This window comes from Cryptomeria japonica, chromosome 10 (assembly GCF_030272615.1).
Source record: "Cryptomeria japonica chromosome 10, Sugi_1.0, whole genome shotgun sequence".
Classification (NCBI taxonomy): Eukaryota; Viridiplantae; Streptophyta; class Pinopsida; order Cupressales; family Cupressaceae; genus Cryptomeria; species Cryptomeria japonica.
Window position 1 is genome coordinate 243,574,062 of NC_081414.1, and position 576,716 is coordinate 244,150,777.

At 37.7% G+C, this 576,716-nt stretch overlaps 4 protein-coding genes and 1 long non-coding RNA gene across 9 annotated transcripts; 2 read left to right on the forward strand and 3 right to left on the reverse strand.

The window, feature by feature from the left end:
- Positions 1–3,581: 3,581 nt before the first annotated feature.
- Positions 3,582–282,961, reverse strand: LOC131066598 (protein MULTIPOLAR SPINDLE 1). 5 transcript variants are annotated; one of them, XR_009359175.1, is made up of 11 exons: positions 282,767–282,961; positions 231,722–231,779; positions 231,473–231,628; positions 231,121–231,183; positions 173,262–173,344; positions 173,063–173,132; positions 149,384–149,497; positions 123,811–124,003; positions 33,710–33,780; positions 17,238–17,427; positions 4,100–4,180 (listed from the first exon to the last, which is right to left on the reverse strand). XR_009359175.1 is itself a non-coding variant. In XM_058001410.2 (10 exons), exons 1-10 carry the CDS (start codon positions 282,863–282,865, stop codon positions 3,978–3,980), a joined length of 1,110 nt encoding a protein of 369 aa, XP_057857393.2. In that variant the 5' UTR covers positions 282,866–282,957; the 3' UTR covers positions 3,582–3,977. The 5 variants fall into 5 exon arrangements, 4 of the variants coding, with proteins under 4 accessions (XP_057857393.2, XP_057857394.2, XP_057857396.1 ...); XM_058001410.2 differs by lacking the exon at positions 17,238–17,427 and having other exon boundaries at positions 3,582–4,180; positions 282,767–282,957; XM_058001411.2 differs by lacking the exon at positions 17,238–17,427 and having other exon boundaries at positions 3,582–4,180; positions 173,063–173,120; positions 282,767–282,955.
- On the reverse strand, positions 161,234–162,904 carry LOC131859480 (uncharacterized). The gene is made up of 4 exons (XR_009359176.1): positions 162,763–162,904; positions 162,247–162,649; positions 161,730–162,138; positions 161,234–161,618 (listed from the first exon to the last, which is right to left on the reverse strand). It is a non-coding gene; the product is annotated as an uncharacterized LOC131859480 (long non-coding RNA).
- Positions 282,962–305,338: 22,377 nt separating the features above from the next.
- On the forward strand, positions 305,339–307,602 carry LOC131066579 (2-methylene-furan-3-one reductase-like). The gene is made up of 3 exons (XM_058001384.2): positions 305,339–305,524; positions 306,595–307,075; positions 307,214–307,602. Exons 1-3 carry the CDS (start codon positions 305,339–305,341, stop codon positions 307,480–307,482), a joined length of 936 nt encoding a protein of 311 aa, XP_057857367.2. The 3' UTR covers positions 307,483–307,602.
- Positions 307,603–344,079: 36,477 nt separating this feature from the next.
- LOC131066578 (2-methylene-furan-3-one reductase-like) lies at positions 344,080–367,821 on the forward strand. The gene is made up of 3 exons (XM_059212354.1): positions 344,080–344,265; positions 366,899–367,379; positions 367,518–367,821. The coding sequence occupies exons 1-3, from the start codon at positions 344,080–344,082 to the stop codon at positions 367,784–367,786; spliced, it is 936 nt and encodes a 311-aa protein (XP_059068337.1). The 3' UTR covers positions 367,787–367,821.
- Positions 367,822–453,547: 85,726 nt separating this feature from the next.
- LOC131052409 (T-complex protein 1 subunit zeta 1) lies at positions 453,548–520,677 on the reverse strand. The gene is made up of 15 exons (XM_057987069.2): positions 520,413–520,677; positions 517,486–517,549; positions 516,479–516,614; positions 511,529–511,680; positions 511,291–511,338; positions 509,798–509,890; positions 500,365–500,471; positions 461,442–461,556; positions 461,258–461,344; positions 457,686–457,890; positions 457,430–457,524; positions 456,914–456,982; positions 454,568–454,675; positions 454,364–454,482; positions 453,548–454,113 (listed from the first exon to the last, which is right to left on the reverse strand). The coding sequence occupies exons 1-15, from the start codon at positions 520,544–520,546 to the stop codon at positions 454,041–454,043; spliced, it is 1,605 nt and encodes a 534-aa protein (XP_057843052.2). The 5' UTR covers positions 520,547–520,677; the 3' UTR covers positions 453,548–454,040.
- Between the last annotated feature and the right edge of the window lie 56,039 nt (positions 520,678–576,716).

Below are 576,716 nucleotides of genomic sequence, written 5' to 3' on the forward strand. Positions count from 1 at the left end.
TTGTTGCCAATTAATTGTTCATAATCTGCAGACCAACAACATGGGCGATTTTGGGAGATAGTTCTTTTGGCATAGAGGCTCCAAAGATTGGACTATTACTCGCTTCTTCAATCTCAGACCTAGGCGATTTATACCAGTCTAATAACTAGAGGGGATATTTCAATAACAAAGTAAAATAACGTATCCAAGAGTGTTTTACACAAACAAGTCTATTAGAATAAGCTAGGAACATGAGTGGCCTCACACACATACACTATCATTTCAAATAGATCATTAATGCCTAAACGTAATGTTGATTGTTTTCTCAAACAAATATACTAAATTCTATTATAAAATTGAAAAAAATATGATGCCCTAGAGGAGACAATCTTTATCAAGATATACTTTTTTTCAAATTTCTAATAAATATTTAAAAAAAAATACAAACATAAACAACACTAAAAGTTCTATATTTCATTAGTTACGTCATTTCAAATTCAAGATACATATGTACTTTAAGACGTTTCAAGTGACCGTGCACGAATAAGGGGACCACCTTTTTGTAATGTTGGAAATGCACATCTGGTTTTACTTGAATGGTTGAGTACATCTTCATGTGCCATTAAAGTGGATTCAAAAGAATTTTGCAAGGTAGTAATACTTGTCATAGTGTTTGGTCATATTATTGTAAAATGTCCATAGTGTAGGAATCTCTTGGTAGAGGCCAACCTTGTTCATTTTACATGTTAGATCTTGTTCTTCGGGTTTTGATCCCTTTTTGGGCCGACCTGATCCTTTGGATCATATATATAATTGTAATTGCGCATTAGAATGTAATAAATCGAAGAATCAAGTGGCAAGACTGTGCGTAGAAGATAGATCTTAAGATTAAAGGTCCCGGTTGTGACCTATTCCGTATGTTCTAGCAAACCTGTGAGCCGATTTCTATAACCCGAATGCTTACCGGTTGATTGTAATCAGTTTTCATGAAATAATTCAATCAGTTCTGCATTACCTCCATCAATCTTTGTGTTTGCATTGTATTTAGTCTTGCTAACCGGTTTGGATTGATCTCTTTGAGGTCCCTCCTAACGGGTGACTGCTTCAAGTGTTACTCTTGCTGACTGGTCCTGATTGATCTCTTTGAGGTCCCTCCTAATTGGTGATTGCTTCACATACTTCATTCTTTATTTAATTCATGATTCTATGTGGTGACTTGATCGAGTTGTGGATTCTGGTATGAAGATTGGTGTTTTCAGTGTTTAGTGTTACAATATTTTGGTGTTTGATATGTCGTGCTCCAGAATGATCATATCTTTGGTTGTGGATTTAGGAGAGAGTGTTTGGGATGTTCCTGTGTATCTTTAATTTAGATGGTTCATGATTATATATATAACATTTCATTATCTAAAACATAACTTTGTATACAAGTTTAATTTTAAAACATTTTTAATTGTATTCAAATAATCAATGTGAAAGAAGATGATATACTTAATACTTGTTTTTATAAGAAATATAGCTTTTTAAAATCATTGTAATTATATTCATACGACCATTTCTTGGTTTGCTCACTTTTATTAATATTAGAGTTTCTAATCTTAATTTTTCAAATTATACATGTAGAAATTGAGCTTAGCTTCTACTTTGGATTTCCAAACAACAAGGCTCAAGTTGAACCACTTAGACATTGACAAATTCTCTCTCCATTTCAAATTTAATTTTGGTTGTAGGAGAATTATGGTAAATTAGCCTAAGAGAATTTTTCAATATCATAGCCTAGAAAGCACCTCCAATCTTTAATAAAATTGTATGAAATAGACTAGTGGAACAACATGTTGTACCTGCTTGGTCTGTTTAATTTCGATACCCTGTTGGCTTTGTAAAGGGTCATCGCCCTAGTTAACATTGCTTTATTTATCAAAAACATGTTGTACCTTGTCAATGTCACTGTTAAAAGCATTTGACAATTTGAAGTCATGTAAGTTGAGTTGCATGTCACGTTTACAACTGATGTGAACTCCCAAATATCCTTGAATATTGTGATGCCTTTATTTAATAAAATCTTTCTATGCAATTGAGAATTAATAGCAAGAGGCTGCTCATGTAAGCATATCAATCTATTAAGTAAATGATGTGAACTCTCAAATATCCTTGAATTTTGTGATACATTTTTTCAATAAAATCTTGCTATGCAATTGAGAACTAATAGTAAAAGGCTGCTCATGTAAGCATACCAGTCTTTTCCACCAAATATATGAAGCAAAATAACTCATCCAATGACTAAATCTTATCCCTTTCATTCAAGAAAAGAAGACACTCTAAAATTGCTATGGGAGAACACCTCACCTTTCTTTCTACTTCACCAAATGTCCTTTTTTTTTTTCACAAGTTAGAAACCATCAACCATGCCTTTTGGACTTGCAGGGATACTCAACAAATTTAGCAAACAATTATGACCTTATTCATGCTATATTAAAAAAAAATTAAGATGGAAATCAACGCTTTTAAAGCTGCTTTGCTCACAAAATATAATTTCAAAATCTTTTTGTCAATGCATCCTATTATATTTGGATGCTTTGATGTAAATCAATTTTCCTATGATTTCCACCTATGGAAGTGATTATGCATGATATATTCCCTAATATAATTTTGCAGCAGACAGCTCTTGTCAAAGTTTTGAAAGAGAAACAAAGCAACAATTTCAAAGCTCAAGCCACAAGTATCCAAGGTTCAGACTCAATTGGCAGCTATTCTTAAGGATCACAATGGGGACCTCTACTTACAACTACTAATATCATTATGAAGAAGTGTGTGCTATCATACTTTTGGCGAAAAAAGTCATCTTTTCTCTTGTTTTATGCAATCTTCTTAGAACTGTTTCTTTCAGCTGCCATAAACTGATTTGTTGCTTTTTTGACTCTTTGTAATGCCTAGTTTTAATTTTGTTCAGCCGTGAATTGTTATTTTCAAGCTTCTAGGCTTGGAAGTGGCACCTTAAAGGTTTTTTTTTCTGTTGTATATTCGTTTTCTATTAATAATATAAATATTTTTTTAATTAATTTTTTTTAATAAATGTAGGAAATTTGTGTCAATCACAACTGCAAAGCTATTGTATTGAAAATATATTTAATGATACAAAGTTTATGAGAAAATTTTGCCTTATATTCTCATTCTTTGTATGGCATGGATCAATACCATAATTGACCTTGATTATGTTGGTTGCTTATAAAATTAGCTTGAAGCTTTTATGAGCAAGGAAATAATGAGGAAAGACAATTTCTAATTTTCTTTTACTAATTTGATCACAATAATATAAATTTAGTGGAAAGAGATAAAATTAGGGAATGTGTTTCAGATATATATTTTTTTATTATAGCATAAGGATGGGGCATAAATTAGGGAATGTGTTTTAAATAATATTTTTTATTATAGCGTAAGGATGAGGCATACATATGTTTGTTTATTTTGTATTAAAAAAAAACCTCTAACTTTGAGAACGAGACAAGCAAGGACTATTGCCCAAAGGAAGATCCAATGTATCCACAGGAAAAAAAATTACATTAAAACAATGGCAGACAAAATGTAATTTTTTGGATGATAAAGATGAAAATTGAAAGCTTATTTTTATGATTTTTGTCATACCTATGCCACTTCATCGATGAAAAGGCTATACCTCATATGTTGTATGTCCATGACCATTAAAAGTTCTATGAATTTTGAAAAAAATTGTTCTGTTTGACGAATTATTATGGGAAGGCAGATGTCTTATCATGCATTATACAACCTCCCTTATTTGTTGCTATTCTAGATTCCATTATTCATGTAGGGGAGTACATCGCGGACGATTTGCATTGTTGCTGCTTGTATGAAAGGATCGGAACCTTTCTAATATAGTATGAAGAGACATTTGCGTTAATCAAAAAAAAAATTGATACAATGTTTATAGAAAAAAATATTTTACAACGTATTGTTTCAACAGTTCAGTTGAGGATGACATTTTAAGCGAATACTGAGCTCCAAATGTCAAGGAACTTATCTTTTTCATTGTTGTAATCTTTTGAAGAAGCAATCTTGTTAAGTTGTTTTGCTAGTTCCCCCCTTATCCTATCTATGTAGGTGGCATAAAGAGAGTTCCTTGGCTCTAGCATCTGTCCAATTTTCGTCACTTGCAAATAGCATTTTATCCATTCTTCAAGTAATCCTGTTTTTGCAAAATTACAACGGATAAGTAATAAGTGTGGCTACAAATTTATGTATTTTGTTTTCTGCTTAATATTCTAGCCGCTACCATCCATAAATTTTAACAGCTACGAACAAACAAGTACTATGCCATTTACCATAATTGGGCAAAAAGAAAATATTATGAATTGTAATGAAAAATCTGTTATGAACCTAACTAGTAATACAGTTCAAGGAAAAAAATTAAATCCAAGAAAGATGGATTTTGTTTTGTACATAATTATGTATCAACTATGTTCCAAAGTTATTAAGAGCTGCCAGCAAACAGATTTTGTACCATTTGCCACAATTGAGCAAAATGAATATATTAAGGTTCATCACAAAAAGTACTAATTTCAGTTTGTTCAAGACAAAAATATAATTAATGATTCATGACAATCACAACAATTATTGTTTCAACTTCTTGTTGGCAATATGTGCAAAATGTCAACTTACCATTGATATCAACCTATCATACATGTATAGAAATGGATTGGTATAGTTGAAGAGGTAGAGAAATGGTTTGAGACCAGCATATTTGAGAGATTGTTTGACACAAATGAAGACATGGGATCAGCATGTTTGATGACAGTAAGACAGTCTGGAGGTATGGTATGTATCTACTGCACCCTGGTTAAGTTAGTTGCACATTGTTCATGCTTTGAATGAGGAATGCAATCACATAGATTACACCATAGTTGAACTACTCGCCAAAAGCAAAAAATCACCAAGGCCTGAAAAAAAACTTGGCGAAAACTCAGCAACTTAAAAATTGCTTAAATTTAATTAGAAATACATTTTTTTTGCAAAATTCAATGAGAAGATGCATCCAATGAGTCGATAAATGAGCACACAAAAGAAACAAGCTGAGTCTAGATATATTTAATTGATTTAAATGCAATTTGGGTACAAAATTGCATCCTCATGTGGAATGTTAATGGCTGGAAGAAAAATAGCAAATAGTTTTTGTAAAACTAAAAGTAAATACATCAATACAATTACATCTTCCTCTTTCCAGCTCTAGTAAAAACTAGGGCAAAGGTAGAACTGGAGAGTCCTAGGAGTCTGTTGTGGCTGTGCCTTCTCGCTTGACACGACTGGCTGTGTGGTTCGACCTCCATCCTGATTGTAGCTCTAGCTTCTCCTAGCACTAGCAATGATTCCTCATCATCCTCATCCTCCTCAATGTCATCCAGTGTGAATCCAAATCCATCCCCCTCCTCCTCCATAGCCTACCTCTCCAAATCATAGATGTCATCCTTTGTAAACAATGGAAGCTGCTCCAACGATGTCCAATTACTATAAGGATCTATATCATCCAAATCAATTAGACTAGCTAGTGTTTCCTCTACCTTCCTTGTGCGCAACCAAAGATTATATTGCACAAAGACAAGGTCATTGAGACGTTTTTGAGCCAACTTTCTCCTCTTCTTTGTGTGGATGGTCTCGAAAAAGCTCCAATTGCACTCACAACTGGATGAAATACAAGGCTGGTATAAGATTCTAAGGCCAATTTTTTGGAGATTTGGGGTATTTCCACCCTAACTTCACAACCAAGCATTTGCAATATAAAATATTGAAGAGTTAGAAAGCAAAGTGAAAACATATTTGATCAAATTATCAATAGTTGTAATTTGTAAACTTGTAAATCTGAAATTTGTAGCTTGTAAGATACATGTGAAAGACTCCAAATTGCATTCACAACTGGATGAAATACAAGGCTGACATAAGATTCTAAGGCCAATTTTTTGGAGATTTGGGGTATTTCCACCCTAACTTCACAACCAAGCATTTGCAATATAAAATATTGAAGAGTTAGAAAGCGAAATGAAAACATATTTGATCAAATTATCAATAGTTGTAATTTGTAAACTTGTAAATTTGAAATTTGTAGCTTGTAAGACACATGTGAAAGACTCCAAATATTATACCTAGGGTTTGGGTGGTTCTTCCTCTCTTGGCCAGCTCTAAAGAGAATAGCTCACCACTTGCTTCCTTGTAAATTTGGAATTTGGCCACAACGAGGTCTCTAATCTCAACATTAGGTTTCATCATTTGAATGCATGTAGTGAGGCCCTCCATAACTTCTCCATTGGGATTTGAGTAATAATCCTCAAACTTAAAACAAGGGTTGAGGAAGTATTCTGCTACATGAATGGGTTGGTGGAGCTGATTGTTCCACCTCCTATCAATAATTTCCTACATGGGATCAAATTTGAGGTTGTCTCCCTTGTAGTAAATTTTTATAGACTCCTTGGCCCTATCTATGGCCTCGTAAACATCCCTCATTGGGGTTTGATCCCCATCAACCAAACAAAGAACTCTAGCCAAGGGCTTCAACACTTAAAATTGAAAAATACAAATTACAAAAAGATTAATCATTAAAGTTACAAATTAATAATGAGAGACTTGAATCAAAAGAAATTAAATATTCAAGTTTTGAAGTTACTTTCACAATCTCTCCAACTCTTTGTGCAAATAGTTTGTCAAAGACTGCATGCAACACCCTCTCCTTCAAGCTTCTTTGAATAAATTGAGTCTAGCCATGCTTGACTCACAAACATTTGTTTCAAAGCCGTCAATGAACCAAGAATGCTTTGCAACGTTAAGAAAACTGTTGCAAACCTTGTGACACCCGCTCTTACCAACTCTTTCCCTTGGATGTGTTCTCTCATCAAGTGAAGAACCCAAGGGTGATTGTTGATGTATTTTGTGATCCTCCTTGCATCATCTACAATTGGTGTCACCCAATCAAGTTTTCTTATGTCCTCCAAAAGAAGGTCAAGGACATGTGCTACACAAGGTGTCCAAAAAAGAGGGGTGTTTCTCTTAGAGGATTCTACCTATTGCCACATATACTGTTGCATCTAAAAATTAAAATAAGTGGGCTAAGTTACTAACCTTGCACCCAAGTCCTTGCGATAAAGGGCCTTGTATCCCTATCCTGAAACTGTGAATGCGGTAACCAAACTAAGCCAATAAGGATTGTCTGTCACATTGAATGGGATGTTGTTAAATTACCAAAACTCGACACATGCAATGTCTGTTTGCTCATTATTCCACCTAGTTGCCTCTATTGGCATTGGATTGTCATTGATGTCAATGTTGAGTAAATTGAGTGTCATAGAAAGGCGTTTGGCAAACAGTTGTACGGAGAGCTGAACACATCATGTTATCGCATTGGCAGTATGGTGGCAGTTTTTCTTTATCATAGTTGTTTTGGGTTTAAACCTTACCCCTTAAAAGTGTCGACACTTAACTCCTTTGAAACTTTTTTGTTATATTTCTGAGTTGACGTACTGCAACCCGTTTCTGGTCACTTTAGTTATGACTTGAGCCTTTTTAGTTTGTCCGTTGACCGGCCCCGCGTATTAGCCAGCCTGTCGCATGTAGGTCTTAGTCTTTTCTTTTTGGCATGCAAGTTTCTTGTGATCAACGGTCATGATTCTCGCGCAATTCCACAATTAGGGAAAATTGCTCGCTCGAGCTAACTCCGCAACCCTGCCTGAGGGCCCCATTCAGGATGATACTGTACATGTGGACCAATCAAGTGGCACGATTGGATGGTGGGCCCCACATGTCCACCGTGTTTCTATGAGCACCCGAGGTAGTGTGAGAAGGTTACCGCAGCCTCGCAAGCCAAGAAACTGCCGCTGCCACTGTGGGACCGTAGGAGAAGCTTACGACAGCCTCGCAAGTCGGGAGACTGCCACCGCCAAGAATCCCGTGGGACCATGGGAGAAGGTTACTACAGCCCCACAAGTTAAGAGACTACCACTGCCAAGAATCCTGCAGGACCGCAAGAGAAGATTACCGCTGCCCCACAAGTTGGAAACTATCTCCGACCAAGTTTCTGCGGTACCGCGGTAAAGGGACACTGCCAGAAAAGAACTCGCTGCCGAGATAGTTAAGACACAATCACATCAAGAAGGATCAACGACTTAGATTGCAGCGCTATTGCGCACTTACCAAAATATGTCAAATGAGCTTAACTCCAGAGTAGCGTAATGTGGTCCCATGACACGTTGGGTGTACAAGCTGAAATGTGGTGTGGCTTGTGGAGCCGCCACGGTGACAACAACAACCAAATATTTTTGTCAAATCAAGTGAATCAACGGTCCAGATTTAAAAGATTTGAAGGAATTTGTTTTGGCACGATAATAGTGCATTATGGGAACTTGCACAAGTTGACTTAGACAACTATCTATTGAATGCAATTGGACAGTTACAAATTGGGATGGATTCTCTATGCTGTGATGATAAGACCAAAGTGCAAACCGATTGAATGGACAATCCTAATGCAACATAGAAAAAATGTACAGATCATGCTGCATGATCTGTATACAAACAACTTCTTGTATGATCTGTGATGTGGTATCGATTGACTTTATGGAGGTGAATGCATAGCATACAAATAGAATGTAAAACGATATGGATGTTTGTTGATATTGTGTTGAGAAAAAAGATCTAGAAGTTGTAGAGAAGCAGAATAGAGTGTGAGCAGATATCGTTATATCGATTTGAATAGCAGAGAAGGGAGAGTTGTAGAGCTGAAAAGGTGTGAATCAAATTTCTGAAGAGAGAGAGCAAAACTATAGAGGTTCATTTTAATTCATTTTCTTGGTATTACTTTTATTACATCAAGATTGTAGTCTTGTATGTTGTAAAGGGATTGGTGTCCCAAATTTTGAGTAAGTTATTGTAAGGGGGTTGATACTCCTTTGGATTGGTGTCCATAAACTGTAGGGGGTTGGTGCTCCTTTGGATTGGTGTCCATAAAGTTTGGGGGATTGGTGTCTCTTGAAGGTTGGTTACTTCGAATTAATTGTAAACAGTTGATACATTTGTGAGGCTAGATTTGGATAGTAGCTCCAAGCAACATTTTCTCACTGTGGTTTTTCCCATCTTGGGTTTTCCACCTACATCTTGGTTTTGTATGTGGTGTTACTGATCTTCTTATTCTTATGCATTATATGATTAGTTATCTGTGAGTGATAAAAAGTGAAATTAAAAGAGTTAAAGTATATATACTGATTCACCCCGCCCCCCTCTTAGTATATTTGTGTGTTCCACAATTGGTATTAGAGAAAGGTTCCTTGGTATAGGCTTAATCTCTAAAGGTAGATTTTGGTTTTGAACACATGGCTGGTAATGAAGGAGCTTCATCTAACAAGGCATCACTATTCAATGGAAGAAACTATGCTTTCTGGAAGATCAGAATGGAATCCTACATTTCCTCTCTTGGAAATGATATTTGACAGTCAGTTGTGACTGGGTATACACCCCCTACCAATTCTCCATCTACGCCAGATGAGAAGAAGGAATATGAGAACAATGCAAAAGAAAAGAATGCCATAATGTGTGGACTATCAAACTTAGAATTTGTTAAGGTAATCCACTGTAAAACTGCAAAGGAGATTTGGGGCAAACTTTATAGTATCTATGAAGGTGATGACACAGTTAAGCAAACAAAATTGTAGACTTATAGAGCTCAGTTTGAGGGATTGAAGATGAAGGAAGAAGAAAGAATTGCAGAATATTTGTTTAGAGTGGATGAAGTTGTCAATTCTATCAGAGGACTCGGTGAAGAGGTTAAGGATGTTGTGATCGTAAAGAAGGTGTTAAGATCTCTACCCTCCAGGTATGACTCAAAAATCTCTGCTATTGAATAAGCCAAGGATCTAGATAAATTATTTTTCTATGGATGAATTGTTTGGATCTCTTTCTCCATATGAAATGAGAATAGGAAAAGGTGATGCTTCAAAGAGAGAAACTGCTTTTAAGGCTGTTGAGGTAGAAGATTCCGAGATTAACCATGAAGAGACCAACTTTGTAAGGAGATTAAAAAGAGGATCAGGTAAGTACAAAGGAAAATTACCATTCAAATGTTTTAAGTGTGGTAAAGTAGGACGTTATGCATCCCAATGTAGAAATAAAAAGGAGAATGAAAATCAATCAAAAACTCCCAAGTACAAGAAAGGAAATAATTAGAAGTCTATATTCCAAAGAAGATAGTGTTAGATGTTAAAAGTGATGCTAAAGATGCCACAAAACCTGGAAATGAAGATTACTTATTCATGGCAATTGTTAAGGTTGAGACTGAAAAGAATGATAATGAATCAAATAGATCCGATGAAGAAGCTGAGGTTGATTTGGAAGGAGAGCTCATTTCTGCATTGAATGAACTAGATTGTGTAAGAGCATAGAATCAAAAAATACAAAAAGAAGGTTGAGGAATCTGAAGCACTAATCATCCCTCTCAAAACTAAAATTGAAGAAGCAAAGAAGATAGAGGATACTTTGACAGACAAATTGCAAGCCAAAGAGAGAATGTGAGCTACTTGAGGCTAGGATAGTATGTCTAAGGAAATATGACAAAAACATTGAAATTTTGGATAACATGTTGAGTAAACAATGAAAATCTAATATCTTGGTTGGGCTAGGCTGTGAGAAGGGACAATGCTCTAACAACACTATGACAGATAAAAAGAAAAAAAAATCAGTGATGTCTTTGTAAAAGTTGAAGATTAAAGGAAAGACGAAGAGAAGATCCAATCAGTTGCAAAAAAAGGAGGATATGACAACCGAAAATAAATCTGAAAACAAGGAAATTGAGGGATTCATTAATATTGTCAGTAGAAGAGAAAATCCACAAGATCACCTCCTACCAGGGAACAACAAGCATTCATGTTCAAACACTTTTCCTGGGTACTATTTCTCTTGTAATAAGTTTGGTCATAAGGCAATAGATTGTAGACTTGATATGAGAAGAATACTTTCATGAGTCAAAATCTGTTTGCACCTCTTGCTGATTTCACTATAGTATGTTATAAATGTAACAATCTTGGTCATATAGAATTTTTTTTAGAAGTGGTATTAAGTCTCCCAAACAAGATAAGAAAATGAATACTTAAGGAGAAAAGAACACTAAACGCGAAATAGATCAAAAGAAAGAAACTAAAACGGAATGGAAGGTGAAGAAGGAAGAGCAAAATGTAGAGAAGTCTCTTCTTGTTCAGGCTACGTTTCATGCACAAGATGAGAATGGTACTTGGTATGTTGACAGCGGCTGCTCAAATCATATGACAAGTGACAAAAGTAGATTTCTCTCATTTAAAGAGACCTACAAAGGAACAATAAGATTTGGATCAAATGACACTGCTACCATAGTTGGAAAAGGTTTAGTTAGTCAAAAGGATGAAAGCTGACTATGGCATAAAAGGTTAGTGTTAGTCAAATGTGTGATAACAAATACAATGTGGTATTCCACAAGAAAGGATGTAATATCAAGAAAACTGGAAGAGTAATTGTCGATGCACATAGAACAGATGGAAATTTATACATACTTAACAAGCTCAAGGAAAGGAATGGATCCAAATGTCTCATGAGTCAAAAGGATGAAAGCTGACTATGGCATAAAAGGTTGGGAAATATGAATTTTGATAGTCTTGTCAAAATAAGTTCAAAAAAAGCTGAAAGAGGTATGCCTACTATCACAAAGCCATCAAACACTGTATGTAAACATTGTCAAATTGGCAAGCAAACAAAAGTGAGCTTCAAGACTAAAGAGTATTCAACTACAAGACCACTTGAGCTGATACACACTGATTTATATGGACCCATGAGAACAAAAGGTTGGAATGGTGAAAGATATTTCATGTTGTTCATAGATGACTTTACTAGAATAACTTGGGCATGCTTCTTGAAAGAGAAATCAAAAGAATTTGAGAAATTCAGAACTTTTAGGCCTATGATTGAAAATGAGATGAACCTACGACTAAAATGTTTAAGGTCCGACAGAGGTGGAGAACCACATCAGATGAATTTGAAGAATACTGTGAAAAACATGGTAGAAAAAGACAAATCTCTACAAGCTAGAACACCACAACAAAATAGTGTGGTTGAAAGGAAAAATAGGATAGTGCCAAAGATGGCAAGAACCTTGCTGAATGAGTCAAAATTAACTGATAGATTTTGGAAGGATGTTCATACAACAATTTACATTCTAAACAAAATGCAGCCGAGACCAAATAGCTCCAAAACTCATTACGAGTTACGGACAGGAAGGACAACTTCGGTTAGTCATTTTAGGGTGTTTGGAAGTAAGTGTTACATAAAATGTGATGATGAGAATCTTGGTAAATTTGATGCTAGATCAAATGAAGGATACTTTGTTGGATATTGCTCAAGAAGCAAGGCATATAAATGCTATAATATGAGGCTACGTAGAATTGTGGAAAGCATACATGTAAAGTTTGATGAGGATACACTTTGTACTCCAATAGCTGAAGATGACTCAGACGAACCTACACCAATTCATATTGGGCCAATAGTCGACGAACCAACAAGGAAAGACACAAAGGCACCTTCAAAAGTTGTACAAAGAGACCATGCAGAAGAGAAGATTATTGGTGATAAAAATGTAGGTGTACAGACAAGGAGAAAGATTGCAATGAGGACACAAGAAGTTCAATCTGAAAATGATACTCAACCTGAAAGATTTGCTTTACTTTCCTTGGTTGAACCTTGTTGGATTATTGGGGAGATTGCTGGACTTGGTTGATCATTGCTGCTGCTAGGATATGTTGTTGTCATTGATGTCAACATATTCCTGTGAGTTATTCCAGTGAGTTTGGAAAGAGTTTTTGGTCCGGTTTTGTAGTTTGGTTTTGTTGATCACTATTTTGCAGAATCCGGTATTTCCTCTGGGATATTCCGGTGTGATCAAATCCTGTGTTGAGACTTTCGATTATTGTTTGTGATGATCTTGTGTATCTTCATTTCAGATGGTTCATGATTTGGTGCTCCGCAAGTTATCTTTCCTCGTGACAATTGCTGATTGGTTGTGTTCTTGAGCTTTGAGTCGTTTATCGTTGAAGATTTGAAAAGAGGTGTCGGTGCAACTGTTCCAGATGATTCTAACGTGCTTGTTGGTGTTTTTAGTTGTGTCCTATTTGTTTTAGCAATCCACATTGATTGTTGTGTGAGTTTTTAGTGATTTCTATGAACCGGTGATGATTTGCGTGTTATGCAGTTTTTTTGGTGGTGTAGCGTGTTGCGGTTGATCTTGACGGGATTTCCGGTAGATGTAATCATTTGGGAATGTGAATTAGGTCTATGCTATGTAATGCAAATCATAATATTGGTTCGGTGATCGATCTTTGTATCGTGTAATGTAATTTTTGTAATTATGAGTTGAGAGTTGAGGGTTTAGCCAACCTTGTTATCAAGGTTGATGATTTGTATATATAGGTGATATACTTATGCAATTTAGGTGTCGGTATTGTGTCTGCATTATCAGAGAGAGGTAAATGTGCGAACAAGGATATATCATTCAGTGAAGTGTTGAGGTGAGATTGGTGCTGTAGGGCAAACAACTGTTCTTAACCAGAACTGTCATCAGGCATTTGTAGATGCTATTATTGCAGTTCATTCCTTTCGAATTGTAGTCCGAATCATATTGTAAGTCAGTGAGACTTCCCTGAGGGTTGTATCCTTCCGAGCATATATTTTTTGAGCAGTGAACTCTAGGCAGTGTGCTTGAATGCATGTGCATTCCCCATTCTAATATTTTCACATACTACTGCAGAGTATCATCTTATTGTGGGTAGGGTCCCACCATGGTTTTTCCCTTAACCGAGTTTTCCACGTCAAAATCTTGGTGTTATGTGTTGTGCTCTCAATTTGCTTATTTGTTATTGCTACAGTTTGTCAATTTATGTTTTGGAGTTTAATTTGCTGTGATCCGGTGAAGACTGATTCACCTCCCCCCCTCTCAGTCTTCCTTCTTGATTGCTCCTAACAATTGGTATCGGAGATAGATCCTTTGGTAGAAACTTAATCGCTTGAGGAGATCCGGGATGGGATCTCAAGGTATTCTTTTCAAGAAGGACAGTCCGAGGTTCGATGGAAGCAACTATACTGTGTGGAAGAGACAAATGGAGGTGCATTTGAAATGTGTTGGAGAAGATTATTGAAATATTACTAAGAATGCCTATGTTGTTCTTCAGAATGGACCATCCACTCCTGATGAGGTTAAGGAAGCTGAATATAACATCAGAGCAAAGGAAGCATTACTCAGTGCCCTGACTGATTCTAAAATGACAAATGTTATGGAACTTCAGACCGCACATGAATCTGGGTGAAGCTTGAGACTTGTATGAAGGTGATAGTCAAGTGAAAGTTGCTAAGTTGCAGAGTTTAAAAGGAAAGTATGAGACATTGAAGATAGATGATGAGAACATACATTCATACATGGCTAAGATGAATGAGCTTGTCCTTGGTATTAGATCTGCCGGTGGAAAGATTGAAGAAGATGAGATTGTTGCTAAGGTGCTGAGATCTTTGCCTCTTGCTTATAAACATAAGGTTGTCACTATTGATGAGATCCGGAGTGTAACTACAGTAACAAGAGATGTGTTGGTTGAAAAACTTGCTACATTTGAGCTGAGAAAATTTGGAGAATCATATGGAAAGTCAGAGACAACATTCAAGGCATCAACATCTGTGTCCGGTAAGCAGAAATATGATCCTGATGAGTGAAGGATATCTAGAAATGAAAGAGAAAGGAGAGAGATAGAAGAGCAAGAAAGAGAGCTTGATGAGCTTGAAGCATTGATTGCCCAAAGATTACCTAAAGGTGTCGGTAAGTATGATGGAAAGTTGCCCTTGAAATGTTTTTCTTGTAACAAGATAAGACATTTTGCTTCTAGATGTCCGGAGAGAACGACTAAGATGGTAAATGCAAGATCTTGAATGCCTCTGGTATAGAGATTGCATCTAGGACTAAGACTGAAGGTAACATTTTTCATTTGAATGCTAGTGAGAAAAGTTGTTTGATTGCTAAGATAGATGAGAGTTGGTTGTGGCATAGAAGAATGTGTCATGTAAACTTTGATTCATTGATCAAGATCAGTTCTTCACAAGCTATTAGAGATCTGCCTAAGATTGTTAAACCTGTTAATCTGGTATGTAAGGAATGTTAGTTGGGTAAGCAAACAAGAATTTCTTTCAAGAGTAAACGATATACATCAGATGGATTATTAGATCTTGTGGATACTAATCTGTGTGGACCTACAACTGTTAGAAGTGTGCAGGGTGATAGATAATTTATGCTGCTAATTGATGATTATTCCAAAATGATGTGGGTTGCCTTTTTGAAAGAAAAATCAGAAGCATTTGAGAAATTCAAGATATTCAAAGCTAAAGTTGAAACTGAGTCTGGATTGAAGTTGAAGTGTCTGAGATCTGATAGAGGTGGAGAACTTTGTTCCAGTGAGTTCAATTCTTTCTGTGAGATGCATAGAATCTGAAGACAACTATCTGCTCCTAGGACCCCACAACAGAATGGGATTGTTGAAAGGAAGAACCGTACTGTTTTAGATGCTGTAAGAACTATGTTGATTGAAGGAAATGTTCCGAAGGTCTACTAGAGAGAAGCTATTAGCAATGCAGTCTATACATTCAATAGAGTTCATATCAAAGATGATACCGGTAAGACCCCTTATGACATTTGGTTTGGTCATGTTCCTACTGTGAAATATTTCAAAGTTTTTGGTAGCAAATGTTATATCAAAAGAGATGAAGATATAGGAAAGTTTGATGCTAGAAGTGATGAAGGTATCTTTATGGGATATTCTACAAATAGCAAAGCCTACCGGTGTTATAATAAGAGACTGAGAAGGATAGTTGAAAGTGCAAGTGTGAAGGTGGATAAAGACCTTGGGAAGGAGATCAGAGCTTATGATGAAGGTCAACATGTTTTAGCTCCTATTCAGCTTGAAGAGCCTAAGTAGAATGATCCAGTAGAGACTGTTAATCCGAATGTTGCTTCTACTAGTGATGATATGTAGGAACCTGTTGATGTGCTTTTTATGCACATGTGAACACAGAATAAAATACCTAAAGGGTACCTTATCCTCTCTTGAATAAAGCCTCCGAATGCTGAAGATGTTGCGAAAAGGATCAATCGGGATGACTTCAAGGTTCTTTTTGTAGGATCTCTACGTGTGGATAAGCTCTCTGTGGTATGATGTGATTTTGCTGGAATCACAAGGGGACTTACACTTGACGACCTAAACGTCTGATTCGCTTTGAATATTGCTGGAACACAAGATTTCACTAGCCTAGACTTTTTGAAAAAAGGAAAAAAGGATGAGGGCGAGGAAAGGATCTAATTTTGATACTAAGAAATGTAGGAGCAATGATTGATTTTTGATAAAATTCTAACTAAGTCTTGTTTTGACATCGCAGGACCATCTCCACAAGGTTAGTGCGATCTTCGGAGGAAAGCTTTATGATGTTCAGATCATCGCTATAGGCATAGACACCATCAAGTTGATGCATATCAGTGAAGAAGCGACAATTGAAGTTGAGCTTAAGCTGAATGATTCCAGTTGACTACACAAGGCAAGTCTGCAATCAACAAACTGCTAGTAGTATGGAAATACAAATTTCACCATCCATCAAACACATTTCTTCCACTCATCTAATAACATGAAATCAAATCTGAGAAGTATAAAGACCATGGAAATTGTTGAATTGACCCATAGATTTCACCATTTCTTCAATGAAGTTTTACAAGCCTTTTACAACAACATCTTGGCAACAATCTTTGCCTTCTCTTTCTATTCTACTCTAATTGCTATACTATTAACTGACTTATTCATTATTTCTAACTATTCACCTTCTAACTCCTGACTAACTATTGTTGACTCCTATTCACTAACTCTTAGCCTTTACAAATGAAGAGCCAAGGCTTATATAGTGCCCACAATACCATTCAATGGCTTGGATCAATTTGAGATCAATGGCCAAGATTTTACAATGAAACCCTAATTAGGGTTTGTTACAACAAACTTAATTCTGACCAATGAAATAATTGCATTATTTGGACACATGTCTTCTCTGGAATATTCGACCAATAGATAGCCGGGGTAGGTACATCGAAGTTAGTGCCATCTTTGATGAGTCAGGTACATTGAATCTGGACATGCTGAGGTGGACCAACCCGACTGGAGGAATGATGATTAGGATGCCACCTTGTCTAATACTTGGTTGATTCTCAATTTGGTGATGCTTTCCTTCAAATGCTGAACTGGAAGATAGATGGAGAAGGTCGTCCTTAATGAAACTGGACTGGAGGAGATCGTCCTTGTCCTGACTTGATCTTCTTTGATGAGGGTCCGCCAAGTAGTTGATCTTCCGACTCCGGGGGTCGCCATTTGATGCCTACACAAAAGATTAAAGTTAGTCCTTGAGCATCATACCTTAAAGCATAGAAATTAAGACTTTTCAAGGGAAAGATTCAAGATATTAATTTGAAAATGTCATGATAAATCCAGAATTCTTCATTTTTCAATTAATTATGAATGAAATCAAATTCTCAAGACTTAGACCCTTTTTTTTTAAAAAATTGCTATGAAAAGCCTTGAATAAGAACTTCAAAATGATTCTTCATACCTTCCCTTGAATGCTTAACTATAAAACCTTGGAAAATGAAGAAAGAAGACCGGATTTTGCTGGACAAGGGTTGAATTGTGGTCTTCCTTTGGATGAATTACGCCTCCATTAGCCTTCAAAAGAGCTTCACCTTCTTTAGCCTCCAACACTTAGCAAAAATTCGCCTCCAATCTGCTGGATTTCGCTCCTCAATCTGCTCCTCAAAATCGCACTTAGAAGGAATGAATGAATGATTTGAAATTTGAAACAACACTCCTCCTTTATATAGGGCGCTCACCCTAGTTTCCCTCAAGGCCGACTTGGCAAATAGGGCAAAAAATAAAATAAAATACCTCTCAAAAGATGGCCGACTTGTTTGTAAAGGCACAATAATGATTTTGAGCGCTCACTTTGTATTTTTTAAATTTTAAAATTAATTGTGATGCCTTCAAGGTGGATTTTCAATTATTTCAAGGCCTAAAAATTAGTTAATTAAATTGCCAATGCCTTAATTAACGCGAATTTAATTCAACCTCCCAAATGTCTTGAATTTGGGTAATTTAGTGCAAATTGGGGAATATCAAGGTTTGATTGAGGCTTAATGAAGCTTCCTGATGATTTCGCCCTGGACCCTCTGGAAGGGTCAGGAGCGATTTTTTCAATTTGGTCCCGAATATCCCATTCCTTGACTCCAAAATCTCCTGGAAGGTGAGTTCATACCTAATTAAAGTCTTGCATTTCAAATTTTGGTATTTCACATGAGGAAATTAAGTGAAAATGTGGATTTCGCCCTGGGCCTTCTAGAAGGGTCAAGAGCGATTTTCCCTCTCTGACCTAGAATCATCAACTTTTGAAACAAACAATTACTCATCAATGGTCTTAAAGGTCATTTCCACCTTGGTGTATCCTTGCCTTAGCACAAACTTAAAAGGAATATGTTGATTTTATGATTTTCGCCCTGGACCCTCTGGAAGGGTCAGGAGCGATTTTTGAGTTTTACGCTTATTCCTTCATGCTTTTTAACTTCAAATTACTTCTAAGGCATAGAACATCATGCCTCTCTCCCATCCAAGTCCTGAAAACCAAAATTTCATCTTGAAATGCAAGGAAAATAGGAGGAATTGGAAATTTCGCTCTGGACCCTTTGGAAGGGTCAGGAGCGAATTTCCCTCTTGGCTTTAAAATTTTCATTCTTAACAATCCAATTTCACTCCAAGGCAATTCAAAAGTCTTCTCAAACCCATGTCTAAGCTTGGTCTAGTCCAATCTTTGGAAAAAAGGATAGGTTTTAGGATTTTCGCCCTGGACCCTCTGGAAGGGTCAGGAGCGAATTTCTTCCTTGGCTTCAAAACTTGCATTCATGGCAATCCATTTCCACTCTAAGGCAATCCAAATGCCCTCTCACTCCCATGTCTAAGCTTGGTTTATTCCAAAATTTGGAAGAAAGGATGACTTTGAGGATTTTCGCCCTGGACCCTCTGGAAGGGTCAGGAGCGAAAATCATTTTCCAGACTTGGTTGCTTCCTCTTGACTACCTCAATTATCTTCAAAGGGCAAAACACACTTCCTCACACCCATTCAAGCGATAGAATCTAGAAAGTTGCCCTGACCTTGCAAGAAATAGGTGTTTTTTAGGAATTTCGCTCTGGACCCTCTGGAAGGGTCAGGAGCGAAATTCACAATTGGGCTCAATTCCTCCACCTTTTGATAATTTATTCCAACATCAACATCTTCTAGGGGCAATTCCTTCTGTGTTTCATCTTATCCCCTACTTGACTTAGCAAAATTTGATAGCAAAAAGGTGTTTTTTGAGAAAATTTGCTCTGGACCCTTTGGAAGGGTCAGGAGTGATTTTCACCATTTTGACCAAAATCCTTCATTTTTAACCTTGAAGCTTCTTTGCTAAGTAGGATTTCACCTTTCACTGTGCTAGGAATAAAGTCTCATGTCCAAGGAGGGCTAAAAAATGTGATTATAAGGAATTTCGCTCTGGACCCTTTGGAAGGGTCAGGAGCGAAATTGCCTTTCCTGGCCAGAATCCTTCATTTTCTTCACTTCTAAACATGCCCAAGGTTTTCAATGTGCTCTTTCCACCTTTCATCATTGCCTTTGATACTCCAATTGGACCAAACTGAGCAAAAAATGTCTCCATAAAGATTTTCGCCCTAGACCTTCTGGAAGGGTCAGGAGCGAAAATTAGGTTTTAAGCAAAATTCTTCATTCTTTTAAGTTGAAACTTCTTCAGGAGGCAAAAGGGAGTTGTTCTTGTTTCACTCATGCCCAAAACTTGACCTTTTTCATTGCCACATGGGAGCTATTGAGAATTTCGCTCTGGACCCTCTGGAAGGGTCAGGAGCGAAATTCACCTTTCTTGTCCAAAAATCTTCATTTTGCACGCTTCCAAATCTTCAAATGTATCAAATGATGTCCAATCTTTCCCCCAAGATACCCTGCACATCACAATTTAGCCAAAGTCAGTGAAAAATAAGCTCAAATAAAATTTTCGCCTTGGACCCTCTAGAAGGGTCAGGAGCGAAATCTTCATTCCAGGCCAAATTGCTCAGTCTTCAAGTTTGAAACCATCTCACAAGGCAAAGTTAGACCATTTTCCAAGTTAGGAACAAGGTTTCAAGCTCAAACAAGGTGGCAAATGAATTTCATAATGAATTTCGCTCTGGACCCTTTGGAAGGGTCAGGAGCGAAATTCTTCTTCCAGGCTAGAATCCATCATTTTTTCAAGGTTTTCAAACATTTCCAAAGTCCAAACATGTCCGCTTTTCCCTTCAAAATGCCTTGCAAATCAAAATTTGGTCAAATAAGGCAAGAAATGAGTCCTAGGTTGATTTTCGCTCTGGACCCTTTGGAAGGGTCAGGAGCGAAAATCACTTTTTAAGCAAAATCTTGATCTTTGAAATCATCCAACTCCCTCTCAAGGCAAGAACATTCAAAATCACCTCCACATGTGCCTTGGAAACTAGGAACTTGGTCTTGATAAGTGATAAATTGAGGTGTATAAGGATTTTCGCTCTGGACCCTTTGGAAGGGTCAAGAGTGAAATTCCTAATCTTGGCCAAAATCCTGACTTCATTTTCACATTTTTCCATCCAAACAAGTGTTTTGCCCTCAAAGATGCTTGGGAACGAGTTGGTTCTAAGTTTGGGTCAAACTAAAATGTCTTAAGGAGAATTTCGCTCTGGACCCTTTGGAAGGGTCAGGAGCGAAATTTGACATTTTAGACTCTCCGTCAGGATCATTTTATGGAATATAACATTTAAGTATAAGAAATTTCTTATACTTTAAGTTATATTCCATATATACTTTCAGGATGTTTGAGAGTGGTTTCGGACCTCCAGGAGTTATATTGCAAAATCTAGTTTTTGGAGGATTCTTCAGTTTTCCAGACATAGTCAAATTTCAGGATCAGGACATTCCAAACTTAGCCAAATTTCAGGATCAGGACATTCCAAACTTAGCCAAATTTCAGGATCAGGACATTCCAGACTTCATCACTCATCAACTTGACCTAACTCAAGCAGAACCTGCTATCCTATTGATCTCCTGGCGACACTCGAAAGTTAAAGGCTAACAGACCAAACCCTAAAAAACCTAGAAAACAAACCCTAGAAAGCAAAAAGCAGGGGTCCCCATTTGCAATGGGGCGATGTGTGAATATGTCACAACAGAACCTGAAGATCTAAACAATCAAAAGACTCCGAGGTATGTAAGATTGAATCATTCTGAGAATCAGATTATTGGTGATAAGAATAAAGGTGTGATGACTAGAAGAAGGTTAGTGTTAATGAATTGTAGCTTCAATCGGATTATTCCTATCAATGAAATCAAATGCATAAGTGGCCTACCGGCCTTGAGCATTTGGTCTCTATCCTTCTTTTGTATTCTGCTATGATTATTGGTTATCATATACATGATTGAAATATAACTATTGTTAATCATGCTGTTAATTTTGTTCATATCATTAATGTTAATCATGTTAATACTAATCACATTCTTGATATTAATCTAGACATACATCAATATTGAGTATCGATATCCACATTGCTGATATTGATATCATACTATGCTATCACTATGATACCAATATCATATATATTAATGTCGCATTGATGTCATTACGGTTCGATAATGAGTATCGACCTTGGTTAAAATTACAATATGAATCAATATTAGTATAGATGATAATTAACAGACAACACACGTTGATTAACATTAATTTGTGTTCAGTGGACAGACATGTCTACGTAGAGACATGTCTCTACATGGACTATGTCCGCGTAGGGACATGTCTCCACTCATTAATATTTATATTCGATCCAATATGACTTGGGAGGTACAGAAATCGATAAGTGCTAAACAAGTCTCAGCAATATATATATATATATTTTGGAATCATTGGATCAAGGATATATTGGCAGCATTATATATACAGTTCTGATTTGCATTGCAATCTCATTGTATTGAAGCATCTCCTTATTAATATTGATATTAAGAATTCTACAGATTGATATATATTCATATTACATTGATATTAATATATATCCAAGAAGAAATTATAGAGACATTGTGATCAACATATTATATAGAAAAATTTAAAAATACTATAACCTCTAAATCTGATCAAACTTTAACATGGTATCAGAGCCAGGTTAAGGAAGATCTGATCAGATTGATAAAGAGAGGCAAACTAACCACCGTTTAATTCTCTAGAATTTCATATTAAGCAAAATGGTGAATGGTGTTAGAGTTGAGGACCGACTTGAAGGAGCTGCAAATTTTGTATCTTAGAAATTTAGAATCATGCTTGCACTAAGAGAACATGATTTGAACACATTTGTGGAGAAGGCAATACCTATACCTGATGAAGATGATGAGAAACTTCTATGGACGAACAACAACAACAACAACAAGGCTATGAAGATACTAGTGGATGCAGTGAAGGATCACATAGTTCCAATCATATCCAAACTAGATACATCATATCAAATGTTCACAACTCTAGAGAACATGTATGAAATAAATAATACTAGTAGGGCTCTTTCTCTAAAATAACAACTCCACCATGTCAAGATGAACAAGGGAGAAACCATCATGTCTTACTTCATGAGGATAACAGAGTTAAGAGATCAACTATCCACCATTGGACACATAATTGATAACAAGGAGTTAACAATGTTGGCTCTCAATGGACTCCCTACATCTTGGGAAGCATTCATACAAGGGATAAGTGCTCGATCTAAACTTCCTAAGTTTGATCGTTTAAAAACCGATTGCATTCAAGAAGAGTCAACGCTGATAACTAGAGGAATTGGATTAAACATCTCAAATGAAGAGATTCAAGTCTTAAATTCTAATTCTCATAAGAAAGGGAAGAAAGGCAACTTCACACGTAAGAAAGGAAATGACTCCCATGGAAAACGCTCATTCAAGAGAAAAAGGGACATGTCTAAAGTACAATGCTTTAGGTGTGACAGATATGGTCACCTTGCAATGAAGTGTCCGGATAGGCCTAAGCCTCAAACCTCCCTAGCAGAGAAGTTAGTAAAACAAGCTCAGATAAGGACTCTGAAAGACTTGTATTCTATTCAGCCCTATCAAGCCAGGTATCTACCAGCCTTAATACTTGGGTCATAGATAGTGGAGCATCCCGACATATAACATGATTCAGAGAACATCTTGATAGCCTAGTGGAAAATTCAGATGAAGAAGTCACCATTGGAGATGATTCCAACTACCCTGTGAAAAGAATCGGAACTTGCACTATTCAACTAAAATCAGGAATCCTTCTTCAACTGACAGGCGTATTGTTTGTGCCGGGTATTAAGAGAAATTTGGTTTCCATTTCAGCCCTTGAAGACAAAGGATACTGAATTACTTTCATGGATGGTAAAGTTCTAGCATGGCCTAAGAACTCAAATATAAAGAAAGTTCACACCATAGGAATTCGACATGGATGCCTATACAAACTTTGCACTCCTCCTCAAGCCTTAATTCATGAATCTTCTACTACAAGTGAGATATGGCATAGAAGATTAGGGCATCTTCACTTTCGGGCATTGCCTTCAATAGAGAAAATTGTGACAGGCTTACCTAAACTAAAACAAGATCATGAAGGAACTTGCAAAGGGTGTGCCTTAGGAAAGAACACAAAGGGCACCTTTCATAGTAGTGAAAGTAAATCTAAAAATGTATTAGAACTCATTCATACAGATTTATGTGGACCTATGACAGTAACCTCTTTAGGAGGATTTTTGTACTATGTTATTTTTGTAGATGACTACTCTAGGAAAACATGGATGTATTTTCTGAAATGTAAAGAGTCTAATGAAGTCCTTATAAGATTTAAGGAATTCAAGGCTCTAGTAGAGAATATATCAGGCAAAAGAATCAAAACCCTAAGGTCAGATAATGGGGGGGAATACATTTCTGATAACTTCAAAGACTTTTGTAATAATGCTGGAATTAAGAGGGAGTTCACTGTTCCTTACAACCCTCAACAAAATGGGGTAGCAGAAAGGAAAAATAGAACTATTGTAGAAGCAACCAAAGCTATGATGCATGACCAAAACCTTCATACCTCCTTCTAGGTTGAAGCCTCTAGTACTATTGTTGTTTACATTCAAAATAGATGTCCTTGCTCCCTTCTAGATAACAAAACCCCTGAAGAAGCATTTAGAAGGATAAAACCTGACATAAGTCATTTTAGAATCTTTGGTTGTCATGTTTACATCCACATACCCAAAGAGAAAAGATCCAAGCTAGAACCCTCAAGGAAAAAGGGAATATTTATTGGCTACAAAGAATCATCTAAAGCCTATAGAATTTATATCCTTGGACAAAAATTAATTGAGCTAAGCAGGGATGTAATATTTGAAGAAGATGTTGCATTCAAAATATCTAAAGACATTAATGAAATTGATGATGAGTCTCCTCTAAATATGGAAGAGGATCATGCTTCTCAGATTCAGAGGGAGACACATGAACCTATAGAAGATAATAATCACAATGAACCTATGGATTCTGTTGACGAGCCTAGAGACCCTACTGTGAATCGTAAAAGACATCTATGGGGGAGGAAAATGATTCAAGAAGCTGAAAATTTTGCAGCTCCAAAAGGAACCTTCAGGGAAAGCAAGAGACCTAATAGATATTCCAGCTATGTTGCACTTATGAGTGAAATCATCAAATCAGAACCTTATAGTGTTGAGGAAGCCTTCAAACATCAAGTTTGGAAAGATGCCATGATAGAAGAATACCAATCTATACTTAAGAACGATGTCTGGGACATTGTACCTAGACCAAAAGCCAAATCAGTAGTTTCATTTAAATGGCTCTTCAAAATCAAACATGCTGCAGATGGGAGTATTGAAAAATATAAAGCAAGGTTTGTTGCCAGAGGTTTTTCACAAAAGGAGGGAATTCATTATAAAGAAACATTTGCTCCAGTTGCTCGATATATCTTTGTCAGGGCTGTGATTGCTATTGCCGCATCAAAGGGATGGAAGATTCACCAAATGGATGTGAAGACTGCTTTTCTTAATGGCATAATAGAAGAGGAAGTGTACCTAGAGCAACCCGAGGGATTTTTGGTACATGGAAATGGTTCTCATGTTTACAAATTTGAGAAGGCTCTATATGGTCTTAAACAGGCTCCTCGAGCCTAGTATGAGAGGATAGACAACTATCTTTCAGGATTAGGTTTTTCCAAGAATGATGCAGATCTGAATCTTTACTTCAAGGTAATAAATGGTGAAATGTTGATTCTCATTCTTTATGTTAATGACTTGTTGATTACAGGAGAAGACCATCTCATCACCAAGTGTAAACAATACCTAGCATCTGAATTTGACATGAAGGACTTTTGGGTCTTTTACACTATTTTCTTGGTTTAGAAGTATGGCAACAGGCTGATGGTATTATCCTAAATCAAGGAAAATACACTATTGACATTTTGAAAAGGTTTGGAATGATGGATTGTAAACCAATGTCTACACCCATGGAGACAAATCTACATAAGTTAAAAGAAGCGACAACAAACTCTGAATTAGCAGATTCCACTCTCTACCGACAGATGATTGGGTCCTTGATGTACTTGGTCAACACCAGACCAAATATTTGTTATGCAACAAATGTACTCAGCCAGTTTATGTGTGAACCAAGACAATTACACTTAGTTGCAGCAAAACATATTCTGAAATACCTGCGTGGCACAATTTAATATGGATTAAGATATAATAATGTAGATCTAAATCCGCATTGATATACTGACTCAAATTGGGTTGGAAGTGTAGTTGATCGTAAGAGTACTTTGGGGTGTTGCTTCAGCTTAGGATCAGTCATGATTTCCTGGTTTAGCAGGAAGCAATCTTCAGTTGCACGGAGTTCCACCGAAGTCGAGTACATTGCAGCATCTAAGGGAGCTCGAGAAGCTGTGTAGTTAAGAAAACTTCTTGTAGGATTGTTTGGACAATCCTTGGATCCCACGATCGTCCACTATGATAACCAGAGTTGTATAAAGCTTTCAGTGAATTCAGTGTTCCATGATAGATCAAAGCACATTGGGATCCCTTACCATTATGTTAGAGACATGGTGGAGAGAAATGTTATTCAATTGAGATATATTAGTACAGATGAACAAACAACAAACATTCTCACCAAACCTCTCTCCAAAACTAAGGTGGAATACTTTAGAGGTAAGCTTGGTATTGTAGAAATGTAAACTTATCTAAGATTGAGTCTCAACAATATAAATTTATTGTACTAATATATTTGAAAGATGTTTAATGTGTAAACTCTTTGGTCATGTGTGTGATTACATGACTTCATGGGCCCCTGTGAACATCTTGAAAGGTGACGATCTTTCAATGATGTACACTTGTTCTTATGGTTACTGTTGTAAGGCAACAACTTTACAATAGTTAAACCTTACTATCATGATGGATATCATGTGACTTGATATCCGTAGACATGTCATGATAGTTCATCTCTTAAGTGATATTAACTGAGTGGTGAGTAACCACAATGAGTTATATTACTGAGATATTTCATGATGGATATTATATGACGTAATATTCGTAGATATGCCATGAGCAGATATTCTTTTGGTAGGCATGTGACTTGATGCTATTGTACATACCAAAAAGGATATTGTGAGTATGGTATATCACGTGACTTGATATTTGTGGACATGCCATTACTCCTGATGTCACCATGAGGTGACATCATTTATGGTGGATATCATTAGACTTGATGTTCGTGGATATGCCATAACTCCTGATATCACATTGAGGTGATATCCCTCCCACAAAATATATGGATCTATTGTGTTTACATGAGGATAGTAATCATCCTCCCTAGCTAAGAGGAAGTATTAATGAATTGTAGCTTCGATTGGATTATTCCTATCGATGAAATCAAATGCATAAGTGGCCTACCGGCCTTGAGCATTTGATCTCTATCCTTCTTCTATATTCTGCTATGATTATTGGTTATCATATACATGATTGAAATATAAATATTGTTAATCATGCTAATGATATTATTCATGCTGTTAATTTTGTTCATATCATTAATGTTAAACATGTTGTTAATACTAATCACATTGTTGATATTAATTTAGACATACATCGATATTGAGTATCGATATCCACATTGTTGATATCGATATCATACTATGCTATCAATGATAGCATACTATGATACCGATATCATATATATTAATGTCATTACGGTTCGATAATGAGTATCGACCTTGGTTAAAATTACAATATGAATCGATATTAGTATCGATGATAATTAACAGCCAACACACGTTGATCAACATTAGTTTGTGTTTAGTGGACAGACATGTCTACGTAGAGACATAGGGACATGTCTCCACTCATTAATATTTATATTCGATCCAATATGACTTGGGAGGTACGGAAATCGATAAGTGCTAAACAAGTCTCAGCAATATATATATATTTTGGAATCGTTGGATCAAGGATATATCGACAGCATTATATATACAGTTTTGATCTGCATTGCAATCTCATTGTATTGAAGCATCTCCTTATTAATATCGATATTAAGAATTCTGCAGATTGATATATATTCATATTACATTGATATTAATATATATCCAAGACGAAATTATAGAGACATTGTGATCAACATATTATATAGAAATTTTTTAAAATACCATAACCTCTAAATTTGATCAAACTTTAACAGTTAGCTACAGAAGAAATATGTTTGATTTCTAAAGTTGAACTTAAAGATGTTGTTGAAGCCTGTAAAGATGATAATTGAATTGGAGCCATGGAAGAAGAGCTAGATTAGATTGAAAAGAACAACACTTGGGAGCTTGTGCCTAGACCTAAGGATAAAAATGTTATTGGTACTTAATGGGTTTTTAGGAACAAATTGAATGAAGCCGGTGGATTTCTTATGGGTTTTTTGAGAACTTCACAGAGGTATCACATGCATCTTGTTCTGAAGTGGTTTTTGAACTTACTATTTAGTAAGTTGGTGGCAACTGACTGGATTTTGAGGTTTTCCAGGGTTTTCCGAGCTCATTCTTAAGGCTCGACGAGCATATTTTTCGGAGTTGTTTTCATGACTTACTATTTTTAGTAAGTGTCAGTTCAGGCAGTACTATTTTTGGCAGTCTTGAGCAGAGCTCCAATCTAGTTTTGATAAGTATTTTCTGCACTTCAGTTCACATGGTTGATTTGGCAACGATCAGTGGTTGATTTATAATTGATTAATTAAATATTACTACTTTATCCTAGAGTTTGATATTTAATTATTTTACTAATCATTTTTGGAGGTACAACTTAGGAAGGAAAAATAATATCATTTATCCTAAGTCATATTTTATTTCCTAAGTCAGGTGGGCGTCCAAAAAATGAAGTCATTTCATATTTTATAATGTTTTCCATTGTTCGAACTTGTGTGCCTTGGCTAAGTTCAACTAGGAGGCCTGGAGGGTGGACGCCAAGTATGGAAGGGGTCATCAAATGAAATGTAATGAATTGTGAGGGAATTTGGCGCCATTTGCATTTGAATTTCAAATTCAAAAATCTATAAATACAAGGTTGGGTGCCTCATTTTGGTTATCTTGGAGAAATTATAACATTATGCTGCCGGAATGGCGATTGAGTTTGAGCTTCAGAGTTGTGGATTCCTAGCTTGCACAGTTTCGTACTTGAAATACAGTACCTAGTTGATTCAATGTGTTGGTTGGAGTCTTTTGAGAGTGTGCTTTCAAATTTCAGTGTGTTGTGTGTTTTTTTGAGTTGCTGGTTTGGTGTGGCTGAAGGGAAGATTTGTTCATATCTCCCTGCCTGTGCGACCGATCATTCTGGGTGGTAGCTCATTGGAAGTGTATTGGTTGGGCGATCATTCTTTTGTGTGGGCATGTTTTTTTGGGTGTGAATGTTGATTTTTAGCAGCAAGTCGAACTTCCTTGCTGGTCGTACCCTTTTTGGAGGTGCCTTGGTTTGCATGCCAATCCTCGTTGACGTTTTTGGTGTGGTTTTGTGCTCCTATCTTGGTCGCCTTGGTCCTATCCCTCATCTGCTTGAGTTCGTGAGCAATTCGGAGCTACTTTGGGGTGTTGGTGAGTCTTTCAGTGTTGTTGGCCCTTCGCTGGAGAGCTGGTATTTATATCAGATTTGGTTATTTGTGTTCTGAGTTTGTATCTCTTTGAGTTTTCATAGTTGTGATTCTTGTACTTCATTGTATTCATCATTGTAATGATTGGTTAGTAGTACTAACCTCTATTGTATCTGAAGTACTCATTGTAATCCCCACTGCATAAGTGGAAGAGGCTAGCTTGGCCGCCTTATGTGTTTGTAATTCAGTTTGTAGCTCAATCCTCCTGCTGCATAAGCGGTCGAGTGATCCTTGTGTGTAACTGTCGTCCCGCTGCATAAGCGGTTGAGTTGAGTTTGTTTAGTGAAAAGTCCTCCCGCTGAAATATCGCGGTAGAGTGATTTGTGTTTGAAAGTGTTTTGTTTCCTTGGCTGGTTTACCACTAAGTTTCTTTGTTTTTACCCACTGGAAAGTGGAAGGGGCTGGCTTGCCACCCAATATTGTAATCTGCATTTTCAATGTTGCATCTAACGATCCCCTATCACTGTATGCTCTCACCCTCCTAGTTTGGGCTCTTGGTGATCTAAAGGTGGAAGGGTTCCTTTCAGTTGGTTTGGATTGCATTATTCTAACCCTAACGGGTGATTGGTGTGTTTGTAAAACTGTTAAAAATAAAAAAAATTGTGGGGATATTACAAAAGAACAAGACAAAAGATGTTCTCTATGTTAAGTATCTCAAGCACAATCTGCTCAGTGTAAGCTAAATGTGTAGCAAAGGTTACAATCTCACTTTTCATGATAAGGAGTTTGAAATTGGGAAGGCAAGATCTGGAAGATTGGTGGTAGAAGGAACCAAGACTAAAGGCAATGCATATAACCTAAAGGAGGCTAATGAATGAAACTGTCTTTTAGGACAAAGAAGTGAATTTTGGCTATAGCACAAAAGAATGGGACACATCCATTTTAAGAATCTTGTAAAGATCATCTCTACGCATGCAGTTAGAGATATACCAAAGATAGTCAAGCCTAAAAACACCTTGTGTAAAGAATGTTAGATTGGGAAGCAAACAAGGAAAAGATTCAAGACCAAATAATGTTCTTCTACAAAACCATTGAACCTGATTCATACTGACTTATGTGAACCAACTAGAACAAAGAGTCTTCAAGGCGAAAGGTAATTCATGTTACTCATTGATGACTTTTCTCGAATGACTTGGGTTACATTCCTAAAAGAAAAATCAAAAGCTTTTAGTATGTTTAAGATTTTCAAGTCAATGATTGAAAATGAAATGAATGATAAAATCAAGTATCTAAGATTTGATAGGGGAGGTGAATTCACATAAAATGAATTTCAAATATTTTGTGAAGAACATGGAATAAAGAGGCATCTATCTACCCCTAGAACTCCAGAACAAAATGTAGTAGAAAGAAAGAATAGAACTGTTTTAGAGATGGCAAGAACAATGCTGAAAGAAGCAAATTTGCTTGATATGTATTGGAAAGAAGCAGTTCATACTGTAGTCTATATTCTTAATAGAGGACAACTAAGAGTAAGCAGTGGCAAGACTCCTTATGAGCTATCACATGAAAGACTTGCAACCATCAAGTATCTCAAAGTCTTTAGGAGTAAATGTTACATCAAAAGAGATGAAGAAGATTTGGGTAAATTTGATTCCAAATCTAATGAAGGAATCTTTCTTGGATACTCAATAGGAGAAGAGCATACAAATGCTACAATAAAAGGTTGAGAAAAGATAGTTGAAAGTGCAAATGTCAAAGTGGATGACAAACTCCATCAAAACATATGTGAACCAAATGGCTATGAGTCAAATGTACCTCCATGCATAAAAGAAAAAGAGGCACCTGAAGAAAAGGAAGAAACACCAAAGAAAACCCTAAGACTCCTGCCAAATATTTTCAGAAGAATCATTCAAAATATCAAATAATTGGAGATAAAAATGAAGGAGTGCAGACTAGGAGAAGATTTGCAAAGACAAATGAACAAGTGAACTTTTGTTTACCGTCAAAAATAGAACTAAGAACTGTTAATGATGCCAACGAGGATGAAGGTTGGATACAAACAATGGAAGAAGAACTGAATCAAATTGAGAAAAATCATCCTTGGGAATTGGTACCAAGGCCTACAAACAAGAATGTGATGGGAACAAAATGGGTGTTTAGAAACAAACTGAATGAAGATGGAGAAGTTGTAAGAAACAAAGAAAGTTTGGTGTGTGAAGGCTATTCTCAAGTGTAAGGAATTGATTTTGAAGAGACTTTTTCTCCTTGCTTTTGTTGTTCACAAGAACTTCAAGGTATATCAAATGAATGTTAAATCAGCCTTCTTGAATGGTGACTTAGAAGAAGTCTACATTGAGCAGCTTGATAGATTTCAGCTAATAGGAGACCCAAAAATTGTATGCAAACTTAAGAAGGCATTATATATGGTCTCAAACAAGTTCCTAGGGCTTGGTATGTAAGATTAGACAACTACTTATACCAGCAAGGATTCAAGAAAGTTACCGCAGAAAGTAATCCTTACATCAAAATTAAGGAAAAAAGAATTTTAATTGTTGTTGTATATGTTGATAATATAATATTTGGTGGAAATGATGCAATATGTGTGCAACTCTCCATCATCCAAATAAGAGCCAAAATATTCCTTTTATAGAGTTAGAGGGAAAAAGAGAACTTTAAAATTCATAATAAATTATTTTCCCTCAAAAGCCTTTTGCATTTTAAAAGTAACTTTATGTCTAAGTCCCCTTTTTCCCTAGATGTCTACTTGGGGGGCAGAATATAACTTTATTAAATTAAAACAATAAAGTAAATATTTTAACGTCAACTTTATAACTTTAGTGTAATAATTTAATAATCCAAACCACCCACCAACGCGTATTAACTGTGTGGGACACATTGTTATTTGTGTGGCATGAGGAAATATCTCTATATGTTGGGCATCAAACCAAGGATAAAATAAACGCCAAGTTAACCCACACGAGTAGCAGAGTTGGCTTGGGTGGTGGGTTTGCTCCCCATTAGTCTCGGGTTCGCCTTCGAGGCTCGAATTTGCCTGATGCACATGTTTTGGGGTGTTTGCGTGCATTCCCAAGGGATTAGTCTCGCCTCAGCTCGCCCATTCTTGGCCCCAACTTGGCAGTAAGTAAGACCAAGGCAAGGCAGGCTGGGCGCTAGGCTAGATCACGGGGACACCCCTAAGTTAAGGAAAAAGAGAAAAGACACCAAGTTAAGTATTCAATTTCCTAAGTAATTTAAATTGAGGAGCCTTCTGCAATAGTGTGCAATCTCCGCAATTATTCCATCTGAGTTGTGGCCTTTGTTGGACACCATATAGTTGCCGGAAGGGTTGGGGTCAAAGTTGAAAGAACCTCCTTTTCGATGAGCCGCATTTCATTCTCTTCTCCTATATGTGGACTTCATATTGTGCTGGGTGGCTAACTATGGAATGAATAAGCAATCCTCCAGCTGTGTGTGAGGAATTTAGGGGCACCTTTGTATGGGTATTACTATTCCTAAGTCGATACTGCTAAGTTGACTTAAAGAGGAGATAATACTCTCCATAGAGTGTTCTCTTGCTATTATCAAATCTGCAAATATTCAGAGGTCTGTGAACATTTGTAATCTGCCCTTGGTCAATGTGAAGAGCAGAAAAGTGTTGGGAATAGAGTAGTGAACTGATATCAGTAGGGCTGCAAACAGGGTTCTTGCTGGCTGTGGAATACCAACCTGGGCAGAAGTTATTTCGTATTCAATTCAGACATCAAGTGCAATCGAATCACTTTTCCTGTAAGTCTGAAGCTGTGGCAGTTATATCAAGGTAATTTATTAACATAAATCAGTGTTGGCAAGTAGAATTGGACCTCAGACAATTCTCAGACTTCTACACTGAACTTAATGTGTATTCACAAAGGTCACTGCTGATGTAATGTTGCTGTCCCAGTCATCAGAAATCGATGAAATTGTAAATTGAATTAAGGTCAGATTTTCTTATTTTTGAAGTGTTCAAATCTTCTGTTTCCAGCAGTTTACTGTTATTGAGTTAGTTGTATGTTCTTTATGGTACTCCACATGTGATTATGCATTTGATTGTATGAAACTCTAGCAATTCTAAAACACACAATCTGCAAACCAAAATTCATTATTTACAGCTGTATACCTTCCATACTTTGAAATACATAAACCTTCTACAAACTTAACATGTATACCAACTATTTGATAAAATGTAGATGAAGAAAAGTGCTAAAGTTTGGTGACATTTAGAAAGGCATCTTACATTGTCACTATCTATTCTCCTCTTCATGCAGTTAAAAGATTGAAAAGTTATTCTCTTACAAGCAGATTTACAGCATTGCAGGGCTTGAGCTTCATGTACATATTTTACTCATTAATAGAAATTTGCTGTTTTTATACCCAAAAAACAAGTGGAATGAAAAAACATGTGAGGAAAAGACCATACTATCATTGAAAGTTGTATCCGCTGTCCAAGAGCATGCATAATCTGATACCAAATGTTCAACTAATTGCATCCTGTTAGTCAAATAAAATGAAATCCAGTTATTCCTATGATAATGTGAAATTTGACAGCAAATCACAATTTTCACGCAGCATCCAAGTACTTTTATTAAGAACAATTGCGAAAATCTGTATCCATGTATAATACACATCTGGTATCTGATAACTTATTTAAAAAGTAAACTAAACTTTTCACAAGATAAATTTTTATTTTTATTTTTATTTTTCATTTTCTTATTGATAATTTGTTTTTTTTCCATTTTCTCATTATTTTGGCAGTTAGAGGATAGCAAAGTTTTGAAGTTCAAATATTGAATTATGAGAAAATAGAGCCAAAAATCATCTGATTAAAGTGACAGGTTATGATAAATTATGACATATGCCAGGTGGAGATTTTTGGCACACATTCAAAAGATAAAGATAATTTGATCGCAAGAAAACAGAGTTAGATAGACAACTCAAGCAATATATCCTTTTTAAGAGTTTCTCTTTCTAAACTTAGAGAAACGATTATGCTTAAGCATCTGTAATGTCCCCTTCTCATTGACGACCTTCCAGTGGTGCATTAGCCTATTCCTGAGACCCGTAGGCTAGGTGGAATGAAGAATGAGGGTCCAACATTGATGAAACGAGGACTTACTATTTTTAGTAAGTCAAGGAATGGCTATTTTGGTGATACTGTCCTACTGAGCTCTCCATGCTTTGCCTCTGGACGCAAAGATCATGTTTTTCGGAGCATTAGTTCTTGACTTACTATTTTTAGTAAGTGGCAGTGCGGCATAATTCTATTTTTGGCAGTGGACAGGGTTCTGTTTCTGTAGCAGTTCAGTGGTTGCCCTGGCTCAGTTTCATCCTAGTTTGGATAATAATCAGTACGGGAGTCATATGTGACACGATTAAATATTATTTCCTTATCCTAAGGTTTAATATTTAATTAATCTGTTTAATTGCTACTGATTATTGAATTTGGGATTAATGTCTATATTTTTCCTAAGTTTTGGCGAATTTCATGCTTATTAAAGAGATGTCGTAATATTTGAGAGAGATTATTTTTTATGACTTCTCTAATATTTGCCAAAGTGTAACGTGGGTCCATGCCTTGGGCGTGGAGTTTGACTTGTGAGAAATGGCGCCACACTTGGGGTCCACATGTAGTGGAATGAAATGCAAATGAAAGGCATTGAAATTGAAGGAATTTGCATTTGGGTTTGAGGTGTGTGAAGTTATAAATATGAGACTTGGGCTCCCATTTGCACCATCTTGAAAAATTGTAATGTTATGCTGCCGGTTTGGCGACAGAACTTGAGGCTTCGGAGTGCGTCTCCCTAGTGCTACCCGGTTTTGTACTTGAAATACAGTACCTAGTTGTGCATTGTATTCTCTTACATTCTCAGAGTTGGCCATAGACATTTTTGTGTTGAAGTGATTCTGGAGACTTGCTGGTTTTGCCTGTGGCTGAAGCATATTTTCACTCACACCTCTCTGTTGGATCGACAGACGGTTATGCGTATCAGCTCTATCCTCCTTACTAGCCATGGCGATACATTTTGTGAGTTTTTAGCAATTTTAATTAAGCAATGAATTTCCTAGACAAAATCGAACTTCCTAGGTATAGCGTGGGTTTTTGTACTTGCATTGGGATGCGTGCCAAATGAATATTGGGTTGTAGTTTTAATTGGTTGTCATTGTCCATGTTGTATGGTGGGTTTGGGACTGATTTGAGGTGATTCGGGTGAGAAATTGGGGAGTTATGAGCATTTTGGTGTTTCCATAGGCTGCTGATTTGTACTTTTAGTCTGCAGATTAGTTGTAACAGAAATTTATATTTTTGCTGTAGAAATCTGCATTACTCTTCTCATCTTAACTCTATTTTTGTAAAGTTGTTTCAGTAGTACTGATCAACCATTCTTGCTGTTCTTATTTGTAATCCCCATTGCATAAGTGGAAGAGGCTGGCTTGCTGCCTTCTTGCCTTGTAATTTAGTTTATGTACTTAGTCCTCCCACTGAATAAGTGGTCGAGTGATAAGTTTAATACAATGGTCCTCCCGCTGAAATATGCGGTAGAGTGATAGTTTAATGTAACGTCCTCCCACTAAAATATGCGGTAGAGTGATTGAGTTTTCAGTTCCTTGTTATTTTCCCTTGGCTGGTTTACCGCCAAGAGTTTGGTTTCTATCCCGCTGGATAAGCAGAAGGGGCTAGCTTGCCGCCTAGGCATTGTAATTTTCAGTTGTTATATGGTGCTAAAGATCCCCAGAACACCGTATGCTCTCACCCTCCCAGATTGGGCTCTTAGTGAACAAAAGGTGGAAGGGTTCCCTTTCAGCAGTTTAGATTATTTCTCTAACCTAACGGGTTGTTGTGTTTGCTTTTAACTCTTACTGTTAAAAAACAAAAAAAAAATTTACGGGGATATTACAGTGATATCAGAGCTGGTTTTCCTGCCAGCCTGTGAGAGTCAGTGGGTTCAGAAGTCTCCATGAGTGACAGAGACATCAGATACTACAACAGAGAGCAGAAGAGACAGTAGTTTCAGACTCCCATAGTGCCCGAAGAGGACACATTTTCAAAAGTACTGAGAAACAGAGGGAAGGATCTAGATACCTTAGATTCAGTGGATTCAATGGCAGATAAGACTACAGAACCAAATGAGGCACCCGATAAGAAGGCAGATAGACAATTCAATGCCATGATGGACATGATGTCTCAACTGCTGGCCAAGCTCAACCAGAATGTTGTTGGGGTCACTAATCAGCCCAACAATGGACCGAAAGCCAACACTTCTAACGCTCCTGTAGGCAATGGAAATGGGAGTAACAACGGGAGTAACAATGGAGGTTCAGCCCCAAGGCCTTTACAACCTGTATTTCTGCTAAGAGAAGTATAACAAGCTGAAACAAAGATACCCACAGCTGATGAAATAAGGAACAACTACATGGAGTATGATTCTCTTCATGGTGAGATCCGAGATATCCTAACTCTGGATCAGTTTATGAATCAGAAAATGAAGAGAGGAAGGAGGAATGACTATAAGTCCGTTGCCCCAAGAGATTTTCAGTAAACTCTTGGAAGAGTGACCTTAGCACACTTTGATGGAAGCACTAAGAGTGCAGCTAGAGCCTTCCCAAGACAAGAATTGGAGTGGGAAATTGCTTTTGTTGTGTGTGTAGATGAATTGGGTGGGTTGGAATTCAGGGTCAATATGTTGCCACATGTCACAAGGAAGGAGATTGTGATAACCCCTACGGTATCACGAGATGTAAAATCACTTGCGTGGATAGGGATATTGTAAATGAATAAATTAAAATAATAATATAAGTAATCTATGACAATTAAAGGAAATATATTTAATTGTTTTAAAGGAAATGTTATTTAAATAATTAATATATATTTAAAGGGAAAGATATTTAAATATATTTTGATGTGTAATATTGAATATATTTAATGAAATGTTATGTAATATAAACGTTATGTAATATTTATTATATTTAAAAAGAAATAATATATATATTTAAAATGAAATGTAATTAATATTTAATACATTAAAAGGAAATAATATATAGTATTTTATATATTTAAAATGAAACGTAATTAATATTTAATATACTAAAAAGGAAGCAAGATATAATATTTAATATATTATATATAAAACATAGTAAAAGATAATCCCGAATGGGGCTGGGTTACCTCCGCATGAAGTGGTGCGTGGGTAACTGCAGCCTAGGCTGAGATTACCCCCGCACCCCTTCATGCGGAAGGGGCCCGTGGAGGGGCACAACCCCTCACGGGTTATAAAGGAGCCAGCATTAAGACTTAAAGGCAGAAAGGAAGGTGGGGAACAGACTGCGGAAAAAGGGAAGGAAGAGCAGACTGCGGAAGAAAGGTAAGAAACCGAGTTCCCACTTATATTAAACAATATAAGTATAGTATATGAAATGTCATTCTTACTAATAGTAATAGGTGATGTTAATTATAAAGGTTCATTAATATTAGTTAATATGAGTTAATGAGTAATGGATAATGAATAAGGTTCATTAATAGGTGATATTAATTGTAGTCTAGTGGATATTTATACATATATTAATGCATAATATTCACTAGTCATTAAAAATAGGTAAAAGATATAATCTTGTTAATTGTTGTATACGTAAGTTTGCATATTAAGAAGGATTATGAATACAAAGGTATTCTAAGAAATGTAATGCATATGTAAAAGATGGAAAATCATATTGATATATAAACTAATTTAAGAATACATTAAGAATTCATGTTAACACAAGGGATAGTTTATGAATTGAAATTGTTATCCAAATGTATGGCTTGGTTGACTAAAACTCAACCAAGAAGAGAAGGATCTGGTCAATTCCCTTTGAGGACTTGGAGGATGGAGGCATCACCCAAGACAAGGAAAAGGCAAGGGTCTTCCTTGGCTGGCTTGGGTATAAGAGGTTATACCCAAGACAGGACTCAAAGGTCAGGCCGATCCCCTCTGAGGACTTGGATGATGAAGGCATCACCCAAGGCAAGGAATAGACAAGGGTCTTCTTTGGATGGCTTGGGTGTAAGAGGTTACACCCAAGACAAGATTCGAATTCATCTTCGATTTCTTGGAGGGCTTGGGACCAAGGGGTTCCAAGAAGGCGAGCCTCACGACCGCCTAAGGACATACTTACGTATGGCATTGTATCCTTTTTATTAGATGAAAATTATGATTATGTTAATTAAGCATTGAAGTTAGATTGCAATTTAGATTACTTATATACATATATATATATATATATATATATATATATATATATATATATATATATATATATATATATATATATATATATATATATATATATATATGTTTGTTATGTTCTAACAATCTGTTTTGCAGGTTAATGATCTCTAAATAGTAGGGACATTACAATGGTATCAGAGCATAATCCTGCCATCCTGTGGGAAAGGTTCTTTGTTTATGATCACATATTAGAGGAAGAAAGGAGCAAAAGCAATGGCTGATCAACTAGCTAGACAATTCCAGACTTTCATAGAGCAAACCAATGAGAAATTCAAAAGAATGAGCCAGTTAATCCTCCAAAGTACCAACAACAACAATAGAGATATGTCAAACCCTAGAAGAGAGACACACTCTAATCACGCTGACAACGAACGATTGCCTCAGAGTTCTAGGCAAACAATTCCCGAATTTCTTCCTAGGGAAGAACATGTGAGGGAGGAGGAGGAACCAGCCATACTTGGGGTGGAAGAAATCGCCCAAATTTATGCTAAGTTGGAACCAGAAGTTCAGAGGGTGGTGTCCTTCAGGGATTTCTGTGAGTCCAAGACTAATGAGAGTAGAAGGAAGAAACCTATGGGTAACGGCCTCAAAGCTAAAATTAACAAAATGTCCCTACCCTGTTTTGATGGGGCAGGGAAGGATGTGGCCCAAGCTTGGGTACAAAAATTAGACACCTACCTTTCATACAGCCCAATGACCGAAGGAGATGCTATAAAATTTGCCATACTACATTTAACCGGCAATGCCCATAATTGGTGGCATAACGGTCTCATTACCCTAGGACACAAAAACGTCTCCACCTACAATGAGTTTACCCAAAGGCTCATAAGCCGATTCGACCAGAAAGATTCAGAATGGTACTTCCAAGAGCTAACACACCTTAGGCAAGTAGGAACCATTGAAGATTATATAGATGGATTTCAAAACTTGTCAGTAATGGTCCCCGACCTATCCCAGAAAAGGCTTACCTACATGTTCTTAGAAGGGTTGGAGGACCCCATTAAGAATTTTGTTAAACCCCTAGAACCACAAAACTTAGGAGAAGCCATTAAGAAAACTAGGATGGTCGAATTTAATGCCCCCAAGAATACCTCAACCAAAACTCCACACAGGAATGAGGGACCCCAAAGAGACTGCCGGGAAAAGCCTTGCCACTTGTGCAAAAAACCTTGGAGCTTTAATCACCAATGCAAGGAAAGAGATGAGCTCATGGAGAAAGGGTTATGCTTCAAATGCAAGGTCCCATGGGTAAAAGGCCATGAATGTAAAAGAGGACAATTGAATAACACAAAAGAAATACAGGATGAGGAAAGACCTTATAAAAGAACTAGATTTGAAAACAATGTACCAAGTACTTTGGTAGTAATCACTCAAGGAAGTGAGAATAGATGTTTAAAACTCAAAGGGACTATCAAGGGGCAGAAAGTAATCGCATTAGTCACCCTGGGAGGACATACCATTACAAGGAACTTCTTTGTGGTAAACCTAGAGAATGATATCATTTTGGGAATGCCATGGATAAATTCATTAGGATGATTCACCATGGATAGTCCAAATCGGGAGATATGCTTCCAACATGAAGGGAGAGAGATAACATTGAAGGGAATTCCCGACGGCTCTCCAAAGATAGTATCATGCAACAAAATGGAGAAAATCCTTAGACACGATCAAGGAGAGTGGGTCGCCCAATGTATGATCTTGGATAAATCTCCAACCGAAGGCCAAGTCATTCAAAGGGATATACAACCTATCCTTAGAAGACACAAAAAGGTCTTCGAGGACATTCCCCCGAGGTTACCCCCAAAAAGGGGATTTGAACATTCCATTGAATTAGAGGAAGGAGCAAAATCTGTCATTACCACTCCGTACCGCCACCCACACAAGTTCAAAGAGGAGATTGAAAAAACCATAAAGGAATTATTAGAAATGGGGCACATCCAACCAAGCAGCAACCCTTTTGCTTCATCAGTAGTATTGGTTAAAAAGAAAGACGGAACTATGAGAATGTGCATAGATTACCGGGCCTTGAATAAAAAGACTATAAACAGATACCTGTTGATGTGTATTTTGTACACGACCAAACACAGAATAAAATACCTAAAGGTACCTTATCCTCTCTTGAATAAAGCTCCCGAATGTTGAAGATATCGCAAAAGGATCAATCGGAGAAGCTTCAAGGTTCTGTTATGTAGGATCTCTACGTGTGGATAAGCTCTTCGCGGTATGATGTGATTTGCTGGAATCACAAGGGGACTTACACTCAATGACCTAAACGTCCAATTTGCTGGAATCACAAGTCCTATTCACTAACTGGAAGACAAACAAATGGCAAAAGATGCAGGGTTCAGGACGTCTACTCTACTACCTAGAATGCAAGAAAATGGATGAATGACTAGGTGGAGTCCTACTGGGCTGGGTCTCACCATCAGGTTGAACAATTCAACACCAACTCAATGCGATCTTCTAAGGGATGCTTCCAATATGTTCAAGTCGTACACCATCTGACAATGATCACCATTCAAGATAATGCATGAACAATAGACGTATAACGACTTAAGATTAAGCTCATTTTATGCCAGTTGACCACGCAGGGCGCACTTACCATCAGTAAGAGGCTAGTGGTATGGACTAGACAGATTCCACATAGGTGCATTCAACAATTTTCTTCACTCAATTTAATCATCTATTATCAAAAATGAAGATTCAACAAGAGACCATGCACATTGCAAAGAAACAACATATTCCACCATATCTTCAATGAAAAGAAGTCTTTACAATTAAGGCAACAATGTCTTGCCTTCTCTTCTTAATCTACTCTAATTGCTATTCTACTATTCTGGCCTCTATTACTAACTATTAACTATTAGCTATTATTGACTAACTATTATCCTTTACAAATGAGGAGCTAGGGCTTATATAGCGCCCTCAATACAATTCAATGGCTCGGATCAATTTGAGATCAATGGCCGAGATTTTACAATGAAAACCCTAATTAGGGTTTGTTATAACAAACTCAATTCTGGCCAATGAAATAATTGCATTATTTGGACACATGTCTTCTCTGGAATATTTGACCAATGGAGAACCGGGGTAGGTACATCGAAGTTAGTGCCATCTTTGATGAGTCAGGTACATTGAATTTGGACATGCTGAAGTGGACCAACCCGACTGGAGGAGTTATGACTAGGATGCCACCTTGTCTTTCCTTCAAATGTTGGACTCGAAGAGGTCGTCCTTGATGAGGCTGGGCTGGAGAAGGTCGTCCTTGTTGATGCTGGGCTGGAGAAGGTCGTCCTTGTTGATGCTGGGCTAGAGAAGGTCGTCCTTGATGATGTCTGCTCTTCTTTCCTCTGCAAAACAAATCAAGAGATGATTAAGGACACATAATAAATTCATTTCAACATAGCATTTCCTACCTTAAATCATCAACAAGAAGATATCAAAATGAAGTTTGCTTAAGATTCTTTCCAAGGACAGGCTTCATAAGAATTTCGCCCTGGACCCTTTGGAAGGGTCAGGAGCGAATTTTCTTGGTTAGGCCTCAATTACTCCATTTTTTGACTTCAAAATACTCCGGAAGGTGAGCATATGCTTGTTTTAGTCCAACAAAGTCTAGGGATCCATCCTTTTAGTTTCTCACATGGGCAAATTAGGTGATAATGGGAATTTTGCTCTGGACCCTTTGGAAGGGTCAGGAGCAAAATTCCTTCTTTAGGCTTTATTTTACACTTCCTTTACTTCACTTCACCCTACAAGGCAAGAATATCTCACCCCAGCCTCAACCATGCCAGAGGTATCAACATTTTAGCTTCACTCAAGAGAAAAATGGTTGATTTGGAGAATTTCGCCCTGGACCCCTTGGAAGGGTCAGGAGCGAATTTCTCTCGTTGCTTGTTTTCCTTCACTTCAACTCATCTTGCAAGGCCTAAACAACCTCTCTCCAGTCTTTTCATGCCGTAGAAATCAAAATCTTGCCTTGACACAAAGAGGAAATAGTGACTTTGATGAATTTCGCTCTAGACCCTTTGGAAGGGTCAGGAGCAAAATTCACTTTTTGCTTGCCTATTCACACTAAATTTCACTTTCTTCACTTCACTTCATTTGGAATCCCCCATATTGAACCCACTTCTCAACTTGGCAACATTGATTCGATCTTCACAAGGCCCAAAAAGGAGAATTCGCTCAAGAAACTAGCCAGGGACAGGACCTATCCAGAATTTCGCTATGGACCCTTTGGAAGGGTCAGGAGCGAAATTCTCTCTTGAGCTCAAAATTCACATTTTTTGAAGATCCAAATCTTTTCAAGGCATTCCAAATGGCTTCCTTTACTGCAATCCAGGCTTAGTTTTACTCAAACCTTGAAGGAAAAGGTGACTTTAGTGTTTTTCGCCCTAGACCCTTTGGAAGGGTCAAGAGCGATTTTCTCCTTTTGTAGCTCATTTTTTATCATTCCAATTTCAATCCACCTCACAATGCTAGGAAATATCTTTTTTCTTTCACCCAATCCAAGTTTGATTTCGTTTTGCAAGGCAGAATAGGAGATTTTAGGATTTTCGCCCTAGACCCTCTGGAAGGGTCAGGAGCGAAAATCCTCCTTTGGCCTAAAATCATCACTTTTGGAAACCAACATCAAGTCAAAGGTAGTCTCAAGGGCATTTCTTACCTTAATCAAGCCTTGTCTTAGCATAAATTTGAAAGGAATGGGTAGGTTTTAGGATTTTCGCTCTGGACCCTTTGGAAGGGTCAGGAGCGAAAATCTTGTTTTAGGGCTATCTTGCCATCCTTCCAACTTCAAATCACTTCCAAGGCATAGAACATCTTGTCTTTCTCCTTCCCATGGTATAAACACCAAAATCTTATCTTGAATTGCAAGGAAAAAGGGGAATTTTAGAAATTTCGCTATGGACCCTTGGAAGGGTCAAGAGCGAAATTTTCATTAGGCTTTCAATTTTGCATTCTTGGCAACCAAAATTCATTCTAAGGCAATCCAAATGCCTTCTCACACCCTTGTCCTAGCTTGGCCTTGCCCAAAATTTTGAAAAAACAATGTTTTCAAGGATTTTTGCTCTGGACCCTTTGGAAGGGTCAGGAGCGAAAATCTTGTCTAGGCTCAATTCCTTCATCATTCATGGTCTTTGACAACTTAAAGTCATTCTTAAGGGCATGCTCTTCTTGATTTTGCCTCATCCCACACTTGACCTAGCAAAAAACTTGATAGCAAAAGAGGTTTTGAGAAAATTCGCTCTGGGCCCTTTGGAAGGGTTAGGAGTGAAATTTTCATTTTTGACCCAAAATCATCATTTTCTAAACTTGAAACTTCTTTGCAAGGTAGGATTTCGTCCTTCATCACCCTAGGAATAAGATTTCATGTCCAAGAAAGGTCAAAAGGTAGGTTTATAAGGAATTTCGCCCTGGACCCTTTGGAAGGGTCAGGAGCGAAATTTCCTATCCTGGCTAGAATTCTTCATTTTCACAATCTTCTAATCATCTCCAAGGATTTCAACATGTTCATACTTCATCTCATCATGCCTTGGACATCAAATTTTGGCCAAATAAGGCAAGAAATGTGTTTTAGAGAGATTTTCGCTCTGGACCCTTTGGAAGGGTCAGGAGCGAAAATCTTAACTTGGGCTAGATTCTTCATTTCTCCCTTTCAAAACGACCTCAAGAGGCAAAGACAAGTTATTTCTCTTCCATCCACGTCATAACAAATCAGAAAGTTGACCTTTTTCAATGCAAAAATATGAGTTTTTAGGAATTTCACTCTGGACCCTTTGGAAGGGTCAAGAGCGAAATTTCCCTTTTAGTCCAAAATCCTTCATTTCTCAATGCTTTCAAACGCTTCAAAGGCAACAAGAATGTCCATCCTTCCTTCCAAGATACCCTGCAAGTCAGAGATTAGCCAAACTTAAGATGAAATGTGCTTTGGGAAGATTTTCGCTCTGGACCCTTTGGAAGGGTCAGGAGCGAAAATCTCATTCTAGGCTAGATTACTCACTTTTCAAACTTCAAACCATTTCAAGAAGCAAACTTAGATCACTTTCCACTTGAGGAAGAAGGTTTCAAGGTCAAACAAGGTAGCAAATGAAGTTTATGATGAATTTCGCTCTGGACCCTTTGGAAGGGTCAGGAGCGAAATTCCTAATCATGGCCAAGATCCTGACTTCATTTTCGCATTTCTTCATTCAAACAAGCGTTTTTTCCTTCATTCAAGCCTGTCTTCATTCAAACAAGCGTTTTTTCCTTCATTCAAGCCTAGGAATGCGTTAGTTCTAGGTTTTGGTCAAAGTAGAATGTCCTATGGAGAATTTTGCTCTGGACCCTTCGGAAGGGTCAGGAGCGAAATTCACTTTGGACCCTTTGGAAGGGTCAGGAGCGAAATTTGACATTTTGGACTCTCCGTCAGGATCATTTTATGGAATATAACATTTATACTTTAAGTTATATTCCATATATACTTTCAGGATGTTTGAGAGTGGTTTCGGACCTCCAGGAGTTATATTGCAAATACTAGTTTTTGGAGGATTCTTCAGTTTTCCAGACTTAGTCAAATTTCAGGATCAGGACATTCCAGACTTAGCCAAATTTCAGGGCATTTGAAGATCAGGATGACCTTCTAGACTTCATCACTCACCAACTTGACCTAGCTCGGACCTTCAAGAATGATACCCACTCACAAAGCAAGACACAATTAGCATCAAGAGCAAAACCAAGCCCTAAGGAAGACTCTTAAAGAAACCCTAACCTGGAGCACCTGTTGACTCCCCTGACTCAAGCAAAGCCTACCATCCTATTGATCCCTTGGCGACACTCAAAATGCAAAGGCTAACAGACAAACCCCAAACACCTAGAAAGCAAACCCCAGAAAGCAAAAAAAAGTAGGGGTCCCCATTTGCAATGGGGCGATGTGTGAATACCAGAGTTCCCAGACTCGCCGCGAGTCAGGCGAGTTCGCCGAGTTGGCGAGTGGAGCCAACCTCGGTGAGTTTTGCTGACTCGCCGCTCAGACTCGGCCGCACGATAGGGACAATTCGGATTTAAAAAAACAAAAAAAATAAGAGCTTTTTCATTTGTTTTTTTTTCCCTTTCTCTTTGGTATAACCCTAAAAGGTCTTCTAATTGTTAGTTGTGAGAAGAAGAGAGGAAAAGTGAGAGAGAGGAAGGAAAACAAGAGGCCATAGGTTTGCAACCAGCAAGGAAGAAGAGCATCAAGGAGACCACAAATCACATTGGGGAGGCCATAGGCTTGCATTGAGAGCATCAAGGAGTCCAAAGCAAGACTTCTCAACTCATTTGAAAGAGGTAAGGTAGATTTTGCTTGTTTTTTTAAGTATGTTAATGGATTTTTTTCATTTGTTTGTTAATTTTTTTTTAGTTTAACAGTTAACTTTCCAAATCTTGAATGTTTTTATTTTTTTAGCTTAATTACAATGAGAGAAGTAGAATAATGGAAAAGTGCAAACCCTACATTTTTTTAGAAAAAAATTGTAAACATGTATTTACAATTTTATTTTTTTTTAAAGTAGGGTTTGCTGATTTTTTCTATTAGTTTATAACTTTATTAAATTTTCTTATTGCAGCAGCCTTCACGTTTAAAAAACATTCATTTTTCACAATGCCTAAAAAGGATGAGGCTTGGAAATATACTGAAGACTTTATTGGCAGACAAAAAAATCAAACAAAATGTTTTTTTTGTAAAGAAATTAATTTTGGTGGCATCAATAGATTTAAATACCATATTGCCGGCATACCTGGCCATGATATTGAGGTATGCAAATTACAAACTCCTGAGGCAAAACGTTTCTGTTATGTCCAATTAGAAACACATGAACAAGAAAAGTTAACTAAGAAGAGGCAATTGGAAGAGTTAAGTGCTATTGGCTCCTATGCACCCACATCCGCATCTGCATCCGCATCCGCATCCACATCCACATCCGTAGGCTGTGTTGGAGAGGGTTCTTCCATGCCTCCCTTTCACCCTAGTGCTTCTGCTAGTGCTAGTGCTTCTACTTCTACTCCTCCTGGTGGCACTATTACCTTTGGCCTTAGAGTTCGGAAATCCAGGTTGGATAGTTATTTTGTGCCGCGTAGTACTCCTGGGGCACAACCCTCGCTTGAGGGCATGGGTTGGAACAAGGAGGTTCATGATGCTGCAAGAAAACAAATTTGCAAGTTTTGGTACTTTTGCAACATTCCATTTATTGCAGCCAGGTAATTCTTTTTGATTTGATTGCTTTAAGTTTAAAAGTAAATTTATAGTTTGAAGTTGAACTCTACTTTGTCTAATCATAATCTATTTGTGACAGGTCTCCTTATTGGCAAGGCATGGTAGATTCCATAACCATTTGTGGTGTGGGGTTTAAAGCCCCTACCGATGCTGAGTTAAGTGGCCCCCTCTTGTTACAAATGGTTGAGGATATGAAAGTTGAGCTAGAGGACCACCGACAGTCTTGGAGCCAAAAGGGTTGCACCATCATGACAGATGGTTGGACGGATAGGAGGAATAGAACACTCCTAAATTTTCTTGTTTCCTGCGGAGGTGATTGATCATGATTCATTCTAATTTGTACTTCCCTAAATGCATTGAATAAATTAAATTTTGATTTGTTGAAAGTTTGAAACTCTATTTTCAGGATCCACCATGTTCTTGAAATCTATTGATGCTTCCTCACATGTGAAAAATGCCACATACTTATGTGAGGCTATTGAGGAAGTCATACAAGAGGTGGGGGAAGAAAATGTGGTGCAGGTGGTGACAGATAATGCAACAAGTTATGTTGCTGCAGGTAAATTTTGAACTTTTCAAGTCTTGATGGAGAGGCATCTATGATTATTTAAAATTTTCTTAACACATCAAAATTTCTATTTAACTTAAAATTGCTGCAGGTAAACTTTTGATGGAGAGGCACCCGAAAAATTTTTGGTCTCCTTGTGCGGCCCATTGCCTTGACCTCATGTTGGAGGATATTGGTAAGCTTGAATGGGTGAAATCAATAGTTGAAAGGGCCAAAAATATCAGCAAGTTTATCTACAATCATGCATTGGTCCTTAGCATTATGAGGCAATACACGGGGCAAAAGGAGTTGGCTTGTCCTAGTATCATGAGGTTTGCCTCAAACTTCCTCACACTGAAATCCTTGATAAAATCAAAGGCGGCTTTGAGGCGTATGTTTGTTGGTGAGGAGTGGACTTCCTCATCCTATGCTATGACCACTGCAGGGATAGATGTGGTAAATTGCATTTTTGATGAGCCAGGTTTTTGGACCCCCTGTGGAGAAACCGTGCAGGTAAATTTATTACAATTTAACATTTAGTATCTACTATCTAGTATCTACTATTTAGTAATTTAATTTTAATTTATTAACAATTTAACTTTGCAATTTTTCTTTTTTTTTAATTTAATTTGTGACTTAATTGTTTTTGTTTAACATTATGTGTAGGTCACTGAGCCCCTCGTAGTTCTCCTACGAGTTGTTGATGGGGAGAAGCCCTCTATGGGCTATATATATGAGGGTATGGATAGGGCCAAGGAGGCCATTAGGTCCATATATGCAGGAGATGAGGATAAGTATGGCCCCATTTGGGAGATTATTGATAGGAGATGGCAGAACCAGCTTCATAGGCCCATCCATGCAGCAGCCTATTACCTCAATCCGGCATTTCGATTCCGTGATGACTTCAAGGCAGATGAGGAGGTTCTTAGTGGCCTGTATACAATGGTTCAAAAGTTGTGTACTGATGGCACAGCCTCAAGTACAACGCTCCAGCTGGATAAATATAATAATCGAGAAGGGGCAATCTTCTCAAGCAGCATGTGCATAGAGGCTCGAACACAATTGCAGCCAGGTAGAAATATATGTAAACTTAAGATTCTTAAGTTTATGGCTTATGCATTTTAATTTTTGATTTTATAATCTAGCCTTAAAGTTGGAAATGAGTTTGATTTTTTTTTCTTTTTCGTTATTTCAGATAGATGGTGGCAAATGTTTGGGCCCTCAACCCCAAACCTTCAAAAAATTGCCATCCGTATTTTGAGCCAGCCATGCAGCGCTTCTGGATGTGAGCGCAATTGGTCCATGTTCGAGCACATCCACTCGAAGAGGCGTAATAGATTGTTTGTGGAGAGGTTGAATGATCTTGTTTTTGTTCATTACAACCTCCGTCTTAGGACCAGACAGATTTTGGACATTGACTCCTCTCCGATCACTTTAGTGGAGATCGGTCCAGAGTCTGAGTGGATCACTGAGTCTACCGATCCCGTCTTCACTGAGGAGGACCATGAGTGGGTTGACCAGGCAGACAGAGAGACTGAGGCTGTGGCTATGGCAGAGGAGGAGGATAGAGCACGATCCGACACAGGCACCTCACGGGTAGAGACTATGGCTTCTCAGTCATCCAGGACCTACCTTAGACGCATTTGTAGGAGGCAGAAAGGCTACTCTGAGGCTGAGGATGAGCTAGAGCCTGAGCCATAGACTTGTTTTTGTTTACAGTTATTTATATGTTTGGGAACATTTGATGTCATGGATTTTATATACATTTGACAACATTTATAACTCTATATATCTATGTTTTCTATTTCCTTCAGCTACAATTTACATTTCTACGCATGTGATGGATGTATGTTTATGTATGTGATCAAATTAGCTTCTATTTGATGATGTTATAGTGTCTTTAAGCTTTATTCAATAATGGGTGCATGAAACAAGTTTTAAATCGTTAAAAATCTCTAAATTTCAAGGGTTTTTTATTTTGCCGAGTCATCGTCGAGTCATAGCTGAGTCACGAGTCGAGTCGGCCTTGCTGAGTTCGAGCCGAGTCCGAGTCTGGGAACTTTGGTGAATACGTCACAACAATACCCTATCCCAAGAATTGATGAACTCCATGGAGCAAAATACTTCTCTAAAATCGATCTAAGGTCAGGATATCATCAGATTAGAATGAGGGAAGAGGATATTCCCAAAACAACATTCAGATGCCACTATGGACATTTCAAGTTTTTGGTCATGCCGTTTGGTCTCACTAACGCCCTAGCCACCTTTCAGTCATGTATGAATCATATATTCAGGCAACAGTTGAGGAAATTTCTTCTAATATTCTTCGATGACATACTCATTTACAGCAAGACATGGGAAGAACACCTCTTGCACATCAAAGAGGTATTAAACATTTTGGAGTCTAAATCATTATATGGTAAAGCCTCCAAGTGTGAATTTGGGATGAGAGAAATCATTTACCTAGGAAACAAAATTAGTGAAGCAGGAGTAAGTGTAGATGAAGAGAAGATCAAAGCCATCAAGGAATGGCTCACGCCTAGAACCTTAACACAGTTAAGGGGATTTGTGGGACTATGCAGCTACTATAGACGCTTTGTAAAAGGGTTCTCCAAAATTGTAGCACCCCTTACCGATCTAACAAAGAAAGGGGCTTTTGCATGGAATGACCAGGCCCAACAGGCCTTTGAACAACTCAAAATAACCATGAGCACTTGTCCAGTATTAGCCATCCCTGACTTCTCTATACTGTTTGAACTACAATGTGATGCATCAAGGGAGGGAATTGGGGCTATACTCATGCAAAAGAAACACCCCATAGCTTTTGAGAGTCGTAAACTTACCGTAGGAGAAAGACTCTATTCTATCTATGACAAAGAAATGCTAGCCATAATGCACGCCTTGGCCAAATTTCGCCAATACCTTGTCTGTGGGAGGTTTGGTGTGAAAACTGATCATAACAGTCTACGCTTCTTCCTAAGCCAAAAGGACCTTAATGATAGGCAACAAAAATGGGTGAGCAAAATACAAGCCTACGACTTTGATATAGAATATGTGAAAGGGGTGAATAACGGGGCAGCAGATGCACTATCCCAATGGGTTCATCTTAATGTCATCACCAGTATCTCAAAAGATTGGAAGGAAGAAATCTTTAATGAATATAACCAAGATCCACAAACAAAGGAAATCTTGGCGGGAAATCTTCCAAACGAAGATTTTAAAGTTAAAGGAAATCTCATCTTATATAAAGGAAGGATATACTTGAGCCCTCAGACCAGATTCAAAGGCAAAATTCTCAAAGAATTTCATGATAACCCCTTAGCAGGACACCTGGGGTACTGCAAAACTTATAAACACATTAGGGAACGATATGCATGGAAAGACCAGAAAAGAGATATCCAAAAATATGTACAAGAATGCCTAACATGTTAGCGCAATAAAACTGAACTCATCCACCCTGCTGGGTTACTTCAGCCACTACCTATTCCTAATCAAAAGTGGGAGAGTATTTCTATGGATTTCATAACTGGGTTGCCAAGGACACAAGGAAAGGATAGCATTTTTGTAGTGGTAGACAGACTCACGAAGTATGCCCATTTTCTTGCAGTCTCCACGGAATACAAAGCCTACCAAATAGCAGATCTATTCTTCAGGGAAATTTTTAGACTCCACGGACTCCCTCTAAATATTGTCAGTGATAGAGACAACAAGTTTATTAGCCAATTTTGGCAAGAACTCTTCAGAATGGCAGGAACAGACTTGACCCCTAGTACCAGTTACCATCCTCAAACCGATGGGCAAATTGAAATAGTAAACAAATGGATAGAGGGCTACCTAAGGAATTATGTTACAAGGCAACAGACCGCTTGGGTTAAGTGGCTACACTTAGGAGAACATTGCTACAACACGACACACCACATGTCAATAGGGATGAGTCCTTTCCAAGCCTTGTATGGCTATGAAGCCATAGGCTTTGGGGAACTAATAACCCAAGAGAGCAAAGTACCAAAAGCACAAGACTTTGTGCAGCAGAGTAGGGACATCATGAAGACCTTGAAGGAGAATTTACATCAAGCTCAAAACCAACAAAAGATCTATGCCGACAAAAAGCGTATAGAACGGTCATTTGAGGTCGGAGATCTGGTGTTTCTAAGATTGCAACCCTATAAGCAATCATCCCTCAAAAAGAATGGGACTGAAAAATTGAAACCCCGATTCTATGGACCCTACAAGGTAATTTGGAGGATTGGAGAAGTAGCTTATGAGATTGAACTTCCCAAGAGCAGTAAAATACATAATGTGTTCCATGTTTCCCGACTTAAGAAAGTTCTCGGACAACACTTGGTTCCTTGCAGCGAACTACCCCCTCTAGATGATGAAGGGAAACTCACATTGTACCCAGAGATCATTCTAGATACACGGAAAAGAGAACTCAGGAACTGGACCATTACCGAACACCTGATAAAATGGAGGAAACTCCCAGATGAGGATGCCACTTGGGAAAGGGAGGAAGATCTAAAGATGCTTGGGGACAAGCAAAATTGAGACGGAGGGACTGTGATAACCCCTACGGTGTCACGAGATGTAAAATCACTTGCGTGGATAAGGATATTGTAAATGAATAAATTAAAATAATAATCTAAGTAATCTATGAAAATTAAAGCAAATGGTATCTAAATAATTAATATATATTTAAAGGGAAAGATATTCAAATATATTTTGATGTGTAATATTGAATATATTTAATGAAATGTTATGTAATATAAACGTTATGTAATATTTATTATATTTAAAAAGAAATAATATATATATTTAAAATGAAATTTAATTAATATTTAATACATTAAAAGGAAATAATATATAGTATTTATATATTTAAAATGAAACGTAATTAATATTTAATATACTAAAAAGGAAGCAAGATATAATATTTAATATATTATATATAAAACATAGTAAAAGATAATCTCGAATGGGGCTGGGTTACCTCTGCATGAAGTGGTGCGTGGGTAACCGCAGTCTAGGCTACGATTACACCCGCACCCCTTCATGCGGAAGGGGCCCATGGAGGGGCACAACCCCTCACGGGTTATAAAGGAGGCAGCGGTAAGACTTAAAGGTAGAGAGGAAGGTGGGGAGCAGACTGCGGAAGAAACGTAAGAAACTGAGTTCCCACTTATATTAAACAATATAAGTATAGTATATGAAATGTCATTCTTACTAATAGTAATAGGTGATGTTAATTATAAAGGTTCATTAATATTAGTTAATATGAGTTAATGAGTAATGGATAATGAATAAGGTTCATTAATAGGTGATGTTAATTGTAGTCTAGTGGATATTTATACATATATTAATGTATAATATTCACTAGTCATTAAAAATAGGTAAAAGATATAATCTTGTTAATTGTTGTATACATAAGTTTGCATATTAAGAAGGATTATGAATACAAAGGTATTCTAAGAAATGTAATGCATATGTAAAAGATGGAAAATCATATTGATATATAAACTAATTTAAGAATACATTAAGAATTCATGTTAACACAAGGGATAGTTTATGAACTGAAACTGTTATGCAAATGTATGGCTTGGTTGACTAAAACTCAACCAAGAAGAGAAGGATCTGGTCAATTCCCTTTGAGGACTTGGAGGATGGAAGCATCACCCAAGACAAGGAAAAGGCAAGGGTCTTCCTTGGTTGGCTTGGGTATAAGAGGTTATACCCAAGACAGGACTCAAAGGTCGGGCCGATCCCCTCTGAGGACTTGGATGATGAAGGCATCACCCAAGGCAAGGAATAGACAAGGGTCTTCCTTGAATGGCTTGGGTGTAAGAGTTACACCCAAGACAGGATTCGAATTCATCTTCGAATTCCTGGAGGGCTTGGGACCAAGGGGTTCCAAGAAGGCGAGCCTCACGGCCGCCTAAGGACATACTTACGTATGGCATTGAATGCTTTTTATTAGATGAAAATTATGATTATGTTAATTAAGCATTGAAGTTAGATTGCAATTTTGATTACTTATCTATATATATATATATATGTTTGTTATGTTCTAACAATCTGTTTTGCAGGTTAATGATCTCTAAATAGTAGGGACATTACAGAGATCAACCTGGTTGTGTCTGGATGCATTGAACATTTTGATGCTCGAGAAGATAAGGATGCACCCTCCTAGAAGATAGCTCCTCGTGCCACTTGTCCTCCATGCACTTGCTTCTAGTTTTGTTTTGGGAAACCCTAATTAGGGTTGTGTTGTCTTAATCTCAGTCGTTGATCTTAAATCAATCTTGTCCTTTCATTCATTTTTCAAAACTCTATATAAACTCTCATTCTCTCATTTCATTGTTGTTGTGGAGAGATTTATGTAATTGTTGCTTAGAGCTACTTCAATAATAAAAAGTTCATTTGCAGATTTTTCTTTGAAGTCTTATTGTTATTAAGTGGTTGCATGGTTGCATACTTTCTTCAACAATAGAATAGAATAGATTTGCTTAGAGTAAATTTTACTTTCCAAGTTGTTAAATGAATGAAGGATTTGATAGTTTAGATTGGTGAGACTCTTGCTCATGCTTTCTTTGGATGAATGATTTTCGTTCAATGTGTAAAGTTAGCCTGAGCTTATGATGTGGATGCTTTAACTTCTACTTTGAGTAAATATTATTCGATTGATGGTATTATTCACAAGTATGAAAACCTTGAGCACAACCTTAGAAGATTGCACTTGCTTTGCGTAGTTGTCCTAGTGTGGCGAAACAAAGTGTTGTTATTAGTTTCACCCAGTCTTTACCGTCTCTCGAGTTCATAGGAGTAGCTTAGAACTTCTAAACCCTCGTCCTTTTTATCCTTTTTTGTAGTCTAAAGCTGAAAATCCAAAACAAAAAAAAAGAGAGCAGTTATTGTTAAATCCATCCAAGTCCTAGCTTGTGAATGATATTTTGAAACATAAGTCCCCCTTGTATTTCAGCATACATAACCAAGGAAGCTATCCAACACAAAACTCGCCCGTTCGCACATATAGACCGTGGAGTCGCCGTGTGGTCTTTCTTTACAATCTTGGCACATGTAGTGATTTTGTTCAGGAGAGGGTAGAATATCCTTGGACATTTTATTCTAATGTTGGGTATATGATAAAACGTACACCAACAAGGCTGAACGTCATCAAACACACAAAACAAAATGATCAATTTTGCCTTTCTATTGGCTTGATCAAATTTCTTCTGCTCATCAGCATCCGTTTTATCATTATGGCGTGTTGTGGTTCCACTTACCACATCCTAGACTTCATCAAACTCGAATTGAGTTTTGAGTTTGGTCTTCCATGCGGAATTATTATTTCCGCGCAGTAGATGATAATCTGGGAGCAGAAATTTTGGAGAACTTATTGCCATTTTGAGAGCTAGAGATAGATTAGTTTTGAAAACATTAAAATTTACAAAATGAAAAACCATTATCAAATGATGCACCTCCCACAAATTTGCTCTGTTCAATGCAAAAACTCAATTGAGATATCACTCCTGAAACAAACAGGCTGATGTAATAAATCTATGTAATATCCCCCTTAATTTTTTCCAGAATTTTTCCCACAATTACATTCAACACAACACTTGTTATGGTTAGGAAATGAAAACCAAATGTTGTTGAAAGTAACCCTCCACTTTCTGATCACCGAGAGCCCAATCTAGGAGGGTGAGAGAATACAGTGTCGAGGGGATCGTTAGATGCCAATAACTGAAAATGTAAACAATCTTCGGGTGGCAAGCCAACCCCTTACGCTTATACATCGGGATATTGAAAAACAATGCAATCACCTAGCCGTAAACTAGCCAAGGACAAGCCAAAGAATTGAAGAATGCAATCACTCAACCGCTTGTGGAGAGGGAGGACTAGAAATGGAAATTAATATCAACTCCACTACTTATTCAGCGGGAGGACAGTATTACAAAGTCAAGATAGGCGGCCAAGCCAGGCTCTTCAACTTATGCAATGGGAACCAAATAAGAAATCAGAAAGATAGCTGTTAGTACTACTAACCAGCTTTACAAATTCATTACAAGATTTTTGAATATAAGAAATATTACTAATGTAAGATAGGCGGCTGAGCCAACCTCTTCCACTTATGCAATGGGATAACAGAAAGCCAAAATGTTGCTATTAGTACTACTAACCAACATTCCAATAAATATGAAATTTGATAACCAAGTGCTGATTATGAGTTGTAAACTGCAACAACACCTCCAATCATCACCTAACCACCCTCACATTCTCAAAAGAACACCCAAAGACCAACTTTCGAAAATCTGATATTTATGACAACAAGCTGGAAATGCATAACCAACAACACCCAAGCACACAAAAAAGCTTCTAACTCTTTCAAAACCCACTCAAATCACCCAACAACAAACCCAAACTGATAATAAGCATATAGCAACTAAGAACCAACAGGAAAACAACAACAATATAACCCCAAACACTCAACACGCAACCCAATGCACTCCATAACAAAAATGTCTAAGCTGAAAAGTTCAATTTGCAATTAAAATTTGGAAACTCAATACTAGGGGCTATAAACTTACAAATCTTATCGTTGGGAGCATAAAAATCTTTAGAGCAAATACCCAAAATCAACAGAAGCCCACACAGGAAACTAGGAGTGAAAATACACTTCAACCATGACGCCAGCCAACAACCTGGAAACACACAAACTCACACCAAAAATAGAAAACCAATTGAAGCAACTGTAATGTCCCCATTTTGAAGCAAGATTTAATAATAAATATTAATAATAAAATTAAAATATAAAAGAATAAAAATTAAAATAAAATAATTATAATTTAGTTAAGTTTAATGAATAGTTAAAAGGCATGAAATGAAAAGTTGTGTCTCCCTCAAACACGAGATATAAAAGGGAGAAGAGAACCTCATTTGAGAGGGGAAGATGGGGGGATGAAAATGCAGATCTGTTTGTGAAAGTTTGTATCTCTTCAAAGGGCAGAATTAATTAATGAAGAGTTGCACTCCTTCAAAGGGTGCTAATGGTGAAAGAGTGTATCTCTTGCCAAAGGGCATACATGATGAAGAGGTGTGACCTCTCCCTCATATTGGGGGATGTAAAAGGGAAGAGGGATCAAATGGAATGGGGAATGGAATGAACTGAATATGATATAAGACGGGAATAAGCACGGGAGGCAGAGAAGTTGCGCCAACAATCTGTGAGGAGGTAAGTGGTTAAGTCTTACGCTGAAGGAATATATATGTGTGTGGATGTGTGTGCCACACACACACATATATGTTTATAATGGATCTGTCTCTTTGACAGAGTTATAGTTTTACAATAGTATTGTCTCATATGTAGCAATAGATATATGTATGTATGCAGAATACTTGTATGTATATAGGATCAATAATAGGGATTAAGGAATATGTAAATGTAGGCATAAATTATAGATTGAAAATGATAATAAAATATAGAATGTTATATGAATAACAATAATGTGGCTATATGATGGAGGCTATTGGGAGGAAATTCCCTTAGCCTAATTCAGAGATTATGATAATCCTTGGTAGGAAGCATATACTGAGTATTCATATGCATATATGTTAAGGCTTCGGTGTCAAAAGCTCACCCAAGAAGACACGGATCTGGCCGGTCCCCTTTGGTAGACTTGGATGATAAGATGTATCATCCAAGTCAAGGAATTGATCATATATGATGATCTTCCTTGGTAGGCTTGGATGTAAGATGTTACATCCAAGACAAGAATCGAATTATCCATCAATTTCCTGGTAAGGCTTGGAACCATGATGGGTTCCAAGAAGGCAGGCATTACAATCGCCTAAGGGCATGTCCCGATACTACATTCGTATCCTTTTTATTAAATAAGAATGGAGACTAGTTTTAATTAAGTAATTGAAATTTAATTGCAAATTAGATTCGTATATATATATATTTGTTGCATTCTAACAGTCTGTTTTGCAGGATAGTGATCCCTAACTAGTAGGGACATTACAACAACCATTCCCAATAAGCTCTATCTATTCCTCCGAGTGAGAAATAGTCTCTCCATAGCTAGGTGCTATCTCTCAAGCATGAAACTAACATATGCTAGGAAGCTCGCAACTTCGAAGCACAAATCTGGCACCATTCTGGCAACACTTCGTTATACAAATTTTCATGGATGCCAAATGAGAGCCCAAGGCCTATATTTATAAGTTTTTGTCAGCCAAATTCAAATTCAAATGATCTCCAAATGCGCCCAAACCAAATGCCATTCCATTTCATCCACATTTGGCATTGCATTTCATTTCATTTCCTTGAACAAGTTTGCCCAACTCACATTCACCCAAAATCGCCCTTTTTAATAAATATAAGTGTCATAAAATAAAGTGTAAAGTGGGCACCCAACTGTGACTTCCAAATAAAAAATATTACTAAGGCAATATACTTAGAAACTCGCCCTGCTTGCCTTGAGTTATAATTTAATTATTAACACCATGACGACCCCCTTGAAGTCATATGCAAATTTCGCCCAAATAGACTTCGGATAAAATTGAATATTTTCTCCCCTCCTTAGTCGTCCATCCGTAAAATAATCAAATATTAATACCTCATGCCTAAGGTATTAATATATTAAAAATACCTTCTCAAATACTGATTATTGCCAAATTGAGCCGAAGACTGAAGTGCTGGAAATCACCAAAACTGAACTGAGTAGGAGCTTTGAAATGAACTGCTAAAAATAGTCATCTGAGTGAATACAGGATCCTGCCAAAATAATACTGCCAAAAATTGCCACTGAGCTGAGTTGCAGAATCCCTGCCAAAAATAGCACTACCAAAAATAATACTTACTATAAATAGCATACTACTAAAAATAGTAAGTGTTTCCAAAGTGATTTTTACCACATTCTGAGCACCTGCCAAACTTACTAAAAATAGTAAGTCTCGAAAAAGTCCTCAGATTTATTTGCATGTTATACCATCGCAGAGCTCTAAGAAAACCCAGAAAAACCCAAAGAACTCAATTGCTTATGCCTCCACTTACTAAAAATAGTGAGTTGGTCAGACTCCATAACTTGCTATGCATGTACCCTCATTGCGAAGCTTTCTGAAAACCCAGAAGGAATCCAGAATCCATACTGACAAATTCCAAAATGTAAGCCTTCGAAACTACAGAAACATCCTCCCAGAGGTAGGAAACCCTAATTTATGCTTCCGACTAGCCTACGGGTCTCTGGAATAGGCTAACGGTCCCTAAAATAAACTAGAGCGGAAAAGGGGACATTATAGTCTGCCCTTCCCAAAATTGTTTCTCCTCAAGTAATGCCACCACAACTCCAAAAAAAATTAAACTGATCCTCACCAAGGCAAGTACGATTCCAGGGTCCCATGTTCGTCTTAGGAAGAACCCACCATGCCGATGTTGCGCCCCTCTTATCATATTAGTGAAAACATCACGCCAAAACTGCACTAACCTCCCTTGTAACTCCAAAATGTGACCATCCATGATACTCAAATTGAAAAATCTTGAAGGACTGGTATCAATATCATGCAGCATCTCATGCCCATAAAGCTCTGAGTAATCTATATCGACAATGCCACTGTCTATCACAAGCCTGGGCAAAAGGAAATAAAGTCTACTCAACTCACAATCAAACTCCATAGCATATCTCTCCAAGGTGTCAAGCAGAGCCATGACTGCAAATGTGACTTCTCCAAATCTCCCTGCAAAGAGGAAAACAATCCTTTGCAAGAGATCAACAAACTCATTCTCATAACTTCATATGAATCTACTAGGCCTCAATTGAATTATTCTAATACAACCATGGAGACTTTTGAGATCTCTTATAGTTCCGACCCCAAACACCTTAGAATGATGAACCATAGAGAGCAAAGGTTCGCTGTCCCAATCATAAGTAGAAGAGAGACATAAGAATAACCCCACTAGTTAGAGCTTGAACACTTCCCATACACAGATACCGATTGCCCCAACTCGCCATACCTCTCTTCTGAGACCATAAACCCATCCTGCCAGAAGACTATGAAGTCTGAAAAAGAGTACACCAGCAGCCCACCAAGTCTAAAATGATTGACTTGAGATCTGATTTTAGGAAAATCAGCATCCAAGAAGATGAACGGTTGCTGCAACACAGGAAATCGTCATCCAAAACAACACATATGCTCACGTCCAAGGCTGGAAATATCCTCTCTAGTGACTCCAACTCCGCATGGAACCATCCTTTGCTTAGAATATCTTCCCAATCCACTAGTTGATGAGCAAAAGGAACCATCAAATGGCTGGTAAAGAAGGGAACAACACCATCAAGTCTGAAAATTTGTTCCTTATCCCTCCAAAAATCCTTCTTTCCACATGTAATAAGCTCCATCTGACCATGTTGACGATCTCGAGCCTGGATACCCAACCGACAATGATCTTCAACATACTGAAAAGAAAACTCCATACATCCCCAAGTGCTAGTAAGGACCAAGAGCATACTTAAGAAATTGATGTCTCCTCTAGCAAACCCTTGAAGCCTAACCATGAAAGCTTCAACAACATTGGAGTATGGAACAAGTGTTGCCCTCAAATCCAACTCCCAAAATGGACTAGTATGAGCCTTATTATTATCCAATCCAAGGAATAGGTTATCAAGCATGCAATCACCACGTCCTGGTCCTTCTTTCTCCCCTACTCCATGAGTAACAAATCTGAAATCTTCACTCCTTGCTACTGCAATGAAACCTTGGATGACTTCTAAACTGTATTTAGACAACATCTTGATGCCAAAGATGTTGAAATCATCCATCAAAAAGAGAGTTTTTTCAAGAACTTGGAAGACATCCCTTTCTTCTTGCTCACTTCCATCTTGCCGATCTGAATCTGCACATGCAACCTTTGTTTTTCTTGTGAAGTTATTAAGATCGAACTCTTCTTGAAGACTATCAAGCTCACCAATAACTTGCTCAATTTCTGTTGAAACTAAGTAGCTTCGGTAAGATAAATGACTGGATGAGAGACTTCATTTATCTCTCATTCAATCATCTACCTTATCGATGTAACTACAAGATAATGGTAGACTTCATGATTGAATGAATAAACTTGTTTTAATCATCTTTATATGCATTCCACAATCCAAACATCGGATTGCAGAATTCGATACTTGGACATCATTACCAAATGTAATCGATCATGCTATGACCATATTTCATATGTTGTGATTGCAATAGAACAGATCGGATTTATGATAACTACCATAGTTATCATATGATAGCATCGATTGATGTTATCATATGATAACTATAAATAGTTATCGTATTAATCTCATCATACCGATTTGCTATTGGTTGTTAATATTAGTAGCATTTGACGTGAACCGATTTGTTATCGGTTGTTAAACATTAAATGGCATTTGACGTGACCTGATGGTTATCGGTAAACACTTTAAATGAAACGATGCTTGTGCACCGATCAAGACATGTCTTGATCGGGCATGTCAAGAGACATGTTCGGTCAAGGCATGCCTTGATCGGTGGGCATCACATATAAGTAGATGCCGTGTGAAATGCTATAAGTAATATAGAAATTAATTGATGTCATCTACAGCAATCTGAAATATAAGAAGCAACAGTCAATAACTGTAAGAGAATATCAAAACTCCTACAACTTAGATTTGAACATAAGTTTGAATAACATTTACAATTTCTTTAGCTCTTTGTGCATTCTCTTGCTCCCTAAAAGGTTTGAAATCAGCAAACTAGTCTTCTAGCTCCATTAGAGCCAATTGAGTATTTCCTAACATGTCCTTTGTTGACTCAAGCTCAAGAGCAAGCTCTTCAACTTTCCTCTCTTCCCCTTGGAATGCACTAGTGGTCTTCCTTGCAAGTCCGAAAGCATAATCTCAATCTTCAATCAAGTGTATGTAATTTGATTTAAATATTTCCAAAGAGTCTTTGATAAGTTGCAGATTAGGGAGAGTAACTTCATCCTTAACCCCTTTCTGTCTCTCATCCATTTGAGCCTTCCAATAGAGTTCTTCAACCAAACTATGTGTGTGATCAAGTTGGGATAGAGCTTGCATTTGTTTTTCAACAGACACCTTGAATTGACCATCCCACTCATAAGAATGCAGAGATGTTGTACTGCTGATAGGCAGCAAGAAAAAATCAGAACTTTATTTCTTGCAATTGCTGCCCCCATAGATGCTCCAAGACTCTCGCCTAGCTCCACCAACTAGCCGCAATTGCTCAATATCATGAAGAGGATCGGATTCTACTAAATCTTCAACTTTTTGCTTACCACCAACTTCATGAATAGGTAAATCAGATTTGCATTTCTGAACCTCTTTAAACTTTCCATCATCAAGAACCATATGATCCTCTAACTCTACAACACAATCTGTTTTTTGAGCCTCATCAGGATCAAAGGGAAATTCATCCCATAGGGTCCTTGTCATCGCTAGGTGCCATCACACCCGGATCCCAAGTGCTAAGGGGCTGATTACTTTGTTTAATTAAAAAGTGCTCACCATAGCTCCAAGTATCATCCAACTTAGATCTTGAATCTTCTCTAAATTTTCACACATTGCTATTCTCACCAAGAGCAATGCTAAAACCAAGTGATGTTCCATCTTCCCACTCAAAAAGTGGATTGCCATATGTTTTCACTATACCCATCTCAAACAATGGGTTATCAACAATCTGAAAAGCATTTCCTTTTTCCAACTTAGACCAACTATTTTGATGTCCTAAATTTGAAAATTACAATTTAGGACACTGCTCCAAGTCAAAGACTTTCAGAATTTGGTCAAGCTTATTCTTCAAACTATGAGTCTCAGACTCTCAACACCATTATTCTGAAATGCAATTTCTGATTGGTCCTCTAAATCTGACCCTTGAATGTCACCATCTTGGTATATTTTAAACTCACAAAATAGGACAACCTCTTGGCCATTAGGAACTTCATCATTAGCTGCAATATTTTCAGATTCATGTCATCAATCTCCATCCAACAATCTGTTAACCTTTTCCTCTTGTTTAATATCTTCAATTTTCATCTGCTCTTCCTCTAGAAGCACATGAGTGCATTCAACACTATCACTAGCTCCATAAGAAACATTAAGAGATTTATCATGCACAACCTCAATTACTATTTCATCTTCTTTCGGCATTGGTCTCAAGGACAAATAATTGTCCAACTTTTGAACCCTCGATCTAGCAGAACACTTATCACTACCGTCAGAGTGGGCTAGAGTAACCTTTCCAAGGGCTTGTTGATAATCTCGTGGAACATAAGGACAATTATCATCTCTTCCACCTCTCTTCTTTTGGTTCATAAACTGGTCAAAGGTGAGGATATTCCGGATCTCTACAAGCAGAGAAGCATACTCCATGAAACTATTCCTTTTTTTATCCACTGTTGGTATCTCAATTTCAGCTTGAGGCACTTCCTTGGGTAGGAAGACAAGTTGCAAAGGTCTAGAAACAGAACCTCCCTGTGTTCCTCTATTGTTGCTCCCATGGTTACTCCCGTTTCCATTTCCTCTAGGGTTATTATAAGTGCTAGCTTCAGGTCCATTAGTGGGCTGATTAGGAGTCCCACCATAATTTTGATTAAGTTTGACTAGCAACTGCGACATCATGTCCATCATGGTTTCAAACTTTCTTTCCATTCTAGCATCAAGCGCCTCATTTTGTTCTGCAGTTCTCTCGGCCATAGAATCAACTGAATCAACTACTTTGTCTTTGTTTCTTAAAACCTCTAAAAAGTTCTCTTCAACTGGCACTGCAGGAATCTGATACTGTTGTCTTCTTTGTTCTCTGTTGTAGTAACTGATGTCTATGTCACTTATAGAGAACTCTAATCACTCTGAATTCACAGGCTAGTAGGAAAACCATCTCTGATACCACTGTAATACCCCCCTTAATTTTTTCCCCAAATTTTTCCCACAATTACATTCAACACAACACTTGTTATGGTTAGGAAATGAAAACCAAATGCTATTGAAAGTAACCCTCCACTTTCTGATCACCGAGAGCCCAATCTGGGAGGGTGAGAGCATACACTGTTGAGGGGATCATTAGATGCCAATAACTGAAAATGATTACAATCTTTGGGCGGCAAGCCAACCCCTTACGCTTATACAACGGGATATTGAAAAACAATGCAATAACCTGGCGGTAAGCCAGCCAAGGACAAGCTAAAGAACTGAAGAATGCAATCACTCAACCGCTTGTGCAATGGGAGGACTAGAAAAGAAAATTAATAACAACTACACCGCTTATTCAGCTAGAGGATAGTATTACAAACTCAAGGTAGGCGGCCAAGCCAGCCTCTTCCACTTATGCAGTGGGAACCAAATAAGAAATCTGTAATGTCCCCTTCTCACTGATGTTCTTTCAGAGGTCCATTAGCCTATTCCTGAGACCCGTAGGCTAGGTGGAATGAGTAATCAGGGTCTAGCATTGATGAAACGAAGACTTACTATTTTTAGTAAGTCAGGGGATGACCGTTCTGGTGCCATTGTCCGACCGAACACTCCTTGCTTTGCCTCTGGACGCGATGATCATATTTTTCTGAGCATTAATTCTTGACTTACTATTTTTAGTAAGTGGCTGGGTGGCACATTTCTATTTTTGGCAGTAGTCAGGGGTTTGAATTCTGCAGCAGTTTGTGGTCGTCTGGGTTCAGTTTCATCTTGGAGGTGATAATAATCAGTGCGGGAGATATTTGCAACATAATTAAATATTATTTCCTTTCCTAAGGTTAATATTTAATTAATCTATTTATTGGATGCTGGTTTATTAAATTCGGGATTAATGCCTGTTTAATCCTAAGTTGGGCGAAATTCAATTATTTTATGGGATGTGAAATGTTTTTTTAAAAAGGGATATTATTTCACTATTACATCGCCATTTTTGTGCCTAAGTGTCCAACGTGGGTCCTCCCCCCTCTTGGGCGTGACTTTTGACTTAGGGAGTTGGGCGCTACTCTTGGGTCCACATGAAAGTGGAATGAAATTCAAATGCAAGCGTGGAATTTGGAGGGATGTCATTTGGATTTGAAGAATGAAGTTATAAATATGAGGCTTGGGTTCCCATTTGTACCATCTTGAAAATCTGTAATGTTATGCTGCCGGATTGGCGACAGAACTTGAGGCTTCGGAGTGCGTCTCCCTAGTGCTACCCGGTTTCGTACTTGAAATACAGTACCTAGCTGTGCCTTGTATTCTCCTATCGCTTTCAGAGCTTTGCCATAGACATCTTGGTGTTGCAACGATTCTGGACTTGCTGGTTTTGCCTGTGGCTGAAACACATTTTTGCTCACATCTCTCTGTTGGAGCGTCTGATAGTTATGGGTATTATTCCTATCTTCCTTCCCAGCACTGGCAAATAAGTTTGTAAGTTTTTAGCCCATTTGTTTGAGTATTGATTTAATTATGCAAAATCGAAATTCTTAGTCTAGGCGTGGGTTTTTTGGGTTGCATTGGGATGCGTGCAAAATAAAAAGAGGGTTGTTTGGGGTGTGGCTGTGATTGGTTGTCATTGTATTGGATGTATGGTGGGATTGGGCTTGATTTGAGTCAATTCGGGTAAGAATTGAGTGAGTTATGAGTATTTTCATGTTTTCATGGGCTGCTGGAACTGTACTTTCAGCCTGCAGAGCAGTGTAACAGAAAATTACAGTATTGTGTAGAAATCTGCAGTTAATCTTCTCATCTCATCTCCTTATTGTAAGGATTGTTTCAGTAGTACTGAGCATCCCATTCTATCTGCTTATTTTGTACTTCCCACTGCATAAGTGGAAGAGGCTGGCTTGCCGCCTTCTCAGTTTTGTAATTCAGTTTTCTTTGATAAATAGTCCTCCCGCTGAAATATGCGGTAGAGTGATGTTTTAATGTAATGTCCTCCCGCTGAATAAGTGGTCGAGTGATAAAGTTCAATGTTTTGGTCCTCCCGCTGAAATATGCGGTAGAGTGATTGTTAATGTAATGTCCTCCCGCTGAAATATGCGGTAGAGTGATTGAACTTCTATTTCTTGTAATAGTTCCCTTGGTCGGTTTACCGCCAAGAAGTTTAGTTTCTATCCTGCTGGATAAGCAGAAGGGGATGGCTTGCCGCCCATGCAGTTGTAATGTTCAGTTTGTTTATTGATGCTGACGATCCTCGAAACACCGTATGCTCTCACCCTCCCAGTCTGGGCTCTCGGTGAACAAAAGGTGTAAGGGTTCCCTTTAGTTGTTTTGCTTATTACTCTAACCTTAACGGGTAATTGTTGTGGTTGAATTGCTATTGGCCTGAAAAAACAAAAAAAAATTAGTGGGATATTACAGTGGTATCAGAGCTGGTTTTCCTGCCAGCCTGTGAGAGTCAGTGGGTTCAGAAGTCTCCATGAGTGACAGAGACGTCAGACACTACAACAGAGAACAGAAGAGACAGCAGTTTCAGGTTCCTATAGTGCCCGAAGAGGACACATTTTCAGAAGTACTGAGGAACAGAGGGAAGAATTTAGATACCTCAGATTCAGTGGATTCAATGGCAGATAAGACTGCAGAAACAAATGAGGCACCCGACAAGAAGGCAGAGAGGCAATTCAATGCCATGATGGACATGATGTCATTACTGCTGTCAAAGCTCAACCAGAACGTTGTTGGGACCCCTAATCAGCCCAACAATGGACCGGAAGCCAGCACTTCTAACATTCCTGTAAGCAATGGGAATGGGAGCAATAACGGGAGTAACAATGGAGGTTCAGCCCCAAGACCTTTACAACCTGTCTTTTTGCCCAAAGAAGTACAACAAGCTGAAACAGAGATACCCACAGCTGATGAGATAAGGAATAGCTACATGGAGTATGCTTCCCTTCCTGGTGAGATCCGAGATATCCTAACTCTGGATCAATTCATGAATCAGAAAATGAAAAGAGGACGGAGGAATGACTACAAGTCTGCTGCCCCAAGAGATTTCCAGCAAGCTCTTGGAAGAGTGACCTTAGCACACTTTGATGGGAGCGCTAAGGGTACTGCTAGAGCATGGGTACAGAAGTTGGACAATTACTTGTCCTTGAGACCGATGCCGGAGGAGGATGCCATCAAGTTTGCTACCTTGCACTTGGATGGAGTGGCCCACGAATGGTGGTACCATGGGTTGGTCACCCTTGGTCACAACTTAGTCACCACCTACGCTGATTTCACCAACAAGCTAATTGAGAGATTTGACACCAGGGATCCAGAGGTGAAGTTTAGAGAACTTGCACAACTGAGGCAGCAAGGTTCCTTGGACACTTACGTGACTGAATTCCAAAACCTGTCAGTCATGGTGAGTAGCATCTCAGAGAAGCGACTGGTTGTCCTTTTCACTGAAGGACTTGAAGAACCATTGAGAGGATGGGTCAAAGCTTTTGATCCGCCCACACTGGCAGAAGCTATAAAAAAATCCAGAAGTATGGAGTTGGCTGCCCCTAAGAGTAAAATTCAGTCCAAGCCTTTCCCTTTCAGAAAGGATAAAAAGAAGTTCACTAATCAGACCAAGAGGTTCCCTCAGCGAATGGATGATGGGCTCCGTCAAGAGCTCCGGAGAAAGAATCTATGCTATTCTTGCAGAGAACCGTGGGTTCCCGGGCATAGGTGCCATGGAAAGGGGAATTTACATCAAATGGAAGGCTATTCTGGAGATGGATCAGATTCTGAAATTTCAGAACAGCAGACTGAAGTTGAGGACAGCGAGTATGAAGAGGCTCTTGAAGGGCCCGAATTTGGGTCAGAAGATAGAGGAGTAGTTGCTCAACTCTCGAGCATTCACAAGAATGAGTCTTTCAGAGTTCGGGGTGTGATTGGAGAGCATCGTGTCATAGCTCTCATTGACACGGGTGCAACACACAACTTCATTGATGAAAGAATTGTTGCAAAAAAGGGACTAGTGGCAGAGGAAGTTGAGGGCTTCAAAGTCATGGTAGCAGATGGCTCCACTATATCCTGTAATAGAATGATTTCCAACATGTCTCTGAAGTTGGGAAATCATGAAATCAGAGATGATTTCTTTGTGGTAAGCATTGGAGGGACTGATGATGCAGTCCTTGGGATTCAATGGTTGAGATCTCTTGGTGAGATCACACTAAACCTACAAACCATGGAGCTGAAATTCATGTCCGAAGGGAAAAAGTTAGTTTTGAGAGGAATGTCGCATGGGGGACTTAAGGTTGTATCCTTGAAAAGAATGGAGAGGCTGATCCGCCATAATCAGGTGGAGTGGGCAGCGGAGTGTTTGATAATGCCTTCCAATCCATTGGTGGATAAGGGCAATTATTCCTCAGACATTTCAGCAATGGTCAAAGATAAGAGCAATATTGTGGTAATACCTTCAGAACCACAACAAGAGCACAGAGAGTATCCTGAAGACATTCAAGCTTTGATAACTAAGAGAAGCAAGGTGTTCGAAAAGCCACCTCCTGGTAGACCTCCTGAAAGAGGTGCTGAACACATTATTGAGCTTGAGGAAGGAGCTAAGCCAGTCATGACTACTCCTTACCGATACCCCAAAAAGCAGAAAGATGAGATCGAGAAAGCAATTCAGGAATTGCTTGACATGGGTTACATCCGGCCTAGCAAAAGTCCCTTTGCTTCGGCTGTTGTTCTGGTGAGAAAGAAGGATGGGACCATGCGCATGTGTGTGGATTATAGATCGCTGAATCAGAAGACCATCAAGAATCGGTACCCTATTCCGAGGATTGATGAGCTCATTGATGAGCTACATGGGGCAGTGTTCTTTTCCAAAATTGACCTCAGATCGGGGTACCATCAGATTAGGATGAGAGCTTCAGATGTGGAGAAGACTGCTTTCAGGTGCCACTTTGGGCACTTTGAGTTCTTAGTCATGCCCTTTGGGTTGACGAATGCTCCTGCTACATTCCAGTCATGCATGAACAGGATCTTCCACGAACAGTTGAGGAAGTTTGTGTTGATATTTTTTGATGACATCCTGATTTTCAGCAGATCATGGAAAGAGCATCTTCAGCAGTTGGATGAAGTGTTGGGCATACTAGAATCTGAATCCCTGTTCGCCAAGGAATCCAAGTGTGAATTTGGGATGGAAGAGTTGCTCTACCTGGGTCACATCATCAGTGCAGGTGGTGTGAAGGTAGACCCTGAAAAGATTAGGGCTATCATCGATTGGCCTACTCCCGAAAACATAACACATCTGAGAGGATTTTTGGGATTGTGTGGATTCTATCGGAGATTTGTAAAGGGATATTCTCAGTTGGCTGCCCCCCTTACAGATCTTACCAAGAAAGGGGCCTTTGAGTGGTCTGAGAAGGCACAGACAACATTTGAGCAGTTTAAGAGGATCATGAGCTCCTGCCCAGTTTTAGCATTACCCGATTTTACCAGGCCATTTGAACTACAATGTGATGCGTCTGGAGAAGGTGTTGGTGCGGTCCTCATGCAGGATAAGCACCCTATAGTTTTTGAGAGCAGAAAGTTGAGAGGTCCTGAGAGACTATACTCCATTTATGACAAGGAAATGCTTGCCATAATGCATGCACTTGCAAAATTCAGACAATATTTGGTGGGAAGTAAGTTCATTGTCAAGACTGACCACAACAGTCTTAAGCACTTCATGCACCAGAAGGATCTGAATGAGAGACAGCAGAAATGGGTGAGTAAGCTACAAGCTTACGACTTCGATATTGAGTATGTAAAGGGGAAAAACAATGTGGTAGCAGATGCCTTATCACGGAGGCCCCATTTGAGCTCACTCTGCGAGCTCACTGCTGGTTGGAAAGAGTTGTTGCTTGCTGATTATGCCAAAAATCAGTTTGCAATCAGTCTTGTAGAGGGTACTTTTCATGATGAAAGGTACAAATTGGTTGAAGGATTGATACTGTACAAGGGAAGAATCTTCATAGTACCTGAATCTAAGTTAAAAGAGAAGATTTTGCAGACCTTCCATGACATTCCCCTTGCTGGTCACCAAGGTTATTTCAAGACATACAGGCAGATCCGGGAGAGATTCTCTTGGAAGGGGCTTAAAAATGATGTTTTGAAGTACATTAAAGAGTGTCATACATGTCAGAAGAACAAGGATGAGCACACTCTACCTGCTGGTTTGTTACAACCCTTGCCTATTCCCGGTCAAAAATGGGAAAGTATTTCCATGGATTTCATCACGGGGTTGCCTCGGGCTCAAGGAAAAGATAGTATTTATGTAGTGGTGGACAGACTTACAAAGTTTGCTCATTTCTTCGCCATTACCAGCTCTTTTACAGCAGCACAAGTTGCTGAAGTGTTCTTCCGAGAGGTATTCAGACTGCATGGTTTACCGAAGAACATTGTGAGTGATAGGGACAGCAAGTTCTTAAGTGCCTTTTGGCAGGAAATTTTCAGATTGTGCGGGACTGTGCTCACTCCAAGCACCAGTTATCACCCCCAAACTGATGGACAGACCGAGATAGTAAATAAGTGGGTGGAAGGTTATCTCAGAAACTATGTCTCGGAACAGCAGAATACTTGGGTGAGGTGGCTTCACCTAGGGGAGTATTGTTACAATTCTTCCTATCACATGTCCATCCGGATGTCACCATTCATGGCACTATATGGTTATGAAGCTCCTAGCTTCGCAGACTTGGTATTTGGTGATAGCAGAACCCCTCAGGCGAAAGATATGATACAGCAAAGTCAGGATATTCTGAGAATCTTGAGGGACAATCTACAACATGCACAGAATCAGCAGAAGTTGTATGCTGATCAGCAGCGTATTGAGCGCACCTTTGAGGTGGGCGACATGGTTTATTTGAGGCTCCAGCCTTACAGGCAGTCTACTCTCAAGAAGAGTGGGGTTGAGAAATTGAAACCTCGATTCTATGGGCCTTTCAGAGTCAGTAGAAGGGTTGGAGAAGTGGCTTATGAGTTGGAATTACCGGCAAGCAGCAGGATCCATAATGTGTTTCATGTGTCTCGCCTTAAGAAGGCTTTGGGACATAATGTAGTTGCTTCAGCTGAGCTACCTCCACTTGATGAGGAGGGAGAGTTGGTTTTGGTTCCAGAAGCTGTCCTTGAATTCAAGGAGCGAACTTTGAGGAGAAGAGTGATCAGGGAATACTTGATCAAATGGAAGAATCTACCAGCAGAGGATGCTACGTGGGAGAATGAGGAGATTCTATTGCATCCAGCCTTACAGTTGCTTGAGGACAAGCAATTTTGGGGAGGGCGGACTGTAATGTCCCCTTCTCACTGATGTTCTTTCAGAGGTCCATTAGCCTATTCCTGAGACCCGTAGGCTAGGTGGAATGAGTAATCAGGGTCTAGCATCGATGAAACGAAGACTTACTATTTTTAGTAAGTCAGGGGATGACCGTTCTGGTGCCATTGTCCGACCGAACACTCCTTGCTTTGCCTCTGGACGCGATGATCATATTTTTCTGAGCATTAATTCTTGACTTACTATTTTTAGTAAGTGGCTGGGTGGCACATTTCTATTTTTGGCAGTAGTCAGGGGTTTGAATTCTGCAGCAGTTTGTGGTCGTCTGGGTTCAGTTTCATCTTGGAGGTGATAATAATCAGTGCGGGAGATATTTGCAACATAATTAAATATTATTTCCTTTCCTAAGGTTAATATTTAATTAATCTATTTATTGGATGCTGGTTTATTAAATTCGGGATTAATGCCTGTTTAATCCTAAGTTGGGCGAAATTCAATTATTTTATGGGATGTGAAATGTTTTTTTAAAAAGGGATATTATTTCACTATTACATCGCCATTTTTGTGCCTAAGTGTCCAACGTGGGTCCTCCCCCCTCTTGGGCGTGACTTTTGACTTAGGGAGTTGGGCGCTACTCTTGGGTCCACATGAAAGTGGAATGAAATTCAAATGCAAGCGTGGAATTTGGAGGGATGTCATTTGGATTTGAAGAATGAAGTTATAAATATGAGGCTTGGGTTCCCATTTGTACCATCTTGAAAATCTGTAATGTTATGCTGCCGGATTGGCGACAGAACTTGAGGCTTCGGAGTGCGTCTCCCTAGTGCTACCCGGTTTCGTACTTGAAATACAGTACCTAGCTGTGCCTTGTATTCTCCTATCGCTTTCAGAGCTTTGCCATAGACATCTTGGTGTTGCAACGATTCTGGACTTGCTGGTTTTGCCTGTGGCTGAAACACATTTTTGCTCACATCTCTCTGTTGGAGCGTCTGATAGTTATGGGTATTATTCCTATCTTCCTTCCCAGCACTGGCAAATAAGTTTGTAAGTTTTTAGCCCATTTGTTTGAGTATTGATTTAATTATGCAAAATCGAAATTCTTAGTCTAGGCGTGGGTTTTTTGGGTTGCATTGGGATGCGTGCAAAATAAAAAGAGGGTTGTTTGGGGTGTGGCTGTGATTGGTTGTCATTGTATTGGATGTATGGTGGGATTGGGCTTGATTTGAGTCAATTCGGGTAAGAATTGAGTGAGTTATGAGTATTTTCATGTTTTCATGGGCTGCTGGAACTGTACTTTCAGCCTGCAGAGCAGTGTAACAGAAAATTACAGTATTGTGTAGAAATCTGCAGTTAATCTTCTCATCTCATCTCCTTATTGTAAGGATTGTTTCAGTAGTACTGAGCATCCCATTCTATCTGCTTATTTTGTACTTCCCACTGCATAAGTGGAAGAGGCTGGCTTGCCGCCTTCTCAGTTTTGTAATTCAGTTTTCTTTGATAAATAGTCCTCCCGCTGAAATATGCGGTAGAGTGATGTTTTAATGTAATGTCCTCCCGCTGAATAAGTGGTCGAGTGATAAAGTTCAATGTTTTGGTCCTCCCGCTGAAATATGCGGTAGAGTGATTGTTAATGTAATGTCCTCCCGCTGAAATATGCGGTAGAGTGATTGAACTTCTATTTCTTGTAATAGTTCCCTTGGTCGGTTTACCGCCAAGAAGTTTAGTTTCTATCCTGCTGGATAAGCAGAAGGGGATGGCTTGCCGCCCATGCAGTTGTAATGTTCAGTTTGTTTATTGATGCTGACGATCCTCGAAACACCGTATGCTCTCACCCTCCCAGTCTGGGCTCTCGGTGAACAAAAGGTGTAAGGGTTCCCTTTAGTTGTTTTGCTTATTACTCTAACCTTAACGGGTAATTGTTGTGGTTGAATTGCTATTGGCCTGAAAAAACAAAAAAAAATTAGTGGGATATTACAAAATCTGAAAGAGAGTTGTTAGTACTACTAATCAACTTTACAAATTCATTACAAGATTTCTGAATATAAGAAATATTACTAATCTAAGATAGGCGGCTGAGCCAGCCTCTTCCACTTATGTAGTGGGACAACAGAAAGCCAAAATGTTGTTGTTAGTACTACTAACCAACATTACAATAAATATAAAATTTGATAACCAAGTGCTGATTATGAGCTGACAACTGCAACAACACCTCCAATCATCACCTAGCCACCCAATCTACTCACTCTCAAAAGAACACCCAAAGACCAACTTTTGAAAATCTGATATTTATGACAGCAAGCTAGAAATCCATAACCAACAACACCCAAACATACACAAATGCTCCTAACTCTTTCAAAATCGACTCAAATCACCCAATGCCACACCCAAACTGATAATAAGCATATAGCGACTAAGAACCAATAGGAAAACAGAAGCAATATAACCCCAAACACTTAGCACGCAACCCAATGCACTCTGTAACAAAAACGTCTGCTGAAAAGCTCGATTTGCAATTAAAATTTGGAGACTCAATATTAAGGGCTATAAAATTACAAATCTTATCGCTAGGAGCATAGAAATCTTTAGAGCCAATAACCAAAATCAATGAGAGCCCGCACAGGAAACTAGGAATGAAAATACGCTTCAGCCATGACGCCAACCAACAACCCGGAAATACACAAACTCACACCAAAAACAAAAAACCAATTGAAGTAACCATTCCCAATAAGCTCTATCTATTCCTCTGAGTGAGAAATAGTCTCTCCGCAGCTCGGTGCTATCTCTCAAGCACGAAACTAACATAGGCTTGGAAGCTCACAACTTCGAAGCACAAATTTGGCACCATTCCGGCAGCACTTCGTTATACAAATTTTCAAGGATGCCAAATGAGAGCCCAAGGCCTATTTTTATAGCTTTTTGCTAGCCAAATTCAAATTCAAATGATCTCCAAATGCACCCAAACCAAATGCCATTCCATTTCATCCACATTTGGCGTTGCATTGCATTTCATTTCATTTCACAAGTTCTCCCAATGCACATTCACCCAAAATCGCCCTTTTTAATAAATATAAGTGTCATAAAATAAATTGTAACGTGGGCGCCTAACTATGACTTCCAAATAAAAAATATTACTAAGGCAATATAATTAGAAAATTGCCCCATTTGCCTTGAGTTATAATTTAATTTTTAACACCATGACGACCCCCTTGAAGTCATATGCAAATTTTGCCCAGATACACCTAGGATAAAATTAATATTTTCTCCCCTCCTAAGTCGTCCATACATAAAATAATCAAATATTAATACCTCATGCCTAAGGTATTAATATATTAAAAATACCTTCTCCTCAAATACTAATTATTGCCAAATTGAGTCGGAGACTAAAGTGTTGGAAATCACCAAAACTGAATTGAGTTGGAGCTTTGAACTGAATTGCTAAAAAAAGTCATCTGAACGAATACAGGATCTTGACAAAATAATACTGCCAGAAATAGCCACTGAGCTGAGTTGCAGAATCTCTCCCAAAAATAGCACTGCCAAAAATAGAACTTACTATAAATAGTATACTGCTAAAAATAGTAAGTGTTTCTGAAGTGATTTTTACCACATTCTGAGCAGTTGCCAAACTTACTAAAAATAGTAAGTCCCGAAAAGGTCCTCAGATTGGTTTGCATGTTATACCATCGCAGAGCTCTCAGAAAACAAAGAAAAACCCAGAGAACTCAACTGCTTTTGCCTCCACTTACTAAAAATAGTAAGTTAGTGAAACTTCACAACTTCCTATGCATGTACCCTCGCTACGAAGCTTTCTGAAAATCTAGAAAGAATCCAAAATCTAAACTAACAAATTCCAACATGTAAGCCTTAAAAACTACAGAAACATCCTCCTTGAGGTAGGAAACCCTAATTTCTGCTTCCGACTAGCCTACGAGTCTCCAAAATAGGCTAACGGCCCCAAAAACAAACTAGAGCGGAAAACAGGGCATTACAATCTGCAACCTCCACATGCAAAATGAGATCGCAGCAACAACAATGCCAAGGATTAGAAATAATAGATAAGAATGTACTAGTCGTGAGCGCTCTTGCTGCAGAGGATGCAGCTGCACCAGCAAACACATCAACTGCTGGTTATCCCATGTAAGTCAAGACCTCATAGTTGAAACCTTGAGGTTGTACCCTTTTGATCGTTCAAAGCAGCATTAGGGACTCCCTTATTTTAAGAGAGAATGGGATCAGCTCAATATTCTATTCTATGTTGACCAAAAGATTAGTGTACCTTTTCCCACATCAACAAAACCCTCCATAAATCTGGAAATGTAATGTCCCCACTTTGAAATAGAATTTAATGGTAAATCGTAATAATAAAATAAAAATTCAAAAGAATAAAAAATATAATTAAAATAAAAATTCAAAAGAATATAATTAAATATAATTAAAATTTAATTAAGTTAACGAATTCAAAAGACATGGAATGAAAATTTGTGACTCCCTCAAACATGAGATATAAAAGGGAGAAGAGAAGCTCATTTGTGGGGAGGATAATTTGGGAATCAGAAATGCAGATCTGAATGTGAAAGGTCGTGTCCGTTTCAAAGGGCAGAAATAATGAAGAGTTGCCCTCTTTCAAAGGGTGCTAATGGTGAAAGGCTGTCTCTCTTGCTAAAGGACACTCACAATGAAGATGTGTGACCTCTCCCTCACATTGAGAGATATAAAGGAAATAAATCAAAAGCATCCAAGGACATCACCATGTATCAGATAAGATAGAAGAGCAGTTAATAAGAGCTAGTTCTCAAGCATCGATCAAGTTTAAATTGCGATCTTCCATCATCAGATTCTATCTAATATTTTCTTATTCATATTCATTATTGGACTGGCCTGATTAAGCATCAGACATTTTGTGATATCCCCAACCAAACGAGTGCAGCGTATCACCATGGGTCAGATCAGATCAGAACTGTTATTAAGTTACAGGCAGCAACATCCTTGTACTTGACGGTATGCATGGGGAAGATTTAAGACTACCAGATATTATTTCTATGGGAAGTATTAAGCCAGACTGATCATTGAAGAGTATTAAGTCAGCCATGATCGTGGGAGGAAAACTTAGTGAAATCGATCAACAAAGGATATAAATCATGCGATTAACCTACTCTCATCATTGCTGGATAAGGAGGATTGAATATTGCATTAATCCATGTATCGATTAACAAACAGGGATCTGTATATATATATATATATATATATATATCCATGATTATCAAGCAAGTATTAAATCAGCACTATCGCTGCCAACAAAGTATATCCAATAATGATTCAGTGATTGGTTAGCCACTAAGGGGTGTGATCACCATGAGAACATAATTATTCAAATAAAGAGATACAACCATTCGATTCACATCCCTTTGAAACATACTAAAGAGACATTGGCCTCATTCTAAGAAGGCATTATCGGATTTGTCCTTTATTCTTCTTTGTATCCAGATTGGCTAGGCTCTATCGCACATTGGCCTTTGGCAGATCACTTCACTTACAATTAAGGAAAGAAATCAGAAAGAGCAGTAATAGCGCTGTAAGCGATAGTGAATACATTTGCATACTTATGAAGATAGATCGGGAGCAGCAGGACACCTCATCGCTATAAGCGATAGAAGCAAATTAAAGCATATTTCTCAGTGTCAGCAATTTAAAGCATATTTCTCAGTGTCACATCAAAGACAGCTATCAACTACATTTATTGCACAATTCATATTGTATATCAGAAGTGTAGATCAAATACATAGATCAGAAATCATTTTGCATAAATAAAAGTGATACTTTATCTTATATATCATCATATTATAAGTGATATGATTCTTAAGTAACAGCAATAATCATTATTCTAAGTAGATTTTGGAAAGAAGTCTCTTGCAATTGATTTGCAAGACAATTGTTCCCTAATTTCCTATGGAATAACATAAGGGGGCATTACACTTTTGGCCACCAAACCAGGTTGTATATAATCATAAAAAGGAGATCAAAGGAAAGACGTTAAGCCTGCACCTAGAGAAAATCAGAATTGAATGCAAATATTATCAGAACAGCAGCCTGCCTCCCAGTTGGGGCTATTACATCAAACCAAGGAAGATCAAACTTCTGGTAATATATATGATCATAACACTATCACAGCATTATTATCATTACAATCTAACCTCCTTATCTACTTCTGTTATTATTATGCTTGGTAACCTTGTGATGGTCTCAGCCTTAAATCTATCATTTCAGCATTAGGGACAGCATATTATAAATCTAACAGTAGTATATATGGAAATAGTAATTGGTATTATTATTAGATCAAACATCTCAAGAATACTATTATTATTGGAGGATCATTACTATTATTGCAGCATTACTTGATAACATCACAGTAATACTTATTAGCATTGTCAGCACATTATATACTCTTCATAGTAGTTCATCTTGTAGGGGAAGGTACGAGATGTAATGAAGGGGTAATGAGGGGCTCGTAAGTAGGCTATTCTAGGATGACCAAAGTGGCATCTAGAACTTGGAGGGCCCTTACATTGAGTGAAGGAACCAGGATACATTCTCTGCCTAACCCCACAAGACATGGTTAATTTGGGAGAAATAGACTTAAAGGGGAATTCCAATCAGAAGAAGAAGGATAAGGATGGAAGTGATGAAGAAGAACAGTGATAGGATACCTCACTAGGTAGACCACCTCATGGTAGTTGACCGATGGTCCCATGAGGCCAAGGGGGCTCTAGCTTTCACTCCACTCTAGGGCCTAGGGTAGAGGATCTCTGGGACACCTTATCATTCCTCCTCACTCCCACTCTCTATGGTTGAGTTCCTATAAGGAACTAGACATAACTATGGTTAAGTTAATGTTCGTGACCCTAGGTATAGAGAATTTATGTTTAGTTATCCTTTTTAGAAGATTTACATTATGGATTATATACATTTCAATGGTTTCCTTATGTAATGTCCCCTTTTTAGCGCAACATGATATGGGGTGTCGTTAGCCTATTCTGACACGGTCCCGAAGGCTAACAAGGACATTGGTGGGATCCTGAGGTGTTTTGGCCTAGGTGTTTTCAGTTTCAGGCCAATCGGTGCTGCTCTGACAGGGTTTCTAGACACTTACTATTTATAGTAAGTTAGTCTCCAAGCAGTGACTTGAAATTTTTAGTGTTTCCCTAGTTGGCATAATTATCAGTAAAAAAATATTTGAAGGCGACAATGATTTAAAGGGATTATCAACAATGTTTTAATATTAACGATAACGTGTAAAGTTAAATTAAATATTTAACTTTATCGTTATATTATAAGGTTGGGAATATAAAGTAATGTTTAAAATATTAAAAGTTCCCTTTAATGTGTACATTGTGGGAAATAATATTTTATTCTAAAATGTATTATCCCACATTTAGGAAATGAAGTGTTTGCATCCAGGAAGAAGATATAAATGGAGGTTGCAAGCTCTCTTTTGGGGTATGCTTGGATGAGATTAATGTTATGCTGTTGGATTTCGTAGAGATCTGATTATTGGGCTTGGAGGACGGAATCCCTCTTTGCTAGCATTCTCTTTGCTGTTGAAAGACACAGTCAGGAGGATTAATGGTGTTTTCATTCAGGAAACACATTGGGCTTCATCTAGTGCTCTCGCATGAAGTTTTTACAAGGGTTTGAAAGTGCAGATTTGAAGATAGTGATTTTGCTACAGTACCATGTGAATAGTGTTTTTTGCTACAGTACCGCGTGAATAGTGTTCTGCTATAGTACCGCATGAATAGTGTTTTGCTACAATGCGGCGTGAATAGTAAAAATGCTACAGTGCCATGAATAGTGCTGCTATAGTGCATGAACAATGTTGGTATGAAGTTTACTTGTTTTTCCTGCTGATTAGAAGTTTGGAAGGCTACCATTACATCTGCAGACCACTACAACATTCAATTCCAGGTTTTTTCTATCATATTTTCATAACTAAGCATTGTAATTGTCGCAACCCATAAGGCAGTTGAATGTGCACATTTATATTGCAAATCAGTACTTAACAACAAATAAGAAGTTTCGGGTTTTGCATATATTGTTGTATGTTTGTCAAGTGTTTGATAAAATGCCATGTTGATTATTAAGCAATTTAATTGATATCACATAGTAGTTTGCAAGTCTCTTTCATTGGAAAATAGGGGTGGTCATTTCACCTTACCTATTGCAGGATCTCAATCAGGTACGCATCTTGTTCCATTTGTAGTTTTACATAAAAATGGTGATTTAGGGCAAGAACTATGGTTTCTACAGAAAGGGGACATTTCATTGGCTATCTTCTCCTTGGATTCCAATACTTTTTGTGCTCATGAAAAACCCTGATATCTCCCATAATTCTGACTTGGACTAACCCAAATCTGTTTAAGTATGAAATGTCATGGAGATTCTTCTGTTTGTGGAACCAGCAAATTCGGTGTAAGGACAACTTTAGGATTAATGTCTTGTTCTTTTTCAAAATGTAGAATACCTTTGTAAGTGGTATTTCAAGCTTGGGGCAAAACTCGGTGATAAGAGAACATTTAGGACTAATCGCCTATTTCAAACTTGACTGCAAATACCAAACTTGCAGGGAGGAACTCAAGTTGAAGGGTCAAACTCGAGATTTGGAAAGACTTTAAGATTAATGCCTTGTTCCCAATGTGATTGCAGCCATCAAATTTGGAAAATGCAGGGTGAAACTGGGCACTAGGACAACATTTAGGATTAAGCTTATTCTTGATCTGCATCCTAGGTCTGAATTTCAGATTCTTGCAGTATGTTTGTCTTGTAAAATATGGTTGACCTTGGGAAGATGGAAGATAGCCATAAGGAGATCAGATTGGAAACCTTATAAAGCTGTAAACTTGGACTTGGAAGGAATGTCTGCTCAGAATTTTGTGTCAAGAGTCTGATTTAGAATCATGATCTGAGACTCAGCTAAAGGAACCTAGCAGAACATGCTGCAAATTCAGAACTCAGAGCTAGGAAGATGAAACAGAAAACTCAGCTTCAAATTCGGCATTGTTAAGGACTTTAGGATTAGAGCCATATCCCCACTTTTAATGCCAATACCAAACTTGAAGAATGTAGGGTGAAACTCGAAAGTAGGAAGGATTTTGGGAATAAAGGGCTTAATCCCAACTTGTTTGATATCACTGAGTTTGAGGAGGAATGCCCCAAAAACCAAGTTAGCTAACATTTTGGGCCATCATAACTTAGTTCCTTATCCATCTTTAGACCAAATTTGGCCTTTGGAGGCTCTTCTTCCTTCTTCTCCTCATTTGATTCCAACGTAGCAAAAAGACCCTTTGGACTTGAGGTGGCATGACATTGGTCTTCTGTTCATTCCATAATAGGTTGGGGGACGGGGGAGGGGGGACTTTGACATTGCCTTAAACCTGAATCCCTATCACACACCTATAATTGAATGGCTCACCCTGATCTATCCTCTCTCATTCTAGCAACCTTTACAAAACAGAGCTACTACAACAACCAGCGAAGCAGACAAAACAAAAGGGGGTCCCTGTTGGAAACGGGGTGTGTGTGTGCAACACAACAGTCACTAAATAAGAATCAATTAAATAAGTCGCCTACAAACTTAAGGTAACTTAATTTGATTAATTGATCTATTCCCTTTTTAAATTCTCCAATCAGCCTACGAGAATAAAATAGGCTAATGAAATGCTCACGGATGCCTAAGTCGAAGAAGAGAACATTACAATCCTCCCTCCCTAAAAGTTCTTGTCCTCAAGCAATTGCAGACTTGAGTGCTAAAGAATCTAGTCTCCTTCCCATGTGGCATCTTCTACAAGCAAATCCTTCCACCTAATCAAATACTCCTAGATATTCCTATTTCTTATCTTCTCTCTAACTTCGGGAATGGCTTTTGGAATCAAAACCGCTTTTCCCTCCTTGTCCAACCGTAATGTCCCCATTTTCTAGTTCCCAGTGAACTCCTGAGTATGTCAGGGCCCTGAAATTTTAGTTTTCGACTATTTCTACATTTTTTCATACTCCGTGGTTTTGCGGGAAAATAATTAATAAACTAAATAATTAATTTTAATGTCACACTAAATGACAACTTTGATTAATTATTTTTAAAGTGGTTTAACTGACTAAGTGCCAAAATGTTTAATATTTAAATAAGTCATTTTTCGGAGCAATAAAGATAAATTAAATTATAAAGTAATTTTAATTTATTATTTCCAGAAGTTTTTCAGGAAGCTTATAAAAGAGGGTTGGGGGTCTCATTTGGAAGATATACAAAAGATTCAGAAGCTTGTTGTTTTCTCTACAGAGATTCAAATGTTTGTGCCTGAGTGCCAAACTTTTGCCTTAGGGACGTGTTGACGTGTCTAAAATCGCATTGCTACGATTCCATCCGGCCAACGCAGAATAGAATGTACTCCCTGAGTATCCTATCCTCTCTTGAGATAAGGAAATCCCTAATGTTGTTTCTGTTGATCAAAGGGGACGACCTCAAGGTTTTGATTGTCAGGTCTTGACTGCGGGATTACATGGTGGTTTGATGTGTTTTGCTGGAAACACAAAGGGGACTTACGGTGAGATGAATAATTTTCGGGTGAGTTCCCTGAAATTTAACAGTCTCGTTACCGGTTGATTTCAGTTGGATTGATACTAATTCAGCTGGACTGTGGGTTTCTTGGTAAAAAAAGGAAAAAAGAGGGATAGGGAAAAGAGATATAGAAAATCTAACTAATTAACTAAGATAGCATGTTCAAGAAAAACAGACAGACACCTCCAAATAACCAGATTTAACACTATTAGCTATTTAAGCACAATGTTTGTAAGAATCCAGTGTGATCTTCAAGGAAAAATAAGTTTTCATGCTATTAAACATAGATTCAGAATTTTAATATTCATTCACTAATTGTTTAATAACGGAACTGAGCATATAGATTGGTTTAGATTAACCATGCAAAGGGAATGACAGTCAGTCAGTCCTTAATGGTATGAACAATGAGGATCCTATTAGATGTTTATCCTAAAAATGCTATTGAAAAATAAAAGACATAACAGAATAATTTAAATGGTGAAGGAGACCATGCACTCACAAAGAAATGAAAAGAGCCTTAACTTTTGCATTAATCCTGTGTAAATTTCGTTAGAGCTTCAGCAACAATCCTTGAACTTCTTACAAAAATGAGGGAAAACGAGTCCCTTTAAATAGATTTCCCAAAATAGATGAATGGCCAAGATTTAAACTGAACAAGTCGCCCAGATTCATCTGTACAAAAAGGTACCCATACCCATAAATGGAAGGTAAATATCAGCAACCACCCAAAGGGGAGCAATAACTACCTAAAAAGGTAATTAAAAACTATCCATAATAATTCAAAAAGTGCACATGCACAGAGTTTAAAGTTTAAAGTTGGCTTGGCAGTCAAATATGAACTTTTGGCCAAAAAATGCTTTTTCAAACTTGAAAGAAAAATACATTTTAAGAAAGCACTTTTTCTTTTCCAACTTCATATCCCTTTACTAAAAATTGATCCTCGCCATGCAAATACTCTTTCCAAAAGTCTTGACCTGCTGCACGTTCTTCACGAACATACTCTTGGAACCTGATGTACAGCTGGAACAACACCTTGAACTGAAGCATAGGGGGATGACGCATTTTATACTGCATGCCTTCTAGATAACGATCTACGTGCTTCAAACCATCCTGCCAGCTGGATGGATAAGCCTCAAAATACAAAATGTCTTAATGTAGTTTACTGGCAAAATCCAGGTCCTCAGTGGAGTAGGCGATCTTATCTGTTCTCAATCTTTTCTCCCGGTCTGGTTGCACTACGTCATCAGACAGGTCATTTTTCCAACCCAGAACCATTGATCGGAGGATTGTCTTGCCAAGTTCCTGCATGTTCTTCAGAATTCCCTCGCATGCATCTTGCTCTTTGTCAATGATTTCTCTTGTCTCACTCTTCATAGTGATAGTCCAGTACCATTCTTTAAAAATGTTGATGTCGTGGGGGTCTAGGATGGCGGAAAATGTAGGAATCTGTGTTTGGGTCCATAAAAGAGCTCTTACGAGAGGAAGAGTTGTAGCAGCTACGTCATGGGCTTTGAGGCATTCCCACTTTACCTCTAGCAACTTGACCAGAATGGTCTCTCGGTGGTCGGCCATTTCTTTTACATCTTCAATGATTTGCTCTCCCCTTTCTTTAATACCTCGCATCCATTCCTTGACGGCCTTGGCAGTATCTCGTACTCCTTCAAATTCTATGGTGGTCCTTTGCGCCAATGCTGTCGGGGGAATATGGGACTCGGGGGCATTATGCAATGGTCTCAGGAGTTGATCAATGTACCCCTCAGCCTGCTCAACACGAACTTGATACATGTCCTTCTAAGCAGTTATCTCTTCGAGTTGTCTGAGCATGTTTTGCACGGAGTCCTTGAACTCCTCCCTTTCCTGTTGCTTGGTGGCTCGTCCGATTGGGAAAGTTGTGATGCTATAATCAGCCAATGTAACTTGATCTGTTGGCTTATCGACAGGTGGGGTGGCGATATGGAGGGTACGGTTCCTTTGTTCATCTTTGGTTATCCAGGAATATGCTTTAGGCTTCTTCTTCCCCTTGGACTTGGCTTCGTCTATGCGTGAGAAGATGTCTTCCAAGTCAATGGGTGGCTTGGTGGTTGCCTTTCGCTGAGCTCGAGCAATTAACCAATCTTGAGGTATGGTCTGCCCTGATGCTATGGTTAAATTCCCACTCTGCTCTTTAAGGTTTTCAGCTGGCTCATTGCATATTTGTAGCTGCTCTGTTACAGGAGGAGTGGAGGAAGTGTCAAGTCCCTTGCTTGCAACTGAATTCTCTCCTACTTCGCTCAACAACTGTCTGGTATTTTCATGTGATGGTTGTTCTTCAGTCCTTTCAGGCTTGCGGGTCTCATCTGTCCTTTGCTCTCCTTCAACAAAGGAGACATCCTTGGCAGTACTATGCAATTGTAATTCATGGCAGCTCTCCTGGGTGGGTTCATGCACTTCAAGCCCTTGAGTGGACGAAATTTCTCCTTCCTCAACTTGATTCTCAGGTTTGGCAAACTCAATGACCCTCACCTCTGTATCTAGCCTGTCTTGTTCAGGAGGATCATCAGCTCCGAATGCGTCAACATCGCTCTGGGAAGGCGGAGCAGGTATATAATCTAGTTCAATTACATCATCAGATGAACTGGGGCCTTTTGACGATGAAGTGACCTCCGGTCTCCTAATAGGGATCTTCTCCCTTCTTGTTCTTTTAGATGTCCGAGTCCCTCTGCTAGCTTTAGCCCTCTTCCTTTTTTCTAGCTTTTCAACCTCTTCCTTTGGTTCACTCGAGGTTCCCTCATCTTCAAAGGACTGAGAATCAAGGCTACCCATCATGTGGTAGGTGAACTAGACTCCCTCATGAATCAGCCGCTCAATTTGCTTGTGTAACCACTGATCAGTGTACCTTTCTGGGGCTGCCATGGCCGCCTCAAAATCAGTGATTGGATCTTGTGACCAATCGATGCCTGGCAAAAGCTGTCTTAGTGCCTCAATTCCCGGACTTGTAGGCAATTTCCAAAATCCCTTAGCTGATCTGGGACCCGACGGTATTCATATAGTCATATTTGCTGGTTCCTGTGTGGCTGAAGCAAAGATTCGATCCTACCTCCCTGCCTATGCGACCTTTCATTCTGGGTATTGGCTCGAACAACTTCTATGCTTTTGGCAATGTGTTTTGTAAGTTTGCAGCTTTTAATTTGTAGTCTTTGAATTTATAATGCAAATCATAATTTCCAGCTTAGGCATGGGTTTTTGGGAATGCATTGGGATGCGTGCTTGGTGTTTTGGGGTGTTTAGAAGTTCATTTTCAGTTCGTTCTTAGTTGCTCTATGTCTAGTGTCAGTTTGGATGAGTCGTGGGGTGTGTTGAGTGAGTTTGGAGAGAGTTGGAAGTATTTTAGTGTTATTTGGTGCTATTGGTTATGCATTTCTAGCCTGTTGTTATTTATATCAGATTTTAGGAAGTTGGTGTTGAGCTGGTTTAGTGATAGTATCTTCTGTGATCAGCATTCCTCTTCTATTCTATCTTTCCTATATTTTGTAAGGTATAATAGTAGTACTATCAACCAATTCTGGACTGTAAGCATACCCGCTGAACAAGTGGAAGAGGTAGGTTTGCCGCCTATTTTTTGGTATTTGTAACTCAATCCTCCCACTGAATAAGTGGTTGAGTGATAAGTTTTATGTATTGTCCTCCTACTGAAATAGGCGGTAGAGTGATAGCTTTATGTAATGTCCTCCCGCTGAAATACGCGGTAAAGTGATTGAGTTTAAGTTTCTTGTTGTTTTCCTTGGCTGGTTTATTGCTGTTGTCGGCATAAATTGCCTATTGTTATGTTTGATGATATTTGTTATCCAACAAGGTATTAATTAATTGTATTGAGTGGGTTGTCAGTCTCGGGTAGTTATGTGTCAGTTGGTTGACGGGTTGTGTACCTCTCAACAACCATCGAGTCCTTTAAATATGTTGTGTACTGTCAAGGAAGTGGCATGGTATTGTCGGATCTATTGTAATCCTTGGCCGACCATCTTTGGTCTCTTCTTTGTAATAATTGAATGTGTGAATAAAGATATATTTTACTGCCGTGTTTGGTATGCATTGTCATGTACATTATTATTTCCTGTATTTAATTTACCAGTTGTAGCGGTAAACATTTTGGCGCCGTTGCCTTAAAAGAAATCAGGTCAGCCTTGAGTGATTCATGTCCGTAGATCCCATCAAAGGTGAGAAGAGGCCACAGGGTGGTCAAGACCTAACGATTAGGTGATCTGTCGACCCTTGGCCGGAGGGAGCACATAGACGAGTCGAAGACTAGAAGTACTCGGAGTGTTGGGACGCTGGAGGTGGACGTGTATTGGATGTGCGCGTGTTTAAGAGTGCAAGGAAAACACCAGAACGTAGCTGTCAGAACAGTTCACTCAGGTCCGACACACCTGGAAGTACTTGAAGTGTTGGGGACGCTGAAGGTGGACGTGTAGAGGATGCCTGCGTGGCCAAGAGTGCAGGGAAAGCACCGAAACGTAGCGATTGAAACAGTCCACCCAGGTCAAGCACACAAGGCGAATACACACGTACCTTCCGAGTGAAAACAATGTTGAACACCCAGGAGAAGCAGAAATTGCCGAAGTTCACGGGAGATGGGTCGGAGGACCCAATACGACATTGCAAAACATGCATAACCATTTGTGAGGCAAATGGCCAAGATGACAAGGACTACTTGCTGAAGGCATTTCCCGCCACCCTTCGAGGGATCACCATCGATTGGTACACAGACCTCGATGCCCAACACAATACGAAATGGAGTGATCTGAAGAGGGCGTTCCAGGAGGAATTCAAACTCTCGAGGGATGATAATGAGATCGTGGCCGAAATCTATAATACTAAGCAAGCGAAAAATGAGAGTGTACGCGCTTACAATCGTAGACTCAAAGAACTGTTGAACAAGATGGAAAACCAGCCAACTGATGGGTTGAAGAAGAGGTTGTTCACGAAGGGATTGATACCCTCACGGTGCAAGAAGATGAAAGTAGTGCCTTCGTCCTCATACACCGATGCGTACAATCGAGCGATGGACATCGAGAGTGAAAATAAAACCTCCTCCCAAGAGAAGAGGAAGACCAATGATGATGATAGCACCGAAGGTAGCAGTGATGAAGAATCCAAAACCGTACGAACCCTTCGACGACATATGTTGAGAATGATGAAAGAAGTGAAGGCTGAGAAAGGAACCAACAAAGAAGGTAATGAACTACGGTGTATTGAGTGCAAAAGGGAGGGGCACACGAAAGGTAATTGTCCTAGAACTATGTTTTGTGAAATTTGCCAAGTGTTGGGGCATTCAATCAAGGAGTGTCCGTACAATTTGAAGATGAGAGGTACACAAGTACTCTTCACATAGGGAGAGTCCAGCCCATTGAAATCACAGAATGTATCACCAAGTGGTTATGGAAATCAATGAGGGCGAAACCAAATACAGTACGACTCCAGAGGACGTCCTATCATACAATGTCGGCAATGTAGTGAATGGGGACACTTTGCGAGAGACTGCCATAACAAGAAAGACAACATACAATTATTGTGCAAATGGTGTGGACCAAGTGACCATGAAGACACCAACTACCCAAATCAAAAGGGTATTAATATGCTGGACGTGGAGGAACAAGAGGACGCAGTTTTGGCAATCACAAGAGCACAAACAAAGAAGGTGATGTATTCAAACTCTGGTACGGAAAAGGAACAAGCCGAAGTAGAACAAGTGTTGGCGAAGGAACGAGTAACTTCCAATGGAACTGCAAGTATGTCATTGCGAGAGTCAAAGAAGAACATAGTCCGGTAGATACTACAAACAACCATACCTATGAAGGTGGCAGACCATCTTCAAACTATGCCCCAACTAAGAATGGCAATTGCCAACACAATCAGTGACGACACAGCCATCCAGAAACAATGTAAGTCGCACGAGGAGGAACTGATGGGAAAACCATCAGCCGAAGGGAATGAGTCCAGTGATCCAATGTTGTTGATGGTGAGCATCGAGAGGAAGTCGACGGTCGTCGAGATGGAAATAATGGGGAAGAAGTTGACAAACACCATTGTCGATGGAGGCTCAGGAGTAAATGTACTGCCAGAAGACACATGGAAATGTCTAGAGAAGCCGAAGCTTTGGCCGCCAACCTTCCACTTGGTAGGTGCCGACTAGCACGATATCCAACCATTGGGAACATTGATGGCACAAAAAGTAATGATTGGGACACAACAATTTTTCTTGGACTTTGTAGTAATCCGGTTATAGAAGAAGGCGTATGATGCACTCCTCGGGAGGGGATGGTTGATTACTGCCAAGGCGAATCATAAATGGAAGCGAAACACACTCTCGATTGAGAGTGACGGGAGGAAGCACGTCATTGACTTGAGGAACCAGGCGGTGAGTGAAGAACTGGCACTCTCGGACTCTGAGTCTGAGGGTGGAGAGTTAGGTATGGACGGAGGGAGGAAAGACATGAAACCCAACGATGAAGCGGTGCTCGAAATGCAAGATTGCTTTCAGGATGAGACGAGTTCTCTTAATGGATTATTTCACTGGCAGATGGACGATTATGAAGTCTTCCACCCCGACTGTAACATGCTACAGATTGGTGAAATTGAGGAAGTGCAAAGTCCAACAGGGTTGAAGGAATTGTATGGGGTTAGGCCGTATGAGAAGGAGAAAAAAAATTGCAGGAATAATGAAGCACGTCATCTGCATGCTATAGGGGGGTTGTATGAGAGAAGGTTGTACAAGTTGAAAGCACATCATTCGTACAACAAATCCGTATGGAATTTGGAAGCACACCATTTACCTCAAAAGGATTCGTACGCCCTGTGGAATACTACCCAAGAAGAGTTCCGTACCACAAATCTGTACAAAGATGAAATTCAGAAAAGCCACACAGACAAACCATACATTGGCAGGGTTTGGGGTTGGATGAAGGGAATAAGGCTCAACCAGTACGAAGGAGTCTGTACGGAAGGAGACACAAAGGCAAGTAAAGACCAAGACGACATCACATCAAACCAATGAAGCAATAGTCTGCAAAAAATCGCAATTATACCTGATTAATCCTAAATCTTGGAGCTAGCCAATTTATTCCCCGAAAAAATCCCAATAAATGAAAAAATTGTTGACCAAGCATTGACCCAATTTTCAAAGATTTTTTGCATTTAAATCATGTTAAAATGCCCTAAAAATGGCAAAAAAGTGAAAAAAATCATTGTAAAGACTTGCAAAACCCTAGAAAAATGCGTGTAATTACTGAATTGCTTAGAAATAGGGTTGGACTAAGACAAAATCAGAGTCAATAATAGGGTTGGATTGAGACAAAATCAAAGTCAATGTGGAATCAACGTTGAAAAAGTTTTTTATTTTGTCCATTTTTGGAGGTTCATTATTCCCCACACTTAACTTGTTCAAACCCACAAGCTCACCGACCCAACAAAGGTAGAAAGCCCACGAGCTCAATGGCCTATTAGGGGTTTGAACCTTGGTGGCTACCTCACCAATGGTGTTTTTCTACCACAACACTAAACACTCAAAGACATATTTAATATATGTAGATATAGATATATGATTTTTAATTTATAATTGATATAGTTAATTTTTGCTCAAACAAAGACATACAATTCATTATGTGAGCAATATATCTAAAGTGCTCCACGAAATAAATTTGAATGACAACAAACAAGCTTACAGAGTTGTAATAAAAGAGCCTCCAACGCACAATCATTAAAATTTGTCTCTACCTAGAATAGTAGTTGCAAGCTAGGTATTGCCAAAACCAGTGGCTTGCTAATCTTTTACTTCAGCTAAACAAATGCCTTTTGTTGAATTCTACGCCATATAAAAGACTTACCAATTGCCATTAGGGAATATAAAGCATTGCAACTATGGAATATGATTTGATAAGATTTCTCAAATATTGAACTACCCCTAGAAAACTCCTTGCCTCAATCACAATGAAAGTCTTGGATCTCTTTGAAATGGCTTCCACTTTACTAAATTCCTAACGATTGTTGGATCTCTGTCTGATAAATTTTGATCTTAGCTACTTCATAGACTTAGCTAATCTTTGATCTCAGACTTAGCCAACTATTTGGTGTATTTGGTGACTGCCCTTTTAAACAGTTAAATGAATTTTTGCCTATGTAATCAGCAATATGAATATAAACAACAAAAATCTATTTTCTACAATTCATGGGTTAAACTCCTTGTCTCAATCACAATGAAAGTCTTGGATCACTTCAAAATGGCTTCCACTTTTTCTAAATTCCTAACAATAGTTGGATCTATGTCTGATAAATTTTGATCTCAGCTACTTCATAGACTTAGCTAATACCCCTAGAAAACTCCTTGCCTCAATCACAATGACAGTCTTGGATCACTTCAAAATGGCTTCCACTTTTACTAAATTCCTAACAATAGTTGGATCTCAGTCTGATAAATTTTGATCTTAGCTACTTCATAGACTTAGCTAATCTTTGATCTCAGACTTAGACAACTATTTGGTGTATTTGGTGACTGCCCTTTTAAAAAGTTAAATGAATATTTTCCTATGTAATCAGCAACATGAATATAAACAACAAAATCTATTTTCTACAATTCATGGGTTAAACTCTATTTTATTTACTCTCTATATCTCTATGCTATGGAAATGCCCTTAAGTTTTAAAAAAAAAAGTAGTTTGTGTCTATTTTTCTACAAATTTTTACAATTTTTTAAAATCCAATTTCTTACCCATTTTTTCAAAAAATCTTATACTTTTGGTTTGCCGATTTTTTCCCCAAATGATTTTTGTTACTATGATATAAAGCATTGCAATTGTGGAATATGATTTGATAAACTTTCTAAAATTTTGGATTCAACCCTACAAAACTCCTTGCCTCAATCACAATGAAATTCTTGGATCACTTCAAAATGGCTTTCACTTTTACTATTTGTCTATTAACTTTTGATCTCAGTTAGTTCATAGACTTAGTTAATATTTGATCTAACTTAGACAACTATTTGGTGTATTTGGTGACTGCCCTCTTAAAAAGTTAACTGATTATTTGCCTATGTAATTAGTAATATGAATATAAACAACAAAAAATTATTTTCTACAATTCACGGGTTAAACTCTATTTTATTTGCTCTTTATATCTCTATGCTATGGAAATGCCCTGAAGTTATTTAAAAAAAATAGTTTTTGTCTCTTTTTTTACAATTTTTTATGTTTTTTTTAAATCCGATTTTTTTCTGATTTTTTGTCAATTTTTTCAAAAAATCTTATACTTTTGGTTTGCCGATTTTTTCCCTAAACGATTTTTGCTAATATGCATCAAACTGCCAAGAGGAAATTACCACTGTATAGACATCAAACTGCTAGGAGGGAATCACCGTATGAACATCAAACTGCCATGAGGGAATCACCACCATACGAACATCAAACCGCCATGAGATAATCACCACCATATGGACATCAAACCACCATGAGGGAATCACCACCATACGGCCACCTTCTCCTTGCCACGTTCATCACCTAAGAACCGTATGTCCAACTGTACGACATAATTGTGGAATAATTGTATGGACTTCACGATGGTCATTGCTTTGTATTGTACGGCTTTCAACGCATTCCGTATGACATGGCAAGTTCATTCATCTCGTACGATATCACAGGTGCATTCCTTCCGTACGGCACCTAGTGCATCGTTCCCTACTGCCAATACACATTTCGAAGTTCCAAGGAGTTATTGCCGTACGTCAATTCCATCACGTATGGATAGATCATATTGCCCACACCATACGGAGGATACTTCATCTCGTACAGACATAGCCTATTGTAGACACCGTACGACCGGAGCATTTCTTTTGCATCGTACGACAGTGGTTGCATCCTGTACGGGAACACCAATCAGCCGTACATAATCAACCTCAGCCTACATGTGGAGTTCTCATCGTGTCATATATGGTACAATCCTCTCAATGCCATCATTCCGTACAACAAAGTGGTTTCTTGACGACATGTTGCAGATGTTGGTTAAAGCTCTTTTTTGGCTTCATCAGCATTGTTTTTGGTGTCTTAAAAATTCATGAAAATCATGTGCACCATGGAGTTCTATGTGGTTTTGAAGGTTGCAATTTGGTGTTGGCGCTATCCCTCGACCTCGCAAGGGGCGCTGCCCCTTGACCCCGCTAGGGGTGCTGCCCCCAGACCCCCGTTGGGGGTGTTTCCCCCAAACCCCCATTTGATTTGGCAGGTACACTACAAGTTGGGGTTGTCCAGTCGAAGTTGCTGTCTGTCGTTAGTCTTCCCGAATATTACTTGATGTTTGCTTGTCGTCTAGAAGACGACTTCTCCTTTTTGGGGGGATTGATGTTGTCGTCATGAATTGCGTATTGTTATGTTTGATAATATTTGTTATCTGACAAGGTATTAATTAATTGTATTGAGTGGATTGTCAGTCTCGAGTAGTTATGTGTCGGTTGGTTGACGGTTGTGTACCTCTCGGCAACCGTCGGGTCCTTTAAATATGTCGTGTACTGTCAAGGAAGTGGCATGGTATTGTCGGACCTATTATAATCCTTGGCCGACCATCTTTGGTCTCTTCTCTGTAATAATTGAATGTGCGAATAAAGATATATTTTACTACCATGGCTGGTATGCAGTGTCATGTACATTATTATTTCTTGTATTTAATTTACCAATTGTAGCGATAAACAACCGCCAAGAGGTTTAGTTTCTATCTTGCTGAGTAAGCAAAAGGGGTTGGCTTGCCACCCATGCATTGTAATTTCAGTTTGGTTTATGGTGCTAACGATCCCCGAAACACCATATGCTCTCACCCTCCCAGATTGGGCTCTCGATGAACAAAGGTGGAAGGGTTCCCTTTGAGTTGTTTGGATTATTTCTCTAACCTTAATGGGTTATTGTGTTTGCTCTGTAATTCTTATAGAAAAACCAAAAAACAATTTAAAGGGAATATTACAGTGGTATCAGAGCCACACATCCTGCCAACCTGTGTGACTGAAGAGTTCCATGAGTGACAGAGATATCAGATACTACAACCGAGAACAGAGAAGACAACAGTTTCAGGTTCCATTAGTGCCAGAAGAAGATACTTTTCCAGAGGTATTGAGAAATCTGCAGATTCAATAGATTCAATGGCAGAGAAGGCTGCAAAACAGAATGAGGCACCTGACAAAAAGGCTGAGAGGCAGTTCAATGCCATGATGGATATGATGTCTCAGTTGCTGGCAAAACTTAACCAGAATGTTGTTGGGACCCCTAATCAATCCAACAATGTCCCGAAAGCTAGTACTTCTAATACTCCTAGAGGAAATGGAAACGGGAGCAACAATGGGAGCAACAATGGAGGTTCAGATCCAAGACCTCTACAACCCATCTTCCTACCTAGAGAAGCACCACAAAATGAAGTTGAGATACCTACAGCTGATGAGATAAGGAGCAGCTATATGGCTCTGGAGTATGCTTCTCTCCCTGTAGAGATCCGATATATTCTCACCTTGGATCAATACATGAATCAGAAAATGAAGCAAGGAAGAAGGAATGACAATCGGTATTCCACTCCAAGAGACTATCATCAAGCTCTTGGGAAGGTTACTCTAGCAGACTTCGATGGAAGCAGTAAGAGCAAAGCTAGAGCTTGGGTGCAGAAGTTGGACAATTACTTGTCCTTGAGACCTATGCCCGAAGAAGAGGCCATCAAGTTTGCTACCTTGCACTTAGATGGAACTGCTCATGAATGGTGGTACCATGGGTTGGTCACCCTTGGTCATAACTTGATCCATACCTATGCTGAATTGACCAACAAATTGATAGAAAGATTTGATACTAAGGAGCCGGAGGTGAAGTTTAGAGATCTTGCACAACTCAAACAGCAGGGTTCTTTGGACACTTTCATAACTGAGTTTCAAAGTCTTTCAGTTATGGTTAGTAGTATCTCAGAGAAGAGGTTAGTGGTCCTATTTACTGAGGGACTTGAAGAACCATTTAAAGGTTGGGTAAAAGCATTTGACCCACCCACCTTGGCTGATGCAATCAAGAAGGCTAGAAGCATGGAGTTGGCTGCCTCTAAGTCTTGATTTCAGTCAAAGCCTTCCTCATTCCATAAAGACAAGAAGAAATTCTCTAATCAGCCTAAGAAGTTCCCTTGCCGGATGGATGATGAGCTCTGTCAAGAGCTTCGGAGGAAGAATTTGTGTTATTCATGCAAATAACCCTTGGGTTCCGGGTCATAGATGCCATGGGAAGAGTAATGCTCGGCAAATGGAAGCATATTCAGCTAATGGATCAGATTCTGAAAATTCAAAACACCAGCTTGATTCGGAGGGAAGTGAGTATGAAGAGGCTCCAAAAGAGCCTGAAAATGATCAAGAAGATAAGGGTATAGTTGCCCAACTCTCTAGCTTCCACAAAAAATGAATCATTCAGAGTTTGAGGAGCATTAGGAGAGCATCGACGTGTTGATCTAATTGATACCGGAGCAACCACAACTTCATTGATGCTAGGATTGTCACCAAGAGGGGCCTTATCACTGATGATGTAGAAGACTTCAAGGTCATGGTGGCCGATGGATCAACCATTGGTTGTACACGGATGGTGTAAAACATGTGAATGAAGCTTGGTAACTATGAAGTCAAGGATGACTTCTATGTTGTCAATATTGGAGGGACTGATGATGTGGTCCTTGTCATTCAGTGGTTGCGATCTCTTGGTGAGATCTCTATTAACTTGCAACCATGGAGCTAAAGTTCATGTCTGAAGGGAAGAAGGTGGTTTTGCGAGGGATGTCTAATGGAGGCCCGCGGATTGTATCCCTGAAGAGGATGGAGAGGCTGATTCGTCATAACCAAGTGGAGTGGGCAGTAGAGTGTGATAATGCCATCAAATCCATTAGAAGACAAGGGCAGCTACACTATTGATATTCAAGCTCTAATCACAAACAAGAGCAAGGTCCTTGGAAATCTGCCACTAAGAAGACCTCCTGAGTGTATGGTTATGCCATCAACTCACTCGAAGAAAAGAGAATCTATCTTGAAGATATTCAGGCTTTGATTTCAAAGAGGAGTGAGGTGTTTGAGAATCCACCTCCTAGTAGACCTCTTGAAAGAGGTGCATAACACATCATTGAGCTAGAAGAGGGAGCCAAACCTATTATGGCGACTCCCTATCAGTACCCCAAGAAGCAAAAGGATGAAATAGAAAAAGCTATTAGGGAGCTTCTTGACATGGGATATATTCGGCCAAGCAAAAGCCCTTTTGCTTCGGCTGTGGTTTTGGTGAAGAAGAAGGATGGGACCATGCGCATGTGCGTGGACTATTGAGCTCTGAATCGGAAAACCATAAAAAATCGGTACCCAATTCCGAGAATTGATGAGCTACATGGAGCTGTGTTCTTTTTGAAGATAGATCTCAGATTGGGCTACCACCAAATCAGGATGAGGGCGTCAGATGTGGAGAAGACTGCTTTCAGATGCCACTTTGGGCATTTTGAGTTCCTAGTCATGCCCTTTAGCTTGACTAACGCCCCGGCCACATTCCAATCATGCATGAACAAAATCTTCCAGAAACAGTTGAGGAAGTTTGTGTTCATATTCTTTAATGATATACTCATATTCAGCAAGTCCTGGAAGGAGCATTTACAGCACTTGGATGAAGTGTTGAGCATACTGGAATCCGAATCCCTGTTTGCAAAGGAGTCCAAATGTGAAATTGGAATGGAAGAATTACTCTACCTTGGTCACATTATCAGTGCAAGGGGCGGGAAGGTAGACCCCGAAAAGATTAGAGCTATCATTGATTGACCTCCTCCCGAGAACATAACACACTTGAAGGGATTCTTGGGTCTTTGTGGTTTTTACCATAGGTTTGTGAAGGGATACTCTCAGTTGGCTGCCCCTCTCACAGATCTTACAAGGAAAGGAGCTTTTGAGTGGTCAGAAAAGGCACATACAGTATTTGATCGGTTTAAGGAGATCATGAGCTCGTGCCCTGTTTTAGCCTTACCAGATTTCACCAAGCCTTTTGAACTGTAGTGTGATGCATGAGGAGAAGGTGTTGGTGCAGTTCTTATGCAAGACAAACATCCAATTGTCTTTGAGAGTAGGAAGTTGAGAGGACCTGAAAGGCTATATTCAATATATGGCAAGGAGATGCTTGCCATAATGCATGCCCTTGCAAAGTTCATGCAATATCTTGAGGGGAGTAAGTTTGTTGTTAAGACTGATCATAACAGTCTTAAGCACTTCATGCACCAAAAAGACTTGAACGAAAGGCAACAGAAGTGGGTTAGTAAGCTTCAGGCTTATAACTTTGACATTGAATATGTCAAAGGGAAGAACAACATAGTGGCAGATGCACTTTCCCGGAGACCCCATTTGAGCTCTATGAATGAGCTTACTGCTGATTGGAGGGACTTGTTGCTTGCTGATTATGCCAAAAATTAGTTTGAACCAGCATTATTGAGGGCACTTTTCATGATGAAAAGTACAGATTGGTTGATGGATTGATTGGATTGATTATGTACAAGGGTAGGATCCTTCCTCTACCTGAATCTAAATTGAAGGAGAAGGTATTACAGACTTTTCATGACATTCCTGTTGCTGGTCACCATGGGTTTTTCAAGACTTACAAGCAAATCCGAGAGAGATTCTCTTGGAAAGGGTTGAAGAAAGATGTCTTGAGGTACATTAGGGAATGCCATACTTGTCAGAAAAACAAGGACAAGCACACAACACCCGTGGGTTTATTGCAACCATTGCCAATTCCCAGTCAAAAATGGGAAAGTATCTCTATGGATTTCATCACTGGGTTGCCAAAAGCTAGTGGGAAGGATTGTATCTATGTGGTGGTAGATAGATTAACAAAATTTGCTCATTTTTTTGCCATCACCAGCTCATTTATAGCAGCTCAGGTTGCTGATTTGTTCTTCCGTGAGGTGTTTAGGTTACATGGACTTCCTAAAAACATTGTGAGTGATAGGGACAAGTGCCTAAGCTCTTTCTGGTAGGAGATTTTCAAATTGTGTGGTACTGTGCTCACCCCAAGCACGAGTTACCATCCTCAGACAGATGGACAAACAGAGATAGTTAATAAGTGATTGGAAGGTTATTTGAAAAATTATGTTTCAGAGCAGCAGAAGGCGTGGGTAAGATGGCTACACCTTGGTGAATACTGCTATAATTCCACTTATCACATGTCCATCTGAACGTCTCCTTTCATGGCACTCTATGGTTATGAGGCCCCTAGCTTTGCTGACTTGGTGTTTGGTGATAGAAGAGCACCCCAAGCTAAGGATATGGTTCAACAGTGTCAGGATATTCTGAAGGCATTGAAGGACAACCTCCAGATTGCACAGAACCAGTAAACGTTGTCCGTTGATCAATAGCGTACTGAGCACTCATTTGAGGTTGGTGATATGGTCTACTTGAGATTCCAGCCCTTCAGATAGTCTACTCCCAAGAAGAGTGGAGCGGAAAAACTCAAGCCAAGTTTGTATGGACCATTCAGAGTAATCAGAAGAGTGGGAGTTGTGGCTTATGAGTTGGAGCTACCAGCGAGTAGCCGAGTACATAATGTCTTCCACGTGTCATGCCTAAAAAAGGAGTTTGGGAACAATGTGATAGTCTCTTCTGATTTGCCTCCTTTGGATGAAGAGGGAGATTTGGTGCTAGTTCCTGAGGCCATCCTTGATGTCAAAGAATGATTGTTAAGGAGGAGGACCATCAGAGAGTATTTGGTTAAGTGGAAAGAATTATTGATGGAGGATGCTACATGGGAGAGTGAGGAGATTTTACAGCATTCTGGCTTGCGATTTCTTGAGGACAAGCAATTTTGGGAAGGGCGGACTGTAATGTCCCCTTCTCAGTAATGATGTATACAGTGGTCTATTGGCCTATTCTGGAGACCCGTAGGCTATGTGGAAAGTAGAACTAGGGTTTCCAACTTCTATGGAATTCTACTCGAGTTTGTAAGGTTAGTCAGGAGGGAATTCTTCAATCCTGCATGTGGTTTCCTTCTGGTTTTTCCATGAACTCTAGTGTGGCATAACATGAAGTTGACTCTTTGGTGAAATGTGAACTTACTATTTTTAGTAAGTTAGGGTTTGGCTGTCTAGATGGTGCAGTTTTACTGAGCTTTCCAAGCTCTTTCCCTAGTGTTGACGTGTCTGAAATCGCATCACTACGGTTCCATCCGGCCAATGCAAAATAGAATACTAAGCATCCTATCTTCTCTTGAATAAGGAAATCCCTCCCTAATGTTTTTTTTTTTTTTTTTGATCAAAGGGGATTACCTCAATGTTTCGGTTGTCAGGTCTTGACTGTAGGATAACTTAGTGGTTTGATGTGTTTTGCTGGAAACACAAAGGGGGCTTACGGTTAGGTGAACAACTTTCGGGTGAGTTCCCTAAAATTCTAATAGTCTTATTATCGATTGATTTCGGTTTGATTGATACTAACTCAACTGGACTGTGGTTTCTTCTTGGTAAAAAAAAGGAAAAAGAGGGATAGGGAAAAGAGATATAGAAAATCTAACTAATTAACTAAGATAACATGTTCAGGAAAACAGACAGAAACCTCCAAATAACCAGATTTAACATTATCAGCTATTTAAGCACAATGTTTGTAAGAATCTAGTGCGATCTTCAAGGAGAACTAGATTTTCATGCGACTAAACATAAATTCAGAATTTTAACATTCATTCACTTACTATTTAATAACCAAACTGAGCATATAAGTGGGTTCAGATTAACCATGCAGGGGGAATGACAATGTAATGTCCCCTTATGGGTTTAGGGATGCTTTAGCCATAATTAATCAATTTCAAGATACTTATGACTCAGACTGAATATATTAGGAGACAACTCCACCTTAACATGCATCAAATCAATGATATTTCGCAAATCAATCAATTAAATATTCATAAATAAATTATTCGTCCATCAGACATCCCTAGTTCTTAAAGTAAGTGTCAAACCAATTGTAATGTCCCCTATTACGAACATCTCCCTCCCCACTTCTTAAATACTGATAGTAATAACATGTTTTAGACTATACGTATACTAATTTCTTATGTATTATGAATATATATATGAAATTAAGTATGACTGTCATACATATTGCAGTCCATATTAATATTACTATTTATTCTGCATAAGAACATTATCGGGCTTCATATATTAAGCATACTTATTAAACATCCTCATGCATACCACCAAGAACAAGGATGTTACTACCTGTAACTTAATAACAGTTCTGATCTGATTTGATCCATGGTGATCTTACTAGATGCTTTTGATTCCTTTCCTTTATATCTCTCAATGTGAGGGAGAGGTCACACCTCTTCATCATGTATACCCTTTGGCAAGAGATACACCCTTTCACCATTAGCACCCTTTGAAAGAGTGCAACTCTTCATTGTTTCTGCCCTTTGAAAGGGACACAACCTCTCATAATCAGATCTACACTTATCATTTAAATCAGATCTGCACTTCTCATTTCCAAATTATTCCCCCCTCTCAAATGAGGTTCTCTTCTCCCTTTTATATCTCATTGTTGAGGGAGTCACAACCTTTCCTTTCATTTCTTTTGACTTTTCATTAACTTAATTAATTTTTAATTAATCATATTTTATTATATTTAATTATTTTACTTTATATTTTAATTTAATTTTAAATATTTTAATTTTATTATTATCATTTATTATTGAATTTTATTTCAAAGTGGGGATATTACAGACAATCAGTCAATCCTTAATGGTATGAACAACGAGGATTCTATTAGATGTTTATCCTAAAAAATGCCATTGAAAATAAATGGCAACAAAATAATTTAAATGGTGAAGAAGGAGACCATGCACTCACAAAGAAATGAAACAGCCTTAATTTTCCATTAATCCTATGTAAATTTTGCCAAAGCTTCAACAACAATCTTAAACTTCTTACAAAAATAAGGGAAAACCAATCCCTTTAAATAGATTTCCAGAAAAAGATGAATGGCCAAGATTTAAACTAAACAAGTGGCCCAGATTCATCTATACAAAATAGTACCCATGCCCATAAATAGGAGATAAATATCAACAACCACCCAAAGGAGAACAATAACTACCTAAAAAAGGTAATTAATAACTATCCATAATAGCTCAAAAAGTGCACATGCATAGAGCTCAAAATTTACAGCTGACTTGGCAATCAAATATGAACTTTATGGCCAAAAAGTGCTTTTTCAGATTTAAAAGATAAATGCATTTTATGAAAGCACTTTTTCCTTTTCAGCTGCATATTCCTTTGTGATAAACTCAACCTCGCCGTGCAGGTACTCTCCCCAGATATCCCGATTGGCTACGCGCTCTACCCGAACGTAGTCCTGAAATCTTAGACATAACTTGAATAGTTTGGTTGTCAGTGGCATAGGAGGATTAAACATTTTATAATGAATACCCTGTAGGAGGCTATCTAAATTCTCCAGTTCCTCCCTCCAATATGACTTGTGATTTTCAAAGCATGATATGTTCACTTGCAGCCCACCAGCAAAATCTAGATTCTCCATGGACTAAGTGACCCTGGGCTTAAGCTTGTCCTCCCACTATGGTTGTACCTCATTATCTTCCATACTATTTTTCCAACCGGGAACCATTGATTTGAGGATCGTTTCACCAAGATCCTTCACATTTGATAAAGTGTCATCGCACTTATCCTACATTTTATTGATATTATCCTTCACGTCGTTCTTCATGCTGAGGGTCCAATACCATTCCTTGAAGGTATTGACATCATAAGGATTTAGGATAATATCAATAGTGGGGATTTGAGAGAAGGTCCAAAATAGAGCCCTAATGAGGGGCAATGCCCTGGCAATCGCCTCATGAGCGTTATAGAACTCCTTCCTTAACTTACACATTTTGATAATAGTGGATTCCCTATGGAGGGCCATTTCGCGCAGATCCTTGAAGATTTGCTCTCCTCTTTCCTTAATGTTTTGAATCCATTCCCTGACAGCCATGGCGGTATCTTGTACTCCTTCAAACTCTGTGGTGGTCCTTTGCGCCAATGTTGTTAGGGGAACATGGGATTCGGGGGCATTATGTAATGGTCTCAGTAGGTGATCAATGTACCCCTCAGCCTGCTCAGCACGAACTCGATACATGTCTTTCTCAGCAGTTATCTCTTCGAGTTGCCTGAGCATGTTTTGCACGGAGTCCTTGAACTCCTCCCTTTCCTGTTCCTTGGTGGCTCGTTTGATTGGGACGGTTGTGATGCTATAATCAGCCAGTGTAACTTGATCTGTTGGCTTATCGACAGGTGGGGTGGCGATATCGAGGGTACGGTTCCTTTGTTCATCCTTGGTTATTCAGGAATAGGGTTTAGGTTTTTTCTTCCCTTTGGACTTTGCTTCCCCTATTCGCGAGAAAATGTCCTCCAAGTCGATGGGTGGCTTGGTGGCTGCCTTTCGCTGAGCTCGAGCAACTAACCAATCTTGAGGTATGGTCAGCCCGGATGCTATGGTTAAATTCCCACTCTGCTCCTTAATGCTTTCAGCTGGTTCATTGCATATATGTAGCTGATTTGTTATAGGGGGAGTGGAGGAGGTGTCAAGTCCTTTGCTTGCAGCTGAATTCTCTCCTACTTCGCTTAACAACTGTCTGGTATCTCCATGTGATGGTTGTTCTTCAGTTCTATCAGGCTCGCGGGTCTCATCCGTCTTTTGCTCTCCTTCAACAGTGGAGTCATCCTTGCTGGTACAGTGCAGTTGCAATTCATGGTGGCTCCCCTGGGTGGGTTCTTGCACATCAACCCCTTGAGTGGACGGAATTTCTCCTTCCTCAACTTGATTCTCAGGTTCGCCAGACTCAATGACCCTCACCTTTGTATTTAGCCAGTCTTGTGCAGGAGGATCATCAGCTCCGAATGCATCAACATCGCTCTGGGAAGGCAGAGCAGGTATATAATCAAGTTCAATTACATCATCAGATGAACTGGGGTCTTTTGATGATGAAGTGACCTCCGGTCTCCTAATAGGGATCTTCTCCCTTCTTGTCCTTTTAGATGTCCGAGTCCCTCTATTGGCTTTAGCTTTCTTCCTTTTTTCGGGCTTTTCAGCCTCTTCCTGTGGTGCACTCAAAGTTCTCTCATCTTCAGAGGACTGAGAATCAAGGCTACCCATCATATGGTAGGTGAACTGGACTCCCTCTTGAATTAGCCGCTCAATTTGCTGGTGTAACCACTGATCAGTGTACCTTCCTGGGGCTGCCATAACTGCCTCAAAATCAGTGATTGGATCCTGTGACCAATTGATGCCTGGCAAGAGATGTCTTACTGCCTCAAACTCTCGGACTTGTAAGCAATTTCCAGAATCCGTTAATTGATCCGGGACCTGACGGTATTCATAAAGTCGCATTTGCTGCACACTTAGCCTTGAATATTCGTGTCGTCGGACCTCATAGTCATCAGAACAATTCTTCCAATAATCTTCAATTGACTCCTTTGCTCTGTAGCACCTGTCGTAGGCTCTCTTCGCCAGATTGTCATAATCAAAACATTTCCTTGGGAAATGTTCTTGTAGGCCATAGGAGGCTAACTCAGCAAGGGATTCTTCGGCATGAGCTGGATTCTTTAAATGGGCATCGAGGTTACCTAAAATCATAGGGAAGGTGAATCCAGACTGCTTCTTGTCTCTGAGTAAATTGCTTGCCGGACGTGCCTGCCTTAAAACTTCCAGAAGAACTATTTTGTCGGTTGGATATCGTGCAAGTCGGAAAGGAGCGCCTTCAAAGCCACCTATTCGGATATAGGAGAATCTTGGGGACTCAATGAACCAAGCGCCATACCTCTGTACCAAAATGGTAGCTTGCTCTGAGAGCCTTATGTGTAATTCCCCTTGCATCAGCCTGACTAGGCGCATTGTGAAGGCGTTATTGACACGTTCATACTGGCCAATTGCATAAGCAGGGATGTTCTTTTCCCTTTGAGCTATGTCCTGATAATGTAATTGTGGATAGCAATCGTACACCTTCACCTGATTGGGCCTGTTCCCAATTTCACCCTTCATGATTAAACCTGGCAGTGGCTGGTTTCGGGCGAACATATAGACTAGATAGGATGTCATGGTAAAGTACTTTTTCTCCTCAAGTTCGACCAATTGGGTATGGATGTTGTCACTTATGATCTGGGCCCAGTCGAACTTGGATTTCCCAACGAAGACCTGCTCTATAAAGTAGAACATCCACTCTTCAAAGAAATTGGATTGGAGGAGTCCCATAACCCTGTTGAGCAATGTGACCATGTCTCCATGCTCATTGTGAAAGTCGCTTCTGGGGGTCTTTTTCCCAATTCTGATGCTTGGAGGTCTTCTTTCCTTATACCACTCCTCATTTATTAATGTCCTGCATTTGGCAGGGTTCATATCATATGCCACTTGTGCTTCATCTATAGTTGTTGCTATGGGGTTGTTCGGGAAGGGGATGTCAAATGCGTCGCCAATGGCCTTAGGAGTGAAGTCAGCTAGAACCATATTCTCAAGGAGCACCAATCTGGTGTTTGGTTGGTAATGTCGGGCAGCCTCTACAACCAGCTCATAATTCTGCACTGATGGGGGAAATCCTGCTGCTTGGGCGATACCACTTTCCATCATCCAGCTAGGCCTGCCATAGGCGTTAGGGGAGAATACTCTGTCTCTGAAATCTTGAATATCAATGTGGCCTAGGTCAGTATCACCCACATTTTCCCATACGCTTTGAACCTTTGATTCCCTCTGTCCTCCCGTCTGATACTGATATTTCATCTTTTCGCCTCTGCGAGGGATGTCTGATTTGGATGCTCCAGACGTTTCGGCTGCACCAAGTGTCTTTGAGTACTCTACCACAGATTTAGGCATCTATCCTGCAAAGTCGGACATGGATTACGAGACGAGATAAAGGAAACAAAACGGGTTAGATAAAAGGGATACGTTAGCACACAAGGATTAATTGAAAACCGAATTTTGAAGAAAGCAAGATACCTCAGCAAAAGAGCTTGATTAATTTGAACATGAACATTATGAAGCTCTTTGATTACAAACTTACTTATTCGGCTGCGGTTCAAGGACTTAGGCGATTTTGACTACTAAATTTGCACTTAGACATTTTAAGATCAATTTTAAAAAATGGATGAGGTTAAATATTCCCTAAGTCTGAAAATGCATTTCTGGTTAACTCCTAGGAACATACTCTGATTTTAACTGCATGTCTGATGCCTTTCAAACGAGAAAAGATGCGGTTTAATGACTTAATCATTTAATCAATTTTGCATAAACACATCTATCCAATTTTGCATACATTTTAAATGATTCTAAGAGAGACAAAGCAAACTTACCTAGCAAAATACGGTGTCAATACGCACAAATCCGGCCTGCAGGAATGATTTCCTTTGAGATTTGAAAAACGCCTCTCTTATGCCCTATGCTTTTGAAAAGACAAATGTACAGCTTGCGAATTTGGAATGGGAGGGTTTCTGCAATTTCAAATTTTAACGGTTAACTCCCTATTTCTTATTTCGCGCCTAAGTTTGGAGAAGAATGCAGTCTTGAAGACTTAGATTTAGCAACTTACCTTGGACGGAATTTCAGGTGTTTTTACTTCTGCTGCAAGCTCTTACTTTGCAATTCTAATGGCAAACTTTGGGGGTTTGGAATGTTTTTCAAACTTTAACTTCTGTGTTCTTCCTCTATGGCGTCAAACTTGGGCGTTTTACAGCTCTCAGCAAACTTCAAACTTTTGCGATTTTACCTTTGGCGTTAAAAAATGGGTTTGTGATCTCTTGAAAACCCTCTTATACCGCGATATTGCCAAACTTCGGGATTTTAGACAAGTTTGCAAGCTTTAAAATTTAACACTTTCCCCCTTTATGGCGAATTTCGGGGAATGAGGGAGTTCTGAAAACCTTAACCTCGCGATTTCCTTCTTCTTGAAACTTTGAACATCGTGATTCTCCTTTGCGATGCGATTTCAGCGAATAAAGGGCTTTGATCTTCGCAAGAGTTTATAAACTTCGCGATTTTAGCTTTACGCGAACTTCAGGATTCATAAAGTGATTGCAAAGCTTTAAAACTATGGCATGATTTATCCTCAGGTCGCGAACTTCGGGGTTGACCTGCTCCTTTTCAAACTCTATAAAATCGCAATTTTAGACTTGGATGAAAACCTCAGCGATTTTCACTTGATTGGAAATTTCGGTGATTTTACGTTTCATGCTACCTTATACCTCCGCGATCTAAGTCACCAAGTTCGGCCGAATTTGAACTTTGAAGTTCAAAATTCGCCGAACTTGAAAAAATATGCAAAAATTCAATTAAATTCGATTAAATTCGAATTAAAGTTTAGGGTTTGCGATAAAGTTTTTTTTGGCTTGCATTTTAGGGTTTCGTCGCGGATTTTATAAATACGGCGGCCGCAGGAGTTGCAGTCACGCCCACGCGAGTTGCCAATGCCCACAGGAATCGCACCAGTCACGCCCACGGGAGTCGCCCAGTCCGCCCGACCGCCACCAGTCGGCGACATCACGACCAGTCCATGACGCCACCAGTCCGCGTCGCCACCTGGACGTGACGCCACCATTCTTCGACCTATCCGGGACTAGTCCGCAACCTGCACAGGTAGGCTGCCATTTTTTTTAGGTTTATTAGTTCTTTATTTATTTATAATTTTATAATGTTTATATAGTTTAAAAATTTATAACTTTATATTAATAGTTTGTAATTTTATATTATATATTTTTATATTTTTTTAATTTTTTTTAGGTTTAATATTTTTATAAACAATTTAATAATGTTTATTATAAATTTATTATTATTTATTTAATAATGTTGTTTATTTAATATTTTTTTAGGTTTATTATTTATTTATAATGTTTATAATGTTGTTTATAATTTATTTAATGTTTATAATGTTGTTTATTTAATATTTTTTTAGGTTAGTTAATAGTTTATACTTTATAATGTTTATTTATAAATTTATAATGTTTATTTTTTATAATGTTGTTTAATATTATTATTATTATTATATAATTTATAATTTTATATTAATGGTTTTTATTATATTGTTTAATATTATATATTTTTATTATATATTTTTAAGAGGTCATTTGTGAAATTGTTAAAACTTAAAAGTATTTCTATTTTGAAAGGTTGAAATAAATGTAGTGTGTTTTTTAATTTTTCTTTCTAAACATGCAGATTTTCATTTAATGGCTCCTCCCAAATCAACTTCTGAGACATATGTCAGGCAAATATTATTGGAACTTTAACAAGGCTTAGGGACCACTTCCTTGCTAATACAGGGGGTCCAGGTGGAGGTGTTCAAGCATGCATAGGTGCGACTCCAGAACTTAAAGCTATTCTAGAGAAAGAGTTGGCTACTTCAACGGTAGGCAAAATGAAGAAGGCACAAAAGAAACAGAGAATTGAAGGAGATATATCTAGATTCACATCTGTCATGTCTTCCTCTTCTGTGCAATCCGAAGCGGTGAGTGTATCAAAACAGAGTGGAACACTGAACAACTTTTGGAAACCAGTAGAGAAACAACAAGTGGATGATGCAGTTGCTAATTTGTTTTACACAAGTGCTATTCCATTCAATGTTACGAGAAATCCTCATTTCCGTAATGCAGTTCAAAAAATTGCAGAGTTTGGCAAAGGGTACACACCCCCAGGTTCAGAGGCTATCAGGACAACTCTTTTGCAGAGGTCAAAAGATAGAGTGACTGAAAAATTAGCTGATGTTAAAGCCACTTGGAAGGAAACAGGTTGCACTATATTGAGTGATGGATGGTCAGATATGTGTCAAAGGCCATTGATTAATGTTTTGGTGTCTTGTCCTGAAGGTGTTGTGTTTTTGAAAGTCATTGACACCATGAACCACAAGAAAACTTCAGAGTATATTTTTCAAATATTAGAGGAAGCCATTCTTGAAGTAGGGGTGGAAAATGTGGTTCAAGTGGTAACTGATAGTGCAGCAAATTGTGTGGGAGCTGGGAGGCTGATTGTAGAGAAGTACCCACAGATATATTGGAGCCCATGTGCAGCCCATTGTCTCGATTTGTTGCTTCATGACTTGGCTAAATTCCCATGGGTAAATGAAGCTATTCCTAGAGGGAGAGCAATTGCAAATTTCATACGGAATCATCGTCTCACATTGAGCATTTATAGGCAGCATGCATCAAAGGAATTGTTGAGGCCTTGTGAAACAAGATTTGCTTCATATTATATCACTTTGAAAAGAGTGGTTGAAGAAAAAGCAGCTTTGAGGTCTGTTATTTGTTCCAATCAGTGGGAAAGTTCAGTGCTTTCTAAAGGCCCCAAGGGGAAGAACATAGATTAAATCATCCTAAATAGCAATTTCTGGGAAAGTGCAGCAAAAGTTTTGCTTGTATGTGAACCAATTGTTGATGTGCTTTGTATGGTTGATGGTGACACTCCTTGCCTTGGCATGCTTTATGAAAGCATGGACCGGTGTAAGGAATCTACTCGAAAAGCACTAAATAATGAAGAAGCAGAATATATGCAGATATGGGAGACAGTTGATTGCAGATGAAAAATGATGCACACACCTTTACATGCAGCAGCTTGCTTTTTGGAGCCTAAGTTGTTTTCTATTCATAGAAGGGGTGATAATGAAATCATGGCAGGGCTTTACCAAGCCATTAGCAGGTATGTACCAAATCCAGAAATTGCAGCACTAATCAGAGATCAAAGTTGGCAATACAAGAGAGGAGAAGGGATGTTTGGAGGGGCAGAAGCCAAATATGACTCGCCACGTATGCCTGGATATAGATGGTGGATTGCTTATGGATCATCAGCTCCTAAAGTGCAAGAGTTTGCTATTCGAATTTTGAGTCAGGGAGCAAGTTCATCAGCTTGTGAGAGGAACTAGAGTTGCTTTGACCACATCCATTCCAAAAAGAGGAACAAATTGCTGACTGGAAAGTTGGGAGATCTTGTCTATGTTCGTAGCAATTTGAAATTGCTGATGAACAAATTAGCAAAGAACACTTCTTTAGAACAAACTCTTGAAGGCATAGCAATGCCAAATGTAGATGAGCCTGACTTTGCAGATGATGAACTAAGTAGTGATACAGATGATGATGATTTGGCATCCCAGCCAAGTGCTCTTGATGACTTAGAGTTATTTTAAAGTTCTAAAGGTTTTGACTGTTATTGTACCTTTTTGACAAAAGAACATCTTTGCAATAGTGAAAGCATATGTTTCCTACAGTTTATATTTTATAAATGTGTCATCTTTTTGTAATGATTTCAAATCTATTTATCAATGTTAAACTATTTACGCAATTTTATAGATATATTACATATATTTATTAAAAAAATTTAAAAATTACATATGGCGAATTTAATTCGAATTTTATACATTTCGAATTTTTTCCGCATCGAACTTCATTCGAATTTCAAAGCTGTTGAACTTCGAATTCGATTTCGAACCTGGTGACTTAGTCTGCGATTCCCTCCAGGTTGCGAACTTCGGTGTTTGGAGGTGGTTTGAAAACTTCTTAACTTTTGACACTTACCCCCCATAGTGCGAATTTCAGCGTTTTTGGCCAGTTTGCAAACTTTTCATTTTCTTGCAATTTTCCCTCTTAGTGCGAAAATCGGGGTTTGGATTGCTTTTTCAAACCTACAAAAAATTGCGATTTACCTCTTTAGTTAAAACTCAGAGTTTTTAGACCTTTTGAGAACTTCGGGAGTTTAGAGCATTTTGCAAGCCTCTTGAAACATTTCGCACTTTTACGCCTTATTGGCAAATTTCAGCGTTTTGGGCACTTTTGAAAAGTTTAAAAAAACTTTGCAATTTACCCATTTATGGCGAATTTCGGGATTTTGGAGCATTTTGCAAACTTTTAAAACTTTAACATTTTTCGTCTTTTCAATCTCCCTTTCGCAAAAATCGGCACTTTGGGTCCTTTTGCGACCTTTAGACGTTTCATCATTTTGGGAATTTTGCAAGCTTTTGCCATTTCTCACCTTAGGCGATTTTACAATTTTAAGCGATCTTCTTGGAATTTTAACACTCAAACGTTAAACTCACCTTGCAGATTCCCAGGCTTCCACTCATGACATCATTATCTCCTGGACTGATTACGGGCACGCTCAAAAAAGGACGCGAGACACCTTGCGTACAACTCAACAGGGCGAAGGCAAAAAGACCAACCAAAAAAAAAGGGGGACCCTGTCGACGACAGGGAGCGTGTGCAACGCACAACACCTAGGTGCGAAGATCATGATTTTCGGAGCAGTATTTCATGACTTACTATTTTTAGTAAGTGACAGTTTGGGCATTTCTATTTTTGGCAGTCTTGGATATGGTCCTAATCCTGCACAGTTCGGTAGTCTCCATTGCTCAACTTCATCCTTGATTTTGTGATAATCAGTATCGGAGTTGTAAGTTATTTTATTGAATATTATTTCCTTATCCTAAGGTTTAATATTTAATTATTATATTACTGATTATTGTTATTAGGAATTGTGCATAATATGATTTTCTTCCTAAGTTTGCCTACGCAGATTATTTGGTGATTGAAGGGGGATGCCAAAATGAAAAGAGACTTTATTTTATATTCGACAAAGTATATTCTATGCCAAAATCATGGTCCCCTTTTGCTAGGCGTGATTTTGACTAAGGGGTGGCACCATGCTTAGGTCCACCAATTGAAATGAAATCCAAATTGGTGAGGTGAATTTGGAGGGAGTTGAATTTGAATTTTAGACTGGAAAACCTATATATACAGGTGTTTGGCTCCTCATTTGATTATCGAAAGAAAATATAATGTTATGTTGTCGGATTGATTCCAGACTTCTTCGAGGGTGAAAACCTCCTAGACTTTTCCATTGCAGTTTCGAGTGTGAGAAATCACTCCTACCTGAGGTTCATTTGTGTGGATTGTGTGTGTGGATTTGAGAGAGTTGGTTTGCTGCTGTAATTTTTCAGTGTTGCTGGTTCCTGTGTGGCTGAAGCAAAGATTCGATCCTACCTCCCTGCCTGTGCGACCTTTCATTCTGGGTATTGGCTCGAACAACTTCTATGATTTTGGCGATGTGTTTTGTAAGCTTGCAACTTTTAATTTGGATTCTTTGAATTTATAATGCAAATCGTACTTTCCAGCTTAGGCATGGGTTTTTGGGAGTGCATTGGGATGCGTGCTTGGTGTTTTGGGTTGTTTAGAAGTTCATTTTCAGTTTGTTCTTAGTTGCTCTGTGTCTAGTGTCAGTTTGGGTGAGTTGTGGGGTGTGTTGAGTGAGTTTGGAGAGAGTTGGAAGTATTTTAGTGTTATTTGGTGTTGTTGGTTATGCATTTCCAGCTTGATGTTATTTATCAGATTTTAGGAAGTTGGTGTTGAGCTGGTTTGGTGATAGTATCTTCTGTGATCAGCATTCCTCTTCTATTCTATCTTTCCTATATTTTGTAAGGTTGAATAGTAGTACTATCAACCAATTCTGGATTGTAGGCATACCCATTGAACAAGTGGAAGAGGCAGGCTTGCCGCCTATTTTCTGGTATTTATAACTCAGTCCTCCCATTGAATAAGTGGTCAAGTGATAAGTTTTATGTATTGTCCTCCCGCTGAAATAGGCGATAGAGTGATAGCTTTATGTAATGTCCTCCCGCTGAAATACGCGGTAGAGTGATTGAGTTTAAGTTTCTTGTTGTTTTCCTTGGCTGGTTTACTACCAAGAAGTTTAGTTTCTATCCTGTTGAGTAAGCAGAAGGGGTTGGCTTGCTGCCCATGCATTGTAATTTCAATTTAGTTTATGGTGCTAACGATCCTCGGAACACCGTATGCTCTCACCCTCCCAGATTAGGCTCTTGGTGAACAAAAGGTAGAAGGGTTCCCTTTCAGTTGTTTGGATCATTTCTCTAACCTTAACGGGTTATTGTGTTTTCTCTGTAATTCTTATTGATAAACCAAAAAAAATTTAAGGGGAATATTACAGAAACCCTCGTGCTTCACCAAAGTAGTCCCATACAGCCATTGACATTGTTCTGATTGCTTGAGTGGGGACTAAATTCATCATTCTTGGTGTAGCTCCAAAGGCAATCCAGCCAGATTTTGCATTTGTGCTTAAGGAGATTTTCAAGTTTGTTGGGTTTAAACAAAATTGGTGAAGTCTTAATTTAAAGACTAAATTTCAAAGCCTTAAAGAATTTGCAAGAAATTATCTAATACATGTGTGGGAGCCAAAGTGATTGACTAAGGAAGGGTGAATTGATTTGATGTTGGACACCTTGTAGAAAAATCATGGTCATATTGGATCTTTGACCTCGGCAATAACTCAAAGCTCAATTGCAATGAGCTTTTTCAAGGGTAGAGAAGTCTTCCTTCGGCAGCGATTTGGAATTAGCGCTTTGTTTTATTGTCAGACGTGGATAAATCTATCCTTCAATTTGGAGGCTTGTTAAGGCATGGGATTATTTTTTTTAGTAAGTTAATAGCTAGATAGGCTAGCACCTGCATTAATAGTTAAGTTTTAACATCTGAGAGGTGTCTATATACCGTTTCCTCCAAAAAACAATAATATTTCCAATTTCAGATACACACAACAAAAAACCATCTATATACTAGCTCTGGCCAGGAGTACAAAATCTGGGCTCAAAGTCCTACACCCTATCGACACTGTATTATCTATCTGCAACTACACAACAGTACTAAAAACACCATACAAGTATTTGAAAAGACAAAATCTTGTGGAAAAGGGGCACCATCATTCACTGTCTGAGGGGCTTGGGATGCTTTCGTAAAACCTCTAAGCAACAAGGGCCTCTACTACAACAGGGCAATCTCTGCCGCAGTCCACTTGAGCCTCTTCAGCCGCAATTTCCTCCACCAGCCTCATATCATTTGGAATCCACAACTCCCCATGCCCCAGACCCTAGTCACTGCCTTCCACCACCACTCCATTCTCATCCACCCCAATATCCCGCCTACCCTGCAGACCTTCCTCCCTCACATACTTTCCCAGGTCGAAGCACTCCGACCTTGCCAGGCTACCAGTCAAAAACAAAATGAAGATCAAACTTCTATTTCTCTCCACACGACCTTGATTATATTTCTCCAGCTCCATGGTTTGCAGAATGCAAAATTTCCTCGTCTCCCCCCCCCACCCCGCATCATGGGACATGTAGTATTGATGGGCCAATGGAATTTGGTTCTGGTCATCTATGTTGTCTAAGACCGCATCAATTTCCCCCAAAAAAGAATGCTTGAAAACCATCTGATAGACCTTCTTTGTTCTGGGTTTGTAAACATCCATCTGAATGCAAATAGCCAAGAACATGGTTGGGATGCTCGTGTTCACTCTGTATTTGTGCACTGTCCGTAGAAACTCCGAACCCAGAATCTTGCTAACCGTATGTAGAATTAATGGGTGCTTCAATTCCAATACCATCAGGAGCCGTTTCTCCATGATCTCTCCAAGAAATGCCATTTGCTGCTTGGTTGATTCCAACAGAATAGGGGTGTCCATGCCTAGAGCTTCCAAATTACTTAGAGAGAATGAAATATGCGATGCAGTTACAACCATGCTTGCCAAATATATAATCCCCCTCACCAAAAAAGGCTGCAGGTTGTATTGATTGCCCATCATAATGAAAATATGCCTCGAACCGTACTCAAAATATATCTAGGATGAAACTTTTATTTATTATTATTCCTCACGATATGAAGGCTTAGGCGGTCACCACTTAGGCCTCGTACTGATTCGAGTACAAACCACATATTTGGTTAATCTCGTGTAATAAATATTTCACCACTTGTTTATATCCTCTACCATGTCACTTGCATATTGAGTACTTGCATGTCATATCCACATTTGCCAACTCCTTGGAAATTATACCACTACCAGCCACCCAATCCTCGATATTATTGCCACACTGATTGCTTGTCAATTCCAAATCATTCTGCAAAATTAATAGTTTCAACGTTCCTTTTTTCCTCCGCCACTTGTTTGGCCAAGTTATCCGCCAACCCATTGCCTTCTCGATAGATATGGCAAATTTTAAATTCTTCGAAACTCTTCAACGCATTTGTGATTGGCGTCAGCCATCTCTCAAGTTGCCAGTTCACCATCCATTGATTCCTGATTGCATTGATCATCAACAAAGAATCCCCTTCAAGATTATTTTTTTGACCCCTAACCTCCTAACAAGCTCAATGCCTTTCAAGGCTGCTTGAAATTCTGCTATATTGTTGGTGTTATTTCCAATGTATTCAACTAACATCTCAATAGTACGACCTTGGTCATCTCTGGCTATACAAGCAGCACCTGCATGTCCAGGATTACCCAAGGAAACTCTGTCAAAGTTTATTTTGATCCTACCCTTCTCCGAAGCTTGCCAACTTGTAGCCTTGTGTTTCTCATCCACCACTGATTGTTCCAACTCGTAACCCTTAGGAACCATCAAACCCGAGAATTTCTTTTTCAGTTCATAATCTTGATTTGTGAAAATATTAGATTTATTGAAAAGCCTTTTGGTTGCTTCATTTACCAATTCCACTATTGCAGCTTCCATCTTTGACACAAGAACCTCCCTCGGCATTGCCTGATCCTTGAAAACCCACCTACTCCTTTCTTTCCAAAGTTCCCATACTACTGTGGATGGGAGAGCATACCATATGCTGCAGAACATACCTTTAGGCATTTTTGTTGGCCAAGATATAAACCATTCCTTGATGCTCTGAGGTTCCATATGTTGAAAACCTAGCTTTCCAAAAAGAATTTCCAGCAGAATTGAGCATATGGACAAGCGTAGAGAAGGTGATCAACATCTTCTGCATTGTTCTTGCACAACAAGCATCTACTAGGTCCACAAATCCCAATTTTGGCAAGTCTATCTTGAGTCAGAATTCTACCCGGCTTTAGGAAGAACGTCTTTACCCCAGAGAAGTTTAATTGGCCAATGACTTTCCTCCAAAGCTGCTTCTTTCAGCCTATACCCAAGCTTTACCTTGTATTCCCCATCTTTGGAGGCACACCATTTGACTCTGTCTATTTCCTAAGAAACTGGTATAGTTTTGTCTTTGAGAATGTTGGTTAAAGTATCTTTTTGATTTTGGGGAGCATCAATGGCATCCAATGATTTCCAGCACCATTTTTTAGTACCATTAACATTGATCACGTCACCAAAGTTGCATACTTTAGACCCCCAAACCCTGATGGTTGCTTCTCTAATCTCCCTCAAGCTGTGGTCCATCTCCAACTTTTTGTGTCCATCCCATGAGTCCTCCCAAAATGCTGCCAATTGGCCATTGCATATTTCCAAGTGATATATTCGGACACCAACTCCCTACTTTCGCATATAAAATTCCAAATGGCAGAACCTTTTAGAGGGTTTCTAACTTTTAGAATATTGAGAGGGTCATCCGAATCCAGATACTTTTTTCTAAGTATTCTGACCCACTTCAAGTTTGATTTAGTCATGGTCCAAGTGAGCTTAGCCCCAAGGGCCAGATTCATGATTTTGAGTTGCTGGATCCCAGCACCCCCAACATTGCACGGTTTGCAGACGTTTTCCCATGCAAGTGGTGGACGCTTCTGATCCTCATGAGGGCCAGACCAAAAGCATCTTCTCAAAATCTGATTTAGGTTGTCCTCTATTGATGCCGTAAGTTTCAAACATGACATGGAATAGATTGGGATAGCCAATAAAAATATTTCTTTGCCACTCTGTTTTCTTCCAATGTGTTTGAAAGAGAAGAATTGAATAATTGTTGGCTCACAAACATTGGATTCAAAGATGGTAGCATACTATAAATGCTTTGCAAGATGATGAAGTTAGCTTCAAGTTCAAACCATACTGCACCTACTTGCACAAGCTCTTTCCCCTTGGCATCTCTCCTTGAACTAAATTTTTTCTTTGCCACTCTGTTTTCTATCACAGGTTTGACCTAGTCAATTTTTCCTATGTCCAACAATAGTTCAAGGCAATGGAAAGGACACAGGTTCAAAAAATTTGTTGGATGCCTCTTCTCAAGCAGTCTCTTTGCTTCCACATATGTTGTGATAACCACCTGTTGATGTGTTTTTTGTACACATGCGAACACAGAATAAAATACCTAAAGGTACCTTATCCTCTCTTGAACAAAGTTTCTCGACTACTGAAGATCTCGCCGAAGGATCAATCGAGGCAACTCCAAGGTTCTTGCGTGTAGGGTCTCTACGTGTGGATAAGCTCTTCGTGGTATGATATGATTTTGCTGGAATCACAAGGGGACTTACATTCGATGACCTGAATGTCTGATTTGTTGGAATCACAAGTCCTATTTACTAACTGGAAGATAAAGAAATGGCAAAAGATGCAAGGTTCAGGAAGTCTACTCTAAGACCTAGAATGCGAGAAGATGGTTGAATGACAAGGTGGAATTCAACTGGGCTGGGTCTCACCATCAGGTTGAACAATTCAACACCAACTCAGTGCGATCTTCTAAGAGATGTTTCAAATATGTCCAAATCGTACACCATCAGATACTGATCGCCATTCAAGATAATGCATGAACAACAGAGGTGCTATGACTCGGAATTAAGCTCGTTCTATGCTAGTTGACCACGCAAGGCGCTCTTACAGTCAACAAAAGGCTAGTGGTTTGGACTAGATGGATTCCATGCGAGTGCATTCAATAACTTCTTTCATCCAATTTAATTATCTATCATCTAAAATGAAGATTCAACAAGAGACCATGCATATTGCAAAGAAACAACATACTTCACCATAACTTCAATGAAAATGGAATTTGTTTACAATCAATGGCAACAATTTCTTGCTTTGTCCTCCTAATTTACTCTAATTGCTATTCTATCAACTGACTATTCACTATTTCTAACTATTCACCAACTATTAACTATTGACTAACTATTAGCCTTTTACAAATGAGGAGCCAGGGCTTATATAGCGCCCTCAATACAATTCAATGGCTCAGATCAATTTGAGATCAATGGCCGAGATTTTACAATGAAAACCCTAATTAGGGTTTGTTACAACAAACTCAATTCTGGCCAATGAAATAATTGCATAATTTGGACACATGTCTTCTCTAGAATATTCGACCAATGGATAACTGGGGTAGGTACATTGAAGTTTGTGTCATCCTCGATGAGTCAGGTACATTGAATCTGGACACGCTGAGGTGAACCAATCCAACTGGAGGAATGATGACCGGGACGCCACCTTGTCTGACACTTGTAACTTGGTTGATGTTCAATTTGGTGATGTTGAGAAGCTAACTTTAATTAACTCTTCTGAAACTATTTGCTTCTCCAACGGACCCTTGCTTTATCCTCCTTTGTCTTTGATGTGCAGGATGGATGGTGTACCTTTCCTTGAAATGCTGGACTGGAAGAGGTTGTCCTTGATGATGCTGGACTGGAAGAGGTCGTTCTTGATGATGCTGGACTAGAAGAGGTCGTCCCTGATGATGCTGGACTGGAAGAGGTCGTTCTTGCCTTGGCGTGGTTTTCTCCATCTACAAAATAAACCAAAAGGTGATTAAGTACATATGACATGTTCATTTCAACAAAGCATTTTCCACCGTAAATCATCAACAAGAAGATATTAAAATGAAGCTTGCTCAAGATTCTCCCCAGGGACAGGCCCTATAAGAATTTCACCCTGGACCCTTTGGAAGGGTCAGGAGCGAATTTTGCATTCCTGGCTCAAATTCTTCTCACTTTGTGACCGTACTTGCTTAGATACATGCCCAAGGATGCCCTCATTCTCAACCAACACCAAGTCTGATGTAAATTTGGGGCAACAGAGAGGTTTTAAGAATTTTGCTCTGGACCCTTTGGAAGGGTCAAGAGCGAAATTTACATTTTAGGACAAAATATATCATGCCTCTACTCCAAAATGCCTTCCAAGGCAAGCATACACTAGTCTTCTCTCCTCTAAAGCCTAGGAATCCACAACATGACCTTCATCATGAGCAAAATTAGGTGATATTGGAAATTTCGCTCTGGACCCTTTGGAAGGGTCAGGAGCGAAATTCCTAATTTGCTTGTTCTCCTTCACCAAGGTCTATCTTTTTTCACTTTCTATACTTGGACTTTCATCCTTGGATCCCTCTCCCATGCTTGCAACATTTTGTTTGACTTCAAAATGACCAAAAAAGAGGATTTCGCTAGAAATCATGGCCAGGGACAACACCTATAATGGATTTCGCCCTGGACCCTCTGGAAGGGTCAGGAGCAAATTTCTTCCTCTAGCCCAAAATCATCATTTTTGGAGACAACAATCTATTCTAGGGCAATCTCAAGGGCATCCCTCACCTTGGTCTAGGCATGGCTTGGCACAAATTTTGGAGGATAGGATGGGTTTTAGGATTTTCGCTCTAGACCCTTTGGAAGGGTCAGGAGCAAAATCCATGCTCTAAGACAAATTCTACCATGCTTCTCACTTCAACTCACCTCCAAGGTTAAGGAAACTTTGCTTCATTCTTCCTTAAGCCATAAAAAACAAAAAGCTTGACTTGATTTGCAAGGAAGATAGGTGATTGTAGGATTTTCGCTCTGGACCCTTTGGAAGGGTTAGGAGCGAAAATCTTGGTTTGGCTCAAGATTTGCATTCTTGGTGATCAAGAGTCCTTCCAAGGAAATCCAAATGACTTCTCTCACCCTTTCCCAGGCTTGACTTCACTCAAATTTTGGAAGAAAAGATGGTTTTTAGGGTTTTTGCTCTGGACCCTTTGGAAGGGTCAGGAGCGAAAACCATGATTTGGGCTTCTTCATCCATCCTTTCAACTTGAGTCAACCTCAAAAGGCAAGAAAACACCTCTCCTCACTCACCTAAGCTATAAAAACCCAAGTTTGACTTGATTTTGCAAGGAAAATAAGTGATTGTAGAATTTTCGCTTTGGACCCTTTGGAAGGGTCAGGAGCGAAATTCACCATTTGGCTCAATTCCTTCAATTTCAATGATTTCCTAGCACTTGAAGTCACACCTAAGGACACTCCCAATCCCAATTCACCTTGAACTACCCTAGACTTGGCATAAAATTGAGGGAAAAGAGAGGTTTGGAGAATTTCGCTCTGGACCCTTTGGAAGGGTCAGGAGTGAATTTTTCATTCTTGACTCGATCCTTTATCTTTTCAACTCCAATCCTCTCTAGAAGGCAACTAAACATCATTCTTCACCCAAGGTACAAGGTTTGTGGTCTAAGCAAGGTCAAAAAAATAGGTTTGTAAGGAATTTCTCTCTGGACCCTTTGGAAGGGTCAGGAGCGAAATTCACCTTTTGGGCAAAGTCCTCATCTTTCAAAACGTCTAATCCCTAGCCAAAACAGGGAAGAAAATAAGAGCTACAAGGATTTTCGCTCTGAACCCTTTGGAAGGGTCAGGAGCGAAAATCATGTTTTGAGCTTGATTCTTGACTTTTCCAACTCCAATCCTCTTTGGGAGGCAAACATAGATCCTTCCTCTTGCATCTCCACCAAGATCCTAACTTTGGCTAAGGGAGAAATGAGTGCTTTCAAGAATTTCGCTTTGGACCCTTTGGAAGGGTGAGGAGCGAAATTCACTTTTTAGGCTAGAATTCCTCATCTTTCAATCTTTACTCACCCCCCAAGGCTAGAATATTCAAAAACACATCCAAGCATGCCTTAGAAACCAAAAGCTTGGCATGGACAATGAATAAATTGAGGTCTTCAAGGATTTTCGCTCTGGACCCTTTGGAAGGGTCAGGAGCGAATTTCCTTTTCCTGGCTAGCTTTTCACTTCCTTTCATCTCATCCTCATACAAACTTGGTCAATTCAACTTCCTTTCATCGCAATCAAGACAAACCTCCATCCAATTGGGTCTAGGCAAGGTCAAACTAGGCTTTAAGGCCAAAGGAAGGCAAAAATGGAAGATTTCGCTCTGGACCCTTTGGAAGGGTCAGGAGCGGAAATCTTCTTTTAGGTTGATTTTAATTCTTGCAAGGTCTAAAACCTCCTCCCTAAGGAAAACATGCATCAAACTCTTTCATCTATACCCCAAAAACTAGGAATTTGGTCTTGACAAGTTTGAAATTTAGGTGTATAAGGATTTTCGCTCTGGACCCTCTGGAAGGGTCAGGAGCGAAATCCCTAATCTTGGCCAAAATCCTTCACATTTTCACATCCCATCACCTCAAAACTAGAACGTTGGTCTAAACAAGGGAGAAAATGAGGTTTATAAGGATTTTCGCTCTGGACCCTTTGGAAGGGTCAAGAGCGAAAATCATGTTCTTGGACATAATCCTCACCTCTTAGTGCCTTCATTCACTTCTCTTGGCCAGAGTACATCAATCCACCTTCCAACATGCCTTACAGACCAACACTTAGCCAAAATTAGGAAGGAAATGAGGGTTATGATGATTTTCGCTCTGGACCCTTTGGAAGGGTCAGGAGCGAAAATCTTGATTTATCCAATTCTCTCTCAAACTTGATCAATCTCAAGGTCCTTTCAAACTTTACTCATCCTTTTAGGCAAGATAGAAGGTCAGATGGAAGATTTCGCTCTGGACCCTTTGGAAGGGTCAGGAGCGAAATTTCCATTCTAGGTTGATTTTCACCATTTCATCGCCTCAAACTTCTTTCAAAGGCTAGAACATCTCAAGGTTACTGCAACCATGCCTTAGAAGTCCAAAACTTGGCCATAACAAGGAAGAAAATGGGTGTTTTCAAGAATTTCGCTCTGGACCCTTTGGAAGGGTCAGGAGCGAAATTCCTACTTTAGGCTAATTTCCATCATTTTGTCACCTCAAATCTCCTCTCAAAGACAAATGTGCATCAAAACCTTCCCATCACGCCCCAAAAGTCAACAAACTTGGTCATATCAAAGAGCAAAGTGGAGAAAAATGAATTTCGCTCTGGACCCTTTGGAAGGGTCAGGAGCGAAATTCCTACTTTAGGCTAATTTCCATCATTTTGTCACCTCAAATCTCCTCTCAAAGACAAATGTGCATCAAAACCTTCCCATCACGCCCCAAAAGTCAACAAACTTGGTCATATCAAAGAGCAAAGTGGAGAAAAATGAATTTCGCTCTGGACCCTTTGGAAGGGTCAAGAGCAAAAATCATCCTTGGGCTCAAATCTTGACTTCATTTTCACATTTCCTCATTCAAACAAGCGTTTTTACCTTCATTCAAGCCTGGGAATGCGTTAGTTCTAGGTTTTGGTCAAAGTAGAATGTCTTATGGAGAATTTCGCTCTGGACCCTTTGGAAGGGTCAGGAGCGAAATTTGACATTTTGGTCTCTCCGTCAAGATCATTTTATGGAATATAACATTTAAGTATATGACATATACTTTAAGTTATATTCCATATATACTGTCAGGATGTTTGAGAGTGGTTTCGGACCTCCAGGAGTTATAATGCAAAATCTAGTTTTTGGAGGATTCTTCAGTTTTCCAAACTTAGTCAAATTTCAGGATCAAGAAGACATTCCAGACTTAGCCAAATCTCAGGGCATTTGAAGATCAGGATGACATTCCAGACTTCATCACTCACCAACTCGACCTAACTCAGACCTTCAAGGATGATACTCACTCACCAAGCAAGACACAATTAGCAACAAGAGCAAAACCAGGCCCTACGGAAGACTCTCAAAGAAACCCTAATTTTGGGGCCCCGCGGACTCACCCTAGCTCAAGCAGTGCCTGCCATCCTAGTGATCTCTCTGGCAACACTCAGCATGCAAAGGCTAACAGACAAACCCTAAAAACCTAGAAAGCAAACCCCAGAAAGCAAAAAAAAAGTAGGGTCCCCATTTGCAATGGGGCGATGTGTGAATACGTCACAACACCACCCCAATTCTTTTTTTTGAAATTATCAATTGAATCAAAGCTACAATGCAATGTCTTTATCACTTTCTGATCACCTAGGGTCTGAGATGGGCAAGGTGAGAGCATATGGTGTATAGGACCACACTTAATTATCTAAAATGCAGCAATATTGAAAGAAACACAATAGATGACAAAGTTGGCCAAATCATCACTTTTTCAGTGGAGTGTGCTATGCAAGAACTGAAAGGAAATGTTTCTATGCTTATTCAATAGAGTGTGCAATTACAATGAACATAGTCACTTCTCGCTTATTTAGCAGAGTGCAATTACACAACATGGTTACTTTCTCTTATTCAACAAAGTGCAATTACACAAGCACAATCACTTCTTGCTTACTCAATGGAGTGTTCAATTTCAACAAGATGCTTGCTGATATACGGCAATATAAGTTCTTAAATACAGATGTAAACTACAGCAACAACCCAAAATGAACCGAATAACATGGATAAACAATAAAATCAAGTATCCAACAAAGATATACCTCTGATAGTTGATATTAGAGGCTGATGTAGGCTTTATAACACTCTTTTCTTGCTCGAAAACTGACAAATTAGAGCTGAGCCTTTGCATTGCATCGAAGCATATTAAACACCAAAGTAAAAGATCAAATAGTACACACTCAAAAGCTGTCTAATAATGCCAAAACCCCACTAGAAATACTTCATATCAGATTGATTTACACTTTCCAAAAATTTATAGGTCTTAGAATGGATTTTTGTAATGTCCCTTATCGAGCAATATATGAATTATGGGACAATTAATGACTGGTTCTTACAATAAGCTTAGATACTTGGAAATAAGTGTGTAAATATATAATAAATGGCAATGGTCAAGCCACTGGCTGCCACTGATTTATACAGTTAAGTTTATGCTGGAGTGAATCAATTTGCACTAAGTGCACAATTACTTGCTGTTCGATAAGACAATATAGATGTGCAATGGACCAGAAGTTGATGTTGCCAATGGCGATATGAATGGCTGTTCTGATTTGAACTTAAGAACATGCACAATTGGTTACTGCTGTTTCGATCTGGGAATAATATTATACAAGATGCTATGTCTGATGTGAATAACCCTTGGCCTTCTGCACACGATATTGTGCCTTCAGCCTGCCCTCCTTTAATTATTCTAAACTGGAATAAGGAAAAATATTAAAACCTGATCATGGAATAATCATCTCTATTCTCCACTAACCCATTCCTACAAGAATGTACAAACTCAACCTTAATCCTTTTTTTCTCAAATGACCTTTAGGATTTTGATGAGGGAGGATGTCACATAAGGTTGAGAACAAGTACCTAATTATAGAGTAGTAAAAATACAAGCATGTTCAAGGGAGGCTCTTCTCTTCATCACTAGCTATTCCAAACAAAACCATGCAAGCCCTAGGTAACAAAAAATTCAAGTCTTCACTTCAAAAGTTCAAATCTTTGGCATGTCTAACTATTCCTTACAAACTTGTGAATGTCTTTGTTGGTGGCAAGATTGGGGTAGGAAAACCCCAAATCTTCAAAATATGGCCCTCTAAGTTTTGTTGTATCCTTGTAGCACTCCTAAATGTGAATGGAATTGGAGCTTGTTTAAGGCCAGCCACCATGTACATGAAGAAGCACAATTTACAAAAATATCTCAATGACCTCATTCATCTTCATCATGCAATAGAACCTTGGTTTCTGCATAAAAAAGGTGGATACAACTAGTCGTGAGCCAATTGACTTGGTTGGCATTGATACATACAACAACTAGATTGTATTAGACAAAAACCACATGTTTACAGAAAATGAGGTTGCTGATTTTGAGAGGCAAGTAAAGTAAGGTGGCAGAAGACATTGGATCAGATGACATCATGGCAAACGACAATGTAAAGCATGAGAAGTTGCTACTGCCTTCTAGTTTGTGGTTCGAATGATATCCAATACTCCCCTTTACTACAAAGCATGACAAAAATTGCAAACCATAGAGAATGGAGGCAACTGATTGGAAAGTTTAATGTTGTGTATTGATGCTTCAATATCCTAATACATTCTGATTTCTGATTTTGTCAGTTTCTCTGTGATGTCCCCTTCCTGTTGACACCAGATATTCAGTGGGATTAGCCTATTACTGACCCTCGTAGGCTAATAAGGTTGGATGGAGGGTCCTTTGAGGGATGCAGCTTCTCCAGTGGTCAGAGTTTTGTAGGTTTGGCTTTCGTTTGGCTTCATTTGGACTCCGTATGCATTACTTACTATTCATAGTAAGTCAAAGATGTTAGAGATGGACCCCTGCTATTTTTAGTAAAGGGGTATGGTCGTATGCAGCTTCATCATGTCAGCTCCCAGTTCAGACGACACTAAAAAATGTTGAGTAATAATGGAGATATTAATGTTTATTTAGTTTAAATAAACATTAATTGTTTTGAGCTTATATTATTAAGTTCTAAATAATTTTATATTATAACTTAAGTGAGGGTTGTGGCATCATGAGATTGGGACATTTTGAATTAATTAATGAGGCTCAATTATCAAGAAAAATATTAAATGACTTGGTGCACTTTTTATATTAAATGTCATTTAATATTAATTAATGCATTTATGGAGGAAAATCGAACTTTTTGTGGAGAATATATAATGCCTCGAGAGAATTGAAGCTATTATGATTATTATGCTGTGAAATTATTGATTTCTTTGGAAGAGGAAGAAACCTAGGGTTTCAGACTTCTAGACCATTGGAGAACGTGCAAATCTTCAATGCGTTGCTGCTCTGAAGTAGTGAAATATCTACCGAATTGCAGTCTATAGGGAGAGCTTCACTCATAAGTTTTCATTGAGCGAATTGGTGAAGAAATTCATTGTTTTTGTGCTAAACATTGAATCTACATCTGCAAATCTGAGAGACTGAATTTGTGAAGAGATTTACCACGTGTGGCATCAATCCCAAATAGCCGTACTTTTCCATCTGTAGCTGTACCATGTGTTGGCCGTACCATTTCAAGAATTATGATCTCATGCTTGCAGTGGACAATAAATTCTAAGAAAATTAGAGAGGGGTCGCAGGGGTGCAGGAAGACAATACGCAGCAACTAGAGGGCACATAGACTTCAATCTGAGTGCTGGCACATTTTCCAAGGCAGCCGTACAACTTCAACAGCAGCTAAAAGACAAGGATTTTCATTGCCAAGCAATCCAATTTGTCCAGGTATGGTGTATTATGAACAGCAATTGAATAATCGAAGGAATACATAGTGCATTTACAGTTATAAGTTAATTTGTTAGTTGCATGCCAAGTGTTTGTGGAAATGACAATTGGCTGTAGGTGCACATTTACATGTAAAATTTCTGATATATGCATTTGAAATGACCGAGAGAAGTTGCAATTGCCTCTTGTTCTTTGCTTAGACATTGTAGTGTTAGTTGCAAGCATTCAAATCATATTCCATGCCCATTTAAGCAAACAAATCGGACTGAAAACTCAGATCAGCATACATAGAGGTTGCACGAGAATTGTTTGACAAAATTCCTAAGTGTCTAAAGCTGGAAATTTAAGTCAGAACCTGCAAGAGTTCTTACATTCTCTAAATCAGTTCCAAGGATTGATCTTTTCAAAACTTTTCTCCACTTGATATCATTCCCTTTGTCTATTAATTTTCTCTTCTCTAAGTCTTATACTTTTAATTTTAATCTCTGATTACACATTACTTTCAATGCTCCTTTCTTATATTTAATAAATATGAGAAACATGGTCGATATATGTCCAGTGCACAATTTTCACCATGAGTATATTTTTTCCATCAAGAAAAGCTATAAGAGTAGAAATGAAAGCAAGCCAAAAATATAGTGATGCAATGTTCAAAGAATTTTACATTGTAAACATGGACTCATGCACTTGAAAAAATGTAGGATCAAAAGGATCCATGCAAAATAAGCTGTCAGTAACAGAAATGATTGTTTCGGATGTAGCCAGTAGTATCCGCTGTCCAATAAATGGCACTACTCCCAGTTTACGCATTATATGTTGAACATGGAATTCAGTATTATAGACTGATGCATCAAAATCTGTCAATGACAATGAATCCCATAAGATTTCACATGCACAAAGTTTAAAAATAACTCCGAAGAAAATGAGGCTTGCAAAAAAAATGAAAGCCAAGATTTCTACTCTTTGGGTGTCTGCAAACAGTTTTTACAATATTTGATTCTATATGGTGATGTACAATTTAATAAATAAAATCCCTAGATTCACAATCTACATTTCTATCAGAGATGTACAATAAGAAAAAAACATTTGCATCTTATACTTCAAAGCATAAGGTTCTTTTATAAAGCAAATTGTAATGTCCCCTTATTTTATGACATAGGAAATAGGGACATTTATCTTGCAAAGATCAATTGCAAGAGACTTCTTTCCTCAAATTAACTTAAAGAATCAATTGCACGAGACTTATTTACTTCAAGTCTCAAATTTTACTATGAATAATCATTAATGATACCACTTATGAGTGTTCAAAACTATGTAATTGATAAGATTTAAATATAAATACTAATAATCTTAGTCAACAAATAATGTATATATATTGAATATAGATCACTGCTATATCTGATATAATCTGATAATTATGCAAAGATGATCTTGATGTTAGCCTTCTCTGATTTGACAATGGGAAGTATGCTAATTTGTCCTCCAATCGCCTATAGCGATGAATTGCTATTTCTGATTTCAATCTTTAAGTATATGCAATGTAGATATGATGACAATATTGCTTGAAGCAATACATTACTGTTTCAGATTTGAATATGAATACAGGCAACAAATATTAATGGTGCTGTTTCTGATATGACTGTTGGATCCTGCAATAATGATGGTGCTCTATCTGATTTTAACCCTGAAATGTATGCAACCTGTTTTGACACTTCAGCAAAAAGATGCTCTAATGAGTAGATCCATGTAGGGATACAAGAATAAAATTAAAACCAACTTCAATGCTTTTCTGATGAGTATGGTTCTTTATTTAATATCTAAGTTGCCGGTTCGGGTTCGAAGAACCGGTTCGCCAGTACGGAAACATATATATATATATATATGTGTGTGTGTGCAGCCTATAAGCATGAATTAAGATTAAAATGCAACATAATATATCATATAAACAACAAAACCACCTGTTGGTGTCTGTCTTATCATCTACCAAACATTAGGATAGGACACCCGAAGGTATTCTATCCTTTCCTGAAAAATCACTACTGATTCCAAGGTCTATATGTGCGAACAAGCGACTTTAGTGGAATAGCTTCTTGGGTAGTGTATGCTAAAATTTTCAAGGGGGACTTACGTTTGACAAGTATTTTTGAACTGCTGGACTTAGATGGATTTAGCAATTTAGGCTCTTCTTTTTTATTGGAAATTTTCTGGGATTTAGACTTTCAAAAGAAAGGGAAAAAGGGATAGAGTTCAGGAAGGCTAATCTAATCCTACGAATTCTGGAGACGGTATCAACTAGGTGCTCTCGAGAAACCAAACCTTGCTTCGCCACACTAGGGACAACTACACAAGGCCGGTGCAATCTTCAATGGGTTGTGCTTATGATCGAGATGTTGGGATGCACAGGGGATGGGCTCAGACTAACTTTGCACGGTAGAATGGAAATCATCCATTTACCAAAAGTATGAGCGGAAATACACCATCAATTGATACTTATCAAATCCTTCATTCAAATTAATAACAATGAAAGCAAATCTAAATTATTTCTAACTAAGTGTTGAGGCAATTGAAACCATGCAAATCATTCAAATAATAGAGATTACAAAGCAGCACACATGCAATATATTATCTGGAAATGACCTTAAGCAACAATACATCAAAAACCTCACCCTTTTCAAATGAGAGGAGGCAACCTTATATAGTTTCTCAAAAATAAATGAATGGCCCTTTTGGCCTTTTTAGCCCGATCCCCGGTATGGCTTTTTTTCGAAAGTTTTCCCTATTTTTTAGGGATGTCTGCTTTTTGCTTTTTCGAGATGCAAACCTAGGGTTTACACTTGTACTACTGACCAGCTTCGACCGGAACTTGAAAATTCCAAGTTTTGACCTAAAAAAGCTGAATCCCTAGATTTTAGGCTTTTTGCTTTTTCGGGATGCAAACCTAGGGTTTACACTTGTACTACTGACCAGCTTCGACCGGAACTCGAAAATTCCAAGTTTTGACCTAAAAAAGTTGAATCCCTAGATTTTAGGCATTTTGCTTTTTTGGGATGCAAACCTAGGGTTTACACTTGTACTACTAACCAGCTTCGACCGAAACTCGAAAATTCCAAGTTTTGACCTAAAAAAAGCTTAATCCCTAGATTTTAGGCTTTTTGCTTTTTCGGGATGCAAACCTAGCGTTTACACTTGTACTACTGACCAGCTTCAACCGGAACTCGAAAATTCCAAGTTTTGACCTAAAAAGCCGAATCCCTAGATTTTAGGCTTTTTGCTGCTTCAGATGATCCACCTAAGCATGGATTTCAAATTTCAAGTTAATCCGGTTAAATTAGATTAAACTGTGAAATTTTGAGATTTCTTTGAAAATTCTTCTAAGTCTGGCTAACAAGGGTTTTTGAAGTGTTTCTGCAGGTTCAAACCCCATCACGAAGGTTGAAGAGGCCATGAAGGAGCCTTGCATGAAGTCCGCCATGCCTTAGGAGGTTGTGTGGGTGCTCTCATCAAAGTCCACCATGCCTTAGGAGGTTGTGTGGGTGCTCTCATCAAAGTCCGCCATACCTTAGGAGGCTGTGTGGGTGCTTTCATCAAAGTCCGCCATGCCTTAGGGAGGCCATGTAGGTGCCTTGCCTAAAGTCCGCCATGAGTTTGGAGGTCACATGGGTGCCCACTCTAAAGTCCGCCCCGCCTAAAGAGACCATGGAGGAGCAAGGGTTGAAGTCCGCCCAAGGCTGAAGAGGCTATGTGGGTGCCAAGCTCCAAGTCCGCCCTGCATAATGGAGGTCATGTGGGTGCTAAGGTTAAAGTCTGCCATGAGTTTGGAGGTCACATGTGTGCCTACTCCAAAGTCCGCCATGGGTTGAAGGGGCCAAGCTAAAGTCCACCCAAGGTTGAAGGGGCCATGAAGAGGCCAAGCTAAAGTTCGCCAAAGCTTAAGAAGCCATGAAGGGGCTAAGGTTGAAGTCCGCCCAAGGTTGGAGAGGTCACATGGGTGCTAAGGTTGAAGTCCGCCCAAGGAGGAAGGAGACCATGAAGGTGCTAAGGCTAAAGTTCGCCCCACCTTGATGGAGGTCATGTGGGAGCAAGGGTCAAAGTCCGCCCCAATGCCTTAGTCAAATTTTCACTTTAATAGAGAGCCATGAGGAGGTGTCTCCAAAGTCCGCCCAAGACGAGAGACCACCAAAGTCCGCCCAATGTGGAGAGCCTTGCCTAAAGTTCGCCCAAGGAGGAGTCAACACCAAAGTTCGCCATGCCTTGGGAGCAACATCCAAAGTCCGCCATAGGCTAGGAGGGCCCTGAGGAGAGGTCACCAAAGTCCGCCCAAGGTGAAGGAGTTCTAGCCAAAGTCCACCATACCTTGGAGAGGTTGGCAAAGTCCGCCAAAATTTGAAAAGGATAGAAATAAAATTCGAAAAATCAACCTACACATGGAAGGTCAAACAAAGTCAACATGATGTCACAAAATCCCCAGAGATTTCAAAATTAATCCAAAATGAAGAAATATCTAAATAAAATAAAAAATCCTCAAAATAAATCCAAAATGGAAAGTTTTTTGAGAATATTGAGAGAATATTAAAAAGTTATTGAGATATTAATTCAAAATGGAAAGTTTTTTTTGAAAGGGAATATTGGAGGATTAATGAATATCTTCAAACTTAAATCAAAATGGAAAGTTTTTTTAGAATTAGAAGTATGAGTTGGATGATTTTAGGGGTTTTGCTTAAACCTTGTCTACAAATACTTCATTATCAAATTCATTATTACACCAAGAAGTTCAAAATTACTAAGGAGAGCTTAGTAAAGTATGTCAGTTTGAAGATCATCTGGAGGAAATTCTAGATATTGCTGGAAGTGGGATAATATTTTTTGGCAGAAGGCTTACAGATTTCTAGAGAAAGGCATCTTTTCTGAATTTTCTCAATATTTTGGAGAAAAGTCTAACCTTTTTCCTATCCAAGTCAGAGGTGAAATTAAAATTGTGAATTTTCTGAATATTTTCCAGAATTTAATAAATAATTTTTTCGAAAATTCTGGAGAAAGAAAATCATTTTTTTTGGCAAAGTATGAAATTTTTTGAAAATTTTAACACTTGATGGTTACTTCAACCGACCTCAAGGCTAAGGGTCTGGAGGTGAAAATTCAATTTTTTTGGCTAAGTATGAAATTTTTTTGAAAATTTTAACACTTGATGGTGACTTCAACCGACCTCAAGGGTGAAGGTCTGGAGGTGAAAATTCAATTTTTGTGGCTAAGTATGAGAGTGAAAAATGGAAAATTTTCCAACACTTAGCCATTTCGTGGCCCCGTAGTTTTTTTTGAAATTTTGCAGAAATTTTCTAACTTAAAGTTTTCATCATTCATCTACAGGTCTTAAGCACCATGAAGTTCCAGGTAGATAGAGATGCTCCTCCAAAGTCGAGGATGACTTCCAAGTGGAAGAACATCAGCGACACCAACCTCGGACACATCAATCTGAGGGAGTTTAAGAAGCGAATGTTTGGTCTGGACAACCTTGTGCCTACCACCATTGCGTGAAAAATGATGAAGAGTGGTATCGTGCACGCTGCCGGCTTCCTCCCCACCATGCAGTGCAATGAACTAGTAGTTGAATGTGCCAAACACTACAACCCCATCGGTAAGGATATTGTTGCACCTGAAGGAAGAGTGTTGGCGAATGTCAGTGATGAGGCCATCAGAGAGGCCTTCAGGATCCTTGAGTACCACAACACAGTATATATGACCAAGGATGAAGCTGACAGTCTGTACCATGATCACCTGGAAGAATATGATGCCATAGTTAATCATTCCTGGCTAGACAAGCCGAGGAAGGGCGCCTCCAAACTCCAGAGAAAGAGCCTAGTGCGAGCATACTTCAAGGAGGACATTGGGGACATGATTGTCTTGCTCAATAGAATAATAGGAAATCCTCAGGGAGCTCCATTCGAACCCTGGATGTATTATTTCATTAATGAAATAATCAATGGAGTAAAAATGATAGACTAGGCCCGTATGATCAGCGACAACCTAGACAACCAGCTAAGGAATCTGGAGGCGAATAGGACTTTCTTCATGAGTTCTTACTTGTTCTATTCTTTAGCTAGGACCTACAGATACAGAGGTCTCACTTGTAGAGGAGAAGTTGGGAACAAGGAGAACCAATTTCCGGTATATGATTGCTATCCCCAACTCCATATGAAGGAGAGATGTTCCATTTCAAAAGGGTGAATGATGCCTTGCTGATGCACATTACCCGGACCCTTCAAGGTGGCCTGCACCAGAGGCTCTCTCAAGAGTCTATGGACTTCATTGGTCGGTTCGGGTGTTGGTACATCCAATATCCAAAGTTCACTTACCTCCGAATTCAAGGATTCTCTGGTCCTCCATACAAGCTTCCAGCTTACCCTACCAACCGAGTGGTGTTGCTCGAGGTTGTGAGACAATTGGAGGAGTATATAGTGATTCAAAGGGATAAGCAGAAGAAGGCAGGGACATCCTCACTTACAATTGGTAATGGGCTGGAAACATGTCCATCATCACAGGCTGCAGCTACCGCTGAGAAAGAACTGGCTTGGTATCCCTTCTACCAATACAAGGCAAGAAAAGATTTCGATCTATTCCATAGGATAAAGAAGATCGAAGGGACAACGTTTGAGCACAGACTGGATCTGGAAGACTACTGGGCTAATGCAGCCGATAGTTTCGAGATCCGGAAGAGGTTCTGGTCAAGAATTCCTTTAAGTATGGTTAGAGCAACGGAAGTATTCAAAGTTGCCGATCAAGTAGAAGAAAGCCTAGAACTTCAGCAACCGGGTTTTGAGAAGATGAAGAATGAACCTTTAGTCTTGATAGATTAGACAGAGGGAGAAAAATCAGATCTAGCAGACCTCATGAGGTCGGTGGTTGAGTACTCAAGGTGGTGGGCGTCTGAAAAGACAAAACAGTTGAAGGCCAAAGGTGTGGTTCTAGCTTATGAATTAATGGGAGTAGATGATACTCTGTCCGTCCACCCTTGTACCTCCACCGGTGATGCTCGGAATCCAGAAAGTGTTGGATCTCGAAAGAGAAAGGAGTTGGGTGGAAGCTCCACAAAGTGCATAGGGAAAAGGGCTATAGTTGAGAGAAGAGAATCCAGCGAAAGTCACTCCATCCTAAGTGTTGCTTCCATTGCGCCTGATCAGAGTACAATTGGGGAACAAGAGATGAACATCTATGTGAGTGATGATGAAGTAAGAGTGCTTTCCCAGCCAATTGAGGAAGTGGTGGAGAAGGTCTTCCGAATTCTAGACAGGGGGCAGGATGAAGCCCCTACAATCTTCTTGGATGGCATACCAGCGAACCCAGGAGAAGCAGACGATGAGTTTGATCGGAACACTATAGAACAATCAACCATTCCTGATTGGCTGAGAGCAAGGATAAAGGCCAAGGTTCCCAAGGATGTCCCCTCAACCGAGGAGGTTACCACAGCATTCCTGGAGAAGGTGAATGAACCCGCTACAGCTAAACCGCCCAAACCAGCCAGGAAGTTTTCCCTAATTCAGAGAGACAGTGCCGGATTCAGGACAGTCCAGATAGCAGTGCCCAAAGAAGGGAGGACTAGGGACAATGTTACCGCAGATGACTACAAGATTACCACCATAGAGATGGGTAAGCCTACCCAAGACCAGGAGATCCAATATTTTGACGACTCCTGTAACGTTCTAAAGACGAGGCTGGCTCATGAGAAAGAAAAGAGGAAGAAAGTGGAAGAAGAGAACCAGTAGTGGAGGAAGTATGTCCTCCATCTTACCAACCCGCTCAACCATGAAGTCCCAGCTACTCCACCACAGCCTCTTCAGCAAGGATCAATGAAGGACTATGATGAGATGAAGTGATCATACACTCAAGAAAAGGAGTGGATTTCAGACGCTATGATATGTGCTGACACCCTGGTAGAAAACTTAGTATCAGCACATGAGGCAACTTCTTTGTTGATTGATCGTATCCAGGATCTATCATCCAATTGGGAAGAAGTGGATGAAATTCAGAATGAAATATTCCCTCACCTGAAGGTTATCCAAGGCATGTCAAAGAAGAGCTTAGTGGATGCAAGCATCATACAGACAGGAGACAGGTACGACTTCGACACGTGGTACTATGCTCTGGTCACTCGGATTGAGGTTCTGAAGAAATCCGAGACCAAGTGTTTTGAGACAGAGGCAAGGGTTAGAGAGATCCTGGGCAAGGTATTCCGTGTGGCGTCAGAGATTTGGTAGAAGGAAAGCCTAAGGGAGAAGCATGCACAAGCAGAGAACCTGAGAGCCAGGATTCAAGCAAGCTTCTTCCGAGATTCAGGGATGATTAACAAAGGCGATCTTTCGAAGATTGCAAACTTCCTCTCTATCGATGACAACTTCCTCACCCAAGCAGTGGACTAGGAAGGCATCCTTGCCACATGCGCCAACGATGTGGATCTCATTGACTTCCAGATTGGCGGTTTGCCAAGCGTCACCATGGAGGAGGTCAAGCTCGTGGTGTCCAGATACGTTGAATCTCTGAAAGAGGAAAGTGGCCACTCACCTCAATAAAATTAGCAGCTGCGCCACTTGTCACTCTTTCATTTGCTTGAATTGATAGTATTTCGGGAAACCGTAATTAGGGTTTAGGACTTTCAATCATGGCCCTTGATCACTGTTTGATCTCGACCATTCATTTATTTTTGAGAAACTATATAAGGTTGCCTCCTCTCATTTGAAAAGGGTGAGGTTTTTGATGTGTTGTTGCTTAAGGTCATTTCCAGATAATATATTGCATGTGTGCTGCTTTGTAATCTCTATTATTTGAATGATTTGCATGGTTTCAATTGCCTCAACACTTAGTTAGAAATAATTTAGATTTGCTTTCATTGTTATTAATTTGAATGAAGGATTTGATAAGTATCAATTGATGGTGTATTTACGCTCATACTTTTGGTAAATGGATGATTTCCATTCTACCGTGCAAAGTTAGTCTGAGCCCATCCCCTGTGCATCCCAACATCTCGATCATAAGCACAACTTATTGAAGATTGCACCGGCCTTGTGTAGTTGTCCCTAGTGTGGCGAAGCAAGGTTTGGTTTCTTGAGAGCACCCAGTTGATACCGTCTCCAGAATTCGTAGGATTAGATTAGCCTTCCTGAACTCTATCCCTTTTTCCCTTTCTTTTGAAAGTCTAAATCCCAGAAAATTTCCAAAAAAAAAGAAGAGCCTAAATTGCTAAATCCATCTAAGTCCAGCAGTTCAAAAATACTTGTCAAACGTAAGTCCCCATTGAAAATTTCAGCATACACTACCCAAGAAACTATTCCACTAAAGTCGCTTGTTCGCACATATAGACCTTGGAATCAGTAGTGATTTTTCAGGAGAGGATAGAATCAGGTATTCTATCCTAATGTTTGGTAGATGATAAGACAGACACCAACATGAAATGGCGCTAGAAGGAGGGCTTGATCATCGTCAAGTTTTGACCACCTAAAGTAACCTATTCTGGATAGTAGATATGAGGCAGCATGGTATTGCCGCATGAATTCCCATTCAATCTGCCTCTTGAACAACATGAACAAGGACTAAATCAGTCCTGCATTACAGATCAATTGCGAGCCCTTGCTTGGAAATCAAAAGTGAATTACTCTCAGTTCAGACAAGTAAGTCACGTTGTTGCCAAAGAAGAAGAAAAAGGAAGACAAATAGAGACTGTGATCAAAGAAAATCTAGAGAAACAAAGGATTTCTACCCTTCACAAGCAAGTTCTGAAAGAAATCCTACAATTTTCTTCCCAGTCCACTAACATGGTAAGAGATGGGTCTGCCCATCAATCCTCCTGAACCAGGAAGAGACCCCGAACCAGTGATACAACCAGATTTGAGCTTCAACGACGAACAAGAAGACATCATCACTGAGTTATATAGCTTAGCCTGGTCTGTGAAAAGAAATTATCCTGACTGGTGTCGAATGTGCTTCATCCTACAAGAAGAAGAGATTGCTAACCGCATCAACGCACGAAATCAGAGAGAGCAAGAGGAAGCTAACCCAGCCCCTGAACCTGCTCCTGCACTGCCTTAGCAAGAATAAACGCTACGCTGGATCGCATAAGTTCTTTCTCCCCGGATAAATTTCAAAGGATCCTCAGATCAGCACAAGGTTCATCCAAAGAGTTCGTAGAATTGGAACGACCCACTAGATCTAGACAAAAAAGAGAAATTTCGCCAGAGAAAGGAGAGAATCAGGCAAAAGAAGATAGACCAGAGGTGGAAGACATTTCCAATTTATTCCAAACCCCCTCCCCTCAAGTCCCAAGCACTTCGCCTTCAGTCTCCTTTACACCAATTGTCCAACAAGTTCAGCCAGTGATTTCCCCAGCAAACATCCCAATGGCGTGGCGTACGGCCAATGCGTCCCCTATGGTCTTCACCGCCTATAATGCAATGCCAAAGAGCCCTGAACACTTCTGTTCTAGGTTTCATAGTGGTGACCTAAGTCGCTCAGCTGATGAACATATCAAGATTTTTGAAGATCTCCTGCATAATAGAGATATCCAGCATGAAGACGTGGCTTGTAGGTCGTTTCCTTGCACCTTTGATGAAGAAGCCTCTCACTGGTATATACACCTGCCTGCTGACTCCATTCATAATTGGCAAGAGATGAAAGATATCTTCTTAGAAAAATTCAGATCGCCAATTTCTCCATCTGAATTATATCGACAGTTTGTGGAAATAAGAAGACAAGAACATGAACCTATTAGCACTTTCAATAATAGGTTTCACAAAGCATATACAAGACTAAGAGATCCCTACAACTTGAATAATGCGGCTGCACTGCCTGTTTACTATGCAGCGTTGGACTGCCTCACTTCCATGTTTGTAAAAACGAAAGGCACCCCCCCAACCAACTTAAAAGAAGCCTATGCTTCAGCTATTTCAGTCAGCAATGATTTGGAAGTAGGTGCCGCTACAGGACCCTTGAACTATCTAGGAAATCCTACTGCACAAGGACAAGTCCAAAATATCAATAGAGCATTGTCTCAGAATACTCCAGTGATGAACCCAATTCCTATAGCCAGTAATCAGTTGGTTCTTCACCCTGGAAATCCTGTCTCACAAGTACCACCACCACAGTCAGTATATCTCCAAAACGTGACAACTTCCAGTCGGACCTCAGAGGAGAAAGAAGAAATGAGGGAATTAATCAATCAAGTAAAGAAACTGTCGGCGAAGGTAACCTATTTGAAAGGACAGAACAACCAAATGCAGAGAAATTATCAAGGGAATCATCCAGGACAAGGTTCTTCCGGATATACAAGAGACGGTCAAAATTTCCAAAGAGACAGTCAGAACTTCCAAGGGAATAATCAGAATTTCCGAAACAATAATCAGGTTCCCCAGAAGAGAACATAGAATACTGGGCCCAACAATGGTACTGTACCATCCCCTTTGGATAGCCAACCTGTTGCAGATAGTCGTCCCACAGACAAAGTATTCCTAGCAAAAGCTGCACTATCAGGATGGTGTAGGCTGCACAGTACTGATCAGCATTCCGAGTTACAATGCCATGAATTCCAGGTAGCAGTAGACATTTTCCAAAGCAAGAGAAGAAATTCAGGAGCAGAAGAAGCTCCGCCGACTGGGTATGAGATTGTTCCTGTAACTAGATATGATCAGGCTTTGGTCATAGAAAACGTCAGGTCCCCATTCCAGAATGGTTCATCATACCAGCCTAGCCAGAGATTCCCACCTGCGTCTGCTAATAGGCCCGTGGAACAGCCACAAGGTCAAGTTAAGCCTGAAGTCCAATTAGTATCGAACCAGCCAACCACCGTCAATGGCTATAGCTTCCCCCATTATATGATAGTGTTCTAGTTGAAGGCACAAGGGAAGTACAAGCATTCCAACAAACGTCCGGAAATCAACCTCGTGTATACCAAAGGAATGCTCGATACAATGAGCCTTTAACCACATCTATTCCTCCCAACAACTTTCAGACCCCACCAAATCCCAATGCTACCAATGCACCAACACCTCCTAGGGATTCTCCTGAATATCACCAGCAGAATGTCCAACCCAGTAGTTCAAAACCTGTCAGTTCCCATCAAGTTGACCAAAGGCGACTAACAGATCCCCAGCTAGGGCCCATTCACACCCAGACAAAAGACGGCCCTAAGGAGGAATTAAAGAGGCTAAGTTCATTTGTGTTAGAAGAATTCAAAAAGATAAAAGTCAGTCTGCCTTTGACTAAATTGATGAAAATCCACGAAATAAGAGAAACAATCTTTGGTAGTATTACTGAAGCTGGGGCACCAAGAATCCCTCAACCAAATGTCATACACAGAGGAACGGTCAATGTTCCCGCTAATACCAATATTGTGTCATCTGATGCCCCACAACAATCTCCAAATTTTGTAGGCATGATGCAGACTTCAGTTGAAAATCAAGAAAGCATCACACCAGAAGAAGTCCTCATGGACACAAACATATTCCAGGAAGAAATTCTAGCAAAAGAATTATCACAAAGCTCACACAGTGGGGATTCTCCCTTCAAAGAGCAAGAAGAGGAACCAGGAAAGAACCAAGTAGTTTTCTACCAAGGAAAAGATGAACCTACTCCATTCCTATTGTCGGTGAGGATATTTGGTAAAATGTTGCATAATTGCCTAGTAGACTCTGGGGCCTCCAGCAATGTAATGCCACTGGCCGTTTGTCAAAAATTAGGACTTGTTCCGGCAAGGACTAATAAGAAAGTCACACAACTAGATAAGATTGAGGTACCGGTGATGGGAGAGCTCAACAATATTCACATGCAGTTGGCAGCAGACCCGAGAGTGCAAAGTTGCATTGATATCTCTGTCGTAGACATCCCAGATGGATATGGTATGTTGTTAAGTAGGGATTGGTCCAGAAGACTGAATGGATACATTTCCACTGACTTCTCTCACATGTGGTTGCCATGGAAAGGGGTTCCCAATCAAATCAAAATTGATAGTACCCCAAGACTCAGACTAATGATTACAGAATATGGAGAAAATAACGAGATATTGTTCCTTGGAACAGACCTAAGGTTCTATACACCTAGGGTGAATGAAATTCTGACACTACAAACCTCCTCCATAGGGGAAACCAATGTAAACCTTTCCGACTTCACAGTGATGGACAATCTAGATAAAGAGAAGAGGTTTTTCGAGAGTTTCAAAGAATTCATATGGACGAACGTGTGTCGGAGAGCTGAGATGAGGAGTAAGATTCATGAGCTATTGCTGACCAATTGGTGTCGGGTTCATGACGCATCTCATTCAGAATTCACTTGTAAAGAGTGTCACAAAGCAATCACAGAGGTTCGTCGGATGCTACAGCAATTTGCAAATCCCGGAAGTGACACTGAGAGTAGACAAGTCCATCGGAGATTCTCCAAGCCTCAGCAGAATATAGAGATAAATATGGAAGAAGATCAACTACAAGATCGTCGAAGATGCACCCTTGAAATACAAGCTTCACCATCCTATCGTACAATCGAACAAGAAGTTGAAGGTGAGATCAGTCAGATATTAGAAAAATTCAACATGGAAACCCAAACTCTACCACCCCCACAAGAGGAAATGAAAGAGCCAGCTTCAGTATGGTCTCAACATGAAGAGGCAGCATGGATCCTAAGGTTTGACGGATCTTACTCCAAAAAAGGGGCAGGAATTGGTTTTAAGTTAACTAGTCCTGACGGGGAGATGTTTCTCATAGCTCGTCGACTCCAATACCCCTACACTAACAATGTAGCTAAGTATGAGTCGCTAGTTCATGGATTATTGTTCGCCATAAGCAAGGGAGCTAAAACGGTACAAACCTATGGTGATTCAGAGATAGTGGTCAAGCAAGTGAGAAAGCAATATGTTTCCCATGATAAGAAACTGTCCCATTACCATAACAGAGTCTGGGATCTTCTGGAAAGCTTTGATGCCTTCAATCGGGCGAGCAGATAACCAAATTGCGAACACGTTAGCTCAAGCAGCCAGTTTGTTGGAGCCTCTTACCATAGGAAACATGGATCATCTGTCCATAGAATTGTCACTGAATCCCTCAATCCCAGATAACATAACAAATTTTCAAGTATTCGAAGACGATGGTCAAATCCAAGAATTTTTAACAAGCTCAGACATATTTGCAGCCCAAATGATTGATGAGGAGGAAACAGAAGAGGAAGCAGAGTTGGATGATGACGGAGTTTTGAACTTGAAAACAAATTTCATCCCTAAAGGAATGATACAGTTGGAAAGAATGTATGATCAAGACCAAATTAATGAGATGAAAGGTCAGAAGACTAATGGTGACCAATTCAAAAAGGTAAATATGGGGACTGAGGACAATGCCAAAAATGTGTACGTAGGCAAAATTTGTACACCAAAAGAAAGGGTCGGAATAATTCAAGCCTTAAAGGAATACTCCGATATCATAGCATGGAGTTACGAGGACCTAAGGACCTATGATACTTCTATCATTACCCACACGATTCCTCTCAAACGAAATAGTAAACCTTTCCGGCAACGCCAGAGACCAGTCAACCCATTACTAGAACCTCTTATACACCAAGAAGTCAAAAAGTTGCTAATAGCAGGGATCATATTTCCAGTACGCCATTCGACGTGGGTCGCCAAGATTCGGTTAGGCAACTTAGAATTGCATTCATAGCTTTAGCATTGTTCTCACTTGCCCTCTTTCTGGGTTGATCCATTGGTGGAGTAGATAGTGCCACATAGCCATCCACAACAGATTGCCATATATCAAAACCATGAGCCATCAAATAAATGTGCATCCTTACACTCCAAAAACCATATTGTTCCCATCAAACAATGGGGCTCGGTTTGAGGAGAAACATCCTTGACTTGTCATGTGTGTTGTTAAGATCTTTCCTTCAAGCGGTTAGGCTTTTTCAAAGAAACCTGCTCTAATACCAATTAAAGAAACACACACACTTATATATTGAGAGGGGAGGTGAATCAATATAATACAACTTTTCAATTATTGAAACTTTGGCAATCACAAAGCAATAAGCAAAAGTAAGATCTAACAATAGAGAACACAAGATGCACACACAATTTTCGTGGAAACCCTTGTAGGACAAAACCACAGCAAAATATTTCTTATGGTTGAATCTTCTTACGATTTCGTATGCACCAACCCACAAAAGACACCAAACCCCTTCACTAAGAACCAACTCAACTAGAGACACGAATCTCTTCCAATGAGAGTCACCAACCTCTGTAATGACCCCTAATTTATAAATATATTGCGACACTTAAAGACACATTGATCATTGTAATTAAATTATAATAAATTAATAAATCACTACTCTTTAGTTGTAAATGCTAAATAATAATTGCCATTATAATAACTAAATAATAATAATAATAAATATTATTATTGTAAACCAAGCAAATACTAAATAATATATCATTAAACAATAAAACCATGATTCCCTTAAAAATAATAACTAATACATAATACAATAATCAAATATTAAAATATAAACGAAATTAAACGAATAAATAGTAAAGGATAAGAAGATGTTAAATAAACATTAATTGAACTATGGAAATAAAGGGAAATATGCATTAGTTTAATTTAAACAAACATAGCGATCTTTTCCAAAGACGTGACTTCCAAAAGTCACGACCCGAGCCATGTCCGTAGAGGGAACCACCGAGACGCCTATGAATAATGCGTCTGAGAAATGCGGAGGGGGTGGAAAAGGAAGAGGGAGTAGCGCACGTAGCAGAGAAGGGGATCACCATTAGCCAGGGTATCAGAGGAGAAACGTCGCGTAAACCACGCAGCCAGCATACAGGCGGACAAGCAGGGAGTGTGTGGTCACGCCTCTACCTTGCGTCTCCAATAAACTACAGAGGGAGACATGCAAGGGTGTAAACGCCAGAATATAATAACAAAAGGTTATGCAATCTCCAGATTCCGCAAGAAGTCAACACACCAACAGGTAAATTACGTTGAACACCTCATAGGTATGCAGAGCTAGAATCAATCATACGATTAGGATAACATCATTTGTATAATATTTAATCCTGCCCAGAATCACTATTAATCACAAGTTTATAATTATAGTTGCATATAGCATTAAGCAAATATAATCATTCTAAGAGTAATAGAGGATGATTTCAGGGGTAGTATAGAAGTAGCTAGGGGAAATTATTACAGAAATAGTATACCATAGAGTACCAAGAGACCAAGGAGGATCTCGGCAGAGACATATAATAGGAATATCGAGTTCTCTTAAGAGAACTCAAAGAGACTAGAGGGCATTCCTTGAATGTCATGGTTCCAATTTAGGAATCCAGAGGGAGATTCGTAATGAATCTCTTAGAGGCAATATATATATTGTAGAGGTTAACCATGTGCACATGTCAGAGATAGGGAAGCTTGGACAGGGGTGGGATCTCTGCCAAGTTTTGAGAGCATTAATGAGTTCACCCATTTAATAGAGATCCTATAGAGACCTTAGGCGGATATTACCTGGGTTGTCCTAACTGAGAAAGAGTTCTCAATAGAGGGTTGGGTCAATCAAGGTAAAATCAACCTAAGAAATGTTTCCATTTTATATAGTTAGCAATCAATCAATGAGCATTTAATTGTTGAAAATGTAGAATAACATGTCTTTTCTACTAGTATAAATAGCACATTTAATACACATGTTTACTTATCTTCCGTATTTTTGGAGTACTAACGTTTGTTTGCAAGTCTTAAGCTTCAAATAGACAACTCCCCACTAGGGACACTACAGTGGTATCAGAGCATAATCCTGCCATCCTGTGGAGTTTATGTTAGTCTACCAGAGGAAAAAGAAGCCCAACATGAATGAATTCGCCAATGAGATGAGATCTTATTTGGAACAAACAAATCACACCCTGATTAAGGAGATGAAAGAATCCAATCAGGCCATCCTACAAGCTTTGAAATCCATGGGAAACTCAACCAATAAAGGCCATACTACCGATAAAAGAGATACTAGCTCTAATCATTCAAAGAATAATAATGAATGCTCAACGTCCAGGGTGCCTCAACCCCAATTCTTACCTCACAGTGAACCATCTCAGGAAGAGGAGGGAATAGAACAACATAGAATTAGCACTGAGGACATCGCCAGAGCATATGCCGATCTAGATCCTCATATCAGGGAAGTGGTATCCTTTAGAGATTCCTGTGAGGACAAGCGTAGGGAAGCACCCCGGAAACATAAGAATAAAGAACTCCAACACAAAGTGAATAAAGTATCCCTTCCCAACTTTGACGGATCAGGGAAAATCACAGCCCATGCATGGTTACAAAAACTAAATACCTATTTCACTTTAAGCCCCATGATAGAAGAGAACGCTCTCCAATTTGCGATTCTCCACCTAGAAGGAGCAGCTCACGAATGGTGGCATAATGGACTTGTTTCCCTAGGTCATCAAAGTATAAACTCCTACGGGGAATTCTCTCAAAAACTTACCAGCAGATTTGACGAAAAGGACTCCGAATGGTACTTTCAAGAATTAGTGCTCCTCAAACAAACCGGCACAATGGATGAATTTATTAGCAGGTTCCAAGAATTATCTGTTATGATTCCTGACCTATCTCAGAAGCGGCTGACTCATATGTTTATAGAAGGGCTCAAAGACCTCACCAAAAATGTAGTGAAACCATTCGAACCCCAAAATTTAGCCGAGGCTATCAGGAAAGCAAGAAGGGTTGAGTCTAACCAATCCAAAGAAAAGACAAAGGTCTACCCCTCCAAACCATCCTACCGAAGAGATGATTCAAGGAAAAACAATTTAGAGAAACCATGTTATTTATGTATGGAGCCCTGGAGTGCAGGACATAGGTGTCAAAAGAGGGATGAATTAATGAAGAAAAATTTATGTTTCAAATGTAGAGAGCCTTGGGAAAGAGGGCATCAATGTAAGAGAGGCAGAGTAAGTCAAATAGAAGAATTTAGCAAGAGGGCTAAGACCGACGAAACAGAGGGATCACTGGCAGTCATAACTCAAAACATGAATAGACCCTTTCGAATTAAGGGAACTCTTAAAGGACAGAAAGTGGTTGCCTTTGTAGACACAGGCGCTTCACATGACTTCATTAGTCAACACTTGGTGGCAAAAAGAAGACTAAAAACCCAAAACTTCCCAGGATTTAAGGTCGCCCTTGCAGATGGATCCATAAATCAATGTACAAAAATAATCCCTCAAGTGGAAATCACTTTTGGGAAACATACAATCAGAAGAGATTTTTATGTAGCAAACATACAAAATGATGTTATCCTTGGAATGCCATGGATAAATTCTTTGGGGCATTTCATTATGGATAGCCCTAATTTAGAAATATGTTTTGAGCATGAAGGAAAAGAAGTAATCTTAAAAGGCATGCCAGATGGGTGTCCCAAGCTAGTATCTTGTAATAAAATTGAACAAATCCTTAGACACAATCAAAGTGAATGGGTAGCTCAATGCGTGATACTAGATAAAACTCCTTCAGATGAACAAGGAATCCATATAGATGTCCAACCCATCCTTGAAAGATACAAAAAGGTTTTTGGAGACATTCCACCCGGTCTTCCCCCAAAAAGAGGTTTTGAACATTCTATTGAATTAGAAGAAGGAGCAAAACCAGTGATTACCACACCTTATAGACACCCCCACAAGTTTAAAGAGGAAATTGAGAAGACCATTAAGGAGCTATTGGAAATGGGTCACATTCAGCCCAGCAGTAGCCCTTTTGCCTCATCAGTGGTGTTAGTCAAGAAAAAAGATGGAACCATGAGAATGTGTATTGATTATAGAGCTTTAAATAAGAAAACCACTAAAAATAGATACCCTATCACTAGGATCGACGAGCTGATGGATGAACTACATGGAGCTTGTTATTTTTCCAAGATTGATCTAAGGTCGGGAAACCATCAAATCAGAATGAGGGAGGAAGATGTACAAAAAACAGCCTTTAGATGTCATTATGGGCATTTCGAATTTTTAGTGCTTCCATTTGGACTTACGAACGCTCCAGCCACCTTTCAATCTTGTATGAATCACACCTTCAAACAACAATTAAGGAAGTTCCTTCTCATATTTTTTGACGACATTCTCATTTACAGCAAAACATGGGAGGAACATCTCAAACATATTGAGGAAGTGCTGAATATACTGGAGACCATAGTTTTAAAACTCGTGGACTCGCCACGGACTCGCCACGGACTCGCGAGTCCATGGGAGCCACGAGTCGACTCGCCAAGACTCGCGAGTCCTGGCGAGTCCATCTGAAAGACTCGCGAGTCTTTTGCAAGGACTCGCGCGAGTCTTTTGCATGGACTCGCGAGTCTTTCAGATGGACTCGTGCGACCCAGAGAAAATGTCATGCAAGCTTTAAAATTGAGTTTAACATGTGAAAAAATTAGGTCTCTCCGTCAGGATTCATATATGGAATATAACATTTAAGTATAAGTGACATTTCCTTTTATCTTTCTTCTTTCTTATACTTTAAGTTATATTCCATATATACTGTCAGGATGTTTGAGAGTGGTTTCGGACCTCCAGGAGTTATAATGCAAAATCTAGTTTTTGGAGGATTCTTCAATTTTCCAGACTTAGTCAGATTTCAGGATCAGGAAGACATTCCAGACTTAGCCAAATTTCAGGGCATTTGAAGATCAAGATGACATTCCAGACTTTAAGTTATATTCCATATATACTGTCAGGATGTTTGAGAGTGGTTTCGAACCTCCAGGAGTTATAATGCAAAATCTAGTTTTTGGAGGATTCTTCAATTTTCCAGACTTAGTCAAATTTTAGGATCTTTCGGCGATGCCCCTTGACCCCAACTTGGGGGCGTTGCCCCGAAACCCCCGTCGAAAAATATGGGGGGAAATTGCGCCAATGGAAGTAGGGAAAATTTAACCTCCGAGTCTCATTAGGCTCCATATAAAAGCATAATTAGCATTGAAGAAATCTTGGTATTATACATTTTAGAGTTGAAAGTTTGAAACTATGAGTATGTGACATGTGTAATGTTTCAATTATGGCTCTTATGTTCTCTAAATGCATTAATTTCTTTATGTTTTTTTGTAAAACTACGGTTTTTTTTTTTTGCCGAGTCCTTGCCGAGTCTTTCACGAGTCTTTCACGAGTCCGAGTCCGAGTCCAAATTTTTGGTTTGCCGAGTCCGTGGCGAGTCCGAGTTTTTCAACTATGCTGGAGACAAAGTCACTATATGCCAAAATCTCGAAATGTGAGTTTGGCCTTGAAGAAATACTCTACCTAGGGCATAAAATTAATGCGGAAGGGGTTAAGTGTGGATGAAGAAAAAATCAGAGCCATCAAGGAATGGCCCAAACCCAAAACTCTCACACAACTTAGAGGTTTTGTGGGGTTATGCAGTTATTACCGACGATTCGTAAAAGGATTCTCCAAGATAGCGGCCCCGCTCACAGACTTGACCAAAAAGGGAGCATTTTCATGGAGCGACAGAACCCAACAGGCCTTTGAACAACTCAAGGAAGCCATGAGTTCATGCCCAGTATTGGCCATTCCTGATTTCTCCATACCATTTGAACTACAGTGTGATGCATCAAGGGAAGGTATCGGGGCTGTCCTTATGCAAAAGAAATACCTGATAGCCTTCGAGAGCCACAAGCTCACAGAAATAGAGAAACACTATTCCATCTATGATAAAGAAATGCTAGCCATAATGCATGCTTTAGCAAAGTTTCGGCAATACTTGGTATGTGGGAAGTTCCTAGTGAAAACAGACCATAACAGCTTGTGCTTCTTCCTGAGCCAGAGGGACCTAAATGATAGACAACAGAAATGGGTGAGTAGGGTCCAAGCATATGATTTTGATATGAGTATGTTAAAGGAGTGAATAACGGAGCCGCAGATGCCCTATCCCGACGACCCCACATCAACACTATCACTGAAATTACAAAGGATTGGAAAAAAGATATAATAGCAGAATACGCCAAAGACCCCCTAACGGCCGAAATTATGGAAGGAAAGATGCCTAGTGAGGAATTTAGAGTTTGGGATGGTGTTATCCTCTACAAAGGTAGGGTATATCTAACCTCTAAATCTAAAATGAAAGACACCATTTTGAGGGAGTATCATGATAGCCCTCTAGCTGGACACCAAGGGTACTATAAAACATACAAACATATAAGAGAAAAATACTCATGGAAGGGACTAAAGAAGGACGTCTACAAATATGTACAGGAATGCATGATATGTCAGCAGAATAAAACAGAATTATCACATCCGGCAGGACTATTACAACCACTCCCTATCCCAAGCCAGAAATGGGAAAGTATATCTATGGATTTTATCACAGGGTTACCCAAAGTTCAAGGGAAAGACAACATTTATGTAGTAGTAAACAGACTCACAAAATATGCTCACTTTTTCCCTACCTCCTCAAAGTTTAAAGCACAACAAATAGCAGAACTATTCTTTAGAGAAGTCTTCCGCCTCCACGGGCTTCCCCAGAACATTGTAAGTGACAGAGATAGTAAATTCCTTAGCAAATTCTGGCAAGAACTTTTCAAGTTAGCAGGAACAACATTAACACCAAGCACCAGTTACCACCCCCAGACTGACGGACAAACAGAGGTAGTAAATAAGTGGATAGAAGGGTACTTAAGGAACTATGTCACGGGCCAACAAACAAGTTGGATTAGATGGTTACATTTAGGAGAATATTGTTATAATACCACCCACCATTTGTCTATAGGAATGAGTCCATTCAAAGCACTATACAGTTATGAGGCCCCATTGTTTGGAGGATTGGACACCCAAGATAGCAAAGTACCCAGCTCTCAAGAATTTATCCAAAAGAATACTGATCTCATGAAGGCACTTAGAGACAATTTACACCATGACCAAAATCAGCAAAAACTCTATGCAGACAAGAAACGAGTGGAGAGATCATTTGAAATAGGGGATCTAGTTTTCTTGCAGCTGCAGCCATATAAACAGACATCCATCAAAAAGAATGGAACAGAGAAACTCAAACCACGATTCTATGGACCATACCGTGTAACACGGAGGGTAGGAGAAGTGGCCTATGAATTAGAACTTCCCAAGGATAGCCGCATTCACAATGTATTTCATGTATCCAGATTAAAAAGAGTTTTGGGACAACAAGTTGTACCATGTCAAACATTGCCCCCACTTGACGATGAGCGACAACTTATCCTAGAACCAGAAGTCATCATTGATACTAGAGAGAAGAAGTTGAGGAATCGGACAGTGAAGGAGGTCCTAATCAGATCGAAGGGACTACCCAATGAGGATGCTACTTGGGAGAAGGAAGAGACTCTTAAAATGCTTGAGGACAAGCAAAGTAAAGAGGGAGGGACTGTAATGACCCCTAATTTATAAATATATTGCGACACTTAAAGACACATTGATCATTGTAATTAAATTATTATAAATTAATAAATCACTACTCTTTAGTTGTAAATGCTAAATAATAATTGCCATTATAATAACTAAATAATAATAATAATAAATGATTATTATTTATAAATAAATGATAAATAATAAATATTATTATTGTAAACCAAGCAAATACTAAATAATATATCATTAAATAGTAAAACCATGATTCCGTTAAAAATAATAACTAATACATAATACAATAATCAAATATTAAAATATAAACGAAATAAAACGAACAAATAGTAAAGGATAAGAAGATGTTAAATAAACATTAATCGAACTATGGAAATAAAGGGAAATATGCATTAGTTTAATTTAAACAAACATAGCGATCTATTCCAAAGACGTGACTTCCAAAAGTCACGACCCGAGCCATGTCCGCAGAGGGAATCACCAAGACGCCTATGAATAATGCGTCTAAGAAATGCGGAGGGGGTGGAAAAGGAAGAGGGAGTAGCGCACGTAGCAGAAAAGGGGATCACCATTAGCCAGGGGTATCGGAGGAGAAACGTCGCGTAAACCGCATAGCCAGCATACAAGCGGACAAGCAGGGAGTGTGTGGTCACGCCTCTACCTTGCATCTCCAATAAACTGCAGAGGGAGACATGCAAGGGTGTAAACGCCAGAATATAATAACAAAAGGGTATGCAATCTCCAGATTCCGCAAGAAGTCAACACACCAACAGGTAAATTACGTTGAACACCTCATAGGTATGCAGAGCTAGAATCAATCATACAATTAGGATACCATCATTTGTATAATATTTAATCCTGCCCAGAATCACTATTAATCACAAGTTTATAATTATAGTTGCATATAGCATTAAGCAAATATAATCATTCTAAGAGTAATAGAGGATGATTTCAGGGGTAGTATAGAAGTAGCTAGGGAAAATTATTACAGAAATAGTATACCATAGAGTACCAAGAGACCAAGGAGGATCTCGGCAGAGACATATAACAGGAATATCGAGATCTCTTAAGCGAACTCAAAGAGACTAGAGGGCATTCCTTGAATGTCATGGTTCCAATTCAGGAATCCAGGGAGATTCGTAATGAATCTCTTAGAGGCAATATATATATTGTAGAGGTTAACCATGTGCACATGTCAAAGATAGAGAAGCTTGGACAGGGGTGGGATCTCTGCCAAGTTTTGAGAGCATTAATGAGTTCACTCATTTAATAGAGATCCTATAGAGACCTTAGGCGGATATTACCTGGGTTGTCCTAACTGAGAAAGAGTTCTCAATAGAGGGTTGGGTCAATCAAGGTAAAATCAACCTAAGAAATGTTTCCATTTTATATAGTTAGCAATCAATCAATGAGCATTTAATTGTTGAAAATGTAGAATAACATGTCTTTTCTACTAGTATAAATAGCACATTTAATACACATGTTTACTTATCTTCAAATAGACAACTCCCCACTAGGGACACTACAACCTCCCAATTACTTAGAGTATAAGGCACCAACCTTCAAAATTAAATGATTTGTTTTTTACTTCTACCTTAAATCACCTTCAAAAATCTGCTTACTCCAACAAAGTCTTCCTTAAAACTCTGCTCCCAAATCTGCAATATGATCTTCAATAAGCTCTCATGAATCTGAATTAAATCTTCAAACAAATCTGCTCTTTATCTGCTCCAAGAATGTCTGATTTTTACTCATAAATCTGCTCTTTTAATGTCTGATTTGTGCTCATAAATCTCCTCTTTTAATACCTGATTTTTTTACTCATAAATCTCCTCTTTTTCTACTCTTAAAGTGGGAAAGATATTCAATAAATTCTTGTGTAATAAGTCTTCAGAAAACCTTTATTTATACACTCTCATATGCCTCTTCACCAATGGTTACACCCCCTCAAGGTAGGTCGGCCAAGGCAAGCTATTATTTATATTTTTTAAAGTTTAACACTCCTTGCCCAAGGCTGGGTACTTAACTACATAAGCTTGTCCCTCTTTGGGACACATTAATAAAATGCACTAAAAATATTTTAACCTGCTTTTAATAAATGCAACCCTATTAGGGAGGTTGTCCCATTTGAGGAGGGCTCCAAAAATTATTTAACTTAATTTAAATACTCCCTTGGATGAGGCAATCAATAAGGGAAGGATTTTGCAGTTTTATCTTATGAAATTGGTACCCTTTATCCTTCAATAATACTGCCATCACTTGCCTTTGATGTCAATGACAATCATCCAACATGAGGGTCGCTAATAACCATAATCCCTTATTGGAAACCAGCCCTCTAAGGTTGCTAGATGTGTTAGGGAGGAAACAAGAGATAATTGGTGCCATGAATACTAACATTAACAAGCTCAATGTCATTATCCAAAATCATGAAAATACTGGGCGAGGCATCAATTCTCTGCTGCTTTAGGAAAATACCACATGTCAAATCATTGAGATCACTCAAGAACAGGTAGAAATTTCAAATCCAGCCCAGCACCAATTGTTCAGAGAGTACTCCGCCATCGTGGGAAAGTGAGGCCTGAACTGGAAGGAACAAGTGACCCTCAATCCTTGGATGCCACCACAATAGGAAGGCTGGAGCCTGGACTTATCTTTCTCACATTTACCATGGGCCAAAGAAGCCATAGACTCCTTGTTTTCTCGACTTTGCTTAAAAAAGGTCTTTTTGATGTGAATAGTTTAACTCCCTTTATTAATCTCTTTGCACACTCTCTCTTCTCCAGCAATGGGGTGAAGGAGCGGGACAAGATACACTGCAGCTCGGGGGAGATGCCGGGGAGCGCCGGCGTCAGGCAAAACAACTCTTTCACTGGTCAGCCCCACCCGCTACGCATAGAATAGTAGGGGCATTATCTGTACAGTATGAACGGGGGGGGGATTTTATTTAGATGGAGCGGGTAAATGTCTATTAATATCGTATGGTACAGCACTTTTGCATTATGTAGCTATTTTCTCTTGTTATAACACACCTGCTACTGAAACTTTTGTATTATCACCTGCAGATTTTTTAAGAGCTCATTAGGTTGGCAAGACAATAACTCTGCCTCATTTGTCATAATTACTTTTATTTTCAATGTATGTAAATTTCCTTTGTCAAAAAATAAATCCGCATTATAAGCTAACTTTTAAATTTTACCATACTGAATGATCGTGTCTAAGAATGTTAAATGTAGAAAGATTCCATAAATCCTTGATGACGAGAGAAAGCATTATCTACATGTGTAATTCCTTTCATTGGCTTTTGTTATTCATGTAACATAATATTTTCTTTGTTTATCCATTTAAATGACCTAAATGATTTAACATGAGACTGAATCATCTAAGGGTGAAATCTTAATAGCTTTCTGGTTTTTCTTAAAGGAAATGGAGCTAGATATGTCTATTTTAAGTTTCCTCTAAAATGTTATTGAAGAAAATATAATTTAATTATGTCATTCCCTTCAAATGAATCAAAATCTGCATAGTGACTCAGTTGCACCTTTCTATGGGTGATCTCTGATTGAGACAAAATGAAATGAATGCCATATGGAAAGCACTGCAAAAAATAAATAAATAAATAAAAAAGACACCATTATAATAGTAATTCACTTTAAAATTCATAGGATGCACTCCAACCAATAGCATAAGAACTATAGGTTTTGGGTGTAGTTTGTGTCCACAGCTCTATTTCTGACACTATTAGCAATAATTAGTGTCTATGGCCACCAGGTCACATAAATCTTATAGTTTATAATATAGAAGATCAAGCTTCATCCAAAACCCCATAAATGTGGAAGCGAGAAAAACTGAGATAGGGGAACCATACCATTGTGTTTTGGAGTGGAACATATCCTGTTAATTAAAAGCCTAATCAAATTATTGACCACTGCAGTAATAAATGTTTCATCCTCTTCTCTTGTTGATAAGCCCTGTACAGAATCTAGAAGCAGATATGATATTATAATTCTGTATTTTCTTGCGAGAAGATGTACAATAAGCCTAGATAAATTAACAAAATAACCAAGAAAAATTGAACCCCCAAATTCCAATTTTTTTTTTTCGGGGGGGGTGGGGGGGGGAGATTTTCTCCTGCACATTCAACTTTAAAGAAAAAAGATTCTTCAAAATGGAAGCATAATACAATTACATTATTCCTTTTATTTGAAGTTGATTATTCTTTAGATTTTTAAGGAACTATCTAATCCTTTACGAGCCACAAGCATTTTCTCTGCATTTTCTATTGAATTTAAACTTTAAAGAGAGAGGATTGAATTTAAAGAGACAATTATGCTTATGATTCTTATGGTCTTTCTGGGAAATGTATAATAACTTCAGACAAAGGCTCAATTAATAAGTCTTAAATGAATATGAGATGCTCTACTAGACAATAATACAACCTTCCTTATCTGTTGCAAATTCCAGTATAATGTTCCAAGAGAAATCGGTTATGAAATCAAACATAAATTCCAACATATAAGAGGTCTGACAAAAGTTTCTATGTTGTTGTGTTTCGCCACTTAGACAATTGATACAAGAATGTCTTTGATCTTTTATTTATAAGGTCCCTGTGCTTGAATGATTCCTTTGTCACATGCGATTGACTACTATGTTTCTGAAAAAAGAATCAAAATTCAGATATCTGATCACTCTTTCTATTGTCTCTCTGCTAAGTCTACTCTTGTTTCATGTGTCTTTCACCTTGTAATGGGGCAGGTAGATACCCCCTCTTACTCAGCTGTCTAAGGATCTTCTGAGCACTTCTAATATGAAATAAGAATACAAAACAAACTCCGATGCCTCTTTGGTGCAACATGAACGTCGTCTAATAGCCATCGAATGGTCATGATGTGAGGAGTTGTATCTCCTCAGTGACATCTCTCCAGACAACTTAACTAATCACAGGAGGCACGGGGGGTGTATGATAGGCTCAAGCAGGTGATGAGCACTTGTCTTGTGTTGGCACTTCCGGATTTCACCCAACCTTTTGTGCTTGAATGTGATGCTTTAGGAGAAGGTGTGGGTGCGATACTTATGCAAAATCATCATCCTATTGTGTATGAGAGTAGAAAACTGAAAGACAATGAGAAATTATATTCTACATATGATAAAGAAATGTTGGCTATTATGCATGCACTCACGAAATTTAGACAGTACTTAGTTGGAAGGAAATTCATTGTTAAAACTTATCATAACGGCCTTATGTACTTTTTAGAACAAAAAGATCTCAATGAGAGGCAGCAAAAATGGGTTAGTAAGACCCAAGCATATGATTTTGACATTGAATATGTCAAGGGAAAAAAGAATGGAGCTGCTAATGCATTATCTAGAAAGCCATCTATTGCTGCCCTCTGTTCACTAAGTGAGATTTCAGCTGATTGGAAATCTCAACTTTTGGTTGAATATTCCAAAAATCAGCATGCATGTGAAATCATGGATGGGATCATTTGGGATGACAGGTACATGGTTGTGGATGATGTGATTTTCTATAAGGGGAGAATATATTTGGTTCTGGAATGTAAACTGAAAAATCAAATTTTACATGCTTTTCATGACACACCTGTAGCAAGACACCAAGGGTATAGTAAGACTTACAGGCAGATTAGAGAGAGGTTCTCCTGGAAGGGCATCAAAGATGATGTTTTACAGCATGTACGGGAGTGTATTACATGCCAACAAAGAAAAACTGAAAATACATTCCCTGCTGGCCTGCTGCAACCATTAACCATTCTGGAATAAAAATGGACAGCAATTTCGATGGATTTCATCATTGGTCTTCCTAAGGTACAAGGGAAAGATTGCATATATGTAGTTGTGGACAGATTGACAAAATATGCCCATTTCATTCCCATAGCAGCAGATTATACATCCTCACAGGTTGTTGATCTATTTTTCAGAGAGGTATTTCGGCTCCATGGTCTTCCAAAGACCATTGTCAGTGACCGTGATAACAGGTTCATGAGTTCTTTTTGGCAGGATATAATGTCCCTGATATAATTAAATACTCAACTTAAATAATTTATTGCACGGGCCCGTACTTCATAATATATCTCGGGCCCCTTTTATTAACTAGTTAGTTATAAACTTTTTGGTGTCAGCCAGTTTGCAATCCTTCGGGAAACTTCCTGGAGCCCATATATATGGCTGAGTTAGTCATTGTTGTAGGTATGCGAATTTGGTATTTTTCTTTGTTGTGTGAATTCCTGTTGGAGTTTTGTTATCCGCCATTTCGGAGGTGAAAAACCCTCCCTACTTGGTATCCGCAGTTTCAGTGGGATTCATCCCTTACCCTATTCTGCTTCTGTTTGGAGTCTGTGTAATCTGTTGTGCAAATCTTATCAATATAATTTCTCTTTGTATGTGCGAATCTTCACCTAAGTCTCTTGTGTCTAGCATAACAATAATTCATTCCACGCCTCTGCAACATTGAACTGACAATATCCGGAGGGCTCTAAGGGCGGAACTCGGCAGGTATTCACCCACCGTACGGACCCCTACCATACACCCTGTATGGACGAACAACATCTACCGGCAGGTATTCACCCATCGTACTGCCACTACCGTACACTCACCCAATACTCGTCGTACGGTCAGGGAGGGTATATTGTATGAACATCAAGGGAGAAAACCGTACCGTCATCACCGTACGTGGAGGAGTACGTACATCACAAGGAGCACACGTACGGTCATCACCGTACGAGGAGTAGTTTCTGAAGGCACCATACAACGTAGGGAACATTTCAATGGTATCAGAGCTAGCGATCTTGCCAGCCTGTCGAGTAGTGGATGCAGGTGTACACCAGAAGGAGGTACCATTCTGCCGATCGAATGGGGGAACCACAGGATCCTACCAAGGAAGTTATGGCACTGTTAAAGGAGCTAACCGGAAGCCAAGCTCAACTCAATGAAACAATGATCAGAGGGGAACAACAACAAAAAATCATGGAGGATACATTGCAACAATTGGCCGTAGGTAAAACAAATGGAGATCATGGCGATAATTCGGTCACTGGAAGGTCAAACCCACAACGCTCCCATTTCCGGCCACTAATGCCGCCATTTCCCCAGAGAACAGAAGCACCCCGCAGGGAGCAAGAGGCCACTTTCTAGGATTTGCAAGAACAGCTGAATCAAGATTGGAAAGACGCATATCTTGAGGGAGACATATCCTTCAGGGATTATGTTGAACTCCGGATGAAATACTCGAGCAGTAAAAGTCATGGCTACTACAACTATGATATCAAACAGAAGGTTGGTAAGATTAATTTGTCATCCTTTGATGGGATTGGAGTAACCTCGACACGAGCTTGGGTACAAAAAGCAGATACCTACTTCCAACTCAACCTGATGTCTGAAGATGAAGCTATCAAATTTGCAGCACTTCACCTGGAAGGAGTCGCTCACGAATGGTGGCATCATGGATTGGTCACCCTCGACCATGATCAAATAACTTCATATGCCGAATTCACGAAGAGGCTTATAGATCGTTTTGATGGAAAGGACCCAGAACTCAACTTCAAGGAACTGGCTCAATTAAAGCAATCTAGGCTTGTGGACAGTTACATTGTAGAATTCCAGAGACAATCCGTGTTGGTAACAAATATCTCAGAGAGGAGATTGGTGGTTCTATTCATGGACTGATTGATGGAACCACTGAAGGGTTGGGTAAAAGGGTTCAATCCCAACACACTCTCTGAAGCGATTAAGAAGGCGCATGACATGGCGACCTCATCTTCTTCCTCCAAGAGTTACTCGCATGGCAAACCACCCCTAGCCCTAAAGAAGCCATCATTAGATGAAGCCACAAGGCAGGAACTCAAAAGAAGGAAACTCTGCTTTACCTGCAAGGAGCCGTGGGGACCAGGGCAACGATGCTTAGCCATTGAAGTGGTGTCCGACAGCAAAGAAGAGAATGAGAAAGATGGTCAGCAAAGCACGGGAGAGGCTAAAGAAAACATGGATTGTGTAGAGAGAATTTCCACACTAGTACGTAGGGGAAGTGCCATTGTCGCTCTGACCAGCACTCCAAAGTGCAGTGTGTTTCGGGTTCACGGTACACTCCAAGGGCAACGGGTCATAGTCATGTTGGATAGTGGGGCCACTCTCAACTCTATCAACTCATCACTCGTCACCAGGAGGGGTTTGCATACAGAGGAGCATGAGGGGTTCGAAGTCAAGGTAGCGGGAGGAAATCTATTGTCATGTACTCATCTAGTTCCACAACTCAGCATCACCATGGGAAACTACACAGTGACAAACGATTTCTTCGTTATTGATTTGGATGATACAGATGTCATCTTGGGCATTCAATGGATGGAGACCCTCGACCAGTACACACAAAGCTTCAAGATGATGGAATTCTCATTCGAAGTGGATGGCAAGAAGGTGGTACTAAGGGGAATATCCAATGGCCGCATAAGGGAAATTTTGGCCAAACGGATGGAGGCAATCTTCTGGGAGAATGAACAGATCGAGGAGCATCGGATTCTGCAATTGCTTGAGGGCAAGCAATTTTTGGGCCAAGAGGACTGTAATGTCCTCGATATAATTAAATACTCAACTTAAATAATTTATTGTACGACCCCGTACTTCATAATATATCTCAGGCCCCTTTTATTAATTAGTTAGTTATAAACTTTTTGGTGTCGGCCAGTTTGTAATCCTTCGGGAAACTTCTTGGAGCCCATATATATGGCCGAGTTAGTCATTGTTGTAGGTATGTGAATTTGGTATTTTTCTTTGTTGTGCGAATTCCTGTTGGAGTTCTGTTATCTGCCATTTCGGAGGTGAAAGACCCTCCCTACTTGGTATCCACAGTTTCTATGGGATTCATCCCTCACCCTATTCTGCTTCTGTTTGGAGTCTGTGTAATCTGTTGTCCGAATCTTATCAATATAATTTCTCTTTGTATGTGCGAATATTCACCTATGTCTCTTGTGTCTGGCATAACAATAATTCATTCCACACCTCTGTGCAACATCGAATTGACAAAGTATCCGGAGGGCTCTGAGGGCGGAACTCGGAGAGTATTCACGCACCGTACGTACCCCTACCATACACCCTGTACGGCAGAACAACATCTACCAACAAGCATTCATCCATTGTACGACCATTATCGTACACTCACCCAATACTCACTGTACGGTCAGAGAGGGTATAACGTACGAACATCAAGGGAGCAAATCGTACGGTCATCACCGTACGTGGAGGAGTACGGACATCACAAGGAGCACGCATATGGTCATCACCATCACCATACGAGTACTTTCTGAAGGCATCGTATGACGTAGGTGTTGATGTGTCTTTTGTACACGACCAAACACAGAATAAAATACCTAAAGGTACCTTATCCTCTCTTGAATAAAGTTTCCCAATTGCTGAAGATCTCACCAAAGGATCAGTCAAAGTAACTTCAAGGTTCTGATATGTAGGTTCTCTATGTGTGGATAAGCTCTTTGTGGTACGATGTGATTTTGCTGGAATCACAAGGGGACTTACATTTGACTGCCTGAGCATCTGATCTACTGGAACTCAAGTCCTATCTACTGGTTGGAAGATAAAGAAATGGCAAAAGGTACAGAGTTTAGAGAGTCTACTCTAAGACCTAGAATGCAAGAAGATGGATGAATGACTAGGTGGAGTCCTACTGGGCTGGGTCTCACCATCAGGCCGAACAATTCCACACCAACTCAATGCGATCTTCTAAGGGATGCTTCAAATATATTCAAATCAGATACCATCAGATATTGATCATCATTCAAGTTAATGCATGAACAATAGACATGTAACGACTTGAGATTAAGCTCATTCTATGTCAGTTGACCATGCAAGGCACACTTACAGTCAGCAACAAGCTAGTGGTTTGGACTAGGGGGATTCCATGCAAGTGCATTCAATAACTTCTTTCATTCAATCTAATCATTTATCATCTACAATGAAGATTCCAAAAGAGACCATGCATATTGCAAAGAAACAACACATTTCACCATATCTTCAATGAAAAGGGGGTTCATTTACAATCAAGGCAACAATTTCTTGCCTTCTCTTCCTAATCTACTCTAATTGCTATTCTATTTGCTATTCTACTATCTATTCTCTATTAATCAATCTCTGACTATTATCTATCAACCAACTATTAACCTTTACAAATGAGGAGCGAGGGCTTTATATAGAGAACCCTTTACAAACATATGGCTCTTGATTGACATAGAATCAATGGCTAGGATTACATTCCAGGAGTGAGGACCAATAGGAAGCGAGGGTAAGTACATCAAAGTTTGTGCCGCCTCCAGTAAATTAGGTACATTGAATCTGGTCATGCTGAGGTGGACCAATCCGACTGGAGGAATGGTGACTGGGATGCCACCTTGTCTAGTACTTGCTCGTTCCTCTTTTAATATTTATTTGATGATGCTGAAAAGTTAACTTTGATTAACTCTTCTGAAACTATCTGTTTCTTCAACGTACCCTTGCATTGGCCTTGGTTGATCCTCCTCTGTCTTTAATGAGCTTGATGAACGGTGTGCCTTTCTTTGACTCCCATGTGTCTGATGAGGTTTCCTGACTGTCAAGTCATCCTTCTCCGGAAGTACACCTCGCCTTGAAGTGTTGGCAAAGCCTTTCTTTGTCATCTTGTGGTAGAATGAGGTCTTGAGGCTAACTTGAACTCCTTGAACACTCCTAGTCATCCAATGCCTCAAAGCATCTTGAGTCTTCCCCTTGTGCCTATGGAACGTCCTTGATGATGATGGATTGGAAGTGATCATCCATGCCCTGGCCTAGTCTTCTTCCATCTGCAAAATAAACCAAGGATGATTAAGGACACATAATAAATTCATTCAACATAGAATTTTTTACCTTAAAACATCAACAAGAGTTATCAAAATGAAGTTATCTTGAGATCCTTCCCAAGGACAGGACCTATAAGGGATTTCGCCCTGGACCCTTTGGAAAGGTCAGGAGCGAAATTTGCATTCCAGGACAATTCTATCACTCCTTTACTCCAAAATTCCTCCCAAGGCAAGCATATGCTTAGTTTTCTCTTCTCCAAAGCCTAGGGATCCATGTCCTGACCTTGGTTATGGGCAAGTTAGGTGAAATTGAGAATTTCGCTATGGACCCTTTGGAAGGGTCAGGAGCGAAATTCAAGCTTTAGACTTATTTCTCGACTTCCTTCACTTCAATTCACCTAACAAGGCAAGAATACCTCACTCCACCTTCAACCATGCCATAGGAATCAATGCTTTGGCTTCACTCAACGAGAAAATGGTTGATTTGGAGAATTTCACTCTGGACCCTTTGGAAGGGTCAAGAGCGAATTTCTCCCTTTGCTTGTTTTCCCTCACTCAACTCCATTTCTTTCACTTTGATATTACTTGATTCTCCATTTGAATCCTTTTCTCAACTTGACAACACTTACTTGGCCTCAAAAATGGCTAATAAGGAGAATTTCGCTCAAAATCATAGCCAGGGACAGGACCTATTTAGGATTTCGCCCTGGACCCTTTGGAAGGGTCAGGAGCGAAATCCTTGTCCAAGCTTAAAAACTTCATTTCTGGAGGCAACAATCCATTCAAGGGAAATCCTAGGGGCATCTCCCAACTTCTCCCACCTTGGTCTAGGCTTAGCCTGGCATAAAAATGAAAGGAAAAGGTAGTTTTAAGGAATTTCGCTCTAGACCCTTTGGAAGGGTCAGGAGCGAATTTCTTATTTTGAGCTTATTCCTTCATTCCTCTCACTTCAATTCATCTTCGAAGGCAAGGTCACGCCACCTCACACCCATCCAAGCCATAAAAACCAAAGACTTGACTTGCTTTGAAGGGAAAATAGGCGATTTTAAGAATTTCGCTCTGGACCCTTTGGAAGGGTGAGGAGCAAAATCCTAGTTTTTGCTCAATTCCTTCAAGTTTGAAGATCACGAACAAGTAAAATTCATGCCTACATACATTTCCCATCTTAATTCACCGTAACCCACACTTAACTTGGCACAAAATTGAGAAAAAAGGGAGGTTTTGGGGAATTTCGCTCTGGACCCTTTGGAAGGGTCAGGAGCGAATTTCCCCCTCTAGGACAAAATCTCCACCTTTTATTGCTCTCAATCATTCCCCAAGGCAAGAATATGTCCATCTTTCTTCCAACATGCCCTGGACACTAAGAACTTGGCCAAACAAGACAATGAGGTCCATGGAGATTTTCGCTCTGGACCCTTTGGAAGGGTCGGGAACGAAAATCATGTTCTAGGCTTGATTCTTCATTTCTCCAACTCCAAACCACCTCAAAAGGAAAAGACATGTTATCTAACTTCCATCCACGCCATAACGACCAAGGACCTGACCTCCTCTAGGGGAAAAATAGGTGTTTGCAAGAATTTCACCTTGGACCCTTTAATAAGGTCAGGAGCGAAATCCTTGATTTTGGACAAAATCTTCACATTTTGATGCTTTCATTCACTTCCTAAGGCAAGAACATGTCAAAACCTCCACCATGACCAAGGAACAAGGTTTTCAGTGCAAACAAGGAGGAAAAAAGGTGTCTTCTAATAATTTCGCGCTGGACCCTTTGGAAGGGTCAGGAGCAAAATTTCTTTTAGGCTCAAATCTTGACTTCATCTCTCACATTTCTTCACTCCAAACAAGTGTTTTGCCCTCAATAATGCCTAGGAATGAGTTAGTTCTAAGTTTGGATCAAAGTAGAATGTCTTATGGACAATTTCGCTCTGGACCCTTTGGAAGGGTTAAGAGCGAAATTGAAATTCGCTTTGGACCCTTTGGAAGGGTCAGGAGCGAAATTTGACATTTTGGTCTCTCTGTCAGGATTCATATATGGAATATAACATTTCTTATACTTTAAGTTATATTCCATATATACTGTCAGGATGTTTGAGAGTGGTTTCGGACCTCCAGGAGTTATAATGCAAAATCTAGTTTTTGGAGGATTCTTCAATTTTCCAGACTTAGTCAAATTTCAGGATCAGGATGACATTCCAAACAGCCAAATTTCAGGAAATTTGAAGATCAGGATGACATTCCAGACTTCATCACTCACCAACTTGACCTAACTCAGACCTTCAAAGAGGATATTCACTCACCAAGCTTCATTGACCTCCTCAAACAAGACACAATTAGCAACAAGAGCAAAACTTTGTCCTAAGGAAGACTTTCAAAGAAACCCTAATTCTGGGGCCCCGTGGACTCACCCTGGCTCAAACAGAGCCTCCTATCTTAGTGATCCCTTTGGCACCACTCGGCATGCAAAGGCTAATAGACAAAACCCTAAAAACCTAGAAAACAAACCCCAGAAAGAAAAAAAGTATGGGTCACCATTTGCAATGGGGCGATGTGTGAATATGTCACAACAGTGGGGAACATTACACAGGAATTGTTTAAACTCACTAGCACAGAGTTGACACCCAACACCGACTGACACCCTCAGACAAACTGAGATTGTGAATAAGTGGATTGAGGGGTATTTAGGCAACTATGTGTCAGGACAACAACGTACATGGGTTTGTTTGTTGTATTTGGGAGAGTTTTGCTACAACACAACACATCATATGTCTATTGATATGTCTCCTTTTTGTGCACCATATGGTTATGATGCTATGACATTCATGGATTTGGCACTTGGAGATAGTAGAGCACCATTGGCACAGGATTGGCTTCAGGAGAGCCAAGACATTCTTAAGGCACTTAAGGAGAACATTTAGAGAGCCCAAAATCAGCAGAAGCTATACGCTGATCGCCATAGGATTGAGAGGTCATTTGAGGTTGGAGATATGGTGTTCCTGCACCTCCAACCTTACTGGCAAAGTTCTTTGAAGATGAGTGGGGCAGAGAAACTCAAGCCCCGATTTTATGGACCGTACTGTGTATTGAGGAGAGTTAAGGAAGTGGCATATGAGATTGAGCTATCACTAGAGAGAAAAATTCATAACGTCTTCCATGTATCTTGCCTCAAGAACGCAATTGGACAGGGCACAATGGCTTCTACAGTGTTACCACACTTGGATGAGGAAGGGAAGTTGGTTATGGTACCAGTCGAGATCCTAGAAAAACGTGAGGAATTTATGGAATAGAGTAATCAGGGAATACTTGGTTAGATGGAAGGCTTTGCCCATAGAGGATTCCACTTGGGAAGGAGATATGATTTTGCAGCATCCGACTCTTTAGTTGCTTGAGGACAGGCAATCCCAAGAAGGGAGGACTGTAATGTCCCCTTCTCCCTAGTTCCATTCTGGAGGGAGAGTTTGCCTGTTAGCCACCTCCGCAGGCAAATTAATTGGTTAGGAGGTGATATTTTCCATCTTTGGGGGCTTATACTTAGTCATTTATTTGATTTGGATGGATCAATACATCTACTTTATAATATTTATTATAAAGTAATGATAAAGTTACTTTTTGCTGAATTAGAAAAAAAAACTTTAAAGTAACTTTATAAAAGCACTTGATATTAAGTGTTTGCTTAAGTGAGCATTTGGGCCCACCTTGCACATCCCCCAAGAGGCATATAACATTCTAAAATGTTTTAAGATTTCATAAAGTGCATATCCAAGGTTGGGCGTGGCTTTTGGAAGAAAGAAAGATTCCTTTGGAATCATTAAAGATGCCTCCAAGTGGTACGATTAGGCCTTGGGATGATTAAAAACATTTTGGGGAAAGCAATTTCGCATTATTATTATTGATTGTTTTAAGAAAAGAGTTGTTTCAGGTCTGCAACGATTTGCAGGAGTGCTGGAAGGAGAATTTGGGATGGAAACCTCAGAATTCTTCAAGATAGGACGAAATCCCTATCAAATTCTACCTACCGATTTGCTAGAATTGCTTATATCTTGCCAAAAAGGGTCAAATTCATTATTTCCTCAGCTGCAGCAGTATAGATAGGGTCTGATATACAGATCTGGGCGGCTTATTTGGCAGAAAACAGTGATTTATTGCTTTTGGTGGTTGGCCGTACCTTCCCTAGCTGGGCCATACCATTCCCCATGCTTGGGTGAGAAAATAAAATAAATGTGAGGGTTTGGCATTGAAGTTTGTGCTCAGATTTCATTATCAGGGATTAATAAAAGCAGATTTGTGGTTAATCCAGCTCGGCTCGGACTCGGACTCGGGACTCGGCGTCAGACTTGGCTCCAGACTCGGCTGGACTCGGGAAAGTGAAAAACTCAAGAATTTTAGAGATTTTTAAAGATTTAAAACTTGTTTCAGACACCCTTTATTGAATACACCTTAAAGACACAAAAACATCATCAAACTTGGCTCATTTGATTACATACACAAGTATACATCAATCACATAAGCATAAACGCAAATTGTAGCTGAAGAAAATAACAAACATAGATATATAAATATTGTCAAATGTATACAATATTACAAAACTCATGGAATAAAAAATCCATGTCATCATATGATGATCATCAAATGTTTCATACAAATACCAAAGGTAAATAGTAAATACTAAATACAACTACAAGTGTACAAGCCTATGGCTCAGAGGGCCGTGCACCATCTCGCCCTGGCCCCCTGCGAAGGCGTTTAAAGTAGGTCCTGGATGATTCAGTAGCCATTGTCGCTCCCCGTGACACCATGCCATGCTCACCAACATCAGGAACAACTGTGTCATGCTCGCCAACATTAGGAACAGCTGAGTCTCAGTATTTCCTGTCTCTGCTCGTGCTCTCTGCTCCTCCTCTGCCATGGCTACAACCTCAACCTCTATATCTACCTGGTCAATCCAATCAATGTCATCATCACTAAATACAGCTGTAGGAGTCCCAGGAGCTGTCTGATTCTCATTGGCCCACTCTGCTTCAAGATCAACCTCATCTAGAATGATAGGAGACATGTCAACTACTGCATTCTTTCTCATTCTTAGGCAGAGGTTGTAGTGAACAACGACGAGATCATTCATCTTCTCCACAGATAATCTATTGCGCCTCTTGGAGTGTATGTGCTCAAACATACTCCAATTGCACTCACAACCTGATGCACTGCATGGTTGGCTCAAGATGCGAATGGCCAACTTCTGAATATTTGGTGTCTCTGGGCCAAAAAAGTTCCACCAATGATCTGAGTTTGAAATGAGAAAAAAAAAAAATCAATCTCACTCATGAACTCATTTAACAAGTTACAATATAGTATTGAATAAAACTAAAATTAAGCCTTACAATTTATTTTTACCTGGCATCATAGTTGTCCTACCGTCTTTGGCGACAGGACAAGAGAAGGTCTCCCCTTGTGCATCTGAGAACATCTATAGCTCTCGAAAAAGGTCTATCTGAGAAGTACCAGCAGGTCCCATCTTCTCCATGATTGCATATAGCCCATTAAGGACCTCCACATCAGCCTTGAAAGAAGGGATAAAACGGAATGCCGGATTCAGATAATAGGCTGCCGCATGGATGGGCCTATGAAGCTGATGATGCCATCTCCTATCAATGATCTCCCAAATGGGACCATACTTGCTCTCATCTGCTCCATAGACGAATCTGATGGCCTCCTTCGCCCTATCCATGCCCTCATATATATAGCCCATTGTGGGCTTATCTCCATCCGCAACTCGCAACAAAACCACCAAGGGCTTAACAAACTGCAAAATTGAAAATATTGTGTAATTTAGAAAAATGAGCAAATAAGAGAATACATATAATAAGTTATAAAACATGAAGTTAAATTGTAGAATTTATAAAAAAATTACCATCACTATCTCATCACAAGGGACCCAAAAGCCTTGCTCATCAAAAATGCAGTCTGCCATATCTATCCCTGCGGGGGTGGTAGCATAGGATGAGGAAGACCACTCCTCAACAACAATCATACGTCTCTCAAGGCAGACTTAGACCTAAGCATGGATTGCAATGTGAGGAAGTTTGTGGCAAATCTTGTGATTCCTAGACGATGCAACTCCTTCTGCTCTGTGTATTGTCTCATAAGAGCCAACACCCATGAATGATTATATACAAATTTGCAAACATTTCTTGCCCTTTCTACACATTTCTTGACCCATGGGATTTTTCCAATATCCTCCAACATGAGGTCAATGCAATGAGCAGCACATGGAGTCCAAACTATAGATGGGTGCCTCTCCATCAATAGTCTACCTGCAGCAACATAATTTGTTGCATTGTAAATTGTAATTAATGGAGGTACAAAGTACAAACTACAAGATAGTAATTAATTTGCAAACAAAATTAGTTTGTAATCAAAAGTTTACCTGCAGCAACATAATTTGCTGCATTGTCGGTCACCACCTGTACCACGTTCTCCTCACCCACATCTTCAATCACCTCCTCTATCTGCTCACATAGGTAGGTGGCATTCTTGCAATGGGCGGAGGCATCAATGGACTTGATGAAAACGATGCCCCCTGAAATAAAAAAATTAAGCTAGGTCAATGATTATTCAATAAACCATTAGATAAAAAATAAAAAATTAAAGACTATATGAAACTAAAATTAATCAATCACCTGCAGAAGAAACAAGAAAATTAAGGAGAGTTCTATTTCTCCTATCCGTCCAACCATCAGTCATGATGGTGCAACCTTTAGTGCTCCATATGTGGCGTTGTTCATCTAAATCCTTTTTCACATCATCCACCATTTGAGACAAAATGGGTCCCCTCAAATCACTCTCACTAGGGGCTTTGAACCCCGCCCGGCATATGGTAATGGCATCAACCATTTGTTACCAATAAGGAGACCTGTCGCAAAGAAACTCAATGAGATAAGTTAAGTATAAAAATTCAATGAGATAAGTTAAGTATAAAAATTAAAACAATCAAAGTTATCAAACATAAAAGTTAGTAAAACATTCACCTGGCTACAAAGAATGGAATACAGTTGTAGCTCCAAAACCTGCCAACTGCCATTTTAGCAGCATCATGGACCTCCTTGTTCCAACCCATGCCCTCAAGCGACGGTTGGGACCCAAGAGTAGTGCGAGGCACAAAGAAGGAATCCAACCTAGATTTACGAATCCTAGGTCCAATGGTAACATTCCCACTACAACTACTAGTGGTAGGAGCATGAGAAGTGGCGGTGGCACTGCCACTTATAGAAGCAGAAGCAGAAACGGAAGCACCAGCAGTAGCAAACTGAGTGGGACGATATGGGGGTAAGGAAGAAGGGCCTCCAACACAACCTAACTGTGTCCCTCTTCCTAAAACTGTCTCTCTCCCAATGGCCGCTCGATCCTCCTTTTGTTTCTTTTTTCTTTCAATCTCCTCAACCATTACATAACAATCACGTACGGCCTCAGGGACTGCTTTTAGGCATGGTTCGGCATCATGTCCACGCACACCAGCAATATGGTATTTCAGCCTATATATACCTCCATGGAATATTGTTTTGCAAAACATACGTTTTGTTTGCCCCTTTCCTTGCCCTAGAAAATCCTCATGATATTTCCAAGCAAGGTCCTTTCTCATGGGGGGTCTAGAAGCTGAAGTAGACATTTTAGGATAGTTTTGTGAAACTTGAAGTTGAGGCAAATAATAAAGTGAAGTTTGCTGCAATAAAACATTACAAATACAAAATAAAATTAATACATACATTCAAAAAAACTAAAGTGACAAACCCTACAATTTTTAAAAAAAAATTTACAAACCCTACATACAACCCTACATGGTACAACTACATACTACATGCTACATACAAATTACAAACATACAAAAGATCTTGCATACAAGAAAATGTAAAACTTTCAAAATAAATGAATAGAAAATGGAATTTTTGCATACAACAAACAAAATAATGTTCAAAAAAATAATCTTACCTCTTACAACAAGCTTGAAATGAGCTGCAAACTCTTCCTATCCAACTCTTGATGCACCAAATCGAAACACAATGCAGCTCCAATGTGACAAATTGAAGAAAACTTGAGCTTCCTCCTTGCTGGTTTTTCTTCTATGCACCCTTGTTTTTCTTCCCAACTCACTTTACTCTTCCTTTTTTTGCAAGTGAATGAAATGAAAGTCACTTTTAGGGCTAGAAGACAATTAACATAAAAAAACGGATCTAAAAAAACTTTGCAAACTAATTTTTTTTTGTTTTTTAAAGTATGCCCACGCCAGCCGAGTCCAAGGCCCGGGACTCGCCGAGCTGGTGAGTTTGGGCCAAAAAACTTTGCAAACTAATTTTTTTTTGTGTTTTAAAGTATGGCCACGCCAGCCGAGTCCAGGGCTCGGGACTCACCGAGTTTGGCGAGTTTGGGCCAAACTCACCAGCTCGGCGAGTCCGAGCCCCTGGGACTCGACAGGCCTGACTCGGACTCGGACTCGCCAAGTCTGGGCGAGTCCCGTTTCTCTGGTGAGAGCTGCACCAGCATTTATATGAGGAAAATCGACCAATTTTAGAGGATTTGCCTGGCAACATTTGGAATTTCTATTTGGGTCTTCTTATTTCTGCTATATTTGATTTTGGTAATTCATTTTAGAGTCAAATAAGTGGTGTGGAGCTTCTACCTCAGTTATTGAACATTACCACCAGCATTCTTCTAAATTTAGTCAAATAAAGGAGGCGTCTTGGGCAAGCTTTGGACCCCCAGTAGGCCAATTTCGGCTTTGGATATTATTTATAGTGATTTCTATTGATTTGTTGGTTGCTGATAATAAAATTTAGATGCTGGTTATTTATTTCAGTCAATTACTATATTTGCTTGCATTAGTTTTCTTTCATCATAGCAAAAATCTCAAGCAAAAACCATATTAAACATCAAACACTGCAAACATCTCTTCAAAACTTAAAACTTCAATTGTTGGCCAAAGAAAACAGACTCAGAAAACATATCAGATTGTGGGAAAAATTTGGTTGGCATCTTTCAGTCGGCTAGACAAGTAGGTAGCTGAATCAGAGAATTACTCCACAAACCCCTAAAATCCCTTGAATCAAGCAATCAAAACTGCCCTTTCCACTATAGAAGATGAAATTGACCGGTAACAACACTAAATAGCGGTTGTAATGCTTTCCTTAAGCTCCAAAACTGTCCAAGAGGGTTCGGCCTCACAAGCAAGCACCTCACTCAAAAATCTGATTAAAAATCCAAAAAAGCTTCGAAACTATCAACAAAACTGCCTCTATCTTTATCAGTGGTGAAAAACTTAAACAACCAATACCAAACAACAAGGGTAATGGCTTTTCCTTGCTCTGAATGTGCCCAATAAGGGGTCGTCTTACCAAGAAGACACCTCACTCAGCCACAACCAAAAAATCATTTCAAAACTGATTTCTTTGAAGACCAAATGAAATCGCTGCAAATAGGATCTCCTCGCACACTCTAGGTTGCTCTCTCACAACTGCAAGTATGTTTACCTAAGGATTTTTTGTCCCCACAAGCAACTCTAAACCCTAGGGTTCAAACAAGCCCCTCTCAAGAGGCCAAAGTAAGAAAATATTTCACCAAGACGTTCAAAATGAACTCCAAGTTGCTTTTAAATAGTCTCCCAAAAGGTAAGCCCTAATTAAGGTTTCCTCTAGTGCCAAACTTATGACTTTATTTACTTTTATTTTCTCTAATATTTCACTTTATGACATAATAGTCCCAAATAAGGTAGCATGCACATTGAATCAAATTCATCCTTTATTATTTCCAATGACTTTATTATAAAGCGATTTTCATAATTTAATAATTCTGACTTTCAAAGTCAACTTTAATACCATTTGTAATAGTACAAATAACCACAAAATGCAATAAGCTACACTTTCTCTCTCTTGGGATGCCATACTCTTTAGAATCATATCATAATATGTACTTTCAAGGAGTCTTAAATAAGCTAAATATTGATTAAACTTAGCAACCTTTTCTAATATCATCAAATAATGACATAATATCTCTTGAACCACTCAGATATGCTGTCTAAAAATGAGAAAACCAACCCTAAATGGTTCCTCTATCCATCTTGTTAGTCTACGAGGAACTAGTGATAGACTAACCTTGATCGGTTGACGCTGGCTGAGAAGGGGACATTACAGGGAAGCTCCTTAAGATCTAACTAAACTTGAAACCAATCAAACGCATAGGTATGCACCTAAGTTCCATAGCATTTTGGGGACAAGGATGGGAGAGAACATGGGACACGTTTCGGGGATAGCAATCCAAGGGTCGTTTTTTGGGCACGACGAGGAGACAACGTTATATACATATATATATGAATTTTTCAAAATATATAACATAATAGAGAGAGAGATGCTAATACTTCTATTATCACTTTGACTAAGAATAATTATGAGTCATGGGCAAAAGGAATCATCACACATTGTAGATGGCTTAATCTCTTGCCTCATCTTTATGGACTCATTCCTAAGCCAAAGACAAAATAGAAGCAATCAATTTGGGGTAATAAGAATGGCCATATCATAGGGTAGATTGTTTGTAGCATCAATCAAAGATTCATCCATGATATCTACCCCATGTTTCAAGGTATTCAATGCCCATGCACAGTTTGGACCATTATTTGAGAGATTTTTAGATATCCACATGTTCCTCCATTCCCAAATGCTCTTGCTTCAAATTGCCTTCTTCCACTTGATGATGTTGACAATATTCCCTTTGATGATGATACCTTAGAGGAGTTTGAATATGCTGCAGCACTTGAGTATTATGATGATCCAAAGACTCATCCTGCAGCTCCTTCTCCAGGAGAGATCACACATTCATCTTTTGTCGGTGATTCCAATGAGTCAACACAAGAGGTATCTATTTGTCTTCCTAATTCGGATTCATATTTGTCAAACATTGGTTCATTGTTTGTGGACTCTCATATTTCAAATTTGGGAGACATACATGATGGGATTTATCTCCTCTTTGATGATTCATCTTTGGAGATTGATATTGATGAGTTTCCTCATTCACTTGCTTTGTCACATTCCTTGGTTGAGTTTGATCACGAGTATGTGGAGGCTTATTTGTTCTTGGAGACTCCTATTCATTTTTTAGAGGCATCTATTCTATTTGAGGATATTTGTGGCACCAGTGTTGTCACTTCATCTTTGTCTCTGGAGCTTGTTCAAGGTCAGTTTCTATTGGTTCCTTGTTTGTCGCCTCCTATTATGATTGGGCATGTACCTGATTGGTTTGTGGCATCATCTTCCAAGGTCTTGGCGACATATGAACAGATTTCAAAGGCATCACCATCCTACATTTGGATTCCACTTCCTAATTCCTATCCAAAATGGGAAGCATTCCTGTATTTGTACTTGGTTTAACTTCTTCCCAAGGGGAGAAATGTTGTTTGTAGGCATTGGACAATGTTTTGTCTTCAAGTACTCACCATTTCTGTAGGACATTGTTCATTATAGGGGAGCCTGTTGTGCATTTTGCACCCCATCCCCGTCTTTGACAAGGGACCCCATTGCCTTGGTGAAAAAGAGAGGAAAATACTGTAATGGTTGAGCTTGTCAAAGCCTTTCATGGCCAGTAATGCGTTGAGTATGGGTCGTGTGCACCTTAAAGTTTGAACATTTTCATTTAGAGCACCTGCAATCACCAGGATCCTCATTTTGGAGGGAGTAATCACGAAATTGAAGTAAGCTCATCAAATGACCTTTTATGCCGAAAAAGTTTCAAAAGCTTCAAATTCATGCAATATAGCTGAAAACTTCCCAAATCGTGCAAAATCAGCTAGTAGGCCGAAAACTCAGAAGGGCACCTAAGTTGGCAAAGTCGGCTTTCAGGCCAAAAGGAGAGAAGCAATTAAAAATTCATAAAATTGGCTAAGTAGTCAAAATTCGCACAAAAAGGCCTTGTAGGGCGAAAATGACTTAGCTTTCAAAAATCGGCTTGTCAAGCCGAAAATCACTTAAACGCGCAAAACCAGCTTTCAATTCGAAATTGGCAAGAACAACACAAATCGCTTAGGGTCTCCTTTCAAGTCGAAAATGAAACCCTAGCTCGCACAAGTCTATCAAAATGGTCTCATAGGCCGAAAAGGAGAGCAAGACATATTCGCGCAAGAAGTCCAATCATACCGAAAATAAACAAAAGAGATCCAAGTCGCGCGAGTCGCGCGATTGGGCCACAAGAGCCGAAAATTTCAAAAGCCTAGGTTCGCAGTCTAAGCTTATGAGCCGAAAATCCTCATTTGGTCGAAAACTAGAGCTTAGTAAAGGTCGCACATTTCTCCTGTAAAGCCCGAGTTTCATTCAATGATATGGGGCATTAAACTTGGTAAAACAAAATCGCACCATTTAATGTGAATGCCCGAATTTCATATCAGAGGAGGGGTATTTGAAGCCAATAAAATACCGATTGTGCAAGTCAAAGAGGAAGTCGCTAAAATGAAATCGCATATTTTCACTTAAGGGCTCGAATTTCATCAAGGAGTTGGGGGTGTTGTAAAAATTCGGCGATTTAACACATATTGAGAGACTCCAATCGCCCAAACAAGGAATCACGCACTTCCACTTGAAAGACCGAACCTACGACTTAGGAGAAGGGCACTTTAAAGTTTGAAAATTGCCAACCAAATGGTCGTACATTTCACTTTAAAGTGTTGATTGTAAACTAAAATAATTGAAAAAAATTAAGGGGGATAGTATAGTACCTTAAACTCTAGCTAGCTACAAGAACCTTTTGGATCTATAATGGTTATTTGAAACAAACACATTGTTAGAGAATTCAAGAAAGCTAGGTCCTTTTATAATCCTAAACCAAAAGTTATTGACCTAACCGAAATCCCAATCACCGACCTTCCTTGCATTGAAGGCATCTCTAATAAAGTATCAAAAATATTCAGGAGAAAGGACCTCAAATGTGCCTTCAAGCCCCATTCTTCATTTGAAAGTCATATGCCCTAGACCAAAGACCCTACAGACGTCCACCTCCAATCTAGGGTTTATAAGATTGAGTGTTCCTATAGGATCCCCTACATGGGTGAGATAAGGTGTTCTATTAGCATGAAGATCAAAGAGCATTATGCTAATTTAAGGCATGACCAAGCCGTCAAATCTACCATGGTAGAAAACTAATTCCATTCCAAACACATCTACTTGGAGGTGACTCAAGTCCTTGCTATAAAAGATAACTTCTTTAAGAGAAAGCTCAAAGAGGTCATTGAAATTGGAATCCATGCAAGGAATATCAACCATGATAAAGGTGAAGAGCACATGGTTATACTAAGAGGGGGGGGTGAATCAATATAACAACAAATTTTACCAATTTAAACTTTATCAGTCATGATAGCATCATACACTAACTTTTAACAATTATGCACACATAAGAAAACGATGATTTGCGTGGAAACCCAAATGGGAAAAAAACCACGGCAAATTAATGCTTTGATATAGTTCTTTTACAATGTTTGTAGGCACCAACCCCTAAGTTTGTTTGTGAGCACCAACCCATTGGAAGCACCAACTCCCAAATTTGAATTTTGTTTCCACCTTCTGAATGTTGCTACTACAACGGATGATGGATCCACACTTTATTACTGTAACTCTTTTCACAAATCTACTAAAATATCTTCCTCAAATCTGCTATGAAGTCTTCCACAAATCTTCTCTAAAGTCTTCCATAAAACTGCTATAAAGTCTTTTCAAATCTGCTATGAAATCTTCCATAAATCTGTCAAAACTGATCACTATCCCTTCTTAAATCTGCGACAAGACTTCACCATATATGTGTGTAGTCTGCTTTGACAATCTTCTTTTCAACTGACCTCAGTGTATAAACTTTTATCTTCATTGCACACACCACTTATATCTTCTTCAATAAATCTGTCTCAAAAGGGAATTTTCATTATCCAATTTTTATTCTTCCTTCAAATAATCTTTTCTCTACACATGAGACTGCTGGTACTTATGAGATATATTCCTTCTATAAAACCACACTCATTTCTTCCTTATCGCACATCCACTTTCTAAAATATATTCTTTTGTTCCTATACTCCACACGTATTCCACATTCGATCTGCTCCTGAAATCCCACTTTTATTTTAATAAAATTTCATTACACACATCACTCCACAAGGATTTTTCTTTTATTTCTTATCTTCACAATTCTCGCTTCACACTTCACACCAGACAAAATATATCTAAAAACTCTCCTATCCAAAGTAAAATTGCAGAATTATACACTACTCATATTTCTCACATCTGACCAATCGTCCTCTTATGTCTTCTTATCTTCAAGAGACATTTTCCTTTACAAAGCAGTCACAACTTTTCAACCAAAACACAACACTTTACTTTTTATCTTAACACATCGTACCCCTTGGATGAGGACATTAATTATTATTTCAAACTTTTATTAGTAATTAACTCGTACCTTTCTAATAGTCACATCTTCCTTTAATACTTACTCTTTTTAAACAAACACAATATACTTCAATCGCACCCTTTGGATAATCGCTGCCTTGTATTTATTTTCTCATGAGTTTCTAGGATATACTTTGTCAACCACTCGCATTGAACCTTCATTTGCATTCATGTCCCATAATGGAGTTCTTATGCTATTAACATTGTCTTATTTTAATTGCTTATTGGATCGCTGTATGAAATCAACTGACTGTTGCTACTTAATGACTCAACCACCATCTCATGCTGAGTCAACTATAATGTGTGGAATCAGTCTTTGTCTTGGTTCATTGATATAATCACCGTCTTCATTAATATTGCTGTCTTTAAGTCACTTCCTTATTATCCTTTTACGTAGGATTAATTTGTCTTTAGTGGGGGCTCTAACAATAAGAGGTGAGCCCCATAAATATTGTCTTTTAGTGGGGGCTCTAGCATGAGGAGGTGGGCCCCATAAATAATTTATTTGTAATTCTTTTAAGGCACAAAGTAATATGTAATTATTTCAGAGAGGTCTGCACTCATATATTATTCAATACTTTGTTTATCTTGATTGCCACCATTTTGGTAATCGCTGCCATTATTGCTTTTAGATTCTTTTGATAAGTGCTACCTCATTGCTTTATCCATGATACACTGCATTTGCTGACTTTAGTTTGACTTTCTCCTTAATATCACTGCCTTTCTTACTCATCATCTTCTCTCAGGTATGTTGATACATCTTCAAACATGGTTGTCCAGTATATGATTTACCATGTAATATTGATCAAATCCTTTGGTCACTGTAACCTGAATTACATGGAGATTATATAAATGTGTAACATCAATGATAACATTCCTATTTGAATTGTGTATTAAGCTCTTGTTGATATAAATCACAGCTATCCAATTTCTTTAACAGCTAATAACATTCTCAATTTTGACATCAATAACAACATTTCCAACAAAACGGTGGACCTTGAATTCATCATGGCAGCCTTTGGTAACTTTCCTCCAAATGGCCTCTTCCTAACTCTTCCCCTTGGCTATTCAAACTTCCGTTGGTCAAAGTCCTCAATTAATTGTTGGTTGTGGTTCCACTCCTTGGCATTTCTTTCATTCCTTCTCTATTCTCCTTTTGCAGGTTGTCTGTAGGCCTCCTCATTTAGTCCTTTAGTCATCTCTCATCCTCCTTTAGTCCTTTAGTCATCTTTTCCACCATCTGAGCCCCTCAGTTTTTATCCTCCTCGAGAGTTTTCTTCCTTTTCCCTTTTTTTTATTTTGGCATTGGTTTTTTTTTTTCCTATTTGTTAAGCTTATCATTTTTTCAATTTTCTTCTCTTTCACTAATTAGGGTTTTAATTTGCTTCATTTTCCTATAATTTGTGTTAAGATTTAGTCATTCTTTATACTTTTGGATCTGTATTATTATGTTTTCTTGCACTTCATTTTTTCTCCTTTTTATCTAGTTTTCTATTTTTATCGTTTTCATAATAGTAGTTGCTTTATTGTTTTTCTTGTTTCTTTTAACCATAATTAAGCTTCCTTTATAGTCTTTTCATCTAATAATTCCTTGCTATCTTTTTCCCAGCCATTTAGTTACTATCATTTCTCTGAAAACTAGCATTGTTGTTTTATTTTATTTACTTTTCCTACACTTATTTCTCTTGGTCTCCTTTGTTTTACATCTTTGTGCCATTTGAACTCTCATATTTGATGTCTTTGGGAATCTCAACATCACTTTCTGACTTCTTCCACTTCCATGGTTTCCTCTCCTCCTTTCATCTTTTCTTTATTAGGATCTTGGTTTGCAACATTTTTCATATTTTTCCTCTACTTCATCTTGATAATGTATCGCAGATTGTGGTCCGAAACACTAATGTTAAAATAAACTTACACATTTTTATCCAAATTTTCTCTTACCTCAATAATTATAATACTAATGCTAGAAATTTAAAAACAAAAACAAGAGAAAAGATACTTTCACACCTAAAAAAGCAACTTAAGGATCAAAAATTTCATTTTATCTCATGCTTTCTTTCACTATACATTAACTATGTAAAAATGCCTAATTTTGCCTATTAACAGGTTTTTCACGTAACCTATAGTTTAGACTTTGGAGTGGAAGTCGAGATTTTTGAAGGCTTCACATTTTGATTTAATAAGGTAATATTACACAGCACTACAATAATTCTATTTTCTTTCAAATCTTAAAATTCATTCAAGAAGTTAGATTAAAAAAATTACCTCTAATAAAGTCCACAGCTTGGTGTGCATATGTGGAAAATAGTTGTTTATTGAATGCCTGTAAATTATGCTTATGTGATCATGAGAGAAATTCATTTAGCATTTTATGAGTTTACAAAAGATTTAAGTTTTAACAAAATAAACTTGATGATATGGCACATATGTAAAAATGCTTAAGGTTCTAAATTACAGTACTTACAGGGCTTTGCATGTTGACAAGCTCCAGAAGAAAATTTGCTACAAAAACAAGATTCCCTTTCTCGCCATCACATGAATAGTGATCTGCAAGTGATAAAATATTAACTAGTAAAAACATTCAATATTCCAGTTATTGAGGGTTTGATATATATTTTTTGTATTTCCAACATTCCCATGAACACAAATATGTAACCATGATGCCAAACAAGCAACTCGGATAGAAGGGGTGTCAAAGAAGTATAATGATATTATAAAGCTGATGAGTTTCCATCATTGTATTGCACAATAGAAACTAAAACCCTAGCAAGTATTACACTGCATGTAATACATCTATTACAAATTTACAAGTATATATTATACATGAGGCAATGATGTACAGTTGGCTCTCATTATTAGTAACTCAAAGAACAATATATATCATCAAGAAGGATAGCAGCATGAAAGGAATTTTTAATGGTGCAAGAAAACTTGCGGAAGGGAAAACAGTACATTTTGCTAGCAAGATTAAAAAACGAGTTGCTTCAAAAATGGTCTTACAAGAACAAAATCCCAGGTGGAAAATAATTATTGTGAACTAGATACTTAGTCCCTAAGTCACAATGTTCGAATTTCACAACCATAAAATTTGCATGAAGTTCAGCAACCATAAAAAATTGGAAAAATAATTTGGACTAAGTTCAGCTCATATAATTTTATTTATTTTTAAATATATGTAATATTTCCAATAAATTATTGTGAAACCCGGGGACGCGTCCCCGGCTTGAAATCCCTCATCCCAGTCCCGAGGATGTCTCGGGGTCGTGGGGATGACCAAGGGATGTTCCCCCTCCCCCCTCCAATTTGCTAGACTTTCCAAGGGGCACCCAGAAATGGGGGGACTTTGGCCCCAACTGTGGGGGACATTTGTATGTCTTGAGGACGGAGGGGGACACCTGGGACGTCCCTCAACTATCCCGGGGACGGCCGAACATCCCCCATGGCTGGGACCATTTTTCCCAAGTTAAAAAAAATAAAATACTTCAATGTCATGTCCCCTCCTGGATCGTTATATATATACGGAGAGAAAGGGAGAGACCCTAAATGAATAAATTATTATTATTAATTCATTTAGGGTCTCTCCCTTTCTCTCCGTATATATATAACGATCCAGGAGGGGACATTAATAATAACAATTTATTCATTTAAGGTCTCTCCCTTTCTCTCCGTATATATATAACGATCCAGGAGGGGACATTAATAATAACAATTTATTCATTTAGGGTTTCTCCCTTTCTCTCCGTATATATATAACGATCCAAGAGGGGACATGACAATGGTATTAGAGCAATGATCCTGCCATCCTGTAGGGTAAAGATGAATCATTCTAGTCAATAAGAAAAAACTGAGAATGCGTGTATGCTTCGTGTTTGAAATTATTCATGTGTATGCTTCGTGTTTGAAATGTGTATGCTCTGTGTTTGAGATAACCTCGTTTGAGAAAATTGCCAATTGCTTGAGGACAAGCAATTTTGAGAAGGGCGGACTGTCATGTCCCCTCCTAGATCGTTATATATATACAGAGAGAAAGGGAGAGACCCTAAATGAATAAATTATTATTATTAATTAATATAATAATTACCAATGAATGATTATTTAAATTTCATTAATTAAATATTATTTATGATTTAAATATTATATATTATCAACATAATTTATATATTTAATAATGAATAATAATACAATTAAAATACAAAGAGGATATAAATAATACAATTAAAGAGGATATTATATATTAGCAATACGTATGACAATCATATATAATATCACGTATAGTGGCATGCAGAATTTAATAGTAATATTAATACATGGATATTAAAATAAAATATTAATAGTAATATTTATAGACAGCAATACGTATGACAGTCATATATAATATCATATATAGTGGTGCCTTTACAGCCATTAGATAGACTAATAATTAGTGTCTAGGCAATGGTAGTGTTAATAAATATAATAGATAATATTATTTGATTCATATATGTTTTCGCTTATCAATGAATATAACTTAAATGTAGCAATTAAATTATTAATTAATAAATGTTTATTTATTAATTTAATATATTTAATTCGAATATGAAATAAATGTAACAATTATTATTAATTAATTAATCAATGTTTATTTAATATTATTATCAATTAATTAATATTCATTTATTAATATCTGAAACTATTGATTAATATTTATTAATGAAATAATAATAATCAATACACCAATTGTGAAAAGGCATAGAGTCAACGATTAAGGTTAATAACAGTGATCATAATTGTGAAACAAAGAGATCATACTAGTTTGGTATCTTTGGCCTGCAAAACAGATTGTTAAAATACAACATAAAAATATATATATAAACCATTTTTAATTTGCAATCTATTTTTAATACTTAATTAACATAATCATAATTTTTATCTAATAAAAAGGATACGAATGCCATACGAAAGTATGTCCTTAGGCGGTCGTGAAGCTCGCCTTCTTGGAACCCCTTGGTCCCAAGCCCTCCAGGAAATCGAAGATGAGTTCAAATCCTGTCTTGGGTGTAACCTCTTACACCCAAGCCATCCAAGGAAGACCCTTGTCTATTCCTTGCCTTGGGTGATGCCTCCATCATCCAAGTCCTTAGAGGGGACCGGCCAGATCCGTCTCTTCTTGGTTGAGTTTAATCAACCAAGCCATACATATGCATATCAGTGTTCAGTATAAATACTACCCTAGGGATTATCATAATCCCTCCATTAGACTAAGGGAGTTTCCTCCCTACAGCCTCCATCATGTAATCACATTTATATTACATTTTATAATTTATTACTATTTTCCATTCCATAATCCACATTTACATATTCCTGATTTAACATGTATTCCCTAACATATATTCATAAATATATTCATTATCTAATATTCACATTTATTTCTTAACATATATTCCTACTATTCATTGATACGTATTTATTACTTATGTTTATACATTTATTAACATCTAAGAAAAATCATTCATTACATATGTATTAATTTGTTCATTACTATATTCACATATGTAATAAACCGTTCATTACTATATTCACTAACATATGTAATAAACCGTTCATTACTATATTCACTAACCTATATACTAAAGTATTTATTTTATATTCATCCACATATGTAATAATCGTGTTCATCATTCATATTCATTAATATATATAATACCTAACTGTTCATTACTACATCTACTAACATATGTATTAAACTTGGTCATCGCTATGTTCACTAACATATGTATTAAGTATTTAATTTATATTCATTTACCTATGTAATAACATGGCTACCCTTCATATTTATTAACATATAAAATAATATATTCCCTCCTTACTTACCTGCTGCCGTAGCCTCAAGAACTGTTCTCCCACCACGTAGCAGTCCTTCCTCCTTTCTCCCCCTTACCGTTGGCTGCTTGTTTCATAAGTAAACCTAATATAACGTTCTTTTTTTCCTACAGCCTCTAATTATTCTTCTCCGTTTTATATCCTTCATATAACCTTTCATAGAAAGGTTGTGACTTTTTAATGTAACGTGCCTTTTCCTTATTACCTTTTAATTAATCTTTGTTATATAAAGTGATTACTTTGGTGCTCCGTTATTCTTTTAGATGGAGAGGTATGATCTCTTTGTTTCACAATTATGATCACTGATATTAACCTTAATCGTTGACTCTATGCCTTTTCACAATTGGTGTATTGATTATTATTATTTCATTAATAAATATTAATCAATAGTTTCAGATATAAATAAATGAATATTAATTAATTGATAATAATATTAAATAAACATTGATTAATTAATTAATAATAATTGTTACATTTATTTCATATTCGAATTAAATATATTAAATTAATAAATAAACATTTATTAATTAAAAATTTAATTGCTACATTTAAGTTATATTCATTGATAAGCGAAAACATATATGAATCAAATAATATTATCTATTATATTTATTAACACTACCATTGCCTAGACACTAATTATTAGTCTATCTAATGGTTGTAAAGGCACCACTATATATGATATTATATATGACTGTCATACGTATTGCTGTCTATAAATATTACTATTAATATTTTATTTTAATATCCATGTATTAATATTACTATTAAATTCTACATGCCACTATACATGATATTATATATGACTGTCATACATATTGCTAATATATAATATCCTCTTTAATTGTATTATTTATATCCTCTTTGTATTTTAATTGTATTATTATTTATTTTTAAATATATAAATTATGTTGATAATATATAATATTGAAATCATAAATAATATTTAATTAATGAAATTTAAATAATCATTCATTGGTAATTATTATATTAATTAATAATAATAATTTATTCATTTAGGGTCTCTCCCTTTCTCTTCGTATATATATAACGATCCAGGAGGGGACATGACATTCAAAACTTTTAATATTTTGTTATTTTTCCCTCACGTGGGCCCCTTATCTCTAAAATAATTTAAAACAAACATATTCATTTGTAATATATTTTTGAAAACCCCTAAATTGTGGATTTTTTTAGGAAACGGAAACCCCTAAATCGTATTCGATTATCATTTCACCACGTGCGATGACTTCTAAGCTGCGATATCTATTTATTTGCAATCACCAATATTTTCCACAATGTTGAGTGCTACCTATGTGTGTTGTTTTTCATGGACTGTGCTATCACTTCACACTAAAAGCCGACTATCATGCATATTGGTATGCATTTGGGATTTTGTTTTCAGTTTTTACACTATGCGTGTTTCATGAATCACAAATGATTCAATGAAAAAATAATTTAAATTTTAGTATTTTACAAATGATATTTATAGATTATATTCAGATTTAGTATTAAAGTTTATTAAAATTTAATTTTACTGATTCATCTCTCATATCGTGGGTATGAGATATTCATATTAATTATTATTTCAGTTTGGCTTGTTTGTATTTGTATTCTGAAAAGAAAATTTTCAGCTGGCCACTTTCAAGTTTAACCAGGACATCGGGCAAAATTATCAGTTTAGGGAGTTCATTAGGTCTGTGGTTAATCCATTTACAGGTTGCTTTCCCAGAATATTCAAAATTAAATTGAAAATTTTCAGAATTAACATTAGGAGGGAAAGAAACAACAAGGTGTGTTCTTGAGTCATGCGGGGTTTCATACGGCTGGGAGTCTTCGACTGCTTCAGGAGGTCGCAACTGGTGGTGCAGCATCTTGACTCGTGCAAATCAACATCGAATTCATCAACAGGCTGTATAGGCTGACAAGCAGTTCCAAATTCGAACTCGAACTCAGGAAAGAGGGGTGCATCATCTGTCGGTGCATCCTCAGATTGCATGAACAATGCAGCCTTATGCACTTCTGTTAGCACATCTTCAAACAACAGGGACTCTTTGATTGATTGGTCTTTAAAAATGTCCTCAACGTGCTCTTGGATTGTATCGTCCATTGGCGGGGCTGCTGCAAGCTTCTCTTCAGCTTGAGGATGCTCCACGAAGCTCACTTGATTATCTTCTTCTTCAGCTTTGTCCTCTTCAGGTGCAAGGACAGCAAAATCATTCGCTGCCACAGTCTGACTGACTGGTTCATCTTGCTCAGCAATTGGTAACTCTATCCTTTCATCATCAGGGAGTGCGACGCTGTGTTGATGTTGAGATCTTTGGTACTCATTTGCAGCAAGGTAGGCACTGGTGCAAGGACAATAAAATCATTCGCTGCCACAGTCTGACTGACTGGTTCATCTTGCTCAGCAATTGGTAACTCCATCCTTTCATTATCAGGGAGTCCGACGCTGTGTTGATGTTGAGATCTTTGGTACTCATCTGCAGCAAGGTAGGCACTCCACACTTTGCTAGTGGTGGGCTCTTCTGGCTCTTTCGACAGTCCATATTGGGCTTTGACTTGACTGACTACCTCCATGCATAGCGAGCAAGTGAAATCCGAATATGGGCTGCGATGAATTCTGCACCACCAAGGTGATAGCATGCTCTCCAAGAATAACTCTTCTTCGAGACTAAACTAGTTCTCAATTCGGTCTTTAAATCGTGTAAACTCCTCAATGCTTGATGGAGGACTAGGGATATCCGACTGTACGAGCTCCTTTGGTTTAGGGATATACCAAAAAAATATCTGCCCCTGTAACGCTAGTTCGACCCTTGAGAGAAATGTCAAGCAATTCAACTCTTTGTTCTCTGATGTGGTGCCATGAATCCTACAATGCCCAGCAGATGCGAATTCGGACAGCCGCTTGGGATATAGCTGCAGACCTAGCCTTTGCTAGATCTGGAAAATTTCGGACTACGGACAGTCTTCATGAAGCGACTAACCATACATACTAATTCAGAATTTTTTGGTATTTTCCGATTTTCTAATTTTTTGGTTTTTTCTGGTTTAACAGGGATCTTACATATCCCAAATATAGCATTTAAATTGGCTCAATGAACTAACTTGCTGCAAAGAACCTGAGTGGGAGGACCTCCTTCTATTAAGCATGGAGAAGGGTAAAAAAGCTATAAGGTTACTCTTCACAAATATGGATTGATATGATTTGGTTTTAGATATTCAGACATTCATCATATCAGCCCTCCTTCTAGCGCCAATTTTGTTGACATGGCTAAAGTCGCATCGTTGCAACTCTATCAGGCCAACACAGAATAGAATGATCTCACCGAGTATCCTATCCTCTCTTGTGTAAGGAATCCCTAATGCTTCTTTTAATCGATCAAAGGGGACAACCTCAAGGTTCCAAATGTCAGTTCTTGACTACAAGATAACTCAGTGATTTATGTGATTTGCTGGGAGCACAAGGGGACTTACGATTTGCAACAAGTTGGTCAGCTGCGATTCTCAGGCTGCGAAATAAAAAAATAAAAAAAAAGCAAAGGGGAAGGGATAGGAGACCTAAAACTAACAAGACTGGTATGCGGGTAGACATATTCAACATAACCAATCCCTGCTTGGCCAGAATAGCTCACAACCTTGCAGGAACGGTGCAATCTTCAAGGGGAATTGGAAGATTTTTCAGACTGCAAGAGCATGGCTAAGCACCCAAATTTGGCACAGCTCAGACAGACACCTGCAACTGAACTAAGAACGATTCAAAGGCTCAGGTTAACCATACAAAAGGATACACAATCACTATATCCTCAATGGTATGAGCCTGAATCCATCAAATACTTGCACACCCAAAACAGAAAGATCTATCTAAAATGCTAAAAGAAACCATGCAAACAGGATGCAAACAAGATGATAAACACCAAATCAATGTCTATATATTGATTGCGGCTGCCTATTACAACAATTTATGCAACATCTCTGTGCTACTGAAATTTAACCTTCTACAATCTAGCCTATTCTAACTGCCTAAAAATCTAACAATAATCTAACTAGAGTATAACTATCTAAAAATCTAACCCTTTACAAAAGAAAGGCCTCTACCTTTTATAGAATTTGCAATATGAATCGATGGACACGATTGACTGCATCCAAGGGTCCTGGTTTATTCCACCAAATAAGGCTGCCCATACCCACTTAATTTTCAGTTATCTACCCAACCACCTTCTCAACTGCCTACAACTGTTTGGCTTCAATTTGGGTCTATCCGGTAGTTGGACATAACTGATCTGTGTCCCCTTTGTTTTAAAATATCTTGAGCGGGACCCACAGACAACTCTTTACAATAAAACTGTTTCAGTCTCTCAAACTGAATTTCTGGAATTTCTTCCAGCAGTGTATCCTTCTGGGAATGCGCATACTTGCTGCATTCTGTGTTCTTCAGTCTTTAATCACACTAGTTGATTTCAACTCTATGGCTCAAGTGGTGGCCTTTAACTTTGGCGTTCAAGTGATGACGCGCTTCCCAATGCTTGGTTCCAATCTCACGCTCCTGCATCTTCTTCTCCAGCTTCCAGTGCCTGGCCACGATCGCATCCCCTCGACGTTTCAGGCCTTCTCTTGGTTCTTCTAGCGCCTGGCTTTGATTTGCGAATAATCAATTTCACCTTAATAAATCAATTTGAAAAATTAATTAAATTAATTTAACAAACATTAAATTTTTAACGTCTGGCTTCGTCTCGGTGAAGTTCAGGCTTGAGAAGCTCTTTGTGAGATGTATCTTTTATATGTTTTTCGCCTTCTCTTTCGGATTTCAGGACCTTTAGGCAAATTGAGAGATGTTGTGCTTCCTCTGAGTGCATTTCAAATGCCTTCATTAGATCCTTAGCTGAATTTGAAGTTAGGATGTTCGTACTTTCTAGTTCCTACGTACATTCATCATAGCCTAAACCTTTTCACTTGACATACCATTCAACACAATAATCTGCACTTGCTTCCCCATGTTCTTTCATGATTTTCGGGTCTATTGGGTGATTTGAGAGGTCTTGTGGTTTTGGGTGATTATTTCCTTGGATGAATTTCACTTATTCTCCATTTTCGGCCTTGTGAGAGATTTTGAGAGTTTGATTTATACGCCTTATTTTCTCCTTTCTCAATTTCTTGTTGGAAAACTAGAATGCACGATTTAGTCTTAGACACCTCCCTCATTAACTTTTTCAGCCTCTAGAGGGGATTTGCAAGATTTTAAGACATTTGTTATTTCGGCATACTGGCAGATTTTTTGAACTTTGCTTGCATTTCTGAATTTCGGCCTATAACTGTTTGACGAACTTGTAACTCTTTTTCATCTTATGAATTTATTTGGGGCGATTTGAAGTTTTCCTTCACATTTTCGACTTATGGACCGATTTGTGAGTTTTCCGCCTACTTGGGGAATAACACGATTTTGTTCTTCTCTCATCTTCTCGGCTCTAAAGGGTTCAAATGGCATGATTTTGACTTAAAACACTTCGGCCCTGAAATCTCTCTTTTACAATCAACATTTTGCTTCCATTTTCAGGCTATAAGCCGATTTTCAAACTTTAAGTTATTTTTTGGGCATTTGGAGGATTTTGCGAGTTTTACTTTCTCGTCTTGTGAGAACGATTTGGCATGATATCTCCTTGGTTTATCAGCCTGATTGGGAATTATTCGCGATCTTACCCATACTAGCCATTTTCGGCCTACAGACCTCCTTTGCGAAATTATGGAGCTTCTATCATTTTCGGCATTTTTGGCTATACGGCGCGATTTTGGTTTGCATTTTTGCTTTCTCACGCGATTTCCGGCCCTTAAGGATCATTTACATGAACTTTGTTGTTTTCGAGCCAAAAGACTCTTTTGTGCGAACTGGTTGTCATCGTGAACTTGAACTTTCTTTCCTCTTTTCGGGCTAAAGGGCGATTTTGTGAGTTTCTTACGTGTTTTCTTTGTTTCAGTCAAAAAAGGTGAAATCTATGATTTCGCTTGGGAGAAGTCGGGCTCTAAGAGGAATTTGCACGATGTAGTTTGCCTTAGCTTTTCGGCCCTTTTGACTATAATGCGCAATAGCAAGACAGCGATTGCATTTGAAGGCAAGCACCCGATTTTTCATCTTTATTTCCACTCTAAAGCCGAGTTTCTCTTTTCTGGTTTCAAATTCTTTAGGCATTCTCACTTAAGAGAGGTAAGACCAGATTAAAACGGAGACGGGGGTCCCCTGTCCACGACGGGGTGGGGTGTGCAATACGCACAACAATTACCACCTCGCCTTTTTGACCTAGCAACTAAGGTAAAGACAAGAGATTCGAGTGACTAAATAGTTCCAGATCCAAAGAATTTCGCAAGCTGGATAAAGTATTTCAGTCTCCAAGCCACGCGAAGGAAGGTGAAAAGCCGAGAGGTTCAAGTTAAAAGGAAACCAGAGAAAAGAAAGAAGGCTAAGGCTTGCAGAGGGACTCGGACGTCCAAAAGAACAAGAAGGGAGAAGATTCCTATAAGGAGACCAGAGGTCACGTCATCGTCAAAGGACCCCAGTTCGTCCGACGATGTAGTGGAATTAGATTATATACCTGCTTCGCCTTCTCAAAGTGACATTGATGCGTTTGGAACTAATGATCCTCCCGCGCCCGACATGCTAGAAGCTGAGCTAAGAGCCCTTGAATCAACCGAACTGGGCAACCAAATAGAGGAAGGAGAGATTCCATCCATTCAAGGGATCAAGGTGCATGAACCCACCCAACAGAGCTGCCACGAGTTGCTGCTCCACAATACAGCCAAAGATGACTCTACCGTCGAAGGAGAGCAAAGGATAGATGAGACTCATGAGCTCGAAAGGACTGAAGAACAACCATCACATTAAGCTACCAGACAGTTGTTCAGTGAAATAGGAGAAAATTCAGTTGCAAGCAAAGAACTTCGCACCTCTTCCACCCCTCCGGTAGCAGAGCAGCTGCGAATCTATGATGAGTCGGCTGAAAACATCAAAGAACAGAATGCAAACTTAACCTTATCATCAGCCCAGACGGTACCTCAAGAGTGGTTGATTGCCAGAGCCCAGCGCAAGGCCGCCACCAAACCACCTATTGATCTAGAGGATATCTTCTCGCGCATAGACCAAGCAAAAGCTAAGGGGAAGAAAAAGCTCAGGGCATATTCTAGAGTAACCAAAGACGAGCAAAGGAACCGCACTCTTCACATTGCCACCCCGCCTATAGACAAGCTTGCAGATCAGATTACACTGGCGGATTATAGCATCACAACTGTCCCCATTGGACGAGCCACTAAGGAGCAAGAAAAAGAAGAATTCAAAGATTCAGTGCAGAATATACTCAGGCAGCTTGAAGAGATAACAGCTGAAAAGGACATGTATCGGGCTCGTGCTGAGCAACCCGAGGGATACATCGATCAACTCCTGAGGCCATTACACAATGCCTCCGAATCCCATATTCCCCCGACGGCATTGGCGCAAAGGACCACAACAGAATTTGAAGGAGTATGGGACACCGCAAGGGCCGTCAGGGAATGGATACAAGACATCAAGAAAAGGGGGGAGCGAATCCTTGAGGAAGTAAAAGAGATGGCCCACCATCGAGAACTCACTCTAGTCAAGTTATTAGAGGTAAAGAGGGAATCCCTCCACATGCATGAAGTAGCTGCCACAACTCTCCCCCTTATGAGGGCTCTTTTCTGGACACGCGCAGATTCCTACATTGTCCGCCATCCTAGATCCTCATAGCATCAGCACTCTTAAGGAATGGTACTAGACTATCAACATGAAAAACGGCACCAGAGAAATTATTGACAAAGAAAATGACACGTGTGAGGTAATTCTGGGAAACATGCAAGAACTAGGTAAGACAATCCTCCAATCAATGGTTTCAGGATGGGTAAACGACTTGTCCGATGATGCAATCCAACCGGACTGGGAAGAAAGATTGGGAACGGATAGGATTACCTATTCCGATAAAGACTTGAGTTTTGCTGGTCAGTTCCATTCAGACATGTTATGCTTTGAGCGTAATCGCTCCAGCTAGAAGGACAGTTTAAAGCACGTAGACCAGTATCTCGAAGGCATGCAATACAAAATTCGTCATCCTCCTATGCCTCCATTCAGTTTGCTATTCCAGTTATGCATTAGGTTCCAGGAATATGTTCGTGAGGAACGTGCAGCAGGTCGTGATCTGTGGCAAGAATATTTGCATAGCGAAGATCAATTTCTAGAAAAGGAGTGTGAGGCTAAAATAGAGAAAGTGATTTCTCAAAAGTGTTTTTTTCTCTCTAAATCTTAAAAGTGCACTTTTGCACCAAAAGGTGACATTTAACTTTTAGTCAACAAAATGTAAAACTTTATTAATGCACCTTTTTGGATTATTTCTGAAATTGTTGTAATTACCTTTTTAGGTAGTTATTGCTCCTTTGGGAGTGGTTGTTGATATTTGCATCCCATTTATGGGTATGGGCAGCCATGCTTTATGGATGAATCTGGGCCACTTGTTTAGATTAGATCTGGGCCATTCATCCTTTTTTGAAGCCTATTTAAAGGGGACTGGTTTCCCTTATTTTGTAAGTTCTTGGATTGTTGCAAAAGCTCTGGCGAAATTTACAGGAATTAATGCAAAGATTAAGACTGTTTTCAAGTTTCCTTGTGAGTGCATGGTCTCCTTCTTCACTTAATTTAGAAATCTTTCAGTTATGTTTATTTCCTTTACATAGCATTTTCAAGCAAACATCTGATAGAATCCTCGCAGTCCACACCATTGGGGAACGACTGATTGCCTTTCTCTCTGCATGGTTAATCTGGACCTTTCATGCTTAGTTCGGTTATTGAATACTCACTATGAATGTAAAAGTTCTGATGTTGTACGTGATAACATGAAAAATCTTATTTTCCTTTGAAGATTGCACTAGATTTATGCAAACACTGTGCTTGAGTAGCTGGTAATGCTTAGTCTTGTTATTTGGAGGCTTCCGTCTATTTGATGAAACTGCTATCTTAGTTAGAATTTACATTTCATGTATCTCTCTCTCCCTATCCTTCCCTCCTTTTTCCCCTTTTTATCCAGAAAATCCACAGTCCCATTAAAAAATAGTATCAGCCTAACCGAAATCATTTGATAGAAAGATTATAAAAGTTCCAGGGAACTTATTTATAAATTGCCTATCTCAACATAAGTCCCCCTTGTGTTTCCAGCATAAACACATCAAACCATTGAGAAATCCCACAGTCAAGACCTGACAAAAGAAACCTTGAGGTTGTCCCCTTTGATCAAATATAAAAAATAGCATTCGGGACTTCCTTATCTCAAGAGAGGATAGGATACTTAGCTGGTTATTCTATTCTGCGTTGGCCGTATGGAGTTTGCAGCAATGCGATTTCAGACACGTCAACAGGAAGTGCATGCACTTGACTTGTACATGCAAGCAACCTAGCCATTCCACCAAAAGGCAATCCTAAGAAGATGAAGGAACTTCGGAACCTCGAGGTTACGGAGTTCCGGGGAACTACTCAAAGGAACTTCAAAACCTCGAGGTTTCGGAGTTCCGAGATAGAGAGGGAAAGGGCTAAAGAGAGAAGGGGAACTTCGGGGGCAAGGATAGAAGAAAGGCTATGGAGAGGAAGGGAACTTCGGAACCTCGGGGTTCCGGAGTTCCAAAGAGGGAAGGAGAAAAGGGACAAGGAACTTCGAAACCTCGGGGTTCTGGAGTTCCGGGGGAAAAGAGAGAAAGGCTAAGGAGAGGAGGGCCTAAGCTAGGGAAAGAACCAGGGAAACAAAAAAGAGGGCCTAGGAAAGAACTTCCTCTGGACAAGGAAACACTTCACACTTCATGATTCTTCTCTCCTTGATCAACTGGGGCTGCTCTGGTACAAGGAACATATCTCTGATCGGTTCTCACTGATGGACCAAGGGTGTCATAAAATGAAAACATTTTGGCGATTTATGCGGGATGCTTTCCTGCTAAGCATGAAGTCCAGAAGCCTTAAGCATCCATTGGGCACTGAGTTGTCGAAAGACCAAAGCATGTGTGTCCCATCACTTGGAGGAAAACTGAAAACTAGAGCGCACACCCTCTTAAGGAGAATGCGGTATGTACATAAGCACTTATGAAAGAAAAACAACCTCTAGTCTAATATTTATATAGCTATCAACACCCTCTTCAGAAGCAGGGCTTGAGATGAATCCCATTCACTGGGATTGGAAGAACTTCGCCATCAAGCTTGGAGAGATGAAATGCATTGGCCACCTTGCAACTAGTGATGACATATGGGCTTCTTCAGATAGCATCAAACTTGGAGTGTCGCCCAGCTTTGGCTCTATCTGCATCCCACTTGAGAACTAAATCTCCCTCTTTGAAGACCCTATTAGTCGCCTTTTTGTCAAAAACCTTCTTGACTTGCTCTTGATGAATCTCAATTGTATGCATAGCCTTACTTCTAACCTCCTCTAGCTCCATCAGCTCTACTAGCCTTATTGTCATGGCATCATTTTTTCTATCAATTCTAGCTGATGTGCTAGTTCAAGAGAGGGTAACTCTAGGGAAGTTGGGAATCTTGCTTCCTTCCCATATACTAGCATGAAAGGGGAGTTACCAATCGCCGTCTTAGGTGTGATCCTGTCAGCCCATAAGGTTGTCTTCAACTTAATATGCCATGCCCTCTGATTGTCTTCAATTGTCCTTTTAACTATCCTGATGAGGTTCTTGTTGGAAGATTCAGCTAAGTCGTTACCCTGAGGGTAATAGTTGGATGATGTCTTCAAGTATACACCATGCTTAACTGCCCAAGAACAGATTTGGGTTCTAACAAATGCCATAGCATTGTTTGATATGATGGTGGAGGGGTTACCGAATCTTGTCACAATTCCCTCAAGGAATTCTATCACTGAGGCCTCAGTGGCATCCCTCAATGCAACTACCTCTGCCCACCTAGTGAAGTAATCTGTTGCAGCCAATATCCACTTATGGCTAGCACTAGAAGGTGGGTTTATCATGCCAATTAAGTCTAAACCCCATTGTGCGAATGGTTGATTTGCTTGGATGGGATGAAGAGGTAGGGCAGCTAGTCTTTGTTTCCCAGAGAAGAGAGCACATTTCTTGCAATTCTTCACCCATCTATGTGAGTCACTGAATAAGGATGGCCAATAATAACCAGCCCTCGTTATTTTGATAGTCATAGTCCTTGCAGAGAAGTGGCCCCCTAAAGAGCCATCATGAAATTCCTCTAACAATCTGCTGACTTGGTTTTGTTTGATGCATCTTAGTAAGACTCCATTGGAGTCTTTTCAGAAAAGAGTGCCATTCACTACGACATAGGGAATGGACTGCAACCTAAAATGCCTTCTTTTGGTCCGGTCCAGACCTTGGGGGTATCTACCTTCCATTAAGAAGGTGGTCATGTCACCTACCCAACTGAATTGAGTGTTGTTACCAGTTGGTTGATCCTCTTGTAACACAAGGGCAACCTCTGAAGTAGTCTCAAAAGATGAGACAAGCTGCTCACATAGGCTCCTGCCTCTTACAAACTTTGTGATCTTGATATTGATGTCAAACTCCATGACCTTGGTTATCCACCCAACCCTCTTCTCACTGATGTCCTTGTTTAGAAGGAAATCTTTGACACTTGCATGTGGAACTAAGAGTTGGATCCTGTTGTTGGACAATATGTGCCTAAACTTTTTTAATGCCCTTACAACAGTGAGGACTTACTTTTCTACATAACTATACTTCATCTCATAGTCCTTTAGCCCCTCACTAAAGAAAGCAATAGGTTGCTCCAACTTATCGTCGTTCAGCTGTGTTAGGACAGCTGAGATATTGGATTCTCCTCCGAAGGTATAGAGGATAAAATACCTTTCGTAATTAGGATTGACAAGGGTATGGGCCTGAGCAATTGCTTGTTTGATCTCTTCGAAACCGGCCCTTCCCTCCTTGGTCCAACTGAAAGCCAAGTTTTTCTTCAACATGGAAGTCAAGGGTTTTACCATGGTGGCAAGGTTGGCAATGAACCTTCTCACAAGTTGATCCTACCAAGGAAACATTGCAATCCTTTCTTGTGACTTGGGAGTGGAAGAGAAAGAATAGCCTCCACTCGCTTTGGATCAATGGTGAAACCCTCCTTGGATACGATTAGTCCTAACAATCTTCCTTGATCAGTAGCAAATACACACTTGCTAGGGTTCAAGGATACACCATACTCCCTACATTTCATGAACACCTGCTCAAGATGACCAAGATGATCAGCTGCATGCTTCGAACTATGGTGTCTGGATACAACCACCACGAGAGAGCCTCCATTATTCAATTCCCGAGCTGCACAGTAAGGATTTCTTTCAAAGCTGAGGACTTCAAGAGGGTATTTGGTATACCCGATAAGGGAGCATCTGCAGTGAAACCAGCCAAGAAGCTCACCAGGGAGAAAAAGAAATGGTTGTTGGAGTTGGTGTGCAGAGATGATTTGACGGAAGAACAGTGGAAGAGTGTTTGGTCTGCAAATAATAGTAGAGGACTGAAGCGTGCTTTCATTGCACTCAGGGAGTGGAGGATGTTGATGGATTTGGTGAAAAGAAAACTCACAAGGGCTAGCCAAGGATCTGACATAGCCATCTGGATGATAGGATGTGATAACCCTCTATTGTATCACCTGATGTAAATCTTAGAAAATACACCAATAATGACAATAACATATATCACTGAGTCCAGTAGAAATATATATAAATGAAGAAATCAATTATTAAAATGATGTTAATATATTAAATAATGTTAATATATTAAAAGAGGAAATAAATTATTAAATAATTTTAATATATTAAATAAGGTTAATATAAGAAATAAGTTATTAAACAATGTTAATATATTTAATATATTAAATGATGAAGAAGTGAATTATGAAATAATTAAATAATGTTAATTATTAAATGGAATTAAGATATTATGTAAGTTAAGTTCATTTTAAAAAGGGAGGAGTTAACACCACGGTTACCCCCCCCCCCGCAGAAAGTGGTGGGACGGGAGTCACAGCCTGGGTTGAGACCACCGTCACACCCCTTCCCACGGAAGGGACCCCGTGGTGGGACGCAGCCTTTCCCCTCCACCGGTATATAGTAAAGACAACCCGCAAAGCAAAGAGGGAGGCATGGGGGAATAAGGGAAAACGAGAGGCAGAGAAACTGCGCCAACAGTCTGCAAGAAGGTAAGCAGTTAAGTTTTACACCACAAGAATATATATGTGTGTGGTTGTGTGTGCCACACACACACATATATGTTTATAATCGATTTGTCTCTTTGACAGAGTTATGGTTTTATAATAATATTGTCTCATGTATATGTAGCAATATATATATGTATGTATGTAGGATATTTGTATGTATATAGGATCAATAATAGTAATTAAGGAATATGTAGATGCAGGCATAAATTATAGATTAAAAAAATGATAATGAAATATAAAATGTTATATGAATAACAATAATTTGGCTATGTGATGGAGGCTATTGGGAGGAAATTCCCTTAGCCTAATTCAAGGATTATGATAATCCCTAGTAGGCAGTATATACTGAGTACTCATATACATATATGTTAAAGGCTTGGGTGTCGAAAGCTCACCCAAGAAGAGACGGATCTTGCTGGTCCTCTCTAGTAGACTTGGATGATAAGATGTATCATCCAAGGCAAGGAATTGATCATATATGACGATCTTCCTTGGTAGGCTTGGATGTAAGATGCTAGATCCAAGACGGGAATCGAATTATCCATCGATTTCCCTGGTAAGGCTTGAAACCATGATGAGTTCCAAGAAGGCGGGCATTACAACCGACTAAGGACATATCCCAATACTTCATTCGTATCCTTTTCATTACCTAAGAATTGAGATTAGTTTTAATTAAGTAATCGAAGTTTAATTGTAACTAGATTAGTAATATATATTTTGTTGCATTATAACAGTTTGTTTTGCAGGAAAGTGATCTCTAACTAGTAGGGACATTACATAGGACTGATGAACGACATCAAGTGTGGTAAGGTCTATAATTGGGCGCATCTCTTATCGGAGAGGATTCCTCATTTCCTCAACCTAGAGCATAAAACATTCTATATGTGCCACCATGCCATTAGTTTGTTTATGGATGCAGTACATACACAAGTACCCTCAGAAATGTGGGGTACTTTTGAGCCACGCGGTAGGGTGGAACCCAACAAACCCTCCATGTACTATTATGTTCACCTGCACACCCTTAGAGATGCCATGCAACCAACGAAGAGGAAGAAGTTGGACGTAGCAGTAGAGGTGGAAGAAGATAGCGGCATGGAAGACTCAGATGAGGAAGCAGAGGAAATAGAGGAACAGGAGAGTGGGGATGAGGCATTCCGCATGGCACCGCACAATGTCGGAGGACAGGAAGAAGAAGCGGAGTCACAGCAACAGGAAGGGGAGGAGGAAGGAGAGCAATCGGACCATGGAGGGTTGCGAGTAGGGTGGAGAAGCACTCGGGTGAAATTTACACCCCCCAAATTGCCTCCTTTTGCACACCTGGTACCCAAGGAAGCACTCACAGTGGCTAGCCCAGTAAGCGACGTGAGAATACTAGGAGTGTTGTTCAAGAAAGTTGACGAAGGGGTGCCTCCACCACAAAGGCGAGTGTCGCTGCCACAAATAGGCCTAGCCGTACTAGAACCACAAGTCGTACCAGCAACAAACTATACTAGTGGACCAGCAGACCGTACGAGCGGAGACTTAGGTGACACAGTAGTGGTGGACCGTACGGTGGCAGGGATGGATGTGCAGCATGTCAGGAAAGCTGACACCGTGCGGAATGATGAGAGCCAGGAGGTAGTCGTAGAGGAGGCAAGTACTAGTACGACATGTAGTAGTAAGGAGGAGGTGACCGTAGCAGTTGAGGGCAGTACGGCACCCCCCGAAGGGAATGAGTCTGTGGACGTACTGATGGAAGATATGGAAGGAGGGGATGGCCAGGAGGAGTTGGCGGTGTTGGGTGCACTAGTTGACGATGATATAGATGCATCCTTGGACGAGTGGCTCGGGCAGTTTGCACTTGCACCTCACCTTCCCACTTCGCCTTCACCACACGACATGGCAGTTGGCCAAGGCAAGACACAACACAGGGTCGCTCCTATCATAGATCAAGTTCGAGATGAGATGATGATCGCAGAGGAGCAGTACATGGAGACTAAGGGAAGTAGACATGACCAGAAAATCACTGATATAGAGGATAGCGGGTCTGGAGGACCACTTGCAGGTCTGCACATCACACCGCCAGACCCTAGAGATCCAGCAGGCTCCCTCCAGTGGTTCCTTGGGGAGTTACAGGGGATATCGGACATAGCCCGAGGTATGGCACGGTTGGTTGGACAGGTGGATGCCGACAACTCAGCTGACGTTAAGAAGCTCTTGCAATTCATGGCTTCGGGGTGTGAGGAGTTTGCACGCCACTTCGAGCAGCGAGGGAGGCCCGACAGTGGTACGCCGGAGATGGCATGGGAGTGGAAGCATATGCGACTGGTGGAGGAAGTTGGCACCTTGGGAGCCACCTTGCGCAGTATGGAGGGGTTGTTCTAAGATGTATACTTGCAGATGAGACGAAGTAAGATGGAGCAACAAGAACAATAGTTGTACATCGAGAGATTGGAGAAAGTGGAACAGCATGCGCAATTGGCCACGGTGGAGAAGAACTTGAGGGTTGAGTTGGAGGAGAAAGTGGCCACTTATGACGCCCGTTGCAGCAGGTAGGAGGTAGAGTCGAAGGCATCTGCAGCGAAGGTGGCTGACTTGACTCTGCAGGTGGAGCAAAAGGACAATAAATTATTGGAGGTTCCACACATGGTCAAGAAGGCACATGAACGACAACTAACTACTGAGAAGAACCTCCGGCTCCACACGAGATGACAACCTTCTTCTTCAGCCACAACAAGGACGCCTCCTCCCCCTCATAAGTCTTAGTGTCTTTTGTTTTGTAGTTCCAGCTCATGTTTGTTCTAGTCATTTGGAAGACGACTACTTTTTGGGGGATCTGATGTTAGGGGCTAATAACACTTGTTAGTTTATAGTTGTTTGGGGTGTTTATGTTTTGTTATGTATGGGTTACCAAGAGGTTCCCGTGGGGTAGTTGGTAGTTGATAGGTTGTGACGATTGGCAGCCTGGCCAACTGTCGAGTCTATATAGTGTATGGATGGAACCTTGGCAAGCTAGCATTGTAATGACATATTTGGAATAAAATAAAGATACCATAATTCTAGCATATCTGTGTTTCTCGTAATTGTTATTTATGCTTTAATATACATGAATGTTCCTGTTACATATGTTGTTTGTACGTGTTGAATACTTTTGTTTATCCATGAGTTTACCAACCTCACTGTAGGGACTAAACAACAATCCCCTATACACTATATGCTCTCACCCTCCCAGATTGGGCTCTCGGTGATCAAAAGGTGGAAAGGTTACTTTCCACAAGATTTGGGATTTTATTTCTAACCCTAACGGGTGTTTGTATTGCTTGCAATCTGAAAATAATTGGAAAAAAATTAAGGGGAATATTACAGTGGTATCAGAGCTGGTTTTCTTGCCAGCCTGTGAGTTCAAATTGATCAGAGTTCTCCATGAGTGACAGAGACATCCAATACTACAACAAAGAAGAAAGAAGACAGCAGTATCAGATTTCCACAGTGCCAGTTGAAGAGACTTTTTCAAAGGTAGCAGTTGATTCAGTTGATTCTATGGCAGAGAGAACCGCAAAACAGAAAGAAAGCCCTCATGCGAGAGCAGAAAGAAAGTTTGATGCCATGATGGATATGATGTCACAATTGTTGGCCAAACTTAATTGTAATTATGGTAAGACTCCTAATCAGCCCACTAATGGACCTGAAGCTAGCACTTATAATATCCCTAGAGGAAATGGAAACAAGAGTAACCATGGAATCAACAATGGAGGAACACCAGGAGGGTCAGTATCAAGACCTTTGCAACCCATCTTCCTACCCAAGGAAGTGCCTCAAGCTGAAATTGAGATACCAACAGTGGATGAAATAAGGAATAGTTACATGGAGTATGCTTCTCTCCCTGCAAAGATTCGGAATATCCTCACCTTGGACCAGTTTATGAGCCAAATGAAGAAGAGAGGTGGAAGATATGATAACCACCCTTATGCTCCACGAGATTATCAGCAAGCCCTTGGAAAGGTTACTCTAGCCCACTTTGACGGGAGTGATAAGTGTTCTGCTAGATCAAGGTTGAAAAACTCGAACTCGGCAAGCCCAAATTTTTTAAAAACTCGGGACTCGCCAAAACTCGGCAATACGCAGCAACTTTATCGAACATTTGAAAATACTTTTTTTTTTAAATATTTTTCAAAAACACACATTTACACCAAATTTGTATAAGATATACAGATTTCCACGATATATAAATCAAAGTTTGAGTTAAATACATAAAATAAACCAAAAAACAAGTGCAACATATGAATAAGAGTTCAATACATATCAATGTATCATAGTGACGTAGAGTCATAGACCACAAAACAACAACCTCTAATATTCTGATTAAATATCAAGTTAAAGTTTTGGTATCAATGAAAATGAAAAATCATAAATTGCGCCTACAACTAAAGCTCAAAACATATTGTTGCTATTGGAGAGGTGGTGCTAAAGTAGTGGCAACATCCTCAACAGGTGCCTTTGCTGCATGATCAACCTCGTGCTCCTCCTCCTCACATGTTGCCACTTCCGCATCCCATTCCTCTCTTGCCCTCTCCAACTCACTTAGCTGCTCATCAATAAGGAATGGATCCAAATCATTATCAACATCATCAAGAGCAGCAACCCATTCTGTTGCATATGGATCAATCTCATCCAAGTGAAGTGCTTCATGTGAATCTTGCCCTTGCACCTTCTTCTCATACAATTGAATGTTGTATCGCACATAGACAAGATCATTCAAGCGTAGTTGAGTCAACCTATTGCGCTTTTTTGTGTGGATGGCCTCAAAAACACTCCAATTACGCTCACAACCAAAACCACTACAAGGCTGCGATAATATGCGGATGGCAAGCTTTTGAAGATTAGGCGTTGTGGCACCATAATCTTCCCACCACAAATCTGCAAGGATAAAAAATGTCATCTATAACTTGTAAAGATTTTAATAATCTAAAAGAGAGAAATAAATAGTAAAATAAAATTAAACATATGTTTTTTTTACCTGGTCGTAAGGGGTGTCTCCTACGTTTGCAATCAGGTGAAGAAAACAATGACCCTGTGGCCTTCTTATAGCTCTGGAACTCATCAAGTATCAGGTCTCAAAGGTTCTCATCACAACTAATCTCTGAATGCATGTATCAAGGCCAATTCTAACCTTTGAATCTGCTCTAAAACTCGGGGAATAAAAAAACTTGGGATTCAAGAAGTAGGCAGCAACATGAATATGTTGGTGGAGTTGATCGTTCCACCTCCGATCAATTATGCGCCATATGGGTTCATACTTGGTCTTGTTTGACGCATACAAGTGTTGAATCACCTCTTTGGCCTTATCCATGGCCTCATATAGATACCCCATGGAGTTATGATCCCCATCCACCATTCATAGCACCCTCACTAACAATTCCGACACCTAGATATAAAAAATTAACAAAATCAGTAGATTGTAATATTAGAAAATTAAATAATAATCATCAATTAAAGTTTCAAAACTTACATTGATGATCTCCACCATCTTGGCAAAATTAGAATCAAAAATGGCAACCACAACATTCTCTATTTCAGGCTTTGTAGCATAAGGACTCCCCAACCATCTTTCACTCACGAACATCCGCTTTAGCTTGGGCAATGTAGCAAGTATGCTCCACAAGGTGAGGAATTGGTAGCAAAGCGTGTGACCCCCGATCGCACAAGATCCTTACCATCAGTGTGCTCTCTCATAAGATTCAGGACCCTTGTGTGATTGTAGATGTATTTGGTGCTATTGCTTCCATCTTCAACCGCTTTCTTTACCCAGCTTAGTTTCCCTATGTCCTCAAGCAGCAAGTCAAGACAATGGGCAGCACAAGGGCTCCAAAATAATGTCGGATGTCTAGCCATTAGAAGTTTGTCGGCTGCCACATATGCAGCTGCATTATCAGTCACAACCTGTATGACATTCTGCACTCCCACGTCCATCACCACCTCATCCAACATGTTGCACAAGGTCTCTACATTCTTCACTTCATTGGAGGCATCAATTGATTTTAAAAATACTAACTATCCCCCTGAAGCAGCTAGAAAGTTGATGAGTGTTCTATTCCTACCTTCCGTCCACCCATCAGAAAGAATGGTGCAGCCATTCTTTACCCAAATACTCTTTTTCTCTTCCACTAATGTGTGAGTGTTTTGGACCTCATCCTGCAATAACGGTCCACTAATCTTATAACAACTTGGGGACTTGAACCCCTTACCTGCCACAGTCAATGCAAAGACCAATTGGTCCCAAGATGGACTAGAAACAACATTGAACAGAATATCGTTGTAGATCCAAAATCTAGCACAAGCCACCTTTGCTTGTTGGTGAGCCTCTTTATTCCATGCAGTGCCTACCAATCTAGGTTGTGCACCAGGAGTGTTATGTGAAACAAAGTAGTTTTCCATATGGCTGCCCACACTTCCCATTCCTTGTATCCGTGGCCCAAGGGAAGAACTAGATGCCCCGACATCTGTATGTGACCCTATAGAACTCAAATCTGCCCTTGGGGCTGCCATCGCGTCTGCTATTCTCTTTTTTGTTGCCCTCCTTTGATCATATGCTTCAAGCGTTGCTATTGCATCCTTCGTAGCCTCTTCAGGACATTCCTTACATTTTTTGGTATCTCGGCATTCAATCTGTGCAAGGTGATATTTGAACCTATTAATGCCACCTTTTATAATCTTAGTGCAATGGTTACAAAGGACATCTCCTCATTTTGGACCTAGTGTCCCATGTTTCCAACAAGGGTCTCTCTTTCTGCCACCACCTTTAACTGGAGAACTAGAAGCCATTTTCTTTCAAAAAAATTGGAAGAGAACCTAGCAAAAGAGAGAGACGACATTTAGAGAACAATAACATTGTTATACAGTGTTGGTTGAAAATTTTGTACACTTGGGGAAATATACAAAATTGTGGTTTCAACCACAGCACACGAGTGAAAACTCTCCTAATTAAGGGAAGGCTCCCCCTATCTAACTAAAACTGAAATAAAAACAGGATGGTACAACAGTCTTCCTTCTTTCTTTAAGAAAGACAATAACCTTTTCTCTTCACAGAAAAGGATAGCGATTGAATATGAACAGTAATAACCACTTTTAAGTAAAATGAGAGAAAGGAAATGAAGTTTCCTGAAAGCGCAAAGACTTCCGTCAATTCCTTCGGGACGGGACAACAATATCAAGCTCAAAGACTTGACTATTGGAAGTCCTATCTACCCTTTGCTATACTAAATTTTACAATGAATAAAAGACGACAACACAAAGACTGGAATAATTTATTCTTTTAACACAAAGACAAGAACTAATGCAAGCTCAAAGACTTGCTGCTATTTCTTATCAAACAATAATTTTTTCTCAAGAACAAACGCAAGCTCAAAGACTTGCTGCTCCTTCTAGAGATTTCCTATTTTAATTAATCTTCTCTACTTGCAGCTCAAAGACTTCAAATCAGATTGGACTAAGCTCATTTAGAAACACTTTGCATAGAATGAAACTCAAACTTGTAGCTCAAAGACTCAAAACTTGAGTAATCTTTCTTTATTATTCTTCAAAACCTTCAATTCACATACATAAGCTCAAAGACTTCTTGCTGTAAATTTGGCAGAGTTTTTGCTTGCTTTCCCAAAAGATCTAGATTACAAAGGACCCTCTCTTCTATTTATAGGAGAGGAGCCTTGAAAAAAAGGTGGGAGGATCCTAACTAACTTGAGAAATTCCCTCAACCACCAAGACCTATTCAACAACTAATTATGACTTCATTAACTAACTAAGACTTATTCCAAGTACAGTCCTAATCGGACACAACTTGTAGTTGCCTTACCAGTAATTACAAAAATGCAAGTGATGACAACTTGCAATTACAAAAATGCAAGTGATGACAACTTGCCGAAAGGGAAACTACAATTCTGAAATTACAATTTTAAAATTTTACAAGTGTTAAAAACACTTAAGTTGCAACTCTTGAAGATACGAACAATTCGAACTTCTAAATAACTTTCTGCAATTCATCAGGATCTGGTTCATGAGTGTTCATAGCCACCACCCTAGTTTTTACGATGACATCATGGCATTGGCATTGCGTGGAATTGCCTTTTTCCAATGCTGACCGGATTTCCTGCAACTCAGTTTGATACTTAATCAATATTTGAATGGAAGCGACTGAGAATTGCTCACTTCTCCATTCATCATGAATCTTGAGTTGCAGGTCTGCAAGAACTTCTTCCTCGGGCAGCAGCTCATGATTCTGATTTAAAATGTCACAAGATGCCTTTTTACAATGGGAGGTTACATCTTGAAAGACTGCTTCACGCAACTTTAAGGTTTCATCAATTTCTTCAATGAGTGATTTGAGAACAAGAGATTTGTTCTCCAAAAGTTCCTCATATTCAATGTACGTGACTCTGGAAGGAATTACGTCATGCACCTGAAGAACGCCCAACTGATGTTGAGGCATCTTTCGCCAAGAAACTAAATTTCCCTCAACCTTCTCCAAATTTAGTTTGAAAGCACCCAAGATTTGATTCAACTTATCTTCAATGATCTCCAATTTAACCATCGTTTCAAATACCTGTCTTATGACTTGTGAACATAAGTCATGCAGTTGATCAACCCAGGTGTCTAAGGTTTGAACCTTTTGGGCGGCTCTCTCAATACCTTGCATTGGTTTGCTGACCCTGGAAGAAATAGGTACTTGGCCTTCTCCACTTGAAGGTTGAGTAATACTTTGGATGGCTGCCATGAGTCTTAGATTCTCTACTTCTAGTTAATCTTTCTTGGTCAACACCTCATCATACCGTTGTACCAATGTAGCCACTGTTTGTTGAGCATCGTGCTTGACAACCTCATGTGTCTGCTTACCCAGTTGAACTTTGGTGATCCGATAATCAGCTGCTTGCATTTCTTCAACTGGTTTATCTGATATTGGCTCAGCAATCTCTGCCACTCTCATCCGGTTTTCATCAACGGTCCCCCTTGAAACTGTCTTTGCCCTCTTAACAGCTTTAGGTTTTGATTGTTTCAACTGTTGGTAGTCGAAGGGATCAGGTGAGATCACCTGCTTCTTCCTCTTTGCAGTGAAGGAACTGAGCCATGGAGGTAAAGCCATTAACTCTAATTCTGGGGTAGAGGGAGAAGCAATTTCTGTTTGAATAATAGTGGTGACCTTGGGAGAAGTGTCCGTCTGGATAGCCACCATAGTCTGCTGAGTGACGACAGGATGTGATGAAGATGTCATGAACTCATCAAAACAGGTCATAGAAGTATCAATATCAGACACAGGTACATATGAAGGATCTTCCGAAAAGATATTCAACAAATTTTCCTGAGGATGGCCTTGAGATGGTTCTGCTGCTGAAAGTGGGAGGACGTTCTGCGGAGATTCTGAAACTAAAGGGGCAAATTGAGAGCTCACATCTATCACAGGAGGAAACATGGGTACCTCAATAGGAAGTGAAGAAAGAGAATTATGTGGAGACTCTGTAGAAAGTGACTGAGGAGCATTATCAGATTGAGTTTCTTCCTCTGAAGCTTCAGGATCAATCACATGAATTTCCAACTGTGGCTTCTCCTTGCCTTGAACTATTATTTCCTGAGGAGGAAGCACCATTGCACGGCTGACTCGCAATTTAATCCTCGTACTAGAAGAGGATGCACCTTCTTTGTTGTCTAGTTCAATTTCAGACTTCCGCCCAAGAGGACCTGTAGAATCATCTTCTTTCCCAACCTTAATCTTAATGAGCTTGACACCATTATTCTTTAGCCAGATATTGGTATTGGCAAGAACTGACTGAAATCTATCCAAGATAGAAGTGCCTTCCTTGTGGGACCAGTGGATAGAAGGAAGCAGAGCCTCATCAACATTCTGATTGACAAACTCAGGATCAAGAACGTTACCATCATCAATCATACCTTGTGGCACGTTCACAAGGTTTAGATCCACAATCTGTTCTGCAGTGAGTCGGCAGTAATCCATCTTGCGAATCTCCTTTTCGGTACGAAGATCAGCCCAGATATCTTCTATCCGGTGAACATGGATGAAGGTCTTCTTGATCTTCTCCTTCATGCCTCGGTAATCGAAATCAGCTCTAGGTTTGAATCTTTTGAGTCTAATTTCCTGCAACTCAATCTCCATGGCCCTGGCCTTGATTGAAGTCATTAGAGAATATTGACCAATCTTCAATGGGTTGTTGGAAGAAATACCCATGCCAACCTTGTGCTTAACTGACTAGTGTGTATGCACAGCCATGATCTGCCTTCCCAATTCCATGAGAATAATCTTATCTGTTGGGTACCGTGGGAGCATGTAAGGCTGCCCGCCATAGCATCCAACTCTCATGTAGGTAAAAGTTTGAAATTGGAGAAACAAACAACCATATTCTTTCACCTTTTCCCATGCTTCATCTGAGACTCTTTTGTTCTTCAGGTTCTTGTCAAATTGACACAAATAATGACCAAAGAAAGCGTCCTGAACCCTTCTGAAATGAGACCTAGTTGATCTTAGAGGCAACTGATCATAGTATTCCCAAACCAGTACAAGCATGCGGTCACCCTTGGTGGAAAGACCTGGGAAATGTCTAAGTGACGCAGCAATATACACAAGATATGAATTCATGTAGAAGGTGAAGGTAGTAGGGACGACTGCAAGTTGCTCACACAAAGCATCACTGATGATTTCACCCCAACAGATGTGCTGAGACTGCCTTACTAACATAATAAATTGGTACATCCAAGGTTCAAAAACATTGGAATGCTCCAATCCCATCATACGGCTAAGAGGAGTAATAGTATCACCGATCTCATTCTTGAAATCAGACCGATATAACTTTGCCCATCTGGTAAGCGCAGTGCGAGGTTCATGAATCCATTTGTTGATATGACGCTTAGAGTCTTTCTCCCTTTTGGCAAAGTATCCAGCTGCACTTTGCTTGGAGATCTCTATATAAATGGTTTCGGAAGTTATTTTAAAAACCCTCTCTATAGCTTATGCATCCAGGCGAATGATCACTTCTCCATCATCATTTCTAATGACTCGTGTCTCTTTGTCAAAATGATGAGCACATGCTAGAATAAATTCTGGTTCTAGGGCAGCAACTAAAAAGGATGCGGCATGATGGATATGGCTGTCCAGCAACCGTTGCATATCACCCTCCTTCGGATCTTCAATCCTTTGTATGAATTCGGACATGTCAACATGCCCTATCTCAGTATCCTTGATATGATCAAGGGAGGAGGAGATCCGTGACTGCGGAACTTCATTCTGGTATTTATCATACCTGTATTTCATCTTTTTTGGAGTGGGAGATGATGATACATCTGTCATCTGGAAACAACTGGGAATGCTGCAATGTAAATCCAAAAGTATCAAGGCAATATCAAAGTCAGTATCTTTAGACATTTTCACTCCTCCAAATGAGAAAGTTCAACTTTCGTATTTTGGCTTTGTGAGAGGAGATATAAGAGGTGGAAAAATAAGCTTTTGACTTATTTCGGGTTTTGAAACATGTTTCGCAAGTACACAAGAGGGAAGTACAAACGTGCAATCGGGTTTTAAATTCCGAATGCAATTATACTTGCAAAACACGAAGCATGAATAAATGGAAGGAGAATGAATTTTCAGTTTGGAAGTTGGGAAGAACACATTTGCAATTGGTTTTCTAAATCCAAATGCAAACTTATTTACAAACTGAAAATCGAAGGAATGGACGAAAAAAAGGTATTTAGGCATGCGGGAAATGACGAAGATGATAAGTACGGATGAGGGAATTGGAAGCGGATAGGTAAAAATGAATTTCGGGAAGATCACTTGGAACTTTGTCATGCCAAAATGGGAAGGACTTTCAACTTGCAATCCGGATTTCAAAACCCGAAATTGGGAAGAACTTGATTTTTTCACCATTGAAACTTGATTTTTGGACTAAAGAAGGTTAAGTCTTTGTCCAAAAAAGGGAAGAACACATTTTGAGGTAGAACTTTTCACACTTGCAAATTTCTTTGCAAATTGGGAAGAACATATTTTTCTTGTTTTGAAACTTGATCTTTTGGATCAAAGGTGGTTAAGTCTTTGTCCAAAAAAGGGAAGAACACATATTTTCCTCTTACTTGCAATCAGGTTTCTAAAACCTGAATGCAAGTAAAGAAAGAGAATTTTCAAAGGGGAAGAACAACTTTTACTTTACAAATTTCTTTGTAAAATGGGGAATTTCCTCTCATAAACCCAATATGAACATGAACAAAACAAAAACTTAAACATGAAAATGCAAGGAAAGAAACAAGAAAGAAATACAAAAATAAAAATACCTTGCAAAGATGAGGAGAGATCCAAGCTTGTAGAGTCAATCAAACATGGAAGATGAAACCCTTTAAATAGAATTTAAACAAAGGAAGAAACTTAGCCACGCATGGTGACCAAAGAAAAACCGATTTGCTATAAAAATGCCATGAAAAATGCCAAGGAAGTAGTTCGAAAATGATTTGATTCATCATTAAATACAAGAGGAAGCAAAAATGATTTAGAATTGAAAGCATACCTTGAATGAGAAAGGTGCGAAACTTGCAAAAAACGTGACTGGTTTTTAGGGCGTTTTTGCAAATCGATTACCCAAAACGCGCATAAAACGGTTTGAATGAAGTTTGGAATCCAATGCCTTTATGATTAAATCAAAAACGCCTTAGGAATAGGTAGATTCGAACCTTCAAACCATGGCAAATGGCATGAATACATGATTCAAAAAAAAAAAACATTGAAGAAGACAAATGGCGAAAATCAGTTTGATAGATGCGTAGAACAAGGGTTTGAATCCTTCAAAGTTGCAGCAAATCTACATTTGGAAGGAATCCCTATCTTTCCTCCAAAAAAATCGAACCCAAATCAGTTTGCAAAGGCATGGGAGAAATTTCGGGTTTTAGAAATGAAACAACAAGTTTTCAAAATGTTCATATTTTTGCCTCTTAAGGCAAATTTCGGGTTTTAGAGAAGGAAATACAAGTTAAATTACTTGTAATAGGGAAATAGAATTCCCTTTACAAGTGATTTTACTTAAAACATGTAAAGGGATTTTTAAATCCCATTTACAAGTGCTATTTAAAAATAAAAATAACTTTAAGTCATAAAAACATGTAAAGGGGTTTTAAAAACCCATTTTACAAGTTTTACAAAACACTTAAAAGTCATTCTACTAGTAAAGGGGGTTTTAAAACCCTTTTTACCAATTTCCAAAAACTTGTAATTGGAGAAAAATTCCCCTACAAGACCAAAAGCTTCAAGGGGTTTTGAAAAACAAATTACCAGTTACTGGTAATTATCGAAAAATTCCCCTACATTGAAGCAAAAACATAGCAAACGGACTCGAAACGCGACGAAATTTGAAACATAGCTTGGGGATGGATCAACAATCGATCCAGTCCAAGGATGGGGAGAATTTCTACCTCGGGAAGCGTGCCATAGAGTAAAAATTTTCATTTTTTAATAAAAATTTCCATGTGATAGTCCAATTTTTGAAATCAAAAATTGAGGACAACATACAGTTATTACATTCCTATAAATCCTATCTATATCACAGTAACACTATTATTAATAACAGTGTTACTGTTATTAACAGTCAAAATTTAATATATTAAATTATTAACAATTTAACACTATTATTTAAATTTAAAACATAACAGTGTTGATAATTTAATATATTAGCTATTAAGTTTATTAACAGTGTAACTAAACTTATTATCATTGTTAATAACAGACACTATTATTTAACAGTGATAATAAGTTTATTATCACTCTTATAAATTATAATAAACTTAAAAAAACTTAATAATAAATATAATAAACTTTAAAATAAACTATCAATAAAATCCTTAGAACTTAGAAGATAAAACTTAAAAATTAAAAAATGAGAGAATCATATTAAAAAAAAAAGAATCGTATGAAAAAAATAAATTGAAATACTTGTTTGAATCGGAATTTTTTTTGTAAAAACCTGCGATTGTGCTCCTCTCTGCTGGATTTCCTGTGATTTGTGCCCTAATCGAGTCGTTTTTTGCATGGGATTCGTGTCCGATGCCCTAGTCGCGTTATTTTTTTTGCTCTCATCGCGGCTTGTAGAGAAATAAAATAGCACACGTTTAGTTTTTATTTCTATAAAACCTAATGTCATTTTCGACTTTTTGCCGCCGGTTTTTTGGTTGGGTTTTAGCGATTTTTGGCAGTTTAAATGCAGTTAACTCGCTGCGATTTTTTGAAAAACCTATCGCCGAGTATACGTGCGAGTGAGTCACGCCTGGCTAGGGCTCGCGATTACTCACGAGTTTCAAAAAAACTTGCGGAGTTGTACAAGCTTGTGCTAGATCGTGGGTTCAGAAGTTAGACAATTATTTGTCCTTAAGACCAATATCGGAAGAAGATGAAAAAACAGCAATTCAAGTTGTGCATGATGAATCTCTTAATGTTTCTTATGGAGCTAGTGACAGTGTTGAATGCACTCATGTGCTTCTAGAGGAAGAGTAGATGAAAATTGAAGATGTTAAACAAGAGGAAAGGGATAGAAATTCAGATTGCTTTTGGGATGTCTCCAATGAAGTTCATGTAGCTTCATATGATGAGGAAATGGATACATTTAAGGATGCCTACATGGTAAATTCAAAAATGGAAGAGGTTAACAGGTTGTTGAATGGAGATTCATGTTATGAAGCTGAAAATATTGCAGCTAATGATGAAGTTCCTTATGACCAAGAGGCTATCCTATTTTGTGAGTTTAAAATATAACCAGATGATGACATTCAAGGGGCAGATTTAGAGGACCAATCAGAAATTGCATTTCAGAATAATGGTGTTGAAACTCATAGTTTGAAGAATGAGCTTGACCAAATTCTGAAAGTGTTTGACTTGGACAGCAGTTAGAACCATTAATATAGTCTCCTATCCCCTCATGGTTATTACAATTCTCCCATAGGAACACTAAAAGATTTTATTAGCATGAAATCTACTAATTTCTGAGTAAGGTTAGGACTGATTACAATGACAGTGAGTCTCAGATTTGACTTGGACAGCAGCTAGGACCATTAATATAGCTGTTATAAAATGATATAAAATTTATCATGTAATTAAATATTTGCTTTGCTTTATGTTTATATTTTAAAATTAAAATACTACAAATGTAATGAGAAAAAATAATTTTAATAAAGTGACTTAATTTATCACTTTAACAAATGTTATTTTTTACTCCATTTAATAGTATTTTTTTATTTTAAAATGTAAAATTAAAATAAAACAAATGTTTGATTTAATGATAAATTTTACATTACTTTAATTAATGATTATCTTATTCAAATATTTAAAATTTACTTAGACTCCTCATAAAAAAGAAAATTTATTTAGTGACTTATAAATGTCATTTAATAAATTTTAATTTTATGAAAAAATAAAATATTAAGTGACATTTATAAGTCACTAAATAAATTTTCTAAGGGATAACATAGGTCATTTTAATGACCCCCCAAGGCATCTCCACGAGGTTATTAGAGAGGAGAAAGAAAAAAAAAAAAAAAGGCAAAAGACAACGCCAATGTAATTTATCAATGCATATAGGGTAATGAAACCCTAAAACTTTTCATTCCTCCTCCATTCGATATTTTCATATCTTCCCTTTGCTGCTGCGTGAAAATAGGGGTTTGGAAGAATCTGCAATTTGTTGATTCTGGGCCTCTTACGGCAGTTGAAAATTATCATTTTTTGTGCTTCCTTGCTGCTGTGCATGATTTTTTGCGAGTTGGGCATGACCTGTTGCAAGCTCCATAGGGATTTAGGAAGAATCAACTGGAAATGAAAACGCAGAAAAGAAGGACACATTATAATATCCTGCACAATCTTTTGTCGCTGGGCGTGATCTTCACACTTTTGGGCGAATTTCGCTGATGTATTGGGGGTCGCCATGAGGGTTTTCCATTTTTGCTGTAGCGTGATCTTCTCTGGCCGCCATGGGTTTTTTGAAAATACGGTAGGTATTTCCGCCATTAATGGCTGCTTTTGGTGACCCTCTGTTTCTATTTAGCAATTCGATCTTTTACATGCAACTAGTCTAAAAAACGTGAAAAATTACTGCTTTTTGGGGTTGAAATTGCCTGAGGTTGTCACTGCATTTTTGTGGATGTATATCTATTATTACACATATTCTGCAGATCGTGGGTTTTTTCTTTTGAATACTGTTGTGTATTTCCGCCATTGATGGCTGCTTCAGGCGAGGCTTCTTGTTTCTATTTTCACTATACCATGAACAAAATTCGATTTCCTGCATCTTTTTGCCCATGTGCATACCTCTAGACCCACCAATTAAACTTGAAATGAGCCTGTAACATCACAACACAGAATTTTTAAATTGAAAACTTCTTCAATGGCTTTTGATATTGCTGTCTCAAATTTTTGCTGGAGATTCAAATAGCAAAGAGACTATTTTCAGACCCTTCCTTTCCATTGCCCCTCTAAATTAAACCTTGAATGCTAAAAATGGAGTTGTTCACTGATGTTAAACCATTTGACCATGTCATTGTTCGAATGTCAAAAACCAACATTTCTAAGTACCATGTCTTTCGTCTCTTCCCTCCTAGAAGGCACAAATTATTACCAAATAGAACTGCAATGCAACCAACCCTAGATGAAGGACATGATCCTCTACTTGTAATTTTGGACCATCCCATTGTTTCAAAATTGAGACAGAAAAGATCATTAAATGCCTTGGATTTTGCTACTCCAGCAAAGATCAGCAAAATCCTATCATCATATAATGCAGCTACATGCCTTGACCTCCAAGAAGATCCACCACCCTTGTTTGTAGAGGAAGCCACATGATAAGAATCAAACCAGGTTTAGTCACACTTTGGCCACTACGAGCTACCTCTTTATCCTTTCAATTTTGTCTTTCCATTTCATGAATTCATGTGAAATCCTTCGGCATCAATATTTTCAATATGACAGTCTGTATGTATTGCTTTCTTTCTTGTTTCATAGCATTGGCTGCTATCAATAATCTGTTCACTGTGCATTTAGCCTTTCAGACTGTCAGTTTTGTGGTGACCGTCATCTTTGTATCTATGGCTTATATTGTTCACCATATGTATCCTTTTCCTCACATTTTGAGACTGTCTTGTAGCTACATGAAGATATCCTAAACAATGACCCCTTGAAAAAATATCAATACCACCACTTGGCTGCGCATGCTTACTCTCTACCTTGAATATATCATTTGGTGTCTCCAACATCCAATTTATTACAAATCTCTTGTATTGCTTTTTTAGTGAGCTGCTCATGAACTTGTTGAGGGACTGTCATTGCTTTGGGCTATGGATATTCTAATGATTTGCTGTCATAATTCTTTTGTGCTTATGGCTGCCTATATATATTGCTGCACTTGCTTATTTCATAGCATAGATTGCTATCTCTGTCTTTTTATGTATCGAGTCCAAGTTTGTAACATATAATGACAGTGAATTGGAAAATGACTCAGAAATTTGTACCTTAGCTGCCCCTCTCATTGCCAAATAATCTTAATGACTGCTTGAAAGAATGCGACTGCATTTACACTGCTGAGGGCTTTTCCTAAAGCTGTACATTGAGTTTGAAATGATATAAGGCTCCTCATCAATACTATGACAGCTGAAAACCCATTAACTGTGGAACTATGTGATAATAATCCCCTCGATGGACTGCTGTAACTCACTATTTGTTAACAAATACTCCTCCATTTCTCATATGACTGTGATAAAAATGGGTCTTTGCTGCTGTATACCCTTGCATTACCGTATTCTCCATTAAGCATGAATGGTGACTGTGGTGACTTTAAGCTTATATGACTGTTAAAACCATGTGTGGTGCATCTGAAAGCTGCTCCTATTTATACAGATGTATCTTTCACCTTTAAATCAGAGTATATGATCATATGTTGCTCTTAGATGCCTCCTTATTGCTTCAGGATTGCACCTATGACTGCATACTACATGTTGCTATGACTGATTTATAATTGAGGATTGTTGTAGGAAGGTTGTCATTCTGTTGTTCGGCGACCATTAATGCCTTACATCCTTTCATGACCCTTAAAAAGATATTAACTGTCCTTTGGAAGAGGGCTGTCCCCTTGGCAACAAAGCTTCAAAACTTAATTCACTGCTGTTCTAAGCTACCTTTTGACAAAGATATTATTTGTTGTTATTGGCCTTGACCTCTAGAAATGTAGCCTTCTAGAACACTGAAATGGCATCTCTCTGATACTGACATATTAAATGATGAGCTTTCCTTCCCATCTACAACTATCGCGATGATCATGCAATCTTCCTTAACTCTCTTGTGCGATGGTCTCCGTGAATGAGTGCCCCTTGCCTATGACAATATGCTGGTGATGACATTTAGGACTCTCATGTTCTTATCAGCCTAATGCCATGAGCGACATGTACTCCTTTATTGTGTCCACCGTAGGAGACAGGTAAGGATTGTTTCATTGATATCATGATAATCTGTCTCTAATGTCATACATGGTGAGCTCAACCCTCGTGGGAGCCCATTTTTTCCCACATGCACATATTTAATTGAAGTAATCAGCGATAAAACTTTACCTGTATCTACACATTTGGACAAATTGTTAGACAAAAACTATGAATTTCAGATATGTTTCCTGTTGCTTCCGATACGTACAATGATTGGACTGGTATAATGCATTGTAGGAGTGGATTGTGCATGCATTGATGATGTATATGCAAGGATATGGTATCCCGAGTTCTAATGCAATTCTCTTATCTTCTTGCAGACACTTGGAGCAGCAGGGGACCTCTGCAAAGGAGCTGGATATGAAGCTACTCAACTACGAGGGATTCGTCATTACGAGGCAATGACGGATCCCTTATCTTTGTTTATATTTTATTTTTACATGCATCATTTTCTTGTATAATGCATCATAGGTAGTCATTCCCACAGCTTGTGTGGGAGCATCTCATTTAACATTTATGAATAAAGAAAAATGCTTTTTTCAAATATGCAATGTTGTATGGTTCTTGATTGGTTGTGAACACTTGCATTTACTTGGAACTCTTTTAGCATTCTATAGTATCTATTGGCAAAACACAAACAACAAACATGTCTCTTTAAAACTATAAAACTTGACCAGCTCCACCTGATTGAGCTGGAGAAAGAAAATGGGTAACAGTACCTAATTTCAAGTTCAAGAAGAAGATTCTTCAATCATTTCATGACATCCACTTGGCTGGTCATCGAGGGTATTTCAAGACATATCGGCAGATCCAAGGAAGGTTTTCTTGGAAGGGACTCAAGGATGGGGTCCTTCGCTACATCATAGAGTGTTCGGTCTACCAATAGAACAAAGATGCACACACTTTCCCAGTTGGTTTGCTACAGCCCTTACCTATTCTTGATCAGAAAGGGCCAAGCATTTCGATAGCTTTCATCACTAGGCTACCAAGGATGCAAGAGAAAGATTGCATATATGTTGTTGTGCACATATTGGCTAAGTTTGCACACTTCTTTGCCATTACCAGCTCATTTGCAGCAGCTCATGTTGTTATCTCTTCTTTAGAGAAGTGTTTAGATTGCATGGTATGCCAAAAACCATTGTGAGTGATAGGGACAGCAAGTTCCTAAGCATCTTTTGGCAGGAGATCTTCGAATTGAGTGGCACACTACTCACTCCTAGCACCAGTCATCACCCTCAGACTGATGGACAAACTGACATTGTGAATAAGTGGTTAGAAGGTTGTGTCAAAAAGTATGTGACGGGGCAGCAAAAGGCTTGGGTGAGATGGCTTCATTTGGGACACTATTGTTACAACTCTTCCTATCGCATGTTGATTAGGATGTCTCCTTTCACAACCATGTATGGATATGAGGCACCTAGCTTTGCTGATTTGACTTTTGGAGATAGTAGAGCCCCTCAAGCGAGAGATATGTTGCAGCAAAGTCAAGACATTCTGAGATCTTTGAAGGACAACCTTCAGCATGCACAAAATCAGCAGAAGATGTATGTCGATTGGCAGCGAGTAGAGAGCTCTTTTGAGGTTGGAGATATGGTCTACTTGAGGCTTCATCCTTACCAACAATCCACTCTCAAGAAGAGTGGAGCAGAGAAGCTCAAGCCCCGTTTTAATGGACCATTCAGAGTCACCAGGAAGGTTGGAGAAGTGGCTTATCAATTGGAGTTACCTGAAAAACAACAAGATACATAATGTTTTCCAGGTGTCACGCCTCAAGAGGGCACTTGGAAATAATGTGGTAGCTTCATTAGATCTACCTCCCCTGGATGAGGAGGGGCAGTTGGTATTGATTCCACATGCCATTATTGATTCCAGGGAACATTCGTTGAGAAGGAGGAATCTCAAGAAGTATTTGATTAAATGGAAAAACCTACCAATTGACGATGCAACTTGGGAGAATAAGCAGATGTTGCAGCATCCAGCCTTGCTATTGCTTGAGGACAAGCAATTTTGGGGAGGGCGGACTGTAATGTCCCCTTCTCGGTTCTAGACTGATGGATGGAGTCTTAGCCTATTTTGGAAACCCATAGGCTAACCAGAGACTAAATTAGAGTTTTTGTCTTCAAGAAGGTTTTCGGAGAGGTGTTTGTAGGAGTTCTACAATTTGCTCTCTAGATTTTTTGGGGGGTTTTCGTGAGCTTTGGGATGGTATAACATGCATTCCAACTAGAAAAGACTTTTGAATTTACTATTTTTAGTAAATTGCAACAGGCTGACGGTTGTTTGCTTTATAGGGTTTTGGGGGGTTTTTTGAGAGCTCCAATGTGGTTTGACATGCAAATTCTTTGGAGATGATTTCCGGACTTGCTATTTTTAGTAAGTCATGACTACTGCTCAGAATGTGATGAAAATGACTTTTGAAACACTTGCTATTTTTAGAAGTATGCTATTTATAGTAAGTACTATTTTTAGCAGTGCTATTTTTGGCAGGGGTTCTACAGCTCACCTCAGTGGCAATGTCTAGCAATGTTATTTTTGGCAGGGGTTCTGCAGCTCACCTCAGTGGCTATGTCTGGCAATGTTATTTTTGGCAGAATCTTGTGTTTGAACTCAGATGACTGTTTTCTACAATGCAGTTCAATACCTTGGCCTCAACTCATTTTGGCAATATTCAGTATTTGGAAGCAAAAGTATTTTTTAATACTTTATTATTCACCATGGCCTAGGCATAATTTGTGTTGTGACTTCAAGGGATTTGTAATGGACACCCCGGAATGCCCAAAAACCATACCAACTGCTGCTAGGAATTTTATCAAACAGTTTGCATCCAACTCCTTATTTCTCCATTTAATGTTTTAAATTCCCTTATGGCTCCAGAAATGAAATGTTGGTTTGTTTTACATGGAATTGAAATCACAGAATATGAACAAGAATGAAACTACAATAATATGCAACTGGAAATTGAACTACTGCTGATATGATATTATTTTCAGAATTAATCAAATACATAGCAGATTTTTTCAATTCACTAAATACTCCAGCAATAATGCTCCATCAAATGTTTTCCAATCTTGCTGCTACAATGACATGAATAGTGATGCATGAATAGTGTCACGTGAATAGTGCCATGTGAATAGTGCCACATGAATAGTGCCCTCATGAATAGTACCATGTGAATAGTGCCCGCATGAATAGTGTTGCAGCCCGTAGCTGGAAATACACCCAAATAGTGTTGTTGCCTGTAGCTGGAAATGCACCCAGAATGCACCCAATCTGCCTGTTAATGAAGCTGAAAGCAATGGATTCCAAAGGCCAAACCCCAAGGGAATGACGTCTAGAATGTCACACGAGAGGATAGACGTCCTCTAATGCCAAGAAAGGATCTACAACTCACACATCAATTTCTTCTCAAATTCAACATGCTGAATGAAGCCACAAAAGCTTCCTTTTATTCTTTCTCCAAGGGTCGACCCAACTCACTTAAGCAATGTGGGATAAAACATGTGCAATATAAAACATATTAAAATATTCACTTATGTCTCCCTTGGATGCCCCTTTGATTTGCACACATCCCCATAAAATAAATATTAAAGTAACACTTTAATATTTTACAATTAAATTAAATGTTACTTCAATAACACTTCAGGCATTAAAATATACTAGCAATCGGACTCCGAATAGCGCGACTGATAACTCGTCGGAAAGCTCTCGCCAAGGAGTATCGAATCCAATCACCAAAACTAGCCTCCGTTGTGTCCTGTTGACTTACTAAAAATAGTAAGTATGCCTGAAACTAAGTAAATCAACTCCGTTTTGGCCTAAACTGGAAATGACTAGGCCAAAACACTCCAGGATCCCTTTAAACCCTTCGTTAGCCCTCGGGACCATGTAGAGCTAGGCTAACGCACATATGCTTGGTCAACTAGTAAAGTGGGGACATTACAGGGTTGCCATGGTGTTTTTAATTAAATTATAAATTAAGGCAAGTTGGACTATTTTCTAAGTAAGATTGCCTAAGTTATATTATTATTTATAAGTCATCGCTGAGCGCTCACTTTACACATTATTGGCATGTTTTATAAGGTGACTCTACTATGATCTTGGACAACTTAGAGAAGCGAAATATTATTTTTATCCTAAGTCTATTTGCCGAAATGTTCCACCTTCATATTGAGATGCCAATGTGCAATTTCATCAATGTTATTTTATAAGCATTATATTTATCAAAAAGGGCAATTTTGGGTGAATGTGAGTTGGGCAAACTTGTGCAAGGAAATCAAATGAAATGCAGCGCCTAATGCGGGTGAAATGGAATGGCATTTGGTTTGGGCACATTTGGAGAGCATTTGAATTTAAATTTGGTTAGCAAAAAGTTATAAATACAGGCCTTGGGCTCTCATTTGGGATCCATCAAGAAAACATAACGAAGAGCTATCGAAATTTACATTGAGCTTTGGGGAATGCATACCTCCTAGCATTTGCTGGATTTCTTGCTTGAGAGATAGCAACTAATCGAGCTTGAGACTTCTCTTCATTCAGGAGAGCAGATTGAGGGACAAAAATGCAGATTTGTGTTTCATTTTAAGAACTGTGGAGTGTTTTCTGAGTTTTTTCATGTTGCTGGTTTGTGTGTGCTAAAGGTGTTTTTTGCTCATGGCTCCCTGTGTGCTTGACGTGTGGTTTTGGGTATTAGCTCCATCTATTCCTACCCCTTGGGAAATGAAGTTCAGCAATTTGTAGCTTGTCAAACTCTGAGTTGGATTTTTGGTAGCAAGTCGTACTTTCCAGTTGGGTCGTACCTTTCCTTGTCTGCCTCGAGTTGTGTGCAAATTGTTTGTGGTGTTCGCAGTGCAGGTTTGAGGTTGCAATTGTGTCGTCTATGTTATATCTCTCATACGCTTTTGATTTTATGCAATTCGGAGTTGATTTGGAGTACTTATGAGTAATTTGGGGTGTCAGTAGCTTGTTGGTCTGTGTGTTTTCTATGTGTTAGTGATTTTCAGAATTACATAGTTGTGTGTAAGGAGAGTTTTTGGGTGTGAGTAGATTATGTTGGTTGGGGAGTGATTTCCTATTGTTGTTGTTGATGTTGGGCTTGTTATCAACACTTGAGTCTTCATTCTATATGTTATGTAATACTGGTTAGTGGTACTAACAGCAAGGTGTTGTTCTTTCTTAGTCCCACTGCAAAAGTGCAAGAGGTTGGCTATGCTGCCTATCTTTGGAACAGCGATATCCTATGATTTGATAATCCATAATGTGCATTGTAAAGCCAATTAGTAGTACAAACGGCTATCTTTTGGCTTATTGTTTGTAGTCCCACTACATAAGTGGAAGAGACTGGCTTTGCCGCCTATTTTGATTAGAGTAATACTGTCCTCCCGCTACATAAGCGGTCAATTTGATTGTAATTTCATTTTAGTCCTCCCACTAAATAAGCGGTAGAGTGATTGTTCTTCAGATGCTTGTATTGTCCTTGGATGGTTTACCGCCAAGTGATCTTCAATATTCTCCATATCCTGCTGAAAAGTGGAAGGGGCTCAATTTGCATCTAACGACCCCCTATACATTGTATGCTCTCACCCTCCCAGATTGGGCTCTCGGTGATCAAAAGGTGGAAGGGTTACTTTCTGCAAGATTTGGGATTTTATTTCTAACCCTAACGGGTGTTTGTATTGCTTGCAATCAGAATATAATTGGAAAAAAATTAAGGGGAATATTACATCCAGTGTATTCACCATGGTTCTTTCTCGGTAGGTGCTAGATATATTTCACCACCAGAGTAAAGTGGTGTGCTCTCGCCAGCATCCCCGTGCCTTCTCCACACCTTCGGCTATGCGCAAGCCCTCGCCACGTCCACCCTCTTCCTAGCCTACCCCTGAGTCACCTTCCATGGTGTTGTACTACTTCCTCCCTGGAGTCTTCGACTCAGGTCCTCCTATTGTGGGTTCCTCTTGGACGGACAAACTTGCAATTCTGTATAGGTTGGTTTCAAAAAATTTGGCAACCTCTTCCTGGAGGTTCCGTTCTTCTTCGTTGTCACGTACCAATTGTATGGACGAGCTGCTTTGAGTCTGAGGCTCGGTTTTGGACTCATCGTTGGAAGTGGAATGTACGGCCTAGTCAGTGAGATCCCCCTCCACTACGTCTGGGAGTGGCAGGTTCTTCACAACCTCTACCAACTTGTTCCACGTACACGGTCTTTGTCTCTCCCGACTATGACTCCCTCAGCCATCGCCTTCTCCAGACTTGGCACTTTCCCTCAGCCATCACCTTCTCTCACTTTGTTCCCTTAATCGGAGGGATCTTCGTACTGCTCCCTCCTCTATCTCTCGAGAGTTTTTTAGATGTCATCTTTCCTTATTGGGATGTAGGGGCATTAATTGTAAGGGGTATGGCATCTGCTCGTATCCAGGTTTCTTCTCCCTCCCTACAGTTACGTTCTTCGTACCACTGTAATATCTACTAACGACGTTGCTCTCTTTCTCTCTCCTCTCATTGATCTTGCAATTCAATGAAATTACGGGCAAGTAACCTTGGAAGCCTTCCGAGCAGATTGAATATAAAGTCGTTGACTCTCAGGTCATTACGTATCGTGCCTTCAGAGACTGCTCTCTCCTGAGCTTCCCTCTGCACGTACTAATTGATCGAGACCTCCCACAAATATACCAGATCCTGCGTCAGTCGGTCTTCCCGTGTTTCCTCTTCTGCTGTTACGTCACTGTCAGTTACTACTGTCTGCTGGTCAAATGGTCAACCCATTACGCGCATACACTTCATGCGACCATGTTGATCTCCGAATTCGTATTGGCAACGACGCCAAAATGTTCTTTAATAAATAGGAATAAATAGAATGCAGTATAGACATAATGGGAATATAAATCACATAGCATGTAAAATACAAAACATATGGCAAAAAGATCATCTTTACTTCCAACATGTAATAACAACAATACATCATTCCTTCCCTGGATACAATATATAGAGAGATATTACCTGCCTGTTGGTCAAGGTCGCCAACTGCCAACAACTTCCAACCGACTCTTGGAAGGTAAAGGTTATTACATTTGCCATTTATTGAACCTAGTAACAAGTTTTATTTATTTAATTGTCGACGGGATATTTGCCGTCTACAATCGTTGCACACTAAATAGTCATAATTTCTTGCCTTTGTTTACTTACAAATTGCTTACCACATGCTACGATCTGTATAAGAAACTTTTGTCTCATATTAATACATTCTAGATAGTTCGTTATTTTTGTTCATTCCTTCAAAGCTAGCTGCATATCTGATCCATCACTTGTAGTATCAAACTCATGATTATTCAATATTTGTTTATTCTTGATTGCCACCTTTTGACATATACTCGCCATTTTTATTCTTTGTCTTAATCGTTGTTTGTCTTTAAACAAGGTGTTGCCATTTGTACATCATAGAATTGACCTTCAACAAATTATTTGTTTGTTTAATAACATGCCAACATCATGTTCTTCTATGAATTTGCACTTATTGAACAATCATCATCTTTAAGTTTGTATTGGCTTTGGATATTATTATCATTTATAAAGATAATACAAGGAGCTTTCTCAATATCAACAATACTTGACGGAGTCTTGTTTGGGGACATCACAAGGATCCCCATGAACACCCAAGCGCCGCATGGATCAACATGACTTACTGAGCTAGAAGAGGGAGCTAAACTTGTGATCACTACTACCTAAAATCATCCAAAGAAGCATAAAGAGAAAATTGAAAAGGCCATCAAGGAGCTACTAGACATGGAGCAAATTAAACCTATTTCTAGTCCCTTTGCTTCTTCTATAGTGCTAATCAAAAAGAAGGATGTGCATATATGATGCAGTCAAGGTAGGGAGATCCAATGAAGGACATCCCCACCTTGCAACCCATAACACAAAACACCAAGCAAGATTCCGGCAACTGGTAACAGATTACAAGATATAACCAGTAAGCAACCCTAACCAATAGAAGCAACACAAGATATAACCGGTAATAGATAAATCCATCATTACAACCATTTAAAGAATTACATAAGCCTTCAGTGGCTACACATGCTAGACCGCAGCCCAAGATTACAAAACAATCCATACAACACAAATCTAAGATCCGCAGATCTTCTGCTCAACAAATCGGCCTTCGGTAACAGTTTGCACTGATCCAGACCTCAATCCCTTCGGACTTCAGTCCCCCCTGACCAGAATCTCTCCGGAAACTACATCTTCTCTTGATCTCTTCTTTCTCCGATCTTTGTCCTGCAAAATGAATCTCTAAACATTCCCTTTATACCATCTGCAAGCGATAACAACTCGATCAAGTCAGCCAAAGACCAACCGGTTCATGATGAAACGTGTAAACGATAACATGTCGACCCAAATCACTAAGAACATCTTCAAATGCATAAAACTTCACGCGGTCCTCCGGAAACATCAAGCGAGGCCCAAAACAATGTCGCTCAACGATCCGCAAGTTACAAAAACCACCCGCAACCCGATTCATCTTCGCTCCATACACTGCAAAACCAACCGGTAAGAACATACCAATACCGAGATCGATGTCTCACCGGGATCAAATCCAAATGCCAGTTTGAGCTAGTCTGGTGCTCCTGCATCAATATACAACCATGCACTTACTAAAAAAAAACAATCAAGAATATGTATCTGATTCCTTGGATAGATGAGCTCATTGATGAATTTCATGGGATAGTTTATTTCTCTAAGATTGATGTTAAATCAAGGTACCATAAAATTCGAATTAGAGAGTAATATATATAAGACAGCTTTTCAATGCCATTCTCGACACTACAAGACTACAAGTTCTTGATCATGCCTTTCAAATTGACTAATGCTCCTACTTCATTCAAATCCTACATGAATCATGCATTTAACAAGTAGTTACAGAAGCTTGTGCTCGTGTTCTTTAGTGACACAAGATTTATAGCAAGACTTGGGAGGATCACTTATGGCACATAGATAAAGTTTCAGGCATTATAGAAACACAGACTCTGTTTTCTAAGGCCTCCAAGTGCAAGTTTGACATGATAGAAGTTTTATACTTGGGGCATGTAATTGGTATTAATGGAGTTAAGGTTTATCAAGAGAAGATGCCATCCTTGACTATCCCCCACCAAAGACCTTGACACACTTGAGAGGATTCATGGGATTAGGTACGTACTGTAGGGGATTCATAGTTAATAGAACCCTTGGCGTATTTAACTAAGGGATCATCCTCTTGGATAGATACAACTCACTAGGTGTTTGACACACCTAAGAAGGTGATGAGCAGTTGTCCAATTTAGCTCAACCTGATTTTTCCCGACACTTTGTCTTAGAATGCAATGCATTAGGAGAGGGAATTAGAGTTGTGCTTAAGCAAAACAAGCATCCTATAGCCTTTGAGAGTCAAAATATTATAGATTCAAAGAGGCAATATTCCACCTATAACAAAGAGATGATTGCGATTATGCATGCCTTAGTGAAATTCAAATAATATCTGGTTGGAGAAAAGTTTGTAATGAAAACAAATCATAACAGCCTAGAATACTCCTTAAGCAAAAGGACTTGAATGGTCGGTAGCCAAAGTGGGTAAGTAAAATACAAGCTTATGACTTTGATATTGAATATGTCAAAGGTAAGAAAAATATAGTAGTTGATGCTTTGTCCAAGAGACCCACTTTATGTTCTACATCAAAGATATCAATCAATTGAAAGGTTCATTTGTTGGTTGAGTACTCCAAAAATACCTTGTCTTGTGAAATTTGGAATGGAAAGATTCAAGATAATAGATACAAGGTCTTAGATGATATCATCTATTATAAGGATAGGATTTACTTGATTCCTAAATCAAAATTGAAAGAAAATATTTTCCAATTTTATCCATGATTTTCCTTTAGCAGGTCATCAAGGACACTCTAAAACCTACAAGCAGGTGAGAGAGATTTACCTAAAAAGGATTGAAAGATGATGTCCTCTGATATATTCAAGAGTGTGTAGTTTGCCAGTAGCAGAAATCTGAACACACTTTCCTAGCAAGGTTGTTGCAGCCTCTGCGTATTCTTGATCAAAAAAGGCAAAGCATACCAATGGATTTCATCATAGGTCTACACAAATTGCAAGGCAAGGATTGTATTTATCTTGTGGTGGATAGATTGACCTATGCCATATCTTCTGAATATGAGGCACAACAAGTTGCAAATTTGTTCTTCAAAAAGGTGTTTAGGCTCCATGGGTTGCCTAGAAACATTTTTTGTGATTGGGGCACCAAATTCCTCAATGTGTTTTGGTAAGTACAGAACTGACACTAAGCACAAGTTATCACCCACAAATGAATGGACAAATAGAATTAGTAACAAGTGCATTGGAGGATAACTAAAGAACCATGTGGAAGGTAATTAGAAAGCTTGGGTCAAACGGTTATATATGGGAGAACGTTGCTACAACACCACTCATCACATGAGTATAGGCATGACATCTTTCAAGGCCTTGTATGCATTTGATGCTACACCTTTTGTAGACCTAGTTATTGTCGATAGCAAAGCACCACAGGCTAGAGATTGGAAATAGTAAAATCAAAGTATTTTAAAAGATTTGAAGAAAAATACCCAAAGAACTCAAAATCAACAAAAGCACCAATAGACCTAGGACAAAGAGGGCATTTGACGTTGGGTACTTGGTATTCCTGCATTTCCAGCCCTATAGATACTCTTGACGTAGGCACAAAATAGTTAAATCAAGGTTTTATGGGCCATACAAGATCATACAAAGGATCAAAGAAGTTGCTTATGAGATGGAACTTTACTAGTACAATCTATTCTTGGGCCGTATATCTCTCCTTTTGTAGGATTACCACCATTGGATAAGGAAAGAAAATTGCTCATTGTTCTAGAAGCTAGCATTGATGCTTAAGAAAATAAACTTAGAAACATGTACATTTCAAAGTATCTAGTTCATTGGAAAGATTTGGCTCCGGAAGATGCTACTTGGAAAGGAGAGAAGATTGTTGAACACCTGAATCTACAATTGCTTGAAGACAAGCAATTTTGAGAAGGGAGACTATAATGACCCCTACTTTGACCCAAGTGTTAGGGAAGGACCCCCTATCCCATTGCATTCCTATAGGCTAATTCAGACCTTGGTGAAGGAATATTTTTAATTAATTAAGTTAATTTATCTTACATTATTGTTTTTTGGACAACTTTAGTTTAATTAAATATTTTATTTAAAATATGACCATGTGCATTAAAGTGACTTTTCAAGGGCCCAAAGTGAATTAAAAATTAAAAGGGTCACTTTATGCAATTTAAAAATAAAAGTTCTTGAATGTTCACAAGCAAGATAGAAAAGGAGTTGTAAAAGGGAAAAATAACATCTGAGGTCATTTTCATATTTCTCCATTCTGAAGTTTGGAGATTCCTTAGTATGAAAACCCTATGGGTATTTGGCTATTCAAAGAAGTGATTTCTTCCTAGTCAAATTGGAGGTGGATTCAAGTAGATTCACAATTCCAGTGAAACAAAGGAAGTGAATTTTTCAAGTTCTAAGAAATAAACTAAAAGAAGCAAAACAAATCATATTTTTATTCTAACCTGAGTTTGCACCCAGCCATACTATTTGAAGTCCTTGAGAAGGAATGTACACATTGTGGAGTCATCTACAAAAAGGAATGATGCATATTATAAAGTTTTAAAGTCTGCACAATCCCTATCGTAGCCTTTTATAAGCTCTACAAAGCCATCACAGCCTTTAACAAGTTGTTGTTGCAATATTTATGGAGTCGTACAATATTTATGGGAGTCTTACAAGTTACAAGTCATAAGGAGGTTTTAAAGAAGTGATTTAGTTGTTGTTTGGTCTTGTTGACGTGTATTTTGTACACTATCAAACACAGAATAAAATACTCAAATGGTACCTTATCCTCTCTTGAATAAAGCCTCTGAATGCTGAAGATATCGCAAAAAGGATCAATCAGGGTGACTTCAAGGTTCTTCACTGTAGGATCTCTACCTGTGGATAAGCACCAGTGGTCGTTGTAAATGTTGTTTCTTCAAGGGGTCTTACGCACTTTCTGAGAAAGCTGGTCCGTGTTGCTCTCACTCGACTGCAGGAACAGGATTTTCCTAATACTAACAAATTCTCAAAAAAGATGAAAAGATAGGGGTTTCAAGAGATGAATTCTAATCTAATCCTAAGAATGACTCGATGTAGGCTAGACTTGGTAGGATTCTACCAATTTCAGTATTGCCAAGGAATTACAACTCTATTGGAATTGATGCGATCTTCTAAGGTGATTAGTGATTTTCAAATCATCAAGAATTATAGATACTACCATAAAGATACATTATCAATATTTCAATAATGATTGAATGTTCAAGCAATCTCAATATCTCCAGTTGACCACACAAGGCGTCCTTACAATCAGTAAGAAGCTAGTGGTTTGGATATGAATCTCACCACAACACTTAGTCCTTCAAACTTAAATACTACTTCGACTGAGAATGATTCAAGAAGATAAACAACCATGAAGATAGCCACAAGTATTGCAATAAAACACCATAACTTCAATATTTTATTGATCTCAAAGCCAAATGGACAACAATTGTTCAAAATTCTTTCTTCACTACTCAATCTTGCTACACAATAACTTTCTCTCTAAGCTCTTCTAATCTCTCTCTCTAATATCTAATTATCTAATATCTAATGACAAAATGAAAATGAGTGAGGGTATATATAGCATCCTCAATTACAATGAACGGCCCAGATCGAAAGAAGATCAATGGTTGAGATTTTGACACCTAAACCCTAATTAGGGTTTGTTACAAAAAGTTCCCCTTTTAGATGAACATTATTAAATACATAGCCAAATATTTAATTGGCACAAAAGTCGAGGAAACATAGACCAATGATAATTAAGATGCCACATCATCCTATAACAACCTTTCTTCTAGAACCTTATTTCCTTTCCTATGCTCTTTCTTAGCATATCCAACGAATCTAGACACAATCCCTTCAATCTCAGCAATAGGAACCTCAGGAAGATTCTTCATTCGTTCCTCCAGGTGAATGACCTGATCAAAAGTAGTGAGAAGAGCTGTTTCCCATCCAGGTTCGAGTTCTTTGACCTTCTCAATCAAGAGCATGGTAGTGAACATCAGGTTTGCTCATCTGTGATGACATTTTCCTCTTTGCAAAAGATGACCTTGACTCTCTCCTCCAACTCTTGGATGTCCACATCTGTCTCAATCTCGATCCGCCTGCCAAGAATGGTACACAATACTTCAAACACCTTATCTTGAATTGGATGGATGATACCTTCAACTTGACTGCATTTGGTGCTGATGTCTTCAAAAAGAACCTCTTTCATCTGGAGTAGAGCTGACCACTGTAGTAAGTTATGAGTTCCTCCATCCATTATCTTTTCTTGTGCCAGGATCCGTCTTGGTGTTTGTCTTATTACTTGCAAGACAGGAATGATAACATCTCTAGTGTGAGCAAAAGCGGCTATAGTTATCATTAGATTATGAATAATCTCAAGGACCTGGATAGCTCGATGAATTGTCTTCATCATTCTTGTTGCAAATTCAACAGCTACCATGTGGGATTTATCAATCCAAGAGCTCATAAGCTGAACCAAGCTTTTGACCCTTTCTGCTTCGCCAACTGATTCAAGAGGAAGTGCTTGTAAAGGAGATACTGTTGGATCCTGACGTCTCAAGGGCTGATTGAGATGACTAAAGTAGCCTCTCCAAGCACCGACCTCTCTCTCAAGCTTCCTATTCTTTTCCACTTCTTCCTTAAGTTTGTCTTTAAGTGCTTCAAATGAATCGGTTGCTTCTTCCATTGCTTGCTCAGTAATGAGTGGACCAAGCTCAAATGTTTCTAAGTCATACTCATCTGCAAGAATTTCACCTTCATACTTGTCCACTACTGGTGTAGCTATTTGCAAATTCCTGGATCCTGTCTCATCCCTTATCACCTTGGACATCTTTGTGGCCTTCTTCTTTTCTGTTATCTCCTGAAAATTTCCTATTAGGCTTTCTAAATCAATTACATCTTCTTCCTCTTCAACCACAATTACCCTTGTCAGTCTCTCTTTTAACCAATCCGGGATGGTAGATCTTGTTTCTCTAACTTGTATTTCTTTAGGCAATGGTTCATCTTCTCGGAGAGGAGATGTCGCTTCATCATCATTCTTCTCTTCATGCAGCTCATTAGCATCAACTTGGGGAGATTGACTTGATGAATGGTGCGGCGTCTGTCCCTTCTCTGGCTTATCATTTTGCACCATGGATTCCATAGATTCATCAACTTAAGGTACCATCTTCTCTTGACCTTCAACTTGACTTGCCTTCTTTTCATGTCGAGAAGATGTGCTTGATGGGCGATCTCGATTGGCCTCTTGTTTCTTCTTGGAAGATTCCCTTTTCTCAGGTCTTTCTTTCCTCTTTGCACCTCTAGGATGAGAAGTGTTCTCACTCACGCTTGCTTCTCCTTCTTCTGGTCTTGCCTCCAAAGTAAAAGTCATCGATACGTTCTGCTCTCTCAACTTCTGATGCTGTACGTCCACCCATCTGCAAGTACATGATAAAACAGGAGCCATCAAAGTTCTCAAGTCTAAAATCTCAGGTTCGTTCCAATCCATCTTCACTCTTTTATCTTCTTTGTCATAGGACAACTGGAGGTATCTGCCATTGTCTTGGGCTTGATCAGCTACTCTATAAACTTTGCATTTCCTAATGAAATCTAAAGGTAGCCTGGAATGCATCTTTCTTTTAACTTCTAAATCACTTGAGAGATTCATCCAAAAGTCCTCTACCTAAAACTCATGTCTGTACTTCTTACCAACTGTCTCCTCCATATAACCATGAGGATCAAAATTCTCCAGCGAGGCAAAGAATGTGAATGAATATAAGGATAATTCCTTCTCTGCATCTTCCGAGGCTTGAGTGTTAGGACATACCTCAACTGAATTCCCCAATATGATGGGCACGGGAACTCCATTTCCATGGTTGTGTCTAGATGCCTTCGCATAAGCTGCCAACTGTCTAGTCACCTCAAGTAGCACTATCCTATCTGTCGGATACCTCAGCAACATGTAGGGAGGTGAAGGACACCCATGAACTCTAATATATGTAAACTTTTGAAACTGGATGAACCATGCACCATACTTCTTCACAAGTTCTTGTGCATCCAGAGATAGTCGATTATGAATTCCACCTTGCAATATCCTAGTGATGTTCATCGTGAAGGTATCATTGACTAACTTGTAGTCACTTCTAGGCGGATGATGCAAATGAACATAAGAGTCACAAACTCTCACTTCTTTGGGTCCTCTTCCGATCACTCCTCTATGAGGTAGCCCTGCATACTCGAAACTCCTGATTAAGGCATATATGACATATGAGCTCATATGGAATGATTTGGTAGGCCTTAGTCTTCTCAACTGCACATCCAGACTATTGCTAATAATTTTGGCCCAATGAAGCATTCCTTTTCCTTGGACTATCACTTGAATGAAGAAGAACATCCACTTTTCGAAGTAGAAGGCTTGAGGAGCCCCTGTAACTTGATTGAGCAAAGTTATCAAATCTCTATACTCCTCCTGGAAGTCGATCCTATGCGGGGTGTTGGGAATCTTGTTCAGGCGAGGCCGACTTTTGAGCAACCAATTCTTGTTGATGAGGTTCAGACAGGTGTCGGGATCATATTCATACATTGACTTGGCTCCTTCTAATCTTTTGTAAATCATATCTTTATGCTTTGGAAGATGAAGAGCTTCACTTATAGCCTCCTCTGAAAGGTAAGCTAAGGTGTTCCCTTCCTTGGATACGATCGACCTTGATTGTGAGTCATAATGGCGGGCACACTCGATCATCAGCTCATGACACTTGACTGCTGGAGGAAAACCTGTCGCCTTGATGATGCCACTTTCAATTATCTTCTTCGCAACAGGTGATGGCTTGCCAATGTAGGGGACCTCTCGAAACTTCTTCACATTGAAGTTTCCTAAGTTGGTATCTCCGATATTACTCCATTTGGACACAATCCTGGTCTCCAATTCGTCGTTCTTCTGATCTTCTTTGATGAGAGCCGGGCGACTAGTAGATGCTCCTGCCTTTGGAGTCGCCATCTTGACACCTACACAACATTTCAAAATTAGTTCTTAAGCATTAAGTGTAGAAATTAAGATTCAAAAGGAAGTTTTAAGATATTAATTAGGAAACTTCATGATAAGTCTAGAGTTATCATTTCCTAATTAACTAATCAACACTTAGACTTCTCTAAAAAAAGGTGTCCAAAAATCAAGTCTTACACAAGGATGTTAAGATGATTTCACTATACCTCCTCTTGAGTGCTAAACTCTAAGACTTTTGAAAATGATGCAAGAAAAATGGATTTCGCTAGGCAATGTTTAGATCAAAGCTCTCCCTTGGATGAATTGCGCCTCCTCTAGCTTCAAAAGGAATAGACTCCACCCTCTTTAATCTTCAACACTTAGTAGAAATTTGCTCCACTCCAGCTAGATTTCGCTCCTTCAATTAGATCTCCAATTTCGCACTTAAGGAAATGATTGAATGATTTGAAATGTGAAACAAAACTCCTCCAATATATAGAGCGCTCACCCCTTGCCTCCCCTAGGCCGACTTGGCAAAAAGGAGGTTAAAAAATAAATAAAATCTCAAAAAAAGGGGGCCGACTTTGCAAAATGAAAGCAAAATAGTGCCTTGAGCGCTTTATCTTTAATTTTAATTTAATAAAAAATTAATTTTAAATGCCTCCAAAGCAAAATTTCGATTTTCTCAAGGCTCAAAATTAATTTATTAAATGCAAAAATGCTTTTAATTTAATGCGAATTTAATTTTAATTTTCCAAATGCCTCAAAATTAGTAATTTTGGCGATCTAATGCAAATTGGAGAATATCAATTTTTAAAACAAGGCTTAATGGAGTTTGCAAATAATTTCGCCCTGGACCCTCAGCAAGGGTCAGGAGAGATTTTCCATTTTTTTGCTCAAAATTAGCATTTTTCAACGTTCAAAATCTTTTCAAGACATTTCAAATAGGTTTTCTTACTGACTTCCAGATTTTGCTCTATCCAACTTGGGAGAAAAAGTGCAATTTTGATGTTTTTCGCCCTGGACCCTCAGCAAGGGTCAGGAGCGATTTTTTCAATTTTGACCAAAAATCCTTATTTCCTTATCAAAACACTTTCTCACCAAGCTAAATCATGTTTAGGCCTTCAAAATAAGCAAGAAAATCCTCTTTTCAAATTTTTCGCCCTGGGCCCTCAGCAAGGGTCAGGAGCGATTTTTGCAAATTGGGCTTATTTCTCCATCATTTTTCATTGAAACTTTATTCACCACTAGGCAATGTCCTTCCTTTATCCTCTTCATCCAAATTTGCTTCGTTATTGCAAGGTAAAATGAGAGTTTTCAACATTTTCACCCTGGACCCTCAGCAAGGGTCAGGAGCGATTTTTATAATTGCCTTCAAAATCCTGACTCTCAACAATCCTTTTTCTCTTCAAGGCAATTTAAACATCATTTCAAACTCATGCCTGAGCTTAGACTTGTTCAAACTTGGAGGAAAAGGTCAAATATTAGGTTTTTCGCCCTGGACCCTCAACAAGGGTCAGGAGCGATTTTCCTATTTTGGCTTGATTGCTTCCTTGTTGATCATCCAAGTTATATTCAATGGGTAAGACATGCTTCCTCTCATCCATTCCAATCATAAAAACCACTTTGACTTTGCAAGAAAAATGTACTTTTGAAAATTTCGCTTTGGGCCTTCAGAGAGGGTCAGGAGCGATTTTTGCAGTTGTGACCAAAATACTCCACTTTTCATCTTGAAATGTCTTTGCTAAGGAAGATGTCATCTTGCTTCATGCTGTGAATAGGTTTTTCATGTCCAAGAAAAGTCAAAAAATATGCTTGCAAAGAATTTCGCTCTAGACCCTCAGCAAGGGTCAGGAGCGATTTTACCTAATTTGGGCAAAACTCCTTCATCTCATCATCTTCAATCAAGTCTGGATACTTTATCATGCTCATTTCATCCTCCACCATGCCTTTGACATCTCAAATCGACCAAACAAGGCTAGAAATGACCCCTATAAGATTTTTTGCCCTAGGCCCTCAGTAAGGGTCAGGAGCGATTTTTATGATTTCAACAAGATCCTTCATCATTTCAAGTTAAAACTCTTTCAGGCAAGTGGGGAAAGTCATTCATTTTCCATTCATGCTCAAAACTTGGTCTCCTTCCACTGCAAAATGAGGGAAATCAAAATTTCGCCCTGGACCCTCAGCAAGGGTCAGGAGCGATTTTCCCTTTAGTCTCCAAAAAATCATCACTTTTCTTGTTTTCAAAACTTCAATTGCCTTAAGTGACGTCCAATCATCCCTCCGCGAGAGCCTACACAAAACAATTTAGAAAAGTCAGTGACAAATATGCCTAAACAACATTTTCGCCCTGGATCCTCTCCAAGGGTCAGGAGCGATTTTACCTTTCCTGGGCTAAACTGTTCAAAATTTGAATCTCAAACCACCTCACCAGGCAATGTCGGGTCATTTTCAAGGCCAGGAACCAGTTAGCAAGTCCATCAAAAACAAGAAATTGTACTTAGGATAAAGTTCGCCCTGGCCCTCAGCAAGGGTCAGGAGCGAATCCTCTGTTTCAGGCATCATCTTACTTTCCAAAAATTGATCAAAACTTCCCCAGGTAAGAACACACAATTTCTTCTTCAAAAATGCTAATACTTGACCAAAATTGGACTTTACCTAGAAACCCCTATTAGACCTAACCTAAGACCTATTTGACTCCTCTGAAAGGCTTACCTCATTTCAACAATCTCAATTCTTCAGGAAGACACTTAACGATTTCCCAAAATTTGACTAGGCTTAGCCTGAATGATATCAAAAAGAACCCCTTAAGGTTTAGCCCTAGCCCGGGATCATCACTCACTCACTCAAAACCCTAAAATAGAGAGAAGAACAAACAGAGAAAAGGCAAAACAAAAGCAAAAAGAGGGGGGCCCATTCTAATGGGGTGATGTGTGAAATGGTCACAACAGGTCTATTAGTAGCACCTTAGCAAAGGTTAGCTATTAATATTATTTTATGTTGCAAGGTACATGGCTTTGGTACTTTGCACTCACATCGGGTTCGCCTGAGGGATATGCCCGAGTGCACCCCAAGTACCTTTTGGGTACAAGTTCATTCGAGGTATACCTTGGGCACATCCGAGCATACCCAAGGCAAACCTACAAGGAACTTGCATGTCTCCTTTTAAAAAGGTGCCCAAAACACTTAAAAAAACATTACATTTTTTTTTACTTTTTTTAATGACCGAAACCCTAAAACACCTGTTAAGGCATCATTTCATGTAGCGCCCCCTTTTTGGGACCACCTTCTACTTTGCCCCAAATTCACAAATCCAGAATGAAACAAGGGCAAACATAGTTAGGGATATATCTTCATTTAAGAACAAGATAAGATAAGTCTATTTTTTGAAACCCACAATGAGATTAGACAACTATGTAGATATAACTCACGAAATACATCCAACTGTAGGTCTCTCTCTCTCTCTCTCTCTCTCTCTCTCTCTCTCTCTCTCTCTCTCTCTCTATATATATATATATATATATATATATATAGATATAGATCTACACAACCAATATCAACAATTACATGGAAACTCAACCATAACGAGTGTTGTGTTGGAAGACATGATGAGGTGCCCCAAGTATCCTCTACCCTAGGCCCAACAACAAGACCTTATCCTCTATGGCCTCATGTGGTCCTTAACCAATGGTCCTCAACCATCATCGTGAGGTGGCGTACCTAGTGAGGGCTTTACACCATTCCCCTCCATTATATCAACCTCTCAACTCTTATGATCGATTCACTTCAACAATTGATCAATGTGGAGATCCTAGATAAGCTACAATAAGGTCCCTTTGACCCTCATCTAGTCATCATCCTAATACCTTAACGATTTTACTTCTTGTATTTGTGAGCCATGGTGGAGAAGGGGGGAAAGATTGCGGAGAGTGCCCCAAAAACCATCTCTTCCTAGACCCAAAGACCGTACCCTTTGTACTCCTTTGTCCTTTGTGGTCTCATCTTGTCCCACTTCGAGGTGGTGTATCTAGAAGGATGTGCATACGCTATACCCCTCCTACAATACTTTCACCATGTCCACAAATACGTATAAAAAATGAAGAATCAAAATACATATATATTTGTGTTCATTATAATATCACTGAATTAGTTGTTAAATCCTTTTAGTAATTAATTGTACTGGATATTATTTTTATCAGCTCATATTATCTTATCATTTGTGCAGTAACATCAGCAATATTGTCAGTATTATATTACATAATTTTAATGATATTAGCATTATTATGTGTTGGTAATATTTAAACACCTTTTTATTGTATTAGTAAAGTTAGTTTTATATATTAGTAAGTTAACATTATTGAATCAGATTACCTTTATGATCTTATTTCTGATATGAATTTAAAATTTTGATTGTTAATGACTGTATTAGTTATATTAATTATATTAATTTATTAGTATCAATTGTTATTAACAATGTCAAATTGTATTAACCATATTAGATTCTATTCATATTATTGATTGCATCAGCAATGCTAAGTGTATTAATAATGAACAGCAGCACACGGTATTGTAGCTCAAACCTGTAATATTCCTCAGCCAAAGTGACTGCTCTTTTTCCTTTCTTTCCTTCCATATTCTTTTCTCCTGTCTTCCCCGTGTGTTGCTTAAGGGGGAGGTCAATGGTATTTATAACCCCCGATTTGCTATGACTTTCCAAGGGGACACGATTCCTTGGGCAGATGCCCCTTGGATTATGCCTTTTTAATTCAACGTATCACCCTTAAATACAACCGGTGCCTTTGTAATACCTTTGGTATATATATAAACAAATTTTGGTATATGTAAGGCACATAAACAAGGATATTAATAATAAATTGTGGATGATTTTATTAATTCTAAGTAATTTAATATTAATAATAAATTGTGGATAATTCTTTTAACATTAATTGTGGATAATTCTTTTAACATTAATTGTGGATAACTTTGTAAATGAATAATATATATTTAGTTAATAATAAATTGTAGATAATTCTTTAATATTAATTTGGTAATCATAATAATATACTGAAATGATTAAAGTAATCTATAGAAATATATATATATATACGAACATAATATAAAGGACATTACATTTACCCTAGGCAAAGCACATTTATTCTCTTTACTCTCTCTTTTCTCATTTTTGGCATTTTGAAGGGCAACTGTTTTTTTTCGAAGGCAATCGATCAAGGAGTGCCAAAAGAGGGAAGATAGCTTGTATTTTGAATTTAATGAAATTATTTTTTATGGTAAGCATTTAAGAAACTTTGTCAAAGCAATGTTGAAATGCACACTCATGTCCAGTAAACATCAACTGTTATATGAAATGCCTCTGTGTTAAAATTGAGAAATTTCAAGTTTGGTCAAAATATTTTAGTAGGGTTATTACAGACTAGTCACAATTTGATATAGAGTTACTTCAAGTAAGAGGCCCATTTTGATATTGATAGCCCAAATGAGGCACAACTGTATGATGTCAAGTTGTATATTTTTATATATTTAATCTTATTTCTATGCCTACTAGTAGACATTTTGTAGGGTTCAGGCCTTTTGTTGTTACATACCTCAAAATTGTAATCAAAACAATAAAAAAATTATTTCTACTATGATTTAATCAAAGAGCATTTAACATATATCTATATATATATATATAGAAGACATTTATCCCCAAAATGAAGCACATAATATATATAGAAGACAATTGTCCCAAAATTAAACATTTCTTATCAAATTTTAAATTGTGTTCATCTTTGGCCACACACATCTCACTATAGTATGATGCATTTTATTTTACTTTTGGCAAAACTTGCACCCCTTCGTTGAGGTGTGCACCCTCCCATTGCCTAATAATTTTCCATGCCTTAGCAAATTCTTCACCTTTACTTCATTGTCCAAGCTTCAACCTTCATGTTGCCAGATGTGTGGAAAAGTTCCTTCCGCTGGCCCTACAAAGACACTAACTAGAAATGACAAAAACAACATTGGTGACCATGACGAGGGTTGAAGTATGACGCACAATTGAGAAATGACAAGATTGTAGCTAAAATCATGACACAATACAAAAAAATCGTGTGGGTACAACACTTGTATGCTTAACAATCCACCAAATAATTTTTCTCATCTATGTGTGTTGACAAACTCCCTCTCTTCTTTTTGACATATGAATTACATATTTATCAATCATTTTCGTCACATAGTCAATACAAGATTAGTCCATATCTGCAAATGATATGATTTTATGACATTTTCTATTTCAGATGTAGCAACAAATTGCTATAATATTGAAAATCCATGAGAAGAAATATGATTTACAACTACGTCTTTCCAAATATCCCAAGAATGAATGAAATTTGAAGCAGTTAAGCAGGAAGTGTGTAAAGTAGTTTTTCTCTTACAAAGAACTTGTCCCATCTTATCAAAGAAATAATTAACATATACAATATTGTTGAGTTACCTTCCATAATTTAACTACATGCTAAGACCTAATATGAGTACAGGAAAAATAAGCCAAAGAAAATAGGGCCAACATTACATTTACATTATGGTAATAATCATTATATAAGTATTTCAAAACACAGATAACAGCATGTTTGGTTAACAAAAGATTCATACCAATGGGCAAGACGCATCCTGTACATATGTCTTTATGATTCTTAAGTCTCTCTCTTAAGCGAACTGAGCAATCAAACATGTATTACATTGTGTGAGTCTCTTAAAAAGAAAACTGGCACCAAAAATCTAATGTCTAGCTAATTTATGGTTATCACTATATCAAGAATTTTACTGATCTAATGCAATCACTTCAACATGTCTGTGTTGGGTGAACTCTAATTATCATTCATAATGTATTTTTGAGAATCTCATAAATGCATGCCTACAAGTTATGAATGATATTCTTGGTAACAATGAGAAGCATTGAAGAGCTTATGCTTAATGATTATTGAGAAAAGCATGTTATTCATACCTTTTCTCAAAAACTGACGCAACAGCACATCATGCATAGCACAATCATCCCCCTCCTGACTTCTTATTTGTTCTTCTGTACTCGAGCTGTTTAAAATATCAAAGAATTGGCATTTGCATGAAGCAACTTGTGGGAGCATCTCTGACAGCATGCCATCTGACAGTGAAATGTTAAAGCTAGCAAGCCATAATAAATGTTGCACTCATTCTTGGTCAGGAATACTGTTACAAACAAGCTTATAGTTCACACCTTTGATTTCCTTAATATCATTCTTAAGCTTTATCAATTCCCCCTTCCGTTCTTTTGCCTGGAAAAGTAAACAAAATAATTAGTGTCACTAAATTTTCTTTTATAAAAGTGTTTGTCTCTTCTGATAAATTATAACTGAGCAAACAAAAGAGATGGAATGCATTTCACAACAAAGCATAATTCATAAGAGTTATTATGAAAAAGGATACCCATTTAATTTTACAATCAACATATTCTTCTTCTAAACTCTAATTACACTCTATCCCTTACCATTCAAAACTTAATAATTAGAACAAAATGTAAGTGTTGACGGACTACAGATAATGTAACCAAACAACCTCTAATTATACTCTATCCTTACCATTCAAAATTTAACAATTAGAACAAGATAAAGTGTTGAGAGACTATAGATAGTGTATCAAAATATTCAAAACAACCGCAACATGGTGAGAAAAAAATCAATGCCAATGTATAATAGCCAGCCGAACTACATTCATAATAATGTAAATCATAAAAAGCTATTAACTCTTAGAAAGTTGAATCATCACAAAGATAAATAAATTTTTTTATAAAGTTACTATATTTGAGATTTATTTGAAGTATAAGCTGAAATATAAATAATATGAGAAAACATAATTTAGTGAATTACTTGTACTCGATGTTTAAAAAGATTTTTTTCCTTCTTACTAGTTGTTGGCATTTCAATTCTCTCTTTCAAGACAACACAAGTTGTAACAATATGTGCTGATGTATCTCTCTTCAAATTCTGAGAGCTAGCTCCACGAAAAACTAAAGTAAACCTAGACTCTAAGCTACAAACAAAATAAGTGAAATAAATCTTGCCCTGTCGTTTTTATCTTGAAAATAGGATAACTGAACTACCTGTAACAAACAATGCAAGATTGTGTGGTTCAAATAACTTAGATGGATGCAAAGCTACAACTAAAATGAATTACAACATTAATACAAAGCCTAACTTTGTTCTTCACTTTTATTTCAATCAATACAATTCAAACACACATGAAACTCAGATCCAACATTTGAATGACAATTCTTGCAGCATAAGCATAAGTTCGGCCATCATTAACCATCTCTTGTGCCCAATGCACTTATTTATAGGTTACAAAGAATATCCAGTTTTATGGATTTAAATAATTATTATTATTCCAAAAAAATATATTTTAAAGCAACCCTCTTACTAGCTGAAATCAAAGACCAGTAAATCAACATACACGAAAATAGGATAAGTGAGCTACCTCTGACACACACAACAGACGCATGATTTTGTAGATCATCACATCCTCCATTAGGACCAAAACTACCAACTTTGCTCCCTCCAGGAGGTGGAGACCAAGGAACATTTCATTTTCAAATACCCCATTTATTATGAGATCCAAAGAAGATGTCGGTGCCCCATTTGACTGCGGCCAAATTTTCCTAAGTCCACTCCCCCTTGTGCATTATACTTGGCTTACCCATCAGTTGAAATCAAACTGAGAAATTTTCAAATGGATTTCCTTGGTCAAAATTAAGTCTTGTGTTAGCAGTTGCAAAAATCTGAGAAAATCCCATGTTTGGGTGTGTTTTGCTCAAGGTGCTTTCTAGTCTCAAGATTTTTATCATGTATTCAATTGTTAGGTTTTTCATATCCATACAATAGTTGGAAGGGCCAATACTTGTTATTCTTTTATATGTAGTTCGGTAAGCTCATAGGTCAGCTGGTATCTTAAAATCCTAGTTTGTGACATTTCCATTACACATTTTTCTGAATATTGTAACCAATATTTTGTTGACGGCTTTGCTAGCTCCATGAAATATACCCTGCAGTTGATAGACTGCATATGCAAGGAATATTGACAAACAGTTGGCTGTCAACCTGCTGTTATGCGGATTTTATATCTTCCATGTTATCCTGTATGACTGTCACAGTTTTCAAACTTGTTTCGGAGGTATCAACCACAAGTTTACTTTGAAGTATGACTTACAAACAACTACTCAATGATAGTATAATCCCCTAGGATGAATGTGCAACTAGTTTCAAAGTAATTACACCAATTTTGGATGCAAATCATACACCTACAGCTGACTGTAATTTAAGCAAACAGTTGGCATGAAACCTTGAGACAAGGTACAAATGTGATGCACCTTATTACTTCTTTTATTCATGAGACAATAGATTCATTACAAAGGTCAAACAAGTGCCAAATGACCTAGCAACATCAACAATGAATTCTCAGATATTCTGAAGACACATGACAGCATTGAAGTATGCATACAACTGATAATTACAAGGGAGAATTGATGCCAAAAGAACTTGAAAAAATCGCCTACACTTTTGTTTGAAGAGGCAAGCAATATTGTGTCGATTGGAGCCTTCACTATGCCAAAACTAATTGTTTCCCAAATTGCCCCTGCTGCAGATAAATATGACTGATAATAATTAATTGCTGGCATTCAAGTTCCTTCTCAGTCACTGAATACTACCGCTGCCTTCCTCCAATCATAGTGCTGCCATCATATGGGAAGTTCGATGCATAAAGCAAAGGTTATGAGCAAAATCGTGGCAATGGAGGTCTGGTACGAATTTACTTCAGACTGATATGCAACCTGAATTCACCCCAAAACTCTTCTGAATTACTCCTAGAGGAATCGCCTTTCTTTCCCCAAAATGCAGATGCTGATGTAGGTCAAAAGGAGCCAAATCGTGGCTCTTCTCCAATCTGATGTAAGTCTGAAAGTTACTGTGATTGACTTCAGATATGAAGTAGGTGTAATCAGCTCCTTAACGATGAGGTCCTATGACCTCCAAAGGTCTTCAAAGTCTTCCTCAAGTTCGAACCTAACAAGTTGGCCTTTGGCCACCAATGAAGCACAATCAAGATGACCGAAGTATCACCTCCATAATGCAACTCCTCGAGAGATCTTTCACTCCCTCAGTTATGCTATCAATAGGTGTTTTTGTTCCCAAAGACAATATTCTGCAGAAACCCCTTGACTCTACAAAACTCAATCAATATCAAAATCAATTCCCAGATGATTAGAAACTGAGATAAACCTCCTTTTATACTTTTTCAATCCATCATCCAAAAGCTTCTAGAAATAATATTAATTTAATATTATTTCACTTAAGTGACTTTATGATAAAATATTAAATTAAGTCACTTTATTAAATTAATTAAATATAAAGTCATCTTTTAATTTTTAATTTATTTGATAACTTTATAAATAATTAACTTAATACTATGTATTAATATAATTAATTAATCTATCCATAAGAAATATCAATAATTTGGACAACTTAACTAATTAAATTAATCAATTACTCTTACTCCAAAAATGGGGACATTACAATCCGCCCCTCCTGAAATTGCTTGTCCCCAAGCAATCATAGCTGCATCAATATTCACTCCCACCTGTATCCCATGGAAAGATCTGTGCAATGTCCCTGTGATCACCACACAACTTCTATGCCACCAACTGAATCTACTGAACCAATTCAATCACCTCATCACGTGCCACAAGAGTATAAGCCTCAAAAGGAAGCAAGTCAAGTGACTGACTATACTTGCTCCCAACCTCTACACAAAGTGAGCCATCAAATAAACCATCCATCACATGTGCCCCTGAACTATGCATCTGAAATAAGTCATGTACATGAGGATCAAATGTGAAACTGTATGTGCTCCTCACTATGTACACCTCTAAAATTTCCTTCATGAGTCCTATTTGAAATCCCCATGCACTGAAAGAATCCCAAACACTACTATCAATACTCTCCTCAGGAAGAAAATCAAGAGTGTGAGCATTATCTAACTTGGAGAGAGGATTATCATCACGAATGCCATCTCTTTGAAATAAGGATCTTCTCATGCTATCCATCCTTTTTTGCCTTGCTATGTTGATGAGATTGACCTCCCTTTTGACTTCTTGAAGATGCTGTCTTGCATTGGCAGCCGCTAATTTAACCTTTTTGGCTTTTTGCAACCATTCTGCGTTCATCTTTTCGGACCTCTTTACTTCTTCAATGCCATAGTATACCAAACCAGCTCTCATATGCTTGATATACTCATGTTTATCAATAGGCGTTTGGCTTTCTCATAATCACAAGCTCCTATCTCATGAAAATGATGGTGTATAATGCAGCTGTCCTCAAACAAATCAGTGATGATATCATGCCATTGTAAAGTGTTACCTTCATCATGAGTAATCAAAATACTAGTGGTTGTTCCACTAAGTGGAGGATCAACTTTCACATCCACCTCAATTTGCCCAATCAAATGATGATGACTATTCTCAAACAAGCTCTCTGACTCAAATTTTGCACTACGAAATGAGTCTGAATCAGCATCACTCATTTCATCAGAATCATCATATGTGTTGTCATCCATGCATACATCAACTTCCAAGGTACTGCTGCTATGTATCTCAACTGATGACTCAACTGGCAAAGTAAAAGTTGTTGGTATGACAGTACCTTCACCTACTTCTACCTCCAATGGATCTGCATGTCCGTCTAACTTGTGATCTTGAGACTCCATGCCAATAAGTAAATCTTCAAACTTATTTTCTAAGGCCTGATTTGAAAAATCAGACTCATCATGACATGAATCCTCATCATACCATGCGTCGTTAGTACCCAATTCTTGAGTACTATCATGTGACAACTCAAGAAGAGCATCCTGCATATGTGTAGACGTTGCTGACCCATGCGGATGCAAGGTATCATAACTGCTGTCATAAAAATCAGAAGTGCTAAGGGACATATTGTTGTCCACATTTTTGTATTCACAAAAATAGACAACCCCTTTAAAAAATTTCTTTAAAAATGAAAAAATTTACTCTAAGGCACACTTCCCGAGGTAAAAAAAATTATTCTCCCTTGGACTAGCTTAATCCTCAGTCCACCCTCGATCCACGTTTCAAATTTCATCGCATTCTGAGTTCGTTTGCTATGTTTTTCTTTCAATTTTGGGTTTTTCCTTCCTGACTACAGGTGGGAAATTTTCCTTGGATTGCAAGTTTTATTCTTCTCTTGTTTTAGTGTTCTAGGGAAATTTTAAGCCAATTACAAGTGCACTTTATGTAATTTTTAAACTTGTAACTTACTTTTTATTTCCCCCTTGTTGCTTTATATCTTTTAAGTCATTGTAGGAACTTTTTGGACATACTACAAGTTAATTTAAAATTATAAGTTTAAATTCCTTTTAAAAGTTCCTAAAGTGATTTTAACATGTAATAGGGATTTTATTGATTTTATTTCTTTATTACAAGTTTTAAAGTTACTTTTTAGATGTAATAGGGATTTTATTTCTTTATTACAAGTTTTAAAGTTACTTTTTAGATGTAATAGGGATTTTATTTCCCTATTACATGTTTTATTGTTTTTCTAGTCACTTGTAAAGGGAATTTTATTCCCTATGACAAGTTCTTTTTTGAGTTAAGTCATTAAAACTTGTAAAGGGGATTTTATTTCCCTCTTACAAGTTATTTTGACATGTTCTTTTCTCTCACAAACCCGATTTGCCTGAGAAATACAAAGTGAAACAAATTAAAACTTGTAAAAGGGTTTCTAAAACCCGGTTACATGTCTTTGCAAGGCATTCTAAACTTGTTGCTTCCTACCAAGAACCCGACTTGCTTTCCTCTCCTTAGAGTTCGATTTTGCCACAATTTCTAACCAATTTTGGTGGACAAATCCATGGGATGAGGAGGCGTTTTGGATTCAAAGAGGATTTTATGCTTTTGGAAACACGTTGCAGCTTTTTTGGTTGCCATTTCATTGATCTTTGACTGCGTTTTTTCCTCCATGAGCCATTTTTGGATGCCACAATTTGGAGATTGGAATGCCACGTTTTTCAGTTGGAACTTAGGTGTTTTGGTTTATACTTCTCCTACGTGGGTTTTCCATGAGGATTTGACCTAATCTTTCTCCTAATTGAATGTCGTTTTTAGTGCATTTGGTTGAAATCCGAGTTTGGCTTGGACGTGGCAAGGGTTTCGATTTTGTGGTTTCATTTTCTATTTAAGGAATTGGTTCTTCCTTTGAAGGATTGTTTCATCTCTTAAAGAGGCATCTTGATTAAGCAAGGTAAGGTTTATTTTCAGTTTTGTTTTCATTTCCTTTCTTTTTTGTTTTCTTTCCTTGTTTGATCATTCTAGATGTATGTTTTCTTTTGTTTTAGTTCGGGTTTGAGAGAGATCTTCCCCTTTCTATCCAAGTCTTGAATGTAATTTAAGAATTGCATTGTCTTTCCCCTTTTCTTTTTTTTTGCTTGCATTTCGGGTTTTAAAAAATTCGATTGCAAGTAAGATGAAAAAGTGAGTTTTTTCCCTTTGGTCGAAAAGACTTAATCATCTTTTGCCAAAAGTTCAAGTTTCAAAGTTGTTAAAAAGTTTGTCCTTCCAATTTCGGGTTTTAAAAACCTGATTACAAGTAAAGGTTTTTCCCATTCTCTTAAAGATGATCTTCCAAAATTCTTTCCTTTTTCATCCGCATTCATCACTCTTGTACACACATTTCATTCCCATTATCTTTTCCATGTCAAAATTCCATTTTTCACACATTCTTCCATTTTTCTTATTACAAGTATGCTTGCATTCGAGTTTTACAAACCTGATTGCGAATATGTTCTACCCCACTTACACACTTGTAACATATCTCCCAAGATCCCGAATTGACCAAAAGCCAATTTCCAAGCGTTCCTATTTATTCACCATTTTCCTCTCAAAGAGGGATAGAGTTTTTCCCATTGAAAAGAAGAAATGTGTTTCATTCGGCTGATCTTGATATTGCTTTGATACTTCTAGATCTTCATCGCAGCATGCCAAGCTCTTGTTCAATGTCTGATTTACCGTCATGTTCTACTCCAAAGAAGATGAAATACAAATATGACAAGTACCAAAATGAGATCTCCCCTTCTCAAGTTTCCTCTTCCATGGAGCATATCAAGGATACGGAAATAGGGCATGTTGACATGTCAAAGTTTGTTAAAAGGGTGGAGGATCTAAAGGATAGTAACATGCAGCGCTTGTTGGACAGCCACATTCACCATGCTTCATCCTTTCCGGTGGCTGCCCTAGAACCTGAGTTTGTTCTTGCTTGTGTTCACCATTTTGATAAAGAGAAAAGAACTATCAAAAATGATGATGGGGAGGCGATAATCCGTCTTGATGCAGATACTATTTAGAAAGTTTTCAGAATACCACCAGTGTTTACCCCATGGGGTGTGTTATTAATATTGCATATCAACAGTCAGATGATAGACATTGGATAGAATAGTAACCAGAAACTCAGAGTAATGCTTCCATTAATGCCAAAATGTCTAGTACAATAATCATTCTCTGCATCAGTATATCCAACAACAAGTACAAGAGCATATATAAATACACGGTCGAGGGTTGCGGTTACCACCCGTGGGGAACCGTCGTGCAATGGACAACTACCCTCGACGACACTAACATACTTAACCAACATAGCTTAACAAGTAGTACAAAGCCCATTTTACGACCAACATCATCCCACCCCCTAAGAAAAGTCATCTCTGGATGACAAGGACAAAAATCCAGGACTAACATAACAAAATGGGGATGAGTACAATGCTACACAGAAGAAAATCAAGAAGAAGGAGGAGGAGGAGGAAGCGTCCCTAATGAAGAAGGCCTGGACTGCTGCTACTCAGTAAATTGCCTCAAAGTATGCTCTGTCACCAACTGGCGTTCTCGAGATCTCTTGACCATAAACACAACCTCCAATAGTTTCTTCTCCTTGGCATCCAATGTCTCCTGAGTTGTCCCCAACTGGGTCTCCACCGACATCCAAAATTCCCTCTCCTAAACAAACACAGCATCCAGCGCCAACCTAGATTCCCTCTCTCTAGCCAACTCCGCCTCTAGCACCAATCTGGACTCCCTCTTGCGAGTCAACTCAATCTCAATAGACCGCCTAGCCTCCACCGCAGCTAGTCTCTCAACCTCTACAGAAGCACCCCGATGCTAAGCCCGCTACAAGGCTAAGTAAGTATCTCGGAACTGCTGCTCCATCTCCTGCACCAAGGAGTACAACTAGTGGCTACCCGAAGCCGTGGAGCCTACCAAGCACTTACCATCTCCGGTGTCTCCACTGCGAGCCATCCCTGAGAAAGAAAACATCGCTCAAACTCCTCCTCACACTGCCCAGTAAGGACCTGTGCTCGCCTGGCTAAGGCTCCTGTAGCAACATCCATCCCGGCTGCCTGCATACTCTCGGCCAGCTTATGGCCTTGTTCCGATAATGACTCTCCCACCTGAGTAATGTGTGCCATGTATGCACCCATGGAAGCCAATCCACTAACGACTTGTGGCCCGACCTCAATATCTAATGGAGACCTCACTCCGAAACGAGCATCCGCCCTATCTGAGACATGCACCTCGCCCCCCATGAGCTCCAGACCCGCGCTATCCTCCAACTCCACGACCTCATCGGGAATGTGACAGCGTCCCAATAAAGGAGGAACTCTGACCGGGTGCATAGGCAGCATTGCCCACTCACTAAGCCAGGCATCTATGGTTGCATCCAAAGGCTCTCCCAACATCCTGCTAGCCTGCCCCACGGCGATGCTCTCAATGTGTGGAATCTCCTTCGCTCCCACATGATGAACTGGCTCTGTCACTCCTCTGGTACTAATTGGCTCCCCTGTATGCACGGCTGAGGCTGGCACTACCCCTGATGGTGTCTCCTAGGGTGGACTGAGGGTGATGGTCGGCCGTAGTTCCCCAAATGCAGGGCCAGGGGTTCGTGTCCTTGCATCCATAGGCAAAATACCCAAAAGAAGGGCAGGTGAAAAAAGAATCTTCCCTATGAGAGATGCAACCTATTGTGTGCAAGCTTGTGCCATGCCCCCACGACCGTGTCCCTGCTCTCCCACGGCTTGTCCCACACTCTCTAACTCCTCGTGTTCTGTACCCTCCGTGCAGAAGGCCTCCTCCTCCACGTCCTCCTCTGAGCTATCACTTTCCATACCATCGTCCCCATCAGACTCGAAGACTACCACCTATACTTTTCTTTTCTTTGAAGACGGCGGAATACTGCTGGGCCCAGAGACCAAGCTGTCCAAATGCATCCAATAGCAGACAGCAAGGTGTGTATCGTCCGCTGGTAACTGTGGTTTAAACTCGTTGTCCTCCAGTGGGACCTGGTCCATCATGGCCGCAAAGAACAGAGCAATGGTATGGTGGGGCATATAAAATGTTTTGTGCCGTAACAAGAGAAATTTGTCCAACTTATCTGCTAAGACAACTGCCCAGTCATATTGTATCCCATTGCACAGCCCGTCCATGAGAAATATGTGCTAGGTAGAAATGTTTGAGGCACGGCTAGAACCGGTGAGCCTTCTTTTCACCACGTCCATTAAGCAACGCATGTCGCCCTCAGCAATGAAGTCCTTCTTCACGCCCCTCTTCTTCTGTGCGTGAGCTACGTCTTCCCATTCCTTCTGCGAAAGCTGAAGACAAACTAGACCCAGCATCTTTTCCCTGTCCTGCTGTGAGGCCCTCTTCCCTACCTCATCGATTTTCGTGGCTCCTGTGGCTGGCAGGCCAAAAACTTGGGCAACCTCTGTTCTGGAGAAGGACACAATGAGCTTCCTCCCACAATAATCAATCACCGAGCAACGCCCATGGCTATCATAATTCCGAATCATGGTTCTAAGAGGCTCTTCGAACTCCTTTATCCGAAAGATTGGCATTCGGATAATCCATTGTACGCCTGCTCTCCTCAAATTCTCCTTCACCGAATAGTTTTCCGTTGTATCACTCCATTTTCTGCAGTTCAACCCATATAAACCCTCAAACATCACAGTGTCCGTTGTTATCCGCCATGGGCCTGCTACAACCTTTGGTCGGTGCTTCTTTTTACTAGTACTTGTGTCCATGCCTCCTGCAATCCTTACTCCTGATGGTAAAACCCTTGTCATCTTGTCCAAGTCTGATAACTGTGCCCTCCACTGGCACTTCCCTGCGGAATTCATTTCTCCACCAACGGTTATACCATTACCTTTTCCTGCGGTAGTGCGGCTCTATCTCTATTCTCCTGGAGGCGTCGGCGAAGCTCTTCCTCTATTCTAGCCTTGTCTTCTTTTTTTTCTCCTGCGGCTTTGTTGTTTTCATGAGGCTGTTGTGGCGGTGGTTTTCCCCACCGCACGATGGTCCCACCGTGGGTGGTCTCACTGCACGGTGGTTCCACCGTGGCCACTTTGTTCTTTTTTTTTCTTTTTCTTTTTTTTTTCCACTTAGGACTTGCTAGTGCGGTCGTCGCTCGTGGTACGGCTTCAATTTGGAGCCGTTCACATCCTGGGGCACCTCTTTTCCGTCCAACGTTGTCAGCCGGATCACCTCGTTGGCCCCAACTTTGCCAATTCGGAAGGGTCCTAGCCATCTCACCTTAAACTTCCCTGGTTTGATCTTGTTTTTGCCGTTGTATTTCAAAACCAGCTGTCCCTGGGTGAATTTTGCTCATTTTAAATGTTTTGTCATGCCATACTTTTGTTCTCGCTTGTGCGACCTCTGTGGCCCACTGCGCCACCATTCGACACTCGTCCAACTTGTTCAAGTTGTAAAGCCTCTCCTGCAGGCTTTCCATGTCTTCGAGTCTATTTTCAATTGATATTTGCAGACATGGCACCATGAATTCGACAGGCACCACTGCTTCCTGACCATACATCAGTTGAAATGGAGTTTGACCGGTGGTCACCTTGTAAGTCATTCTGTAGGCCCATAATACGGAGGGTAACTTCTCCTCCCAGTTTTCCTTTTCTACCCCGCAAGACTTGTAGATTACCGACACCAATATTTTATTAGTGGCCTCAGCCTGCCCATTAGCGCGTGGGTAGTACGGGCTTGATGATGAGTGGAAAATCTTAAACTTGGTGGTTAACAGCCGTATGACATGGTTCACAAACTGGCCCCCTCGGTCACTTGTCAACTGAATAGGTATGCCATATCTCGTAATAATTTGTTCATAGATAAATTTAGCCGTACTTACTGCAGAGTTATCCGGGAGGGCCCTTGCCTCCACCCACTTAGTCAAGTATTCTGTCGCGACCACAATGTAACGGCACCGTCGTGCACGGCTAGCCTTAAGAGGCCCTACAAAGTCGAGTCCCCATCGTTTGAATAGTTCCTGTGCGTGCAAAGGGTTGAGGGGCATGAAGTCCCGCTTCAAAGGTTTACCCGCCTGTTGGCAAGTGTCGCACCCCACAACCCACTCCCGGGCGTCGTTGTGTACGGTTGGCCACCACAGCCCTGCCAGCAACACCTTGCGTGTCGTAGTGTCCAGGTCCATATGTCCGCCTGCGGGTCCTTTGTGTGCCTCCCTCAATATGCTAGAGACTTCCTCCTCCATGACACAGCGCCTTAGTACCTAGTCGGGTCCCATTTTGTAGAGTAAGCCATTGATCCGTTGAAAGGTCTTGCTCCTTACTACTAGCTTCCTCCGTTCCCCTAGAGGCATGTCCTCCGAGAATCGGGATGTCGATAGGTACTCTCCAATATTCTTGTACCACGAAGGGAGTACGGCTATTTGGAACAAGTGTGCATTCGGGAAGTCATCATTTACTCCCTCCGGAGGTTCCCCCGACTTAATCCAAGATAGCTGATCTGCTATGACATGGCTTCGTCCTGGTCTTACCACAATTGTAAACATGAACTCCTGTAGTAGCAATAGCCAACGGCTTATCCTCCCTTGAATAATAGGCTTGTTTACCAAGTACATTAGTGCCTGGTGGTCTACATAAAATGTGAATGGTGTAGCCAGTAGGTAATGTTGGAATTTCTGTATGGCGTAGACCATGCCGAGGGCTTCACACTCCGTGGTACTGTAGTTCTTTTCAGCCTTGGAGAGAAACCTACTTGCAAAATAAATCGAGTTGTCCAACCCGTGTCCCCCTACCTGAGCTAGTGTAGCCCCGATGGCATAATTTGAAGCATCCACGTGAACGTGGAATTCCTTATCCCAGTTCGAGTATGCGAGTATGGTTGCTCCCATCAATCTCGTTTTCAGCTCTTCAAATGCGTTGCTTTGTGGCTTCGTCCAGATGTATGGCTCCCCTTTCCGTGTAAATCTATCCAACAGGTGGGACACCTTAGCGAAGTTCTTGATGAACCTCCTTTAGTACCCTACATGACCAAGGAAAGACTTTACCCCGGTGACGTCTGGAGGAGCTTCCATTTCTACTATGACCCGAATCTTGTCAGGGTCCGCTTTCAATCCTTCTTTGCATACAATGTGTCCAAGCCATCTTCCTTGTGGTATCATGAATCTACATTTTTTCGATTAAGGGCCAACCGTGCCCTTCAACATCTCTCCAGGCACTCCCCGAGGGCCTTTAGGTGGATGTCTTGCCCGCTGTAAATAGACCAATCGTCCAAGAAATCTTTGAAGTTTCCTACCGACATCTTGTCGAAGATGTGCAAGATGATGCTCTAAAAGGTCGTCGGTGCATTACATAGGCCGAAGGGCATTCGGTTGTATGCATACACACCATCCTCCACCAGGAAGGTAGTTTTCAACATATCTTCCTCCGCGATGGATATCTGGTTGTACCCAGAGAACCCATCCACAAAGGAGTATATTTCATGTCCAGCCACTTCCTCGAGGATGTTGTCGGTGAAGGGTATGGGAAATGGGTCTTTAATAGTGACAGCGTTCAAACACCAGAAGTCTACACAGATCCGGATCTGATTGGCCTCTTTCTTGAGGGAAATCACAATGGGAGACACCCATTCACTTGTTTGCACCTTGAAGATTATGCCTACTTCCAACATCTACTCAATTTCGTCATTCACCCGTGCAGCATAATTTTTGTTCATACGGTAAGACCGCTTCCTTACCGGTTGGGCTCCCGGTACCAATGTTATACAGTGTACACATAGCTCTGGGGGCATGCCCTCCAGGTCCTTCTAAGTCCATGCAAAAACATCCTTGTACTCTAGGAAAATTTTGAAGGTTGCGGCCTTCAACACTGGGTTCCAGTCATCTCTAGCAAGGATGACCTTGGGATCACTTGCCTTTCCCAAATTTGTCTCCTTCAAATTGGCTTCTTGGTATTTAATAGGTGCGCCCTTTGGGAACAAGTGTGCGGGAGTGTCATTCACACAGGCCTCCCCTTCCTTGTATTCCCCGTATTCGGGAGGGAATGTATCTGGTTCTTCCTTGATACTCAATACATTGCACGAGGGTGTAAACAACTCATAATCTTCCATTTGCCAATAGAAGAGGCCATTGATGGAGTCCCTGTCATCCCCCGAGCATGCTTCCAACTCTAATACCCCTTCGTCACTAGGCTCCATTCTGCGTCAGTCTTCATCCCCACCCAACTGGTCTCCTTCAGATTCGGACTCGGAGGAGGATGCTAACTCCTCGCTCACCATCTGCATACGGAGATCGACCACGTACTTCCTCCCCACGCTTTTTCAAGGAAAGCGTATTCCGCTTCCAATTATGGTTTGCCTTCGCTGCAATTAGCCACCCACGTCCGAGAATGGAGTCGTACCCTTTCTGCTTCAGTGGAATCACTACAAAATCCAGCACGAATGGCTGTGTGTTGATCATCACCCGCTGGCCCATGAGGGTACCGAGGGGTTTAATCTCGTGTTGATTTGCCCCTAGCAGATTGAACGTGGGGGGCCACAATGTGGGCTTTCCCAATTTTTTCCATGTCTCTTCTGGGAGCACATTTACTCCTGACCCTCCCTCCACAATGGTGTCCGTCAAGGTAGTCCCCAGGATGCCCATTTCTACCACCGCAGGGTGGCGTCTGTTGTTGACTACTAGCAACATAGGGTCCACCGTGGGACTTACAATCTCCTTCGCTTTAGCTTGTGTGGGTACGGAGTTCAAGATAGCCATTTTCAACTATGGTATGGTTTCAAGGTCGTCTTGAACCTTCACGGGTACCTCTATTTGCAATATTTGCCATAGGATTCTCTCTTCTCCCTTCGTCCGTGACGAGCTTGTGGCCTCGTGGCTGTTTTGCCCTTGTGTGGCCATTTCCTTTGTGATCTTGACCCTTGATTCCCACGCTCTCTCGGTCTCCGTGCGAGGATCTGGGTATGCGACCTTTTTGGCCTGTGCCCTTGTGATTGCCAACACTTCTGCCTTCGTGGGTTCGATGTTCAAAAGGTTTCCTCCTGGCTTCAGGCAATTTGCATCCTCATGGTCGCCTGGTCCACACCATCGGCAGAGGTGCTAAGGGGTGGCTTCCTTCATGTAATCCTGGGCGAAGTGCCCCCACTGATTGCAGGCCCTACATTGGATCATTGGTCGACCCTTGGCGTCATACTGGACACGGCTTCGGGTATTGTTATTGTTGTTGTTATTCCTTTCGCCGCTGCATCTGTTGTCCCGATAACCTCCAGATGATGTCGTTGTGTTGGTTTGTTGGGCCATACCCGCTGGTGCGAATGTTGTGGCCTGCTCAGTGAACAACACTTGCGTATTTCGGGTCTTCATATTGTATGGGCACTCCTTGATGGAGTGTCCCATTACTTGACAAATTTCGCAAAAGGCCTTCTTTGGGCATGTACCCTTCGTATGTCCTTCCTCCTTGCACTCTGTGCACCACACGTCTCCTTCGGTCTGGCTAGTAAAGCCTTTCATCACTTTAAATTCCCTCATCATACGCTCCATGTCCCTCTACAGGGCCGTCACTTTCTTTTTCAACCCCTCGTTACCACTCTCATCAGAGGAAGAGTCATTTTCCTCGGAGGAATTCCCCTTTTTCTTAGACGTTTTGTATTCACTTTCTATATCCATAGCCCTATTGTATGCATCATCGTATGACAAAGGAGGGACTATCTTCATTTTCTTCTTCAAACTAGGTTTTAGGCCTTCTACGAACCACCTCTTCTTGAGTCCGTCGGCCGGCTGACTCTCCATTTTCCCAATTAGCTCCTTCAGGTGCCTTCTGTAGGCATGAACTGATTCCTTTTGTCCTTGTTTCGTACTGTATATCTCTTGCACTATTTCATTATCATCCCAGAGTAGGTGGAACTCCTTCTCGAAGGCTCTCCGCAGCGTGTCCCATGTAGCCACTACAGTTTTATCAATATCCGAGTACCAGTCGATGGCAACTCCCCGTAATGTCGCTGGAAATTGCGTCGTCCATTCGTCCTAGTCCATGACACCATTGGTCGTCCATATGGTTTCGCAGGTTTTGCAGTGCCTTACGAGATCCTCCTTCCCGTCGTCGGTGAACTTTGGCAGCTTCTGCCTATTGGCCATTGATGGGGGTCATGTCCCCAGAGGTGGTTGTTTCTGTCGTGCACCCGCGTCACTCCCCCCCGCGTCGGTGGTGTTTCATGTTTGAGTGACTGGGGCTATGGTGTTTTGTACCCGCGTGCATCATCTTCGAGCACAAGAATCAAGTTGTGGGTTAGTCAAGCAATGGTACTTCCTCCTCAGGAAGTGGCAGTTTGAGGAAAGGAAAAATCCCAACTCCATGTTCATGTGATAGATGTTGAAGATCTAGAGGAGGAACTAAAATCAGACAATGCTCCTGAGTTAACCATTTCAGAGTCACCTCATGAAGTTCCCCCTCAGATTCCTCTAGAATTACCTCTGTCTTCTCTTGATGCAAATATGGATGTTTTTTCCACTGTTCATATTGTTCCTGTTTCAGCAGGTGAATCTCCTCAGAGGGTCATTCCAATTTCAGCAGTTGAGCCATCTCTTGATCATCGTCAAGAGAATTTGATGAATATCTTTGAGGGTAATCCTGCATATGCCCCTTTGTCTGAGATTGATACTTCCACTTCCGGTTTTGAAGAGTTCATGATGCAATCATCATGCCCTTTGATTAATGAGCAGTCTATAGTTGTCATCCAAACAGTAACTTCTCCCAGGATGACGACTGTTGTTCAAACAGAAACTGCTTCTCCCTCACTTTCAGTCGTTGCTCAAAGAGAGTTGATGACTTTACCTCCATGGCTTAGTTCTTTTACACCTAAATGAAAGAAGCAAGAAATCTCTCCTGACATATTTGATTTCCAACATCTCAAGCAATCAAAACCCAAGGTTGCCAAAAGGGCTAAGACGATGTCGAGGGTAACACTTGATAGTAACAAGAAGAAAATGGCTGAAATTGTTGAGCCAATTGTAGACAAGCCAGGTGAAGAGATGCAAGCTGCTGATTACAGGATCACAAGGGTGGAGTTGGGCAAACAAACGCATGAGGTGGTCAAACATGATGCTCAACAGTCAGTAGCCTCATTGGTGCAACAGCGTGATGAACTTCTAGCAAAGAAAGATAAGCTAGAAGAGAAAAATGTGCAACTTATGGCAGCAATCCAAAAGATTACCAAGTCTTCAAGTGAAGGGTACAATCCTTCAACTTTCACAAGTGCACAGGAACTAGTCCGAGGAGTTGAGAGAGCTGCTCAGAAGGTACAAGCGTTGGACTCTTGGGTGGATCAGCTTCATGATTTGTGTGCGCAAGTGCTGAAAGACATTCCAAATGATGGTTAAGTTGGAGACCATTGAAGAAAAATTGAATCATACCTCCGAGACTTTCAAATAGAACTTGGAAAGGGTTGAAGGTAGCTTGACAGTTTGGCGCGAGATGCTTCAACAATAGTTGAGTGTTCTTCAGGAGCATGACATTATTCCTTCCAAGGTCATGTATCCAAAATTTGAAGAGCTCCTAAAGAACAAAGCCCTCGTTCTCAAATCCCTCATTGAAGATATTGATGACGCAATGAGATTGAGAGTTGAAGTTTTCCTTTGTGTTGTTTCTCACTGTGAGAAGGCCTCTTGCAATATCATGGGTCGAAATGGGGAGTTGCTACCAGAAGAAGAAGTTATCGCAGATCTACAGATGAAGATTCATAATGAGTGGAGGAGTGAGCAATTTTCAGCTGCCTCAATTCAAGTTTTGATGAAACATCAAATCTTCTTGCAAGAAATCCAATCCACTTTGGAGAAGAACAACTCTATGCTTCTTCAGTGCCATGATACCATTGTGAAGACCATGATTGTTGCCAAGAACACCCACGAGCCAAATCTTGTTGAGCTACGAACAATTATCCAGAAGTTCGAAGGATTCATATCTAAACATGCTGCAACTTAAGTGTTTTTCAACACTTGGTTGTACTTTCAGAATTCTAATTTCATAGTTGTAATTTCCTTTTTGACATGTTTACTTGTAAAAGCATTTTTGTGAAAAGTAAGTCATCACTTGCACTTTTGTAATTAAAGTAAATTGATTACAAGTCAATTTAGAATAGGACTTGTAACCTTCAATAATTCTTAGTTAGTTGTTGAATAAGTCATAGTGGTTGAGAAAATTTCTCAGGTTAGTTGGGATCCTCCCACCTTTTTCTCAAGACTCCTCTCCTATAAATACTTGAGAGGGTCTATTGTAATTTTTATCTTTTTGAAAGCAAGCAAAAACTCTGCCAAATTTGTAGCAAAGAAGACTTTGAGCTTTATGTGTAAATTGATGAATTGAAAGGAATAGAAGAAGATTGCTCAAGTGGTGAGACTTTGTGCTACATTCTTGAGTTTGTGTTCAATATTGTCTTTCTTGCAAGTGTTTCTTAAAGAGCTTAATCAAATTTGATTTGCAGACTTTGTGCTGCAAGTATTGGAGATTAATTTTAGTAAGAATAGAAGTTCTATTGAGAGAAGTTGTAAGACTTTATGCTTATAATTGTTCTTGAGAGAGATTAGAAGTAGATTTTGTGATAGGAAATAGCTGTGAGACTTTGAGCTCACACCAGTTCTTGTTTTTTTATGTAGAAAGGAATAAGTTATTTCAGACTTTGTATTGTTATATTTTGTTCTTGTTATTATTAGTATAGAAAAGGGTAGATAGGACTTCACATATTCAAAACTTTGAGCTTGATATTGTTGTCCCGTCCCAAAGGAAGTGATCATTTCCTTTTTATCATTTTATTCCAAAAGTTGTTATTGTTGTTTTACGTTAAATTGCTATCACTTTTCTGTGAAGAAAAAAGGATATTGGCTTTCTTGAAAAAAAAAAAGACTGGTATTTCATCCTATTTTAGTTTGAGTATTAGATAGATAGGGGGCGTCTTCCCTTAATTAGCAGAGTTTATACTCACACACTGTGGTTGAAGCCACAATTTTGTATATTTCCCCCAAGTGTACAAAATTTTCAACCAACACATATTCACCATGCAATCATCACACAAAGCTGTCCTAATGACTTCTTGATTTAAATCAGCATGTCTATCAAATTCATCATATAAATTTTTGCATACCCTACTTCCATCAAAGTTGCCCAATGTAATCTTCCCAAGAGTTTGCACGTAGATCATACCTTCCACCATTCCTCCTACTCCTATGATTCATGAACTGATCAAAAGTCCATTGTTCTCTAAGATCGGAAGGAAGAGTATTATACTCTATGTAAGCTTGCCTCGCAGCATCACCAAATGGTACTGCAGCCACAACCTGTGGTTGTTCTTCTTTTGTGTAAAGATAGGGAAAAGAGGACTAGAGGCTGATCCTCTACTGATTGCAGCATGTTGGACTGTCCTTTCTCCTTGATGTATATGATGATTCTGAGCCACTTGTTGATCCATCTTTGCTAGTAAGCGTGACATCATATCAATCATCCCATCAAACTTCTTTTCCAACCTATCTTCCAGCTGCTTTTGTGTTTTGGCCAACTAATTTTGAGTACCTGCAATAGTCATGTTCCTAGAATTTTGTTTCTGCTATCTATAATCAACAACAATGTCCAATCTACCCGACAGGTTGGCAGAATCTTGGCTCTGATACCACTGAAATATCCCCTGCAGTTGATAGACTAAATATGCAAGGAATATTGACAAACAGTTGGCTGTCAAACTGCTATTATGCGGATTTTATATCTTGCGTGTTATGTTGTAGGACTGTCAGAGAGTTTTCAGACTTGTTTTGGAGGTATCAACCACAACTTTACTTTGAAGTATGACTTACAAACACCTACTCAATGATAGTATAATCCCCTAGGATGAATGTGCAACTAGTTTCAAAGTAATTACACCAATTTTGAATGCAAATCATACACCTACAACTGACTGTAACTTAAGCAAACAGTTGGGCATGAAACCTTGAGACAAGGTACAAATGTGATGCACCTTATTACTTCTTTTATTCATGAGACAATAGATTCATTACTAAGGTCAAACAAGTGCCAAATGACCTAGCAACATCAACAATGAATTCTCAAATATTCTGAAGACACATGACAGCATTGAAGTATGCATACAACTGATAATTACAAGAGAGAATTGATGCCAAAAGAACCTGATAAAATCGCCTACGCTTTTGTTTGAAGAGGCAAGCAATATTGTGTCGATTTGTCATGTCCCCTCCTTAAACATTATATATACATATGAAATGAAGCAATTATTATTATTAATTAATATAATACTTACCAGTGAATGATTATTTAAAATTTATTAAATATCGATTGGATAAACATCGAAGGTTAACTATTAGTTATCAAATTAAAGAAGAAATAATTACCTTCATGAAGAGATACGATATTGATTAGTTACCAGCATGGGAATTAATCAATGGTCACAAGTTAATGGAATAATACAATTATATCAGATCATTTAGCATCAATGATAATGGCAATTAATAATAAAGATGGTGCTAACACTAATCGATATCGTTAGTAGAAGCCGATTTAGTTATGAGGAGGATTGATTAGTAGGAGTTGTGTCTCCTCTAATATGAAAAGGTGCAATCTCCCTAAATACAAGATATAATGAGGAAGTCACGATGATTCCAAGAAGGGGGGGAGAGAAAAACCTCATCAAGGGATAACAAGGGAGAAGCTAGTAAGAAGTGCCATCTCCGCAACGGATAACCCACGTGGAGGCTTCGTACTCCCTACAGACCATACTGCAAGTATCACAGACTGATATTAGCCAGCCCCCGACTCAGTAATGAGTCGTCAACACTAGCATCAAGCCATTGATAGTTGATGAAAGAATTACGGTGAATACAATTATGGAGGTTGTGCGTAAATAATTACGTGGGAGGAATTGGATTAGAACATCTCTGTTGTAAGCAACCTGCGGTCTAATACGACAATCTAGTAATATTAATATAGACCGCAGTATGTATGACATATATATATAAATAAAATTAGAGTATAATTAGAAAGAACTCCTAAGTTAGTTAGTTTAAGAAGAATAAGTTTGTATATATGCAATGTCCCCATTTTGAAGCAAGATTTAATAATAAATACTAATAATAAAATTAAAATATAAAAGAATAAAAATTAAAATAAAATAATTATAATTTAGTTAAGTTTAATGAATAGTTAAAAGGCATGAAATGAAAAGTTGTGACTCCCTCAAACATGAGATATAAAAGGGAGAAGAGAACCTCATTTGAGGGGGAAACATGGGGGGATGGAAATGCAGATGAAAGTTTGTATCCCTTCAAAGGGCAGAATTAATGAAGAGTTGCACTCCTTCAAAGGGTGCTAATGGTGAAAGAGTGTATCTCTTGCCAAAGAGCATACATGATGAAGAGGTGTGACCTCTCCCTCATATTGGGGGATATAAAAGGGAAGTGACGAAGACGTGAGGAGGGAAAACTGCAACTGCGGACTGCGAACTGCAACTGCGGGCTGCGGACTGCGAACTGCAACTGCGGGCTGCGGACTGCGAACAGGTAAGCGGCATTTACTGGCCACAGGGGTATATATGTGCGTAGACGTGTGTGCCACACACACACATATATTACTGAAAATTTTGTCCTACATAAATATATACCAATTCCTTTAACAGAGCTATAGTAGGATAGTGATATTATCTCATGTGTATGTAGCAATGAATATAGGTATGTGTGCAGAATATTTATATGTATGTAGGATCATGTAAATGTAGGCATAAATTATGGATTGAAAAATGATAATGAATTGTAGAATGTTATATGAATAATGTGGTTATACGATGGAGGCTATTGGGAGGAAATTCCCTTAGCCTAATTCAGGGATTATGATAATCCCTGGTAGGCAGTATATACTGAGATGGATATGCATATATGTTATGGCTTGGGTGTCAAAAGCTCACCCAAGAAGAGACGGATCTGGCCAGTCCTCTCTGGTAGACTTGGATGATAAGATGCATCATCCAAGGCAAGGAATTGATCATATATGATGGTCTTCCTTGGTAGGCTTGGATGTAAGATGTTACATCCAAGACAAGAATCGAATTATCCCTCGATTTCCTGGTATGGCTTGAAACCAAGATGGGTTCCAAGAAGGCGAGCATTACAACCACCTAAGGACATGTCCCAGTACTGCACTCATATCCTTTTTATTAAATAAGAATTGAGATTAGTTTTAATTAAGTAATTGAAGTTTAATTGCAAATTAGATTAGTTATATATATATTTGTTGCATTTTAACAGTCTGTTTTGCAGGGCAGTGATCTCTAACTAGTAGGGACATTACAAGATTGGAGCCTTCACTATGCCAAAACTAATTGTTTCCCAAATCGCTCCTGCTGCAGATAAATATGACTGATAATAATTAATTGTTGGCATTCAAGTTCCCTCTCAGTCACTAAATACTACCGCTGCCTTCCTTCAATCATAGTGCTGCCATCATATGGGAAGTTCCCTGCATAAAGCAAAGGTTATGAGCAAAATCGTGGCAATGGAGGTCTGGTACGAATTTACTTCAAACTGATGAGCAACCTGAATTCACCCCAAAACTCTTCTGAATAACTCCTAGAGGAATCGCCTTTCTTTCCCCAAAATGCAGATGCTGATGTAGGTCAAAAGGAGCCAAATCATGGCTCTTCTCCAATCTGATGTAAGTCTGAAAGTTACTGTGATTGACTTCAGATATGAAGTAGGTGTAATCAGCTCCTTAGCGATGAGGTCCTATGACCTCCAAAGGTCTTCAAAGTCTTCCTCAAGTTCGAACCTAACAAGTTGGCCTTTGGCCACCAATGAAGCACAATCGAAATGACCGAAGTATCACCTCCTTAATGCAACCCCTCGAGAGATCTTTCACTCCCTCAGTTATGCTATCAATGGGAGTTTTCGTTCCCAAAGACAATATTCTGCAAAAACCCCTTGGCTCTACAAAACTCAATCAATATCAAAATCAATTCCGAGATTATTAGAAGCTGAGATAAACCTCCTTTTATACTTTTTCAATCCATCATCCAAAAGCTTCTAGAAATAATATTAATTTAATATTATTTCACTTAAGTGACTTTATGATAAAATATTAAATTAAGTCACTTTATTAAATTAATTAAATATAAGTCATTTTTTAATTTTTAATTTATTTGATAACTTTATAAATAATTAACTTAATACTATTAATTAAAATAATTAATTAAGCTATCTATAAGAGATATCAATAATTTGGACGACTTAACTAATTAAATTAATTAATTACTCTTACTCCAAAAATGGGGACATTACACTCCATTAGCTTGTGGGTGGTATGGACTACTTCTATTGTGTGTTATCATGAAGTTTTCTAGTAGTTATGCAATAGTGTTATTGACAAAATGTTTTCTTTGATCGCTTGTAATACTCGTGGATACCCAAACATTGTTAAATATATTTTGGTAGATAACATTAGCAGCAATTCTTCTCATGACTCTATGGGCCCAACAAAATCAATCACCCATTTTTCAAAGGGAGCTTGTGCCATAATTAATAGTAGTGGCAATTCATCTTTGGTGTTAAGTTTTTCTACCCTAACATATATTGCATCCTCTTTTGTAATCATTTGCATCTTTAAATAGGGTGAACAACCATAAACCTATCAGCATTACTTTACTGGTTGTGGCATCACCAAAGTTATGTCCCTCCAAAATACCTTCACATAATTTTCTCAAAATGTTACGTTTTTCGTTTTCTAGCATCACTCTTCTTAAGACCTCATCTTTCCTGATGATAAACAACTCTCCCTCAATTAAAGTGTGGGGGAAAGATCTCCACAATAGTTTCTTATCTTCTTCATTTGTACTCCCTTCAAGGTATTCCCTTGTTGATAACAATAATGCTACTTCACCTAACTCCTGCGGAACCACATTTTCTCTAAAGAAATTTGTACAAGGCATCTCATCTTCAGTTGGCCCCAAATCTCCCCTAGTTTCAGCCTTTGGTTAGCATAGTTGGGCTTCAACATGAGTTTTCAACTCATATTCTTGGAATAACAAGAAGGAAATATTCTTCCTTTAATTACAAGTCTGTTCAATAGATATTTCAATGATTTGTGTCTGATTAGATAATAGATAATGTTTAAATTGATGGAACACATGCATCATTACCAACACTTTTCTTTTTGTTATTGTATAAATTTGCTCAGCCTGTGATAACTTCCTACTAGCAAAGACCATAAGGTGATCTCTATTTCCTCTTGGTTATGCTAGTATTGCACCTATTGCAATATTGGAGGAATCTACACGGACATGAAAAGGTTTCTTCCAATCGGGAAATATTAGAATTGGTGCCTATGCAATTTGGTTTTTAGTGTATCAAAAATTACATTACTCTATCCATTCAAAGGATTTGTCATTTTTATTATTTATAAATTTTTCTATTAGGCTAGATATTGCTACATAGTTTCTAATAATTTTTTGATGGTACCATGTGTACCATAGAAATGTTTTCAATTTTTATACTATCTTTGGTGGCAATAATTTAGTATTTATTACCACTTTTAAGGGATCCACCATCATCTCTTCCTTGCATTTAATGTGCTCTAGTATGTATTAAATGGCACTACAAATGTACATTTCTCAAAGTTCATGTCTATTTGGAGAACTATGCATCTCTCCAACATCAATCTCAATGCCATCTATAGTCGGCATAAAATGCCTATTGTTGTGTTTGATAATATTTGTAATCTGTCAATGTATTAATTGCTTGTATTAAGTGGGTTGTCACTCTCGAGTAATTAATGTGTTCATTGGTTGATGATTGTGTACCTCTCGGCAACCATCGGATCCTTTAAATATGTTGTGTACCGCCAAGGAAGGTAGTATGGAATAGTCGGGTCAATTGTAATCCCTAGTCAACCATCTTTTGTCTTCTCTGTAATAATTGCATGTGTGAATAAAGATATATTTTATTGTTGTGTCTGCTATGCATTATCATTTGTATTATTATTTCTTGTACTTAATTTATCAAATATAGCAATAAACATTTTGGCATCGTTGCCTTAAAAGAAATCGGGTCAGCCTTGAGTGATTCATGCCCATAGACCCCAATAAAGGTGAGAAGAGGCCACAAGGTCGTCAAGACCAAGCAATAAGGTGATCCGCCAACCCTCGGTCGGAGGGAGCACAAGGACGAGTCAGAGCCTGGAAGTACCTGGAGTGTTGGGACACTAGAGGTGGATGTGTAGAGGATGCGGGCGTGGCTGAGAGTGGGTGAGGATTATTAGAACTTGACCCTTTTTCTCTCTGACATATACCACAACCTTCCACAAACTTCTTCACATCTAGGTGCATCTTAGGCCAGTAGTAAAACCTTTTGACCTGATCCAATGTCTTATCACATCCAAAATGTCCTCCAAGGCTGCCACTATGCTTCTCTCTAATCAAATTTTCCCTCATAGAACACTTTGGGACACATAACTGAGCCCCCTTAAACAAAAGACCACCTTGTACTATGTACTACATAATCTGCATACTCACTATGAAAAGAACCCTGTGACTGCTCACAAACAGCAAACGCTTCATGAAAGTCTGCATCACTCTGATACATACCTCTTAAGGAATCAATTCCTACACTTTGAAACTGCACCTCTTGTATCATCATTGTCCTCCTGCTCAAAGCATCAACTACCTTGTTAGCCTGCCCTTTCTTGTGCTTTATGGTAAAAGTATAGGACTGCAATTGCTCTACCCACTTCATGTGTCGATGACTCAACTTCTCCTGACTGTTTAGGAAACTCAAAGCATGGTTATTTGTGTATACCACAAACTCCTTGGGCAGTAGGTAGTGTCTCCATCTTTTAAGTGCTTGCACCATGGCATACAACTCCAAATCATAGGATGAATAATTCTTTTTGGCTTCATTCAATTTCTCATTTAAGAAATCTATTGGCTTCCCCTCTTGACTCAACACTACCCCTATGGCATAGCCACTGGAATCACACTCTATTGTAAATACCTTATTAAAATCTGGTAAAGTAAGGATAGGTTGGTGTGGTACCCTTGTCTTGAGGTACTCAAAACTCTGATCAGCCTCCTTAGTCCATTGGAATCTGCTCCTCTTCTCTCCTTTGATGGTGTCTATCATGGGTGCCACAATATGACTGAAATTCTTGATGAATTTATAGTAGAAGCTTGCTAAACCATGGAAACTTCTAACTTCCCCAACTGATTTAGGTGTTGGCCAGTTGAGTATGGCCTCTACTTTTTGCGGATCCATCTTCAAAGTTCCTCGTGAAATCAAAAACCCCAAATATACCAGCTCTTCTTTCATCCATTCACACTTCTTAAGATTGATCATCATTTTTTCTTCATCCAACCTTCTTAACACCTTATCTAAGTGTTTGAAATGGTCCTCCTTTGTCTTGCTAAATACCAAAATGTCATCCAAGTATACTACCACAAACTTGTTTATGAAGTCTCTTAGGACCCTATTCATGAGTCTCATGAATGTACTTGGGGTATTAGATAGCCCAAAAGGCATGACAAGCCATTCATACCAGCCTTCATTAGTCTTGAAATTCGTCTTCCACTCATCCCCCTCTCTAATCCTTATTTGATGATAGCCACTTTTTAATTCAATTTTAGTAAAGTACCTTGCTCCGGTCAGACTATCCATAAGATCTTCCATCCGGGGAGTGGGAAATCTATATCTAATGGTTATCTTGTTGATAGCCCTTGAATCTGTACAAAGCCTCCAATCTCCATCTTTTTTGGGTGCCAAAACAGTTGGCACAACACATGGGCTCAAACTCTTTCTCACCAAGCCCTTATCAAGCAATTCTTGGACCTGCTTCTTGATCTCCTCATTTTGTTGAGGTGTCATTTTGTATGCCGCCTTGTTGGGAAGGCTTGCACCAGGGATTAGGTAAATATGATGACTCACACCACGAATGGGAGGCAAGCAATTAGGTAGTTCCTTCACTACTATACCTTCATACTTATCAAGTAAGTTCTGCACCTCTTTAGGGACTTCCTTGTTGTCATTATCTGCTGCTTCTGAAATTGGTTTCCCCACAATAGCGTATCCACACTCCTCTTCTTCCAGGTTCTTCATAAACTCCTCCTTCACCACCATTACACTAGGTCCTTCATGGACTGCACTCTCATCTTCCTTTAGTGGGGTAAGGGTATAAGACATTCCCCCCTTCTTGATGACAAAGGCATTCTTCTTTCCATCATGTCGGGCTTCCCTATCACACTGCCAAGGCCTGCCAAGTAGGATGTGGCACACATCCATGGGAATGATATCACACAAAATTTTATCCTCATACGGACCAATACTGAACTCTACCCAAGACTGCTCATTGACAAGTACTTGCTGACCCTTATTTAGCCAAGACACCTTATATGGTGTGGGGTGAGGGATCCTCTTTAGTTTTAACTTTTCTACCATCTCTACTGCAACTAAATTATCAGTGGAACTGGAATCAATTACCACTTTACATACCTTACCTTGTGCCACGCATGTGGTTTTAAACAAAAAATTTCTTTGTGGTCGTTCCTTGATGGTTGGAACCTTGATCAATGTCCTCCTCATGAGTAAGTTTTCGCCCACCACAGGTTCTGCAAGAAATGATGGTGATTTCACACTCTCTGCCTCTTCCTCATGAACAACTTGCATCCTCCTTTCCCTCCATATGAGCTTGTACTTGGTTTGTCCGAGCATCTCCAAGCAGGGTGACCAATTTGGCCACATTGAAAACACTTCCCTGAGAATGTATTTGATCCTCTTCCTTGGTTTCCAAATCTGCCTCTTGTGTTAGATCGCTTGCCCCTGAATCCACCTCTTTTCTCATTGGTTTGTTCTTGTTGTCCACGAGTCTCCCCTTGATGCTTTTGGAATTGTGTTCTACCTCCTCCAAAGTTTCCTCTTCCTCTATTGTTCTTTCCTCTACCCCTGGCCTGTTGCTCCTGCCTCTTTTTAACCTTCTCTTCTACTCTTGTGGCTAACTGGAAACATTCTTCTACACTCCTAGGGGTAGTTAGACTCAATTCGTCTTGTATGCTATGCCTCAACCCATTTATATACCTTTCTATATTCTCCACTTCATCTTCATGGTGCCCTGCCCTCAGGCTCAATTTATGAAACTCCTCTGTGTATGTCATCACATCCATTTCCTTTTGCTTTAGGTTCTGCAACCTCCTAAAGATTTGAACCTCATAGTCACCCAGTAGAAATTGGGCCTTCACCTTTGCAACCATTCTGTCCCAAGTGTTAATCTTGGGCTTTCCTCTTCTCAATCTCTCTGACTGAGTGTAATTCCATTAAGTCAATGCTGACCCCTTCAACTTAGTCTTGGCCAGTTTCACCTTTTGGTCTTTCGGAACCTCCTTGAAGTCAAAATAGTTGTCAAGGGCATCTATCCAATCCAGTACCTCCTCGTTATCCATCTTGCCACCATACATTGGCAAATCCAATTTCATGTCAGAATGGTCTCCTTTGATAGCCTTGAGCACCACTAGGGACTTTTTCTCTTCCGGTCCCAACTGCTCTTCTTGGGGTACATTTTGGGGAGCTTCATTTCCCTGCTCATTTACTTCTTCTTCCTCTGAGTCGCTATCCACATTAGCAACCCCAGTTCTCCTCAAAGCTGCTTCCAGTGCTGCTATCCTGACCAACATACCATCTTGGCCCTCCTTGACCGACCTCACCTCTTTTGTGAGGATTGCACTTGCCTTGGGAGGCATCTTGCCCTTCTCGTTCTATGCACTCACTATTTCCGCTCAGACTACACACACACAAAACTCCCAATCAAAATCTAAGCTCTGATACCACTTTGATGCAATACAAAGAGAGAGAATTGTCGAACGAGGTTAAAACCCTAGTTACCCTGCTAACTGGGTCTTTGTGCGCAAATGAATAAGCTTCCTCTTCGCAACAAATTCAAAACTCAAATCACCGGTAACTGGAAGGTAATTCAGTGCTTAACCATACATATAACATACCAACCAATTTGAATTCATACAACATGTAAGTACAAGAAATAGATTAATTACAGAAAAAGAAATGAACTCTCAATACGATGCTAGTGATTTCAAAACTTTCAAACTATGTTACAAAATCAAATTCAAATTCAAGTTTTCATATTTCACCCTTCCAAATCGGTTTTCCAACGTTGCTATACAATTTATACCAAATTTGTGTTTCCTCACCATGACCGTTGGACTACATGACTAATCGACTTCCACATTTGAAAAATCAAATTTGAACACATACATCGGGATAACAATCCCGAATTGATAAGACCCTACCGAACACCGAAGTCAGGATAGCAATCCCGAACTGAAGTCTTTATTCACCCATCGAAATAGCTAGTATCAGCGGAATAGCCTTTTTGTGCAACTCAAATAGAAAAAACTTATCCCGATGTCACTTATTTCAGTATAGCTATACCAAACAAGTCACTTGGGGGTTTGTCGGAATAGCCATGTAAGGTCGGTCGAACAGATTTGTGCAATCCCGATAGTAATAACTATCCCGGTGACCCCTTTGACAACTTTTTTACAAAAATGACATTTTATCGGGATAACTATCTCGATGACCACTATGACAACTTTTACAGCAATGACACGTTATCGGTATAACTTATCCCGATAACAACATTTGACAACTTTTACAGACTTGCAAAATACGACTCCAAGTTTGACATGCAGACATAAAAACATGAAATGACATTACAAGTGGTCTATGATGACCTTATAAAATCCAATGACATGACCCCTAACTTCTAAGACTCAAACCTCTAACTGACATAACAACTAGACTCTAGGTGCTCCTGCACCAATCAATATATATGAGCACCAATCAATATATATATATATATATATATGTTCAAACATCAAAATTATAAAATATAAACTATGTGTATAACTATAAGAAGAGTGATACTCATAAATCCATAATCGCCTATAAATATCAATAAATACCAAAAAACAAAATATTTTGATACCTCATTCATAATTGCACAAATGAAAATACTCAAGTCTCAAAATGTCATTACACAATAAAAATTCAAATTATAATCGATTTTAATATTCATGTTCTTCATCAGAAGCATCAGGGTCAATATCAACATTTTGGTTCAATTTCATTTGAGCCACAATCAATTGGATTGCCACTACCACTAGTTTTGTCAAGTGCAGAAGCTGGTTCAATTTCATTTTCAAACATTTGACAAAATACCAATTTATTAACAACACAAGGAAAGTGATTTCACAAAACATAAGCAAACAACTGCTACATATGCATAATGCAAATCAACTGAAATCAATCTCAGTAATGCTGATATAAAGTTTACTAACCCCATGTTCATATGTATAGCTCACAGATGCAACTAAAATGATATTTAATTGCTTGCTTGCTGGAATATTCTGATAAAAAGTGATGTCACAAAGTTGTGAGAGTGAAACTGAGGTTTTAATTTATGAAACTATGCTTGGGTACGGCCCTGGGTTCTTCCTGGGTGCCTAGGTTCTCTATCGATACACCCAGGCACCTAGGAAGAACCCAAGCCGTACCCAAATCGTACCTGAACTATACCTGTACCCAAACAATACACGTATCAGGACCCAGGCTAAAACAAAAGAACCCAGTATCTTAGATGAAAACCCTATGGGATTATTGGTTTTTGTAGTGCAAGATTCTACCCAAGCTAGTGCAAAAGGAATCACTCAAATTTCTCACGTGAATTCAATGTTGGAGATTTACTGAAATTTGTGAAGTCTTTTGCAAAAACAAATTTCAGGGTTATTGATGCTAAATGAATGACAAAAGGTAGAACACCATAATTAAATGCTAAATGTTTACAGAGGTTACTAGTTTGGGCGATTGAATGTATTGAAGGTAGTGTTGTGACGTTTTCACACATCGCCCCATTTCAAATGGGGACCCCCACTTGTTTTTGCTTTCTAGGGTAATTGTGGAGTCTTTTAGCTATTACCCTTTAATTTGTAAGAGGTGTAGTTGTTCGAGAACTAATCAAGTCAAGGCTCTCTCTCTTTAGAATGAAGTGAGGTACAACACTTCCTTTGCCCAACCAAGCTTCTGACCTGCCTCTCCCAGCACTACCAGTGGGTGCCCAAGCCCAATCACTCCCATTGTTGTTTCTCTCTTATCCTTTTCATCTTACCATCTCACACCCTTCACTCCCTCTTCATCCCATAGTTCTTCCATCTTCTCTTTTATCCACCCTCGCCTTCCACTTCCATTCCCTCCCATTCTCCCTCACCTTTTTTTCTTTCCATCCTTACTTCCTCCTATTTCCACTCCCCATACATTTCTACCTTCTATCTTTAATTCCTACCTTTACCCTTCACCTTTCACCCATCCTTCTTCCTCCACCCTCTATCTTTCATCCAGTATCCCTCCATCATCCTTCATCTCCATCACTTTATTTCTCCTACTTCCTAATACCCCATCCCTTACCTATCCTACCTTCCATTACCCCCACTTCATATTTGTCTTCTACATCTTATGCCCCCCAACTACCTTATCTCTAACCCACACCTCATACCATTTATCCCCTTAGCCTACCACCTCCTACCCCGATCCTATCCTAATTAACCTAGCGTCGATTTTGTTGATGTGGCTAAAGTGAGATAACCAACTCCTTCCGGCCAACGCAGAATAGAATATTGTTGAGCATTCTATCCTCTCTTGCGTAAGGAATCCTTAATGTTGTTTTAGTTGATCAAAGGGGACAACCTGAAGGTTCCAAATGGCAAGTCATGACTGCGGGATAGTTCAGCGGTTGATGTGTTTTGTTGGAAACACAAGGGGGCTTACGTTTACAACAAGTTGGTCTGCATCCAACGATGCTGCGATTCTCGGACTAGAAAAATAAAAACAAAAGAGAAGGGTTTAGGGATCCTAAGTTCAATGACAATAACAATTAATGCAGCGGGTAGACAAATTTTGATAAACTAGTTCTTCTTTCGCTAGAGACACCCTCACAACTCGGCAAGAATGGTGCAAGCTCCAAAGGGATAAAGGATTTTCAGACAATGGGGATTCATCCAGACACCCAATTCTGGTGCAGCCTGACACAAATACTCATAGTTGAACAAGGCACATTTTGGGTTAAGACTAACCATGCACGGTGACCTACAATCAGCAGGCCCCCAATGGCATGAACCGGAAATGCATCAAATACCCCCCACATTTTGCCATTGAAATCATTGAACTCTAACTAACCAACTGAAGGGAAACCATGCAAACAGAAGAAAACAAAGACAACAAACACCATATTTCAATGTTCATATATTTGCTTCAGCTACCATTACAACAATTTCTTCGGCAGTCCTATTCTATTTTTAATCTGCAAACTGCATCTAACTCCTAAAATCTAACTATTTCTAACCTCTAAGAGTCTAAAATATCTAACCCTTTACAAGAGAAGGCTCCTGCCTTTCATAGATTTTACAATTTGAATCAAGGGTCAAGATTGATTGCATCCAAGGGCCTTGATCTACCTTCTAGAAACTTGGCAGCTTTAACCCATGCCTAGTTATTCTTCAGTTATCCTCCTAACCATATTCTCAACTACCTACAACTGTTTGGCATCAATTCAAGTCAATCTGGTAGTTGGTAATAACTGACCTGTGTCCCCCTTAACTTTAAATTCATTAGACCGGGCCCACAGGTAGTCATGTACATTAAACAATTTCAATTTTTACAAACTGTCTTTATGGAATTAATTCCAGCTGTGCATTTCTGAGAATGCATAGACTTGTAGCATTCTGAGTGTTCTTTGGTCTTTGGTCTTGCTAGGACTTCAACTTTGCGGTTCAAGTGATGACGCGTTTCTCCATGCTTCATTTTACGCTCTGCGGTGCGTTCTTCATTGGCAATGCCTAGGACTGTCATTTTGAACCTACCCTTCTACATCCTTTCTCTTTAGGCTTTGATTGCGATTAGGTCTCCGATTTGAGCTTCAGGTCAACGCCTTAGCTTTCTCGGTATCGTAGATCTGCAAACAATCGATTTCCATCCTGAATTAATCACTTTGAAAAAATTATTTTAACAAATATAACCTTTAAAGGCCTTTGTCAAAGAAAACCCAGCTTTTGTGAGGAAATTGTTAAATGTCTTAAATTTAAAATTTTCGATCCCCTTCCTCAAATGAACTCGGTTACTCTAGTTGATATGACCAAACTTCATGCCTTTGCACCGAACTTCATGAAATTCAGCCATTTCACACATAATGTGCGATTTTGGTTATGTTTTAAACGCCCCTTTTTGTTTTTAACATGAAATTCGGGCTTTACACTTAGAATGCGAGAAAACGCCCCTTTCATTTTACTATAAAATCCGGCCTTTTATTAAGGAATTGCACGGCCTTTGGTTCATTCGTCCTACTTACTAAGTGAAACTCGAGTCTTTTGGGTGAACCCTCTAAATTTCTCGCGAAATTTATAAAAACACTGAGCTTTGGTTTTGCGACTTTTAAACAAAAATGCCGAACTTTATGAAATTCGAGAATTTTAAGAAAAATGTGCGATTTTCATTCGACTTAGCTTTTAACCTGTCCTAGGAAGAATTTGACTATTTTAGTCAGAATGTGCGACTTTTTACTTCTTTGGTTTGAAACTCGGCATTTTCATTAAAAACGCGAACCTTTGAGCTTCTCCTCTTTAGTCTAAAACTCAGGCCTTTGAGCGATTTCTATCAAACGCATTCTCCCTTCAAATTGAAGTTCAGCATTTACACAAAATGAGCGATTTTGTTTAATTTTCTCTCAAAACCTGCGATGGGGGCGAGTTTGTTTTTCCACTTCGACTTGCAATTTTAATACACAAAAAGTGTCAAACTTCATGAAATAAAAGGTGTCGATCCTAGGCTTCCTTCTTAAATTCCCTTTCACTTGGCACAAAACTCGGTCATTTTGGCTTAAATGCGCGATTTTCAGTTAGACGCCCTTTCACCTTGTGAAATTCGTGGTTTAGCCTTAAGACACCTTCTTTTTGATGATGAAACTCGACATTTATAATAAAGTGCGACCTGCCTTATGAAATTCGGGATTTTTGCCCCAAAGGTGCGATTTTTTAGATCTTTACTTGCCCCATAAAACTCAGGCTTTCTAATGAAATCGCGTGATTTATTTTAGAACATTTTTCGTCCTTTTGAAGAAGACGCGTGATTTATATTTTATGTTGCTTTACTTGGTTTACACAGTGAATTCGGGCTCCTTGGATGATTCGCACAAAGTTTAGGGTTCAATTTGCTTTGCAACTTGGTGTATTCAGCTTGGGATGAGCAATTTCTTTTTCTCCATCGCTTGCAAAACTCAGGGCTTCAATGAGCGATTCTGGTTTGTGCATCAAAACACCTAACTTCACACTCTGGACACATTCTACGAAAATCGCGAATTTTCTAAGTTCTGTGCGATTTTTGCCTTTGTTCCTTCGGCATTTGCAAGGTGCTACGGTTTGAAAGTGTAAGATCTTTCATTCTCTCTTGAGCAGACAAAGGGCAATAGGGGTCCCCTGAAACAAGGGTGTGTGTGCAACGAGCACAACAAATGGCGACTTATCAGAGAAATGTTCCTGAACATTTCAAGGATGACTATCTGTATCGAACCCCAAAATCTTTGGTTTAAACCCCACAAAACAACCCTAATGACAAAAGACAGATTCAAATTAAAAAAGAGGTCGCAAACTGAATCAAGTCACCAATCTTGGGAATCAAGTTTGTGCAGTGAAGTTCATTCCAGCTTAGAGAAAGTTGAAACATCATTGTTCAATCATGGCAAGTTACGTAGGGTAAATCTAACTTCAAAAGCAATTTGGACATTGCCTCCCTGCCAGCGAATGTCTACAACCCCAACGAGGTTATCGCTTGTAAGCTCATAGAGATTGCTCTGTTTCTGATAAATTTTCTCTTTTTGAATATCGGCAGAGGTGCCTATACTCCCAAAGCCAAGCATTTGATATTCCTTTGCTTTTCAATTTCTTTTCTTTTGATTTTTTCTTTTATTTCTACTTTTTCACATTGGCTGGTAAGCAATGAAGCTTATGTGGGATTGAGCGTTACAGTGATCGCTGGAGCAGAGCTTCAGATTTTCATTTGCAATGACTTCCCTTTGACAAAACAACAAACTTAAGCAATTTTAAGCATTAAATGTGCAGTGATCGCAATGTTGGTGAAAAAACGCACGAAGCAACTTCCTTTTTAGAATGACTAAGCCTTAAACCAAATGAGCTGACTATGGGGGCAACCGTTAATTAGGTGCTCTACCAAAGTCGGCATCCAATAAACAAACCGGAAAACATCCTGACTTCGTACACCAAAGCTATGCAAAGTAAACATACCCCTACAAAAACGACAGGGAGACAACCCTTTCTGATAGGACACCTACGCTACAGCAAAGCAAACTAAACTAAAGCAAAAAAACAGGGAAACTAAACTAAAAAACAGAAAGCAAACTACTCTAAAAACATAAAAGAAAAGCCTAAACTAACTATGTACAAGAGAGACTGATTGTACAAAATGTGGACTGTATGTGTGCGTTCCCGACCCAGGATGATTCCTAAGTACGTGCAGCGGTAACAGGGCAGCAGGGACAATTCTAAGTTTGGCTAGTTTGTCTTTATATTCTGAAAAGAAAATTTTCAGTTGGCCACTCTTGGGTTTAACCAAGACATCGGGCAGTATTAACAATTGGGGAAGTTCATTAGGTCTGTAGTTCAAACCATTTGCAAGTTGCTTTCCCAGAATATTCAAAATTAAACTGAACATTTTCAGAATTAAAAGCAAAAAGGAAAGAAGCAACGTGTTTCTAAGTCGTGCAGTGGGAGAGCTTTAGCAGCTTCAGGAGGTCGCAACTAGTGGTGCAGCATCCCACTTGCGTCCAACATGTGTAAATCGGCATCAAATTCTACATCGGGTTGCACTGGCTGAAAAGCAGTCTCAAATTCGAACTTAGGCAAGTGGAATGCATCATCCATCGGTGCATCCTCAGATTGCATGAACCATGCAGCTTTATGCACTTATGTCAACATATCTTCAAACAAAAGGGACTCTTCGATAGCTCGGTCCTCAAAAACATCCTTGACGGGCTCCTGGACTGTATCCTCCATTGGTAGGGCTGCTGCAAACAGCTCCTCAAAGTCGGGCTAATCTACGAAGTGCACTTGATTGTCATCTTCAGCCTTGTTTTCCTCAGGTGCAAGGGCAACACAATCATCTGTTGTCATAGTCTGATTGACTAGTTCATCTTGGTCAGCACTTGGCAACTCCATCTTAACATCATCGGAGAGTGTGGTGTTGCATTGATCTTGCAATCTTCTGTATTCATTAGCAGCGAGATAGGCACTCCATACTTTGCTGGTGATGGACTCCTCTAATGCTTCTGACAGTTCGTATTGGGCTTTGACTTGACTAACTGCCTCTATGCATAATGAGCAAGTGAATTTTGAGTGTGGGATGTGATGAATTATGCACCACCAAGGTGACAGCACGCTCTCCAAGCATAATTCTTCATCAAGACCAAACTGGTTCTCAGTCAGATTCTTGAATCGGGTAAACTCATCAATGCTGGATGGAGGACTGGGGCTATCCAGCTGTATGAACTCCTTTGGTTTGGGGATATCCCAGAAAAATATCTATCCTTGCAATGCAAGCTCAACCCTTGACAGAAATGTCAAGTAGTTCGAATCTTTGTGCTCTGTTGTGTTGTGGATTCTGAAGTGCCCTGCAGATGCAAATTCAGATAGCTTCTTGGGGTACAACTGCACACCTAGCCTTTGCTAGATTTGGGAAATGTCGAACTGTGGACAGTCTTCATGAAGCAGCTGACCCGACATTTTGACTTAGAAATTTTTTGGTATTTTCAGATTTTCTGATTTTTTTTTGGTTTTCTAGTTTAACAGGGATCTAACACATCCCATATATAGCATTTACAGGGTACAATAGACTCAACTTGCTGCAAGGAACCTGTAAAGCGGAAAAATCGAACCCTAGTCGTTCTCCCCTCCCTAACTCCAAGGAGAGAGAAGGGAGAGTCACTAGGGTTGATGGTTTTCACTTGGGAGAGACTTTACATTCAAAAGAGGGGTTGAAACCCACAAGATCCAATCCCACGCAATGCAAGATTGGATTCTAAATGAGTTTCAAGGGTTAAGACATCAAGGGTACCCTCTTTTGTAAAGAATGTAGATAGGATGATTGAACTAGGAATGTATGTAAAATAGGAAAGATTCGCTTATAAACAGAGATAGGGACACAGGATGAAGCTGCGGACTTGGAATTAGCAGTAAAATGTCGAGACGGTGCTGTTCTGCAAATTTGAGCGAAAGTTGACAGGATGATGGCACCCGGCGTGCACACGGTCCTCCGAAAAATCCGCGAAACGAATGTGGATCTGTTCGTCTCTGCACAAGGATTCTAGATCTTCAATTACAGCCGCGTACCTGCAACCTACACACAGAAAAGAGAGGACGATTGGGGGGTTAGGGATGAGGGGTTTGCCTTTAGGTCAAACCCCGGTTTTGGAATTCACCAAGAAATGAGAATGCTGTAAATGTAAATGTTTGTAATGTAAACAAGTACTGATACCTTGTTGTAAGAATGTTTGTATTCTTACATGCGAAGGTGTAATGTATGTAGTATGTAATGTGTTGTAAGTGATCTCCTCTTCAATGGTTGAATCCTTGTCTTGAATGCAACACCTAGCCTTGAATGGAGACTTAGAATGCTCAATTGCTTGAAGGAATGCTTGAATGCTTGAATGTTTTAATATCGCTTTTGCGCCTTGCTCGCATATATGTCCTCCTTTTTTTCTCCCCCTTTCTAAGAGAGGAAAAGTAGTTTATATACTTGTCAATTAGGGTTGATAGACTGATTTTCCCGACCTTAGGCCGACCAGGAAACATTATTTTCCAATTTGCAAACTTAAAGACCCGAAGCCCCATAAGAGACCGGGCCCAAAATAGGGCCAGGGACCAGGGCGCTGGGCGCCATGGTCCCACCTCCAGGGACAGCAGGGTGCAAGGAGGATCAGGCCAGGGTGCTAAAAAATGCAGTTTTTGGTGTCACAAGCAGGTTTCGGGGTCTCCATTCAGGTTCCGTGTTGCATCGCCATCGTGAAGACCCAAATGCAGTCGAAATTGCAAGTGTCGCAATTTTAGGACGCTACATTTAGCCCCCACTTTAGCGGGAGTATAAGCGTACGCCAATACTTCCTGTAAAGTACAAGGAAACAACATTGAAAAACTTTCACCACGTCAAGGAGGCAAGATACACCAAGCCCCCAGTGGACTAAGGATCTTACGACTTCGATTGACAAAGTAAAAGGGAAGATCACGAGGGAGAACCATGACTGTCAGTAGTAAGGTTCCCTCACTATGAGTCATGCAAGAAAGATATCAAAAATTTTCAAGGCAAAGCTAAATTTGTCAAGAAATTTTCAAGTATCTTGAAAAGATATGAACGGGATGTATGCCCCCCTACGTTAAAGCGATCGCACACGCCTCACCGGGGGTGATTGCTTTAAGGTAGTGATACATATAAGAAATGAGAAGGGAAAGGAGCACGTTATCACAAGGATTTAGCCCCCAAGTGTGAGATAAGCCCAAGGATAATAGACACAAAAAACAAAGCACAAGGTGACTTCGCTTTCCTTGGGGTCAGTATGCTGTATGATAATTCATGTATATCATATGTATGTATGCATAATTGTTCTTCATTCCCCAATCAAGGAAGGTCACCTAGAAGAAGGGAACACATGTGTCTTTTGAGTCAACATGAGAGAGACCAAAAGAGATCTCAATGCTTTGCATCGTCCTCAAGTAGACAACACTAAGGACAAAAAATAGAAGAATGAGAATAACACATAGAAGAAGTAACAAAAGATCAAGAGAGGAGGAGAGAATCTGCTATGCTAATGAACTAGTCTAGCACGTCATCTACCCCCCGATCTTGCTGATCAGTATTTCGGGAAGGTAGGAAACACGCTAGAGGAGGAACATCCAACACAGCAGATGGAGCTATCACAAGATCCAAACAAGGGCTATGTTCATATCCCAAGCCACGGTGTTCTTGTCTAGGAGCTAGGATAAGTGCTTTAGAAAATTCATTAGATAAATGGTTATCAACATCAACATATTCATATTCACTATCAGAATGAACAGGAGTAACATTTTCATCATGAATAACATTTTCATCTATATCATCATCAAGATTTATAAAAATAGGATCTTTAACTCGCACAGGATCAAGACCATCATGCATCTTATGTTTAGGAGATTTCGGCTCAATCGTCGGCTGAGGAGAAAATGGGATAATACTAGCTGAAGGTGTTTTTGGGGATTGTAAAGTTTGAGAAGCAGCTGCCTGAGCTCTAAGACGACGCTTTCGTCGGCGTTCACGTGCAGAACGATTTCGTCTAGTCTTAGTAGGAAGATTAGGAGATTGAGGAGGAGGAATGTTCTCATCCTTATCGCTTGGGTGTTTAGGTTGTGGTCTCTTAGGTTGAATAATAGGAGAAGAGGAAGGTCTCTTCTCTCCATAAGAGGAAGGAGGAGGAACTGCTCCATATAAGGGAGGAATATTTGGTTTAGGAAGGAGACCAAGTCCATCATGACGAGGAGGTATAGGTCTACTTTTAGGAAGTTTATTAGATATAGACATAGTCACATTCATAGGGATGGGTTGGGAATCTTCTTGAGGAAAGACATTAGTTTTATCTTTCAAAGGAAGAACTTCCTTCTCAAGAATAATAGGAATATCAAGTTTGGGTGTTCTAGGTTCACTTGGAGATAGGATCATATCTTTTTTCCACTTTTGATAAGATTTGAAAAGATGATCACTTCGCGGTGGAAAAGATTGGAATTGTTTAGGCCAAAAATAATCAATAGGAACGCTAGAAGTTCTTTCAGCTGGTTTAAAGAGACTATGATTGACAGTAACAACTTCAACATTATGGGGAAATTTCAAACACTTGTGAATAGGAGAAGCAATAGCTTTCATGGAAGATAGCCAAGAATAGCCTAGCTTCACACGAAATTGTTCAGACGATGGAATACTAGCAAAGTCCACATCAAGGGATTTGTTATGGACCTCAATAGGTAATGTAATAGAACCAATTGCAGGAGAAGAAAATGCATCAAATAATTTCACAACCACATTTGTTTCATCATAGATCACTTGATTCAATTGCAAAGTAAAAAGAAATTCTTCAGTAATGACATTAACCATGCAAGAAGGATCAATAAGCACTCCACGGCAAGGTGTATTCTTGACTTTTGCAACTATATATAAAGGACCATCAGGTGCCCTGATAGTTTCACTGGAATCAAATGTGATGGAAGGTTCTTTAGGGATTTTCTGCTGCTCCACAAAGTTAATCACATTCGGAGTCATGGACACAAGATCATCAGGTGAGACAGAGGAATCAGTAGTATCAATCGCATTAGAGGTATGAGAAGGCAATGGATCAGTAAAAATCTGAAGATTTTGGTTAGGAGGAGCTACAGATGTGTTGCCTTTATCATTCAAACCAGAAACAGAGATAGTATTATTATCAATCAAATCTTGAATTTTACCCTTTAAAGCAAAACATTTTTCAGTATCATGCCCAGGATGACGATGAAATTGACAAAAAGATTTGTTATCAAAATAAGGCGAATTAATCTTTGCAGGATCTATTTGCCTTATAGGAGGAAGAGTAAGCACATTTTGTACCAATAACTTATTCATAATATTATGCAATGATTCATTCAAAGGAGTAAACTTTCTTTCTTTCTTGAAAAACTTAGAAATAGGAGGCACACCTGATGCTGCATTCACATTGTTGTTGATGATGTTTTCATTGAATTTAATGGATTCTCTGTTCGGTTTAAACTTCCCAAATGGTTGTTGACTACTATCACCCTTATCACTCGGAGCCATAGGATTTGCTTGTTCCATTTGACTCATAGTCAGTTGATAATTGTGAAGAGTTGCGCACAACTGTTGGAAAGAAGTAAACTCAGAAAACAGAAGTTTTTCTCTAATATCTTTTTGTAAATTAGAAATAAAGATTCTTTGAATATCATTGTCAGGTACTGGAAAAGAAATTTGAGCATACAAATGCTTATATCTACCAATGAAATCAGTCACTCTTTCTTTAACACCTTGTTTACAATGCATTAAATCAATCAAAGTAACCTTAGGACTTATATTGTTTTGAAATTGTTGAATAAAAGCATTTGCAAGTTGTTCGAAAGAAGTAATAGAATAGGAAGGCAACGAGCAATACCATTGTAGGGCTTTATCTCTTAATGTTCTAGTAAACAGTTTTGCAAGCAACCTTTGGTCATAAGCAAAATCAGTACATATCGTTTGAAAGGTCTTAACATGTGTTAGAGGATCACCCTTACCATTATAAAGCTCCAAATGCGGGATTTCAACATGTTTAGGGGGAATAGCTCGAACAATGTCAAGAGAAAGTGGGCTCGCAACATCAAATGTGGGCACACTAAACTTAGATTGATTCATAGAGGCAATTTGTTGCTGTAAAGAAGAGACAGTTTGTGCAAGATTGTTAATGGTCGCTTCAGTCGAAGAGTTCATATTAGACGTGTTAGATTGTGATGGAGGTGTTATGTTATTGAAAGAAGGTAGAGAGTAAGGTGGCGGGACACTATGATAGTTAGTCATAGGAGATGATTGGAAAGGAGGAACACTACAAGGAGGAATGGAATGATTAAACGAATTGCCCCCTTGCGTCATGTTTATTTGTGGAGATATAATAGGAACACTCATTGAAGGAATGAGTGAAGAAGTCGGATTGAATGAAGGAAGAGGGTTGATTGAAGAAGAAGGATTGCCCCCATGACTGGTGATCATAGGAGGAATGTCTTGTGTTGAAGTAGTCATTATGTTTGATGTAAAAGTAGGTATACTAGCAATAGGAGTCGCCAAAGGAATAGAATGATTAACTTGAGTAGGAGGTTGTGTATAACCTAAAGTTTCGGCACAACTTTTCGTAGGCATCACATTCGAATCCACAATGTGTGCAATACCACGCAAAATATCAATTCCATTCTTATCACTTTGAACCATACGTTTTAGACCCTCAATTAAGGAAAGAGCTTCACTATCAGGGTATTCTTGAGACATCCATAGTCGAAAATCATCAAATTGGTTATCCAATTTTGAAAGTTGTTGTACAGAAACCTCATGGAGAGCTTCTTCATCATTAAGAGGATTAGAGGAATTACCCATGTCCTCGTTAAAAAGGCCATTCAAATTAGGTTCCATCTCCTCAGTAATTAAACCTTGGAAAGACTTAATTCTAAGGCTTCGTCTAACGGGAATAGTGTAAGTAGGGCTTATTGTTGTAAAACTCATGCACTAAAGAGAGAGAAGATTTCGAATTTTAGAGGTAGCAAATTTCAATAAAATCAGCCAATCTCCTAGATTTAAGCTGTTAAATACAATCAGGACAATCTCCCGAAATTTCGGAAAAAATGTCCAGGACCGTGGCGAACGGAGTGCACACGGTCCTCGCAACTTTTTTCGAAATTTTCAGGGATGAAAGTTATGATGATTTTAAAGCTAATCTGAAAAAATTGAGTGATTTTACGATCTGTAGATAGGCCAAATTAAAGTTGCAATCTCAAAATTGAACCCTACCAAGATTGTTGAAAAATGTAAAATTTGAATTTTGAAAAAGAGAGGGAAACTGAAATTTTGAATTTTATGATTTTAGAGGGAATACTGAAAGCAATGCAGGCTTTGAAATTTAAAAGTTGACTCGATTTCATGCAAAATTCAGATTTGAAAGCGGAAATCAGAGTTATCGCAATTAAACACTTAATTTCAAAAGTCACAAATTGTAAAAATTTGAATAAAGCACTGAAATTTTGAATGAATGCCAACACACTTTTCAGATTTAGGACTGTAAGAAACACAATTTTGATATGAATTTTAATTTCAACAATTTTTGAATGATTATAAGCCTTTATCCAAGCAATCGCTAGATCAACTTTGACTTTAATTTTGAAAGTGTTAAAATTGATAAAATCAACCAAAATTCTGGATTTTAGCAGAAAAATACAGTAAGATCTAGCTCCCAAAATTTCGGAAAAAATGTCGGGGACGATGGCGCTCGGGATGCACACGGTCCTCGCAACTTTTTTCCAAATTTTCAAGGATGAAAGATATTGTGATTTTATTGTGGAATCCAAAGTTACAGCCGATTTAGAAGTGTTTTGATCAGTGGAATTATCAGTCAAAGGTTGAATCAAGAAGGTTTTAAAAATTAGGGTTTTGACACTTAACCACTTAATTTTCAGAATTAAAGCACAAATATGAATTGATAATTTGCAATAGAAGGGTAGATCTGAAACAAGCATTAACAATTAAACATTTCACAAGCTCAATTACTAAAAAGAAAATTTTAGGGTTTTTAAGCAATTAACCTCTAAAATTTGCAAAAGATCAAACATGGAAATGTAATTAAGGAAGCAAATTTTTCAGATCTAACCATGAATAATCAGAATGAGGATGTTCACGTCGGGTTCACCAAAATGTAAAGCGGAAAAATCGAACCCTAGTCGTTCTCCCCTCCCTAACTCCAAGGAGAGAGAAGGGCGAGTCACTAGGGTTGATGGTTTTCACTTGGGAGAGACTTTACATTCAAAAGAGGGGTTGAAACCCACAAGATCCAATCCCACGCAATGCAAGATTGGATTCTAAATGAGTTTCAAGGGTTAAGACATCAAGGGTACCCTCTTTTGTAAAGAATGTAGATAGGATGATTGAACTAGAAATGTATGTAAAATAGGAAAGATTCGCTTATAAACAGAGATAGGGACACAGGATGAAGTTGCGGACCTGGAATTAGCAGTAAAATGTCGAGACGGTGCTGTTCTGCAAATTTGAGCGAAAGTTGACAGGACGATGGCGCCCGGCGTGCACACGGTCCTCCGAAAAATCCGCGAAACGAATGTGGATCTGTTCGTCTCTGCACAAGGATTCTAGATCTTCAATTACAACCGCGTACTTGCAACCTACACACAGAAAAGAGAGGACGATTGGGGGGTTAGGGATGAGGGGTTTGCCTTTAGGTCAAACCCCGGTTTTGGAATTAACCAAGAAATGAGAATGTTGTAAATGTAAATGTTTGTAATGTAAACAACTACTGATACCTTGTTGTAAGAATGTTTGTATTCTTACATGCGAAGGTGTAATGTATGTAGTATGTAATGTGTTGTAAGTGATCTCCTCTTCAATGGTTGAATCCTTGTCTTGAATGCAACACCTAGCCTTGAATGGAGACTTAGAATGCTCAATTGCTTGAAGGAATGCTTGAATGCTTGAATGTTTTAATATCGCTTTCGCGCCTTGCTCGCATATATGTCCTCCTTTTTTTCTCCCCCTTTCTAGGAGAGGAAAAGTAGTTTATATACTTGTCAATTAGGGTTGATAGACTGATTTTCCCGACCTTAGGCCGACCAGGAAACATTATTTTCCAATTTGCAAACTTAAAGACCCGAAGCCCCATAAGAGACCGGGCCCAAAATAGGGCCAGGGACCAGGGCGCTGGGCGCCATGGTCCCACCTCCAGGGACAGCAGGGTGCAAGGAGGATCAGGCCAGGGTGCTGAAAAATGCAGTTTTTGGTGTCACAAGCAGGTTTCGGGGTCTCCATTCAGGTTCCGTGTTGCATCGCCATCGTGAAGACCCAAATGCAGTCGAAATTGCAAGTGTCGCAATTTTAGGACGCTACAGAACCTAACAGGGGCCCTCCTTCTAGCGCCAATTGTTGAGCGTGGAGGGTAGAAAAAAGGGCTACAAGGTTACTCCTCACAAATATGGATTGATATGATCTGGTTTTAGTTGTTTAGACATTCATCATGATCATGCCCTCCTTCTAGGGCTAATTTTGTTGACGTGGCTAAAGTCAAATAACCAACTCCTTCCAACCAACGCAGAATAGAATGTTGCTAAGTATCCTATCCTCTCTTGCATAAGGAATCCCTAAAGCTATTTTAGTTGATCAAAGGGGACAAGCTCAAGGTTCCAAATGTCAGGTCATGATTGCGGGATAGTTCAGCGGTTGATGTGTTTTGCTAAAAACACAAGGGGGCTTACGTTTACAACAAGCTGGTCTACATCCAACGATGTTGCGATTATCATACTAGAATAATAAAAGCAAAAGAGAAGGGTTTAGGGATCCTAAGTGCAATGACAATAACAATTAATGCAGCGGGTAGATAGATTTCGATAAACCAGTTCTTGTTTCGCCAAAGACACCCTCACAACTCAACAAGAATGGTGCAACCTCCAAAGGGATGAAAGATTTTCAGACTATGGGGATTCATCCAAGCACCCAATTCTGGCACAGCATGAGACAAATACTCACAGTTGAACTAGGCACAGTTTGGGTTCAGACTAACCATGCACAGTGACCTACAATCAGCAGGCCCCCGATGGTATGAACCGGAAATGCATCAAATACCCCCCACATTTTGCCATTGAAATCATTGAACTCTAACTAACCAACTGAAGGGAAACCATGCAAATAGAAGAAAAAAAAGACAACAAACACCATATTTCAATGTTCATATATTTGCTTCAGCTGCCATTACAACAATTTCTTCAGTGGCTTTATTCTATTTTTAATCTGCAAACTACATCTAACTCCTAAAATCTAACTATTTCTAACCTCTAAGAGTCTAAAAATCTAACCCTTTACAAGAGAAGGCTCCTACCTTTTATAGATTTTACAATTTGAATCAAGGGTCAGGATTGATTGCATCCAAGGGCCCTGATTTGCCTTCTAGAAACTTGGCAGCTTTAACCCATGCCTAGTTATTCTTCAGTTATCCTCCCAACCATATTCTCAACTACCTACAACTGTTTGGCATCAATTTAGGTCAATCCGATAGTCGGAAATAACTGACTTGTGTCCCCCTTTACTTTAAATTCATTAGACCGGGCCCACAGGTAGTCATGTACATTAAATGATTTCAGTTTTTACAAACCATCTTTGTGGAATTAATTCCAGTTGTGCATTTCTAAGAATGCATAGACTTGTAGCATTCTGAGTGTTTTTTTGTCTTTGGTCTTGCTAGGAATTCAACTTTGTAGTTCAGGTGATGACGCGTGTCTCCGTACTTCATTTTACGCTCTGCGGTGCGTTCTTCATTGGCAGCGCCTAGGACTGTCATTTTGATGCTACCCTTTTGCATCCTTTCTCTTTAGGCTTTGATTGTGATCAGGTCTCCGATTTGAGCTTTAGGTCGATGCCTTAGCTTTCCCGGCGTCCTAGATCTGCAAACAATCGATTTCCATCCTAACTTAATCAATTTGAAAAATTAAATAAATTATTTTAACAAATATAACCTTTAAAGGCCTTTGTCAAAGAAAACCCGGCTTTTGTGAAGGAAATTGTTAAATGTCTTAGCTTTAAAATTTTCGATCCCCTTCCTCAAATGAACTCGGTTATTCTAGTTGATATGAGCAAACTTCATGCCTTTGCACCGAGCTTCATGAAATTCGGCCATTTCACACATAATGTGCGATTTTGGTTATGTTTTAAACGCCCCTTTTTGTTTTTAACATGAAATTCGGGCTTTACACTTGAATACAAGAAAACGCCCCTTTCATTTTACTATAAAATCTGGCCTTTTATGAAGGAATTGCATGGACTTTGGTTCATTCATCCTACTTACTAAGTGAAACTTGAGTCTTTTGGGCGAACTCTCTAAATTTCTCGCAAAATTTATAAAAACACTAAGCTTTGGTTTTGCGACTTTTAAACAAAAATGCCAAACTTTATGAAATTTGGGAATTTTTAGAAAAATGTGCGATTTTCATTTGACTTAGCTTTTAACCTGTCCTTGGAAGAATTCGACTATTTTAGTCAGAATGTTTTGCTTCTTTGGTTTGAAACTCGGCATTTTCATTAAAAACGCGAACCTTTGTGCTTCTCTTCTTTAGTCTAAAACTCTGTCCTTTGAGCAATTTCTATCAAACGCATTCTCCCTTCAGATTGAAGTTCGGCATTTACACAAAATGTGCGATTTTGTTTAATTTTCTCTCAAACCTGCGATGGGGGCAAGTTTGTTTTTTCGATTTGACTTGCAATTTTAATAAACAAAAAGTGTAGAACTTCATGAAATAAAAGGTGTCGATCCTAGGCTTCCTTCTTAAACACCCTTTCACTTGGCACAAAACTTGGCCATTTTGGCTTAAATGCTCGATTTTCAGTTAGATGCCCTTTCACCTTGTGGAATTCGTGGTTTGGCCTTAAGATGCCTTCTTTTTTATGATGAAACTCAACATTTATAATAAAAACATGCGACCTACTTTATGAAATTCAAGATTTTTGCCCCAAAGGTGCGATGTTTTAGATCTTTACTTGCCCTCTAAAACTCGGGCTTTCTAATGAAATCGCATGATTTATTTAGAACATTTTCGGCCTTTTGAAGAAGACGCACGATTTATATTTTATGTTGCTTTACTTGGTTTACACAGCGAATTCGGGCTCCTTGAATGATTTGCACAAAGTTTAGGGTTCGGTTTGCTTTTCAACTTTGGGTATTCAGCTTGGGATGAGCGATTTCTTTTTCTCCATCGCTTGCAAAACTCAGGGCTTCAATGAGCAATTCTGATTTGTACATCAAAACACCTAACTTTGCACTCTGGACACACACTACGAAATTCGCAAATTTTCTAAGTTCTATGTGAGTTTTGCCTTTGTTACTTCAGCATTTGCAAGGTGCTAGGGTTTGAAAGTGCAAGATCTTTCATTCTCTCTTGAGCAGACAGAGGGCAACGCGGGTCCCCTAAAACTTAGGTGTTTGGGAGCATCTCATTAGCCTATTTCATTCCTATAGGTTAATTTGGAGAATTGAATAAGGGAACCCTTATTCAATTAATTAATTCAAATTGCCTTAAGTTGTTTTGGTGACACTATTTAATTATTTTTTATAAAGCGACTAAGTAATAGCAGAAATAAAATAAACTCACTTTATGGGGCCAAAAGGTGATTTTCTTATTAAAGGTGAATTTAAAATTAAAACATCTCAAAGTTCCTAGGGAATTAATAAAAGAGGAATGAAAGGCTAATTTGCACATCTCAGACATTTTATTTTCTATCATTTCAAGTTTGGACTACAAGATCAACTACAAAACATTTTGTGGTGAAACATTACCCAGCCGAACCCCTTATTCATTCCACAAGAGGAGCCATACTAATATTTGGAACCAAAGAAGAGTGGAGCGATGCATATTGGAGAATCAACAAGTCTTTCAAGACTCCTACGTGGCCTTTAGTGGGTCCAACATAGGCTGGCACAGCTTTATGAGATGTATCGCAGCCAATTAAATTGCTGTTGCATTCTTTGTACCTTCCACACTCCCTATTTGGGAGTCGTACTACCTCAAGGACATGCTGTATGATTAAGATGAGTGGCAAAAATAAATTTCTGTTTCTTGTGTTCACTAAAGCCAGGTCAGCACTTTAACATTTAAATATTGAGTATTAATTAAGGACAACCAGCTGTGTGCAAATTTCTGAGTATGTACCTTTGTAACAGCAGTATGTAGATTGAAAGAAGAAATTATCAATGCATTATATTATATTATTATGCAATAATTCTGTGTATTTAAAGTTGATATCAATATTTGAACTTATGGAGCTTATGGAATGATAGTTGTTAGTCATATTCCTCAAACAATTTGCAAAAATTCATAATCATACCAGCAACATATAAACTGTTTGACAAAACGTCTGTGTAATAAACTCTGAGAAAATTGCAAAATTTTGGATTAAAAATTTGGTCCAGCTTATTACATATCCTCCAATAATGGGCGCCTTCAACAAGAGCTACATCAAATAAATGGGAAAGCTTGGAAAGAACAATGAATTAAATGGAGAACATAGAGCATTTATAGATTTATTTTTTTTATAGAAGTCTCCAAAATTTCAAAATTGTTTTTCTTTGTCCTCGTAAACACAATGACACTAGTAAGCTGTAAATTGAGAGGAGTTGGATTTTCCATATTGGTGTCCTTGAGATTTCAACCAGAATGGTGATGTAAATGGATTGCCCTTTCTGCAATTGTTGTATATCTCTTTGACAAGTGCATTCATAGAATGGACACAAGCAAAGTAACCAAGTTTTTATATAATTTAAAAAGAAAAAGATGTTGGGCAACCTTGTGACTAATCTTACCATACAAAGACAAACCATTAGGAGGGAATCTATACCAAGCAAGTTGAGGAAAATAGAATATGGATTCCTTTGAACAGATACAATGAAAAAGAACATAATGACATATCCCATATTATTATTGATATAAGGAAGATTCCAACAATATCAATGATATAGAAAAGTTTTTATCTCAAAGGATGATCATAGTAAATGAACAAGGAAAGAATAGAAGCAATCATCACTCTGACAAGAATGAGACAGAATAAATTAGGGTGAAGCTAGAATAAAGTGGTCAGGAAAAAGTAGAGCTTTTGAGGGAGTACTAGACAAAGTTTTCCTCAATTATGGAAAACTAGTTCTGACCCACGGCTTAACCTTGCCATTGCCACAGCCCTGCCCACAGCAATTATATTGGTTTTCTATATAGTTCATCCTGCAGGACCATTTGAATAAGCATTAAGTCTCCACTTCTTTGGTGAGAAGATTTGGTCACTTAAATATTTCTAGTCCGCTTTCCTCTCCACCTGACCTTGCTTTTTGTTCTGGCATGCATTTTGGATTGGCTTGTTTTCTTCTTTGGCCTCAATTGAAATTTGCATTTTACACAGGGCGATGATGTGCCTTTATTATTTCTTCTGTCTTTTAGTGTCCATGAAACAGTCACCTCTCCATAGATTTTACTCCCTGATGAAGCATGCATTTCGTAGATTAAAGAAGCAATTTCAATTGGTGTAAGAATTTATTCTTCCTAAACTTTGATGAGAAGGTGTTCCTTCTGATTTCTCGAGAATATTGGTGTAGATTCAAGTTTTTTCTTTTGAGATCTAACCTTTAGAAATTTTGGCCTTGAATGGGCATTTTCCATAAACTGCTATTTGGGTGTTGTTTTTGACTAAGGAACAGATCATGCCAGTTTATCAATTTAAATGTTTGGTTCCTTTAGCTGTAAAGGCATTAAAACTTGTAAAAAGCATTATGAGAATTGTTCATGGATAGATGGAAGTGTTTACTCTGTACATTGTGCTTGAATTGAGGCCTTTTTTTCATCGTCTTTCTTTAATCTAGAGTTTTGTATATCTTGCCTTGTTGTCTTCCAGTCACATTAGACTATGTTCATCATGCCACGTTTTATGGATCTTTTAAGAAAAAAAATTCATTACTTAGATTAGGGCAATTTTTCTAGCTGTCTCTCAGGTTTGTGGCTATTTCATAGCCTCTTTCCAAGGCATAGCCAGGGTGTGGGAGGATTGGCAATGATAACTTTACTCATGAGCTTGGAAATGAGATAAGAAACCCTGGGATGCAAAATTAGAAAAAGAATAAGGCAAATAAAAACAGGCTTCCATGTAAGAGGGTCTCATACATCACATTGGTGTTTGTCTTAGCCATGACCTAAAAAATAGCATTTACCTTTATGCTCAAGATTGGCCATTGGCCAAAAACCCCAGGGTACAAAGTTTAAACAAAGTATAAGGCAAATGGAAACGAATCCTCTAGCAGGCTTCCATGTAAGGGGTTCCAAAGGCCAAACTGGTGCCTATGTTAGCCATGACCTAAAAAACAACCTTTACCTTTAACTTTTTTACACTAGACATGCTTTCTGCATGTCTCAGATCATTTCACAACCTTATAGCCATTCTTATTTTTTGAATATTTGATTCAATTTTGTGAAGATATAATTAACAAGGAGCAATTGTTCTTCCAAAAAAGGGAAGGCGTTGGCCAACGTGACATGGGAGGTTTAGAACAGGAGCTCAAAACCTAGTCTCAACACATTTAAACATGAAACAGAATGCCACGAGAATATCAATAATCCAATAATAACCAGGAAATAACATCCAAGTTAGAGATCAAGACTAATTTGCATAACCTCCTAGGTGAAATTTTGTCTCTGGTCAATGAAAAGTCTCAGATGCGAATAACAAAAATGCAGAGCTTATAACCAAAATCTTGATAAAAACAAAGAACGCACGTAGTTCAAATGTCTATATAGTTCAAATGTCCATACCTTTCTAATATTCAAACTCAAGTATAGTTGTGCTAAATGCTCAAAAATATGTAAAATGCATCCTAGATCTAAAATAGTCCGAAGGAGACGTGTAACATGCTGGTTTCAAACAACTCTCAAATCAAAGCAAGAAAACACTCTTATTCAGGGTTAAGAAAATACTCCGATTCAGGGTTTCAATAATGTGCATATTAGCAAACTAAATGCATATCTTTTTTCAATAACCTCCTACAGTATAAGTACAATGGGAATAGAAAATGAAAAGCATAATCAAAACGTTGAATACTCAAAATAACAAGTAATGCAACAGAAAACGCTCTAAAGTTATAAAAAAATCCAGCGACTATTTACACAGAAATCATAATCATAGACCACAGATGTAAAATGCTAAAGCTGCAAAAAATGCCGCGTTGCCTCGGTGAGTTATATTAAATCTCACAAAGACATTGGACATACTGACATAAGGAATTATGATTCAGAAGACATCCGAAAATCTGAAGCAAATAAAAATACTGGAAAGGAAAAATCAAGAAATCCATTCTGCAGAAACTCATATTTCAAAGATATATTATTATAGCAAAGAAAAATGATCAGAAAGCCAAAATTAAAAAACATATAAGAGTAAACTGGAAATAATTTTACAGGAAAAAGTTCCACTAGATTAAATGATAATGAAAAAGTAAAGAATGAGAGAACCTTTTTCTTCCAGTGTTGAAGGTCCTGTACAGCTTGTGGTTGCTTTGAACGAGAACGTAGAATAGACATTGCCATGGCCAGCTTCAGCTGCGCGTCCATTTCTATTTCCTGCTTCACCGAGTCTCTGTGTAAAGCTCTTTATATAGGGTGGCTCGCTTTTAAAAGACAAACCTTGGTTAACAGCAAACTGGGGTTGATTTAAAGGGTAATTAACGAGCTCCTAACGTTATCTAAACAAATGGTTTAGATGCGAATTCGGCGTGTTACGCATTCCTCAACGTTAAAAAACTGCTTCACTGTCATAATAAGTTTTTTTATTATGCCACGAGTTGAAACTATTACTTAGGTACACCAGTATAAAATAACTATCCTATTTCTTAAAAATAAATTTATTTTCAAACACTTATATTTATTTATTTGTATTTAAAAAAAAAAAATTATTTAAAAAATTTAATAAATATTAATTTTCTTTTTGAAAAAGTCATCATGGTAATTCTTTTATTTTATTTTATCTTTTAAAAAATAATAAATATTATATTTTTTTTTGTTCATTATAATAATTTCATATTATATATGAAATTGTGATATCTTTCTATTTAAAAGAAAATGTGGTTCTAAATTGTTTTTACTTGATATTGTTATTGTAGCCGAAACTAGTGTGATTAAGACATTGATGAAAAGATTTAGGATCATGACTAGCAGTGTTAGTTGGATAAGAAGTTTTAGGTAGAAGTAGTTATTATTGCTTGTTATCTTACCAATAGACCTTCAATATCTATAATTGTTGATAAAACCATTGAGTAGGTTTGGATGGATAAGAAACATTATCTTCGTTATCTAAGAGAATTGATTTATGACATATGCATGCATGTGCTCAAGAAGAAGAGTTGTAAGTTTAAATTCAAAGTAATAGTTATGGGGTTAAGGGATACAAGATCTAGAATACTAAGATGGAGAAGGTGGTCTATATGTGTGATGTGATCTTTAAAGAGAACAAACATTCTCTTATTGAGTAAGCTAGATATGAGGAAAAGTTCATGTTGTTTGAGCTCAAATCTAAAAGTATTGTACCTAAAGATATATAAGAGGTTTAAGATAGATATAATGAAGAGGGTGATCAAGAAAAATATCTTACTACACTTGTGAAAAGGTCCATCTGGGAAAGAAGAGAACTCAAAAGTTATATCGCACTTCATATTTTTGTTTTTTTTCATTATTTGTTAATAATGATGAGTCTAGGAATGTGAAAGAGGCATTAATATCAACAAAGAGTAAGTCCTTGAAAAAGACCATAAATGATGAGATGACAACTCTAGAGAGGAATAAGATTTAGCAATTGATTCAATTTTTAAAGGAAGGAAAATTATTGGCTTTGAATGGGTCTTCAAGAATTTAAGTTAAAAAAAAAAGTATAAGGTACAATTATGGGCTAAGAGTTGATATCAAGTTAAGGGGATAGATTTTGTTGATGTTTTTTGTCTTGTTAAAAAGATAACATTTGTTAGATTGTTATTATCTATTTCTATCATTTATGATATGTAGGTTGAGAAAATGAGTATTAAGGCAATGTTATTTAGAAGAATTATACACAACATAACTTAAGCACTTCATGATTAGGGGTATTTAGACGTTTACTTTTCAAGTTGGAGAAGTTTATTTATGGTTTGAAATAGTCTCCTAGGATGTGGTATCAAAATCATTGATTATGTTTTGAAGTTAGCTTTCATCACACATGGGATTCACTTAGTGAACCTAGGTTATAGCACGTGCGTTCATGGAATACTAAAGAATCCCCCTATTTTCAAAAAATATTGCCTTAAACTCCTTTTTTATCACCCCCTGCCAATACACAGCTTGAATTAAAAGCCCCCCTATTTTCACCAAATATTGTATTTTTTCATAGCCGGAATTAAAAACCCCCCTTTTTTCACTGATAGGCAAAATATTTCACCCTCATTTTTGGGATATTAAACCCCCCAATATGAATGCACGTGATATAATATTGCCTAGCCAGTGAAGCCCCTATGCTTCATGATATCAAAGTTTTATTATGTTTTTGTTTTAAGAACTATGTTTGATTCATTTTTATTGTTCTATGTACAAAAATAAGGATATGGTAAGAGTGATTTTATCTAAATATAATGAATTTAGAAGTCATTGGTTTTATCTTAGGAATGGAGGTCAAAAGAAATGGGGCTAACAGATAAATTTGGTTATCAAATAAGTATGTTGACTCTATTTTTGATGAAATTAAGAATGCATAACTACAATTGAGTAATGTTCCTACACCTATGGGAATAAAATTATAAACTTAAAGAGATAAAGGATGTGAACCATGTTATACATGGGAGTGTTGTTGGTAGTTTGATGTATTTAATGGTTTGCACTAGACCATATATTGCCCTGGTAGTTGAAGTAATGAGTATATACTTAAATTTAATTTTAGATATATTTACGATGCTTCATAAATATTATATTTTCTACTACGGAGGCTTTATTTTGGCAAGACAATAGAAATTTGGGGATCTATTGATTTAGATTGGATGTTTGATATTGATAGTAGAAGATCTATTATTCATTACATGTTCAACCTATTTAGTGGTTTAGTGGGCTAGATGAGAAAGAGAAGAGTCATGTTTTCTCTTTTGAATATAGAAGGTGAGTACATGGAATCTATTTATTCTTGTAAAGAGGTATTGCAAATTGAAAGATTATTGTTTAAATATTAACTTGAGATATGAGTTGGTGAGAATTTATTGTGATATAGGGTGAACTCACAATATTGGTTCCCACTTTTTGGTACATCCTAATTTTTGTTGAAATCATACTTTTAAAAAAAATATAATGATTAAATCTTTAAGAGTTCCCATTTGAAGTAATTAATTGAAGAGAGTTAGATCAAAGGCTCTTAGGTCAAAATTTCTTGGATAGAACCTCTCTAGTTCTAAATCATATTTGCAATGGAGTCTCCTTTGCATCTATTCAAATGCTAATAAAAAACCAATTTTACATTAGCTCTTGGGAGATCAAATGAATTCATTTAGAAGTTTTATTATTTTAAGTATTCAGTCCTTATTATAAGCTTTCCAAATAGTATAATTTTTAATATATTTAATTTCATTAATATATTTTTATTTTATTTCTTATGAATGCGGGCTTTTCACCGAACATGAACTTCTTTGTTCAATGCAATGGAAAAAATAGTAAACTAATTAAAAAAAAAATCCTAAAAAATATATATGCCCTAGGTATTGATGTCTTCTTTCTAACAAAAAAAATAAAATTGAATTTTGATATATATATATATATATAGAACAAGTTATGTGCTCAAGTGTACACCTATATCTAAATTAAAATTAGTCGGACTTCAAAACTAAATAAAATGAAAAATATTCAACATATCACTATCAAACCAACTACATGCCTTGGGTATTGATGTTACAAACCAAAATTCAAAAGAATTAAGTTTCTATCCTTTATAGAAAAAATTTATGTGTTTCAAAATGCACATCACTCTTAAAAAATGTTGTTTGCTGTAAAAAACTTCTTTTCGAGGGAGATGGAAAAATCAATAAAATTCTATTAAAAAAAATTGAAAAAAATATATTTAGAATCTTCAAACAAGATGTTACAAATAACTAGTTTAAACATCATCTTCAAATTCTTAATGGTTTAAAAGTTATAGGTGTCAGAAAGTGAAGGTTTTTTTCAAAATGTTCAACTTAGTGTCAAAGTTGGTCAAAAAGTGGGAACCAATATTGTGAGTTCACCCTATATGGAGTGTTATCAATTTGGCCAATAATTCTACTTTTCACACATTAAAAAATTACATGCAATATCTTTTTTTTTTTGAAATGGTGAGAGATAATATGGTAATAACTGATAAGGTAAAAACTTTAGATAATGTTGTAGATTCACTAACAAATCTAGTCAATAGAATAAAGTTATAATGGTACACAAAGCTACTATGGCGATGTCTTATGTTAGCAACTAGTTTTTTTGGTCTACAATTGATCAGTTTTGTAGCATTACAACAAGTAGGACAATGCTAGGAAATATATTGTACACCTTATATAAAATATTTTTTCTATATTTATGATCCACCTATAGTGGGATACCATATTTTGGATAGGTTAATACATTTCTATACTATTATTCTATGTACTTTAGAAATGAATTTAAACGTGGAAGTCAAATAAAAAATAAATTTAATAATATGGAGTCACAAGAAGATGTTACTTTGAACACCTAAATTGGGAGAGCATTTGAGTCATTCGTGGAGGTTGAAATGACTCTTGGATGCATAGTCAAACTTGGGTGACACCTTGGGAAATGTCAATTGAATGCATTGATAAGAAAACTTAGTAATATTTCTTATCACTCTATTTCCTACATATAAAGTGCTTGGGATGGGCCGAACATCATACCAAGATAACTCTAGGAAGTGAATTAAAGATCTCTGTGATAGTAAGTCCAATTATTATTATATTATAATTTTTTTACAATGATTATAATAAGTACATTATGTTATTAATTGCTAAGTTTTTATGGTAAATTTCGTGTTGTGCATTATTTGTTAAAATGTTTATCTTTTGTTTTATAACAAAAATATTATTTCGATAAGATTAATATTATTATCTTGATCTGACTAATATTGTTTTATTTTGTTATGAAGAACATTTTAGAAATTTAAAAATAATTATTATATTTAAATAAAAAATAGTATTCATACTAAACTATAAATTAGTGCCTTTCCCATACCAAATAATCTTAATTTTATAAAATGGATTAGAGTGAAGAATAATATTGAGCTTTATATCAACACAACTCATGTTAACAAATTTGTGCGCCTTCATTTATTTATTTTCCTAAATATTATGTGGTAGTTTTATGTTAAAAGTAGTTGTGCTAATATTTATGTATGTCAAGATATATTGGTCTTACTTTTTAGGTAATTAGGAAGCATTTAATGATTTCTAGTACTTTGTTCAAGTGTTTAAGTTAAATCACAAAAATATCTTATTTGAGAGAAGAACCTTTAAATTCTTGTGCTCATCTTTCAAGAACTAAAAAGATAGAATAATTTATTTTAGTTATTTCATTTGTCCAAACTAGCTTATGGTACATGATGGTGTTTATTTTTCAAGAAGCTTCTTTATGAATGTAAATAAAATATTAACATTATCTATTATTTCATTTTGTGTTATCTCAAAAGAGACAAATTGAAATGCTAATATTTTTTTTACACCAATGGGGAGATGTGTTTCCAATATTTTTGTCTTTTACGGGTTGGTCTTATTGCTTTCTACTTAAGTATCTACATTTTCTAGTAGATAAATTTCATACTAGATCATGAAGGAAAGTTTTGAAAGAAGGTATCTCTAATCTTATCTTTTAATCTTTAAGTCAATCATCCATAAGTTAAAGAGTTATTCTCCATTTTGTAGGAGCTAGAAATTAGCTCACACACTCCAAGATCACCTGCAAAATAAAAGATAACCTTCTACAAGAGTGTAGAGAAATAAAATAGCTTATTACGATTTAGGTCCAACAATATACAATAATAAAAATGATTAATAATAGTGCATACCCATATGACCTACACCTCTGATCTTATGATACAAAGTGTACAAGAGGCCTTGCTTATATAAGAAAGGTGAGAGATAGGATTAGCCAAGATTTCGACAAGTGTCTTAGTCTTATGGCATGAGACAACTAATGTTCAATGACCTAGGACACAAGGAGTAAATGAGATAAGATTAAGATAAGATCTCATTGACAACTAAGACTTCTAGAAAGATTCCTAGGACCTAAGTAAACTTAACATATGAATATGGCCTACCAAATGAACTAGTTAAGTAAAACATCAATCACACCAACATATTTTCTTATTATTTTTTTAATATTTCAGACAACATCCACAATAATGACAATAGTCCATCATCAACTCCCTTACTATGGAGAACTAATATTATTCTACCAATATTTAAAGTCCATCATAGTTTCTCTCATGAATGGATCTAGAGAAGGATTCGCCAAGTTTTATGGTGACCACTTTCAATGTCCAAATGAACATATTTAAACTTCTGCCATAATTTTTTGTATTCTAGTTTGTTAAAAACAATTATTCCAAGGAGAAACATAGTAATTTATTATCTTTTTATGAGTATAATCACTAGGTGGAATTTCATGAGCATAAATTTCACTAATTATTTCAAGTCAACAAAATATGGATTTTTTTGACATAGCTATTAAGTTCAAATGACCATAATGATCCAATGAGATTCATCACATGATTGAACCACTTTGTGCCTTCTCCAAAGATTCTCTTAAGCTAATTTATCGATTTGCTTCATTCAAAGATTACCTTGAGCTATTTTATTAATATATTCCCTTGAAAAGATCGTATTAATGATCAAAACTATGAACTTTTGATTAGCTAGAATAATCTTAGGTGTTATAGATCAAGTTGTAAGATGACATGATTAGTTAAATTCATGAAACTTTCATAGCCCATAATGATTTGTTTCTAATTCTTCTGGATTTGACCGTGTAGATTTTTTATGTTTCCAAAGTTTCGGGTCAAACACCATGATTCATCATCAGGGAAAGAGATCAAGTGAGAGCAGGAGATCAGAAAGTTAGAATGTTAACAGACCTAGAAGATTAAAAAGATGGAAAAACAAGCACAAGGAAAAAGACACAAAAACCAAGGAGAACAAAAATAATAAATAAAAGAATGAAATAAAACCCACACCAAAAAAACCAATACATGTAAAAATGGAAAAAAAACATGAAAAAAAGGGGGCTAAATATTAGTGTTAGAGAGATAAAGTAATATTTGTTCCAACGTTTGATCCAAAATTTAGTTGACCCTTTTCTCAAAAAATGTTATGACTGATGTAACCATAGTAAAATAGTATGATTCCCAAAAAAATCTCTAGTAAAACCATATCAAGGTTTTGCATGCATGAATTTTGGCCCTTCAAAATGGGAAGGTCGTGTCTAGATTACTTGTCACTTTTTCTAGACTTGTATTGGAGGTTTCTCTTGACAATAATGCAAAGAAATTATATCCATTTAATAATTCAAATGATCATTCAATTCAAATGAATGTACAAAGGAAAATTTAATATTTTGTAACATATATTTATCGAAAGACAACAATCAAGGTTTATCAAGTAACTAGAGTCTTCTTCTAAAACAACCTAATGGTGATCTTCTATTATAAGATTTATTCAAAATGAATACATATTTTAAGGTTGATGGAATGGTATTGAGTTTCAACTACTTTTTATGCTCATTTATATTCAATTTAAGTAAAGGATTAAGAAAGAGGGGCTTGATAAAGAAAGGTTAGAATAGATGAAAGGAAAACATAAGGTGACTACAAATTCAATCTGTTATTTCTATCAAATAATTAAGTTGATAAATATATCAACTAAGCTACTCCTAATTATGATATCTTGGAATACATGACTAAGAATAAGATACAAAATAATTAGAGTTATTTTCATCATTATCTTGATAACATTGAGTGGGTAGTCACCTATGTTAAGAAGAGGAATAAGTTTGCTTGAGCAAATACCTCAAACTTTGACTAAATAATTAGTGTTTTTCAAATTAAAATAAAAAGTTTTAATGATAAATTGAATCACTTCTATACCCTCTTACATATGAGGATATAAACCAAATTTAATTCTACTATGGATTTAGAAATATCAGATAATATGGTTCCACTAACGCTCATCAATGCTTTTGGATTATCTTAAATTGAAATACACAAAGAAAGCACAGTACTTATTAAAATTCAAATCTTTCAAATTGGTAGATCATCTCAAGGATGTGCAATAGCCTTAGAAAATCATCCATACAAGATAGTCATAGAAAATCATCCATATAAGATAGTCATGATGAAAACATTGGTAGCTAACATTCTATCTATCTATGAAATCAAGTTCAAGAATAATATTTTTGCAATGACTTAGGTGGATACATCTATAACTTACTTGGGTTTTTGACATGATTTTATTAAAAATAAATAAATTTCACCTTGAAAAATCCCTAAATATGAGTCACTATTTAAAATTTTGAAAAACCAAGATCCAATATTCTTTATGAAGACATTGTGCTAGGGATAGGGAATTATATGATTCAATGTCTCTACAAGAGACTAAAATAACTTAACCTATTTATTTTGAAGAGAAGAGAAGAAACAGGGAGGAATGGATTTGGAATCTCTAATTTGATGGGAGTTTTTGTGAATGGTCCAAGAGTTCCAATATTGTTAATTTCACTAGAAGGTAAGTTATATCTATTCTCATATTTTTTCCAAATTACTTAGACCAACAACATTGCTAAATATGAGGTTTTGGTTCTTAGATTGAAAAACAAAAAACATATAGAAATTAAGATTCTCAAATTTGAAGGAGATTCTAAGCTCATAATCAAGCAAGTCAAGGATCAATTCTAAGTGAAAAGGGACTAGTTATGATACTACAAAAATCATATTTGGGATAACATAGAATTATTTAATATTATTCTACCAACTCTATTTCAAGATAATTAGACAACAAGATAGATTTTTTAGCTACTTTAACTCATATAATTTATATTCATAATTCAAAATTCTATGTTCATTACTAACCTTGTTTATCAATCATTTATAGAAATAACACAAACAAATAACTTATCTGTCTAATGTTGATTGACAAAGCATTAAAATTCTAGAAATATTGGTGATTTATCTCTTTATATTTTGAAGGTAGTTCATTTGTTTACATAGATACATCAACATGATCAATAGAAGGAATTGAAGCTCATCTTAAACTAGAAATCCTGTAATTCAAGATTAGCAATATTCTCAAAGGCCAAATGTCTTCAAAAAGCATATTCAATTGACATGATCTATATATGTTATAAATTAATCTCACTCAAAAAAATAAGCCTCAACCAATTAAATGTAGGTTAATATAAGTGATACTGCTAAACCAACTATAATAAATTTAGGTAAGTGTTGTATTCTTGAAGAAACACAAAGACACAAGGAGTTATTTATGAGATATATGAAATATTAGTATGAACATATGTACATCTAAAATGCTTCAAGGCTAAGGAAATTACCTTATAATAATGTATTGAATAATGAGAAAAGTCCTTTAAATTGGAAGATTGAGCCCTCTAATCCCTATTTATCTAAAATTAAATAAACCCACAATAGTGAGTCCAAACTTGGGAAATTAGTTTTTTCAATTTAGATGAGAGAAAAAAACTCGAAGACACTTTCTCTTGAAGGTATTTCTTGAACAAATTTACTTTCATTCGTAGGTGAGTCAAAACTTAACTACATTTGAAGGTGTAAAATGTAAAAAACCTATGATTGAAGGTAATTTCCAAAATTAAAAAAAAGGAACCTTCATTTGAAGCTCCCTTTTATTCCTTTTATGGAAATCAACATAAAAAGAATAGAAAGGAACCTTCAAATAAAGGTCTTGAAGATAAGAAAATAAAACAAGGAAAACAACATAAAAATTATGTTAGAATGGTGAGCATGTTGAAATTAAAGATCAAACCATTGCATAAAAAAATGATAAATTGAAATTGATATTCAATATATTCCTTTTAAATTATTTTTTAAGTCGTTGTATAAAACTTCTATATTCCCATGCAAAACTAAATCACAAGAATGAACTTCCTAAGCAACTACCTAAATTAGTGTTAATAATTTTTTTCTTATGTATATCTATATATTTGTGTAAGCACCCCTATCCTTTTTGTACTTATGTTTTAAGTTTGTGTGGTTTGGCATTTTGTCAAACACTTGACATGCATTCATCTTTAGGATTGATTGTCTAATTTTCTTATTGACTGGTTTTCTAATTTGTTTTTAGTTTGTAGTTGATTGAATGGGGTTTAGAAAGAAAAACATACATGAACATAACACAAATATTGACTCTGAAAATTGTTGTATTAATTTCCACTAGATTGAGCCAAATACCTCATTTATTCTAACACCATAATTATAGAAACATTAACAACAAACTACAACTTAGTTTCCCACACACAATGAAAATACTACAATGTTTTACATACCAAATCGTTGCTCTAGGTCTGATAATAAAATATGAGTGCATTAACAACATTACAAACCCTGCATCTTCACATTCCAGTTTTGTGCATCACACTTCAAACCATGTACGGCTTTCTATAAACTCCAGAATTATGTGAATTAACACCAGCAAATCATTCACAACGAACAACCATTAATCTATCCTCAAATCCTCCAATCGAACACTGAATATTAGCTTCCACGACTACCACAAACTTCTGATTTATCTCGAAATCCCAACCCAAATTCTCCTAACTGTGTCTTTCAACAACGAAGAAAATATTATCATAGAGGAATTTTGTCCTCCAAGTCCAATAATTAGATTTCCAAAAAATCCAACAGCATAATATTAATTACATCCAAGCATGTTGAAAGAGGACTCTTCAATCTCTTTTATAACCCCTTTCTAAGAGCTTATTCCCTTCTCTTGTCAATGTGGGATAAACAAAATCACCCTTTTTGCCCTTTCTTATAATTTCGACATTTTTCTTTTTGCCCCCCTATTTTCTCACGATTGCTTTTTGGCCCCCTATTTTATCGCGATTGCTTTTTATTTAACATTTCTCATACCATGTAACATGATTTTCCCTTAACTTAAGTCCCCAAACACTTTTTTAATGTCTCCAATGTGCTATAGAATAAAGGGGAACTCTTTTATTTAATTAGTTTCAACAACTATAGTCTATGCATTAATAAAGTTAAATAACTAGTATATCTATATTTTAAAAATATATGTAAAATATGCCGAGAGATAACTTATAATAGAAGAGAATCGTCTGTAAAATAAATGTTCTTCTAAAATACTAAACACCAAGAATACAAATCCACTAAATTCCTACATGCAAAAAGTTGTGAATCTAGCTAGAGACAAGTGGTGAGGGTTCTATTTTATTTGGAGTAATAAAATAATACCTCCACAAAAGCTGAAACATGACATATTTCATGTTTTTACCTGTCATTTGCATGTCAATTTGTTTCAAGGATTTCTATTAAATACGGACATTTTGATGTCATTGTAGATGCCTCTTGGCATAATTAAATTAACTTTATAAAATAACTTTATTAATGCATAATAAATCATATCAATGATAAATAAATATTCTTGTCAATTTTAAACAATTACCATCAACATGTCACTACCACTGAATGTCCATCCATGTCCAGAATGACTCACTATGAATAGCAAGTGTGCCCAAAACTACCTCAAAACCCCTCAGAATGGCCTGCAACTAAAATTGTTTAAGGCAAATGGCCTCTTAGTCCCTTTACTGTCTCGGTTAGCCTACGAGACCATGGGGAAATAATCTAACGACAACATCATGCTATGAACATTAGAAAGGGGACATTAGAGTCCGCCCTTCCCGAAATTGCTTGCTCACCTCTAGATACTACAAGATTTTATCACTCTTCCATGTAGTATCCTCAACTGGCTAGTTCCTCCACTTAACCAAATATTCCTTGGTCATCCTTCTCCGAAGTGTTCTCTCCTTGGTATCAATGATCACCTCTAGAACCAATATCAGCTTCCCTTCTTCATCCAGAGGTGGAAACTCTATTGATGGCACTATATTATGGCCTAAGGCTTTTTTGAGTCTGGAGACATGAAATACATTATGTACCTTACTTTGGCTGGCAAATCTAGCTCATAGGCCACCTCCCCATTGAACTGAGTGACTCTGAATGGACCATAAAATCGTGGATTAAGTTTCTCAGCACCACTCTTCTTAGAGAAGATTGTCTATAAGGTTGGAGTCTCAGATATATCATATCACCAATCTCAAAGCTATGCTCAATCCTATGTTGATCAACATATAGCTTCTACTGATTTTGAGCCTCTTGAATATTCTCCTTAAGTAATCTCAGAATATCCTAGTTGTCTTGTAACCAATCTCATGCACTCAGTACCCAATTGTCTCCAAAAACAAGATTTGTGAAGCTAGGAGCTTCATACCCATATAATGTCATGAACAGAGACATCCTGATCAACATGTGATAGGTGGTATTGTAGCAATATTCACCTAAATAAATCCATTTGATCCAAGCCTTATGTCGCCTCGATACATAGTTTCTCAAGTACCCCTTAAACCAGTTATTAACAATCTTCGTATGTCCATCTGTCTGTGGGTGATAGCTAGTGTTAGTGGTGAGCTCAATGCCACTCAATCTGAAAAGTTACTACTAGAATAGACTCAGGAACTTATTGTTGTTATCGTTGAATATGTTCTTAGGCATCCCATGAAGCCTAGACACCTCCCGAAAGAACAAGTCTGCCACTTGTGCTACTGTATTGATAGATGTAATAAAAAATAAATGAGCATATTTCGTTAACCTATCCACCACCACATAAATATAGTCTCGACCCTACACAGTGGGCAGGCCTATGATCAAATCCATTAGAATGCTCTCCCATTTCCTGTCAGGAACGGGTAAAGGTTGCAGTAATCCAGTTGGAGGGGTATGCGCATCCTTATTCTATTGGCAAACTGGAAATTCTCTAACATATCTCTGCACATCATCCTTGAGTACTCTCCAAGTAAACCTCTCATGAATCTATCAGTATGTTTTGGAGAACCTGGGATGTCCAGCCATAGGTGCATCGTGGAATGTCCTCAAGATAGTACCTTTGATGTGTGACAAAGGTACCAAATAAATCCTATCCTTGTATAGGATAAGGTCATTAACCACCACATATCTGTCATCCTGTACAGATCCCTCTATTAAATCTTTGCCACTAATCCTTAGCATATTCAACTATTAGTTTCTCCTTCCAGTTTGCTAAAATCTCAACAAGGGAGAATACATGCAGTCTCCTAGAAAGTGCATCAACCACTACATTATTCTTCCCTTCAACATACTCAATGTCAAAATCATACGCCTGTAGTTTGGTGATCCATGTATGTTGTCTATCATTAAGATCTGGGTAAATGCACAAAGTTGGGTCCCAATCCCGCGGAAGTCTGCGGGTTGGGAAAAGAGCCCGCTAGAAACGGTGCCCGATTTTACAAATCAGGCACCTGTTTAGCTTCGGGTGCCCTAGCCATTAAGAAATAGGTGCCTATTTAGCAACGGGTGCCTAAAGCTAAACGGGTGCCCATTTTTGAAATGTATTTATTTATTTTTTTTAAACCATTTTCCATCATTTTCATTGTTTCAAAAACGGGTAGACATTTCAGAGGAGTAGGGGACCCATTTTTTTCACCCCAGCTAACCCCCCAGACCATTTTTACCTCCTTCCAGGTATTTAGTTTTATTTTTTATATTCTGTTTTATTTATTTTTATTATTTTTCATTAAAAAATGTTAATTTATTGTTATTTTTTAATTTTAATGTTTTGAAGTTTGAAAATCGTCTTTTATTTTATTTTATTTCATGTTTAAAATAGTTTTTAGTTTTTAAATATTGCAAAAAACATGAATATTAAAAACCGTAGGAAAAAAAAAAAAACATGAATAGTATTTAAACCGTAGGAAAAAAACAAAAAACAAAAAACAAAAATGTAAACGAACAATAAACATTAGACACAAAAAACAGACAATAAACCCTTAATAGAAAAACGAACACTAAACCCTAAATAGAGAAAAACGAACGATAAACCATAGAAAATAAATGAACAACAAACCCTAAAAAATTAACAAACAATAAACCCTAGATGAAAATCAACAATAAACCCCCCTTCTCTCTCACACACACATGTACACGTTACCATCTATGTCATTACGCTCTCTCTCTCTCAATATCTCATTATCCTCAAGTCGATGTAATCTCATAGAGATATAGCTGTCTGAAAATTGGGTCCTCCACTCTCCCAATCTCTGTTGAATTGATCATGTAAGTCAATGATCTAAGGCGCAATCACATGTTGTGTTGGTGCCCTGGGAAGGTGAGTAGAAGCGGTCTAGAGATCACTGTTCTAGTGGGTTGAGCTACATGACCAAATTTTTTGTCCAATTTCCTCCTCCATTACCCCCATTTCCATTTTGTCCAGCATTATTACCTCCATTGTTTCCACCATTTTGTCCATTATTACCTCCATTCTAATTATTACCACCATTATTTCCACCACCCAAATTATTCACATTCATACCCATCTGGCGAGCTATCATATGTGTCAATAAGTCCAAACATTCATTATGTTGATGTGATCTTTCCTTTGCTAACTGTTGTCCCTAAACTAGTGTGTCCAGTAACTGTAAAAATATCTCCTCACTAGGATCCCTTATCTCACCCATATTGTCAATGTTTAGTTCTCCTGTGACCCTGTTCTTCTGGGCCTGTATTAAGTACTGCTTTATTTCTTTGTGTGTTGTAATGGTGGGTGAAGGGTTGTTGATCATAACCTGACATAACACTGTTTGCTCATATTATACCCTTCAGGATGGCAGGATGTACTTCTCTAATACCATTGTAAGCACCCTTGTCCTTTCTGCACTTATGTTTTCAGTTTTATGGTTTGACATTTTGTCAAACACTTGGCATGCGTTCATCTTTAGGACTTATTTTCTGATTTTCTTATTGACTGGTTTTCTGATTTGTTTTCAGTTTGTAGTTGATTGAATGGGGTTTAGAAAGAAAAACATACATGAATATAACGCAAATATTGATATTGCAAATTGTTATATTAACTTCAACAAGACTAAGCCAAATGCATCATTTATTCAACTCCATAGTTCTGGAAACATTAACAACAAACTACAACTTGGTTTCCCACACACAATGAAAATATTACAATCTTTTGCATACCAAATCGCTGCTTCAGGTTTAATAATAAAATCTAAGTGCATTAACAGCATTGCAAACCCTGCATCTTCACATTCCAGCTTCGTACAACACACTTTCAGCCATGTACGTCTTGCAATAAACTCCCAAAATATGTAAATTAACATCACTAGATCATTCATTGCGAATAGTCGTTAATCTATCCTCAAATCCTCCAATCGCATCCTTCCTGACACTGAATATTAGCTTTTGTGACTATCACAAATTTTTCATTTATCTTGAAACCCAAACCCAAATCCTTCTAACTATGTCTTTCAACAACGAAGAGAATGTTAGAATAGAGGGATTTGGTCCTCCAAGCCCAATAATCAGATTTCCAAAAAATAAACAGCATAATATTAATCACATCCAAGCATGTTGAAAGAGGACGCTTCGATCTCTTTTATAACCCCTTTCTAAGAGCTCATTTCCTTCTCTTGTCAATGTGTTATAAACAAAATCGCCCTTTTTGCCCTTTCCTATAATTTCAGCATTTTTTTTCGCCCCTATTTTCTCGTGATTGCTTTTTGGCCTTCTATTTTATCGTGATTGCTTTTTCTTTAATATTCCCCATACCATGTAACATGATTTTCCTTTAACTTAAGTCCCCAAACAATATTTTAATATCTCCAATGTATTATAGAATAAAGGGGAACTCTTTTATTTAAATATTTTCCACAACTATAGTCTATGCATTAATAAAGTTAAATAATTAAATTGTACTTTATAAAATAACTTTATTAATGCATAATAAATCATATTAATGATAAATAAATCTTCTTGTCGACTTTAAACAATTACCATCGACATGTCACTGCCACTGGATGTCCAACCATGTCCAGAATGACCTACTATAAATAGCAAGTGTGCCTAAAACTACCTCAAAACCCCTCAGAATGGCTTGCAACTGAAACTGTCTAGGACAAATGGCCTCTAAGTCCCTTTAATGTCTCGGTTAGCCTATGGGACCATGGGGAAAAAGGCTAGCGACAACATCATGCTATGAACAATAGAAAGGGGACATTACAATTTTTAAAAAATTTATAAAAAATCTTCATCAAACTTCACTACAATACGCATCTTTCCGCAAAGTGATAGAAATATTCTTTTATTTAGGTGAAATTATATTGGTTGTATACGTGCATGGTATGGCCATGAAAAAGTGAATTTTGTACAAGCCAATAGAAAATTAATTTCTAGGATTTGGGTATTCTAATAAATCACATATTTGAAAATTAGACTGAAAATACTATATTTCATATTACTAGACTTTCTTAAGATTATATTTGTAAGTGCTTTGAATTTTTTTACTCCAATTGTGATAAATTTTGATTTTCAAGAAAAACACTTGGCCAAAAAGTGACCCAACTTCTTGCAATGACCCCAATGACAAAATTTTAATAATTATCCAACCATCCAAATTCTTTCATTTTGATTCCAAACAATTTAGAAATTGCTAATAGAGAAACAAGATGATTAATGTTTATTAAATATACATTCATTATCGTGGCTCCATGGAAAGGTGAAATTGTGGTTTATGAAGCAATCAACCTTCCAATCTATAATTTATTTCCTAATCTTCTTGATATGGTAAATTATGAGGCATGACCTTTACAAAGTCAAATGGTCATCCAAATCTAAACTACTCAGCAAATTTTAAGATTAGCCAATTTCCCTTTGGTTTTGCAACTATTTTGATACAATGAATTAACACATTTATATATCAAAAAATGATTTAATTTTGTACAAATTTGGGTTAATCCTCTTTCCCTTCATCTATTCCCGCATACACACATTCCCATACATTTATCCATATTTACACAATTTTTCATATAGACTATATTAATTTGCATCATCAATGATCAAACATTCATTATATGTGTACAATTTTACCATTAGATCACCTTGGTTCATTCATAGAGTGTGGGATTGATCTCATGGCTATAAATTTGACCCAAATTTCCTAATAAAAATTTCAATCTTGATTGATTGTTGCCCATTTCACTAGTCAAATGATGTGAGCCATGTACACACAAATTTGTGTGAGTTATTATTATGTGTATTTATTTAAATGTCTTCAATTACACTCATTTCATCATATACAAATATCATCTCATATTTTATATCCTCCCTCATCCGAGGGCATTCAAGGAGCATTTATTTAAGGAATATTTCAAATTGATGCACTAACAAGAATTAGTATCTTTATATTCATCCTCGAAGCATTTGTATGACTAAATCTTTCTATTTTCAATCATTAGCATGATCCTAAGGCCAATCATTTTTGGGGGTTGACCAAAGAGCTTGTCCCTAAATGATTTCACAAGGTCCCTCTAAAAGTAATCTTAAATAATATTAGTCTATACAGAAAAGAAAAGATCAAGGAATTTAGCAAAGTAGGGAGTAGAGGTGCAAAACCACTAGGATAAAAAATGGCATAAAGCCATGAATTCAATCCACAAAAATACATAGATCTTGCACAAAATTTGCAGTAGTTCACACATATAAAAAAGTTCCATTTTTATTTCCAAGAGTCCATATTCAAAATAATAGTTCATTGACATCCATCTTTGAGCATAGAGCCAAGTCCTAGTAACTTTCTTCACATTCACTTTCTTAATTTAATGCTTTGTTTTGATATTCACTATCATTATTGTCCTTTATTAATATAGATTAATTGATGCTTATGTGTACGTATCATATTAGATTATGCTAAGTTAACTTAGGAAATAGTTTATTTTCCTTTACAATTTTTTGTTAACTTAGGAAAGAGTGGTGGTGGAGGGAAGCATCTTTCCACCACATTTCTTGACTACTCACAGCCTGTGGATATTAATTATCATCTAGGAGAGTGGTGGTGATAAGGAGACACATTGGGTGCAAGCGACAAATGGTTTGGAGCTCCTAAAGAGGCCACCAGGTGGATGGGAGCACTAGAGGGACCTTTGGCTATCAGTGGATGGAAGACAAAGGCCATAGAGGCTAGGTGGGGATGTTGAGTTTGTAGTTTAGATGATTGTATTTTAATCAAATTTTTTTTCACCCTATGGGTCTTGGTTCTCACCTTGTGCTTTCTATATCTAAGGGTTTCCTTGGGATTCTAGGAAGCCATTAAGTCTGGTCTTGTAAATAAGTGTGGACCCTTAGCCACTTTCATATATAAAAAAATTACTCTAGAAATGTTTTATTTATTTAAAAATTATTTTATTTAATCTTATTTGGGTATAAAACATAAAACCAACCGATAAATTTGTGAAGGCTCTTTATGAATAAATCATTTGCTTGTTAATATTTAATAAGCACTTATTCTAATTAACTAAACTTCAACTATGCTAATTATAGGTGTGCCTAATATGAGTCAAAATTAGGGTCAAGACAAACCATAACAATTATCATATTTATCAACCTAAAAATATGGTATGTTAGACTTGTAAAACATTGATGATATCAAACTATTGTGTAGCCTCTAATAGGTTCAAGAAAAAAATTGTAATACCATTGTTAAATATTTTGTAATGACACTTACACTACTATTGATGAAAGTAGAAATGGTCTTCATTTATTGGTTGTCAAGATAAATCGTTCACCAAAAAATAGCTACCTTAAATTATTCTTTATTTTACATTCACCTTCTTAACATTGTAGAGTGATAAAATAACTTCAAAAGAAAAAGCCAATAACACCACACAAGGTGTAGATCAATAAAATTACTTTAGGCCAAGTCATTAGGTGCATGCTCATCACTAGCATAAGAAATATGGGAGATGAAACCAATATGAAGCTCAATGACAATTAAGATGAGTAAATTTAAAAGAAAATGATAAGCACTAATCAACTTTATGGAGGGGAAAAAATATATGTGACCTACATGAAACCTATATCCTCATCAAATGCAATGTTGGAAGTTAAGTGGACAAATAGGTTCTTGGTTGATTATAAAGACATATTAGGTAAAAAAATTAATTTGAATAAGGTCTCCTTATACTTCATTGATACTTCAATTTATATTTAGCACAAAATTGCTAAATTGTAGGCTATAATCTATCAAGGATCTCTCTCTTACTTACTTGGGCATGCCCCTCTTCTTGGGTAGAATGAGATAATATATTTGGAAACCCCCTCATTGATAAATTTTAGAAAAATATTAAATGGTACACTATTTTTTAAAGAGCAACACCAATGACCAAGGTACAACATGTACAACACATCAACATGCACACACATGTGGAACAATGACACCAACCTCAACATTTTTTTTGACTAGTTCTCCAACCAAGGTATCACGGATAAAAGACTTTCCAATAATGGGATGAAACCACCATAATGAACCTACGAGATTTATTTTAAGACCAAATGTTCTCTATGTTCATTTTAACAACATAACTAGAATGATAAATTAAAAATGAAACAACACAAACATCTAGATAAAATACAAGAAATCCAACAATCCTCCCTTAGCTATTCAATTCACAACCCAAGAAATTATAAAACCAATGAAATCAATTCAATCTACAATGTTTTAGGAGATAGTTTGAGAGAGTATAAGTTTTCAAAATAAACAAGTGCCACATAGTGGCGAGTACTTGCCTTATAATATTGATATAATAGAATAATTGTGAATATAAATTTTATATATTAATATAAAAATATAAGAAAATTAGCATTAATCATAACTAAATAAATCTAGTTAATTATTAAGAATTGATTTAATATTATGATATAACAATGATATAATATGATAATTATTAACATTAATATTTAAAAATTAAAAAATAATAATTTAGCATTAATAATAAAATAAATAAATCTAATTAATTATTCATTAATTTAATAATTAATAGTTAAGAATATATATCAATAATAAATAATAAATATAATTATATAATAAATTTATTAACATATAATACATACTATATAAATAACAAATATGTCAATTTCAATTGATTATTAACAAATTAATATATAGATGAAATTACCAATTATAATTACATAATATTAATAACAAATATGTTTTAATATAAATATGATTTTTAGTTGAACAATTATTACAATATTTTTAATATAAATATGATTTTTAGTTGAACAATTATTACAATATTTCCATGTTAGTATTTATAGAGAATAATGAAAAAGAGTTGAAAATTTATAATTTATAATTTTTATTTATATAATTTGAATTGTCATAAATATAGAGATTAAAAAAATATTATATTATTTTAAGAAATTTGTGTTGAAAAATTATTTATTGTTCACTATATCAAATAATTAATTTTTTTTTTAATTTCATAATAATTAATATGTAATGTAGATTATAATTTAATTAACATATTATTTTAATATTTATAAAAATTAATAATAATTTTTTAAATAAATATAATTATTAATATATTTATTTTTTAACAATATAATGTAACTATTGATATTACTCTTATGATGATATTATTATAATAATTGAACTATAATTAAAAAATTATTTACCAAAATGGGTTTCAAATAGTTTTATTTGCAAGTACTAGAACCGTGAGTCTTTATAACACGGAAGTGTCCACGAAATTAGCAAGCCTCCGAAAAATCCGTCTATAACATAAAACAATATTGTCCAATGGTTGATAAGAAAAATAATTTTTCTAATTTGTAAACTTAAAAAATATGCATGTAGATTTTAAGAAAAGTAACAAAGTTTAAAAAAAATAAAAATACTTATTTACAATTGATCTAATTAATTTTTTTTAATAACCATTTAAGCATAGAAAAAAAAATCATTACAATAGTATTGCCTAGCTGCAAGTACTAAAAATGAAATTTTTCAATTTTTTGAAGTCATGTTTTTTTAAAATAGCATTTTAACTAAGCTGTATATTTTTTCTTTAGAATTAATATTTGTTAAATATTGATGAGAAAATAATTTATAAGTAAAAAAATTTCACAAATATGCTAGTTGGTTTTGATTTTATTAGCCAAAACATTAGGAGTGGAGTAGAATTTGAATATCGCTCACAATAAATATTTGTTGTATAATGATAAAGTGATTTTGAAGTATAATTTAAAGAAAAAGCATGAACTCTTATAACTTATGTTCAATTATGAAATTCTTTAAAGAGGGAGTAATAAATTATAAGGATAATTTGTACAAGAAGGAAAACTTTGGTCAAAGATTAAATTATTTTGATTTTGAAGAGTCATTTTCTTAAAACATTTATGTCAATGTTGACTTTGAAGAAGTCTTTTCTTATATTATTATTGTTTATAGTTCTTCAAAATAGAATCTTTTATTTTGTATATGGTATCTATATTAATTATTATTAAATGTGATATCTATACAATATTTTTTAATATAATTATAAATTTACAAGTAATAAAAAAAAAATTTTATTGTGTTTATGGTATCTATATTAATTATTATTAAATGTAATATCTGTACAATATTTTTTAATATAACTATAAATTTACAAGTAATAAAAAATATTTTACACTAATATATACTAAACAAAAGAGGCTAATTATTTAAGTATAAATTTTATGTTTATTTTTTTTAATATTTATATATGGTGGAAGAATCCAAATACAACCAGCCAAGTATTTGAAAATAGAAACTATCTAAATTTATGTTTACTAGGAGTTATTTTATGATTCTAATTATTTACTTAAAAGTCATTTTACAATTTAAATTATTTTATTCAAGAGTTCTATTATAATTTAATTTATTTTTTCAAATATATTTTCACTATGTTTAGAATTATTTGATTTTATAAAATAAAATTAAATCTATTATGAAACAAGTTTCAACAATAAACATCATACAATAATTATATAGAACTTATTTCTATATATTTACACTCATTACATTGAGAGGCATTCTATTTTACAATAGCATCTCAATTTATCTCAATTCTAAATCTCAAACTCATCTCAATACTAAAGTAGTATAAAACACAATATTTCAAGTTTTTTTCTAAATTTTGTATTTATGTATAAATTATTTTAATAATTCTAATTATTTACTTTAAAAAATAGTTATTTTATTTTATAAAGAAAAATTAACCATATTGTTTTGAGGCTTTACTATTTAGTGAAAAACTCTAAGGGAAAGGACCCAGTAGTTGTGCACCCTAACTTCGTGCTTCTCAAAATCCTACTTGAAAATTTCAAATCACTCCGATTTTTTTACAGCAGCTTACTTGGCAAGTCCCCTGCTTATAACTAAGGTTTCAGGGCCACATCATCAAATATGATGCCACATCAGCATGCTTTTTGCTAAGGTGTCCAAAACAACCCCCAAAAAAAGTGAGACCAATAGGCATGCAAAAGAGACCCCAATAGTTGTGCAACTGATGTGGCATCACCTGATTGGTTACTTTTTACAATATTAGTACATTTCTTAACAACTATTGGTACATTTCAAAAGAGACCCCAAAAATGAAAAAGATTACGGTAACGGGGAACCGTCAAAATGGAAACGGGAAATAATAGAGAACGGAAAGGAGGGGTTATGTGGGACCCACAGGCCTGGCCACTCTAAGCGGTCAACGCTTCGAGTGTGCCGGTTAAGCCGGGCCATAAAGAACCTGCGTCATACCATGAGATTGTCAAAAACCTAGGTCAGTCCCGAAGACCAAGTTGTCGTCATATTCTATAAGTGCTTCCTCTTGCCTCATCTGCTCACAGAAAGTATAGTGAGTAAAGTAATTAGAAGGCAAAAGGTGATTAAAATGGCAACACAGAAGGCGTGGTTTTACAACAAGTATGGCTCCGTAGACGTCATGGAATTCGGAGAGTTTCCGGTTCCAAAGGCCGAGCCTGGTCATGTTCTCATTAAAGTTCATGCAGCTGCTCTTAATCCGGTTGATTACAAACGCCGAGAAGGATTATTCCAGCACAACGATTCTGATTTTCCGGTAATTGCTCCAAATTGTCTTTATTTTTTATGGTTATTATAATGTTGTTGAGCTTTAGAGTTTATTACAGGACGGCCCAGGATCAGTAGCAGTCTATGTTTCAATATTTGTTTACCCTTTATTCATCTAATCTTTTAATTATTTTCAAATAAAAAAATCAATACATCTATAAATAAAGGTTCATTCGTGCATTCAATAGTTAAAATTTGAATTTTTAACTAGAAGAGTTATACAATTTGCATTTGTGTATGGAGCAAGGAGTCTATTTATCACCCATGTTTCAATTATCATTCATTGTATTTGGCTAATTAAAAGTCCATTCAAAAATCATTTAGTAGGCCAATAGCTATCCATTAGTAATACCCACTAGTTGGAAAAAATGGTTAGTAATGAGACCAATAGTGCACAATTTTTAGGGCATTTGTGCATAAGTATTGGATCAAATGTGCAAATTTTGTGGTGGTCAAAGTATATGATTAAGAGGGCAATAGGAAATATGTACGAGACGTCAACTCAAAATGACCACTTTTTACCCTTGCATGCTTAACTAATCTCACAACGTTTGTAGTAACTACCAAAAGCCAAAACAATAGCTATAAGCACTTAAGTCACATGCAAAGAAAACAAAAAAAAATCATCAAAATCTAATGTAACATTTAGGGGCTTAGAGTGTATAGGTCATCTATAATAAAGGATTAGTACCCTTCCCCTAAATAAATATTGGTCAAAATATTTATTATAAGTATATGTATTAGATCAGTTGAATAATTTTGTTTGGTTGTTGTAGTACTAACAAATCCGATATCACTTTTAAATGACCACTTTATGACCTTTTTCATTGTAACTATTCAAAAGTTGAAATAATAGCTCTAAACTCAGTCACATGTAAAGAACCCCAAAACATCGTTAAAAATTTAATGTACCATTAAAAAACTTAAGATACAAGAAATTAGAATAAATGACTACTCATGCTTTAACTTAAAAAGGTATAATTTGGAAGTTCTTGTATAGTTATTGTATAAATCATTAAAAAGAAAGGGTTTTAAAATTGCCTTCAAAATTCATTTCAGACGGTGCCATGCGGCGATATGAGTGGAGTCGTTGTGGAAGTGGGCGAGGGCGTGACAAAGTTCAAGAAAGGCGACGATGTGTACGGCAACGCTCTGGAGTTGATGACGAAGCCGAAGCAGTGCGGGACACTGGCGGAGTATACTTTGGCAGCAGAGCAATTGTTGGCCGCCAAGCCAAACAATTTATCATACGAGGAGGCCGCCAGTTTGGTCAGCGTTGTGGTGACCACCCAACAGGCCTTCGAGATGGCCAAGTTCACAAAGGGGCAGAGCGTCTTTATTGTGGGCGGTGCACGAGGCGTGGGCAGCATCGCCGTTCAGCTGGCCAAGCACGTCTATGGAGCTTCCAAAATCGCAGCCTCCGCCAGCACATCTAAACTGGACTTTCTGAAAACCCTAGGCGCCGATCTCGTCGTCGATTACACCAAGCAATCCTACGAGCAAATCGCAGAGAAATTCGACTTTGTTTTCGACACTGTGGGTACGTAATTGTCATTTAATAGAAACATGAAATGTTCATATCTCATAGATGTTTTAGTTATTGATTTTTTTAGATTTCAGATCAAATTTTATGATCTATCATTGAAAAATTTAAATCTTGATTGTTTTTTAAATGCAGGGGAATCGGCGAAATCTCATGTATTGGCAAAAGAAGGAGCCCCCATAATAGACATTGCTGCATTTCCACCTCATCCCAAAGCCCAGAATATGTTTGCCATACTCAGGGCTGTCGAATTGGAAAAGCTGAAGGAATGCTTTGAGAGTGGAAAGGTGAAAGCCGTTTTGGATCCCAAGAGCCCATTCCCATTTTCTAAGGTTTTGGAGGCTTTCAAACACCTAGAAACCGGCCGAGCACGGGGAAAGATAGTCATTTCGCCTATCTCATAGAGAATATTATTCTCAAAATAATGTGCGCAGGTTATTATTAGCTTGCTTCTGTATCTGGCGTTTGTAATGAAATAAAGTTGGAATATCACCGACATAATCTTAAACTATATTTACCTCCTTCCCATTCTTTATCTGTAGTCGTAGCTTTCTCAATAGTTAAGTTTATGTTGTATGAATTTGAATATAATTAGCTTTTTACTTGTAGTTGTATTTTTTAAAATGGGCCGTCACTTTTAATAGCTATAATTTAATTTCAAAATCAATTGAGTATTTTTCAGTCTGTATTTTGTATCATATCTATTTTATTTTGTATCATATCTATTGATTTATCATCAATGAGATCTGAAATATTAATTGAAAATATATGTATGAAATCTTACAGAAATCTTGTAATATTATTCGATGAATTATGAAAAACTCATGTCAATTAGCAGGAAAGTGTTTAAAGGGCTTGGACTAATCAAACAATGAACATCTTGGCCACAACATATCAACTATTTATAGTTTACAAAATAACATTAAGAGGCCACCTTGACCTCATACAATGGTGTTGCCTTATCTAATATAAAGTCAGATCAAACCATTAATGGAGTTCACCAAGAGATTTTTCTTCCACAATCTCCTCATGACTTCTATGACCATAAAGAGATTCAAAGAGAGCTAAGGATGATGTTACTAATGTGACCTTAGCTTTATAGGATATCAAGATTGAAACAATTGTAAATGGGTTTCTCACGATTATTAGAGAAGGAAATTGAAATGATTTTATTCATGAAAATGATACATATATACTACATTTCTTTTCATAGTTATTTGTTGAATCCCACAACCACTACAATAAACATTCCTACCTTACTTATCTAGTGTATTAAACATGTGGATATCACCCTTTAAGTAAGGGATTACATAAGATGACTCACAACACAAAACTCTCACTCACACATGCACTAGTGAACTTTCACGACACCTTACAAATGAAAATAAAAAAATATTCATACAACAAACAAGAAGCTAAAATTTGTTGGCTTCTGGGGCAACTAAATGTGGCAATAAAAGAAAATTGATAAGCTTGAGGCCCTCACCAAAGCAAATTCTAGAGCTCCCAGTTACGCAATGGATGATAAGGATCAAAGGGTTTGGGTGTTGGCAAACGATTTAGCAGAGAAGCTTGAGAAGTGGGAAGGGATGGAAGAGGAAATGAAGGGTAGATTTGTGATAAGATGGACCAAAAGAAGGATAGTAAGGAGGCGATGAAGGCAATTGAGGTTCTATAGGACAACCAGGCATCCCTAAAAAGGAAAATTCATGAAATGATAGCACAGAACAAAGAAATTTGAAAGAAGAACTCTGCAAGTCATTCAAGAAGGAATCTACAAGAGCAAAGCTAAACAAAAATGTCATTTGGATTCTTCCCTTACTACTTGATTGGATTTATTGTTGCCAAGGATGAAAGCAACACTAGAGTCTCTTGCTATTTCTTCAGGTAAAGGTTCAAACAAGAGCCTCTCCTTCTTTGATAAAGTGAAAGAAATGAGCCAAGATTGGAAAATTAAGAAGCACCCAACCAAGTAGGCGATTAGTTTGTGTCTTCAGTGGTGGTATGACTGTTTATTTTATGTTCTATTTATCTAGTCTAGTTTGGTCTCGTCTTCTACTTTTGTGGTATTTGGTTCTAGGTGTCAGCTAGGTTCTATCATTTTGGCAACTAGCCCTCTAGTATAGGGCTCTCACTCCTCATGAGACCCTAGTTTTCTTCACTTTAGCGGCTATGTAATGGTTTGGGCCTCTCCCAGTTTTATCTAATCGGAACAAATATTCATGTAACTTCTCTCAATCAGCCTTGAATTAGGCCTTGGAGAAAATTTTAGCTATCTAGTCTTTTATCCCACAATATTGAAGATGGATCACCCTTTTTTGGATGAGATACCTAATTTAATAGTGATATACCTCAATATACTTCATTTTGGCACAAAACATTATATTATTTAACAATTTGGTGGCAATTAAATTGACAAAATAAAGAAAACAAATCTCCCTTTCATGCTAAAATAGTAATAAAATAATAGCATGTAACCAAGTTATTTCTTTACTCACCTCATTTACAACTACATAATCTAAATCTATAGTGGATAAGGACCAAGGTAATACCATGAAATTAGGCTAGAACCAATGGTGAAAACATGCCTTGTGGTAGATTTTTATCATCTACACAACTTTCACAATCCTAGTTGGAATATCCTATGTGTTAGATCTCTAAGAGAAGAATAATAAATATCCATATTCAAATTCCATCATATAAATCTCAATATAATATTTACTGACATCTAATGTGGAAACATAAGAGAAATTTATTTTTTTGAAACCACACCCTATGCAAAAAATATCTATATATGGTCAAGTGTTAATTAAGTATTTAAGACTTCCAACAAGTCACTTGTATAAGGTAGGACCAATATCTTCATCTTTCATATCCTTGGTCAACTTCAACCAAGGAGTAAGTGTAAGTCTAAGGCTCCCAAACTTAATTATTCTACATAATTAAATATATAAACAAATTCCACATTAATAAGGATAAATATATAATTTAACTACAATATTTACATAATGTCAAAAGTACATTTACAAAGGTTAAGTGCTTATTCCAAGTAATAACACATATGTATCTGATTTATATTGATACAATATTAACTCTAAAGCCATGTAAACACAATTAATATAACTATGAAGTACTAGTACAATAAAGATAAATAAAAGATCATAAGAAAAGTCCTTGGTCACTTCCAATCTACATGATCATCTACAAGCCGAAGGATGGGAAAGTGGCTCAAAAACTCTTCCACGCAACCATGAAGCTATGTTTCCCCAGAGTTCTCCCTGCATTAAAGAACTCCTGACTCTACACAAAAATGCCTAGCTACCTAGAAAGAATGGCAGTCGGGAAACCTTCATGCAACCTACTATATCTACATGCATTTGTAATAATGAAATACAAAGTCCTACAATTAGGATATGTCAGAGAACTATATTATTAAATTTTTCTAAGATAATTCCATCTATTGTAATAAACACATATTTGGGGATGTTGCCCCTTTCTCAAAAAATAATGCAATGCTATATCTAAACACTCTTTTGCTATTTTTCTCCATAAGTTGAATTGGAAGGAATCTCTCATTGGCTTTGGTTTGCATAATGATATCATTGTTGATTCTCTTAGACAAGTTATTTTAAGACAAATTTGGAAGATTAGATGTGATGCTACGTTCTCAAGTAATTATTTCCAAAAATTTAGTATTCTAATGCTTTACTCTAACATAGTTTTTAGGTTGCTGTTCTATTTTCACTGCTTCTAGACTTAGCCCCTAAAATATTTTGGCAATGACACACCTTCAACATCTTTAGGATTGGGTTGATCAACTTCAAAATAGTTGTAATATGAACCTTTGTAAGGTGCTTCAACTAAGTAATCCTTATGCCATTTGATGGCTTAATCAGTTTATGTAAAGTGTCTTAGTTTTGTTCTATGAAATTGTAATGTATGCTATGTTAGGAGACTTTCATGAGTTGTTATTTTCTCTTCCTTTGCTACCTATTGCTAGCTTATATAATTCTTTGTATTTTTGCTTTGTTAAATACAGAAAAAAAGTGCCATGAAACTTGATTTTAATTAATGTTGAATTCAATCATTGCATTTTTTTGAAATTATAACTTGAATTATTTTTATAACCTAAAAAAGTGAATGTTAACATAAAATATTATTAGTATCTCAAAAAGGTAATTGGTCATAAAGTAATTACAAGTAAGTTAGAAGGGTAAAGTTATATATACAACTTGTTTTGAATTGTAAAGGGTTATTCTCCTCTACAAGTTAAATAATTAGTCCTTTGAACATTGTAGGAAGAAATTTATTACACTTTTGTGTTATAAATTACAAATAAATTTGGACATATTGTTGAAGTTTGTGTCATCCATTTTCTCTTGGTTGCATGATTTCATATGTTAACTTGTAATCATTTCTTTACATATTTTATAGCACTTTGTTGTATCAAATTGAATGACAATATTGTGCTTGTGTTGTTGGAGGAATTAGCATTTAATAGTTCTAGAATGTATGCCATTATGTTCTTCAATTATAATATTTTCTTATTAGGTTAGCATAAGAAGGGCCCAAACCCATTACAATTCAGTTGTCAAGGCAAATGAACCATATCTCAAAAGATGTGATATTCAAAAAATAAACAATTAACTAGGGACTAGAAATATTTTGACCAAAGAAAAGAACTGGTGAGAAACAAGGGTCCCAACCCTATAGTGAAGACTTCTCATTCGCATCACATGAAAGAGAAAGAGAAGAATTAGAGCCTTTCCTCCTCCTGCAAATAATATTCCCAGCATTAATATCATCCAAAACCCAATTACAATGGGAAACAAGAGGTGACTCCCTCACTAGGGAATTAGCATCATCTGAAGGAGAGACAACAAGATCTCTAGTCAAAAGACAAGTATTAATTATAGTGGAGGTTCGAACCTGAGAGGAAGCAACCAAAAGAGTATTATTTGAACACTTAGTAGAAGGATTCATGGTGGAGGCTTCAAACACAATGTAGGAAGATCTATAGTAGTTGCATTAGGGGATGACAAGGCCAAGCCATACACAACACGCCCAACAAAATTCAAGGACGATCTATCATCTGAAGAGGTAGGAACCTCAACAGTCAAGTGATCTTCATTAGCATTCTTCCACCAAGTGGAAAATCCTTCACAGCATGAAAGAGAGTAGTCCAAATGCAAGTGATTGGTAGTGAAGCTACAACAACATCTGTAGGGGAGGCTCTCATAATCTAGTGATTGCAACCAAGGCCTATCTCTAACCAGCAAAACCGCCTACCCATGAAGGGGTAAAGAGATGTCACTGTCAACCAAGATGAGAGCTAAGGTGGCGTGACCCATGTGATAGTTTGAAGCACTAACCAATAAGAAGCGGCCAATCAAGTTACCAATGGGCAACAACCAATGGAGTTACCAATGGCCTCATAACAATAATCCTTTCAAAATTGGAGTTGGATATTTTGGACTAACATAAACCAGCCTCTACCATCGATGTTGTTCTTTCTTTTACTCCTGATGATAATCCTCTGCAACAACCTGTTGCAGTTTTGCAACAGTCTATTGTTGTCCTACAACAACATTGTGTTGGCGCTATTGATTGTAACCCTACGAGGTCCTCCCCATTGGATCTCTCTCTTGATGGTACCAATGATAGTATCGCTTGGACTGTGTTTTTCCATAGGTAGAAGGGGAAGTCCTCCCCCCTCCCCCAAACCCCTCCTTGTCAAGGCTTGGGTGTCTCTCCTCTTCCTTGAGGTGGGTTTGGGTAGTTATAGGTTTGACACATTTTTTCCTTTTCACCTGTCTGATCTCATTTTTTTTTCTAGGCTTGCTCCCCTATTTTGTTGTATCTCTCACTACCTGAGGGCTATTATATAAAGGGTCAGCACCCTTGTTCTTGCTTCTATTTTAATTAAAAACATAAACCAACCTCAAAGAGATAGGTTCAATGAGGGGAATTACCACAGAACTTGTATCCTTGGATGAAACAAAAAAAGCTATGAAGAAACCTTTATCACAAGGCAAAAGCTTGATCTTACCAACAAAAATGGGCTTCTGAGAAGCTGACACCCAACTATGTAGCTCCAAAAGAGATGACTAGAGGTTAGAGAAATGACAAATCAAACCTCGACACAAGTAGAAGTCCACATTGTCATCAACATCCTCCCCACAAATGATCACATGTGGAGGATTAATACAAGAGGGAGGATGGTTTGCCTATTAAGGATGAGGACTAGACTTGGTAGCATGAGAATAGCTACAAGACTAACTAACCACAACACCAAGAATAGAGGTTCCATTTGACACAACACCAGAGCAAGTCGTAGCTACAGATCCAGGTATCACTTTGCATGGGGAATCTAATACTATAGGAGTCGCATCACTGACAAGAATAGGGCCTGCAATCTTATCAAGAGAAGAGAGAACCCCAAAAGGACTAGGATTGAGGGATCCAATAGAACCACCCCTAAGGACAAGACCACAAATTTAGGCTTAGAGAGAGGGCCAAGAGACATGCTAATAAACTTCCCTAGAGTTTCAAATGCGTGGACGCGAGAGGAGGTACACGATTTTGGCCCAACAATCCAGCTAGGAGAGGGAGGGATCTACAAAATACGACCCATCAGTAACCAAAGCACACTCATAATCCACAGCAGGGACAGTCGTCGCTCAGGAGAGAGTATCTTTTTTTCTCTCACTAAGGTTGGGGTCCCATGGAGGGGGACTTCCTAAAAAATAGAGCTGGAGCTGTTGAGATTTTTTAGGAAAATTTTAAAGCTATTGGACCCATGAATTTTGTAATGCATTGTAGCTTAAAAATTTAAGCTCCAAAATTTAAGGAAGCTGGTAGTCTCATCAATATAATACCATTGTCTTATATACTATGTGGAGTGATAAAACGAGTAAAGAAAAACATTTTCGCTCCAAAACATATTTTTAATAAAAATCTAAACTTAAACTTTTGACAAGTGGCACATAACATCCCTAATATTTGACAAGTGGCACATAACATCCCTAAGATGGTGGGGCAATTTCTAACCCCGCATCATTTTCACCTACTTAAATATGCAAGCCTAAAAAGTAGGAGCTTCTACTTTTTAGGAAAAGATTCTAAATAACATAGCAAAAAAAATATTTCTCCATGGGACCTCCTCTTCCTAAAAAATATAAGCTTAAGCCTCCTCATGGGACTGCACCCTAAGTATACATTTGTATATTTCAATTATTATATTTTATTCATATGTTTGTGTAAAGTGGAAAATTGGGTCCTAGTGACTCCCCACCTAAGAAAGAGAAAGGAAGTCACTAGGATGATTTTCACTTCCACATGAACTTTACATTCAAAAGAGGGGCTTGAATCCACTACATCCAAATCCAAAGGAAACAAGGATGTGAATTCCAAGTGGATTGCAAGGGTTGAAGTGTGATTTACCCTCTTTTGTAAATGATAAAGTTGACTAGTTGACTATGTAGGAAAGAGAGATAAAATGAGTGAAATGAGGAGCTACCAGTTATCGATCGAGCTGTAATTTTGAATCTGACATATTTAGACTGATACAGATATTCCTTACAAATTTGGAGAACAGTGGTCCAGACCATGTTGAAAGTGCACATGGTCCTCCACAAAATCCGCAAAACGAAAAGGGTTCTTCCAGCTATGTAAATGGAGTCCAGATCTGAAAATATAGCTACGCACCTGTAACCTACACACAAAAAAGAAGGGAAGAGGGGTTGTGGATAGGGGTTTGCCTCAATCAAACCTCGATTGAGGAATCAACCTTGAAAGAAAGTATTTGCAAATGCTTGAATTTAAACAATGGAAATGTATACCTTCTAGATCTGCAATTCGTTGATGATGGTTGCTTTGCTTCTTGAATGTAATCACAAATGTTGCATGAAATGGAATGAATTATATGATATTATATTCGATGAGTATATATATTTATGTAATTTTGTTATATTATTATATATATATTTAATTTGGAATTTAATTTAGATTATTGGTATAAGCTAATCGGATATATTTGTAAATTAATCATGAGCATATAATTAGGAGGTTAATTTTTATGTGATTGATTTAACCATATTGAACAAATGACAAAATTAATTTCTTTGTATTAATATAGTTATATTTTCTTATTGTCTGGAAAATCTTTAATTGCGAGTTATTTGTGCTTTTGGCTATTTTAAGAAAAGATTGTCCGTGATAGGATCTTGTGTAAATGGTGTTTGCAGTCAAGCTTAATTTTGTTGCAATTCTGGTTGAGTTGTCATTGTGTCCTATGTTATTATATCTCCTGGGTCAGGTGTTGTTGTATAACCTTATTGATGTGAGCCATTGTGTGTTTTGTCCAAATGGTCAATCTTGGGTTAGTGATTGTGTATCCTTCACCTGTGGTTTGTCAGGATTAGTTATGGTTGTCTGTTTCACCATAGAGTTCTCGTAGAGAGACCTTTCCTGTTAGTGTCCTATGAGAGAGAGTGGCTTTCGAGTGGGGGTCATGCCCGAAGTGGATGACAGGATAACCCATCGAAATTTAGTTAAAAAGTGATAACCTAATCATTGATTACGGGGCAGGTAGAATAAATATTAATTAAGATAATATCCTATCCAGTTTGACCTTTTTGCTTAGGTCTTAATGTTTGTGTTTCCCTTGTTTTATCCTTGTCGTAGGTCTGAACCATTTTCTCTATACAGTGTTATGTCATGGCGAGGAAAGTGATGCAGAGCATCATGATAATCCAACCAAGAACCTCAAATCATTCGTGAAGTTCAATCATCAACACAAATCTTCCAACATGTTAGAGGCATTGTAATATATTTCCCAACAAAATCATCAATCAAATAATCATTATCAAATATTCTCCATAGATATCAATCCATCATGAATGTAGATCCATATATTATGCATTAAATATTAATCATTTAAACCCTTCATCTATTCATTTCTTGCAAATGAAAATCAAGAATTTTCCCAAACTATGAAATTGATTCTATTCTGGTCATAAAATTACAGTCATGAACAATCATTAATAACTCTTAACATATTAATCCCCAGAACAATCTCTCCGGTCTAATTCTCTCAATGCTATTTATAAAACTTTCCTCCAAATTATAGAAAGATCCAACGGTTCAATATATAGTTATGATAGCTTTTCCAAAACTGGTCGTCGTGAATCAGGGTTTTGGGTAGTTCCAAACGGTTTTCACCAAAATACTCATAACTTTTTCAAAAATGCATGAAATCAACTAAAACCAAAAGAAATGGAAAGATTATTCAATATAATACACTATAATGATAAAAATACACTTGTTTCCAGGTTGTACATGGCCGCACAAGGCCTGGAAACAAGAGGAAAAACTTTCAAGACCTCAAAACAAGAGATTGAAACAATGAAAATATGATACCAAAATGTTTCCAATGCTTTCCAATCCCTTCTCCAACTTTTACAAACACTTATGAATGACCATTACAGAGTTTTTATAGCCTTTTCATCTTTACATGGAAGTTACAACTACCCAACTTCCTCTTATGACCATACAACTTCCCATTTTGGTCTTTTTACAACTTTTGAAAAGTTGCATTTTACAACTTTTACAACTTTTGACTCAAATGACTTTAAACCTTCACAAGAACCTTCAAAACATATTAGGATGGAATAATAATATGTTTTTGTCACCATTTTACCCCTCCAAGATTATTTTATACAAATTTTATCAAATGACTAATTCAAGACCTTATTAGGACAACTTGGACAACTCATTACAATGGGCTCTTTTAGCCTTACATATTGATTCATATTGACTCAAAATGACATTACAAATAAAAATGTAATTGAATATACTTATGAATTTATTTTTATCCTCTTATAGACTCCTTTTATGCCTTTGTGTTAGGTGCTCCTACACCATACTCCCGAAATTGAAAAGTTTCCAAGTCCCTTGGAAACATGGATGAAAATAACTAACATATTGGTTGCTCCTCAACATGTTGCTCCAAACATAAGTCCACCCTCAATGCTTCACCAAACTCACTAACTACTTTGCCTCACCCAGGAGTCCCTTCCTTGCCTCTCTCCCCAGGTCTTTTGGCAACCCACTAGACCTCTTTCTCAGGCCCCTTGTGGCACCATGACAGACCTTCATGTCTGCCTACTTGCAGCTAGTGGATATACATCTGCAACCACAACCATTAGCAAACCAAAATACCAATCACGTGCTCAGCCCAGACCTTTTGCTGAGCTCTGATACCAATTTGATGCAGAGCATCATGATAATCCAACCAAGAACCTCAAATCATTCATGAAGTTCAATCATCAACACAAATCTTCCAACATGTTAGAGGCATTGTGATATATTTCCCAACAAAATCATCAATCAAATAATCATTATCAAATATTCTCCATAGATATCAATCCATCATGAATGTAGATCCATATATTATGCATTAAATATGAATCACTTAAACCCTTCATCTATTCATTTCTTGCAAATGAAAATCAAGAATTTTCCCAAACTATGAAATTGACTCTATTCTGGTCATAAAATTACAGTCATGAACAGTCATTAATAACTCTTAACATATTAATCCCCAGAACAATCTCTCCATTTTGATTCTCTCAATGCTATTTATAAACCTTTCCTCCAAATTATAGAAAGATCCAATGGTTCAATCCAAAGTTATGATAGTTTTTCCAAAACTAGTCGTCGTGAATCAGGGTTTTGGGTAGTTCCAAACGGTTTTCACCAAAATACTCATAACTTTCTCAAAAATGCATGAAATCCATTCAAACCAAAATCAATGGAAATATTATTCAATATACTACACTATCATGATAAAAATACACTTGTTTCCAGGCTATACATGGCTGCACAAGGCCTGGAAATAAGAAGAAAAATTTTCAAGACCACAAAACAAGAGATTGAAACAATGAAAATATGATACCAAAATTTATCCAATGCTTTCCAATTACTTCTCCAAATTTTACACACACTTATGAATGACCATTACAGAGGTTTTATATCCTTTTCATCTTCACATGGAAGTTACAACTACCCAACTTCCTCTTATGACCATACAACTTCCCATTTTGGTCTTTTTACAACTTTTGAAAAGTTGCATTTTACAACTTTTACAACTTTTGACCCAAATGACTTTAAACCTTCACAAGAACCTTCAAAACATATTAGGATGGAATAATAATATGTTTTTGTCACCATTTTACCCCTCCAAGATTATTTTATACAAATTTTATCAAATGACTAATTCAAGACCTTATTAGGACAACTTGGACAACTCATTACAATGGGCTCTTTTAGCCTTACATATTGATTCATATTGACTCAAAATGACATTACAAATGAAAATGTAATTGAATATACTTATGAATTTATTTTTATCCTCTTCTAGACTCCTTTTATGCCTTTGTGTTAGGTGCTCCTGCACCATACTCCCGAAATTGAAAAGTTTCCAAGTCCCTTGGAAACATGGATGAAAATAACCAACATATTGGTTGCTCATCAAGATGTTGCTCCAAACATAAGTCCACCCTCAATGCTTCACCAAACTCACTAACTACTTTGCCTCACCCAGGAGTCCCTTCCTTGCCTCTCTCCCCCGGTCTTTTGGCAACCCACTGGACCTCTTTCTCAGGCCCCTTGGACCATCTCCTATGGCCCCATGATAGATCTTCATGTCTGCCTACTTGCAGCTAGTGGATATACATCTGCAACCACAACCATTAGCAAACCAAAATACCAATCACTTGCTCAGCCCAGACCGCTGAGCTCTGATACCAATTTGATACAGAGCATCATGATAATCCAACCAAGAACCTCAAATCATTCATGAAGTTCAATCATCAACACAAATCGTCCAACATGTTAGAGGCATTGTAATATATTTCCCAACAAAATCATCAATCAAATAATCATTATCAAATATTCTCCATAGATATCAATCCATCATGAATATATATCAATATATTATGCATTAAATATAAATCATTTAAACCCTTCATCTATTCATTTCTTGCAAATGAAAATCAAGAATTTTCCCAAACTATGAAATTGACTCTATTCTGGTCATAAAATTACAATCATGAACAGTCATTAGTAACTCTTAACATATTAATCCCAGAACAATCTCTCCATTCTGATTCTCTCAATGATAGTTATAAAACTTTCCTACAAATTATAGAAAGATCCAACGGTTCAATCCAAAGTTATGATAGTTTTTCCAAAACTAGTTGTCCTGAATCAGGGTTTTGGGTAGTTCCAAACGGTTTTCACCAAAATACTCATAACTTCCTCAAAAATGCATGAAATCAACTCAAACCAAAAGCAATGGAAATATTAGTGAATATACTACACTATCATGATAAAAATACACTTGTTTCCAGGCTGTACATGGCTGCACAAGGCCTGGAAACAAGAGGAAAAACTTTCAAGACCACAAAACAAGAGATTGAAACAATGAGAATATGATACCAAAATGTTTCCAATGCTTTCCAATTACTTCTCCAACTTTTACACACACTTATGAACGACCATTATAGAGGTTTTATATCCTTTTCATCTTCACATGGAAGTTACAACTACCCAACTTCCTCTTATGACCATACAACTTCCCATTTTGGTCTTTTTACAACTTTTGAAAAGTTGCATTTTACAACTTTTACAACTTTTGACTCAAATGACTTTAAACCTTCACAAGAACCTTCAAAACATATTAGGATGGAATAATAATATGTTTTTGTCACCAATTTACCCCTCCAAGATTATTTTATACAAATTTTATCAAATGACTAATTCAAGACCTTATTAGGAAAACTTGGACAACTCATTACAATGGGCTCTTTGAGCCTTACATATTGATTCATATTGACTCAAAATGACATTACAAATAAAAATGTAATTGAATATACTTATCAATTTATTTTTATCCTCTTATAGACTCCTTTTATGCCTTTGTGTTAGGTGCTCCTGCACCATACTCCTGAAATTGAAAATTTTCCAAGTCCCTTGGAAATATGGATGAAAATAACCAACATAGTGGTTGCTGGTCAAGATGTTGCTCCAAACATAATTCCACCCTCAATGCTTCACCAAACTCACTAACTACTTTGCCTCACCCAGGAGACCCTTTCTTGCCTCTCTCCCCCGGTCTTTTGGCAGCCCACTAGACCTCTTTCTCAGGCCCCTTTGACCATCTCCTATAGCCCCATGACAGACCTTCATGTCTACCTACTTGCAGCTAGTGGATATACATCTGCAACCACAACCATTAGCAAACCAAAATACCAATCACTTGCTCAGCCCAGACCTTTTGCTGAGCTCTAATACCAATTTGATACAGAGCATCATGATAATCCAACCAAGAACCTCAAATCATTCATGAAGTTCAATCATCAACACAAATCTTCCAACATGTTAGAGGCATTGTCATATATTTCCCAAACAAAATCATCAATCAAATAATCATTATCAAATATTCTCCATAGATATCAATCCTTCATGAATGTAGATCCATATATTAAGCATTAAATATGAATCATTTAAACCCTTCATCTATTCATTTCTTGCAAATGAAAATCAAGAATTTTCCCAAACTATGAAATTGACTCTATTTTGGTCATAAAATTACAGTCATGAACAGTCATTAATAACTCTTAACATCTTAATCCCTAGAACAATATCTACATTCTAATTCTCTCAATGCTAGTTATAAAACTTTCCTCCAAATTATAGAAAGATCCAACGGTTCAATCCAAAGTTATGATAGTTTTTCCAAAACTGGTCGTCGTGAATCAGGGTTTTGGGTAGTTCCAAACGGTTTTCACCAAAATACTCATAACTTTTTCAAAAATGCATGAAATCAACTAAAACAAAAAGCAATGGAAATATTATTCAATACAATACACTATCATGATAAAAATACACTTGTTTCTAGGTTTTACATGGCCGCACAAGGCCTGGAAACAAGAGGAAAAACTTTCAAGACCACAAAACAAGAGATTGAAACAATGAAAATATGATACCAAAATGTTTCCAATGCTTTCCAATTACATCTCCAACTTTTACACACACTTATGAATGACCATTACAGAGGTTTTATAGCCTTTTCATCTTCATATGGAAGTTACAACTACCCAACTTCCTCTTATGACCATACAACTTCCCATTTTGGTCTTTTTACAACTTTTGAAAAGTTGCATTTTACAACTTTTGACTCAAATGACTTTAAACCTTCACAAGAACCTTCAAAACATATTAGGATGGAATAATAATATGTTTTTGTCACCATTTTACCCCTCCAAGATTATTTTATACAAATTTTATCAAATGACTAATTCAAGACCTTATTAGGACAACTTGGACAACTCGTTACAATGGGCTCTTTTAGCCTTACATATTGATTCATATTGACTCAAAATGACATTACAAATGAAAATGTAATTGAATATACTTATGAATTTATTTTTATCCTCTTATAGGCTCCTTTTATGCCTTTGTGTTATGTGCTTCTGCACCGTACTCCCGAAATTGAAATGTTTCCAAGTCCCTTGGAAACATGGATGAAAATAACCAACATATTGGTTGCTCCTCAAGATGTTGCTCCAAACATAAGTCCACCCTCAATGCTTCACCAGACTCACTAACTACTTTGCCTCACCCAGGAGTCTCTTCCTTGCCTCTCTCCCCAGGTCTTTTGGCAACCCACTGGACCTCTTTCTCAGGCCCCTTGGACCATCTCCTATGGCCCCATCACAGACCTTCATGTCTGCCTACTTGCAACTAGTGGATATACATCTGCAACCCTAACCATTAGCAAACCAAAATACCAATAACTTTCTTAGCCCAGACCTTTTGCTGAGCTCTGATACCAATTTGATGCAGAGCATCATGATAATCCAACCAAGAACCTCAAATCATTCGTGAAGTTCAATCATCAACACAAATCTTTCAACATGTTAGAGGCATTGTGATATATTTCCCAACAAAATCATCAATCAAATAATCATTATCAAATATTCTCCATAGATATCAATCCATCATGAATGTAGATCCATATATTATGCATTAAATATGAATCATTTAAACCCTTCATCTATTCATTTCTTGCAAATGAAAATCAAGAATTTTCCCAAACTATGAAATTGACTCTATTCTGGCCATAAAATTACAGTCATGAACAGTCATTAATAACTCTTAACATATTAATCCCCAGAACAATCTCTCTATTCTAATTCTCTCAATTCTACTTATAAAACTTTCCTCCAAATTATAGAAAGATCCAACAGTTCAATCCAAAGTTATGATAGTTTTTCCAAAACTAGTCGTCGTGAATCAGGGTTTTGGGTAGTTCCAAACGGCTTTCACCAGAATACTCATAACTTTCTCAAAAATGCATGAAATCAACTAAAACCAAAAGAAATGGAAAGATTATTCAATATACTACACTATCATGATAAAAATACACTTGTTTCCAGGCTGTACATGGCCGCACAAGGCCTGGAAACAAGAGGAAAAACTTTCAAGACCACAAAACAAGAGATTGAAACAATGAAAATATGATACCAAAATGTTTCCAATGATTTCCAATTACTTCTCCAACTTTTACACACACTTATGAACGACCATTACAGATGTTTTATAGCCTTTTCATCTTCACATGGAAGTTACAACTACCCAACTTCCTCTTATGACCATACAACTTCCCATTTTGGTCTTTTTACAACTTTTGAAAAGTTGCATTTTACAACTTTTACAACTTTTGACTCAAATGACTTTAAACCTTCACAAGAACCTTCAAAACATATTAGGATGGAATAATAATATGTTTTTGTCACCATTTTACCCCTCCAATATTATTTTATAAAAAATTTATCAAATGACTAATTCAAGACCTTATTAGGACAACTTGGACAACTCATTACAATGGGCTCTTTTAGCCTTACATATTGATTCATATTGACTCAAAATGACATTACAAATAAAAATGTAATTGAATATACTTATGAATTTATTTTTATCCTCTTATAGAATCCTTTTATGCCTTTGTGTTAGGTGCTCATGCACCATACTCCCAAAATTGAAAAGTTTCCAAGTCCCTTGGAAACATGGATGAAAATAACCAACATATTGGTTGCTGGTCAAGATGTTGCTCCAAACATAAGTCCACCCTCAATGCTTCACCAAACTCACTAACTAATTTGCCTCACCCAGGAGTCCCTTCCTTGCCTCTCTCCCCCGGTCTTTTGGCAACCCACTGGACCTCTTTCTCAGGCCCCTTGGACCATCTCCTATGGCCCCATGACAGACCTTCATGTCCGCCTACTTGCAGCTAGTGGATATGCATCTGCAACCACAACCATTAGCAAACCAAAATACCAATCACGTGCTCAGCCCAGACCTTTTGCTGAGCTCTGATACCAATTTGATGCAGAGCATCATGATAATCCAACCAAGAACCTCAAATCATTCGTGAAGTTCAATCATCAACACAAATCTTCCAACATGTTAGAGGCATTGTCATATATTTCCCAACAAAATCATCAATCAAATATTCTCCATAGATATCAATCCATCATGAATGTAGACCCATATATTATGCATTAAATATGAATAATTTAAACCCTTCATCTATTCATTTCTTGCAAATGAAAATCAAGAATTTTCCCAAACTATGAAATTGACTCTATTCTGGTCATAAAATTACAGTCATTAATAACTCTTAACATATTATTCCCCAGAACAATCTCTCCATTCTGATTCTTTCAATGCTAGTTATAAAACTTTCCTCCAAATTATAGAAAGATCCAACGGTTCAATCCAAAGTTATGATAGTTTTTCCAAAACCGGTCGTCGTGAATCAGGGTTTTGGGTAGTTCCAAACGGTTTTCACCAAAATACTCATAACTTTCTCAAAAATACATGAAATCAACTCAAACCAAAAGAAATGGAAATATTATTCAATATACTACACTATCATGATAAAAATACACTTGTTTCCAAGCTGTACATGGCTTCACAAGGCCTGGAAACAAGAGGAAAAACTTTCAAGACCTCAAAACAAGAGATTGAAACAATGAAAATATGATACCAAAATGTTTCCAATGCTTTCCAATTACTTCTCCAACTTTTACACACACTTATGAATGACCATTACAGAGGTTTTATATCCTTTTCATCTTCACATGGAAGTTACAACTACCCAACTTCCTCTTATGACCATACAACTTCCCATTTTGGTCTTTTTACAACTTTTGAAAAGTTGCATTTTACAACTTTTACAACTTTTGACTCAAATGACTTTAAACCTTCACAAGAACCTTCAAAACATATTAGGATGGAACAATAATATGTTTTTGTAACCATTTTACCCCTCCAAGATTATTTTATACAAATTTTATCAAATGACTAATTCAAGACCTTATTAGGACAACTTGGACAACTCATTACAATGGGCTCTTTTAGCCTTACATATTGATTCATATTGACTCAAAATGACATTACAAATGAAAATGTAATTGAATATACTTATGAATTTATTTTTATCCTCTTATAGACTCTTTTTATGCCTTTGTGTTAGGTGCTCCTGCACCAGAAAGCTAGGGGAGGTGGCCGTATGGGTGGTCGCAATAGAGGCAAAGGTGGAGGACAGGTAGTGGTTTTAACCGTCAGAGTCCTTCACCACCACCCACTCATGTGAGTGTTGATCCGGAACAATCAGTTCATCAGGATCCTTGGCATGCAAGAGAGCAGGTTCCCAAAAGGGAAGAGCTGAGACAGGTGTTTCAAGAGGTTTTGGCTAGGTTAGGCCACAGGCCTGAGTTTGAGCAGCCTATTCATGCTCAGGTTGAGGAGCCGCATCAACAGGTTCCAGATGAGAGATTTGTATTCTTATTTGTTTTAGGCTTCTAGGAGTAAGCCTTGTTTTGGGGGGGAGAATGTAGTACCCTTCCTCGTTTGAACTCATTAGACTCATATTTTATTATTGTTTGTTTTCAGTGGATACATTACCATGATGTGTTATTCAGATTTTTATGACATTATTTCATGCTTTATCTGGATATGAGATGCATAATTTATTTACAATATTTCAGTACTTGTGATTTATGGCATTTTATGGAGTATTGCTATGTACTGACATTTTACTTTATTTATGCAATGTGAAATTATATGGTGTGTGTTTACGAGTGTATTAGATGCAAGGGGACGATTTTCCTTCACTCATTTCGGTGAGACAGGGAAGGTCACGATTCTCCTTTGTCGGTGTGTATGCCGTGTTTTCTATATTGTATATATATATGCATGTGTGGTTTGGTGATGCAGGATATTGTAGGTACAAGTACCGGGTAGGTACAGGGTATCATCTCCACCCGGCTTCACAGGTATGAGCGTGCCTTATATTTTCTGATGGAAGTGGAGGAGATAGTAGTTGACCCTATTTTTACTTAGTTACACTCGTGTGAGTGTCGTCAGTTGGTCGTCTTGTCAGTTTGTTCGGCCTTCGTATTTTGTCGTTTGATCTTTTTATGGGTAATTGCTTGAGATTTATTCAATTTGAGTGTTTTAGTGGATTTAATTAATTAATTAATTAATTAAGTTTATGGAATTATCTCATAGTTGAATTGTATATGCATTGAGATTATAAATTTAGTTAGTTAAAAGAAATTATTAAATTAAGTTGCAAGTTGCATGATATTAGAAATATATTTTATTTAAATTTTAGTGGAAAAATAAATTAGATTAATTATATTTATTGTTTCCTAGAATTTTAAATAAATAAATGAATAAAAGAATTAATTAGAATTAAAGTATTGCTTTAATTTCTTTATTTAGAAAATTAATTAATTTGCATAAGAAGAGAAAAGAAAGAATAATGATTTTTAATTATTGCATGTTAGCTTATCTTTTGTTATAAAATTAGAAAAGAAAATAAAATTACTTTTATTCTAAATTTAGGTTTTTGAGAAAAAGCTATCGAACCTAGAATTTTAGTTTAAATAGGGGAATAGGTCTTTATTTTAGATACATAGGAAACAGGTCAGGGATTTAGGTGAAGAAAGTTATTTGGAAGCTTGTTGAAGGATTGGTTCTCTTCTACAAATTTCTTCCAGGAAAGCTATACCAGGTTGGGTGGCTTCTTTTGATTGTTTGTTTTAAAGAAAATATTTATATTTCTTCTATCTTCTGAATGATGTGTGTTTGACATATCCTGTCTGATTATTTCTTGTTCTTGGCTAAAGTCCATTCCTGAAGTTAATTTCTAGTTTATGGAAAGAAGTTATTTCCTGGGTGTTTGTAGATTAAATTTTGAGAAAATTGGGAAAAGTTATTATGGCAAATTTTGCCAAGATTTTTGTTGTGCATGGAAAATTGCAAGATTTGGGAAGAATGGGGTTTACCAGATAAATCATTCCCTCTTGTTTGATTTTGCTTCAATATTTTGCTATGGTTGTTCTGTCAATATTTGCACATCTCTGTGTAATTATTTAGTTACTATGGTAATGAATTTAATTTTAATTAAATTTATTAGGTTATTAAAAGTTATGGAGAAATTGTTTTATTTTAGTATTTTGGAGAAAATCTGTATTAATTAGATTCTCTAGAAATAAATTTTATTGGAAATAAAATTTAATGTGTTGTTTTAGGTTATTGGAATTAAAAAAATTAATTAAAAAAAAAATTAATTAATAATAATAATAATAATAATAATAATAATGAAATAATTTTATATATTTATATTTATATATATATATATAGTACTGTGGTTTTATTATGTTATTTTGGAAATAAATAGTTATTGTAAAATTAAATATTTATTTTATTATATATTTTTAATGTGATATAATTATATGATATTATATTCAATGAGTATATATATTTATGTAATTTTATTATATTATTATATATATATTTAATTTGGAATTTAATTTAGATTATTGGTATAAGCTAATCGGATATATTTGTAAATTAATCATGAGCATATAATTAGGAGGTTAATTTTTATGTGATTGATTTAACCTTATTGGACAAATGACAAAATTGATTTCTTTGTATTAATATAGTTGTATTTTCTTATTGTCTGGAAAATCTTGAATTGCAAGTTATTTGTGCTTTTGGTTGTTTTAAGAAAAGATTGTCTATGTTAGGATCTTGTGTAAATGGTGTTTGTAGTCAAGCTTAATTTCGTTGCAATTCTGGTTGAGTTGTCATTGTGTCCTATGTTATTATATCTCCTTGGTCAGGTGTTGTTGTATAGGCTTATTGATGTGAGCCATTGTGTGTTTTGTCCAAATGGTCAATCTTGGGTTAGTGATTGTGTATCGTTCACCTGTTGTTTGTCAGGATTAGTTATGGTTGTTTGTTTTGCCATAGAGTTCTTGTAGAGAGACCTTTCCTGTTAGTGTCCTATGAGAGAGAGTGGCTTTCGAGCGGGGGTCATGCCCGAAGTGGATGATAGGATAACCCGTCGAAAGTCAGTTAAAAAGTGATTACCTAATAATTAATTAGGGGGTGGGTAGAATAAATATTAATTAAGATAATGTACCTCGTGCAGAGGTGTAGTGCTTGTACAAGGCTCATAATGTTACGGGAAGGCCTAGAACGACAAACTTACCACCTTGTCTTCACGAAAGGATTGATAGGGTCCGCATGAGACTTAGTTGGAACCGGAGGCTCGAGAGAGGTTACCAGGATAACCTCGGATGGGGGTCGGGACCTATGGAGGTTGTAAAATGGTATCCATCTTAAGCTATGCGATGACACTCTCTCCTTAGAGTCACTAGTGTTTTGTGAGTTGAGTCACATGGATATTTGTGGAGTCTTGTATTTCTCTCGTACTTGTCTACTTTGCTTGCTTGAGGGTTTTCTACTATCTCCTAGCACGGTGGGGTGGTTCCATTTCGGGGTCACATGGTCGGGTGGTAGTGCCACTTCCCATCGGATGTTCTGGATTGTATCTTCGGGCAAGGAAAGGTTTCGCTGGTGTTTCTTGGTTCGTGGTTCATGTACCAGCTCATATTCGGGATCACTGTTCAGTTGAGACCTTGTAGTTATTGTATCAGACTTTTATGTAACCTTCTTATTGTATCTTTGTATTTGTGGCATTTTTGGAAGCCATGTAATATGGATATTGTAATAGTATGTCAGTGGAATGTATGTTAATTCAGTTGCTTTGATATTATGTTTAAATGTTTTATGGAAATTGAATGCATTGGAATACTTTGATTCTTTCACTTTGGAATTTAGATGTATATGTAGTTTTAATCATAAGCATTTAATTTACCTAATTAAATAGACAATTGGATTAACCGTGGTGTTAGTATAATCTGCAAATTAATCTTCGTTGGTAACCTTTAGGAAATCATGCGTTAGACTTCCGTTGTGTTATTAAACGTGCAATTGTTATAATTAATGCACTTAATCTTTAAAAAAAAAGTTATTTCACCCTTTAGTTGCCTAGTTATGTTGTTTTCCTTTAGGGTTCTTGGCGCGACATTACATAACATGACAAAACCTTAACACACACATATGATTGAAAATGAATGTTGTTAATATTGCTCCAATGGATGAATGAAGAAGACACGTGAAAAAGAAGACTTGAATGATGCTTGAACTTCACCTATCTTGTATTTCGTGTATATTTCCTCCTCCTCCAAATGAGAATACTAACTCCATTTTATACATGCCTCAGAGAATTAATTCATCTTACCAAAGGCCGACATCGGGGAGATTTGGAATCCTGAAATGTAGATAGGACCCAAGGGACCTATCTTGGGACCACCCTAAGAGGGGGAGACGAGGGCGCCATTCCTCTGTCCTAGGGGGTAAAGGGTTGCCATGCCCCTGTCCTGCCCTATCTTGGGGTCCGGACAAGGTCTTAAGGCCATCTCAGGGCTTAAACAAGGAGAGGTTCAAGGTGAAAATGCAAAGGGAAGTCTCAGTTGGGAAGGAAGATGTTGTTGCCAAGTTGAGGACCTCAAATGTGGTTAAAATTGCTAGGGTCACAATTTTATGACACTACATTTAGCCCCCACTTTAGTAGGAGTGCGGCTTACGCCAATACTATCGGTAAAGTAGAAGAAATAGAGATCAAGATGAGAGATACGAAGCAATTCCACAAGGAGTATAAGACGTCACTAATCTTGAGGAACAAATCCCCAAATCTTAGGATATTAACTCACTCAAACATATGCAAGAGCACACAAAACAAAAAAGGAACAAGACGTAAAAAACAAAGACAAAGCACAAAAGACACAAGACAAAAACAAGACACAAAACAACAAACCAACTAGCCGAAGAGACCTCGATACTCAGATGTCTCAACAACTAATCAGGACACAAATACCAATGCCATCACATAAACATGAGCGATCACATAAAAGAGAAAAGCTAACATCATCCATGAACCATCAATAGAAAAACTATGGGTTCCTGAGAGGAAGGAGAGAGAGGACATGAATACACACTTTGGTGATCCATGAAAAGAAAGGCGAACAAAAGATAAACCATGGATATATCGCCCCTAAAATTAGGTGATCCATGGAGAGAAGGACATGGAAATCTATTCCCCAGAGTCTGTCTGGGTGATCCCTATAAGGGAGGAGAGTGAGAACATTGTTAGTTCCACCCAACCTCAAGCGTGTGTGTGTGCAAGTGACGTTCGAAGCACCTCATAGGAGTTTATGCCCGAGTATGCTACAACCTATATAGAATTTATAGTACAAGTCTCAAGAAAGGCATGATATCTCACTCTAAGAGTTTGTGCTTTGGTTCTGAGAATAATCACCCTACATAAGAGAAAAGTGTCATCATCTCGCTCTAAGAGTTTGTGCTCTGGTTACAAGAATGACCCACTATACAAGGAAAAAGTGATAACATCTCGCTCTAAGAGTATGTGCTCTGGTTATGAGAATGGCTCACTGTATAAGGAAAAAGCAGCGTCATCTCTCTCTAGGAGTCTGTGCTCTGGTTTTGAAAATGACCCACTGTACAAGGAAAAAGAAGCGTCATCTGGTTCTAAGAGTCTGTGCTCTAGTTCTGAGAATGACCCACTATACAAGAGAAAAGTGAAGACATCTTGCTCTAAGAGGTTGCCCTCTGGTTCCAAGAATGTCCCACTATACAATGCAAGAGAGAAGTATGGTACAAAGGAGCAATGTGGGTGCCCTCCCCTTAAGATGTCTATATAGGTTGATGTTGATATCTTAAAGAAATTAGAACACGGATACCTACCTTCAACACAAAGAAGATATCCATTATGCAATAATGTCATAGATCTATGCAAGAGAGGGAATACTCTTCAAGAAAGGATAAGATAGTTGAAAAGAGATATCTTGTTGTAAGTGTAAAGGAGATCCTTGGAGGAGAAGAGATCTTTGTTCAAAATACATCTACCCCCAAGAGGATTTGTCTTAGACAATTATTTCATCTTCTAGAACGAAGCGCAAAAGAGAACAATAATTCAATCCCTCCTCCTATTGCTAGGTGAAAGGGATTCTTGATGAAGGATGACTCAATTTTATCCCCAAGAGGGATGGGTGAATTTATCATAGATGTACATTACCAAGTGGAAAAGAGGTTGTAGTCAAGGACTTACACCTCTTGTATGAGAGAGAACCCGTGAGCAAACCACCAACAATTTCTCACAAGGAATGACATCAAGTAATAAAGCTCACACCATCCACTCAATAGGGCAAAGTGGATCCCTAGAGAAAGAGAGAGAGGGATCATTGCCCCCCAAGAGAAGAACTTACATGATCTTCTAGAGAGAGATTAAACATAACCAAATGCACAATGTACTTTCATGAATGCATGGAAGGAAAGACATTAGTATATGTAAAATACATGTCTCAGGAAGTGGTAATCTTCTAAGAGAAGACAGAAAGAGTATCACATATTCCCCAAGGGGGATTAATCATAAGAGCATACCATTGTAAGAAAGGATAATCACATATGAAAAATGCAGCCCCTAAAGGAAATAGTGATACATGAGATAAAAAAAGAAAGAGAAAAGAGTGAAAATCCTTGCCCCCCAAGGGAGGAGGACAAAGAGAAACATTAAACATCTTCTAATGGTGAGTATAGGAAAGTGATATGCCTTCCTAGTGGAACAAATCCTCCCAAGGAAGCGATGCATACTTCTCAAGAGATCATTCCATGCCAAGGAGCATATCCAATTTACGAATAATCAAGACCATAGAAGAGGTAAGGTTTTCAAGAGAATGAAGGAAAGAGAAAAGGCGCACTACTCATAAAAGAAACTACCCTCAAGCAAAGAGGAAAACCCAAGAACAATTATATCGTCACATAGGAATTATTCTTATGCATGAAAAGAGATCTAATAATGTATAATGCACCAAGATAGAGATGAATATATAGAAAGAAGAGGAAAATGAACTTCATGTTGCTGCCCCAAAGTATGTAAAGTTGAAACAACACCACCACAAATGATAAAAAGCCCCCAACTAAGTTGACGATTTATGTGATAAGGGTGAGGAGTAACAGGAAGAGAAAAGAAGTATTAAGGCAGTATTTTGATGTCAAGGAAGATAGCTAAATCTATTGTAAGAGATATTTGTGCAAGATCATATTGCTTTTGAACAAATTTATTAAATGTATAATATTTCCCAAGAGAATGTGAATGTGAGTCATGAAAAATGCAATATTCAATACCTTTCACTTGCTTGAGATTCTTGTTTTTATTTTGAGGAGGAAAGGAAATGTTCCTACATATTTCAATTTCCAATAGATTCTTGCAGCTAGTCTTTCAAGATGATAGATATCGTCTTGACACAGAGGAGAAGAATTATTAGAAGAAGAACGTTTATCATCCACAATTATAATTTTGCCACTGTTGATTCCATCTTGAATAGATTTTTGAAAATCAAGGCAATCATTAGCATAATTATCATGAGTTTGATGAAATTGTGAGAGTTGAGAAATACAACACCACAGGAGCCTAAAGATCTCTGCAAGCTGAATAACCTGTTACAAGGAGAAGCAAGGAAGCAAATAACAGAAAAAGCAATACACAGAAAATATGCTCAAAATGATGAGAGCTCAATATTCACAAAATGTGTAATGTGATAATAATACAAGGAAAAGAAAATTATCCTCTAATAGGTCAAGAAACCCTAAAAGGGAAAACCTAGGCTTGCACATAATAATTAATAAAAGAATTAATTATTATGCACCTAATGTTAGCTTAGTGTAAAAAGAGATAATAGGGAACTTAAAGAATTAAACAAATATTGTTTAATTAATCAAGTAAAGACCCAATTACTCTAACACCCCCTTTAATCTAGACTTAGGGAGAAGCTAAAACCTAGAATAGCTACTAAAAGCAGGAAGTACAGGTCCCGGCAACAAGGCCTGATTAGGTACCCAAATACAATGAAATCTCTATGAAATGGAGAAAAAGGAGAAAACCCAGTGGGAAAAAACTCCTCTCCAAAAAGAGATAAAAGAACATGCTAAAAGAAGAATAAGGAAGGAAGGCCTCATAAAGACCTCCCAAGGACAACTTCCTTCACCCCAAGCATAGAGCGCAACTAAAGATAGCGTGGTGATGCAAAAGGTTTCGTGAAGATGTCTGCAACCTGCTCGGCAGTGGGAATGTACTCCAAAATGAGAGAACCATCCTGAATCAACTGGCAGATAAAATGCATGTCAAGCTCAATGTGCTTCATCCGCTGATGCTCTACTGGATTACAAGAAATATGAATAGCACTCTGATTGTCACACCAAAGAACAGTGGGACTATCAGGAGGAAAACCAAACTCAATCATCAACTGTCGAAACCATAAGATCTCCTGAGTGGCGAGCAAAGTAGCTCAGTACTCAGCCTCTATAAAGGATAATGTATGAGCAGTCTACTTCTTGCAAGACCATGTGATAGGACCAAATCCAAGATAGAAAACAAAGGCAGAAGTAGACTTCCGATAAGTGACATCACCAGCCCAATCTGAGTCAGTGTAGCCAACAATGTGAGGTTCCCCGGATGTGTAGTGAATGCCATGAGAAATAGAGCGCTGAATGTACCGCAAAATACTTTTGGCAGCTTGCCAATGACTCTCGTGAGGATCATGGGAGAATTGAGAGGCAAGGCCAACCGCAAAGGAAAGATCAGGACGGGTGTGAGTCAAGTACAACAAACTGCCAACCAACTGCCTGTAAAGTGTAGAATCTATTGAAGGAGTGGGACAAGTAGTAATCAAAACAACCCTTGACTGAAAAGGAGTGGGAGCAGGCTTGCAATCAAGCATACCAAAGCACTGACGCATGTTAAGAGCATACTTCTGCTGGTAAATGTAGATCCCATCAGAAGACTGAATCACCTGAAGACCAAGGAAATAGTGTAGAAGACCGAGATCTGTCATCTCAAACTGGTCCATCAAGGCTTGCTGAGTATACTGAATCATAGAGGATGAGCTACCTATGATGAGGACATCATCAACATATAGCACAAGAATCAAGATCTCACCCTCAAGAAGTTGAATGTACACTATGTGATCAGAATGACTGCGGGTAAAACTGGTGGAGAGAAAGAAAGAATCCATCTTCTCATACCAAGCCCGAGGGGCCTATTTGAGACTATACAATGAACACCGAAATCTGCAAACCAAAGAACTGTCTGACACAAATCCCTGAGGGTGCTCCATATAGATTTCCTCCTGTAGGTCCCCATGCAAGAAGGCACTCTTCACATCCATCTAAAAAATGAACCATCCCCGAGAAGCGACAAGAGATAGTACAAAGTGAATAGAGTTCATCTTGGCGATAGGGGAAAAAGTCTCAGAGTAATCAATACCCTCAACCTGCGAGAAACCCTTCGCAACAAGACGTGCTTTGTACTTATCAATCAAACCATCAACAACATACTTAGTGCAATACAACCAGCAACACCTAACCATCTTTTTGCCCTTAGGAAGAGGACAAAGATCCCAAGTATGATTCCTCATCAAAGAAGAATACTCTTCCTCCATAGCACAATCCCACTTAGGGTGTCATGAAGAATCATTTGAAATGGCATGAATCAAAAGACTAGAACCCACAGTATGAGAACTGGTGCGATGAGTATCAGAAGGATCATCGGCCATAGAACCTGTCGCCTCAACAATAAAGCGAGCCCACTTGGGCATTTGAGGTGGAGTAGGTAGAGGTGGGGATGGAGGATCATCAACACCATCATCAGAATCATCCTCAAAATAATCCTGAAGAGATGCAGTGGGAGGAGTAGGTAGAGGAGTAGACACCGGAGTCAGGGTATCCACTGTGGGCAAGTGCTCATCAAACTGAACATCTCGTTGAAACAGGACCTCTCTGGAATCAAGATCAAACATCTTGTACACCTTAACATCCTCACAGTAGCCAACAAAAATGAGGGGTCGGCTCTTCCGCTCCATTGCTTTCCTCTGAGCATCAGGAATAAAAGCCCATGCCTCAGTGCCAAATACTCGGAAAAAGGAAACATCAGGCTTGTCATGATACCAAGCCTCCTTAGGAGTCATATGTCGAATCACCTTATGAGGCATCCGATTCTGAATATAGTTGGCAGAATTGACTGCCTCGGCCCAAAAAGACGAATCCATGGACGTGGACTGAATCATACAATTCGCAATCTCCCGTAAAGTTTTGTTCTTGCGTTCAACGACACCATTCTGCTGAGGGGTGTAGGTAACAGTAAGCTGATGTTGCAAACCATGCTTAGTGCAAAAATATTTGAAAGCCTGAATCACATACTCCCCCCATTATCTATATGTATCCGCTGAATAGAACAACCAGATTGCTTCTCTACAAATGTCTTGAAGATTCGAAATGAATCAAAGACATCATACTTGTACTTAAGAAAGTACACCCATGTGCGTCTAGAGAAGTCATCAATAAAAGTGAGTACATACTTGGCCTCAGAAAAAGGAGTGGGAAATGACATGAGATCACTGTGAATCAACTCCAAGGGTGTCAAAGTACGAGAGGCTCTTCCCTTCAGAAAGGGATCTCTGTGATGCTTGCCAAGCACACAACCATGACAAACACCATCAGTGCAGGAAATCTGTGGAAGCCCAAGAACAAGTGCCTATGTACTCATCTGTTGAAGATATCTGTAATTGACATGGCCCAAGCTCTCATGCCAAAGCTTACTCATTGAATCTGCATGTTCTATAAGAGACGAACCAACACCCACAGAGGGCTCAAATCCATCAAATCTATACAGACGAGATGCGGTATCAACACTCCCAATAGCCAGAACCAAATCAGAGTCATGGAGGTCCCGAATAACCACATCATGTGGTGAGAACTCAACTGTCTTACCAGAGCCATAATGGAAAATCTGATAAATGGATAGGAGGTTTGTCAAGATGTCAGGGACAACCAGAACATCTTGCAGAGTACCCCCATCCAAAGAGACAGAACCTGAACCCAAGACTGAAAGTTGAACTGAGTCACCCACTGCAATCTGTGAAGTACCACAATCTAACTATTGAGTATGAGTCATATGGTGAGAAGCACCAGAATCTAATATCCAAGTGGACCCATAGGTCTAAGCCTGAGAAGTGAGAGCATGGTCTTTCCCTGTGGAAGGAGAAGGCACCCGAGGTGAGGAGATGTGATGTTGTTGCATGGCTTCCTCTAAAGCCTCTAAGCGTTTCCAACACCTAGAAACTGAATGTCCTTCCTTGCCACAAAAATTGCAAGTGTCTTCTGATTTCTTCTTAGTCTTGGAGGAAGACTCACCAGACTATGAAGATTTCCCATGTTTCAGAGGAAATGCTGGTTTAGAATCAGACTTAGGATGTGGCTTGGAGGAATGCTCATTGCCTGCAGAATTCTTCTTTGGCTTTGGTTTCTGCTTTTGCTTATCCTTAGGGGACTGAGCAACCAATGCTTTGTTCTTGGACCATGAGAGCATATCCAGCTGAGAAAGATGAAACTTCTCATGAGACAAATACTCACAAAAGACATCAAAGGTAGGCATGGTGAAATCAGCACCCAAGCCATCCATGGTGGAGTAGAAAGTAGAGGCAAAAAACTGAAAATGACCCCGAAGCTTTGAAAGAATCAAGTGAATGCACTATGTGTCTGTCTTGATCTTGCCACATCCCTGAAGAACAGATCCGGTAGTCTTGAACTTGTTCAAAAAATCCTCAATGGTGGGAAAGGAATCAGGTGACAAGGAAACCAACTCTGCCTCAATCTGTAATGCTTGAATCTCATTAACCCTCCTAAAGAGAGACTCAAACTTCAACCACATAACACGAGGAGTGAGCAACTCATCAAGGTGAAACAAAAGACTGTCGGAGACATGCAAAGAGAGCAAACCCATGGCCTCATCCATCTTGTTTATGTGTTGAAGAAGCTCATAAGGACGTTGCAATAGAGGTTGAACCTCATCCAAACAAGACCACAACCCTCGTGCCCGGAGAAACCTCATGATGTGAGGCTTCTAAGTGTGATAGTTGTGTGATGTCAACAACTCAACTGAAGGATCTGCCATGAAAACTCTGCACCTGCACCTACTTGTTGCTTTTTTTATTATGTGATCTTTCATAATAGACAGAAGATGCAGAAGGGTTTGTTTGTTTTGAGAGTTTTGGTGTTCTTTATTTCTAATATATAAATGATAGAAAGCGAGAAAAAACACCCCCTCACAATAGATAAACCCAAACCCTAGTACATACTGATGAGAAGGAAGTAGTGCATAAGAAAAAAAAATTCAAACTGAAATCTCATGTACCTGATGAAAATTCAGAGAAATAAGATCACATATCTGAATAGAGCATGTTGAGAGCTTTCCAACGCCTTTTTTTTTTTGAAAAACGGAGTCTGTTTGCCCATTCTACAGCCCTGGAAGTGCAAAAAAGAGACCTGACTTTGACTGGAAAAAAGTACAGTCAAATAGAAAAATCAAGCAAAAATTATAACACCACAAGGTCCAGCTCGGAACCATCTTTCCGACGCCTATTCGTTTTCAAAAAAATGACTCCGTATGCTCAAGATATGGCCAAAAAACTAAAACCCCCTTAAAGAGACAAGAGGGTGGAGGTCCGCTGGCAGGTGTCTGGCAAGGGTGGCACTCCGGCGAGGAGCGGCGGAGTGGCAGTGGCGGGAGGTGCCACGGTGGCCGGCGACAGGGAGAAGGGCTCCGGTGAGCTGAGTGGCATGCGGCGGCGGTAGGGAAGTGGGCATTAGCGGCGGGAGCAGGGGCTGGCGGGAGAAAGAGCCGGCGATGGGGAGGGGAAGCCAACGACGGGGGCAGCAGCCGGTGGGGGCCGGAGGGTGGGGCCGGCAAGGGCCGGGGGGCCAGCGGTGGCCGGCAGGGCGGGGCGAACGGGGCCGACAGGGGGACCGCACTGATAGGTCCAATCAGTCGAACTGTCAAGGGTACGGAGTACCCTCTGAAACCCACCTGCAAAAAAATTAATTTTTCAAAAACTTTTTTTTTTTTCGCCTTTTGCCAATAAATTTTTTATTTATTTATTTTATTATGTTTTTCTCAAAAAATAAAAAATTCAGCCTGCATGCCGTAAAAAAGAAAAAAATATTTATTTTTGAAATTTTTTCTCAAACTACGTGCCAAGGCCTGTACGACCTAGTACAAAAGAAAAATTACCCCCAGATAATCAGGAGTCAAAACTAGGCAAGTTTAATATGACTATAGAGTTTTTTGGGCCTTTTGAGCACGATGGTGACGTTCGTTTAGGCCCAAAGTGCTCAAAAAAAAGGCCTATCCCTAAGAACAAAAAAACAACTTCCTGAAACCTCAAATCTGCTTCCAATGCAAAAATTCTCAAAACAAGAACAGATAGCTGTAGATCTGAAGCTCCGATACCATGTGAGAGTTGAGAAATACAACACCACATGAGCCTAAAGATCTCTGCAAGCTGAATAACCTGTTACAAGGAGAAGCAAAGAAGCAAATAACAAAAAAAACAATACACAGAAAATATGCTCAAAAAGATGAGAGCTCAATATTCACAAAATGTGTAATGTGATAATAATACAAGGAAAAGAAAATTAACCTCTAATAGGTCAAGAAACCCTAAAAGGGAAAAACTAGGCTTGCACATAATAATTAATAAAAGAATTAATTATTATGCACCTAAAGTTAGCTTAAGTGTAAAAAGAGATAATAGGGACCTTAAAGAATTAAACAAATACTGTTTAATTAATCAAGTAAAGACTCGATTACTCTAACAGAAATGAACAAAAATGACGTTTTGAAAAAGAAGCATTCTTGCAGGCTCTTTTGATTTGTTGTCTTTTAAGAGAATTTTCAAAATTTTGGAGCCTAAGGAGTTTATCCGTAGAAATAGGAGCATCATTGCCTAGGCCTTTTGTAGTAGTTTGTGTAGGAAGGTTTATAGGGACAAGAATTCCTTGCTCAAATTTGTCAATTCCTTGTCCTTTAAAACCTTGTTTTGTGATTATATGAAAGTCGCGACTATAAGAATGTTGCAATTGACTAGATGGAGGAATAGGATCATGAATTTCTTGTAAATCTGATGTATAAGGGGGAAGAAAAGGATTTCTAGATGAAGGAGTATCATGTGAAATGACTTTTAACTTTTCCTCTATCAAGCTTATCCTTTGTGGAGGATTGGGGAGGAACATCGTCATCACCTAGAAGCTCATTTTTAGTTATTTCTATATGAGGGGAAAGATCATGAATATAATGCATGACATCATCCTCCCTACATAGACTTTGATGTTGAAGATAGGTCTTAGGAGAATAAGGAGGATCTAAAGATGTAAGAATGTTAATGTTTTGATTTTGCCCCCCTTGCTCAAGGGTATGTGTAGAAGAGAATGGGTCCTTGGCACTTTTCAATGCTTACGCTTGTTTAAAGAGAGCATTGGTTAAAGCATGATGTCACATCTAATCCACACAAGATACCCTAGGAGAGGTACAAGGGTTAGGATCTTTAGGTTTAGGATCTAAAAAAGCTTTAAGGTGATTAACATAGGAAATGCATTTTGTTAACAACATCACCATAATGTAACATAAATGATGCATGAAAGATTTGAGATCTAATTGAAAAGAAAATAATTTGGAAATCGTAACAACACAATATGACCAAGTGCTATGAATGAAGAGAGGCAACATGAATTGAAATAAACCCTTATCCAACACATGATTGTAGTAAATATATGTGAAAAATAATGTAATCATATGTGAAAGAGCAAGTAAATCCAATTTATTAATTGCCATGGAAAGTCTCTTAATTAAAATCTTAATTCGTTGGAAAAGAAGATCTAAAATTAGGACCTTTGTATGAAAATTAATTTAAAATTTGAATTTGTGTTCGACCTTAAGAGGTGTTAAAATTAATAAAGTATGCCAATTTTCTGGATTTAAGCAGAAAAATACAGTCAATTCCGTCTCCCAAAATTTCGGGAAAAAAGCCAGGGACCGTGCTAAAAGTGCACACGGTCCGACCAACTTTTTTCAAAATTTTCAGGAATTATAGATATTATAATATTAATGCGAAATCCAAAAAAACAGCTGATTTGGAAATGTCTAGATCAGTCAAATTGGCAGTCAAAGGTCGAAAATAAAAGGATTTTAAAAATTAGGGTTTTGTTGTTTAACCACTAAATTTTCAAAATAAAAAGGCAAATTTGAATCACAATTTTGAAATAGAAACCAGATCTAATACAAGCAACTAAAATTGCGCACTTCACAAGCTTAATTTCCTCAAAATGAAAAATTAGGGTTTAAATGCAATTAACCTCTAAAATTTGCAAATAGATCAAACTTGGAAATGAAATTTTAAGATTCAAATTGCACTTAATCAAATCTAATAATGAGAATTCAGAATTAATGTGTAAGACGTTGGGTTCACCAAAATGTAAAGTGAAAAATTGGGTCATAGTGAGACCCCACCTAAGAGAGAGAAAGGAAGTCACTAGGATGATTTTCACTTGGAGGAACTTTACATTCAAAAGAGGGGCTTGAATCCACTAGATCCAAATCCAAAGGAAACAAGGATGTGAATTCCAAGTGGATTGCAAGGGTTGAAGTCTGATTTACCTTGTTTTGTAAATGAAAAAGTTGACTTGTTGACTATGTAGGAAAGAGAGATAAAATGAGTGAAATGAGGAGCTACCGGTTCTGGATCACACTGTAACTTTGGACAGAAGTTGAGATATTTAGACTGATACGGATCTACCCTGCAAATTTGGAGAAAAGTCATCAGGACTGTGTTGAAAGTGCACACGGTCCTCCACAAAATCCACGAAATGAAAAGGGTTCTTTCGCCTTTGTAAATGGAGTCTAGATCTAAAAATACAGTTGCGCACCTATAACCTACACACAGAAAAGAAGGTAAGAGGGGTTGTGGATAGGGGTTGCCTCAGTCAAACCCCGGTTGAGGAATCAACCTTGAAAGAAAGTATTTGCAAATGCTTGAATGTAAACAATGGAAATGTATACCTTGTAGATTTGCAATTTGTTGATGATGGTTGCTTTGTTTCTTGAATGTAATCACAAATGTTGCATGAAATGGCATTTAACATGACAAAACTTTAACACACGCAAATGCTTGCAAATGAATATTGTAAATGTTGCTCCAATGGATGAATGAAGAAGACACATGAAAATGAAGACTTGATGGATGCTTGAAGACTTGAATGCTTGAATTTCACCTATCGTGTATTTCGTGTATATTTCCTCCTCCTCCAAATGAGAAGACTAACTCCCTTTTATACATGACTCTAAGAAATAATTCATCTCACCAAAGACCGACATCGAGGAGATTTGGAATCCCGAAATGCAAATAGGACCCGGGGACATATCTTGGGACCACCCTAAGAGGGGGGGACAAGGGCGCCACGCCTCTGTCCTAGAGGGGACAGAGGCGCCATGCCCCTATCCTGCCCTATCTTGGGGTCCAGACAGGGTCCTGAGGCCATCTCAGGGCTTAAACAAGGAGAGGTTCAAGGTGAAAATGCAGAGGGAAATCTCAATTGGGAAGGAAGATGTTGTCACCAAGGTGAGGACCTCAAATGTGCTTAAAATTGCTAGGGTCGCAATTTTATGATACTACAGTTTGATGTACAACTTATTCATCAAATCTCCCTATGCATGTTGAAAGGATAAAATGTTGAACATTACCTTATTACAAATGTGCATAAATAAAGAAACCTATGTCTATGATGACTATATCATATTATTTTCTCATAAAAAAAATTATATTTTGTGTAAGAAATATTACATACTATCTTATGCAACCATATTGGGTTTCCTCATTTTCTTTTCCTTTTTCTCTTTTAGTGTTTTTCCTTTTATACTATTAGATTTAAAGTACACAAAAGCGTAAAAAACAATCACATATGGAGTTACCCCTCACAAACATAGAGAAAAATCAAACCCATTTATAAAATTATTTAATTATTATGAACATTTGTCACCATCCATTGGGCAATTCAAACTAATTTTAGCAAAATATCACGACGACTAATATATTTACTAACACAAGTGCCTATAAAGTGTGTCTTTTGTTGCACAACTCTACCAAACTAATTCCAAAATGTAACTTAGTTATTATACTAATTGACTTCAAATGCCAAATTTTCAAGATGTATTTTTCTTTATAGCCTTTGGGTCCTAAAAAGTCAGGTTATATCTTTATTAGATATCTTCTATATTAGATTTCTAAAAAGTTTATGTTGATGAAAAATTGTAAAATGTAAATGATTGGTTATCAATTAGTATGTAACTAGCACAAACTAGAAGACCTTTTCCTACTTTGTAGTTACTCTACAAACTAAAACCTAAAATGTAGTTATCTTATTATCCTAATCAATGATAAGCATTAATGAAGTAACAACTTAGGTAGATAAAATATGTGGTCTACTCTCAAAATTAAGGGTTTTAAAAAATATATTACCATAATTTGACTTGATCTGTAAAAATAGATTCGTCAAGGTGACAAAAATTCTGACTTGATTTAAACAAACATTTATGGAATGCTTATAGAAATAAGAATTATTGTAGCTATAAATAGTGACATGGGGTGATCTTAGGTTTTAGTTTTTTTAATCGAAATTAAACCTTAATGGGTTGGCTGAACTCTAGTGTTCTAGGCTAATAGATAAGATTAAATTTTATTGAGTTCAACTCAAAGTGAGGACCAACTCCTTTTTACAAATTATCTTAGGGTTGTTCTTGGCCATCTAGGTGTATATTTGATGAAGGAGTATCTAGGGGTGTAGATGCAATCTTGGATCACCCAAAAATTATTTAGTGTTTATGTTGGTTTTTTTAATTTTGATGTTTAGCGGATCTCATTAATAAATTTACAATTATTGTTGGAACCATGAGTTATAGTTGCAGTCGCCACTTTGATAAATTATATATAATTATTTTTCATTTTCAAATTCAAGCAAGGACAATGGAAATTGAGGGAGCACCTTTTATTGACATAGGAATTTGCATGTCATCATTTTTAAGGAGTTATGTAAGAGAATTTAATACACAAACCATGCATTTTGATTGTTATGACACCACCAACTAGGAGTTACTAGTTTAGTAGTGTCAAAAATTGCATACCCTTACGATTTCACATATCTTTTGTATCCACTTTAGTGTATGTTCTCCCTTAGTGTTTGTGTAGGCTCATTTTAGCCTTTACTTTAGCCTTTTTCCCCCTCAAGATGTTAAAGATCCCTTCCTAGCAACTACCATTTTACATCAATTTTGCATTAATCATGTAATTTTATCGTCTCCCACTATTTTTAAGTGATTTTTCTGAGCACCAGCACCTAGCATCCTATAATATTTTTTTGTTCAAAAAATATTTTGAAACGTTTTCCACTTTTCAACTTGATAGATCAAAGGAAGTAGCTCATAATGATTTCAAAATGACTCCTCAGCCCTTTCTTTTGCTCCTCTTCTCACTTTTAAATCTTTCATTTGCATGCAATTACTCTCTTGCTCATGCACAACTCTATACAACTTGCTACAATACTCTCACATAGCTATCTTGGTCTCTTGACTTTATCAAGCCATTCTAATAATATCCTTCTCAATATCTTTTATCTTTTAGAATCTTAGGGTTTATCTCATCTCTTATCAATCAAATCATTTATCTAATTGGGTTATGTGGAGGTGGAAACACAATAGGAGGGACTTGATTGAGGCAAATCCCCAAACATATTTCCTCTTTTGTGTGTAGGTATATCAAGGAAATTCAATTGCACAGAGGTTTACATAGTCTTTAGTATTTATTTAAATCGTTTATATATTGTTATCAATCTATTTCTTTATATTTTATAATATTTGTTGATGCATTTATGTTTTTAGATTTAACAGGTTAAAAATATATAATGATTTGATAAATGCTATAAGACAAAGACTTTGACTTATATAAAATTATTGGATATAGAATTATTGGATATAGAAATTTCACCATTGAAAGTCAAGTCATAAAGAAACAATATTGATTTATTCCAGTTTTTTTATTTTCATTATGTGTAAGTAGAGGACAAATATAGTCCGCTCCTGCGGAAATTTCCAAACGTGAATGGTACAGATTCAATCCAGAGAGCTCGGAATGCATTCCACAGAACTCGGAGTGCACATATAGCTGTCCAGTACAATACTTCTGACAGGAAATTTGCGCATCTATTAACAATTTTCTATCCAGAATGTCGCTGGATTGGTAATTTTGTTTGAGGGTAAACAAAAGTTGTTTATTTATGGGGTGATAGGATGAATATTCCACTTTCTTGGACGAACTCAGAGGATAATTGACTTTCCCGTTTACCGCATTCAGGAATGATCTAGATGCACCCTTTTGTCGCCGTTTTACTGGATAAGATAATAAAAAACCTGCGTCATACCATGAGATTGTCAAAAACCTACGTCATTCCCGAAGACCAAGTTGCCTTCATATTCTATAAGTTCTTCCTCTTGCCTCATCTGCTCACAGAAAGTATAGTTGAGTACATTAATCAGAAGGCAAAAGGTGAGTAAAATGGCAACACAGAAAGCGTGGTTTTACAAGAAGTATGGCTCTGTAGACGTCATGGAATACGGAGAGTTTCCGGTTCCAAAGGCCGAGCCTGGTCATGTTCTCATCAAAGTTCATGCAGCTGCTCTTAATCCGGTTGATTACAAACGACGAGAAGGAGTATTCCAGCATAACGATTCTGACTTTCCGGTAATTGCTCCTAATTGTCTTTAACTTTTATCATTATTATAATGTTTTCTCGCTTTACAGTAGCAGTCTATGTTGCAATAATCATTTAACCTTTATTCACCTAATATTTCATTTTTGAAAAAAGAATCAATACAGGGTAAAATTAAAATATTTTATATCAATCAATATTAGTTCATTTGTATTCAATAGTTAAAATTTGAATATTTAATTAGAAGAGTTGTAGAACTTGTATTTGTCTGTAAGGGAAGAGGTTTCCAACCATGTTTCAATCATCATTCATTGGATTTTGCTAATTATCTAGGCAAATCCTAGCTGCTTATTGGTAATATTCAATAGTTGCAAAAAAAATTAGTAATTAGAGTAATTGTGCAACTTTATTGGTACTCATAACACATGATTATTGAAGAATTTGTACATAAGTATTGAATCAAATGTACAAATTTTGTGGTAGTCAAAGCAAACGTTAATGGGGCAAATAAGAAATATGTATGGGACATCAACTCAAAATAACCATAATGGATCCCACAATGTTCATCGTAACTACCTAGAAGTAAGCACTTAGGTCGCATTTGAACACAACCCAGAAAAATCAGACAACCCGGTAGATATTGGCCAAAACATTTATTAGAGGTATATGTATTAGATTAGTTGTATAATTTATTTCGTATTGGAGAAGATTTGAACCCAACATCATCTAGGTGTCCACAACATGAACTTTGCCATTAACCCAAGCACCCTTTGACAATTATTGCAGCACTTGATATTCCACATCAATTCTAAATGACCACATTTGATTTTTTCTCACTAACTACTCAAAAGCTAAAATAATAGAAAAAACGCAAAAAAAAATCTTCAAAATCTAATATAACTTAAAATAAAATAAAAATAGGATGAACCACTACTAGATACTCTCCCTTAGCTTAAAAAATATATATTTCTGGAAGATTTGGAATTAATCATAAAAAAGAGGACGTAGTTATTCTGGCTACAAAACGACATTGTCGTACGAACAACATGCATCTGGAGCCCATTGACATACATCCCTCCCATGCCCATTTCCTAGGATAGCGTGGAGGTGATGGATGTCGAAAAGTGTTGACTGTACTATTTCTGCAGACCGTAGACCACACCGGTTAGGGGCTTGGTTAGGACCCAAAAGGCGGGAAAGGACAGTACTACTAGTGGCTGGTGTGGATCCCAGTGAAATCCGTCGAGCTTTTGGTTCACTATTCCCGTCCAAACAGTGATGTCGTTAACGTTGCAATTCAAACAAATTCCCGCTCAAACCGATCACTTCCCATCTGCCAGCGCACTTCTGGCCTGCCCCAAAATGATAGATATGGACATCCATCGAAGCATACTTGAAGGGGAAGCATAGCATAGACAAGGCATCTGAACTGTTTCACTTGATGAATCAAAGAAATGTGATCACATGGAACGCTACCGTCGCAGGATATACACAAAATACGTTTGTTGAAAAGAATTTAGTAATGTTTAGCCAAAGAGAATCCGCAACCTTTTCTAGCGTCCTCCCAGCTTGTGCCTAAATCAAAGCTTTAGAACAGGGTCTCGACATCCATCGCAAGAATTTATTAGATGTTGTAGTTGTGATTGCCCAGGTGAACATGTACGCAAAATGAGTAAAATTGTTCGACAGACTGTCCTGATGTAGAATATGCAAAATCTGGAAACATAGACAGTGCATCTGAAATTTTTGACAGAATACCTAAAAGAGCATCATCCTCTTGGTTAAAGGATATTAATAGAAGGGATTTGCTCAAAAGGCTTTAGAATCTTCCAACCATATGCAATTGTCAGGTGTAAAAGTCAAACTCTACAACCTTTTCTAGCATCCTCCCAGCCTGTACCTAATGGTAGCTTTGGCATAGTGTATGGATATCCATCAAAGCATAAAGGATAGAGGAATTTTCCCAAAGGTCGTTGCAACTATTTTGGTAGACATGTATGCAAAATGTAATAACATATTTAAGTTCTAGAGTAATTTTCATAGCGCAAGTATTTGTAGCTACAGTTCACCATCAAAAAACTAGTGAAATAATATTTTGTAGATGGGTTTTATGTGTGAGACTTGTGATGATATTAAATTATGATAGTTTATGTCTACGTTGGAGTTCTCAATATGGTGGTTGTGTGAACATGTCATTCTAAGTTTATGAATTCATGAGTTTCATGTCTAAGTTGGGATCCTTGTGGACAAGTTTGATATAATATGCATGTGATTTGGTGACAAGGGAGGCTCTGCAAACTAAAGATTTGATCATCTTTCAAGCCTCAAGACAGTTGTACAATTGTCATTTTACATAGAGAATTGTTCTATGATCATTCATGCATAAAATAATAACACGTTGAGAGAGAGAGGGAGAGAGAGATTAGGGGAGAGGGAGGGAGGGGGAGGGAGGGGGAAAGAGAGAGGGGAGAGAGAGGGGGAAGGGAGAGGGAGAGAGAGAGAGAGAGAGAGAGAGAGAGAGAGAGAGAGAGAGAGAGAGGGAGAGGGAGAGAGAGAGAGAGAGAGAGAGAGAGAGAGAGAGGGGATATACATATATATATATATATAGAGAGAGAGAGAGAGAGAAAGAAAGAGAGATAGAAATATGGGGAGGGGGAAGGGAGAGAGAGATAGAGAGATAAGGGGAGAGGGAAAGAGAGATTATGGATCCTATGGTGTCCTAAGGGGTCATATTGTGTCCTACGACCCCTTAGGACACCATATAACCCCTTAAGACACCAAATTGTGTTGTTATGAGTCATATTATATACTAAAGGGTCATATTGTGTCATATGAGCCCTTTAAGACACCATATGACCCCTTAGGACACAATATGACCCTTTACAATTTTATATGGTGTTGTTATGGGTCATATGAGACCATATGGTGTCGTTAGGGGTCATATGGTGTCCTAAGGGGTCATGGGACACCATATGACCCCCAAGTATAACATATGACACCATATTGGGTCGTTATGGGTCCTATGGTGTCCAAAGGGGTCATATTGTGTCCTACGACCCCTTAGGACACCATATGACCCCTTAAGACACCAAATTATGTCGTTATGGGTCATATTGTGTCCTAAGGGGTCATGTGACACCATATGACCCCTAAGGACAACATATGACCCCTTATGACACCATATTGGTGTTGGAAATTGACACTCATTGGATTCATTTTGTTGTCATTGATGGCAACAAGATTAGATGGGAGTCATATACCGACATTAGGAGGCATTCACCGACAGACACTAGAATATCCCGAATCATTTGTGCATGCCTAATTAAACACCTAAAAATTCAATCAACACTAGAATATTTAATTAATTAAACACCTAAGAAAAATTAATTAATATCCCTAATCATTTGAGCATGCCTAATAATAAATATTCAAATATTTATGTTCTCAATTTCTCAAGTAGGTGCATATGGCATATCACTTGTACACTTGCAATACTTAAGGCATAGGAGTTATTTTCACATCCCTAAAAAAAATACTTTTTAGATCCTTACCATCCACTCTATCCAAGACACATGTCACTCACCCTTGATTCCCCTTGAATCATAGAAAGACGTTGAGTTCCTCAATTACAAGCATGAAACTTGTTCTCTTCTTATGCTCCCAATCCTCTCAAGCCGTGAGAACCTTGGGTCTCTCCAACTAATCTAGGCCCTCTATTTTCTCACACAAAAATCTATAAATTTGTGGAACACCAATCCATTTGAACTAAATTATTAGATATTACGCATTGTTGTATTGTCATTATGAGAATTTAATATTATAGTCTACCCAATTTATATCCTTGGATATGAATATCATAGCTTGGTGCATTGATAAGGCATGGTGGACAAAAATATTTTGTATGCTTTCATTATATTAATTTTCTTTTGTTGTGACTAAATTGTGTGTCCATGTGAGCTATATTGGTTAACTTCATGCTTTAATTGTCTATGTATAGTCACATTTTTGTGTATATAGCATATATAATCTTAATCCTAAATATGCACAAATGGTTTAACATCAAAACTGATGGAATCTATCACACACACACACACAAAATCATTTCTTATCTTTGATCACAATTGGACACACTAACATGTACCCCAATATTCAATATCTTGGTGACAAATTTCCCCTCTAGTTGACATCACATGTTGTTGATAAGTGAATTCATTGTCTCATTTATACTCATCATGAACGTAAAAACTATAATCATGAGCTTGATTTGTTTTGTTACATGATGTTTTTATTTAAAGCTTCAGTAATATTTTGTTTGAATGAGTCTTTCAATGACATAATCTACACTTGCTCTAGCCTACAAAATTTAATAATTTTTCATAGACGTAGTTAATAAATATAACATGTAACCAATAAATAGAATCTAAACTTGTTATTTGACTCCTAAATGGATGATATGATGATGTTCCTATGGTTTGTTTAAAGATCCTTCAATTTTGTCTCATTTATGCATTTTCAAGGCAACAAGTGTCATGTTAGTAGATGTTGTAAGTTTTGTTGAGTGTTTTGACAAGTTGAAGTTGTGAATACAATCATTTTCCTTCAAGCAATTATTGAATTTAAAACTTTCCTATGAATCAATTATATACTACATGTTTCTAATTTGAGTTGCGAATGAAATTTGATCTCCATTGAAGTTGATTGTGATTTTAGGATAGCAAGTAGAATCTCAAAATTTTAGTGCATCACCTCCTAGGGCTAGTAGTTTTCAATTCAAAAGCAATCTTTCTATCATTTTTTCTTCTCAAGTGCAATAATTTTAGGAGGTTTTCCAAGGGAAGTATCCCATAATATGGAGGTTCATCCTTGTTTTAGGTCACTCATAGCTTGAGAAACTCATAGTTTTGAGGCAATATCTTCACATGCCTAGTGATCATATAGGTCCTATGGTGTGCTAAGGGATCATATAGTGTCATATGACCCCTTAGGACACCCTATGACCCCTTAGATGTCATTAGGGGTCATATTGTGTCCTAAGGGTCATATGGTGTCCTCTTAGGACACCATATGGTGTCATATGTGTCTTATGTTGTCCTATGACCCCTTAGGACACCATATGGTGTCATTAGGGGTCGTATGGTGTCCTAAGGGGTCATATGGTCTCCTACGACCCCTTACAACACCATTTGACCCCTTAGGACTCCATATGGTATCGTTATGGGTCATATCGTGTCCTAAGAGGTCATATAGTGTTCTATGACCCCTTAGGACACCATTTGGTGTCATTATGGGTCGTATGGTATGCTAAGGGGTCATATGGTGTCATATGACCCCTTAGGACTCCATATGACATCTTATGTGTCGTTACGGTTCATATGGTGTCCTAAGGAGTCATATGGTGTCCTATGACCCCATAGGGGACATGCACAAATCCCTAGGATACCATATGAACCCTAAGAATACCATATGACCCTAGAGAGGGAGAAAGGAGGAGGAGAGGGAGGAAATGGGAGAGAGACACACCTAAGAGAGGAGGAGAGTGAGATAGAGAGATAGAGACTGAGAGGGAGAGACAAGAGATAAATGAGAGAAACAGAGATGGAGAGAGAGGGGGAGACAGAGATAGAGAAAGGGAAAAGGAGGGGGAAGAGAGACATGGATAGAGAGAGAGAGAGAGGGAAATAGAGTGAAATAGAGGGAGAGATAAAGATATAGAGCGACACAGTGAAGGGGACTCAAAGAGAGAGAGAGAGATAGAGAGCGACAAGATTGATGGAATATTGTTTAGGCACATAGCGTGTTGATGGAAGATTCGACTAACATAGCATGTTAGTCGCTTTCGCTAATTCGCGGACTACATGGTTGCCATTTCTTTTTTCCCCACGAAATAGCGAATTTGACTAACATAGCGTGTTAGTAGCTTTCGTTGATTCATGAGATACGTGGCTGCCATTTCCTTTTGCCCCGCGAAACGGCGAATTTGACTAACATAGCATGTTAGTCCGCGAATCAACGAAAGCTACTAACACACTATGTTAGCCTAATTTGTTGTTTCGCGGGGCAAAAGGAAATGGTGGCCATGCAGTCCGCAAATCAGCGAAAGCGACTAACACACTATGTTAGTCGAATTCGATGTTTCGCGGTCCAAAAGGAAATGGCGGCCACGCGGTCTGCAAATCAGCAAAATCGCCTAGCACACTATGTTAGTCGAATTCTTTGTTTTGCAAGGTAAAAGGAAATGGCGGCCACACAGTCCGCCAATCAGCAAAAGTGACTAACACACTATGTTAGTTGAATTCGTTGTTTCGCAGGGCCAAAGGAAATGATGGCCATGCAGTTAGCGAATCAATGAAAGCGACTAACACGCCATGTTAGTCAAATTCGTCGTTTCGCAGGGCAAAAGGAAATGGCGACCACGCAGCCCGTGAATCAGTGAAAGCTACTAACACGCTATGTTAGTCAAATTCGTTGTTTCGCGGGGAAAAAGGAAATGGTGGCCATGCAGTTCGTGAATCAGTCAAAGCAACTAACACGTCATGTTAGTCAAATTCATCGTTTCGCTGGGCAAAAGGAAATAGCGGCCACGTATTCCGCGAATCAGCGAAAGCGACTAACACGCCATGTTAGTCAAATTCATTGTTTCGAGGTCCAAATCAAAATGGAAGCCACTTAGCCCGTGAATCAGTGAAAGTGACTAACACGCTACATTAGTCGAATTCACTGTTTCGTGGGGCAAAAGGAAAAGGCGGCCAAATAGTCTGTGAATCAGTGAAAGCGACTAACACGCTATGTTAGTCGAATCTTCCATCAACATGCTATGTGCCTAAACAATGTTCCATCAATCTTCTCTCTCTCTCTTTCCCTCTCTCTCTTTCCCTCTCTCTCCCATTCTTTCTCTCTTAAGTCTCTCTCCCTCTCTGCCTCTATCTATCTATCTCACTCTCCTCCTCTATCAAGTGTATCTCTTTCCCACTCTCTCCCTACCTCCCCCCCTCCCTTTCTCTTTTTCACTTAAGTCTCTCTCTCTCTCTCTCTCTCTCTCTCTCTCTCTCTCTCTCTCTCTCTCTCTCTCTCTCTCTCTCTCTCCCATTCTTTATCTCTAAAGTCTCTCCCTCTCATCCTCTCTCTATCTCACTCTCCCCTTCTCTCAGGTGTACCTCTCTCTTATTCTCTCCCTCTGTCCTCCCCCTCCCTCTCTCCCTTTCTCATTACCTCTCTTTCTCACTCTCTCCCTCTCTTTGCACCTCTCTCTCTACTCTCATGTACTCTGTTGGCATTATGTGAACCGATATGAGGACATAATGGCATTATGTGTTGTCATTGATGTCAATATGATGAAGAGAAGAGAACCGATACAACACTGTGAACCGGCATTTGTGCCAAAGTGAAGCGGTGTGTTTGTTCAAGGTGAACTGGCATATGGTTATGGGAACCGGCACATGGAAGCATTGTATGGCTACCGGTTGGTAGCCTCATCTTCAGGGTTTCCGGTTGAAGTGCTTCAAGCCTTTGTGGCTCAACCGGTGACTTTGTGTGATGAGTTAGCATGGTAACAAAGAATAGATCATGTTGCCATGTAAGCCTTGTGCACATGAAGGATCTTGCATGAAGGAGATTGTTCCTATCTACCTCGGGAATGTGCAAAGTCTGTAAATGGTGATAACGTGTGATTGGTTATCAACCACCATGAATTCAATGGAAAATGGACAATGGAGAATGTCTTGAGATTGGATCAAGAACTGTTGCATTTAATGCAATGTGCTCAACGGTCAGGATTGAACCGTTTGAATTCCTTAACCTAACAGGTTTAGGGTTTAGGGTTTATGCTACTGACCTATCTGTTTTCCTATAAGGTCAATGTTGTGTCTCTGTCTAAGTTTCTTGGCAAAAGTTGTGTGTGTACATCGAAGAGAAGGGATACGTGATTCTTGCCAAACCAGAGGAGAGAAGTGATACCTGCAGAGTGTAAGTGCAGAAGGTGAAGAGGAGCTTAACTGGATCTGCATTGGCATTGAGTGCTGTTACTAGATCATTGTAATACCTGTTGATCTCTAACCACTTCAACAGTTGAGAAATCCCTTAACAGGGTAGCTTTAACCAGCTTGCTGTAAATCCTTTAACAGGGTGACTCAAAACCATTGAGTTCCTTAAATCCTCTAACAAGGTAACCTTTAACAGGGCTTAACCCTTAACCGGGTGATCTCTAATAGGATCGGTTCCTAATAGAACCTATTGTATTAGTCTTTAACCGGACAAGGCTCCTAACAGAGTGGACTTCTAAAGAGTTCAAAAATAAGCTTGTGGGTATTCATCCCCACCGTGGTTTTTCCCAGTTGGGTTTCCACGTGAAAAAATAAGTGTGTCATGTGTGATGTCTTCTTGATGTGATGTTTTGTTGTTTCTTGTCAAGCAGTGAATCATGTTGATCTAGTTGCTTATATGTATATCTTTGATGGTAGATTACTTGTTCATGCATAAGGGTGAAATGGAAATGAAGTGTTAGAGTATATGAGAAGATAGGTGTCAACCGGTTTATGCTTGTCTCAGTTATTCTGGGTTTTGTCGGTTGTACTTTGTTTTAGGACCGGTGTTACTGTTTGTCTGTCAATGCACAGCGTTTGCTGACAAACCGATTTAAGAGTGTGTTTTTGTCTATACTAATTCACCCCCCCCTCTCAGTACTGGTTTGGTACTATCTGTTCATCATTGAGTTATCAATTGGTATCAGAGCGTCCTCTAGGTCCTCTGTGTTATAAGCTTAACTGCTTGAGGTAAAGATCTCAGTCTAATGATGAAGAGGGAAGGTCCAAAGTTTAACACAGAAAATTTCAGTATATGGAAAGACAGAATGAAGATATACATCAAAAGCATGGGTGCTCAACACTGGAGCTATGTTGAGAATGTCTATGTTGCCCCTACCGGTACTCTCACCGATGATCAAAAGAGAGAGATGCAGGAGAATGGGCAAGTCATGGAAGCCCTAATTAGTAGTTTATCTGACATTGAGTTTATTGATGTCCAAGATAAGGTAAATCCCAAAGAGGTATGGGATACTCTTGAAAATATCTATGGTGGTGATGAGCATGTAAAACAGGCTAAGGAAGAAAGCCTTAGAGGGAAGTTTGAAGACATGTGGATGGTTTAAGGTGAGACCATTCAACAGTATGGAATAAGAATCAAAACTGTTGTTGGAGATATCAAGAGTGCGGGTGGTAAAATAGAAGATTCCACTGTGGTAGGCAAAGTCCTAAGATCCCTATTGTCAGTCTATGCAATAAGGGTTGCTGATATTCAAGAGCTGAGATCAATAGACAAGACTAAGGTATCCCTAGACTCCATCATTGCAAAGTTGACAGCCTATGAGTTAAATAGTTTTGATGGCAGTGTTCAAAAGGCTGAATCAGCTTTTAAAGCTTCTGTTGTACCATCCAGAAAAGGAAAAGAAGCTAGCACTAGTGGTGAACCAAGACAGAGCAGAGAAATGGATGATGAGGAGATTCTGATGGCATTTGAAGCTCTCCTTGCCAGGAAACTTCCTAAAGGAACCAGCAAATACAGAGGTAAGCTTCCTTTGAAATGCTTTTCTTGTAACCAGATAGGACATATTGTTGTAAACTGTCCTAATGGCGACAACAAGGACAAACCAGAAAGGTTCAAGAAATTCAAAGGAGGAAACCAGAGAAACTATTTTGTGGCAGTTGATGAAGGTGTCACAGATGAGGAATCAGAGGATGAAGAAAATGAAGATATTGTGTTTGTTGTTGTCAAGGAAGATGTGTCAGACAAGAAGGATCTTGTCTCCCAGTTTGATAATTCCAATGAATGGATCATTGACAGTGGTTGTTCTCACCATATGACTGGTGATCGGAGCAAGTTTCTATCCTTGGAAGAGTATGATGGTGGTGTGGTTCGCTTTGGCAATGATGCACCATGCATGGTCAAAGGTAGAGGGTCCATCTCTCTGAATGGAAAGAGTAGTGCTGACAATGTGTATTGGGTTGATGGTCTCAGACACAACCTTCTGAGTGTTGCCCAGCTGAATGACAGTGGTCTCACTCTGGAATTCAAGAATGGAGTGTGCAGAATCAAAGGAAAGAGTGGTGAATTGGTGGCCACCGGCATGCAAACCAAAGGTAATCTATTTTAGCTAAATGCAAATATAAGTACATGTCTTATGGCTAAATTTGATGATAGTTGGATATGGTATAGGAGACTTTGCCATGTAAACTTTGATAACATTGTGAAGGCTAGTAAGATCAAGGCAGTTAGAGGGTTTCCGGTGCTAAGCAAACCGGATAACACCTTGTGTTGAGAGTGTCAATTGGGGAAAATGTCTTCCTCAACCTTTAAAGGTAAATCTTTCACTACTGACAATTTGCTTGATCTTGTGCATACTGATTTGTGTGGTCTTATGAAAACTAGGAGTGTGCAGGGTGATAGGTACTTCATGATTCTCACTGATGACTGCTCAAGAATGATGTGGGTCACATTCTTGAAAGATAAGTCTGAAGCTTTTGTAAAGTTCAAAGCTTTCAGAGCATTAGTGGAGAAGGAAAGCGGTAAAAGGATCAAGTGCCTGAGAACTGATCAAGGAGGGGAATTCACTTTCGATGAATTTAACAAGTACTGTGAAGAACATGGCATCAAGAGGCAACTATCTGCCCCCGAACTCCACAGCAAAATGGTCTAGCAGAGAGGAATAATCGGATTGTGGTTGAAGCAACTAGAACCATGTTGATTCAAGGAAAGGTAGCTCACACCTTTTGGAGAGAAGTGGTGAGCACTGCAGTCTATACAATGAACCAGGTACTCATCAAGAAAGGTAAGGATAAAACTCCTTATGAGTATTGGATCGGTAAGACACCTGTGGTTAGCTACTTTAGAGTGTTTGGTAGCAATTGTTACATCAAGAGGAGTGAACACCAGAGCAAATTTGATGCAAAATGTGATGAGGGAATATTCCTAGGGTATTCCACCAAGAGCAAAGCTCTCAAGTGTTTCAACAATAGGACTTAGAGAATTATGGAAAGCATTAATGTAAGAGTTGATGAAACCTCTGAGAAAACTGAAGAAACCGGTAGTAAGCAAGCGGTAAATGAACCAGTTGTAACCTTCTGGGAACCGATTGTCAGTCAGCCAAGTACCAGTAATAGTGTTCCTACACCAGTAGATGTAGATGCTGATACTAATGGGAATGAGGATGAAGAAGAAAAGCAAGAGGAATCCATCAAGACAATTCCTCAGTATGTCAAGTTGAATCATGATCCTAAGCAGATCATAGGAGATAAGGATGCAGGAATCCTTACAAGAAGAAAGGTCAGAGAAAACTCATGTATGATCTCTGAATTTGAGCCTAAATCATTCAAAGAGGCACATAAAGATGAAGACTGGATCAAGGCAATGGAAGAGGAACTTGACTAGATAGAGAAAAATGGTACATTGTCTTTGGTACCCAGACCAAAGCATAAAAATGTCATTGGTACCAAATGGGTTTTCAGAAATAAGTTGAATGAGGATGGCATAGTGATTAGGAACAAAGCCAGATTGGTGTGAAAAGGATATGCTCAAGAAGAAGGAGAAGACTATGGAAAAACCTTTGCTCCTGTAGCCAGATTGGAAGGAGTTCGTATGCTTCTTGCATATGAAGCTTTTAAAGGTTTCAAAGTATATCAAATGGATGTAAAATCTGCATTCCTAAATGGTGTACTTGAAGAGGAGGTGTATATAGAGCAACTAGATGGGTTTGCCCTATCTGAAGATAGTGACATGGTATGTAGGCTACATAAAGCCTTATATGGTCTAAAGCAGGTACCTAGAGCATGGTATGAACGTCTGGATTCCCATCTTGTGAAGATTTGATTTGAGAGAACAAGTGAAGATAGCAATATCTACTTGAAGTCTAAAGGAGATCAGATCCTGATCTGTGAGGTATTTGTTGATGACATTATCTTTGATGGAGATGACAAGATGAGTCATGAGTTTGCAGATGAGATGAAGAAAGAGTTTGAGATGTCACTCATAGGAGAGATTAAGTTCTTCATTGGACTATAGATCCAGCAGATGAAAGATGGAATCTTTATCACTAAAACCAAGTATGTCAAAGAGGTGTTGAAGATGTTTGGCATGGAAGATAGCAAACCAATTGGTACACCGATGGTGACCGGTTGTAAACTATCCAAAGAAGATGACTCAGCATTGGTTGATGAGAAGGAATACTGATCAATGATTGGTAAGTTGCATTATGTAGTGCATAGCAGACCGGATATTGCACATGCAGTTGGCATTACTGCAAGATTCCAGAAAAGCCCAAGAGAATCCCACTTAGTTGTAGTCAAGCGGATTCTTAGGTATCTGAAGGGAACTGTTGACTATGGATTGTGGTATCCATATAGCAAGGATTTCAACTTGAAAGTATACACAGATGTTGATTGGGTAGGCAATATAGATGACTGGAAAAGCACAATCGGTGGTGCATTCTTTCTCGGTGGTAGACTAGTCTCATGGATGAGTAAGAAGCAGAGTTCTGTCTCTTAGTCTATAGCGGAAGCAGAGTATGTTGCAGTTTTCATGAATTGCACTCAGACAATTTGGATGAAGCATGTATTAAATGGCTTCAAAGTTCCTGTATCTGAACCGGTAAGTATATTTTGAGACAATACTAGTGCAATTAATATCTCCAAGAATCTGGTTTTACATTCTAGAACCAAGCACTTTGAGCTTAAGTATCATTTCTTGAGAGAAAAGGTGTAGAACAAAGAGATTGCACTGGAACATGTTTCCAGTCAGGAGAAGTTAGCAGACATATTCACCAAGCCTCTCCCAAAGGCTACATTTATGTTCTTAAGAGGTGAATTAGGGGTGTTGCCCCTTCAGGAGGTAAACTAAAGGTATATGCTCCACATCAGTCAAGTATTGCATAGTCAAATTTTTCTTCAGGATTGATGTGTTGAAGGATGCTACTCCTCAAGGGGAGCAGCATAATGGAATAGGGAAGATTGTGCCCCCACTTTGGCATTGTTGTCAAAGGGGAAGAAGATGTGAAGCGGAGAAGATATCTGCAGAAATTGGGGGAGAAGATGTTAAGCAGAGAGATATCTTTGTATATTGCCATCAATGCCAAAGGGGGAGATTGTTGGCATTATGTGAACCAGTATGAGGACATAATGACATTAAGTGTTGTCATTGATGTCAATATGATGAAGAGAAGAGAACCGGTATAACACTGTGAACCGCCATTTGTGCCAAAGTGAAGCAGTGTGTTTATTCAAGGTGAACCGGCATATGGTTATGGGAACCGGCACATGGAAGCATTGTATGGCTACCAGTTGGTAGCCTCAACTTCAGGGTTTCTGGTTGAAGTGCTTCAAGCCTCTGTGGCTCAACCGGTGACTTTGTGTGATGAGTTAGCATGGTAACAAAGAACATATCGTGTTGCCACGTAAGCCTTGTGTGCGTGAAGGATCTTGCATGAAGGAGATTGTTCCTATCTACCTCGGGAATGTGCGAAGTCTATAAACGGTGATAAATTGTGATGGGTTATCAGCCGCCATGAAATCAGTGGAAAATGGATGATGGAGAATGTCTTGAGATTGGATCAAGAACTGTTGCATTTAATGCAATGTGTTCAATGGTCAGGATTGAACCGTTTGAATTCCTTAACCTAATAGGTTTAGGGTTTAGGGTTTATGCTACCGACCTATCAGTTTTCCTATAAGGTCGATGTTGTGTCTCTATTTGAGGTTGTTGGCAAAAGTTGTGTGTGTGTATCCAAGAGAAGGGATATGTGATTCTTGCTAGACCAGAGGAGAGAAGTGATACCTGCGGAGTGTAAGTGTAGAAGGTGAAGAGAAGCTTAAGCAGATCTGCATTGGCATTGAGTGTTGTTACCAGATCATTGTAATACCTGTTGATCTCTAACCACTTCAACAGTTGAGAAATCCCTTAACAGGGTAGCTTTAACCGGCTTGTTGTAAATCCTTTAATAGGGTGACTCAAAACCATTGAGTTCTTGAAATCCTCTAACAAGGTTTAACCCTTAACCGGGTATTCTAGCCATCCCTTAACCGGGTGATCCCTAATAGGATCGGTTCCTAACAGAACTTATTGTATCAGTCTTTAACTGGACAAGACTCCTAACAGAGCGGACTTCTAAAGAGTTCAAAAACAAGCTTGTGGATATTCATCCCCACCGTGGTTTTTCCCAGTTGGGTTTCCACGTGAAAAAATAAGTGTGTCATGTGTGATGTCTTCTTCATGTGATGTTATGTTGTTTCCTATCAAGCAGTGAATCATGTTGATCTAGTTGCTTATATGTATATCTTTGATGGTAGATTACTTGTTCATGCATAAGGGTGAAATGGAAATGAAGTGTTAGAGTATATGAGAAGATAGGTGTCAATCGGTTTATGCTTGTCTCAGTTATTCTGGGTTTTGCCAGTTGTACTCTGTTTTAGGACCAGTGTTACTATTTGTCTGTTAATGCACAGTGTCTACTGACAAACCGGTTTAAGAGTGTGTTTTTGTCTGTATTGATTCACCCCCCCCTCTCAATACCGGTTCAGTACTATCTATTCATCATTGAGTTATCATACTCTCCTTTCATCCCTTCCTCCCTCTCACTCAGACTCTCTATCTCTCACCCTCTCTTTCTCTTTCTCTCTCACCTTCCCTCCCTCCATCTCTTCGGTCTCTCTGTCTCTCCCAATCCCTCTATCCACCTCATAGATCTCTCTATATCGCCCCCACTCCCTATATCTCTCTCTCCCCCTCTCTTAGGTCTCTCTCTCTCTCTCTCTCTCTCTCTCTCTCTCTCTCTCTCTCTCTCTCTCTCTCTCTCTCTCTCTCTCTCTCTCTCTCTCTGAGTCCCCTTCTCTATGTCGCTCTCTATCTCTATCTCTCCCTCTATTTCACTCTATTTCCCTCTCTTTCTCTCCATCTTTGTCTCCCCCTCTCTCTCTCCATCTCTCTTTCTCTCATTTATCTCTTGTATGTCCCTCTCAATCTCTATCTCTCTATCTCACTCTCCTCCTCTCTTAGGTGTGTCTCTCTCCCATTCCCTCCCTCTCCTCCCCCTCTCCTCCCCCTCTCTCCCTCTCTAGGGTCATATGATATTCTTAGGGTTCATATGGTATCCTAGGGATACATGCATGTGTCCTACGGGGTCATAGGACACCATATGACTCCTTAGGACACCATATGACCCGTAACGACACATAATATGTCATATGGATTCCTAAGGGGTCATATGACACCATATGACCCATAATAACACCAAATGGTGTCCTAAGGGGTCATAGAACACTATATGACCTCTTAGGACACCATAGACCCATAATGATACCATTCTTTATCTTTGAAGTCTCTCCCTCTCACCCTCTCTCTATCTCACTCTCCCCTTCTCTTAGGTGTGACTCCAAAATGGGGGAAGAATTGGGAAGATGATGAAAATGCAGGTTTTGAATGGGGTTTAATCAGAATCGGTATTGAAATCAGGCATCAAAAGCTAGAATGCCAAAGTGAGGCCTAGGTGAGGACAAAATTGTGAGTACAATTTAGGATGCTATATTTAGCCTCCACTTTAGTGAGAGTATGAGCCTAAGCATGTACTCGAAGTAAACTAAAAATTTGCATTGAAAATTTATCATCAAGATATCAAAGAGACAAGACACACCAAGCCCCTAGGGACTTTAAGATCTCACTACTTTAATATCGAGATATAAGAGATAACATAAGAAAGGAGGAGATAGAACATGACTGTACTAGCCTAGTAAGTTTTGCTTACTATGAATCATGAAAAAGAAAATTACCAAATTACAAAGCACAAGGCTCAATTTGTAAAGTAACTTAAGTATTGAAAACATGTCGTGGTGTGTGCATAAAGTGTAACATAGTCATATGGTGTGTGCATAGGGTGAACGGGACCAAATGCGAGAGGTCATACATGCTAAAATAGGGCTTATATGAGCAAGAAACTACATAGGGATGCAATTTATGATGCTACACTTATGATGTAATAAAATATATGCAAATAAAATATAATCTCATCACAAGATTACAATATCTTTTTTTTTTGACCTAGTCAACAAGATCTTATTTTTTTGCAATGATTTTAACTCCAAAATTTAAAATGTAAAGAGGATACCCCTACTAAAATTTTGAGCTTTTTGAAAATGTTAGAATTTAAAAAAAAAAATGCTTGATTTACGCACTAGAGAGTAGATTTAAGGAAAACCCCCATTATAATTCAGAGATATTTTTAAAAATATAATAAGTTCCTAAAAATTCGCTTGTTTGCACCCAAAATTTAATTTTTATAAAAAAAATAATTTTTAAACTCAAAACCAATCCAAAAAATCGTATTTTTGGACTGAAATATTTTTATACTATCCCCAATTTGCAGTAAAAATTTTGTGCAAAAATTTGTAGCTGTTTGAGAGATATGATCAAATATTTTCAAAACCCTAATTTTTAAAGATCTATTTTTTTGCTAGTTATTTGCCATCAAAATTAAAAATACAAAGAACGAACACCTTTAGAATTCTACAAGATTTGTGAAAATATAATATTTTCTAAATAATTCATTAATTCACACTCGGAATCTAATTTTCATGAAAAATCATTAAAAAAAATTAAAAATCACTCAAAAATAATGAGAAAAATTTGAGTTTTGGACGGAAAACTCCTTATACCATCCGCAACCTACAAAAATAATTTTGTGCAAAAATTTATATCCGTTTAAGAGATATTAACACATCTTTCCAAACCCTAAGCTTGTGACTCCAACCTTAGAGGCAAAATGTTAGTCTCCAACTTTTTGCACAAAATAGTAATATAGGGTTAAGAAAACCTACAAAAATATAGATCCAATAGAGATTCAATTCCCACCAGGGATGCCAAAATATTTATGTTGAATTTGAACCTATTTGTAAACCCTTATGATCCAACTACTAACCTAGATGTACAAATGCATTCAACACAATATCAATAGAGATCTACAAATGCATGTAAATAACAATGAAATAAACCAATATACCTTCACATGCATAAGATCCTTGTCTTCATTGTTGTCCTATCTTCAATGATCTTGCATTAATAATGGTTGCTCTCAAATTTGTGTTGCACTTGCACAAGAGCTCAAGGAAAAATGGATGAGGTTGTGATGATGTATGATATAATGATTTTGGCAAAGTATAGGTGCTCCAATGATTGTTTGATTATGGATGACAAACTTGAAGGAGAAACCCTCTTTTGTAGAAATCTCCAAGAGAATCAAGGGTTTAGATTAAGAGGTTGAATGGTGAATGGCCAATATCACATAAATGAAAGAGACTCAATTGGATTGAAGGGTAGGTAGAGATGAAAAGAGAAGATTAAGAGGTGAGAAATAAAAGATAAGAATGAACAAGATTAAGAGGTTAAATTGAAATGGAGGGCTAAGATTGAGGAGTAGGTAATTTAGGGAGACGTGTTGTCATGATAAGAAGAAAAAGGTAAATGAATTAACTAGATAAATACAAGTATTTATTTAATTAATAGAGGAAAGGCTAGATAAATTAAATAAATAAAATATTTTTTTAATTTAGGAGATATGTGGAAGGATTAATTAAATAATAAATATTTATATTTAAACTAGAAAGAAGAGGCTAAGTGAATTAAAAAAAATTTATGAGTCACAACTTAATTGATATTTTTTAGCTTTTTCCTGGAGCTAAGAACCAGTCAAGTAGACTCGAACCCAAGACCTCCCATGTAGGAGGCTCACAGCTAATCGTTGCATTGTGGGGTCATCCCCCAAGGCTAAGTGAATTAATTGAATAAATAAATTATATTTAATTAATTAATAGAAGTCATTGGGATAAAAATAATTAAATAAATAATAAATATTTACTTAATCAAAGGATAATTTTAGGTGTTTATAGATGGCATAAAGTATTGAACCTCTTCCTCTTTTGTTTTTGCAAGTATTTGAGTTTCATCCTAAATGGATACATCTTATAGCCCATCAATTTCGTATTCCTCTGCTTCAACCTATACCTCTAAAATATTGGCCTATGATGAAGAAGGAATTGGGATCTATGGAGGTTGAGATGAAGTAATTAGCATTTTGACTAGAGGGAAAGGTGGTGCTTGAGCTACCTCTTGAGTTGTTGATGCTCTTGTCCTTCCAATTATTCTCAATTGTTCTATCTCTTTGATCTCTTCTTCCTATGACTTCAAGATGGTGTATGAAACATGAGATCCTCTTCTTTACTTATGTTGGCCTTCCCTTTTGTAGCAAATGAAGATAATTCCTCGTGTTTCTTCATTGTAGTTTGGGCCTTGATATGTGCCTAATATTGAGGGTGAGGTTCATTCATTAGGCAAGGATGCCTCAACCATCCCCTAGTTCTTAGAATCGTAGGCATAATCCTAGCCTTAATTGAGGTACCTCCTAGTACGAACTAGTCTATTCACTCCTTTGGCTACTTGAGTACTTTTTCCCTATTATAGGAAGGTTCCAGGACCTTTCAATCTTCATGCATAGAATTGGGGACTTCCTTATTATTATACCACTTTAATGGGATTACTATTCAAAATTAATAACTTGGAAATCAAAGTTTTAGCCATACGTCGCAATGTAGCATACTGTTTTGTTTAAAGTATAGTCTTGTTGTTCTAGCCACCAAGATTCAAACCCCTAATGGGATTTTGTGATCATGGACATTGTACCCTCACTAATCTATTATGTTAACAACTTCCAACACTCATTTTGAAGCTAATGGCATCCAAGCTACTGATTTTGTGATATGTCATTGGTTTCATGCTCCAAACCATCATTGGATCAATGTGCTCACAAGCTTTGTACCCTAGTAGACTACTAATGATCCAAGTTTTAGACTATGCACATTAATACAAGCCAAAATAAATTCAAAAAAAAAGAAAATAAAAATAAATTCCCTATTTTTAACAAATTAAAATAATGATATGTCCAAAAAAATTAATTAAAACCCATCAAATTATATATTCAGAACTTCAAGGTATGTTTGAAATTTGTATTACAAATTCCATAAAATATCAATTAAAAATAAATAAGACAAAAAAAAATTGAAAATTTCCAATCAAAGAATTCATTTAAATATTTTTTTCAGATACTAAAAAATAATACAAATGCTTAAAAGAAAACCAAACATTTACGAACAAATAAAGAAAAAATATATACAATATACAAATAAAAAGTAAAGAGCTTCATTTTGAATGCCAAATTAAGACTTCCAAATCTTATTTAAATTTATATATTTATGTCAAAGGTATTCCTTATATGAAATGAATGACCTACTTTTTCAAATAAGTGGTTCAAAATTGAGAGAAAGATGTAAGACGATGGAATTAATCTCAACCATTGCTTACATTTATATCAATTTAACAAAAAAAAAAAACTTTAATTATAAAAAATAAAAAATATATATTTAAATATTATTAATTAGAAAAAGAATGTGCATAAAAGGAAAAATGTATCTTTTATTATTATATTCTTTTGATAAGAATATCTTTTAATATTATCTTCTTTCATTAGGATATTTTATCTTATTCTTTAAAGTTTCAAAAGGAAAATGAAAATTTATTGGAAAAGAAAGAATTGGCTTTATTCTAATTCCATTCATTTTCATTAAGTTTAAAATTTATTTAAATTATTTTTGTTTTTTGATGAAACTATAAATAACAATTAAAAGTTATTAATATAATTTAATTTATAATTATTTATCTTATTAAAATTTTAATTATTGTAGAATTATTTTATTTTGAATTAAAAATCTATCTTTTATTACTATCTTCTTTTGATAAGAATATTTTTAATGATCTTTTTTATTAGGATAATTTATCTTTTTTTTTCTTCTAAGAATTAATTTTTCATTAAGTTAAAAATTCATTTTAATTATTTATGTTTAGTTATGAAATTACAAATAATAATTAAAAATTATTAAAATTTAATTTATAAATTTTTGTTTTATTAATTGTAAAATATTAAATTTGAATTTTTATTTTAAATTATATAATAGAATTAATTTCAATTTAAAACAAAAGTTAAAAGTTTAGAGCAAGAGAGCAAGCTAGAGAGATAGAACTAATTTAAGGATAACATGTGACCTTGGGGAGTTATATTTAAGGTAGCAGGTCATTTGATTGTTATCTCCATCTCTATCTCTCTCCCCTTATATCTCCTTGCCCCTCTATGTCTCTCTCTCCCCTATTGCTCTCTTTCATATCTCTCTACTCTTTTACCTTATATCTATTTCTCTCTCTATCTATATCTCTATATCTCTCTCACTCAAAGACACACTCTCTATTTCTCCTTCCCTATCTTTATCTTATACACTCAACTACCTTTCATCTCTCCTACTCTCTATAAATCCATCTATCTCTATATATCACTTCCTATGTCTTTATCTCTCTATCTCCCCCTCGAATTTTCTCCCTCTTTCTATCTCTATCCATCTTTCTATCTCTATTTCTCTCTCCCACCCTCCCCCCATTTGTTTCTCTTTCATCTCTATCTATTCTTCAATCCTCTCTACTTAACTTTGTAGATCTTCTTGTACCAACCTCTCTCTTGCTCTTCCTCCCTCTCTTTCTATTTCTATCTCTATCTCTACCTCTCTCTCCCTCTCACCCCATTGTAAACAAAAATTGATTATCTTCCTAATTTAAAGTTTGTTTCATAGGTTATGTTCCTCTTATGATTTTAAGGTTTTGTTCCAATTATGATTAGATGGGTTATGATTCAAAAGTTTTGTTTAAATTATGATTGGATCCTTGTATGAGGATACAAACATCATTTTCTAAATAACCTGCTAGACTAAGTTTTTCGCTCTATTTTAAAATATAACTATGTAAATAATTTGGATCAGAAAAATTACAATTAAATTAAAAACACTTTAAATTCTTCTTCATAAACCATTAAAAAATCATACATGCTGTCAATTGTGTCCCTAATCAATAATAATAAATTGTAATTATTAATAATTTTTCGCTTCAGAAAACTAAACTATAATTTTGGGGGCTTCAAAGTCATACTGATAAGGGTGCAGGTAAAACTTGAGCATATGTTACATATGCCTCGTCCATTATCTGCACTAACCATTGTGACTGTAAAAATTATAAAGCGAACGTGACACTAAATTTTATAAAGCAATACGAAGAAAAAAAAATTAAAAAAAAATTGAAGACAATTTTTTTTCCCAGGGAAAAAATGTTATCTATTTTCTTCATACACTGGTAGATTATGAAGTGCGATTCATTCATAGACTCGAATCTAAAATTATTTCAAAAAACTGATCGACCAGAAAAGACTGCAAAACAGGTTTCAAGCCATTAAGATTAAGCATTTGATCCAAAATATTGATCTGAAAAAAAATCTAACAATTTGCTCTTCGATCAACCTGTCATCGCAAAGAACTCGGTTGGATTGACAAAGCTAGAAATGCATTTTTTAAAAACAAAGATTTTCGTTTATCATATTTGATAACCTAATACACCATTCATGTAAGGATTTCATAAGGATTTTATGCATTCAAATCTGCCATTTATTTCCAGTACATAAGTCTGATTTGTCAAGTGCGGTGTGTCGATGATAACTAAAGCATTTAAGAAATCAATAAGGAATGTCGTGCTTCAACTGCTGCTCTTCTCAAAATTTCTTCTTAATCTACATTGCACAGTTATACTACAAGGCCTGTAATGCGAAATAAACTCTTACACAGTACAAACAGATATATTTAACATCTAAGCTCGTAGAAACCTGGTGCGAAAACAAAATGGCCCTGATCGAGTTCCCTTGTTTAAGAGAATCTATAATGGAAATATATATACAACATCTAATATATACAAAAAGGATGCTTTACCTCCTATGGCTGGCTATGCTATATCAACTTCAAATTTTAAGACCACAGCTGCCTGTTACAATTCATCAGCATCCATGGCTTCTCAGGTGAAATTCCCTGCCCAATAATTACCATGACAGTCCTTGTCGTTCTCAAATCTCTTCCTTATTCCAGCCTTTCCTTGGGCATTTCTGGACATAGACAATGATCTACTTACACACTCTGTTGAGGACTGATATAATAATACCTTCCCAGCGTCCTGTCCACAGTACGAGGCGTTACCAAAACCAGACATTGATCTTTTCACTGCAGATCGTTGGACCATCGATCTGCGCACAAAAACAATTTGCCTTGCAGAAGCAAATTCCGCCTTCCTATTTCCAACACCAGTCACGGCAGCCAATGACGATATCCAGGGTTTCCTTTCATCTTCTCCATCTAAAAATTATGCAACACCAAACAAAATCAAACAAAGAGAAAACCCCAATTCCCTCACCCTGACTCTAAACCCGAGCATCAGAAAATGAAAATGGAATTCAATAGTAGTAGAATTCAAAACAAATATGTTTGAAATTATGTTTGGATGTGACCGGGAGACTGGCCGACAAATGTTAGCCGCGTGCAAATGTTTTCCGTCAACCACAAATGGCAACATACTTCCATGTCAGAAGCCAGATGGTGGGGCTGTATGACATGAAAGGGCATGCGATTTTGGGGAGCCGCATCATGCCATGGCATGCCATTTTCGAGCCAGAATAGCTACAGCCTAAAAAAGAGACGGTTTTAAAATTGCCTTCAAAATCCATTTCAGACCGTGCCATGCGGCGATATGAGTGGAGTCGTTGTGGAAGTGGGCGAGGGCGTGACAAAATTCAAGAAAGGCGACGATGTGTACGGCAACGCTCTGGAGTTGATGACGAAGCCGAAGCAGTGCGGGACACTGGCGGAGTATACTTTGGCAGCAGAGCAATTGTTGGCCGCCAAGCCAAACAATTTATCATTCGAGGAGGCCGCCAGTTTGGTCAGTGTTGTGGTGACCGCACAACAGGCCTTCGAGACGGCAAAATTCACAAAGGGGCAGAGCGTCTTCATTGTGGGCGGTGCAGGCGGCGTGGGCAGCATTGCCGTTCAGCTGGCCAAGCATGTCTTTGGAGCTTCCAAAGTCGCAGCCTCCGCCAGCACATCTAAACTGGACTTTCTCAAAACCCTAGGCGCCGATCTCGTCGTCGATTACACCAAGCAATCCTACGAGCAAATCTCAGAGAAATTCGACTTTGTTTTCGACACTGTGGGTACGTAATTGTCATTTGATAGAAACATGAAATGTTCATAGCTCATAGATGTTTTAGTTATTGATTTTTTTAGATTTCAGATCAAATTTTATGATCTATCATTGAAAATTTTGAATCTTGATTGTTTTTTAAATGCAGGGGAATCGGCGAAATCTCATGTATTGGCAAAAGGAGGAGCCCCCATAATAGACATTGCTACATTTCCACCTCATCCCAAAGCCCAGAATATGTTTGCCATGCTCGGGGCTGCCAAGCTGGAAAAGCTGAAGGAATGCTTTGAGAGTGGAAAGGTGAAAGCCGTTTTGGATCCCAAGAGCCCCTTCCCATTTTCTAAGGTTTTGGAGGCTTTCAAACACCTAGAAACCGGCAGAGCACAGCGAAAGATAGTCATTTCGCCTATCCCATAGAGAATATTATCCTCAAAATAATGTGCGCAGGTTATTATTAGCTGACTTCTGTATCTGGCGTTTGTAATGAAATAAAGTTGGAATATCACCGACATAATTTTAAACTATATTTATCTGGTTCCTTCTTATTTGTAGTTGTAGCTTTTACAATACTTAATTTTATGTTGTATGAATTTGAATATAATTAGTTTTTTTAATTTATTTATTTATATTTATCTCGTTCCTTCTTATTTGTAGTTGTAGCTTTTACAATACTTAATTTTATGTTGTATGAATTTGAATATAATTAGTTTTTTTTATTTATTTATTTTTATTGTGGGATATTTGAATTCAGCATTTTTTAAGATGTTTATTATATGTATTTTATCATTAAATTAAATGTGTTTTCAATAATTAGCTTTTTATTTGCAGTCATATTTTCAAAAATGGGCTGTCACTTTTTAATAGCTAGAATTTAATTTTTATATCAATTGAATATTTTTCAATGTATATTTTGGATCACATCTAGTGATCTATCATCAATGTGATATGAAATATTGCTTGGAAAATATATACTATGGGAAAGAAATCTTACAACACTATTGTATGAATTATGGAAAACTCATGTCAACTAGTAGGAAAGAGTTTAAAGGGCTTGGACTAATCAAACAATGAACACCTTGGCCACAACATATAAACTATTTATAGTTTATTAAATAACATTAAGTGGCCACCTCGACCTCATACAATGGTGTTGCCTTATCTAATATGAAGTCATATCAAGCCATTAATGTAGCTCACGAAGAGTTTTTTCTTCCTCAATCTCCTCACGAGTTTTAACACCACAAAGGGATTCAAAGAGAGCTAAGGATGATGTTACTGATGTGATCTTTGTTATATATGATATCAAGATTGAAACAATTGTAAATGGGTTTCTCATGATTATTAGAAAAGGAAATTGATTTGATTTTATTCATGAAAATGCTACATATATACTACATTTATTTGTAAAGCTTCTTATCAAATCCCATAACCTCTATAATTAACATTCCTAGCTTACTTGTCTAGTGTATTAAACATGTGGATATCACCCTTTAAGTAAGGGCCTACAATAGATGACTCACAACACAAAACACTCACTCACACATGCAATGGTGAACATTCACAATAATACCTTCCAAATGAAAATCAGCAAATATTCATACAACAAAGAGGAAGCTATAACTTGTTGGCTACTGGGGCAACTAAATGTGGCAAAAAAGAAAATTATCAAGCTTGAGGCCCTTGCCAAAGTGGATTCTAGAGCTCCCAGTTGTGAAATGGACGATAAGGATCAAAGGGTTTAGGTGGTGGCAAACAATTTAATGAAGAAGCTTGACAAGTAGAAAGGGATGGAAGAGGAATTGAAGGTAGTTTTGTGATAAGATGAACCAAAAGGAGGATAGAAAGGAGACGACTGCAAGACATTCAAGAAGAAATCGATAGGATGAAGTCTAAAAAGAAATACCACTTGGATTCATCTCCTGCTACTAGATTGGAGTCGTCGGTGTCAAGGGTGAAACCAACATTAGAGTCCCTTACTATTTCTTCAGATAAAGGTTCAAACAAGAGGCTCTCATTCTCTGATAAAGTGAAAGCAATGAGCCAAGATTGGAAAATTGAGAAGCCCCCCACCAAGTAGGCCATTAGTTTGTGTCTTTGGTGGGGGTATGACTGTTTGTTTCCTATTATGTTCATCTAGTCTAGTCTAGTCTCCTCTTCTGTTTTTGTGGTGTTTGATTTTGGGTGTTAGTTGGGTTCTATTCTTTTTGGCAGATGGCCCTCTGGTTTGGGACTCTCACTCCTCGTGCAACGCCCCACCAAAGAACCCCAGAGGAACTAACCTAACTAACTCAACTAAGAAGATAAAAAAAAATTAAACATCTTAAAGTGTATTCTAATGCAATACTCTATTAAAGATAACATTATGAACTCAAATGCACAAGTGAAAAGAAATAAAACCAAACCATCCTCTAAGGTTCATTAACATTGTTACTTAACAACTCCTAAAAACATGAAAGGAAACTATATCTAAAATAATCACCAATTTAACCATTCATTATGAAATGAGTATTAATGAGAAAGTTAACACATTCTAAAAGATTCATTTCCATTCAATTTCATTATGATAAGAAACTAATTGCATTCATTTAATCATTAAGTCTAAGTTCATTTTAGGACCCAAATCCAAATGTTCCCGTAGACACCCATTTATGTTCATTTAATTAAATAGATATTTGGTATTTATTTGATTATTTAACCATCGTTCAACTATTTATTAAATTAATATTTAATTAATTCATCCTCAGTATGTTCTTCTATTAATTAAATAAATTATTCAATTTATTTGATTCAATGCAATTAACCATATTCTGACAATTAATTAAATAAATAAAGCATATTTATTAAATTAACCCCCCCTCTCACATTTAAATAAATTAACAGTTATTTAAATCCCATCTCTCACATTAAAATAAATAAATAAATATTTATTTTAATTCCTAAATCCCTCACCCACTTGCACTTTCTATAAAATGCAAGTTGCAATTTAACTTCCTTCTAATCATGTCTAAACCCCTATTATTACCCTAATCACCCTTCAATGGTTTGCACATTCCTAAACCAAAGGTTAACCCAAAACCCATCAACTCAAGCCTTTAATGGCTTCCTTCAAAGTCATCTTAAGCCTTTAATGGATTCCTTCAAGTCTTCAAGCATTTAATGCTTTGTCCCCCTCTCCTCTCAAACCTTCCCTTGTTGACACTTGTCAACATGTGATTGGCTTAAAAGGGAGCACATGGAATGAGGATCAACACTTCCTAAATCAATCCTAACCCTTCCTCAATCAATTCAATCTCAACCCTTCATTTGAACATTTTCTATATAAATAGAACCCATTCCTTCATTGTTAGAGGTCACACACAAGAGTTATCCATGCATTGTTACTTTTCTTAGTATTTGAATGTTTTGTAGAAAGTCTTTGTATTATGTTTTATCTCTTCCACTACTTGGAATTGATATTTGACATGAATACTTCATTTGCATCCTCATTCAACACTTCACATAATCAACCATCTCCCATCCTCCATTTGACATCCATTTGTGATAGTGCTCAAGGTGAGGGTATACTTCACATAGTAGTAGGATCTTGGAGAGTACGAGGACAAGGAAGAGCCATGGCATAGGGAGCATCATGGGGAAGTAATTTAATTTTATTTATTTCCTAACTAGCTTCTTGAGTTAATCTTCTTTGATAATGCTTTGAATGGATTTGTCTGTTGGCAATTGACACTCATCCGGTGACTTCCGATAGTTGCTTATTGGTCTATGGTTGTCATTCATGGAAACTCTTCTTGGATATTCAATCCGATAGTCATGATTCCTCTTATCCGAAAGCAAGAGTTAACCGATAGGCAGTTAACCGGTAAAACAAGGCTATCTCGGTGATGGTCTGGAAAGATTTTCGATGATTGCGGTGATTTTGGTGATTGATTTTGTGATCTCGATAAATGGGAAGATTCTTAGGAAGCGTGTGATCATACTCTTTTGGTCTGGTGCTATTTTTTGTTAAAGATTGAAGCCAACTTGAACCTACACGTTACACTTCTTGAAGCCGACTTGAAGGAGATTATTTTTGTTAAGACCAAATATATAAGATCAAATTGGCAATTACTTTTTAGTGTAATATAATTGTGGCGATCAGTTTTGGTGCGATTGAGCACAATTTCACATGCGCATTTGGTTCATAGATAATCCGGTACCTGACTAAGACATAAACAGAGTATTTGCAGAGCGAGGATAGTCAGAGATCTAGTGCTTAACCGGAACTCATTCTTGCATTATTAGATCCTATTTCAAAGTTCATTTCATTGTATTTCCTCATTTTAATCAAATTGTAAGTCAATGAGACTTCCCTAAAGGTTGTAGCCTTTCGGTTTATTGTAATTTAGTAGTGAGCTCTAGGCAATGAGCCTGAATGCAAGTACATTCCCCATCTATGTAATATTTATATACTACTGGCCATAGTATATGAATATTGCGGGTTCCAACCCAACCATGGTTTTTCCCTTTACGGGTTTCCACGTAAAAATTTTGGTGTTGTGGATCTCTGGTTTATTTACTACTTGTTTATGTTCTTTTATGTTATGCATTGCTAACAGGTGGATAAAGAATAAGTTTGTGGATTTTTATTTCTAACAGATCACTAATTACCCCCCCCCCCCCGCCTCTTAGTGATCCTTGATCCTAACAATTGGTATCAGAGCCCGGTTCCTTTGAGGAAGCTTAACCGCTTGAGGAAGATCCGTGAGATTGATTCAATGGATTCTGGTTTTCAAAGACAGCTCAATGTGGCACTTGAGGATCTTGATGCATCTAGAAATGAGATATGTACCTTGAAGAAGAGCCTGAATGCTACTAATGAATTAATTAGTGAATTGAAGGATCGAGCAAGTGTCTATAGAGAGAAGAGGAAGGAATTAATGGACAAGTTGAAGGAGAAGGAAGATCAGATCATGGAATACTAGGACAAAACTGATGAAGTTAACAATCTTGAGACAAAGAATGTTGCTTTGAAGAATGAGATGCAATCCATTGTGATGAGGTTGACTAAGGCAATTGAGGACTGGAAGAAGAATGAAGAGAATCTAGCACAATCATTGAAGGAAAGAGTTGATGAATGCTTCAGGCTTACCTATGAGAATGATCAGTTGTAGCTTGAGTTGACATAATCAAGGAATAATGGTCAAGAACTTCAAAGACAGATTGCTACCTTGAGGGATGAACTTGCTACTTCCAATGAATACAAAGACAAATTCAAATCTAGCTCAGCAAGGCTTGATGAGATGCTGGAAAGTCAAAGACGTGGAAAGGATATGCGAGGCCTGGGATTTGAGAAAGGTTAATCCTCTGGATATGGACAAAGCAATGCAAAACCTAATCAGAAGAAGAGCAAGAATCCTCTGGTAAGGCAACCTAATGCTCATAAATTCAATGGTAGATTCTTTACTTGCAATAAGTTTGGTCATATGGTGATTCAATGCAGAAGTGGGATGAATAATGGAATGATGAACAATAACAATGTGATGAACAACATGAATAATGTTCCTACCTTTACTGGCCAGTGTTTCATATGCAATAATTTTGGACACAAGTCAAATATGTGTAGAGCAGTAATGAATAACTTTCAAAACAAAAGATGATATGCTTGTGGAATTTTTTGACATATTTATAATTAGTGTAGGACAAGACCAAATCAGATGAACTTCATACCTATGCAAAATAATATTGTTTGCAGAGCATGCAATAAAAACAGTCACATTGCAAAATACTGCCAAAAGCAGTGCTCTGGTAGACAAGAACAAATCAGATGAAAAGGGAAAGGCAAAGGTTGATGAGATTAGAGATCATCATAAGAACATGTGGGTAAATAAAGATGAATCTAAGGCAGATGGTGGATCTGTACCTGAATCTGGTGCAGAACCTTCATCTGGTAACTAGGGCTTTTGGCCTTAGGGGGAGGCAAATTCATGAAATCTTGCAATACCCCTTGATGAGATTTGTAGTCAATAGATTATAGCTAGAAGGAATTGAATTTTAGTTGATATTTGGGATTCAGATGGCTGATTTCGGCATCTGGTAGTTGTGCAGGGCATCCGGTTGGATATTTGAGGTGCATTTATTTCAAAGTGAAATTAGGGTTTGCAAAGTTAAAAGGGAAAATATGAGAGTTATTCTTCACTTTGTGAATAGTGTTTTCAAGCTACAGAAAAAGGTGATCAAGACTTCCAGGAGATCAGAGAGCTAAAAGCAATCTGACAAGTGATCTAGGGCATTTGACAATCAGTTGAGGTATTTCTCAAAGAGCATTTATGAGCTTGAATTTCTGAAATTTTAAAATGGCATTCTCTTCTTCCATTGCTACACCACTGGTTGTTGAGGTTAAGGATAGAACATGTCCTGTGTTTAAGAAACACCCTTACAAATCCATGGAGGTCGACCCGGTTGGAGCATTCTCTTCCATTCCACACGGAGTTCTGCACGTATACAATATAAGGGCATATACTCACTATGAGACCGAAGAAACCAGGACCAAAGACATATTGGATCTTTATACCGACAGTATCATGGATGAAATCGGTAATCCCAAGCCAAAATTTGTGCAGTTGCAGAGAAAGGGTTTCACCTAGTTTGAGAACTTTCTGTCATTTGATGAAAATGAATGGGTGAGGTGTGTGTTGAGCAGAATTCATGTTGAGTTTATATGGCTTGACCAACCCTATAAGATCATTTTAGAGGCAATTAGGGAGGAAACTTGTTTGAATCAAACTGGTGACAAGCCAGGGCTTCAGAAGGTCACAAACCCTACGGTCAATAAGCTAACCGGTGCAGAATTTGATGGGCGTTCGATGAAGATCAGCACAATCAAGGATGATGATGTCAAGTTTCTTGCGATGATCATTGGTTATAAGGTATATCAATCTAACCGACTGAATTCAGTATCCGACACGACCATCCATGCAGCCTATCAGATGGTTAAGGAAGATGCTCATTATGATCTGTGTAGTGTTCTACTAGAGGAATTGATGATAAATTTGAAGAAAATTAAGCAAGACAAAAAGCATGTCTTCAAATTTGGTTCCTTGGTTATTTGTCTAGCACTTTACTTCTTGAATCAGATTCCCGGAACCGGTAAAGTGCAGTGGGCTTTTGACCGACCAGTGACCCAATAGATAAAGCAGGGTCTTTATAATTGATGCTCTGCAAAAAGGATTAGAAAATCTGTTTGATGGCAACACACACAAGAGCACAAGAAACAAACGTTAGTGTTAGCAACAAAAGATTATCCTAAACAGGCATATCAAGAGAGATATTAAGCATGAAATAGAAAGCATATAAACATAGAATAAAATAGCTAATCAAGATGCTCATAGTTGCTCCTCCCTTGTTCCTCTCCTCTCCAAGTCCCAAATGAGTGTAGCTCTCAGCTTTTAGCACTAGCCATGGATGCCATATGGAGATTCAAGATAGTTGAATATGATGAGAAAATGCTATGCAAGTGTAGATAGTGATGCTATGAGAAAGCTCTATGCTAATGCCAGTATAACAACAATACTCTAATGCTTCCTTCTTTGCTTGAGGAGAAGGGTTCTATTTATAGAAGAAATGGGGAAATGAAGGGTTAAGATTGAGCAATCTTAACAAGGGTTATGATTGAAAGATATTCAATCCATATGAGACTTTCAACCTAATCCCATGTTGACAAGTGTCACCATGAGGAGGCTTAAGAGGAGAGATAAGGAGCATTAAATGCTTGAGGGGACATGATGGTTACCCTAGTCAAAGAAATAAATGCTTTGAAGAGACACATGGGTTACATGAGGGTTAAGTTAGGGGTCAAAGTCCTTAACCATGGGTGCAAGTGGAATTAACCATTAATGGTCATGTAAGAGCCATAAGTGGTTTGGAAGACTTTAGAGGTTAATTTGTTGAACACACAAAGCATTAATTGCTTTTCAAAGACTTTGGAGTCTTTGAGAAGTGACTCCAATTTGCTTAGGAATGTGACAATATTTAGGGGATGGATTAGGTTAATTAGGAAGGGTTTAGAAGAATCTAGAAGGGGTTTAGGCATGCAAGTGGATTTTGTAGGAAAATGCAAGTGGGAGAAATTTTGGTATTTTCAATTAAAATAAAATCATTTATTTCAATTAAATGGTGTAATTTGCATTTGGATAAATATTCAAATAAATATTCATTTATTTAAATGAGAAAAAGGAAGATAAAGCATTAAAATGCTTGAAGACTTTGAGGGAAACCATTAAAGGCTTGAAGACTTTAAGGAAAACCATTAAAGTCTTAAGAAGACTTTAAGGGAAGCCATCAAGTTTGAAAACTTTAAGGGAAACCATTAAAGGTTTCAAGTGGGTGAGGATATATAGGATTTTAAATAAATAATTTATTTAAAATAGTTGTGCAACTTGCTTTTGTAGGAAAATACAAGTGGGTGGAGGATAAAGGTGATTTAAATAAATTGTTTATTTAAAATAATTGTGCAACTTGCATTTGTAGGAAAATGCAAGTGGGTAGAGGATAAAGGTGATTTAAATAAATGTTAATTTATTTAAATGTGAGAGGTGGGATTTTGGGGGATTTAAATAAATATTTATTTATTTAAATGTGAGAATATTTAATTAAATAAATATGATTTATTTATTTAATTAATGGTCTGAATTTGGTTAAGTGAATTAAATCAAATAAAGTGAATAATTTTATTTAATTAATAGGAGAAGAGGGTTAAGATGAATTAATTAAATATTAATTTAATTAATTATTAATTGATGGTTAAATAATCAAATAAATACTAAGTATTCATTTAATTAAGTGGACAGATTTATGTGACTACATTTGCCACTCTTTGAGACGGTGCAGTTTATCGCGTCGTTTCAAAGAAAGAAAAATAGGTGTGAAGAAATGCCCCATAAAATGTAAATTTAATGGGTGGTATGCCCCCTCGAGAGATGGGCCAAATTTTATTTTTATTTTGAAAAATCGGGCGGTCTCTCGAAAAAGAATGAAAAGTGGAGGGGATGTAGAATAGAAGAAATTAGAACTAATGATGAAAGAATGGGAGAAAATGGAGTGAATATGAAGAAACAACAAGCCAATGAGTACCCTGAGGTCAGGCAAGAGATACATAGCAGATGTAGTGTGGGGTTTGGATTGATGCTATACAATTGATCAAAATTGGTTGGACAATCTGGTGCAATCGGTTTAATTGCCCCAGTCAAGTCAAAGCGTGACAGTTGATGTCAGTTGGTCGCTTGGACATGATAAAGTCTAAGTAAGTGAATCAAAGTGACCTAATGTGACTTAGACAATTAATGTAATTGCCCGATGAAGTCAAGGTATATGAAGCAAAATACTCGTTGAGACTTAGACAATTGATGTAATTGTCCATTGGATTGTGTTTGATTGGTTGATCAATTGATAGTGTGTGTGTGGGATGGATGATTGTGGTGAATTATAGCAGCCCCGTTGAGACTAGGTCATTATGATAAATGCCTGATGTAGTCTAGGATTACCATGATCGATTACCTATTGAGACCCGAAGATACTTGATCAGAGTATCTGTTGATAGTCTAGGTGTGTGGGAGTCGATGTATCTGTGTAGATAGAGTAACTGGCTTAATTTTGTGGATGAGTGAGGATGGGAAGCGATGAAGGGATTAGGATGATGTTGATGATCAAGATAGGGAGGGTGAGGGGGGATTCGATGTTAGATAGAAGATATGGAGGACTAGGACCGAGTCCTATGGAAGAAGAGGAGTAAAATAGAGTATGCATTATTATGACTATGTATGCATGATATGCAACTATTATGAATGTATGGATGGGTGGAATGCAACGAAATGCAATATATATAGATGAGATGAGATGATGATCCATAGTGCTTTATTTTTCATCATTGAGCTTTAAAATGTTGTAAGAAAATACAAGCAACTTGACATAAAGATTCAAGATGACCAGAGTATTTCTTACATGGATTTGATATAGCAAGTTAATACAAGCAACTTGATATAATGGATCAAGTTGACCTGAGTATTGCTTGCAGAACAGGAAAGGATTATCTCCTTTCATGCATGACTTGGATCGTCCTCCTTGATCTTAGGCTGATCATATCCTGAGACAAGTGCATACCGTAATAAGAGATAAAACCGTTATCCAGTTTGGATGAGGTAGGAGGAACCAAAGAAAGAGAATTGTACCTGCAAACAAACAATATATACATAAAGAATAAAGAATATGGATCCTTGGTAATGGTTCATGCTCATATGGTCGAGGTATACGCTGTAGTCAGCAAGCCGTAGTGATCTATGACTGTATTTTTGCCTATGATCACGTAGCTTAGTGAACTTTCCACGTAGACACCATTAGTACATGCCCCAGAACTTCATCGGAATAATGTGCCGAAGATACACAAACAATGCCGTAGGAACCTGATATAAATTACTAGACCATAAATCAACCAAGTATTTGATAGCGTAAACAAAATTTTCTTGTCAAAGAAAATGTCATCTTGTCTTTGTTTTGGTAAGGAAGGATGCATCCTTGTTGAAGACAGTTTTGAGTGTTGATGTTGATTGTGTGGTCGATTGATAAGTGGTCATTTTGTGGAATATATCACAATGTTTGTTTGGTATCTGTGCGGATGAGTATGTACAATGTGTTGCCATGTTTTTGTTTTATTTTTTATGTTTTTGGATTTTGTGAGACGTTTTTTGAATATGTTTGGATTTTGTGAGACCTTTTTGAATGTTTTTGTCAATGAATCACCAGTAATGTAGAATCCACTTCCATCATCTAGATTTTTTAAGGGTATTGTCCCCAAGTGTAGACATGACTATGAAAAAGTGGGATGCAAGACGCATGAAGTACTATCTTTCATTACAGATCAAATAACAAGCCATGGTTTGGATGGATGGATGTGTGGATGCATGAATGTGATTGCAACGAATCTGAAAGATACTGGAGCCATTGTCTTTATGAGTGGCGCCTGTTTGCCAGGTTTTCACCATCGTACTTACCCAAGGTGCCACCGGAGTGGTTGTTCACCATTTGGATGTATGATTTTTCTTTACTTTTTGAATGTTTGTGTATTTCTTTAGGACATTTTTCTAAATGTTTTTGGTATTTTCTGATATGCAGGGGAGCCTGATGCTCTGTACAGCTTAGGTATAAAACCGTTTGAGGTGCATGCTGTTAATTGGATCTGCGAGCGGTTCTCTTTCTGAAGTAGCCAACTGATATGCCCCGGACCCGAATACAGCAGTGACAACATATGGGCCTAGCCAGTTTGATTCAAACTTGCCCTGATGTTCTCTGTTTGGTTGGTTGCGAGGATTCTCTCGAAGAACAAGATCGCCTACCTCAAATGTACGAGGTCTAACTCAGTGATTGTAGCTTCTGCTCATGCGCTGCTGATAGGCTTTGAGATGATTGTATGCAGCTTGTCGCTTCTCATCAAGTAATTCTAAGTCTTGGAGGCGTGAGACTCTGTACGCTTCATCATCTATTAGATTATGCAAGGAAACCCATAGTGATGGTATCTCAACCTCAATAGGTAAGATAGCTTCGGTTCCATAGACCAATGAGTAGGGAGTTGCACCTGTAGGGGTTCGAATGCTAGTTCGATATGCCCATAGTGCTGGATTTAGTTGAACATGCCAATCACGACCGGCATCATTGACTGTCTTCTTTAGGATCCTCAATATGTTTTTATTGGATGCTTCGGCCTGACCATTGCCTTGTGGGTAATAGGGAGTGGAAAAGCGGTTTTGGATATGAAATTTCTCACAAAGTTCGTGGACATCCTGATTTTTGAAAGGAAGACCGTTATCTGTGATGATGGACATGGGCACACCATACCGGCAGATGATGTAGTTGAGGATGAATGAGGCGATCTGCTTGCCGGTGACTTGGGTAAGTGGAACAACTTCGATCCACTTTGTGAAATATTCGGTGGCGGTAATAATGAATTTATGACCATTGGATGAAGATGGATGAATCTTACCGACAAGGTCAAGGCCCCATTGACAGAAAGGCCATGGTGTCGTGATTGGTTGCAGTTCCTAGGCCGGTGCATGTATCAGGTCGCCGTGAACTTGACATTTCTTGCATTTTCTGACAAAGTAGTAGGAATCCTTTTCCATAGATGGCCAATAGTATCCATTGCGCAGGAGTTTCTTGGCTAGTGATGGACCACTTGAGTGAGTCCCGCAAATTCCTTCATGGACTTCTTCCAAAGCCTTTGTTATCTCACCTTGTTCCAGACATCGAAGGAGAGTACCATCAAGACCGTGTCGGTATAGGGTTTCAGCAATAATGGTATATCGAGCAGTTTGGCGAATGAAGGTTTTACGTTGGTTATTTGATTGGTTGGGAGGAAGGGTGTGATCATGGAGATAGGTGTAGAACTCACCGTACCATGGGGATTCAGAACCGACAAGGCGAAATATCATCTCGGATTCAGGGATATCATAAGCGGGGATCCAAAGTTGTTCTACCAAGAACTCGTAGCGTGTTGAATTCTGTGGAAGATCTAGGAGAGATGCAATGGTAGCCATAGCGTCAGCAGTTCAATTCTGATCTCTTGGTATCTGCTCAAAAGTGATAGTAGTAAATGATGTCTTTAGAGTGTCCACCATTTGCTTATATGGCATGAGTTTATCATCCTTGGTCTGATATTCATCTGTTGCTTGTCGAATGACCAGTTGGGAGTCGGCATATACTTGCAGTTCTTGTAATTTCCATTGTACGGCTAGCCTGAGTCCTGTGATCAAGGCCTCATATTCTGCTATGTTGTTTGTGCATGGGAATGTGAGCCTGTAAGACTTCGGGATGCTATCACCTTGAGGTGTGATAAACAGAATGCCTGCCCCTGAGCCATGCCTAGTGTATGAACCATCAAAGTATAGTTTCCATGGTTGTACTTCTGTGATCATGAATATCTCTTCATCTGGAAAATTGGAAATGAGAGGATGATCACCTATGAGTGGTGCATCGGCCAACTGATCTGCAATAACTTGCCCTTTGATAGCTTTACGGTCCACATACTCGATGTCAAATTCACTTAGAATCATCACCCATTTGGCTAAGCGACCTGTCAATGCTGCTTTGCTGAGTAAATACTTGAGTGGATCAATCTTTGCAATGAGTTGTACTTTGTGTGTTAATAGATAGTGCCTCAGTTTAGTGGCTGCTAAGATTACTGCTAGGCAAGCTCGCTCAATAGGCGTGTAATTGAGTTCATAGCCCACCAGTGTGCGAGAGATGTAGTAAACAGCACACTCTTTTCCTTCTGCATTATGTTGTGCCAGTAGTACACCCAATGCTGTACTTGTTGCTAAGATATAGAGTAACAACGGTCTACTTGGATCTGGTGGGATCAGCAATGGTGGATTCATGAGATAGTTTTTAAGTGTCTGAAATGCTTGCTGGCATCGGGCATCCCACTGAAAGCGGATGTTCTTGTGTAGCAAGTGTGTGAATGGGTGACACTTATCAGCCAATTGTGCAATGAATCTTCGGATGGATTGAAGCCGTCCTTGTAATGTCCTTAGCTGACTGATATTCTTTGGAGGTGGCATGTCCATGATTGCCCTAACCTTTGCTAGATCGACCTCAATGCCTTTGCTTGAGACAATGTATCCTAGAAGTTTCCCGGAGGTTACTCCAAAGACACATTTCTTTGGTTTGAGTTGAATATGATATTGTTCTAGTCTATCAAATATTCTCTCTAATATGTCCAAATGACCTTCTCTAGAGAGTGATTTTGCTAATAAGTCATCAACATAATCTTCCATTATGGTATGCATCATATCATGAAAGATAGTAGTCATTGCTCATTGATAGGTCGCTCCTACATTCTTTAGACCAAAAGGCATTACATTCCAGCAGTATGTGCCCCATGGACATGTGAAGGCTGTCTTATGTTGATCTTCTGGTGCGATCTTTATCTGATTGTATCCTGAAAAGCCATCCATGAGTGAAAGCATGGCATGTCCTGCTGTCAGATCCACTATGATGTCGATATTTGGTAGGGGGAAGTCATCCTTAGGACATGCCTTATTCAGATCTCTGAAGTCAGTACAAATGCGGATGCCCCCTTTTGGTTTGCCGACAGGCACAATGTTGGAGATCCATTCTGCATAATCAATTGGTCTAATGAATCCAACATCTAGGAGTTTCTTGAGTTCTATTTTGACTAGTACTGCAATTTGAGGATGCATCTTACGAAGCTTCTGCTTGACAAGTTTGGCTCCTTCTGCTACTGTGAGGTGATGCATGACTAAATCAAGATCAAGCCTAGGCATGTCTACATATGACCATGCAAAGTTGATCTGACATTTTTGGAAGAACTCTATAAATTTAAGTTGTTCCTCTGGAGTGAGAAGAGATGCCAGATGTATGATATGAGCATTTTCAGGAGTACCCACATTGTATTCTTTGGTTTCCTCGATGAGAATCGTTGATCGTTCTTGTTGTGCATTAGCAGGGAGAATGTCAAACCCTTCATCCTCAGGCGCCTCAGAGAGGTTTTCACCATTGGATACGCTCTTTCTTTTTACTTTTGTTGGATCAAACAGTGCCACAGTGTGGTTTTCACTGGAAGATCATGTTTTATTGTTATATTTTTGTAGCTGAAAGGTTTGGCATCCACCCCGAAGTATGCTGCGCTATTAAGTTCAATGGCGAATCCAACTTTGTGATCCCCGCTTGGTAGGTTATCCCTTAATTCCAAAAAGTCTATGATAGCCTCATCGTTTTGGAAGAGGTCAAGACATGGGGGATTTGGTTGGTTCCATTTGATGAGTTCAAGATGGATAACGGGCATTACTTCATCAATTAGGTTAAGCGCATTAGATGTATCAGTGAGGGTTAAGACGTTATGGTGAAGGTTGTTAATGGTACTCTCCCTGTCAGAATCAGGCGTAGGATGAGATGTAGGGTCTGTGGAAGATGTTTCCAGTTCAGGAACCCATGTGGTCTTTATCTGTGCTTCTCCATAAATAGGGATGTCTTTGCGTGGTGGAGGTAGTGATGCATCTTCCTCATCTGAAGTGTTAAGTTGTACCGAATCAAATTCCCATTCATGTGAGTCGGTCTCTGAATCACTTTCCAGCATCCAATTGCTATACCATACTGGGATGTCTTTTGAGTTAAACACTGCAGGTGTGATTGGTTGATATACCTTTGTAGTGATCGGTGCTACATGAAGTTTGATGGGGATAAAATAATCTGGCACAGGAAGTATCGACAGTGTTGACTCAGTGGCTTCTGCGGGAACTACTGGTACCATAGATGCTGTTGTGGGTTCTGATACAGTTGCTGCTGCTAATGGTACTATGGATGTAATGGCTGCTGCGAATGGGATTACTGGTTTGATGGGTGGGATAATTGGTATTGTAGATGGTGGTGTTGGGGTTGTGAGCCTCGATGGGGCAGTCGGGATGGTGCTTGAGGCTGCTTTAATGATGAAAGGTGTCCTTTTTGCAGTAGGTTGACATAATGGTTTGCTGGGTTTTCCTTTGAATCTGAGTTTAGGAAAGATTTCTTTCTCAAAGCCTAGGCCTGTATTACCTTTGGGCTTTAATTCTGGCAGCAGAGGTTCATGTCGTCCTTGTTTGCAATATCCCAAAGCACTCTGACCATCATATCCCATTCTTTGCATAATGAGGAGGCCTTTGCCATACTGATCCGTAGGAAGTCTAACTTGCGGTATATCAGTGGTGATGGGATCTTTATAGATCCAGTCCGCTAAGTCCTCCTCTTGGGTTTCTTCTTCTTGACTCTTTCCAAGGATGAAAGGTGTCAAAGCACATGCTGGCGTGACTAGTGGTTGTTGGAGCACCTGCTATGGTTTACCATGTGTTCGAGGAGAAGTGGGCATTTGTCCCACACAAAAGAGTTGACTCAAGTTCTATTCCCCGGGACCTTCCTCTGCTATTTTCATTTTAAGCTTTTTTTGCTTTGGTATAGTGGTGTTCGAACTGGCAAGAAAGGCAAGACTTATATATGATGTGGAGAAAATGGCTTCTCTATTATTAGGAACAGTAATCTCTAGTTGATGGCTGATATTATGGCAAAATGCAAAGGGGTTTGCATCACCCAGAATTGTGATCTCTACACCGTTATGTGGGAACTTGATACATTGATGGTAGGTAGATGGAACGGCTTGCATGGCATGTATCCAAGGTCTTCCTAACAATAGATTATATGGCAGAGGAAGGTCCAGAACCTGACAGATGATGTGCTTTACCACAGGGCCCACTCGGATTGGTAGTACCACAGCTCCTTTGGATGAACGCTCTGCATTGTCATAGGCTTTGATTGTGATCTTCTTACGAGGATCCACTGATTCTGCTACATATCCCAATGCTGTGACCAACTGTAGTGTACAAATGTTCAAGCCTGCTCCATTATCTATCAAGACTCGCTTGATCCTATGCTGGTTAATAAATCCTTCGATGTGGAGTGAGGCGTTATGAGGTTGCTGGAAGGAAGAGTTGTCACTTTCAGAAAAAGTGAGACAAGGTGAGGACTTTAGATTTCCAACCATGGCTTGAAATTGGTCTGTATTCAGATTTGCAGGGACTGATGCCTCTTGGAGTGCTTGATCCAAGATAGTTTTATGAGATGGCGATAGGCGCAATAGCTCTAAAATGGATATAAGCGCAGGGGTTTTGTCTAATTGTTCCACAAGATTGTACTGCTTTGGGATGGAGGTGGTGCCTTGTGGAGCTACCTTTATGGTAACTTTGTTGCGACGCGTAACAACATTGCAATTTGAGTTGGGATTTTTGAAGGTTATAGTTGCAATTTGTTCATTGGCATCATACAGATGATTTACAGTGTAATTATATGCAGCCTGTGTATAATCAGTGGTATCAGTGCCTCGCCTAGAAGTGGAAGGACCCCTTTGATCTTGTGATGGAAGTGGATTTTTGAACATCAGATGATCATTATTGGTTGTTTTTGGGTCATGTCCTTCAATTTCAATTTCTCCTCGGTCAATAAGATCCTGAATAAGATCTTTTAATCGGTGACAATTACTTGTCTTGTGTCCTCTCCCTTAGTGGAAATCACAGTGTTCAGTATCTCTCCACCATGCAGGTTTGACCTGAGGTTCATAGTTTGATGTTTTAGGGAGAGTGACCAAATTTTGAGAAATGAGTTGTCGCAATACTGTTTCAATGGGTTCCCCTAAGGGCGTGTATGTGCGTTTTTGTTTTTGCTGACGAGGTCTTGGTTCATCGTGAGATGTGATGCGACCTTGATTGGAAGGAACATTTGTGTTATTCTGAGGTGGAGGATTTTGTCCTGCAAATTGAACCACAGGTTGTGCATTTTGGACAGTCCTGGCATCCACAACCCCATCGTTGACAATATTCTTGTTTTTGTTCCAGAAGCTTGGTTTATCACTATTGAAGCGTGGGCGAGTACCATCTTTTGGTTCATTAAATATTTTGATGAGTCCTTTCTTGATAAGTGCCCGTTCACATTTCAAACCCTTGGTGATCATATCATTAAATGAGTCTATGTCTTTGACATCCAGGTGAAATTCCATTTCTTCGTTTAAGTTGGAAATGAATATTTCCACTAGTTCTCATTCAGGTAACTGAAGAGAACGTCTGCTAGACATTTGGCGCCATCGTTGCAGGAATATTGAGAATAGTTCACCTGGTTTTTGTTTGGTGTTGCACAAATCAGCCATGGTGATGTCATGTTCAATGTTATGAGAGTAATGAGCGAGGAATTTTTGGATAAGTTCCTCAAATGTTCTAATGCCACCTGGTAGTTGGGAAAACCATGATGTGGTTGTTCCTCCCAAGCTTTGGGGAAAAAGGCACATTAGGTATGTGTCTTCATATGCTACTTCAAGACAAGCGGAATGAAATTCTCGGACATGATCGCGGGGATCCCCCTTTCCTCTATATTTTTCAAATTTGGGTGTTTCGAATCCTCGTGGAAATGGTGGCATGTAAAGATTCCTATCAAAAGGATAGGGACAGATGTCATTGAGTGAGAATTGGTTAGTCTTGACACCACTATGAAGCTGTTGGGCGAGATTCTAGACTTGTTGCCGCAACATCTCCATTTCATTTGGAGGAGGAGGTGGTGGGTTACCTCGAGGAATGTTATATCTGATGGGATCTCTACCTCTTTCCTCTTCATGGCGACTTTGTCTTTCTGATGCTTGTCTTAATTGGGCAAGATCAAAGTCAGAGGGGAGTTTTGCTCCTTCTTGAGCGAGTCTTAAGAAGTGAGCATCCGCATTGCTCCTGAGTATTTCGTCAAAAATTCTGTTAAAGAGAGGGTTATGCTGAGCCCTTTCTATTGTTGCAGGAGTGGGAGTACTTGGGTTTTCGTCATCTGCATTTCCTCCAAGTGCTTCTTGAAATTCATTGAGATTTTCCTCTTCTTCTTCTTCCCTTTCTATTTCTCATTGCCTGGACTGTGATCGGGTTTGGGCCATTTTGTTTATAAGCTTTTTGTTGAAGTTGTGTGAAAATGATGATGAGTTTTTGTTGAAATGAGAGATTGATGGTTGGTGAATTGTGTTGCACGTGGATCTCTAGCACCTTTAAGGTGGATGTAACCGAAATTCCTTCTTTGAATTGCTTGTTTGTTTGATAAGTTTTGATGTGATAAGGTGTAGAGAAATATGAGATGTGTTACAGATTTAACTACCTAGTAATGAGAGGATTCACTCATGAACTAGTTTTAACCTGCGTAGATGTGTCTCTTAGGATGAGCTTATCCTAGATGTAGAAACAATCTAAAAAGTGATGTGATGCGTTTGATTCAAGCAATATCTAAAAAGAGAACTTGGAGCAAGAACCTCTTAATGTTTTGAGAGTTGGAATGGATTGATGATGAAGTGATGATGTATGAGTGAGATAATGGATGAAATGTTTTCAACTTCAATAAAAACTTTGTGTTACAAATGGGACAAACTCTACCTCTTCCCTTTCGGGTGTTGGTGGTATTTCTCGAGCTGTGTTGTATGTGATACAGACGTTTGGGAAGAAGTTGGGATTAATCTTTCCTCCTTGGTTTTTGTGATAACTTAGAGCTCTATATTGCATAAAAGCTCTGCGGTTCAATGATTCAGAATCAAATTCGTTTGTTTTTCCTTGAAGGTAGAGATGCATGTGACGCAGAAAGACTCTATGTGAGACAAAGATTTGTCTATTTATATAGAAGAATTTCCTCCTTTTGATCAAAGCCTTTGAGCTCAATGGTCTTCTTTTCAAGTTGATATTCTGATGACGCTTCTTCTTTCGCAAGATGTGAAGAATGGTCATAAAATTTGACTTTTTGTTGTTTGTACCTTTGTTTTTGATGTTTTTGGTTGTTTTGACAGAGGTTTGGTTGGATGAATACTTTATTTTTGGGAAGTGATTTTCTGATTTTTCTTTGACAAGAAAACAAAGCAAGCACACAAACACAAGAATGTTGCCTAAAAGGCACAAATGAGTATGGGTCTAGATCAACCCAATCTTTGGACTTGTATATGACCCTTCCTTTAGATGTATTTTAAGGTGTATTTCCAAAGCCTGAAGTCGGCTCAATTTGTACTTGGTCTTTAAAACGAACACACTTCAAACACTTTTTATCCCTAAGGTCAAATGGCCAGTTGTGATAAATTTAGCCCACATCTTGATATTTCTTCGACTTTGGTACTACATACCTTATGAATCCCGTCGTGGCAAGTAAGGATGTGATATACTAAGTCTTGCACGAGCATAACAAATAGATGATCCCTATGATGGGGGAGTCACCACTTTTATCAAGCCACAAGTGACTTTTCAAAAAGCTATGTTTCTACTCAAGGAAATATGTACGGTGAGTATCTTGGGAGCAAAACCATCTATGCTCTTGCACTAAATTATATCGCAAATATCCTCAATCAATAGAACAGGTGGGCTACTACTTAAAGGCGTTTAGTCATGTTCGATGTTTTTGGACATAAGTTCATTCTGCAGTGACTCACTTAAGAGCCTTGTAACTGGTGGTGGGGCCCATTTGTCCTTTCGGCCAGTTACACTGTAGGAACAGCTATACCCAATGCTACAGCTTTCGCTCTCACCTGATTTCTATAGCGGCTCGAAGGATTTACTGCTCGAGGTCGTTCCCAAGAGTATCGATCCCTTGGCAGGCCTCTCTTAAAAAGATAAAATTTTGAGTGTTACTAACACTTTTCTCTTGCACCTAGGACCACGAAAGCCAAGGGAGAGGTGTGTGTTAGAGGTAGGACCACTCGACTGACTTTTTGCACAAGTGTGCAAAGTACGAAAGACACTTGTTCTTTTTAATCCACCATTACAAATGTGATCTAACTATTTGGAGATGTTGCTCCAACAGCCATGGTGTTCTTTTTAACTTCAAAGGCAATGTGTTTTGTAACCTAGAATTCGGAAATCCTGGTCAACTTAATGAAAAACACGTTTGCTTGAAGTAAAATTTGTTTTTGCAAAAATCAAAACAAGTGGATTGTTCTTTTTATTTGCCCAAAAATTGAAGTGTGGCTTGTGATTTTTAAGTTTGATGTAAGAAAGAAAATTTGTTTTGTTGATTTTAAGCACCAAAACAAAATGTATCCCTAACTTGCAATGAAAGCAAAATTTTGAAGTTTGTTGTTTTTTTTACTTTGCAATAAAGAAAGATGAATTTTCTTTTTAAGCACCAAAAACAAGTTTGAGGTTCATTTTATGCACTCTAAAATAAAATGTGAGGTTTATTTTAACTTGTGCAAGAAGGAAAAATGGATTCTTTTTAACCAACTTTTGTTGAAAGAAAGTAAAAAAGAAACTTTTAAAGCATTTAAACTAACTCCTTCCCCTGCATAAAAAGATTAGAACCTGCATAAAAGACAATTAGTTAGAAAAATCCGCATGTTTTGGTGGGCTTCTACAAGCCTAATTTTTTTTTTTTTGGTTACAAGGTGATTTGTACAACGTTCTGTTACAATAGCGCTAGTCTGCGTTTGAATAGAGGTGATATTTAACACAAACGCGCTAAAAGAAAGGGAAAGACAGAGAAGGCAAAAGCGCTGAAACAAGGTGAATAGCGCCAAAACAATGTCAAACATGCCAAAACAGCGTCAAAAGCGCAACCTGTGTGACATTTTCAACATTCAAACATGTTATTGGTTAAAAAAAAAAAAAAGTTGATCTTTTTGGTGTTTGGATTCACGTCGGGTTCACCAAATGATGCTCTGCAAAAAGGATTAGAAAATCTGTTTGATGGCAACACACACAAGAGCACAAGAAACAAACATTAGTGTTAGCAACAAAAGATTATCCTAAACAAGCATATCAAGAGAGATATTAAGCATGAAATAGAAAGCATATAAACATAGAATAAAATAGCTAATCAAGATGCTCATAGTTGCTCCTCCCTTGTTCCTCTCCTCTCCAAGTCCCAAATGAGTGTAGCTCTCAGCTTTTAGCACTAGCCATGGATGCCATATGGAGATTCAAGATAGTTGAATATGATGAGCAAATGCTATGCAAGTGTAGATAGTGATGCTATGAGAAAGCTCTATGCTAATGCCAGTATAACAACAATACTCTAATGCTTCCTTCTTTGCTTGAGGAGAAGGGTTCTATTTATAGAAGAAATGGGGAAATGAAGGGTTAAGATTGAGCAATCTTAACAAGGGTTATGATTGAAAGATATTCAATCCATGTGAGACTTTCAACCTAATCCCATGTTGACAAGTGTCACCATGAGGAGGCTTGAGAGGAGAGATAAGGAGCATTAAATGCTTGAGGGGACATGATGGTTACCCTAGTCAAAGAAATAAATGCTTTGAAGAGACACATGGGTTACATGAGGGTTAAGTTAGGGGTCAAAGTCCTTAACCATGGGTGCAAGTGGAATTAACCATTAATGGTCATGTAAGAGCCATAAGTGGTTTGGAAGACTTTAGAGGTTAATTTGTTGAACACACAAAGCATTAATTGTTTTTCAAAGACTTTGGAGTCATTGAGAAGTGACTCCAATTTGCTTAGGAATGTGACAATATTTAGGGGATGGATTAGGTTAATTAGGAAGGGTTTAGAAGAATCTAGAAGGGGTTTAGGCATGCAAGTGGATTTTGTAGGAAAATGCAAGTGGGAGAAATTTTGGTATTTTCAATTAAAATAAAATCATTTATTTCAATTAAATGGTGTAATTTGCATTTGGATAAATATTCAAATAAATATTAGTTTATTTAAATGAGAAAAAGGAAGATAAAGCATTAAAATGCTTGAAGACTTTGAGGGAAACCATTAAAGGCTTGAAGACTTTAAGGAAAACCATTAAAGTCTTAAGAAGACTTTAAGGGAAGCCATCAAGTTTGAAGACTTTAAGGGAAACCATTAAAGGTTTCAAGTGGGTGAGGATATATAGGATTTTAAATAAATAATTTATTTAAAATAGTTGTGCAACTTGCTTTTGTAGGAAAATACAAGTGGGTGGAGGATAAAGGTGATTTAAATAAATTATTTATTTAAAATAATTGGGCAACTTGCATTTGTAGGAAAATGCAAGTGGGTAGAGGATAAAGGTGATTTAAATAAATGTTAATTTATTTAAATGTGAGAGGTGGGATTTTGGGGGATTTAAATAAATATTTATTTATTTAAATGTGAGAGAATATTTAATTAAATAAATATGATTTATTTATTTAATTAATGGTCTGAATTTGGTTAAGTGAATTAAATCAAATAAAGTGAATAATTTTATTTAATTAATAGGAGAAGAGGGTTAAGATGAATTAATTAAATATTAATTTAATTAATTATTAATTGATGGTTAAATAATCAAATAAATACTAAGTATTCATTTAATTAAGTGGACAGATTTATGTGACTACAATAATCTTGTGAATAGGGACAATCAAAATGCTGCATTGTGGGCATTCTTCAAAACTTTTTAGGACAAAAGGAAGCAGAGGGTCAGAATCCCCAAGGAAATTGTCAAGAAATATGAGGGGACAATCTGTTTTATGGTGAATAAAGATGAATGTCTCATGGAGGCAGTTGAACCCCGGACGGTTTGGATCATGCCTATGGGCTATGAGGTTGATTCAGGAACTTTAGATGCTTGCGCACAACACTTATTGAATGCTCTAGTAGACTCCAAAGAAGAAAGGTTCAGAACTTGCAAAGAAAAATCAATGGACCTACACACCAAGTTCATCGAACCGGCTAGGAAAAGAAAAGTTGCCAAGATAGTGGAGGAAATCCTCATTGAGGAAGGTCAACTGAGAGAGAAAGTCAGAGCCGCAAGAGTTGCACGAAATGTAGTTGAAAAGGCGAAGAAACAAAAGACTGCACCATCTCTAGTCAAAGCAAAGGTGACAGGGTCTTCTTTCGCTCCGGTGAAGACACCTTTGGCTGAATCAGAACCCTTTGGTTCATCTGTTAAGGAGAAAGGTGTTCTAAGGAAAAAGAAGAAACCCCAGAGAGAGTATGTTGTAGTTTCCCCAGTGGCATCTAAAATTGAGTCAAATGCAAACATTCCAAAGGCCCCAAAGAAAGGAGAATTTGCAAGGGTGATCTGGAAACCTCAATCTAGTGCTTAGAAGAAAGGGTTGGAAGAGAAGAAGGAAAACTCTGATCCTAATTCAGTAAGCAAGCTTAACCGAGGAAGAAAGATAAAATCTGATTTGGATGAGGCAATTGAATACGATAAGATGGAGACCACCCAAACCAAGTATCACATTATTCCTCCTTTGTCTACTCAAGAATTAATAGATGAATTATTAAAGATGGAAATTTGAAAAACATTTTTCTATATATTATGAAAATATGGATGATAAGGATAAAAGATAGACTGAGGAAGTTGTAGTTTTGTATATGGATGTATTTAGTAAAGTGTTAATTGAATTAGAAAAATATCTTCTGAAAGATCTGTACAGTATAATTGATGCTACAAGAAAATCTGCAAGTCAGATGGATAGAGAAATAAAGGAAAGTGAATTGGTCAATCAGTGCACCGGTATCACTATTGAATAAATTGATAGATTGATTTTGTCAACAAATTAAAAGGAATTCAGGAGTAAACACAGGGTCAACATCCTAATGGTAGCCAGAGTAGAGGAAATAAGGAGAGAAAACAGTGCAATCAGAAAAAAAATTCTCACTGAGAACCAGCTTGTAGAATCCAATTCACACGACATGACCATTCAGTTAGAGAATCCTCTGGTGCAAGATAAAAATAAGGTGGAGGACACCCAGGATGTTGCAGAGAAACAAATTTTGGATTTTCTAGAAGTTAAGGCTGATAAGGCACATGAAAAATCAATTGAGGCAGAGGTTGGTGCACAAAGTGGTGACATCGGTGCACATGAGGCACCCATAGATAATAAAGGTAATGTAGGGAAGGAGGCTGAGAAAAAGGAAGATGTAGAATAGGAGAAAATGGATAAAGGGAAGGGTAAGGTAACGGAAACTCCGATCCTCATGGCAATTGACACATCAAAAATACAAAGCCAAGGGAGTTTTCCTCAGTTTTGAAAAAAAATTCAATCAAATGTCTCCGAGAGAAAGGATGATTATTGTTACTTCTCTCCAAGCACAAGCTAGTCAGGGGTTAGCACAATCTAAATCAGAAGAGAAGAGAATCATTGAGAAAACAATTTCAATTTTGGAACAGGTGGTACCGGAACTACAACTTGATGATAATGTCAGTTCATCTAGTAAGCTCCAGAACTTAATAGATCACATATCTTCTCAGTTTGATTCTTTAACCAAGGCATCAGCCCGACAGGCTATGGAAAAATTAAAAGATGCCAAAGTACAAAAAATTTTGCAAATGATTAGCAATGATAAGGCCCATCTTGATAAAGAATTAAAACTAATTGATGAGGCCTTAACGGAAGGCGGTACAATTTATAAGTCTTGTCTAATTTTGACAAATTTTAGTACTAAAATAGACAAGAAGATAGATAATTGCAGAGGTCAGTTAGCTCATATTTCTCAATCTTATGACCCTATAGCTAACTTAACCGGCAGTATTGAAGGCCAAATTTTGACAATTATGGAGCAGATTAGGAATTTTGAGAAGGAGAAGGAGAAAATAGTTAGGCGGACAGGTGAACTCCAAAACCTAATTGGTCCCTAGTTAGACACCTTAGTGTACCATAAGATGGGCTGCATTCAAAATATGTCTCAATAGACTCCAACTGAGATTGTAGCTAGAGAATTCCATGCTTATGTTTTGAATGGTTTTGTTTCAATTTTGGAGAAATTGCGGGCAAGTTGGAATACATATTTTGGGTTACTTAAGGTTGCATCTGTAAATGTACTTAAGCATGTATAGATTTGATCATCTGGTGTGTGTATATATGTACAGAATGTTTTGTTGAACATGCTATCTTTGGCATTGTTGTCAAAGGGGGAAAGAAAAGGTGAAAAATATATAGGTTGATTGTGTATGGTGTGTATAGTTTGGTGATGCAGATTTTTGGATTGTTGATCTAAGGGGGAGCCTTAAAATTCTTTCATTCTTGATCTGGTGTACAGGTTTCAACAGTTACTCATTTTTCACAGGTGTTGCCATCAATGCCAAAGGGGGAGAAACTATTGGCAATTAACACTCATCTGGCGACTTCCAATAGTTGCTTATTGGTCTAGGGTTGTCATTGATGGCAACTCTTCTTGGAGATTTGATCTGGTACTCATGATTCTTCTTATCTGGAAGTAGGAGTTAACCGGTAAATCAAGGCTATCTCCGTGATTTTTTGGTCCGGAAAGATTTCCGATGATTGCGGTGATTTTGGTGATTGATTTTGTGATCTCGGTGAATGGGAAGATTCTTAGGAAGCATGTGATCATACTCTTTTGGTCTGGTGCTATGTTTTGTTAAAGATTGAAGCCGACCTGAAGTTGTACGTTACACTTCTTGAAGCTGACTTGTAGGAGATTATTTCTGTTGACCAAATATATAAGATCGAATTGGCAATTAGTTTTCAGTGTAATATAAATGTGGCAATCAGTTTTGGTGCGATTGAGTGCAGTTTCACGTGTGCATTTGGTTCACAAATAATCTGGTAGGTGACTGAGACAGAAACAAAGTATTTGCAGAGCGAGGACAATCAGAGATCTAGTGCTTACTCATTCTTGCATTATTAGATGAGTTTTCAGAGTTCATTTCATTGTATTTCTTCATTGTAATCAAATTGTAAGTCAGTGAGACTTCCCTGAAGGTTGTAGCCTTCTGGGTTATTGTAATTGAGTAGTGAGCTCTAGATGGTGAGCCTAAATGCAAGTGCATTCCCCGTCTATGTAATATTTATGTACTCCTGGCCATAGTATATTAATATTGTGGGTTCTAGCCCCACCATGGTTTTTCCCTTTCCAGGTTTCGACGTAAAATTCTGGTGTTGTGGATCTGTGGTTTATTTACTGCTTGTTTATGTTTTTTTTTGTTATGCAATGCTAACCAGTGGATAAAGAATAATCTTGTGGATTTGATTTCCGACAGATCGCTGATTCACCCCCCCCCCCTCTTAGTGATCCTTGATTCTAACATTGTCTTCATGTAATGCTTATAGTTGAAATCTCTTACTAACATGATTTCATATTGATTTTACTAATCTCCATTTTCACAGTGTTTTAGTTCCTATAGTTCCTTTGAGTAATAAATAATTAACACATATTCTATCCATATTGTACAATAACATCATTACAACTATCTATCAAAAATCCTACAACATGATTTTACTTAGATTACATCATAATTGCATTATTGTTTACATCATCTGACTTGTAGGCGTGTCTTAAATTACAATTACATTTGATATCCATATAACATAGTGATAATACAGAGAATGCATAAATCTACCTCTAATCTACATAGTAAACTATATCCAAGAGAAACCTCTTGACTGAGAACAAAAGCCAATCCACACAATGAACAAAATCAAAATACCCGATGGAAGAAGGCAACTACCACCCGACCATGTGGAACCCAAAGGTCCACCCCCGTTCTAGGAGATAAACACATGGCCGATATTCACACAAGCAAGCGTTAAATGAATACAAGGTCAATAGCTACGTCCATGGGATAATAACAACAAGCAAAGAACACAAAGATGTACAACATAACAAGGACAACACAAAAAGGACAACTCTAGAGAACTTACAAAAATATAACACAAGAGTTGGACACTAGTGCTTACAAGGGAAGAGTGTCATCACAAAGCCTTAGTACGGGTTATCCTAGTAAACTCCATAGACCTTGACCTCCATCCTAGGTTATCCTGGTAGTCTCCCTAGACCCCAGACTCTCATAGAAGACTCATTTGGAACCAACATACCTTTTGTGAGGACAAGGCAGTTGATCTTGCCATTCGAGGCCTTCCCAATCTCATCATGAGCATAAACAAGTGCTCAAGGCCATGAATGGGGTGTTACTATTATCTTCATTAATTTTAAATACTACCCAAACCCCTATAAACATTAACTTTGGTTATCACTTGTTAAAACAATTCTCCCAATGGGTTCTTTTGGCAATCACCTAGAATAATAGCCCCCATGGAGAGTCACTCTCCCTTATGACACTATGCCTACCTAAACCAAAGCATAAGCACAAGATGTAACATGGATCATCATAAAATGAACATCATAGTTTGATCCAATTAAGTCTCATAACAGAGATCTGAAACAACATTGCTTCCACAAAGCATCAATATCAATATCCCAACAATAGAGCACATAGGCCTTAATCCAATAGAGGAATATCATGAGATAACACCAAAAATAGTCAAGAAACCATAAAAATCGATAAAAAAATCCAATACAAACCATCTGATTATAATTTTACTGACAATTAGGGCAAAAACCCATTACCCAACCTCTGGAGCCCTTGGGAGACACTTGAAACCCAAAAATCACTAAAATGACTCAAACCCCAACACATATGCACTTACAGGCCTGATTGGTGCCCTTTTAGGACTGATTTGTGCCCTATTAAGCCTTATTTTTTACATTGTAGGTCCTACTTGCGCCCTTGTAGGCCTGTTTTGTGCCCTTGTGCAAAAACTAGGGTCTCCAGAAAAACCCAGACTTTGACCAATCAATAGACCAATAAAATGATTCAATTTCTAGAATCTAATCAAGACCCATTTTATAATTATGAGTCTAATGTCTATAAATGAATTTAAATATTAAAAAAAGAAGCATTTTTATAATACATGATTTCAGTCTCTAAAACTGCTTATTTAAAACTATGTAATGATGAAGGGAAATTCACTTTTTTCAAATAATAAAACAAATAGCCATACAACCTCATTTCTAGAATTGATATAGTAGTATCATACACATAAAACACATTTCCAATCATTACTTTTATTTACATTTCAAATAAACAAGAGAAAGGCATAGAAAACCTACCACAAATAGGAGTAAAAAGGGATGAAATTGAAGAAGACAAATGTTGCAGACAACTCCAGCCAAAGCAAATCAATATCTAATAAAATCCAGCAATCCAACTCCCTTCAAAAATCCAATACAAGCCAACAATATAATCCTCAAATCCTCTTTCTCACAATCTCCTCCAAATCCAATTCAAAATCCTAATCAAAACTCTCCAAAATTTCCAGCAAGTCCTCTCTAAAAATTCTCCCCCAAAATAAAAAACAATGGAGAACAAATAAACCTGTCAACCATCTCGTGGGAAAAACCAACTCCCAACTCCCAAAAGATTAATTAAAATCAACAATCTTTAATACCCACTCAACCAATCAAAACTCAAGAAATAATAATACATAAAATGCCAATCCAAAGTTTGGTTTGTGGAATTAAGGTTTCCCACCAAACACAAATTCAAAACATAAAAAATACAATTATGAATATAATTATACCTTCCTTAAAAATAGCCACCAAGAAATGCATCCAAAAATATCATTAAAAGGGAAGTAATGTACATCATACACATATATATAAGCACCTATATGATTAATATTTATAAATAACAATTAATACAAACAACAAGGATAAATAATCACTTGCACAAACACCTACATACACAATCAGGGTTATCAAATTTTTTCCTTAATGGCATTCTGATTACGTAAACACAAGACTGGGATGATTTCCCTATGTAGAGAAAAGGTTATAGGTTAGGTCAATTGGTCCAATATGCTATCTCCCACAACCACCAGCGGGATTATTTAAGCACGCTCTGACCTGTGAAACTAGGTGGAATCAATGCCCTGTACCTACAACCCTACGTCACAAATGAACACATATACAAATATAATATATACAATATGTACATGCACATCAATGAAGGGAAATCGTGACATCATATATCTCACCTAAGAGAGTGACAAGACATCATCCCCTCGCACCACAATCACGAACATACACATAATACATTAATCAAATCTCAATACATTTCAACTATCAAAATCAGTCACATCTCACAACCTAACTAGATTTGTTAGTACATGGGTTAGTAATCATAAAATAATATGCATCACCTAACATAACTTATTCATTAAAAAAACATAATCACAATTCATTATAACGTGAACATTAACGTGGCATATATCTAACTCTAACACCATAATAGAGTTTGATAAAGATAAACCATCGTATGTTGGCAAAAGAAGGATCCCCCATAATAGAAATGGTTGCATTTCCACCTCATCTTAAAGCCTTGAATATGTTTTTTATGCTCGGGGTGGCCACGCTGGAAAAGCTAAAGGAATGCTTTGAGAGTGGAAAGGTGAAAGTCATTTTGGATCCCAAGAGCCCCTTTGCATTTTCTAATATTTTGGAGGCTTTCAAACACTTAGAAATCGGTTGAGAACAGGGAAAGTCATTTTGCCTATCCCATAGAGAATATTATTCATCAAATAATATTCACAAGTTCTTAGATTGCTTCTTTATCTGGCATTTGTAATGCAATAAAGTTGGATTATAATCGACATAATCTTAAACTATATTTACCTCCTTCCCATTCTTATCTGTAGTCATAGATTTCCCAATAGTTAAGTTAATGTTGCATGAATTTGAATATAATTAGGTTTTTCATTGTAGTCGTATTTTCCAAAATGGGTCGTCACTATTTTATAGCTATAATTTAATTTCAAAATCAATTGAGTATTTTTCAATTTGTAGTTTGGATCATATCTATTGATCTATCATCAATATGATCTAAAATATTAATAGAAAATATATGTTATGGAATCTTATAGAAATCTAATAATACTATTGGATGAATTATGAAAAACTCATGTCAACTAGTAGGAGAGTGTTTAAAGGGCTTGGAATAATCAAGCAATAAACACATTCATCACAACATATCTACTAATTATAGTTTATAAAATAGAATTAAATGGCCACCTCTACCTCATACAATGATGTTGCCTTATCCAATTTAAAGTCATATCAAGCCATTAGTGGAGTTCACCGAGAGAGTTTTCATCCACAATCTCTTGGTGACTTCTATCACCACAAAGAGATTCAAAGAAAACTAAGGATGATGTTACTAATATGACCTTAGCTTTATAGTATATCAAGATTGAAACAATTGTAAATGAGTTTCTCATGACTGTGATAGAAGGAAATTGAATTGATTTTACTCATGAAAATGTACATATATACTACATCTATTTTTATATCTACTTGTCGGATCCCACGACCACTACAATTAACATTCCCAGCTTACTTGTCATGTACATGAAACATGTGGATATCACACTTTAAGTTAGGGATTGCATAAGTTGAGTCACAACACAAAACACTCACACGTACAATGTTGTACACTCACAATAATACCTTCCAAATGGAAATCAACAAATATTCATTCAGAAAACAAAAAGCTATAATCTGTTGGCTTTTGGGGCAACTAAATGTGGCCAAAAAGAAAATTAACAAGCCCGAGGCACTCATCGAATCGGATTCTAGAGCTCCCAATTGCATAATGGACGATAAGGATCAAAGGGTTTGGGTGACGGAAAACGATTTAACGGAGAAGCTTGAGAAGTGAGAAGAGATGGAAGATGAATTGAAGGGTGGCTCTGTGATAAGATAGACCAAAAGGAGAATAGAAAGGAGACGATGAAGGCAATTGAGGTTATGCAGAACAACCAAGCGTAACTAAAAAGGAAAATGGAGGAAATGATAGCACTGAACAACAAAATTTTCAAAGAACTTTGCGGCTCTACAAGCCATTCGGGAAGAAATCAACAGGGGGCGGGATAAAAAGTAATGTCACTTGGATTCTTCCCCTACTATTGGATTGGAGACATTGGTGTCAAGGGTGAAAGAAACACCGGAGTCCCCTAGTATTTTAATAAAGTAAAAGCATTGATCTAGGATTGGAAAATTGAGAAGCTCCCCGCCAAGTAGGCCATCGGTTTGTATCTTCAGTGGGGTTATGACTATTTGCTTTATGTTTTGTTCATCTAGTTTACTCTAGTCACATTTTCTAGTTTTGTGGTGTTTGGTTCTGGGTGTCAGCTGGGTTCGGTTCTTTTTTCCAGTTAGCCCTCTAGTTTGGGGCTCTCACTCCTTGTGAGACCTTGAGTTTCTTCACTTTAGCAGCTATGTAATGGTTCAAGCATCTCTTGATTTTTTCTAATCAAAATATATATTCATGCAACTTCCCTAAATCCTAGAAAGAACCTCAAAGATAAGTGAAATCAGCCTTCAATAAGGCTTTGGGGAAAATTTTATCTATCTAGTCCTTTATCTCACAATATTGAAGATGGATCACCTATTTTGGATGAGATGCCTAATGTAATAGTGATATACATTAATATGCTTCATTTTGACTCAAAACATTACATTTTTGAACAATTTCGTGGTAATTCAATTCACAAAATAAAGTAAACAAAATCTCCTTTTAATGTTAAAATAGTAATAAAAATTAGTATCTAACCAAGTTATTTCTGTAGTTTCCTCATTTGTTGAAGTGATATCTTCAGTTAGTATATTACTAAGCTAACTTAGACAACTAAATTATCTAATTGGCCTAATCAGCCTTAGACAATTTAGTTTCCCGATTAGATATGATAAAATATTAATTAAAATATATTCTATATGAATCGATTAATATGTGAATTGATACACTAATAACACGTACTAACTAATTATTAGTTATTAGACGTGTTCTTCAATTGTATAACCGATTTAAGGAGGAGAGACGTGATGTTTGAAGAGAGACGTGTTGTTTGGAACAGACATCGTATTAAGTATATAGGATCGATTTCTCCCTCCATTATCATATCGATAAAAGTAGAAGACATAAGGAAAAAATACATTCATACATTAACATATCAAATCTATCCAGTACCAACAGCAGGTTCTGTTTGTTGGTATTTTGGTATGGTTTTGTCATTGATGTCAACACCTACTAAACTTTATCAACTCTAGCACTTTGGAGAATCAGCAATATTCACCGGCAAGCAAATGACTTATGCACAGTCACCGATATCTGGTACACCGGCAGGATATAATGATCACTAGCACTTGGAAGGGCATGGAAAACACTTGGTTATGTCGAAGACATCGTGTGGACACCTTGTCTTGGAGATTTGTTTATTGGTATATTCGTATTTGCATATTTGTTGTTACCGGCAAATAGGTCCAGGTTATACACCGGCAAGTTTATCTTTTCCAGATCAGCACGACATGCTATGGAGATGATTTATTATTGTTGTAAATGCATCAAGCCGACATGTTGAATCGGTTATTGCATCGGATATTGTTTTGTTTGTAAAATGATTTTATTGTAATATCTTGTAGAATCGGCCTACTAAAATTGGTCTTAGGTTATGATATAAATATAAGATCTTATTTGTAAGATCGGTAAGGGAGTGGGAAAGAGAATTGTGTGAAGGTATATGCGAGATTGAGCAGAGCTATACATGTAGACATCATTTGAAGGTGAAACAAGGTTTTTGTGAAAGCATATCAGAACTACACCGGTACTGAATCCAGCATATGAAGATGCTAATTTGAGCAGTACATCCTTATTGGATTTAACCATCCAATTGTAGTCAGTGTGACTCCTATTTTGTGTTTGAGCAGTGAGCTATAGGCACTTGGCCTTTCTGCATGTGCAGACCCCATTTGTATACACTTACTATCTGCAGTAGTATCATCTGATTGTGGGTAAGGTTTCCCACCATGGTTTTTCCCCTTACAGGGTTTCCACGTACAAATATTGGTGTTATGTGTTGTGGATGACTTTGTCCTTTTATTTCATGCATTAATCTTTACCGGTATTGCAATTATCTAATAAAACTATCCACCGGTATAAAAGACCGGTTCACCAGTATTAAGCAGTAAGTTGGTTAAGTTGTTTTGTTTTGAATTTATTTGACAACTGATTCACCCCCCCCCCTCAGTTGTCTTTGGGACCTAACAATTGGTATCAGAGCTTAGTCCTCTTTTGCAGAAGTTTAACAGCTTGAGGAGATCCAATGTCTACTAACTATTTCAAGAAGGATAGTCCTAAACTTGATGGAACCAACTATGGCATATGGAAGATCAGAATGGAGACACATTTAAATTGCATTGGAAAGGACATATGGGATGTTACAAACAATGGCTATACTGCTCCTCCTCAAAGCCAGCCTAATCCACCTAACTTGACTAAAGATGAAGAAAATGACTGCAAAGCAAGAGAAGCACTTTTGAGCGTATTGACAGATCAACAAAGCATGGGATTATCAGACAGATCAACTACTAAAGCTATTTGGGATCATCTGGAAACACTGAATGAAGGAGATTCCACAGTCAAAAATGCAAAATCATGAATAGAACTTTTTTAGAAAGTGCAACCGGAAATCAAACTAGAGGTAATATCTTTCATTTGAATAACAGTGAAAAGACATGCTCGATTGCACATATTGATGAAAGTTGGCTATGGCATAAGAGACTCTATCATATAAACTTTGATTGCATGGTGAAAATCAATACTACTAAGGCAGTTAGAGATTTACCTAAAATTGTCAAACCTCACAATACAGTATGTAAGGAATGTCAATTTGGAAAACAAGTTAGAACTACCTTTAAAAGTATTCCAGAAAAATCCAATAATGCTCTTGACTTAATTCATACTGACTTATGTGGTCCAGCTAGAACCAAAAGCTTGCAAGGTGATAGATATTTCATGCTAATCATTGATGACTATTCTAGAATGTGTTGGGTTACTTTTCTGAGAGAAAAAACAGAAGCACTTGGGAAGTTCAAACTGTTCAAAGCAATGGTAGAAAATGAAACCGGTAAGAAAATCAAATGTCTAAGATCAGATCAAGGAGGAGAATTTACATCTAAGGAATTTAATGCATTCTATGAAGTGAATGGAATCAGAAGATAGCTATCACCACAGCAAAATGGAGTTGTTGAAAGGAAAAAGAGAACTATCTTGGATGCAGCTAGAAGTATGTTATCAAAAGCAAACCTACCACATCTATATTGGAGAGAGGTAGTGAGTACAATAGTCTATACATTCAACAAAGTTCACATCAAAGGCGAAATCAGTAAGACCCCTCATGAACTATGGTTTGGTATTACTCCTACTCTTAAATATTTTAGAATATTTGGAAGTAAATGCTATATTAGAAGAGATGAGTATATTCGTAAATTTGATCCTAGAAGTGATGAAGGAATATTTCTTAGTTATTCATCTAAAAGTAAAGCATATAGATGTTTTAACAAAAGATTGCAGAAAATTGTTGAGAGTACAAATGTGAAGATTGATGAACAATTCAGAGGAACTTCAAGGTATATAGATTATGAACTGGCAACAAAAATTCTAACAAATGAACCTACACTGAACCCATCGGTACAGAATGAATATCTAGTTACACCGGTACCATCTGAAGATTCCATTGTGACTGAGGAACAGCAACAAACAAAGACACCCCGGTATGTAAGACTAAATCATTCTGAAGATCGGATAATTGGAAACAAGCATAAAGGAGTTATGATAAGAGGAAGATTGGAAAATGAAGAGGTGTGTCTTATTTCTCAAATTGAACCATCATCAGTTAATGAGGCATGTGAAGATAAATATTGGATTAAAGTTATGGAAGAAGAATTAGAACAAATTGAGAAGAATAACACTTGGACATTAGTTCCCCGGCCTAAAGATAAAAATGTAATTGGAACCAAATGGGTATTCAGAAACAAACTTAATGAAGATGGTAAGGTTATCAGAAATAAAGAAAGACTAGTGTGTAAGGGATATTCTCAGAAAGAAGGAATTGATTACAATGAGACCTTTGCACCGGTAGCTAGAATTGAGGCAGTCAGATTATTTTTGGCTTTTACAGCACCAAAGAACTACAAAGTATATCAAATGGATATTAAATGTGCATTTCTGAATGGAGATCTTGAAGAAGAAGTTTACATTGAACAACCTGATGGATTTTCTTTGACAGATAACAAAGATATGGTTTGCAGGTTAAGGAAAGCTTTGTATGGATTGAAACAAGATCCAAGAGCTTGGTATGCAAGATTGGATAAGTATCTTTTGAAGATTGGTTTTTCTAAAGGTAATGCTGACAGCAACTTATATTATAAAGTGACTAATGATGACATCTTGGTTATAGAAGTTTTTGTTGATGATATAATCTTTGGAGGAGAAGATGGACTATGTAAAGAATTTTCTATTGAAATGCAGCAAGAATTTGAAATGTCTATGATTGGAGAAATAAAATTCTTTTTAAGATTTCAGATTACACAGACTGACAAAGGTATATTCTTGAGTCAATCCAAGTACTTAAAGGAGTTACTAAAGAAATTTGGGATGGAGAACTCTAAACCGGTAAGCACACCTATGACTACAAGTGACAAACTATCACTAAGGGATGAATCTACACCTATTAATCCAACTAGGTACAAATCTATGATAGGAGGTTTATTGTATTTGACACAAACCAGATATCATGAATGCAGTATGTGGATGATATTATGTGCATACACAGATGCAAATTGGGCAGGAGATGTGGATGATAGAAAAAGCACCACCAAAGGAGCATTTTTTCTTGGAAACAGACTAGTTTCTTGGTTGAGTAAGAAACAAAGTTGTACATCCTTATCAACAGCAAAATCAGAATATGTTGCAGCAGCAACTAATTGTACACAGGTACTATGGCTTAAACAAATGTTGAAAGACATAAAGGTAAAATGTAAGGAACCTATAACTATCTATTGTGATAACACTACAGCAATTGATATATCTAAGAACCCGGTACTACATTCTAAAACCAAACATGTTTCTATCAAACTAAATTTTCTAAGGGAGAATGTTGAAGCAAAAGAAATTAAACTAGTTTATGTGAATACTAAAAAGCAAATTGCAGATATTTTCACTAAACCTCTGCCTAAGGAGACCTTTCAATATCTTAGAGATCAGCTTGGGGTCATTCCCCCACCGATAGATACTTAGGAAGTTGATATCTATCATCAACCGACAGAATTAACAAAAAAAACTTTTACTCTGGTCTTTGATGTGGAAGCTACTTCTCAGGGGGAGTAGTTGGTATACTGTATTGATTGGTATTTTGTATATGAACTTGGCTTGGTAGTAACTTTGGCATTTGATGTCAAAGAGGGAGAGATTGGTATGGAAAAACACAAGGAAACACATGTTACTCTCAGGGGGGGAGATTGTTACTTTGGGAGAGCTTACTTATATTTTGATAATTATTGGTATTTTGGTATTTTGTATTTCTGTTTTGGCACTTTGATGATTTTTCCATCTTGTGTTGCCATCAATGCCAAAGGGGGAGATTGTTGGTATTTTGGTATGGTTTTGTCATTGATGTCAACACCTACTAAACTTTATCAAATCTAGCACTTTGGAGAATCAGCAATATTCACCGGCAAGCAAATGACTTATGCACAGTCACCGGTATCTGGTACACCGGCAGGATATAATGATCACCGGTACTTGGAAGGGCATGGAAAATACTTGGTTATGTCAAAGACATTGTGTGTACACCTTGTCTTGGAGACTTGTATATTGGTATATTCGTATTTGCATATTTGTTGTTACCGGCAAATAGGTCCAGGTTATACATCGGCAAGTTTATCTTTTCTAGATCAGCACGGCACGCTATGGAGATGATTTATTATTGTTGTAAATTCATCAAGACGACATGTTGAATCGACTATTGCATTGGATATTGTTTTGTTTGTAAAATGATTTTATTGTAATATCTTGTAGAGTCGACCTACTAAAATTGGTCTTAGGTTATGATATAAATATAAGATCTTATTTGTAAGATTAGTAAGGGAGTGGGAAAGAGAATTGTGTGAAGGTATATGCGAGATTGAGCAGAGCTATACATGCAGACATCATTTGAAGGTGAAGCAAGGTTTTTGTGAAAGAATATCAGAACTACACCGGTACTAAATCCAGCATATGAAGATGCTATTTTGAGCAATACATCCTTATTGGATTTAACCATCCAATTGCAGTCAGTGTGACTCCTATTTTGTGTTTGAGCAGTGAGCTCTAGGCGCTTGGCCTTTTTGCATGTGCAGACCCCATTTGTATACACTTACTATCTGCAGTAGTATCATCTGATTGTGGGTAAGGTTTCCCACTGTGGTTTTTCCCTTACAAGGTTTTCATGTACAAATATTGGTGCTATGTGTTGTGGATGACTTTGTCCTTTTATTTCATGCATTAATCTTTACCGGTATTGCAATTATCTGATAAAACTGTCCACCAGTATAAAAGACTGGTTCACCGGTAATAAGCAATAAGTTGGTTAAGTTGTTTTGTTTTGAATTTATTTGACAACTGATTCACCCCCCCTCTCATTTGTCTCCGGGACCTAACAGTGTTATCTATACATAGAATTGAAGGCTCAGACAGATTAAATACTTCACTGCAGTTCGTATTCTTTGCTCTGTGAAATCTATGTCATCTCCCAATCTGCATTACACAAACTTGAATCAGATTGAATTCCCCCATTGTGGCGTGATTTCTCTATATACCAACAAATCGACTTCCATAGCAGATCGACTTTCATATATCTCAGATCGAGTTAAATTATTATTCGCAAAATCATTCCTTGAGAGAGTGAATACACTACTTGGCAGATCATATTCTTTCTTGGCTAATTGAACACATTATTCATAGGTTGGATACATTAATGCAATTTGGACTACATACACAACCGTGCATTGTAAATTGATCTTATAGCTTCAAGAAGTGAAGTGATTCACATTGGCCTATTTACGTGATCATTGTAAAAGCATCTTGTTGTTCATATTTGATATATATATATATATATATATATAAAGAGAGAGAGAGAGAGAGAGAGATAATTTCATGCTCAAGGGAGATGATAGCCTTATATCGTCTATGGCTGGGAGGGCAACAACGATCTGAATCATTGCCCGTGGTTAATCGAGCACACCCTATGATTACTTTGCATGGTCATCTTCTTGTGATCCTAGTATTATAATGAAATTCAACATGGTATCAGAGCAGGTTCTTGAAGAGCCATTGCCACAGTTAGTGCATCCCCTCTGTCTTGAGGAAGAGCTTGAGCTTAAGAGTGGAATGATATGACATGGGATAGAGTTCATCTTTATATTGAGTAGAGAGAGATTCTTGGATACAGGTTATAATTGAGGACAATGCCAAGAATAATGAGAAGGAAGTTGGGGCCACTTCTTTCCATCTAGACTTTGATGATTCTCTTCATATAAGTGTGACATTTTTATCTTCAACCTTGGAAACTTTGCAGATTTGCATCTGTCAATGGCAACTGAAATACGATATCAAGACCTTCATTGGATGATAGGACCAAACTGATCAGATAAGTCTTCTCCCTACTACCACATTTATCTGATAGTATATGGTGCTTTTCTTATGCTCATGTTATTTTTCTATTGTATGCATTGGACTAATGGTTGCCATCCTGCTCATGAGAATAGAACTGCCCATGTGTAAGGTTGAGTCTTGTAGCCCTTAGCTATGATTACATACAATTAAAGACATCTAATTTATCATTAACATTTTTTTGTTATGAGCTATGTTTAACAACATATTATTACAAGTGTATGTACAAGTGTAAGTGTGATTGCAGGGGACACTTGAAGACCTTAGTAGTTAAGGTCAGCCTGTTGTTATGCTACTTGCAAGAGTTGCAAGTTTATCAAAAGCCAGATGGAGCTTAGATAAAGAGATGAGTATTTATCTTGGTTATTATCTCTTGAGTTTTTTTGGTTGTCATAGTCACCCTCTTATTTGTATTCCTATATGTATTATAAGAGTTATTTGCCTCGTTATGCTCTTGTTCTTTTCCTTGGCCCTTGGAATGGGTTTTGCAAGAAAAGAAGTATGATGCATTAGGAATCTTGTCAAGGCATTTGTGCAGGGGTCGATCTTATAAAATTGATGATTCAAGAGCGATGCTTATACAACTTGTCAGGACGCTCAACCCTAGCGTTGATATCTACTTATGACAGCTATGACATCAAAAACTTGTCGCCTTGCCTGTCTTGAGAAAGATGGCTAGAGATCTTTCTAAGAGCACGAGTGCACTTACAAAAGTTGTGCACTTGACAAGAGTGTCAAGAGTTCCTTGACGATCTATGACAGTAGGTCCAAGGTGGTCTTGAATCCAGCATATTCAACCATGTGTGGATCATACCAGATGATGTTATGAGTTGAGATACTCAGAGACATGGGAGTCTCTTGGAGAAATATGTCTTCCATAATTGGGAGCATATGAGCAAGGTATGCTTTTGTGATAGAGGGAGCAACTAGAGGATCTACTTCAATTGACTTCTGAGGATCTTGGTTACATTTGTTTAGAGGGGGTGGACCATGTCGAGATGGTTTCTCTAGTGATCAGGCTAGAAGGTTTCATGTTGTTACCTAGGTTGTGATATTCTTGGACAGATGAATACTTGGTGAGCTTGAAATATACCAAGACTGATGCAGACTCCAACCTTCTATTTCATGAAAGGTCAAAGCATGTGGAGATCAAGTATCACTATGTTAGAGAAATGGTGGAAAGATATGTTATTCAGTTAAGATACATTAGTACTAATGAGCAAACAACAGACATTCTCACCAAGCCTCTCTTCAGAATAAAGTTTGTGTACTTTCGAGGTAAACTTGGTATGGTGGAAAATGAAGCCATAGTTGAGATTGAGTCTCAGCATCATTGATTAGTTTATATGTATTCTTCTCTTTATAAGATGTTTAAAGTGTAAAGTCTTGTTATTGCATTTCTCTTTGAGAGAGACTTAAGGTGAAATCCCTAATTTACACCCTTTGATATGGTTCATGGTGGATGTCATGTGTATGACGTCACGATAAACTTCATGTGGAAGAGTCCGTGATGATTTTATTGTACTTGTGTGTTTACCCTTTGGATGAGCCATGGTGAATATCATTGAGAGGTGATAATCTCACAATGATGGACTCTTGTACATATCACCATTATTGTGAGGTGATGATCTCATAATAATGGTTGATATCACGTGAGGTGATGTCTATGCACTAATACATTTGGACTAGATTTCCGATTGAGGTTTCCGATGGAGAAGGTATATTGTGGCCAAATTTGATTTATTTTTTTTAAACTGCCTGCATTCATCGTAATTCTGACAAAAATTTCCCATTTGGTTTCGACGAAGAAGGCATTAGCAATGAGAATTTTCTTTTTTCCAAAAAAGTGCTTGAGTTCGTCATAATTCCGACGACAATGGCCATTATAAGTTAAAAAAAAAAGAAGAGGGGAATTCATTTGTATTGCAAATTTCCTGCGTAGGCATCTGTGGTGACTTCAACCCCCAAGAACATCAAACCTACGTCGAAGGCATTTGTGGCATTGCTTGCAATCCCGCGCAGGAGGTAGATTCAAATTGCCCAATTTTTTAATTTCATGTTGCAAAAAATATACATGTGGTGGTTAATTGTCCTAGTTTAATCTTGTAAAACCATAGAACTGTGATTGAGGAGTGAGCGTTCAATTTTGTAGCAGCAATCCCTTCCTCCCGTATACGCACGTGTTGATTGTTCACATGAGATAACATCTCTTTGGGGCATCGGATCAAACAATTCACGAGCCTTGTCCATGTTTCCACATTTTGCATTCATGTCAAGCAGGGCATTTGCAAGTACAACACCTAACAAAATTCCTCTATCCGTTATGCTTTGATGGATGTCCATACCCTGTTCCAAAGCTCCCATTTTTGCACACGCAGGGAGGATGCTGGCAAAGGTTGTGGAATTTGGATTCATGCCTTCCAATTTCATTTGCTTGAAAGTGTCTAAAGCCTTTTTGACAAAACCATTTTGTGCATATCCAGCAATCGTTGCAGTCCACGAGACAACATTTCTTTCAGGCATTGTATCAAACAGTTCACGTGCCTTGTCTATGCTTCCACATTTTGCATACATGTCTACTAGGGCAGTTGCAACTACAACATCTGACAAAATTCCTCTATCCTTTATGCTTCGATGAATGTCCATAACCTATTCCAAATCTCCCATTTTGGCACAGGCAGGGAGGATAGTAGCAAAGGTCGTGGAATTTGTCTTTACACCTGCCAATTGCATTTGCTTGAAAGTTTATAAAGCCTTCTCAACAAATCCATTTTGTGCATATCCGGCAATCATTGCAGTCCAGGAAACCACATTTCTTTGAGGCATACAAATAAGTGAGTTTAATATTCAAAACTATCTACAATGAATTCAATTCTTGTCCATTAGTCATTTATGTTTGCAATAAGCATCTTTCTTTGTTTTTCTTAATCTTTATTCATAGTTATGTGCATATTTCACATTCTATAATTAGGATATTAATTGCTATGGCTGAACACTAGCATGATGTTTGTGTTGTGGTATAGATGCATGGAAACATAATTATGGGATTGTTATATTATAGAGATCATAAATCTAGATATCGCATATTAGTTCTAGCTCTTCTTGGATTGAGTCTAAAGTTGACAATGGACATACAGTCATAAAGCCATTATTAGCTGATCTATCCATTTCTAGTAAAGACAATTGAGAAAGTCATTTTGATATTGAGAGTTTCTTATTTGTTTACCTATTGATCATTATTAAGCCATAATATTTAGGTCAATTTATCTCTCTTGCAAAACCTCTGTAAGTGTCCTAGATTGTCCCTACTACTCACTCTTCAATGAAATAGTGGAGTTCTAAAGATTTGTTGCACAAGATGGTGTTGAACGTATCAACAAGGCTAGCATGGAAGGCATGTTCAAGCTTCAACTTGTACAATTTACAACAAATGATTTGTTGATAGAAGAAATTCTTGAAATAGGGATACAATCGAAAGACAAGTAAGTACATACAAACCTCCTCAGTTGAAAGTAAAATCTGTGTATAAAAAGAGTACATTGAATCCCAATCCATAAACACAATAGAGATACCGATGGAAACTTAATTGGATGTAGCATGTCACACCAAAGTTGTTAGAGTATGCTAAGCTAGTACATAATGTTTCCTAAAGCCACATTAGTATTTTACCCAGATCATTATCTACCAGAACTAACTATAGTAATCCTTTTGAGGATTCATTTCATGGTGCTAGATCTTCATTTAGTTCCACTTCTTGTTGGAGAAAAGAACAGTTATTTCTTGAGGTAGATGAATATCCCATCAACAAAGGACAAGACCCTTTCTAGAATATAACAAATTCTACTCCAACAAAAGATCATGGGGGTTTCACTAGAGATATTGAATAAGAGATAGACTTCTACTGCTGCATTAAAAGCATTGGCATGTTCTTCATTTATTGATGTAAACTCTCTGTGATGCCACCACAACCAACAAAGGTGTAAAAAGTTGTTTGCAATGCATGGATTTTTAGGATTGTCCTTTGAGAAAACAGAATTAAAGTATGGAAGCAGGATCTGCCAGCTCCTGAGGGAATCTTGATGAAAAATAATTGTAAAATATTTGGGCGAGCTTATATGCAAAAACTCATGCTTCCTGATGGGTTTATGTACAAAAATAAGCATGAATTAAGTGGTAAAGGGGCTTTTGGAAACAAGAGGGACAGAGAGGCAATGGAAGTGAAAAATTTTGGTGTTGTGTCTGCTCCATCTCAGAATGGGAATGGCAAAAGTGTTGTAAGAGGAGCTGAGAAGGGTGTTGGAAGAAGTGGGGGTGTTTACATTCCCCCATTTAAGCTGGCTCAAATGATGAAAGATGTGGAAGACAAGAGCAGTGTGGAATACCAGCGCATGACATGGGATGCCCTTTGAAAGAGTATCAATGGGTTAGTAAACAAGGTAAATACATCTAACATCAAGAACATCATTCCAGAGTTGTTTGCAGATAATCTCATCCATGGGAGGGGTCTATTTTGTAGGTCTTGTATGAAATCCCAAATGGCATCCCCTGGATTTACAGATGTTTTTGTTGCGTTGGTTGTTGTGGTAAATACAAAATTTCCTAAAGTTGGCAATCTGCTTTTGTGAAGAATTATTTTGCAGCTTAAGAGGGCATACAAACGCAATGACAAGCACATGTTGATAGCAGAAGCCAAATTCATAGCTCATTTAGTGAATCAACAAGTTGCACATGAGATCATTGCTTCGGAACTTCTCACCCTTTTACTAGAGAACCCCACAGATGATAGTGTAGAGGTTTCTATTGGGTTTGTGAAAGAATGTGGTTCTTTGTTGCAAGACCTTTCACCCAAAGGTCTCTATGGGATTTTTGAAAGATTTAGAGGTATTCTCCATGAGGGGGAAATTGACAAATGAGTACAGTTTTTAATCGAAGGCCTTTTTGCATTTCACAAAGCTAAGTTCGAGGGTCATCCAGTTGTGCGTCTAGATTAGTTAACACATGAAGTTTTCCTAGAAGATGAACTTGATCAAAGGGCTGGTTTGGATGTTTTCAAGCCAGGTCCTGATTTCTTAGAGCATGAGGCAACCTATGAAAAACTGAAGAAAGATATCCTTGGAGATGCTTCTTTAGATGAAGCAGAAGGGGAGAATGATTCACGTGATGATTTAGATGATGATGATGATGATGATGATGATGATGATGATGATGATGATGATGATGATGATGATGATGATGAAGAGGGAGGTGAGGAAGCACTGAGAATATAGGATGAGACAGAGACAAACTTGGTCAATTTAAGACGTACAATTTATTTGACAATCATGTCAAGTGTTGATTTTGAGGAAGCTAGTCATAAGCTACTAAAGATCAAGCTTAAACCTAGTCAAGAGAGAACATACCTTCATTATTATGGTATTCTTGGGCAAAGATTCTGTATGATCAATAAAATATATGAGGAATTTTTTTATAAGTGTTTTGTACAATAGTATTCTATGATACACAGACTGGAAACAAATAAACTGCGTAATGTTGCAAAGTTTTTTGCCCACTTACTTGGCACAGATGCTCTTCCATGGCATTGTCTTGCTTATATACGTGAGACAGAGGAAGATACTACTTCCTCTTCCCGTATTTTTATAAAGATTCTCTTGCAGGAGCTGGCAGAGCAGCTTGGTATATTGTTTCTTAATGAAAGGTTGAACAATCCAACAATGCAAGATTCTTTTGATTCAATTTCTCCAAAGGAAAGTCCCAAAAATTCACAGTTTTCTATCAATTTCTTTACTTATATTGGTCTTGGTGGTATCACTGAGAGTTTACATGAGTATTTGAAGAATATGCCAAGGCTTGTAATGCAGCAGCAAAAGTCTATTCCTGAGTCAGATGAATCTACCTCTAATGACGATTCGTCTAGTTCATCAAGTTCGTCAGATTCTGATACATCAGACTCAGATTATGAGAGTGAAACTGACAATGAGAGCAGTAAGGAGTCACCAAGAAAGAAAAATAATTCAAAGCATGACAATGAGTATGAAAAAACAAGAAGAAAAGGGCATGTTGTCTTATGTATTTTAATAATTTCTATTTTCTTGTCTGTGAAGAAAGACCATGTCAAACAATATCAACGAACAACAAAATAAGGAGACAATTGCTAGATTGTGGTCTAACTTGAAAAGAAAAGGTGATGGAAAATGTTATTGTCCGTGCAAAATTTGTAAGGGGTTAAAGACTAGAAGACTTCTAATCAAAACAGCAAAGAAACATTGTAGGTTTCATGGTCACATTGAAGGTGTACATGATTATCATCCATTGGTAAGTTTTTCATTATATCATTTTGACAATTTATATACATAATAAATCATGTGATGATGAGATCATGATCACAGTTTATTTATGTATATCAATTTTATATAGGTCGAGCACCCCAGAGCACATGGTATGGATCAACACAACCCTGAGAATATGGTTTTTGAAGTGGACGAACATGGAGGTGTGAATATTGAAGTTGAAGATAATGATCCCATGGAAGATGACGATCATGCACCAGAAAACACAATTGAAGATGATGGTACAAATACATTGATCCATGACTCATTTAGTACTCACACAGCTGATCATGATGATGAAGATGACCTTGATGTTGTTCATGATGTCCCTCTACTTGAGAAGGTACCTAAGGCCCATTATGAAGGCTCGCAGGTAACTCTTCTCTCCGTTGTATTGTTGTTGGTGAACTTGAAGGTTATGAATGGTTTATCCAACATAACAATGTCACGTATGTTAAGGCATGTCATATATGTCATAATAAATTGTGAATCATGTTGTACCATTAATATTCTTTATTATAACAAATTATATTTTGTTGTTGTAGATTGATAGGTGAGTTTTTGTTACCACCATCAAATATTCTACCTCGCTCATACCGAGAATTATCTGTCGTTATGAAAGATATTGGAATGGAGTATCAAGCAATAGATGCTTGTCCCAATGATCATATTATATATCACAAACAACATGAATTTTGAACTGAATGCCCTAAATGTCATATCAGTAGATATCAAACAGATCAAATAACAAAAAGGGTTCCTCGTAAGGTTCTTCGCTATATTCCCATTATTCCACGTATGCAATGATTATTCAAGTGCACTAGCTTGGCACAATTTATGAATTACCATGCACGCAATAGAAGTCGAGATGACATTATTCGAATGCCTGCGGATGGTTCAGCATTTATGGACATAGAGGAAAAGCGGCCATACTTTAAAGAAGAACCTCGTAATCTCAAGCTTTCATTGGCAGCGGACGGGGTCAATCCATTTGGAGAGATGAGATTTGTTTACTCAGTGTGGCCTATTTTTGTTATCAACAATAACATTCCTCCATGGATGTCAATAAAGAGGGAGTACATAATGTTGGCAATGATTGTTCCAGGTATTTTATCATTTAAATATAGTCGTCTAAATTTAATTATAATTATTGCAATAAAATGGTCATAATAATTATGTAATGTTTTTGTTCATTCGATTAGGTAAGTACCAAGTTAAAGATATGAATGTATATATCGAGCCTCTTATCGACGAGTTGTTGGAGTTATGGAATGGTGTCACTATGTATGACGTCTCTAGACCAATAGGACAAAGACAATTTCAATTCCATGTGATGCTTCTATGGACAATACACAATGCCCCAAGGCTAACACATTTTTGTGGTATGTTATAGTGTTTAAGTTGTGCATGAACATTATAATTCAAAAAATTATCATATTTAATCCAATTATACATTATCTTGTAGGTCTTCAAACAAAGGGAAAATTTGCATGTCTTGTTTGTGGTCCAAAGATGAAATCTCATTGTAGTCACATAAATCTGTCCACTTAATTAAATGAATACTTAGTATTTATTTGATTATTTAACCATCAATTAATAATTAATTAAATTAATATTTAATTAATTCATCTTAACCCTATTCTCCTATTAATTAAATAAATTATTCAATTTATTTGATTTAATTCACTTAACCAAATTCAGACCATTAATTAAATAAATAAATCATATTTATTTAATTAAATCTTCTCTCACATTTAAATAAATTAATATTTATTTAAAACCCCCAAAATCCCACCTCTCACATTTAAATAAATAAATCATTTATTTAAATCACCTTTATCCTCCACCCACTTGCATTTTCCTACAAATGCAAGTTGCACAATTATTTTAAATAAATAATTTATTTAAATCACCTTTATCCTCCACCCACTTGCATTTTCCTACAAATGCAAGTTGCACAATTATTTTAAATAAATAATTTATTTAAATCACCTTTATCCTCCACCCACTTGTATTTTCCTACAAAAACAAGTTGCACAACTATTTTAAATAAATTATTTATTTAAAATCCTATTTATCCTCACCCACTTGAAACCTTTAATGGTTTCCCTTAAAGTAGTCAAACTTGATGGCTTTAAAGTCTTCAAACTTGATGGCTTCCTTCTATAGTCTTCTTAAGACTTTAATGGTTTTCCTTAAAGTCTTCAAGCCTTTAATGGTTTCCCTCAAAGTCTTCAAGCATTTTAATGCTTTATCTTCATTTTTCTCATTTAAATAAATTAATATTTATTTGAATATTTATCCAAATGCAAATTACACCATTTAATTGAAATAAATGATTTTATTTTAATTGAAAATACCAAAATTTCTCCCACTTGCATTTTCCTACAAAATCCACTTGTATGCCTAAACCCCTTCTAGATTCTTCTAAACCCTTCCTAATTAGCCTAATCCATCCCCTAAATATTGTCACATTCCTAAGCAAATTGGAGTCACTTCTCAAAGACTCCAAAGTCTTTGAAAAGCAATTAATGCTTTGTGTGTTCAACAAATTAACCCTCAAAGTCTTTGATAACCATTGAAGGCTTTCAACCTTCAACCACTAAATGGCTCAAAGTCTTTGATAACCATTAAAGGCTTTCAACCTTCAACCACTAAATGGCTCAAAGTCTTTGATAACCATTGAAGGCTTCCAACCTTCAACCACTTAATCCCCAAAGTCTCCAATAACCATTAATGGTTAATTCAACCCTCCCACATGGTTAAAACATTTGTTTTGACTCAACCTCTACCCAACCCAAAGGTCTCATCAGGCCATTAATGCTTTGACCATGATTATCTCTTAAACATTTGCACAAAGGTTTATCCTTGGATTAACTCTTAATCCAATGGGTAATCTTAATTTAGACTTGACCCTTACCTTCTAGATAACCATGAGGTCTTCTCAAGCCTTTAATGCCTCCAACCTCTTCTCTCAACCCAATCCTATGTTGACACTTGTCACCATTTTATTGGTGCCAATTGTGCACATGGATCCCCAACTTTCAAACTTGGCCCTTGATTAAACCATTCAATCTTAACCCTTCATTTCCCCATTTCTTCTATAAATAGAACCCTTCTCCTCAAGCAAAAAAGAGAAGCATTTTAGAGTATTGTTGTTATACTAGCATTAGCATAGAGCTTTTTCATAGCATCACTATCTACTCTTGCATAGTATTTGCTTATCATATTCAACCATCTTGAATCTCCATATGGCATCCATGGCTAGTGCTAAAAGCTGAGAGCTACACTCATTTGGGACTTGGAGAGGAGAGGAACAAGGGAGGAGCAACTATGAGCATCTTGATTAGCTATTTCATTCTATGTTTATATGCTTTCTATTTCATGCTTAATATCTCTCTTGATATGCCTGTTTAGGATAATCTTTTGTTGCTAACACTAACGTTTGTTTCTTGTGCTCTTGTGTGTGTTGCCATCAAACAGGTTTTCTAATCCTTTTTGCAGAGCATCACTCATCATTCAAAAAGTTTAGGAAAGCGGGTGTTTGATGAGTATAGGCACTTTATCCACAAAAATCATAAGTATCGAAATACTGAAAAACATATTTTCAATGGGAAAAAAGAGAATACATCAAAGCCACGAAGAATGACACCTCACCTATGCAAGTTGGAATATAATAGAATTAAACATCAAGGTAATGCCATTCCATCAATTGGTTTGTCATAAAACATCTTTTCTATTTTGTTTTGTTTACTGATGATGTGATTTATGATCATGAAGGTCGTGAAGGCATAAATGACCACCTTCCTAAGGGAATAAAAAGTTATCCCCAATAATTTAGTAGGTTGCCCTACTACGAGCAGTTACAAATTGTTCATTTGTTTGATAGTATGCATATTGGAAAGAATATAACAGAGACATTATGGAAAATATTGGATGGAAGGCGTGACAAAGAAAAAATTGTCAAAATATGTAGTGACATTCAGGATTCCAATCATGCAATGATAAATGTCATTCAATCAAATAGCCATGGAGACCAGATTAATGTAAGTGAGCTTCCTTGGTTATTAACAGACCAGCAAAGCAATGCTATAAAAGAAGTCATACGAAAAATTTGATTTCCCACAGGATTTGCTGCGAACATAAACAATCTCATATCAAAGAAAAGTGAATTTGGGCCAGGGATGAAAACGCATGATTGGCATACCTTCATTAAGGTAATTCATGTTCTTGTGTTTTTAGTATGTATTTAAGTACTGCGCGTACGTGTACTTTTCATTATGTTACAAAAAAATGAAAAGATAATTTTATAATTGTTGCAGTATGTTCTACCTCTATCTCTCCCAGACGACTTTGACAATAATGTCAAGCAAGTCATATATGATCTTGGAAAATAAATGAGGTAAGTAGTGATATTTGTTTAGTTCGATGTATAGATATTATATTTGCGATTTGTTTTACTTCTTATGTAATATATTTTTTTGCATCTTGAATACTTTGTAGGTGGTTGTCATGTAAAGAAATTCATAAAGATGATATAAAATATTGGAAGAGAAAAATTCCTCATTTAATGTGTGAAACACAAAAGTGTCTACCTCCAGCTTTTTTCAATGCACAAGAACACTACCTCATACACCAAGTTGAGGAGATTGAATTGTGTGGACCTGTACACACTAGGTCAATGTGGATGGTTGAGAGGCACTTGAAATTTTTGAAGGCTTTGGTTCGACAAAGAGCACATCCTAAGGGTTCTATGGTGGAGGGATATATGGTATACCAGACTATGGTGTACATTTCTGAATATCTTCCTAAGTTTACAGCAAAGATCCACATGGATCGCATTTGGGATCCCAACACCATTAACAAATTCGAAGGGGAGTACTTGATGGGGAAAGGTAGATTGAGGAAAGTGAGAGGTAATTATAAGATGTTATTGTAGTTAATTAATTCTTAATCTTCAAAATAAATCGATTGTAAGACGTCTATTTATTTTTTGTACAGTTGGTCGAGAGTGGGATGCACTACATTTGTATATTGCAAACAATCTTGATTGGATGAGGGTATGAATTGAACGTTGTCAACATTCTGGACACACGTTAACATGGGAAGGTGTGGCTTCATTGGTTAAAAAAGCACATCGTAATGGAGATTCCAATGTTACACAAAGGGAAATTGATTTAGCATAAGGTTTAAGAGATAAACAGGTACGTATAAATTTATTAATCACCCATATGTTTATCAACTCACAATGCAATAAATTTTACATGTTTGACATATCGCAGGTCAAACACCACAACGCTATGTGCTACAATGGTCATAAATTTTGCATAAAAAAGTTGGATGACATGAAGAAAACTTGTGATTCTGGCATCACTGTAGTCTTTGAGGTGACAAATATTTCATCGAGAAATGACATTCATCCTCAACAGTCTCAAAATCAATACTATGGCATTTTGGATGATATACTTGAGTGTGACTTTAATTCCTTCAAATTAGTTTTGTTCGTCGTCAAATGGTACAGGCTACGATTGAATAAAAATGATCCTGATAGAACTGTTATTGAAAATGATAATGGTTTTATAATGCTAAATACAAGCTCATTTGAACCAGTTGGGGATGAGCCCTATGTTCTTCCAAGCCAATGTGAGCAAGTATTTTACTCAGAGGTTCCACATAAACCGGGTTGGTCATTTGTTGTTAGACATGATCCAAGAGGAAGGTCGATAAAGCATAATGTGATGGAAGAAGAAGATACCGAAGAAGAAGATACCGAAGAAGTAGAAGATGAAGTGGATGATGATCACGATCGACAGTTTCACAATGACAATGAAGAAGAAGAAGAAGAAGATGAAGAAGAAGAAGAAGAAGAAGAAGAAGAAGAAGAAGATGATGATGATGATGATGATGATGATGATGATGATGATGATGATCATGATGATCATGATGATGATGATGATGATGATGATGATGATGACGGTGATGGTGATGATGGCGATGATGATGGTGAAGAAGATGATGATGATGATGATGATGATGATGATGATGATGATGATGATGATGATGATGATGATGATGATGATGATGGCGATGATGACCTTGATGTTCATGATGATGAGGAATGAAATGTATGAGGAATGTGATTAGTATATTATCTATTGAATATTGACTTCTTGATAGAATTTTTTACATAATTAATTCATTATGTTTTGAATTCTAATGCCATTACATAATTAATTCATGATTCACCTTTTAATATGGAGATTGGATTGTTTATTAGCTATGTGACTATTTATGTGACCATTTAGTTGAGGATCCTACATAGTCTACATAAAGTAAAGGTAAGGAATTACAAAATTTACAATGATTTTGATGACAACATCTTTTTATTATTTAATACTCTTTTTGTCTACAAAGTTCATGTTGTTCATGTTGTGTATGATGTAATTTTGCTAATGTTTTTTTATATTTTTTCTTTGTCACAGGCCGACATGGATCCATCACATATCACAGACAGAGATGTACCTTGCGATACTTCTACCGAGTAGGTAAACCTCATTGTAATTGTACAAATTAGATAGAAGCAAACTGTTACATTATTATGTTCTTTTTTTTAGTGATTTATACTAATTTTGTAAATGTTAATGATATTCTTGACACAGACGGATGTTCAGGGAAAGAGAAAGGGAGTTGCAGTACCTGAGCACCTTTCTATGGATGTGGAATCATTAGGGTTAAGCAATGATGACCTTGAAGATCCCACAGACCTTGTGAAATTCTTTAAAATGCCTCTTATAAAAATTAGAAAAGAGATTGTTGTTTTGGCAGTCGTTCATCCTACCACTGATGAGATACGACAGAGGGTGGAATTATTGTATAAGACAGCAGAAAACTTGCAAGCAAGCAGTAATGAAAGCTTTAATTATAACAAAAGTTCAATAATGGTTTATATTTTATTCTCTTTTTATGTCATTAACTAAAATATGTACGTATTGTTTTTACAGCAATTTATCCGCCCTCATGAAAGTCGTTCCTACGATCAGGGTGTTGTAGGATCAGGTGATGACGATTTTCTTGTATTATCACTTGCTTGGCTTATCACTCTGAGTACCCAAAACACATCATACTTGATACTATCAAATTTCAAAATAAAGGTTCATCCTTGTTTACAATTCTTGCACTTTTCATATATTTAATGTTTGATACATTTAATGTATTATTCTTTAGGTGTTGTCAATGTTACTGTGCAAATGTTGACGCCGCCTCATCAAAGGTCACCCTTACCTGTATTGCCGACTGCAATGTCGGCAACACGTAGCATGCAAACATCCTCTAGTGCACGTCATATTGGCCCGCCCACTGTTGGTAGATCCCTCTTTTGCTCTATCTTCTGTCATGTGTTTATTTCCCTTCAAGCGTTCTTTCTTGAATTCTAATGCCATTTCATAGTGGATTCATTTTTTGCAGGAGGAGATGCACATGAGGATGTGCCACAGGCGACTACTGTTGATAACATAGCATCATTTCCTAGATCTTCTCATATTGCTATTACGGGAACATTGCAAGCCACATTCATGGTGAGCGACGAAGAAATGATTCCCTTAAAGATACAAAAGGTTTCAGGTACTTTAAAATTATTATTATATATACTCTAATTGTAATTTACTTTATGATCACTCGTTTTGGACTAATATTGATCCCATGAATTTTTTGCAGGCAATGATATTTTCTATAAACATCTTAGTGACATTGCATTGCAGATATTTGGGCTCACCATACGTAAAAGGTGGTACATCATATGTGAATTAACCCTTATCCACTTTTGATTTCATATCATTGCTGGAATACTTTTCCTTTGATCCGTTTCTTGAAGTGTAATAAATGTACCTTCAGTTTATTTCTGAATCTAACAGGTTTGTTTTTGCTTTAAAAGGTGGAATGACCAAGAAAAAAGGTTAAAAGATGAATTGACAAACCAAATGGTTGAGTGGTTTGGAAATGACACCTTTGACAAAACCAAGCTCCTTGAAAAAGCTAGCACATATCTAAAGTATGTGAGGGACCAATACAGGACCCATTTGGAGAGGAACCTAAAGTATGAGCATCCCCCCATGATTCCAGTGAGGGAGTGGAAGGACCTGATTTTGGATGGCAAAGAGAGAATTGAAAGGAAAAAAGGAAATACACCAGTAGATGCCAGAAGAAGGTACGGGATACTATTAAGAATGTAATTATGTACTAACTAATTACTCTTTATATTTATATAATCTAACATATTTCAAACTTTTTATAGACTGAGTGACACGTCAAAGGCAACCAAGGCAGGGCAAGAAAAGCACAGGCAACACAAACTCGGCTCTAGTGGTTACATGAAACTTGTTGCACGAATTGTAAGTATCTCATGTAAACTCCCATATTGTCTCAAAATATTAATAAATTGCAAACATTTTTTTTTATCAAACAATGCAAGCAAAATTCACGGTACCAAGCAAAAATGCAGGGCTCTGAATTCAATAGAGCACCCACAAAAGATGACAAGAGAATTGCCTACTAGCAAGGTTATTCAGCCATGGCTGATTGGCTACAAGAATTGAGTGGGCATACACAACATTCGAGTGCATCCGTCACATAGGTAAATATGCTAAATGGAAGTTGTTTCAAATTGAATACATTACCAATTATATAATTGATGTTGAGTTCCAACATAAAGTGACTATATTTGTTTTAAATAAGCAAGCAATGATAACAATGTGCATGTCATTGGAATGCAGCCTACTAATTGTGAAACACCACCTGCACATGAAGGTCCGAATGTGCATCCCAGTAGTGGAGGTATTCATTTGCTATTCAAATTTATTTATTTAGCTACTAATACAATTAAACATCTTAATTTGTAATTAGAGTAGTAATTAATGTAACCTTTTTTGTTAATATTTTAGAGCATGTAGTCGGTGGTGAGCAAGTGGAGCATGATCTGGGTACACAACATCAAGAAAGTGATGTTCCCCACTCAGGTAAACAGGACCATGGTGTTCAGCATGTTGAGGTTGAGGCTACACAAAATGATGTGGCCCCATCAGGTAAAGAGCACAACAATTATGTTCTCTAAATAAATGAAATACTTGTAACAATAATTTTTAATTTTTTTTGAATTTAACCCATTTCTTTGTTATTGCAGAGGACCCCCCATTCGCTTCAGTGTCCTCGTCCTCAGTATAGGACTAGGCATACATTGAGATCACGAGCAGTTGGCGGAACATCTGCAGAGGGGAGAAATGATGAAGACACCGATGTTCCACTTAGTCTTTTCATAGCTTCAAAGGAAAAACAAAGAAAGAAATGATTGTAATCTAACTTATTTGATAATGATTGATTTTTATGTGTTAGTGAATGTAATTATGTGCTAATTAATGGTTATGGATGGTATGTGTTAATTAATATTGATGAATGTTGTGTGTTAATTAATGTTAATCAATGTTATGTGTTAATGAATGTTATGTGATATTAATGAATGAATGCTATATTTTATTAATGGTAGAAAGAATTAATGAATGAATGTTATAAGATGTTAAAGGGGAATTTAGGGTGATGTTAGGGGGGGGGAGGGGCCAAATGAGCTTCCACCTTCACGTGGTTGGCCCTATTAAGTAGAGAATATTAAACTATTCTCGAAACCAAGCGAAGCTCAACAAGGTAACACACTTTTCAATATTTCATTATGTTGCACAGTTAATCTTATTGAATAATGTATATTGAATCTTAATTGCAAGGTCCAACTGAGCCAACACGAACAACAACACCACAAGTTGCTAGGTATAATGAACTCCCATATTGTCTTGTCTGTACACGAACAATATGAGTTGCTTCTAGTGTTGATATCCAAGGTGGGACTACAAAATTTATGAATATGCCTCATCCTTGTAAGTTTTTTAATTACAACTCCTAATTCTTGAGACTAAACTTTTTGTTCTTGATGTTTTTCACTAGTTGTCATAACCTCTGACTTTGATGCTTGTGCCTTAATAGAACTAGATGTTTCTTGTATGCATAGTTGGTCAAGGACTGCATTATGATGCTATAGGGCTACAAACTAAGATTATTTATTGTATTGAGTTGCACATTTGACATGAGTTTCCCTATGACTGCTATGCACATTTATGTATATACACTATTTCTAGTCTGTATATTGATATTAATTTTGAGAAAATATTACAAAACTCAGAGTATTCTCCATAAGACTAGAAAAAAGCTCAGATAAATTTATGCAGAGTTTTCTTACAATTACTTGCGATCATTTTTTAGGAGTCCTGGTATCCATTTATAATAGTATGGATGCATACAATCTTTGGACCCTTCAAAAGAAAGTTTGTTACAAACAACCGGTCGTTTTCAAGAAGTGGTTATAAGTCCTTTTCAGCATCTGCGGCTTCCTCTGCTGCTTGTTCTGTTGCAACCTCCTGTAACTACTCCCGAGAATCTTCTTTATGTCCCATATACTTATCTTTCCACTCCTGATACACATCATCACTAGGCCAAGTAAAACTAGCAATCTTCTATTTCATATCTTCTAGCCGCTTCCAAGTGACTCGTACATGCCCAATCTCTGTTTCTATAAAACCATAATGAGATTTCACTTTTTCAATTTCCTCAATTGTTTGGACAAATAAGGATGTGTCATTAGTACTAATAATCTGATTGATCCTTAGGGACAAATTGTGGTCCACCTCCTTTAACCAAGTCTTCTCTTCCTTTAGCTGGACAGGACCAATGAAACCTCCTGGAAACATTTCAAATTTATGATTTGAATATTCTTTCCTATAAAGTTGGGCTTTTCTTTTTATACCTGCTCCTTCCACTAAGAGAATATTCATCTCTTTTATAAACTCACATGTGGACCTTAGATTGTCATTCTCTTCTGCATCTGCATGGGAAGAACACATGAGATCTAACTCTTTACCTCTAGGCACCCACTTATTCAGGATTGGTTCCAAAGTGGCTTCTTCTTCTCTCAATTTGATCAAAATCTCAAGAATCCTCTTCATATTTATGTATACATTGGAGGTTTTGACTGAGTCGGCAAACTTCAAGATAGTGGCTTTCACCTTCTCCTCATATTTGTTTGCATACAATGTCTGAGCTTGTTTCAATTTTTCCAACTCATGTTGGACATTTTCAGGTAATTGGGAACTAGAAGGCATAGGAGAAGGGGGATATTCAATGATGGGACTAGTAGGAGGGGCTCTTGCTGGAGAGGAGGCTATCATGACTGTAGAAGATTCACCAGGATGATATTGACCTGCCAGTTGACTCTAGAGTCTAGAAATTATGATGTCTTTGTTGGCTATTCCTTCTTTAGCATCATTGTAAGCTTTTAAAATAGTCTCCAACTTCAATTGGAGATTATCCTTTTCTTGTGCCTCTTTCTCTGCCACCACAACACTGAATTTTGTAGTCTCTAGGACTGTGCTTGCAACTTCTACTACCCCTGTGTCTTGGACTCTTTTAATTATCATGCCTCCCAAGAGGCTAGAATCTGATGCATCCTTCCTTCTTTTGTTTTCATCCTTCTTTAAATACCACATGACAAGAGCAGCATTATCTTTGTTGAATGTCACTCCTTCCATAGGCTTTGTTTCTTTCCTCACTGCATCAAGCACTAAGGCATCAGCTATATCCCATTTAGGGAGCATCCTTCCTTCTTTTGTTTTCATCCTTCTTTAAAGACCACATGACAAGAGCAGTCTTTGTTGAATGTCACTCCTTCCATAGGCTTTGTTTCTTTCCTCACTGCATCAAGCACTAAGGCATCAGTTATATCCCATTCAAGGAGAATCAACACACCAGCCTTTGCTACCATTTCTCTTCCTTTCTCAGGGGTGATTGCTTTGAACTCCTCCATCATTTCTTGCTTAACCTCTTCTTCTACCTGAGTTGTATTTTTAAGAGACTGTTCACTTTTCCTCTGTTCACATCTAGTCTTGAATTGATCAATATTTTGCTTCCATAGAAATTGTATAAAAGCTCCTGATGTGACAAAATTACTATCAGCTAGGAATTCTTCACTAGCTTGCTTAACAGTAAGGTCCATTTCTTGGCCCTTTAACTCACCATCAGTCAAATCCATTTCAGCATTAAGTGTCTCTTCGGGCATCCCCTCTTGGGTCTCCTCATAGGTATAGGCAATCTCACCGAGACTCCCTAACTACAATAATTGTTCAGCCACAGCTTGTTCATCTCCAATGTGGATAGGAGACTGAGATGGAGAATATTGAGGCTCATCAGTTTCAATTTCCTTTCCCACTCTCTGCTTCTTAGGGGAATCCTAGATGTCAACGACATCTTCAATTTTCCTCTTCCCTTTTGAAGTGGAAGGCTCACCTGTCACTGGCATTATCACAGTGTACTTTGACCTTTTGTGCATTACATAGTCACCACGTGGGATATCTCTAGCAAAGGCAGGCTTAGCCAATACCATCTTAGCCTTATCAGGCTCATTTTGCATTATGGCCTCCGTCTTTTCTTTTAAGGTCTGCATGAGATCTTCAAAATAAAGAATCGGGAATTTTATTTTCTCCTCAAATGGATTGAAGCTAGAAAGGGGGTCATAGCCAGTGTCAAATTGATGGATAAAATCAAGGGATTTCTTATATGCCACCCACTTCTCCTTCCTCAGTTCTTGCTCATCTAAGTTGAATTCATTTCTAATCAAATCTTCTGGGAACTAAAATTGATGTGGCTTACCTCTGCACACTACTCTTTTTCTAAACATGCCATTGAAAAAATCCTCGGGGTCTACACATCTTGACACTGCAGTAGACAGCCTATATGGCTTAAAGAATTCTTCAAAAAATCTCCATCCACCCTTAGTGATCACAAAATGGTGAGCCATGGTAATAGTTGGGAAAATAGTCCCTTTACCTCTATTGGTTAGCTCTGCATCTTGTACTCCCTCAATTTGTCTCAAGACTTCTGCAATCCCTATCTTCAATGGGACCTGATAGGGTAGTAAAAAGGGGGTGCCTCTAAATCCAAACACTCTAAAAATAGTAGACACAGGGTACAAATATATGTCTCCCCAATTGTGAACAATCTTGATATCCTCTACAAACTCCTTTGGTCTGAGAAACTCCAAAAGAGCCTTAGGAATTCTAGGGTTTTCTCTGCATAGAAGAATCCTAATTTTAGATGCAAAGCATCTATCAAACGTTAAATAACTTGTATCTTCTCTATCCCAAGATAGAACAGTACTCCACAATTGCACTGGCATCTCCTCTTTATCCTTGACCTTAATCAGGTCCATCTCCTTTCCAAAATAATCAACCCCTTTGAACAGAAACATATGCATTAACATGGAGTACCATCCAAATGGCCTATCCACCTTACCATTTTTTATTCCTACTAGCCCTTTATGAATTTCATCAGCAAGGTATGAGGCATAATCAAATGTTATTGCTAGGGAGGGGTTTAGAATTTGTGCAATCATTAACATATAATGGGTTGGCATATTCTTTTCAGCATCCTCTCCAAAAATCTGGCATAATGCCCAATACATACCCTTAGCTCTCAGAGTGAATAGGTTGAGAGAGAATGGTTCCATTGTGTTGGGGCCTACAACTGTTAACCCCCTATCTTTACAAAGAATTCTTTCAATGGGCCACTTCTAAGATGATCCCTTTGTGTGTTGTAAACCTGGGCTAACAACTCAAAGTCAATAGGTTCTAACAAATTGGAGGACTCGCTGAGTTTAAACACTTTCCTGAATTCATCTTCATTTATCTCAATCAAGACTGGTCCCAATATGTTCCTGATGCATCTTGCCACAGAATCATAATTTTGTGCAATCGGGGCTAACAGATCTACATCCATAAAAACACCTGGGACCACAACCTTTCCTACATCCTGCTCCCATATGCCATTCAAAGGAGCTGGGGAATTCCTCTGCCCAAAACCAACTTTGAAGAGTCCTAAGCCTAACAATCCCATTTCAGGGTCCCTCAACCAATTACCCTTATCATAAAGGCCATCTCCAATTTTTAGACAAGGGTTCTTAGGTACTAGCTCTTTGGCCTTAGCCCCAGCATTGGTGGACATGGTTAATTGCTCTAAAAAATCATCACAGATATTTCGGTCCTGGTAATTCACTTTCCCTATAAATTCTCTTCTAGGTGCCATTCTGGTCAAACAATTATACCACTAGAAGCTAGCACAGACCTCTAATGAAGTAATTCACACAATAGTATTTGAGAACAAACCAAGAGTTATCAAGAAAAGCACAAGAAACCTGATTATTCGCCTGAAGAAAATCGCTCTGCAACAAACTCTGATGAAACAATACTTAGCAATCAAGTTGATGCGGATTCAAAAGGGCAAGTTGGCATTTAAGTTTTTAGAAATTAACTCCGCATGCTTCAGCTTTCTTTTCAGAATTGAATTTGCCAAATCGTATTCAAAATTGGCTCCAACGGGTCATAATTTCTCTAAGTCTTTCCTTTGTTTCGCTCTTTCGCTACTTCGTAGAACATAAAACCTGTGGTCTTTTCTTTCGCGAAACAACGTTGGCCGTTGGATCTCGAGAACTTACATCGCCTTTATCTTTGTTTAATCTCTTTGCTTTAGTGTCAGGCCCTACCTCCTTTTCGCCACTTCGCGGAGCTTAACAGTCGTGCACTTTTCCTTCGCGAAGCCGTGCCAAGAGTTAGATCAAACTCAAATCACCCGGCCTTTAACTCCAACTGGGACCGTCAATCCTTTTAACTAACCACGCCTCATCTTGACAGCTAATGGTTTTCACCATTTCGGTGAGGTTAAGCTGCGGGCATCTTCGGGTCACAAAACAATCCGCCACGTGTTCCCTTTTACTATTCCCACATAACTGTCAGTTACACCTAGGCAGGCCCTCAACACTTTTTTAAACCACGTGTCACTCGACACATTACTATCAAGCTCTACAAAAAGCGGCAGCTGTTATGCCACGTCACTCCTCCATGTGATTTCCACCTGTCTTTCGCGACTTCGCGAACATTATTCTTCATTTGGCTTGCAGCCATGAAACCACAAGAACCGTTAGATCAAAACAGACCATATCTTCTTTTAACTTCATGCCATGCCTGTCCCTTGGGCCCATCGGCCTTTTCGCTACTTGGCAATAACTAACTTGCTAGCATCTTATCTTCGTGAATTCACGCGAGCCGTTAGATCTCAAGAACTTGCTCGTTGTTTACTCTTTTTATGACAACCTTGCCCGGACCCACTACATACCGCCAACTGAGTGCCTTGTCACCACCATATCATCGCCAACTAGGGTTACCACATTTACTACCACTCTTAGCGGGACCCTCCACCTTTTCACTATTTCGCTGAAGGTATAGCTTGTGCATCTCTCGGCCACGAAACAACGAGAAGCCATTGATCTTTTTCCAACCCGATCATTCTTTAACCAAAGAAGACCGCTTATCTCTGGGACCCGCCAAACCCTTTCGCCACTTCACGAAGGTTAAAACACATTCAGCTTGATCTCACGAAACCACGATGTTCGTCCGATCAGATGAAACTTGATCGATGTTTAGCTTTGGTCCAAACCTATATGTCGGGTCCACCTTCGCCTTTCGCTACTTCGCGGAAACTAAGTTTCTAGCACTTTTTGGTCGTGAATCAACGCGGGGCCGTCAAATCAATAGAAAATCGCATGATACTTATAAGGCCCGACGGACATTAGAAAAGGCAGATTAAAAGCGAACAAGAATAAAATATTTAAAGGGACCGCCTAGGTAAATGACAAGGGGAGAACACTTTTATGATAAATGGACCCATCGCTTAAGTGAATAAAGTAAGGCCAAATTAGAAACCAAAAGGGCTTTTCTCAGGTATTACTTTTTTTATATCAATGATAATTATTATTTTTTTTTATAAAAATGATCATCGTCGGAATTATGACAAATACCAAGCTTTTGACCGACGACTTCTTCGACTGTCGGCAGTCCATTGGATTGTTGAATTTCCAACAGGCATGGCATTGTCGACCAATCCGACGCCGAGTTTTCGATGGTGGATTTTCTCGACACTCCGACGAAAATTCGTCGAAAATCCAACAAACGGCCGTCGAAAATCAGCTCCAAATGTACTAGTGATGGATATGCCATAATGGTTGATATCACATGAGGTGATGTCTATGAATATGCCATAATGGTTGATATCACGTGAGGTGATATCTATGTATAAACCATAATGGTGGATATCACGTGAGGTGATGTCTATGAATATGTCATAATGGTTGATATCATGTGAGGTGTATCTATGTATAAACCATAATGGTGGATGTCATGTGAGGTGATGTCTATGGATATGTCATAATGGTTGATATCACGTGAGGTGATATCTATGTATAAACCATAGTGGTGGATGTCGCATGAGGTGATGTCTATGGATATGTCATAATGGTTGATATCTTGTGAGGTGATATCTATGGATATGTCATAATGGTGGATATCATGTGAGGTGATATTTGTGGATAAGCCATAATGGTGGATATGACTTGAGGAGATATTTATGGTGGATATCACATGAGGTGATATCCGTGGATAAGCCATAATGGTGGATATCACATGAGGTGATATCTATGAATAAGCCATAATGTTTGTTATCTCGGTGAGGTGATAGGTCTATTCATTCACCATACATGGGAGTAGCCATGGTAGTTGTGTTCATTTGCTTTTCAACGCATAGGTGTAGCCATGATGGATCCACCCTCTGGGAGTAACCATGGTGGATGTCACTATGTGACTCATATCTTGAGAAGAATTCCTCCCTAGCTAAGAGGGAGTGTTGAAGTGATAGCTTCGGTCGGTATATTATTAAGTCGAGTCAAACAACTAAATTGTCTATTTGGCCTAATCGGCCTTAGACAATTTAGTTTCCCGATTAGATATGATAAAATAATAATTAAAATATATTTTATATGAATCGATTAATATGTGAATCGATTCACTAATAACACGTACTAACTAACTATTAGTTATTAGACGTGTTGTTCAATTGCATAACCAATTTAAGGAGGAGAGACATGATGTTTGAAGAGAGACGTGTTGTTTGGAACAGACATCGTATTAAGTATATAGGATCAATTTCTCCCTACATTAGCAGATCGATAAAAGTAGAAGACATAAGGAAAAAATACATTCACACATTAATGTATCAGATTTATCCAGCACCAACAGCAGGTTGTGTTAGCTATACATATAATTGAAGGCTCAGGCAGATTACGTACTTCACTGCAGTTTGTGTTCTTTGTTCTGTGAAATCTATGTCATCTCCCAGTCTGCATTACACAAACTTCAATTAGATTGAGTTCCCCATTGTGGTGTGATTTCTATGTATACAAGTAGATCGACTTCCATAGCAGATCGACTTTCATATATCTCAGATCGAGTTAAATTATCATCCACAAAATCATTCCTTGGGAGAGTGAATACACTACTTGGCATATCGTATTCTTTCTTGGTTGATCAAACACATTCTTCATATGTTGGATACATTAATGCAGTGCAGACTGCATACACAGTTGTGCATTGGAAATTGATCTGAGCATATAGCTTCAAGAAGTCAAGCGATTCACATTAGCCTTTGTACTTGATCATTGTAAAAGCATATTGATGTTCATATTTGATATCATTGTAAAAGCATATTGATGTTCATATTTGATATATATATATATATATATATATATAGAGAGAGAGAGAGAGAGAGAGAGAGAGTTTCGTGTTCGAGGGAGACAATATCCTTATATCATCTATGGTTGGGAGCGCAACAATGATCTGAATCATTGTTCGTGGTTAATTGAGCACACCCTATGATTATTGTGCATGGTCATCTTCTTGTGATCATAGTATTATAATAAAATTGAACATCATTTACTACTATATAATCTAAATATATAATGGATAAGGTAATACCATGAAATTAGGCTAGAACCAACAGAAAAAACATGCATTGTAATAGATTTTTATCATCTACACAACTTTCACAATCCTAACTGGAATATAGTACATATTAGATCTCTAAGAGAAGAACACTAAATACCCATACTCATATTTCATTGTATATATCTCAATATTATACTTATTGACATCTAATGTGGAAATTAGGAGAACTTTCTTTTCTTTAAACCACACTTTACGCCAAAAATAGATATATCGTCAAGTGTTAATCAAGTATACAAGAATTTCAACAAGTCACTTGTATAAGGTAGGACCAATATCCTCGTCTTTCATATCCTTAGTCAACATCAACCAAGGAGTAACTATAAGATTCCCAACCTTAATTATTTTACATAATTTCATAAATCAACATTTTCCACATAAATAAGGATAAATAAACAATTTAACTCCAATATTTACCTAATGTCAAAATTATATTTCCAAAGATTAAGTGATTATTCTAGGTAATAGCACATATGTATTTGATTTATTTTGATACAATATTGGTTGTAAAGCCATGTAAACACTAATAATATAACTATGAAGTACTAGTACAATAAAGATAAATATAAGAGCATAAGCAAAGTCCTTGGTCACCTCCAATCTGATGATCATCTACAAACCAAAAGATGGGAACGTAGCTCAAGTGCTCTTCTACCCAACCATGAATCTATGCTTCCTTAGAGTTCTCCCTACTGCAAAGAACACTTAACTCTACGCGAAATACCTAGCTACCTATAAACAATGGTAGTTGGGAAACCTTCGTGCAACCTGATATATCTATGTATAATAATGAACTACAATGTCCTACTATTAGGATATGGTAGAGAAACATATTAATAAATTTAGCCAAGACAATTCCATCTATTGTAATAAACACATATTTTGGAAAGTTGCCCCTTTGTTAAAAAGCAATGGAATACTATCTTTAAACGCAATTCTTCTATTTTTCTTCATATGTTGAATTGGAAATAATCTCTCATTGGCCTTGGTTTGCACGATGATATCATTTTTTATTATCTCAGACAAGTTATTTTCACACATATTTGAAAGACTAGATGTGCGACTATGTTCTCAAGTAATTATTTCTAGGAAATTGGTATTATAATGCTCTACCCTAACATAGTTTTTTAGGTTGGGGTGAATTCACAAAGCTGGTTCCCACTTTTGCCAACGAAGGAATTTGGCGAAAGTGGGAATTTCGGATTTGCCCGTGTTCGAGCGAAATGGGAATGTTCGCTCGGACTACCCCTGGCAGTCCGAGTGAACCAACCTTCTGACTTGGGTTCGCTCGAACATTGCGTAACTTTTGGGTTCGAGCGAACCCACTTTAATATTAATATTTTAATGGGTTCGCTCGAACCCCCCATTCGCTCGAACCCGTTGTGGTTAGGGTTTTTTTAAAAAATTTATAAATATCGAAAATGACAGTTAAAAGGTCATTATCAAATTTGACTTTTTCTGTCTGGTGGGGGTTGGATCGAACCAGTCGTCAGCATCACGTCACCAAACTTTGTCTGCAGCAGTTAGCATCTTTCCTATTTCAGTTTTCGACCTTTGTTATATCAGGTGCACAAAATAACCCTTTGTTTGGTTTAATAATGTTTTTTTTAATTAAATTTGTAAATAATTTGTTTGTTAATTTATTTTTTTAATTAAATAATTGTATATAGTTATTGTTTTTCAACATTTTAGAAAAATGTTTGATAATTTATTGTTTTTCATTATTTTAGAAAAATGTTTGATAATTTAATGTTTTGATTGAAATGTGTCAATTTGTTTTTAAAATTACATAATTGTATAGATGTATTTTTTTTTTGACATTTTAAAAAATTGTTATGAAAAACATAGAAAACTAACCTGTAGTAAATCAGAACTTAGAAAAACATTAGCAAAAAAAGAAAAACGTTAGAAAAATTAATTTAAATAAACATAAGAAAATTTAGATAACAAATTTAAACAAATTAAATTTCCTCTACAATGTGACCCATTTTCACATCCTATTACACGCACAACATGACCCCTTAAGACCACATATGACACTATACGTTCCCTTAGGAGGTCATAGAGGATCACATATAACATAGTAGTGTACATGTATGACATTCCCTTTAGGATCACATCTAGTGTCCTAAGGGGTCATACGTGGTTCTAAGGGGTCACACGTGTTATAACACAAGCGTGACCCCTTAGAACCGCATATGACCCCTTATAAAATTGTAGTGTGAACGACATACCCCTTAGTCCATCAAATAGTGTCTTAACACATGCGTGACCCATTACAACCGCATATGACCCTTTATAAAATCCTAGTGTGAACGACATACCCCTTAGTCCATCACATAGCGTTTTAAGGGGTCGTATGTGGTCCTAAGGGGTCATGCATGCATTAACAAATGTGTGACCCCTTAGTAGGTCACATAGGACCCCTTATAACATCCTGCTATACATATGACATTCCCCTTAGGATCACATAGTGTCATAAGGGGTCATATGTGGTCCTGAGGGGTCATGCATGTGTTACAACATATGCATGACCCCTTAGAACCGCATATGACACCTTATAAAATCCTAGTGTGAACGACATACCCCTTAGTTCATCACATAGTGTCTTAAGGGGTCGTATGTTGTCCTAAGGGGTCACGCATGCATTAACACATGCGTGACCCCTTAGTAGGTCACATATGACCCCTTATAACATCCTACTGTACATATGACATTCCCCTTAGGATCATATAGTGTCCTAAGGGGTCATATGTGGTTAGAACCACATATGACCCCTTATAAAATCCTAGTGTGAACGACATACCCCTTAGTTCATCACATAGTGTCTTAAGGGGTCGTATGTGGTCCTAAGGGGTCACGCATGCATTGACACATGTGTGACCCCTTAGTAGGTCACATATGACCCCTTATAACATCCTACTGTACATATGACATTTCCTATGTGTCCTAAGGGGTTGAATATGTGGTCCTAAGGGCTCACGCATGCATTAACACATGCATGACCCCTTAGTAGGTCACATATGACCCCTTATAACATCCTACTGTACATATGACATTCCCCTTAGGATCACATAGTGTCATAAGGGGTCATATGTGGTCCTAAGGGGTCATGCATGTGTTATAACATATGCATGACCCCTTAGAACCGCATATGACCCCTTATAGAATCCTACTGTAAACGACATACCCCTTAGTCCATCACATAGTATCTTAAGGGGTCGTATGTGGTCCTAAGGGGTCACGCATGCATTAACACATGCGTGACCCCTTAGTAGGTCACATAGGACCCCTTATAACATCCTACTATACATATGACATTCCCCTTAGGATCACATAGTGTATAAGGGTTCATATGTGGTCCTGAGGGGTCATGCATGTGTTATAACATATGCATGACCCCTTAGAACCGCATATGACACCTTATAAAATCCTAGTGTGAACGACATACCCCTTAGTCCATCACATAGTGTCTTAAGGGGTCGTACGTTGTCCTAAGGGGTCACGCATGCATTAACACATGCGTGACCCCTTAGTAGGTCACATATGACCCCTTATAACATCCTACTGTACATATGACATTCCCCTTAGGATCATATAGTGTCCTAAGGGGTCATATGTGGTTAGAACCACATATGACCCCTTATAAAATCCTAGTGTGAACGACATACCCCTTAGTTCATCACATAGTGTCTTAAGGGGTCGTATGTGGTCCTAAGGGGTCACGCATGCATTGACACATGTGTGACCCCTTAGTAGGTCACATATGACCCCTTATAACATCCTACTGTACATATGACATTTCCTATGTGTCCTAAGGGGTTGAATATGTGGTCCTAAGGGCTCACGCATGCATTAACACATGCATGACCCCTTAGTAGGTCACATATGACCCCTTATAACATCCTACTGTACATATGACATTCCCCTTAGGATCACATAGTGTCATAAGGGGTCATATGTGGTCCTAAGGGGTCATGCATGTGTTATAACATATGCATGACCCCTTAGAACCGCATATGACCCCTTATAGAATCCTACTGTAAACGACATACCCCTTAGTCCATCACATAGTGTCTTAAGGGGTCGTATGTGGTCCTAAGGGGTCACGCATTTAGGGGGTCACATATGACCCCTTATAACATCCTACTATACATATGACATTCCCCTTAGGATCACATAGTGTATAAGGGTTCATATGTGGTCTTGAGGGGTCATGCATGTGTTATAACATATGCATGACCCCTTAGAACCGCATATGACACCTTATAAAATCCTAGTGTGAACGACATACCCCTTAGTTCATCACATAGTGTCTTAAGGGGTCGTGTGTTGTCCTAAGGGGTCACGCATGCATTAACACATGCGTGACCCCTTAGTAGGTCACATATGACCCCTTATAACATCCTGCTATACATATGACATTCCCCTTAGGATCATATAGTGTCCTAAGGGGTCATATGTGGTTAGAACCACATATGACCCCTTATAAAATCCTAGTGTGAACGACATACCCCTTAGTTCATCACATAGTGTCTTAAGGGGTCGTATGTGGTCCTAAGGGGTCACGCATGCATTGACACATGTGTGACCCCTTAGTAGGTCACATATGACCCCTTATAACATCCTACTGTACATATGACATTTCCTATGTGTCCTAAGGGGTTGAATATGTGGTCCTAAGGGCTCACGCATGCATTAACACATGCATGACCCCTTAGTAGGTCACATATGACCCCTTATAACATCCTACTGTACATATGACATTCCCCTTAGGATCACATAGTGTCATAAGGGGTCATATGTGGTCTTGAGGGGTCATGCATGTGTTATAACATATGCATGACCCCTTAGGACCGCATATGACCCCTTATAGAATCCTAGTGTGAACAGCATACCCCTCAGTCCATCACATAGTGTCTTAAGGGGTTGAATATGTGGTCCTAAGGGCTCACGCATGCATTAACACATGCATGACCCCTTAGTAGGTCACATATGACCCCTTATAACATCCTACTGTACATATGACATTCTCCTTAGGATCATATAGTGTCCTAAGGGGTCATATGTGGTTAGAACCACATATGACCCCTTATAGATTCCTAGTGTGAACAACATACCCCTTAGTCCATCACATAGTGTCTTAAGGGGTCGTATGTTGTCCTAAGGGGTCACGCATGCATTAACACATGTGTGACCCCTTAGTAGGTCATATATGACCCCTTATAACATCCTACTATACATATGACATTCCCCTTAGGATCATATAGTGTCCTAAGGGGTCATATGTGGTTAGAACCACATATGACCCCTTATAGATTCCTAGTGTGAACGACATACCCCTTAGTCCATCACATAGTGTCTTAAGGGGTCGTATGTTGTCCTAAGGGGTCACGCATGCATTAACACATGTTTGACCCCTTAGTAGGTCACATATGACCCCTTATAACATCCTACTATACATATGACATTCCCCTTAGGATCATATAGTGTCCTAAGGGGTCATATGTGGTTAGAACCACATATGACCCCTTATAAAATCCTAGTGTGAATGACATACCCCTTAGTTCATCACATAGTGTCTTAAGGGGTCGTATGTGGTCCTAAGGGGTCACGCATGCATTGACACATACGTGACCCCTTAGTAGGTCACATATGACCCCTTATAACATCCTACTGTACATATGACATTCCCCTTAGGATCATATAGTGTCCTAAGGGGTCACACATGCATTAACACATGTGTGACCCCTTAGTAGGTCACATATGACCCCTTACAACATCCTACTATACATATGACATTCCCCTTAGGATCATATAGTGTCCTAAGGGGTCACACATGCATTAACACATACGTGACCCCTTAGTAGGTCACATATGACCCCTTATAACATCCTACTATACATATGACATTCCCCTTAGGATCATATAGTGTCCTAAGGGGTCACACATGCATTAACACATACGTGACCCCTTAGTAGGTTACATATGACCCCTTATAACATCCTACTGTACATATGACATTCCCCTTAGGATCATATAGTGTCCTAAGGGGTCACACATGCATTAACACATGTGTGACCCCTTAGTAGGTCACATATGACCCCTTATAACATCCTACTATACATATGACATTCCCCTTAGGATCATATAGTGTCCTAAGGGGTCATATGTGGTTAGAACCACATATGACCCCTTATAAAATCCTAGTGTGAACGACATACCCCTTACTCCATCACATAGTGTCTTAAGGGGTCGTATGTTGTCCTTAGGATCATATAGTGTCCTAACATATGACGTGTTAGATCTCTCTATTCTTGAATTTTTTATGTATGTCAAAGATTTAAATATGTACACATGTTAGATCTCTCTATCTCTCTGAAATATATGTTATCTCTAGATCTGAAATATATGTTCTCTCTCTCTCTCACTAAAATATTTGAAATTTTTACATGTATTTTTTGAAAATGAAAATGATCTCTCTCTCTCTCTCATGAAAATGATCTCTCTCTCTCTCTCTGCTTACGTATTTATTTTAACTTTATGACATGTACCTAGATAGATGGCATCCCAGGATATACCTTCGCAGGCTCTTGATTAGGATCCACCTTCGCAGGCTCCTGATCAGGATCCACCTGCGCAGGCTCCACATCAGGATCCACCTACGCAGGCTCCACATCAGGAGCCACCACAGCAGGATCCTCCACAACAGGATCCCCCCTTGCCCGACATTGCTACTATTTTTCATTACAGTGATCGGGAGTTGCATAGGTTGAGGGCCATACTAGATGACCCTCGTACTGATGGCGTGTACAAGAGTACGTGCACGTCCATTTTTGACAGTTTGCGGACATTGAGGGACCGCTTAGCATCTCATACCTCATTCTCACCTGAGGTTATAGAGGATATATATAGACAGTTGAGGAGTGAGGTGAGGGGTCCTCATTCTTTTGCTGATGTGGTGGGGGTGGTCTCGAAGGAGACCATCAAGGAGAGATGCTTCCCACAATATCAGGAGAAGAGTAAGGTGAGGGGATATCAGGTTACCAGATGTATCGACCCACAGGTTGCATCACTGATTTACCCACGATTCTTAGCAGCCCATGGGCGTTATCCTAATAACGACCAGATTCCATTATACTTTGCACAGCAGGTATTTGCTGAGGTTCATTGTCAGATGAAACCAAACTACCTTGATATTCTGGGATATTATGGACAGGGGAGGGGCAGGATTGCTGATAGAGATGCATATCGTAGGCGTGATAGAGCTCCGCCTAGACACAGGGACCTTGTTGGCCAGAGATTTCCTGCAGTAGTCCCAGCCATGGCACCCATAGCAGATCACGTTGTGATTGCTTCTCAGAGAGAAGCAATTGATAGGATTGGACAGATTGCATCAGCAGCAGCCACCATATCTTCTGACAGGGTGGGCAGATATATGATGAGTCGACCACGTTCGCGATCATCCATAGATCATGCATCTTCTAGTCATGGGGGGGCTTCAGATTCAGATGATCGGTATATTTCTGCTGGCATCCCCTCCCTAGATGAGGTAGCAGCTATAGTCGGAGGTAGTAGACATGTACAGATATCGCAGTATTTAGCCGAGGACCTACTACATGCTTATAGTTTTATTTCATCTCGACTTGGGATACCATTGGGTGATGTTAGAGAGGAGATTCTCAGAGATGGTCAAGCTACAGTGGCATCGACGCATACCCCGAGGCAGTCACAGCATTCTCATCACTCTACGCATGCTCCAGGCACTGACCCACCTACAGATCACTCTGTTGCTGCAGAGGAGGAGCTACGAGCTGATCAGCTCCATATCACAGATGAGGGCCGGTTGGATTCATTTGAGGAGGAGATACAAGCTGATCAGGTACATATCACAGATGAGGGTTTGGACTCATTTGAGGATCAGCTGAGAGATTTGAGCCATACTGGATTTATGGACATGCTACTACAGTCAGACACTTCATCCACGATGCCCACTCATCTAGTTAGCCCCTTGCACTCCTCAGTGATACGTACAGCTAGAGAGAGATATGCAGGCACGAGTGATGTTGTTGATATGATCACAGGACAGGATCAGACTATACAGCCTACTCCAGGTGATACACAGGTATGTACATGTACATGTGCGTTTAAAATTTTAGAAGATATGTATACATACATTGCAAATTTGTACCTGATAAATCTATATATATAGATCTCATGTTTAATAAATAATCTAGAGTTCTAAGTTTTAATTTGTAGATCATTTAAATTGATTGTGGACTAATCCTTAAATTGACAGTTAGCTCATGTCACTCCCAAACTAGGGGTTTCTCCCAAAAAATTCAGATTTTTGAAGAATTAATGACTTCGGAGCTCTGGAACAATACACAAATGAAATAATCTTGATAACCCAAAAATATTAGATAGTAGTACTCGAAGCAAGCTTTCTAACGAGTATAATTTTGTTATATTTTGAATTTATTATGTTCTTGTTTTTTTAATTTTATGGAAAATTGGTTTTTCATCGAATATGAACTTCTCTGTTCAACGCCTTGGGAAAAATAAGAAACTAATTCAAAAAAATTCTGAAAAATATCTAAGCCCCTGGTATTGATGTCTTCTTTCTAACAAAAAAAAAAAATTGAATTTTGATTTATATAGAACAAGTTATGTGTTCAAACGTAAACCTATGTTTGAATTATGACTAGTCGGACTTCAAAACTTTATAAAATGAAAAATATTGAACATATCACTATAAAACCAAATGTAAGCCCTGGATATTGATGTTACAAACCAAAATTCGAAAGAATTGAGTTTTTATCATTTATAGAAAAAAAAGTTATGCGTTTCGGGAGGCACTTCACTCTTAAAAAATGTAGTTTGTTGTAAAAAACTACTTTTCAAGGGAGATGGAAAAAAATTTTAAAAAATCCTTCAAAAAAATTTGAAAAAAATGTATATAGAATCTACAAACAAAATGCTAGAAATCACTAATTTACATCATCTTCAAATTTTTAATAGTTTAAAAGTTATAGTTCTCGGAAGTTGAAGATTATTTTAAAAATGTACATCTCAGTGTCAAAAGTGGCAAAAAAGTGGGAACCATTATTGTGAGTTCACCTGTTGCTTTTCTATTTCACATCTTCCAAACTTAGCCAAGAAAATATTTTGGCAACGACACACCTTCAACAACTTCAAGATCAGGGTAATTAGCTTCAAAACAACTCTAATGTGAACCTTTGTAAGGTGCTTCAGCTAAGTAATCCTTATGTCATTTGATGGCTCAATCAGTTTATGTAAAGAGTATCAATTTTGTTGTAAGAAATTGTAATGCATGCTCAGTTATGAGTCACACTAATTTTAGAAAAATCTCACGACAACTAATATATTTACTAACATAAGTGCATATAAAGTGTGTCTTTTGTTGCACAACTCTACCAAATGTAACTTAGTTGTTATACTAATTGACTTCAAATGCCAAAATTTCAAGCATGTATTTTTCTATATAGCCTTCGGGTCCTAAAAAGTTAGGTCATGTCTTTATTAGACATCTTCTATATTATATTTCTAAAAGTTTTATGTTGATGAAAAATTGTAAAGCATAAATGATTGGTTATCAATTACTATGTAGCTATCACAAACTAGAAGAGCTTTTCCTGCTCTATAGTTGTTCTACCAACAAAAATCTAAAATGTAGTTATGTTATTGTCCTAATTAATGATAAGCATTAATGAAGTAACAAAAGTAGATAAAGTATGTGGTCTACTCCAAAATTGAAGGGTTTAAAAAAAGATATTACTAGAATTTGACTTGATTTGTAAACTTAGATTGGTCAAGATGACAATCTCACTTGCTTTAAATAAACATTGTTGGAATGCTTATAGAAATAAGAATTGTTGTAGCTATAAATAGTGGTGTGGGGTAATCTTAGGTTTTAGTTGTTTTGATCAAAATAAAACCTTAGTGGGTTGATTGAACTCTAATGTTCTAGGCTAGTAGATAACATTAAATTTTACTGAGTTTAACTCAAAGTTAGGACCAACTCTTTTTAATAAATTATCTTAGGGTTGTTTCTGATCATCTAGGTGTATATTTGATGTAGGAGCATCTAGGGGTGTAGGGGCAATCTTGCGTCACCCAAAAATTATTTAGTGTTTATGTTAGTTTTTTTTTAATTTTGATGTTTAGTGGATCTCATTAATAAATTTACAATTACCGTTGAAACCATGACTTACAGTTTCAATAGCCACTTAGGCAAATTATATAAATTTATTTTTTATCTTCGAATTCAAGTGGGGACAATGGAAATTAAGGGAGCATCTTTTATTGACATAGGAATTCACATGTCATCATTTTTAAGGAGTTATGTAAGAGAATTTAATACACAAACCATGCATTTTGATTGTTATGACACCACCAAGTGGGAGTTACTAGTTTTGTAGTGTCAAGAATTGCATACCCTTACAATTTCACATATCTTTTATCTCCACTTTAGTGTATGTTCCCTTAGTGTTTGTGTACACTCATATTAGCCTTTGCATTATCCTTTTTCACCTCAGGATGTTAAAGATCCCTTTCTTGCAACTATCTTTTTGCATCAATTTTGCATTAAGCATGTAATTTTATCGTCTCCCACTATTTTTTAGCGTGATTTTTCTAGACACCAGCACCTAGCATACACGTCCATGTGTAGCACTAGCATCCTATGATGTTTTTTTCTTCAAAACATGTTTTGAAGAATTTTCCAATTTTCAACTTGATAGATCAAAGGAAGTAGATCATAATGATTTCAAAACAGCTCTACAGCCCTTTTCTTTCGCTCCTCTTCTCACTTTTAAATCTTTCATTTACATGCAATTACAGTCTTGCTCATACTAGTTTGTACAACTTGCTACAATACTCTCACAAAATCTCACATAGCTATCTTGGTCTCTTGGCTTTATCAAGTCTATCTGATAATATCCTTATCATTATCTTTTATCTTTGAGAATCTTAGGATTTATCACATCGCTTATCAATCAAATCATTTATCTATTTGGGTTATGTGGAAGCGGAAACACCAAAGCAAAGACTTGACTAAGGCAAATCCCCAAGCATCTTTCCTCTTTTGTGTGTGTCGATATGTCAAGGGAATTCAACTACATGGAGGTTTGCATAGTTTTTAATATTTATTTAAATCATTTATATATGTTATCAATCTATTTCTTTATATTTTTATAGTATAGTATTTGTTGGTGCATTTATGTTTTCTAGTTTAACGAGTTAGCTAAAGCACCACATTAGATCCTTATTGTTTTCTAAGCATTCTTGGTTCTATATCTATTTGAGACGACAACGCTATGCACAAACATCTACACATTGTGCTACCATCCTTGGTCGAGACACTCAAATTTGAACTGAAGACTCTTTGTCCTCTTTGTTTTTCATTTCGATAGATATTACATTTTGTATATTTTTCTATGTTAATAGATATTTTCAATAGTTCATTTTATTTAAAATCGTTTTAACTTGTTGAATATATCTGGATCTATGTGGTGAAATTGACTCTCAAAGGAACATAGTTTTCCTTTTGTATTCACGCTTCCTTCATGACAAGTTCCTTCCATGCATGCCACAAAAAAATGGTCTTGAAGCATATTTTAATTATATTTGACCACAAAAGAGTGTTGGAGCTATGAAGAATCTTCCAAGAGCATCTAGATGCCAACTAAGAGTTATGGGTGTGATTGTAATTGAGTATTTTATAGTTTTACAAACCTGGGCATTGAATTATGAGTAAATATTATACAACATCCAAAGTGGATGTCCAAATATGATTTACATCTCATTTTGCATGTTTGGAATCATATTTATCAAAAAATGAAATTGGAGATCGTTTGAGACAAGCAAGATGTAGAATAGTGTAGAACATGAGCAATCAACAAAAGAAACATATGGAACAAAATTTTTACATATTTGCAATGATTTTGTAGGTTGATGTTTAGATTCATGGTGAAGATAATTAAATTCTACATGAAGATCTTTGTAATTAAACAATGAGGGTTATAGATTCCAATGTTGCTACGTAGTTGTGTAGTTGTTATCCCAATTCAAACTTGTATGTTTGTATGAGAGTTGTAGCTTGTTGCTTTTAATGTTCCAATGTAGCCCATGTTGCTTTAATAAGAGGTCTTGATGATTCTTGTAGTTGTGTTTATTGATTTGAAGTCGTATGTTTTGAGAATAACTAAAGAAGTTGTTGATTTTGAAATGTCTTTGCATCAAGAAGTTTGATGACTTTGTAGTTATGTGTGAATGAAAGGTAGTACCCTTCATGAAAAAAAAAATCTTGTTGTATGAATGTGTGTTGATGGGAGAACCCTATGTCATTTAATATCAGAGCAGGAGTTCCTAAGTGTGTAAATACATTGTTGAACTAAGGCAGTTTACACCAAGACTAGAGATTGTGGGTATGCACATAGTTGTTTATCCTCCAATAGAGATTAAGGTTTTGTAGAAGGTTTACAAATGTATTCCACAAAGGATAGTGGGTAGACTGGTTTTTGAGAGAGTTGTGCATCTTCAATTATCATTGTTGGGTAGAAAATGGTTGTGGTTGTGTGTTAGTGTAAATGGGGTCACTACATAGCTAGTTAGTTAATTTCACTTTCTAGATTGACCTATTTGGATTGATTAGGTCTCCACTTAGGTACTTTTAGAGTTTTATCTCACCTCATGTGGTTGAGACGTATGTTCTTAGTTTGTGAGATACCTATTGCATACACACTTGACACATGCTCACATATTTGTCAAGTGATCTCATATTTTTGCATATTCTGAGAGGTAGTTAGTGATTGTCTCCTACCTTCTCACCTTCTCATCTTTTCCTATTTAAGCAAGGTGACAATGTAGATTTCGCACACTCTTCATTCATTCATAGGAATTTCTACTGTGCTATTTTGATTTCACTTAGTTGAAGGTTATATTGTGCACTCTATTTTTGGATAATCCTAACATGGTATCAAAACTATTTTTGATTGAAAGTGGTGGTTTAATGTTTGCATAAAGATTGCTCAACTTCCTTGGCTTCTCGCTTACCAATTCTCTATCTGAGTTTGCACATCTCCTTCTCACTGGGTTTTCTCCTTTACTCTATTTATGAGAAATTTGTACATGAGTACCTAACATATTTTAGTATCTAGTACTCATTTACTTTGCATGCATTACTCCCTAAGTTGCACTTAAGGAGGGGTATTAGTGTAAATAGGGCATTACATAACTCGTTACTTAACTTCACTATCTAATTCACCTATTCACATTGCTTAATTCTCCACTTAGGGATATAGTTTTGTCTCAACTCATGTGGTTGAGACTTGTTCTTTGTGAGACACCTACTACGTACACACTTGAGACATTCTCACACACTTCTCATGTGAGATCACAAGTGTGGCATCCTTTGAGCACTTCTTTGAGATGTGTTTATAACACTTTAACACATTTCTTTTAATTTTTCAATTTGGGAGATCTAAATTTGGATCAAAGGGGGATGTTTTGTACCAATGAGCACTTCCACATTTCTATTCATCATTTTTTCCCTCATATAGAAACATTGCATGGTCTCACTTATACATTGTGTGAGGCATCACTATTATTTGGAGATTAACAATGTAGTTTGATGACATGCATTTAGATTGCATCACCTATTGCTACATGTTAGTCTAGTTTTGCTTCCTTGAGAACTTCTAAAGATTGCATGTACACCAAGATATTGATACCTATTTTCCAACACATTGGAATGGATGTCTAGTAAAAATTTAATCTATGTTTGTAGAGTCTAGCATTGCATATTTAGAGACACTATCAAAGACATTAGTCTTCTTTTTGACAGTTCTTGTATAGAGTTCAAAGACATTTCAATTAGAGAATCTAGTGATTCAATGAAACTTCACGCCTTTGGTTCCTAATCTACGTCAGCATTCAGGATTTCAAATCCATCATCTTCTAGGTTGTTGCATAATCTCTTTTCTCTCCTATGGAAGGAATATACATTGTATATTCTGTCAGTAGTCCTTGGAGGTCATTGTTAGTCATTTATTCTATCACTTATCTTACTAACTAGAACATTCACTTTTTATCATTTCTCTTTTAAATATGAGTTTAATTCCCAATGGGTTTTTTCCTTTATTTTTTTATGAGAAATTTTACATGAGTACCTCATGCGACCTAGTAGTTGAGACTCATTATCTTTGGATACATTACTTCCTAAGTTGAAATTAAAGAGGGATGTAAGTGTAAATAAGGCCATTAATATCTAGTTAGTTAATTTCACTTTCTAGGTTCATCTATTCACGTTGCTTAAGTCTTTGTTTTGTCTCAACTCATGTGGTTGAAACATTTGCCCTCACTTTGTAAGACACCTATTGCATACACACTTGACACTTACTCATACACAAGTTGTCAATTGAGCTCACATGTGTTGCATCTTTTGAGAGGTAGTTAGTTATTGCCTCCTACCTTATCACCTTCTCATTGTTACCTATTTAAGCAAGGTCACTGTGTACATTTTACACTTCATTTATTAATAGAAAATTATATTGTGCAATTTCGATTTCACTTTGTAAAAGGTTATATTGTTCATTCTAATTTTAACTAATCCCAACAATGTCAGTGGTGGTTGTAGAAGCTCCATATTGTGTGTGTTGTATGTATAAATGAAGATACAAAATATAAGAGAATGAAGTTTTTCTTAAGAAAGACTTTAGAAATTTCAATTCTTGCAATAAGAGAAAGAGTATCCATGGTTGGCTATTAAAAATACTATGAAAAGTATGCTAGAGGATATAAGGAAGACAAGTATAGAAATAAATCAGTGGAAAGAAGAAGACAACAAAATGGGTGGGGTTGTCTCATTTTTTTTTAATAATAATATATTTATAGATGAATTTGTGTGTGCAAGAAAGGATGAAGAAGAAAAAATTATGCAAGAGGATGAAAAGAAATAGAACAAGATTGCAACAACATATCTTTGAAAGAATTAGTGAAAGAAGTTGGAGCAAAGAGTGATAAAGAAGTGCAACTAAGAATGAGGGATAGAAAGAAGATGTTGCAAAAGATAATGATAAGGTAAAAAATAGTATTTTTTATTTTAATGAAGATGGTGATGTTTATGCAAATAAGGTGGTGAAAGTGGAAAAAGAGAAAAAAAAATGGTTTACCATAATATATGAATAGAGCTCTTATTTGTGTATAAGAGAAGTCCATAAAAAGGGAAAAGAGTTGATTGTAAATTTGTTTCATTTTAATAATATTTACTATAATGAGTCAAGTGCAAGTGAAATTGTGACAAAAGAATGGAAAGAATTTTGGTGAACATGATCAGATTATGGTGGGTTGAATCCAAGGAGAAAGAGGGATAGAGTGAACATGGAGGATGAAATGGAGAAGTTCAATATGGTATGAGGAAAAGAAATCAAGTGGAAAAGGAATGGATCTAAAAAAAGCATAAAAAGTTTAAAATTTCATGTATCCAACCCATGCAATATTTCACTTACCTTGGGTGTTTTACGTGGGAGCATCTAGGGGTGTAGGGGAAATCTTGCATCACCGAAAGACATTTCTAATGTTTATGTTGTTTTTTTTTCAATATTTTGTAGATCCATTAAATAGATTTTATTGTTGCCATTAAACTAGGCTTTGTAGTTGCAATAACCAGTCAAGTAAACTATTTAAATTTATTTATTTATTGTCAAATTCAAGTGGGTCATTGAGAATTGCGAGAGCATCTTTTATTAACATGGGAATCGTGTATGAAATCATTTTTATGGAGTTATGTAACAGCAATCACTACACAAACCATCAATTTTTACTATATCCTTCAAAAGCATATTTTAATTATATTTTGAACACAAAAAAGAGTTGAAGTTATCTATTTTTGGTATTTTGTAGATCCATTAATTAAATTTAATTGTTTTTTATTAGGGTAAAACAAGTTTTGAAGGGACCCGAAACCCTTTACAACCAGAAAAAGATAGGATCTAGAATCCTCAACCAGAAAGTTGTCTGAATAAAAGGAACAGGAAAGCACTAGACAACCAAGGGTAAAAAGGACACCCATAACTAACAACAACAAAGTTGCAAAAAGAACAACCTGCAGCCAACCAAAAACCATCCCCTACCCAAGAACCACCAAGGTTTACATTTAGAATTTCTCTTATGGTATTGGAGAGTCATATCGAAAGAAGGCTTAAAGGACTTAGCTTTTTTGCCTTTAACATAAATCCATCCATCTTCCACTTGTGTTGCCTTAACATGCCAATCCAGCGCACCAAAATCCTGAGAGAGGGAGCCAGCACCCACTGTCTCAGCCTCACCAGAACCAACAGACAGCAAAGGCAAAACCCCAGCATCACCAGTCTGCCTCAGTCCGGCAGACACAGCCTGACCAGAACCAGCACACGACAAAACCCGAGCATCAACAGGCAAGTCAGCAGATTTGGTAAAAATGGGAGTACTAGCCAAATCATTATCACCAGAAGAAGCCTCCTGAGTCTCCTTCACATGGGAGACATCAAGAGACACATGCACAATTTCAGAAGCCCCACCAAGAGAGACAACCAGAGGGGATGCCTCAGGAACCTATGGTTCCAAAGAAACCACCTTAGAAAAAATCCTAGGTTGATCGGGTAACTTCGACATCGTATAATGTTGTATCGATGCGCCTTTCCACCATGTAGCCTTAGTTGCCATTTTATCAAACCCACAATGCTCAGCAGCATGCCCAGTTTTAATTGGAACCATGAGTTACAATTGCAATAACCACCTGGGTAAACTATTTAAATTTATTTTGTTGATTTTACAAATTCAAGTGGGGCATTGAAAATTGATTTTGTGTCTTTTATTAACATGGGAACCTTGCATGACATCATTTTTTCAGAGTTGTGTAAAAGCATTCACTACACAAACCATGAATTTTGACTAATTCCTTCCAAAGCATATTTTTATTATATTTTGACCACAATGTTAATTATATTTTGACCACAAAAAAGCATTGGAATTTTAAAGAATCTTCCAAGAGCATCTAGACACCAAGAGTTATGGGTGTAATTGCAATTTAAAATTTAATAAGTTTACAAACCTGGGCATGGGATTGTGAGGGAATATTTTTAAGCATCCAAAGTAGATGTTCAAAAGGAAGTTAAATCTCATTTTGCATGTTTCAAACCATATTTATCAAAAAAAAAATGAGTTAATTTTGAATAAAGAAGACAAAAAAAAGCACAAAAGATTAGCGATAGAAAAAGAGGCATATGGAACAATATTATTGTGGATTTGTAATGTGTTTGCAAGTTGTGAAGATTCATGGTGAAGAAAATCATGTTCTATATAAAGATCTTCAAATTTGAAGAATCGTGGTTGTAAATTGCAGTGTTAGATAATTATTGTCCCAAATTGGGCTTGTATTTTTGTTTGAGTGTTGCAGTTTGCTAGTTTAATGTTGTAATGCAACCCATGTTGCTTTAATAAGAGGTCTTGATAATCCTTGTAGTTATATATGCTTATTTGAAGTTGTATTTTGGAGAATAACTAGAGTTCCTTCTTTTGAAATGTCTTTTGTTTCAAGTAATTTGTGTGAATGAGGGGGTGTATCCTTCACAAAGGTTTCAAATTGTTGTTGTGATAATGTGTGTTGAGGGGAGTACCATGTATCAGTATTGCAATTTTTTTATTCATATGTGACAATCATGGTTTGTTTGTTTTTTGTCAAGACAACTAATTATAACTTCTTAAAATGTGTATCCTTTGAAGCATGGACAATCTATTCAAGTTGAGCTCCATCTAAAGTTATCTAACTCTAGTTTTCTTTTACTTGTTAAATGGGTATAAAGTAGTTGAGATTAGAAGATTACTACAAAACATCGCCAATGAAACTTATTTGTAAGTTGTCAATTTTTGAAAAAATGTAGATGTTTAACAATGACCTCGAGGTCAAAGATTGGCTCAAGCAACTTGTATATATTTTAATAATGGAGATGTACAATAATGAATGTTAGAACTTTTGCAAGTTTTTAAGACAATAATTTAACAATTGTAATTTAAACCATATTTTTTTAGTCAATAAAATGTGTAGGATTTTTTTTCCATAATATTTCAGATCGCGTTTTATAATCTCCATTTAATATAAAAGAAAATATATATATATTTTAGATTGTAAATTTTACTTGCAAAATTAAAAAGTAGCACTAACATCTGAAATAAAATAGAATAATTTTTATTTTATTTTTTTAAAAAAACTAATATGAATAAAAGAAAAATAAACTTAGATGTAACCCTTTTAACATATGAATCTTTGGAATAAGAATTAGTATTAAAAAGGAAGATAGTAATATCCCTTATTTATAGGTTGTCAATTCCTAAAGGGAAACATACATTACTACCTAGTATATTACATTAATTCAAAGTAGATAATTAATATTGTCCATAATTCAACGTAAAATTGTCATTACTCCAGTCCTAATTCCTAATCCCAAATGAGGGCATTGGTTTGTCTAGGGAGTTATGCCACCACCTCCCTAATTCAATCCAGACATTAGGAACAACAGTCCTTTCATCCTTGGGGCTCTTTCATCTTGGAGTGGATTTACTTTGCCTCTCCCTAACAACACCCATCTCCCTTGGGAAATAGAATTAGAATTGATTAAGTTCTTAGACTGTGAATATATTTGTCTTTCAATTATTATGAATGTATATAAATTAAGTATGACTGTCATTCATATAGCAGCCTATATTAATATTACTACTAAATTTTGCATAAGAATATTATCGGCTTGCATATATCAAACACACATGTTAAGCACATCCCCATGCATACCACTGAGAATAAGGATGTTACTGCATGTAACTTAATAACAATTATGATTTGATCTGATCGATGATACTGGTATTCTGAAGATGTGTACTAGATGATTGATTATTATTTCTAATCTGGTCTAATGTATACATATTGTTGACTGTAATGACTCTAATCCTTGTTGAAATCAGGTTTATGTATAGAACTCTACTTTGACTTGATGCAATAATCAATATCAGACTTCCTTATTCCATATCAGAATTCCTATTTTATTCATATCCCATCATGATAATTTCAAATGAATTCTCTTTTCATTTATATCCTCCAATATGATGTAAAAATCGTAACTCTTCAATAATTTTACCCCTTTGAAAGAGTCACAACCCTTCTTGCTTAAAACTTAATTATATTTCAAGTATTTCTTGTTGTAGGAAATTGTTGCTTTATTAGTTACTCCTTTTTAATTGTTGCCTTAATAAAAATATTTATTGCCTTCTCTTTATTTACTGCCTTAATCTTCCCTTTGTTGCTGACTTGAATAATATTGATCGCAACACATAATGATATCATCGTTGCCTACTGATATTACTTAGGACTCGGGCATGATTCTTAAAATGTTTCCTTATTCTTGTCTTAATATATTTTGTCTTTTAGTGTATTTGTCTTCTAGTGACATTTGTTTACTAGTGACTTTTGTCTCCTACTATGGCTGAGCAAAACTTACTTTTTATTTCCTATGGCTAAGGGATGTTGATTAATTTCCTTCTAATTCCAGTGACATTCCAAAGATCACACAAGAAATATAGTTGTCTCAAATATCCTATGGAACCATTAGTAGTTCTTTGAGCTCTCATGTATTCTGACTTCAAGCTACTTTGAGTTTGTTTATCTTTAATCTTTAATAGTCCTTTAGCACCACAAAACATTTAATTTTTTGTTTCCTATTGGCTAAAGGATGTTGATTAATTTCCTTCAAATTTCAAGGACATTACAAAGATCAAACAAGAAATATAGCTGCTATGGGAACCATTAGTAGCTTTTCGAGCTCTTGTGTATTCTAACTTCAAGCTACTTTGAGTTTGTTTATCTTTAATCTTTAATAGTCCTTTAGCATTCTTTGTTTTGTTTCTAAGTTATGGCATGTGTTGTGTTTTAGGCCTTGGGGTGTTTGTTCCTTGCTATTATATCTTCATTGTTTCAAGGGTTCATTGATATATCTATTTTAATTAGTGTATAGAGTTCAAGGACCTTTACAAACTCTTCTATCTTTAATTAAAAATAATAATAAAATATTCAACCTTATAACTTAAATATTTAATCAAAGGATGACTAAAACATACGAAAAATTAAAAAAAAACATAAATGCTTATTATTAAGCTATGTTATATATTTATTTACATATAGAAAGAGAGAAAGGGGATTGTAACAATATCTTTGTAAAGAATAAAAATGAAAATAAAAAAAGATTTTTATATATTTGGATTTTTTTTAAATACACTAATAATAATTTCGTTAATTTGTCTAATATTTTGAAGTTTAATATTTTAATTTTCTTTTATTTATTCAATTTTCATTTCATTTTCTCTTTTCACGTCCTTTTGCCTACTTTCCTACTTAAAAAAGTCAAGTCTGTAATTTAACACAAGTGTTTCTTCTCATCCTAATAATAGACAAACATGATTCAATACATTTGATGAAAAAATTCAATCATTTCAAGAAGTTTTCTCAAATAAGTTTGTGTTATTTGACTGGAATTTTTACATTTAAATTGGCTGATCCTACAAAACTTCTAGAGACTGATATTTCAGGCCATTAAGGCCAAACTATGACCCAACCATTTCAATATGCAACCTGCAGTGAAGATACAACTAATTTCTTAAATTGCAACTACCATAATGTGGCTCATTTGTGCCTAGATCATGCTAGAGGTTAGATATAAATTTTGAATATACTCCATGTCGAATTCCATCTATAAAACAGCGGATGGCACGACTCTAGAACATGAGAATAGAAACCTAAAAATAAGTATACACAAACAATTGAGTTCAATTTTTTTCAATTATATAATTTATGAAATTCGACCTGAGATAATTATCACTTCTTTTTGAAATGGCCTAATTGTTGAAAGCAAAAGACAGGGAGCTACGTAGGCAAGAAGAAATCACTACTAGTATGGGAGACTACTGGGGAGGTTGCAAGGTGATTTTCGGATCAATCTAATGTTAGCTGAAACAAAAACGAGTAACCCTGACTATGAGAGCTATCAAAGCCATTGAGAAATCTTGCAAGAATGTTATAATTTTATGTCTCGTTAGATTTTCTAAAAGAAGACTTAAGACATGGGCGTCGCATCATCAGCCTCGAGCGAATGTTATTACATTGGATTTGAATGGCAAATAAAATTTACCTCAAACTCTAGCTATATGTTATAGAAAGGAACATTCTTAAGTATAGATAAGTATGCTGAGACCCATTACAAGGAAGCCAAGCTACAAAAATAATTTATTTGACAAATGTCACTAGAAGACAAATACACTAAAAGACAAAATATAGTTATAATTTAGTGTTTTTGCAAGCACTCCACGGAATGGTTTTATATTAGATTAAAATGGAAGACAAGGATCCAAACCCTATTACAATGCAAGCCCACGAGGAGTGACAAAAACAATGACCTCCCTGAAGGGAGTAAAAGCCACAACTGCAGCCAAGCTGCAAAGCACAAACAACTACAAACAAAAAAAACAAAGGTTTAGCCTAAACAATTCTAGACCCAACCCTACTCAATATCACAACTTTCACCCTTCACTCTTGTATGAGATTGAAAAACAACTTTGAAAAGACCTTTCTTCCTCCGTACAAACCGTCCAGGAAAAAATTTGTCTTCGAAGTCCTCGGACCTAGAAAAAGAAGGTGAGGAATCCCCCACGAAGGGCCCAATCGAGGGTGCATCAAAAACATGTCGAGCCAGAGTAACAAAAAAACAAGCACCCCAAGAGAAGGCTAGTGATGAACTGAAGACGAGAATTGTACAATCGGAGCAGAAGATGAATGTGGTCACCAATAGGAGCCAAAGGATTGGGAACAACCGCAAAGAGCAAGACCCTCGGGCATAGTTGACTCCAAAGCAGACTCATTGGGCCCCACCACTGCACACAATTGTTTTTTCCATTCACGACATATTGTTTTGTGGTAAATATATAACTTGAATTCTGATAGCAATATCATAATTTGACTTGCTGTGGAAAATCTCCTACTTATCAAATATATAATTGTTTTGTACTTGCACACAATACTTTCTAAAAATGGTTTACACTCCTTCCTCATCAATGCCATTGGCAAAATGAACTGAGAAGATGTTTTCTAAAAGGTAAAAAGTAAAAATAGATTTTTAGGTCACCACAAGTAAAAATTTAGATGTTTTCTAAATTTGGTGTTTGAGATCGTCTTTACACAGGCAACGCACAAAGGGGATTGTTTTTTCATTTAGCTTGAATCGGTTTGGAGTGTACAACCCAAATTCCCCCTGTATTCAAACATGCCTGAATATTACGATACCATTCCCATACTCTGCCTTATAATGAAAAAATCCATTATCTTTAAGTGTACAAACCTACCCAAAGATCAAAAACTCTTACTCAGCAATAACTCTTTTGGCCCAAAATTTTTGAAAACTTGGGACTCTGCAAAAACTTGGCAAATTTGTCGAACATTTGAAAATATATAATTCTTAAAATATCCTTGAAAAACACACAATTTGTAGAACATATTACTGATTTCCATCATATATAAATCAAAGTTGGAGCTAGATACATATAATATACCAAAAAAAAAGTGCAACCTCTAAAAGAATACCCGAGAAATTATTACTGCAGATTTATTTGAGTTTTTCTCCCGATTTTTTGCAATTTTTTCAAAAAACTCACCCAAGAGTTTTTGGCAGATTAAATGGTGGCCATAAATGACTCACCATAAATCGGGAGTTAAACATTTTTTTGCAGATTTTTTCATCTATGAACCTACCCACCTCTAGATTCAAACATGTGCTAGACCAGTGCAATATTATGCCTGAAAATGGAGTAATGCCTTCCAAAAGAAAAAGAAAATTTAACAAGCCATGTAATGGAAGGCCATCAACAGTAAACAGCACATTTAAGGTGTAGAAATACAATTAAAGAATTTCTGTCAAAAGCATACAGCTTGTTGAAGCTCTTGGTTTCATTCATATACTCCTAAAGATAAAAGCTCTCATAAATTATATAATAGGAAAACCAAATCCTTAAAACAGGGAATCTTACAGAATTATGGATGCAATGAAAGGCAAGAGCCTTGTTGGCTGATCAAAAATATTTAAATATACAAACTCAAAGAAACAAAAAAAGCGCTGTCTTGTGCACTAGATTTAAATGCCAAGATGTAATACCCACAGTAGGCACACTCTGAGACTTACAAGCTTGAAAGAATCTTAAACTCCATGTTGAAGAACTATGACACACGAAAACACAAAACAAAATTACTGAACTGGAAATTAGATAAGGAAATTAGCTTTGAACAATCCTGCACTTTTATAATAATGCTTTCGTACTTGAAACAAATTTAATTTCTTGCTAGGCCATAGGTATGTTGCACTCGGAAATTACTATAAATCCCATCATCCCCTCTACAAAATTGCTACCACCCATCTTCCAGGCAATTGTAAATAATGCCAGAAGGAAGCCCACATGAAAACTTCAGCTTTTGCGCATATTACGTCCAGCACGGATCACCTCGTCCACCAGAAGTAGCTGTGATGCAATCATAGGGCTGTACAAGACAATCATGTCAGTAATACATTCAGATAAAACAGAAGCACAAACATAGTTTATTTAAGATCTTGTGCAATACATTACGGAAAGACTCTTGACCTCCCTGCAACCTATTTTGGGTTAAATAGCAGTCTGGTGTGATACAAAGGATGAACAGACAAGAAATTATTCCACTTGGAACTGTGGCACAAATGAAATCAAAGTAGTAAGATAATTTGGTGTAAAATAAGAACATATTAAAACCGCACCCTGAATTGATAATTTGATGCTTGACAGAGTAATTATCAAAAATACCCTCCATATATGGATCCATTGGTTCTCCTGTATGATGATTTAGACCAACAATGTTGCCTTTATCATGCTCAGCCTGTACACAAACCGAACGCTGTCAGATATATCCAAAGGCAAGTCCAGAAATTATATGTTTATCTAGTATCGACAAACAATCTCACCTGGAGCCCAATCAATACATCCTGAGTATCTAGTCCAGAGTTTTCAGCTAGAGTTTTTGGCACAACTAAAAGAGCATCAGCAAAGGCTTCAACTCCAAGCTGTGCACGCTGAAAAGAAAAAAAATGATGCCATCAATGAGTCTAGAAATATCATTGTGCAAACTTATTCAATGGTGCTTCTTCCATCCCAAAAAATTAAATCTTCAATTTACCAATCAAAAAGATACAACAGTTGGTGAATTATAACTCACATCCTTCATTTCAAATCACATTTGAAAAATTTATTGACTATTTTATTTTCTGACCAATTCTTATGCAAAAGATATTTGACAAAAATTGGCACTTATTTATGGTCTAGGATTTTATTTTCTGACCAATTCTTATGCACAAGATATTTGACAAAAATTGGCACTTATTTATGGTCTAGGATTTTATTTTCTGACCAATTCTTATGCAAAAGATATTTGACAAAAATTGGCACTTATTTATGGTCTAGGAAGCTCCTCATTTCTGTTTCGTATCTGTACTATTTTCAAATTCATAAGAAAGAAGACAAGTTTTTCCGAGCAGAGCTGCCCTTCCTATCACCCTCTAAAAATTCTGTCACCAATATCATTTTAGCTGTTCAACATTTCAAACATTTTTAAATAACAGATAATAGAGATCTCAATTGATGAGCCTTGAAAAGAAAACCAAAAAATTGGTTGAGATTCAAATATGCACGATTCATCCTTGAGAATTTCAGGTTCAACAAATCAATAAGCAAAATGAAAAATACTTCTTTTGAATTTTTCTTGTCATTACCATGACTGCAGTTTCATTAACCATGCCTTCCTATTAGTGTTTTACACACCGTACCTTTCTTCTGGTTTCCCATTGAAGAAACTGTCATGCCCCCGAATTGATAACAAATCATAGATTACATTTAATAATGCTGGAGCGACTGAAGGAATAGGACGACCCATGGTTAAAGGAGAATATCACGACCCAGGTTTAAAGGAGAGTATCACTCAGATCACAACCCTTGTTATTGATAAAACATTGCCTTTAATCCAGCACAGGAAACACATGGACAGTGATTCATAATTGAAAGGGGTATGAGTTAGTTTGAAAGTAAATAATTAATTATGGAGGGACGTGTCACTTAAGTGGAATTGTATTTCTTGTTTGAGTGACTTCAACCCATTTTGGGGGATTATAAATAGGGTAGGCTTACTCTTGGGAAAGGCATTAAATGAGGAACCAGAAAATCAGTAAATAAGTAATCTGATCTAGATTAAGAGCAGAAATCTGAAATATTATTATCAGCCTAGAATAAGTGAATCTATGTGTGGAAGTGTGTTATGAATTTATGAATGCAATATTTATTCTTTGCTGAAATTATATAGAGATAATTGTAAGTAATTGAGTTGTTTTCCAATTATTTCTATTTTGATAAATATGTGATGTCATATTCATATAGTTAATCTATTTTGAATTGGATAGAAATGGTTGCAAAACAGGAAGGCCGATCAACCTTTTGAGTCACGAGAGACAAAGGCCCAATACACCCACCATTAAGTATGCTACCCATAGGGAGTTAAGCCTCGTGGGACGGGAGGCATATTTGTGCTCCCGGGCTTGGTGGAGGGGTGTAGTCTTCCTGCTCTTATCAAGCACATCACCGATCAGGGATTAAGCCTCATGGGCTGGGAGGCTTATTAGTGCTCCTGGGCTTGATCAAGGAGGACAGCCAGCCTCCAAGGTGGACTGAGGGATGGAGTGGACAATTTCCCACCCATGCTCTCGCAATTCAAGGATAACTATCCTTGAGATTGCGTCTTGCAAAGCTTCTATCAAATTGCTAATGTGGTTACTATATGAATATGCTTAGGAGATTATTAATGCTATTGGTTATGTATGTATTTATATGATATTATGACTTCTAACTCTTATGAAAGATAGATAGCCTCGTGGATTCATTTCAAATGTTGGATTCTAACAACTAACATTAATTGTAAGACCTAAACCAGGATTTTAATTGAAAAAGGATTTTTCAATTGGTAAATTTATATTCAGAAATGTATTAGGGCAAAATTTAAGAATATCCCAAAAAGGGGACATTACAGAAACTTGTAGAAGTTTATTTATCCGTATAAAAGACTTCAAATACTCATTCATTTCTCTTTGAAAACTCTGCTTGGTGATATTAGAAAAGATATTAGCATCATGTTCAAAGGTCTCATCTTCATACAGGAGTACAATATAACAATACAAAGTTTGAACTGAATAATATATTTTTAAAATAAAACCTAGAAAATATTACATGATATAATTTGTTTCCATAATTAAGAGCTCATGGCTTACCCCCTTAACAGTTTTCTTAACAGTGTTTTTGAGATGCTGACTTGCTGCAACTTCAAATGCTCCCGCACCCTAATATCCATCAACAAAGAGTACAGTATGTTCAAGCAATGCAATGCAATTGACACTGTAAATAGATACATTTCTAGTTCTGACTCTACAAAATATAGTAGAATAGTACAGTCAAAACAAGGATGATTGCAAAAAAAGTCTTCTTAGTTTTCACACACTTAAATATAAATTAAATTTATACAAATTCAAAATGACCACAAATAAAGTATAAACGAAAAGACCTGAAGGCATCCATTATGGTAATATCGTATGTACAAAAAGAAAGAAAGTGCAACTGGTATTGACTTAAGAAATGAGCTTGGCAATGGACTTTTTCCATCATATGTTTCCACTAGCTTGATTCACAAAGCAGCAAAACCTTAAGCAACTTGTTCTGCTTTATGAACCATACCTAACTAGCTATGAAACCAAAAAAAGATCATACTAAATTAACGATTACTGGCTTACCAAAACAACAGCTTGATCTTCAATTGTATTCTTGACAGCTCTCAATCCATCACGGACTGCATCCTTGATTTGAGCAATAGTATGATCATTTGGCCCTGCAACAGGCAAAATACCAGAAGAATAAAAAATAGATAATAATTAATAAAGATGGAATCATCATTAAGGCCTCTGTAACAGACAAAATACTAGCCCTCATAATTAAAAATGGTATAATCTGCAAATCAAAGGAATATGGTTTACATATTTTTGAACTTACCTTTGATAAGAATTGTACATGAGTGAGGGTTTTTAACATTCTCCACAAAGGTGTATTTTTCTTCCCCAAGCACATGCTCATATACAAGTCCTGCCCAGCCAAGCACATCCGGAGTCAAGTCATCAACAGAATTAACAGCTTCGCCACCACAAGCAAGCACCAGTCTCTCCATATTCCGTCTCTTTGCTCTCCTTAGAGCTACAATCTTCAAAACACCATAATAAAAAAGAGCATTACTCACAACTGAAGAGAATCATGGATTAAAATATTTTCCTCTGAAACATATGCCAAACAATATCTGAACTAAGAGCCCTTTATAACGTATATAAGCAAAAATCAGAGTTAGTACAAACAGAAATGACAAGATTGTTAAACAATTCTAACTTTGTTTGGCTGTAGTGGTGTTCTATAAGAACAATGAGCAAAAGAAAATTCAGCTGAACTAGGCACACGGATTTCATGATGTACCAAGATGGTGAGATCAAAAGCAATTGAAAAGGCAAATCAGCCTGAACATGAAGAAAAGGGTAGAATATTCTATCAGCAATAATCTCTGAGTGACTGGATTAGAGAAAAAGTCATTTTCAGAAAATAAAACATCCCCTTCAAACAAAATAGAGAGAACTAAAGGTAAACCTACAATGGTAAACCCAAAACAAGTACAAGTAGAAATAGATGTGCACGTGGAGGACCCCTCAAAGAAGTGGGAACAAAATAAGACTAAACTGGCAACCCAAGCAGGTAGCAAAGTCATCAGGGGTCATTACTCCAGCGTGCACTGAAGAAGTCAATGATATAAAGGAATATCAACTCAGTTTAAAAAATCTATATTACATTAATATATTCATGATAGGATTGTTAAATGCACATCCATAAAAGTTGACTATCTTTTATGGATATTATATAGGAACTGATCATATGAAACAAAAACAATGTCCCATTTAAGATTCATGTAAGTACATACTTCATTTTCATGAATCAAATCTAAATTTAACTTTCCAGCCTTGGGCAGGATTTCAAACTTTCTCATAATGTCATCCCTTCTGGTATCAAATATCCCAAAACCCTCACGCCCAACCTTCCTTTCCTTGCTGTTTGCAGATCTATGAACTTTCACTTCCTTGTACACTTGGTATTGCCAACACTTGATCCCTACTCCCTCCAAACATTGCATCCTCTTGGTGTGCATTCTCTCAGATGCCTACCTTCCAGCACGCTCATTGATGGAACCCCATCATTGAAACAAAGGAATTCACCAATAATCAAAGCCGACCAAGGGCACCATTAATGGAGCCAAATTTGAATCACTCTCAACATGAGTAGGCAAAAAATATTCAAATCACTCTCAACATGAGTAGGCAAAAAATATTCAAATCACTCTCAACATGAGTAGGCAAAAAATATTCAAATCACTCTCTACATGAGTAGGCAGCCCACACTAAGCCTCCAAACTCTATATAAGGCAAGCAATTTTATCATCTTTGGACATCATATGAACAAACACAAAAATCATAGAGTCAAACACTTGTGTTAAATTGTTGGATCTAAGAACAATAACCCTTAGGATCCGGACATCAACAAAACCCCATTGGTTTTCTGGAGTTCACAGGATGAAACCTTAAAAAATTTACTAAAATTACAATATATTATAAAACCTTAAAAAATAATGAAAATTCAATTAATCATAAAATATTATAAACTTTTATATTAGAAATGCCATTTAAAACTCAGACCATTAATCATTACAAAATTAAGATGTAACAATCATACACTGATTTGTCCCCACAAAGAAGACTCGGATTACGTGGATTTCATTTCAGCTGCCACAGCCAACTATTGACTGCTAGATGGTCCGTTGTGACAACACAAATGGATTAGATTGCCTTGTGGCAGAGTAATTATTTGTTGCAGCTTATATATCCTTGGTGGTTCTGACAAACTACAATGCCACAGAAGCCTGACACAGAAACCAAGAACACCGAAACCTGCCCTTGCTGCAACAGATAGACAGGTATTGATAAACTTTACCCCACTCACAACATTGGCCCAACATCTCAAGCACAGAAATGGCCAACAACAGAATAAATTGGAAGGAGATAGAATGCACATGGATGGAAATTAAACTTAAAGAAAATAAAACGTATGCTCTCATACAGCCAGATTTGAAGGCGAACATAAACCATTTTTTGGATTTGTGTTCACATTCACCAGATTTTGAATTTCATGAATGAAAATCAGCAAACCATGTGACTCAGCTATTAAGGATATAGGTAAAGATAAGTCACCAAATAAAATTTGACCTTATTTCAGATTTTATTTTATTCAGTATAGACTCAAGTTCATATAGAAAATTGCACCAGGCTCTCAGTCTAAATTCTTACCAGTTATTAATCAAAGTAAATACAACCACCAAAAGCATCAGATATTGTATCCACCAGGGTGTTGTACCCCTAATCAAACAACAATTCATCACATTCCCTTCAAAGTTCAAAGCATATATCTATCCACCTATGTAGGATTTCTTCCATTTACCAAAATAGTACACAATAACATTTTTGAATGCCAGTTCTGTATTTTGCATGATCTATTCATAATTTCATAGCAACTTTTCATCCAATGCTACTGAAAAAATTGTTCATTTCAATTTACTTAATTGAGGACTCCATCGTGCAAATCCAACCTGATTGCCATACTCTTCTATCTGCAGTATCAGGCAACCCTTACAATAGAAATTACCGAATACACCAGAGAAGGATGATCAATCAACTACCCAAGATAAGCCACTGAATAAAATCCAACCCTAATTCAGTTTTCTTCAGGAATAAACTCATTTTTTGAGGAAAAGTGTAGGTACAAAATTTTATCAGGTTCATATCTAGATTCCAGAGCAGAAGCTATCTAAAACTTTTGCAACACAATTTTCCTTACTATTAACTATTTAGAAACTACTGTTCGAAGATATCTACCTGCCTGCTTCCAAAATCGTACCTTGTCAATTTATGTTTTAAAGAGAATTTTACTTCTATCTTATTCTATCATAATATATTACCTGTAATACATGTAATGCTTATTGGATAAATAGTCCCCTAAAATTCCAGAAGATCATTACAAGTATTATTAAGAAAATCAAATCTATAGTATTATCCAATTACATAGCAATCACTAAAAACACATGATATCTTCTTTGAGAAAGCAATCCCAACAAAACATTTGTAATATTCGGAGACATTTCATTTGTCCTGAATCTGTACTACAAGCACCCACATACAGTGCTAACTAATTGACTAGTGGTTCCATAAAATGCTAGAAAAGTATTAAAAGGTTTATTTAAAATATCAGAACTATAGAAGTTTTCAGTTACATGGCAATCACTGAAAACACAAAATATCTTCTTTGTGCAAAACAATACGAAGAAAACATTTCTAAGATTCAGACGTTCACTTGTTGCTAATCTATGTTTTACACAAAAGTAAGTACTACCCTACTTTCTTTAGGAGAAATTATCACCCCATTTAAAGTGTACCTCAAACATTCAAATGAGATGAGAATTGCAAACAAACATTAACACATACCCCTTCTTTTGCTAGCATATCAAGTGAAGTGGGATCTATTCCTTTTTGGTTGATTACAACAAGATTCTTGTCATGTCCATCACAAATCTGCAAAACACCAAGGATTTAAGTATAGTGAAGCCAACTTATGATTATGCCCTCATTGTATTAACTGTAATCAGTGAACAATTACTGTAGCATTCACCTTCTTCTTTAAGTCAATTATCTTTTGAACTTTGTCATCTACATGTTTTCTTTCTGCTATTACCATTTTCTCCCTCTGCTCGGCATTCGAGTAAAAGAAGCCTGCATTTACTTCACTGTGAAACAATAGAGAGCATTCCTATTAGAGAGTGACATAATAAGCAATGAACCTGCATTCAATGGCAAACATTTTCCACAAAATATATACCAAAACTTATTACCATCTTATTTCAGTTTTCTAACATCAATGACCTATCATGGCATTTACAAGGTTTTGCCGGCATCATATATGTAATCAGCATGGGATATCATTTGCCCCTCACAGATCTTAGCTACAGTGTACACATTGATGAGCACTTGTGACATTTAACGGGTTATATATCAAACAACTTTCACATCCATAAATGATAGAATATCCTGATTTATTGAAAATTTAGACACCACAATTTCCCTGGGAATTCTATGAATTCTAATAAAACCAAAAGGATGCTATTATTAAACACACAGAACCACTATTGAAATGTAAGTATACCAAGTGAAAATAAAACATGAGAAACAAAAAAGCACAAATGTTGTTAACACATGGAAACGTGTTAGGAAAATATGGGTCAATGTAGATTGACTGAAAACTACATCACTGAATGCCAAAAAATTATCACATAATTTGATACACTCTAGACACAATTGCATGAAAGGAATAAGCTAGAGAGCTCTATCACTAATGGGTAATAAAGCAAAACACTTACTGAAAATTTTGCAAACGTGGAAACAAGCTATGTGATCTTGATTAGTAAAACTCCATGGTTAAGCACACTTAAGCATAAATACTACTAAGATGATTAACCATACAATATTTCTTGGCACTTCACCACTACGAGCATCACATATATGTAATGAGTACTAAGCACCCCATTTATGCTCATGAGATGGATTCTTATGAACCATTACTGATGAAATATGGATCGACATAGAGACCATAGTAATAGAATATTAAAATAATGTTAATTTTAGTATTAATGCTCAATAGTGTATATTCTATTTTGGTTAGATCGTCTTCGATCTTCTCAGCAGTTTCTTATTAGAAACTTGCTATTCTTGTAAATATCCTTGTATTATTTATGAGCGTCTTGCTCATTCTGATAATCAATCAATTCTTTGAAATCCATTGCGTGTCTTGCATTGTTTTATGGTATCAGAGCTATAGGAGGAATTTTTTCGAAAATTTTTTAATTCTAATTTCCAATTAGTGGAAATTTTCGAAATTTTTCTGGTGCTCAAAAATCCTTCAAGGTTTTTTTGTCCGTGGCCTAGCACCTGTTTTTCGCGACCTGCACCCCGTGTTCGGCGTCGTTCGGCGTCGCGTGTCTGCGACCTGTGTTCGCGCGACCTGCAGGGTCGTCGCGTTTCTCTTTCGCGACCTGTGTTTTTTCGTGACCTGCAGGGTCGTCGCGTTTCTCTTTTGCAACCTGTGTGCGGCGTCGCGGACTTCGAACAAACTCCGGCGTCGCCTCCACCGGCGTCGCGACCTGCAACAAACTTCGGCGTCGCGACCTGCAACTCGCCCCCTCTGCAAACGCGTGACCTGCAACCTGCGTCCTGCACCTTCGGCAACAGTTTTTTTTTCTATGAAATCCATGGCGCCCACGACCTTCTGCAATTTTCGATTCAGGTGTTAACCTTCAGTTTTTTATCGAAAATCAATTTTTCTTGCATATTCTTGGTGGGTTTTTCGAACACCAATCTGGGTTGTTGTCCTTTTTTCTGGGTGTATCGATTTTCGTGCCTCGATTTTCGAGCCCGCGGATCCAGATTCTGACAGCAGATTCCTTCTGGGTTTTTCGCACGCATTTCGGGGTGGTCTTTGGATTTTTCTGGGTCAACCGAGAATTTTTTTGGGAAACGTGCAAATGGCTTCTCTCACCAATCTGATGTTAGAAGGCAATCAACGCTTTAATGGTCACAATTACAACATCTGGAAACAGCGTATGTTGACCATTGTTTTGGGAAAAGAGCTCAATCCTGGTACACCTGGTGCAGACCAAGATAAGTTTGATGAACGCAATCGGGAGGCAGTTATGCTTCTCAAACTCTCAGTGACTGATGATCAGTTACCGCAGATTCCTTCCGGCAAGACAGCTTCTGACATCTGGAAGCATCTGAAGGAATTGCATGAGACATCCGACAAGAGCCGAGCATTCTTTCTAAAGAATCAATTGTTCTCCATTATGATGGACGAACGTATGTCCTTACAGGAACACCTCACGAGGATTAAGGACATTCGAGATTAGCTCGAAGCTATTGGTCGGACTATGGAGGAAGAAGACATGGTAGTAATCACTCTGAAAAGTGTTCCGAAATCGTATGAACACTTCATTGAGACCCTCAATATTACTTCCACTAATGTTGATCTGAAGTTTTCAGAATTGTGCACCAAACTTCTACAACAGGATCGCTGGAAACAGCAGTTTGGTAGTGGTACTACATCAGCCTCCTCGGAAAATGCCTTCACAGCCCAATCCTTTCACAAGGATAAAGGCAAATTTCAGTCCTCTCAGTCTTCTCAGCAGAAAGGCTCTTCTCAGACACAGGATGGAGCTAAGAAGAAGAATGTGCAGTGCAATTACTGTCACAAGTACGGCCATATGAAGAAAGATTGCCGTCAGAGGCTCGCTTCTGAACAAAAGAAGCAGGGAGGGTCACACCAGAAGGCGCATGTTGCTGAACATTCCGAGCAGAGAGAGTCTGCCTTTTATGCCTTTATGGCTAAGAGGTCTTCAGATCATGCCAGGTCTTCTGCTTGGTACATCGACTCTGGTGCATCACGTCACTTTTCTCATCGGCGTGACTGGTTTACAGACTTCTCAACTTTCAGTGATTCCGTTGTATTTGGCGGAGGTGAGGAGTATACAGTTGTTGGCAAAGGCACTGTTCAGATACAGTCTAGTGGCAGGACTCTCCTTTTTCTGAATGTGTACTATGTTCCTGGAATGGAACTTAATATGCTCTTTGTCAGCCAGATTATGAGGAATTCTCCTCAGCTAGATGTGGTGTTCAGTGCTCACAAGTGTTCCATCATTGATCGGGAGACTCGTCTTACTGTTGCTGTTGGTCTAGAGGATCATGGCCTACATAGGCTTCTTGACACTGGTGATTCTCCTGAAGTGGCTCTGGCAGCTCGTATTTCTCCTCTCAGCACTTTGTGGCATCAGAGATATGGACATCTCAACATTCAGTATCTCTCTCAGCTATCTCGGGAGGGACTTGCTTCAGGGTTACCTGATATTCAGACTCAGCATCTTGGAGTATGTGGCGCCTGTCAAGCTGGCAAACAGCATCGGACTTCATTCACAGATGGAAAGTCTTGGCGCGCATCTAAGGTACTTCAATTACTTCATGCTGATATTTGTGGTCCTATGAATACATCTTCTGTTACTGGTTGCAAATATTTTTTGCTTATTGTAGATGATTTTAGTAGAAAGATGTGGGTGTACTTTCTTAAACATAAATCAGATGTATTTAGTATCTTTCAGAAGTTTAAGTACTTTGTTGAAAAAGAGTCTGGACATAGTATCATTACTCTTAGGACAGATAACGGGGGGGAATTTTGTTCTTCTGCATTCTCCAACTTCTGTGATACCCATGGCATCAAACGCCAGTTGACTACACCCTACACTCCTCAGCAAAACAGTGTTGTCGAGCGTCGCAATCGTACGGTTGTTGAGATGGCTCGCTCTATGTTACAACACAAGAGTGTTCCGAATAAGTATTGGGCTGAAGCAGTGTTTACTACTGTCTACCTTCTTAACCGTTCTCCTACTCAGGCTGTTAAGGGGAAGACTCCAGAAGAGGTTTGGTCTGGTTAGAAGCCTCAGATCAGCCACCTGAAGGTTTTTGGCTCTGTTGCCTATGTTTGGATTCCAGATGCTAAGCGCTCCAAGTTGGATTCCAAAAGTCAAAAACTCATGATGACAGGATACAGTGATCACCATAAGGCCTACAGACTGATAGATATAGACACTGAACGTCTTATCTTTAGTCGTGATGTTGTATTTGATGAAGACAGAGGATTCTTTCAGTCCCCTTCTTCTGAGCAGAGTTCTGAGGATCAGCCTCACCGTGTTCTTATTCCATTAGGTTCGCCTGATGGGAGGGATGATGCAGAATCTATTTTCGATGATGCACTACCTGAGTTCCCTCCGGAGAATAATCCTCCTCTTGCTGCTCCTGTTCCTGATCCTGAGCCTCTTCCAGCTCCTCCAGATGTTCGCACTTCTACTCTCCGGCCTAAATGGTGGGCCAAGACCATTGGTGATCTCAGGGATACTGAGCTCATTGAGGGTAGAACCTCCCGTAATAAGAGCAAACAGCAGCATACAGTCAATTTTGCTCTCATAGCTAACATACACAGTGTTTTTGAGCCTCAGACATACTCAGAGGCTAAAGGTATACCTGAGTGGGAACAGGCTATGGAAGCTGAGTTCCAGAGTCTTCAGAAGAATCACACTTGGGCCCTTTCTGATCTTCCTTCAGGGAAGAAGCCCATTAGCTACAAATGGGTGTACAAAGTAAAATACAAAGTTGATGGAACCCTAGACAAGTATAAGGCTCGTCTTGTTGCTCGTGGGTTCTCACAGAAAGAAGGCATTGACTACGAGGAGACTTTTGCTCCTACAGCCAAAATGAGTACCATACGGCTCGTTCTTGCCATGGCAGCCCAGTTTAGTTGGAAAGTCCATCAGATGGACGTCAAGAGTGCTTTTTTGAATGGTGACTTACAGGAAGAAGTCTACATGACGCAACCCCCAGGATTCAAGGTTGTTGGTCAAGAACAGAAGGTCTGTAGACTAGTCAAAGCACTCTATGGTCTGAAACAAGCTCCTCGGGCTTGGTACATGAAAATTGATAAGTACCTGACAGATCATAACTTTCAGCGGAGTCCATCTGATGCAAACTTGTATATCAAACATTCTAGTAATGATATTTTGTTTGTGGTTGTCTATGTGGATGACTTAATCATTACTGGCAGTTCAACACATTTGATCACTGGGATCAAACAGGATTTGTGCCGCACCTTTGATATGACAGATTTGGGACTTCTACATTACTGCTTAGGAGTTGAAGTCTGGCAGACTGAGCACATTATCTTTCTCTCTCAGTCCAAGTATGCCAGAAGTCTTGTGGACAGGTTCAGAATGCAGGATTGCAAACTTGCCTCTACTCCTATGGAACCAGGGCTCAAACTTTCAGCTCAGTCATCCTCACCAGTTGTGGATGAATCTCTGTTCAGGCAACTAGTGGGCAGCCTCATCTATCTTACTGCCACTAGACCTGACATCAGTTTTGCAGTGAGCTACATTTCACGCTTCATGACAGCTCCCAAGGCTGATCATTGGATAGCAGCGAAGCGTGTGCTGCGTTATGTGAGTGGCACTCCTGATTATGGACTTCTATACACTCGGAGTTCTGATCCTATACTCAGTGGTTACACAGATTCTGACTGGGCAGGTTCGGTTGATGACCGTAAGTCTACAGCAGGGTATGTGTTTAGTTTGGGATCTGGTGCTATCACATGGACTAGTAAGAAGCAGCAGGCAGTGGCTCTCTCCTCGACAGAAGCAGAGTATCGGGGAGTAGTTAAGGCATCTTGTGAGGCGGTTTGGCTTCGACGAATGCTTGCGGATATGCATGTCTCCCAGGCAGGTCCTACTCCCTTGTTCTGTGATAATCAGGGAGTGCTCAAACTCGCCAAGAATCCAGTCTTCCATGAAAGAACCAAGCATGTGGAAACTCATTGTCACTATATTCGACAGCTAGTTGAAGACGGATCCATCCAATTGCTGTATGTTCCTACCTCGAAGCAGCCAGCAGACATCTTCACCAAGCCCCTTGGTCCTGATAAATTTGTAAAATTCAGGGGGTCTATAGGTGTAGTTAACAGATTGAGCATTAAGGGAGGGTAATAGAATATTAAAATAATGTTAATTTTAGTATTAATGCTCAATAGTGTATATTCTATTTTGGTTAGATCGTCTTCGATCTTCTCAGCAGTTTCTTATTAGAAACTTGCTATTCTTGTAAATATCCTTGTATTATTTATGAGCGTCTTGCTCATTCTGATAATCAATCAATTCTTTGAAATCAATTGCGTGTCTTGCATTGTTTTACATAGTTATCACAAGATGTAAACTGATACCGACATGGGAGAAGGAGATAAGTGACATTTTTCAAAAAAAAAATGGGAGATGTATACTTGGAGATGACGAATATTACAAATTATTTATATATTTAAATTTACAAAAGATTAAACAATGTCTATGCAACTTCAATAAATGGAATATGATTAAAATTTAACATTTAATGTGCAGAAATAAATGTCAACAAAAGCAAAGATTAATTGTAATTCTGAAAATCAATCTTCTGTAGAACTAACTCAATCGATTGTAAATTGATAGGTACTTTTTGAACAAGAACATCTTTTTCAATTGTGCTTTAAACAAGTGATATTTGTTTGACTTCATTTTGTTGGTGTTCCACTTTAGAAGTTAATGAGATATCTTATTTCAAATGAAGATCCTTACCTTCCTACATGCTGGAGTCAACATGATCTTATTACAGAAGATTCCTAAAGTTTATCCTAAAAGCTGATTGACCATTACAATTTAAAACATTGCTTTAATAGATTCCTCCATGATCTTCTTACTTTCATGTTCTTTATTAGGCTAATGCTCTGCAAATTATTCTTTGTCCCTTTCTTGTAGTTCAACCTCATATGAATCCATCAAAGTTTGTTATTCCACCATCTTCCTTCCAAGCTCTTCATCTGACTTATCTTAACTCATAATCTGACTTCACCTCTTCTTTGCTGACATTTGTGACTTGGCTCCCAATGTTCTTTGCACGAGAAGCAAAGTTTTCCTTCTATAAATTTGTTTCTACTATCATCTTTCTTTCTTGCAATAGGAGAACTCTTCTCCTATTAGTTGAGAGGAATTCTCTTAAAATGGAATTTGTTCCAGGACACTAGAGACTTTAAAGATGGTAGCCTTTTTTATGGCTTCCTACAGATTTGATTCTAATTTTTCCTCCTTTCTCATATTTCTTATGTATTCATAATGACCTCTTTTGTTTGGATACCCCTTTTTTTAACGTCTTCAAGTAATCATCAAGGGTAACTTGGGATTTGAGTTCATCAATCATTCCCTTATATTAGTCAGAATTATGATGGCCTCAAGTTTATACCTTCCCTTGTGCTTTTGTATTTTCATCAATACCTTTTGAATAGGATATATATACTCTTCTTTCTGTAAGAACCCCGCCTAAAAAAGATTGGGAGTGGAATTGATCATAGATTGATTATTTGCTGAACTTTTGTTCTGATTTATATCTGTCATGAACACTCTCATAGCCTTTGCCAATTCACTATGACTTTGTCTAAGGAAATAAAAAATGAAACTATCTTTTTTCTATGTCCCATGATTTATCTTCCTCTTTCATATCTGATATTTCTATTATTGGTATGCATGTGAAGTATTCTGCATCATAATGTTACCTTCCCTATAAGCTGGTCAGATCACTGCTCTAAGATCGCTGTAATATCCCAAACTATATTTTTCTTGACTTTTTACAATTCTATGAAGAAATGCATAAACCTCAATATTTTTTATCACCAAGATCCCAATGTGGGTAAGGTCCAGTGACTATAATGCTGACAATAGTCAAATTTATTTCACTCACTGCTGACAAGTTGCACAATTACAACGCATGCAATCACAGATTATAAATGATTGACAAAAGATTTGATAGCTATTGTAATGTCCCCTACTAGGAGGCTGCCTGTTTCCCAATGAATTAACACACACTACTATACATTATTATGCTTCAATTCATATTTCTTAAACTATTACACGAATTAGTAGTATTCATAACACATTCCACATTCACTATATTAAGTCCTATCTTAGCTTCTTTCCTAATCCTAATGAGGGATGGAGATTTACTGTCATTGGCCGCTGACACCAACTACAAAGAGGCTCCCTCAAGGCCCAGGACTACGTCCCTACCCATCTTGGTCTAACCATCGCTTGTGATGGATTTACAAGCATTTCCATACACACACCAACCTCTCCTCTCATAGGCATTAGCAAATTAATTAAAGTCTAGGCCATTAATATAATAGTCTTTCATGTACTATGAATGTATATGAAATTAAGTATGACTCGTACATATTGCATTCTATATTAATATTATTAAAATAATATTATATTTATTCTAAAATGGTCATCTTAGTTGTCATCTTAGTGTAACTACTGCTTCTTTTATTAGGTGTAGTTAGCTTTTTCGTTTTTTTAGCTTCAGTTTGAAGCTTCTATTAAACGGTTTGTTCTTTTTAGACCACCATCAATAAAACCTCTATATATACATTGTATATTCATGAATAAAGGACATCAATTTTTTGAGCAATTAATTTTTCATGGTATAAAAGCAGGTCGATGGGCTTTTTTAGAGTCTAGCGATTTTTTTAATAAAAATTTGTTACCTCTTACCTAGAATTTATTCCAAAAAAAAAATATTAATTGTTTTTTAATGAAAAACGATTCTACAATTTTTGAAGTTTTTTTGGTTATCTTTCGAGAGTTTCTGGAGGACAAAATTTTGTTGGTTTTTGCAGTGGCGAGGGCTTCCATTATTTACATCTTTTCTGGGTTTTCGATGTTTTCTGCGCGACTCAATTGTGAGTGTCTGATTTTTACAGCGGCAGCAATTTTTCGTTTTTCCATGAGCGGTTTTTGTGATTTTCAACAGTTTCCGAGATTTTCTGTGTTCTACCCACACAGATTTATTTTCTAAGACGCGACCCTTTTCTCGTGCTGCTTTCTGTGTTTCACATTTTTTTTCCAACGGCTCAGCCTTCGATCTGCACGACAGAATTCTGTGTTTCGTGGTTTTTTTCCAACGTGATTTTTCTAATTTTGTTCTACACAACGGCAGGGTTTCGATTTGGCTCTCTCCGCCCTGGTAATTCTGCTGTTTTTTTTTGCCACGCAATTGGAGTTTTGTGGGTTCGACAAAATTTATGGGTTTTTAATTAAAAAAAATTCTTCAAAAAAATTATTTTTGGGTTTTATAATTTGTCCCTTTTAAAAAACAAAATGGGTTTTAATAATTTTTTCCTTAAAATTTATTTCTGGGGTCTACAATTTTTTCCTTAAAAATTGTTTTTGAGTTTTCACAATTTTTCGATTTTCTCCTAAAAAATCATTGGTTTTTCGATTTTCCCATAAAAAAATCCTGAATTCTCTTTTGGAGGGTTCCTATTTCAGGGTTTGACGGTTTTTTCCACAAAAATTGTGCTTTGTTGCAGTTTGTTTTCGGTTGCACCTGGCATTGTTGGGGCAAACATCTACAACCATGGTATCTTGCTATCTGCTTTGGAGTTGCTGGAGCGAACAATGCTCAGTGCTCTTCTGCATTTTGCAATTTTTGTCAAAATCATGTTTGTTGCTCATTGGAGGGTTTGCCGATTTTTCCTCAAAATCGTGGTTTCAAGCTTCCGAGGATTACATCAGTTTGGACAGCTTCTAGTACTCTTGGTCATTAACATTCTGCAAATCCTAGGAGGGTCTCCATAACAGAAGAGTGTTTTTTGCATTTGTGCATTTGTGATCAAAAGACCTGTAGAGTACAATAGAGTATGATGACCATTAGGGAGGGTATTAAAATAATATTATATTTATTCTATAATAGTCACCTTAGTTGTTGTCTTAGTGTAACTACTACTTCTTTTATTAGGAGTAGTTAACTTTTTTGTTTTTAGCTTTTTAGTTTTTTAGCACAATGAGTTTTTTAGCTTTTTTAACATAATTAGCTTTATAGCTTTAGTTTGAAGCTTCTTTTAAACAATTTGTTCATTTTAGAACACTGTCATGTAAACCTCTATATATACATTGTATATTCATGAATAAAGGGCATCAATTATTTGAGCAATTAATTTTTCAAATATTACTATTAAATTCTGCATAAGAACATTATCAGACTCCATATATTAAGCATATATACTAAGCACATCCCCATTCCTACCACCAAGAACAAGGATGTTACTGCCTGTAACTTAATAACAGTTCTGATCTGATCCGATCCATGGTGATATCACTGGATACTTTTGATTCCTTTCCTTTATATCTCTCAACGTGAGGGAGAGGTCACACCTCTTCATCATGTATGCCCTTTGGCAAAAGATATACCCTTTCACTATTAGCACCCTTTTAAAGAGTGCAATTCTTCATTATTTCTGCACTTTGAAAGGGACACAACCTTTCTGTTGGAGTAGATTAATATTTACTCAATCTTAAGTTTACTTAGGCAATTTATCTTTTCCTAGGTGGTAGGTAAGGTTAATATTATTTTATTGTTTACCTACTTCTAGTATTTTGTGTCGGGTGGTTTTACCTACCCTTGCACCTCATTGATGCTTGCATCCTTGCTCTTACCTATATAAGGATAGCTTATTGTACATTTTAATTATCTGAGTCTAATTATTCATCTATTGCTGAATTATATTTTTGTGAAAGTTTATAGCTGTTTGTGATCTTGGAAAATTCATAATTTCTACATGGTACCAGAGCCAACTCTCAGCGACTCTTTCCTTTGAGTATATTTTTCAATTTGTTGAGATCAGATTTCGGGAAGACTAGTTCGTAGTTGACGCATTTCATTGCGCCAAATTAATTGCAGACCTAATATTTCTTTCTGGTGATTTCAGTTGCCAGAGTTTGAAATATTTTTTTTAAAAATTCTATTTCGCCTGGCTACTGTGGATTTCAATATTCTATTGGTGGTCATCATTTATTCAAGCTAAGATCTGCATAGCTTAATTGGTTTGCATTATTAGCAATCATATCTCTCAATTTTGTGGGATTTCCTTCATCATGTTGCCCTTATTTTGCAAGGTGACTTCATCAATTGGACCAGCGTCCAAAATTGGCATCGATGGTTGGGTTTCTCACATTGATCTGTCTCTAGATCGAGCTTCTTTGACTTGTCGTGGGCACAGTGTTCTTCCTTGCTGCAATCGGCTTGTTGTGGAGAGTTTTGCTGTGGCTTTGGCAGCTTTATTGCCTTGTGTATTTGCAGAGATCGGAGGTTCAACATGGTATGATCCAAAGTTTAGAGATCTCATTACATTGGCAGGTTGATTGGCTCCCTTATTTCCTTCAACCTGAGGCGCATCCCATTTTCTCAGATCGGGTTCTATTCCACAGTGTATCTATGCACTATCGACATCCTTGGTTGGCTATGGGTACCAGTTTGTTCCACGGCTAGTTGTCTTGCAGGTTCATCTGTTGACCTGAGTGCATTTGCAGCTTCCCAATATACGATCAGTGGAGGGCTGAGTTCGTGAGGCTGGTTGGTGTGATTGTAGGTGCAATTTGTCTTCTTGGCTACTGCTTCATTGGCCCACAGTGAGGCGCTGCATCATTTGCTCATGACAGCGTTTTCTTACTCATCATGAGGCTGCCGTTTCATCCAAATGGCAATTTCCATATCTATTTGGGCATTTTATGCTGTTGCGTGGAGATATTTCTTGTCTGAGCATTGATCCAAGCTCACTCATTCATTGGATCAATGCATTTGTTTCCTGAGAGATTCTTTGGATCGGAGCCTTAATTTCTCTGCTATTTGCATCAGCCTTTATTGTTTTGGATCGGATGATTCTTTTTTTGGCTCGTGACATCATTTTACCCATCGGCTTTGGTGTGGAGGACCGATTATTTTATGCATTGCTATCGGCATTTTCGTTGTGTCCAGCATTCTACATTGTTGCAGGTTCCATGATTTAGGTGCTAGATTTCATTCTCTAGGCCCATGTTTGTGTGGGTAGTGTGTTATCCATTGTTGGAGCACATACATCCTCCATTCACCCGCATTTATACTGCTCACAGATCAGCTCTTTCATCGTGGGCATGATCTGTAGTTGGATTGTGAGTTTTGCCTTTGTTTGCATCATCCAGGCTACGGTGGCTCAATCTTTGGCTGGTGATTTTGTCTGTGGATCGGGTGCTTGTTGGGCGTATTTGGAGGCACTCTCTTCTTCATTTGCCCACCCTTCATTGTGATCTGGCGCATGCATTGTTTCAACGCATTGGCAATTGATCGTGGTCAATTTGGTTGGCACAGTATTGGAGTTCGGCACTCTTCGTTTGATCCAAACTTGCTGCAACATAATCTTTGGTTGCATCAATTCAAGGGCTGTGCCGGCAAAAACGACACTGTCCAAATTGCGCAGATATCCTTGTGATCGATGATCTGTGGGAAGATATCAAGTTTCAAGCTTTTTATTGCGGACAAGGGCTCATTTGAAGTCGGAGCGTAAGTATTGGCCGGACAGTGAAGTCCTCTGTTGCACGTGTACAGTTGTGTAGTTATGGTGTTTCTGCAATCATTGATCTGAGTGCTCAACTTGTGGTAACTTGTTTTGTGGTTGATTTGGAGCTCGCTTGTTGGCGCATTAAACCGCCAATTCTTTGCTAACATCATCCTCGCCCCAACTTTTCTTTTTGCTGCAAGGTCAAGTTATTCTTTTTTGGGAGGTTTATTTGTGATGATTTTATCTTTGTATATTTGGAGAATCATTGAAAATGGAATTTTCATTTATTCTAGAGAGGGGAAACTATACATAGTGGTGTGACTTTATCCTTATCTTAATGAGTGGGATTTATTGCCATATTTGTACAATGAAGTTCCTTGTCCTAGCACACCTTGGGAGTATAGTATTTGGAAAGGCTTTAGAGCTGGAGTTTTTAGAGTCATTTTTGAAAATGTTAATAATGACTTTTTGGAGTATCTTATTCACTGAGCGTCCTCATGCTCTTTAGACTCATATTCGGGAGGTATATGAAGACCTTGAGTCTTCACCATCTCTCGACGCTCTGCTTTCCAACTCCAATGTGCCTCTTCATTCTTCAGAATTGATAACCCATGCTTATGACCCTTTGGAGGATTTGGAGACTTCAGATGAGATTGCAGATACTTCAGAGGTTCTCGATTCTTCATCAGAGATAGTTGATCAACCTTCAGAATCACTTGAGACTTCTATCATTCCTGAGCAGCAGGTATCTATTTGTCTTCCTGATTGGGATTCCTACTTGCCAGATATTAGTGAATTGTTTATTGAATCTCACATTTCAGATTTGGGAGACATACTTGAGGGGATTTCTCTTCTCTTCGATGATAGTTTCGTCATAGTTGGGGATTCTTCTACATTGTCTTTGGAGATTGACATTCATGAGTCTCCTCCTTCACTTGATTTGTCACATTTTATGGTTCAGTTTGATCATGAGCATGTGATGGCTTCTTCGAGCTTGGAGGCTCCTATTCAATTTTCAAAGGCATCTTTGCTATTTGATGATAGTTGTGGCACCAATGTTGTCACTTCATCTTTGTCTTTGGATCTCTTTCCTAATCAGTTTCCAGTGGTTCCTTGTTTGTCACCTTCTCTCATGATTGGGTATGTACCTAATTGGTTTGTGGCATCTTCATCCAAGGACTTGACGACACATGAGCAGATTTCAAAGACATCAACATTCTACATTTGGATTTGGATTTCTACCAATTCCTATCCAAGATGGGAAGCATACCTGCATTTGTACTTGGTGTATCTTCTTCCCAAGGGAAGAAATGTTGTTTGCAGGCATTGGGCAATGTTGTGCCTTCAAACACTCACCACTTATGTAGGACACTGTTCATTATGGGGGGGCTATGTAGTCTCCTTTCTTCCTTCCTATGGGGGGATACTTGATTGTATATACATGATGTATGTAGTTCTTGGGGGCTCTTGAGTCCTCCATGCATCATGATTTGCTTGTTTCTATTCTCTCTTTTGGAGAGGAGTTTTGTCCCACGAGGTTTTCTCCTTTTCTCCGCTTTGTGAGAGATTCCTTTCTTTGCATTTGCATTGTACATGGGTACCTAACATGGCCTAGTAGTCGGGACCCATATTGCATATTTGCGTAAGTGTACTCCCTAAGTTACACTTAAGGGGGGTGTTGGAGTAAATTAATATTTACTCAATCTTAAGTTTACTTAGGCAATTTATCTTTTCCTAGGTGGTAGGTAAGGTTACTATTATTTCATTGTTTACCTACTTCTAGTATTTTGTGTCGGGTGGTTTTACCTACCCTTGCACCTCATTGGTGCTTGCATCCTTGCTCTTACCTATATAAGTAGAGCTTATTGTATATTTTAATTATCTCAATCTTGTTAATTCATCTATTGCTGAATTATATTTCTCTTGTGAAAGTTTATAGCTATTTGTGATCTTGGGAAATTCATAATTTCTACACTTTCACGATCAGATCTGCACTTCTTATTTAGATCCGATCTGCACTTCTGATTCCCAAATTATCCCCCCTACAAATGAGTTCTCTTCTCCCTTTTATATCTCATATTTCATGCCTTTTGACCATTCATTAACTTTAATCAAATTTTAATTATATTTAATTATATTCTTTTATATTTTTATTTTTATTCTTTTGTATTTAAACTTTATTATTATTATTATTATTATTAAAATATATTTCAAAGTGGGGACATTACAGCTATTCCATCCAAACTCCATTACAATAACATGCAATTTCCATGAAGATCTAATGGCAAGCCTTCCAGACACCACTTCAAAAACAAACACCAACTCTTATACAATAAGTATTAAGGATATTTTCAACACTGTGGTTCTAAAAAGGTATGAAAACCAAACTCCAAAATATTCTATTCTGCAAATACTGATCTGTATAAATATCTCCAGATATAATCCTTAAGATTCAGCACATCAGCTGAATATTTAAATATAGCATGTTCATCAAACCTACAAACATATGACTGAATTTCATTAATAATAAATCACTAATTTACCCTGTTGTAGTACAGTCTAACAGCTAGATTAATATTGGTTAAGATGTTGTAGATTAACACTCAGCAAATCCCAATAGGACAGCATACAGAAGTCACAACAAAAGCTCTAATTACCTTTTAATATGGCCGCTTCCAAATATTAAACAATACTTCATAGGAAATATGTGTTCATCCTACAATCCCTGCTTCCTGCATCAGACTTTGTCCCTAGTAAAGCAGCTTTATTACTTGAAAATAACTCTCAATATTTGGTACAGTGACTAAAGAATATCTAATTTACAACAGGCTGGATCTTATGCGATTCACCTAACAATGTATACAATAGTCTTTATTTGATGGAGCATTCTCTCACGCTCTATATTACTTCACATATCAAAGCTAATGGATCAGTAGTGGCTCTTCTCTCAGCAAACCATTACTACTCAGAATATTCAGATTCCCCAGCCTGCTCTCCCTCACCATCATGACTCTGCTCATTCTCATCTGCATGACTCAGCCGCATTCCAGCAACATGGATGTACTAATTACCAGCTGCTGCCAAGACCACAGTTGCAGACTCATATTAAAAGATTCTTGTCAGCTACAGGAGCGACATCAGCCTTGGATGTCAAAGGAGTTTCCAGAGGGAGTATCTTGATTCCTCCTGGGCTATCCCAGTGTGCCCTTCTGACCTTAAATGCTAACAAGTGAGCATTATCTCTCACAGTGACCTATGATGGCTCAGAGTCTCAGACAACTACAATTCAAACACAAAAAGGGATATTCGATGAGGTTTCCTTCAATCTGCACCAGCAGATGCTTTAGGAGTTCTTGTTCGCCCTTCATTACTATTTCTTAGTGGCAGAGTGCTTTACTGTTTTATGCACTTCTAGTATTTTGATTCTAGGGTTCCCTTTTCCTAGAACTTTCTGTTGTTAACTGCTGTAAACTGCAGTCCCATTGACCTACTTTTCTTCATCCATAGACATTAATATAATTTCTTTCTTTCTGTAAGAATCCTCTTGAATGATGTAAAGTTGCCTTTTATTTCATATCCTGTGGCACAGATTCATCCTGCCACTTGAAAATTCCAGGCTGTGTATTTTGTTCTTCTGAAAGTGATTCCTGTTGTGGCCTTTTCACACATTGCCCCATTGCAAATGGGGACCCCCTCTTTTTGCCAGTAGTCTAAGGTCTCAGCCAGTCAAGCAGTAGTCAAATCTCTCTTTAGGTCAGACTGAAGTCATTATAGCTCTGAATGCTTAAGTGGTAGACAGGAGTCAAGATGATCCCTGAATGATGCTTCACAATGCAGCTTTCAAGTCAGGTCAAAGTATGAGTCTTAGGTATGATGAGCAGCCAAGCGAGCAGGAGAACACCCTTAGGATAGGATGAGTAAGTGAAAATTGATCAAGCCTAAGTGATGATGAAAAGAAAGAAAACACCAAGTCAACCCTACGAACAAGTTACTTCATACTTGGTGAAAACAATACTTGGTGAGAAGGTCGAAGTGAGTTATCCATGACTCACCGAAATCCACAACCTTGAAGGTCTTGGTGATGATGTTAAATGGAGGTGGCAGTGAATTAGTTTACCCCTTGAATCCTCCAAGTTTGCAAGCAAAGGCATTGAAATGATCAACTTGAGCAAGGAATGACAAAATCAACTTGAAGTACAAGTCATTGAGATTATCCTTGAGTCACCAACATCCACGACCCATGGAATCCACAACTTTGTTAAATCCACGACCTAGTGATGATGACTCCAACTGGCCTTTGAGTGCAAGAAATTCATAGCTGGGAGTCGTTGAGGTGTTGATCGAGTGAGTTGCATCATCCTTAAGTGTTAATGAGCAATCTTGAACGAGGTGAAGCGAAATCAAAATCAAGTCAAGGTGGAGGTCACACTTGCAATGTATGTCCTTGAGTTGCTCAAATCCACGACCTAAGATGATGAGTGATGACTTTTGTCCTTGAGTTGCCAAAATCCACGATTTGATAAAGGTAAGTGCAACATCATGATGTTTGATCTAGTAGGTGACTAAGTGATGAAGAGGTGAAGCAATCGAAGCAATCAATGACTTGAATGAGCCAAGTAAATTATCCTTGGGTGATGAAAATCCACAACCTAACAAAATCCACGCCCTCAAGAAATCCACAATGGTCCAAAATCCACGACCAAGGGTTAGGTGGCAGCTCGCTTGAGAGGTAGCGCTAATGCAAGTACAAGTCGACCTTTCAAAATAACCGTTTTAATTCAAGTTTGAAAAAGAAAAAGCAAGTCGGCCAGCATTGGAAGATGAAACATCGCAAACAATTAACTATCAAGAGTCGGCTACATTGGAAGTCGAAACACCAAAGGTCACTTCCTAAGCCCCTATTTAAGGTTGATAATCATTTCATTTGATCATCAACTCAAATGATTTTTTCCCTTCTTCAAGCAGCAGTGACTTCCTTCACCAAGCAGCAAACTTCTTCCACCAAAAACGACTTCCTTCACCAAGCAGCGAACTTCTTTCATCAGCATTGAAGCAGGTTCCAGCAAATTTCATATCACAAGCAGTGATTTTTTTATCAACATCACAAGGAGATTCAGCGAATTCAATCTCAGCAATCAACATTTGATATTCTAAGCGAATTCCACCAGCTTTAAGGACAATTTTCTGAGCATCAGCACCATTTAAACATCAATTAGTGCTCATACCAGGTCTGATTTTTGTGATTTTTGTGATTTTTGAAGCATTTTATCAGAATTAGGCCTGATTTTGGGTAGGTGCAGGCTCAGATCAGAATTTTAGAGAATTTGAATTTTGAAACTCCTTCAATAACATTTATTTTCAAGCCATTAATTGATAAATTCTGCTGTTAACTCACTATTGTTGCATTAACATGATCATTTTTAGAGTACATATCAGTCTAAAAGAGGGTTAGGGTTTGAGTTTGAAGCTAAAGTTATAGCAATTCATTAGGTTTTATATTGATTTTTTCAAGTTTTCCAAGATTGAATTGTTAGCTTTGCTAATGAATTCTCAAGCCTTTACGCTTTATTATCATTTCAAAACCCTAACTTAGACAACTCTCACAGCTGAAAGATGGCAGCCCCAAAGACTAGAGGAGTTTCAATGCAAACTCTCATCAAGGAGGACTTGAAAAGAGTGCTACCGGAGTCGAGGATCGTGTCGCTATGGGCTAAGATTGGAGATACCAACCTAGGCAAGTTCAACATGAAGAAGTTCTAAGGACCTTTCTATAAGAGCAAACCCTCTGAAGTATCAAAGAAGATGCTCGAGAACGGAATTGTGCAAGCAATTGGCTTTGCCCCAACTAACCAATGCAACAAGCTGATAGTGGAATGTGCCAAGCACTACAATGTTGACACCAAATAGATAGTGGCACCTCACGACAAGGTCATAGCATACCTATCAGAGGCTGCCATCAGTGAAGCATTCAACACACCTAATCACAAGAACATGATATACAAGAATAAGGAAGGAGCACAAATGATGTATGATGACAACCCTGAGAAATGCTTGGGCATCATCAACAAATATTGGATATCAAAAGCTAGGTCTCATCCCTCTAAGATGCCTAATAAGCTCCACCGAGTGGACTTCAAAGAGGAATATGGTGAACTTATCACATTGCTCAACCGAATCATGGGAAGTTCTCAAGCCTCTTATTTCAAGACTTGAATGTTTTACTATGTGGAGGCAATTGTTGTCAGGTAATTACGTATGTGTTAATTTGTGTGTTAAAGGTCGGCGGTTAACTAACGGTTGCTGGCAGTTGGCACTGGGTAAACGTGCCGACACCTATATAGTCGTCCTTGTTTCCAATTTGTGGTACGATAGTACAGGCTTGATGTTATCTGATGCATCGACACATGTTATCAATGAGAATGCAGTATTGAGTTCATCTATTTGTCTGTGTCTGTGTTATTGTCATATTCTGGTTATCTACAATGCACTAAACACACACTCACACCCGTAGGGAAAACATCTGGTGTCGTTGCCTAAATTAATCTGGAGCACAGGAATATACTACATGGCATGTGGATAATGGGACAACCATTGCCCGAAGGGACGAGCAATAACCCTGACGAAGAGCCTAAAGAACTGTTAGAGGGAGAACTAGCACTTACGAAAGATTTCTCCTGCATCCTCCAGGCGGCGATCGAAACACACGTACGAAGAGAAGCCACCACCGAGGATGTTCCAAAGGATGTTGTGTGGAGTGTGCTTGGTGTAAGCCCGGCGGTAAATCGTTTGATAAGCAACTTGCCCAACCTTCTGGCACAAGGTCTTCAAAACCGCAAGGAAGACACCTATCGTGAGAACCGACAACAGCAAATCCTACGGGAGTTTTACAAGCGCCAAGAAGAGGAGCACGATGAAACCGAGCGAGGGGTAAATAATCCCTGAACTGTGTACGGGCGAAGGAGAATAAACAAGAACACCCCCATTATGATGAGTATGTCAGTGACATACATTGTATATGAGGGATGAATTAATAAAAGTGTTCTTTTTAATATGATGTCTTGTTCTATTTCACAAGGAGAATTTAGAATTAATGCCCAATCTGCTAAATAAGGACAATAACAAAAAGGAATACGTAGGGGCCTCTGAAGCCACCCAACGAGCATTAATTCTCGTGCAACAAGCAGAACGAAGAAGAAGATTCAAGAGGATTGTCGAGGAAGGAAGCAGCGGAAATGGCAGCAATGGCTCTGGCGAGGGCCAAGATTCGGTGCTAATCGAAACCACCAGAAAACGGTTGGGGGATTTGTCCCTCACGTTGGAGGAGATCAGTGACGCGAGTGCGGTAGATCCGTACACACCATTTAGGGGAAACGAAACAAGAAGGGAGAAGGGGACCGAAACCGAGAATAGAGAGGTCGAGGATACTAGTGCGGTCGAAGGTGTGAGAGGGACACAAGGGCACGGTACGAGAAGCAATCTATTTGGTTCGGCGGCATCCAATCCTAAAAGTCAGAGTCACGTAATAGGAACCAACGCACCAGTTTCTGAAGGGTCGGGTTCAAGAGGCACGGGCATAGCACAACCAAGAAGTGTGAAGGCAAACAAACAGAAATTACCAAAGTTCGCAGGGGACGGAAAGGAAGACCCTGTACGGCATTGCCATACATGTGAGACCATCTGGTCCGCCAATGGGGTGGTGGACCAGGCTGAGTGGGTGCTGCAATTTTCGGCCACACTAAGGGGAGTAGCCATTGATTGGTACTCCGACATAGATAAACAAAAGGTGACTACATGGGCTAACTTACAAAAGAATTTCAAGCAGAGTTTCGGCTACTACGAGACGATAAAAAAATTGTGGCCGAAATCTACAGTACAAAACAAGGCAAAAAGGAGACGGTTCGTCCGTATGGCCGGAGGCTGAAAGAGTTGTTGGGGAAGATGGATAGCCAGCCAGCAGACTGGTTGAAGAAGAGATGGTTTGTGGAAGGACTGAGGCCTTCCCTTCGGAAAAAAATGAAGATTGTACCGCCCACATCATACAGTGATGCATACAACAAGGCGATGGACCTGGAGAGTGAACATAAAACATCTAAAAAGAAGGACAAATCCTCGTCCGACAAAGACAACTCCTCAGAAGAAAGCAGCAGCAGGGGGGAATCCTCCAGCAAGAAGGTCCAGGCACTCTAGAAAGACATGGAGCAAATGATGAAAGAGTTTAAAACAATGAAGGGGAGCACAAGCAAAACCGAGGAACGCGATTTATGGTGTACTGAATGCAGAGCTGACGGGCACACGAAAGGTTCTTGCCCGAAGAAGGTCTGCTGTGACATTTGCCAAATAATGGGACATTCAACAAAGGAATGCCCTTATAATATGAAGAAGAGGAATCAACAGATCCTCTTTACACAAGAGCAACCGTCAGCGTCCGTAGTAGCGGGCACGTCCCAGCCCATCAATAACAATGCATCATCTAGCGAGTATCGGAACAACCGACGGGGAGGAAAAAGCAATAACAATAATAACAATAATAACCGGAGCCGGATCCAGTACGACGCAAAAGGGCAACCAAAGATCCAATGTAGGGCCTGCAACCAGTGGGGGCACTTCGCCAGAGACTGCACAACGGAAGAAACCCCGCAAAAGTTGTGTAAGTGGTGTGGACCAAGAGATCATGATGACGGAAACTGCCCAAAATCCGAGGTCAACCCACTAAACATTGAGGGAACGGGGACGGAGGAGCAGTTGTTGGCTCTCACAAGGTCAAAGACGAAGAAAGCCACCTACCTTGACCCACGTACGGAGAAACAACGAACACTGGAGGCGAAAGCCCAAGTGGAGAAAGAGATGATGGCACAACAAAGGGACACCTACGAGGCGGCAAGTACCTCTCGCTCGGAGGCAGAGGAAAATATTTTGAAGCAAATGTTGCAAATAGAAGTACCCGTAAAAGTGAAGGACCTTCTAGAAAAAATGCCTCAACTACATACGGCACTCTTGCGTTCAGTACAAATAACCACGCAGAGTCGGATAACCTAGGGTACGGATGTCTCTGGCGAGTCGGCAACAGACCCCTTGGTCCTGGCATTGAACAACGGTCAACATCCAGCAATCGTGGAAAAGGGCATACTCGGGACCATCCTAATGGACACCATTGTAGATGGCAGGTCTGGGGTAAATGTCCTTCCTGAAGAAACCTGGAAGAAGCTTGGCAAACCGACACTATGGCCACCAACTTTTAACTTGCTTGGCACAGACCAACATGGGATAAAACCCCTGGGAACGCTTATGGCACAACAAGTGACAATCGGAACACAACCATTTGTCTTGGATTTTGTGGTGATCCCACTTAAGAAGAAGGGCTACGACACCATTTTAGGGAGAGGGTGGCTGGTCAAAGCAAAGGTGAATCACAATTGGAAGAAGAACACCCTCTCCATGGAGAAAGATGGAGGGAAGTACGTCATTGAGCTCATGAACCAGGCCGTCACCGAGGAGCTCGCATCGGACTCTGATTTCGAAGACTCAAACAAATGGGAGTGGGATTCCTACGAAGGCAGAGACAAGATGGAACCAAATAACAAAGGAGTGTTTGAACTAGACGATTACTCAGAGGACGACATATGCTCATTGAATGGACTCTTCCATTGGCAAATGGAGGATTGTGAGTTGTTCCAGTGTAACATGCTCTAGATAGAGGAGCCAGAGGAGAACAGGTTCCCGCCAACGTATGAAGAGTACACCTAAGGGGACACACCCGTAAATGAAGCACTAGCACACGAGTTCAAAATGGCGAAACCCATTCGGTACGAGGAGCCTTTCGTAAAAGCCACGAACCTCGGTAAAGAAGCTGCGCCTAAGAATATTCTGGTAGGTGATGATTGGAACCCTGTATTAAAAGCTGCCGCATTTAAAATTTTCATGGAATATAAAGACGTGTTTGCATGGACCTATAAAGACTTGAAGGGCGTACCACCAGAACTATGTGTACACCAGATTCCTTTGGTACCGCAAGTCATACCTGTACGGAAAAGGTCGTACAGGATGAACAAGAATTATGCAGCAAGGGTAAATGACAAGATTGAGCGTATGCTTGAAGCGGGATTCATTTTTTAAGTGCAAACCAGCGAATGGGTATCCCCAATAGTGATATCCCTGAAGAAATAGGCCAACCAGATCAGAATCTATGTCGACTTCAGATGCCTCAATGCAGTCACTATCAAGGACCCGTTCCCTATACCATTCACCGACACCATTCTGGAGGAAGTGGCCAGGCACGAAATATACTCGTTTATGGACGGATTTTCTGGTTATAACCAGATATCCATCGTAGAGGAGGATAAGTTGAAGACAACCTTCGTGGTGGAAGATGGCATCTATGCATATAACAGAATGCCCTTCGGCCTATGCAATGCACCAGCAACCTTTCAAAGAATAATCCTCTACATCTTTGACAAAATGTCGGTGGGCAACTTCAAGGCTTTCTTAGACTAGTCAATTTATATCACACAAGATGCACATTTAGCGGCTCTCGAGGAATGCATGGAACGATGCAAGAGGGCGTTACTAGCACTAAATCCCAAAAAGTGCAGATTCATGGTCCCCCAAGGGAAGTTACTGGGACACATCGTATGCAAGGCTGGACTAAAAACCGACCCGGACAAGGTTCGGGTGATCGTGGAAATGGAGGCACCAGCGGACGTCACTGGAGTGAAGTCCTTTCTCAGACACATCGGGTACTATAAGAGATTCATCAAGAACTTCGCTCGAGTGTCGTACCCACTGGACAAACTGACACGGAGAGGAGAACCGTACACGTGGGGAACGTCACAGGAAGAAGCATTTCAAGAACTGAAGACACAGCTGGTGGGTGCACCAATTCTTACGTACCTAAACTGGGACAAGGAGTTCCATGTCCACGTGGACGCGTCCAACTTTGCAATCGGAGCCACATTGGCACAAGTTAGGGACCATGGACTGGACCACCCGGTTTACTTTGCGAGTCGGTTGTTGTCAAAGGCCGAAAAGAACTACAGCACCACAAAAAGAGAAGCCCTGGGGATGGCGTATTTGGTCCAGAAATTCCAGCACTATCTTTTGGCAACGCCATTTACATTTTATATGGCCCACCAAGCGTTGATATACTTGGTCAACAAGCCGATCATCCAAGGACGGATCAGCCGGTGGTTACTCCTCCTGCAAGAGTTTACATTCACTATCATTGTTTGACCCGAAAAAAGCCATGTGATCATTGATCAATTGTCAAGGATCAGGTCTGGTGAGCCGACCGAGGGAGTCAACGAGGACTTTCTGGATGCTCATCTATTTCGAATTGTTGTCTTGCTTGCTTGGTACACCAACGTAGGAGTTCCTTTCAACGTCACAGTTTCCAAAGGAGATGCCGCCAGGAGAAAGAAGGATGTTGGTGCTCCGCAGCAAGACGTTTCAATTAATCAATGGCCTCTTGTATAAAATGGGACCTGACCAAGTCCTACGGCGTTGTGTTGTAGAAGAAGAGGTTCAGGGCTTCTTGAGGGAAGCACACGAAGGGCCGACAGGTGGACATATGGGGGTCGGATACAACTGCCAGGAAAGTGTTGTTGGCAGGACTTTGGTGGCCAACACTCTATGACAATGCCCGAGAATGGGTGATTAGTTGTGATACGTGCCAACGGGCCGGAAGGCCACTTAAGAGGGATTTCATGCCGCTCAACCCATCGCACACTCAGGAGCTATTTGAACGATGGGGGCTAGACTTCATCGAACCCCTAAAGCCAAGTAGAGTGCGCCGATGCAGGTACATCCTAGCGGCGACAGAGTACTAAACAAAGTGGGTCGAGGCATGAGCTCTCCCAAACAAATCAGCAATCAGCACGGCAAAGTTTATCTATGAACAGATCATCACCCGATATGGAATTCCTATCCAGCTAACGAGCGATCGAGGGGACCACTTCATAAACCACATCATACGGCTACTAACCATGGAGTTTAAAATTTTCCACTCCCTGTCAAGCCCCTATTACCCTCAAGCGAACGAGCAAGCCGAGGCAACCAATAAAATAATAGTGTCTGTCATTTATAAGTCGTGTGGGGTTGAAAAAGATGATTGGGAGGAACGACTACCATCGGTACTCTAGGCCTACCGGACGACGTATAAAGTGACCACCGGACAGACCCCTTTTTAGTTGATGTACGGACAAGAAGTCGTGGTGCCGGTGGAGTTCATGGTGCCGAGTCTTCGGATTGCCATCGAGAATCGGCTGGGTGACATGGCAAGCCTAAGGGAGAGGTTGTACGCCTTGAACAAGTTGGACGAATGGCAAATGATGGCACAATGGGCCATAGAGGCGGCCCAACAAAGACGGAAGGTTTGGCACGACAAGCATCTTAGGTGAATGAGATTTACTCCAAGGCAATTAGTGTTGAAATTCAATGGGCGGAACGAAATCAAACCTGGTAAATTTAAAGTACGATGGCTAGGTCCCTTCAAGGTGTGCGAGGTCAGTGCAAACGGAGCAATTAAATTGTGGACGCTCAACGGGAAGGAGGTGTCGGACGCCGTAAACGGGTCGAAACTAAAATTGTATCATAAGAGGCATTCGAAGGACCCCACCGGATGAGTAAGAATCCGTACAACTATATGGAAAAGGTCGTACAGCCACACTAAAAAAAAAGTTAAAAATTTAAAAATAAAATAAATAAATAAATAAAATCCATACGACCGTACGGAAAAAGTCGTACAGTCGTACCGAACAGCCATTATATTGGAAAAAAAGTTGTTCTTACAAGATAAGTCCGTACTATTAATCCATATGGCATGTTGGGGGAAAATTCGTACAAATCAGTACGACACACATAGACAGGAGCATTCCGTACATACGATGGAGAAAAGAAATCTGCACATTATGAATTCCGTACGGTAGTAAATCAAATTCAGCGCATCATGAAATGAAATCCGTACGTGCAGAAGGTGAAATCCATACAGCCAAGGAAGGCATTGAGATTAGAGTGTGTGGAATAATTAACTGTTAAAGGTTGCATACAAAGCCAAGGCTAGAGAAGTTGAGATAGGGTACGAATTCTGAAAAGGATGTAAGTGTGCAAGCAGGGTACAAATTCATCGATGGAGTTAGGGAGCAAGAAACTAAAGAAGTTAGATTGGAGGAAGCAGTTACAGCAATCCGAGAACTCATTGGGACAACCGTCTGAAAGGAGCAGGATGGCAGATTCGAGCAATGTCGGCCAAGCGAAAAAGGTGGTGCAACCAAATGAAGGAAAGAAAGCAATGCCAACAAAAATTACAGCAAACACAATTACATTCGAAGGTTTGAGCGGAAGTGTGTGTTGGACATGGTGGGTGGAAGCATAAACCCCAAATGACACTGCGCTGAAGATATCATTGTGCAGGGCACGCGTGCATTGGGCTATACAGATGCCTGTTTTCGCCATATGCGACTTCGAGCCATACCTCCGCATGTTAATTAAAACCTATAATGCAGAGCTGCGAGTATCGGCATTCAAATACCAAGACACAGATATTGTCGTTTCCTTTGCACCAGACGCTTTCGCTCGGGTGTTTGGTATTCCAGACGAGGGCAAGGAGGTGGACAGGAGTGCCACAAAATGTCAATCGAGAGGAAGACGCAGCTCCTACAGCGGATATGTCGCAGTGATTTGTCAGCAGCCGAATGGGGGAGGATGACTACACCAAAGGGTAGGGGTTTGAAGAAATCTTTCATCGTACCAGGAGGGTGGCAATGTTTGCTCGATGTAATAAAGAGTCGCCTCACGGGAGCCAACAGGGCATCCGACACAGCGATACCTATGATCGCCTTGATGGATGGATTGCGGAAAGGCACGGCGTATAACTGGGCGACGGTGCTTTCAGATAGAATCAATGAATTTACTCTGAAGCACAAGGCATTCTACATGCCCTTCCACGCCATCGGTCTCTTCTTAGATGCAGTATGCACACAGGTGGCTCCGGAACAGTGGGTATGGAAGCCGAGCAATAGCATTGACCCCTTGTAGCCCTCCATTTTTTATTGGACCCACCTCGACACCTCCACAAGTGGTGGAGATGCACAGTCTAGTAAGAAGCGAAGGAGACCAGTCTAGGTGACCGTTTCTGAGAGTGAGGCAGAGACCGCAGAAGAGGTTGATAGTAGCAGTGGGGAGTCCGATGATGTTTCGTCGAGGAACAGTGGGGGAGACGATGTGTTTCGCCTTACAGGTCGAAGAGAGGTGCAGGAGAGCCCTCGTATGGGGGAGAGTAGTGACGACACGGTGACTTTTGGACATATACCTAGACGAACTCGAGGGCTTCTATCTGGTAGGGTCAAGCCCCCAGAGGGAGCCAAGCCAGGCCACATCCTCTTTACACCGACATTTTTGAGTGTGGATGGCCAGGTGACGCCACTCTTGCGTACGGGGGTGACAGTTGGTGCCGTCCCAGCAGTCCCTGTGCCGGGTTTTGGACAGTTGCATCCTCCACCAGCACAGGTTCCCACACAGATGCCAGCACAAAGGGTTGTAGGGAGTAGGCCCTCCTCCGTGGAACCAGTAGTAGAGACCTTGGAGGGAGGTGCGGACATGGCAGAGGATGATGCCTCTATGGATACATGGTTGGGGCGCTATGCAACTCCCCCCCCTGACACCAGTGGGACCACTGCCTGTATCCCCATGACCACCTCTGAAGGCTGTTGTGGACTTGGAGAGGGATAGTTCTTCTCCCCAACAGGAGAACACCATGACACTGCATGAGACAGAGGGGTTGGGAGAGGAGGCTCGTCAGCTAGATTTGCAGATTGGGGACCCTGCGGAGAGCCAGCCCAGTGGGATGGGCCAGTTTTTACCCGAGGTTGAGGCATGTGCTCAGTGGTGGGCGACTTCAGCGCAAGAGCGGACTCTCGACCCGCCAGCCTTAGAGGGTCTCCTCGCATTTGCCTCAGGGGGTTGTGCCGAGGCGTTTGGGCGATGTTTTGAGGACAGGGGTTGGCCTAAGGTTGAGCTCCCTGTGATGTTGGAGGAGTGGCAGCGCTCAGGGGTGGCTGGAGAGAGTGGAATCCAGTCCCTCCTTAGGAGAGTCGAGCAATCTATTCGAGATGGTTATTATCAACTCAGGCAGACTCAGCACAGTGCGGAGACGGCGAGGGTGGCCGCCCTGCAGCTCGAGCGGAGCTAGCCACCCGTGTTCCACCTCTTGAGTTGGAGCTTGCCCAGCAGCGGGCTAGGGCCAGTAGCCTAGAGGAGGAGTTGGCTCGGGTGAAGGCGGAGTTGGCAGCTGCCACGGGTGAGCGAGCATTGTTGGAGACCCGACTCACTTCTGCCCTAGACGAGCTTGACGGGAAACAGAAGGAGCTTATGGAGGCTGTCCATATGGTGAAGCGGTCGAGGGAGTGGCAATTGGTCGCCGAGAGGGATCTTCGTCACCGTACACAACAGGTGTACCAGTTGCGGGAGCAGATGGCAGCCACACCAGCGGGCCCTTCTTCATCAGAGATGCCCTCTATACCCCCTTCGTCTTGAGTTTCTTTTGCTATATATGTTACATCATTCCCATTTTGGTTGTATGTCGTCCGGAGACGACCCTTCTTTTTGGGGGGGATGATGTTGTCGGGTAATTACGTATGTGTTAATTTGTGTGTTAAAGGTCGGCGGTTAACTGACGGTTGCCGACAGTTGGCACTGGGTAACCGTACCGACACCTATATAGTCCTTGTTTCCAGTTTGTGGTATGATAGTACAGGCTTGATGTTATCTGATGTACTAGCACATGTTATCAATGAGAATGCAGTATTGAGTTCATCTATTTGTCTACGTCTATGTATATTGTCATATTCTGGTTATCTGCAATGCACTAAACACACACTCACACCCGTAGGGAAAACAACAATGGCAACAGATGAAGAGATGGTGAATTGGGCAAGGATCATAAGTAATAATATCGATCAGCAGTTGAGGAGGCTAGAGTGCGCCAAATAGTTCTACATGAGTTCCTAAATAGTCTACTCACTTGCAAGAGCTTATGGATATAAAGGATTAACATATAGAGGCCCAGTTGGAAACGGAGGAGAGATAAGAGTGTGAGTGCTATCCACAGCTGCACTTTCACAACAAGTCACAATTTAGGAGAGTGAATGATGCCTTCTCCATGCACATAGTCATGGACATTGCAAGGTGGCATCCATCAGAGACTATCGCTGCAAGCGAAAGAATTAGTGAAGTACGAAGCCTAGTTCATACAATATCCCAAGTTCACCTACATAAGAGTTCAAGGGGGATCATCACCACCATATAAGCTTCCAAGGTATCCTACAGATAAGATGGTTTTGTTGGAACTCTTGAGGCAATTGGTCACTTATGACAAGATTCAAAAGAATAGACATAAGGCTGGAATTTCCTTTCCCATCTCAATTGGACAATAAGTGGAAGTGTGCTTGACAATATAAACGAGTGAGAAATCAGAGGAAGAGATGAAGTTCTATCCCCTCGTTATCTATCCTACACGAAACAACTTTGATCCATATGATAACATAAGGAGGATCAATGGAAGTAGGCACAAGCACAAGGCACATCTTGAGAATTATTGGATGAATGCCAAGGATGACTTTAAGGTCAAAAGGAAGATGTTCTCCAAGCTACCTATTGAGATCATAACTTGTAGAGTGTTCTCTGTCCTGGATCAAGTGCAAGATGAGGGAAGGCACCTCCGACATGCCTATGAGCAAGAAAAGGACAAGGATATACAAGTCAATTGGAAAGACATTGAGATCACAAAACTTGAAGAGCTAATGAGACCTGTCATGGCAAACACACAAAGGTGGGTGGATACTCAAACCAACAAATTGAAGAATCGGAGTGCACAAATAACATATGATATGATGGGAGATCCAGATTCATCTGATGAAGAGACCAAGAGCATAAGCAGGAGTGATAATGCCACCCAGACATCTCAACCTAAGAGTTCCAAGAGGAAGGAAAGTCACAAAGAAGGATCAAGACAAAAGAGGCAAAAGACAAGTTCAAGTCATCCTTCCACCAGCAACTCATCCCCACAAGAGATCACAATGAACCGAGTATCCATCAATACAAGTCAATCACTCAAGAGAGGCATAGATCAAGGCATGAATGAGTCCTTGGAATCTACTATACAAGATAATAGAGGTGAAAGAGCAGATAAGGAAAAGAAACCTCAAACATGGGATCCTCCAACAATGCAAGAGCAAGTTGTAGATAACACAACTGAACGAGATGAGTATGTTGAGATCATGGATGAACATGACAATGAAGAAAGAAACTCTCCACCCCATGAAGACCAGCAATCCAAGGAATTGGAAGTAGAGAAAGAACAATCCACTATCCCAGCATAGCTTAGAGAAAGAGTGACTAGGGAAGCGATAGAAGTAGAAGAAGACTTAGATAGCTTCTTAGAGAGAATTGGTAAGATGCCTAAGAAGAAGAAAGCTACTCAGCTCTCCAAGATCACAAGAGATAATAAACGGTCTCGAACTATACAGATAGCTACTCCAAGAGTGGACAAGCGAGAAGATCAAATCACTGCTGATGACTATGACTTAACAACTATTGAGCTAGAACTTGCTACCGCTGAACAAGAGATGGAAGAGCTTAATGATTCAATAAAGACAGTCCAGGATAGATTAAAGATAGTGCAACAAGACAAGAGAAAGCTGGAAAAAGAATTGAATGTCTTGAGGAACTATGTCCAGCAGCTCAGGAATCCAATAAGACAAGCTGACCCTTCGTGTATTCCTCTATCATTGCTTCCAACTGATTCAGTTGAAGACTTAAAAGAAATGAGGACTACCTCTCACATGGTGAAGAGTTGGATTGATAATACCTTCACTAAAGCAAATGAGTTTGTGGGAGAGTTAGCACACATGTTTGAGAGAATTTCAGATATTCTTGATAGGATCCAAGCACTCATTGCTTCCTATGATGTATTTAGTCACACTAAGAAGTTAAACATTCCAAGGCTGCAAGTATTGATGGACATCCCCGAGCAAACTTTGGTGAATGTTGGAGTGGTGAAGGATGGACAGTCATGTGACTTCTACAGATGGTATTGCACACTTAGGATGAGGAGAGACATTTCTGAAGGTATCAACAGTGGGTTGCACTTGAGTTGAGGAGATGATCAAGATGATAAATAATAGAATTGTAGCAGCAGCTGAGACAATACTTGGAAAAGAGATAAAAGAAGAGGTAGACATAATTGTTGACAGATTGACAGAAAGAGTAAGATATATCTTCTTCAGGACAGCTGGGTTACTTTCAAAGAAGCGACTGGAGGATATTCAATCATTCATGACACTTGTGAGCAATATCCAAGACTTAGGCCCTGAGTGGAAGAGGATTTTCATTTCATCCTTAGTTGAGTTAGATTACATGGAGAATCAATTGAAGATCATGTCAAGTGTCCCAATGGATTAGCTTGACAACATCATGTCCAAATTCATTGAATTTGCTTCTAAAGAAAGAGGTAAAGGGAACAAACGTCTAGAACATAGTTTGTTATGATCCCATGTGGCATCAGATTTTATCATTGGAGGATTCATCTTCATAGTTTGCGCCAAGAAAGTTGTTAGTTTCTCATTGGCCGATATTTAAGGAAATGCAATTAGGGTTTAGGTGGCACAATCTTGGCCCTTGATTTTAGATTGATCTTGGCCATTCATCTATATTGAGAGCTTTATATAAGCTCAACACATTTCATTTGTAACTAATGAGAGATTTTGAAGAATTGTTGCTTTGATGCTGCCAGAGATAATAAAATCATTGAAGTGTTGGTGACTTAATATGTTTGGAGTAATTGCATGTTTCTTCATCCATTCAAAGATAGAACAGATTTGCTTCAAGTATTTTAGATGAATGAAAAATCATTGTGCATGATTTATGGTGAAACTCGCATGTTCACACTATTGGTATTTTGTTGATTGTTAAATACTTTGAGTAGTCGACAAAACTCTTTATATAAGCTCAACTACGATTGCTACTCACCCATTGATATGCATCACATTAATGGTGTCGATGTTGTTAGTGGTAATTTGAACGTCATTTGCTTACCTTGGAAGATCGCACTAGCTTTGTGGAGTTGTTCTTCGCATGTCAAAACAAAGCCTAGTTGAGTTTCACTAAAATCGTCCATTGTTTTTACATTCCTAGATTTAGGTTACCATTCCTCAAACCTTTAATCCTTTTGCTACTCACCCATTGATATGTATCACATTGATAGTGTCGATGTTGTTAGTGGTAATTTGAACATCATTTGCTTACCTTGGAAGATCGCACTAGCTTTGTGGAGTTGTTCTTCGCATGTCAAAACAAAGCCTAGTTGAGTTTCACTAAAATCGTCCATTGTTTTTGCATTCCTAGGTTTAGGTTACATTCCTCAAACCTTTAATCCTTTTGCACTTTTTTATCAAACACACATTAGTAGTAGTAATCAAAGAGCCTCATTGCATATCGTTCGAAAGTAAATCAGACTCATAGGGCATTCTCTTTGCCTTGAAAGATTATCTCCTAGACCAATTATGTAAGTCCCCTTGGATTACCAGCAATCACATCAACCATTGAGACCATCCACACGTCAAGACCTAACAATATAAACCTTTGAGTCATCTCAAGTGATCCTTTCGCTCAGCATTTGAAAATATTTTATTCAAGAGAGGATGGGAGTATTCAATACTTTATTTTGTGTTCTAAGTGTCATAAAACACACATCAACAAAATTGGTGCTAGAAAGAGGGCATTCTCAAGGAGAATCATCAATCCAAGGACATTGACAGCTACAATCTCTCACCATGAGTCAAAATGGTTTTGCCGCATGAGAATATATTTCCAGTACTTCAACCAAATATAGGGTGGCAAAACGAACAAGAAGCTATCATTTCACAGTTCAACACTCTCACATGGAACAATAGAAGAAGTGTGGTTGAATATATGCGAGTGAATCTCATCTTGAAAGAAAAAGAAGAACCAGCACAACGACCTCAAGTAGTCTTCCAAAGAGCAATTGAGCAATTTCCTCGAGTTATCATCCAAAGGAATCAATCACGTCCTCAATAGAAACTGAGCAACACTAGATCATATCAATTCATTTTCACCATAGATGTTCCAAAGAATTTTAAGATCTACTTCAAGAGAGAAGGAACATCAAGAACTAAATTTTACTCCCAAGCCTAGGTGTCGAAAAAAAAAGGCTTCATCAAGCCAAGAGATACCAAGTGGAGAAGACATTTTTGGTTTATTACAAACTCCACCACCTCAAGCAATTGTATAACTAGTAAGTCCAGCAAGTGCAGTCTCATCAAGTTCTCAATCAAGTTCTCAATCAAGCATATAGGCAATTCCCACAATGGCTGCTCCAAATGGTGCTACATGGTTGGTTACCAACCCATCTCCACTCGAATCTACGGATTATCATGATATGCCAAAGAATCCTCAGAACTTTTGCACCAAATTTAATGTGAATGTTCCAAATCAAATAGCTGAAGACCACATCAAGATATTTGAAGATATCTTACGAAATAGGCAAATTGTGTATGGAGTTGTAGCCTACAGTCTCTTCCCATATTCCTTGGGAGAAGAAGCATATTATTGGTTCATCCACTTACCCAAAAGCTCCATAAGAACATGGGAGGGATTGAAAGATGCATTACCGGAAAATTTGGTATTCCAATCACCCCTTCCGAGTTGTATAGACAATTTGTGGACGTTGAGATAAGAAAATGAGCCCATTAACGCATTCAACAATCAATTCCATAAAGCTTACACAAGGTTACGTACTCCCTACCTTGTTGTCAATGCTAGAGAGGTATATTATTCGGCTTTGGATCATCTCATCGCAATGTCTGTGAAATCTGACCCTACTCCAGCAAATTTGAACACAACATATGCCTTGCTCCATATGGGATCACTCGCAACAGTGAATCAGATTCATGGCACCAGCCAAGCGTTGATTCATCAAACTCCAATCATAAATCCAGTTCCGCAATCTGTGTATCAAACCATGCAACCATCTAATCAGTTGGTACTTCATCCAAGAGCTCCACTTTCTCAAGCTCCCCAAACACATCCTGTGTACATGCAAAATGAAACAACGTCCACAAGGACACAGGAAGAGAAAGAGATGGAGGAGTTGATTCAGCAAGTCAAGAAGTTGTCCCCCAGAGTTACACATTTAAGAAATCAAAACAATCTGTTAGGATAACCGGTGAACAACTGAGAGGGGGGGGCTGAATCAGTTGTTAACAGATTATAACATTTAATCCACTTAATAACCTTTAACCAGACTAAGTACCGGTAAAGCAAAAACAGATACCGGTTAACAATGCAACTTAACAATTAAACAGATAATCAATGCAAAGCAACCATACAACATAACACCATGATTTGTACGTGGAAAACCCGGAAAGGGAAAAACCACGGTGGGAAGCCTACCCACACTCAAATGAAACTTCTGCAGAAAGTATGTGTTACAATGAGGGGCCTACACATGCAGGAAGGCACACTGCCTAGAGCGTACTGCTCATTACAAAAGAGTCTCACTGACTACAGAGAGGCAACAACCATCTCAAATTAAATGGACAACAATCCAATAGAGTGAACTGCCAGAGATAGCATCTACCATGCCTGATTATAGTCCCGGTTAAGCTCAATATCGGAGGCCTTTGACCTCTTCCTTAGTCCCAATTCGATCACCTATGATCGACCAAATCTCCTTCACATATGATATTGCATTCCAAGACCACGACTCCAAATTACAATGAGATCTTACATCATTTTATACCAACCCTAAGGCCTAAACCAATTAGGTCGGCCACCTAAAAGATATTACAATAAGATCATAACATTAATCCATATTACAATGATATGCCATGTTAGCTTAAGACCAAAACAGCAATAACAAATCCATAAAACATCTCGAAACATCCCGGTAACGTGTAGAGTATATGTTAGCATGATACTGGTCCATAACCTAGATAGGTACTGGACCTACTCTGGGTCCACCACGCCAAAGCAATGTCTTCAAGCAGTTGAAGCACAATCAAAGAACATCTTCAGCATCCTGAAATCCATCTAGAAGCTGCACCAACACCAATTATGCATCCTGTCAAGATTCCTCAATGAAAGCTCTGCCGGTAGAGCCTTAAACCAACCAATGTCGGTAAGGGTTTACAAGAGTGTATGATAGCGTCCGATTACCAAGTCAATACCAACTGACCAAAATATGCTCCAGAAGCACATACCACATGTAACCAAACATATTCCATAGATCCAAACATGTCGGAAGTGTCCAACAGATAGTCTCTTCTGTCGGTAGCACTAGATCTTCTATCGATAACCAAAACCTATCTGTCGGTAACCAACCATAAGAGCTAGTGTTGACATCAATGACAAAACATCAATGCAACACATAATCAATTCATCCATACTGCCAACACAATCAACTCCAAAATATGCAAAGAAATTACCAGGGACACCAAGGTAACTACCAAGCATATCAGGGAAATAACCAGAATTTCCAAGGGAATAATCAAGGTTATCAAGGAAACAATCAAAGGTTTCGTGGTAACAATCAAGGATTTCAAAAGAGGACATGGAATATTGTGCCTAACAATGGAAATGTCCCTTCACCTTAGGACAATCCAACAGCACCAAAGAAACGACCTACTGATAAGGTGTTCCTCGTGGAAGCAACTTTGTCAAATTGGTGTAGGCTACACAATACAAGTCAACATTTTGAACTACAATTTCCTGAATTCAAAGTTGCGGCTGATATATTTCAACAGGAGGTGCGTAGCAACGAAGCATCAAAAAATCTTCCAATAATAGAATATGAGATAGTTCCAACGGTGAGATATGATCAAGCCTTGATCATTGAAGATTTCAGGTTTCCTCTCAATTTCGATAATGATGTGATGCCAGACCAAAATGGTAGATTTCCACCAGCATCAACAAATGGCCCCATGGTGCCACCAAGGTTTCAATTTCCACATTCATCCGCAAATGGACCTATTGAAGATGTGCACTATGTGTTTCCTCCACTCGGCGATAACGTTCTAGTGGAAGGAGTAAAGGAAGTTCAAGCATTCCAACAATCATCGAGAAATTATTTACCCAAATTTTATCAAAGGAACCACCAATCACGGGATCAATTGACTACGTCGATTTCTTCAACTAACTTCTTGACTCCACCGAATCCGAATGCAAGCAACACCCCAAATTATCCAAAGGATTCGCTTGAGTATAGATAAAATATTGCTCCTCCTCATAGTCAAGTGAAGAATACTACTCCTCAGAGTGAAGTGAAGAGATTGAGCATTGTATCTGTTGGAAGAGTTCAAGAAAGTAAAAACAAGCTTGTCTCTGATGGAACTGATGATAGTGCCTAAGATTAGAGTGACAATATTGGGAAGCTTGAAAGACACTACTACAAGAGCATCTACCCAAAATACCTCCAATGTTCCCAAAAATAGTACAAGTGCTCCTCAACCCAATGTAGCTCAAAGCATGAACGTAGTCCATAGTGCACCACCTGCTCCTCAAAGTGAACTTGATGTTGCCCAACAGCTGCCAAACACTATATAAATGGTTCAAAGCTTGTCCAACATGCCAAAACAGGAAAACACAGCCAAGAATGAAAGCACACCCGAAGATGATTGTGTAGTAAAAAGAAAAGATGTAGCTAAGAAAGAAGATGTTGCAAAAGTTCAAAGTCCACCTGCCGCATCAGGGAGTGTAACAAAAGGTGAAAATGTGGTGAAAAGTGAAAGCACAACAAATAATGAAAAGACTGAAAAACGAAGAAGTTGTCAAAATTAAAGATGTAGCAAGAAATGAGAACCCGAAAGAAAACGAAATTGTGAGCATTACAAAGAAGCAAGAAAGAAGTTTGGGTTCTCAAAAAGAAAAACCAATGGTCTTTTATCAAGGGAAAGATGAACCTGCTCCATTTATTCTATCTTTCAGAATTTTTGGAAAACTTTTACACAACTGCTTGATGCAGAAGATTGGGTTTGACTCCAACTCCTACAAATAAGAAGGTGACTAAAATTGGATAAAACAGAAGTCCCAGTGATAGGAGAACAAAATAACATCCACATGTAGCTGGCAGAAGACCAAAGAGTTAAACACTTGATCAACATTTCAATAGTAGACATCCCAGATGGATATGGTATGCTTCTAAGTAGACATTGGTTCAAAAGATTGAATGGATATGTAGCGAACGATTTCTCACATATGTGGTTGACATGGAAAGGGGTTCCAAATCAGATATAGATAGAGAGCACATCAAGATTGAAGCTCATGATAAATGAATATGGAGAAGACAATGAGATCTTGTTCCTTGAATCATACCTGGGTCTTTATAGGCCTAAAGTGGAAGAAATATTGATGTTTCAAGGACCGACGAAAGAAAACAACCCACAGGAAGTTCTAAATTCTATAGAAGTGCTTGTCAAAAGTGATCATGATTCTTCTTTGTAAGATCCCAGTTTAATTGTGGCTTTAAATTTTCAGTTTTGGGTCATATGCATTTTGTGAAACAGTTTGTACGCAATGTCTGTTCTGAGTTTTTTCTGAGTTCTTTTGTCTGATTTGCAGCTGAGTTTTTAATGACAAATATCATATAGAACATATAGATTGTAAAGCAAAGCACATGAACAATTATAGTAGTAAAGAAGACCACTCTTATTGCTTTAAATCAGTCAGAATTCATACATGGACAATTCTGATAAAATGATTCAGACATTCATATCTCTCAATAATCATATTCTTAATTGCAAGAACGGTTTAGAAAATGTATTTCACATACCCGGAGGTTGTTCACAAGTAAGAACTGCATACGAGCTATAATCACCTTATCACTGCTGTTAATGATCTGATTTTTCAGTATGGCAGCGTTCTGATTATTTTTCTGGGTTTGCAAACTCACCGAATACCACATCTAGTGAGCCCCAGAATGATGCATAACTGCAGGGCAATAAGCTGAAGAATGTAGGAGACTATAGGGTAATAAAACAAACCAAATCAGCTCCAACAAATCTGATATCCCTGTTGTCAACACAGTTCACTGCACTGTAGCGACACTGTTCACGGCACTGTTCAAATTGCTATTCATGCCACCTCCTTATTTGAACCAAAACTTCCACCACTAAGTTCAGCAGCAAACTCTGAAGATGAGTTCACCTCTCATGGAAAGTTGGGGTTTCGTCCAACCTTCAAATTCCAAGGGGTTTCGTCCTTGGAAAACCAGTCACTGATTCTCAGCAACAATGGAGAAATAGCTTCAATATAATATTCCTATAACATTCTCTTCAATGAAGACTAAGTTCATTTATAAAGACTTTCCAACTCCACGCTCAATGTGGGATAAATCGTCCTTTATTTTTTAATTCCTCCTTATGAAGTAGCTTCTTGAACAAGCTGGAGAGCTTAATTAAATAAAATGATTTTATAGTCATTTTATAAAGTCACTTTATGAAAACAACTTAAATACTCTTTAACCCCCTTGAAGTCATCATATCATAAAGTCATTTAATATAATGAATATTATTAAAGTTAAACTTGATTTAACTTTAATAATTTAACTTAAATCATTAAACCCAAGATAATTGCCAATATCAACTCAGGGGAATAATCCATCCACTTTCCAAATATAGATATGATACCAAGTGATCACCTCAGTGACTTACTATAAATAGTAAGTATGAGCAAAACATCCAAGTGACTTACTAAAAATAGTAAGTGTGAATCGACGTGTCTTGAACAACCTCCAAAAGGCTCACCACAAATAAAATTGGACACCGAGCAGAATAATATTGAAATAAGCACTAAAACTTGGGGACATTACATTCTTCCGAAGAAAGTGATGGTACATTTGAGAACTTTAGAAATTCTGTTCTCAAGAATGTAAAGCAAGGAGTTGAATTGGGTAATCAAGCTTGCATTCAAGATTTGTTATTACCCAATTAGTGCAGAATACATAATTCTTTCCATTCCGAGTTATCCTACGCAATGTGCAAGATTGCTTTAGAATCAACAAGAAGATTCCACAAGCTTCGAGAGGTGAAGATAATGAAGTGCCAGAAAGAAGTATAAACCTTGGGAGTCACCTCAAGTGATCTTTTCACTCAGCATTTGAGGAGATTTTGTTAAAGAGAGGATAGAGTATTGAATACTTTATTCTGTGTTCAAGAACAATTCCTGGGACGAATTCTGATTTTTTTTATTTTTACAATTTATTATAGATTAATTATGAGATTAATGAGATTAAAATATAACCAAAAATAATATCCAATCCCTTGGATGAATTCTGACTTTTACAATCCATTGCAAATCATAATGAGATTAAAACAGAACAACAAAATAACATTTTAAAATTATGTTTATCTAGTGCTCAAGCAATCTTTATCAATACTCAACCAAATTTCCAAAAAACAAGCTTACAATCCATTTGAGGATTTCAATTTCTATGAATTAAAAAATATTACAGGAAATACATGTAGTATGTCATCTGCAAAGTATCAATTTCACCTACCTCTTTTCATATTCCAATGATACATTGCAAGTTAGTATATAACAATTCTCAACACGCTTCTTCATGTCTGGATGACGAGCTCCATGATCAAGGACCAGCCCTTCAACCTAGTAAATTATTGCCCATTTATTTTCAGCATGTGAAACCAAAATTATCATGAACAGAAAGGCACTTTATTAAAATCAAATGCAAAGAAGAAAAATATCTTTCAATCCTCTACAAGTTCCTGAAGTGCTAAAAAATCACAACAACAATGAAAAAATAGTAATACCATTTAAGAGAAAAAAAAAAAAGTACAAGCACCACAATGTAACCCCTAAATAATTGATCTTGAAGATAGAGAAGTACAAATTTTGTTACTTTCAAAAGCCTGGACCTTTTTGTCTCTATTTGTTTTCTATTTAGTCATTCAGTGATTTGTTTTCATTTCAGAGATGCTCTAGTTGCTCCTCTCTAATGCAATTTGAGCTGTGGGTTTATACTGTTTATTGCCATTGTAGTTTTGGTCTTACCTGAAGGCTAAACAAATACAATTGAGTTCTTAAAAACCAAATATTTTAATGACCTGCACCTAAGAGGGCAGACCCATCATCTGTTCAAACAAATGTTTCACCCATTAAGGAACTGAAGCCCTAGTCTACCCCCATTAATATTAGAATATTTAATTCTATGTTAGTCACCTATTTTTAGTTCCTTGGTTAATGGTCATTTACCTTTTTTTATGTAATTAGCTTTTAAGCTTAATTTAACTTTCACGCTTAATTTAGCGTTTAGCTCTTTAGTCTTTTACTTTAACGTTATGTTCTAATTATAGAACATCGTCTTGTAACCTCTATATATACATGTGTATATCGTTCAACGTAATTATCTGATTATTGAATCATTCATTCAATTTATTTTTCATGGTATCAAAGTGGGTGGATGGGATTCTTTAAAGTTTGGCAAATTTTTTAATAAAAAATCATGGCTTTCTTTCTGGAATATTTTCAAGATTTTTTTTATAAAAAAAAGCGATTTTGCTTTTTTGAAGGCTTTTCGAGGGTTTCTTTGGTTCGTGGGCGAATTTCTTTGTGCTAGGCAACAGTTCATTTTTTTTAGGGTTTTGGAGATTTTCGGGCCTGCAACCTGGAGGTTTTTTTTTTGCAGATTGAAAATTTTCCTAGGGTTTCTGCAATTTTCGACTAGGGTTTTGACCCTTCAGTTCAAGTCAAAATTTTATTCTGGTTGCAGATTCTTGGTGGGTTTTTCGAGACCTCAACTGTGTCATTGTCTGATTTTTTGGGTGCATCGTTTTTCGTGCATCGCTTTTTGAGCCAACGTATTTGCATTCTATTTTCAGATTTTTGGTGGGTTTTTTGAGAGCTTTTCTGGGTTGGTCTCAGATTTTTCTCAGTGCCTTGTTTTCCATGCCTTGAATTTTGTGCCAGCGAATTTGCCTTTGAATTTAAAAACAGTTCGCAATTTCTGCTTATTTTGGTGGACGTCAGGAATTTTGCTGTCCTCTGGGCACCGTTTATGCTGTTTTAACTTTTAAGTTTGCAGAAAATTTTAATTTCTGGGTATGATTCAATAAACGGATAATTACATTGAATGATATACACACGTATATATAGAGGTTACAAGACGATGTTCTATAATTAGAACATAACGTTAAAGTAAAAGACTAAAGAGCTAAACGCTAAATTAAGTGTGAAAGCTAAATTAAGCTTAAAAGCTAACTACATTAAAAAGGTAAATGACCATTAACCAAGGAACTAAAAATAGGTGACTAACATAGAATTAAATATTCTAATACCCTCCCTTAATGGTCATACTATCTATCACACCAAGCTGCCCTCTAAATTTGAGAAACTTTGTCGGGCTCAAGGACTTGGTGAGGATATCTGCAGTCTGATATTCTGTAGGAATGTACTGCAATATCACTAATCCATCTTCAACATGCTGGCGGATGAAATGACAATGAAACTCCACATGCTTTGTCCGCTCATGGAAGATTGGATTTTTGGCTAATTTTAGAACCCCTTGATTATCACAAAACAAGGGAGTAGGTCCTGGTTGAGACATTTGCATGTCTGCAAGCATCCTACGTAGCCAAATTGCCTTCCAAATCCTACGAGCATTTCATTGATATGCTCAATATCTCCTCTACTAGTGTTGATTTGAAGTTTTCTGATCTCTGCAACAAGCTGCTACAGCAGGATCGATGGAAGCAGCAGTTTGGAAGCAACGCTAGTTCATCCACTTAACAGGATTTCACAGCATCAGCTTCACATAAGTACAAGGGTAAAGCTCCATCCTTCCAGCAGAAAGGTCAAGGTCAACCTCAGCAGTCTTCCAAAAAGAAGAGCTTACAGTGTTCCTATTGTCATATATATGGCCATTTAGTGAAAGATTGTCGGAAGTTGATAGCATGCCAGCAATCCAAACAGGGAGGGTCCAAGCAGAAAGCCAATTCTGCCACGCATCCTAATCAAAAGGAATCTGCCTTCTATTCGTTCATGGCCCAAACCTCCTCTGATGATGTTCAATCATCAACCTGGTACATTGACTCTGGAGCCTCTCGATATTTCACACATCGTCGAGATTGGTTTACAGAGTACATGCCTTTCACTAATTCAGTGATCTTTGGTGGAGGCGAAGAGTATACTGTTGTCGGCAAGGGCAACGTTCAGATTTCATCTGGTGGAAGGGATTTAATATTCCTCAATGCATACTTTGTACCTGGTATGAAGCTCAATCTACTGTCAGTGAGTCAGATTATACAGCATTCACCACAGCTGGATGTTGTCTTCGGGTTGCACAAGTACAGCATTGTTGAGAGGGAGACTCACACTACGGTTGCAGTTGGTATTGAGGATCATGGTCTCTATAGACTTGTTGATTCTACTGGTTCTCAGGAGCTCGCCATGGCAGCTAGGAGTACTTCCATCAGCACTCTTTGGCATCAGCGATATGGGCATCTCAATGTCCACTATCTCTCTCAATTGGTTCGAGAGGATCTAGTCGTAGGATTACCAAAGATTCAAACTCAGAATCATGGAGTTTCCGGAGCGTGTCAAGCTTGAAAGCAGCATAGGACTCCATTTTCAGATGGAGACACTTGGAGAGCATCCAAGGTCTTGCAGCTTGTTCATGCTGACATCTGTGGTCCCATGAACACTCCATCAGTCAGTGGATGCAGGTATTTTCTATTATTTGTTGATGATTTCAGCAGCTGCACGTGGGTTTATTTTCTTAAGCAAAAATCAGAGGTGTTCACCATGTTTCAGACGTTTAAGGCCTTAGTGGAAAAAGAGTCTAGCTGTCAGATAGTCACTCTTCGGTCCGACAATGGAGGGGAATTTTGTTCTACAAAGTTCAACAACTTTCGTGCATCACATGGCATTAAGCATTAGCTTACCACACCTTACACCCCACAACAGAATGGTGTTGTTGAGGGCAAGAACCATACAGTCACTAAGATGGCTTGGTCTATGTTGGGAGCATAGAAATGTTCCAAAACACTTTTGGGCGGAAACGGTCTTCACTGCAGTCTACCTTCTGAACCGATCTCCCACAAAGGCTGTTAAGAAGATGACTCCAGAGGAAGCTTGGTCTGGCGGGAAGCCCAAAATCAGTCATTTGAAAGTTTTTGGCTCTACAGCTTATGTTTGGATTCCAAATGCCAAGCGCACCAAACTGGATCCAAAGAGTCAGAAATTGATGTTCATCGGCTACAGTGACAACCACAAGGCATGTCGGTTGATTGATATAGACACTAATCACCTCATATTCAGTCGAGATGTAGTATTTGATGAAGAAAGAGGGCCTTTTCAGCCTTCCTCTCATGATTTGAGCATTGAAGATCACCCTCCAAAGGCTGCAAGCATGGGTGTTCGTCTTCCCTTAGCTCCATCTGATGGGAGGGATTCAGTTGACTCTAAAGTTGTGGGGTCTCCCAGGCATGACATTGCACCCCCTGACTTTCCTCAAGATCTTCTAGATCCACATCCAGAGGAGCTTGCTCCAGATATTCCAGGTAATCTTCATCCTACAGCAGATGTTGGTACTTCCACTCTCTAGCCTCAGTGGTGGGCCAAGACCATTGGTGATCTTCATGACGATGAGCTCATTGAGGATAGATCAGATAGAGGTAAGAGCAAGCAACACACAATTAATTTTGCTCTTATGGCCAACATTCACAGTATTTATGAGCCTCAAACATATACAGAGGCTAAAGGTGTACCTGAATGGGAAAAGGCTATGGCAACTAATCAACATAGTCTTCTGAAAAACAACACTTCGATATTGTCCAATCTTCCTCTAGGGAAGAAGCCCATTGGTTGCAAATGGGTGTTTAAAGTCAAGTATAAAGTTGATGGAAGCCTTGATAAGTACAAGGCTCGGTTGATGACAGAAAGTCAACTTCTGGGTATGTTTTCAGCTTGGGTACAGGTGCAGTCACATGGACCAACAAGAAGCAACAGGCAATAGCTCTTTCCTCGATCGAAGCAGAGTATCGGGGAACTGTTAAGGCAGCATGTGAGGCAATTTGGCTATGCAGGATGCTTGCAGACATGCAAATGTCTCAACCAAGACCAACTCCCTTGTTTTGTGATAATCAAGGGGTTCTAAAATTAGCCAAAAATCCAGTCTTCCATGAGCGGACAAAGCATGTGGACCTTCATTGTCATTTCATCCGCCAGCATGTTGAAGATGGATCAGTGATATTGCAGTACATTCCTACAGAAGATCAGACTGCAGATATCCTCACCAAGTCCTTGAGCCCGGCAAAGTTTCTCAAATTTAGAGGGCAGCTTGGTGTGATAGATAGCATGACCATTAAGGGAGGGTATTAGAATATTTAATTCTATGTTAGTCACCTATTTTTAGTTCCTTGGTTAATGGTCATTTACTTTTTTTTATTTAATTAGCTTTTAAGCTTAATTTCGCTTTCACACTTAATTTGGCATTTAGCTCTTTAGTTTTTTACTTTAACGTTATGTTCTAATTATAGAACATCGTCTTGTAACCTCTATATATATGTGTGTATATCGTTCAATGTAATTATCCAATTATTGAATCATTCATTCAATTTATTTTTCAATTAAAAGGAAAATGTCATAACCACTCTGATCTCGAAATAGGCATATTAAAATTCATCTTCAAGATAGGCATGTTATCTAGCAGTTATAGAATAAGTTTGCTTCTATTATCTAAATTTGCCACTGCTATTCCAGGTTGTCAAAAGAGCTAATTTAATTTAGTTATTCCCTATCATCTAAACTTGTTACTGCCTATCAAATATCAATTGGCACATATGAACTGTGCATACTATATCCAAATGCATCTGAATATGAGCCCATATCAGGGCTCAGAGCCGTTTCTGGTTTAGGAGTATAAAATTCAATCGCATTAAAAATAATTTTATTTCTAGACTAAAAAAATGATGTGTATGTGTGTGTTTTTTATTAATGTTGAATGCAATAGTATCCATATTGAGCAACTTGATAATATGTCATATCCAATTTTTAAAAATGTATCCATTGCAGTGCAACAATGCTGCTTATAAATTTTCTTAAACTATTCTTTATAGGGCCTCAGGGCTCTCCACAATGTAACATACAAACTATTGTTCCTTAAAGACCTTTTTTATTCACATTACAGTGGGGCAACCAGTTTCAGCTAACATTTGTAAAGGTATTTTGGAAGAGTGCGATATCCAAACACCTACCATATTGAACTGTGTCACAAAAGGAAATTAAGCATATCATAGAAATAGAACCAAAAAAGAAATCATATCAGTGCAAATCCAATCAAAAGAGTAAATAAATTGAAGCGCTACTCAAGGGATAAATGGAGATAAGAGCACCTTATTAATGGAGTCAGAAAGGTTGATCTTGCTTCAACCCAAGGGACAGTGTAAATGGCCACCCCTGGAGAAAAAATGGTGGAAAATTAACTTTGAGATAGCATCTAAGGGCAACCCCAGGGTTTGCGGAACTGGTTGCGTGATCAGGGACCGTGAAGGAAAAGTGATAAAGAAAATTTCTAAGAGGCTGGGTGTGGGCACAAATAACCAGGCCCGGTTCCAAGCAGCGTCCCTAGGACTGACAAGAGGTATCAAATTGAAAGCAAGATGGATTCATCTAGAGGGAGACTCATTAATAATGGTCAATGCCATTCAACAAAATTGGATCCCTAATTGGAAACTACGGAAATGGCTACCTCCAATTTGGAAGATAATTGGTAAGCTGGAGGACTTCAAAATCTCACATGTCTACCAAGAAGCTAAAAAGGTAGGAGACAAGTTGGCAAAGGCGAGCAGCAGAATCGTTTGAAGGGATGGCATGTTGATGATTGTAGCTAAGGTCCGATCCTTCTAAGGCTGACTCACAAACTACGACTTAGCATATTTATTATATGCAATCCTTGTTTGGGCCGACCTAATGAAAAGGTGCTTCAATAGATATAAATATAAAATATAAATCATTTGTATAGGGCCGACTTGGTGAAAGCCCACCACCCTTGTGAAGGGACATGTTGATTCCAAGAAGAGTCATCTTGCATAGGTATAAAGGGAGATCATTTATCCTCCATTTGATATTCGATTTACACAACATCACACAGATTCGTGTTCGTTTTTTTATTGCAGACTGTTTGGTGGATTATCTCCAGTCATCTAGCTTCAAGGAGTGAAGCACATATTGTAATACAACCTGCCATTTGTCATATATAAAAGGAAATTTGTTGCTGGGTTTTTCACCTTCAAGTTGGAAGGTTTTCCCAGGGTATATGTTGTGTAAACGTGTATAAATTGTCTCATATCTGCATTGCTATTAATCTGATCATAAATCTAACATGGCAATCATTAATAAACATGGGGAGGGAGCCTAGATTAGGAGTAAAGAAGGACGATTTTATACCATTCATCTTTAATGTGGAGTATTGAAGGACAGGCATTTATGACACAGTGACATACATCGCTGCATTTTCGAGAGGAAAGTGTGCCAAATGAATATCATGATCAAGAGGGAGGCTTTTATAAACATACAGGAGGTGGGCGCAGAAGTCATCAAAAACAGAGTTGTGAGAAAAATGGGCACCCCATTGCATTTGTCTTGCCAAATATTCCTGTCCAGGAATTTAGACATCATTGAAAAACTACAAATTAAGGAAATTCTGTGCATATCAATTGACAGAATTTTATTAAAAACAGGTACCAATCAGAGCACATTTCCATAGCACATCATACCATTTGTCAATAAGAATGTCCCTATTCAAGGCTCTTTATGTGTAAGAAATGTTCTATAATGACAGCAATGAAATCCCAGTTACTATTTTTGTCAGATATACATAGATCTAGAATTTTCTTCCCAGTTGGCATGCATTGAGTTGAATATAATGCGTATGTGTGTGTTAAAAGGAAATTTGAATGTTAATGCTGGCCTGCACAACTCTTGCTAACAGAAAAATGTTTGTATCTTGGACTTAAGGCAATTCCACTTACAACACAGACAATTGCTTGCAACCAACTTCTTAAACACTGCATCATTAAAATAAATTCCTTTTTGACATGCAGAGAGAGTGTGGATTTTACTTAGGCTCATTTTAATACAAATATTGAAAACAATAGTGCCAGTTAATATCATTCATTGAAGATATGCTTTTTCTCTAGAATGGTAAAATTTGATAGTGGAGTTGGCAGGAATCTTAAGTAATAAGCTATCTTCTGGATCAGCCACAAGTCAATAATAACACAGCAGAAGCCATTGGGAGAGGAATGCATATAGATCTGTCAAAGGATTTCAGAAGCATAATTGTCAAATCAGACTCTCAAATACTTTTAAATTACTTTTTGTGTCAATCATTAAATGTCAGACCAGCAACTCCATCATTTAGTCTTAGTCTCAATCATTTAGTTTTTGTGTAGCAGTTCTTTTCTTCCTCCCAATTTCACTGCCATTTATAATTCCAAGTAGCACAGTCAATGAATTGTGTGGTTCTCATTTTGTAGTAAAATATCAAGGCTTCATAATAAAGCCCATGTTCGATTCTCCAAAAGTCAGGTAACATGCTTTACAATATAGCAATGTTGAATGTTGAATAAACTACCACATCCAATTCTGGCTGTGGCTGTGATATATCCTAACAGACAAGTCAAGTGCAAGTCTTAATTGAATTCAAAAGAAGAGATGCCACTCAGTCATGGTATCTACGCAGTGCAAGACTAAATGAATTTGAAAGAAGAGATAACACTCAGTCATGGTATCTATGCTGAAGGCTATGCAACAAGGGAATATATTAAAGCTATCCAAAAACAAAAAAAAAGAGGTCAGTTCTTCTGGTGGTACTGATCCTCCCTGCCAAAACTTGTTGAATCTCACAAGGACCTGACTGACACCCTACTTACTCAGCAGATTGAAAATGCCGGAGTTGCTAATCCGGGGAATAAGGAATTTAATGTGCCCTAGTCCTTCATATAGATACAGATACTCCATATATTTAATGTGCCCTAGTCCTCCATATAGATACAGATACAAAAAAAAAGAGGTCAGTTCTTCTAGTGGTACTGATCCTCCCTGCCAAAACTTGTTGAATCTCACAAGGACCTGACTGACACCCTACTTACTCAGCAGATTGAAAATGCCAGAGTTGCTAATCCGGGGAATAAGGAATTTAATGTGCCCTAGTCTTCAATAAGGGAGTTATAATTTCAGCCTCTGGGCTATTTGATTGTCAAGGGCTATGACATCTTCACAAGGGGTGACTTTCACCAAAGAAAAACAGAATTTTGAAATCCACTTATTTTCCAATACTCTTATGGTCAAGGAGTGTAACACCAGGTGCTACCAATTAGTTGAAATGAATCAGAGATTCCAGAATGGAGCTGCTCCAACTGCTGCTGATAGTAAAGGTAATTACATGGTTGTTGGATGTTTGTGGCTGTGCCCCTGGCAGCATAGAATTCTACTACTTTACCATTACTATGTTTTCACTGTGGCCTCTGACCAGTTCATAGAATTTAAACTGTTTGCAAAAATTTTAATTTCCTACTCCTTAATATTTAAACTAGACTGTTGTACAGATAATCTGTCTGACTGTGAATTGAATTCTGCTGTTATCTTGAGAATAATTATTAGTTTGGTTAATGGTATTGTCCAGTCACCAGCTAAATGTTTCATTATATAGCTAGATGCTATACTCAACCAGTGGTTGAAAGCCTGATAGATTCGTTCATAATTTGATGCCTCTTCAATATTTGTTTTCTGTGCCTTTTAAAGAACATTTCTTACACAAATCTGCAAAGTAAAAATAGCAAACAAAATGCTTTCAAATTGAACTACTTTCTTTACCAGGCCTCCATGTAATCTAACAGTTGACCATAAATATAATGAAACAAACACGAACATATAAATAAATCCAACAAACAAATGTAGTGCTGAAAACATACCAGACGGGTATCTACATCGAACTTATGCCTCATATGCATAATTTCCACCATAAATAGATCAATTGATTCCTCAGGTTTTTGAATGCAAAGCACCTGCAAAAATATAATCAAAAGTAAATCAAGCATGAAATTTAAAATTATGTAAATCCATGTCAGTATTGACACTGTTAGATTATATGCATATTTCTTATACCAAGAGTATTTACAATTTGAATTTAATGTTCTATTCTTTCATTTGCTGGTAGAAATAAACAAAGGATTGAAAAACTATCCAAATCCTGTAAATTATCAAAGCTGGTTAATGGAACTTTGAATTACAACCTGCTAACATACCTTAAGTAAAGAGATGCCTCAAACCAACCACTTAAAATTATAATTTAATACCTAGCACACACTCGCTTCTTTTTCTAAGCTGTTATTATATTTCTATGTATGGGGTTGTACTAATTGTCAAATTGACGTGCAAACATTAATTACATAATTTATGGCTACATAAATGGCTTGGATCTCAACCAATTAAAAATTTCAAATCAAGATCCTACAAATTAATTAGGTCACAGTCCTCCACATGCCATATGGATGTTTGATTTATTTAACATAATTAAGGACTGATACTGTAAAGACTGATCTCAAAAAGGTTAACATAGCTTGAAGTCGAGCAGCTATGCATTGTCATGGATCCAAAACTGGGAGATATGCTATCCATTATGGACTTGAGATTGAGGAGAATAAACATTAAAATTGCATGACCAAAACTTTGGACATACAGATATAGACAACCTTCAACACCTTCCATGATGAATAATTGTACTTACTATGATGCTTGGTAGCAATATAATGCTAGGTGCAACTGTGTATCAGTTACAATTCAGATTTTCCAAAAACAAAAATAACACTTATGATTCTCTAAGGATTGTTAATATTCAAGGCATTATGGTCATACAGAAACAAAGACCACATAATCATCTCAATGACAATATCTGCTGTCCGTTGTAATTCTATAGCTATATATTCTATGCAAACCTAGGCATCAAATAACTTTCTGATCCCCCACTAAGAACTTTTCAAGCTTTCAATATTTTCAATGCAAGTACTAATGAACGCAAAATAGTGCTAACAAAATAAATTTTAAACATGTACAAAACATTTCTTTTTAAATAGAATGATGCTATGTAAGAATTTGAGGCACTAGACAAACATCATCAAGGATACTTAATGATTAATGCTTTTATGAAACTGAAAGTTTTATTTATTGATGCACCAGATATCTGTAACAGGTACAAAGCAATAAAAACAAAATTTCTGACTGCACAAGACAAATATGGTTCAGCAGAAACATGTTACACTATGTGTGTTTATAAAGAAAACTGTAGGACTAAGCAACCAGATGACAAAGGCATCCCAACACAAAAATAAACCATGTCACACAACTTCATGCAAAAAGACTAATAGATATTCAATCGCAAGGTACTCGGTGATGATTTAACACTTACCGCATTTACAACAATGTCAGTCAGTTGATCTGCAAGTGCTTCATAAAGCTACACGAGTCCAAAAAAAAACATTATTTTGCAATAAAAGTGAAAATGAGAACTCTGAGAAAATTAACTGCCACAAACTAATTTCAGGAATTCCTTTGGAAAGACAAATAATGCCTATCATAATCCAGTCAAATCAATCAGATTGTCTAAAATTCTTCAACAAAATTGAATATAAAATTGTATAATATACCTTTGTCCTAACTGTTGTCCTTGCTACCATTTTTAGCATCTCCTTATCTGGTGTTCCTTCCATGATTACCAACGTTTTGAACTTCTCAAGAAAATCCAATGTGGCTCTTTTTGCAATTTCAATTCCATCCACAACCACACGAGGGTGCATTCCTGAAAAGTGGTTTAAATTTCAAAGTTACACTTGAAAAATAAGTACAATGGCTTCACATATTGATCAAACCCAAATTTATTATAGGATGATGTGCATTTGATGTTCAGAATGTATTTGGTCACATAGGATATTACAATACATACAATTTATTTATGTACACCATAAGATGTTACTATGCTACTTAAGCACAACACACCAGAAAGCATCACTACAATGGCTGACAATATATGACTGCATCTAGCATTACCAGACTTAATGTTGTTAGAAATATTGTCATTCATGTTAAAGGAGAATCAATGTCACGATAGTTTATCATTGATGCCAAAATGTCACAATGTCAAAGAAGAATCAAATAGCCAACCCCCATGATGGTTAAATTATGATTTAAATAATGCAAAAAGGGGCTGATCGACCCTCATCTATTTTGGCGCCCATACTTCAAGTCATCCCATATGATATTAACTTGGCGGCCTCTTTGAATGAGACCAACCCCCTTAAGAAATCACCCCTCTTCATGAAGAGACATAAGGGGGATATAAAAAGAAGATGAGATAGGGGTTTAAAAAAGCAAGTAAAAAATGTGATATCATTCTAATACGAGCAGATATTTTTAGTAGAGTGCATGTGTGAAAAATGTTGCATCATTTACAAGCAGATTTTATGAAGGAGGTTTAAATGATCATCATCCATTGAAGAAGCAGTATTCAATAAGGCGCAAACTTTGTTCATTTGGAGGTGGGTGAAGAGATTGGTGTCTCTTGCTAAGTTGATGCTTAGTAGTGGGGATTGGTGTCTCTAGTGGGTTGACGCCTACAAAAAATAATAAGAGAATTTTATTTTGTGGCTGGATTTGCACAGTAGATCCAAGCAGTCTTTCTTTGTAGTTTTCTCCCAAACGGGTTTCTATATAAATCTTGTGTTTCTTAATTGTTAGATCTTATGTGATTGCTTTATTGTGGTTGTTAAATTTTAATAAGCAAAAGATTATCTTATACTGATGCGCTCATGATTACTATCAGTGCAAGCTGATCTCTCAAATGTGCCCAGGGAAAGGGGGGTAGTATGAAATGTTAAAAAGTTCACACTTTATGCGAGGCAAGTAATGAAACCTGCAATGCATATGAACACCTTGTATGCAGTCTTTCTTTGTGGTTTTCTCCCAAATGGGTTTCCATATAAATCTTGTGTTTCTTAATTGTTAGATCTTATGTGATTGCTTTATTTGTGGTTGTTAAATTTTAATAAGCAAAAGATTATCTTATACTGATGCGCTCATGATTACTATCAGTGCAAGCTGATCTCTCAAATGTGCCTAGGGAAAGGGGGGTAGTATGAAATGTTAAAAAGTTCACACTTTATGCGAGGCAAGTAATGAAACCCGCAATGCGTATGAAGTTATGAACACCTTGTATGCGCTCAAGAAGGAGGGGGTAAAACTCAAAAATCGGTCAAAATCAGATAAAATCATACTTGTATCAGGCCTTCGAATATATCAGTCAGTCCTAAGAAGAAGACAAACTCAGACCTTAAGGTGATGTGAAATCAGGCCTTAAAGATGAAATCAGACCCTCAAACCTGCTTCTGAATTAGTTTGTGCATATCAACAAGTTAGGTGCGCTCAGCCAGCAACTCTTTGTGCAAATGCACCCTTGAAATGTGCTCATCCTTTGTTGATTTACGCATGCTTACCCTTAGAATCCGCTGTGCAGGGCCAGGGTTGAAGTGTGTTGATTGCAAATTGCAGTGTGTGGTTAAAGTGAACTTAATTAAAAGCTTAACTTCATTTGCTATATGCTCATTGTTTGTAATGTTGGTGTGCATAGGTGATATGAAAATCATTCGCTTATCCTTAGGAGATTGTATCATCTTTTTGTCGTTTCCTCATGGCGAAGCAAAGCTTGGTTTGGTTGCACCGGTTCAACAATCATCTCCTACATTCCTAGGATTAGATTAGATTCCCTTAACCCTTTCATCTCTTTTGTTTTTATTTTCCAACAATGTTCCATGGAAACGCGTTTCCCCCCCCGTCAGGCCCACATTTCCGAGACGGGGACGTGGCATCTCTTGCCTTCCCGCCAAGACACGGAGACATCTGCCAAAGATGCAGAGACATCTCGGCATCTCCAAGGAGTCTTGGAGACGTCTTGACATCTCCAAGACTCGTTGGGAGACTCCCAAGCGTCTCCAAGACTCCTTGGGAAACTCCTTGGGAGACTCCCAGGCGTCTCTTGAGGGTGAGGAGACTTGCAGGAGTCTCCCATTTGAACACATCAAAAAGCAATTGAAACTTCTTCTTTTTTAATTTTGAGCGGTTTTGGGGGGTTAAGGGGTAACCCTAAATTGATGTGGGCCCCACCCCTTCCTCCAATGCAATACAAAACCACTAAAACTACTGATCACATTCATATTTCTAATTCTGATTTTTTTTACCAGCTAGCTGAAGAGGAGAAAAACTTAGAAATCTTCATATTTAGATTTCGTAATTCAAATTATGCTATTTTATAATTTTACTACTTTCCTATAGTTTCATTTGAAATGTAATTCTTATACTGTTATACATCTTTTCAAAACTAGTTTTTCAAGTACTATAAGTATATGTATAACTATATCAACAACACCACCCCCCATCGTCGTCCCCCCGCTGTCCCCAAACTTAGGCCATTTGTCCCCCCGCCGTCCCCAAACTTAGGCCCTTTGCCCCCCCGTCCTCGAAACCCATCCCCGCATCCCCCCGTCCCCAACGGCTGTGGAACACTGTTTTCCAAGCAAGGTAGCATAGATCCCACATTCCAGCAGGAGTTCATAAAATGTAAGTCCCCTTGTGATTCCAACAAAGTCACATCACAATCACTGAGTCTATCCACAGCATTTAAGTCGCATAGTTCACATTGTAAACCTTGGAGTTATCTTATTCGATCATGTTACTTAGCATATGAGGTTTCTTTGTTCAAGAGGGGATAGAATACCTTGGTATCTTATTCTATGTTCAAAATGTCTTAAAAAACACATCACCGGGATACAGCCCAATGAACATGTCAGATTATACTTCAACACACGAGTAATGGTAACCCTAAGCCAGCTAGAGCTTAAGGAAATTTGATAATGACAAAAGGGAAGATTTTAATCCACCCCACAAACGCAAGTACTTTGTAGTCGTCTAGGTGAGTTCTCTTATTGTCACTGCAACAAATGCTAGAAGTTGCTTAAAATGGAAGTTTCCTGGCATAATAGAAGAGGCATGTAATGCATAGAGACCAATCTAATCATGTTACTCTCACTAAATGCAACAAGGAAGCTAATAGACTTTGTGATTGTCCAGGAAAAAAAGTCATTGATTTAGAAAAGAAAACAAGATTGAAAACCCCTATTGAAGAGTCGGGGACTAAAGGAATTTTATGATTTAAAATCATCTTGTTAATGAAGGTTTTAGAACCAAGAACTCATGATTACAAAGGTAGATAAGTTGCAGGATGATTATTTAAAAGCAACGAAAGCACTTGTTTAAATCTCTCTATTACAACAGAGAGAAATTCCCCAATACATCCGAGGAAACAGGTATATAGAGAATTTATGATTATGTAGAAAAAGTATTGCTCAAAGGATAATACCAACAAGAAATTAGCAGCTGATATATGTTTAGCTGCAGAGCTTTGTAGTGTAAATGAGGAACTCGGCCTCAATCAAGAAGCATAACAGTATATTACCTGTGAAAAAAGAACACAACCATAGCCCAGGTCATTCGATGGGTTACTTAAGCTATGTTGCATCCCTTTGTTTCACTCTGAAATATTTCAGAGTAATAGTAAATTTATTAGTAATTTTGTACTGATCTCTTATGTAATAGTCAAAACTGATAAGAAAATAAAGTAGGCATTTTGAGATTCTATTTGAGATGACAAGCATCAAAAGCAAAAGCATTATCCCTCAACGGGTTCAATCAGAACTCAGTTGATCCCCATGAATCAGTGAATGCGCCTCCAGGCACAAACACTAGCCCACAAAGATCAAGACACCCTCTTTCAAAACTCAAAAGCAAAAGAAATTATCCATTAACAGGTCCAAGAACAGATCAGATGATCCTAATCACAGGAGGAATCACCCCAGCCTTGTGTGACATAAAATGCCAATAGTCTTAAACCCATGTGCCTGACAAGATATTATAAGCTACTCAAGTGGGCTTGTCAGTTTATACCATCTCACCATGCATAAACAGCAAATGCTAGTGGGCCTAGAAAAGGTTAGTTTGGGCCTTCTAAAGGCTGGCTCCACAACAGCCATTATCTCAGTTTCCTTTTAGTATGCATAATTGCAGATTCAAGACACTGGCACTCAAATCACTAACAATGATTGCCAAATTCACTGTCATCTAGCCATCTGTCCAGGACATTATTACATGTAAACTAAGCTCAAAAATCCTTCAGCAGATTTTTTGTATTATTTTGTAAGCTTCTGGGAACTGAAATTTTAACATGCTTTATCAATAGGACAATATAAACATAATTTGTTTAGGTCACACCGAATGAGACCCCAACTTAGTGTAAGAGACACCACTTGTATAAGCACAAGGAAATCACTTGTCCATTTACCTTGAATATTGTTTGTATTGGGCATACACAACTTAACACCCTCTGATTAGAAGTTAGAAACTGTCTCTCCCTGTGTAACATATAAGGCTTCACCATTAAGCGACAAACACCCATGCATCTAACCTCACCAAACACCTACCCAGTAAGTTAGGTAACAAGTGTTGTCTTTTAGCAGGCTAAAGTACCACAAAATTATGAATGTAACACTAACCTTCACTTATGTAACGCTCTGATTGTTTCATTAGCTCGCCAATAAAAAGAACTGTTGAGGTTGTACCATCCCCACTTATATCATCCTGTGCAACAGCTGTCCTTGCTATCATGATAGCTGTTGGGTTCTGAATTTGCTGCATAAGAAATAACACACAATATCAAGCACGATCAAAACCAGATATTACAATGAGAGGTTTTTACATCATATATATCCAGAACTTCAAAATAGTCCAACACATGTAGCTTCAGAACACACGATCAAAAATCCTTTAAAAAATACAAGTTATGGAAATACAAGGCTTCTCCACATTTTTCTAACATAGAATCCCAATCCTCATTCAATAGAACTATTTGTGCAGCACTGAAAACTTCTTATCAATCCTACAATACATTCTATTTACATTAAACTCGTATGTTAAGCAAGTTTATATTTTCATGCAATGTTTCATGTTGTATCAATGGACCAGAAGTTAGACAATACCCTCGTCGATTCAGGTTTTGATGACATCGCATTGAGAATTATGTTTCTATTTAGATAATTTTGAAAATGAAAATTATAGACAAAAAAATCAATCAAAATAGAAACCAAAAGCCATCTCAGAATTTCAAACTTTCTCACATGCAACTAAACATTAGAATCCATGGAATTTTTGGAAACATAATGCAAAACAAAAAACTAACAGCTAATGATCACTATTAGTATTCTAAGCTCTAGAATATAAAGATGCTGCTAAAATATGTATTAACTTAAATCAGCATTAAAGACAAACATAGCTAATCTCTCCAATGACACACCCACAATCACCAATTTTTCAATATTGCACAAGTGTTTGTTAGTGCTCTTTCAATCACCCCTTACACAAGAAATGTACATTGTGAAAAGAAAAAGATACGTTTCCAGGAATTTTACCAGGCCATCAAACTTTGCAGTTGCCATATTAACCAAAAATAAACCTAAATTTTTTTGTTATTTAATACAACTCAAGTAATAATGTAAACACTTACCATTTCTTTCAAGAGGGTGTTTCCATCTTTCGTAAGCTTAATGTCCCCAGACCCTCCAACAAGCCTACGCAAATGGATAGATTAACAATTATTAATGTTACAAGATTAGAAGAAAGATTAACATGAAACAGAAAATAACAGAAAATTTAAGAATCCTATTCTAAATCAAGAAATACCTTCCTTAGATAGAGTGCATGGAGACAAAAAGATGATACAAATTGAAACAAAAAAGCACCAAACCTCCATGATTATTAGAATGTTATGAAAGTGAAGGATGAAGGGGTTGATTTATTGGATTTTGGATAGAAAACGAACAGTGGAAATTCAATTTCAACAGACAGTTGGGGTCAAATAAGTAGAGTGGGGAATCCTCGCTAACTAAGAATAGTAAAGAGATTTACTAGTGGTCAAGGATAATTATCTTTATTTTTTATTTATTTTGGATAAACAAATGTGCAAGGGATAAATATAGAGGAGGAATGATGCAGGAGAATACAATATGGATATTTGGATTTTTATTTTATTTATTAATTGGAAATCTAAGTTGCCTGTTCTGGTACAAGTATGGGGTGCTGGAATGCGAATACGGTGAAAAAAAAAACTTGGGTATGGCTGTACATTATATTATATCAAATGTATTTGCAATATACATATACAAAATTGCAAATACATTTGATATATCATATAATATTATATTTATGATAATAATAATTATTGACATTTGATCTTATCATCTTTGATAATATGATACTTTATCATTGATCAATGATATTATGATAGTCATAAGATAATTGTCTATGTTGTCAATTTTGACCTTCATTCCGAGACCCCCTCATTGTAATCAAGTTTCTTATGTGACAAGAAATCCCAATAACTAGTGGGGGCTGGGAGCGGAGACGCCAATGGGGTTGAGAGGCAGCACCCCTCATGTGGATATAGGGGCAATGCCCCCAACAGGGTCAAGGGGCAGCGCCCCTCCTGGGAATTTGGGGGCATTAATTCACTGGGAATTAAAGAAATTTTCAAAATACTGGGAATGCTCAGTGAACTATGAGAAAAACGGTATATGTGCACAGGACTATAATTGCAAGAATCTGTGAAGATGTCGAATGAGTATAGCATGACAGTTTTATTTATGCCCAAAGCAAACACGATCTGTGTAGTGATAAGATTGGAACAAATGTTTGGATTCACGGAATTTTAAGTTAATTACAAATATCACATGTCATTATGCAAGCATTTATAATCTAGTGCCAATCCTAGAAAGCAATTGCAGAGGGTTCATGGGAATCAAACGATATAACAAATGATTGCCATCAGAAGAAAATAATAGTTAAAAAACACATAAATAGAGATTACAGCACATTCTTATCAGAGCAAACAAATCAGCCTTACATGTCAAAAATTATAATACGGATTAAGGAAAATGCCCAAAGGAAAAAAAATTGGTAAATATTAGAATAACTGCAAGTGCATCGTGAAGAAGTGAGTTAAACATAATTGGATAAATAAGAGGATAAAATAACCTACTAATTGGGGTATCAGGTATCCATTTTGTCAGTGTATCACTTGGGAACTAATTATAAGACAACTAATTGGGTCAAAAAGAACAATTTGCCCTCAAAAACTCATCAATTCAGACATTCTTCTCCTTCAAATTTCTGCAAGGTGACATACTCACAGTGGCAAAATTTAGAAATTATCAGTGCCAACCTTCATATAGAAATAACTGGATCAAAGACACCATGTCAGAAATCTGAAAACTACTACAACTTCTATTTCGACAGCCAAGAAACCTAATGTAGTGGTTTTCATAACAACAATCCATCACCATCAAGCATCCTGTTTAGAGTGCAGATCAATAAATAATTCTTCTTAGAGTCAGAATCTTAAAATTTTATAAACAGTATTGAGATAACTACATCCATCAAAGTGTTTAACTTCTTTTCCTGATAACCATCCGGACACATCAAAACTGCTAGTTTTATGTAATGCCCATAGAATTGATGAAAATACAAACAATTTCCAAGAGCCAAACCTAACTCAGCTTGCTCAAAGTTAAGTGATCTATATATCAGAGTGAAACACAGTTCAAATTTTTCTACTGCAAGAAGGGGAGGCAACAACTTGAAGACATGCCATTAAAGTTGGGCAGAGTGCTTAAACTGAAATTACCTAAACTCTTCTCTTTTGGTTAAAAGCTACACATAAGCAAACCACTCATCCGGCAATTGATTTTAGGATACTCTACCTCTGACCTCCTCCCTTTATCAAGAAACGTTTAAGTCAGGTTTTGGACTATGTGACTCTACTTTCAACTTTCTCTGCTTCCCTAAAAGGTTTGACTGACAACGGTTGAGTAAGGTTGTGGTGTATGTGTTGTGCCTTCAACTTCCCATCATTTATCAAAGGAGTGTCATGTGAGGTTATGAAGTATGTGCTCTACCAGTGGCTTCCTCTCCTTATTGAAGAAGAACCAATTGAGGTCATGGATTATGTACTTCAACTTCAACTTTCTCAATCGAAAAAGGTTTAAGTGATAATAAGGAGTATAGAAAAGCGGACACAGTAAATGATCGGTCCGAGTTAAACAAGGCAAGCCAGCCACTCACCACATAAGCAGCTGCAGCAATCCACCAAGAAAACAAAGGAGGTTTTGCAAGGTTTTGCAAAACGCTTGCCGTAACATAGGGTTTTAGACGTAAGTTAAACATAAGCAGCTGCGGCAATCCACATTAAAAGCAAAGAAGTTTTACATAATGTTTTCTAGATGCCACTGAAGTATCATCAGAATGTTTTGAAAATGTCTGAAAAAAATATTTAAAAGGTTCAAGAGGGCTTTCAAATGTTTGCATATAGTGCTTAGGAAACTTTACATTGATCAGATATGCTTTAGTAAAACAGAAATGTATGGAAATAAAACATACATTTTAATGGTGCCCTTGGGGCCGAGATTGGTCTTCAGAACATCTTGCAAGCCTTTAGCGGCATTGATGTTCATGTACAGTGCTGCAGATTTGTTCAGGATCTCCGCATTTGGATTCAATACACGCAGCGACATTTTTACAGGCAAATGCTTACACCCTTCTCTCTGTTTTCTCCTTAAACTTTTGCAGCAGAGATGAAAACCTTAAAAGCTTTCAATAAAGAGTTAGTGGCGGTAACTGGGAATGGAAAAGTCAATCGTTCTTTAATAATCTATATACCCGGTGATCTGTGTATTTATTAGGTTTATACATAGTTTACAGTAATCTGTGATTATCAAGTATTTAATGTAATACGAATAAACATACGGTTAGAAATGCCGAAAGGGTCCTCAAATCTTAAAATTTCATTATTTTCAATCAATTAATTTACTAGTAGCACTTGTACAAAAAGGAGTTGCCATGGTCACTTAGAAAATTACATGCAAGTTAATAATCAAAAAGATTATAATTATTGTTTATATAATATTTATTAGTTTTATTGACAAAGCGCGAAGATGTCTCTACAATTCCCTTCGCGAAAACTCCTGGACTTCGATCGACAGAAATGGTTTTTTGAGCGAACTAAGTATGCAGTATCGGCTTGCAACCCGAGGAACTAGGCTCTCCCGCCTCAGGCAAAATCTGAATGGCAGATGGTGAAACCAAGGAGATATCGGAGGGCAGTTACGAAAGATCTTCCTTTTTTCTGGAAATGGTGATCCGGGCAAACAGAATACCCGTCGCCAGGGAGACTCTTTCAAGTCGTCTATCTCCGACAAGTTCATCCATTTGCGGAATCTTGAGGAAGGTTTTGTAAAACCAACTCCTCGGGTCAAGCCAAATACAAATAATGATAAAGGTAAAGGAAACAAGGACAACTGGAGGTCGGGTGGTATTTATGCTAGACCTAGGGTTTCTGTGGAAGAAGACAAGAATCCCAAAACCGTGCCTCCTCCCAAACCCTCGACGGTTAAGCTGAATAAGAATATGAACCCTAATTCAGAAATGATGAATGTATTGGAAATCAATGACAGTTTGGTTGAAAGGATTCAACAATCTTGCAAAACATTTGGGGTTTTTGCTAGATGGTGCGGACTTGGAATCCCGATAGAGGCAATTGCAGATTGGTTCAAGTCATCCTTCGATTGGATAATAAGTATTGCTATCTTGTCCGAGGGTTTTCTTTATATTGACTACGGAAATGCCAGGCATAAGAATGAATTCTTAACAGGTAAATCTCTGATTTTTAAAGGCTTTGATTTTAAATTTTTAGAATGGCAACCTGCTTTCAATCCAAACAAATTAAAATCATTTAAAGTAGATAGACCGGTTATGATTCCTAACTTACCAGTTGAATTAATGGACATGGAAATTATTAGGAAAATAGGTAATCACTTAAGAAAATTCGTAGAGATTAGTGACAAAAATAGGAAGTATTCGAATTGTGCGTTGATAATTAACATGGATATTAGTGTGACTTCACTTAGCCCCATTGAAATCAGAACTAGGGAGTCATCTTTCTTAATCTACCCTGAATTTTATAAAGGGTTTCTAGATCTAGACTCGGCATCCAAACTGGTCTTAGAAGTTTTTCCCTCTCAAATAAACCCTAGAGCAATCCCTAAGCTGGATATTTATTTCAATTTGGAACGAGGAGGGTTTGTGATCAAGGAGAACCCTCTGCCAACTAGGCAGTTTGATGGGGTGGAAAAGGGGGAAATTATAGGTGACCAGAGTATGGATGAGGAGAAGAACCCCTCTCTATTGCTAACCCATGAGGATATGTCGAAGGATAAGCAGGGGAGGGTCTCTGACTCTAAGGCAGTAAAGAATTAGTGTGCCCTTGAAGTGACCGTAAGGGAAGATTTTAAAAATTTATCTCAAGTTGGTAAGGGTGACCCAATCTTTATATTGTTGATTGGGAGGGTGGGGAGAAGGGAGTATTAACTCTTATCCCTGATTTGGATGTTGGTTCGGATGTCAGGAGCAATTTGGATGATAATGGCTCCTCCCAACCGATGGATGCCCCAAGTAGTTTGGATAAGGCTGGACAAGAGGAAGATCTAGTTCGCAAAGAAGAAGAGGTTAACTGCATTGTAAACTATTTATGTGACTCAGTCGATAAGGATATTATGGAGAAATTATTGGATGAAGTAGTAGACAAGGATGAGCTTGAACTTCATAAAAGATTGCTAAGGAAAGGGATTATGAATTTTACTCATCCTCCTGAGGTCATTGATATGGAAGCCCTCATTATAGAGTTAGATAATAAAGAAAATAAAGCCTTGGGAATTGAACAATGGGTTGGGGAAAAAGCCACTCCGGATTGTGCCAAGCTCAACAAAAAGAGAGGCAGGAAATCCCTATCAGAGTCGAGAGCTGACGATGGTACAATAGAAGATTGGGTTAAACTCATGGACATGTTTCATGCAGGGAAGGGGAAAGTCCTTCTCACAACACCATGAAAGTATTATCATGGAATGTTAGGGGTTTAAATGTCCCTAACAAACAACGGATAGTCAAACGTTGTTTATCCAACTGTAGTCTTGATTTAGTTGTGTTACAGGAAACTAAATTAGAGAATGTTGACTTAGCCTCCTTTGGTAAACGACTAGGCTTTAGACATATTACAGGGGTTCCAGCCAATGGAGCCTCTGGAGGTCTGGCCATTATTTGGGATCCACGCAATATAAGATTCTCATTATTAGAGTCTCAAGGCAATTGGATAAGTGGCAGGGTTACCAGCTTGAAAAATAAACTAGGTTTTATCATTATTAATGTGTAAGGACCAACTCTAAATGAGGATAAAAAAAGAGTTTGGAAAGAAATTGAGGAATTCACAAACTCCCTGGATCAGTTTTGCATTTTAGGAGGCGACTTTAATGCAATTATGAACCAATGTGAGAAACGAGGAGGCATAGGTAAAACCTCTAGAGCAACTTTAGACTTTGTAGATTAGGTCCATCGATGTGGCCTGATAGAGATTAACATGGTTAAGGATGCCTTTACCTAGAACAATAGAAGGTTAGGTTTTAGTAATATAGCAGAAAACCTAGACAGGTTCTTTGTTACGGGTAGTCTCACTAACTTCCCATATACCTTAGAAGCCTCAATTCTACTTTTCTCAGGCTCGGATCATTTCCCGATCCAACTTAGCATTCTTGGTGACTCGGGACCAAAAAGATGCCCTTTTAAATTCGAGCAAATGTGGCTGAAAGATTATAACATCCTTAAGCTTCTTGAGGAATGGTGGAAAGAGGCAAACGTCTCTGGGTCTGGGATCTAGAAGGTAGTCAATAAGCTTAAGATAATTAAGTAGTGGAATAAGGAGCGTTTTGGTAATATTTTTGACAGGAAGGCCCAGGTGGAAGCAAAGTTAGTAGAGGTAAATAAACTAGTGATGAGACAAGGAATGGATGAAGCCTTGTTTCTAAGAGAAAATAAACTCCTTCTTGAACAAGAAAATATTCTTGCAAAAGAGGAGATCTTTTGGAAACAAAAATTTAGGGAGACGTGGTTGGATGAGGGTGATAAGAACACTAAATTATTTCACAATAGTGTGAGACTTGCGAGAGTCATTAACCAAATTTCTAAGATTAAGTTAAGCAACGGCTCTGAGGTGGACGATCCTAAAATCATCGCGAGGGAGGTTGTAGTCTTTTTCTCCAATATTCTCAACTCTGATTGGAGCCCTCTTTGCTCAAACCAGGACATGTTTATAAAATGTATTCCAAGATTACTCAGCAAGGATCAAACCTATAATCTGACTGCAAAATTCTCTTCAGCGGAAGTAGAAGGAGCTCTAATGTAGATGAGTCCGGACAAATCCCCCGGTCTGGATGGCTTCCCGACTAGTTTTTTTTAGAAATGTTGGTCCTTCATAGGAGAGGAGGTGACGGTAGCTCTCGAAGGCATGAGGAACTCAGGTAATATCCTTAAAGAAATTAATAACACTTTTTTGGCCCTTATCCTGAAGAAGGAAAAGCCTGAGTTTTTTGATGAGTTTAGACCCATTGCCTTGTGTAACACCATCTATAAGCTTTTTACTAAAACTTTAGCTAATAGGCTTCAGAAACTTCTTCCTCTTTTGATTAGCGAGGAACAAACAAGTTTTGTTCCCGGGAGGTCCATTTATGACGAGGATATTATAGCTCAGGAGGCCATTCACTCTATTCAGAAGAATGGAACCCCTAGTATACTCTTAAAACTAGACATTAGGAAAGCCTATGATAAGGTGGATTTGAGATTCTTATGCAGATGCTTAGAAGCCTTTGGATTCCCCTCTTCATGGATTAACTTGATATTTAAATGTATCTCAACACCTAAATTCTCAGTGTTAGTCAATGGTACTCCTGAAGGATTTTTTAGCTCTTGTAGGGGTCTAAGACAAGGAGATCCTTTATCCCCTTTTCTCTTCATCATTATGGCGGAATCATTAGGGAGAGCGATCTCTAAAGCAAGGGAAAGTAGTCAGATTTCAGGAATTAGAATTACTAGCAACCTAGACCCTACCACCCATCAGCAATTTGTGGATGATGTTAGTCCCAACCGGTACTGAGAGGGGAGGGGTGAATCACTACATTACCGGTTTTAGCTAACTGATACTTTTATTTTAAGTTTGAACTAATTAACCATTCACCAATGTAAACATTTACTGCAGAACATTAAGCATACATGAAAAGATACACAACGACACACAGATTTATCTCGTGGAAACATAATAGGGAGAAAACCACAGTGTGAGTAGGAACTCACAAAATTTGTACTCTTCTGGAGTACGCCCGGTTAAGAGCCATCCTTGTTAGGAGATTACAAAGACACTGTTAGGTGCCACCCGGTTAAGGGATTTTGATCAAGGTTGGTTAGTGCCTTTACCCTATTAAAGGTAGCCTGGTTAGAGGACTTAGAACATCAGTTAAGATGTTACCCGGTGAAGGGATTTTTACAATGGGACATGTTAAAGTCCACCCTGTTAAGGGATTTATGTTGTAATTGTTAGAAAGAAACAGATGGATGATCTTCTAAAACTACTACTCATTAGCCTGGTCAGATCACACTAAAGAATCACACTAGATCTGCATCGGTTGTGTCTGTTTTACACAACTATGATCTCCTGAATGCACTACCAATTATGCCTTCTACAGATTTGTTGATCCTTGAATATCACATTGTCGGTCCTCTGTCACTTGAGTCACCACTCTGTAAAACTCCACTCTACCGGTCTTCTGTCATTCGGCTCTGCAGTCTCTTAAACTCCCCTGTGCCCAATTTCATATAATCTTCAATCACCTTGACAAAAACCATCTCAAGAATGAGATATGTGTATTTGTAGACGCTATAGTCTATCGCTAACTTTTCCCTTCAAAACATACCTTTCAAAATTCTATTGTCAGGCCTTAAATTGCGCTTCTGAAATCATGCAAGAATCTCTGTCAATATAGTCAAACATGTTGATAAGGTTGTCGGTTGACTAAGAGAAGACTCCCAATTTAGCTGGTTGTAACTGAACGTTACCAGTCTATTGGTTACCGACTCTTCCGATGTACCGATCAAAACCTGTCTAGTCGATTTCTTCATGTATATCGATTTGCTCTTTACTTAGTCGGTGGACATCTTCCGTGTCAATTTTCTCACCGCTACCCGATCTCCTTACTGCTTGTCGATCTTCTAATTGCTTGTCGGTTTACTTACTGCCTGTTAGTCTACTGCTTGTCGATTCACTCACGGCCTATCGGTTTACTCACCGCCTGGTTTACTCACTGTCTATGGACTGTGAAGACTAAGGAGATGATGTTGCCAACAATGACAACCATACCATTTACCGATCATACAAAATTGCATTAGAATGCCAACAAACTCCCCCTTTGGCATTGGTGGCACATTATACAAACTATTGTGCCGGTTCCATGGCCCCTGTTCCTGACAAGATTCCAAAAATTCCAAAATTCCCCCTTTTGCCATCAATGGCAAAGACTATCCAAGAATATTTGTCAAAATAAAGAAAAAATCTCTTTAAAGTTTCTTGAGCCACTTTTAAGGAAGATTCCCATGAAGATTGAATTTGTTTTATGGTAGTGAAGTGGCCATGTAATACTGCAATGAAGACCTCCATATCATCAACTGTCTTATAGTCAAGTGCATGAATTAGGCAGTCTGCTTCATTAATGTTCAGTTGCATGAAATCAATAATTGGTGCTAAATAGCACTGGAGCTCTAACAAACTAAGACTTCTTTTGTCTTCTTCATCTATCAACCTTCTGATTTTATGATTGAGCATTTTGACTTGTCCAGCAAAGGTTGATGTTGAACTGTTAAGGGGATCAAACAAGCTTACCAGATCTTGAATCTCCTTTTGAATCTGATTTCTTTTATCGTCTAAGTCTTTGATTAAAATAGGAAAGTTTGAAGATTTCATCAGTAGTTGACCAACTTGCTGCAGTATGGTCTTAACTTCTTCTGTTATGGTGGAAAGAGCAACTTTTCCAACTGTTATCTGCTCCATTAGGTTATCTCCTCGTTTTGTTTCATATTTCCTTACTGCAACCTTCTCCAGATCGGTTGCCTCTGAACTTATTGCTTTAACCAGAGTATCCAACTGATCAATAATGGGTTCAGTATCATCAACTGCAATGTCCTGGATGAGATCAGAGAGAATTGTTTTAGCAGAAGTGAGGATTGTTGCCTTCTATTTCTTCTCTCTCAGTTTTACCTTTTCAACTTGGATTCTCAGTTTTTCTAGGACTTTCATCAACTATTTGGGGGTTATTTTCTTTATATCAATGACTGAGTCACCTTATTCTTCCTCCTTTGTTCCTTCATCCATTTCTAAAGTCTCAACTTATGAGCTAGTTGTTGTGATGATTCTTACCTTTTTCTTTTCACTTTCATTGTCTAAGTCTAACTTCCTCTTTGTCGGAGGGGTATCCATCACTACTGTGTTATCCTTTATTTTCTTCTCTTCCTCTTTTCCTTCCTTTGCTTTCTTCTCTTCCTCTTTTCCTTCCTCTGATTTCTTTCCTTCCTCTGTTTTCTTTGCCGGAGGGGTATCCATCACTACTGTGTTATCCTTTATTCTCTTCCTCATTTCCTTCCTCTGCTTTCTTTTCTTCCTCATTTCCTTCCTCTGTTCTCTTCCTCTGTCTTCTTTTATTCCTCTTTTCCTTCTACTTTCTTTTCTTCCTCTTTTCCTTCCCCTGTTTCCTTCTCTTCCTCATTTCCTTCCTCTGTTCTCTTCTCTTCCTTTGTCTTCTTTTCCTCCTCTTCCTTCTTGAGATAGATTAGGATTTGGTGTCAATGAGGTTTTGTGAGGTGTATCCTCATAAGGAATGTCTTCAACTAACACTTCATCTTGACCGGAAAGCTTAGTTTGATCAGCTTCCTCCACCGATGAAGTATGAACTGGTTGTTCAATTCAGATTGGGGATGTCTGACACAACATTTCCTATGATGTCCTCAACGGTGAACGAATCAACTTATTCAGTGGAGTCTTTTTCTTTAGCTTTTCCTTTATCAAGGATAGCTGCACCTTTGTCCTGTTTAGTTTCCTATTCAACCTTCTTTTGCTGGTCCATAATTTCCTTCAACGTGCACTTCTCTAACTTCCCCTACTGTCACTCTTCTAGTTTTGTTCCTTATTTTGAAATGGTGAATGCATGCTTCAGCCACCAGTGAAGCTTGATCAAGATCTAAATCATGTTGCACTTCCATGAGTGCTTTTATTTTGAGTTCCTTTTTAGTAGCTAGAGCAATCTTCCATCTTCCTTCAATTTGATCGAGCAAATCTGATGGGATTATGCCATACAATTCACTGGGAGTTCTACAAAAGTTGTGCAAGTTCCAGATCAGAGCTTCCTCAATTGTCCTCTTGTCTTCATCGTTACTGAGAGAATATCTTCTTCCAACACCGGACAAACCTCCAAATTCTTTGATGCCATGCACCATCTCATCAATTGTTGGAGCTTTGTTCCTTTCACTTCTTCTAACCTCCTTTATTTCCACATCTGATACAGTGTCACCTTCTTTCTTATCCTCTTTGAGCTTTGGATCACTCTTCTTCTTTCTGGTGTAGGTTACTCCTACCGGTCTATCTTTTCTTGGTGAAGATACCGGAGTACCTAGATTCTTTTCCTTTATGTATGTTGCCAGTTTAGTTGTTGCAGTCCCCTTTGGTTTTGTTTGTGTCACTTTCTTCTTTCCACCGATCAGTTCTTCATCTTTGGCAGGTGTGACCATTGTTTGCTCTCTGCCTATGGACTATGAAGACTAAGGAGATGATGTTGCCAACAATAACAACCATACCATTTACTGATCATGCAAAATTGCATCAGAATGCCAACAGATGATACTATGTTATATGGGCTCAGTGATTTAGGAGAAGTGAAGGCTTTTAAGCAGATCCTAGACTCTTATTCTAAGGCTTCTGGATAGGAAATTAATCCATCTAAATATGAAGTCTTCTTTTTTAATACTAAGGTCTGCTTACAAAATGACATATGTAGAATTTTGAATTTTAGTATGGCAAGGCTCCCCTGCAAGTATCTAGGTCTACCCCTAGATAAGGGTAATGGTTTGTCAAATTTGTGGGATTCAGTGTTAGATAGGATTAGGAGTAAGTTAGCAACCTGGAAAGGCAAGTGGCTATCCTCTACGGGGAGAGCTACTAGGGTCAAATCGGTTTTGGCTGCAATGCCCATCTATCAGTTATCATGTATTAACCTCCCCTGGTCCAAAAAGGAAATATTGAATAAACATCTTAGGTCTTTATTTTGGAAAGGGGCTGAGGAGAAGAAAAAGATCTCCCTTATGGCCTGGGATAAGATTTGTAGGCCAAAGTCAGAAGGGGGTATCAGGATCAAGAATATTAAGGACTAGAGCAGAGTGCTAGGGGCCAGATTAGTCTAGAGAATGTTTAGATCTCCTCACCTCAAGTGGTCTCAAATCTTATACCACAAATATCTTCGAGGCAAAGATCATACTAGCCTCTTCAAAGACTCTTCTCCTCAGAGAGGCTCTCGCATTTGCAATTTTATGTTAGGATGCAGGAAAATTATTTTAGACAAATTATCTTGGAATTTGGGCAATGGTGAAGAAGCCCTTTTTTGGACCGATTCTTGGGGAGGTTTCAAAGCCCTTCATGAGAGTGTTAATTTGGAGTCGTCCAAAGTAGTGCTGGAATCCGTATGGGGCAGATATGTTAAGGATTACATATTGCTAATTGATGGGGACCTAGCCAAGGGTTGGGAATGAAAATCTTTAGATCATCTAGATATCCCAGAAAGGGAGAGACAGTTGCTCCAAGACATCCTTAAAAAGAGGATGGTCACTTTCAACATGGGGTCAGATACTCTTGTCTAGGATGGATCAAAATCGAGAGAATACACCTCAAAAGATGGTTATAATCTCCTCCTTAGTCAACATCTTTCCACAACCACTGCTGCCCCCTCAGTTCTGTGATGGGATAAGATGTGTTTGCCAAAGGTAGGATTGTTTTCATGGTTTTCTCTCCATAACAAGATTCTAACGGTGGACGGATTTAGGAAAATGTGCTTTGAGAGTCCCAGTAGATGCCCTTTATGTGAAAGGGCAGAAGAGGACAAGGATCATATCCTCCTCAATTGCAATTATGCCTCCAATTGTTGGCTCTGGTTATGCAGAAGAGGACTATGGAAATTGGCCCCATCTTTGGTTATTTGGGAACTTTAGAAGGAACGTAACATAAGACTCTTCAAGGATAAAAAAATGGATTGGATCCAACTTGTGAATAAAATTGAAGCCTCAGTAGTAGAAACCCTTAATAACAGAACTTCTAAACTTCCTAGCAATCTCTCGAAGCTGACATTCTGGGATGAGAAGATGAGAGGTAGATGGTTAGGTTTGAAGATCCCTCCCTTTGTAGGAGTTAATAATTCTAACATACATGAGTTAAGAGAAGCTTGCAAATGGAAGGTCCGTAAAAAAGGGTGGGTAAAGCTTAACTTGATGGAGCTTCTCATTGGAATCTAGGTCCTGCAGGGATTGGGTGTTGTCTGCATGATGACGCTGGCAAGGAATTAGCCAAGTTAGCCAAACCTATAGGGTTTGAATCCAATAATAAAGCAAAGATCTTAGCCTTAGTTGAAGGCCTCCTCTTGTGTCAAAATAGGGGTATTAGCAAGCTCGTCATTGAAGGAGATTTGACTATTATTATCAATGGCCTCATAAAAGGTTTTCTACCTAACTAGAAGTTGAATGCGATCTTGTCAAGAGCTCTTAGCCTCCTCGAGGATTTCAAGAAAACAACCTTCAATCATATCTAGAGAAGGCAACTCCAAGGCGGATGAATTAGCTAATGTGGGAGTTGATGGACAGATCATAAGTTAAGATAGACCCTCCCTCTTGTCCTCAGTATCAGCTGCAAGGTTTGGACTCTTAGGCTTCTGGTCTCGATTAGCTAGGCTTTGGGTTCTCCTTGAGGATTCGTCCCTTGACCTAGCTTCCCCTTTAAGAGGATGATAGTTTCATCAGTAATGGAAGGTTAAGTCTAGGTCATAGGTGGCTGAATGATTTAATCCCGCATCTCTTAAATCCTAAATATTCTCAGTAAAGATGGCTTTTAGAGCATGTTTCTCTTCTTTATCTCTCTGATTATAAATATTAAATGTCTTTGGGATAAATTCTTAATGCTTATATTCATATATATTCATTTTTAGAGAAAGATATATATATATATATATATATATATACACTCATATAGTTTTTCATACATTCTCGGAGCCTTGTAAGATTTTATTATTACTTTATATATATATATATATATATATATATATATATATATATATATATACACACACACTATGTGCATAAAGGATTATGATGTTGTGAGTCTTGCATATTTATGTAGCGTCCTAAAATTGCGACACTTGCAATTTCGACTGCATTTGGGTCTTCACGATGGCGACGCAACACTGAACCTGAATGGAGACCCCGAAACTTGCTCATGACATCAAAAACTGCATTTTTCCAACACCCTGGCCTGATCCTCCTTGCACCCTGCTATCCCGAGAGGTGGGACCAGAGCGCCCAGCGCCCTGGTCCCTGGCCCTATTTTGGGCCCGGTCTCCTATGGGACTTCGGGTCTTTTTGTTTGCAAATTGGAAAATAACATTTCCTGGTCGGCCTAAGGTCGGGAAAATCAGTTTTTTAACCCTAATTGGCAAGTATATAAACTACTTTTCCTCTCTCATTTTGAGGAGGATGGTACAAGATGTGGAAACTCTATTCAAACATTCAAGCATTCAAGCATTCAAGCATTCCTTCAAGCAATTGATCATTCTAAGTCTCCATTCAAGGCTAAGTGTTGCATTCAAGACAAGGATTCAACCATTGAAGAGGAGATCACTCACAACATATTACAACATACAACATACAACGTACAACAACATCTATACCTTCGCATATAAGGATACAAACATCCTTACAACAAGGTACTAGTACTTGTTTCACATTACATTTACAAGCATTTCTCATTTCTTGGTTAATTCCAAAACCGGGGTTTGACCTAAGGGCAAACCCCTAATCCCTAACCCCCCAATCGTCTTCGCTTTTCTGTGTGTAGGTTGCAGGTACGCGGCTGAAATTGGAGATCTGGAATCCTTGTGTGGAGACGAACAGATCCCCCTTCGTTTCGCAGATTTTTCGGAGGACCGTGTGCACGCCGGGCGCCATCGTCCCGTCAACTTTTGCTCAAATTTGCAGGACAGCACCGTCTCGACATTTTACTGCTAATTCCAGGTCCGCAGCTTCATATCATATCCCTAACTCAGTTTATAAGCGAATCTTTCTCACTTTCTATGCACTCCTAGCTTAATCATTCTATCTACATTCTTTACAAAAGAGGGTATCCTTGCTATCACAACCCTTGAAACTCATATAGAATCCAATCTTGCATTGCGTGGGATTGGATCTTGTGGGTTTCAACCCCTCTTTTGAATGTAAAGTCTCCCCTAAGTGAAAACCATCAACCCTAGTGAATCTCCCTTCTCTCTCCTTGGAGTTGGGGAGGGGAGAACAACTAGGGTTCGATTTTTCCGCTTTACATTTTGGTGAACCCGACGTGAACATCCTTTCTGATTATTCATAGTTAGATCTGAAAATTGGATTCCTTGATTACATTTCCATGTTTGATCTTTTGCAAATTTTAGAGGTTGATTTCATAAAAACCCTAAAATTTTCTTTTTTAGTAATTAAACTTGTGAAATGTTTAATTGTTGATGCTTGTTTCAGATCTGCCCTTCTATTACAAATTATCAATTCATATTTGTGCTTTAATTTTGAAAATTAAGTGGTTAAGTGTCAAAACCCTAATTTTTGAAACCCTCTTGATTCAACCTTTGTCCGACAATTTCACTGATCAAAACATCTCCAAATCGGCTGTAATTTTGGATTCCGCAATAAAATCACAATATCTTTCATCCCTGAAAATTTGGAAAAAAGTTGCGAGGACCATGTGCACCCCGAGCGCCATTGTCCCCGACATTTTTTCCGAAATTTCGGGAGCTAGATCTTACTGTATTTTTCTGCTAAAATCCAGAATTTTGACTGATTTTATCAATTTTAACACCTTCAAAATTACAGTCAAAGTTGGTCTAGTGATTGCTTGGATTGAGGCTTTTAATCATTCAAAAATTGTTGAAATTGAAATTTGTGTCAAAATTGTGTTTCTTACAGTCCTAAATCTGAAAAGTGTGTTATCATTCATTCGAAATTTCAGTGATTTATTCAAATTTTTGCAATTTGTGACTTTTGAAATTAAGTGCTTAATTACAACAACTTTGATTTCCGTTTTCAGAATTGAATTTTGCGTGAAATTGAGTCAATTTTCAAATTTCAAAACTTGCATTGTTGTTGGTATTCCCTCTAAAATCATAAAATTTAAAATTCCAGTTTCCCTCTCTTTTTCAAAATTCAAATTTTGCATTTTTCGACAATCTTGGTAGGGTTCAATTTTGAGATTGCAACTTTAATTTGGCCTATCTACAGATCGTAAAATCACTCAATTTTTTCAGGTTAGCTGTAAAATCATCATAACTTTCATCCCTGCAAATTTCGAAAAAAGTTGCGAGGACCGTGTGCACCCCGAGCGCCACGGTCCCGGACATTTTTTCCGAAATTTCAGGAGATTGTCCTGATTGTATTTAACAACTTAAATCTAGAAGATTGGCTGGTTTTACTGAAATTTGCTACCTCTAAAATTCAAAATCTTCTCTCTTTCTTTAGTGCATGAGTTTTACAACAATAAGCCCTACTTACACTATTCCCGTTAGACGAAGCCTTAGAATTAAGTCCTTCCAAGGTTTAATTACTGAGGAGATGGAACCTAATTTGAATGGTCTTTTTAACGAGGACATGGGTAATTCCTCTAATCCTCTTAATGATGAAGAAGCTCTCCATGAGGTTTCTGTAGAACAACTTTCAAAATTGGATAACCAATTTGATGATTTTCGACAATGGATGTCTCAAGAATACCCTGATAGTCAAGCTCTTCCTTTAATTGAGGGTCTAAAACATATGCTTCAAAGTGATAAGAATGGAATTGATATTTTGCGTGGTATTGCACACATTGTGGATTCAAATGTGATGCCTATGAAGAGTTGTGTTGAAACCTTAGGTTATACACAACCTCCTACTCAAGTCAATCATTCTATTCCTTTGACGACTCCTATTGCTAATATACCTACTTTTACATCAAACATAATGACTACTTCAACACAAGACATTCCTCCTATGATCACCAGTCATGGGGGCAATCCCTCTTCTTCAGTCAACCCTCTTCCTTCATTCAATCCAACTTCTTCATTCATTCCTTCAGTGAGTGTTCCTCTTATATCTCCACAAATGAACATGACACAAGGGGGCAATTCATTTAACCCTTCCATTCCTCCTTGTAGTGTTCCTCCTTTCCAATCATCTCCTATGACTAACTATCATAGTGTCCCACCACCTTATTCTCTACCTTCTTTCAATAACATAACACCTCCATCACAATCTAACACATCTAATATGAACTCTTCGACTGAAGCGACCATTAACAATCTTGCACAAACTGTCTCTTCTTTACAGCAACAAATTGCCTCTATGAATCAATCTAAGTTTAGTGTGCCCACATTTGATGTTGCGAGCCCACTTTCTCTTGACATTGTCCGAGCTATTCCCCCTAAACATGTTGAAATCCCGCATTTGGAGCTTTATAATGGTAAAGGAGATCCTCTAACACATGTTAAGACTTTTCAAACAATATGTACTGATTTTGCTTATGACCAAAGGTTGCTTGCAAAACTGTTTACTAGAACATTAAGAGATAAAGCCATACAATGGTATTGCTCATTGCCTTCTTATTCTATTACTTCTTTTGAACAACTTGCAAATGCTTTCATTCAACAATTTCAAAACAATATAAGTCCTAAAGTTACTTTGATTGATTTAATGCATTGTAAACAAGGTGTTAAAGAAAAAGTGACTGATTTCATTGGTAGATATAAGCATTTGTATGCTCAAATTTCTTTTCCAGTGCCTGATAATGATATTCAAAGAATCTTTATTTCTAATTTACAAAAAGATATTCGAGACAAACTCCTGTTTTCTGAGTTTACTTCTTTCCAACAGTTGTGCGCAACTCTTCACAATTATCAACTGACTGTGAGTCAAATGGAACAATCACATCCTATGGCTCCGAGTGATAAGGGTGATAGTAGTCAACAACCATTTGGGAAGTTTAAACCGAACAGAGAGTCCATTAAATTCAATGAACACATCATCATCAACAATGTGAATGCAGCATCAGGTGTGTCTCCTATTGCTAAGTTTTTCAAGAAAGAAAGAAAGTTTACTCCTTTGAATGAATCATTGCATAGTATTATGAATAAGTTATTGGAACAAAATGTGCTTACTCTTCCTCCTATAAGGCAAATTGATCCTGCAAAAATTAATTCACCCTATTTTGATAACAAATCTTTTTGTCAATTTCATCGTCAACCTGGGCATGATACTGAAAAATGTTTTGCTTTAAAGGGGAAAATTCAAGATTTGATTGATAATAATACTATTTCTGTTTCTGGAGTGAATGATAAAGGCAACACATCTGTAGCTCCTCCTAACCAAAATCTTCAGATTTTTACTGATCCATTGCCTTCTCATACCTCTAATGCGATTGATACTACTGATTCCTCTGTCTCACCTGATGATCTTGTGTCTATGACTCCGAATGTGATTAACTTTGTGGAACAGCAGAAAATCCCTAAAGAACCTTCCATCACATTTGATTCCAGTGAAACTATCAGGGCACCTGATGGTCCTTTATATATAGTTGCAAAAGTCAAGAATACACCTTGCCGTGGAGTGCTTATTGATCCTTCTTGTATGGTTAATGTCATTACTGAAGAATTTCTTTTTACTTTGCAATTGAATCAAGTGATCTATGATGAAACAAATGTGGTTGTGAAACTATTTGATGCATTTTCTTCTCCTGCAATTGGTTCTATTACATTACCTATTGAGGTCCATAACAAATCCCTTGATGTGGACTTTGCTATTATTCCATCATTCGAACAATTTCGTGTGAAGCTAGGCTATTCTTGGCTATCTTCCATGAAAGCTATTGCTTCTCCTATTCATAAGTGTTTGAAATTTCCCCATAATGGTGAAGTTGTTACTATCAATCATAGTCTCTTTAAACCAGCTGAAAGAACTTCTAGCGTTCCTATTGATTACTTTTGGCCTAAACAATTCCAATCTCTTCCTCCGCGAAGTGATCATCTTTTCAAATCTTATCAAAAGTGGAAAAAAGACATGATCCTGTCTCTAAGTGAACCTAGAACACCCAAACTTGATATTCCTATCGTTCTTGAGAAGGAAGTTCTTCCTTTGAAAGATAAAACTAATGTCTTTCCTCAAGAAGATTCCCAACCCATCCCTATGGATGTGACTATGCCTATGTCTAATAAACTTTCTAAGAGTAGACCTATACCTCCTCGTCATGATGGACTTGGTCTCCTTCCTAAACCAAATATTCCTCCCTTATATGGAGCAGTTCCTCCTCCTTCCTCTTATGGAGAGAAGAGACCTTCCTCTTCTCCTATTATTCAACCTAAGAGACCACAACCTAAACACCCAAGTGATAAGGATGAGAACATTCCTCCTCCTCAATCTCCTAATCTTCCTACTAAGACTAGACCAAATCGTTCTGCACGTGAACGCCGACAAAAGCGTCGTCTTAGAGCTCAAGCAGCTGCTTCTCAAACTTTGCAATCCCCAAAAACACCTTCAACAAGCATTATTCCATTTTCTCCTCAGTCGACGATTGAGCCGAAATCTCCTAAACATAAGATGCATGATGGTCTTGATCCTGTGCGAGTTAAAGATCCTATTTTTATAAATCTTGATGATGATATAGATGAAAATGTTATTCATGATGAAAATATCACTCTTGTTCATTCCGATAGTGAATATGAACTTGTTGATATTGATAACCATTTATCTAATGAATTTTCTAAAGCACTTATCCTAGCTCCTAGACAAGAACACCGCGGCTTGGGATATGAACATAGCCCTTGTTTGGATCTTGTGATAGCTCCATCTGTTGTGTTGAATGTTCCTCCTCTAGTGTGTTTCCTACCTTCTCGAAACATTGATCAGCAAGATCGGGGGGTAGATGACGTGCTAGACTAGTTTCATTAGCATAGCAGATTCTCTCCCCCTCTCTTTTGTTACTTCTTCTATGTGTTATTCTCATTCTTCTATTTTGTTGTCCTTAGTGTTGTCTACTTGAGGACGATGCAAAACATTGAGATCTCTTTTGGTCTCTCTCATGTTGACTCAAAAGACACATGTGTTCCCTTCTTCTAGGTGACCTTACTTGATTGGGGAATGAAGAACAATTATGCATACATACATATGATATACATGAATTATCATACAGCATACTGACCCCGAGGAAAGCGAAGTCACCTTGTGCTTTGTGTTTTGTGTCTATTATCCTTGGGTTTATCTCACACTTGGGGGCTAAATCCTTGTGATAACGTGCTCCTTTCTCACTTCTTATATGTATCACTACCTTAAAGCAATCACCCTCGGTGAGGCGTGTGCGATCGCTTTAACGTAGGGGGGCATACATCCCGTTCATATCTTTTCAAGATACTTGAAAATTTCTTGACAAATTTAGCTTTGCCTTGAAATTTTTTGATATCTTTCTTGCATGACTCATAGTGAGGGAACCTTACTACTGACAGTCATGGTTCTCCCTCGTGATCTTCCCTTTTACTTTGTCAATCGAAGTTGTAAGATCCTTAGTCCACTGGGGGCTTGGTGTATCTTGCCTCCTTGACGTGGTGAAAGTTTTTCAATGTTGTTTCCTTGTACTTTACCGGAAGTATGAGCGTACACTTATACTCCCGCTAAAGTGGGGGCTAAATGTAGCGTCCTAAAATTGCGACACTTGCAATTTCGACCGCATTTGGGTCTTCACGATGGCGACGCAACACTGAACCTGAATGGAGACCCCGAAACTTGCTCATGACATCAAAAACTGCATTTTTCCAGCACCCTGGCCTGATCCTCCTTGCACCCTGCTGTCCCGGGAGGTGGGACCAGAGCGCCCAGCGCCCTGGTCCCCCAGGACCATGGCGCCCAGCGCCCTGGTCCCTGGCCCTATTTTGGGCCCGGTCTCCTATGGGACTTCGGGTCTTTTTGTTTGCAAATTGGAAAATAACATTTCCTGGTCGGCCTAAGGTCGGGAAAATCAGTTTTTTAACCCTAATTGGCAAGTATATAAACTACTTTTCCTCTCTCATTTTGAGGAGGATGGTACAAGACGTGGAAACTCTATTCAAACATTCAAGCATTCAAGCATTCAAGCATTCCTTCAAGCAATTGATCATTCTAAGTCTCCATTCAAGGCTAAGTGTTGCATTCAAGACAAGGATTCAACCATTGAAGAGGAGATCACTCACAACATATTACAACATACAACATACAACGTACAACAACATCTATACCTTCGCATATAAGGATACAAACATCCTTACAACAAGGTACTAGTACTTGTTTCACATTACATTTACAAGCATTTCTCATTTCTTGGTTAATTCCAAAACCGGGGTTTGACCTAAGGGCAAACCCCTAATCCCTAACCCCCCAATCATCTTTGCTTTTCTGTGTGTAGGTTGCAGGTACGCGGCTGAAATTGGAGATCTGGAATCCTTGTGTAGAGACGAACAGATCCCCCTTCGTTTCGCGGATTTTTCGGAGGACCGTGTGCACGCCGGGCGCCATCGTCCCGTCAACTTTTGCTCAAATTTGCAGGACAGCACCGTCTCGACATTTTACTGCTAATTCCAGGTCCGCAGCTTCATATCATATCCCTAACTCAATTTATAAGCGAATCTTTCTCACTTTCTATGCACTCCTAGCTTAATCATTCTATCTACATTCTTTACAAAAGAGGGTATCCTTGCTATCACAACCCTTGAAACTCATATAGAATCCAATCTTGCATTGCGTGGGATTGGATCTTGTGGGTTTCAACCCCTCTTTTGAATGTAAAGTCTCCCCTAAGTGAAAATCATCAACCCTAGTGAATCTCCCTTCTCTCTCCTTGGAGTTGGGGAGGGGAGAACAACTAGGGTTCGATTTTTCCGCTTTACAATTTATTAATAGATGTATGTGTTATCATATGGATGTATTTTGTAATGATTATCCTTAGATATATTTCATGTTTCAAGGGGCAGCCAGATGCCTTTCAACACATTTATTAGGACATCATCTTGTCAGCAAATTCCCTCGAGTAGTGCCATCTTCGGCGGCATACTTGGGACTGATGATGTGACTTCCCTTGCCATGAGAGCCAGCTAATGCCAAGTAACTCACTCATCTAGCAGCGACAGTATTTATTACCTTGATCCTAGAGATTGCTTAAGTTGCATCGTGACCCTTCATCCCTACTCCTCTCACACTCTTTAGTGATCTTATCGGTCCTTCACCGAGAAAGATGAGTTGTATTTCTCAACGCCTTTTAATACTTGATTATTAAAAGTAAAGGCTTGTTTTTATTAGTTGGTTATCCAAGAATCTTGAAGCTCCTATGGATACTCCGCTAAGGCTTATAGGGCTTAAGCGGCAAATGGCTTTTCTAGGAGAAATTAAGGAAGAAAGATTGAAAGGCATTCTGGTCTTCCCAAATGTCCTGGTCATCAGGGCGATCATGAAAATTATTGGGGAAGAATATATCTCGAATGCAGACCACACTAGGGCTAATTCAGATATTGTTGCTATGTTCTTAGCGGTGGCTATGTATTATGAGAAGGATAGGGATGTGGTGTTAGATTTTGTAAAAGTGTCTTCAAGAAAGAATTGTTGGGTGGACTTGAGCGGGTGGTTGTCAATATTGACGAGGAGTTAACTGCACCAAAGCCTCACAATTATGATATTCTCATTCAGATGAATAACCATGTGCCTAGATTTCCAATCATGATAATTGAGGATATGGCCGCCTTTGAGGCCTATAATCTGACTAGGCGAAGGAATTTTTTCTTTTTTATGTGGCTTTTGCATGTTAGAAAACTGACATGTTATAGGTGGTTGGCCAACTATCTTGAAGCTGAAAACATTGAAGTGATCCCGGATGACATGGAAATCCCTCTCACCCCTGTCTCAAGCCTAGTTAATTCTCCGGCTAGCTCACGAGAGAAGGTAACAGAGGAGCGGGCAAGATAGCTGGGTGTTTGTCTCAGGTTTATCCTGTCGTCACTTTTTGACTCTTAAGGGTTTATAGTAAAACTTTCACCTTATATCAGACTTATCTTTTAAAGACTTATGGATGCTTAGATTAATATATGCTTTAGCTTTAGATATGCTCTACTATCTTTAGTTCATTGGTTTCCCTTTCTCAATCTACTCTAAAAGGTTTATTTGGAATCTTTGTGTGATTTATGGATCCTTCTTATGGGTTTAACTGATTATGTCTGAAATCTTAGCTTCCTAAAGTATTTTTAGTTCTTGGCTATGTGTGATGAATATTTACTGTGTGGCCTTTATTTTATTTTATCAATAACCAGGTTAGATTTATATTGTTTAAAAAGGAAAGTATACATGCTTAAAGTTGTTCAACAACAATCCACAAAATGGGATCAAGCCCCTACAAAACCAAAAGAACCTGAGACTGACACCACACCTACATAGCCTACTATTCCATATGCAATCCTTACAACAAAGCCTCCCCACCCAAAACCCGACAACCCTCATGGGACCATCCTACCAAAACCAACCAAGGGCATCCTCTTTAGAGAAATTAGGAATGCCCTGACTAGGACCTGCCTCGGGTATCTCCATCCCAACACCTGTCAAGGTTCCCGATCAGCCACCTCGAAGTAAACTGCGATCCACCACCTTCACACTCTTCCGCAGGATTTGGTTATGCACTAGCGGCCACCCATCTTCATCTATTGGAGCCTACAACTTCACCGAGGTCTGCTTGCCACACAATTTTGCTCTTTCCGCCTGTCCCAGTTCCTGCACAAACTTCACGACATCCCTCCACCCATTTCTTGCATCCTCCATCTAAGCATCCACAGAATGAGAAGCCGACCACACCACCAATGGCTGCACAACTCCCATTTCCTCACCAAGACGCCGCCACGGCCCTTGCACCACTCTTAGACCCTTGCCAATCTCTGCATGAGCTACCACCTCTGCCAGACCACCCAACCATTTAGGCCTCGGCACAAGGGACGTCACCCGCAACACCTCATCTATCAAACCTCCCACCATCAGGGCCAGCGCCACAAACAAGGACTAGATATTGAGGTTTGTTCGCGGGCGACAGTCAGAGTCCAGAAATTCTTTCCCAAACATCAGGCGCACAACCCTCCAAAAAACTTCCTCATCTACCCTGAAAATGTTCAACAGTCAATTGCTTGAAATTGAACCATGAAATGCAGGCATTTGGCCATTTGTAGACAGCGAGAAGTTGTCTTCCATCCTTCCCCACACTCGCATATGACACCTGCACTCACGAAATCCTAAACTGTCCACTGCGAAATGCCAAAACACAAAGAGATGAGGCCCTAAAATAACTATAGCCACTCCAAGAAATAATTACTTCACACGCATCACCTCAAACCATGCATCATTAGCTGAATAGACCGCCAAACGCTGACATCATCACACCTACGCCGCCATAACAACTTGCAACCGGATCAAAGATCACTAACCACATGACTCATCCCTTCCCCTCCATCATGTGTATAAAAAATAAATCACACAAAACTCATCACCACGTCTCGAATTCTCCTTTCACTTCCTAAGCACTATCAACCAAACTCTAGAGGACACACATTCCTTAGGTCCTCAAATAAATTAAAATGGTTAGCTAAAGAACCATTTGGGCCAACGTTCGAAAGCTTATCAGCCTCAATGTTCGCTTCCCTGAGAACATGCGATACCTCAAAATCATCAAACCCACTCAGAAGGTAATTCATCCTTCGGATATGTTTGTCCATGTGCCAGGCCTCCATCCATCCCCTAGCAATACCATTCAACACTACCTGGGAATCCCCCTCAAGATGGAGTTTTTTCACCTCCAATTTCTTAGCCAAAAGAATGGCTTCAATTGTTGCTTGACACTCGGCTTAATTGTTAGTACCATCCACCAGTCTCTTAGCTCCAAGAGCAAGAATACTTCCACTCTCATCACTGGCTGTGACCCCTACCCTGGAGATCCCGAGATTCCCCCTTGAAGCCCCATCAAAGTTGATCTTGGTCCAACCCTTATCTGGCGGAACCCACTCCTGAATTTTGTTGCCCTTCCTAGGAGGATTAGCCCCCAAAAGCCCATTACCAGGCCATTTACTGTGTGGCCTTTTATTCAAAAGCATAGATGTTATTTTTTTTATGAAGATTTAGGTTTTGACTGAATCGGGGAGGCTAACCGCTTGTAGTTTCATTTTCTGAAAGAGATCTATGAAGTATGGATAGGATAATCTTTGTTAATTCTCTTATGGAATTTTGGATATCTCCCCTCTTTCTTTTCTTCCTGCTTTCGGCTTTGCTTGTCTGTGATATTCAGGGGATCGTCATTTTAAAAAAAAAAACCGTCTTTAGTGTCTCTAATAAGCGGACTTTTTGGTAGGAATAGTTTGATTAAGACTTTCTGAAAGGATTTTATCTTTGATTATCAAATACATCGGATTTTCCATAAGGAGTGAGGTGACTTTTAGATCCTTTTGGCGAAAGATTCCCTATCTTTCAGAGCAGTGCTATGTTATTTTGACATTATAATATAGATGCAGGCAATGTTTTGGATTTGAAGTTTTAACTTCAGTACTTTTCAATACTAAAGCTCTGTGGTTGTAGCAGTTGTAATGGAATAGGCTTGGCAACTTGGATTTGGGTTTATTTATTGGCTAACAATTCATGAAGTGGTATGTTGTAGGGCAGGTTTGAAGGTTTCTTACAGGTATCTGTGATTTCACCTAGTTCGATTGTCTTGACATGATTAAGGGTTCAACAACCTTTGAGGGAAGTTGACAATAATAGTTGAATAAAAAATTAAGATTCAAGTTGTTGATAATTTTATTTTGGATATGTAATATTTTTTGACATACTAACATTGGTCTGGGTTGTAAGGTGTGAAAAGGTTCTTTTGCAGAACTGTGGAATGGTGATGTGTCAAAGCTTGCAAGATAAGAGTAAAAAAATTCAGGATAAAGGATAGCATTATGGACCCACTCTTTAACCTAGCCAACTGGGACTACCAGATCTCGCCTCCCAAGAATCCTAAGATGGGATTTTATAGGGTCGGTGTTGGTAATTCAGTTGTTTCTGGTCATCACTAACAAGGACATCTAACAAGGAAGGATCGAATTACAACGCATAGGAAATCTAGGATGGTTATTAAGAAATCTTTCAAATAGATTAATTTGGAAGTGAATTATCTAGGGATTCATGTATCTTGTACTCTGTTATTTGCCAATTGTAGCATTAGATTTGATTTTTGATCCATCAATGGATCTAGGCTAGACCGAAGGTTTTCTTCCCTCCATTCTTTCCTACCGGTGCCCACACTAAATGGAGTTGTAATTATCATTTTTAAAATTAATAAAATTTCTTCGGCTTCGGCCTTTTACCGATCAAAAAAACAAATAAAAATTATTAGTTTTATTTATCAATTTTGTATATAAAATAATAGTTGAAAATGGTGAATTATTTTTTTAGTTATTGTCAATAGACTTATAACCAATTCACTCTTTTTACCATTTGATTAATTTTTTAGGAGCAATCAATTATATTTCATGATTTTTTTTTCATAAAATGCAATTTTACTTTTTATTATATTAAGTAGTAAGATGCAATTTTTTAATAACAAATATTTACAAAATGAATTATATATTGTAAACTTTGTCTAATAAGAATGATTAATACGAAAATATGACGGTTTACAATTATATAAATTTAGGCCATTAAAAATTTTGATTAATAGTGATAAGTCAAAAGTGTTCTCATTTATAGCTTTGGCATGTAAGACATCAAATATAAGCATTTGAAAACATCTTAAAAGCATAAGGGAAGAGAATTTTGAACATCTACTTCCTTAATGAATCTAAAACTTACATGTATTTGATAATTTTAGAGAGGCACAATCAAATTAGATGATAATAAATCTTTATTATGAATTTGATGTTATTAACGTCATATCCACATCTAAATTGTGTTTTGCCAACACCCTACTCACAATAACAATGGCAGTAATTATGAGAGCATACACACCTATATAGGCATCAATAATTGGAGTGGTAGCATTTGTGGACATAGTCAACACAAGCGAACATGGAGTTATGAAATATTAAAGAAATTCAATTATGCAATGCATCCCTATCTTAAACAACCAAAGCAATCAAAATTTGGAGGGATTGTTATGACTAGCATGAAACCTAAGAATACAAATATTGTGATAATTAAATTGAGTATCACATCTCTATAAATTTGATCTAAGCTCTATTAGGTGAGATAGGGAGGTTTGTGTGAGAGGAATGTCTATGGCTTATTGGCAATAATAATTGGCTTAGCTGGTTAGCTTCACCACGATTAGGGAAACAACTATGGGGTTAGTAGTAGTTTAAATTGCATGCCTATAAATCATCAAGGAGGGGATATTTTTTTCATAAAATGCAATTTGTTGGGGTCCTAGCATGGGAGACTAAGAGGGACACAATGAAGAAGAACTTAAAGCAATTTGGAGACATATATAATTTAAGGTTGTTATCATCATGTACAAAAACACTAAGAGGTCTAAGGGATGTGGTCTTTTAAGTTTTTTTTTTCTTTTTACATATCCATCGACGTGAATAGGCAAACAAGGAGATTGATTTAGATGATCTTGTCCATTAATGAATGCATAGATATATGTTATCTTTTTATTTTTCAATTTTTGACCAAAAGAAAAAATGAGACTAATTTAAATGAATTTATCTATAACAAATATGTATATCATGTGTTTGGGTGTGAGTATGATCAAGATATTCTTGTTGGATTTGTTACTTTTTTTAAGATACAATGATGAATAATGTTCTAATAATGTTCTGGCCCATTTTTTTTAATAAAGAAAAAGAGAAACTATTTTGAATGAACTTTTCTATGAATGAATAAAAGAAGAAGAGGTAAAATTTTATTGTCTTGTTTGGGAATTAATGAATTGGCATTTTTATTTTTTATTATTCATTTTTTGATAAAGAAAAAAGGAGATTGTTTTGGATGATCTTCTCTATAAATGAAAAAATATATAAATATATTTAGTTGATTATATCTGTTTAACCTTTTTCTAAATAAGAGGAAGAATAGATCTTTTTGAGATGATTTGTTTTTAATGGGTCAATATTTATTTATTTATTTTTATTAATTGTAATAGAAAAAAAATAAAGAAGTTTTTTGGACATTCTCATCTCTAAATAAATAAATAGATCTGTGCATTTTTCCTAGTCATTTTTGATAAAATAAGATAGACTATTGTGGGTGATTTATCAATAGGACAATGAATAAACATATAGGATTCCCTTTTTACCCCCTTTTTTATGAACAAATGTTTATATATATATCATTTATGCTTGTGGGTGTGTGGGTTGTGATTGAGTTTTGGTTATTTTTATATCAAGCTTGTAAAGGAGGTGGTAAATGGTGAATGACTTTTCCCACCTTTATTTGAATAAGGATAAATGAGGCAATTTTTGGCTTTTCCATGTCATCCATCTATTCATTTATGCAAATGGATGTGTTTGTAAGAAGATTATGTTACACGTTTGTGGGTCTTTGTTGTCATTGATTTTAGAATTGTTGCTAGTGGTCCGGATGAGTGGTCATGTTGGTTAGGATATACTGCGATGAACTATGATGTCAATATGGATGTATTATTTTGCTAGTGTATGTTTATGATGTTCTTGATTGCATCTAGTTGCTTGTCCGGATGCCTATCTGATTAAATATATGCTACAAAAGTTCTAGCAGATTGAAGTTGTGTCTTCTAGATGATTTAGGATAATGATATAAAGTGCTTATGAAAGTTTAATATCCTTCATTTGGTCCAAATGCTCCAATGTTAGCTAGATACTGATTGTTCTAGCGAACAATACCGTGGTCTGGAATATGTGTTTGCATTGGATATGTCTTAGATGGTCATGTTTACTATTGTGAAATGCTCTTGCAGCCTAGTTTTAGTTTTTCAAATGTTTGATTGGTTGGTTCATGACTGACATTGTTGTTTATCGGTTTTGATGCTGATTCTAGGAGTATGTAGAGAAATATGTTGCTTTTCTAATCCTAATATTGTTTCAATCGTGTTATAAATCAATCATTATTATTCCTAAGATGTTGTGCTTCATTTATGGTGGACTGATTATTTTATTTTTGGGTCCAAGTTAAGATGCTTTGGGTTTAGTAGATCAGTTTGTACCAGGTTATGCATTTTGGTTCGAGCAGTTGCATGTAAAGTCTTTTGGTGATATTTGAATGGTGTGCCAACTTGGTGTGAACCCTCACATGTCTCCTTTACCTTCTAGATGATATATTTTGGGTCGTTACTATGTACACATTACATTTTCTTTTTAGTTAACCTAGTAGAGATTATTATTGATTTGATTGATATACAATGGGCAGATCAATTTACAGCTTCATTAGTTGTCACTAATCCAATTTACACCTCATGTTTGTGCTCCCACTTTAGCATGTCCTATCTTCATCTCCCTTCTAGGTCTGTTTAAGCCTGATTATCCAACTTTAATGTCATGTACACCCTTTTGGTGGGTCTCACTATGGGATGCCCTCCCCCTTGGCTGCTTGTTTTGGTCCTCTTTATAGAAGGACTAGGTGCCCTAAAATGCCCTAGTCCCTCTCAAAGGGGCCCAAATTGAAATGGGGTAGGTGTTATATCTCCCTGACAACATTTGATTCCAGGGGCTACACATGACCATTGGAAGTCAGCCTAATCAATAGTTTACCCAGGGAACCCTATATAAAGGCATCCTATCGATTCATTTTGACATCAATCATATACCCTATTATTTGTGCATCTATGAAGCATTCATCATCAAGCATATTTAGAGCTTCAAGGTTACATATTCAATTCAAGCATTTTTGGAGCAAAGTTACATCAATGTTCATGCAAGCATGTGTGTGTGATTAGGGTTTTTCATGTTCATGTGTTTGCCATGCCATTACATTCAATATTTGTGATTACATTCATAGAGCATTGCATCATCATCAACAAATGCATATCTAAGGAAACAAGTGCGGAGATGTACTCAAGAAATTTGATAAAGTCAATAATGATGAACAGGTCAGCTTTCGATGGTGGAAAATTCAAAGGACCAAGCTAGATATGTGCTACTTGGTCTTGGAAAATCAGGTCGAACTTCAAAGGATAGGTTTCAAACATCTCGTTTTGCCTAGATCCAAGTTTGTGGCTCAGTGGGACATCTATAGCTTATTGTTTCTATCAGATTACTTCAATAATCATTCATTTTACCCTAATTTCATAAATTACATTACAATTCAACTTAGAAAGAAGGAGACTCACACCCCACACACAATTGGTAAATCTAATCAGTATTCTCAACCTTTTTCCTAATCAAAATCTGGCTAGATCTATTGGATTTATCTCCTTTCAATGTAATTTGGTTAATTGGGCTAGTTAGTGGTTTTACTCGTTGAAACCATGATTCCTAATTTTCCAACCATTACATTTTGGTGAATCTGATTCCTTGTATGCTTGTTTCTAATTTGTGGTCTCAGATCTTATTTTTAGGCATTTGAAAAATAAATTTTGTACTCATAGATCATAATTACATAAATGTAGTGGTTAATTTCATAAAAACCCTAATTTATTTTGCTAATTTTGGCTTGTGGGTTGCATAATTTTTCACTTATATTTTCATATATGATTTTAGGCACTTGTAATGGAAATTACTAAATCTGATTTGTTTTCTATTTTACACATGCTTACATTTCTTTTTAGTTAAATTTATCATAATCATGTGTTGGATGATGGCTTCTTTCATTTTACATTGCTTTTTTTCATTCATAGTAGTTTTGCATATTGTGTCTTTAGGGTTTCAAAGATATTTCCTACTTGCCAATCATATCTCAAAGATTGTATCCTTGTTATATGTTGTTTTATGGTGATATTCTTGAGAACATGCATTACATGTGTAGATCACATAAAGGATTTTGTAGACAATGATAATCCCAAAGATGACATCAACAAAGTTAACACTTGTACCTCTCCTAGGGTATCTAATGTGAATGAGGAAAAGTCAATACTCCTATCAATAATGGAGATCAAACATTGAATAGCAACATTACACCATCCTCTTCGCATAGGCATACTCTAGTGCAAGGGGAGCACGATCAACAAGTTGGATTGCCAATCCCTTCAGATCTTCCTTATTCTCCTAGAGATTATCTTAGTCATCCAAAAATTTGTAGGGAAGATGATGTTATGCATTTTATCTATGACCAATCTCCTCATATAACATTGAGCAAAGATGAACCCTTGGATGATAAGGACCTTCCCTCCCAACATATCAAATAGGATATGCATAATGATGATGGAAAGGGAAAATCCCCTACAAATGATATTCCTTCTCCATCTAATTCTCCCTTTGGTCCTTCCATGTGTCCTTGCACTACAAATTTTAAAGAGATTCATGATAATAGTCCTTCTTCACAATTGAAACATTCTTATAGGAGTGGTTATAACATAATATCAAAACAAGGTTATAGAGGACAAGGAATTGGAAAATATGAACAAGGAATCAAAGTCCCTAAAAACCCTCCTTACCAAGCTAGTATCAAAGGTCTAGAACATCCTCATTATTCACCTATGGATGATATCCTTATAATTCAAAGGTTTAAGGAGTATCTTGCAAGACATAAAAATTATCGTCTATCTAAAGGTTCTTCTTCCTAAAATATTCCTTTTTGCTCATATCATCAAACCCATGACCATCATGCCAATGATTGTCCCGTTTTTAAAAAGGAATACAATAAATCATTGATAATAGCATTATAAAAATCATAAAAGAATATCCTCATCCTTCTAGCGACCCTTGTCCTACATCTCAAGAGACAAGACCTACTCCTATTGATGATCAAGAAAAATTAGCTACTAGAATCTTTTGGATCGAGATTGAAGTATGATAAGAATGTTGTTCTTAATTACAATCATAAGCATAAGGAAGGTGATGAACATTGTCTTTTTCATCACAGTTATTCTCATTCTCTTGGAAATTGTAAAGTCTTTAAAACATTTGTTCAAGTGCAATATGATCGTGCTCGCATAGCTCTTACAATCGATCTTGCACTTTTTCTTCATGAAGAGGTAGTGCATTAGCACTCCATTCACCCTATCATGTTGCTCCTCACCCTATGACACTAGAAGTTAACTTCATCGAGGGCTCTTTATCGTGAGTGGTGTTGCTATTTCAATAAAAAACACCTTGGAGCGGCAACATATTTATTCTTTGTTTCCTTGCTTGAGGTGCAAGGACAATATATATCCAATTATTTCTCTTTGAATATTACTTCTTCTTTAGAGTTGCATTTTGCATATCTTGATTCTTTTCTTGCATTGAATATTCCTTCATGTGAGTATGTGTGTTCCTTGTTTAGGACCTTTTATTGCTTGAAGTAGTGCATTTTCTTATGTATAATATCTCCTCGAAGTTTGTGTAATCCTTCTCATCGTCCCTACTCTTGGGGGGCATTGATATTTCTCTCATCCTTTCTAAGGATCCACTTTTCCTTTTTTTAGTGATGTTTGCTTACGATACGATGCCATTCCTTGTGTGAAGTTGTTTGTTTGCTCAAGGATTCTCCCTTGTGCAAGAGGTGTGTATCCTTGACTACAACCTCTTCTACACTTGGCAATGTATATCTATTATAAACAAACCCCTCACTTTGGGTCAAAAGTGTGTCATCCTTCATCAAGAATCCCTTTCATCTACCAATAGGGGGAAGGTATGCATTCTCATTCTCCTTCCTCTCTTTTGGTCAATGATGTTATTTTTATTCAAGAAATCCTCTCGTAGGTAGATGCCTTTTTAGAAAATATCTCTTCCCCTCCAATGATTCCCTTTTCACTTGTTGCAAGATATCTCTTTTTCAACCATGTTGTCCTTACTTGTAAGAGGATTGCCTAATTAGCTTGGATTTATGAACATTGTTTGCTAAAAGGATATCTCCTTCGTGTTGAAGGTGTGTATCCTTATTTATAGCTTCCTTAAGACATCAACATAGGGCTATGCTGACATCTTAAAAGGGTGGGGGGGGTATTGCATATTGCCTTCTTTTTACTATATTATACTATGTTTTTGCATGTATTATATGGGGTGTTCATTCTCAAAACCAAACAAAACAAAGTCTTACACGAGATGCTTCGTGCTCAAAACTAGACACATCATTTATATATATCTTATACGGGATACACATTCCCGAAACTAGACAAAAAAAGTCTTACACGAGATGTTCCCAAAACAAGGCATATTTTTGTCTTACATGGGGTGGTCATTCTAAAAAACAGACAAAACAAAGTCTTACACGAGATGCTTCATGCTTGAAACCAGACACATTTGCATTTTCATGTCTTCTATAGGTTGTTGCATGCTCGAAACTAGGCAAAACAAAGTCTGATACGAGATGCTTAACTCCTAAAACCAGATAGTTGCATATGCAGCAAGATGAATGGAACTATCAAAACACAACTAGACTATTCTGACTCTCCTCCCCAACATGGATCACCTAGCAAAATACAGCCAGCCTGTGGTATCTATTTCCTCTCTTGATCTTCCTCTCATGGATCACCTATCATAACTCAAATTTCTAGCCTATGGCATCTATGTTCCCCCTTTCTTCTCCCCATGAGCTCGTAGCTTTGTTATTTATGGTTCATGGTTTGATGCATGCTCTTTCTCTTTTTATGTGATTGCTTGTGTCCTTGTGATGCCATTTCAAAAATGTTTTAGTGGTTGATAGATTTTTATTATTGAGGTCTCTTTAGCTAGTTGTCACGAGGTCTTGTTTTGGTTTTTAGCTTTTGTGTTGTTTGTCTTTTGTTTATTGCCTTTGTCATTTTTTTTCCTCTGTCTTATTTTGTATGTCCTTGCATGGGATTGTGTCAGTTAAGATCTTAATAGTTGGGGATTGGTTCCTATCTTATCTCCTTGTAATATCGCTCCTAATTGCTCCTCTCTCTCTCTCTCTCTCTCTCTCTCTCTCTCTCTCTCTCTCTCTCTCTCTCTCTCTCTCTCTCTCTCTCTCTCTCTCACATCTTTCTACTTTACCATGAGTATTTGCATAGGCTCATACTCCTGTTAAACTGGGGGATAAATGTAGCATCATAAATTGTCACCAGTCCAATTTACACCTCATTTTTGTGCTCCAACTTTGATGTCATGTACACCCTTTGGTGGGTCACACTGTGGGATGCCCTCCCTCCTAGTTGCTTGTTTTCGTCCTCTTTGTAGAAGGACTAGGTTATGGAATGCCATGTGGAACGCCCTAGTCTGGACCAAAGTGCCCCAAAATGCCCTGGTCCCTCTCAAAGGGGACCCGATTTGAAATGGCATAGAGGCTATATCTCCCTAACAACATTTGATTCCCGAGGCTACATATGACTGTTGGAGGTCAACCTAATCAGTAATTTACCTAGGGAACCCTATATAAAGACATCCTAACAATTCATTTTGACATCAATCATATACCCTATTATTAATGCATTCGTGAAGCATTCATCATCAAGCATCTTTAGAGATTCAAGGTTGCATATTCATCATTCAAGCATTGTGGAGTAAAGTTACATCATTGTTCATGCAAGCATGTCTGTGTGGCTAGGGTTTTTAATGTTCATGTGTTTGTCATGTCATTACATTTAACATTTGTGATTACATTCAAAGAGCATTGCATCATCAACAATAATTGCAAATATGAGGAAACAGGTGGGTAGCTATACTCAGGAAATCTGAAAGAGTCAACAGTGATGAATAGGTTAGCTTTCAACGACAGAAAATTCAGAGGATTAGGGCAGATCTGTGCTACCTAGTACTGAAAATTAGGGTGAACTTTGGAGGATAGGTTTTAAACATCTCATTTTGCCCATATCCAAGTTTGTGGGACATCTGTAGCTTTTTGTTTATGTCAAATTAATTCAATAATCTCTCATTTTATTCTAATTTCATAAATTACATTACAATTCAACTTAGAAAGAAGGGGACTCAAACCCCACACACAACTGGTAAATATGATCAATACTTTCAACCCTTTTTATAATCAAATTGTGGCTAGATCTATTGGATTTACCCCCTCCTCTCAATGTAATTTGGTTAATTGGTCTAGTTAGTGGTTTTACTTGTTGAAATCCTAATTCTTTATTTTCCAACCATTATACAATTGTATGTGGTGTGTGATAGTATGTGTGAGTGGTATGGGTATGAAGTAAGATATTCACTGCGAATGTGATGCAAAGTTGAAGTGAATTAGAGGTCTGGAAGTGTTGCAGTGCAGACAAATGAATATGAAGCTGTGAATTTTTATCTGCGTTCTATTAGATTCTATTCCTTTTACAAATCATTCTTCTATTCTTGTTATATCTGGACAATCATTTTTGTACCTTGCCCCGAAGTAGTGATCTTTAGTTGTGTAAGTCATTATCTTGTATCTTGCCTAAGGTTGTGCACCTTAGTCTACAAGTCTGGAGAAGTAAGCTCTCTAGCCGGTGACCTCAACATTGTAAACTGTTAATATATATTGCGAGTTTGATTCTCACCATGGTTTTTCCTAATTGGTTTTTCCACGTAAAAATCTTGGTGTTCTTGAGTGGTTGCATTTGTTGTTTCAGTTGTTTACTTCCATGCACTTTGGGTCAAAGATGTCATGGTTTTATTAATTTAAGTTTATCAAGTTTTTGTATATGCTAATCCACCTCCCCCCCTCTCATTATCCGATAGTTTTCAACATATTCTAGGATTGTTATTTTGGCTTGCTAGTTTTAGAAGACATGGTGAATGGTATATAAGTTTTATCAAGCTTTTAGTTTGATTTTCTTACCCAAATTTTAAAACGAGAAAAACATAGTGTTTATTGATGATTTTTCCTATCAATTTTCCAATCATTGTCCAAAACAAATGTAGACACCTATAAAGATGTTTTTTAGTAATTGGAATTAAATGAACTTTCAAGTTTTTGGGTTGTGAATTGTGTGGTCTATGAGTTTTTTTGTTTCCTCTTTTCCTTGGATCTTGATGTTATCATTTTGCAGTAGTTATGAGTGTGATTTGTCCATGAACTTCATGATAAACTTCATTAACTATTAATTTTTGTGGTGAAAACATTTTGGGTCGAAACACTAAATAATTACCCATTTATAAATGGTTTTTATATTATGTGGTAGTTCTTTTATCTCATTTTTATTGTAGGGTATAAGGGCCCATAGGACCTTAATTTGATAGTTGATCCTACCTCAAAATAATCTTATATAAATTTTGATACTTTATCCAAAACAACTATTTTCATCTGATACAATATTCCTAATATTTTAATTGTATTTTTACCATCGAGTTTAGACTAAGAGTTGGTACCTTTGATCTTATTGCTAAATTAAATTACTATGATATTTCTTTGAACATTATTTAATATGTGCAATATTTTTTTAGAATAAATTAGATACACTCTATTGATTCTTTCCACTTTCAATTCCAAAAATAGTACTTACAAATATAAGGTACAATCAATTGACCATATTATTATTTTTTGTTAATAAATTATTGTGATCATCTAATTATTAATCCATCGTTAATTGATACTTTTTGTGCTAATTACAATTCTAATTTTTTAAAACAAAATTTATATTCTAATATATTAGCAAATAAATTTGCATGTTTCTTAGTGCAATATATTAATTAAATGAATATTTTTATGGTCATCGATTTTTTATTTTGAACTTGCAAATTGTTAGCTCGGAAAATGAGCATAATGAGCTACAATAAGACTAATTCAGCTAATGTGTACAGCTTGAGTTGGCCTAGTGGTGGAGAACTCATGCTCTTAAAAGAGAGGTCACAAGTTCAAATCCCACAAGGGGGTAGGGTATGTACATCTTATCGGCTTCAACCCATTACCAATTAAAAAAAAAAGACTAATTCAACCAATGCATACCCTAACCAAATAAAAAATGGTGGCACAATAATGCCTAGGGATTTTTGCTATGTAGAATTGAAGTGTAGCCTAATAAACTTTCTCTTAACAATAGGGTATCTCTCGTCGATCTATTTTTTTTTATCATTTATTGCACTTAAGGTAGCTCTATTGGGACTCAATTTTTTTTAAAATTTTACTTGAGTCCCTTTTAAGTTTTATCCTTTCATTGGCCCATGGTTTATAAATGGTCTAAGATATATTTTTAGATGGTTCTATGTGTTTGTGTGCCTCTTTCTCCTACATTTTCCCCCTTTTTTCTCTTCAATCAGTCATCCAAGTTAGAAAAATCCAAAAGTAACTATGTTTTTTCTTGTCAACTATGTTGAAGGTGTTTTAAAACTTGTGATAGGGTTCAAAAAGAATTTCATAACCTTGTTGGAATCAGACCTAGTTTTTAAAATTGGGTAGGTTTCTAAGTTGTCAAATTTTTGAGAGATTATAAAATCTCTATCGGATTTTGAAAAAATCTTCACATCCTTGTTGAGGCCTAAAGTTTTCCTAACCTTATCAGTTCAATAGAGAATATAATAAAAATTTACGTGTCATTGATGAGAGGAGTTTTTAAAACTTTTTTCAACTCCCAACAAGGTTTTCACAACCTTGTTAGAGCCCAAACATGGTTTTTCTAACTTTGGAAGATATAAAGGAGCGCATATTTTCAAAGTGGGCATTGACAGGGTAAAGAGGTTCCAAAACTTTTTTTTGGCTACTGAGAAGTTTTCATAACCTTTTCAAAGCCCAAAATCTTTTTTGTAGCCTTTAAGAGGACATTCTCATTTGTTTGGTGGAGATTCAATAGGATTCACAAACCTCTTAAGGTTGTTGATGGGGGTTTCATTGCCCTTGGTTTTCATCAATAAGTTAAGAGAAAATAAAAAAGGTAAAGACATGTTTTGTATGGTGGGGGTCAAGAGAAGTTCTAAGACCACCCAAGGTCGCTAACATATGTTTGTTCATTGATGCAAAGTGTTGGCACATGGCGAGGAAATTTTAAATATCTAAAGAGAGATTTATGGAAATCATCAATGATTCAGTTTGAGTTGTGAACCTTATCCATATAGTCAATAAGCATTTTGAACACTAGATAATATTGGTGAAAGATTGTAAAAAGGGAAAAAGGGTGAGAAGATATAATTTTGAAAATGTTTCAAAAGGTTTTGATGCCAAATAGAAATCCATAGTGCACTTACTCACCACCTACTCAACTTAACAATTATATTTAATCCTAGCTACTAGCCATGAATGGAAAGGCTCATCCACCTACCCAAAATTAGAATGTGGTTTTTTATTAAGGTAAAACAGGTTTTGAAGGGGCCTTGAAACCATGAACAACAAAATGTTGCCTAAAACTAGAAAACAACAGAGAGTCGACAAATAACCATCAACAAAACATCAATTGAACAATAGACAATAAAACAAGGGCAAAGACCCAAACACAATACTATAATTCCTTCAATATTAATAGCAACTTTGAGATCCTCTTGGATAAAGTGATCATGTAGATTCATCACCTCCTAAATAACCTTAGTACATGATCTTCCATCGTCTTTGAATGACTTCAAATTCTAACAGACAGTCCCTACACCTTAGCAACAATCTTTTTACCTTGATCCTTACCCATAGCCTTTCCAGAAGCTCCACCTTTCTTGACTTCACCAAAAACATCAATATCTACCCTGATAGTCTTACCTTTCTTATCTTTCTCCCCAATCTTCAGATCCTTAACCTTATCATTAAGCACCTAGACACCAACAACACTATTTTGGATAGTTGTTTTGCTAACATTAACCATAGTTTCAAGTTTCTTATGAACATTATTGAGGGTCTCCTCAAGCATTTTGATTTTGTTATCATGATCATTTCTTATAACATTCACATCTCTTGCAACCTCTAATAAGGTCAGGATTTTAATATTATCACCCTTGCCCTTCTCCAAATCATCCCCACCTTCAACATTGTCCAACCTACTATGAAGAGCCTATAGTCTCTCCTTTGTGAGGTTAATCTCATTAAAGATCCATTGAGATAGTCAAATATGACCAATAGCCCCATTCTAGCAAGACCAACAACATCATCAATATGCTCCATAAATTTGTTACCAAGGATATCCTCCTCCGTTTGACCATGATGCTCTTTACCTTGCAGCAATTACAACTCATCCTTACCCACTTCCTTATCAAGGTAATCACCCTCCTTAGTGCTTTGTTCTTCCCTTGAAATTTTCTTCCCCTTTTCCACCGCCCCTTTCTTAGCTTTTTTACAATACTTTCTATTATTAAATGTAGAAATATAATCTTCCTCGTCTTTTCTTGTGTAAGAGCCAAAATGAACATGTGGTTGATATCCCTTTCTCCAAATTTTTAATGAAAACAACAAGTTTGCAGCATAACAACTTTCACCAATTTATATCCAAATAAAAATAATCAATCATAAATTACGACACTTATACTTAGCCAAATAATCACATATATTTACACATAATGAATCAAACTTGAACAACAATAGATGTCAACTATGATAAAATATTTTTAACCTAGAATTATTATGACAAGCATTACATCGACAATTAACAACGCTTATAAATCTGCAACAAATAATACACTCACAATAAGTTTGAACTATACTATAAACATAAATCTCCAATATACTCCTTGAGTGAGAATGGCCTTAAGAACCAAAGGGTTCTCATCCTCTGCTTCAAGAAATCAATGGGTTCTCATCCTTTGCTTCAAGAAATCAATGGGTTCTCATCTATTGATCATAGTCTCCTATAGGTTCTCATACATAGGTGATTTCTTGAACACTAAGTGTCTAAAGATACAATCACACCACTTGGATGGCTACAAATGAAGTGTATTCTTATATTTATATGTTACCCACCCAAAGATTAGACTAGCCAACCTAAACCATTTTTGTGTTAAGCCTACAAATTCAAATAGTTAAATGCCTTACAAAGTTCCGTGTTAGATCCTTGGGGTTTCCCTTTCCTTAATGTGAAGTTGAGTCTTCTTTTGTTGACGACCTCAATACCAAAACCTCAAAAAAGTTCTTGTTTGAGCCCTATCTTTGAATTTTTGGGTTTTTGCATTCCCTTCTTCCTTGGCTAGGATACATTGCATCTCTAATCATTAAAACTCAATGCTTCTTTGAGTTCCTCCCAGTCTTTTGTCTTGACATAGGTCAAGTGGTATGTTCGATTTTCAAATCTTCACAACTCTCAAATCTCAAGCAACATCTCTAAAACTACATCCTTGACAACTCATTGTGATTTCTCTAGTTCTAATCTTTTATCATATTTTGAAAAATGAAACATAATAGGTCCTCCCAACTCAATTTTTGTTATACCCAAGCAATGCAAATTAGGATGCTCAAGTATCTTCATGCTAATGAGTTAAGTCACGATGTAATACATGTGTAATTTATATCTTGTACCTTTCAATCTTCACCTTGGATCCAACAATTAAGGAAACGTACTACCTAATTGGTCATGATGATGCTTTAAAACATACAAAGTTGTCATAAGACCACGAGATGACCTATGCATTCACCACAATATTTTGGTTGTGCCACCTTGATCTCCATATGATGATAAATCCCTTGAGTTCTAGAGGACCTTACCACCATTATGTATGTAGTAACCCTCATGATTTTAAACCAATTAACTTGCATGAAGTTGCACCAGCCAATATTTACTCCAAATCTCTTCCAAAATAGCAATGCATTAACTAATGAAGTATTTATTGCAACTCATGCGACATAAACCTTCCACAAAAAACATGAGTCATGAAATTTTCCCAAAAATCTACGATTTAGTAGTTAGATAAGATGGAGAATAGTATTCCAAAAGCATAAACCCTAAAAATCAATAATATTAAAATGGCCTACAATAGTTGCAACACTAAAAATACCTTGCAAAAATGAACAATATGGAAGCCAGAGACAACCACACAATGCCAAAAAATATTCCAAGAGTAGCATCAAATTGAAGACCACTCAATCTTATTCAATTGAATATACATATATGGACTCCGTTCCCTTGAACTTTATTTATATAGTATGCCTTTCAAAGATATGTGACCAGCATATGTGAATTACAATGTCCATTTCTTCTAAATTGGTGGTATAAGGTTTACTTTGGATGTCACACGCTTTACTGCTTGAAAGATGGTTTGGATCAAATAGTATGTGGACTAGAAGGTAGTTGTAGTGGTCACAATTTGGTTGGGATTCACATTCAAACAAGGGTATATAATGGGTTCTCATCTATTAATCATAGTCTCCTACATGCTCTCATACATAGACAATTTCTTGAACACCAAGTGTCTAAAGATACAATCACACCACCTGGATGACTACAAATGAAGTGTATTCTTATATTTATATGTTACCCACCCACAAATTAGACTAGCTATCCTAAACCAATTTTGTGTTAAGCCTTCAAATTCAAATAGTTATGTGCCTTACAAAGTTCCATGTTAAATTTTTTAGGGTTTCCCTTTCCTTAATGCCAAGTTGAGTCTTCTTCTATTGACAGGCTCGATACCAAAACCTCAAAAAAGCTATTGTTTGAGCCTTATCTTTGAATTTTTGGGTTTTTGCATTCCCTTATTCCTTGGTGTAGGATATATTTCATCTCTAATCATTAAACCTCAATGCTTCTTTGAGTTCCTTCTAGTCTTTTGTCTTGACATAGGTCAAGTGGTATTTTCAATTTTTGAATCTTCACAACTCTCAAATCTCAAGCAACATCTCTAACACTCAAACCTTGACAACTCATTGTGATTTATCTAGTTCCAATCTTCTATCATATTTTGAAAAATTAAACATAGTAGGTCCCCCCAACTCAATTTTTGTTGTACCCAAGCAATGCAAATTAGGATGCTCAAGTATATTCATGCTAATGAGTTATTTCATGATGTAACACCTATGTAATTTAGATCTTGTACCTTTCAATCTTCACCTTGGATCCAATAATTAAGGAAACCAACTACCTAATTGGTCATGATGATGCTTTAAAACATACAAAGTTGTCATAAGACCACGAGATGACCTATGTATTCACCACAATATTTTTTTTGTGCCACCTTGATCTCCACATGATGATAAATCCCTTGAGTTCTAAAGGACCTTACCACCATTCTGTATGTAGTAACCCTCATGATTTTAAACCATTTAGCTTGCATGAAGTTGCACCATCCAGTATTTACTCCAAACCTCTTCCAAAATAGAAATGCATTAACTAAATAAGTATTTATTACAACTCATGCGACATAAACCTTCCACAAAAAACACGAGTCATGAAATTTTCCCAAAAATCTACGATTTAGTAGTTAGATATGATGGAGAATAGTATTCCAAAAGCATAAACCCTAAAAATCAATAATATTAAAATGGCCTACAATAGTCACAACACTAAAAATACCTTGAAAAAATGAACAATATGGAAGCTAGAGACAACCACACAATGCCAAAAAAATTCCAAGCGTAGCATCAAATTAAAGACCACTTAATCTTATTCAATTGAATATACATACATGGACTTCGTTCCCTTGAACTTTATTTATATAGTATGCCTTTCAAAGATATGTGACCAATGTATGTGAATTACAATGTTCATTTCTTCTAATTTGGTGGTATAAGGTTTACCTTGGATGTCACGTGCTTCACTTCTTGAAAGATGGTTTGGATCAAATAGTATGTGGACTAGAAGGTAGTTTTAGTGGTCACAATTTACTTGGGATTCACATTCAAACAAGGGTATATAATGAGTTCTTATCTATTAATCATAGTCTCCTACAGGCTCTTGTACATAGATGATTTCTTGAACACTAAGTGTCTAAAGATACAATCACGCCACCTGGATGACTACAAATGAAGTGTATTCTTATATTTATATTTCACCCACCCACAAATTAGACTAGACAACATAAACCAATTTTGTGTCGAGCCTTCAAATTCAAATAGTTAAATGCCTTACAAAGTTCCATGTTAGATTTTTAGGGTTTCCCTTTCCTCCATGCCAAGTTGAGTCTTCTTCTATTGACGACCTCAATACCAAAACCTCAAAAAAATTCTCGTTTGAGCCTTATCTTTGAATTTTTGGGTTTTTGCATTCCCTTTGTCCTTGGTGTAGGATACATTTCATCTCTAATCATTAAACCTCAATTCTTTTTTGAGTTCCTTCTAGTCTTTTGTCTTGACATAGGTCAAGTGGTATGTTTGATTTTTGAATCTTCACAACTCTCAAATCTCAAGCAACATCTCTAACACTCAATCCTCGACAACTCGTTGTGATTTATCTAGTTCCAATCTTCTATCATATTTTGAAAAATGAAACATAATAGGTCCTCCCAACTCAATTTTTCTTGTACCCAAGCAATGAAAATTAGGATGCTCAAGTATCTTCATGCTAATGAGTTAAGTCATGATGTAATGCCTATGTAATTTATATCTTGTACCTTCAATATTCACCTTGGAACCAAAAATTAAGGAAACCAGCTACCTAATTGGTCATGATGATGCTTTAAAACATACAAAGCTATCATAAGACCACAAGATGACCTATGTATTCGCCATAATATTTTTGTTGTGCCACCCTGATCTCCACATGATGATCAATCCCTCAAGTTCTATATGACCTCACCACCATGTTGTTTGTAGTAACCCTCATGATTTTAAACCAATTAGCTCGCATGAAGTTGCACCAACCAATATTTACTCCAAACCTCTTCCAAAATAGCAATGCATTAACTAAATAAGTATTTATTGCAACTCATGTGACGTAAATCTTCCACAAAAAATAGGAGTCATGAAATTTTCCCAAAAATCTATGATTTAGTAGTTAGATATGATGGAGAATAGCATTCCAAAAGCATGAACCCTAAAAATCAATAATATTAAAATGGCCTACAATAGTCGCAACACTAAAAATACCTTGCAAAAATGAACAATATGGAAGCTAGAGACAACCACACAATGCCAAAAAATATCCCAAGAGTAGCATCAAATTGAAGATCACTCAATCCTATTTAATAGAATTTACATACATGGACTCCGTTCCCTTGAACTTTATTTATATAATATGCCTTTCAAAGATATGTGACCAATGTACGTGAATTACAATGTTCATTTCTTCTAAATTGGTGGTATAATGTTTACTTTGGATGTAACACGCTTTACTACTTGAAAGATGATTTGGATCAAATAGCACGTGGACTAGAAGTTAGTTGCAGTGGTCACAATTTTCTTGGGATTCACATTCAAACAATGGTATCACTAGTAGAATTTGGCAAATAAATGACTAAGTGACTAAAACTTTTAGTCACAAAAACTAAAAATGACTAAATTATAGTAATTTTTTGCAACACTATTATAAATGACTAAATAAATGACTATCACTCCTATATTACAACTAAACATCAGATTTATAATGCTTAGACAACGGTTTTATATACAATACATATACATATACATATACATATACATATACATATACATATACATATACATATATATATACATGTATATGTATATGTATATGTATATGTATATGTACATGTATATGTATATGTATGTATATATGTATATATATGTATGTATGTATATATGTGTGCGTGTGTGTTTGTGCGCACACGCACGCACGCACACACACACACACACATATATATATCACTAACATATATTATTACATTCCCCATTTAAAAATGTCTAGGCACAACCCGTTAGGGTTGTGCAAAGAATCTCATCCATTAGATTGTTTTAATCTCAACCATTGGATCTTAAGGCTCCAATGAAAACCCTAACATCTATTATGATGGAAAGAAATAAATTTCTAACCCGATTCTCTCATTTAGACATTTGCTCAACTTTTCTAACCCTAGCCTCCTTTGTGGAAGCCATTTTTGTAGGTTTCACAAGGATGTCTACTTCAAAGAAGTCATGAAGATCTAAAATATTATCTCAATTGTTCTTGCTTGCTTGTACCTTTTAATCGAGATTTTCATTTTTTTCTCTCTTGTTTTCTCATCATAACCCTAGATCTAACTGTATTTTGCCCTTGTTTTTCTTACAAATTTGGATGAGAGAAGACAAGAAGTGGCAACCATTTGCATTCTTAAGGGCTCCAAACCCCATATATTGGTTTATTGGGGGTTCCTCCATTGCTAGAAGTCATTGGGAATTTTTGTTTTTTTTGAAATCTTTGTATAAAATTTATTTTTTATTCTATATTAATATATATTTTTAATTTTTGTGTTTGCAAAGAGTGAAGGGCGAACATTAAAAACCCACGAATCCCCCCATCTCCCTGCTACGTGCCCCTTCATGGGATTCACAACCCATGTGGAGGGTCTGTGACTCCCGCAGTGGCCGCAACACCTCCAAAGGGGCCTACGACCCCTGCAGGGAGGCCACACACACACACACACACACACACACACACAGATATATATATATATATATATATATATATATATATATATATATATATATATATATATATATATTTAAGGCAAATGACACTTAGGGTTGTCATCTTCTAGTGTCTATATCTTCCATCCAGATTCATTGATCTATCATTTTGCTTTGTTGGGGTTAACCGATATTCACTACACTCAACTGATATATTCACTTTGATTTGCAACCGGTTAAGTCTTGATCCTAGTAATGTGTATTTGAAACCTGGTTAAGGATGGAACCCGACTAAGATATCTTGTGACCCCGATTATTTCTTTCATGGAATTTTTGCTAGCATGTGAAGGCCGACATGATCATCGAGATTATGTATGTTATACCTTGTGATCTGGCATCCGACAAGATTATATTCTTCATTGAAGCCAACATGGTGAAAAGTTAAAAGGGTATTTAAGGAGATCTTTTAGTGATGGATTACACAATGATGATTTGGAATATGATTATGGTTGCGAATTAATCAGAGATTGATGGTATGCATTTTGGTCAGTGATAGGAAGCTTTAGTGCGTATTTTTACGTGTGCAGTCTCAACCGATAGCAGGATTGAGCATCAGTGAACTAGTACATAGAGAGGGTTAACAGAGATTGAATCAAAACTTATCTAGCATGGTAAGTTATTTTTTTATTGTAATCACTTTGTAGTGTTGTGTAAGTCAGTGAGACTTTTATTTGAGCAGTGAGCTCTAGGCAGTTGGCCCGATTGCATGTGCAATCCCCTCTATGTAATATTTGTAAACCTTGATCAAGTATATAGATATTGTGGGTATCAGCCCCACCGTGGTTTTTCCCTTTTACAGGGTTTTCCACGTATAAATATTGGTGTTATGGTGTTGCTTCTTTATGTGTTATTTGGTTTATGCACTTTAATTTTATTCTTCATTGAAGCCGACATGGTGAAAAGTTAAAAGGGTATCCAACACCAATATCCCCTGCGTCCACATCTTTTTCCTCAAATACATTTAAGTTCCCACCATCCCCATCACCCCCTTCAATGTCCTCTTCCATTTCAGTAACCGACCGCTGCTCCTCTTTTTTCCCTCTAGCACCCCAAGAGACCAATCGTCGTGACCTTCTCCATCCCCCAGTTTCCACATTAGGGTCATCTTCGTCCAAGTCCTTAGAGTTGGAATTATCAATTATGATTCTTTTCCTTTTTCCAATAGATTTGCCCTTACCCTTGGAGCAAATGGTTTGCCACTCTTTAACAACATCAGGGGAGGAAAAGGCAAGGGGGCTAAAATTTGTTAAAAGGTAGAGATGAGCTTTATACTATTAACGTTTGATTGTGTGGTATTGTGAGGATTCAAACCTTGGTCATCGCAAGTATCACTTGGCTCTATATTTTACATAATTCTAAATAGTATGGCCCAATGGATTCACTCCCTACATGGAAGGGAGTTGAGGAGATTTAAACGCAAAACACCTTAAAACTTTATTAAAATATCAAACACACAATGTTGAAAATATAGACCTCACATATCAAATCTCTTTTCAATAAGTGCAATAAAAAATAAAATTAGTAAGCACTAGTAGGATTTAAAAGGTTATAGAAGAAAAACCTTAGATTAGAAATGCTGCTTTAAATTCAAGAAAGATGGGTGGAAGATCAGGTGGATAGTTGGAGGATTAGAGGGATTCACATTTGTAAAAAATCACAATAACCTCACCATTGATGAAAATGTATTCTTAGCTTCAAATCAAGATTCAAGACACAAAAAATTCAAAATTCAAACATTGATTGCAAAAAGATTGAACAAATAGTGATTGTGCATTGATAGAAGAAAGAAATATAAAGGAAAAAAACTAAAAAAAATATGTGATTGAAATATGAATAAAGATAGAAACAGATATTATTAATTACGAGGGATTGATAAAGTAAAAAATATATGATATGATAATATAATAATAATGTAGCCTTAATAATTTTTTTTGCTTTGATTAAGAGTTTAATAGAAATATAAAAATAAAATAATAATAATTTAGTACTAAAACTTTTTTGTTTTTTAAAGAGTTTAATGGAAATATAAAAATATAACAATAAAAATATATGAAAACATAATATTATAATCATATCTTAACAATGATTTAATATTGATTACTGTATAATAATGTAATAATTTGTAAAATGGAATAATGAATAAATATGACATCTTTCCGCATAGTCTACCTATATTCCTCTAAAAATAGATAAATATAAAAATATAACAATAAAAATATATATGAAAACATAACAATATAATCATATCTTAATAGCGATTTAATATTAATTACAATATAATAATGTAATAACTTTTAAGTGGAATAATGAATAAATATGATATCTTTCAGCATACTTTACCTATATTCCTCTAAAGATAAGTATACAATGGTTGTAGTAAATCCGCTTTCAAAGATCCTTATTATCAATTTTTCAGCTATAGGCAATACTATTGCATTCACTTTTCCAGCCATAAGTATACAATGGTTGTAGCCTTATTAGTACTTGCCATAGGCAATACTATTGCATTCACTTAAGCCTAATTAATCAATTTTTTGCACCAATAAAAAATGATTATTATTTTTGTTTTCAAAATAAACTTGTTTTTTTATAAAGTTGACATTTGTATTTTTAAATTAGAAATTATTTATCTACAATATAATTCGATGAAAATTTTTGGTGTTATAGGAACAAATTTATAGGAATGATAGATTTTATATTTTTATAAGATTTATTTATATTTAAAAAATAAATTTCTATTTTAAATATTTTTTTTCATTTTTTATTGATAATCTTGTAAATAAAGTGATTTTTCTCTACAAATATATATAACTTTTAATATTTTCTAATTTTTTTTTTAATAGTACAGGTAATAAAATGATTAATTGTTGTATAAGGATTTGATTTACACCATTTAAATAAAATAAAATAAAAATTTAAATAAATAATTAAACTATTACAGTACAAGCATTACATGACAAATATTTCTATTAAGAAAAATAAGCTAAGGTGTGTATCTTTTTAAATTATAATTTTTTTTATTTTTTATTTTTTAAATCATTATATTTTTTATTAATAGATTTTGAAAATCATAATTTTCTTTTTAAACATTTTAATATATACAATATAATTTTATTTTTCATTTATTAAAAAATAACTTATTTTCATTTTATTGTTTATATTATAAAATTTTATAATTATTAATAGCTATTTTATTAAGTCCAAGGGGTTGAGCTTAAGTGGCTAAAACACTGGGTTCTCACTGTGGAGACCCAAGTTCAATTCCCAATAGGGACATCTGAAGTAGAACACTAAGTTGTGACTCTTGGCCTTCCATAGGATGGGGAAGGTCTTGGGGTCAATCTAATCTAGTCAAAGATATGTAATGGGGATGGAGCCCCCTACTGCTTCAACAAATGAAAAAAAATAGTTATTTTATTAAGATCAATAATAATTATTATCACATTAATATAATTAAAATAATATATAATTTTAAATTAATAATTAATAATTAAACTTAAGATTAATTTTATTATTATAATTATATTTAAATGGATTCTATAATTAAATTAGAATTGTATTCTTAAGATATTTATATTATATTGTAATTATTAATATTATTTTATTGAAGTGAGAGTTATAGTTAATATTACAAAAATATAATTAAAATAAATATAATTTTAAAATAACAACAATTCAAAATTATATTAATTAAGAATTACAACAAATATTTTTATTACAATACTATAAAGGCAAGTACAGGGCACTACGTGGCACTTGTTTGACTTGAATTTCACTCTATTTACGAACTTAGCCCTCCTCAAAAAATCAAAAAATGAAAAAATTAAATAATTTTCTAAATAAAATATTTATTTTTATGTAAATCTTTATTGACATTTTTTTACATATTTTTTTAAAATATAAATATGCTAATTTATTGTAGTTAAAAAGAAACAATAAAATAACAAGTTCCACTTAGTGGCCATATTTGTTGTATATTGTAGTAGAAGTAACAAGTTCAAAATTCAAACCCCTGTCGTTCATGGTGGTGTTTGTTGGTGGGGATCTCCCCCCACCACCTATGGACCCCATTTTGGACCCTGCGATGCTGACATTGTCTGTCACATCCTCCCCTGGTCCCACGGTGGTTCCTCCCTGCAGTATGGTTATGCCTTAGATTGACAGTTCTTCTTCGGAGAGCTCTCTGGCCACGCCTGTGGTTTCTGATCCTATTCCCAACGTGTCGGTTGTTCTGATCAAGGAGCCTCTAGCTGTTAACATGAATCTCAAAGGTTGGAAAATCATGTTGGTTGGAAACACTGAAACTGTGGATCCCAACATTGTCCCCGTCTACTCGCAAACTGAGGAGGGAACGTCTTTAGAGCTTCCTGACATTGTTTTGGACCGCATTTTACAGAACATGGCTAATACTCTGGTGGGAAAATTCTTCTCCCTACGCCCCACGGTGGAGATGGTCAGAAAATAGGTCAAGGACAAATGGAAACTGAAAGGGAGTGTTTCTGTTAGTGCCATGCCTAGAGCCCTCTTCCTCTTCAAATTTACTGCTAAGGAGGATGTTGCCCTTGTCCTCTCTTGATGTTGGTCCTATGGTCGAAACTACCTTTCCCTCTGTCGTTGGAAGGCTGGCTTCAACCCAGCGAATGACTTGCAGAAAACTGCTCCGGTATGGGTTTGGCTCCCAGGGCTTCCCCTTGAATACTGGGATGAGTCCATCTTTAAATGGATTGGGAACTCCTTTGGTCATTTTGTTGGTGTTGATGATATCACCAAAACCAAATCGTGCTTGGTCTATGGTCGTTTCTATGTTCAAGATAATGTGAGCATGAATCTCCTTAACTTTCTAACCCTAAAATTCAGGCTTGGTAACTGGACTCAAGCCCTGGTTTATGAAAATGCCACCCTCTTTTGCCAAAAATGTCGCAAATCTGGGCATGGTATTTCCTAATGCAAGGCTCTGGCCCCCTGCCTCTCAAGCTTAAGGGTCCAGCCCTGGTTGAAGACCCGTGCTAAATGCTCCTATTATTCATCAAGACTTGGTTGTGGGGCTTGTTGTGACTCCTACTCCTGGCCTGGACCTGCCTCCCTCAACAGTTGAGGACCCGGTTATGGAAGAATACCCCTTTGCTGAGAGTATTAACAACCTTCTCAAATCTTCTATAAAGAATGTGGAGGAAGCCTCTAATTCGGCCTTGAAGGAACAATGTATCTCCTTGACGGTCAGCTTGGTTTCACTGGTTGATCAACTGGAAGATGGTGAGATTGTGAGGGACCCCTCTCTCACCCCGGAGACAACTTGCTCCCTGTTGGTGTTTACCACCCCGAACCAGGGTATCCTCTCACTTGGTGCTCCTGGTGTGTCATCTAGTGGTTGCATGATTCCTATTGATGAGGGCTGGATTACTCAAAGACGCAAGACCAAGAATGCAAAGCCTGATGTGGGGACGGACCTTAAAGCGGGTCGACCATCGCAGAGACTATCAAGACAAAAGGAAGCAACAAGGGATATTGCCAATGGCAAGCAGCGAACCTTGGAGACATCCATAAAAGGTAAGAAATGATGGTCCTCTCTTGGAACATGAGGGGCCTCAACAACCCCCAAAAGCAATATGCTCTTAAGAAGTGTATTTTTAAAAATAAAATTATGTTCCTTCTTCTCCAAGAAGTTAAGATGACTATGTCTTCCTTTTCCCTTGTTGTTGGGAAAATTTGGCCTGGTGCTAAGTTTGTTATTAGTGATGCTACTGGAGCCTCTGGTGGCTTGGTCACCATGTGGGACCCCTCCCATTTTTATGGCAGTCTTCTCTCCTCCTAGGCCAACCTTTTGGTCTCTGAACTCTCTTCCCCGATGGACTCCTGCCTTCTTGTTAATGTTTATGCCCCCAGTGCCAAATCAAGTAGACCAAATCTCTAGAATGATATAACTGCTCTAATACAAAATAATGCCAATGCCCACTGGTTGATTGCGGGTGATTTCAACTCTTCTTTGATCCCCTTTGAGAAGTTGGGAGGCCTTCCAAAGTACTCTGACAACATGACTGATCTTGCCAACTTCATTGGCAGGAATGGGTTGATGGATGTGGAATTAATGGGGCAAAAATTCACTTGGTCCAATCTTAGGTAGGGAAAGGATCTTATTCAGGTCAGACTTGATAGATTTCTCATCTCAGGTAATTGGGAAATTGGTCCCTCCTTGAAGCTCACTGCCCTCCCCAGAACGGTCTCTGACCACAACCCCTTGCTCCTCTGGAATACCACAAATGCTGCAAGGAAGAATCATCCTTTTCAATATGAAATTATGTGGAGCTCTCATCCAAAGTTCATTAAAAGATGGTGGAGCACCAACATACCTGGTACACCTATGTTCAGGATTGCCCAAAAGCTCGAATTGGTCAAAAGAAACGTCTGGGGTTGGAACAAATACACCTTCGGGGATATCTTCAAGCAAAAAAAGGAGCTCAACAGTAAATTAACTGTTATCCAAGAGCGTATTGATCAAGGTGACTCCCTTGAAGCTACCCATATGGAGGAGGCCACTCTCCATAGAAAATGGAAGGAAAACTCCCACAAAGAATAACTCTATTGGAAACAGAAATCCAGGGTTCAATGGCTCAAAGAGGGTGATAAGAATACAACTTTCTTCCACAGATTTGCTATTATCCACAGGCGTAGAAACCCCATCTCCTCCCTCATGGATGACACTAATCAGGTGGTCAATGATGTTGATAGTTTGAGCGGACTGACTACCAATTATTTTGCCACTTTATTTAGGGAAGATGGTGACTTGGGGGCCCCTGTTGGGGAGGATCTTCTCAACTTCCTCAAACCACCCCTCTCGGTGGAAGATAATAACTTTATTTTGGCCCCTATTTTTGAGGAGGAAATCAAGTCCGTTGTTTTTGCTATTGTTGGTGTAAATAATTATTCATCATGGATATTATTACACCTTACTTAAGTTTACTTAGGAAATGCATTTCATAGTAGTTTGGGTATGAGACACTTGGGTGTTTGTGCCACATTGGGATAGTGTGTGTAGGAGAAATTCCACCTTTTATGGTGTTGATCTTGTTGTTACACTCCACTCTTGTTGTTACACTCCACATTCAGTGGGTGATCCACCTCATGTGGACTATTATATTATTTCTCCTACCTACCCACACCTATTTTCTATCGACGAGAATACAATTTATTCTTGTCCCATATTATGTCTCTATTTTGTACATTTCATTGAGCTCTTGATCTTGGCAAAATCTCACATGGTATCAGAGCCATTGGGGCTTCATTGATTCGTCTTGAAGAGGCATTATTGCGACGTCAAGAGGCAGATCTGAGGAGCAGTATCTTTTGGAGGCGTCCTAGACCAGATCCATCCTCGCCATTGCGTCCAGAAGGCCGTTTCCATGAATTTTGGTTATAAAGTCGGCCTATTTTGGTGAGAAATTTTTTTTCGCCAATTTTGCTATAATCGTACGGATTTCCAAAAATTTTATATATTTTTCGAAAAAAAAAAAAAAAATTTATTTTTCTGAAATCTTTTCGAAAAATCAAAAATCAAAAATCAAATTTTTTTTTTTTGAAAAGTCAAAAAGAAAAAAAATAAAATATCAAAAAGTGTTTTTGGGGTGTCCGCAGACCCCCCCCCGTGACTTGTCGTACCCTATAGGTATGTCGTTCGCTACATACCTGCTTTGCTGACTCCGCCCGCGCCGTGCCTCTGTCCCGCCGCTAGCCGCTTTACCTCCCGCCGCCAACGTCTCGGCGGTCGCCTTGCTGTCGCCGCCTCGCTCCGCTCTGCATCTCCTCGCCGCCCGCGCCCGCCGAAGCCCGCAGTCGTGGCCACGGCTGCCCAGACTGTGTCCCCTCTCCGGCCGCTTCCACCTGCTGCCGCGTTGGTCTCTATCACCTCCGGCAGCACCCAGGCCCGCCGACAGCTCCCTCCGCTGGCGTCCACCCAGACCGGAGGACCCGCGCCCGCCACGTGGCAGGCGGCCACTGGCCTGCGGGTACAAACCTTACACAGTCATCTACCCCGCAGACTTGCCCAGTCAGCTTTTCCATACGCCACTGTACAGTGGCTAGTCAGCAAATCCGTACGGTATGGACTGCACAGTCATATGTCCGTACAGTACGGACGCCCAGTCAGCAGAGAGGCGAAGTTTTTGTGACGGTCATACGGCCATCAAATTTAACCTAGTGACTTGCTAACATCAGTGCCACGTCAGCATTTTTCAAAAATTTGGTAGGCCCCTCTCATTTGCATTTTTTATTTTGCAGTTCAACTTCAAATGGCCATAACTTGCTCATTTTTGCTCCTTTTTGGGTGCAATTTTTTTTGAAATGGGCTAGAATTTCGTGCTCTCCGCGGTGGTGAAGAAATTTTTTGATTTTGATGCATGTATTTTTAAGAAAATGCAGTTTTTGGTGACTGTACCTAAGTAATATAAGTTTTTGCAACTTCAGAGGCTTCGTTTGGGGTCATACGACCTCCTTTTTAGGTGCCGTTTTTTTTGAAAGTGCGTATTTTTTCATCTTCTTTCACATGATGCTATCAGATTGATGCCATTGTAAGTAGAAATTGTACTTTCAGATTTTGGCCATTTTTGGCTCTCTTGGTACTTGTATATTTGCTTGAATCTCAGTTAGATTCATTACACTATTGATTGAAGTCTCTTGTATCTCATTTGAGAAGTTGTAAACTTTGCATCGTAAGTCCACTTTGCCTTGTTTTGCAAGTGGCTCATTGTAATCGCACTAAGTATAAAGTGCCAAAATCATCACTTTGGGGGGGGGTTACTTGATTGAGTGAATTTGAGGGGGTGTCTCTTGTGCTTTTGTGCTCTTGTGTTCCTTCCTTTTTGCTGCTATGGGTTCTTCTAAGTTTCCTCTCTTAACTCCACATAATTATGCTACTTGGAAAATTGATGCATGGAGTAAACTTATGGAAAAAGGACTCACTCATTACATTGATGGAACTATTGTTGCTCCCGCTGATCCTAAGGTTGATCCAGTTGGTCACTTGGATTGGCTCACTAAAAATATCATGGCAATTGGTACCTTAAGAAAGTATGTATCAAAGGATCTCATTTTTCACATTGAGAAATGTACTCTAATCAAAGATGCTTGGCAAAAGTTTCAAGACTTGTATGGTCAAATTGATGAGATTAGGGGATATCAAATTGATAGTGATCTCACCATGTTAGATCCCAAAAACTTTGATACTATACAAGATTATGTCACTAAGGCAAATGAGTTGAGGGCACAACTCAAATATTGTGGCATTGATAAAAAGGATACTCAATTGATATTCAACTTGATAGGCAAGCTTCCACAAGAATATGCAGCCTTTTTTTCTAGTTTCCAAACCCATAGGATGACAATGGTTTCAAGCTACAAAATGCCTACATTTGATGCTTTCAATGAAATGTTGATGATGGAACAAACTGAGTTGATAAGCATGGGCATTCTTAAGGCTTCTAAGTCTCAAGCATTAGTGGCAAATCAAAGGAACAAAGGAAATCAAGGTGTAGACATATAAAAATGACCATATTCCTAAATGAATATTTTATGTTCATTTCTCTATTTAATTAAATCCAATTTAATTAAATAACCTACATTCCTCTATTTAATTAAGTAAATTACTCAATTTATTTAAATTAAATTCACTATATCCATTTAATGAATAAATCATTTTATTCAATTAAATCCCCCCTATCCACTATTAATTAAATTCAAATTTAATTAAATAGTTATCCGAAATTGAATAAATCTAATTTATTTAATTTCCCCAAATTACAACCAAATTGAATAAATCATTTAATTCAATTAAATCCTATTATCCCTCCATCCACTTGCAAAATCCTACATCTCCCACTTGCCTTCCTAAACCCCTTTCTAAACCCTTATAGAATCTTCTAATCACTTCTAATTAACCTAACCCCTCCTCTAAACTTTGTCACATCCCTAAGCAAAGGGAAGTCACTTCTCAAAACCTCAAAGTCTTTGATAACCATTAAAGGCTTTCAACCTTCAACCACTAAATGGCTCAAAGTCTTTGATAACCATTGAAGGCTTTCAACCTTCAACCACTTAATCCCCAAAGTCTCCAATAACCATTAATGGTTAACTCAAACCCTCCTACATGGTTAAAACATTTGTTTTGACTCAACCTTCATCCAACCCAAGGGTCTCATCAGGCCATTAATGCTTTGACCATGATTATCTCTTAATCATTTGCACAAAGGTTTATCCTTGGATTAACTCTTAATCCAGTGGGTAAGCCTAACTTAGACTTGACTCTTAGCCTTTAGATAACCATGAGGTCTTCTCAGGCCTTTAATGCCTCCAACCCCTTCTCTCAACCCAATCCTATATTGACACTTGTCACCATTTCATTGGTGCCAATTGTGCACATAGATCCCCAACTTTCAAACTCAACCCTTGATTAAACCATTCAATCTTGACCATCCATTGCCCTGTTTGTGCTATAAATAGAGCTCTCATTCCTCCATTTTGAACAATCATCCTTCAAATTTGTAGCATCACACTTATGCTCAAATATATTCAAGCTTTCATTTCATATATGCTCATCATTTAGCCTCTCTTTAAATCAGGAAGTAGACTAAATATGCATGTTTAGAATAATTTCTTTATCATTTTAGTTCAATCATAGACTAAATATAGTATGTTAGGATAGTATTCATACTAATCTTGTCATCTTATCATTTAGTTTATTGCATTTTAAAATCATACATAGCTTAGAATACATCTCATACTAAAAATCTATCAGAACATCCCTCGTTCTTGCATTTGCCATCCCTGAACCATTTTGCTCACTGACCTGAGAGCAAAACATTGGTTTGAGGGACATTGTGAGATAGAGAACCATGGGACCCTCCTTGGGAAGCTGAGTAATACGTTATTACTCCATAGCTTGCACCAAGAAGTCCTGTGTGTGTGTGTGGACTAGTATTTAGAAATATTTTCACATATTAAGTTCTATCAACCCACTTTTCCCACATACACAAGGAAAGGACAACTCAAACAAGAAGAAATGGCAATCAACGCCTAAAGAAAAAACACCATCTTCTCCACAACAAGGAGATTCATTCTCTTCCAAGAGAGATAATTCACCAAAGAGGGAGAGACCTACTTGTGCTTATTGTAAAAAGATTGGTCATGAGGAGCATCGTTGCCATTCTAAGAAGATTGATGAGCTCACACATATCATCAAAAAGCATAACATTGATTTGCCTAAAGTCTACAAGAAGGATGATTCATCAACTTCCACTTCCTCACATTCAAAAGGAAAAGGGCAAGCATTCATGGCTTCTACAAGTGGAAAGACTCACTCTTTTGGAACAAGAAAAGGAAAAGCTCTATGTGCTACTATCAGTCATGATTCAGAGAGATGGCTTCTAGATTCAGGGGCTTCTCATCATATGGCATCTTCGCAGTCTATGTTCTCTACATTTGAGCCTTGCACCATGCCACAGATTTTGATGGGCAATCATACATACATGGATGTGATTGGGAAAGGATCTATTGACATTGGGGATAACTCCTTCAATGATGTGTTGTGTGTACCCCACTTGACAAACAATCTCCTTTCTATCTATCAAATCACACATGGCGCAACTAAGAGAGTTGTGGAGTTCACACCTGACTCAGTTTTCATTAGAGACGTGGAGACTAGAGCTATCATTGCAACTGGGGTGGTTGATCATGCATCTCGGTTATACTCCTTTTCAGATTTTGTTGATGATGATGATTTCACATTTGATATTTTTACACAAGATGATCACACTTCTTGTGATGGTTCAGATTTTGAGGAGAACTTTGGACACTTGAACATGGGGATTCTCACATGTGACCCCGTTCTTGAGTCTTGTATTTCATCTCCTCATATTGATATCACATCACCTATTGCACCTGATGATGCAGATAGTGCGACAGTTTTGCCTTCATGTGATTCAGTGCAGCAGGATATTCATTGTCTTCCAGCATCAGATTCATGGGATGATTACTTGACAGACATTGCAGGTTTGTTTGTGGAATCCTACATTGCAGATTTGGGAGACATCATTGATGACATTCATCTTCTCTTTGATGAAGGTGATCCTTCTTCGATTGTTGCGAGGGCACACTCTGACCCTCTTGTTCATTCTCTACATGATCATTCTTTCGAGGTTGACATGATTGTGGATACTTATGTACAACAGTTGGAGGAGGTCTCTTTATGTTTTGAGGAGACATGTGAGTCTTTGGGACATGTTCTACATCCATCTCCACTAGATCTTGGAGTGCCTTTTTCAGCAGTGTGGCACAGTTTACCACCTTTGGAGGGGTTATCTTTCAGCATCGACATGGGGACCCTTGAGCAGTTTTCAGAGATTTCTTTCATCATGAGTTTTCTTCATACATCTTCCCTTCATGATTGGGGAGACTTCATGGATACACCTTTGGTTTTGTTTCTTCCTAAGTGGAGGAATGTTGTTCAACGTTTGTGGAGCAGTTTCTTCATACATCGAGCTTCTATCATTGGTGCAGATTCCACATTAAGGGGGGGCTTCCTAGCTTCTCTTCTTCTCTCGTATGGGGGGGACTTTTTCCTCGCATGGGGTTTTGTCCTTCACATTCTTCTATGAGAGTTCTCTTGTATGTTTTCATCTCTCTTTTGGGGGAGGGTTTTTTCCCATTGGGTTTTTCTCTCTTTCCCCACTTTGTGAGAGATTTCATTGTCATGCATTTGCATTTGTACATGGGTACCTAACATGGCCTCATAGTCGGGACCCATCTTGCATTGCTTAGTTGCATTGTAGACTTAAGTGCATTCCCCTAAGTTGCACTTAAGGGGGGGTGTTGGTGTAAACAATTATTCATCATGGATATTATTACACCTTACTTAAGTTTACTTAGGAAATGCATTTCATAGTAGTTTGGGTATGAGACACTTGGGTGTTTGTGCCACATTGGGATAGTGTGTGTAGGAGAAATTCCACCTCTTATGGTGTTGATCTTGTTGTTACACTCCACTCTTGTTGTTACACTCCACATTCAGTGGGTGATCCACCTCATGTGGACTATTATATTATTTCTCCTACCTACCCACACCTATTTCCTACCTACCCTTGTTTCTTATTGAGCCACATGTCATGTTTGTGTGCTCACATATCCCTAGCCTTGCCTATATAAGCAAGCTCATATACATTGTATGAAACAATGTAATCATGATTATTGATCATTTTCTATTGATGAGAATACAGTTTATTCTTGTCCCATATTATGTCTCTATTTTGTACATTTCATTGAGCTCTTTGGGTCCCTTCAAAGCCCCGAGTCCTGATGGTTTCCCCCTGGCTTTTTTCCAAGATTTTTGGGATGTGGTGGGCCCTGATGTTGTTCTGGATACTAGGGATTTTTTCAGATCTGGAAGGCTCCTTAACAAACTCAATCACACATTCATTTCCCTCATCCCTAAAACTCAAGAGGCATCTACTCTTAAGGACTTCCGCCCTATCAGTCTCTGCAACACTATTTATAAAATCTTCAGCAAAGTTCTTATCAATAGGCTCAAAGCTTTCTTGGATCCTTTGATTAGCCCCTCCCAGAAGGGTTTTGTTCCAAGTAGATAGATTCTTGATGCGGTCATCTCTACTCCTGAGATTATTCACTCCGTGGATAAGTGTTATCAGCCAGGGATGGTGCTCAAGCTTGACATCTCCAAGGCTTATGATAGAGTCAATTGGAACTTCCTTTTCAAAGTTCTCAAAGCTATGGGGTTTGGAGACAAACTCATCAAACTTATTGGGGAATGCATATCTACCGTCACTTACGTTGTGCTTCTAAATGGGAGCCCATGGAGAAGTTCAGGGCCTCTAGAGGGTTGCGACAAGGGGATCCTCTATCCCCTTACCTCTTCATCATCCTTGCTGAAGTGTTGGCCTCTAACTTGAACTCTATGGTTCGCAGGGGAGCTCTTATGGGCATCAAACCTGCCTCTATGGCGCCCCCTAATGTTCTACAATAGTTCGTCGA

Bases quoted from the DNA above. Each gene is read 5' to 3' on its own strand.
- LOC131066598 (XM_058001410.2), bottom strand. From the start codon at position 282,865: ATGGACGCGCAGCTGAAGCTGGCCATGGCAATGTCTATTCTACGTTCT. The intron at 231,780-282,766 runs GTTCTCTCATTC...TTACTTTTCCAG, and splicing joins TTCAACACTGGAAGAAAAAG to GCAAAAGAACGGAAGGGGGA. The intron at 231,629-231,721 runs GTGTGAACTATA...TTTCACTGTCAG, and splicing joins TGATATTAAGGAAATCAAAG to ATGGCATGCTGTCAGAGATG.
- LOC131066579 (XM_058001384.2), top strand. From the start codon at position 305,339: ATGGCAACACAGAAGGCGTGGTTTTACAACAAGTATGGCTCCGTAGAC. The intron at 305,525-306,594 runs GTAATTGCTCCA...AATTCATTTCAG, and splicing joins ACAACGATTCTGATTTTCCG to ACGGTGCCATGCGGCGATAT. The intron at 307,076-307,213 runs GTACGTAATTGT...TTTTAAATGCAG, and splicing joins CTTTGTTTTCGACACTGTGG to GGGAATCGGCGAAATCTCAT.
- LOC131066578 (XM_059212354.1), top strand. From the start codon at position 344,080: ATGGCAACACAGAAAGCGTGGTTTTACAAGAAGTATGGCTCTGTAGAC. The intron at 344,266-366,898 runs GTAATTGCTCCT...AATCCATTTCAG, and splicing joins ATAACGATTCTGACTTTCCG to ACCGTGCCATGCGGCGATAT. The intron at 367,380-367,517 runs GTACGTAATTGT...TTTTAAATGCAG, and splicing joins CTTTGTTTTCGACACTGTGG to GGGAATCGGCGAAATCTCAT.
- LOC131052409 (XM_057987069.2), bottom strand. From the start codon at position 520,546: ATGTCGCTGCGTGTATTGAATCCAAATGCGGAGATCCTGAACAAATCT. The intron at 509,891-511,290 runs GTAAGTGTTAAA...ATATTTTTGCAG, and splicing joins CTGACATTGTTGTAAATGCG to GTGCTTTGCATTCAAAAACC. The intron at 454,114-454,363 runs GTGCGGTTTTAA...TGTCTTGTACAG, and splicing joins CATCAAATTATCAATTCAGG to CCCTATGATTGCATCACAGC.